Raw genomic sequence first — 485,000 nt, forward strand, 5'->3', positions numbered from 1 at the left:
GGCCACTGTTCAGTTGCAGTGCAGCGACTTTCTCCAGGGTATTGAAGAAATAACTGTTACCTGCCCCTAAGCATTTTAGAGTAAACGACTCTGCTTTGCATTTTTGATGACATATCTTAAATAGTTACTTGTAAATGCAAATAGATAAAATAAAAAAAATTATATTTCTGTAAAGGCATCCAAAATGTAAAGATTTTAAATAAGCACTATTGCAAATCTGTCAAAATTCACATTCCGTCATCACATGTACATAACATACCATTTACCCCACACCTTTACAACAACCTCAGTCAAACCCCCCTTCATGGGTCCCCGGTCTCACCGTGGACAGACAGCTCTTCTGCTCCCGGATGACAGCACAACACCCCAAGAAGCCCGTGACCACCACCAGGCTGCCGGCCAGGATGAGGATATATGCCGACACAGCAAAAGTGCTGGAGGCCAGCAGACTCAAGTAGTCACTTTTCTCCACCAGAGTCCAGACTCCTACGCCCAAAACAGCTGCTCCACCCACCTGTAAAGGAAGAGAGAACGGAGGCGGTGGGGTGAAAACGACATTAGACTATAAAGATGAGGAAAGGTATACAACTAATATGGGTGTGGCAAAAGCTTTCAGAGAGGGAACACAAGATGGAAAGACATGATAAAGGCACAATAAAAGCATGGTGAAAAGGTATGAGTCATAAAAAGGAGAAAGAGGAGATATGGGTGACTTGGAAGTCACAGAAGGAAGACACACTGAGTGTGCCATGTCGATTCACTCCTAAAGAAAGACAAATAAAAGACAAACAGAATTAAGGCACTTTACAGAGCAGGAAACGGCAAACAGGAAGTGAGTTCAATGCTTTCAGATGAGTCACAAAATGCAACATAAAAGGACAGTGGGTGAGTGAAAGGGGGCATTAGAAAGAAAAGAGAGGAAATAGAAAGAGAAACAGTGAGAAGGGGCCAGGATAAAGCTTGATTTCTGGTTCTGTGGAGGCTCCATGCAGAGCTTTCGCCGTAAGTGGCCTGATGTTTATACTTGTGCATTGGTGTGTGCGTCGAGCCGGCGTGTGTGTGTGTGTGTGTGTGTGAGATAGAGCGAGGGAGAAAGTGAGAGAGTGACGCGATTAGCATTGGAGCGAGTAGCGACTCTAGAGTCCTAGTCATAGGAGCACTGCGGGTTCAAAGGTCAAGTCAGGGCATAATGACCGCTTCCTTACAAACAATCCTGGATAAGAGACTCAGGCTGGCGTCCAGGATCTGTTTCTATCTTTCACAGTTTCAAAAGCGGATGGAGAGGAAATGCCTCAGAGAGTCTCTCCCCTTCATCCTCCCATTCCATTTCCGTCGAAAGCGAGATCCACAAACTACTCAAAACAACACATGCCCAAGCAAGGAGTACCACTTGGATAAACACGGGCCTGCGGGAGATAACTCTTCCTAACTATTAGCATATTTAGGACATCTATTTTATTTATAACAAGTAAGATTTGCAAGTTCCATTGAATTATAAATTCCCATTTTTTAAATTATTTAAACCAGGGCGTCGACTGTGGGACGCAGTATTAAAAAAAAAAAACTATATACTTATCAAATGTTTTAAACTGCCATGGCTTGGACTTGGCATGAAGATGCCAAAGCAGTTTACATTTATCAAATCCTAGTCCAGTATCAAAACCAATTATTTAATACAAATCCTTAACAATCCTATTTAGTAGGGATGCATAAATCCAATCCGCTGCATCCATATCAAAGTGGATAGATTTAATATTAAGCAAGATGACCAGCTAAACCTTTTGCATACTGCTCCTTGTTAATATAAAAAAAAAAAAATCAGAAGGTGAAAAGCCAGCAATGTCATCACAAAAGGTGTACTGCCCCCAAGACTGATGCATGTTATAACACAAAATTTAAAAATAAAGGTCTAAAAAAGTGATGTGAGTAAAACTATAGAGTAGAGCCTGTGGGCCAAGGAAGAGAGGGAGGCAAAATATATACATTTAAAAACAAAAATAAAAACAAGAAAACAACAACAGTATATTAATACAAAAAAAATCGTAAGTGTCAAATGTAAGGAAGTAAACAAAGACAAACAAACAAGACATGAGAAACACATGAAGTAGAGGACTAAATGAGAAGGCAGAGTAAACTGTGAGGAGGTGAACTGCTGGTTGTTTCTTAGGCTGTGACACATACCTCGCTGCTTCTACAGCGCTGACACTATTTTCTCCAAGTAGATGTTGCATTTGTGTCTGGTCAGAGAGTGTATCAAAATCTGGGAGTTTACATTTAATTTTCCTAAAGAACTCTGTTTTAATGTCTGTATACGTGCTACGTTGAAGCAGGAAGTGTTGCTCTGTCTCCACCCGTTTCCGTGGACAGAGCAGCCAGGTCTGTGTGTGGCCACTCAGTCTGTACTCAGAGGCTTTCTTGAGTCTATGGTCACATATGGTGTTCAAGTATTCAGCTACTGTGTACTGTCGGTAACAATCCATTTTGCTTTGATGTTTAGTAGTTTCTTCCCAATAGGTGATGTATTTTTCTTTTTGTCTGCAGATGATTTGGTTGGGCCGGATGGTTTGGGGTTGTCCTGAGGTTCTCTCTCTCTCTCTCAATTCAATTTAATTCATTTCATTTCAATTCAATTCAAGGGGCTTTATTGGCATGAATGTTGCAATAACAATGATGCCAAAGCATCAGACAAAACACAATAAACAGTTATATGTACATTAACACAATATTAGGATGGGTTTATATAATTTTATCTCTCTCTCTCTCTCTCTCTCTATTCTCTTTGCCTCAGACTTTGAAAATGTTTCAGATTGATCCCAGACACTCTACAGAGTAGCTGAAAGAGCATACACGTTTAGCAGTGAATTGCAGTATCAAAAGTGTGAGCTGGTTTGACACACTGTTCCTCAACGTACACCGACAAGCCCTAAATAATCTATGACTCACTTTGGACCAAGTCCATAGCTCAGTCTTTCCACACTCAGAACTCTCCTTAATCCCCTTCCTGTTTCCACATTGCCCCTTCCCTTTAACGTCTCTCTGTCTGCAGTTTTAAAGGAACATTGAAGCATTTTCTACTGTGTTATAGCACTAAATTATGTATGCCGTTTCACTAAAATACAAGTGAAATTTTGCCCTTATCACTGTACTTGCCTCAATATTAAAATTATGATTTATTGATATTTACAGTCACTGTGAGACCTGTCAATGTTATACCAATGATTTGGCAGCCAAAAGAGGTTCAATTCAAAGCTTATTTAATGCTGTTTGAGCACCACATTAAGACTAAACACAAGTGAATAGGTGACAAAGTGTAACCATTGTAAAGCATTTTCCTGTAAGGTTTTAGTGAGTGTAGTTAACTTAATAAAAGAGGACAACATTTACAGCTCTCACTTACCCAGAAGAGAAAGTTGAAAACAAAGAGCAGGTACTTGAGACACACTGTCAGCCAGTCCTCCTGGTTGTCTTTATAAGCCGCCGACATCTTCCTTCCTCCAGTTCAATTCTGAAAGTGCAGATATATTTTTCAATGCATGAAAAGGATAATGGGAAATGAACAGTGTGAAAAATAAATGTGTAGACTCCTCATATAACCCCAAATACTATACAGTACATACTATATATGTTTTGTACATTCTGCACTCAATCCATTCAGCCTCTTTTTTCTCATGGTAAACAGCTATTTTGTAAATATTTGTTTCTGTATTTATTGTTAATTTCATATTAATGTTCAATAGGGCTGAACTAATAGATTTTTCTGCCAGATATTGCGATAACGATTCGATTGTGATTTTTTTTTTGTTGCTACATATTGCACCTTCTACGATCAGGTGAAAAAAAAATGAAAATAAAAAAAAAATCCACTGAAAATACAACATTTCTTTAAACAATCTGTATGTGTATGATATGTAACATTATTCCATCATTTATCTTATGACATAACAGTAAATATAATAATGAAAAGAGGAATAAATGTTAAACTTTGAATCTACAACAAACATTTGACTAAATAATTCACATTCGATTAATCGCGGTCTTCACGATTAGTTAATCGCATTCTTTCAAATCACGAAGTGTTACTTACTGACTTTGATTTTTTGATTCTGAAATGTAAAGTCAGAATATAATTGAATTGTTTTCCTTCTGATAATACTCAGGCTTTGCTACCGCAACCCAAATGCCTTAGCCCTTATCTGACATAAAAGGAAAATGAAATGGAATAAAAGCATAACACAGCAAACACACAAATACTGACACTGACAGACAGGTAAATAGGGTTGTTGTTTGCCAAAGGGACACAGCTGCCTATGTCCCAGCAAAAGCAACATCCCAGCAGCTACATCAAGTCCCCTTCGCATTTACAGTTTGCGTGCTTTTCCAAGTCAAATAACTACAAAATAAAAAGGCTCAAATGTCCTCACATTACTCCTTCTAAACCCCAATGATCACACAGCAGTATGAAGATCATTAAGTAGTATACAGTACGTGAAAAATCATACTAACAAGCTATTGTCACATTTATGTCAATATACTGCAACTGTGGACTTTTAATTTTGACTATTGTCTAAGATACTTCCTCTGCTATACACACTATCAAGGTCTCTATTGGGGTACACCTAGTCTCGCATTGCCAGACCTTCCTCCACACGCTGCAGAGGAGGGTCTGGCTAGTCCACGCAGCATTCCGGGATGGGAGAAAAACGTGCTCTGGTTTATTGGCATCTCTTTAAACCAATCACAATCGTCTTGGGCGCCGCTAAGCACCGGGCAGAGCCACGGTGCCTCTGAAAAATAGCCTCGGGAAGGTACATGTGTATATGTTCAAAAGTTGTTTTAGTCGTGCAACAGAAAACTCAGATTGGACAGATAGTCTAACTAGCTGTCTGGATTTACCCTCCAGAGATCTGAGGAGCAGTTAACCATAGTCCTCAGAAATCCACTGGAGTTTAGAATGCCAACACAAAGAAAGCTGAAGGTGGCACCTGGCCATGCAAATATGTTTGCTTTTATTCACCAAGGTTTTAATAAACTGCATCTGCCCAAGCACAATGGTAGTGAGTTTTATTTGGGGTGTTCGCAGCATCAGGAAGAAAAAAACAACAGTTTCATCTATTTACATAAAGTCCCCCATTGCTCTGGATAATTGTGCCTCAGTGTGAACAGGTTTCACATGGATTATTTCTTCAGGAAAAAAGTAGTTCCAATTATACTGTTCTTCCCAAGGCATTCTGTGGATTATTTAGAGTATTGTGGCACTATTTCTGTTTTGTTTTTTTCAATGCTTTGAGCACCCAAAGATATATTTTTATGTACTACTATTGTGAAGGAGTGAAAGCAAAAACCTCAGAGATGGATATCTCCAGACCTTAGCACATAAAACCAAGCAGGTGAGTGACAGATAGGTGATAAAAAAAATTGTGTGTTTTAATTTGGCTAAAATACTATACTATGTATTGCTCCATACTGCTAGAATCAGAAACCGTGCTGATTACGGCACTATTTCTATAGCATTTTGAGTGAAGTGGACATTATGGAAGACTTTTTTTTTTAAGATACAGGAATTCACACAAATACGTACTTGAGGTGACCATGACAGCTACAGTATTAGCCCCTGCCCAGTCCTCACCTGATTTAAAGTCACCTAGCTCTGACCAGCCACACTTAGCTACTTTAGCTAATGAATGCACAAAACAGAACCACTCAACGTTTTATCCGTCATTTAGTAAGCAAACATGCAGTTTAACTACCGTAGGCCAACAGCCTAACGTTACATATCTTGCAGTGTTTTTTATTTGCTGTTTAAATACAGTCGTTTAAACAGGCACCAGCTGTTAAGTGATTTTATAGCACTTAACGTTACTTAAATGGTTTCTTCTAGGAATGATGCCCTGCCTCGGAGATTTCGGACTTTGACCACTGCAGGCGTCTCGAGCAGCCCATATAACTCGGGCACATATAGCTAGGTCCTTTACGGTTTATGACAAACTTTCTTGCCTCCCTTTTGCAGGATGGGGTGCATGCTTCGAGCATCCTGAGAAGAACCATCCCATCCACCTGCGTCGTTAACGCGCAGGACGTCATACACAACCATTTAACCATTTACCTTGCCGATACATCGACAAATTAACGTTTTCGTTTTATAGCCAAGCACATACTCACCAGACCAACGTTAGTGATGATAAAAAAAACTCGTTTTGTTGCTATTCCCGTAAAATCACAGTGTACAACAGCCCTGAAGCAGTGAACGTTTTTTCCAGTCTAGCTTGTTGCATTCAGTGTGTCCGACAGCAGTTTCGTGCGGATGCTGCCTTTGGGTGCAGCTCGTATTTTCGAAGTTTAGAAGCATAACAAGACTTGAAGGTAGTAGACTCATAGAAATGAACCAAGTCAAAGAGACCAGGCAAAATTTGGGTTATAAATGGGACAACAGTATATATTTTGCATTAAATGTTTTTAAAACATAAAATAAAAAAATTGTTTCGGGCCATGTACACAATAAAAGTGTACGTTTATTACATACACTATACAACTTGTTTATTGACTTTTATTCTATTACTATTTTCATATTTCTGACAGTCCTTGAAGGCCGCACAGTGTGAACTTGTTGAAAGGGTCACAATGTGGAGTATGAAGGAAATGGACACGAGATAGGCTGAATACCACCGTGCCATTAACAGCATAGCCTTGGTTACAATGTAACCACATAGCCCCTGAAGAATTTTTCAATGAGGTGCACATGAATAAACAAAGATAAAGAGGGAGAGGGAGGGGGGGGGGAGCACAGACTACAGTAAACAAACTCTGTGTAGGCTTTTTTGCAAGTCAAGTTTGTACACAAGGGCGTAAATCCCAGGGTGGTCGGCGGGGTCAGGCCCCCCCCCCCCCCCCTTCTAAGGGTTGCCCCCCCCCTAGAAATATCATTAAAACAATGCTGTGTATTGTAAATAACATAATGATGTATACTTAAAATATCTGTGTAAGTAGTAAAACAATACAAACCCCAAAAAAATGCTTTTTAAGTTTAGAAACATTTTGAGTCCCCCCTCCATTGCCTCACAGTGGTTTGGTCCACTGCATTAAGCTTAAAGAAGCGAGCTTGTGACCGAGAGGTCGCCAGTTCAATCCCCAGACCGGTAGGATAAAATCTGGGTGGGGAAAGTGAAAGAGCAGCGCTTGTCCCTCCCTCATTACCACCACTGAGGTGCCCTTGAGCAAGGCCCTTAACCCCAATGGCTCCAGTGGAGCTGCTCAGTGGCCAGCAGATCAGACTGTGGTTGTACTGGGCAGCTTCCAGGAATGAATGTGGAACTGTGTGAATGTGACAGGTTGTCGTTGCAAATGAGAAGTTGTTCTCACTCGACTTACCTGGATAAATAAAGGTAAAAAAAAAAAAAGAAGACTACCAAATGACAGAACAGAGCGCCTCTGTGACCCCAAAGACATGGTAATGTGGTATTTCAGCATTGAGCTGATCGACTTTCATTTCATTGTCTGGACTTGTTTGCTTTTTTTTCACGAGTTGTGTAATCACCAAAGAAATGCAGCTATACACAAAACCCAAAAGACTAAATAAAAAAATTAAAAGGCAACGAGCAATAAGGACACCACACTATTTAGAAATAAGAAGAACTCATGCATCAAAGCCAATAAATATTTTCTAAATAAAATAACTGAAAGACGGTCCCTGTCCCCTTCTTTATGTAATCATGATTCTTCATCACAGCAAGACTTCCTCTCCAACAGACTCTTCACTATGTATTTGCCTCTTTTTCCACCTCAGTAATTCAATAAGTTTGCAAGCCATTAGGAATAGATGGTGGCTGCAGGGGGAGGAACTCTGCAGTGATCACCTGGACTGGCGACAATCAGTCTACCAAAACAACATTACTTAGCAGAGGATGTCATCCATTAGGTCAAGTTTTCCCTAGTAAACATCAATTCAAACAAAACATGATAAAAGGTACAGAATAACATCGTTCTGGATAGGAATTTGGAGCCTGTCCGTTTTCCATTTCCTCATATTTGCATGGGTGACACATGGTAGAACAAACAGAAATGTGGTTTCCCAGAAAAGCCAGATCATTTCCATGCCTAGCCAGTGCCTCTGTGTCCAGTCTCATTCTGATGTAGTTAGTATGTGGCCCTCAAATGGTTTCTCCCACAGCGGGTAATAGCAGGGTTTGACTGAGCATGCATGTCAAAATGGCTAAAGAGAAAGCAAACAATGTGCATTGGTGTGTGCACGTGTGATTGTATGACAGAAAAGAGGTATATGTATAAAAATAGGTACAAGCAAAAGACGCGCACATGCTACCGCAGCCTTATGCATCCAATCATTTCAATTTCACATTATATTTGCCAGGTTTTAACATCTGCTTGCTTGGATTTGAGCCTCTCATTAGGTAGACAGCTGGGTGTTTGTCCCGTGGCAAATCTTGCACAGAGAAGATGAGAATTGGTTAGAAGGTGTGAAAATAATAGGTAAATAGAAAGGTTTTTTTTTTAATAAAATGATGAAAAATCGTCTTACATGACAGACATTTTTTTTATTGAATAATTAATTAACTAAATTACACAGAGAATCAATACTGTTTTTATGCATTTTACATATTATGTTTGCATTGTTAAATCAGTATAGTTTTGTATGGAGCAGAGGTTCAACTTCCAGGAGCGCCCTGCAAAAGTGGAGATGGGCAAAGTTTGAGCCACTCAGCTCATCCTTGTTGTGCCTGACCTCTTGTGGTCAGACTCAACTGGAAGTCACATGACAGACTGGCGTCTTCCAAGAGAGTGCAGCTCCAGTTTTACAAGTTATGAAAATTTGACAAAAGTGGTAATTACTACAGCACAATTCACACGGATGATGCAACATTTCAAAAGAGATAACATTACATTAACGTCATTAAGAGCAGGGCTTGACTGAGCATTTCTCACCATTTCCTCATATTTGCATGGGTGACACATGGTAGAACAAACAGAAATGTGGTTTCCCAGAAAAGCCAGATCATTTCCATGCCTAGCCAGTGCCTCTGTGTCCAGTCTCATTCTGATGTAGTTAGTATGTGGCCCTCAAATGGTTTCTCCCACAGCGGGTAATAGCAGGGTTTGACTGAGCATGCATGTCAAAATGGCTAAAGAGAAAGCAAACAATGTGCATTGGTGTGTGCATGTGTGATCGTATGACAGAAAAGAGGTATGTGTGTAAAAATAGGTACAAGAAAAAGATGCTGATTACCAACATCACCATGCTGAAATGAATAAGTAGACTGGCGGACAAGTTGTCACAGTGAAGTTTCCTTTGATTCTTTTTGGGCAGCTTCTTTCATAACTTCCTACTTTACAGGTAAGAAAGATAATATAGTTAAATTGTCCTTTAGGTGTTTGTTGTTGTACATATGATAAAATATACAGTTTATGTAAACAAATTATCCTGCCCATTGACTTGAATTGAATGAGTTGTAATTGTATTTTTACTCATTACTTCTTGTCCAGATATGGCGACTGCCAGCTGTCTGCTGTCAGAGAAGTTCCTGTGTTCTGTCTGTCTGGATGTGTTCACTGAGCCAGTCTCAACGCCCTGTGGACACAATTTCTGCAGTGCATGTATCCATACGTATTGGGACGGGAATGACATTTACCAGTGTCCTTTATGCAAAAGGACATTTTCTCCAAGACCTGAACTCCAAGTCAACACTGTCATGTCTGAGTTAGCTGCTGAGTTTAAGACGTTAGGTCAAATCAAAGCCTCAACTCCAGACCCATATCTCCCTGGATCAGCAGACGTTCTTTGTGACATCTGCTCTGAGATGAAGCTGAATGCTGTTAAATCTTGCCAGACGTGTCTAGTGTCTTTCTGTGAAATGCACCTTGAGCCACATCAGAGAGTTGCTGTTCTCAAAGGCCACACCTTATTAGACCCTGTGAAGAATCTTGATGACAGAATGTGCAAGACGCACAACAAGACAACAGAACTGTACTGCAGGACTGAACAGGCCTGTATCTGTGTCTTGTGTTTCAAAACCGACCACAAGAGTCACGATGTTGTCCCACTTGAGGAAGAATATGAAGCAATGGTGGCAAAAAAAAGATGAGACCATGGCAAATATCCAGAAGATGATACAATCACGGTCCGAGAAAATAGCTGAGATTGAAAATTCAGTTGATGTCAGCCAGAGACAAGCTGAGAAAGAGAAAGAAACCAATAAGCAGGTCTTCACTGACTTGATCCACTCCCTCCAGAGAAGCCAGGCCGAGCTTGATGAGGTGATTGAGGAGAGGTACAGAGCAGCAAAGCAAAAGGCTGAAGGTTTTCTCACAGAACTGAGGATGGAGATTGCTGAGCTCGAGAACAGAAGCACCCAGCTGGAGCAGCTGTATCTTTCTGAGGATCACCATCATTTTCTCCAGAGCTTCCTAACCTTGTGCTCTCCTTTAAACAAGGACTGGACCAAGATTGGTGTTCACAGTGATCTGTCTTTCAAGGCAGTGAGAGGAGCTGTGACGCAGCTGAAACAGAAAGTTGATGAAATAATGGAAGAGCTTCCTGAGATCAAAATGAAAAAAATGAGAGAACATGCAGTGGACTTGACTCTTGACCCTGACACATCATTTTGCTCACTTGTCATAAGCCAGGATGGAAAACAGGTGAAAAATGTAGACACAAAACAGAATCTTCCCAACAACCCAAAGAGATTTGAAGTGTATTCAGATGTTTTGGCAAAGGAGGGATTCACAACAGGGAAGTTTTACTATGAAGTGCAAGTGAAAGGAAAGACTGACTGGATTCTTGGAGTGGTCAGAGAGGCTGTTAATAGAAAGGAGAACATATCTCTGTCAGTTAAAAATGGTGCCTGGACCATTGGGCTTGATGACAGTATATATTGTGCATACACAAAACCAAGTGTTGAAATCACACTAAAAGAAAAGCTTGAGAAGGTGGGTATCTTTGTGGACTATAATAAGGGAGTGGTTTCTTTCTATGATGTGAATTCTAAATCAAATATCTATTCTTTCACTGGCTGCCACTTTACAGAGAAACTGTATCCATACTTCTGCACTCAAGGCAACACAAATGGAACAAACTCTGCCCCGATCATCATAACCCCTGTTCCTCAAACACACTGAGTTTGTTCTTTCTTTAAAGACCACGGAAAAATGAACATTGGTGTCTTTTGCTACACACATAACATCTGCTTAAAATATAAACAACTTTCAAATGATATATTGGTAATCTACTGAACTCTTTATCTACAGGTTCTACTTTACTGTAAATGTGTAAATGTAAACTACTGATTCTAATGTTACACTGTAATGTCAGATCTTGTATTACAATGGGAATATCATTTAATGTTACTTTGATAAGACAAAACAAAGCATGTTGTCAATGATTGGTAAATTGTAATTTTCCTGCAAAAACACATCACACAGAGCTCCTTGGCCCTTTGAATCCAGCCATACTGTTTATAGCCACTACCCTGGCTATGATTTATCAGATGGAAAATTCCAGAAAGGGACAGTACTGGGAAGACCAGTGTGTATGCATTCTTCATTTTGCTGGTTTCTTGTAATTCACAGTGGCTTTGTGCATTTGACAAGTTTGTGTAAATAAACTACACATTTACACTGATTTGCTTGTGTTATTTCTACCTGGAAGCTCTATCCCAAACAGTATTAAACTCAGATTTGTAAAACATTTGAACTCTTGCCTATGGATGTTCTACCATACTAAAATACATTGCCATTTTTTTTATAAGAAAGCATTGCTTGCAATACCTCTGTTGTTGCCTGTATGCAATTAACTAAGAAAGGGATTACATGCAAAAGCAGCCATGTCCACCACTCTTTGAGCAGTTTTCAGGTTCAGTGTTTTGCACAAAGACAAATAGATGTCGAGGAATTTGTATTTGTGTGGCATCGAACTATAAGGCCACAACTACAAATCAGTTTTATTCAGCCATGGCTCCTTGTGCTCCGTGCACGATGGTATATCTATATAGAATATCTGCTTTGTAAGATTTGTAAGTCAATCAAATGTTGTCTGCCCAGTGCATTCACTCCTGACTACTGCCTATGTTCTCCTGCCCCCACACTGGTGTGTGTGTGTGTGTGTGTGTGTGTGTGTGTGTGTGTGTGTGTGTGTGTGTGTGTGTGTTTGTGATAGAGTGAATGCACACATTATCCTCGAGTGAGATGCGAGGGCTGATGTTCTTTAGCACCACTGATGTAGCTCATCCATAACTGTGACTAACACCCGGTGTGTTCCATTGTGTTTGGATTTCATTAATGGGACACAAGCCCATTTTTCTTTAGTGACAAATGTCTCGATATTTTCCAGAGTAGGTTACTATTGAATCCTTTGATACAGCACGAAATGAGTGATCAAGTAAGTAATGAAAGAGGTAACTATGTTGTTTCTTTTGTTTTTATTTCTCTGTATATGTTTATCTTTCTCTTTTTAATGTATGTTGTATGTCATGTCTGTGGCTTCTGAATGGACCTTGAGTCTGGCAATAAAGTTGATAATGATGATGATGATGATGTGCAGAGAGTATGCTATAGAGAATGGAAATCAAACATCCTGAAGTCGAAGATATTTTTGGACAGATTTTCCACGAGGAATGCAGTATGCAGTGTGAATATACATTTATTATATTGTGTGAATTTAAAATGACATTAATACACTTGCATATTTTAAGAGTGGCCCTACACGAGGTTGATGTCAAATATGAGTACATTTGCTCCACAATGGAAGTACAAGGGAGAATTTGAGGGCAAGAAAGTAAATATTGGAAGACTCCTGGAAAAAAAAGTGTTAAATTGGCCAATCGTGATGCTTTCTATGGATTTGAAGTGCAAGCATGTTGTACCTAGAGCCACACCCCAATCTGTGATGACTCAACAGGTGTTTTGCAATTAGCAGCTAATGATGCGGTTTCAACAAGTTCTCAATACTCTAAGACAGAGATCTTCAACAGGGGGTCCGGGACCCCTAGCGGGTCCTCAGAGTTACTACGGGGTGGGGGCACCAAATTATTGTTCTTTTTTTTTTACAAAAATTAAAATGTCTTAACATGAATCCAACCTATTATTATAAGCAAATATAAATCAGTCCATTTGTGAAAAAAACACATTGATGCTTACTAGCCTATAGGTAAGGTAGTCATCCACATATACAGTTATTCATAAAGCTCTAACGTTACTGTGCCACATTTAACAATAAAACATGATTTATACAATCATGCCAACAGTTTTTTATTTTAATAGCTTTGTATTCTTTGCACTAAAAAAGGTATATATAAAGTCTTTAGGCCACTCACATGTAAGTGTAGGCCCAGTTTAATGTGCAACTTAATTTTATACAATATTAGGGAGTCCCTGATCCGTCTCTCTCTCAGTTCAGGGGTCCTTGGCTTAAAAAATATTGAAGACCCTTGCTCTAAAGGCTCTGACACACCAACTCGACGGCCGACAGTCGGACTGATTATTTGGCTCCCGTCGGTCCAAAAAGTGCCTCGGAACACACCGAAGCGACACCGACTTGAGCGTACGTTCTGCGCGTCTCCATAACAGCAGGCGGTGCTAATCTGTATTGTCGCCCAAAAAATGAAAACTGGAAATGACGAACGCATCACGTGGGTCTGGCTTCTCCTGAATTTCAAAGCCAGACCATAATGGCGGCTCGTTTGGAATACGACCTCGTATTTTACAAAGATAGTTCACCGAAACGTGTTTCTGAAAACATTTTAAGTGAGAAATAGGCCATGCAGTTGTTGAATCTGTCTGTTTTTTTGATCGACAAGGGTCAGTTTGAAAGATTTTCGTCAGATTTTGAGAGGCGTTCATCACGCACATCCCGCTCCTCATCTCCGGTAAGTATTTTGAGTCCGACTGGCCACTGGCCGATTCAACAAGTCAAATCAGCCCAAATTAAAGCCGACGGCTCCTCCGACTGACGACGGCGCCGGAACACAACAAACAGATTCAAGTCACCGACCTCGCCAGACTGTCCAACGGCCGATAATCGGGTTGGTGTGTCAGCGCCTTAAGATATACAATGGATGTAGGATTAAAAAACTAAACAATTATAATATATTCTTAAACTACTAATTTGAATGTTCCTGCCATTAGTGTGAATATCCAGTCACACTTAAGCTTCATAAAAGTCTTGCATTGAAAATGTTGTAGTAGTAAAGTAATGTTGTAGTAAAAATACAGAAGTATTCACATCATAATGCACTAATGCACAGAATTATCCAAAGTAATGCAAAATAGCCCCTGTCTGTGTTATACTATTATATTATTGGATCGTTATTATTGTTGCATTAATATATAAGCAGTACTTTTATGTTGCAGTTGGTCGAAATGGAGCTAATTTAACGTAACATACTGCTGGGTAATCTATAACAATCTGATGCATAAATGTAGAGTATACATTTCCAGCTGAAAAGTAGTAGGAAAATAAAGTAGCCTAAAATGGAAATACTCAAATAAAGTGGGTTACACAACAACCTCAAAACTGTACTCGAGTACAGTACTTGAGTTAATGTACTCAGAGATACCTTATAGTACTGGTTAAATTACACTGGATTTGCTTAGCCAAATGCTGTGCTTATTTTTATTCATACTTTACTAAAAACATGTAATTTATTTTCCTATTGATGGATGGAGGTGTTAATTTACCCTTTGATATACTTTGTCTGTGGCAGTGAAAACTAAATTGAATAATATTATTTATTGATTTAATAATAACTATGTAATTGGTAATTACTTGTGTTCTTTTCTTGTCCTCTTTATTTTATTTCTTTTGTCAAAAATGTCTCCTTCAAGTTATCTATAGCCTACCACAAAGCTCTCTGTGATGTACAATGGAATACACACTTGTTAAACTCCCTTCAGGTAAAAATGTAACTATACGACATGAATTAAAAAAGGTCTTTAAAGCTCCGGAATTATTGTATCACCGGAAAAGGTCAGTACAGTGACTGGAACCTTAAAATGTCATAACCTGGATTTTACTTAGCCGTAATTAAAGAAAGTATATTATCCATCATATGGGCAAAAAACATGTCGTGGTCTACGTTTTTTTTTTTTTTTTTTTATCAATATATATAAACACCTATGTTATATAAGCGAGTGGCTGAGATGCTCATTGGTTGCCAGAGCTCTCGCTTTCTGCTTCTGTGGGAAAGTCTGGTGTGTGAAGAGGCATCTGTCCTTGGGAGATTTATACCTTTTATTGTGATTGTTATATATTTTTGTCACGATTCATTTAATGTCATCAAAGAGGCTCCGAGACAGTACACTGTCACTCTCACAGGTTGAACCCCTTTTTTAACTTTCTCTCGGGGAAACCCATCGGGAATACGCAAAGGATTGTCCACAGCGCACACGAAGATAAGAATTCCAGTCTTCGAGTCCCAACGCTGAGAGACCATGACAAGTGATTCCAAGAGAAGTAGAAGAGAAGAAGCGATTTCTGTTGTGGAGTTTTGTTTCTAGGCGTTTTTGGTCGTGGGTGATACTTAACATTTTCTCGGACACTCTTATGCAGATATTTAAAATGAGCGTGCAGGTATATAGGGCTTCAATGTCTTGCACAAGGACACCTAAACTGGGCGCCCGGGTGTTGATGGACACAAGCTGCAAACCTGCAACCTTTTAGTCGTAACACATCTAAAAGACGACTCTGCCATCCTGAGTCCTGCCACTAAAACAACCTGTATCGCATTTATAGTATGGATAACTGTACGTTTCCCCTCGCGCAAATCCATTTAACAACTTTTCCTGGGGAATGGATATGATTTGGTGGAAACTGTGAAACCTACACGTTTCTTGTTATAACTTTCATCTTTACGTGTATTCTAGCCACATATACGGTGGATTAGTGTTATTTTCCCACACGTTTCTATTAAAATTTCAGCTCCTCCGTACACTTTAAAGAGTTGCAGCCTAAATCTCGTCGGCTCTCATGGGACTGAGGCATTCGTCGCGTTGTTTGCTGCTACGGCGGAAGATGGCGGAGGCGGACAGCTCGGAGGTAGGGACCTTGTGGTGTCCTGCACCCGGCAATAACGGGACCGGGACATTCTCAGTATGCTTATTTTTTTTTTATCGTGACATCACATTTGACTTGACTATTATGTACACGTCTTTGTTTTTCTTATTATCATCGTAATCACATGTATAATCAGTGTTTCTCTATAATAGCGTGCAAGCAAAGCAAAGTGCATTTCCCCAGTGTCCTGCAGATCTTATGTGTGATCATTGTAGACCGCTGTAATTGCAATAGTAGCCTAGTGATAATGCATGCAGAAGGTTGGCAGTTATTGCAGTGATTTTGGATGCATGGCCGTATTGAACGTGTCTGTGTTCGCTGTCCTTGGTGCTGAAGCGGAACCTGCATCTTTTTACCGGCTCTTCTCTGAGTTTCCTGTCTGTTATAATGTCGAAGACTATATGTGTGAATTATTGGCTGCTTATTATATGAATCCCTTTTGGCTTGCAATTCATTGACTCTACCTCTATCAGCCCAATATTAACCTCAATATGACTGAACACACACTCCTCAAACCCTTTGCTTTTTCACTCATTCTTGTCTGTAATTTCTAAATCCTGATACAAACTCTTTCTTTCTTTCTTTCTTTCTTTCTTTCTTTCTTTCTTCCTCCTTAACAGCGGCAACAGCCTGTCACATCCCCACTCTCTCAGTCTGCCCAGCCCTCCCCACTGCCTAAACCAGTGCCTACTACCCACCATGTGCCCTGCGTCCCCCATACGCCTCATGTAGCAGCCCTGGCCACCTGTCCCGGTCGAGGAAAGATTGCCAAGTTCATCAGCCCGGAGGAAATGACATCACGGGACTATTACTTTGACTCTTATGCCCACTTTGGCATCCATGAGGTAGGCATGCCAGGCTGACAAATGGCAGCTCAGTATGTAAGACCAGGGTAAAAGAATGAGACCAGATGTCTATGCTGATGCTCCGTAACTTGCCAAAGAATTTCAACCCTGTTAGTCTGGCTTTCTGTCTGCAGAATGTGTCAAACACCTCTGCTGATTTAATTCCATGGACAGATAGGCTTTGATTTTGGTTGTGATCCAAATCCACTTTCTGGCAGAGAAGATTGTATTATATTTTATCCATAACTAAGAAACCATCCCATACAGACACTTGATTCCAAAGCCTCAGTTCATTGGATCAGAAAATCAATTGCAAAGTAACATTACAAAAGCCCAAACAACTGCTAGAAAGTAGAAACAACAAAACAAAGATCCAGGCAAAGTACAAATACAAACTAAGAGGAGTCCTCAGTCCTCAAGCACTTTGAAACACGAGTTTAAACAGTATGAAACCAAACGGCAAAACATGATGACACAAACATCTCTCAGAAGCCGTTTAAAGATGCTTAAAGCACTTTTAGTAAGAAATTCCAATTCCAATATCAAAATGCAACTAAATAATTCCCCCAAATTAGAATAAACTCCAAACATAAACATCAGAGGAAACCTTCCGCCAACATCTTAAATAGATAATAGTCCATGTTCAGTATTCCATAAACAAAAAGAATCTATGTCTGTCTTTTACAGCCAGTGAACTGCTAAATATAATTGCAGAGCTATACCCTAGCTAATGTCTTTGATCTGTAAAGGAGTGGTGGTGAAAAAGTTTGGGGACATATAGACCTTTTTTAATAGTTCCCATATTTAGCATGTGGGTCAGGTTTTTGTCTGCTTGCAGACAAAGAGAGTGTCCTGATTAGAGGAGCGCAAAGAGAGAAAGGCGGAAAGTGGGATGTGTGAATGGGCTCAGGGAGATGGATATCAGGCCATCCCCGAAGACTTTGTGTTGTACTCCTGTCTATTTCAAGAAGCTCTGCCACTGCCACAGAGGCTTTTGGCCTAAATACTACCTTTTCTACCTCATTATACATGAACAAATGATGTATTCATATGCTGAGGAAATTACTCTTTAGCATAATTTATACACATTTGTATGTTCATTATGTAACATTATGTGTTTAGTATTCCTTTGAGCATTTGTATGAATCCCACTATTCTTCAGGTTGTCTATACCAGTTCAGTATAGAAGCTGTAGTGGTTTGCATGTTATTCAAGACTGTACTGTACTGTATGTATCACAGCTATGACCTCTCTGTTTTATCTCTAATTTAAACAGGAGATGCTGAAAGACGAGGTGCGGACACTGACCTACCGGAACGCCATGTACCACAACAAGCATGTGTTCAAAGATAAAATCGTCCTGGACGTTGGTAGTGGCACAGGGATCCTCTGTATGTTTGCTGCCAATGCCGGCGCCAAACACGTGTATGGGGTGAGACAGATAGATACACCCTTTGACCACAAGCAAATACTCCACAGTTTATATCCTTCATTAGAATCATCCAACAGTTTCTGCTATTAAATATTTATGAGAGACAAAAGCCCCACACCCTTTCACTGTCCAAATGAATATCATATCTGGCTCTGCTGTCACATTATCTCTCAACCATGGCCTTTCCTTCTCCATATCAAACACATACACACAGATACACTGCCTTTTTTAGAATTCCTCTTAAGGGCTAGTTTCTTGTGTTCTGTGGAGAAATTGGTGATCTCTCTCAAGCAATCTTACACACACACACACACACACACACACACACACACACACACACACACACACACACACACACACACACACACACACACACACACACACACACAGGCAGTAAGAGACATCTGGCTCCACTCGTCACAGGTCGTACATTGCCGGCAGTGTCTCCCACAGTATGTATGATTCATATACTGTATTACACTTATGGATGGGAGAGCAAAATGATGTATTAGTTGTCATGGTGCACAGGGTCTGAGATAAGCGATTAGGGACATTAGTGTTTGGATGGATTGGCAGGATTTGATTAAATTTGCCCTTCCGATATTACCCCAAAGGTTAACCTACTGTATATGGGGAGGGAAAATGGTATCTAACACCATTGCAGATCACATCCATTGGTGAGGAAATCATTATTTTGTTTCCAACTAAGGAATATAACATATTTCGTATGAATTATTAAAATAACAAGGTGCCTATGTAACTTAGAAACAATGTAGTAATTTCAGCAAACATTTTCTTGTTCAGAAGACACCACATCTGTGGTTTTGTCCTTGTACCTACAGATTGAATGTTCAAGCATTTCAGAATATTCCGAGAAGATTATCAAGTCAAATCACCTACACAATGGTAAGTCAAAGCGATTTTCCATTACTACTATATTCCTTATATTCCATCTGTCTGAATGCAGAACAGTGCGATGACAGATTCTCGAGATTAGAAGCAGTGTGAAAAATCAGCATATTTCCATCATTACCGTCACACTCGACAATATTAGTCACAGTTCTGATGGTTAACTGGCAGCTCTTCTCTGATGTCAAATAACCATAATTCCTGCCGTCAATCACAAACTCCTCAGTGGTGCTGATTACCATTGTAAAATGCCACCCTGAACTTCACAGATGGTGGGTTTCATAACCTGCACATTTGTTATCAGGCTGGTTTTTGTTTCATCTTTTATATTTACATTTTCAAGTATTTTCAGATGATGGTCCTATAAGGAATACAAGGATTAAAACCCAAATGACAAAAATAACTCTTTATGGCTGTTTCCCTGTTTAAAATAAATCTCCTAGTATCTTCATATCATGGGTCAAAGAGGCCAGTATAGAAAAACAGAAATAACGACAATTTCATGCATTAAGCACTGAGGCATACGATGAGCGTAGTAATTAAGATGTACTAATTTACAGAAATCCCAAAGCATAAAAACAATCTTATCATCTGAGAATAGAGTTATTGTCCGATTTGCATTAATGTGATGACGATGCCGTGAAGTAATTTGCTGCCTGCTGTTTTTGTGGCTCTCTCCACACCGCAGTCATTACCATCTTCAAAGGCAAGGTGGAGGAAGTGGAGCTGCCTGTGGAGAAAGTGGACATCATAATCTCAGAGTGGATGGGCTATTGCCTGTTCTACGAGTCCATGCTCAACACCGTCATCTTCGCCAGGGACAAATGGCTGGTATGATGGTGCTGCTGGAGGCTTGGGGAGAGTTGGGCTTAGTGTGCGACTAGCTTGCTGGACAAATAAGGCTTTTGACACATAAACAAACCAGACAGTGATGAAGTAGAGGATTTACAGTATGCTTGTGTACATGTGTCTGCCGCCCAGATGCTGAGGTCATAGATGAATGATCTGGTTTCTATCCTCAGTAGCTGCCTGCAGGGTTTAAACTCAGCACATGTGATCTTATATTACATGCCAGGTGTGTGAACAATAAAGGTGATGGATGGCCTGTGTGTGTGTGTGTGTGTGTGTGTGTGTGTATTAATACCTGAAGCTTTTTATTGCATTCAGAAACCTGGAGGCCTGATGTTCCCTGACAGAGCAGCTCTCTATGTGGTGGCCATCGAAGACAGGCAGTACAAGGACTTCAAGATTCATTGTGAGTAATGATGGAAGCTTTGTTTTCTCTTTGCTTTCACGTTTTGTCGCTCTCTGTCTCCCTCTCAGCTGTGCAGTGCATTATTAATGACCACTGTGCAGGTGAAATCAAATCAAACTCCAATTAGAAATAACAATCATATGGTTCCACTTTCTCAACCAGGCTTTCTTTATCAAAGTTGGCTGATATTAGTCTGGCTGTCACCAGACCAAGCTCAATCTTTTAAAATTGAACATTAGAGCTGCAGGGCGAAATCAAATCGCCGTCAGATTTGGCTGGGTTTGCCCAGTCTAGGCTGATGTATTACTGCAGATTGTGAGAAATGAAAAAGTCATTAGTAAAAGGTTGTGGGGTTGTCACATTTTAACGTGCCATCAAATCTGCAGTTATTAATAATAAAAAGAAAGAGTTTCTCCACCACAATAACCCTTAAGGTTTGTGTTTGAAGTGTTAATAACATATTGATAAATTTGGTGGTTTTGGTGGTGGTTGAAATGTCTGGTTAAGCAAGCTGAGTTAACATTAGCTAAAAAGATATACAACAGATAAAACCATTTTTGTAACCCAAATTATATGTACAAATGGCTTGTTATTAATATATATACTAAAAAAAGTATTTATTAACCAACAGTATTTACACCAGTGTGGTGCCTTTATCCTGCAGTACATTCTCTGCTCTCAACTCACTCCATGTGTGCAAATAGCTCTCACAGCAGGAGGGCTGAGTTTAACATTGCGATCCAGATCAAATCACCAATATTAAAGGTTGCATTCACACTTGTAGTACTTACTTAAACATTGAATCTGGGTAAATAACTCCTACTGAGTTTCCTTTTGCTGCACAGGTGGCCTTCTCTGTTCTATTACATCTACTCATGTACATTAAAGTTCATGCTTTCACATGAATCCCAAAGAATTCAGTCTACCCAAACCCTCGCGCTCTTATTTTTAGTTTGCGTCGGTGGCATATTCCACCTTCTCATCGTTCAGATTTAGCATTTGGCCCTCTGACAAACTGAGGTGGAGTGGAAGGACAGAGGGAATGGGGGAGGGAAAGCCTGCTTGGTGTGTTTTCAGCCCAAATTATAATAAAAAAGCCTGCCAGACATGGTGGAGGAGGTTGAAGGAGGCTGGAGTCTATTTTCAGGGGGACTTGTCTATCTCCGCATAGGTGCTGGATAGACAGAAAGACAGCGCGAGTGCAGGATTTTTTTTTCCTGGCAGGGTTAAATGCTTTGTTTTATTTTCTCTCCTACCTTTTTTTTATGTGCTGACAGCTTGGCAGGAACAGAGAGAACAGAGCTTTGCAAGTGTATGAAAAATTCAGAAAGCAGAAACCCAGAAATCACATACTGTGTGCATGTCTATTCATTGTGTATGCACAGGGTGGGAAAACGTGTATGGATTCGACATGAGCTGCATTCGCAATGTGGCCATCAAAGAGCCTCTGGTGGATGTGGTAGATCCCAAACAGGTGGTGACTACTGCCTGCCTCCTAAAGGTTAGTCTATAATAATAATAATAATAATAATAATAATAATAATAAATACTTTGTTAATCCCGCAAGGGAAATTACAATGTTATCACTCTATTGTTAGAATACACATTACACACAGGCCTGCAATACACACACATGCTCAGTACCTATACTATACATGCACTAATGGAGAAATGTCAGAGTGAGGGGGCTGCAGCTGTTGATGGACAGGCGCCCCGAGCAGTTGGGGGTTCGGTGCCTTGCTCAAGAGCACCTTGGCAGTGCCCATAAGGTGAACCGGCACCTCTCCAGCTACCAGTCCACCACCATACTTTGGTCCGACTTCCTACAGACTGAGCTACTGCCACCCCAACACCAACAACATTACAGGTGTACCAATACATGCTTGGTGAAGGTGTGTGAATGTACCTGTAGCATTTGTCTTTCATGCCATTGTTTTATGCCTTGAAAAACCTGCTTGTTTGAGGCATACACCCCAACAAGCAAAGTTTTTCATCTCTTGTGTTCTACCACCAACTACATGCATCCTTTAAGAAATCTGTGACAGCGATAAATCCCAGACTCTGAACAGTCTGCAGAGACTATTTTCTAGAACATAATAGAAGTTTCTGGGGATTACGCTGTAATAGTCTGCAGCTCTGTTTCCTTGCTTGAACAGTGGCTTGTCTTTCATCTCACAAATGAACAGAGGATAAGAGCATTCAGGGAAGTGATAGCTTTGTTGTTTGTCCCCTCTACCTTTCATTAAATCGCTTTTCCTCTTTCACTGTTCCTTCTCTCTGCTTTATATCATGTGTTTTCCATTTCAAGTATCCCATATCTTCATTACTCTCGTTACTTTTTTGTTTCATATAATTTTGTAGTCTCATTGATCACTCTTTCCTTCTTAATCAACTCTTAAAACCTTCATCTCCTGTCACATTCTCTGATTTAAGCAATGTCATGCTTCACTAGTTTGAGCGAACAGGGGAGGTCTGTGCTCCCTCTGCCTCTGTGCGATGGTGAAATGTCACACAAGAGCAGGCATTGAGTCACCAGAGGGAATACAATGGACTCTCCATTACTTGTATAAGCACCAGCCCTCCTTTTGTGTTCAAAAAGGTGATTTATATGTCAGGTTGGAGGGTGGTTATTAGTTAGAGACATGCTGGTCTGAAAATTCATTCTTACCGTCTCTTATCTCTTTCACATGTACTGTATGTGTTTAGGAGCCAAAGTGATGCCTGCCAGGTAACAACATGTGATACTTAAATTTGTGGCCATATTCATAAGGCAGTGCTTGATTTAGACATGAGCGAACACACACAAACACAGACACACACAGCCTCCCTCCGTTGTGGACTTGAGAGAGGACACCCACACAGCATGTGTACTGTGAGCAGGCTTCGTTTGCCAGCTGTGATTCAGTCTGTGGGCTTTCACACACACGAACACACGCGCACAAAAATTATGTTGAATAATCAAGCAAGGATTGACATTATACATGTACATGTGTGTATGTGTGTGAGAAAAATGACAAGTGGGGGTGACAACTTGTGTATGTCTGTGCTTTTACATGGTGTGCTGTTTGGCTGTGACATGATATTTCATGAATTGAAATATCACAGAGATCTCATGAAAGCAGAAATAAGTGTTTGCCTTTTTTTTTTTTTTTTTTTGCAGGAAGTGGACATCTACACTGTGAAGCCAGAGGACCTGTCCTTCACCTCAGCCTTCTGTCTGCAGATCCAGCGCAACGATTACGTCCATGCTCTGGTCACCTATTTTAACATCGAGTTCACCAAGTGTCACAAGAAGACTGGCTTCTCCACTGGTGAGTAGTGTCTGTTCACAAAGAAATATAATATATGGACAGTCATTATGCTGCTCTACATTATGTGTGGATCCATGAATGGCAAAGCACACAACAACAAAAAGACAAGGGTGAATGACATATAAAGGAGAAAAGGTAAGAGGCAGCAGTTTCCTTTCAGAAAGCTTTTCCCTGTTTCTCTTTATAATTTGCAGAACGTGTTGTGATCAGATTTGATTGGAACTACTTTTTCGGCCAAAGGAATGGTACTTGAAAAACGGTTGAAAATGGTTCAGCGAGGCAGAAATCCCAAAGGCAGGTATCCCAAAACTTGAGCAAATAAAAGCAAATACCTTCATGGCATTTGAGTTAATCGACTGTTTGGGCTTTGATGTCCACAGAAGACATGAAAAGTACATGAAGAGCACAACCAATATATTCAGTTTCCACTCTCTGGTCTAGCCTACAGTGAAAAATCCAGCAAATATTCCAAATGTCTTTGGGACTTTTAACTTTAGTGCACCTGACTCCTGGAAGAAATTACAACACTTCCTTAAAATCAACTCAATTGTGCCTTTTGGACAATTTAGAAATCTGGTTTTAAACCTGCAAACTTCTACTTGTAATTGCTCGACATAATTGTACTTTCTTTTGCATCCTTATTATCCTAATTTATTTTTTTATCTTAATTCATCTAAAGTTTTATTGTCTTTCAATTTTTCTTATGATGGTGTTTTCTGTGTTGTTATTCTATTTTTGTCTTTGTAATTACGACTCAATGACATTGTTAATGAGGGTCGCTCCTTAATGATCTCTCGAGTATAAATAATGGTTGAATGAATGAATGCATCTTTAAGCACAAGCATTTTGAAGCAGTACATCAATGTCCATAAAATGGAAGCTACCGCATTTTAGCATCTTAGCTCTTGACTCCACTTTGCTGGTGTTACATGAGCCAACCCAGTGTTTGCAGCGACGGAATCACCGAGTGCTTCAGGTAATGTGTCGGGAGAGAGTTGCTAAGCTGTTATGTAAGCTTATGTTAATACATTCATGCATCCAGTGCTTACATAATGTTGTGTAGAGGTGGTTCTATGTTTGGCTGAGTCTGTTGTGCCTGAGGCTGAGCATCACTGACGGAGTTCTCTCCTGAGTGAGCTTCAGCTGCTTTTTCTGTTGAAATTTCTCCCATATTAACATGCCCAAGGAAACTGAGTGCCCATTGGAACCAACACATTTTGTAAATTTGATTATTTCTCACACTACCATAACTTCTCTTTCCTCTTCTTCGCTGCATCTCCTTCCTGCTTTACACTTTTCATCTTTAACCTCCTTACATCTTATCTTCTTTCCTTTTCATTCCTTGTATCACATGTGTTTCTCCTGTCCTCTACCTCAGCTCCAGATGCTGCCAGCACACACTGGAAGCAGACAGTGTTTTACTTGGAGGACTACTTAACTGTCAAGAAGGGGGAGGAGATCTTTGGCAGTGTCGCTGTCAGGCCCAATGAGAAGAACGTGGTAAGACTCATGAAAAATAGCCTTGTCTTGGTTTAAATTTCTGGCAGATAGGTTAGTTTTAAATGTAACATCTTCATTATTTTTTAACATAACAAGAACCTACAGCTCTCAAATAAATGTGAGTAAAAAGTACAATATTTGCCCCTGAACCACTGCATTTAAATACCTTTAAAGTGTTTTTTTTAAATTGTGTGTGAAGATTTTGTTGGCTACTTTTATACCAAGTGGATATTTCTGCCATTCATTTCTTAATGAATTCATTAAAAATTGTTCTTATTTTACATTTGTAGCGTGACCTGGAGTTCACCCTGGAGCTAGACTTTAAAGGACAACTATGTGAGGCTGCCATTTCCCACGACTATAAAATGCGTTAGGAACGACAACAACCTTCCAACTACCCTCAGCCCCTCTCCACACACTCGGAGAGGGGGATGGCACCAGCTCTCCAACAAGCATTCCAGTTGGCCAGCGAGGGCGGCCAGACAAATCTAATTGGATGACATCATGCCAGCACCTAAGTGATGTCATCAGGCAAGTAAATAGGAAAGTATCTATCAGCAATAGTGCCATCACCTGTACCAACTTGATCAACTCGGGCACATCGTTGAATGTAACATCCTAAATGAACTTGATTTTCTTTTTTTCTCACTAGTTCATGGAAATTCTAATAATCTTCAATTATTTATATTGTTAGTGCAGCTAATTGAAAAGCATTGATCTGTGTGATGCTGAGAGGGTTACAGCACAGCCATCATCTGTTTTTCCTTTAGTCATTGTTAAGATTTATTATGCACTGTGTAATTGTATAGATGGTGCAGTAATCACTTGTGTTTTATTTTGATATGTATTATTTGCATGTGAAGTTTTTTTTTTTTTTTTTTGCTTCATGTAGTTCAGAAAGGTGTGAATTGTAATTTCTTTAATTGAGGATAAGTCAGAACAAATGCACTTTGGTGCCAGAATGAAACAGAAAAATGCCTTTAGAACAGTAACAAACACAGATGCAATATGTCATGTACCACTTTGTTTAGATTGGACAAATTAAGAATATGAAAAAAAGATGAACACGATGATGAATAAAATGTCAAAGAATCAGATTTGTCTCTCATGATTTTCAATTAAACAGCTATTTTAATGAATTCCAAATAATTTAGTTTAGTTTTAGATTCAACGTTAAATATAACTACATTAACACCAAGACGAACAGAGAAATTAAGACGGGTAAAGCTAGCGTTCAGTTATGAAAAAGCTACAGTGTATTTATGATTTCTCTCTTGGGTAAAGGTTATAGAAAGTAATTATCACACAGGATATGTTTCTATTTGAAATCTTATAGACAGCACTACTGGGATTTGGCAACACATTATTCACAGGAAATGATGCAGCACCTTATTTTTACTTTAGACAAGCTCTTCCTCTGAGCTTCATCATTTAAACTCGACAGACTTGACTGTAGGTTTCATGTTGGGCGATACAGCCCTTTGTGTCGACTTGAACATGTCATACAATTCGGGGCCAAAATGAAGACCACTTGTTAAAAGACACATTCTATGATCAAGTCCCAAGAATGATTTCATTGCCGTCTTTAAACACTGCAAAACGTGATGTACGTAGAACTCGGTAAATTGAGTATACATGTTACTTGCAGCAGGCTTTCTTCTTTATGGGCTGAGCACTCAGAATGACTGTTGTGTCTCTCACCCTGTCCTCCTGCTCCATTAGCACTCTAAGACAGAGACACAGGGAGAAGACTGCATGAGCCAACGCTGTTGCCACACACACCTTCATCAATCTCCTGACAAAAGGTAGCACAAAAGGCCACATACGCCTCAGTAATTGTTATCATGTATCTGAAGACTGGTGTGTAATAAAAGTACATTATTATTACATTATTTCATTCACAGCCTTGATCTTACCTGGCCAGTTGTGTCAGGGACTCGGTCACATTCGTGGCAGTGTAGGCACTGACCTCAAAGAACATCACCTTGTTTTCCTACACAGAACATATGCACAGAGAGTCAAGAAATCAAACAAAGGCTACATTTACATTGCTACGTTTTGGTTTGGTTTTTGAGTTTTGAGCAAAAAGCGATCTCTGTGCACACAATTGTTTTTAGCTCCAGTAGAAGAACTAATCTCTGTTTAAACTAACACGCCCAAACCGCACATCTCATCAACATTCTCGTATACTGGGCATGCGCGTGCCGGGGTAAACAGGAGGCAGCATGTATACTCCACCCGTTGCTGGTAGTCGCCATGGTAACGTTAACAGCTCAGTCTCAGAGAACGAGACATCATGACCCTATCAGGCGGCGAAACATTGGTGTCAGTGTCGGTGTTGCCAAAGGTCTCCATTTGCGGCTGTTGAGACTGCAACACAACCCCCGGAGATTCCAAACCAAAATGGATCAGAAGTGTTTTCAAATGTCTCTGGTTTAGGGGCTCTGAAACGCCAGCACAGTGTGAATGCGAGATGTAAACGTAGCAAAAGATATTTGTTTTTAAACCAAAACTTAGCAGTGTAAATGTAGCCAAAAAGACCCACTGATGGTCATGATCGGAACTCTCAGCAATTGTATCTTCGTGTTGGGATCGAAACAGAATTAGGATTTTGAGCGAGCACATAAAATAGAACGATCCACAAGCTTTGAATTAAACTTACATAAGCCAGTTGCTCGGCTTCTTTGAATGACACCTCCCTGTCTCCATCCATGTCCATTTTGTTGCCCAGAAGGAGGATGGGGATCCCTTCTCCTGCTGCTTCCTGAAAAAAGAGCAATCCAATGATTTAGTGTAACCCTTTTTAACAGGAGACACACTGACATGTCACAGTAGTAAAGCCACATGCGTACATCATAAAATTAACATTGGCTCACTGTCATGGCTTACCGGGACACTTGAATAGAACACAGCCATTGCTATTGTTATCACCTGTGCTTTTCTTACTATAACAAGTTAAAATGTCTGCTGTAAAGAAGGTCTATATATAAATTAAAAAAAAAACCTTATTTAAGACTCAAAAGAATAGTGCAACATTTTGGGAAGACAAATGATTTTAAACCTGTAACTACTGAAAAGTATCAAGTCAAATAAAATACATGTTATATAAATCTTCCAACTCTTTACATGAAGGAAACTAGAGATGCAGAGGACTTGGCTGGGTCAAAGGTCAGACCTGGACATTGGTGAGCCAGGGCTGCACGGCCTTAAAGCTCTCCCCCACGGTGACGTCGTACATCACCACCACACCGTCTGCTTTGCGAAAGAACTGCTTGGTTATGCTGCGGTACCTGTGTCAACGACACAATTTGACTGTCACCACATTGACCTACTGAACACCACTACTAGTATTATATCATTGAAGTGCACCTAAACACTATTACTGAATTATTAGTATTAGTGTATTGAAAATATATTTATAAAAGTGTAACAAAAGTACACGACAATCCACTTTAACTGTGCGTATATTTCAACTAATCATACTTTTTAATAATATACCAATTCTACGTGAGTGTGTGTTGCTTTGTAGTGTACTTAGGAAAAAACACACTAAAATTACACTCAAAGTAGTATTTTCATTAGCATACTTATTTTAAAGTTAGTATGCTAAAGTACTACTACAGGAATAACACTCTTTAAAGTAGTACAGTAAAACACAGTTAATATATTTTTTAAGCACTTACATCTAGCACCAAAAATAAAGATGTGCTTCAAATGTACTTGATGTTTTCCGTATACTGCAAGTATATTACAGTATACTTAATTTTTTACCTGGGATTACCAAAAGACTTACTGCAACAAAATGTCCAAAAAACTGTCAGGACATTAAATTATTCATACTCGGTCTTTGTGTGTGTAGCACTTTGTAAATGATAATAATTTCACTACTACATCTATTAATTACACGTTTATTTTCACTTTACTTTTTCACTAAACTTGCAAACCGATGGCTTCACTTGAAAAAAAAAAAAAATAGAAACTCGCCTCTCTTGTCCTGCTGTGTCCCAAAGTTGCATGGCTACCTGCATATTGTCCAGGGTTAGTGTCTTCACACTGTAGTCAATACCTGATTAAGACACAACAAAGATCAATATATGGTGATAAATCATGATAAAATATGTGGCTACACGTCTCATATTTAATTTGATTTGGATTATATTCATGTTTGTTTTCACAGAGCAGCAAAGACAAAAACGGCCAATAGGGGGGTCTGGCGAGGCGTAAGACTGACTGTGCCTCATTCCAGAGGAGAAGGGGCGGGGGGGGGGACAAAGTGGAGATAACAAGGCTCGCGTGAGGATTGGGAAAGATGAAGACAAGGAGAAAAATTCACGAGAAGTGACATAATCTGCAGTACAATGTGTGCCAGGGTTCTTAGACAGGCAGTGTGACTTCACAAGCCCTTTCATGTGATGCTAAGTAGCCCTCCGATCTTCAGTGCAAGCATCCATAAACACACACATACTGTACACACACACACACACACACACACACACACACACACACACACACGCACACACTCGCACACACAAACACACGCCATTCGAATTTGTTCAAAACAGCCTCTGACACTTTTGTACGTACATGCAACCCAATATTATTACAATGTTTCTCTTCTCACCCACAGTAGCAGTTGTGGAGGGGTGGAAACGGCCCTCACAGAAGGAGCGTAGCAGGGATGTCTTGCCTACACTCGAGTTGCCAACCAGGACCACTTTAAACAGACGGTCCGGGGCAAACAGCGCTCCTTCTTTTGTCTTTTGAAGCAGATGGCAGAAAAGAGCAAAGACAGAGAGACAGACATTCATTTGTATTTGGTTCATTACCTCTGCAGGTAATAACACATTTTTGTTAAGATCAAAACATGTTTGGAGATCCAGAGCTGTGTGGACCTACTTGCTGCGTCTCCTTCCCGACCGGCTGTCCTCTTGGAGACATGGTCGTCTTTTTTGCACGGGTAAAGCGGGAATTCCTTGCCGGAGGGGTTTCTGCCGACACAGGGGCGTGACTAGAGGGTGGGGTTGTTGTTGTTTCAACGTCACTCTGAGCTTCCTCTTCCTCCTCATCGTTCACCTCGTCTTCCTCCTCACTGAGCTGGTGCAGCAGAAAGTGAGGCCCTCCTTGGAGGAGGTGGGGCAGGTGATCCTCCTCGATGGAGATGACACGACGGAGGGGCCATCCGTCCGGAGGGGCGTCCAAGGCTTCCTCTTCCAACCCGGTCTTCTTCTCGATTTCCACTTTCTTCGCTCTTTCTCTGTCCTTCCCCGTCACCCGCTTAGTGGCAACCATCTTGCCCGGTGATCTTTTGGCCTTTGCCTTCACATCGTGCACTTTAGTTGGAGCGGGGTTGGTGTAACCATTGGCTAAGCCCGAGTTTTTCCTTGCTGTAGGGCGTTGACATGTGGGGGCGCTAACATTAATGGTGGAGGAGGAGGGGCCGGTGATGGTGGTGTCATCCTCACTACAGGAGGAGGAAGCAACAAACACGATTTGAAGGTGCTCTATAGGCAACGCCTCCAGAGACTGATAGGACCCATCCACCAACAGTGGGGCTCTTTAGAAAACAGAGGAGAAACAGAGGATATACTGGGTCAAGTCACATGACTGAGATTCAAATCTTGAGGCCAAAGCACTCAAATGATACTGATTTTGGTCTCATCTCAACAAAACAAGTTAATTCAGTTGATTGTTGTACGTGTATAGAATCAGATATCCTCTGTTTTTCCTCCTTTGACACATGATTTTCACATCAAACTGAGGCAGAAATTCTTCTTTGTCACACAGGAAATACTCTGACGGATGATTTAAGTTAAGGAGTATTTGGGAGATACATGAATCACCTTCTTGTCGGCTGGCTGGTGTCATCAAACACATTGTCAAGGCCCGCTCTCTGTTTCTGCTTCTTACGGAGGGAGTTTCGAGGCTTATTGAAATGAAGGGGATGTATGTTTGTGTTACAGAGTTATTTTATCAATCAGGTGATGCCATGATGGATGCTGCAGCAATGCAATTAGATTAAATGTATACTCACTACGCCGCAGCATATGTCTCGCTCATCTTTTAAATGTTTGTTCATCTCCCTGGGAAAATTGAAAAGAAAGATGCATGAGAAAGATGGAATCTGCTGTAAAAAGGATGCATTGAAAAGCACCAGAGTTGTTGCAAAACCTTGAACTTACTCAGCAACCACGTGTGCGGTTTGCCAATTAGAAATTAACCAGAAGCCAAAAAGATTAAAACCAACTACTGCCCAGGTTTGATATGTGCTCATGGAATGTCCTGATTGTACCTGAGGAGATCAAGTTGCTTCATGAGACTTTGTTTCTCTCTCTGCAGTCCCTCAGTTACTCTGTACATTTCCCTGAAACAAGACAGAACTCACAATATTCAGCAGAAGTACAAGTGAGTATGTTCAATTTTATTCTATTCAATTTATAGTGTCAAATCATCAACAGGAGTCATCTCAGGACACTTTACAGATAGAGAAGGTCTAGACCACACTTTATAATATACAAAGACCCAGCAATTCAATAAAAAAGTTGTGTGTTTGTAGTCTTAGAAACCGAACTCAAGCATGTGTAATATACCCACATCTCTTTCTCCTGTTGCAGCTGGGCGGCCTGCTCCTGCAGCATGGCCAGCTGATCCTGGGCCAGCGCCAGGTCATGGCTGGTGCTCTCCAGCGCTCGGGACAGCTCTTCGTTGGTCATCTTCAGCTTGACGTTCTCCACGTGGCTTTCCTGCTTCTCACTGTTCAGCTCGAGGCACTGGAGCTCTAACTGGAGGGAGAGGGAAATATTCACAGGAATGAAATGCACTAATGCTGGGTGAGTGTACTTAAGGTGTATCTACAGTGGAAAATGAACTGTATGGCTGCTGTTTAAACCCCTGCCTACAACAATAATTGTTGTTGTTCCCTCTAGTTGACAATTATTGTTAAATGACTCAAGTTAAATGACAATTATTGTCAACTAGAGGGAAGGATTAATACCACACTTCACCATAATCGCAGGGATTCTGATTTGACTAACATTTTAGTGTATAATGTCTTTGTCAGATGTTTCAGCATTTTGAATTTGACTTTTACTTTACACCTAAGAATAGTATCCATCTTGCATTATTTTGCCAGGAGTTGCACCACAAAGCCATTTCTTGTTTAAATATAGAGTCAATCATTTCAAATGAATGTTGAATATCTACATGTTGTGTGAGGGGATGTTGTTGTCATTTAACTTGAGTCATGAGATGGCTTGGGAACAGCCTCCCATCCCATATTAAGGCATGTCCTACGACTGAAAACTTCAAATCTAAATTAAAGACCCTTTTTTCCACGTCTGAGGCTGCCTGGCTTCTGTCAAGCCACCTCCTGATCTGTATTTTTATTCCCTATACTGCTTTTAAGCCATTGCTGATTTAATTCACTCTTCTAACTTCCTTCTTTTTTGACGTTGGTTTTACCATGCAAGTTGTTTTGTGATGTTGTGTTTGTTATGTACTTTTTTACTCATGTAGCCTGCTGTTGTTTATCTATGTATCGAGACATATTTCACCCCATCTGCCCTGGTTGTAAAGCACCTTGGTTCAGCTTATGCTGTTTTGAATGTGCTATATAAATAAAGATGACTTGACTTGTAAATATGCACTTACTAACCCTTTTCTGCTTCTGGAAAATAAGTTCCAGCTCTTTCTCCTTTGAAAACAGCTGGTGCTCCAGGTCCTGGCTGCGGGACTGAAGACGCTCAGAGTCCTGCATGGCCAGAAGAAGAAAAGGTTAAAGGTCAAATGGTTAAGGAGTAGGCACATGATTAAGATCCCCTCCAGACATATACAAATTCTGCACAGTGAATGTCAAACATCCACGTTGCAAAACAATAAGCAAAATACATTTTTGAGTGGAAGGCAACTTTAAACATATCAACATTTTGTGCTGTTATTTTGTTGCTAAAGGAGATGTTGCTTTGGTGGGTTTTGTTTGTGTTTCAGCTCTTTTACCTTCAGTATCAGCCTGTCTTTCTCGTTTTTAATCTGCGCCTCCATCTCTTCGTATAAATAACGGATCTCACTGTCATGTGTTGCAGCCTTCCTGCACAGAGGGACGGCAGAGACATTACAATTATTAAGGTAACTGGTGAATAATTGAAAGACGTGGAGTACGACATAACATAATACATAGGAACAGAACAGCATTGTTGTCTAGGGTTGAGCTTAAGGCTGTATCTGTAATTACATGTAAATACTTGAGCGCACACACCTACAGACACACAGCAACTGAGCTTCATTTTTTCAAAAGAATACTGAGTGGTATTTACATTCCCTCTGACAATTGTTAAGACCCAAACAGCCAATTAGTAAAGTCTAGAGGAATAACAAGCTGTTACACAGTACCATGCAGTGCCATGGGAAAACTATGCATGTTTTACAATCAACATTAAAATCAATCTATTCTCTGCACACAGACACCTGCAATTTGACGTTCCCTTCAAATATGTTCCTCGTGAATCTATGAAATATGTTGATCATGACATATAATATATACTGTATATATTGCTTTTCATACCCCCTGAGGCATTGTTTTAATGGATTTCCAAAACAGCAGAATGTGGTCAGACTTTACAGCGTGCCTCCAGATTAGTGGTCATTTGACATGGACAAAGGGGTCGTTCTATATAGAATTACAGGTAAATCCGTGCAAACAGTCTCAGGCTGTAATGTAAACACACACACACACACACACACACACACACATACACACACACACACACACACACACACAGTAACACACACACCGTTGTATCACAGATCCTTCAGGCGACTAATGACAGAGAAGGATATTTGCTATTTGTGGTACATAAAGTACAGTACTTAAACACTTTAAGTGTGGGAACCAATTTAGAAATGTGGCCTTTTTAACCCAGGATCCAACCCCTCCCCCATTTCATTCCCTTTCTTCCTGTTGTCCTCTGATTTGTTTTTTAATTCCATCTCTCACACTTGGCAAGAAAAAAAGAGTACGACACCACAGTTGAAGGGAATACTCTCTTTATGAGTGCATGTGTGTTCTGCCGTACTACCTCTGGAGGGCGCTCTCCATCTCTTTCCTCTCCTGGTGGGCATCTTTAATCTGGTGGGTGACCCTCGCCAGGAACTCCTCAAAATTGGACAGGAGGTGAGGCTCGTCTCGCCTGAGCTGGGCCCAAAGACTGCGCACCTCGCCTGGACTGGAGAGGAGGAAAAGGAGAAGACATAAAGAGGGTTTCTTTTATCAAGTATGAATTTTGGCAGTCAAGCACAAAACACACCAAAATACATACTGATTAAAGACTAGCAGTGATAACACTCACTCCTCAAAGACATTACTGGCCCCCAGGCTCTCCAGCAGCATACAGAAGTGCCCCTCCTCCTCGTCAACTCCTGACAGCTTGGCTTCCCATTGGCTCTGATAAAGGGCTTCCTTGGCCCTAACGACAAGGCCAGGGGCCTGATTTTGGTCATCGGTCACAGAGATCCTCCGGCCATGCAGGAACTGACCTGAGATACACCCACACAGCATTTTTAGATCACCTTAGTAGCTTCTGGACATTAGCTTTAGCTTGACGGTAAATACAATTTCCAAAACATACGGCCATCTTTCCTGTTTAGCACTTGTGCAAAGGCACTTAATGCTTATAATTTTAAAGCGGGACTTTGTAACTTTGGAAAAAAGAAATAACATTTTTTTCACACAAATAAAAAGGTGAATTCATAAGTAATAAAACACACCTTTGCTTGATATAATACACTTTTTGCTGCTGCAGCCTTAACTTACATGTATGACCAGTAGCTTATGGTGGCTTACTGTATGTTGCAATTGTTAGCAAACTTTAGATAGATGTTGTGTAACTGACATAAGTGAGTTCAGTGACATTATGACCCTTGTGTTACTGTTACACTATGTTTTAGCATGTATTATTGTCCTTTAATTTTCACTTGTAGCTAAAGTGGCCTCTGTTCATCTAAAATTACAGTCTAGCTTTAAACATTTATAGACTTCAAACCCAAAACGAAGGGCATGACATGCATTTTATTTTCCATGAAAGCAACTATCTGAATTACTTTCTTGATGTTCCACAGCACCATAGTGTCTGTGACGGATCAAAGTAAGCTGTATAAAGGCCTCTGACGGCAGGATACCTACTGAATCCAGAGGAGAATGCCTCCAGCGTGAGGTAACCAGTGCCGTCTGTATCCAGAGAGTCAAACACATCCTCCAGCTCCTCCGCAGACAGAGGCAGCTCTCTGTGGAGCCTCTGCCAGGAAAACATAAACACACAGGACATTTAAAATGCTGTCGTACTGAACTGAACAGTATTTATCAGCAATACAAAACATGAGCCACAGTTGTCCCTATGGATGTGGTTTGGAGTTACATTAGAAACCATTTAAAGTAACACTAGAACTAGTATCTAATCAATAAATGTCACCTGCAAATTCTGAGCTATACTGTCATATCTGGCTCTGTATTGTTAGAACTAAAACACACCTAGCGCAGAATAAGCACTGGCAAAAAGTGGCTGCTTTATGTGTCACTGAACAAACCTTTTCTTGGAAACCCTCAACACTAACAACAGCAACAAAAGACATGCTGCTCACAAGGGCCCTGTCCTAATTAACTGACAACACAGCTTGGACATTATTAGCGCTTTGAAGAGGCTTGAGTGTATGGTTTCTGCCAGTAAAATGATGTGTGTGTGTGTTTAAGAGTTAGATGAATCTATACTCATTAACATTTCCATTAATGGTGCTACTCTGCCACTTCACCGGCTGTTCCAAGCGTGTTGAGTGGTTGAAGAGCTTTCTTTTACAATGGTGATATAACATTAAAAAAAAATAATAATCTCAGAATCAAGCGATAATGGCAGCTGTGGCACTAAGTGTTTCTTGCTTGCCATTCACATTACAGCACCACAGGACACTTAATTGTGCCACAGGTAAATGCGTGTCCCCTTCGACCTATTGTTCTTCTTAGCGGAGGCTTAATGCATTCACAGAGCATCAGTAGATTTTAAAAGAAAGAATGTGAGACTTCAAAGAACGAGTGTGACTAGGAAAAACAAACCTCTTAAAAGAGAATGTGTGTGCTTTAAAGTAGAAATGTAGAGCTGAAACAAGTAGTCCATTCATTAATTAGTTGATTGACAGAAAATTAAATGGCAACAACTTTGGAAAATAAAAGGCCAAAATGTGCAGGTTCCAGCCCCTAAAATGTGCATAATGTATATGTTTTATTGTCTTATATGATAGTTAATTGAATATCTTTGTGTTTAGAACAGTTTTTTTCAGACAATTAAAGCATTTTCCACATTGCAGCTCTTAAATCATGCCATCGGTATCTCTCCTGATAAACTGGACATGTTAGATCTCCAGTAGTGTGCAGACTTTGCAAATGCTCCATCCAACTTCTCTCTCTCACACTCTCACACACACACACACACACACACAGCTTCTCTAACCCTCATATCGGTGCGGGTAATGAAGCCTTTGCCCTCCACATCGCAGGTCTGGAAGAACTCCTTGGTCTTGTCCAGCAGGGCGATTTGACCCCAGTCTGAGCGCCTCCTCCCTGGGCTCAGGCCGAAGCCGTTCACCTTGCCTTCCTCCTCCATGTCTGGGATTCTTTAAGGAGCAGCACGGTGTGTTAGTTGCATGTACTTCAGTTGCAGTCAGGACTGGAATCAGACATCAGGCCTCCTCACTGGCCCTGTAGCCTATGCTCTGGGGCTCTTACAGTCACCATGACGACAGAGACAGGAAGTAGCATCAGATGATGAGATCACTGATAACTTTTTGTGGCTAATACATACACTCAAAACAGGTTGCAGGTCCTGTGAGACAGAGAGGAAACAGTACAAATACACTTCTTAGCTGAAGCTGACATTTTGAGAAAACTAGTGGGAAAATGTCTGGTTACACAAGTGATCAGAACATTATTGCAACAGTACCACATTTTTACTATACAGTACTTCCCTTTTCTAATAATCCAGGAACAAGTACCTCACAAAGGTATGTAAACACAGTGTAAAGGATTATCTTAATACCCAGCCATATAGAACACATGACAGCATAATGCCTGCAAGACTGCAGGAGCCAAGAGGCAGAGTCACAGCAAAAAATCGGAGCTATTATGTATCGCCCAACAGTGGTTTCTTGTTTTGTCATCACAACTTCATGATGACTCAAACAAGGTTTTAAAGTACTGTCTTATTTGCTGTTAAGAGCCAGGGTACAGTTTGTAAAAATATGAGAAGCAGATAATGTGATTTTAAAGTCAAGATATGTGAACTAACCTATTGTGATGGAAAAGTGTGTTTTATTTGTTGGTAAGATGTTGGGTTTCAGCTTTGCAGCTAGACATTAAATACATTACACTCCTCTTAGTATCCTCAAAGGACTTTTTGAACACAAATACATTCTCCTCTATGCACAGGCCTCAACTGTGTTACCCTTTGCAGTATATTGCTGTAAAAAAAGTTAGAATCTTCTAAATATGCAGTATAAAGGATAAGGAAAGCATTGGGTCTTTCTTTACAAAAAACAAAACTTGTGGTAAATTCTTTCTGCTCCCAACCTTCCTACTTTAACCAGATACACAGTTTTAACATAATTAAAATGAACTACAAATGGCTTTAATGTCCAGAAGGAAAGGTCTTACCTTTTACAAATGATAAGCACAAGAAAGTGAAGCCTTTTTCCGCTCTCAGTATCAACAGAGCAGCGGCCGCGCTCTGTGTTTAGGAAGTCTCGCCTCAGATGAATGTTAGACAAGTCATTCTGCAACCATGTGATGTCATGAGGAAGCAGCCGGAGGCTTTAGCAGCCTGTGTTCACACATTGCTCCCACAGTGAGAGAGAGGGTTGCAGGGTGAACTCTCTTCAAGCTGGCTACATGTTTATATCGCCTGTATCTATGACGACAGCAGACTCAAGACCACTAGTATGTTGAATGTTAATGTGTTATTGAAAAGAGGTATTCATTAGGAACAAAAAAGCATTATGTTTTGGCATTAACAAAGTTGAATTAGAAAATGAATGTCATTTTTAAGGCTTTATAATAAAGGCAAAATGAGTTGACTACGGATGCTACTTTACTGATTATTGAATGATTGTTTTGTGTCATGGTTATTAAGCTACAACTGAAAAAGTGTTGGCCATGTGAAATGAACAGCTCTTTACAGGAAGCTAAAACATTTATTGATTCAAAAATATCTTACATGAGTATGTTTTCCCATCTCTTCATGTCTTACAATGCCATCTGGTGGTCTGAGATTAAAATGAGCCACAGAATGTGCTATTCTGGGGTGAAAGTAAAGAGACAATCTGGTTTGAGATTACCACTATGTATAAAGCACCACTGAAAAGAGTGTGAAAAGCACAATCCTGAATGTCCTCAGGTCATCTTTCAAAACTCTGTTTTTTTAATACAACAGTCAAAAAAAGTGAAGGTCCAGTCTTTTCTCCAGTACAGCTCTGACTTGGGAGTCATTTCCCAGTTCCTTGGGTGATCTTTTGAAGCAAATACTCCATTTGGAGATTGAGATTGGGCTGTCCTTTCTTGGTCTTTTTGCTCAGCATCTGAAACGTCTCCAGCTTTTTCTGTTTGTACTTCTGAATGGCTTCTTCTCTCTGCTTGTTGTTCTTAATGTATTCCTGGGATTTCACAAAAAAATAAATGCAAAAAGAACAAGACAACCGGTCAGCAGAAAGTCAGACTGTAATTTGATGTCACAAAAAACTAAAATTGTAAACTAATTTGTTAATTTTGTGGGTAATAGTTAACAAGAAACAATTTACCTCCTTCTTCTTTTTCCGTTTTTCTGTAATTGATTCAAATTCCTCTTTTGTCTTCTGGTAAGACGTCTTCTTTAGCATTTTCTTCCTCATGCGGTTGCTCATTGGAAGACTAGAAGATAATATTATGAAGGAAGTATTACTTTGCATTTCCCAATCTGCATGAAAACATTAACAGTAGAAGAATAAAACAAATACTGAAAATGCACTCCAGTTTAGACAGTTTTATGTTTCCACTTAAAGTGACAGATTTCTGTCTGTAGATTGCAAACATTTATAGTGTTCTATGAGACCTTAGACACTCAGTGGATGATATCAAGTAAAAGAATGCATTATTGTCAATCATACAAAGCAATGATGAGCATCTAACACATGATGATACATATATAGAATCAGAAAAGGATTTACTGCCAAGTATGTAACACTTACAAGACATGTGCATACATAAACAAACATATTAAACATTTATATGAAATAAACAATAAATTAGAGCTGGGCAATATATCGATATTATATCGATATCGTGTTACGAGACTAGATATCTAGATATAGACTAGGCTGCATTACAGACTGTTGTAACTGTTCTATTATTTGCCTTTACCCACTTAGTCATTATATCCACATTACTGATGATTATTTATCAAAAATCTCATTGTGTAAATATTTTGTGAAAGCACCAATAGTCAACACCACAATATCGTTGCGTTATCGATATCGAGGTATTTGGTCAAAAATATCGTGATATTTGATTTTCTCCAGATCGTGAATATATATATATTATTATATTATGTACTGTTTCCAGTGGAAATGTTGTTATCCCTAAAATGCGGAGATAATTGTTTTATATACAGCTACATTTTATTTTGTCTGGTTTCATCTTTGGACTGTTATACATTTTACTTACACTGCATTTGATTTGGATAAGTGTTGTCTCCATTTAATGTTGTTAATCAGAATATAAAGGTTTCTGTACGTGTGTAAATATTTGTTGACAAGAATTATTATTATTATTTTTTATATTATATATATATATTATTCACGATCTGGAGAAAATCAAATATCACTGTATATATATATATATATATATATATATATATACATACAGTATATAGCCTCTTTCTTTCTGGCGCCTACATTACCCACAATGCAACTTGTCCGCCGACAATTCAGTCAGAGTTTTGGGTGTACTAATGTAGCCTTGAGTAACGTTAGCTGGCCTCAAGGACAGATGAGGAGCCGGCTACAGAGGTCTGTTGAGCTTTCTTATTTCACATCTTTAGATTAGTCATTTTCAAACGGTGTCATCAGACACAACCAACGCTGACTCAAGTGGCATCACTTGAGACAATTTATCAGATTTACCCAGCTCCCTCTGGAGCCATGAAAAAGCTTTATACAACTTATTCACATATGCAGTAGTACTCCCTGAGACCTGCGAACAGACTGTGATGTGTGCAGTTCCCCTTTTAAATCCTACATTTTAAAAAGCCCACACATTAAAATATGTCCAAACCAGGTTCCACAAATCTCCCATGTGCAATACTTAGGGCAATGGGCACGTCCTCACCTTCAATGTAGTTTTAGGTAGTAATGGAACTTCTCTATTTCTTCATACAATCACAAGGATCACTTAAAGTCACTTTGTTTTAGAGCTGTGAGTCCAGAATGTTTTCTCACCTGTCTTTCTCGGAGGCTGCTGTTGGTTCAGGGTTCCCAGTGACAGAATCTGTCCACTCAGATCCACCAGTAACTTCAGGATCAGCATCATCATCATCAGCAGCAGCAGCAGCTTCATCATCCTTGTCATCTATCTCTTCTCCCTTCTCCTGCCCTTTCATTCTCAGCTTACTCCTGTTCAATCTATTGGTCCAGGCCTCGTTCTTCAGTTTCTCTGCCTCGGCCATGTATAGATGCCTGAGGTGTTCTGGGTACTCCTCCGTGTACAGCGCTTTGGACTCAGGGTTCTTTTTCTTCTCCTTCCGCAGCAGCTTGTTGTACTCATGTTGGACTTTTTGCTTCCTCTTTAAAGCAAACCCCTGACCTGAGGACACAAGACAAAGGCATACCATGCTATATTAAGTTGACACTTTCTTTAAATTAAGGGATGCTTGATGGACATGTGTCTGCCGAATTATTAGAAAATTAGAGATATTGAGCAAAACACCTAAAAAGATTTAAGCTAGGATCAAATTTTGTCACGTGGAAATGCCAGTTTAAATTGAGAGATTTCCTAGTTGAGTTTGGCAATAAGGAAAAGTTATATCTCATTTCCTCTTCTTCCGAAGGTTAAAGAGGTCAGCTTTAAAATTTTAAATGAAATCTACTAGGGCTAGGCGATATGGAGAAAATATCCATCCATCCATCCATCTTCTTCCGCTTATCCGGTCTCGGGTCGCGGGGGTAGCAGCTCCAGCAGGGGACCCCAAACTTCCCTTTCCCGAGCCACATTAACCAGCTCCGACTGGGGGATCCCGAGGCGTTCCCAGGCCAGGTTGGAGATATAATCCCTCCACCTAGTCCTGGGTCTTCCCCGAGGCCTCCTCCCAGCTGGACGTGGCTGGAACACCTCCCTAGGGAGGCGCCCAGGGGGCATCCTTACCAGATGCCCGAACCACCTCAACTGGCTCCTTTCGACGCGAAGGAGCAGCGGCTCTACTCCGAGCTCCTCACGGATGACTGAGCTTCTCACCCTATCTCTAAGGGAGACGCCAGCCACCCTCCTGAGGAAACCCATTTTGGCCGCTTGTACCCTGGATCTCGTTCTTTCGGTCATGACTTCTTTCGGTCATGGAGAAAATAGATATCGCGATATTCTTGTCCTAATACCTCGATATCGATATTGTGGCGATATTATAAGGGTTGACAATTGGTGCTTTAACAAAATATCTTCACAATGAGATTTAAGATAAATAATCTTCATTAATGTAGACTGTATGACTAAGTGGGTAAAGGTAAAAATAATAGAAGAGCTCGAACAGTCTGGTAACAGAAAATGACCTCACTTTACTGTAATGCAGCCTTTAAAACCAGGAAAAGACAACACTTATGCCATATTACGATATCCAAAATCTAAGACGATATCTAGTCTCGACTCTAGTCGACTTGTTATATATACGCTCCTAGGTTTTGTTTATATGCTCGACCCCAGGCAAAAGTTCTTTTTTTGAAGTGGATATGTAAATATACCTTGTGGCAGTAGCTCAGTCCATAGGGACTTGGGTTGGGAACCGGAGGGTCGCTGGTTCAAGTCCCAGTACGGACCAAAGTACAAAGTGTGGATTAGTAGCTGGAGAGATGCCAGTTCACCTCCTGGGCACTGTCAGGTGCTCTTGAGCAAGGCACCATACCCTCCCCCAACCGCTCAGGGCGCTGGTCCAGCACTGGCAGCCCACTCACTCTGACATCTCTCCATTTGTGCATGAATAGGTCCTGAGCATGTGTGTGTGTATTTCAGGCCTGTGTGTAGTGATTGCTAACAAACAGAGTGTAAATTGTAATTTCCCCACTGGGGATCAATAAACAGTATTATATTTATTTGTTTGTATATCTGTATTCTGAATGAGTGAATAATAATAAAAAAATAAAAGCTGAGTTTGGCATCATGTTATGGATAATACATAAACAGATGTATAACGTTAGATAGGCTGTGCCCCATTGTTGGCTGTCATTCTCTTTAAATGCAGCTGGGTGAATGAACCAAATGATCTAAGTACTGTTTAGCAAAAACTTACCTTCCTTAACACTGCCTTCGTATACTTTGTGCTCGGGGACCCATTTCCTCTTTTTCTTGACACCCTGTGCGTTATTTTTTGATTTCTTCCAGTTGCCATCTTTCGCGGTGAACTTCTTATTCTTCATTTTTTTATCTGTCGGTGCCATTTCAGTTCAATCTTGCCAGGAAACGTGAAATGTTTACAACTCTCACGCGTGGCTCAGGGCTCAGGCTGTTTAGACTGCAAGCCATTTCCTGACAGACGCGGTGTGATGACGCGTAGACTACAACGCAGACATGAAAATCGATTACGGAGCAATTTCGATCAAATGTGTTTACATTTCGAGCGATTCGTTATAAACGAGGACATTTTTAAAGTCACGTCATCGTGGACAATTATACACATCAACCGGTGTCTTAATAACTGGACGAATTGCTTGGATTTATAACTTCAAAATTTATTTTTGAATCTGGTTAATAATCAGATAAAGATATGTTATAAAATAGAATATATAGTAAATATTCATAACGAACCGCTAAGTTTGTCTAAAAGTCCGCATTTTGGCACACCCTAAATGCCTCCCCTTGGCTTGTATGTATGCTAACGTATATTTTATAAACATAAATAAATTATTGAAAAAATCAACGAATAGTATTTTTCGACTGCTTATGTCTAGATGTACATCAGCAGTGGACGACTTCTTACATGCTTCACTCGGGCCTTCTTTGGAGAGCTGTTTAATATGTTATCCTCCTCATACAGCCTCACAGAAATTCAACGTCGAATAGATGAAGTTAAGCGGTTTCTGTCTATAACTCTGAGCATCGCCAATGCTCACACTGTGGAGTTTTACACGCAGGACGTGTGGAACCGCTTCATGGCCGTGCTACCTCAGGAGGTCCTGTCAACACTCGGCTCGGCTAGTGACCAGCAGAGGGAGCCAGGACATAAAGCAAAAGGTCAATACATTTCTTCAGTCGCCTTAGAAATTAAATAAAAAATAAATATAAATGGCATACTCTCGCAGGGGTCACCAACACAGTGCCACATGAGTAGCCCTCAGGCCTGTTCTAAAAATGAAAATTGAATATTGATATTATCTGTTTCCCACCTTGTTAAGTCATTGTTGATAATTATTGATAATGAGAAATTAACGTGATCAGTGTCTTCACATAGATGACTATAATTAATCATTAATAATCATATATAACTAAAGGCAAACTGAGCAAAGTTGTTATTTCAGAAGAGTGTATCAAACTGGTAGCCCTTCGTATGACTCAGTACCCATGAAGTAGCTCTCAGTTTCAAAAAGGTTGGTGACCCCTTATGGGACTTGGGGAAGGGGGGGGGTAGATAGATGAAGTGGTTCTTGTCAGTCTGTTGTTTTAACTTTCAATTATATATATACATTATCTTTTTTTTTAAAAAGGTGTTGAACCAACGGTTTTAGTTTATTTTATTAATGATTACCAAATGATTTACTAATGCTTTATAGATGAGTTAGAAACCATCAGTTAGAACAACTTATTGGTTGCCACATGTCGTGAAAAAGCCTCTTAACAGTGCGGAGGGCATGGCCACAACTTCTAGAAAAAGGTTGCAGAGAATCTGGACCAAAATACATTTTTTTAACAAGCATTTACAACATGTATTACTGCATTATTACCAAATGGAAAGTGAAATATTCTTTTCAAAACCTGTTAGCCAAAAAAGTTGTTAGTGACATCATTTTCTTATTGCTTAAAAAAGGGTCTGATTTAAAGTATTACCCAAATTACAAAAAAGTCAAATTAAATCTCTCATACATAATTACTTTATACAAGTTGATCTCCATCCATCCATCTTCTTCCGCTTATCCGGTAACGGGTCGCGGGGGTAGCAGCTCCAGCAGGGGACCCCAAACTTCCCTTTCCCGAGCCACATTAACCAGCTCCGACTGGGGGATCCCGAGGCGTTCCCAGGCCAGGTTGGAGATATAATCCCTCCACCTAGTCCTGGGTCTTCCCCGAGGCCTCCTCCCAGCTGGACGTGCCTGGAACACCCCCCTAGGGAGGCGCCCAGGGGGCATCCTTACCAGATGCCCGAACCACCTCAACTGGCTCCTTTCGACGCGAAGGAGCAGCGGCTCTACTCCGAGCTCCTCACGGATGACTGAGCTTCTCACCCTATCTCTAAGGGAGACGCCAGCAACCCTCCTGAGGAAACCCATTTCGGCCGCTTGTACCCTGGATCTCGTTCTTTCGGTCATGACCCAGCCTTCATGACCATAGGTGAGGGTAGGAACGAAAACTGACCGGTAGATTGAGAGCTTTGCCTTCTGGCTCAGCTCTCTTTTCGTCACAACGGTGCGATAAATTGAGTGTAATACCGCACCCGCTGCGCCGATTCTCCGACCAATCTCCCGCTCCATTGTCCCCTCACTCGCGAACAATACCCCAAGATACTTGAACTCCTTCACTTGGGGTAAAGACTCATTCCCTACCTGGAGAAGGCACTCCATCGGTTTCCTGCTGAGAACCATGGCCTCAGATTTAGAGGTGCTGATCCTCATCCCAGCCGCTTCACACTCGGCTGCGAACCGATCCAGTGAGTGCTGAAGGTCACAGGCCGACGATGCCATCAGGACCACATCATCCGCAAAAAGCAGCGATGAGATCCCCAGCTCACCAAACTGCAACCCCTCTCCACCCCGACTACGCCTCGATATCCTGTCCATAAATACTACAAACAGGATTGGTGACAAAGCGCAGCCCTGGCGGAGGCCAACTCTCACCTGAAACGAGTCCGACTTACTGCCGAGAACCCGGACACAGCTCTCGCTTTGGTCGTACAGAGATTGGATGGCTCTGAGAAGGGACCCCCTCACCCCATACTCCCGCAGCACCTCCCACAGTATCTCCCGGGGGACCCGGTCATACGCCTTCTCCAGATCCACAAAGCACATGTAGACCGGTTGGGCATACTCCCAGGCTCCTAAAGATCTGGTCCGTTGTTCCACGACCAGGACGGAATCCGCATTGTTCCTCTTCAACCTGAGGTTCGACTATCGACCGAACCCTCCTTTCCAGCACCTTGGAGTAGACTTTACCGGGGAGGCTGAGAAGTGTGATACCCCTGTAATTGGCACACACCCTCTGGTCCCCCTTTTTGAAAAGGGGAACCACCACCCCGGTCTGCCACTCCTTAGGCACCGTCCCCGACTTCCACGCAATGTTGAAGAGGCGTGTCAACCAAGACAACCCCTCCACACCCAGAGCTTTAAGCATTTCTGGACGGATCTCATCAATCCCTGGGGCTTTGCCACTGTGGAGTTGTTTAACTACCTCAGCAACTTCCACCAGGGAAATTGACGACAATCCCCCATCATCCTCCAGCTCTGCCTCTACCATAGAGGGCGTATTAGTCGGATTTAGGAGTTCCTCAAAGTGCTCCTTCCACCGCCCTATTACCTCCTCAGTTGAGGTTAACAGCGTCCCATCCTTACTGTACACAGCTTGGATGGTTCCCCGCTTCCCCCTCCTGAGGTGGCGAACGGTTTTCCAGAAGCACCTTGGTGCCGACCGAAAGTCCTTCTCCATGTCTTCTCCGAACTTTTCCCACACCCGCTGCTTTGCCTCTTTCACGGCAGAGGCTGCAGCCCTTCGGGCCCTTCGGTACCTTGCAACTGCCTCCGGAGTCCTCTGGGATAACATATCCCGGAAAGACTCCTTCTTCAGTCGGACGGCTTCCCTGACCACCGGTGTCCACCACGGTGTTCGTGGGTTACCGCCCCTTGAGGCACCTAAGACCCTAAGACCACAGCTCCCCGCCGCAGCTTCAGCAATGGAAACTTTGAACATTGTCCACTCGGGTTCAATGCCCCCAGCCTCCACATGGATGCACGAAAAGCTCCGCCGGAGGTGTGAGTTGAAAGTCTGTCGGACAGGGGCCTCCTCCAGACGTTCCCAATTTACCCGCACTACCCATTTGGGCTTACCAGGTCTGTCCAGAGTCTTCCCACACCCTCTGACCCAACTCACCACCAGATGGTGATCAGTTGACAGCTCTGCCCCTCTCTTCACCCGAGTGTCCAAAACATACGGCCTCAGATCAGATGAAACGATTATAAAATCGATCATTGACCTTTGGCCTAGGGTGCTCTGGTACCAAGTACACTTATGAGCATCCCTATGTTCGAACATGGTGTTCGTTATAGACAATCCATGACTAGCACAGAAGTCCAACAACAAACAACCACTCTGGTTTAGATCAGGGAGGCCGTTCCTCCCAATCACGCCTCTCCATGTGTCTCCATCATTTCCCACGTGCGTGTTGAAGTCCCCCAGCAGAACTATGGAGTCCCCCACTGGAGCCCCATACAGGACTCCATTCAAGGTCTCCAAGAAGGCCGAATACTCTGAGCTCTTGTTTGGTGCATACGCACAAACAACAGTCAGAGTTTTCCCCCCCACAACCCGCAGGCGTAGGGAGGCGACCCTCTCGTCCACCGGGGTAAACTCCAACGTAGCGGCGCTCAGCTGGGGGCTTGTGAGTATCCCCACACCCGCCCGGCGCCTCACACCCTGGGCAACTCCGGAGAAGAAAAGAGTCCAACCCCTATCCAGGAGTATGGTTCCAGAACCGAGACTGTGCGTAGAGGTAAGCCCCACCAGATCCAACTGGTAGCGCTCCACCTCCCGCACAAGTTCCGGCTCCTTCCCCCACAGAGAGGTGACGTTCCACGTCCCCAGAGCCAGCGTCTGCTGCCCGGGTCTGGTCTGTCGAGGCCCCTGACCTTCACTGCCACCCATGTGGCAGCGCACCCGAACCCAGCGGTTCCTCCCACAGGTGGTGGGCCCATGGGTTGGAGAGAGAGGTGCCACGTAGCTTTTTCGGGCTGTGCCCGGCCGGGCTCCGTGGCAAACCTGGCCACCAGGCGCTCGCTGACGGGCCCTCCATCTGGGCCTGGCTCCAGACGGGGGCCCCGGGCTTCCTCCGGGCAGGGTCACTCTATCTCTACCTCGTTTTTTCATAGGGTTTTTGAACCATTCTTTGTCTGGCCCCTCCCCTGAGACCACTTTGCCTTGGGAGACCCTACCAGGAGCACAAAGCTCCAGACAACACAGCCCTCAGGTTCATAGGGACACACAAACCTCTCCACCACGATAAGGTGATGGTTCCAGGAGAGGTTGTCAAGTTGATCTGTTTTTGAGAACCTGAAGCAAACAGATTTCCTGGGGACTATTTAAATAGAAAGTAGTTTCAATGAAAACTGTTCACAGTGAACTGTGGCTTATCCATCTTGCTGTTAAATGGTTAGAATGCAATTTTTTTCAATGCTGAAAGAGCAACAAACACAATTGCATTCCCCTCCTTTGTATTGGGGTGGCAGCATCAAACCTAAGCGAGACAATATGTTTGTTTTGTCATTTAGGTGAACTCAGCCTTTATGGGATTTCATTCCTACCACGAACATCTGCTAAATTTGAATGAGTGTGTATGGTAGCTACCATACAAACAGAACGAAATACAAATTTTCACCAAGAAGAAAAAAAAATATTTACATGAAAATCCAAGCACAACTTTGTCCAACTTTAACCATATTTCTGTGTCTGTCTCCATAAACAGAGCAATCGAGGACCACATTCGGGTTTTGCAATGATACAAACCGGCTGGTTGATGTATGTGAACTGTTGCAGGCGGCCAAAGCCCACTCTCTCCCTGGCCTTGGAGTCTGTATGAGCAGGGATGAGCTACTTCAGGCCCTCAGAGAGAACAGGTCAAAGTCTGGAGCTCCACCTGCAGAGATAGGTATGAGAGAATGGACTGTCTGGTTCCATGCTGAGAGAAGAAATCCAGTAAAGAATTATTCAGGGTTGTCCAGCTATCATGGAATTGATTTGAGGTCTTTGCAAATGTGCATTGCTGGCAAAATTGACATGCTTTATAAAAAAAAAAAAAAAAAAACTTTTGTTCTGTCTAACCCAGGTGCTGAGCTGGAGACAGATGAGTTTATGAACTCTAAGAAATCTCATGAGGTCCAGTCCATGTCTGAGGTGGTGGCCTGTCTGACCCAGCGCTGTGGAGTCAAACAGGTAGAGTAACATTTTTTAAAGTTTCAAACAGTGCCTCAAAGGCTCTGTTTAGGGGAGACCCGAACCCTTGGACCCCAAACATAAGGACGTTTATCTCAGTGAACTGATTTTGGATTTGATTTTTCCTTCCATCTTTTGTCTCCCACCCAGGTGATAGATGTAGGCTCGGGGAAGGGCTACCTGAGCTCCTTCCTGTCTCTGCAGTACGGCCTCCGGGTCTATGGCATCGACTCCTCCAGCACCAACACCCACGGAGCCCACGAGAGAAACAGGAAGCTAAAGAAGTTCTCCAGGGCGTACCAGAAACACAACAAGGCAGTTAGGGGACAGGGAGAGGCCGCCACACATTCACCTCAGGAGGACTTAGTAGAAATAAAGCCTGGAACGGATGGAGACAATAATGTTTCACATGGCGATGGGGCAGGAATTGTGTCACAGGAGGAGGAGAAGGTGTTGATCGGCTTATCAGATGTCAACCCTGCAGTGGAAAGGCATTCAGAGCCCAACCCCGAAACAGACGAGCTCTTCCTTAGCGCCCTGTCAGTGGATGTGCTACAGCCTACATCCCCCAGAGTTCCCCCCAGACAACTGAGTGCTGAGGAGAGGGAGAGGAGGAAGACGGAGAACCTGGAGAGGAAAGCTCAGAACAGAGCCGCCAGCGGCAGCGTCATGTTTTCACCCCTCACTTCTTACGTTACTGCGGAAACAGAGCTCCGAGAGCTCATCAACGAGCTGGAGGTGAGCAAATCCAAAGTAAAAAAAAAAAAAAAAAAAAAAAGAAGTAAAGATTGAAAATAGATTCACAGTGTGTTTGGGCAGCGGTGGTGGTGCAGGTAGGAGGCCAGTATACAGTATAGTAGCAAAGCAGAATTCCCACAGCAGCTCCTGAAAAGTCTGCCCCAACAGCTGGAGTTTACATTACTGGAGCAAGTGTGGGACGTTATCGCCGTGCCAAATCTGCAGCGCGTCATCATCAATAAATTTTACCATCGATCTCCACCCCTCCCCACCTCTGACACTGTTCTCTCCTTTCTCTGCGTGCTTTCGCCGCATTCCAGGATGCGGTCATGGTCGGCCTGCACACGTGTGGCGACTTGGCTCCCAGCACCTTGAGGATGTTTGTGGCTAAGCCGGAGCTGGCCTCAGTCTGCAGCGTGGGCTGCTGCTATCACCTGCTGTCTGAGGAGTTTGACCCCGCAGGACAGGGTAAACACACACACACACTGGCAGCGACATACTCAGATAAAGATCACAGCCAGGGACAGATTAGTGTGTTCGTGTCTGTTTCTCTGTGTGCTATAAAGCTGTGACAGTGTTTACACACACACACACACACACACACCCACCACCCGCTTTTTCGAGAACATGTGGTTACCGTTGAACACAGAGCTCACAGTTTTTTCTCTCTATTTCTATGTCTCTCTCCCTCTTTTCTCGCTCACGCACGTCCCATAATCCCACCTCAGACACCTGCAGCGCTCACTTCATCACTCTGATCCAATCTGAAATGAAATATCGTCTTCCCACACAAAGCCACATAAACACTTTATAGTCATATTTTATAGTAAACAAGTCAAATGTTCCGCTGAGAGTCTGGAGACTCAGCCAAGTAACCCTTCTGGAGATTGAGTTGAGCTCAGAAACTCGCTGTTGAGCCATTAGAGTGGATTTATGGATTTAGGATGGCTGTTTAAGGCTGCTGAAAATGAGATTCTTTTGACCTTTGTGATTTATTCTGCGACTAGCGTGTTGTATTTACTCTTGGCTTATGAGGACTTTGCTGTTATTTAGTTAGCCTTGATTTCCACACTGAGGAGATTGTACGGTAGCCTCTACAGCTGCCTCACCTCGGAGTTTAATTCAGGTGCCAAAACGCAGGAAACTGGATATCAGGACTGATATCATCCTCGTTTTAATGCTCCTTTGGCTGCTCAGTTTACGAGGTAGGAAATATTCTACATGTGTCCTCATGCTGTGACTGTAGCCTCTGCGTATCTATAAGGAAGAGCCCTCGCTACAGTCGATACAGTGTCGCGTCATCTCTTGTTAACAGCGTGACCTTCGACCCTCACGTCATCGGGGCCCGTCGTAGCTACAGCCAAATGCGAGCGGAAAATGATATCACGACAGCTGATTGAAAACACTCCTTTCCATGCTTGTTTCTTGAACTCCAGCTTGATCTTTTAAAGAAGTGACAAAGGCTCACACACACACACGCGCTTCTCTCTCGCCTGTTGCCCTAACAGTGCAGTCTGGGATGCAGGCCAGCTCCTGTGGTGGCCTGCCTCACCCTAGAAAAGAGCTAAAGAGCTGAAAAGCTTCATTATAGAAGGCTACATTTATGTGATCTGATCATTTGGGGAGCGATTCCTTAAATGCGTCATCCACATTTAGTACCTTATGTGGAATCGAGAGTCCAATCTCATGCTGTTTACTCACAACAAGATAAGTACATTCAGGCGTCTTAAGCTCTGGAGCCAGCGTGTCTCTTCATAAAATATTTGCAAGTGTACGATCACAAATATTTGTCTTTCTGAACAGGAGTGCATGTACGTGGCCACTTCACATGTGAACTCTGTGGCCAACATGAGGCATTGCTACTATATACAGCTCTGTGTAAGTACTGTAATCTGCCCTTCAGGCGGAGGAAAGGTTTGTACACTTCAATTGCCTCCGAGGGCCAGAAGGGAAGCTAACCCGATTGCTAACATGTTAGCGTGTCCAGAGCAGTTTGCAAGAGCCCGGCCCGGCCGCAGCTGCACATGTTATTACTGCTTCTTTTGAAAGTATCCCTCTGGATTCACAGCGCCTTGGCCTCAGTCACTGACCCTTTTAGAAATGACATGAAAAGGATGGCATGCTGTCAAGTAGTCACACTCGGTGCCCTCCCACTGGGAATCTGTGTGTGTGTGTGTGTGTGTGTGTGTGTGTGTGCGCGTGCGTGCTAAGCTCTGCTATGGTCAGATATGTGTGGTACTTATTGCTCCTCTCACGACAGCAAACAGAGGTCTTTTTAAGGCAAAATATTTAAGAGCAATGAGTTTTATCTTAATTCTTCTCTTCAAAGAATCAAAGACAGACACACTGAAAAGAAGAGGATGAAAGTCTTTGTAAATTAAAATGTTTTCTAATCCTGCTCTCTTGATGTCTCTCTGGCAATTTCCTTTTAGAAATTCATACCCACGGATTGCAGTTGTTTAAAAAAAAAAAACGCCCCCATGAATCAACCGAACTGATCCATCCGTTGACTCCTATTATCTCTGTGTATTCCCTGGCAGAGTGTTTGCCCGGTGTGTGTGGGTTCCCTCTGAGTCAGTACCTTCGTGACCGGTCCTGGTTCTGCGGCAGAAATGCCAGGATGTCGGCGTGTTTGGTGAGTTTGGACGACAGCACAAAGAAATGTGCACAACAGCATCTTTCCTACAAATACATATGATCTTCAGACAGCAAACAGTCTTTTTTTAATTTATGTTAGGTTATAAACAGGGCATGTGGATGAAGTAGGTTTCTAAGGAGTGGTTTTTAACCTTTATGACTACAGCTACAGCTCAGTTTTTCCCCAAGAATTATTTTTGTCTTTTAACGATTTACCATTTTTCTAAAACACAGGCACTCGAGAGAGTTTCACTCGGCCAAGGGGTAAGTAAGACATGCATCCTAAGTGTAATCAATACATGAATGAATCGACACCATCGCACAAGAATGGGACTCAAATGTCTTTCTCAATACGTCACACCCATCCAAACAAATCTCTCAAATTATTTCAAACATTAAATATGGGTGTTCACAATCACTCAAAACTGTGTTATCTTCATCGCAGATCTTCAAACAATCAGCCCATTAATTCTGCTATTGTTTTAAGTCTGTGATTGACTACAGTGTATTTATTTAAAAATGTAGAGCTCGGAGCTCCGGCCCAAAGCCTGATACACGATACCACCAGCCATTAATATGGAATGTTTATAAATATTAATGCAATCATGGTAAGATTGATTACTTGTTGGAACTGGGGTTCTGAATCCAAAAACAGGCTTGATTGCTGGGTAGTCTTGCATCAGACTCGGAAAAGTGTCAGAAATATTCATCAACTGTTCGTACACATGCTGGATGAATCACAAGGGAATAACAAACTTTTTATGTGGAAAAATAATGTAAACTGCGTTATGTTGCATCAAGTTATCTTTGATCTTTTCTGCAGATTCAGATGGAGTCTCTGTTTTACCGAGCGGTGCTTCATGTTATTCTGAGGGATCACTACAGCTCCTTTAAAAGGTAACAACAAGTACTGTACATCTGGCATCACTTTAATATGAGAAATTACAGCAAGTGTACAAAGCACTTAAACATCACACAATGTTTACTAGGTATTATTTCACAGTGTCCACATACAGTAACACGTGAGGTAGAGCTTCACATTTCAGTAGCAGTCTAAAGGATAAAAAAAAACCTGTCCTTTTTTTTTCTTCTTCTCTGAACCAGAAAAGAAAAGTTTTTGTTTCTGGTTTATTTAGATTACAAACGAACCAAGAATTGCAAACAAAAGTCACATGTACTCAGTAGCAGACCTGATCTTGCATCATAGACTTTAGTTCTGAAACAACGCGGTCGATTGAAGATAAGGATTAGTCCGTCAGAACATTTTGATCAAGAACGATTTTGATAGTCAATTAATTAAGTCCTTTCAAGCTTTAGTGTGTAACTTTTTGATATTAATGAACGTCTGTTACATTCAAGCCATTGCCAAATGAGTTGATACAAAGATAATTAAGACTATCAGCCCCACACAACTCTCTCTGTATTTCTCAGTATGGCTGTGTTCAGAAGCTTTGTTGTGTCGTCTGGCGACTTTCCCATGTTTTTTTAATCCTCCGTGTCCTCCTTGGCTACTAGCAACTGTGTGGAGGAGGGGTGGGGGTGGGGGCGCGATCACGGAAGGCTTGTATCATGTGGACACGCTGACAGTGTTGTTGTCATTACTTAGAATTCCTCATGGGGGCGACAGAAACTACGCACTATAGCTTTAAAGCAAAAATGACAAAAATATGCTGAGTTCCAGCTTCCTAAATGTATTTGTGTGATTGCAAATAGAATATATCTGGGTCTTGGACTTTTAAGTTGGACAAATCAAGTCATTTGTAGATGTCATCTTGGGCTTTAGGAAATTGTGTGGTGCATGTTTTTCTTATATTTTTCAATGAAAAAAGGAGGGCTGCCGAAGTGAAAAAAATGATTTGGTAGAAATGTATCTAGCTTTGTTATGCTTTACTTTTTAAACATGAGTAACTGCTGGCTCTCAGAAGTCAAAACCTGTTGGTTTACACCCATAAAATCTGAAGTTCTGGGGTCATTTGCTGTTGTTATTTTGCATTCCTAATGGCTGACACTTTTCATGCATTTCGGTCCAGATCTTAAGTGGATTGCCTTCTCATTGCTCTCCTTTAACTAAATAAACTGAGCTATTAAGTACTGCAATTTTCAATTAGCCCTTATCAAATGCTTTAAACGACCCCAAGCATTGACCTGGCCCCCTCCTGCTCTGTGGCCTTCAGTTTATAACCAACATCAATATCCATTACTTTTCTCCAAGCAGCTCCTATTCATCACCGTTTAGTCCTTTTAGAAGTGTTTAACAGTTGGATTCTGGTTGATATGGTGCCATTTATACAAAAAAACAGATGAGGGTAAAGTATTGAATGTTATTTATTTTACTGGGCAAAAATGAGATGTTCAGGGACTGAGAAATGGTGTATATATATGTGTGTTTTGCTCTGCAGTGAAAAGCGAGTTGGGAATGTCTACTCCAAGGCTAAGTCATTTGTGGACTACGTTCGCCGAGCTCTAAGCAGACTGGAACTGGATGAATCAAAGGTCAGGACCAGAATATTACTATTATCATCTTACAAACAAGACCTTCCAGAAACACACACTGTGGGAAACAGTCTCAATTTTGGATTGTGAATTAGAGGGAAACATGTTTCTTTGTTGGTGTTTATTTAGAAAATGCACCAATGTATGTCAGGTTAGTGAACTACACAGGTGCTTGAGAAACTTGCTGTCTTGGTTTAGGATGTTGCCTGGCCAGGATGGCCAGGATGTTGAGGTCATCTGGTTGCCCTGGGTATCCATGGGAATAAGGATAACGTATTTCTGTCTTTATGTCAAAAGACATAAACCCTCTTTTCTTTTGCTTCTCCTACTTCGACTCCTCTTCACATTCTCCTTCCATCCCTAACTTGTATTCCCTTTTTTTTATATTCTGACTCACATGCATCTTTCTCTCTCATCAGCTTTCTGACAGTGACATCCAGGATTACCACGACACATACACGCCGCGAAGAGGCGAGATGCATGCCTTTAATATGGTAGGTCCTTGATAACATTTTAACAGAACTGGTAAGCAGGAAAATCATATTCATTCCTGTGAAATGAGATGTATAATGCCAATAAATGCAGACCATTAAGTGAGATAATGTAGTCTGCTGAGAAGTAATACTGTTGTACAGAATGGGAAGAAAACCAGCCTCTGGTTTCAGCAGAGGCCACTAATTGTGGTGTCAACCAACATACCATTTTCTTTTATGACATAAAGCAGTAAAATGTTTTTTTGGGATCGCCCACCAGCTACTGGGTAGACACTAGTCATGGTGGGTTTTAGTATGTGGGAGCAGCTGAAAAAGGACAACTTACAAGCAATTTTGTACCACAAAAAAAAGTCCCTGTGAAAAACACTAATATGAAATGAAATAAACAAATATATATTTAAGGTCATGTTAAATCTTCTCTCATCATCATCGTTGTGTAGTTGAAGGTGACCCTGGCTCCCTGTATTGAAGGTCTGATTCTCCTTGATCGCCTCTGCTACCTGAAAGAACAGGTAAGTAAACTTATTTCAGCCGGGACACTCTCATCAATCATTCATTGCAGAAATATTTATGAATTCATTTTGGAGGAGTGGCTCATAGTAGACCCCCTTTGACAAAACCTGGAATACTCAAAAGTCCGATAAACATGAAGTCATACTGAATAGACACAAAGCCAAGAAGAGACAGGGGAGGTTAACTTGCTGGGAAGTAGTAGGCAGTGGTGCACATGGATGTAATATAAGAACTGGATACAGCGTTCGACGCGGAGCCCCGTTTATTCCTACAAGAGCAGCTCAGTGGCGCATGAAACCTTTATGGAGCCTAAACGTCCGTGAATGATTGGCACTACTTCCGTTTTGTGCAGCCCATAGAGCAGGCGAACTAGAGACCTCCGCCGGTCTCCACTAACTTAATTTAGATATGATTTAATTGTGCGGCTCTTCTAAACTTTCCAAATGTTATCGGACCGAATGGATCAAATTCTGATAGTAAAGTGAGTCATTTCGCGGGGGTTGTAAGCAGCAGTGCAGCAGTAAAGGTGTATGTAGAAAAAAAGAGCGCCTAACTAAAAAGTCTCAAACTAGAAAATAAAAAACAAAAACTGTACTAACATTGAAACAAGTGCAGTCATAACTCAGTGATACTCACCAGCATGCTATTTTTTCAGCTGGACTCAGAAAAATCTCAGCTGATATATTAAAACCTTTTCTCTGTTTCTTTGTTTTTGATTCAGCCCACTGATGATAATAATACAGGTGTTGGCTAAATTAAAGCCGAATTGCAATTGAACGTCTCATGCTTCTGCAGCCAAACACAACATGCTAATCTTTAGCCATTGAGTCATCGTGATGAGATATGTACAAGCCGAAGGCTTTGAAGTTGTGATTACATGCGTGGCTGTGTGTCAGATGGACTTCCTTAACAGGGTCATGTAATCAAACAATATACTGTAACGTCAAGAGAGCTGGTCAGCTTTGAGAGGTCTCCCTGGAGGAGGAAAAAGAAGAGGTGATGGATGTATGTGAATATGATCCATGTGATGATAAGTGTGCTGAAGCATGCTCGGCCTGATATAAACACACAAAGATCAGGTTGTTTAAATTCTGAGCAAGAGCTGTGATTATTATCCAAAACATACTGTAGATTTTTGTTTTTGTTTCCAGAAAGTCTTCAGGCCCTTGCCCCAGTGTTGATAGTCAAACAATGATGCACTTATTAAGCAATGTATACACTGTGACGTGATGTATGCTGAAAGGTCAAAGGACCAAATAGTGAATGATAAAATATGCATCGGTGGTTGAGTGTGTTAGCAACAAATTCATGGAAGATAGTGTTGTGTATGCTGTTTTTAGCAATGGGATGTAGGTCTGTCTGTTGGTCCACCAATGTGGTCCAGACTTAAATATCTCAACAACTATTGGATGGATTGCCATTATACAGACATTCATGGTTTCCAGAGGATGAATCGTAACAAATTTGGTGATCCCTTCTTTCCATATAGCGCCATCATCAGGGCAAAAATGTTGTTTTTCCGATATTTTGGTTCATAACCAAATACCTGCAAAACTAATGACATTCCAATCAGCTTGTATGTTAGCTTGATAACACGCTAAACTTAGATGGTGAACGTGGTAAACATAATACCCGCTAATCATCAGCATGTTAGAATTGTCATTGTGAGCACTTTAGTATGCTGATGCAATGCTTACAGAAGTGTCAACAAACTAGTGCCAAAATGGCTGCAAAGCTTCCATCACTGGCAGCAAGATATAAATACAATTCAATATTAGCACTAATTCGATTAGATACAGCTAATTTACAAGCAGTTTATACTGTTACATGTCTAAGTGTCCCTGAGCAAGTCACTGAAGCCCAAGTTGCTCCCCGGATGCTCTATGTTTAGCTGTCCACTGCTCCTAATACTTAGGATGGGTTAAATACAGTAATTGAATTTCACTACATTGCACTGTCAAATTGTACGTGACGAATTAAGAATAAAGTTTTGTTTTAGTTTCGCTTGTATCTGGTTCCACTTGTTAAGGAACTCCTCCAAATACGTAACACAACAATATTGGCGTGTAACCTATTTAAACTGCCCGTCTAGAAGCTAGCATGGAATAATGCATGAACATCCCCAAGAATAATGGGAGGGTTTTTCTATTCTTGCCAATCTACCGACACGGTAGGGATGCAGTAAAAGAACAGCCTTACAAAGTGTGGTTGAATGACTTTTCTACTCCAAAATGACCTATAACTAAAGAGCTAGCCATCAAGGAAGACAAACTTGTTCTACACATGAACAGGAGTCCACCTGACACAATATTTGTACAGATGTTTATTCTCTGGGGATTCAATAGAGAAATCTTTAATAGTGAGAAAATCATACAGCAGAGGATGCCAATGGGTCACAAAGCCAAAGTGGAGAGAAGAATCAAGATTTGTATGTCCATGTGTTTTTTATTCACTTATATTGTGTCTTATTGTTTTTTTGGGTGTGTGTGTGTGTGTCTTTGTGTCCTGCAGGAGGATTTATCATTCTCTGCACTGGTGCAACTCTTTGATCCCCTGCTGTCACCGAGATGTTACGCCATCATCGGACTGAAGAGTTATGGAGACAGAATTTCATGTTGATGAACTTATACATATGCAGATGATTATAATACGTTGCTTGAGAGGTCATGATTATACACGATTATATCAGCAATCATACTTGAGTGATTGTAAATGTATGTTCTCTCGTGCTTGTTTTGATTACATGTATGATTAAATCTAAATTTTGTGATTTATTTATACAGTCTCTCTGTATCACTTTCAGCAACATCTTGTTTTGTTTTATACACTTTACTGTTTGCGATGAAAAATAAATCTTCTGTATTTTTAGCCTTACGTCCTTGACTGTGTGCTCCTCATGAAAACACATGCTCAAAACACCTGGAAAAACTGTCATTCCTGTTTGATCGGATTGTATCCATCTCAGGCTTTTGTCTTTATGTTTTGTAACTATTGAGAAAACACTTGTTTTTTAAAGACCGTTCAGGGAGCCAGGGGCATTGTGGGATTTAGGAGGCTCTGTTGACAGGTCTGGAAACCCCATTTCTAGGCTCTCAAACCAGAGGTAGTAGGGGAAAAGATCGACAGGGCAAGAGGCATCCTTGACCCCGCTTTACTTCTGTTTTGCTTTGTGCTTGGTCATGTAATAAATCACGCTCGTCTTACATGTTTGATAACAAATGTTAAAGTCTTGTGTGTACACATGAATTATGGTAGTGGGATTTACACCAAAGCTAATAGAAAGCAGACACAAGAGGTAAAGATGGAAATGGAGCATTTAGGGGACCAAAAACATTTAACAAAACTATTTTACAATGAGATAGTTAATATATATATATATATATATATAATTTACAAGTTAAAAATAGTATTATTATTATTATTATTTGAAAATGCTACAAGTGACAATTTCTTATAATTACCTTACCGACAGAGATCGAGATACCATGAACCGGAACTGGAAATTCACTCAATTACTCTTCTGTTATTGTCTTTTACACTACACTACAAGGAGATGGCCTAGGCCAGTGATTCCCAACCAGGGGAGCTTCTGCAGTAGCCAGGGTAGTTTAGATAAATAAAAAAATATAAATTATGATTCGATTGAGAAAATATATCCGCTTATTGAGTCAGCTAACACTTTAACACCACGTGTTGCGGTGAAGAGTACATGAAAAGTAGTTAGCGATTAGAGACCACTTAGCTCAAAGCAGCCAAATGGATAAATAGGATAATCCAGCTAAAGTGAAAGATATTGCTGAAATACTGTAGCCAAACGTAATGGAAGGAGTTAAAATAGTTAGCTAAAAGTAATGGATAAATGGTTGAAATAGTTAGCTAAAAGTAATTGATAAATGGTTGAAATGTCCAGCTTCTGCCACTCCAAGTGATAGCATGAATGCAAAGCAAACCAGCCTAAACATTGACATTTCATTATATAAAACAATCTAACAATATTTACTTTTATGCCATTTATAGTTAAATAACAAAAAGTTTAAAATAAATTCAAATGTGTCAATGAAGGGGTAGGCCCTATTTGAGTTCATCTGACAGGGCTGTAAGTAGGTCTGTCTGACAAAAAAAATGATCTCTTTTATAATGAACATAATGCTGTCATAATGTGCCCTGTGTGTCGCTCAGGACCCAGCAATGAGTCAGTAATGGTCATGGCAGCTGTGCATGTGAACAGTGTCTCTGTAGGAACAACCATTTTTCAAAAGTATGGAGACTCTCTTCAACAAAATTAGCCTGAAACGAAAGGAATATGACGCACTTTCCCACTGTGCAGTACTTGTATGAAGCACTTCCTCCTATCACATCTTCCACTACACTGCTTCTGTTATTTATTTTTTATACTATAGCTGCAGCAGCCTGCACATCTGTAGGCCATCCATAGGTCTGTCAACATTGTCGTGGTGAAACTGTGTCCCAGAACTTTATTTTTATCTCAGTAAAGACAGACGGAGAGGCTCTCCTCTGCGTCTGGACCATGTATGGATCCGGCACTGTGTTTCACACTGACAGCCTGCTCTAGTAGCCAAACCGGACTGACACGAATGCAAGCAATTCAAGATGTGAACCGGGCTTGTTTTGGGATACAAATGTCGCCGGGTTTTGTTGTGGCCGAGTGACTCACGTCCTGTCGATCTGTCTCGTCCTTGATGCTTGCATGCATGCTTGCGCACATATATGTATGTATAAACACACCCTGGCACAGTCCTCTTTCATGTGCCCACATTGAAGACAAGAAAAATGACACGATGAAAGCCCTGCTTGCAATGCACAAAAACAAACATGCAAACTCGTAGGAAAAAATCAGCAAAAGCTATCCAGGCGTTGCAGTAGGTAAACTACAATTTCCTGACTTTGCACTTATGGCAGGAAAACGGGTTACAGGACGTGATGAGGGATTGGAGACAGAAATAGGCTGCATGGGGAATCATGCAAGGCAATTCCACCTCAGATGACTTCATTGCAAGGTAGGAATGAGAGGAAGTGGAGGGGAAGTGAGGGGAGTGCGTCAAACACTTTGGCCCTATGCTGTGATCTCTGTTTCTCACGGTGGTGTTTGGATATGAATCAAGTTCCTGCTACCCTCCTTGATTTGAAAACTGATCTTGGGGTTCCTCCTACATTTGCATTTTGTATACTTTAAAAACATCATCCAATCATGTTTACATAAGTAGTTCTCAGCTGGCGGATGTTATGTTTGGATTGAAAGAATGCCCTTTCTTCCAACTTCTTAATTAATTAACTCAAAATAATCAAAGGGTAAAATTTGGAAGGGAAGTGGCAGGCTTAATCAAACAACACCACTTGCAGATTAGGGAAAAAGGAGTGAGAGAAAGATGTGAGTCAGTTGAAATGATCAATTTGGTGATGATGAAAAAGCCATTTAAATGTCTGTTACAGAATTACAAGCGCACAATAACCACCTTTACTTAAATCCACTCTCATACACAGTGTTCTAATGTCTTCCATCTTTCAGCATGGTCATCATGTTGTCCTGTTTTAACTGCCCCTGGGGATTTTGTGTTGGGCCTCGGGCAAACAGCCATCAGAGAGCAGGGTGCCAGGAAGTTGCCCTGGCTGCCATCATCATGCCCCTTCAGTCACCAACAGACTACACTTCTCTGCCAGATGCCCTGCTTGTGAGGAAGAGTAGATTTGGCCGGACGTCTCATTTTAGATTGAAATCTGTTATCACATCAAGTCACTGCAGATTTATTCTCTGAAGAGCAACCTTTACAAAACTGCATTTTTTTTTTTACACCTGTCAGCGATGTATCTGTGGATGCGTAAACAGGTGTGTCAAGCTGTGTAAATGTTTGATTCTGAGCCTCAAACAATGTCACCCTCAAGAAACACTTGACGGAGAACAGACAACTGCTGTTTTCAATGTGACACACATCATCACATCATCACGTATATCCAAGAACAGTACTTGTCCCTCTGATTCACATTTTCCATTAATCTTGTCCATTCTTTTGGAATGTTATTCAGATAAAATATCAAAAACAAGTCATGGAAAACAGTGGGAGAAAACTAGAAACCCTGTTATGTATGATTGTAGAAAGTAGTATTCCAATTCTACAGCTTCAACCTCTAATGCAATTGCAAAATAAATGTAATGCTTCATGTCCCCATGGCTTAATGTGATTTACATGATTAAAACTTGCTTTGTTTGTATGTTGCTTAAATCTAATAACCTGGATGAAGAATATACATCCTGAATCTGTAAACATCTTCAGTGAGCTGGGATTGAAGGGCAACTGAGACTCTTACAGTACATATTGTAAAATATATGTCCTGTAGTAGGCTATTTACATCATGTTGGCACAAACTGCAATGTATAATGGATGTGACAGAAGGAAACTGACGTGGAACACCACACAGATTAAGAGTTTCTAAAAGGTTTTTCCTGTCATTTTGAGTAAACCACTCAGTATTTGTATACTATCTTTTGCTGTCATTGTGTTTAAAGACATTAGATTAATTTTACAGTATTGTTGAACTAATTTAAGCAGTCAGGTTTTGCATTCTTCCCCTTTGTATTCCCCCTCCACAGGGCAGCTTCAGAATCCAAAACACATCGAGTTTATTGCACACAGTAATGATAACAGTAAAGGGCATTTGAGCTACTGCATTTTGTGGTTATGATATGGTGTTTTATTTAAAAAAGAAAATCTTTTTATTTTATTTTTGTCTATTCTGAAACAATGCAATCCACTGACCCTTTTAGCCACGATTCAAGCCATTTCACAGTCCATCATTAACAATAACACTCATTATCCTTTCCTAATTCAGCGCCAAACCCAAACAATCGTTCCCCCCCCCCACCACGCAGTTATATTTCTGATCTTCCTGAACAGAACGAGGAGGTGACACCCTTGCGGATGTTTCACAAACCAGGGTGGATTTGATTTGGTGTGCGATATCTCCTGATTTTAGGTTTCTGAGTTGATATTAATGCCATGGGTGTGCTATTTTGTAAGGGCAGGGCCCGGTCCTTCCAACTGTGATTATCCATTTCCTGCATGATGTTTATCTGCTGCGGTGAAGAAGCAGTGGTTCCGGAGTAAATAGCACAGGAAAATTACCATTACTTGCTTTGTGTCGCTTAAAGGGGAGAGGAAGTCTCCTAATAACAGGGTCAGTAGAAATACAGTTTGTTGTTAGAGATTGTCCTGTTGATCAGTTTTGTCTCTTCAATTAGAAGAGTAAACTTAACAGGAGCAATATCTTGTAATCTGAAAAAAATAACATTACATACAGAACCATGCCATTAGGTATTTTGCATAATAACCCTTGCACAATGCATAATAATGCTTGAGGGAATAGTTTGACATTTTGGGAAGTTTGCATATTCCCTTTTTGCCAAGAATTACATGAGAAGATTGATACCACTCTTGTTGGAAGGTAACAAAATATCCGTCTGTCTGTTCATTGGTAAATACACTGACCATGGCATACATTTGCAGGCATACATAAACTAAAAATGGCACAAAAATGAATTTGGACAAAATCACCTTACTTGGAAATGGACTGTAAAGTTGTATTTCTTAAATTTTTCTGTTATATTTGTGTATATGAATATTTTTTACAACCTTTAACTGTTCTATAACGATATTTTGAGTGATTATCAATAAGGATGTGTAGGTTTTTATAAACCCAGCCAGTGTCTTTTTTTTGTGTATTTTGGGTTCCAGGCGGTTTTATACTTTGCCAAATTGACAAAATGGTAAGTCAGAGTTGTAGCTGTGTTTGTTCTGAAAAAAAGGACTCCATACATGTGGTGAGGGGACAGATTTATAACAAAGACAAAAATGAATGCATAGAAAGCTATGCCAAATTGAACCTAGAATCCAGATGGTTAATAAGAAGTCCTGTTTCCCCTGTTTCTGTATGCTAAGCTAAGCTAATACTTACCATACAGACATGAAAGTGGTATTGATCTTCTGGACAAGATGGGGAATGCGTGCAACTAATACTCATTAAAAGCACGAAGGCCCGTTCTGAAGGCCTCAACAAACAATAGTTTGGTCATATGTCAAGTAAAATATGCAAACATTTGCTTTGTTGATGAGCAAAACAAAATGTGGCTTGAATGAGAAAAGCCACATGCTTTTAATTATAAGGACTAAATGATTGTCACTGCCTACAACAGATGAAAGAATATCAAGAGAAAGAAGAGAATGCATTCATCTATGAATGTAAATAGAGCCAATGATTTACAAGAGCCCTAAACCGCCCCTTTTAGACCTCTTCATCTAAAACCAAAAAAAATGTTTTATTTAGGACTGTTGCCTGTTTTCACCTAACAGTATATTCATTACAGCGCTCAGGACGTAGCAGGTAATCAGTCAGAGGGACTAAACACTTCTTCTCCTGTAACATGTTTGTTTTTCCCTGGGCCTGTTTATACTCTCTACAGGAACATGTTTTCCCTCTTTTCCTCAGCTAATCTCTCTCATCACTCTGGCCGACTCCCCATGGGGCAGAGTAACAGCGCAGTGTGTATCTTGTAGGCTTTGTGTTTGCCTGTGGGTTTGTTTGGGTAAATATATATATATATATATATATATATATATATGTTATGCTAATGTTAGTGTGCAACTATCCTAATCTAACAAAAACAACAACAACAAGAAGGCTGTATCTTAAGGTTGTCTTACAGATAAAGTGTCAAAAGATGTCAAATGACTGTGTCTTCCTACAACCCAAACCCTCATATGTTGCCTCTGGACACTGGTGAATGCTATAGAAGCGGAAGCACCTCAACATAAGTCTAAGGTAAAAAAAAAAACACAGCAGTCTGCCTTCCAACAGGTTCCGTGAGGTCAAGGCCAAGTCTTTTTCAGAGTCAGGGTGGCCGGGTGCCTCTGTTACAAATGACAATTCTTGCCCCGTAATGCTCCGTCACTGTCTCACCCATCAGTGGCCGATGCCCTTGCGCTCTTGTTCCTCCCTCTCCAACCATCTGTTTTACTCTCTCCACTGACCGCACTGGATTTCTTCGCCTGGAGCCCCGACTGAGGGCCAGGCGTTGGTCCAGCTGGTAGCCAGCAGGACCAGGCTGCACGCTTCCAAACTGACGCCCATGTGCATCCCCACCATAGGGTGAGGTACAACAGTTCATCAATCACACCTCCCAGTTCAGTCTCCCCGTAGAGAAATGTGTGTGTGTGTGTGTGTGTGGGGGGCAAACAGCAAACAAATCAATATTTTTCATTTGAGGGTCAGAATGAGATAATGTTATCTCATCTCAGCTGTTCTGTTGGCAGAATTGCCCCCCCCAACAGCTGTTTTATTGCAGAAACTTTCAATCTATGTTGTTTTCTCACACAAATTCAGAGTCACAATTCAGAGTGGGAAATATTCCAATGTATTAATCAACCAGACATCCAATGTTCATCTTACCAGTAGAGGTCAATTGTGTCTAAGACAGCCAGGGGTCCTATATGGAACTAATCTGGTCATAATTGCATATCCCCTGGTCCTACAGAAGATACTGTATATATATATACATATATATATATGTATATATATATTAGCTGTTTTATATATTTTACTGTCATAAGCTATTCATATATTTTTGACACTGTAAATATTGCTTTAAATTATTTGAGTTGGGGTAATTAACCAGGTTCTCTTCGTGCGATTTATGTTTAGGTCATTTATTTTAACTTTAGCATGTGCAAATACATTTTACAACTCAAAACTGAAACTCAAGGTTAATATGAGGTACATAACATAACATGTTTGCTTGCAAACGTTTGACTTCAGACATACATTTAATTAGACTTCCTGTACACGATTGATTCTTATTCTGCTCCATTAGTAATGCATAAAAACCACAATTACTTACTGCCAACACTTCCCACCTTTCCCCTACAGTGCAGACCCCAGTGCGCATGCGCAGCCTCCCTGAAAACCACATGCGTCTCCCTCGCTCTGCTCTCTCCAGTGCCAAGGCGGAGAGATGCGCACACTGAGGACACCGCAGCACCGAAATGCGCATAGCTCCGAGCCAAACCCGGCTTTAGCTTCACCTCCCAACACCCCTGACCCGTTTCTCAAAACAATGGGTTACAGGGAATATGGCTAACTTTGACACACTTTGCATGTCACGGGAAATGTGCTGCCGAGCTGCTGAATTGGGAGCGCAGTAACACAGAGACTTCAGAGAAGGGGGGGGGGGGGGACCTGATTCCAGTCATTTCTATCCCAGTTCCTCTCCCACTTTGGTTTTGAGAGATGATCACGGAGCTGGTGTGCACCGCCGTGGCTGTGGGTCTCTATCTGAACACGCTGGACGCAGATTTCTGCTACGATGACAGGTAGGTTTCGCCCACAGAGCGCAACATCCCCATCCGCTCCGCCACTTGTCATCTCCCCTTGTTACCTCCGCACGGAAGCGGAGGGGGGACGGGTCGTTGCGCCTGCCCGCACGGTTTGCATGCATGCTTTTGTCCGCAGCCTGTAATAAATCACTGCTTATTCTTCGGCTGTAGTTAAAGACACAAAGACAGCGAGTATGAAGGGAAACGTATAGGCTACTGAAACATGCGCGGTAAAATTGTAGTAATATGTGACCAGAATATCCCTGCAGTGGTGTATTCCTATAACTTGGACTGCGCTGCTCATTGAGTTCATAATGCTGTATTGGTCTTAATTGTAGCCTGTTTTGTCCCTAATGTTGTTTGTGTACCATTACTTCAGGGACTTAACATTAGTATTCTATACTTTTTTTTAAATGAGTTTGGCAATACAGCGCACATCACATGGTCCGTGTCCATAGTAACTAACAGCAAAAGAGGTGAAATTCAACACGTTGTGAAGTCCCCTCGCCTGCTGCGCACATGCAGCGGTTCAGATGCTCTTTGTGTTGATGACGAAGCACTCGTGCCTGTTGTAACAACGCCCTGCATCCCGCGGGGAATTCAAGCTAATTTAAACCGGGAGTTACATTTTGCAAACAGCTGAATAAACATGTCAACACTGTCATGCTGCCGAGGAGAAAACTGTGCTGCCCTGATGGAGGCTAGGCCTGCTGTAGAGGTAAAGGGAAAGGGGATCATCATAACAAACTTTCACTAACAACAACCTAGTTTTAGGTCAACGTGTTTATGTATCTTACAAAAAGAAAATACAGTTTAGTTACATCAGTAGGCTTATCATAGACCTGTAGTTTCAAACCTGGGGGGTCAGGACCCTCTGGAGTCCCAAGACGAATGATGATAAAAGAGAAAGGCATACAATGTTTGCAACTAACAATTATTGTCATAAGCAATTATCAAATCAGTATAATCTGATTATTTTATCCATTAATCGATTAGTCATCTATAATATGTAATAGAGATGGCCCGATAGCATTTTTTGCTTCCCGATACCGATTCCGATACCTGAACTTGTGTATCAGCCGATACCGAGTACTGATCCGATACCAGTGTGTCATATATTTTATTATGTTTTAACAACCGTATACTACTATCCCTGTATGGATGTGATATTATTTCTATCTTTGTTGTCGGTCTGGCTCAGGTTAAACTCTTTGTGAAACATGAATGCCATAAAAAAAAGAACATAAATAAACTACTTTAATGTAGATTTTCTTTAGGGCTTTATTACATGGTATCGGATCGGTGCATAAACTCCAGTACTTCCCGATACCAGCGTTTTAGGCCGTATCGGAGCCAATACCGATACCGGTATCGGAACATCTCTAACTAACAGTTGAAATCCCAAAGACATTCAGTTAAAGCATAACTCTCGCCAAAATGCAACCTAGGGTCTTTTTGTGAATGTACCCGAGTCAAACTTTCGTTTAAAAGCATATTTAGGACGGAATCGTCACTTTTAAGATGTACCGTATTTTCAGTATTTTCGTTTTTCGGTCAAATTACCTTTTGAATGGGAGTGCTAAGGGCACAGCCATTTTATCAGTCAAAAACAATCGATTTCCGAATGCAACATAACAGAGAGGAGAGTAAAGATGGAAAGCTCCTAAAGCTTAGTTCCATATAAATGCACGGATTATTTCTTGTTTTGTCATTATTAAAAACGCGGCCGGAAACAACAAGACCTACGGTGAGTTGTTCAAAACCTTTTTTAGTAAACTCTGTGAACACAATCAATGTTGTCAATGCTTTCGTTAAGGTGTAGAGCCCCTGGTGATACTTGGAGCAAAGTTTCATGTTATGTCGAGCCTTCTTAGTGTTTTAAAAATAGCTATTTTGAGGCTAGCATAAAAGTGCCCCTATTACTCCCATTCAAAAGGCCATTTGACCGAAAAACGAAAATACGGTAAATCTTAAAAGTGACGATTCCGTCCTAAATATGCTTTTAAACGAAAGTTTGACTTGGGTACATTCACAAAAAGACCCTAGGTTGCATTTTGGCGAGAGTTACGCTTTAACAATGATGTGACAGAGAAAAGAATTAATCTCTGTGCAAACAACTAATCGTTTTGGCCCTATAACATGCACATTTCTTACACAAAGTAATGTTTAGCCTATTTCCTGATTTTTCTCTAATTGTTGGCCTCATCTGTCTGGGCCTCTGGACATCATTCAAATGAAACAATCACTATTTGGTCAGGCCGCTGCTCGTGATTCATGTCCACACTGAGGGCGTATAAACTCTGACGAGTTGTCACTGAGCCAAAAGGGTTGGGAAACATTGATATAGACTAATCTATATGGCTAAACCAGCCTGTTGTGTTCCAATCCTCCTATATATATATATATGCTATAAAATGTTTGTTAGGTGAGTGTGTCTGCCATACATCTGTGCTTGTGAGAATAATCACCCATCATATAAAAATTCAGCACCACAGCTGGTCCCCTTTTAAAAAAAGAGAAATTGGACAGGTAGTTCTTCATCGACTCTGAAACACTGTATATGGGCATAAGGGGTTTTGGCTCCTGCAAGAGTTCTGTCAAAATTGATATAAATTCATCTTTCATTATCAAGTACTAAATCACAGGTTGAAAACTGGAATATGCAAGGTATGTGGTAGATCTCTCTGTGGATACAAAGAATGAACAGTGAACAGGTCGCCTCCCTTATTCGTCTACAGCTCCGTCAGTGGTTGCTGTCTGGTAAGGATCTCCAGACACCCCTCAAAGGTCAAAGATCCTCCCTCTTTACTTTTCAGCACCATCAGTGACCCCTCTGTGTGTTACGCGTGAGCAAGACAGAGTGTGTGTGGAGGTGAAGGAGGAGGAGACGCTGTAAAGAAACATAGGGTGGTGGGAGAAATGAGCTCCGTATGCTGTCTCCAGTTCCATCACACCTTGCCAAGTATCCCTGTAAAGCGCCCAGCGGGGTCATTCATCTATCAGCCTTGTCTGTACGTGTGACCGGGACACCTAGAGGTTGTCACAAAGCCCATCGGTGACAGATTAACCGCAGTGCTTCCCTGCCCGCTTCGGCCTACGCTCGCACTCCATCCCCTCAGTGAAAGTTCAGTGTCCGCCAATGCTGCGTATCTATCAATGTCACCATGGTAATTCAGGCTCTTGGGGACACACTCTGGCGTTTTGGTTCAGCGATCTCAGATGGAGGAGGTTGAATACCAATCAGACGTCTGACCTTCCCTGGTCGTTCATCAAACGGCGTCATCTCTCGGGGTCAAGAGTCATGTGCTCCCGGTCTCTTCCCTCGGGGAATAGGAGAGTTATGAGCAAAAGGTTACAGCGAGAGAAAGATTAAAGTGGAGGAGCATTGCACTAATCATTCTGGTCTGGAGTTGTTTGAAAAGATTGTCTTGGTTGTAGATAAATTCGTTCTTCTACATTTGTCTTTTCTAAAGCTGCGGCCTTGAGACCCGAGACAGTCTTATCTGGCTTTTCACCCTGTAATCAAATTCTTGTCACATGCAGTTCTTAACATTGAAGACAAGATGGCGGAGCAGATAATTCTAGGAACTCCAACTCGTGGGGATGTTCTGGTCAGTCTCTGCTTTTTCAATCATGTCAGTTTTTTTTCCTGGGCACTGCTCAGGGCCTATCCGAGCGCTCACTTGGCCAGTAGTAATCCCAATGAAAAGCCTCTGTGTGTGAAATGACTGTGTTTTATGGGAGCTGGGAGAGGACTTGAGCAAGGTACATTTTTGATTCAGAGAAACAATCAAGACATTATCTGCTGGTTTACAGTTTCTCAGGTTTAGACAAATGTAAAGGTAGACTTGATCATTTTTTGAACACGCTATTTACAGTGCTGATATTTTCATATTTGTACAGTTTTAGACTGATTGCTTGAGAGTTGTGGTCATATATTGGAAAATATATTTACCGTAACCTCTGGACTCTCCTTTAAATACTCATCATCGAGGGTTTTGACAGGTTAACAAATGAGGCTCCGCATGATGCTGACATTTCAATGATATTGGTTTTTAACAACACCTTGTGATGAATCGACCCAGTAATGGATGTCTCTACTAGGGATACTTGGACATTATTCTGCAGACACCAAGCGTGCAGGAAGGACAAGAGATAATGGAGGTGATATTGTTAAATGAAATGCATCCTAAGTGGCTTTTCAGCATTCAGAGTCGTGTATCCCAAAAGATCTGTGACCCCAATCACGTCACAGTTCCCTCTGTGTAATAAATGCATTATGGTCTCTCAGGGGATGGAAGTGAAAACATCTTCCGTATTTGTTTCAAAAGAGAAAAACAATTTAATGTCTGGGGGTCACGCTTGACAACTGGAGAGGAGGCTTTTCAAGTTCACAATTTGTGTTTTTATTAAAAAATGACACCAAAACATACTCAAACCAAAATACAAAAACAAGAAATTAAACTGAGGCAAAAATAACAGCAAACAAACAAAACGGCAACCTCACAGCAAGCTGCCAAGATTCTCTCACCTTCTCCTCCTGAAGCCCTTTTTAACTCAGCCTCCCCTAATTGGAACCTACCACCTGCACAGGTGGTTATAGGGTGAGCTAACCTGAGCAAGCAATAGTAACACTTACGTTTCTCAAAACATCATTACAGTTGGATAGATCAGTTACTGCTGGCATTACTATTTATACATATATGTGCACCTACTACAATAGGCACCCCAAATATTATAAAAATGTAATTTACTGCAGAACTATCTTACCTATTGTTCTTCACCTTAGGATTGCCCAGCCCCTCCCTACAGAAAGGTCCTAATGAGGCAAACCTGAATCCACTCTCCCTGATTAAGCTAGTGAACAGCTGAGCTACCCCCCCCACACATCACAGGCAGAACCATAGCGAAACACTATGAACCCATAAAACCTGCCGAACAGGCCTATGTCAAATAATAAAGTAACAAACAAACTAAAACAATAACCTACAACAGTACAGTGAAATTAAGAATTAAGTAGACACAAAACAGTATTCATTTTGGGAACAGGGCCTAGTGAAAAGGGAGAAAGGCAGCCTTTTCACACTGGGCAAGGGCCTGGGTTTGGAGGATTTTAGTGAGGTTAAAATGTCAATGACTGGCACATTCCCCTCTGTAATTTCAGTTTAATTCTCTATTTGAAATTTCCTCACCGTTAAAACTGAAAATGTTTTTTGTCCAAGTAAGGGTTTAAACAATTAAATATGCCACACAAATAACACAGATTAGTGACTGGAGAGAAGGACCACAATGACACAGAGTCTGTTGGTTGCAACATCTGTTACTTTTCTAGCTCGGTTTCTGAGGTTGACCGCTAAATGCGTCAATATGGGATTGTCTTTAGGTGGTGCCCTTTCATCTTAGTTCAAACCATAGTGCTTTGAGTTGAAGTGCTAATGATTTGCCTATATGGATGGTGCACACATAGTTTAACCCCCTGGATCACATATAAATATGAACAATATCTCCCTCCAAAGAGCATAAAACAAAAACATGGAAAGAACTGTTCTTGCTTCCTTCTTTTTGTCCTTCATGTAACTGTCAGTTGTCCCATGTATGAATCTATATGTAGCACGTATAGATTGTGGAAGTATGTTCAGTAAATAAGGAGCATTGCTGTGTCAGGAATGTCCATGTGCTTGAATCAACTGCAATCAACGAGCATAATGCGTTAATTTTTTTTAATCGTATTAATCGCATGCCGCCATTTATTAATTATTTTCACTTCACTCGGCTTTGCGTTGTGCCTAACAGGCTACTATTTTTGCCGTACTTCCTCGTAACACATCCTGCTGCTGCAGGAATAGCAACGCGGATTTCGGTGCCTCATTCTGGTGCCACTGATATGCCTGCACTTCTCTCTGATGCTCTGAAACAGACGTTACAGGCATCGCTGCACGTGCCTCTAGTTAACACTATACTCGACAGCAGCTAACGTTAGCCTACCGCTAGCTAGTAGCTGGATTAAACACGGTTACAATGCTGACAGCTAACGCTAAACGGTGTAAAGTGTGTCTGTATTTCACTGTAGAGGATTCCGACACCGGGATGTAACAATCTGCAGCTGCTGTTGTCGGAAAAACACAGATGGTGCGTTCAATGAAACTGGTAATTTACAGCCTCGTGGTGCATTCATAGTTGTTTGTTCAAATGTGTGACTAGATTAAATATATAATAAACAAATACAGATCTTAAAATCAAGTTCATAAAGTAACTTTCTTTGCATTCATTTGATTCCCAATCAAGATACACTGGTAAGAATGGCTTTCCATTGTTAATATGTACTTAAAAACAGTTCTAAAGAATTTTAATCATGTGATAAAACATGCGATTAATTGCGATTAACTATAGAAATTCAACAATTAATCGCGATTAAGAAAATGTAATCGTTTGACAGCCCTAATTTCATGCATGTCTTTGATTGTGTTTCATCAAAAGGACCCACGTTTTCTCTGTTTTGAATAACTGCTCATAATTGTTATCTCTTATGGGTTGGCGCGCCCAAGGCTCACTGTGATGGTTTTCAGCCCACTATAGTAAATGTTGCCAGGAATCTTTGTGCCTCGATCGGAATAATTATCTACAAAATGTGCCCTAGTTGTTTTGAGGCTGTTTAAGTTACAGTATGTGCTCGCAGCAGATCAATATTGAGGGAAGATATAGGCTAATGAAATGAGTGAGACAAATCTCTTTGACTGTGTGCAGTAAGGAATACAGTTGAGGTGAAAAAGCTTGTGTCTGTCAAGAGGAATTTTCACTGTAAGCGTTTTAGATATGAGTAACACCGCCTTAAGGAAAGTAGAGAATTGAAGTGAACAATGTGGTGAGTGAAACTGATGAAGAAAATGTTTATGAAAAGTGATTTGAGATGGTTTTAAGGCATTTAATCAGATTTTCATACATAAAGGAGTATGTGTTTTTAAGGAGAAACCTCATGAAAAGTGTGGTTTGTTTGCGAATAAAAGATGTCACCATCTTATGAATTATCCCGAAGTAAGCAGTAACACGTTTTTTTCCTCACTGGCCATAAAAAGAGTTTTGCTATTGATGTCTTGTTTTTGCAGTCCGTAGCCTCTTTAGATTTGGTGTTTGAAAGATCGAACTATTAGTCAAACAATAGGAACGCATGAGCAAACAGTCTCATTTTGATTACTTGCAGATTTAAGTCACAAAAGCAGTTAGTGGTCAACTCTGCAGATGTTATGGCTTTGAAACTGCTTTAAAGCCACAAATGAAGGCTTGAACCCAGTATGTTGAATAGGGTGAATTAAAATGTCTTTTTGGGTTTATAATGGTGTTTGGTTCTATGTTTAAGCAAAGAAATGGCAGTACATGTGCTGAAGACAGAAGATGAAATAATAAAGCCTATCCTCTTGCGCTGGGATGTGCTCCAGCTTTTGCAGTCCTTAAAGGGGCAGGAAAAACAGTCTTCTGGCAAACAGAAGAGCTTGCATGGCTTGTTCCTCATAATGAAAGGGTACTGAGGCGCGCACAAGGCAGATTTACTTTTATCAGAAAACGTTTATGAAAGGTATTGTCATAATAAACTAAATCTCCTTCATTTTGACATCACAGTATTTTTATAGCCAATGGTCAGAGTTTGAAATAGCTGCTGCCAAAGGTTATTCTGAGTGATTTTGTGTGTTCTTAATTGCTATTGACATAAGTTGTATTTGTTTTGTGTAGCCATGTGATTAATTCTGGTGGTACTATTGTGCGCTAGTCATCCATACATACATATAAACCCACTTTTGGAAACGCAAAGGCTGGTAGGTATGAATGTAAAAATATGTCCAACACAGATGGCACCATTCTTTATTAGGGCGATTAAATCGATTAGTCGTTCGACAGAAAATGAATTGTCAACATTTTGATAGTAATGGTTTAAGTTATTTAAGAATAAAGAAAAATAGTACTTTGAAGATGTCACCTTGGGGTTTCCATCATTTAGTCTAACATTTAGACTAAACGTAAAGAAAGATCACCAGATTAATGCAGCATGTACAAAAGACCGTCCATAAAACAAATATTATAGGCAACTGTTTGGTTAATTCCTCTGTTATCTGCAAGTAGCAAGCATAGATGACATACTTAATAACTGTAATACTTGATACCACCCTTGCCTCTGGTAATCACTACTCAGACTTGGACAAGATGGGTTTTATTTGTTTGGGTTGTTCCTCCTCCCATTGGGTCCCAGTGATGCACGATGCTGGTTGAGGTTGCTGCTAACCCTTGGCTACCCCTTATGCTTCATAGGCCACAGTCAACCCACCCAACTGCTAATACATGACCGCCAAACCTCAGTCCCACAACCCTCCCTGTATACACACCATATGTGGATCCCAAAACACTGGTATCCACGGACAACCGGGCTTACAAGTTGCCAGCTCCCTGCAAGATATACTGTACATGCCAAAGCCGTAGATTTGTCATGGAACACCCATGCTAGATTTGGGAGGATGACAACCACAAACCATAGATAAAGGGGTGAAAAAATAGTCTCACAAGTTTCTTATCTGGCCAACCGCATGCGTGTTCATCATGCTCTCCTCTGAGAGCCTTCATAACGGTTCAGCAGCATGGGGTTGAATTTCTCCCTCGGCGCAATAAACTCACTTTGTAAGCAAAGCTCCTTTTTGTGGCGTTAGATTACACTTAGAGGCTGGCATCCACTTTCTCTCTTTAAACTACAAGGTGGACTTCTAAAGCAACTTACAGCAGTTGTGGCGTAATACAAAACCAAACCCAAGGAGGGGATCACACGAATTGCAAACAGTTACCCATTTCTACGTTTTGTAATCAATAGCCATTGAGTATCCTCTTTCAGTGACTGTGGAGTTTTTTTTGTCTGTAGCCCAGAACAGCTGTCAGAACAGAAAATCAAACGTGTTTTTTTTTCCCGCTGCACTTGACAAAGCACTCATATTTCACTACAGCTCGTATCAGTTCTGACTGTGAAAAGCACTCTGAAGTGAGCTCTGACTTTCATCAGCCAGTTTTTGGGAAACCGAGAGGGTTTGTTGGTGAATGTGGAGGGGTTTGTGTTTTTCATGTGCACTGACAGCCTTTACCTGGTGATGGTGAAGCCAGTAGTTGATGGAGTAGATGATCAGGATGATGGAGCCGGTGTTGGCAGATTGTGTTAGTTTTTATTTAAATGGGTGGGTAAAATAGTTTTGGGCGAGCTGGGATCATTTGGGCTACTTTTGTACCATTTGGGCGGTTTCCACCAACAAAGTTTGGCTATTTTCCAGTAAATCGACCCCTCCTTTCATCCTATCATCATTCAGTAGTCTCCTCTGTTTTTGTCTGGCATGTGACATGTTCACTTGTTAGCTTTAGGTGCTGGTAGGCAGATTTCATAACCTTCGAATCAGAGCCGAGCCAGCTGTTTCGACTCTTTGTTGTACTTTACAGATATGCCAGTGCTATACATCTTCTAATCTAACTCCCAGCAAAAAAAAACAAATAAGCATATTTCCCAAAATATGGAACAGCTCTTTTAATCTGGCTTTTGCTTAGCATATTCAAAGTTTTGCAAATAAAGACCCCAATGCAAGCTACAGCCTGTTGGATTCTTTGAACTTTGGAATACACATAAAGTGTGCACATAACTCCTGGTCGAGAATGAGCTGCACTAACATTTTAAGCTGCCTGCTGTTATCATAACCTGAGGCAATAATTTCCCCCCACCCCCACCCCCCAAGTTCAATGCATTTAGCTGAGTTGCGAGAAATTGCTGCTGAAGATAATGTAAGAAATAAATCTTTTTGTATTGCAAAATTATTGTTATTATTGTTTGTTTGACAAATACCTATAATATGATGAGGTAAAAATGAGTCATGCAGGCTGTGATAAAACTCCCATTGACCTCAGCATGGGATACTGACACTGTGTTGTTCCTTAATTATAATATAAGTACCAGTAGCTTCACAAAACCAATAGAAATTCATTAGATTGGCAATCTTGGCGCTGAACTCTAGCTGAGCACTGCACACTCTCTTTCCATTTTCACGCATGGCTACTCCAGCTAACTCTTGTAAAATATACTAATATGCATAAGGCTTTCTGGCTTTCTGGGTCAGAACAGGGCCAACAGTGTGTGGGGGAAAATCGGTTTGTGCTTCTCACCTCATAAAAACCTGAGCGGAGGAGATTGAGAGAGATGGTGTGAAGGCTTGAGGGAATTAAGATTCAGGGGAGGTCAGATGACAGCCCTGCTACCTTTACTCAAGGGAACCGTTATAGTGTTTGGTATTGAGACGTAGGAGTAGTGAAGTGATTATACTAGAAGCTTTGTTGCCCAAGTGTGCTACAGCTGGTATTTTGTTTGCCTTCAATGTCTTTGTAGCACGACATTGGAGACCTTACAAAGAAAATAGCCGAAAAACAACCTGAAGGAGGTTATCGTGAAAGTGTTGTGAGGGATTTTAGATGCAGTGATTTATGATCGTATCTTCATTTGTACATGTATAAAATGTCTCATAAAGTTTTAAAATACTGTAAAACATGCATTCTTTGGGGTTATAGTATGTTCATATTTCATTCACATCCACATGATTTATTTTGCGGCAGGAGATAGCCTTTCTCCTTTTCCTGCTTCCTCTTGATAAGCGCCCAGAAGCGCATAATACAGATAGAGGAAGTGTACAGCTGTGTTGTTTAGAGGTTCTGTCATTGTGGCACAATAGAGGGCTATTTGGAGGAGTGATGAGAAGATGATAGTGATTATTATAGAGAGTTGAAAATAGAAGGAATTGGCAACAGTGGTTGAAAAACTGTTTTGTTCAAAAACAGGGAATCTGCATGGCTTGGTGCTAAGCTGTTTGAGTTTGAATTGAAATTGTAATTTCCTGCTTCATCATACAGCTTTTTGGTTTTGTGGTACACCATTTCCAGCCCAATCGAAACACACCAATTCACTCAGGTTTGGCTCAGTAGCAAGGTAATTATTCTGTGTTTAGGACCATAAAGCACACCATCCTTCAAGTTAACTATCCTCCTTCATTATCTAGGCAGGGTCAGGAAACATTTAAGCCAATTTTCCCATTCTGATGGCCTGCCCATTTAAGTATTGCTCATTAGTTAGCTCCCCCATCTCACGGAGGGGAACTGAACTCCTCATTTTTGCACAGTTAGTCTCAGGTACTCGGAGCTTGCTGGAGATAAGGTGAATCGCTGTTTAAGTAAACATGGCAGCCCTGACTGCAAGCAACCCACAGTGGAAGTCAGCCTTGATAAATGGGATGAATCTGCATTTGATAATTGCTGTTTTCCCGCTTCTGTCAGCCTGAGATAAACCAGCCACCGTATTTATCTTTCTACAGAATGTAATTTGTTTCTCACCATCATTTTGATATTCATGGATTACTGGCTATGGGGCAGGCTGTATGGTTATAGTGCTTTCATGATGAGCTATGACAACACTGTAATGTATTTTTGATGTGTTTTCGGGGAAATCTACCACACCACTCTGTTTAAAATATGTTTTACCCTTTCAATGTATTATTTTCATATTTTAATCTGGTGGATTGTATTGAAGGCCACTGAATTATGCATGTTTTGCTTTTGATACATGGCCAGTGTATATGAGCTCTTTGATGCATTTTCACTTTCATTTTGATAAGAAACCCACAACAGAGAGCTTGGACTCTGTCAGTACTTTGATTAGTTGTACCTCGCCTAAAAGAAATTCAGTATCCAAGTAATTCTTTTTCATGTGAATTTGACTTAAGGAAACATCGATAGGCGCTGTCCTGTTGTAGATTGGTATCTCTGCTCTGTAGACATGGCGAGCAGACAGATTAGAGGTCACCACTGAGTGCGACGGTGCCAGCTCATCCACCACGCTGGGTGCATTTCATCAAAATCCACATTGTTTTCCTCCAAGACTCATTACCGTGATACCACATCCAGTCAATCCATTACTGAGGTGGCTGACAGCGACAATTTAATCTACACTCCGTGGTCTAGCTGTTTTTTTTCAGTAAGTAGATGCTATGACCAGCAGCATCTACTCACTGATAGCGGTATCAGCACAAGGAACAATCCATGTGATATCCCTGTTGCACACAGGAAATATGTTTATCTTGTTCCACCCAGACATGGAAATGCATGCTTTCTTTTATTTTCTGGAGAGATGGCCTCATAGAGGGACAATACATCAACTGTTTTGGTTTTGCAGTAGGGAAGTTACAGGAAAAGCTTGACATTTTGTGAAATATGCTTATTCCCTTTCTTGCTGACAGATAGATGAGAAGTTTGACACCACTCTCATATCTGTACCCTAATGAAGCAACCACCACTAGGTGGTTTACCTAGCTTAGCACAAAGGAACTGGGAACATGGGGAAACTGCTAGCCTGGCTCTGTCCAAAGGTAACAAAATCTTCCTATCAGCATCTCTAAAATTCGGGTAGTCTGATTTTGTTAGCTTCAGACAGAGCCAGGCTAGCTGTGTCCTACTGTTTCCTGTCTTTGCTAAGCTAAGCTACCTGGCAGTTGAACTTTTCCTGTAAGCATGTAGCCTTGTGTCCTTTTTAACGTTGGAAATGTGGAGGAAGTGTTCTTTCCATCGGCGTTCTATAGTTGTGAATTATGTATTGAATACCAAAAAGAACAACTTGGCTAAAATCACTTGTAACCCAGTCTTCCATACAAATGTCATGACGTTGTAGCATGACATCATGTCTGTCCCTCTAGTCCATCTCAGAGGGGAATATGGTACTTTTATGATGTTATACGATGCGTTTTATGGATTCATAATGGAGTTTCCTGCAGCATTTTAAACAGGGCCGTATATTTTGAAACCCCTGCTGATTGTTTAAAAACTTGGATTATATTAAACCTTCTGCAGGTAATTGCATCTGACATATTTTATTATTGCACTGAATTCTGTTGGTCTAAATTCATACGCTATAATTATTTGCGCTCGCCCTTGGACCATTGGTAGAATTTGTATTGCTAAGGTGGTTCAGAGCTGAGTGAAAACGTGGCTTGAGTTAAAGTACCTTTGAACCCCTATAGCCAACTTTTGCTTTGACCTAAGTTAAGGGTCAAATGGATGGGGTTTGACTTCATTGGTTCCAATGAGAGAGTCAAGTTCAGGCAAATGGTTTCGATGTACCAGCCGTGTTTAACAGATCACAGATCAGAATTTGAAAAGATCGTAGATAATTAGCACAGATCCTTGAAAAGAAGACAGATTTGGTTGGGGTTGGCCCCTGTGGTACCCCTCTTTAGCTATAGTTTCTCTCTGGCTAATGCTGGAATGTGACAACTGGTCACGGCAGAAGAAAGGAGGGCCTATTCTAGATTGGATATAGTGCTGTACGGCCTGTTAGTGCAGCATACTTGGTCATTACAAATGCTGCATGTGAATCTGGCCACTGAAAGCTGATAAAGCAGAGAGGGAAACCTCGCTGCTCCTGAATCTGTGGGGTGTTTTGTTTTCTGTACTCATACTCATTCCTTACGTACAACATAAAGGCACAAATGCTCTACATTCTCAAAATAGCTGCATATTAAAAAATGTTATCAAATCACAAACCAATTCTGGTGGTGCATTAAAGTATTTTTTTCTTTCTAATCAGAGACAGAAGAGTTTCCAGCAGAAACAGAATGCTGCTTTGTTTCTCCAGCTGCTCCCTTGGCAGCGCTGCAACACTCGGATCCTCCGCTTTGTGATTTGTCATCAGCAATTAAAGTTGTCCTCATTATAATCTCCGCAGCAGGTCAAAATGATCCTGTTTTCTCAAAGGAACGCCAAAGTTTGATCAAAGGTTTGGTCTTCAAGGAACAGACGTGTACCACAAATAATGGACTCTTCATATCCACATTTGATTAGCCTTCAGCAAAAGTATCCTTCACTATTTATTCCTGTGGGCTACTTTATAGCAGAACAAGTGTCAGGGGAACACAAAAGGTCAAGTTCCAATGGTTTTCAGGGTCTGATACACAGATTGTTGGTGCAGAATAGAGAAAAGGAACGTTCTCGGACAGTAGACCCAGCTAGACAGTGTCAAGATCTTCAATGAATATAGTGGGCCTGCAACACTCTGGAGAGGGTATTTGTGGGTAATGTTGATGCAGTGTGTCCACAATAGGGCTGCACGACATGGGTAAAAATGATATTGCGATGGCGATATGATTCACGATATTGGAGGGAATGATCATTTTTGTATCATTATTCTCATTTTCATTGAAAAATATTAAAATAAAATAAAATAAAAATGATTATAGTGTGATTTTTGCGAGTATCTGTACCAAACAAAGATTTTTTCTTTAGTCTGTAGGATCCGATTTGTAGGATGGGACGTCTCTGCAGCACGACAATACTTAATTCCGAATGGTTTGACACATATTTTGCCTTTAACAAATAATATGCGATTCCAATAAAATTGCGATTAATTGTGCAGACCTAGTCCACACCTGGTGCTCTGCAAGTGTGTGAGTAAATTGGAACATGTGTGCACGCAAATTATACAGCTGGATTAAGGTGAAAAGTGGGCCAAGAACATTGGCTGTCCTTTCGGAGCCGTGACTCCTCACGACCCATCAGCATTCATCTATTCCCTGTAGAGAGAAATCAATGCCAGGCAACATTTTTGTCCTCTGTTCAAGTCCCCCCTTTTTTAATTTAAGTGTGGAAGTGGGGCTTCCATAAGCGTAGGTGGCTGGACGTACACGGTTTTATAGGCCACTGTGCCAAAGTCGCAGCTTCTCTGGAACTAGGCCAAGCGAATTGATTGTAAAAGCAGAAGGTAAGATAAATTAAGGAGGTAAGGGAAAAGGGAATTGGAGTTGTACCTGGTGCAAAAAAAAAATACATGACCATGTGCTGGTGATAGTGAAACTGAATTAGTTTAAATTAATTCTAACACACATATCCTAATCCCAAACTATGGCTTTTCTGAAATAACTCCCTATTTACTATATAGTGTACTATATGTTACTATCATCTATTTTATTTGAGTGTCTTATATCTGAGTAAAGTATGCAGTATATATAGTGCCCTCAAGAATTCCATAATGGAACAAAACGGTGCTAACCCTGGCATGTGTGCCATGCCAAAATTACAGTTGTAATTTTTCATGGCATTTGGTCTACACCTTATATAAAATGATGATGATGCAAATGTCCGAAATCTCAGAAATGTACTGCTCACTATTGAATGACCATTATATATGGAGCAGTGAATGAGTGGACAAAGGAAAGATTTCTGACACAGCCATGTACTAAATAGTACATTTAAATATTAAAATTCTAAAAATCCCAGTATGTAGGCTGCATGCTAACAATCCTGCAACACATTTTATAAATGCAAAGATTTCCCGGATTGAGTCCATGAAATTGAAATGTACTGTCACTATAGACTAAACTATTGCCTGTCTTAAGATTGAATATTACATTTTTTCCTCATTCAAATAGTAGATGGAATTTTGAATGAAAGGTAACAGCCCTGTTGCTCATTTTTGCATATTATAGTTAGATTGTAAAAGCAGCAAATTAGGACCCCAGCAAAGTAGCATAACTTTGCATAAATTCCTCTAGATGCAACAATGTTGTATCTGCAGCAGCGAGCTGAGATAAGGCTACATCTGTCTGGCATTTTAAATCATATCATCAGCCTACACACAGCTGGGATTTATGTATTGTTTGGTAAAGTCAGAGAATAGCAATCAATCCGTTTTTTAATCAAGCGTCACATTTATCATCGTGGATGCAGGCGACTCAGGGAGGCCACCCTAATTACCCATCCACAGTACGACACTGTAATCAACTGCCGAGACCATACTGGATGCAGAATTTGGACAGACTGATTGGTTGCTCATTTGTTTTTCTTTGTAACATGCTGGAGGTTGTTTTCTGGTCCCACTGGTGGGATGGATGGATGGAGGGTGTAAAAGTTGGCCACTGTTTCTCTGATAAGTGCTGGATGTGTGGTAAGGCCAATGATTTTAGAAACCCTATATTAGTCTCCGCATCCAGTGCTCCTGGATATTGGCTAATTTAAATGTGTTTCTCACTGTGAATGCTGCTGGGCACAGTACCATACTACATGCCTATGCAATTCACATTAGGGGCTCCTACTGTATCCAAATGTAGAAGGGAGAAACAAACCTTTTTCCAAAGACCTTCCTGGTGGTCTCTAGGGTGTTCATGGAGGTGTGAGACTTTTATTTGGTGTTGAACTGAACTGAACTGAACTGTACACTTTCTTTTTTTAAAGTATTTTTCAGTTTGATTGCATTCACAAATATTGCTTTTTTAATAGCACACATACTCTGTCTTGCAGGTCCGCTTGGAAGCTTGCTTCAACAAGCTGCTCTTCTGCAATGACAAACAGTTAAAAAAAGACTTCTTGTGCATCTGCAGTTAAACATTACGTTTTCATATTCGTTGCATAAAAACTCAATTAATTCCACAGCTTTTTTTGAGGCGTGAGTTCTGACCCACACAAATCCCAAGCCAAAGTCTTTTCTTTCACTGCGTTTGATATATTTATGCCCTGGGGAGAGGAGACCTTTAGTTTTATTGGCCATTGATTTCCCATAGCCTTCCCCCTGGTGTGGGCAGAGGATTCATCACAACCTTTTATTGACACCATCACTCAGGGGACGCTGCGGTGGGCTCGGCCTCCTTTTTAGCTGAGGTGCTAGTATTATGTGCAACTAGCTAATAGGAACTAGCTAATAGCAAGTGATCAATCAATCAGATCTTCTGAAAAATAGATGTAGGAGTTGCACTCTCGATGATTGGTTAGAAATGTAGTGTATTAAGTAATGTCTCTGTAGGATATAATGTAATGACAGTGGACTTGTTTCCACACGTGTAATGTATTAAACCAAGTTTAATGTCACTTGATCAGACACAATATTGAACTGCTCATCATTAAAGGCATAGTTAGGATACTACACTCATGTCTCTCTGTTAAGAGCTGGAGCCAGGAAAACTAACTTTTTGTTTGTCCATTTCTGTTTATGTACGGATTAATCAAATGGAATAATGTGTGAATTAGTGAGCTTGGAGTTTTTGTTAGGCTTATTTGTGAACTTTGGACAGAGCTTGGGTAGCTCAGTCTTTTTAAGCAAATGTTTAGCTATTTAGCTAATCACCTCCCAGCTCTATCGCTTTATATGTAATGGACAGACATGAGAGTGGTAGCAATCTTCTCATCTAATTTTCGGCCAGAAAGCAAATAATTGTATTTCTAACAATTAGTTAGATTGCTTTAGATATAAGATAAATCATTGTACAACAAGTGTACAAATGTTGCTTTGCATATTTAGGTTAGGTATTAGGTTTGGGATCGGTCATCAGTGGCTATATAACAAAATCAGTTTGCAACTCAGACTTGAACCAATCAACAGATGATTGCAGAGTGCTTTCCTTTGCTTTTCTCGTACCTGAGAAGATAAACATGCAAATGGCTGTGCTGTCTTTGAGTATTTGCTTTCTGATTTTAAAACTGAAAAGAAATTTGGTGGCCATTCTGGCAATGTTGAGGTAGAACTGTGCCTAATTTCTAGATCTACAATATCTTTTTGAAGCAGTCATGATATTTGGAAGTTCAGAGATCTGAGTCAACAAACATTACAAATTTAAAATGCAGCGCTGTGCGTCGCCACTCTCCATTTACCCATGGCACTCAGCTCTCAGCCGATGCTTTTCAAAGTAATATCCTGAAACAGAGCTTGTGGGTGAGACGATATTATGGAGCATAAAATGGTCATTCATTTTATTTATTTATCAATCAGTATATATTTTTTAAGTCATGGTCTATTTAATTCACGTTACACTAAGTACAATGAGTTGACCCTGGCCTATTTCAGAGTTAGTTGTTCTGCTAATCAGGAAACCGGCTTCACAGGGGGACATGAAAGCGAGTCCTTGGCCTGACCGAGGACAGACAGCCAACTTCCTGACGCTTAGTTCAGACTGTTTCAGCCTCTTTGAAGCCGAGAGCCCCCCGAAGAAATCTGTTTCTCCTGATTGGCTGCTTGGACAGACTGAGAATGTAGAGGAGACTTTATCTTAATCAGGTATGAGTTGACTGTTGGGCTTGTCTTGATGATGATGCCAAAACAGCTGGACCTCAGTGATGAGGAGTAACTCTCCAGAAGTGTGTTCTTTTGATCTCGCCAATTAAATTCACAAAAATGTATTACTTAGTTGGCTAAATGTCGCCTTTGGATCTGTGAGCAACAAATAAAATAACCTTTGCAGTATTAGCTGCATCTGTTTAGAATAGACTGCTTTTTGTAGTTTGCTGTGCTTTCATGCTAGTGTCTGCATGAAGAGTTAAAAATAGTCATTAAACTGGCCTTTTTATTCCATCACACTTCTGGCTGGTTATTTTGCACTCTTGGGAAAATGCTGGGAGCTGCAGGATGGGCTATTTTTAATCAATGAAAAGATAGATCCAGTGAACTGAGTAGGAGAGATTAAATGTAGGTTAGTGCCTTGAATACAAAGTAAGTTGCATCCTCTGTGTCTCAGATTTATTTTCACTAATATATATATATATATATATATATATATATATATATATATATATATATTAATAAAAAAAAATATTGGCAGTTTCTTCCTTCTTTCTTCTTTTTTTCATATCATCAGTGCCCAGCTATGTTGAACACCATCCAGCAGCAGTTTATCACTGTCCACACATTACAAATGATGGAAAGAAACAAATAATTGCATCTGAGTTGGGCATAAAATCTGTCAAATTAATGTCAAATTTCGTCTTCGGCAGCAGAAAAGAGAAGAGCCTCTGCAAGGCTGAGCATAAATCTTTCACAACTAGGCCACTGGCAGTATGAGTTTTATGAATGCTATCTGGACATGTATGCATTTTTCCTCTCCTTCCATATTCGTGCCAGTTTGGCGTGGGAAAGCAGCGGTGCCACTTCTGGTCGGGTTATTGTTCTGCAAGTGGTGCCGCTGACGTACGATGTTTGAACACACCCTTAACGCTCACTTCCTGACCCTTTCAGCCTACAGATATACAAACTAAACAGATACACAGAGTTGATAAAAATGAAATATTTGATTAATGTTTTTATGTATTATGTGTCTGCAGCATCACATTTAGTGAGGAGAAGAATTTTTTAAGGTAGAAAGAATATTGATGAGGACATGAACTCATAAAGCCAGAGCTCATCTTACTCTTCCATCTTCATCACCATCTCCTCATTGCCTGCCACCATGCTGTGGCCATATATTGGCAGGATTATAGCAGTTGATGATCAGCCAATGAATGAATCACTCAGGCCCAGCCAGCGAGCGGAACAGCTTTACTCATGATCGTTCAACCTTGCACTGTGATGGATGGGTAGGGACTTCCAGGATAAAAAAAAAAAAAAAAGATCAGATTGCCATCTCCACGTGTTCAGTTGCCTCATGCGGTGCAGTACAATATGCTCCCCCAGTGCAGTGACCATTGAGTTGAAATTTATGGGATTTTTATCCTCAACCAGCTGTGGCGTTCACTGGGAACAAAGCCATGAACAGTGTTTTCCTTCCAACTCCAACACCACATGGAATTACATATAGATTACATATTGTGTCATTCTACATGTACAGAGTGTGTGTGGAGCCTTTTAGGTACATACACACCACCTTTAAATCAGATTACTCGTTGACCCCCGACCCCCAGTGCATGTCTCAGAAACTCTATGCACTCTATGATCACTTTCTAATCCTGTTAGAGTTGGATTAACACAGAGGTGATCTGGACCCTGACCTCCACCCACACATGCACTCTCTCCATCCCTCTTTAATACACTGCCCCTTATCCCCCTGCTATGGCTTGTGAGACAGAATCTAAAAGATGACGATGAAATCAATAATTGGTAGTGGATGCGATGAGAGCCTCCCTTCTTTACGATGCAAATCGTTTTGAGAAGTCAGAAAAAACTTGATGTCTAAAATCAATGTCAGTAAATTATCAAACATTTTGTTATTGACTTAATCAGGATGAGTCATTGGAAGTATAATTGACTTACAGATTAGCAGGGTTAAACTAGAGGGAATCTACTAATGGATAGCTTTAAATAACGTATTCTCCGTTATGTTGCTGAATTAGTCTCCTTCTGCATCGTTTTTGGTTTAGAAAATGTCAAAATAGTCAAAGAATGTCCATCACAATTTTCTAAAGCCCAAAGTGAAGTCGTCAAATGCCTTATTTTGTCTGACCAACAGTCCAAACATTAAATATATTCACTTTGCAATGATTTAAGACATACAAAACTGGCAAATCCTCACATTGAGAAGCTGTAACAAAAGAGTGTTGGGTGTTCACGCTTGAAATTGACTTCACTTGATTCATTGTTGTCTTACTATTTTTGCAGTACATTGTATTGATAGTAACAGTAAAGCCAACATTGGGGGGTAGAGAGAGTGCGAGAGAGAGCGAGAGAGAGAGAGAGAGAGAGAGAGAGAGAGAGAGAGAGAGAGAGAGAGAGAGAGAGACTGATTAAAGATCCTTGAATTGACTGAGGGATGATATGCAATAAAAAGGTTCCCTGGAATCAAACTGAGGATGTTGCAGTTAAGGTGTATGGCCCTTTAACCTCAACACATTTTCCACAGTGCCGCTGTGATATGGATTTTTGTCCCTTCAGTACGGAGGATTTCTCTTCTCACAGTCTTAATCATCTGCGTTCCTCTTACTCCCACGCAAAGCTAGCAGCATCAGTGGTGTGTTTACTTCAGTGGTGCGCCAGCCCAAGATTAGCATTGTGTAAATAGGCCTGTCTGCCGCAGCTCTCTGTCGGTGTGCTTAATTAGCACTCAGATAGCTTAGTAAGGAGATAGAAATTTAATAGATCTTGGCCAGACAAGGGGCACTCAAAAGGGCTGGGTACCACAGCAGACCAAATGAGTTACATTATTAAGGAAGACTAGACAGATAAAAAGGATAAAGGAGCAGAAAGGAAGAAATGAATGGTTATGTCAATAAGATGGATGGATGAAATTATATAACCTATATAAATACAAGAAATCAAGCTAAAAGAATGGTGGTGGGGTAGTTGGTGGATAGAAAGAAAGACATAATTGTAGCAAACGGAAGAGGAAAAAAGGGAAAATGAACAAAGAGGTGATGATCCATTAAATATTGCCCAGCCCAGTATCCGTTAACAGCACTGGTTTCATGATGATTGGCTAATCCATCTCATTACAGCCGTCAGGGAGCAGGAGGATGCACTCTGCTACAAATGGTTGCATTTCAGCCAGTCCTGATTGCGTTAAGTGAAGGCAGTTTATACTGCAGATGTTTATTAGAGTGGAGGAGGCCGGCCAGTGCACACGCTGCAGACAGGCAGGCTGGACGAGAGCCCAAATATTTAAAACAGACTCAAGTGCCATGTTTTGCAACGCAGTTAATATTGCTGTTCTTTTAATAGAGCACACACAAACATTTAAACTAAAGGTAGTTTTATTGAGTCAGAGAGTGGAAGAGAGTAATGTACTAGTGCAGTGCAGTGTGTGTTTGTGCATATCTAAAGTCTGTAAACTGAACTTTATAAGGATGCAATTACAAAAACAACTCTTTTCACAGGATGCAGTCTGATTAAATTTCTATAGTAAATATTAATATTGGTTAGGAATAGTTGTTTGGAATAGCCTATATAGCTTACATTACTATGTGTTCATGTGTGTAAATAGGTCTGCTTGTAAGTTGGGACTTATATTCACATAACCTGTGTACAGCTTTGTGAATGTACACTTGTTTAATTTGTAAGATTTAAAAAAGGTACCATGTGGCGTTTTCGTTATATTCGCCTGATTGACCGTTGGTGGCGGTAATGTGCAAAGAAACGTAGCAATCCGACAAACAACGCCAGTAAAGAAGAACACTAGCAAGCAATCAAAAATGCGCAATTTACATTTTTGAAGACAAAAAAAAAATGTCTTTGCAAGTCTTTTATGAGAAAGAAAATACATTCAACATGTTTGTTAGACCTTAAGGATACATGCAATGCATTTTACTGTTAACAAAACCTTTTAATATTAAGATGATTTTCAGTAAGGAAACGCTGAAGAAGTATCCACTTACACACATACACCTGCTGATAACCAGATTAACAGTAATTGTTGTAGGTTGAAAATACTTATCCCCTCAGTTACATCAATATATACAGAGGAGGGCAAATCTATGTATTTTATTCCATGGGCCAGCTCTTTTGATAGCTGCTGCACAAAGGGATGGAATATCTGCCGGTAGATTCTGCTCCACCTTAGCTGTATTTTTGGGAGCTGCAATGATTTCATTTCCACCCATACTAAATCATGGAGTCATCTTTAAAAAAACAACCTCTTCCTCTCTTTGTCCACATCTCTTCCTTTGGGACTGATGTGGTATAATAATGAATATTGGCTTTTATTTCACCTAATCAGTGTACAGATCAGTCAGTTCCTTATATTTTGCACATTTGAATGTATATTTGCCTACAGTCCCTACAAGAGGCCAAGTGGGAGTCTGTAGGCAGCCACAGCACATGAAAAAACAAATCACTGGTGGTGAGATCACTGTTGTTGAGGAGGTGCTGGAGTGCTTCATTTGCATATTGAAAAGACACATACCCAAACACTGAGAGACAGCCAATTTTCTCTTCACTAAAAGAAGTGGTCAGGTGAAAGAAGACCTCACCCCATTACAAATGGACCTAAAAAAAATGTCTCTTTCAGCTTTTGATGGAAATCCATCAGATTTTACCTCCCCCCACAAAAAAAAGAAGACGAAAATTGAAAAGACCAAGCCCGTCCTGTACTTTGAGGATTGTGAATAGAGTTCCCCAAAGCCTGCCTGCCTGCCCCACATACGGTGGCTGAATACAAAAGACCCCCCTCAGGTCTCAATGAAGCCGTCAGAACAGCCTTTGCTGTCACACACACACACACACACACACACACACACACACACACACACACACACACACACACACACACACACGCACACACTCACAAACACAAAGACAGACACCTTGCATGTAGCTATTTATTCCAAACACACACACACACACAACCAGTACTTTCAACCAATTCCCAAACCCTCATGGCCAATGCTTTCATTTTATCCTCCAGTGCTGGGCAGGGAAGGGAGATGAGTGGTTGGCGCTGATTTGAATATTTTAATTATTTATCACCAGAGAGTATTGAGCTCCAAGGCATGCCAGGGGAATCAAGGGCGCTGGGTGGGGGTGAATCTAGCCATGTTTGGATTTGATAGTGTGCTGTTATTGCCTGAGGGGACCGTAAAGTGGGAAAAAAAAAACATGGCCACAATTGTGGGTTTGGACATGCTATTTATTCTCTTTCAATCTTTTATGTGAATTTTAAGGAAAATCACATAGTCGGTTTAGTAATGTGAGATTGTCTCCAAGGACATTAATGTAAATACAGCATTAATAAAACTTTCAATGTTAATAATCATTACATTTCAATACATGTTTATTGCTCTTATATCCCGAGTCCTCCCGCCATCTTATCATCCTCCGCACTGGAACTGTAAACTGTTTTATGAATAATAGCTTACTGTGGAACTTCAGTAAAAAAAGGGATTTGTAAACTGGATGATGTAATGCATTGGGTCCTTAGAAATATCAGACAAGGGAGAGTTCTGCTTTGGCTTGTTGCAACTCAGAGCCTGAGAAACAACCGCTTGCCTTTCCCTGACGGAGAACAATCCTGGGAAATGAAGGAATTTACTATAGCTCACGCGAGGACAGGGCTGTTGAAAGAGAAAACAAAACATTTAAATTAGGATTAACACCTAGAGCAATTCTCGCTTTGACACCGGATTCATCTGCTTTTTTTTTTCCTCATTGTCAATCTTTCAGTTTTACCTTTCCTGCTCTCATGCTGGGTACAGGCTGGCAGCTCAATCTCTCCCTCTCTCTTCTTTCAGCGCTAAGTTACAATCTCCAGACAAAGGAAGTCCTCGGGTGGCCCCCTGTCGTTGTCCTTTTCCCTCTCTGGTGCGCCATGCATAAGCACAGAAACAGCGCTGATTGTAATCAAGCCCTGAGAAAGAAGATTGCCATTAGGCCAGCGTGATCAAATCTCGGAAATCCATTATCAAATAACCATAGGTTCTCATGTTGCAACCTGCAAAAACAATATGTGGCCTGGTACAAAAATCAGCATGTGTTGTGGTTGTCCTCAGAGGACAGAATGCATGGTTTCCCTTTTATTATAGGTTTCTTTTATAATTATGTTTACATTGACTATAAAGATGATTTGAAAAAATATTTTCTTTGTTTGCTCGAGTACATGAGTCAGCTTGGTACTCGTTAGGTGGCGTTGTCTACAGCTGATTGTAGTTTTTATAAGCCCTTTTTCAAAAGCCACCAGCTGCCTATGCATCAAGTTACTATTATCTCCCATCAAAATTCAGATTTTTAAATGTTTTTTATTTATAATACTAGTCTTGTGGGGGATTCTCCCATTCGACTCTGAGTTGTTGTAACTGCTATTCATCACTCTTAATCTCTGTGGTGAACCTCATTTGTTGCAGGCTGTGACTGTACACGATTGCAGCCGGTAATGATCCGCTAATTATGAGAATCCACAGCAGCCTCGGAGGTGTGAAACAACCTGTGAGAGAGAGAGTGTGTGTGTGTGTGTGTGTGTGTGTGTGTGTGTGTGTGTGTGTGTGTATGTGTGTGTGTGTGTGTGTGACATATGTACATGCTGTGTGTGTGACATATGTACATGCTGTGTGTGAGAGAGAGAGCAACAATGCACACACGTCTGTGTATTTCATCATTACATTTGGCATCCGCATTTGTCTATTAAATTTCACTTATGATTTGATTGTCAGAAATGGGGAAAACATATTATTCCATATGGGCACATGTTGTAAAGTGTGTGTCCAAAAAAAGTCTATATAAATAAATGTTTATTCATACTTGCATGTCAAATTGCTTAGTTTCATAAAACATTGTTTTTTATTGAGCTTAAAGCTGCCATATATATTTTTATATAGAGCTTAGTTGCAGTGCGTTGCTCTTATTTTGTTTATAAATATATATTAACAATCATTTACATGACTACTTCACTCATAGTGACATAAGAGCCAACTCTGCAGTTCCCAACAAAGATTTATAAAGACTTTCCGTTCATTGTTTTGGCATTACAACTTTACTGTTATAAAAACGATCCAAAATAATAAAATGAATAAATTTAACCATTTAATATGTATCATATTAAAGGTCCTATGACATGCTGTTTTTTGAATGCTTTTATATAGGCCTTAGTGGTCCCCTAATACTGTATCTGAAGTCTCTTTCCCGAAATTCAGCCTTGGTGCAGAATTACAGCCAGTCCCACAATGAGCTTTCCTTAGGATGTGCCATTTCTGTGTCTGTAGCTTTAAATGCTGTTGAGGAGGAGAGAGGGGGGGCAAGGTGGAGGGTGGGGGTGCGGCCTTGACCAACTGCCATGCTTCGCTTGTTTTCAAGCCATGATGTCTCTCTCTTTCTCATGGGTGGGCCAAATTCTCTAGGCGGGCAAAGCAGAGAAAGGGGAGGTAACCTTCCTCCTTATGACATCATAAAGGGAAGATTCCAGATTGGCCCATCTGAGCTTTCATTTTCTCAAAGGCAGAGCAGGATTGGTTTACACCTATCCCCATTTCTAGCCACTGGGGGACCATAGGCAGGCTAGGGGAACTCACATTAATGTTAAAAAACCTAAAAAAGTGAAATTTTCATGCCATGGGACCTTTAAAAAATATTGTTTAATGAACTCTTTGCAATTTTTTCTTCTTCTGCTCCTTAAGCCGAGCCATCAAGACCAACCAGGACCTTCTTCCTGAGACGCCGTGGACCAACATCCTGTATGACGACTTCTGGGGCACCCTGCTCACTCACAGTGGCAGCCACAAGTCCTACCGTCCACTCTGCACCCTCTCCTTCCGCCTCAACTACACCCTGCATGCCCTGCGTCCCTGGGGCTACCACCTGCTGAACGTGGTGCTGCACGGGCTTGTCACCGCCCTCTTCACGGCCTTCAGTCGCCCGCTTCTGGGTGGAGGACTGTGGAGCGTGCTGGCTGGCCTTCTTTTTGCTTCTCATCCCGTTCACACTGAAGCCGTGGCTGGTGTGGTTGGGAGGGCGGACGTTGGTGCTGCGTTGTTTTTTTTGCTGTCTCTTCTCTGTTATATGAGACACTGTGGACTTCGTAGGGACCCACGTGGGACTTTTCAGCCCGGGCGATGTGGTGGCAGCTCAGTCACCCGGTGCTGGGGCTGGATGCTGGGCTGCCTGTGGTGTGCAGCAGCCAGTATGCTGTGGAAGGAGCAGGGGGTGACGGTGCTTGCCGTGTCGGCTGTCTACGACCTTTTCGTGTTCCAGAGACTCCGGTTTTCCCAGGCGCTTCTTCTCCTGCTTGGAAAGGTAAATGAATGCATGTCATAGGGGCCGGTGTGTTCACTGGCTTTTGGCGTCTCTACCAGTTTCCTCTTCCCTCCCTCAGAGGCATACCTCATCCAGCCAGCTGTTAATGGTTCCTGTATGGTGGATTACGTTTTGTGTGTGCGTGCTGTTTGCTTTTCATTAGGAGTGTAATTAGGAAAGCTGTTTGCCGGTGCAAAGCGCACAGTTGGTGCATGAAAAAGCTATTCTCATTTGTCATCTGCTAAACAGGAAGAAACTATATGCACAGGGGAAGTTTTCCACTTCCTCGCAACGCTGCCACCAACTTCAGTTTGCTGCAGTAAATAGATACACATTAATGCAAGGAGATTTAGATTAGGATCTCAGCCTCATTATGTGTGTTTGTGTTTGTTTTGGGAAAAAAAGAGCCATTGCACAGGAAAAGCTATTTTCGGGGTGAGTTGTTTTTTTAAATTGAAGGTGACAAAAGGTATGTGCAGAAAAACAGTAACACGTCCTACTCTGGTAAATGATTTGTTCCACTTCTCGAGCAAGCTGTCCAAACATACACAAATGTACAAACATATACACACACCATGGCTTCAGTCAAATTGTCAAAACAATTAGGTCCTATGTCTTTTCCTAAACACTTTTCCTTTACCTCGATGGAAAATGTCACCAGGTCAAGGAAAGATGTGATGGAGAATTCATAAGGACATAGGAAAAGATAGTAAGAATAAGAATAAGAATAATACTACGTTTATTTATATAGCACCCTTCAAGTAGCCTCGTGGGACCGTCCTGATCTCGCGAGCTCCAGTTTTCCACTCGCAGATCATGCTGGCATCTTGAGACAGAGAAAATTTGGAGCCGTTCGCCAAACAACCGACCAATCAGCGCTGGTTTTGAGGCGGGTTTAGGTGGCGATAGACAGATGGTTTATCCAATCAGCTAACCAGTATTTTCAGACAGCGGTAGCCCTAATTCTGTTAGCCGCTCGCTAATGCTTTTTTCTCTTGGATCCTTCTTTTGGAATATGGACCGGGAACCTGAAATGGTGTCTTTTATTCGTAAATCTCGTTACACAAACGGCAAATATCCTTTACCGACATGTTGCTTGCTTGCTGAGCTAACGAGCTATGCTTTGCCTGCAGCAGCAGGGGCTTGTGGTTGTATTTTCATACGCTTCGTTGATCTAATTGGTTGATTTGGCTCGTCTATCACCAACATAGGTGGTGATAGACAGATGGTTTATCCAATCAACTAACCAGTATTTTCTCCCCTTCCCAAAAGTTCTCCAACGGTAAGTTCCCAGATGGATATGCCGCGCAAATGCGAAGCAATCCATCTGGCGGAGTCAGGTTACCCTTCAAGAGCAAATGTCACAAGGTGCTTCACAACAGAAAACACAATAGCAAGTTTAAAACCGAACAAAAGACTTGAAATCCAGACATCAAGCTAAAAACGTAAAAAACTAAACTATAGCAGGTCATAACAGATGGGTCTTTATCTGCTCTTTAAAAGTGTCCACAGTGTCCACAGATCTTAGGTCCAACCGGAGAATGTTTCAGAGTTTATTAGTTAAGGATGTTATTGACGTGGGTCTGACGTGGTGAAATACAACAATTTGAAGACGAACTACTAAAAGCGTATCTTAGATATTTTGCCCTATGCGTTCTTGCAGTGTTGTTTCATGCAGGCTCATGTCCACTCATTTATCGACATGAATCCCAATGACTTTGATTGTATGAAAATAGTAATTTCAGCAGACAGGCATATTGTTTGTTTCCGTGAACGGCATAATGGTGCGTCGCTTAAAATGTTGCTGCTGCGAGGAAATATGGGGACTGCATTATCTCCTTTCCTGTTTTAAAGTATAGTGCCGTCAGGGAGATAAGAAATGAAGCATTGAAGCACCTTTCCTTAGCAATCAGAGAATTGGACCAACTGTTATTGTGGCTGCCATTTAGATACTTTTGGGTCATTTCTCTCAGTTGGCAAAGCAAAAAAAGACTATTCGACCGCAGCCCATACTTTCTCTGCAGGAAAAACTCTACAGGACTCCATTTTCCCCTTCAAACTCCAGTTATCTGAGAAGGACAACCTTGTCGCAGTGACTCATCTGATTAAAGGGATCAGTGTTTGACTGGAAAAGCTCCTCTTATAGGCACTCTACATTTGATTAGAGAAACTGCTCCTTAGCCAACATGACGGTCCTCATAAAATGCATAACTAGTGTAATAAAAAGTCCCCTTGGGTTTACTGAGCAAGGACAGTCTGGCTCTAAATGGTGTGTGTGTGTGTGTGTGTGTGTGTGTGTGTGTGTGTGTGTGTGTGTGTGTGTGTGTGTGTGTGTGTGTGTGTGTGTGTGTGTGTGTGTGTGTGTGCACGGGAATCTTTTTATAGTTTTTTTTTCTTGAGGAAACATCTATAAATACCTCTGTTTGTTGCATGGTTTGTATCCTCGTAGAATATATCACAAACGTCCTGTGAAACCTTCTGGTGTATACAAACTGCAGCCCATTACAAACTTCAGCGTGACTATCCTATTTACACAGCCAGCCTCTGTGTGAAAACATGTTTTACCTTCAAGTGTGCAAGGCTTTACCATACCTGTGGGGCAGCTTCTCCCGTAGTCGTTTGTGGCAGAATGATAACCCACAACTATTATTAGAAGGCCTGCGGTGAGCGGTCCAGAGAAATCAGAGAGCAGAGAGAGAGAGGGAGTAATGTTTTTTCTTATAGGTGCTCTGTAGAGAATTGTGTGTGTGTGTGTGTGTGTCACGACTGCTAGACCTTTGCACTGGTGCAAAACAACACATGTCCTTTACATTGTGCCCAGTCATTTATTAAAGCTGCTAAATCATATTGGAGCATCTACGCAGCAGAAAAAAGGATGCAACTCTCTTACAGATGATGAAGAAGACAAATATATAATTATATAATCATGAGTACAAAGAAAAATGGCTTATTTCCCACTTCTAAATCAATTTGATTCCTCCTGAATATTTTTGAATCTGCCACCCTCTATGGCCAGAGGAAGAATACCAGTTCTTAACTGTGCGACTAAAGATCTTTGGCTTTTAGAGGCGCAAGATGTAAAACATGATTCAGGGCCTAATTTTTGTTTAATATGACATATTTGAATTTAAAATGAATTGCCTTGCATTGGCTGCACAGTATGAGTTTGTACTGACTGACAAACAGGTGAGTCATTGTTGAATCGCCCACCCCACATAGTCTCAACCTAAAATTGTGAAATAGAAAGAAATATTGACAATAAATCTACTGACACATTTCAAACCTTCTTAAAATGCATTATATGTCGGGATTATATTGTATCATCAGTCGTCCCCGTTTCTTTGTCTGCCCATGAATAAACAAAGACCGTAGAGACAGAGCCTCGGAAATGAAACCACAACCTGAAAGACATCCAGCACCACTTGTTCCAGTCTATTGCATTACGGTCTGAAAGATTTCATCACCCTTAGCGCTTGTCAGAATCCCATTTCTGAGAGCTGGGATATCATCAGTTGCCTCCACCTCTCTTCCCAGACACAATAGCCCTGGCCAGCATCCCTGTGCCAGCCCGTCAGCTCCTGGTGCCAACCCCCCAGCGCCCCACTGCCACCTCCAGCACATCTGGCTCGTTTATCACTCTGGCAATGCCCTCCTCTTTTTGCCCCGGTCACAGTTATCTTGGCGGGGAGCTCGTTATGTGTCGGGGCCAGCCACGGGGGCAGTCGTTTCCTCGATTATGAGCCAGACGTCTTGGGACGCATGGGAACACAAAAGGGAGAGGGATACCGAGAGAGAATAAGCAAAGGGAGAGGGAAACTATGCCCTCACTTCCTTTCCTTTATCTGTTCTTGGTCTTTCTCACCTACTGGATGACTTGGCGTCTGTATCACATTCTGCCACTGAGGCAGAGTCAGTAGCCATTACTATGATGGTAGACGGAGAGGTTGCAAACATTTTTGGCAGAGAACAATGCAGGATGTGCGATTCAATCAAAAATGTTCCATTTCTGTCACAATAAAGCAAAAGATTGAAAAATCCTCCACATCACATTATCTCACTGCTGGCTCTCAGCAGCCACAAACAATGAGGAAATGCAAATCAGCTGCAGTGTAGCGGAGGGGACAGATGCACTTCGGCCAGCACTCCATTTCTCATCCTATTAACTCTCTAATCAGACTGAGATGAGATTGGAAATAAGACGAGGTAGGGCGGAGGGAGAGTTAGAAAGTGATTGATGGAGACAAAGAAAGGTGCGGTGTTAGCACAGCAGCCTATTGAGAAGGCACAATGAGTCGCACATGCTAGGATCATAAGAACATCATTTTGTCTTTGTTCTTTCCACTCTTAGTTTGTCAATGGCTAAAACAAACATGTTGATGAAAGAGTCTCGAGGCTTTAGACGAGGTCCAGGGATATAGTTTGCTTTTGTTGGTGTCAGATCTCTTTGCTAAGCCTGAGGTGAACTGTGAAACATTGGCAGGCACGATTGATTTCATTAAATCTGTTTGTTTAAATGTTGAGCAAGGATTTAAAGTGTGATTATACCCTGCTTTAAAAGCTCTAAATCAAAGGTGTGACATTTAATACAGTTGCTCAAGTAAAAAGGCTGGAGGACTTTATCTCACTCTCCCCAATTCTCCATACTTCACACCTTTGTATTTTCTTACTGAAACTTCAGTGTGTTCACCTGGAGTCAAATGAAGGACGACAGATATAGCATTTTATGTGAGACAATAGAAGTAACCAGCTGACGTGGTGCCAAATTTCCTTGTAGCAGAAGCATTCGGCTATGAGACTATGCCTTCTGTTGCAAGTTCTGCTGCATGCTCTTTATTTAGCTTGCGTTCATGGGTATACAATGCCAAAAGTACGACATTTTTAGACTTTCATCTGGCAATATAATTTTTTTATTTTTTATCCCAAACTTATCTTACACAAAAAAGGCAGATTCAGCAAACCATCTTAACTGCACAATATATATAGTCCATAAATGGGATTCATTCATGTGGTTGCCTATAGATAGTTGTTGCTAAGTGTTAATTGTTGTAACTAACATGCTAAGGTGCGCAAAGTTATTTTCCTTCCAGCCTTTTTCTCAGTCACCATACAGCTTCAGATGCATTACCAGTTCCCTCGGGGCTGTAGTGGGGCCAACACTGGTTTACATGTAGCACGGGAAAACCAAGACATAGCAATCCGATTTGTGATCTAGCCCACGGTGACACATATGTGGCATCTTAAATTCCCAATGCGGATTTTATGCGGACACAAGACATTTGAAGTAACAAGTGTAAACGTGGCCTTAAATCACTTTTACATGCCAATTAAGAACTCATCTGTTTGTGCGAGTGGTTCTTGCATGAGGCCCATTGTATTTTCGTACATGGAACGTGTGTTTAAGCTGTTCATAATGATCTTCAATAGCACAAATTAATCGATGAATGTCTGTCAAGTAACTACAACAAAGCCAACAAAGCTAAATCAGATGCATGACATTACATAAAGCTTATTCCCTTTCACACAGATGTCCCTATATTACTCAAACGGGAAGCTCTTTTAGTGTCAAGTTAACACCGCCGGCACCCCCTGCTTTTATCAGTTATCTTGGCAGACAGCACGCGACACTTCAACCTGTGACCCGTCTCATTACAGGTCTCTGTGCCAGCAGCAGCAGGGCTTTCATGGAGAGAACTATGGGGTAATTAGGTCACTTTATCAAAGTCAGCCCTCTCAATGCCAGCCAGTGCTGCTGTCTGATGACTTGGGTGACTTGCGCCAAGTCAGCAGAATCTAGAACACATTAGAGAGCTGCATTAATGCCTCATTGTACCTTTCATCACAATTTAGCATGTCACTAGTAACGCATCAGTTGTGAGCGCTGCTGGATGTGTGTTGCGCAAACACAGTGTGTCCAGAACTTTGAAGGCCTTTCCATGCACACATCACTGAGAAAGAATTGCTCCACAGTAGGTTGATGTAGCTTCCACCTCAACTTTAATGCAAGAATTCTTTCCAAAAGGATATTTAGATAATCTTTTCAAGAATACTAGGCAACTAAACGTTATGGTTGGCATGATGCTTGTTTAGTTTGTTTCTATTTTGGAGATACAATAAATCTATGCTTATTATAATAACCAACATTTTCTTAAATAGATTTTGGAGGATAACAAGATAACTTTTGCATTCAATTTTGCATTAAATTTCTCAAACAAGTAGTAGAAAACCCATGCATGATCAGCCCAGTATGCTGGAAGGAGTTATGAGCCGTTTAAATTGAACATGACTTTAACTAGAAAAGTCCGAAAGATTGATCCCCTGCTGTCCTGCGCTTTAAACAGTGCGCGTATGCAAGTCAGCCATATCCCGCTGTTTCTCAGATATGTTTTAAACGCTCTGCACGCTACAGTGTCAACAGGCAGACCACACACTTCTGGGATTAATAAAACCAGAGCTAATAATGAATGGCACCGTTAAAAGATGAAGGCTCGGGAGTTTAATACTGCATGTTTTTGTGTGGAAAGAGAGAGACGGAGGGAACGAGAGAAGGGTTAATTCGAGAAAAAAGTGGATAATAAACTGAAAGAGAAAAAAAGTAGCTGAGGGAAAACCACAGAAATTGACGTTGAATTTCCAAATGAGAATCCAAAGTAGAGGAGATATGTGGAAGGTTTCAAGGGCTTGGAGCGCGCGGCGGGATGTTGCGTTTGACAGTTGGCTGGGGATTATTCCAGCCGTCCTCCATGGATCCAAACAGATCGCATGAAGGCCAATCAATCAGAGCTAAAACGTGTTCCCTGGAATTTAAGTTAGACAGCAGTAAAGCTGAAAACAGGGAAATTAGAAGAAAACTTAAAGTAAATATAGAAAGTAACCCCCTGGATTAGCTATTGTGGCTAACTGCGTTTGGATTTCAGTCCGGGGTAACTTTCCACATGATTCATTTTTTTGCCAGACTTTGTATTAGCATCAGCCACAGTTCAAATGGCCATTAACATGGGAAAAGGCATGTATACATAAATGCTTGAATTTGACTTAACCCTCCTGTTGTCCTCAGGTTGAATTTGACCCTGTTTGAAAACGTTTTTAAGATCAGATATATGGGTTTATTTCAAGCAAATTGCACAAAAATGACACACATGGTTCCATAGAAACGCTCTCCGAGTATAATTAAAGACCAGTTTACTACTTTTGTTTAATTTTGGGTGTTTTGTAGCATTTTGAAAGAAAAAAAATTAAATTGTTTCAAAACAGTATCCTGACTAAACTTTGACATATACCAGTCCGGGTTCTCTCAACATATGTACCTCTGATTTTAACTATTAGTCAAAATAATTCATAATTTCAGCTTTTATTTAACTAAAAAAATAGATGTAATTTCATATAAATGAGATTTATTGGTCATGAATTACAAAAATAAGTGTAAAACTAAGTGGCGTGAGCGTGGCGTTTCTGTTGCGTGTCAGCTGCGTGGCGTTTTCTGTCTTTGCGCACCAGAAACGTGCGTGACGCTGCTGCTGCTAGCCTTGTCTGTACACATGTATGTTTTCCATTGATAAAATATTAAAAATAAAAAATTGCAAAAATAGGCTACAGAATATTTCGTTCTGTATTGGCAGGTGCAATATTTGAAAATCGATAATTATTATTTTTTAAATTACATTTATATCTGCATTTATGTCAAAACCTAGAGCCTTTCAAACATCAAAATGTCATTTATTAAATGTATTCATATCAAAATGACATATAAACATCTTTTCCTATTCTATTTTGAATGGAAACGCTTCCAACACGCTTGCGTGTCGCGTGAAAAATAGGCGTCGGTTCTATTTCTAGCATGCACTCGTTTTCGGCGTGGCTCGACTCGCTCGCCTGAGACGTGCGTGTCACGCAGGCAGTGTGCAAGCTCTAACCTGTTAACATGGGAGCCGAAATAAAAACAGACACGCCACGCAGCTGATACGCTCACGCCATGCATCCATTGTGTAGCCGGCCTAATAGGTCGGTGTTAGTGGTGAATCTGGTGGTTAAAAAAAAAAAAAGTGCAGAAAAAAGAAACAAAAACGTTGAAAAAAGCGACAGAAACTTCTCAAGAACGTTGGAAAAAAAGAACTAGAAAAGGTAAAAGGGTAAATTTTCGATCGATTTATCAGGGAGGACAACACAAGGGTTAATTTAAGTTTTCTGGTTGAAGCCAAGAAATCAGCCTGATCATTTTAGGTTGGTGTAAAAGGCAATTAGAGGTTTTTCATTGAGTTTATATAAACACATTTTTTTTCTTTTTACTTACAAGGAAATGTAGAAGCAGAATACGCCTTTCTTGTTGTTTTAGTTGGGCTTGTCAAACACAGGTGTGTCTCATAACCTTAATTAGGTCTGTGCTGGTGTTGAGCTTACTAGAACAAGTGTGGCAGGGCCATCGTTAATGTGATCAGTTGCACCTGTGCTTCTCCTGCCAGGACTCAGTGTGCACCATTAGAGAGATCCAAGCAATGTCTACAATTTAGGTAGTTTTCAAACTGAATTCCCAGAGCAGATTCATAGATACCTGTAGATGCCCATTTTATGATTCATTTTAGGCATTAAGCCACTGTACTTACTTAAAATGTATGTACAATTAGAGAATCAAAATAGTTGTAAATTACCGCGAAAGCACAAAATCTGCTCATTGTAAGGGCTGTATTAGTCAGTATGTGCCCTGCCAGTATTCCTGGGACCTTAGAAGGACAATGTAAGCTGGAATTGTTTGAAAAATCAATAAATCAACAGGAGATAGAATAGAGCTTAAATGACTTTTTAGAGCAATTAAAGGGTGTAGTTGATTAGGGAATAATTCAGTTGTTAGAGGGGGGAGGTTGGGTTATTGAAGATCTATTTTCAACTGACCACAGAAGACTCTACTGAGAGAAGGAAAGTCATACCAGACTTCAGCAATGCAGAAAATAAAACCAGCAATCCTTTTACTTCTTGCCTGCTATTCATCAACCCGTTGCTTCTAAAATCACACACATGCTTGTGTTAAGTTGGCTAGAAAACTATAGTTATTTGCTGCGTGTGTGGATGTGTGGTCATCCATCATTTAAAAGCAGATCCAGCCTCCGCTCTAGCATGCTTGCTTGCAGTTTGAGTTGTGTGATTGATCGGGAAGTCAATTAAGGAACGATTTAGAAATAGACAAGCCGGGGGACGGGTAAAATGAAGCTCACTCGCCTTAATACCACAAATGACTCTCTTGCTGGAATTGGCTTATCTTCTTATACCAAGCAGAATTGGATTTCTCAGACAGTTTCCTCCCTTGACAGGCAATATGCGCTCATCCATCAATAAGCACACCCCCTTTTTGTGTAAAAGGCACTCTCTCTTATCCTTTGTGTACCACCTTTCAGCATCCAAATCAATATCCAATTTTTTTCCAGTCTCATTTCTTCACTGCTTCTCCAAATGTTGTACTCCATGAACTGGCCCTTTTCCACCTTACTATCGACAAGTTGCTCTCTGTACCAAGCTGTACCTACACTTCCTCCCTCAGCTAACCTCTTGAGAGAACATGCTTTTCCATTTGAGATGTGGAGAAATCAGCTGGAGCCAGTATAGGTCACGCGAGTCAATGCTAAACCTCTTATTCTAATCCTAACATGGGTTTGTTATGGATAACTTGTGTTTTCCATCATGGTTCTTGAAAGAAGGCGCAAGCTTATACTCATGCATGCTCATTGTAAGAGAGGGATTATTTCTCTCAAAAGTTTATTAATGAGACAAATGAAAGCTTGTTCTTTGTGCTCTGTGTAGTTCATATCTGTCTATTGTGCAATTCATTTAAAGCAGATTATACAGTGAGTCTAAATTATTGCTGTAGTAGAGTAAACTCACTTAAGAGATAAAAAGAAAAGTAGGGCTACACTGGATCAACACTTTGAGTTATAGAGGCTCTGATGCTGATTATCAATTACATCAAAGCCAATACTGTATGATAACTACTTGACTACTAATATATTAACGTCTCCTGTCCTGGGCTATAATACCACACAGTATAAACAGCATTTACATTATCAAGGCATGCATTTGTGTGCGCACACACAGCTCTAATTCCCCCTGGCCAGGTTCAAAAAGAGTTCATATTAAGTATTACTGGTGCTCAGAAAGAATAAATGGGCTCAGGAATTAGGAAGTGAGCAGCATCATTGTGCTCATCACACATGATGTTTTGTCGTTTTTTTAGTCCATTAGGTAAACTCTGTTAGGAACACGAATAACAAGAACTTTTTGCTCAGGACCGCGCCAGGCTGTCTCTGTCAATAAGCCTGTATGACATTTTAGTTTAATCGGTATTTATTGAAAGAAATAAAATCAGATGTACTGCTGCAAAAACACACCACTTAATCAGATTTAAGCAGTAATTGATTTCAGAAAGCATATCAAAATGTTTTTTTTGGGGGGCATTTTTAGGCCTTTATTATTTATTATTATTATATATTTATGACAGGACAGCTGAAGAAATGGAAGAGAGTAGGAACGACATGCAGCAAAGGGCCGCAGGTCGGCGTTGAACCCGGGCCCTCTTGCGTCAAGGAGTAAACCTCTATACATGGGCGCCTGCTCTACCAACTGAGCTATCCGGGCGCCTTCAAAATGTTGTTTTGAAGAAATCTGACATCAGAGCATCTGACAGACAGAAGATGTATCGCTGTCGTCAGTCTTATGGCTACGCATTCCCGTTTCTCTCCCCACTGTCACTGATGTAATTTAACAAGCCAGTGATCAAAGGTCAAGAAGTCAAGGATGTGATCGAACAACCTTGTCATGTCTTTACAACTGTAACTCAAACTGTAGATTTCCAGACATCTATATAGTCCAATGTGAAGCAACTGAAATGAATTATACTTTTGGCCCTGGGGAGTCTGGCTTTGAACCTAATTTTCACCAAAGACTGATTTTCCTAAAGAGTCACCAACTCTGAATCCTCTATGCCTCCTTCCAAATATGTATCAATACAGCCATTAGGAGTTTAACACGATTTTATGTTTACAAAGGTACCATTCAGTTGAGGCCGCTGCAGTTACAACCGGTTGACGTGTGATAGTTAGTTTAAAGGTGTTGCATGACAGAGGACCTAATGGTGATCATGCTGCAGAATTAATGCTCTTATGAGATGTAAACAGCATCTACATACCAACACAATGAGTCCTAAGCTGATTACCAGTCACACTCACTGAAATCCTGACAGGCAATGAGGAGAGACTTAGAGAGAAAGCCTCTCGTGCTTCAAATTGACTTCAAAGTTGACCTAAAGTTAACTAGGTCAGAACTGAGGGGTGTGGTTTAGGATTATATGGAAATATAGTAGAAGAAAATCTTCATTTCATGTGGTAATTTGTGTCTCTTGTTTGGTTTTTACCCTGTTAGCCTTTATAAAATGTTCTTAAAATTTGAGAAATTATTGGCAAACCAAATGTGAAATTCAACATACATAATGTGTCTTTCACCAGTTTGAATGACACATTCCATTAAAAAAAGTTTATATCTTGACGTAAACAGTCAACATTCTTGCTGACCGAAAGTGACATCCAGTACAGCGCACAGCTGTCCAAATCCCAATGTGTCTTTCACCAGTTTGAATATGTCAAATTTCACCATTTTCATGTAAATAGAGCTGTGTTGATTCTGGCTATGGTGCATTTTAATTTTAAGAAGTATGCTATCGTTACAAAGAACTGTATAATTGTACGTGAGTGCGGTTTATGCCCCAGGCAGCTATCAAAAACATTCCAGAGATTGCTTTGCACAGTTTCTTTTTCTATATGGGATGGTGGGATAATATATTTCAAAGCTTTTTTTTTCTTTTTTTCAAAGGTGGCTTTATAAATCAAACCCTAACAGCTCACACTGAAATACTGGAACATCCTTCTTAATAACTTGTTGTCTACAGAGACCACCAATACATTTATAGGACCACTGTTGCTCTGATCCAGACCCATAACTTGACAGGTATTAAAATAGCCTTCTGAAATGAAAACAAATTCAGGTGCTCTGGAACAGAATATTGTGGCTTTGACTAAGCTCTTCTGGACTGAAATGTTGTTTTAGGTGTTTTCCTTTAGAATGACTTTTTCTCTCTCTCTGCTCTTTCAGAAAAAGAACATCAGTGTTTTGCTGAGTCTCGCTGTGCTGGCTTCCTGGGGAGTGATTCTGCTGTCAGCTCGCCTCTACTGGATGGGCAATAAGCCTCCGAACTTCTCCAACTCTGACAACCCTGCAGCTGACTCGCCACATTTTCTCACTCGAACACTAACGTTCCTCCACTTGCCGGTCGCCAACGCCTGGCTGCTGCTCTGCCCCGACAAACTCAGTTTCGATTGGTCCATGGACGCTGTGCCCTTGGTCAGGTCCTTGGCTGACTGGAGGAACCTTCACACTGCTGCCTTTTATGGAGGATTTATCCTCCTGGGTTTGTTTGGCCTTCGTGGCCCCGCCTCCAAAGCCAAGGAAACCAATGGAAAAGCCTATGTCACTAATGGGAAATCAATCACCAATGGGAATGGTTACCATGCCCCTGACACAAACCATAACACAGACCAGGGGCCGCCAAAGACCACCCTGAACGGCTCAGCTGGACTCCACCACTGCCCTCCACGGACACCCCTGCCCCCTACAGAACACGTAGTACTATTTTCATTAGGCATCCTCTCATTGCCTTTCATCCCAGCCACAAACCTATTCTTTTATGTAGGTTTTGTAATTGCAGAGAGGGTACTATACATCCCCAGTATAGGCTTTTGTTTACTGGTTTCTGCTGGTGCAAGAACCTTGTACGTCAGACAGAGGACTAGAGGCTGCAAGGCCTTACTGTTGTGTCTCTGTACAGGACTAGTGCTGCTGAATGGACTCAGAACTGTTCAAAGAAACAGTGACTGGAGCAATGAAGAGAATCTCTACAAGTCTGGGATTAGTGTGAATCCTGCTAAAGGTAAGAGAAGGGCGGCGTTTATCCTGAGGGATGGGCATCAAACCTCAATACTTTTTGAGTACCGACAGAAACCTCTGAGTAGGAGTATCAAAAACAGTCAAGCACCAAAAGCTGATTTAAAGAAAAGCAGTATAACCTTTGAATGAAGATTCATAAGCAATAAACACACACATTTAAATGCACTGACATCTTTGCTTTGGGGACTGCAACACAGTTAAGTCAACAGAGAAATCCACAATATGACTTTCTGCTCCTCCATGCAAAACTGGATTTGTAAATACACACAGAAGTCATTCAATCAATCAGTGAACGTAAGCAATACTATTTACACATTTTAACAAAGGATTTTGTAATAATTTGTCATTGAATTACCTGAGTTATTCGACCTTATTTTATTTTGGCAAATTGACAGCAATAGCACTATCTTTAAATGAATACCAACATTGAGTTTTTCCGCTCTGAAAGTGCAACTTTTGACTGACACGTGTCTCCCATAGCCTGGGGAAACTTGGGGAACGTACTGAAGAACCAGGGCAAGATGGCGGAAGCGGAGAAGGCATACAGAAACGCTCTGCACCACCGAGGGAACATGGCTGACATGCTGTATAACCTGTGAGTGTTAAAGACGACCGTTCCCACTCCTGTTTGCAAAGTCTTGACACAAACGAGTTGCGATTCCTCCCATCCATCACTTGATGTTGCAGTGGCAGAACAAGAAAGGCGGAAAGGGAGAAGGGGAACAGGCATACTGACAGAGAGAGTGACAGACAGGAAGAACCTAAAAAAAAAAAATAGATCTAATACATGAGGGTAGAAGCAAGTGAGACTCAGAGCCAAGCGTGATGCAAGGGTGTGACAAAGAGGAAATAACTTTGTCCCTGGTGGCTCTTTGTACTTTCTGCTACTGATTTGATTAGTCTTGGTTTGCAGGACCTGTGGGAGGACACAAAGCCGCTTCCAATCCTGCAACATAAGAGTGTCAAAGGTGCCAAAACCTCAAAGCAGAGCCATGTCTCCTGCTCTCATGCTGACACTGTTTTTCTCCCCTCTTCTCTGTTCCCTCTCAAGTTACGAGTGTCAGGAAGCTGGCAAAGCAACATAGGGAGAGGGGAAAACCGAATGATGTTGTGCATTCTTTGAAACTGAGGTGCTATTTGAATATGATGGATGGTTGGGTATATTGGGAGTAATGCATTGGTATATTGGGTAAGGGATACAGAAGCTGCTACAGTTTGTTGTTTTATTTCCCAGCGTTCACCCAAAGTCCCCTCATCACCTTGACGCGCTGTCATTTTAGATAAAGCTCCACAGATTTAAAATAACAAGACAGATCTTAGTTATGCAGTTTATTGTGTTGTAAAATGTCTCACATTTTTGTTTTGTTTTATGTCTATTAGTGGCTTGCTGCTGCAGGAGAATGAGAATTTTTCTGAGGCGCTGCATTATTACAAACTGGCCATTGGGAGTCGGCCAACATTGGCATGTAAGTAAACTTAAAAAAGAGAATCTCATTTTGTATTGGTGGTCATGATCAGGGGAAGAGTTGTCAGCGATTAGATGTTCTCACACATTACTCGATTTTGGTCTTTGGTGTTTATTCATTAATCAGATGTGAGTTAAATGTCCCTTATTGGATCACCATTATGGTCCAATTTGAATACTGAACTAGATGTTCTTATGCCACGTGCTCATTTGGGGGGGCCATATTCAGGTTATTTCAGCTTGACGGGGAAATGATGAGATTCAATCTCACACTTGAGTGCTTGCATGTGAGATGAGGGTTCGTCTTTTATTGTACCAAGGACAATTTTATGAGAGAGAACAGGGCAGGCTCCAGACAGCTTTTCCAAGTTGATAAGTTATCTTTAATTCTTCCCCAGCTTCATCTCCTTTTAGCCCAATTTATTCTTTTCTTACGGTAATATAATCTGCCTTTGACCTCTGTCCTGTCTCCTTTTTGTTATATTATTGCATGTCCATCTTCCCCAACTATCTTTGTATATAGTCCACATCTTCTCCCCTCTTAAATACAGAAGGTTTTCACTGTCTTGAGTATATAATAAGCAAAGAATACACATTTTTCTGAGTTTAACAGCTTTAGAAAATGACTTTAGTTGTTTGGATTCTTATGTTCAATGAATGCACAATGAATGTGTGAGTGACAGCAAGTTCTTATCCTGTGTTTTGTTTTAATTTAATTAACATCTTCTCATCTCTTCACAGCGGCCTACTTGAACACAGGAATCATCCTGATGAACCAGGGCAACCTAGAGGAGGCCAAACGCACCTTTCTGACTTGTGCCGACATTCCAGATGAGAACTTGAAGGACCCCCACGCCCACAAGAGCTCTGTCACCAGCTGCCTGTACAACCTGGGAAAACTGCTCCATGAACAGGGCCAGCAGGAGGTTCGGACTACAAGTTTCACCATTTAGAATTTAACAGGAAACTGTTTAGATCGCAAAGCCTGTTTTCACAAAGAGTCCCTAGTCAATTACAAGGCATGTATTATACTGATGCAAAACAAAAACTAAGTTAACCTTTGTCCTCCACTTCAGGAGGCCCTGTCTGTTTATAAGGAAGCGGTACAGAAAATGCCCAGACAGTTTGCACCACACAGCCTCTTCAACATGATGGGTAAGTTTCACCCTGAATCTTTCTTTGAAATTGCAGGAAAACACATTTAACTACTTTGGTGACACCTGCTTTGAAATGTTTATTAGTATTCTAATGAGGTAACATAACCATTTGATTATGAAAAATAATGTCATGCTTGTTTTATATAACGTGAGTAAAACAATGTAGACCTGGGACAAGTTTGGCTTAAGTTCCAGCGATGAATTGTACATGTTAGTTTCCATTTAAGATGTTTGTTTTCCCATTTTATCTGAGCTTTGAATTATATCAACAAATTGACATTATTGCACACAAAAAAAACCCTCCAGAGGACTTTGACCACCTGTTTGATTCCAACACTGTGCAGACTTTGTGTTCTCTTGCAGAGGATTGAAGCTAATCCGTGCAATAAATCACATCCCTCTCTCTGTTATTGTAACACTAATAACATTATTGGAAGCTCATCCTGACAGCATAGCTGAGATTGCAGGGAGATGTCTGCAAATAATTCTTGGCTAAATGAGAATGGGAAGTGTGTTTTGTCAGATGGAGGGAGGGGTTGATGGAGTGTTTGCATTAGTGCGATGTCCAGGGGACTGATGTCATTTTATCCCAGGGGCCAACAGCATGTCCTCAGATCAAACCAAATCTCACAGAGGTTTAAACATAACAATTGTTCTTTCAAAGAAAACGGTGTTTACTTCCCAACACTGGGGTATTTATTCAGCATGTGAGGAATGCTGACCCTATGGATAAGAGGCAGAATTCAGTTCATCTGTCCTTCACCTGTTAGAAAAAAAAGATAGGGAGCGATTTTTTGAGAAGCATTGCAGAATGTGGCTTAAACAGGTAGTTTACAGTCAATAATAAAAGTGAAAAAGGATAAAACAGCCATATTTGTTTTTTTAATTGAAAAGTAATGTAGTAAAGTAGACCCTTGAAGAAGAATGAAATCATGTATTTTTGCTGCAAATGTTTCATGTTTGCATGTATTGATATTATTCTTTTATAAACTCGTATGACATCCAAAAAACATCCAAAAAGAATCATGTTCTGTATGAGGATTCCTGCTTCATGGAACAGTCGTGGATATCGGGCCTTGAAAAGCTTTCCATTGTTGGAAATTGATTTTAATTATTATCATCCTAAATAACTAATCTTGATCTGTGTTGTGTTTCAGGAGAGGCCTACATGAGGCTGAACAGACTGGAGGAAGCAGGCCACTGGTACAGAGAGTCCCTCAGGGCCAAGCCTGACCATATCCCTGCCCACCTCACTTATGGCAAACACCTGTCCATCATTGTAAGTCCCATTACTGACACACACAGTAAGAATCATAAGGCAGGCCAAAGCATTATCTTAGAAACAATTGCAGTGGTTAATAACCTGGCAGAGTGTAATTAAACATGGGCCTGAAGTGGCAGCGTGGAGTGATGAATAATGCATATTGAGTGACTTATGGGAGCAAGCAACCCTTTCTATTGATTCCTCCGCAGAGCCTGGAGAACTGTGATGATTGTTATGAGGTGTGAGCTTCTGACTCTGAAAGGTGCATGCTTAACAAACTACTCTCCCCTGATCAGAAATCAGCTTGAGGACTTGTGATGCATTCATGGATATAGTGTTTGACCTTGAGCGCAACTACTTGGATGAAAAAAGGATCACACAGTGTGAAAGAAGAACTGATTGAAGCGATAAATATCTTTTCGGTGGCCTTGGATCAACCCTGATCCAGAACTGATGCAAAATAGCATTAATAAACCAGCCAAATAGTAGCTGCATTAATTTACGTCTGACGTCTGAGGGTCACAGACGTGGGGAGTTTGTCTGCTGTGGATGAAAGCAACCCCTCTGTGATTGGATGGGTGCCAGATTATATGTGTGTTTTCCTTTCCTCATTGTGTGTATCTGTATATATTTTATATGTATATATGTATGTATATATGTATGTATATAGTTTTCCCAACTTTTCCCAAATTTTACCTTTCCCTTCTCATGTTTTTTTTCTGCAGGGAAAACTCCCACTTCCCATCCTCCCACCACCTCTCCCATTCCGTAAAAACAAAAACACGTTTATGAGACAACAGATGTGTTCACAGCTGATTCAAGTTTAGAAGTAGGAGTTGAACTGCGTGCTCTCTGTTACCCCTCTCGACATGTTTGACCTCCTCCCTTCCACAGCCTTGGGTGCTGAGGAAACCAACCTGCAGTGCCTTACATACTCGCAACTGCAACCGTCACAGGCTTTAAACCTTGTTCTGATCATTTCCTCTCTTTGTTGAAAGATTTGAAGATATACATAGCACGCACATGTAAAGCACAGGTTCAGGATAGCGTCGCCCAGTGTGGCTGGACATCTGCTGTGCTCCCTCAGGCTTAGGACTGCAGATCCATGCAGGGACTCTCAGAGAGGCCCCCCTCTACTGCTACAGAGCTTAGGGAACAGGAGATTGGATGGACCCTGGACAATGGGCCAGTGGACAGGCTTATAATGCAATTACTCTCCTTCCTTATTGAATCACTCCATCAGCTATATTTTGGGCTGTGCTGCTGGAGTCAATTGACAATACAGACACAGGGATGAAAGGTCAAACTGAAGTCTTGTCCTGTGGTTCACCCCCACATGTGCTGCAGTGCTGTTTTTTCTTGAGTACTACTACACATCAACTTTCAAAGTGTCCACCTCCCCTTTCTGAGATCCACGCAATAATAAAGCTGGAACCTGATAGGGTTGTACTCATCTACATTCCTTAGCAAATAACAAGTGTGCCTCCTAAAGCCACTCATTTTCCTCATTCTTCCTCCCAAAGTCAACGTGCTTACAAATAAGTCGAGTGTAACGTTGGAGCCTTGCTGTCTATCAGAGAGCTCTTGCTGGAGTCAGAAGGGTGTAGTGTGCATTAAGGGAAGTTGTAAGTCAACACGAAGCTGATTTATTAATTTGAACTCAGCTGTGTATTTAGATAGATTCATCACTGATGCTCAATAATGCAAAAAACGATGGTACACAGCAATACATCGGTTAAAAAAGAGCATACCACAAATTTGTCTTTTGATAGTAGTAGTAAAAAACATAATTAACATTGAGTAGAAACCTTCCATAAATCTCTTAAATGATGACTTCTGATGGATGTCTGGGGAATGGGGTTAATTGAATGTAAAGAGAAAAGAGCCAAAGAAAATTGTGAAATAAGCCATTGAGGCCCGATGTTCGCTCATTCTTTTGGAGCGATTGCGGGCATAGCATGGGAAAAAGCTAATGAAGCAAACCTAATAGGCCCACTCCTCTCATATCTTGTTGTATGGCAAGTCCATTGGCAATATGGAAGCAATCAGTGCTGAAGCATGAAACAAAAGAGGTGGGGAAATTGAGCTTCATGCATACAGAAGCAATATGTTTCTCAGCTGGGTTGCAGGCACACACAAACACACACACACACACACACACACACACACACACACACACACACACACACACACACACACACACACACACGCACACAAACACACACAAGCACAAAAACACACCTCGGAGGTTTTTCTTTAAAGGTTAGGCATGGACGGTGGGGTGCTGTATTCTTTGTGAGCATCTGTTTCCTGCTGTTACCATGCTTCAACTGATGCATGTCAGTGCATTAAAATAACGCGTAGCAGATACAGTAAAATACAAGTGATTTTTGTAGCTGTGTGTGTCTTTGACACAAGATGTCCAGCTATACAGTATCCGTGTTATATACTTATGTTGTGTATACTGTTGGTATTCAACAAAAATCTTATTTTTTCTCATTCATTATTATTTTAAACCATTGACTAAATCTTAACATTGGGAGATGCTTAAAACACTCATGAGTGAGGTGCAAAATAAAATGAATCTATGGCCCTTGTAGTCCCAATGCCGGAGTAGATCCCAGGAGTTTGCACTTCAGGACGCCATCCCAGCCTGCCAGAGCATACAAGCAAACATGTGTTAAACCAGCCTTATATCTTATGGTTTGCTTTAGGTGTTTGGACCCCGCTATGCATGCCTGCAGGTCTTGTATATTTATATTTATTATGAGTGGTTCACAAAAAGCTTGTGATCAAAGTGTGTCTTGTACCATTGCAGAAAAACTAAATAAACTAAATACATATAACAAATTATTACAGGCAACAAAACACAATCCTCGCACAAAACAAATTTATAACTTGAATATCAGGTGTAATCATCAATTTCCTTTCTTTTCCTTTTAGGGGCAGAAGACAGAAGCAGAGAGGTACTATCTGAGAGCCATTCAACTAGACCCGAAAAAAGGAAACTGCTACATGCACTATGGTAAGAAGACATATCAAAAGGTTTCCCTTTGAGAAATGGCAAACATTTGAGCAAAAACGGAATCATAAAAATAGAGATGCCAGAGCTATGAGAATAGAATTTAAAGTCCTTTTCTACCAACTATAACATGCTTGATTGCCTGTAACCCAGTCCTCTGCCATGCTGCCCTTGTAGGCTTTACTGTAATGATCAGGCTTTACTGCCGTAAGCTGTCCTCAGGATGATTATTAGTCAGGGGTCTTTAGACTCTTTTATCCAAGACCTATACTTTGTAGTGTCACCCTCCGACCCAGAGTCATTAAACACACCACGTCCTCTTACAACTCATGTTGTAAACCACCTCGGATCCAAGCTCATAGCTTATGTTATCTGATAATAGTTTTGGAAAGAACCAAAACAGTGTGGTAATTATTAGGAAGTCTCAAAGACCCTGCTATTTTGATCATTTTTCAAAAAATAATAATCGTGTTTTAGCAACGCTGGTTTTGCAGATGGTGCAAACACACCCATACCAACAGGCATGTATGCTATGTTTATCTGAGCGAGACAGGATCCGAGTACACTGTTTACTATTCGTAACCGAGAGTAAAACATGATACCACGTTCCGCCTGTGCTGCTGTTAATGCAGTATTTTCATATCAGTTTGGAGAAACAGGCTCCTTGCTGCTCCATGTCCCTATCTTCAGAGTATTCATAGGAAATGAAATCTGTCCTGAAAGCACCATTGTGCGTTGTCCCTTTCTCCTCTTTCTTATCTCTCTCCATTCCTCCTGGTGCTTTCTCTGCGCTGGATATGTCGGGGTTCGAGTTTAGTTTGGTCCCCGGCGAGGGGTGCGTTGCTGTCTTTGGACCAAGCTGTTTCCGCTTACACTCTTTTTCTCCCTCTCTGCCTATCTGGCTATTTTCTTTTTTTCAATGTTATCTTGTAGCTTCTTGCTATAGGTGATGTTTATTTGCACTGGTCCCGTCCTTTATCATAAATCTGGCTGGCTTTAGCTATCCTGGGTTCACTGGATGAGCTCCAGGTGTGAGTGTGTAAGGAATGATGGTATCTGTCCACATTATAACACAACGGATGCACACAGAAAAACACACATATGAGAGAGTGCAAGGAAGCGAGGAGACAGAGTTTGATAGCTACAACAAGGCCCCCTTTCCTGCCATTGTTCACAGTAACTCATTTGAATGCAAACAGTCCCTCATATGACCTGGTTCTAAATAGTCTGCTTTGGTGTCTAATGGCTTGTTTTTGGAAGCTGCACTGAGGCTAATGCAGTTAGCTTTCAGCACAAGAAAAGCCAACAGAGGAACACCTTAATGGAGCCTCCGCACATTCCCATCTTCCTACATTCAGTAACATCTGCGGCCAAGCTCGGCGTATTTTATAATTTATAGCCACCGAGGCAGGCAATTGTGGGTGCCGCACCAGGTGGCCAGATTCCCACAGGAAAACACATGAAATACCTCCCGTCTCATCTGTGTTAACTAACGTCAGCGAGCAAAACAAAAAAATTCTCTCTCACTTTTCTCTCGCTGTCTCTTCCTCCTTGTTGCATTTCCTGTGGCACTCTTCTCTTTCACTGCCTCCATTCATCATGCTTTGCCTCCCCACCGATCTCCATCTTTGTCAGTCAGAGCGTCTCTGCAAGCTTTCCAGGAGATGTGGAGATATTTTATTGGTTAAGTGAAAACTGACATGCTGGTGGTGCTACAGGAAAAGGCATGGGATCACCAAATTCATTCATTCAGTTTTCATCCTCTTGACACCCTGGATCTCTGTGCCGAATTCCATGGCAATCCCTCTGATATTAGTTTATTATATTCACACACAAAAAAAACAAATAAGTCCACCTCTTGTTGGCCCTAGAGGAAAAATCCAAAAGTTACGTCAATATATGTATAAAACAATATTTGTTGAGATATTTCAGTCTGGACCAAAATGGTGGACTGATCAACCAACCAATAGAATGACATTGTCACCCCCAAAGCCATACCACTTGCATGGCTAAAAAAGTACTTAACAAAACTTTTGCTCCCCCCTAGTAGTAAATGCTCTCTCTCTGTCTTCCCCTCTCTCCAGGTCAGTTTCTGCTGGAGCAGTCTCGTCTTGGTGAGGCAGCGGAGATGGCGGAGAGAGCTGCAGAGCTGGACAGCTCAGAGTTTGATGTGGTCTTCAGTGCTGCTCACATGCTCAGGTTGGCTAAACTGCTGACATACAACAACGCTTGCAAGTGGAGTTTCCCTACTTAAAAAAAAACATACAGTACAGAAACATTTGAATGATCGTAGATGTCAAGAAATGTTGTGGTTTTTGGACTTCTGTAGTTAAAACCGTTGCTGTTGTGCCACTTCGCCATTTGTGGGTTTATTCTTTACCACTGCTGCCATTTAATAACCATCTTTGAAATATAAATTATACCAATGTTATAGAACGGTAAATGTCCTCTCTATGGAAATAGCTGCCATAAAAGCTATTATGTATTACATATATAAACAGCAGTACGGTTTCAGTCCATCATAGTGATGTTGCAGTCCAGGGCTTGTAAAGAAGCCATTGGAGAATTTTCCCTCAAAGTTTGGCAAGCACGTGCACAGCCAGCGTATGAGTCTTAAAATGTGTCAAAGGGACAGCAAATTCTATTCCCAGGCAACTCAAGGAAATATTGGAGCAAGTGCCTTCATTACTTTTTGCTCTACATATCTGGAAAAGTCATTGCTGCTCTCCAGCAACACTCTAAATGCAACACCACAAAGGATTTGTAAAAAGTTACAAGTCTCAGGGTTTGGCTGAGGTTTTCTTTTGGAAAGAGTAAATCTAAATGACAGATCATTCTGGTCTAACTGGTTATTTTCATCTGAGACTGTAAAATCCAAATGGATTAGGATCATGGTTTAATGAATGGGGGACACACCTGCCGTTAGCTGGATTTAAAATGCTTTACTGATAATAAAGGTGAGCTACATATATAATATATACATATTATTGTCTGACCATAATCAGCATTATAAAGGCCGTTTCATGGTTCTGCGCAGGCTCCACGCAGAGCTTTCGCCGTAGCCTACGTAAGTGGCCTGATGTTTATACGTGTGTGCTGGTGTGTGCGTCGAGCCGGCGTGTGTGTGTGTGTGTGTGTGTGTGGGGGGGGGGGGGGGGGGGATAGAGCGAGGGAGAAGTGAGAGAGTGACGGCGATTAGCTTTGGAGCGAGTACCGATTCTAGAGTCATAGTGAGAGAAACAAAGTGCCTCCCCTGTGTTTTCTGACCAAGGTGGGACATCTTTAGCAGGAAAAGTTAACCCTCTCCTTGATTTCATGTTGTTTATGGAGAAGGAGAACCAGGAAATGAGTCGGGGGAAATGCAACGCTACCAAGACACGGCCGAGCGACGTACGTCGTTCATTTTTCGAGAGGTGTACGTCAGGCTACAGCGTAGGGTCCGGCGTAGATGCAGAGGGGTCTGCGGTACGCCGTCGATTCGACGCAGAAGCATAAAACAGCCTTAATAATGACCCAATAATCCAGTTTGATTGAAGGCTTTCATTAAAATACTTTGCATGTACCAGGCCTATATTTCATTGCAGTCAACCACTCTTATGTTTAAAATATTGTGTTGGTAATTTGCTAAGTAATGAAACAGTTAGTTTCTTACATATTTTACATATTGGGGTTTTTTCTGCTCAATTTTACTTTCCTTAAAGCATGACTTCCTGAATCTTTCTTGACTCTCCAACACTTGACCAAACAAAACAAAGACCAAGGAAGCACACTAGAACATAATGACTATGATAGTCAGTCATGAACTCCAGTGAACCCCTGATAAAGTGTTAGATTATCAAGGCATATTTTACTTGAGTCACAGTCTAATAAATATTAATTACCATGTCGGTTTCCTTGACTTTATTAACTTTGGCACTGGAAAGTCTGGTTCATGTACTCTTTGGTTAAAGATCTACCTACCTAGGTATGTATGGAGCCGATTAACTGTTGCTATTTTATGAACCCAGGTGTAACATATACTGTAAGGGAGGACTGGTTGGTCAAGTGTTTTTGGCATTATAGAAACCTCCATATATCTCTCTTCATCATACTCTGATAAATAATAAGTAAGGTGTAATAGACATTAAGAAAATCATCATCCTAGCAGGGCAATCAATGCCCCAGTACGAAATACCTGCCCCAATACCTGACACAGAACATTGTTTTCTAATGATTCTATTAGAAAGTGATGTTACAAGCCTATATAAAGAAATATTTCAGTATTGCTTTAGCCAAAGAAGGATCTGTTACACCCAACAGAATTTTGGTATGGACTATTGTTATATTTCATCCTATATTTAAACAGGTGGTCTCTTTTTCAAGAGAGGCCTGTGCACAAGAAAAGAAGAAAAAAAATAAAGTATAAGAATAGACACAGAAATTCAAACACACAACTTACATATCGAAAAGAGATTTTAATTAAGTATAGAATTTAAAACCAGTTTTCTAAGATAAAGATGCGGTATAGCTAAAGTTTTTAAATATCCTGTGGAGATAGGTCTGGCAATGCGGGACTAAATATCCTGTGACCTGACATCATAATTACTGTAGAGAGCAGAGGTGGCTAGGCGTTTTTTTTTCAAGTAGAGACTTATAATGTGCTGTGCAACCATCTCACCTTTTCATCACCTGTGAGGATACAATACAATGTACTGTGCTGGAGTCCTGATCATTGTAGTAAAGTTAACCTAATATTAACATGCAATGAATCTGACTATTCCAATGAAAATCAAGCTGTACAATAATGAATGAATACAATTATCAGTAATTTGAAATGAGTGCAATAATTGATATGCCACATTCTTACTCTTCTTTTCTCTCTGTTCTTCTTTCTCTTCAGACAGGCCAGTCTTAATGAGGCAGCAGAGAGACAGTATGAGCGTGCAGCCAGTCTCAGACCAGATGTAAGTACCTGGACTGGTGGGCCTGTTAGCACTTACCATGGAAAAGCACACACACACACACACACACACACACACACACACACACACACACACACACACACACACACACACACACACACACACACACACACACACACACACGTCTGACTGTAAATTCAATTTACGACACTCTACATGTTACCCATCATTCTGACATTATATTATAGTGCTGTTGTTCCTGGCAAACGGAGAATATAAAATGGAAACTGGGTTCTGCTCATGGCTGTGTACGGGTGCCTCGATGTGCTTATGCAAACACAAAGATCCCAAAGACAGACGAGTTCAGTGGTAAACTGTTGCCTGTCATGGAATTCATACATTCAGCTTCAGAGTAAATACTTGATCATCACAGTATAGTTTAACAGACAAAGCCTTGAGGGATATCATGTCTCTCAATGTCAGCACATGTGGTGGAGGAAGTTGGGAGCTATTATATCCCGTTTCTGCCAAGCATCAATCAGTCACTTCAAAGGAAAAGGGTCTGGGAGAAGTAGAGTCACTGGAACCGCTGTGTTTTCAGACAAGACCTAGAAGGAGCTTACTGCAGTCATTTGTCATGTTAGTCTGCTTAGTGACGGTCTGCTCTGTGACTTATGTTGCCACAGGAGAGATAGGATTAGACTTTCATCTTCATGTCCTTCACTGGAGGGGCTAGTTTTATATCACCACACCCTTTATAGCAGTGTTTCCCCATCTTTTTTTCGTTTGATGTACCCGCACAGCCCTGTCAGGTGAATACACACCAGTCCTCATCTTCCAAATGTGTTCATTTGAATTGCTTTTAAACTGGATGGGATGTAAGACTTTGAATTATATAAAGCAATAATATTTTCATACAATTTAACTCATTTTAAGGTCAATTGCAAACTTGAAGAGGCAGAAGCTGGATCATTTATCCATGATTTTAACTTTTTTTTTAGCTAGATTTTAGTACTTTGATCCAACTGTTTCAACTGTTTATTTCCATTCATACTTTTAGATAACTATTTCAGCCCTTTATCCATTACAATATGTTTAGCTAACTAAGTCAACTTTTCATTCATACTTTTTGTTCAAGTGTTAGACCTCTCTGCTAGCTGCTAACTGGTTTTCACTCACTCTCAATGGCAATGTTGTGTTCAGGTGTATATTTCCTTTATTTTTCACATTAGTCCAGCTGCTCTACAGTTTTTTCACGTACACCCTGGCAACTGCAGACAGCCCCAACATGAACACGTACTGGCTGGGAATCACTGCTTTAAAGCGTGTGCCAGTTTTTAAGAAAAGGTCTGCCTGTCTTGTTTATATCCTGTTTAAGCCTTAAAAGCTGAGCAAATCCATGGAAGATGGGAATACTGGTTGTCCATTTTAATTTGGAAACTAATGTGTTTATATTTTATTCTGTATAAAAAAAAAAATAATTTAAAAATTAAAAAAAAAAAGCTACCTCCAAGACATATATATACCATATATATATAATTCACAATCTGGAAGCATTCATGATTCAGAAATGCCGAGGGCTTCTCTTGTCATTTGTCATGGGTAAAGTGCCTCTTGTCTTTGACATTTTCCCTGCACACGTCCGCTTAGTGAATGACAGTCTCTCAAATATCAACTTAATCCATAGCTTTCAGGTCATGAAAGATTCATTTCTTGCACTATGTGTTAAGAAAGGAAACGATTATGTGCCTCCAGAGAAGGGTAGTACAAGTACAGTTTTTCATTTTGCACACATAGACCAAAATGCTTTATTTACACCACTCACATAGAGGTTAAATTCCAATAATACCCTATACTCTGAGCAGAAAAGGCTACTGACTTTGGAACATGTTAATTCCAAAGGTAATTAGAGCAGTTTAGTCCCTGCAAATGAAAAAAAAAATGGGGGGGAACGCTCTTACTGGGTGAGCTAGAGGCTGCCCCAGTGCAGCCTTTTGCCTGAAACTCCTCACTGCTAAACTTTTGACATGAAAAATATTTGCATATTTTTAGATTCTGGATGTAATTTTAAGATTTTTTTGACAACCTTTTTTCAACAATTGAAGGAATTAATTGAATGTTTAGTGGCAAAACATTATTACACCACAAATTATTATTCAAAGTATTTTTTTATGTCAACAGGGGATCATATACATTTTTAAGACAATGTAATTGTTAACTGTAGCTCATAGGGCAGGGTACATTTTAAAAGCTGATGATCCGATGCTTAAAAATACTATATTTATCCAGCTTGCTGAAAGTCAAGAGCTTACATGTGTTTCATCACTGGGAGTAGTAGAGTATTGCAGCAAGACCAACCCAACTGCAGAAATATTTGTTTCAGTCAAAAGAAAGGCAAAAAAAGGAATTACTCACAAGCAAGGCTCCATTTCTGATGATTTAGCCCAGTTTGTGTACTGCATATCACCCAGTTGTTTAAAATGGCAAAGGTACCCTCATTTATCTAGCTTAGTATGTCTTGGCTGCAAAGTCACTTAATGGTACAAAAAGCAGAACAAGGGTTTAAGCACTTTGAAATATATCAGCTTGATACAATCATTGTTTGCACAAGGTGAGAAAAACTAACCCAGTGAAAAAGGGGTGGAAATACTGCACTGCAGCTCCTCTCTCTCTCGCATTCATTAATTCAATAAATTCTCCAGCGTCTTCCAGGCCACTCCTTGAAATACTCCAGGTCCGTAAACGTTTATTTGTTACATTAGGTGAGAAAAACAAGCTCCCACTTTCAAGGCGTGTCTTTTAACACCGCTTGTGAAGTGGAATGTAAACGGGAGGGAAAATCTGTGAAGTAGTTGCCAATTTGCTAACCATATGTCATTCAGCTAGGACTCAGGCCTGGGAACAAGGCCAGGTCTGGGGGATAAGGTGCTGTCGACTTTTAGGATGAGATTTGGGTGTGTTTGTTAGTTATCTTGCTTAGAGTCATGGTTTATGTAAATTTCCACGACTGGTACGCTATTCAGGGCCAGGTGGTTTCACTTTGGAACCTTCAATGATAGTATTTTATTAAATAGGACTCCTGAAAGACACCTTTAAATAATATAAAATACTTAAAGCGCCCATATTATGCTCATTTTCAGGTTCATAATTGTATTTTGAGGTTGTACTAGAATAGGTTTACATGGTTTAATTTTCAAAAAACACCATATTTTTGTTGTACTGCACATTGCTGCAGCTCCTCTTTTCACCCTGTGTGTTGAGCTCTCTGTTTTAGCTACAGAGTGAGACATCTCACTTCTATCCCATCTTTGTTGGAAGTCGCACATGCGGAGTAACTAGGTACTGGGCTACTATCTAGAAGCTAACGCTGCTAGCGGTTAGCCACCTCGTTCTCAATGGCAAAACACTGCTAAAACACACACGAGTTCACCCTAATCTGCAAAGAAATTGTATAGAACTACTTACATGTCCCTCGTCTGTAGGTATTCAACGCAAAGTTGGAAGTGTGCCCTCGTTTAGAAGAAGTCTCCCGGCTAATCCTGCCTTGTACTGACCGAAGTTGGAGAAACAACTAGCTGATGTGGTATTAGCTAAAGTGGTTAGCACACACCAAATGTTTCGGCCGATGACGTAGACGGCCCTGCCGATTTTGACCAGCTCACCCGGAGACTGAAGGCAGGATACATTCAGAAACCCGAATCTCACTCAAAACAGCATGGATGTTTTGTTTTTTCCAAGTTTGTATGCGTGTGGAAGCACCAGAGATACAAAATAACACCCCAAATCCCAGAAAAAGGGATTTTTTCATAATATGGGCACTTTAACACACACCCACAGACAAGCTACCTATCACTGTAGCACTATCAAAGGACACCCTTTTCTTTGTCCATGGCTACTGTGCTCTGAGATTGCATTAGGGCTAATTTAATGCATATTTGAATTTCTAAGCCTCAAGGAAATTTCATCAGAGCCCTTGCCTTTATCCACCGTCCATAAAAAAAACCTGGCAAGCTTCCGAAAATGCGTGCATGTCTCACATAACTGTCTGTGTCAAATGTAGAACTGAGAAGGTCAAGTTTAAAATAGTTTGCCAAAAGTACAGCTATCCTGTAAGTCCCCACTCACTGTAATTAAGGCATTATGTAGCACTCTGTCTCCTTTTTCTCACTGTGTCTTTGCCCTCTCCCAGTATCCGGCTGCTCTGATGAACCTTGGTGCCATTCTCCACCTGAATGGGAAACTTCCCGATGCAGAGGCCAACTACCTGCGCGCACTCCAGCTCAAACCTGATGATGTCATTACCCAGTCCAACCTGCGCAAGCTGTGGAACATCATGGAGAGGCAGGGACTCAGGACTAAAGCGTCGGCTCGGGATGCAGAATAGCGACCTTTGAACTGGGAGAGTTGCTGCACTGTTCCCTTCATGATGACGCAGAGGGTCCTCCAGAGAGTGAAGCAGGACAGGATATGAAAGAGCTGGAGGCTAAAAGCTCTCTCTACGAGACAGGAGAGGCTCATTCTTTAGAGTTGTGGCCTGTGACACTTGTGGAAGACAGTTTAAGGCTTCGCATGTTTGGAATTCAAGGGTGTAGGAGGTCAACCAGATAACACGTCACAACCAGTGTTGTATGGTGGCTCAAACGACTAATGTCACCTTTATTATTACATTTTATAAAGCGATGCTCAGTTGTTAAATGATGCACTGAAATCAAAGCGAACAAAAATCACTAGATTACTTTTAAAATATAAAAAATGTGTTTTAAAGCACTTAATTTGAATAACGATGCAGCAAGTATTTGAATAATCAATAATCAAGGTTGTCGGCACTGATGGGTTAATGATGCCAGCTGGTTTGTGTTAAAGGGGAATGCCACCGATTTTACAAATCCAAGTGTGTTCACAGGTTTTGGGATTACTACTGCATTTGTGAAAAATGTTTGTGGCTGCAGAGGGAGCTGAGCAATGTCTAGTCTATATCCACGACGTTCCACTTCCGTGGTTTCTCCGTTGCAGATGGAAATTCAGCCGCATTTCACTCATTTAGGTCGGATATCTGTTGCCTTGAGCTTTCTTTGTTTTGGTATTTAAAACTCTGGTGGATTTCTGAGGACTATGGTTAACTGCTCCTCAGATCTCTGCAGGGTAAATCCAGACAGCTAGCTAGACTATCTGTCCAATCTGAGTTTTCTGTTGCACGACTAAAACAACTTTTGTACGTACACGTTCCACCAAAACAAGTTCTTCCCCGAGGCTATTTTGCAGAGGCGCTGTTGCTCCGCCCAAGACGATTGTAATTGGTTTAAAGAAATGCCAATAAACCAGAGCACGTTGTAAAAAATGAAAACACATCATGATAAATCACATCATGAGAAAACTCCTCAGCGGTGCCAAAGCTTGAACTGAGTCTTTACGCCTCTCGTGCCAAGCAAGAACTGAAATGTGTTGTGTTTCTTGTGTCAAATGAAGATGTTTCATTTCATGTGATCAAAGGATCAAACTTAATTTATTAATACATGTTATTGTATGTGAAAAACCCAACACTGTGCCGTCACTGTCACAGTAGCCCACCCTCTCTGATTTCTCCACAAAGACAAAGAAGGCAACATGATAATTACATTAAAATGTGTTTTTGTATGTGTATTTTCTCTCTCTGCTCAGGGACATCAGGTTCTGGTTCCTGTCACATAATGGATTTGTGACACAGAGAGAGTTTCTTAAAAATCATGTTAGGTGTTTTTTTGATGATTGTGATATTTGGTTAAATTATAGAAAATGTGTAGCTGAAAATGTGTTGTGTTTTGTAAAGATAAATGAACATTTTTCCATAATAAAATCATGACTTTTGCTGTCAGCATTTTGATGTCCTTTGGGATGCCCGTGCCTCTCAACAATGTAAATTCAGTCTGCCAACCCACATGTATATTTTGAGTTGATATTTGGCCTTTAATCCTGTCACTTCACACAAGCGTACACCTCCATCTGCCTCTCACAGCAGAGTGGAGAGTGACGAAATTAAAGCGTAATCTCCCATGAAGCCGATATAACAGGGAAATATGTGAGTGGGCTGTGTTCAACACAGCAGTTGTTTACTTCCCTAAAGCCATTAACAATATTACCAACTACTTAGTTTAGAACTCAAGTTTGCAATGAGCTAATAGGAATCTCTTAAAACAGGCAACAAACAGCCCATAACATTCAACATTTCACAACTACAATTAAATATGAAAAATTCACAATCCATGTGCCACAACATCCAAAAGAAAATAGAGAACATTAAGCCTCTCCAAAACGTGACTTACGATTTATACCAACGCTAATTTTACATGTAGATGTAGCAGCATAAGATTAGAAATTGGCAGCCAGCAGACACCAAAACATCGTCCACAAGCATCTCTGTAGGCCATGCAAGTGGCCATGACATCAACTCATGATATTGATGATACAGTAACATCATCACAAGCAGCAAATTAGTAATTTGTAACACACAGCTAATATGACCACTGGCATTGGATCACTATATAGCAGTCGAAGCAGTGAAAGCATCCTGTGAATACAATTATTTCCTCTTGTAGCTTTTGAAAAGTTACATTATGATACTTCTTGCAGGCAAGCTAGTACAGTATATTAAATAGACCTTTTTTTTACAGCAGGAAAAACACCGGTGTAGTTGATAACAGTAAGGATGGCTGCATTCCACTCAGGGGAGCCAGTTCCAGGGAGCCATCGTTATCGTTATTAATTACACTTGTGCCTTTCCTGCCATGACAGGTCAAAAGGCCTGTTGTGAAAAAGGTCTATTCTACATGAGCAGCAGCAGCATAGGTAGCAGCAAGTGTTTACGGCACACTTAACAGCAGATTTAGCAAATGAGCAGAGTGGCAGCAGCAGTTGGTTAGAAGAGATAATGAGCAAGCAACGCACTGTTAACTGCCTCTGTTTTATTGACACTGGCTTTACTTCCTTGTTGATGGGGGTCCCACAGACTCCAAAGCTATGTGTATTAATAATGATAAATGCAGAAATGAAGTTCTTTTCTCTCATTTTGTTTTCTTTTATCAAAACCCCATATGTATAATGACATTTCCCTTTGCCACAAATTGAGTTTGCATTGCTGTTACACCAAATATAATTTTATGTGCCATGCATGAACAAATAATATATATACACTCACCGGTCACTTTATTAGGTACACCTTGCTAGTACCTGGTTGGACCCCCTTTTGCCTTCAGAACTGCCTTCTTCGTGGCATGTTCAACAAGGTGCTGGAAACATTCCTCAGAGATTTTGGTCCATTTTGACATGATAGCATTGCGCAGTTGCTGCAGATTTGACTTCTGAACTATAGTCAAACAGATATACATTGAGAAGAGTATGTCATGTAAATGTAGTAGTGATGCAATCGCTTCCTGAACTAGTTTGCATTTAATTTAGATATGGTTGTGTGTTTGACATGTTTAAATGTTTAATAATGTAGAAAGGAAGTCATTTCTCTCAAGTGCTGTTAGCTAGTCTTGGTTTCATTGAAGACAGAAAAGAATAGTGCCACATGACACACACACACACACACACACACACACACACACACACACACACACACACACATCTCTGAGAGGAACCACAGTAATTAGACTTGGTCTTTTCACAAACTCAACATGTTGATATCATCTGATCAAGCCGACATCAAAGAGGTTCTAATCACATGCCAGGCTTTGAGCACACCAAGCTGTAAATATTTAAGAAGATATCAAACTTGATTCATTGAGTTGCAAGAACTCACAGCCCCAGTTTCACACATTTCAAACTAGAAGTTAGCACAAATGTGTGAGGAAAAAAAATAGTTATGTAATAATAAAAACACTAAATCAAGAATGTTATGCATAGAAACTACCTTATTTTGAAACACCATCTGCTAGACTCATCACTGAATCTGCCCATCTCACCCACAGGACCAATTATATCATCAGAAATCAGAGATGATGGCCTTGGCTCTGGAAAAAAGCTCCAACTACAAAAACTACCAATACCATACCAGTAAACAGCCACATACACATGTGGCTCCATACAATATTGAGCCAAAATAAATTAATATTTAAGTAAAAAAATAGAAATAGACTCAAGTGACTGTAATTGTTTGACCCGTGTTACATATTAATTTGGTGTGTGAATATGTTATACCATAGAATGATGAAATAATAAAAATAATTAGTGTGTCTAGGTGCGAGTGTGTGCATGTCACTTGGGATTGTGGAATGGTAATGTTATGGGTTTTCTTATCACTGTCAAACGTTCTGTCTAATGTAATAATAAAATATTGCATTATATCTTATGGTGTGAAATGGATTCCACTGGATAGTAATGTGATTGCTATGTCTTATCCAATGAACTACACAGACAGGAGTATATGAACATCAGTACAGAAGAAATAAAGTTCTAGGAATATGAAACCATGCTACAGCAAATCAAATTCAGGGTATGCCTCAAAAATGGATACAATGGATGTAACATTTCTGAAATGAATTCAATAACTACAATTTCTTTTGCATAACAAGTCAAGTTGTCTTATCTTGGGCTCTGCTCACACTCTATCCATAGTGATAAAGTTCATTACAATTGCCCATAACAGAAAGCTCCTATGGCCCCATCTTTTATCAGTATTTCCCAGGTCACACTAGGTTGAAACCTAATGAGGAAACACTTTGATAACCTCTTCTTCTTCCTGCCTGTGGGGTTTAACACCACCAGGAGTGGTGCCAAGGCGCCAAATAGTATTGTAGTAGTAATATCGGATCCTCTGTTCCAGTCTCCTTTAGCACACAAGAGTAACAATACAAGCAAGTCATCCTGTCTAATTGCAGCTGAGTAACATTTTCCTTCAGTGAAGACAGTCTGTACTTACTGTACTTTACACCTAAATACCAATTAACTGTAAACTGCCTTTTGTCATTCAGAAGATAAAAGTAATTCACACATGATTGCGACATGTGTTCCATATCCGGCAGACATGACTCCTGACAGTGGAGCAACACCTGGGCCTACTAGTTAAAGTAAACCCCTAAAACTACACAATAGGGAAGGAAGTTAGGCAGGCCCATGACACATGAAAGGTTTCCTCCCACTGCTCCACACTACGTCTGCATGGCAAGCATATGGGAGTAGTGGAAGCTTTTGGATGGTGCCTTATGTCTTGGTGTTTCAGGGAACTGAAGTTCAGGGGCATTACATGTGGTTTAATTGAACAGTTGGGCATACATCTTTTGTTTGTTGCAAAGACACTTGGCCCAGATGCACATGGAGGAGGATGAAGTATAAAAAAGTAGCATGAAATTAAAATACTCCTTACAATTGTACTGAAGTAGAGTACTTGAGTGAATATACTCAGTTACTTCCCACCACTGAATATAACCACTGGCTGTGACCCTTGGGTAACTAATAATGATGATTTTGGAACAAGGACTGCTGACTCACTCTGAAGGTAGTTTAGTGCAAAAATAATGGCAAACATGTGCCATTAGAAACCCGGAAACATAATGTGGACTAGCCAGTGCTGATCTCTGCCAAGACTTCAACCTCTATGTCTAAAATGTTGCATGTGTCAACAGCGACCTCTGCTGACAGTTTCCCTTTAGTACAGTTGGCTTCATTTCAAGATGTGGAGGATGAGGGTGAGGTGAATAAACCCCCTTAGAAAACACAAGCCTGTGGTAACAAAATAATACGGAAGCCCTGAAAGGCAAGGCGAAAAAAAAATTTCCAGGTATTGTTGGCCAAAACCTAAGTTTATCTACTACGTACAATACGGCCGAAAGTTGCAAGGGTGTTTTTTCCGCTCACAGGCGCTAGGGGGAAGCGAAACGACCACCATTCAACTCGAAAAAGTCATGTAACCATTCCAATGACTCCAAAGCTGTTCAGTTATGGTAAATGAAGCTAAAAAAAAACTGCACAGTTCCCCTTTAAGGGGTTCCGTACAATAAGCTTCTAGTCAGATAGGAAAAAATACTGATAAATTTAATTCACTATCTATTATTATTATTATTATTATTATTATTATTATTATTTTCACTGATGTTTGCAGGCAGGAATGGAAATGGAAATAATGTAAAGTACACCACAAACAGTGATGCAGGTGAAGTATTTGCATAAGTTGTGAATGGACAAAGACATCACTGATTTGGGTGTGTTGAAATTTGACACCTGCAGAGAGCAGTGCAACAAGTTTGCTGGCTTGTGTGAGTTAAGTTTAGTTAAGTTTTAGTTTTAGTTTTAGTAGTTTAGTTTTGGTTAAGTTAAGTTTTGATTTCCTCGCTCCTGTTGAAGGTGCTTGGTAATATATAACGGTACTGGATGTGCTGCTAACAAAGTCTACACTACACCTGCACATTTGAATACTCTGACTGTAATCTGAGTGTGTGAGGATGTAAATGGGCCTAGAATTGTTAGCAGCTGCCCTGCATCATTGTGCATGAAACCACAGTCATTATTGCTTTTATCCCCAGTAATATTACAGATAATACAAAAAATTGGAAGATGAATAAAGACATGTAGATTTTGTTTGGTTGTGACAGCTAATTTATTTATGGAGCTCCTCTGTTTTAGGATCAGAGAGAAATCTGCGAAATGTGGTCATGAATGTTATCTTATTGTAAACAAATGAAACAAAAGTCAACCTGTAATAATGCATTTTAAAAACTACACTTCGTCGGACCATATTCTTTTCATAATAGTTGAACGTGTGTCATTCACATTGTTGCAGATTCTAGCTCCTTTTAAAAATGTTGTTAAAAAAGTGATGTAAAAACATATTTGAAGCCATCAAAAGTTACAGTATGCTGGAAAGTTTTTTCACCCAGACAGTGTAAGGTAGACATGTTGATAAAGAGATGATAGAGATGTTGATATTGCACATCCTCAAGATCCTCTCTTGACTTCATCTGTACTGAATCAAATACTCTGGATAGATTTGATTTGGATCAAAAATAACAAAGATATTAGGATGTTTGATATTATCCACACAGCTGTGATGAGAATTTTCAGAACTTCCATGATCAGGTTTTTGGAAATCAGATTTTCCAAAAGTTGATTTTCCGATTATCACCCGAGCCAAAAATATTATCTTGGTATTTTCCCCCTGTAGACCTTGTGTTTCCCTGCCGTACAGCGGCAATGGATCCCTGCTGGCCTTGCTGTACTTGTCTGCATATGATGCATGTCTTGCAAAATATATTCCTTAATAGAAACAAAGAAACTCAGATCAGTCAGACCTACATTTCCAGTTATTTTGATTGTTTATATATTTTTATGTCATTTAACTTACCTCTGCCATACGAGTTGCCATTTTGTCCAGATAATCCTAAATCAAAGTTATACTTGCAAATGCTGTCAACATTTTTGATTTTGGTCCCATGAAAGAGTCTTCTCTCCTGAATTTCTTTGACACCTTGGATTCTCATTAACTGTTTCTTTTTCCTTTGATACAATAAAAGAGAAGGAGCACTTTGATTACAAAGAAAGGGGAATGATGAAGAAGATGAAGGGTAGGGAGGGATACGTACTTACCGACAATATATGTCCCATAGGTCGAAATTCTGTATCCTGCTGATTGATACAATGGATTTGTTCAACAGCCCTTCCGTTTTCATGTAACGTGACACAGTCTGATACTCGGGGGAGAGTTCACTCAGAGCAATTAACTGTAAAATATATTAAAAAATACACATTTCATAAGCATTTTAATGTTTTAACGTTAACTCTATTGTGGTTCTAACTTGGTTTGTGTCTGTTTGCCTGTTGTAGCCCCATATACTGTAATTACTTGGTCACAACTTGCTTTACTAAATAGTATTAATAAATTCATTGTCAGTTATTGTCACCTGGTATGGACAAGTGGGGTCAACCTTTTCCCAAAAGACAGGAGGAGCACTGAAGCAGGAGCAACTGTGGAATGAAATAGAAACTAGTTTCCACTGTGCTGAGTTTCACTTTCATTTGGCAAGAAACCGTACTCACTTATGTCTCACTGTCGAGTGTAAATCACTTGTTATATTTGTGTGTTTTAAACATCATTTTACCTTCTCTCAATGTTGTGGCCCCGCTGGATTCTTCTTTGCCTTCCTGTTGCATTGTCAGTCTCTAACATTGCTGTACAAGAACACAGAAGTCATGTCAACTAAGATCTTTATATATACATGAGGAATCACTGAATGTGAACAAGGAAATGTAGTCAGATACCTGAAAAATCGATCTTGCTGTGGCAATTGAGTGAATATGTATTTAACACCGCTTTTGAGTTTCTTATGTACATATTTTCAATATCCTCACTTCTCAGGGGGTTATCGGGGTCATCCTGCAAGATGGACAGGAGGTAACAAAAGGTTAGCTATACCTCAGGCATTCTACTCTATAGACATTTTTGTGATGTGATAAGATATTTAAATTCAGATAATGATAAAGAAATGTTCAAAATTTACCTCAAATCTGTGCCACCTTCCACAGTCTGCCAGGTAATACCAACACCATGTGGTGTCTGATGTGTCCATGTATTCCACTTCATTGCCCCACATTGTCATGCAAAGAAATTAAATAGATATCACAACAAAAGCTAAATAAATATGTTTTACAACTGGTCTTCCTCTCTCTGGTGCGCTCAGTGAGCTGATAACGCTGACATTGGTGTTTCTCTTTAGACGTCATTCATAGCCACACCTCTGAGGTAGGCTGGCCTTTCTCATGTTGCAGTGGAAGAGCATGTGCCATTGTTACCAGCTCAAGATCATTTACCATCAGTCTTCTTCTCTGAAATATGTTCAAAAAGAAATAGTTTAATATGCTTACATTGGAATTGTTTATAGTTTATTAGTTGTGACATATGCAAACTACAGACACAAACACATATGGCTTCATACACCCCTACACTAACACACAGCTGTGGTGTGGTGTATATGACTGACTTGCTTAAGATCCATTCTTGTACTGTTACGCCACCTTGTGGAAAATGTGTTAGTACTGAATCAGTTTGGCCACACACACACACACACTAAATTCAACAAATGCACACGGCAAAGCAATATTTTGTGGTTAATTTTCATTACAGTACTATTACATGTGCTGGCTACATTCAATTTTTTAGATACATTTACACCAGGTGCAAAGCTAACCTGCTTATTGGCAGGTGGTGACATCACACTCAGATGGTTTTAAGTCAAATGTGATGCTAGAACTGATCTTGTTTTGGTTTAGAATGAACTCGGTTACAAACGCATACAAAATCCAGCCTCGGCCATTGTCAATTCTCTTGAAGATTGAGGTCAATGGTCAGAAAAGATACACAGAAACATATTGCTCAAGGACCACAAGTGAACACGACATCACAACTTTATGTCATTGTGACACAATTACAAAACCTTTCATGGAAAGGGGGAAAAGTCCACTGATGCTAGTTAAAAAAAAAAAGGAGGTAGAAGCGTGTGTTTTTTTTTTTTAACAAAAAAAAAAACAAAACATCCATGCCTACATAAAATGTACTAGGTACACACAGATGCTGATGTCCCTAAATGACAGGTCACGGTGCTGAAAGAGTGATCAGGAATAAACATGGTGTGGTTTTTGGTTTCGTCATTTGGAATTATGTCTACATAACTTGTAAATAAGCCCATGCGTGGCACTGTGATTGTGGAGGGCTGTAGCCGATGGCAGGACATCACCTATAACCTACAGGTTTGCAAGTGCCACTCTTATTTTAAAACAATTGTGCACAGATATTGAACAAGCAAGCACAGTTTTTTGCATTTAATACAAAATTTGCCACAAAGACTGATCTTTAGTCAGTATTTTCATCGTTTTTACGTCACAGAAACATTCCGACCACAAGCGCCCGTCTTAGAATATACTGTACAGTATACAAACTGTACACAAAGTCTTTACTGTCTTCTTGATTTTTTTTGTCTTTTTTTTTTCCCCCAAAGGCACTTTAGATGACCCACGCTCCAGTTAGGCACTGGATCTGACTGGAACAAAAAGGCAAATGTCCCTTAAGCTGCTTCTTTTTCCAATTTTCATTCCGCCACTTGATTATGTATCTGAAATATTTCCATGAAAAGTCTTCTTGTTAGGCTTCAGTAGAACTCAATCAGATACTCTGGATAAATCTGATTGCTGTCAAAAATGACATAAATCTTTGGATTGGCCATATCGTCCACACAGCTATCATAAAAGTTGGTGAAGCTGGCATCCTTGGAGGGCGGTCTGCAGTACATAGGATGACCGACCGTGTATTCTCCAACAAGCACTCTGGCCAGGAACATGGTCTTGTAGGACGGCTCACTAGCAAATATTGGTGGGGCGAGTCCGTGTCTCTGCAGGGTGGTGTGGTGCTTCCCTGTGGTGTGACAGAATTTACTGGAGTATTTGGCATCCCGGGCAAAGTAGCTCCCTGCGGGAAGAAAAATTGAATAAAATGTTAAACTCAGGCCCCAAAAGGTGTGGTGAATTGTTTCATGATGTTACATCACAACACAGAAGGATCTACCTTTGCCATAGACATCGCCATGGCTTCCTGTCAGCCGCCAGTCAAAGTTAAATGTACATATAGCTTGTATGTTGCTGTGTCCCGTGCCATGAAACAGCATTCGCTCCTCAATATCCAATGTGCGCTTGACTTTTCGCAACTGTGTTTTCTTCCTTAGGGGAGAACCAACGAATGACAACACAGAGTACTGATCATAACTCTGTTACTGGTTTAAGATGTTGCTTCAACATGAATTCAATGTTTCAGTAAAAGTGAGAATGCTCTCAACTGGGTTTCATTCTGTTGATTTACTTTAACAGAAAGAAAAGCTTTGTCTGTCAAATCCCAATCACAGCAGAATTCTCTGCTAACACAAACAAGCACTTTCCACTCACAACAATACAACAATTGTCTACCTGCAGAAGAATTCCCATAAGTCCAGGTTCTGAATCCTCTGGATAGATTTGATTGGATGATCCATAGTCCTTTCATACAGTCTGGCGACTTCTTTAAATTCATAGGTGTCTCTTCCCAACTGGATGAGCTGCAAAAACACAATCAGGCATGGGTTAAATAGTGAAAGTAATAGTGAGCTACACTGTCAAAGTTTGGCTAGAAAGTAAAAAAGAAATAATGGACCAAAGAACAGTAAAACAACTGCAGAGTGAGAATATGTTTTCTTTAATGTTATTGTAAATACAAAGTATAATGTAAAAACATTCATATGCTATTTCAATAATAACAACCAATAAAGAATCTGACTTCTCTGGGGAAAAATGCTAACCCTACTCACTACCACAGTGTGTGTGTGTGTGTGTGTGTGTGTGTGTGTGTGTACCATATTTAGTGGAAAGTGTGTTATTTTACTCACCTGATAGGGCTCATCTGTATTGATTCTCTCCCAATGACACGGAACAGGCAAGGCAAGATTATCACAAATAAACCTGACCGTGTCAGTGTCACAGAATAAGTGAAAGAGAGACAAGAGGGGTAAGTAACTAAAGTGTTAAAGCAGTATAAGACTAAGTGCATTTTTGCATTATGTCAATACACCGATTTCATTAAGGAAATTAAGAATGCAATAAAGAAAGAAAGCCTATTCTAAAATATCTGTGCCTGATGTACTTGCTTCTTGTGTTTTTGGAGAGATCAAAGTTCAGGGTCAGCTGCAGGGCATCTCCATATCATGGAGCTGGTAAGAATTTTGACTTTAAATCAAGGATTTCTGAGGCTGACACATGCTTGAACACTGACCCTTCATTTAAAGCATGGTCTCTTTACTCCCAGCCTCACCCTGCCTGCTCCAATATAAATGTCTTTGTTTGATAAAGGTATGAATTAATTGTCAACAAATCTTACCTGAAGCCAGTTGCAGAGTGGAGGGAGCGTTTGATTGGCCGCTGCTTCCCTGTCGTTACATTTATCTGTCGCATCACTGGTGAGGAAATCAACAAAGATTAGAGCCACATTCATGCACAATTTCTGAAACAGAATCTTTCCAAGAATTCTTGACTGCTTTATCTTTCATAATTCTGAGGGCTGAATATTTTCTGTCTGATGGAGTACCTTTCGTATAACTTCAACTAACTCATCATCATCATCATCATCATACCTGAGAAGTCCAGTCTGTAGGTGTACTTGGCTGTGTAGAATTCCATGACACCTCGTTGGTTTCTGTTGTAGCACTGCTCAATCTGAGAACTAGTCACAGAGCAGGCTGCGCTTGGATCAATCTGACAGGGAAATTGAGAAATATAATTAGACTAATGAAACAGAAAGTTAAGCGGCAGCTATTTAGATAATCAATTAATCGTTTAAGTATTTTTTCAAGCAAAAGGGCAAACATTTGTTAGTTCCAAGTGCATTGTTGTGAGCATTTGCTGCTGATAGGAAATTGAGTATTGTCTCTTGGGCTGTTGGTCAGACAAAACAATTAATTTGAAGATGTCACATTAGACCACGGACTAACATTTTAAAGACAAACAACTGAAAAATGAATCTGCAGATTAATCGATAATGCAAATTATAGTTAGCTGCAGTCCTAGTCTAATGTTTAGTAATATCCCAGAGCACATGGTGACATCGTGAAATGTTTTTTTGTTTTACCAACAGTCCAAAACCAAAAAATATTACATTTGCAACAAAATAAGGACAAGTAAAGCAGTGAATTCTCACATTTGAACCATCAAATGGTTGGCATTTTGACTTGAAAAATAACTTTAACAATGAATCAATTATGGACAGATCGATTATTTGACAAATCATTGCAGCTCCACTAATGTTGAACATTATATTTAGATGATAATGGGTGATTGGTAATTAACAATGCAATGGGACTGACAGCAGCCTCTGACTGCCATTTTTCGTGCCACCCAAAGACTACAAGTGGGCATTTTATTGATTATTTGATCTCAACCAACAATGAAGAGCTAGTCTGTGACATTGCACCGAGTAGTCTTTGACTGACATTAAAGCCTGCAGACTTTTGGCTCTCAGTTGCACACAATTAGAGACCCAGGCATCACAAAGGTAAGGGCAATAGGCGAGGAAAACAGTGTAAGGACTGTAAGAATGTGTGTATTGTAATGTGTAAAGTTGTCATGTCCTGTGAACTACCTCAAACATATGCCACACTCCACACTCAGCCAAGTAGAACCAGCACCAGTTGGGCTCTGAGGTGTCCATCTCCTCAATCTCAGTGGACTCCTCCTCCGACGCCCTGATGGCTAACATAGCTAAATCTAGAATTAATAAGTGAAAAGACGCGAACACACTTAGGCAAATAGCAACTACAATAGAAGGTATGGGAGGGACCAAGGTGATGTTTTATTCGTGTGACTAACCTAACGTCAAGGAGATGTTTTTAAGCCACGGTTGTGATGGCATTTCATTCTGTAAGCAAATTCAAATAATACAGGAAATTGCCATATCGAGCTAGCTATCATTAGCGGCTGCCGCACCCGACTCGTCTCAACTCAACGAGTGTCTTACCGGTTTCCAGACTGTCTCTAACTGGGTCCCTGTCCTTATCGCGATATAAATCCTTCATGCATTATGAATTACAAAAACTCACAGAGTCCGAATGAGAATGGATGACTGGCGCTACATAACACTTTCGTCTTCCTATGCGTTGTTTACTTTTATTTCCTGGTTCGTCACGCACAAAACGTCAATGCGTCATGTGATGTAACTCCTCCCTTCTATCGTGCAGAGTACGCAGGGCAGTTATTAGAAAAATCTAATGGTTGTTTAACATGTTGCTTGCACTTAAAACATGTTTTTTCGGTTATGAACTAAAACCAAACAGCAGTGGTGGAATAGTTGAAACGTATGTCGTCCATCAACTGCTGTATACTTTATTTGTTTCCCTTCATTGCATCACTTTATGTAGCCTTAACGTAGGGAAGCGTAGGCTATGCATTCACCCGAGAAAAAAAAGTTGTCCAGTTTTTCTGAATTAATATAATAATGTATAATTATCATTATTTCAGAAAAGGTTTTGAGAAAATGTTCTTTTCTCAAGTGAATGCATTACGCTTCAGTACAATATCTATATTGTGTGTTCATGCGTGACATAGACTACTTTAATGAAGAATGCCGACATGTGGGACAGCCAGTGTGTGTGTGTGTGTGCGTGTGTGTGTGTGTGTGCGTGTGCGTGTGTGTGTGTGTGTGTGTGTGTGTGTGTGTGTGTGTGTCCATCAGGACACACCCATCTTTGTAATAAAGATTTTCTTCAAACTTCGCAGTCAGTCAGTCGTTGCCCACTGCAAGCTCACGGGTGAGTTATCTGCATTCATATTTATTTTAAGAAGCTAGGAATATTGAGGCTAATTGCCTCATTATGTTCTTAGTGTAATTTTTGCAATCTTTAGCACAGTTCGTCGAGTTATTTCTTTAAAAGTCGTTTGCAGTTAATGGCATTTCGAGTTTTGTGGCTATGATTTAACCTGAGGAGAGGACTTTAATATGGCTTACTGCAGTGTGAGCTTTTGAATAAATTGATTCACTATATTCACTATATTTAATTAATAGTTTACATATTTATATGTAAACTATTAATTAAATATAGTACCTATTTTGTGTTTATTATGTGTGCATAGAATAGACTGAGACCATGACTGAGGAAACAGCCACAGGCACTCCTGCTGGAGTCTCGGAGCCAGATAAAGGGGCAGCTGAGGAAGGGGTTCAGCAGAGGGGAAAATGGGCCAACAACATGGAGTTTATATTCTCCATGGCTGGAGAAATCATTGGCCTCGGGAATGTTTGGCGTTTCCCCTATCTGTGCTACAAGAATGGAGGAGGTGAGGGACCGGGTTTGGATATACTGTATAGGGGATTTTTGCTGGCAGTAGTCTAATATAAAATATATGGCTGCTGAGGTTAAATAAAAGATGTAGGCTAAAAATGTAACTAGGTAGTGTGTGTGTGTGTGTGTGTGTGTGTGTGTGTGTGTGTGTGTGTGTGTGTGCGTGTGTGTGCGTGTGTGTGTGTGTGTGCACGTGCGTGCGTGCGTCAGTTGGCACTATTCTTTTCTTTACATTACATTACATTACATGTCATTTAGCTGACGCTTTTATCCAAAGCGACTTACAATTAAGTGCTTTCAACTGTGAAGGTTCAAACTCCAGACCACAAGTAGTAAGTGCAAATGTCTCCAATGAACCCAAGACTAGGTAGTGTGTGTGTGTGTGTGTGTGTGTGTGTGTGTGTGTTTGCGCGCGCGCACATGTGCATTTGCATGTCTGTGCACATATGCATGTTGCAATGTGTTAATGCATGCATGTTTAACAAAATGAGAGAGTAGTGGAGAGGTGACACCAAAGTCATTTATATATCTGTCACTCAAAAATATTTTATTTGTCATCATCTTAATTGCAAACTGGATTCACTCCCAAGAATGGTTTCCATTGGCGTTCTCATTGTCAGAAAGCATTTCATAATTTTAAATTTGATTCTTAATTATTCTGTATAGATGCCAATATATCTATTGTTTTGCTTTAGTTCTTTAATAACTGTTCATGATTTTCTAGGCGCGGTCTTGAGATTTCTCCCAAGTAACATGGAAATTTGTGTAATACCACTATAATTTCTTTCATCACCTCTTTCACCCCACTTATCTAGTTACATAATCAACCTTTAATCTGTCAATGTGGAACCCCTGCTTTACATCACATACAGTACAAGTGACTCTTCTTCATGGGTATCTATATCTGCAGGTGTCTTCCTCATCCCCTACTTTGTGTTCCTCTTCTTCTGTGGCATCCCTGTGTTCTTCCTGGAGACGGCATTGGGACAATACACCAGTGAGGGCGGGGTGACCGCCTGGAGGAAGATATGTCCCATGTCCGAGGGTAAAAACAAGGCTCAGACCAATTTGATCATTGTGCTTTCTTCATTGTTATTGGAAAGAAATATAGCTTTTTGCATGCTGGAATACACTGAAGATATTCATGTAGTAAGATATTAGGCATACATTTAAATTTTTCAGTGTTTCCAACCAGATCCACCAAAACAAAACCAGATTAGCCTTTTGAAATATTCTAGACTTGTATGAAAGTTTTTTGACAACTGTCAGCATTTTTTACTAAATAACATATGTATGTACATGTGTATCTCAGTGTGGGAGGCACTGATTAACTGTAACCGTTGCATTCTTCTACAGAGGAAGACTGCAGCCAGAAACATTTATAAAATATTTTAAAAAAAACTCATTGTGTCCTGCAGGGGTGGGGATTGCATCCCAAGTTATTGTGGTCTATCTGAACATCTACTACATCGTGGTGTTGGCCTGGGCTATCTTCTACCTGTATCAGTCCTTCAAAAGCCCATTGCCCTGGTCCACATGTGACAACTGGTGGAACACTGGTAAGATATGTTTTGTGACAAATCAACGCTGGCTTGTTTAAGCATTTCTGTATTTGACTAGCAGTGTGCTTATTGTTTATCAGGGAATAGAAAATATCAAATGGTGGTTTAACAAGTTCCAGCTTGTTGGCTTTCTTAGAGACTTGATGGGAAGCACAAAATAAATGATACTACGCATTTTAACGTGTCGAAGCATGCAACACCCAACTCACCTTCATCTCTCTTTCTTGAATCTTTTAGAGATATGTCACAGTCGCTCTAGTGCCTTTTCCAACCCCCATATGTTTAAACCTGGCTCCAACTGGTCGTTTCTGTACAACATCACCTCACCACCTGACTACTTAGAGAATTTCAATTACACGTAAGTTGCATCTTTATTGTCAAATTGTAATGGGTGAACTATCACAATTTATAATTTTGTGACAAGTACTGAATTCATCATATTGATGAGATATATAAAAAGAATGGTAAGAAACAGGGATTAGTCTTGGCTTTCATACTGTAGATGTAGCAGCTTTGTGACACACCCATGCTTTCATGTGTTCAGAACAGGAGGTCCTTACATCTGTTTCTGTAATAGAAACTTCGAAAAACATCTATTTATTGCTTATTTGGGACCGTTTGAGGGTGAAAAGTACACCCAATAAATCAAAATGACTTATCAAACTTTGTTCAATAGCGGTTTAAAAAACAAGTGGGGTGTCAAATGGTAGAAAAATGCCGTATTCAAATAATAGTCAGACATTTCAGGAGATATGCTAATTTGCTTTTCTGCTGAGAGTTAGATGAAAAGTTGAATACCACTCTCATACGGTAATTATAAAGCTACAGCCAGCAGCCATTTAGCTTAGCATAAAGACTGGAAACAGGGGAACAGCTAGCCTGGCTCTGTCTCATGGTGATAGTAACACCCATTTAAACATTGGTGATAAGTTGTCCGTGTGAGACTGTTTAGAAAATAAAACTACATTGATTGATCACCTATCCAAACTTAAAACAATGAAGAATCATTGTTATAAATTATTATTTGATTTTAACTCACTTCCACTTACTTGCTTGTGTTTTAATAGGAACACAAGCAGTGAAATGGACGCTTTCCTGACGAGCAGGTCACCAGAAGAAGAGTTCTGGATGTGAGAAACACTTACTCATGCACTTATCTTCTTAAAACATGAGAAAACGGCTTTGATGCTAATATCATCCTCCCCAGTGTGCTTGTCTTTGGGTGGAACATTCCTCAGCAATAGCTTTAATTCCTCCCACATACCAACAGGCCATCTTTACTGTCGAGGTTCTTAGAGAACATGATGTCAATGAAGAAAAAACATCCATATTTTTTTCTCATTTGTAGATAGTTTTGAAACATGGCTGCTGCTCTTCACATGATAATCTCCTGATTTTTTGTGAGAACAGATATTGGGAAATCAACTGTGCTGTATAATGAGAACAATATGTACTCTGTTCCCTGCAGCTTCTATAATATAAACTAAAGCCATCCAAAATAAACTTTGACAGATTTTGATATCTGTATTTATGATGCAGATGTTGGCCCTTTTGCTGTATTTGGATGCATTCCCACTGTCATGGACATGCTAAAAGGAAATAAAGCTTTCAGCGTAGTCATGAAGCATTTGTAGCAGGCTGTGTTTATTTGAAGTGGAAAAAAAGCTTTTGAAAGAAGAAACAACATATGTTTACATGTGTTGCACATCTGTGCGCCCATCATTCTGCATGTTATTTGCAGAGGATGCAGTCGTATACATGTGTTCATGTGTCTGACCTCTTCCCCACAGTAACCGTGTGTTAAGGATGTCAGATGACATGTCCCTGGGTAAAATAAACTGGGACCTGGCTGCGTGTCTCCTGCTTGCCTGGATAATGTGTTACTTCTGCATCTTTAAGGGAATCAAATCGTCAGGAAAGGCAGGTACTCCTTTTGCATACATATACAGTACCTGATATTAAGATTGCATATATATGACTTCTCTAGCTCATCTTCCTTTCTTTCTATCTACCTTCACTCCTATGTGATTGGTATAGATGTAATAAAGGAAAATAGTGGTTGATTTTTATCCAGAGTCATCAGTGCACATGAAGTTATAATCCTTAAGATTTTAATTTAGAATTTAATGAAACTATTTATGGCCCAACATTGTTTCAGCAATAGCCATGATGTACGTGTTTGCGTACTGTAATTGCCTCTCTATATACTATAGTAGTTATAATGTTTACTGGCGGAGTCCGACTTTCCTGTCTGGGATTTAAAGCTACATTGTGTAAGAATTTCTCCCATCTAGTGGTGAAATTGTATATGACAACCAATTGAATATTACTTTCTAGCCCTTCCCATTCCGAGCGCGTTTTAACTCCTACGGTGGCCGAACCCAAAATTAGCTCTCTCCATCGTTTACACGCAGCTGTTCCAGCCACTCCAATATTAACTTTGGTCTTGTTGCTTTGCCTGTCGCGTTGTCGTTTTAATTCTCTTTTTTTGCTTCTCTGGCGAGTAATCTCCCCCTTGCATTCGTCACGGTGCCACTGAGTTTAAAAGCGCGAAAGGCGGAGGTATGTCCCTCTTTGGCTAATGTATTTTAAAGATGGAGGCGCTACATGGCTGCCGTCATTCGAGCGAGTCGCTCGTATGTATCCTGAATGATTCTGAATGAGTACATATTTGTGAAAGAACAAAGGGGTTTTTGCTAAGAATCAACTCAAAAAAATACACAATGTAGGTTTAAATTGTATACCCACTCTCCAGAGATTCACAGGAAACAATGCTTGCACGTACTGGACATGATGTGGAAGAAAAAAGCTGGGGCTTGTGCATACTCATGTAGTGTTTGGATGCACTGTAAAAATATACAGGAGTTGCTCTTCTTCCATTGCCCATCTGACAGAGTAGCCGCTCAAGGCAAACATACTTGCAGTTACCACCACAGTGTCCGCAAATCAACCAGGAGGGAAATCTTAAGGATTTGAACTTTTAAGCTCTATGGAGTGTTTTAGTACCTTTCAACTCATTGTTTTGATTTTACAGCCCGCAACTTCACTTTTGTGGTTCATTCTCACCACACTCAGCATCATTTCCAACTAGCGGCATGCAGGCGTTTTCAAAATCAGCTCAGATAAATCCACAGTACGCTACCTGCCCAGCACCAAATGGCAGACAGGCAAAGTTAGCGACTAGCTGGTGAACACAGTGGAGCATTTAGCTACTGTTTTGTTTGTATATTTTTTGTGTTTGTAGGTAGTTTACTTCACTGCTACATTCCCCTACCTGATGCTGTTGATCCTTTTCATCCGTGGAGTGACACTCCCAGGAGCTGGCGAGGGACTGAGATATTACCTCACTCCTGACTTCAGCAAGATCACTGATCCAGGTGTAAGAACTCACGCTCATCATCAACTGTTAACAGTGTTTGCATCTGAAAAGCAACATTACAAACAATACGCACAGTACAGAAATTCTGTAAAGTAAACGTGCAGAAAGAGGCATTAGAACTCAGTTTTGACCTCACAACCAACCAGAACATCATCTGTCTCTTTGTATCTCAAAGCTTCTCTCTCTCTCTCTCTCTCTCTCTCTCTCTCTCTCTCTCTCTCTCTCTCTCTCTCTCTCTCTCTCTCTCTCTCTGTTAGATTCCTCTGTGTTCGAACAGGGTGAATACAGTGTCCTGTTATTCTTCCCCCCCCTTCTCCTTTTCTCTTTGCCTTAAATCTTGTATCCGGTCCCAAGACAGAGTCTTAACAAGAAAAGCAAACCAGGATCATTTTTCAGTGAGAAGTTTGTCAAAGAAAGCTTCCCCCTCATGTGTAACATCATCACACAGGAGTAAAAGCCAACTCTTTCCATTGGGAATTTCTAACACATTTTAAAGATGTATATACCTTATTAAAAAGTCAATTTAACTACTAGCTGAAACTGAAGTCAGCAATTTGCCATAATTGAAAATTAATGATTTTATTTACAGAAAAATAAGCACACTGTATTACATTCTTACAGCAGATCTGCTTTTTATTCAGCATGTAAATTCTAAAATGAAAAGGGGGAAAAAAACAGAGGGTGAATTGTGGATGCATGGTCTTGCACAATAACAGCCTCTGTTTCTGCAGCAACGATTTAACAAACCTCCCACAAAACAGATCGTCGTCCCCCCCTCCCCCTCCCCTGCTTCTCTCCCTATCTCTACGTCTTCCTCTTGACAATTCACTGCAGGACTTCAGGGGTCAAATGTAATCACCAGAGGGCAGTAACTCTCAGACAACCCCATGTCTTTGAGGGGAGTCTCTTCCTTTTTGTTCTGTGGGCATGTGGATGTGCGTACATATGTTTGCATGAACATCACTGTGAGTGGTAAAGATATTTGCTTGTGGAAGTTATTTTTGTTTCTTTTTCAGTCTTTGTTTCTTTGACTGGACTCCTGTGTTGCTAATCTCAATCAATCATTTTTTCATTTGTCACATGAAATCGTACGAGGTACAATCCCAGTGAACTCTAATCCCATCATCATTTGGATGCATCATACAACTCAATTGAACTCTGCTCATCTCAATTGTTCCTGTTATTGTAAGAACATCTACTCATACAGCTCTGAACCACTGTGGGAATCTCAGCATGTAATCATGGAAGGAAGCAAAGGGAACAACTGTGAGAATGTTTTTTGGCGTATATCGAAAGCAGGTGAAAGCAGTTATGGGTCAAAAAGCAGAATAATGCAATGCTAGATGCTCTTAAAACCAGATCTGAAAACAGATGTTTCTTATGAGTGTTGCTTTAGCATGCAAATGTTTTAGCTTGAAGCCCAGATTAAACTGAGTTCTGGCCGGCATCTGGGGTCTGTTTAATGTGTGAATGTGTCTCCTTTTGTCTCTGTGTCTGTGTGCGTGTGTGAATCTGTATCCAGAGCAGCCAAGAGGACTTCAAAATAAAACGCATGCTTCTAAAGACACAACAGCTTCCTCTTTGTCCAGTGTCAGATGTGAAGATCCTTTGCCACGGACTGAGGTGTTCATTTCTGACCCGAAGTTGGGGGGAAATCAGGCCCACCACAGGGCCAGAGTAGGGGCCTGTATATTGCTTTGGACCCTTGCCAATTCTATCTTTTACTGGGCGAGACTCTAATGTTAACCAGATGCTGTGAGAACGAGGGCCCGCAGACTGACATTCATGTCAACAAACCTGCCCCCACACCCACCAACATGGATTGACACAAACACAAACGCATATGTAGTGCACACTCAATCACATTTGTGAATGCAGGAACACAACAAAGCGATGCAAATTCTGTATATAATGTACATGTCAACACAGTCACACAATCACAGAAATTGTATCATAATTGATGCTGGCATAAAGCAAAGCTGTTTGTTATCGTACAGTTCTGACAAGTTCTTTTTTTATTGCTCTGTAAGGAAAGAAGTTGATTAAAAGCATATGCTCTGGGTCATTTTAACACTTTCAACATTCAATGTCCCGCAAATGTTTCAGAAGTCCATGTCTTACCCACTCCACTGTAGATATGGCGTGATGCAGGGACTCAAGTGTTCTTCTCCTTCGCCGTGTGTCAGGGAGTACTGACCGCTCTGGGCAGCTACAACAAATACAACAACAACTGCTACAGGTCAGTGTCCTCACACACAGCGCATCATCACATTTACAGTTTCACATTCATGTGCTCTTTGACAGTGCAGGCCCTTGTTCTTGTTATGTTATAGGGATTGCTTGGCACTATGTTGCCTGAACAGTGCCACCAGTATCTTTGCTGGTTTTGCTGTGTTCTCAGTGCTGGGATTCATGGCTCATGACATGGGCGTACCGATGAGTGAAGTTGTTTCTAGTGGTGAGTGCATTCCATTTGTTGGATTTGAAATATCTCAAAACAGTTGCTGTATTTCATTTGTATGCATTGTTGGACTGCAATTAATATATCATTTTTCAATATTGATTAATCTGGAACATTATTTTTCCTTGGGCATCTTCAAATGTCTTTGTTGTTGTTTTGTCCAACCAACAATCATAAAAGATTATATATCATGTACAGTATATGACAAAGCATTGAATCCTCATTTTAAGAAGCTAGAAACAGCAAGTGTTATATTAATAAAAGGTTAATATAAATTAATATAATTTGTTTGATTATCAAAGCAGCTGCCCATTAATTTTGACTAGACTAATCAACTAATCGTTGCAGCTCTAATGCATAGTGGCTTTAATTCTGGCAGTGGCAACATCAACCAACAATGTCCACAAGATGGCATCTTATGTTCACACACGGTTAAAAGATTTTAACTTTTTGTGCCCGGTGGAAAAAGTCCTGGTGGCACAAGACACATTTTATTGTTGTTATATGTTTTATGGTTATGTTATTTTTTTGTGGTGTGACTTGTTATTTTTAAATCTTGTTTTGGAAAGCATTTAGCAAGAAAAAATATTAAACTAAAGTTATTGATAGTCAAAGAGGTCACAAGATGATTGAAAGATAACAAATGTTTCTCTTTCACGAAATTATGAAGATTGCAGCACACTCTCATGTGTTCATAGCTGCATTTATGGACTTTCTACAGGTCCTGGTCTGGTCTTTATAGTTTATCCAAGGGCTCTGTCGTGGCTGCCCGCCCCATCGTTCTGGGCTGTGCTCTTCTTCCTCATGGTCCTCTTCCTGGGCCTGGACACTCAGGTATTGTATGTAATGCATCAGTGTTTCAGCATCACGTTACATCCACAAATAATCCTGTGTCTGTCCTCACAGTTTGTGTGCGTGGAGAGCCTTGCCACAGCCATCACAGACATGTTCCCACGTCAGCTGAGGAGGCCAGGCGGCAGAGAGGTCCTGGCTCTGGTCATCGCTGCTTCCTGCTTTCTACTGGGGCTGCCACTCATCTCTGAGGTATGCAGCAGATAGAGTAACGGGATGTTGGATTGAAGATGCTAAAAAAAAAGAAAACATAATGTAATAATTCAGGTGACAGCATGTAGATTCACATCTGCAGTGCTGTGTGATAGATAGCAGATCTATATACTACTGTATGTCAACTGAGTCAAATATCTGGACAGCTGTTGGATGGACTGTCATGAAACTTGGCTCAGGCATTTATGTTCTTCACAGCAAGAATTGTAATAACTTTGGTTATCCCTTAGTTTTTCATTTAGCACCACATTCAGGTATTTTTTTAATATTTTATTTTAAACTTTAGTTCATGACCATATACCTTTTAAAACAGCAGCTGTCCTTTGTGTTTAGTGCTAATTGGCAAATATGAGCATGCTAAACCAAGATAATGAACATACCTGCTAAACATCAGCATGTTAGCATTTAGCTTAAAGCATCTGCATAGCCTCACACATAACTGCTAGCATGGCTGTAAACTTTGTCTTCCTTATCAACAAACTAACTCAAACAAAGCATAACCTTGCTGTGTTTTTATTATAATTTATTTTCAAATGAGTGGTGTAAGGCAAAAGGGAATTGGTAAAAGTGTTGATAGAGCATACACTTTATGCTACACTTGATTAAAGGGTTACATTTCATGATGTATGACAAATATGGTCATCTCTTGCTCTACTGGCGCACAGGAAATAGCAGAAAAGTCCTTTTTATTTTATTTTTTTCTCCTAATGTTTCAGGGAGGGATAGTCCTCTTCCGACTGATTGACACCTACGGTCCCAGCGGAACCACTATCCTCATTATCGCCTGTTTTGAGACCATTGTCATTGCCTGGGTGTATGGTAAGTCATGCCATTGGCCGTTATCACTGCACTACATGCTTATTTTTATTATGCACTGCATGCAACAGTGAACTACTGCTGCACTGTTTCTCAACACACAAGTCATTTACTAACTTTAAATGATTTCGAAAGATCTAAATATCTAAAGCCTTTTACTTTCAGATCTAAAATTTTGCCAGCAAAGGAACGTGTTTCACATGTGTAATCAACTTCCTGTATCTGTACAATCTTATCTGTAAGAAGCCAGCTTCTGATATCCACAGTTTTATTTTTACATTGAAAGAGCTCTACCAACAAAAGAAAGGACATTTTGATGAGTTAGAAAAGATAACAGAATCCTGTGTTAATTTTTCTTTTAGAATATGTATATTGAGTTTCTCAACCCCCCCCCCATACTCATAATAATGCATAATGCACCACGTATACTGCAGATACACTCTTCTTAGGCTTCAATAAATCTTTTCTCTTTTTTTATGAGACATCCATGGTGCCCAGACAATGAATCCTAACGACTTTGGTGATTACCTGACTTTACCTCTAGCACCATCATTGGGTCAATTTGTGTCACAAATGAAATACTTTGGTTTATGACCAAATCCCTGCAAAGCTAATACCATTTCCATCAGCCTCAACTGTACTTTGTATTTAGTAAACTGAAATACTGAATATAATGATAGATAATACATGCACAATAAAAACTATTAATGTCTCCTGTAATAACTGAAAGTACTGTATACAGGCATGTACCATCAAAACCAAGGATAATATTATGGTAATGGTAAAACAGGTATATGTGAGGACCTATTTAAGAGTAGACATAATTACAACTTCACAGAGCAGCACGCAAGGCTACAGACTGTTATTCCTATTTTCTTATATTTTAGTTTGACACAACCATGTTTGATACTCCTAACAGCCTTGCTGTTTACAGGAGGTTACAGTGATCTAACTTAAAACCCAGCTACAGTACATAACAGTTGTAGTAAGGAGAATAATCAGAACATGAGGTATTTATCTGTGTTTTATTTAACAACTCTGTCCGTCTGTCAGCTGAGTGTAGTGGTTGTTTGTAGAGTTTATCTTAGACTAGAATGATGAGTGCTCTATCTACTGGACTGAAACCAAAAGCAACACCTGCTGCAGTATTTAATGCATTTTTTTTAGTTTCTTCTCCTCAAATGTGTCAGGATTTGTCCAATGCCAAATATGAATCCTCCATTTCCATATTGCAGTCTTCCTCAGCCATCATTTCGAGTAAATCTTCTTCCCACACCTTCATTATCGGCAGTATTACAGGCTAAATTACAACATGTGGGTGGAGAATTCCTCTCTTCTTATAATCGTCTTCACAACTCATCTCTCAGAGCATCTGCATTGCATTCTTTTCTCAAGACAAGCAATTTTCCTTCAAGGAACTGAAGGCATATTCCTAAGAAGGGCTCTCATGAAAAATCCTGACCATTAGGGTTTAGAATCTGGGTCCAGGCAGCTACACATCTTCTACTGCACAGTGATGCAGGGTGAGATATTGATCCGTTTCTGCAGCTGCTTCCTCATCCCCACTTTGAGTTGTTTAGCCATTCGTTCAGCCTCTCTGCCTCTTCAGAGTGAGTCTGTGTTACGTGTGGAGAAACTTCCTCACCCAAATTTAAATGAGGCCACTCACTTTCCTCCTACGCGTACATTAGTTTCAGGGGTTGATTAGTGTATAATTTTTGGAGCCATGTCTGCTTTCCTAAATGGGTTCGCAACTTATTCCTCTATTGTGCATTTGCAAAAATCAATCCGTGGATGTTGTTCCATCAGCCAGGTCATGCACCTGACCAATCTCATATTAGTTTGTTTTTAATGTCTCTCCTTCTTTCTGTAGTTCTTCTTCTCCTCTCTTTTGCAGCTCAAGGTGAGCAGCTTTCTCATCTCCACCTCATTCCTCCTCCTCCTTCACTCCTCCTCAGCTTACGACTGCGGTCTTCCTTTTCCTCATTTGAACCACCTGATTTTGACTGAGATCAATTCATCATTTCCCTGGATACATGCTTTTTGTTGGTTTGGAGGCTGTTCTTCTTCCTCTTCCTTCCCTCCTTACTAGTTGTTCACTTATTTTCCATTGTGTGTTGAAATATCACATTACATGTTTCCTAGCAATAATCATATGACACATCTGAACAACACTGACATTTGATAGTATGCAACAGAAATTAAAACCAAAATGATATCTTAGATTAGGTTACTAATGCTGTATCTCTAAATGCATAGCTGCAATTATAATAAGTAGTTCAATTAACTATAGTTAAATAAATGTAGTTGAGTATAAAGTTAATGTAGTGGAGTAGAAGTATTAAAATGAAAATACTCAATTATTTTAAAGTATACTTTGGTTCCTTCCATTATGGGTCATACAAACATATAATTATAGACAGGTTCAGGGAAAAATGAGACCGTCCTCCCCTGAAAAACGCTCCCATAGGTCGTTTGTACAAGCAGTAATCACGACTCATATTAACTTTTATAGTGGTGGCGCCCTCTAGTGGCCTCCTGTAATTATTACGGGCGCAAAGCAGGGAGTAAACTGATGCAGGTTGGGGATGGGTCAATTACAGGACTTTCACCTAGGTAACCGAGGTTTGTGTCCCATTTTAAATTAAGTAAATGGCGAGTTTTTTGTTAACTTTACGTAAATAACAGAACTTTGTCATGTTCTGCGTCACGTGCGTAACCGGAAGTTAAGTGACGTAACTGATGATCTTAACCTAAACCACAATCTTTTTCTAAACTTAACTAAGTAGTTTTGGTGCCTAAACCTAACCAAGTAGTTGTCCTGCCTAAACATAACCAAACTACAACTGTTTCACAACGTTAACAACATGTTTAAAACCGCAAACTGTTACGTTCTGTTGTTTAGCCTACATATGAGGACGGAAAACGCCCCTGTGGGCCGTATTTCCTGCCACCAATAGGCGCTCATGTGGGTTGTATTAGAGCAGGGGTCTTCAACGTTTTTAGGCCAAGGACCTCTTAACTGAAAGAGAGATGGAGCAGGGACCCCCTACTACATATATTGCATAAAATAAGTTGCATATTAAATTGGGCCTACAATAATGTGAAGGGCAGTACAGTACATACATTTTTTGTGCATAGAATACTAAGCTATTAAAATAATAATTGTTGGCATGATTTTACAAATCATGTTTTAATGTTAAACAAACAGCAGTGAATCCTAAGGATTGACTGTATCTGGGGATAGCTATCTTAGTGACTACCTTACCTACAGTCCAGTAAGCTTATCATCAGTGGGTTTTTTTTCTTCACAAATAGGCTGATTTGTATTTGTTAATAATATGTTGGATTACTTTTATTTTTTGAAAAAGGACCCCCTGTTGAAGATGTCTGTATAAGAGGGTAGGAATAAACAACCTATATCGTCGTATGGTTTGAAGGACTTGTTGGAAAAAGAAAAAGAAATACCACTGGATGTCACAAAGCTGAGGCTTCACCATGTCAGTCAAGGGCCCCATGTGTTTAAGAGTATTCCCTGTAAAACAAAACACTTAGTGCCCTTGGATCGACTAACACCTCCCGCCTATGACTTTGCAGGTGCAGACCGTTTCTATGACAACATTAAGGACATGATCGGGTACCTACCATTCCCCGTGCTGAAGTACTGCTGGCTGTTCATCACGCCGCTCATCTGTGGAGTGAGATACTCACACCTGTGTCACATCTCTCTTATTGGGTCATCTACTCTTAATGTCTATTTCCCCTCATGGTTTCATGTGTATTCATTATTTTCTACCTTACATCACTTCTGAACACAGATCTTTTGCTGCCCCTTATCTTTGCTTCTTCCTGTTCCCCTTCTTTCCTGGCCTTTCTATCTTTGCTGAGTGTTTTCACATATTTCATTTTGTCACATCAGTATTTATGCTTGAGCTCACATATGGGAAAGAAAAGGTGAGACTGCCACTTCACCTGCTGAAAATGTGAACGCATCTGTTTTAAAAACACGCTTCACTGCGTGATGAGTACAAGATCAGAAAGTTCAGCAGGCATATTCATTCTTAACGGGAGTCGGTAAGTCAGTTAAAGGAGCATACTGGTGTGTTTAAGCCACACAAATCACATACAATTTATGATACACAAATGCTGTCCATTTTCTGTTTTGTTCTTTTCTGCTTCACAGGTTGCACCAAATTTGCAATTAGCCATCAATTTTCGTAGAACGGCCCATATTTGAGCTTTATATATTTGATTTCTCGCATAAAAAAGTCTCAGAAGTGAATTTAATAACGAAATAGCCCGACAAACAACGTATAACTTTGCAGTGTCTGAAATATGAGACCTGCTGTCTCCCAATGTGTTTCTATGGGGTTCGCTCAAACCAATGAGCGCGCAGCTCATCTAAATATTCATGAGCATACCATATTTGGAAGAAAAGCTCTTGTTCCAAATAGAGCCATATTCACAGGGTAGTTAAGGGCCTAATAAAATAGCATTCGGGCAATTTTCAGCAACACCAATGTTACATACCCTATTAGGAGACCTTAAGGAACAGTGTGAAATACCCTATATAATCATTCTATCACCCCTTTAAACCATTTAAGTTTGTCACCATTTGATTCAAGTGTGATTTAAAACAGAGGATTTGATTATATTCACTTTTAAAGAGAGCTTTCGTTCCACTTCTTTCTATTTGTTAAGATTTATTTTTCTTGCACCACAAAGCACACCCTTTCACTTGTTTTACAGCTAAGCCCTCTAACATGACCATTTCTTGTCCCCTAGGTCACAATGCTGTATGACCTAACACAATCACAGAGTCTTGCTGTCTACGGTTATAAACCCGGCATCTGGGGTGACGTATTTGGAGCGCTACTTATTATCACTCCACTGATGTGCATCCCAGTATTCTGTTTGATCTCACTGTATAAGGTGGGTAAATTCAAAAGTTTTCAATTTTCTGAGCACTTAACTGTTATACTGTGATGGGTGCTTTACTATGTTTCATAGTCTATATCCTCGACGATCCACTTCCGGGATTGCTCTGGTGCCGCAGGAAATCCCGCCGGATGCATGTCTTTTCACCGATGTCCGTTACCTTCCGCTTTCTTTTTGTTGGAATTTCAAACTCCGGGGGATTTATGAGGACTATGGTTAACTGCTCCTCATTTCTCTGCAGGGTATATTGAGACAGCTAGCTAGACTATCTGTTAAATCAGAGTTTTCTCTTGCACGACTGAAACAACCTTTGAACGTACATGTTACACCAAAACAAATTCCTTCCTGAGGCTATTTTTCAGCGGCTCCGTGCGGAGCTTACGATTGTGACTGTTTTAAAGAAATGCCAATAAACCAGAGCACGTTTTTTTCCCATCCAGGAATGCGGTGTGTACTAGCCAGACCCTCCTCCGCAGCGTGTGGAGGAGGGTCTGGCAAAGCGAGACTAATGTTTCATAACATTGTGTTTTAATTGCATTTCCCTCCTAACAATCAGAATCGCCAAAAAATGACTACACCATCCAGTGATCTGCGTCAGGCTCAACCACACAAGCCAATTCTCACACTGTGTAACCACGTCATCTTCAAGGCACAGGTGAAGCCATACAGACATGTGGAGGAAAACGACAAGATGGTGATGGGGGAACCCAGCATGGTTTGATGGTCACTGATGAACAGACCTGCAGCAAATGAGTGCATAGATGTCATCAATTGAATTGTACAAATCTGTCACAACAAAAAAACAAAAACATATATTTTTTTCATCAAATGCAAAATTGTATAAAAGTTTACACGTTTCATGAATATTCAGGGACAGTTGTGTTTTTTAATGTTGTGTTTAATTTTTTGGTACATTAGTGTTTACCTCATTTTTGGATTTAATAATAATGGAAAAGTCCCATGCAATATACATTTTTCTATACACCTACAATCCTATCTACTGTAAGTGGCTTACAAAAGTACTTCACTTATTAAGCATTTCACTCTCATACTGTAATACTATTTTGACTCTGAGTGGACAGAACCATAAATATCATCTTTTTTATTCCAAGCATTGTCTTAATCCTCGTAAAAACCTGGCACCTACATTGCCCACAATGCAACCTGAATGCTGACAGTTTGGTCAAAAATGTCAGTGTGTTATGCTAGTAACGGCTAATGTAGCCTTGAGCTGCTAGCCTTAAAGCGAGATGAGGATCTGACTACAGAGGTCTGGTTAGCTCACTCTTTCTTTCAGATTATTTTCATTTTCAAAGCTGTAGTTATCAGACCCAACCGACGCTGCCTCAGGTGACATCACTTGAGGCAATTTATAAGACTTCATGCAGCTCCCTCTGGTGCCACAAAAGACAATAAATAACTTTTTTCACACATGCAGTAGTACTCACAAAGACCTGTAAACAAACTTTGATGTATACAAAAGGTGTATTTTCCCTTTAAAACATTCATCTGGAACATTTGAGTTATTGCATGTTTTACGTGCAATTGTAAATTGCAGTAGCTGTTTTTCATGAAATGCATAATGCAGACAAAACTGTTGCATGCTGCAATGTCGATCCTAATCAAATGCAAAATTTGCATATGCATTGCTGAATTAGTTTTTTTTACTTGCATGGACATTTAATGTTTGTATGCGGCACAACTTACTTCTTTTGTCATTGAGGTAATTATTGTGTTTATTATTGATATACCTCCATATATCTTCAACCAAACAGGCCAAATCTTTGTTTCAGAATAGGCATGCACATTATCTTCAACTCATTATATGTGTTCATACATAGTGCACAATTAATCCCATTAAAAGTATGCGTATGCTAAATATCCTATTGTCTCTTTTGATTCTGGCCATATTAGTTTATGACCAGAGATGATCAATGTTCAATACACGTTCAGGATGATCAGCTCGTCAGTTCAGTGAACGAATCTCATGTTTCCTGTTTTTTAACAAGAAAACAATATTTCAAAGGTCTGTGTGGCTTACATTCTTTTTGTCCTACAAAATAATAAAATACTTGGCTCTGTGTCTGTGTGATGTCACAGGATATGTATGATTGGTGAACATGAACTTGCTCCATCATAATGCCAAGTTCAGTCATCCGTGTGATCCAAACTGGCATTCAATTAACTGACAATTCCGGCCAGTTGCGTCCCACCTCTTCTGACCCCCTAGCTGCCTCCAGCCCAACCCAGACAACAGGGAATGACCTCAAATAGTATGGCTCACCATTGGGACAAGTGCATCTTCAAATTGACATTGGTTTCCTTTTTACTTTTAAGAAGATAGAAATGAACAACTTGAAGATATTAGATGTTCCTAAAGTGATAGAAAACAGCGGTAGGATTATGTTAAGTAATGCCCCCATTTTGTACATTGATGGTGCTAGAAGCTGCAGGTTGCCTGAGGGCGGAGATAGAACTGTAGGTTCACAAGCGCTGCAACAATTCCAGTATGAGCAGAGAGCCAAAGTTACTGTAATGGAAAACCTGAACAATTGGCATGGGCACCAACAATTGACTATATCTACACGTCATACAAATACAGACTAGTTAACTAAGTGGGACATTACTAGTGTTAATGGAAACAGCGATTATAATGAGATCATTTTTTCTTTTTATGTAAAGTGTTAAAAAAAGTGATGAATAAATAAATATTGTTGATTCTAAATGCAAGTTCTTTTCTTTTTCTTTTTTTATCTTTTTGCTTTTGCAGCCATTATGTACCTAACAATACCTTAGAGTTGGTACTGCAGCTACATTAAAGGAGTACTCCAGCAGTTTAGTATTGCACTTATTACTTATTGTACTAACATTTGGGGACTCACAAGAAATTGATTTTAAAAAGAAATGGTTAAAATCACAGACAAACAGCAGCCTAGATATTCAAACTCCAGAAACACTGAATCCAACATTTCCCATAATTCAACATGATAGTGTCTTTCATTAGGCCTTCCTTGACTGGTAAACGCTGACATCTTTTGAACTTCACATTTTCAGTTTGTAAGTCGGGCTGTCTGTTGGATGGGAACTGGTAAATAGGGAACCCCAAGTTAAAAAGTATATTCCCTGAAAGTAAGCCTAAGAGAAACCAGATATAGTTTTAAAGTCACCTACAGTAATTTTTGTATGATTTAATATTATTACCATGTCTTGCGTCTCCCTGCAGAAGTGTGCAGGGTAATCAGACTCACTGCCTTTTTACCGCTTGCTTTGGTTTGATTTGCTTTGGTTTAAGTTATATTTTCTTTCAGTTTTCAATCAGTAAAATAATATATTTTAAGTTTGTTTTTTTAAGTCTTTGTCCAACCTTGAGTCACAACCACGTTTATCTTCATGCTGATGAAGTACAAAGAGAAGGAAAAGCAGACGAAAACAGCAAAAAAAAAATCACCTTAATGAATCTGTAGACATATTTGTATTTGCCCCTCAATGTTTTCCTTTAACTTACATAGCATATTATTTTTGTTTGCCCCTTATTGAGTCAGAACATCCTCCATGTGATTGTATCTACAAAAAAACCCCCATCATGTTCAACTGAGTAAACCGCTTCCTACCCTCGGCTGGTTTTGACTCCAGTCTGCATTTGTAATTATAATCAAATTTATTTGATCACACTATGTTTAAGTCTTGACCACTAGATAATCTTTAGTGATGATGAGTGTCTGCCTTTGTGTCTCTTTCAAATATTCAATACTATGTTTGCAGATGTAATTGTACAACATTTTAACAAACCTTTATATATTACAAATATGCAAAAGGCATGAAATAGAATACTTGTTTTTAAGGGGCTTATAATATTTTATGAAAATCGCATTGGCTTTTGTTCTGCATGATCAGATGATGGATTTTCTATGGGCAGTGTCATATTGTCATTGGCTAATTAATAGCATGGAGCTGAATGGTAATTGTTATCTTGTCAGGTAATTAGTGATATCTTAACCAGACCTTTTAATTGCATATGCAGTAGGCAATCCGATTAAAAGACATTACATGTTAAACATATAAGCATTAACCAATATTAAAAGTCAGGTAAATACTATTTGGTAAAGACACTTTTGGTTTTTAGACAATACTTTAAGGCATTCAAAGAAGATTTCTTCACTTCTTTAAGATCAGGTCATAGGTCGAGGTGTCTATAACAGCTTTTTGTAGAATTTGTCTTATTCAAAGCTACTTGAGAAATTAGATTTCAGTAAAAACAATGAAGAGCTTTTCTATTGTCAAAACTAATTTATATCACAAAACTGCTTCTTTGGACGTTGTGTTTCTTAACACAATCTTAACGTTTTTTTCAAGAAAAATCTGCAAAAGAAAATGCAAATGAATGTGCATTTTCATCCACTACTGTTTTGGGAATATTACGAGTTGAGCAAATCGAGAAACGTTTGGTGGTCCTAATTCTCCAGTTGGGTGCCATTAAAACTATTGCAGAAGAAGAGGGCGCAAGTGCCAGTTGATAGAACGATGGGAAATGATGTGTAAAACATAATGACAAAATGGCATTTATGTTTGTTTGATGTGTTAAATACATGTCAGTGAATGACATTGTCGCCAGGACATGCACCACTCTGTGTTGTAGTTATAGCCATCCGTATCTGGACATATATCTCCATCAGTGTTTAATAAAGCTTTTGCTGTTTACCGCACTCAGCAACAATTCAATTCCCACAGGGCAAGAGGTGAGAAAAAAAAAGAAAATAAGGTCTGACCTTATCTTTCAGTCAACCGTTTGATCAAAATGAAAGGCAACACTGAATGCATCACAGTAACATATTGCAAATATTGCGTTGATTGTATTTCTGCTTGATTGCTTATTTTGGGCTTTTATGGTGACAATGTCTTGATACAATTTATTTTGGGGCATATTAAGGACAATGACTTAGCGTATAACAAGGTCGCAAGGATGTGAGACAATTGGGATGATAAAACATGACTCAGGGGTAATAGAAGATGAGCAAAATGAAACTGAGAATTAGGTGGTTGATAGATCTCCAGGGAGGAATAGCACACTCTGCAGTGACGCCAATGAAACTCCACTGGGCTCATGTATCAGGCAAGCTGTAAATGAAGACATTTCAAGGCTTTATCTCTTTAAGTTTTTATCTCCAGCGATGGGACAATCTTCCTCTGCATCATTTTTCAGTTTCTTTGTATCTTTTCACCTCATTCCCTTCTTATCTACCCAGGCTCTACTGCAACTTGTCAATTTTTCACATTTTCTTTTTTTTTATCTCGCTATCTTTTCATTCTGCCTCCCAACTCATTTATATACCTTTTTCCTCATTCTTTGCAGTGATTTATCACAACATGCCTGCCTCATCATCTTTCATCTTTTCACTCTTTCTCTCTCATAAAACACAATCATGCTCTCTCTGATGTGCGCCTCGCCCCACCTTTGCCATTGTATGTATGCGCCATGCACTGTCCTACTGCATTACAGGATGAAAATGTTGGTAATATTAGCCTCCTATCTACGCATGCCAATCGCCTCTGGGTGTTCCATGCTTTATAATAACCCCCGCATTGATTCACAGACCATGACACGTGCTGTGAATTAAACGCAGCTCACAAGGAGGCCTCAAAGGCAGCAGTTTAGTTTGTAAACAGTTGCTCATTTCTGATATATTGTTACTTTTACACATCATAAACTGAATCAAAAAAGGATGCAAATGTACTACTTTTATGATGTATTGACCACTTCACTTTCATTCACCAAAAATAGACTATTGCAGTAACTGCATTAGTTTGGTTCTGTATAGATTGTCTTATTCCTGCTATGTTTAGCAATTTAATTGTGGCTTTATTACTCTGTGAATCTAGCGATTCTGTGTTAAATGCTAACGTCAGCATGCTAACAAGCTCACAATAACGATGCTAACATGCTGATGGTCAGCAGGTTAAACATTTACAATGGCACGGTCTTATTTAGGAATGTTAGCATGCTGATATAAATTAGGTAAACACATAATGTGCAGCTGAGGCTGATGGGCATGTCATTTGTTTTGCAGGTATTTTCGTCATACAACATAACATTTCAACCTGCTGGTGACACTAGAGGAAAAGTTAGGGATCACCAAAATTATTAATATAGAATGTGTGCCGGCCCATCCATTAGATGTTGAGATAGTTTTCTAGATAAGTTTAAACTTTGATTTGTTAGTGGCTTCAGATGAAAAGTCAGGGGGTCACAGTGTCATCATTACGATACATCATCTGGGAAACACGTACACAATGTACATTATATAGATTTTACATTACATTAAATTTCATGGCAATCCATCCAATATTTGTTGAGATATTTCAGTCTGGACCAAAGTGGTGGACCGATTAACTGACAGACCGATATTGCCATCCACAGGGTCATGCTGCTAGCATGGCTAAAAATCCTCCAAGGCTAAAATTTAAAAATTATGGACAGATGATCTATTCTGTCGGTCAAGTGTGAGATATGCTGACCACTGTTTTGTTTTTCTCTTTTATTTTTTTGCATCAAAAATCTGGATTTGCTGAGTCATTTATTACATGTATCATAAGGTAGTGCAGCTCTCTAATCCAATGAGGGAAATTAATCAAATATGTAGTATGTGAGAACACTGGGAACAGGGTTGCTACAGAGACCTTTCCCTAACACACCATTTATGTATTGTTGACAAAAAATAGACTATGTTAGACTCACCTCATCTGTACAATACAATGTCTGTACAATACAATACATCTACTGCAACTGTATTATTCTAAGCACTGGTCCAAAGAAATAATTAAATTTTTTCAAAAACTGCTCACGATTCATTTTGAATGTGGTACATGAGCCATTACTCTTGCTTTTTTTTAAAGAGTGTTTGGATGTTGCTCCAGGCACTTATTATGCAGTGACAGGACCAGAGCTCATGCATACAAATGACAGTGCTGCTAAAGTTTACCTCTGGCCACACTGACTCAGCATATCTCAGAAGTATACATCACAAGTTAAGTTGCTGTTGCAAAGTAAAGAAAACAAGACATCACAATGGATTGAATGGTGTCCTCAACGTAACATGCCACACCTCCTGAAAGCATCTCCAAAGGTTATTATGCAGTAAATGACACGTCCAGATATGTGTTTATAAGGTTTGACATTATGTCAAGGTGAAGCAATTGTCTTATGAAGCATTATAGTTTTTGTTTTCTTCTGGTGTATCTCTTATATTTCACAGTCCATTTGTATTTGGTCTCGCTGCCCTAACTGCTCCATATTAAGAAACCTGCGGGCTTACATCTGCAACAGAAGACATCTTAAATTCTGACTGTGTTTTGGCAAAGCCAACAAGCATTACTGCAGGAATGTAATGCTGTTAAATAAGACTTTGGACAGAGCATGACAATCTCTGTGAAATTCTAGCTTTTAATCACTACATTTCCTCTCTGTCTCTCTTCTAACTTACCTTTTCATTCTCTTTGTGCTATTTTTCTTTTCCATTTTCATTTCCCATTTTTACAATAAATCATTTAAGGAGAAAATATGACCAGTCAAAATCTTCATAATAATCCTCAAAACTCTGACAAACTTTAACTTTTGCTCTAAGACATTCTATGTCATTGTATCATTCTATGCCTCCGTCTGTAACCTATAATCCCTCCCTATTATTCTCGGCTGTGGATGCTCTGGAATCATAATTAGGCTGCATTGATCTGGGGCCGCTGTAAACAGATTGATGGAAACCAGCTTTGACAACTCCAATCTATCCAGCTATCATCGTTTGGCTCCACATGGACAATCAACCCCACCAGATATCACACTCAATCTGTTCTTAAGAGGAGTGGCTCGCTATGGGTGTAATTAAGCTTCTAATATGATTAAATCTATCACTTTTGAAACCCAATATCTACCACTTGTCCCTACCCACTGACACAGCAATGGACAATGCTGCCAGGGGCATTGTGGGAATGTTCATTAGTTTTTTTCAAATTGGCTGGTGATAGAATATCTGGATCAGGTAATGTTAGGAGTTTACCTGCCAGGAGAAACAAGAGAGGTTCATGCCTCATATCTAATTCCATTAATATTAATGAAGAAAGTGTTGTACTGTCACTGGAGTCATTAAAAAGACAATATACACAACCTCTCTGGATCCACTGCCAGGACACAAGTACACATGTTTTTAAATTGAGAAAATGGCTCCATGGTGTCTGCAGTTTAACCGGTGACAAAATAGCCTAGCAAGCAATGAAGTTAAACTGGATATGTCCAAAATCATTCCCTATTTAAGTACATTTCATTATACTTGCTTGCAACTTTGATTTCCTTGTACTATTCCTTTCAATCTAATGCAACTTTATACTTCCGCTACACTACATTGTGGATGCAACGCTTGTACTTTTCCTTCCATTATGTATATTTTACTGCTTTAGTTACTAAGTACTTTGCAGAACAAAATATAATCAACTCATACATTATGATGTATCGATTAAGCTACCCAGCAGTATATAAAGTAGTTAAAACAAGCTCCACTTTACCAGCTTCAATATTAGTGATGCTTGAATCAATACATATGAGACAATAATATAACATTTTGAAATGGGCAGCTCTGCATAATGAGTACTTTTACTTTTGGTGCGTTAGGTTTTGATGTTATTTTTTCTCAAGTTAAATTTTGAATGCTGGACTTTTTACTCGTAACAGTAAGTAAGTAAGTAATCACATTGATTTCTACAATGTGATACTGTTGCTTTCACTCATGTAAGATCTGGATACTTCCAGCACTGACGAGGGATTTTCACACTCATCCTATATAACTTTAAAGAAGAAATAAGTCTACACTGTTATCCCGAATTAGTTGACTTTACTAAAAATTTGCGTGGAAACCTGTTGCCTTAAACCGTCTAAGTTTTTACACAACATGAAACTTAACAGGTCAAGTTATATTAGCACAGAACGTAAAGTTGATGCAGTAGACAAATCCAGTTTACATTAGTAGTCATTACTAAAAATCATTAGTAAACAAAAGTAATTTTTGTCTGGAGTCACGTTGTCTAAAATAAGCATGTTAAGTTAAAGCTTTAGTGCGTAACTTTTTTATATTAATTAACGTTTGTTACATTCAAGTCAAATGAGTTGCTACAAAGCTAATTAAGACTGATCAGCTCCACACAACTCTCTCTGTATTTCTCAGTATCACTATGTTCAGAAGATTGTGTCGTCAGGCGACTTTCCCGCGCAGAAACTTGAGTGAAGATAATGACCTCTTCTGAAGAGTCCATCATGTATTTTAATCCTCTGTGTCCTCCTTGGCTACTAGCAACTGCATGGTGGAGGAGGGGTGGGGGTGGTGCACGATCACGAAAGGCTTGTAGCTTATTGATGTGTTGATGACAGTTTTGTTGTTATTACTTAAAATTCCTCGTGGGGGAGACAGAAACTACGCACTACAGCTTTAAACATGCATAGAAATATAAGAAAACATCAGGCAACCTCTCATTATTAAAGCTATGTGTTCATCTAATTTAAAAATGGTTTTGACTTTATGACAACCTGGTTTTAAGAATAACGTATACTATACAATCATTCCATCAAACATCCCGCTCCAAGACGTCACATTACACTCTGTCTGAAATATGATGTGTAGATAGTTTCACTCAACAAAAACAGTTAATTCCACCCAGTGTTGGTGTTTCTTATCTACTTTTCACTGCCCAGAGGCTATCAGGACCCCCTTGGGTCTCGGTCATGGTGCAACAATAAATGTACATAACATGAACCCTAAATCAACCATAGTAAACTAAAACCCAGATAACATAAATGCACACCCAAAACATTAACAGAACATTATTAAAACACACTTAAAACAAACTAGGAGAGAAACCGTTCAGAACGTATATGTTTTCCCATGAGCCTTTGCATCGCTTCAGCACCGAACATTTCAAATGACCCCGCCCCTTCCATACAGAAACTTAACATCCTTAGTTATTATCTGCTTAATATGCATGCATAATGAAGCTGATTATTACAAATGTGATTTAGTAATGAATATGGTTTTTAACAAAACATGAAAGAATAAGTAGTGACCACTAAAAAGTTTAATCACAACTAAATCTGGGTTTACAGTGTATGTGTTTTACTTACAAATAAAAAATAAATTGACCATAACATCAAAGGTTTATGGTAATGCTAGAAAACTTCACGCTAGATATTGCTGTTACTATCATACCTCACTCTTTCCTGCTTGTTGTCCAGTTTGAGTTTCTCTCAACTGACTTAATGTTGGGAAAAATCATTGTGCCATTTGCCACTTGTGGTCACTGTTCAGCAAAAAAGTTAAGCAAAGTAAGCAAAGTCTTGTTTGGATGTCCCTTAGAGGCGCTAGCTCGGACTATTTGGCACCTAATTGTGAGTTTATTGAATTGAAGTGGCCATTTCAGAGGCATAACATGGCAGACAGTTCAGATACAGTAGAGGGGGGTATTGCAGCAGGCTCTTTGGATTGAATTTCCTGCATCTCTGTCTGTGTATACTGTATGTGTGCTGGTTTGCATTACGTTCTGGGCACAATGGTCCATTTGGCAGCTGTATGTGGAACCGAGCAGAAGGGGTTGCTGTATGCCTGAAGATGCAGGCCCAGATGGAATATTGCTTGCAGGCATATGGCATGGCTACAGTGACATATCACTTGCACACACAGACACCTGCATATCGCAAAAATATAAATTGTAGTTAAAGTTTGATGAGAAATAAAGATTGTTTTGCACTCATATACTTTGATATGGCCTACACACTTTCCAATCATTTAAGTGAGGACACTGAGGATGAACATTTGGTCTCTTAATGTGCAGATTGCAGAGTCTGATACTGGCATGACCGCATTTGTGGTCATACATTTCCAGGATCTTTGCCAGAAGCCATTGTTGGTTTCATTTTCCAAAACTCCATGAGCTCTTTCACTGATCAGGCCCTTCTCTGTTGGGAAATACCATGGTAACGGCGCTGGCAAGAACTGACCTCTGCTACTGCAACAAACATATGCGCTAAGCACAAACACACACTACTGCTGCCGCTAGAGTTCCCCACAAGAGTTGGGCGATTGACATATCCCCCATGGCCTCTGGGCCTCAGTAGTTAGAACTGAGCAATCAAAGCAGACACACAGGTCGAACTTTATTATCAAGCACTCAATAGCAGTTGCAGGAACAGCCACAGGTCTTCAAAATACAGCATAGGCTACAGGAAAGAGTTGCAAAATCAAAAACAGCTTTTCGGGCAGCAGATACATTGTGGCTTCCCATGGGCCCGGAGAGCTGGCTTGAAGCTTTTCATAGTTGACTCAAAGATGATATTTCTTCCTTTGGATGTTAAGTTGAAGTTTCAAGACTTTGTGCTGTAGAGAACTAAAGCTGATGACCTGACAGAGGACTTGGAAATCTCTCAGGTAGGATTCATCTCATTCCCTCTCCTCCATCCTTTAAAACTGTCTGTCATTGAGAAAGTTATTAAGTTGATTTTGTCCACAAATCGCAAGGTTAACAAAGTTGGTTTTATTTCAATGGACTGCCACAGACCATGAAGATAATTCTATTAAGCAATATGAATGTGACAAAAACTTGTTTGCTACTGAAAGTCATTATAAAATATATTGCATCTTAAAAGTCTCCACTGTCAAAAAAACAGCAGGGTTTACTTTGAATCGAATGGATGAAATCATCAAAGGGAATCTGTGATGTGTTTTGGTATTAACGGTGGGCTTTTGAAGAAGTTACACACCTAGACAACTATTTGAAAGTACATTTTTGATCATTTAATAGCATAATGCCTGATTGAAGTTGATTACTCCACAGCAGGAGAGAATAGTTTGATCAATGCTGATCATAGTAAACATCACAGTCACTGTTTCAAATGTATCCTATTTTTTCTAACTTTTTCCAATGCACTTTTATTTTGGTATTTTGAATCATCTGTGTCCATAGCATATATACAGTACACTTTGCCAATACTTGTTTTCATCAACATCATCAAAGGCTAGAAGGCACAAGTGATGCATCTGTTAAATGTTGCAAAGGGTTTTCATCACAAGTAATTGCAATTGAACATGAATATACATTTGAATGCTTTGAAACAGTCAGTAAGCACAATGAATCAGGCAGACCAAAAAAAAGAAGACAAATAAGTACCGCAGGCTTTTTGAATCAGTCTAACATGGTTGATGATTTAGTATGCAGAAGAGTAATACAATGAGAAAGCTCAGCGGTACCCTGCTGTTTCACAGCGCCTCTGTGTGTGAAAATAAGCAGTGGCATTTCCTTGAAAAATATCTTTGTTCTTTCAGCGAATGTTTCAGCCAACAGTCTCGAGCAATGGCAGGAAGTGATATGGACAATTTTTTGGGTCAATCAATATTTGTAATCAGCAGTTAAATTCACATTACAGCTAGACGTCCACTTGTGTGTAAGCAGTAGAGACTTCTTTTGTGGACATCACATAGTGGAACCTTTGTGGTATTTGTATTCAGGTTTTTGCTTTCTTTTGGTATTGTGGTGACTCACCATGAACTTGACTGCGGTGGACTGGAAAGAGAGGTGAGGTAGGGGGTGCGTCAGTACTGATGAAGATACACAGTGCAGTGTTCTCAAGGGTGACCTGTATTGCGCCACCTTCTTGCTCATATCAGTCCAGTGGTGCTTGTTCTGTGTTACTTTTTATGGCTTTAGTTGGCTTACCCACAAAGACCACGTTAAATCAAATAATAACCTTTATTGTGTGTAATTATACATTGTTTCCCAAGTAAATTAAAGGGCTGTAAAAGACCATAAAAATGCCTCAACATAAGTAAATTGTAATTTGAGTTGTATTCCTCTCCATGAGAACACCGTCAAACACAACAAAAGCGTTCACTATTTACCAATATATAATTGGTATAACAGCTCTGCAGTAACTGTGGTATTCTCCCTCTGTCTACAGCTTTTCTGCACATTCAGTGTCCGCACATTGTTCTCAATCTGTCGAGTCAATCACCAAACTCTGTGTGAGAGGCTCAGCCGGACAGGACCAGAGACTTTAATTTGTCACCATAGCAGGCCGTGACAACTGAGGGACTTACTGACCCAACTGGACTGTAGTGGTCCCACCATGGGGAAGACTGGGCAGAGTACAGTGGACCTAAACTCCCCAACAGAGGTCAAACAAGCCGTTCCCTTTGAGGAGCTGGACCCTGTGGTGCCCTCTGCAGATAAAAACAAGAAGAAAGAAGAGCCACCTGACAGGGGAAGCTGGAAGGGAAAGTTTGATTTCCTGGTGTCATGTGTGGGATATGCCATTGGCCTGGGAAATGTCTGGAGGTTCCCTTATCTGTGTGGCAAGAACGGTGGAGGTAAGTTCACAATTCATGGGTACCTGTGACTGACAGAACCAAAAGCTCTTTAGTCAGTTTAAAGTTAATTCTGATGAGATACTTAATACCTTTAGAGCACATACTCATTCACCCAAAGCCATAATAGTTAAAAATACACAGTCAAATGTGAAAAAAGTTGGGTGAGCATTCCTCATGTATCCATGTTAAATGTTTGAGGCCCTGCAGTGGGCCTCTACTGGGCCCTCTGAAAGGGGATGCTATCTGGCTATCAGCTGCATGCTGCTCAACCCATCTTTGCCCCGGTCACGCCTTTCTTCTAACCCACAGCCTTTTACAGGAACTGGCTGCAGTGCACTTTAAGTTAGTGTCCAGCTAACATGGTGCTGTGGTAGTGATGGTTGTCATCGTATTTTCCTTTTGCCTTTATGGGTGGTAAGTGCTACCCTCCCTGAAGCTAAATCGAAGAATACCACGCGCAAGTCTCTTCGTTCCCTCTTTGCCTACATGTACTCTCACAAACCTCAAACCTCTTCAAACCATAGACTAAATCTCCAACACCAGCCACTGTCCCTTTGAACCCTTCCAGTGTGTGGCTATCAGATCTGAATTAGTTGCCCATATGCCCCTGTCACTAGCCCTCGGCCAATATACTTTTGATTGACTTCTTGAGTAATACTGATCAATGATTATTCAATTAATCAATGGATGAGCATGTTTTAATAGGTTATTTGATTGACGTTGAACTCTAAGAATACACTTTATAAGAATAAGATCCTTAGCAAACCATTAACATATACAGAAACCTTTTTAATCACATATTCTGGGCGAGTGTATATTCTCTGGAAGATGTGTGTCTCCTGCATGCAAATTGTACAATATTTAACAAGACTGTCTTCTAGCATTTTTTATAAAATTATAATAATATAATTATAAAGTAGCTCCTCAGGCAGGAGCCATGGTTTAACAAATTGGAGAAAAGGATATGTCATTCTTATCACAGTATTACAGCAATATTTCATTTCTCTGTTAGTTACTTAATTGAAGAAAAATAAACTTTAATTAAATTAATTAAACTTAATTTGAATATTTAGTTTTCATTTTTATTGAGATAGTATGCACTGTTAATCTAAGTTACATCAGTTTGTTGAAATGCAGTATTACTCTGGCATGTTTATGATAGTATTGCAATCCTTGTAATTACTATCTACATTATCTTATGCTCTATCAGGGGCCTTTCTGATCCCGTACTTTTTGACCCTGGTGTTTGCTGGGATACCTCTCTTCCTCTTGGAGACGGCTCTGGGACAGTTCACCTCAGTGGGAGGGCTGGGGGTGTGGAAGCTCATCCCTATGATGAAAGGTAAGCTGTGGATATACAATAGGGAGATATGGATGTACATCTGCTGTTATATCATTTCAATTTACAGATACATTTTAAGTTTTTGACATGCTTTTGAGCATAACAGACCAGGTATGTCACCAATAATATGCACCTACCACATAGATTTGATTTATTAGCACAAATTCTCTTTTTGTGCTGAACCAAAATCTACCTTGAATGACCTTTTGCTCAATATTTCCGCTTGACATCAGTCTCTTTCTCCATGCCATTGCACTTCAAAATTAACGACAAGGATATGAAGCTTCCAAAGAGGTGCAGAAACACACAAAAAAGAGGAAAATAGTTTTGTGAACAACTTTTTTCATTTAAGAATCTTTTCCAGCCAGTTCTTGGTGGTAGCAATTATACCACTGCCTCCTAGCTCAAAGAGCTCGAGTGAAGCACAATTTATCTCCAGCCAGCAAAGACAGCAGCAGTGATAGCGAGTGTGCCGCTGTGCCAACTGATACCCAAAGCCAAGAGCAAGTAAACATTACAAATAATAAAAACAGCAATGATGAGGATGATAAAGATTATAACTAACATGCTGAGTGATGCTGTTTGAGGAGAAATCTGCTCTAGAGTTATTTCTAACATATACATATACATTTGATTTTGCAGGGTGACCAACAAAGCATTATAATGTAAAACGTTGACATCTGCGTCTCTTCCTTCTTCAGGTGTTGGTTTAGCTGCAGTGGTTCTGTCCTTCTGGCTCAACATCTACTATATTATCATCATTGCCTGGGCACTCTACTACTTATTCAACTCCTTTGGTTCGGTATGTTGTATAATTAATCATTAGACAGGGATTTGTATCTTTCACTTTTTATAGACAAAGAGATTAATTGATTAATAATCAGCAGATTAATCGATAATGAAAATGACATTCAGTGGCATTTTAAGTAGTGCGGGCATGTTTTATCTTTCCCATTTTGTCTACGGAGTCTGAAAAAGATTCAGAAGAGACGTACAGTAAGTGGTAAAATTAAAGCTGTGGAGAGCTTTGTCTTTTAGCTTTTAGGTTTTCTGGTCAATTTTACTGTTTTGGTTCACTCTCATGGCTCTCATCAGTGTTGTTTTTGTTCTGATAAAGTCACTGTAAACTACCTACCGACTAAGGTGATATTGTGTCACTGTTGTGTTTACAGCTTCTTTTTGCTGACCCCAAGTGGCCAAGCAATCGGTTATTGCAACTTCAATGTCAAATCAGAAAAGTATTTTTTTTAAATGGATGGTAGGCATGATTAAAATTCTGTTTTTTATACCTGATTACTGCCGGCAATGCTTTCATTGCCTAATGTATATCGAGAAAATGTTTTGTTTACCACCTCAACAATGCCTGTCTTCTCTGTCTCGGCTTTTCCTCACTCTGCTTTTGTATTTCTCTGTGTGAGCGCACGGCTCAAAGAAGCCGGGTGGAGGGAATTTAAAGACTTTGCAGGCATTGTGCAAGAGGCTCTTTTGGTGGGAAAATAGAGGATTGAGAAGCAGGGATGAAAGATTTATATTGTTCAATTTTGTTATCTTAAGGCCCAAAACATGGTTGGATCATTAAAACTGACTGTGGAGAGTAATGTTTTTCTGTGAAGAAAAGCAGAAATATTTCATCATATTCATGTATATGTTTTTTGTGTGCAGGAGCTGCCTTGGCAAAGCTGTAATAACCCCTGGAACACAGAGAAATGTTTTTGCAACTACACTCTGACAGATACCACCAACCTGACCAGTGCTGTCACTGAGTTCTGGGAGTAAGTGAGATATGTTAATGCCATACAGTATGAGTGTGTGTACAAGATAGCCTGTACAAGAATAGGTTGAAGCTATTTATGGAAGCCATTTGTGCTTATCTGTGTCTGAATTTAGTGTGTATGTGTGTTTCTGTAGGCATAACATGCACCAGTTGTCCAGTGGTCTGGAGGAGCCAGGAGAGGTTCGCTGGCCCTTAGTGGGCACTCTGGCGCTGGCCTGGGTCCTTGTCTATTTCTCAATCTGGAAAGGAGTGGAGTGGACAGGGAAGGTCATACTTAGTGCTTATGTTTTTCCCTGTTCTTGCCCAATTCTGTTATCTTCTTTCCCTCTCCTCTTACATTCTTAAAACTTACAATTTTCTCTCTAGCCTCAGACTGATTCTGCTACATCACAAAGTCTGCTTTATCTGAGACGCTTTTTTTTCTTCCCATTTTTGCCTATTCTAGGTTTTAATCATGCAAACAGGACAAGACACAGAGCTGCTCAGGAGGCAGAGCTGATATTTCTGTTTTCATTCTTGATTGGTGGATTAAAGAGAAAAAATGATTCAGAGAAAACATGAAGTTTAGGCTACAAAAGAAAAAGAGCCGTGTATATGACTTTGGATCAGATGGAAATATTTCAACAACTATTAAACAGATTTCCATAAAATGTTGTATAGACATTTGTGGTGCCTAGATGATGAAGCCTATTGACTTTGGCGATCACCCAAATGTTCTTCTAGCACCACCATTAGGTTAATATTTCAGTTTTTTTGTGAAATGTCTCAACAGCTATTAGATGGGTGAAAATTTTGTACAAACATTCATGTCAGCTGGATAGTATTCATCGTTGCGAAGGGCTATTGCTCGGTCCTAGAATTTGAAAAAAAGAGGACATTGATCCCAAAATTCAGAAATAAATCCATTTAAATCTCTTCCTCTCTTTTGATTTACTGTGTTAAAAGAGTCACATTATGAGTGCACACCAAAAGGGACAGAGGATGTGTTAATTGGCTCCACCGAGTTGAACAACAACCTAAAATATATTTTAATTATTTATTAATTATCATATGCCTTAGTATTTATTTATTCTTCTCAGATGTTGACAGATTGTTTGTATCTGTCGTCATCCTGCTGTCCACACCCCATCTCTCTCTCTTATAAATAGACATGGTTGCAAAATGTATTTAATCCCAAACTGATGGATGATTTAGAGGTGTTAGCAAAAGAGTTAGAAAAAGAAAGAAAAAATATATATCACTCTGCCTACTGCCTGGGATTTTTAAATTACAGCAAGTCCAAGCGATGTATGTGAGCAGAAACACATTTACACATTTACTGCTAGTGGATAATTGGATTTTAATGTGTGGCATCTGAGAGCAGTGAGAAAAATGAATTCCCCCAAGGCCCCCGGCCTTGATGGACATTACCAATTAAGCATAACGATTATGCTACAGAGTTGTGGGTCAGATTCTTAAGGCTCCGGCAAGGTCTTCTAGCAAAGAGAAGCCATGGAAATATTTCAGTCAAGACATTTTTCACACTGTGTACTGTGGCAACAAGGGGTTTTGCATCTATTGTTGACTTTTAATTATTAGAGGAATGGTTTTGGGATGTTTGCAATTGTGATTAACTTGAAAACAAGATTCAACCCCCGTCTTAAAACAGGCTTACTTCCATTTTAAGTTCTGTATAATTCAAATATGGGTTTTTGGCTTTGACAGAGTAGACATCCAAAGTATATTAATGTGAATACATAAAAAAGAATTTCTCTTTCTCTTAGGTGGTGTATTTCTCAGCCACCTATCCCTACGTCATGCTGTTCATCCTGTTCTTGCGCGGGGTCACTCTGCCTGGAGCCATAGACGGGATCCTCTTCTACATCACTCCAGACTTCAAAAAGCTCATGCGATCTGAGGTAGACAGCTTGCACACATCTGATCACACAAACATATTCATAGACAAACAAATGACAAAGTGAATATGGGCGCATACATGTATCTGACAGGTGTGGCTGGATGCAGCGACTCAAATCTTCTTTTCCTATGGACTGGGCCTGGGCTCACTCATCGCCCTGGGGAGCTACAACCCTTACAACAACGATGTGTACAGGTAGGGACATGCAGTCACAAGCTTTGTACATCCTCATAATTGATATCATGTTGTCATCCCAACTGTTAATTGTGTTTCTTTCTCGGCAGGGACTCCATCATAGTGTGCTGCATTAACTCCTGCACCAGCATGTTCGCTGGCTTCGTCATCTTCTCCATTGTAGGCTTCATGTCCCATATCACTAAGAAACCTGTCCAGGAATTAGCAGCATCAGGTGCAGTACTGTATTGAATTGTTTGGCAAGGACTTCTTTAAATCTTTGCCTTGGTACTTCCAATGAGGCATGAGTCTGGAAATGTTGTATGATTATCTTCCAAATCTCAGATACTTATATATAAACACACCAATACCCAAAAGCTGAGAAACGTTCTTGAAATCTTGAGACAGGTTGTGTATTTGACCTTTACATGGAAAAAGCTTTCTCAGATAAATTGACCTGCTTTCAGTCCACATTTAAGTGAACCTATGTTTTTGGCAACCTTAAAAATGATTTTAAACGTTGGAAGCTTAATAGTCTATAGCTACATTTTCGGCTGGATGTCCGCTACCTTCCGCTTTCTTTGTGTTGTAATTTTAAACTCTGGTGGATTTATGAGGACTATGATTAACTGCTTCTCAGATCTCTGCAGGGTAAATCCAGACAGCTAGCTAGATTATCTGTCCAATCTGAGTTTTCTGTTGTTTCTGAACGTACATGTTCCACCAAAACAAGTTCCTTCCAGAGGCTATTTTGCAGTGGCACCGTGGCTCTGACCCGTGCCTAGCGCAGCCTATGAGGATTGTGTTTGGTTTATAGACATGCCATTAAACCACAGCACGTTTTTCTCCCATCCTGGAATGCTGTGTGGACTAGCCAGACCCTCCTCCGCAACTCTGTGGAGGAAGGTCTGGCAAAGCGAGACTAGAGGCTTGCTAACCAAGTGCAATTCAAATTCGAAAAGAAAAAACAAGTAAATAGTACTGTGATGTTTGTGTCCTGTTTCTTATGTTTTCTAGATGTGTAAATATGTCCATGCTTATGAATTTCATTAGGCTACACTATAATGTCATAAGATTAAGCATTTGATATTTAAATGGCGTGTCTTCTGTGTGACATTTAGGTCCAGGTCTGGCGTTTTTAGCTTACCCTCAGGCCGTCACCCAGCTGCCCATGTCCTCTCTGTGGGCCATCCTCTTCTTCTCCATGCTTGTGATGCTGGGCCTGGACAGTCAGGTACAAACTGCACACACACACTTGCATGACCTGCTGCTGAACATAAAGCTGCTGTATAATTAAAAAACGTAATAATCCATTAATGATTTAGATCATGTCCTATACACAGAAATACCAACTAACTTCCGACCAACACTCAAGAGTGTCTCGTGCTCAGATGGGATTATTGTCAATTTAAGTGAATCTTACTAGCAGTTGAATAAATAATGGAAAAACCTGAAACATGCAATCCTAATTTGTCCCCCCGCCACACACACACTTCTGAAACTAAACCTATGCTCTGGGGTGTGGAGATAGAAAGAGGTGATTTTACCGAATCTCAACTTTAGGCTAACGGCTCAAGGCTACATTAGTTGCTACTGGCATAACACACCCAAAACTCTGAGTGACTGACTGACAAGAGGTTGTTTTGCATTGTGGGTAATGTATGGGCCTGGTTTTGACATAAATAATAAAAAAGACAATATCTCTGTTTCTGCTGCATACATTTTGATTCTTTTTAAGTCGTGAGTTTGACAAAGTTGCAGGAAAGTGCTAAATTTGTGGGGTGGGGTCTTTGAATAACAAACTGCAGTACATTCTGACCCATGTCTCTTAATAATGACATTTATTAGTTCTGCACAGTGGAAGGCTTCATCACAGCTCTAATGGATGAATATCCCATGGTGCTGAGGAAGAGGAAGAAGATCTTCATCTTCATTGTCTGCTTCATCTCCTTCATCATCGGCTTCTCCAACATCACACAGGTGCAGTTGTGTACATCTCTGTGTATTACATGCCCTCAGTCCATGTTGATTCTCCAGTATGAAAAGATGGTTTCGTTCAGTTTATTAAAGTCACTGCCGGCGGTTGTATTAAACTCCAACACACATACACGCACACACGCATGCACGCACACACACACACACACACACACACACACACACACACACACACACACACACACACACACACACACACACACACACACACACACACACGCTTACCTGAACATTTGCACACTACGGAAATGAGCCCCCTCCTGCATTATACATAATGACAAAACGATCTCACAACAACCAGCGTTATACTCATCATGCATATATTTTATTAAATATAGAGAGTGTAATAAAGTGTTATTGTTCAGCCTCTAAGCAGATATGTGTGTCTCTGTGTGTGTGGAAATCTCCCAGGGTGGTCTGTACGTGTTCAAGCTGTTTGATTACTACTCGGCCAGTGGGATGTGTCTTCTCTTCCTCGTCTTCTTCGAAACCGTTTCCATAGCCTGGTTTTATGGTAGGAACTATATTTTATGACATCAACGCTTAAACCAAATACTGTAGAATGAAATCAAATGTAACCACAGATGAAATAAGCTGAGACAAAGCTGGATAGAAAAGGACTATATTTGGCCAAGCATGTCGATTTCTTATATACACTGAAGCTGTCCAAGAGGAAATTACATCTATCTGCTCCACTTTCTGTCTTAAGACTCTCTGCCCAATCAGCTTTCCCTCTCTTTCAACCCATAAGGCTTTGTTCTCCACATTAACACACACACACACACAAACACCCACACACACACACACACACACACACACACACACACACACACACACACACACACACACACACACACACACACACTCCTTTTATTTATCCTCCTCTCTTTATGCCACAGGAGCTGAAAGGTTTTATACGAACATTGAAGACATGATCGGCTATAGGCCATGTGGCTGGTGGAAGCTCTGTTGGAAGTTCTTCACTCCGCTGATCTGCCTGGTAGGAGTTCAATGATTATCAATTTAACCTCCATAATATGCGGTTTTTCTAAGTCGACCCATTGCGTGTTCTTCCTTCTCCCTCACGGAGATCTATCATGCTACAGCAGGTGCCAATAGTAGAGAATTGATGACATTGCTGAATTGGTTTCCTTCGCCATGTGGGGATTTGTACTTGTGGACTGTCAGACCCTCAGGGAAATCATGGTGATGGCTTTATCTACAATACTGTGGTTAAAATGTTAAAGGAAGCTATATGGAAAATCAAGGGTATTCTGCCACAAGTAATAAATGCAGCTTAGATGGTTAAAACTGGGCTAAATTTGATTGAAAAGTAAAAAAATTTAGCCAGAGGGCTATCTCGACAACTGTGGGATCTATTGCTATAACATTTGGTACACCCATCATCCCAAGCATCATGTTTAAATGTTTAATTGTCCAGTATGGTGACATTAAATCTCAGTTGTGCTTTGTATTTAGTGCAAATTAGCAAATGTGAGCTGTTAGAATGCTAACACAATAAATAAGATGGTGGGTGAACACGGTAAACATTATATCCGCTAAACATTATACCCGCTAAACATCAGCATGTCTGCACTGTTATTGTGAGCATGTTAGCATTCTCTGACATTAACCTTTATCTTAAAGCACCACTGTGCCTAAGTACAGTCTCACTGTCTAGCCGCTAGCTGCCATTAGCATGGCTGTAGACTCTTGTTGAGATATCAAGGGTAGGCTAACACATAACTGTTGTTTTGAGTGCGATACAGGTCCATAACATAATACAACAATCTAAAAGCTGTTACAAACAATGTTCCTTACAACCTAGGCTTTGAAAAACGTCTATTTTTCCAGTGATGTTAGCCCAGTTTTAACCGAGATGTTTGTCAGCGTACAAATCACCATTTTAGTGATTTCATTCTGTTATTGGTAAAGATTACATGGACTAAAGAACATAATTGTATATTGTAGGGGGTGTTTACCTTCAGTGCCTTTGAGATGACCCCTCTGATGTTGGGGAAGTATGTGTACCCGCTGTGGGGCCAAGTGATTGGCTGGTTCATGGCTTTGTCTTCCATGATATTGATCCCGGGCTATTTCATCTACATGTTCTGCATCACCAAGGGCAGCATCAAAAAGGTACTTTATACCTATACTCTTATAGGTCTCTCTGTTTTTATTGTCTACTCCCTGCAGTTAAATAGTTATGTAGGATACTACTATGTGGATATTCAAAGGGAGAAAACTGAAAGTGAATAAAATAAACAGTAGTTCCAGTTGATCTACGGTGCAGGAAGGCAGGAGGTAAGACTGCAGGAAGAGAGGCAGAAAAAATGGATTTGGCTCGAGGCCAACATTATTATTCTGTTTTTAGGTAGGAAGGTATGTTTTTAAGGTGAGCACAGCTTGTTAGAGTTAATATTTTTGTTAGTTTGTTGCCCTACAATATTTAGTTTCCTCTGCTTTTCCTTAAATTAAAATCACGTGAATTACAGCTAAAAAGCACATTTTGCTCACTTTTCACACTATTGTTTTACAATTAAGTTTTGGTCCACCTAACTTCGCATGTCTGGACTAACCTTCAAGAAAATCTGTGAAGCATTTATTGCTAAGGTGAGACTGATGTGACTTTCTTTACTTGACCAGCGTTGGCGGAAGATGACAACTTCCCAGGAGGATGAAAAGCCATCGGGGCATGAAGAATTTACACACATGGGGAGCATGGGCGACGCTCCTGTCTAGCCAGGATTGTTCAGGTCAAAATAATTCCCTTGTCTGCCAGGACTTACTGTAGTCAACACTGAAATTTGACATTTGGATGGATGGAGCCTTGTACCGCATTTTTCTGTGATGTTTTCCTTTATATTAAATTATGCCGAAAAATTTGTCTGAACAATAGAGTTATGATGAATAAACTCAGGAGTGACATTGGATATTAATGAACACTCCTCCTGTCAATGATCCGGCCGAATTAATGCGATAAAAATTGTTACCTTGCCCCCTTTTTTTTTAACCATTGTTTTTTATTACCATGCCTTTCATCTGGGGGGTACAAAACACATTGCATAGTTAAAAACCAATGCCCAAGTCCTACAAATCAGGAACTATGTCAGAGGAAACATTTCAAATTTCGAAACTTAGAATTCTTCGGATGAACTTCAGTTCCTATTGACATGAACCAAAAAGCTGGTCTTTATGCTTGCAAATGTGTGGGCGGGTCAGACTGCTCCATCTCCACAGCACCTGATGGAGTCCTGGGAGAGTGAAATAGGAGTAGGAATTTCAGAAGACGTCTTCACAGCATTTACATGACATGGCATGAGTTAATTCAGTATAAGGTCATACATAGACTCCATTATTCATGTGTTAAATTGCACTTTTTCTACGCATCCTTGTCACTTGTATTCAATGCAAACAATCTGATGGAACGCTGGCTCGTATGTTTTGGTTCTGCACCAGACTCTAGGTTTTGGTCAGAAGTCTTTCATTGCTACTCAGATGTTAATGGATTTGAGGTCACAACAGCTGGAAACTCTAAGTCATTGGGAAACTTTGTCGATGTAGTATGGAATGGTCATTTCAAAGGAAATCATTCTCAAGGTCTGGAACAAAGGGACATCATCCTGTTTGGAACCTGGCTCACAGAGGTTCTCTAGTTCTTTATGTATGGAGAAAATCTTATGAGATGTCAGGGAAAGCAAGTTAAACATTTGTCTTCATATACTTTTCAAAACACACTGTAATTGTATAAACAGATGACCATCCAATCCTATGAAGAAGAGTACACTAAGTTTTGTTTTTGCTTCCTTATATGTGAAAGGAATGATGGGAGGAGGCGGGTAATGTTCCTGTCTGTTAACCACTTCAATGTCTTGTCTGTTTTCTTTCTGAAAAAGTTATAAATAAAATATTTAAAAATGAAAAATGTTGCCGAAAAATCCGGCAAATAAAAGTAAGAAAATGAGGGTCACTTTTGATAAATTTAGAGGATAGATTTCCTTTTGCAGTAAGAGTAAACTCTCAGCATTGAACCTGTGTACATATACCACATTCATGTATGACTGTAAATCTTCCTCCTTACTTGTACAATTTCTCTACTACTCAACAAAATCACAGTATTTGTCTAAGCTTACCACAAATGTTTGAATGTTGTTGTACAGAAGCATTGAAAAAGTATGGAAACCTGTTAAAACTTGATTTTACATGTAAAACTGTAAGGCATCAACGATTATTTGCTTGTGGTAGCTTGAAGAACCAACCAACCAGCCACTGTGATATTTTTGTCCAGCAATAAATATGTGGGCCACCCAGTTGAAAAAAACAAACATTTAGAATGTATGTATTGATTAAAGTTGTACAGGCTATTCACCTTAGACAGTTTTTCAATTAACACTGCTTTGAGATAAGTTTTAAATGACATTGTATAATTTCAAGTATTAGCCTTAATGGCAGCTTGTTTGATTAAAATATGTTATGTTTTTGTAAAGAGTTACATACCATAGAATGATCTGTTTTGACAGTTTGGGGAATATGTCAAATGAGGTGTATGAAGGATTTGCTCTGACTTTACTCCAGTTTGTTTTTTCATGTCAGTAAGAACATGTACAAAATAAACTGCACCTGGTAACTCCAGAGATGATGTAATGCTTGAGCCCCAGAAGCTTGTCCTATTGGGATAAACCCTAAAGTTTGTGGTCTGACTTTACTGTAGAGCCATGTGTATTCAGAGCAGCACTCTTGGTGACATGGATGATGAATTCTTGAATACAATCATTTATCACAGTGGGTGGGAAAAGTTACAGGAGTAAAGCCCAGGATGCGAAAAGAATAATCCAATAATCAAAATCACTTTTTGGTCACTTAGGGGCAGCAGGAACAAGCTGTAAACAAAACGCTGACATATTATATCCTTTTTAAAGTTACAAATTTACACATACAGCAGACAGAGTGTACAGTTTTTTTTTTTTTTTACCCTAACCCTTTTTTATTACTAACCCTAACCCTGCTGCTGGGAATGACACTGATGAGAGTAGAGATTTCCCAAAACATTAAAGTTGCGTGTTGGAATATCAAAACAATTCGCTGAAAGACACTGAAACAGTTAAAAGAGCAGAAAGCAACCCCTTTCACATAAAAACTGTCATGTGGTGCATCCGCTTAGCATGTTATCAGCCAATTGAATAGGCGCTAGCAGTTGTTATCACTACCATAGAGATAGGGCCCTACTCTACCTGCTAGTTGGCTTAATAGGCCATTATCATCCATTGACAAGCTGTCTGACAAAGCTCCTCGCTATTTAACTTGTACATACAGTAAATTTTGATTCAACTTTCTGGTGAAAAAAAAAAGTTAGCTGATATGAGTCTGGGTTTATGGTGTCTAATGCATGATAAAATGACATTTCAAAATTCTATTATAATATTTCCACAGCAAGTCTAAATAAATTCACTTATGGCCAAGCGGCTTTAAATTTGTGAAGAATCAGACAATTCAATCCAACAACCAAAGCAAACCATTGTGGTGAATAGACTTAAATCATCTTTAATAGCATGTTGATACACTGCAAAGACAGGTAGAGAGGGATTCAAAGCCAACTGAGGGAGGTGATGGTTCATATCTGTTACACTCAGTTTCCACCTGTCTTACCCTAAAAATGTCCACTTTTTTAAACTAGTTTGAGCAAACAGTGTTGAAGAGCCAGACAAGCTCCACATGGCATTCATGAAGCAGTGCACTGGTATGGCAGAGCCCTTTTTTCAGTTTCTTTAAGAAAGTTAGCCACTACTGCTCTTCCATGTCATATGATGCACTCCCAAAATGCTACATTGGTTTGCTTTCAAATATAAAATCATGATTTTCAGTGTGGCTCATATTCATGTTTTTTTTTGCACACCCAGGATATCTAGCTCTCAAAATGCTTAAACACATTGTCAAGTAGGAAAAACTGTGCAACCATTAATAAAGGGTAGTGAAAGACAGGGAAACAAACATGGCCACGGTTTGCCATTGTAAATCCATTTTCAGTTTGAAGGGCTGTTTGCTGTCATAATTATTAATATTTTTTAGTTCAACAACAAACAAAAAAATGTGTCATCTTCATCTTTCACTAAATTCAGTCATGCACAAACAATAAAAAAATGGGAATCAGTCCAATAGGCCTCTAAACAGATAGCATGCATGAGAAAAGAATCACATTTATGTGAATGTTGATTAAAATCACAACAATCATCCATCAATGTTAAATCCATAATATCAGAACTTTCTATGTTATATGCTGCAATGTATTACGCAACCTCCAAAAGATTGTTCATAGCCAGTGAAAAATATTAAAATTGTCATAACAGCTCTTCATTCATTTTGAAAGCGCTAGTTCTCCTCATTGTGTTATTGAAATATGAACAAAAGCAATTACCGGGACAAACTGGAGAGAGGTCACATTGGTTTACAGGAAAGTTAGGATTCTCTCTCTCTCTCTCTCTCTCTCTCTCTCTCTCTCTCTCTCTCTCTCTCTCTCTCTCTCTCTCTCTCTCTCTCTCTCTCTCTCTCTCTCTCCTCTCTCTCTCTCTCTCTCTCTCTCTCTCTCTCTCTCTCTCTCTCTCTCTCTCTCTCTCTCTCTCTCTCTCTCTCTCTCTCTCTCTCTCTCTCTCTCTCTCTCTCTCTCTCTCTCTCTCTCTCTCTCTCTCTCTCTCTCTCTCTCTCTCTCATTTCCACTGGGTGAAATCATGAGTGAAGAAGGACAGAAAAGATGAGATAGAGACCTCCCCGCAGTGGCTCTGTGATTATAAATCAACAAATCAGACAGGTGGGGGGTCAGACGGGAGCAGAGTTAACCGAACATCCATTCCACAGTACCTGGCGGGGCTTATGTTTAAAAGATGGATGCATTCAGCTGCCCTATTTCAGAATGAAGGACGTGTGACAGGGCAATAGCATTTTGAAGGGCAGCGGTAGCTTGCTTGTCCTTTCCGACACTGCTCGAATGTGGTATTTACAATCTAGGCTGGGGTGAAATGGAAAGAGATCAGATAATATGTTGCTTTTGTCCCGTTCTTATTTAAAGCAGGCTAGCCAACAGCACGAACAATACCATTAATGCCAGCATTTGCAACATAAGCTGTGTGTGTGCGCCTCTGTAGTTTTTTGCCTTTTTGAAAATGTCAGACTGAAAGGTTAGGAAGGAAGAGAAAACAGTCACAAGGAGCTGAAACAAAACCTGGGAGTTGTACCGACATAAATAGACAGTGTCTGGATGTTTTGTGGGTGTCCTGCATTTATCAACCGACGGAAAACACACAATAGTGGAATATGTTTTACACAAATGCAAATAAACACAGATTTTGACATTTTACAGTTGTAGCAGAAGCATCTTCATGGAAATTCATGGTGATTTACTGAAAAAGCAAAGAAGCGTTTCATAAACAACAGATGACAGCACAGTGTACATATATTACATGTGAATGGTGAATCCTTTTAGATTTAGAAAAGTCCGAGAACAGTTTCAGCAGCTTAAACGATTTCAACATGTGAAAAAAAAACGTTCCCTCCATCAGCAGATAACGTGTGGAACGAACTCCTAGGAAGCGTTATCGATAGGCTATTAAGTATGGAGAGACAAACAACAATCAACAGGACCATCCTGGGCTGAATGTTTGGTTTTGGAAGCAATCCGCGTGATTAGTTGCTTTTGTTTCCTGCCATACTTCACTGTAGAAAGATCTATGGAGAGTGACAATTGAGTAAGAGTGTTTTCTGATGATAGAGAGCCACGGATGACAAATGCAGCTTATCGAAGGTCGTTTTTTTCAGTTTTTTTTTATCAAGGGGAGCAGAGAAGAAGAGAGAAGGCTCTCCGTCATATAAATAAATCAGCAACAGTGCACACAGGGAGATCTTTTTTAAATGAAATATCAGGTTTGTTTTTCTTTTTTTTGTGTTCCTTGAGGGAGAAGTGTGACTATTTTCTCAAAGCAAAAGAAAGGAGTTTTTTTCTTTCTTTTTTTTTTTCTTCTAGCCCTAGCGTTTAGTCAAGTGCAAAGAAGTCAGTGTTTAGTGAAGGCTAATGTATTTTGGCACACGTTTTCAGTAAGTGTCAACGATGCACGCACGTGCACATACAGCACAGTAGGCATGAGGTTTGGGATGATAAAAGCGAACAGAAGCGGAAGGTCCTTGAAGAGTGTCCATCCATCACAGTCCATTTATGTTGTTGTTGGTGATGAATACCAGAACTAGAAGGAATCCATCCAGAAATGGAAAATCTGCTTTTTCCCTAGCAAGAGTTAAAATTGACAAAAAGTTATAGAAATTTGTTAAAACTACATAATATTTCAAAATACATGTGGAATCAAGTAAAACTTTATATATGCACTTTATTTCTCTGTTTCTCTTTTAAAACCTTAATTTTTATTTTCGTTTATTTTTTTCCTTAAATATGCATATAGGTGAGATTTCATTTTTTTTAATTATAACTCTTTCATCTGTATGTATATATGTACATTATGTATTTTTAAATAGGTAGAGAAGGGATAGGGTTTGTGTTGGAGTGTGTGTGGAAGTGTGTGTTTTCAGGGAAAGAATCCTAATTCATTTATTTACACCATGCTCCGAGAGCCACTTGGGGTCCGGTGTAGACTGAGGCGGGGGTCAGGGGGTATGTACTGGTGTGGGTGGTTGTAAGGCGGAGGTGGGGGAGGCAACGGGGGCTGGTGGCCATCGGTGCCATGGGAGCAGTCCGGCGAGCGCACCGGGGTGGACATGGCTGACTGGCTGAGCTGGTGGTGGCTGTGGTGGTGATGCTGGTAGTGGTGGTGAGTGGGCGTTTGGCTGAGGAAGGCCTCCATGCGTCCGTGGCCGCTGTTGTCAAGCATGATGACCTTAACGATCTGCTGACACTGGATGAGTGTCTCGGGCCGCAGATCAGCCATGCTGACAGCCGGCTGCTGCTGGTGCTGCTGGAGGTGGAGGTGGTGGGCAGGGGTGCTTGCCGCTGACTGCAACTGCGGGTGCTGAGGTGGAGGCGCTGGCCCATGGGTCAGCCCCTCGGGCACCTGCTGGAAAAGCAGCTCCCCCCGGTGGTTAAGAAGGGCCAAACTCTCGGGACTCCGAGCCGTGCTGCTGCTGCTGAGCTGGTACGTCTGAAGCCTGTTGTGAATTGACACCTAGTTTAGAAAACAGCCAAGAGAACAGCATCAAATGTTATAAAACTGGTTCCTCCTCTACAATCCGTCAAGCCCTCTTTTTTTTTTTTTGGGGGGGGTGGGGTGGTAAACGCACAGCACACACACACACAGGGCATGCGTGGGGGCTTAGGTGTTGGGGGTCGGTGGAGGTGTAAAATCATTGTGACTACTGCACACTCCCCTCCCTCCACCCCTACAGGTACTGGGACAGTGTATACTGGGTGCTGGGAACACCAGTGTGTGACTGGGGTCAGGAGGAAAGTGATGGGATAAGAGATTTGGTGCGACGCTACAGAAGGGGGCCCGGTGGTTCCAAAGGGGACACTGAGGGCCCCTGTGTCTCCCTTCCAAACCACTGTGTGGCGCTATGGTGACAGCGGACACAAGGAGACTTGAGGGGTCGGGGTAACCAGAACATAGATGAAGGTCATACGAAGAAGAGGAGGGTGGAAGGAGAGGAGGTGAGCAGACCGACAACCACAGACGTCCACAGGCAACACTCATCAGAATGCAAACCTCCCTATGTCACATTTATTTCAACTCTCTATTTTCTGTAGATACTTTCCTTCCCTCAAAGATTATTTTCTGCTGTCTGTCTTCCTTTTATTATATCTTTCTTTAATTCTTCATATATCTCCTATTGTAGGAAACATGTCAACTTTTCCAAATCACCTTACACTGCATTACGTTTGGCCAAAACAAAAATATAGGAAGTATCATCAAAATTCACAGAATGAGCACAAACTGAAATGCATATAATGTGTAGTGGACAAAATTGATGTGAAAATTGTAAGCAACAACAGCACATCAGGGATGCTGATTTTATATTTGTCGCAAGCTAATGGCTAGGGTTAACATAGTGTTTGTCACCTTTAACAAGGTAAAGTATAAGTTAAATTATTGGTCGATATAACTAAATGTATTTAAATTCAAATTTAAAGTAGAAAACGCTCACTGCTAGTGGAGAATTTACTAGTTAGAAGTCTGTAGACTCAAGTCCCAAGTCTATGAATCTGCTATGTACTGTAAGTTTGCAGACTTTCTAACTCCATACTTTCAAGCAGTCATAGTAGTTCGAAATATCTTAGTTTTAAATTCACTTTAACATACTGTGACTGTGTCAATCAGAATATAGTTTCCCAGCAAAACTCTTCACAACTGTGTGAAAAAGGTCAACGGTAATTCACCTGCAATATAATAGACTTTTAATGTGAAGTATCTGAGGTAAGAAAGGGCTTACAGCGGTGTTCACTCATTCTCTTACCGGAGCCGATGTAACTCTTGTGTGAACCAACTCTATTAACATTTGCTCCTATTCAATCTGCCAACCACTATTTCTCCTTGACGACTTGGCACATATACTTAAGAGTACAGTATCAATGAGCTCTGAAGCACTTTAGATAAAGAATTAAGGATTTCGCTGACTTTCTGGTGCCTTTCAAAAGTTTGATGTCTAAGTAGAAAGAATACAGTTTTTCCACAGATGACCAGAGGAATTATAGTGCTGGATATAACATTTCCTTCAAAATGTTCAATTACATTAATAGATTTGGTTAGTTTGGTTACTAAAAAGCAGCAAAAAACTAACCTTTCCTTTCTGATTAATGTGTCCGAAATCACTCCCTAGTTATTATATAGTGCACTGTATTTATTTGAGTGTCCAAATTCTGAGTGTGAGATTTATGCACTAATGTCCTTTGTACTACTCCCCTCAAAAATGCACACAATGGAATGAAAAATATGTACTACTATAAGTACACAAGTACACATAAGTAAATATAGTGCATAGGGAGTGATTTTCGACACAGCTCAGAAAGTAAATACGCCCAACATTTCTGTTTGCGTATGGATCAAACTAAAGAGATATAACATGTTATTTATTGAGCTTCAGAGGTGCTGATAGCTTTGGATAGAGTCGAGCTAGCTGTTTCTCCTCTAGTCTGTGCTATGCCAATCTCCTGAATCTACCTCCATATTTGATAGACAGATTGGTGAGTGTATTGATGTTCTCATCCAACTTGGTGTTGGTTAGTTTTCCACCGCAGCATTAAAGGTGCCGTAGGTAGGATTGTGAAGATCCAGGACTTAGCCAAAAAATGTTAACATCAACAACTTCTCAGTCCCTCCCCCCTTTCTGCTAAAGTCTTACCTACTGCACCTTTAAAGTCTGAATCTTCTTTTTCTTTTATTCAGATGCATTATAGTCCTTTGGTAACAAAACCTACATGTGATTTAGACTGTCGAAGCTCGTTAGCTGGATTGGTTGCACCTGAGGAGAAGCTGGTAGAGCTTTCAAAGGGCTCCTAATTGCAACAGTCTTTGTTTGCCAGTCTTTTCTGTGATGATTGCTTTCTTTGTGTTTGGTTTTGCTTTTCACGTCAACAAAACAATCCACACATCTGTTCAAACATGTCATCATCATGTCACTGGTATATTGACAGACAATCCATTACTATGACCACCTTCAAGGGTGTAGATTGAAAAAAAAAAAAGGATTTTGAAAAGTGAGGGGGACATATAAATGACACCATTGACTGTCTTAGAAGTCTTTAGCCACATTGAAACTACAGCACAGACTAGCATATTGTTACTGAGGGTACAATCTCAACACCTTACTATCAGTTTCTGCTGATAATAAAAGCCTGCTGTGGGATTGTACATGCCTCTAGTATAAGCAGGATTCTCGGTGTGACCCTCCTGCTCTCCAAGATAAATGTGTTTCGACAGCTAACGGCTCCCCACCAGCCACTGACATTTACCGCAGGCTGCATGGTAGAGGGGAAGACGGCTGGTGAAGGTAGCTCAGACAACCATGAAGACTGGCCTCTATCATAGCTCCCTATTATGAGGACCCAAAGGCTGCTAACAGAGAGAGCCATTGTGTTCAGAAAAATGAGCAGATATTCCTTTGCACAATACTAAAAAAACATTACATTTTTATGTCTTTTAAATGTCTCTAGTGCAGCAAGGAATTCATGCTTGTCTGCTGTAATTATTGTCATTCTACAAGCATTCTTGGCTTTGAAAATTAAATAGCTCTAAACCCTTTTTAGTGTTATGTATATGCAATTACTTTTGCTCTAACCAGCACCTGAGTACGGATTTACAGCCTAACATAATACCAGTGAGCTGTGTGGAATTAAACAGCCACTGAGTGTCAAATTGACCCTGTGTTATTTGGTTTTTCACTTCAGCCCTTCAACTCAACAGCCGAAATGACTAGGGAAAGGTCATTGGATGACACTAGAATGGTAATTGCCAAGCCCCATGGGTACTGTAGTTCAGGCTGCTATGCTGCTTGCACGAAATGTTCGCACGAGACATTTTCCCTCCGAGATCTGGCAGAGGGGTGGGGAGGTGACGTCTCCGGGTCAAATGAGCGTTACATTTATCCACCCGCATCTCTGTGTCTAATTAAGGTCTTGGTGCTGCATGTGGTAACACACAGTATATGCATTCCACACATGTCCTCAGCTACTTTTAGCAATGACAGCTTTCTTTTTTTTTTCTTCAAAAGAGTCACAATTTCTGCCTGAGCTTGTGAAACTAATTACAACCTATTCCTTTTTAGGCTTACAGATAATATTTAAGCCTCGGAGTCTCATGCATTTTCTGTGGGTTGAACCTGTTTTGACTGTGACTATGACTTTATTAATTTCCCCAAACCCACCAACTTTAATTTTTGTATGGCAAAGGGGTACTTTTATCTAATATTAAGTTTGGTTGGGTTACCTCACCTGCCCGCAGCACTTTACTCAGCAACATTCGTTCTCTCATCCACTCTTCACCCACTCCTGCTTGACGCCTCTAGCCCAACAGATATGACTAGTCCTGGGGTTTCATCCTATCTCATCCTACCTTGATAATGACACACTGCACTGACTTACCTGTTATTTGGGACTTGGCCCTATCACTAAGCACTTACCTCCACTGCGTTGTGTCCACTTCTGTCATCTATCTCCTGGTTTCCTGGACAGAGAAAAAAAATAGAGGGAAAAGGGATACAAGTGGCAGCAAAATGTCTGTGTTAAATTGTATTTTTTTTATCTTTTATTGCATATTAAAATGTTTAAGGAGCAAGAAATACACCTTAAAATAAGACCCTTTATATCATTTCATCCCTTACCCTAAAGGCAATGCATTTAAGATTTGTTAAACTGCAGCACCCTACGTTTTAAAGTAAAAGATTAGTTTTTCATCAATTCATATAAACAGCAGAGGTTCAACTTTTGTTTCAACAGCAGGTAAATTAATGCAATTGAGGACAAGGTCTTAGCAGTGGGTTTTAAAATTAAAAAGCAACGGTGTACACACACTCACACACACACCTGATGGGGAGCCCTGTTTGCCACGCAGCTCTAGCTGTGTGCCGTTGTTCTTTACTGAGTGCGTCTTGGCTCCCTGCTGCTTTTCCAGCTCCCCTGTAGAGAACAGAAGACAAATAATCATCATAGAATCACCATGACATGAGAAAAATGTAGATAGACAGGTAGATGTTGATGGGTAAGAGTTACAATATTAACCGGCATAATTCTACAATTTATACACACACACACACACACACACACACACACACACACACACACACACACACACACACACACACACACACACACTTCCCCTCCCACTCTCTAATCTCAAAACACAACTTGCCATCTCTCTAATTACACTTCACACTTGATGGTAATTGCATGTCATTTCCAATCATGATGACTAAATGTTGTTTGTCTCCAACATTGCACTGCATTCTAATTCTGAACTGCAAAACTGCCCAGTGCGACCTTAAGGGTGCAGTAACGAATTTCCTGATTCATTTTGGTGCAAATGTGACAAAAATGTGACAAACTAACACAAAGTGTCCCGTTTTAAAGTTTATCTCAGATGAAGCTATCAATAAACAGTAGAAACACTTTATTTTACAATTCGGCATTTTCCCAATTTTAGCATTAGTGTAGGACTGAATTAAAATGATCAATTCCATTCAGACTTTTACTCATTATAAAGATCCAAATGCAGGAAAAAATGACCTCCATATAAACAGAAATTGTAATTTCTCCTTCCTATCTCAAAGAAGGAAAGCCCAAACATAATTGAACCATGCCAACATGCCAACAACACAAAACCCATAGAGGGAAGAGGATGATGTGGTATTTTCTGTTTTTCTTGTTTCAAATTGTGTTCCTATATTATGCCTTGAGAAAAAACGTTTGTGCTGTTTTTATGTCTTTAAACAAATATGTCTCAACATGAGTTCTTATATGTGTGTGTGTGCGTTGGTTATTATGTGTTTTTGTGCACGGTAGCATTCTCCTTGTTCCTCTCTACTGAGAGAAATAACTTCTGTCTGTCAACCACTGCCTGTCTCCATATGTTGTTGCCTGCTCCCCGGGCTGCTGGCCCTCCCTGTCTGTGAAGGGTAATGCAGTTGCGTCAAATCCCAGCAGGGATTCTCTCTTTGATGCCCACTGGCAGGAGCCAGGCTCTGGATACTCCGGTTGTCTATGTGGGTCAAAGTATGTGCATGTCTTATTGTCTGGAGAATTTCATATGCACGCAGACCCAAACAACCCAGATGCCTGCAGCTTTCAGGAACACTGGCCTCCTTTCACCTCCAATTAACTGCCCTACTGCAGTCTGTTTGAGCAGCAGTGCACCAAAGGAAACAAAATGCAAAATTCATTTTGCACCTACACAAGTTAGAAAATAATACAAAACAAAGGATGGCTTCTGACTCATGTGTACTATCTGTGGACCTATTGCTTTCCATACAGAGTATCTAAGAATCCACAGTAGTCTCCCACTTTCCAAGATGTGAGATTATTGATTTTCTCCAAAATGGGATGCTGGTTGCATTGCAACGGGAAGAAATACACACAAACATTTAATTTGATAGACACAAGCCAACACATGCACAACCAAAAGACTCAAATAGAGAATGAGGATCATTCTGATTTAATAAATCCATATGTTCAAAGCATTTACTACGAATATTAATAATTATTTGCATGTTCTTTTGGCCTTCTTTATGTCACATATACCCATCATTTTCCACTCTGTATTTGGCAGCCTCCAGTCTATGTGGCTCCAGTCTTCCATTGTCTTATCAAGAGAAGAACCGTATAAAGACAGACGCTTACACTCGATGCGTATCTGCTCCATCTCCGACACCTCCGCGATTGATTCCTTCAGGTCTTCTACAAACTTGAGCAGCTCCTCAGCACTTTGGGCACAGAAGTTAAGTACCTGCTTCTTGTCTGAGCCAAAAGGTGAGAGGATGGTGATGCCATGAGGGTAGTCTGGGGAGCACAGAGGACATTGAGATGTTGAGACAAGAGTAACAAGTGAAATTGTAAGAACTGTTTGCAAGATATTAGCAGGTGTAATACTACAGGCGTGTTGCATCAAAATGCCTGAAAATTCAGATTTGTAAACTAATTTTGTTGTCCTTTTAGGGATAATAGTATTAACTTAGCAATGTGGAATGAAGGGAGTTTGGGTAATTACATTTTTAAAAAGTACAAAGGCATGATTAATGTGAATATTTTCTATGTGACCAACCAAGTCCAGGATGATGTATTTCTGCGAATATGAATATAAAAAAAAGGCAGCAAGAATAGCAATAACCTATTTCATATGCAGCCATAACTCCTATACCCCTTGTTCATTTCAACATGGGGGTACTTTTCCCTGTTTTGTAACGGTCCAAAGCATTGGGTGTTTTATGTTTTTCATGGCAGCTGTCTGCAGGGAAGACATCATGACTTACATTCATTTTCAAACAGGTGAAACTGCATGCCAAGTAGGCCCATAGCTTTGCAGAAAGTGTAGGCTGCAGAACTCTTTTTCTTTGGACAAAGCTTCAAGATCTGCAGACAATGTAAAAACAATGAGAAACCAGAGTAGTACCAATTTTGAATGACAGGTGAACCCATTTTCTGAACACTTCTTTAAAATCTTTTTGATCGTCCCTGAGATTTCCATATGACAGAACAATATCAAAGACAGCTCAGATAAAAACTGATCATTTAAAATATATTCAAAGAGCAGATAGAGTTAACAATAATGTATGTTTACAAGCTTCAAAGTGTTTCAGATTGTGCTCTATGAAAAACAACACCTTGGCGAGCTTATTTCCCGATGTATGAGAGTTGTTATGCAGATTTTTCATTAAATGACCTTCCAGATCGAGAAAGATGAGGCAAATCTGTTTTGCAGCGCTACTGTGGGGCATAATTTACCAGGCGAACAGTATTAAACCAATACATCACATTGGCACTTTAAACACTTCTTGACATGTTCAGGCTGCTAGAACAGGGACCAAATTCAAAGTGAAGTCCCCATCAATTTAATTTTGCAGTAAAATCTTTCAAAGACAATTTCTGCCCCGCTTTCAAAGCTGTCGGGAGAAAACGTCTCGCTGGAATATATCGCACCGCTGACTTTTAGTGCCAAATGAACAGAATTCCACTGTGATGTCGGTAGATGACTTCTTTCACCTCTCACTTCAAAAATCGGTCTTTTAACCTCCTTTTCCTGTCGCTACCAATTACTTTTATGCTTTAGCAGAACAAGTAGTTGGGGAATAGTAATGCTGCTTTTTCTTATGCTGTTTTTTTTTTTGGAGTGAGATCAACATTTGACATAATTATGAGAGTAGTAAAAATGCTTATAAGCACGTTCATTTTGCCCAACATTAAACCTTTGATAATTCTCCAATCTACACGACTTTGGACCAAATGAAAAACTTTTCTGTGCTCCAAAGGATACACAACTTTATTACTGGCCCTTTAAGGTGCTCTGCAGGGGACAGATCTTTGCTTATGAGTGCACTGCACAATTGCATTTGCTACTATCAATTATTAAAAGAAAGGGCCATAGAGGCCTGAGTTATGAAACAACATAAAGGAAGAGAGGGAGCTCACAGTCGAAGTAGGTGCATTGCAGCTGTCACAACAAAATAAGCAGCTTTAAAGATCGACTGTGTGCAGCAGAAACAACCATTTTAGACGTGGTTTGAAAGACACTGTAAACAAGATATACATGACAAATATATGAATTATTACACTGAATCTCTTTTTTTATACTTACCACAATGAGATCATTGAAGAGGAAGACTTCTCTCTGGTGTGCTGCCTGTTTTTGGGCCTTGTTGACATCGGTCACCTCAAAAAGTCGACTACAGCACACCAGTCTTCTATGAGGGACAGAGAGAACCTGCAGAGAAAGACATCCAGGTAAACTTCAATCACTCAGAGGAGGTGTCTGTCTGAGAGGCTTTAAAGTCATTCAAGACTAAATGAAGAGATAGAGGATAAAGGGGACACTTCCCCCTCAGAGAAACAAGGGAAAGAGTATTGAAGTGACACAGGGATACTTTTAATGAAATGACTTTTGGCTGGAGTACTACACATTATTCAGTGGGGTTAAAAGCTGAGAACAAAACCCATTCAATTTGCTGAGACAAATTAGTGACATGAAGACTAGCCTCGCTTTGCCAGACCATCCAACGATGTGGAGCGGAGGAGTGTCTGGCGAGCCCACACAGCATTCCGGGATCGGAGAAAAACGTGCTCTGGTTTATTGCCATTTCTTTAAACCAATTACAATCGTCATGGGCGGCGCTAAGCCCCGCACGGAGCTGCTGCAAAACAGTCGTCCGAGAGAAAACTCAGATTGGACAGATAGACCAGCTAGCTGTCTCAATTTACCATGCAGAGAGATCTGAAGAGCAATTAACCATAGTCCTCATAAATCCACCGGAGTTTAAAATTCCAACAAAAAGAAAGCGGAAGGAAACGGAAATCGGCGAAAATACATTTCCTGTGGCACCGGAGTAATCCCGGAAGTGGATCGACTACATGAAGACTTACTTAAGAGTCTTAAAAAAAAACATCAATTAGAGAAACAGATGAGACTGTGTGTTGTTTCAAGATAGATAGATATCCAAATCCTAACTGTGTTCCCCTAAAAATGACGTATACAGTTGTTTATTGTTATATTGTTTTATGTGAAGCACTTTGTGATTTTTAAGCACTATAAATGCATGTTACCTACATAAGCATAAATGCAGGTTTACACTTCAGGATTCGTTACTTTTCTGTGCTGACATTTAGGGTTGGAGTAATGCAGTTTCACACCTCTTTCTATGAACTAGATTCCATGTGAGCAAACAACAAATCTCATCTTGGTGTATGAAGAAAATGAAATTTATGAAGACATGTTTGGTGATGCTTGATCTACCTACTTCTAGTAGTCCTTTGAAAGAGATGTTCTGCCACAAGTCGCTCAAACAAAACTTTAAGAGTTGTTGTCGAATTGAGTGTTGTTGTTTTTTTGCAATATACGCTGTTTATGTATTGACTCTGACACCAGACCAAATTGGATTAGCAAAGGTGGCAACGGTACATTTGAAGGTCTATTGTAAAGTTGTTTTTTTGGTAACAAAATACTGCAGTTGTGTTGCTAGAGGCCTGTCTTCTCCTCTTGGACTTAAGTGCTTTCCCCGTTTAAGCAGATTACACTACGGAGACTGATCTAATCATGTTCTCGCCCCTTGACACTCTTCTCTATGTCGTATCACTGCAGGAATCCAAACCGCAGCTGAGTGACTGTCAGTTGACGTGGAGTTGATCCCCTCTTTATGAAAAAATAGAAATATACATCGCTTCTGTTCAGTTTTCTCTCTGTGCATTTCCCAATTTTTATTCCCTCTGCTGCCTGTGGACTATTTGCAATGCAGTGAGCTCTCTCTCTCTCTCTCTCTCTCTCGCTCTCTCTCTCTCTCTCTCTCTCTCTCTCTCTCTCTCTCGCTCTCTCTCTCTCTCTCTCTCTCGCTCTCTCTCTCTCTCATCACTGCAGGGTCTACAGACTTCCACCCAGCTGGCCACAGCCGGCCTTTTTTCTCAGTACACTAATGTCAGAAACATGTAAAGACATCATTAGTTTGAAATGCCTCTTACGTGTTCAAATAAATAAATAAATACAGTCCTTCCCTGATGGGATCATTAAGAAACAGTGTTGTAGGAGAGCGTTAAGTTATACAATTAACAAATGAATTGTATAACAAAAGAAAAATGTCAAATCCATATCAAATATTTAAGGACATTGTAGGTGTTTGAAAGTGCTCATATTTTGCTCATTTTCAGGTTCATAATTGTATTTAGAGGTTGTACCAGAATAGGTTTATGTGGTTTAATTTTCAGAAAACACCATTTATTTGTTGTACTGCACATTGCTGCAGCTCCTCTTTTCACCCTGTGTGTTGAGCTCTCTGTTTTGGCTACAGAGTGAGGCATCTCACTTCTGTTCCATCTTTGTTGGGAGTCGCACCTGTGCAGTAAGTACTGCTAGCTTGTCAGTTGTAGAGCATGAGGGAGTGCCATGCTAGCAGCTAGGCGAGCATTATAACGTGTGTTACAATGTGACGCACGTTTTTCACGGAAGTAAAGGCTGGACTATAATAGAGCTGTTTGGAGCAGTTTGTGAAGAGTGTTTTCTCTGGAAGATGGTAAGTCCCTTTGGGGTGGACTTTGGGCTTTTTCACTTTGTAAACCTATAACCTGCACAAAAATATATATAACACAATAAAGGAAAGGGGAAAAGCCAAAAAGCACAATATGAGCACTTGAAGTGTTTGTTCGTCAAATCATCAAATATTTACCAAGCAAACTCCTATTATCAGAAAAAAATCATTCTAATGTGGGCTACTCCCTCTTAGCATACCGGTAATACGTTTTATATCCACAATAAAGTGACTCTGACACTTGCTGTTATAGTATTTCTAAGGAAGAAACTTTATCTAAGTCTTTATATGGTACACAGCTGGACAGCTCCCATGGGCAGGGTTAGTCACATCCTGTCACAATAATCCATCATTGTTTTGGCTATGACAACACTCCCCCTGTCATCCTATGGCTACTCATCCATCACTGAGAGACACTTAAAGGCACAAGCCAAAAAAAAAGATGGCGGCAATCTTTTCAATGTCATAGTTTCAATGTCATTCCTAACGTTAACAGGAATTAAGGGAAATTAAATGTAAAAGTAAATTTATAGTGAAATTCATCAAATGTTGGCTTATATAGTGGATGGCCAAGGAGACTAGACTAAAGACAAAACTAAGAGTCTACAGTTACACAATGTTAATATGCTGATGTTTAGCAGGTGTAATGTGCACCATATCCACTATCTTAGTATAGCTTGTTAGCATAGTAACATTTGCTGATTAGTACAAATACACAGTGCAGGTGAGGCTGTTGAGAATGGAATTAGTTTAGCAAGTATTTAGTCATAAATGGGACTTTCATTTTACCCAAATTTGACAGCATCTTGTAAACCATTTACAATGTCTTTTCTCTTGCACCCGGCGCAGTGCAAAGCCCGATGCAGTGTATTTGCTAATTTAAGACCGACGCAGTTGTCAATTTCCCATCCAGCGCCCATGTCGTTTAAATAGCAAATGCACCTGCGCCCATCTTTGCGCCCATGGGCGTGCTGGTCTTACAGGGAGGTGTGTTCAGATGAATTCTTGGCGTATTGCTATCTTAAGGCAGCGGAAAGCGATCGCGCCAGTGACCAACGAAAACCTGGACTAAAGTCAATAACACAGGAGCAGCATTTCATTGTTATTCAGCGCATTAGTAAAATGCGCCTAGGCTCGTGCGCAGCACATGCACATACATGCAAAAGATTAAAAACAAAAACATAACAATGTGAAATAGTATTGTATGATCTGCTCGTGCACTCTCACACACACACACACACACACACACACACACACACGAGCAGATCAGTTTCTTCTCCTGAAAATCTCTCCTTCCTGCTTAGCAAATCCGCCATCATAATAGTAATGTGCCAAGGTACATACGCGCCAGGCTTTTAAAGGGAATGGGAGAAAACACTCTGATTGGTGTATAGCATGTTATATATTAGGGGTGGAACGGTACATGTATTTGTATTGAACCGAAACGGTACGGGCGTCATGGTTCGGTGCATGAATTTACACGGAGAATACACGGTATAAAAATAAATAAAACTTGCGTGCAAATTAATTAATGTAATGTGGAACTAATGTAATGCGGAACTACGGTTAGATACGTGGGTTCTTTAGGGACACCTAATCTGTAGCCCCGCCTTAGCTCTGAAGCTGACTGGCGCGCTGCCTATGTAGCCTGTATGTAGCCGATCTCTGCCTATGTATGCAGTTTTAATGAGTCAGAGATAGCAGCACTAAGGACGAGTATGGCGAGTGGCGGCGACCCACAAGAGTTAGAGGACCAGTCAGTTACAGTAGTACAGGCAAGAGAGTGGTGGATAAGACTGCTGTTGTAGATTAGTGGTACTTTTCCAGCGTCGCAGCTCTGAACCGTAACGTTAGTTGGGACAAATGCCTTGTTTCTTTAGGCTAACTATATTAGCTTTAGCCAGGCAGGGAGCAGCTTTCTGCGGTGAAAAATGGCCGGGAGATGTCGTAAGAAAGTTGCATTAATCGGGTAATTTAGTTTGTCGTTGCAGAGAACAGATATGCTGTATTTTCTGTTTTATAGCTGATTGTCTTATTTTGTTTACAAGTTACAGATGGAGTCTGGAGAAGATCTGGGGTACTTATTGTTTACATCTTACTTTACACACTTCAGAATGTTGCAGCTAGCTCAGGAGAGAGACTGTATGACACTAGGTGGTACAGCCTGAGACATCAGTGTTTCCCACACATAGACTAATGTGTGGCGGTGCGCCTCACTATCAACACCGGCTGCCGCACATTGCGTTTCGTTATAAGTTTTTTTTTAAACGCTATTTAAAACACGTTCTTCTGCATTTCCTTTCCCTGCTCTCCTCCGTCTAGGGATGGGCGTATCGATCTTGTGGTATCGATAGATCGATATACTCACGCTACTCATTTGGCATTGATTTCCTTAAAAAAATATCGATATAAACTAACAAATAATAATTGGGGGTGTATGCATCACTTTCAGCTGTTTTAGATTACTTACTTAAATTACTATGTGCCGGGACACCCATGTACCTGGCGGCGTATTGAGCTGGCCCATGTCACGTGACAGGAGACGAGCGAATGAGCGTCAACGTGCGACACAGCCAACGAATGCGGGAGCCGGAGGAAACTCTTCTCTTAATACATCCATGGGAGGAAAAACCAGAGAAGCGTAAGATATGGCAGACAAAAAACGAAGCGTTTTTGTTTGTTTGTTTGTTTTTTTCCTTTTAGCTTTTTATTTCATTCATATTTATGTTATTTATTGTAATTTTAATGTTATTATGTATTGACCATAATACATTTTGTATAAATGGTCTGTATTTGTCTTAAATGTAATAATATTTTTACTGACAAAAATTGCCAATAAGAAATTAACGGTATCGGTATCAATGAAAATGCAAGAAAAAGTATCGGTATCGTATTGAATCCTAAAAGTGTGGTATCGCCCATCCCTACCTCCGTCTCTCTGTCACTTGTGTCTTGCTCACATACACACACACACACACACACACACAGCTCCTCCCACCGTGCGATGTTTGGTGTTTTTAGCCCCCAATGTCGCCTTCCAGGCAGCGCGGCAATGGTTATGTCAAAGAAGTTATGTTAGTGTTAAGGTGAGGGTTAGCTGCCTGTAAGGCGACATTGGAGGCTTAAAACACCATTGAGCCCACCGTGCACACAGCGTCTGTCTCCATAAAGGAGAGAAGACGGCTGGCGAAATTCACAAGTTCACTAAAGGTTGGTATCTATCTCGTGAACACCTTTACACAATCACACATTCACAATCACCGTCCCGACTCTTAGCAAACAAGCAATTGCGCCTGCTTTAGAAAGTTAACTAGTCGCAAGTTTGCGGTAAAATGCAGTTGGGTTGTCGAGGTCAAAACACTATATAGCAGCTGTGAATCAAATAAATGTATAATAAATAATGTTATGTCATTTTTACTCTGACTCCCCCCCCCCGCCACAAATTGCTTTCGAATCTGTGGGAAACACAGGACATGCACAATAAAAAAAAAATGTTGCCTTCTGCATTTAAAGGATATATACATATAAAGGATTGAAACACCTTGGTGCACTGATAAGATTAAAAAATAATTCCCTGAACTGTTGAATAATTTTAAAAAGCCTTCCAGTGTTATGAGTGGGCACACACAGCACATTCCCACATGAATCAGTGTAACAAATCAATTATAAAGCTAAATATGTCTGCCTCTGTGTCGGTCTCTGGCTTGTTAAGTCTAAAACACATAAAACTTTCCACAGAAATATTCACACGGCGAATGAAAACAATAGCCACAAGTCAATGTGAGCATTTTCATCTCTGTAGTTGACTTATAACTAAAGGCCATTCCAGTGTTAGGTTCAACCACTTACATGATGCTATTCATGTGCACTGACCAAGCCTTTTAATCTTAAATAGTTTAAAAAAAGACTTTAATGATAGTGGTGGTTAATGACGTATCTAGCTGGAGTAATGACCTGAGGTAATGATCGCGCTGCTGATGAGACATTTAATGGCTAATAAATGTTCTCCGATAACACAGCTAAGGCTAGGTGAAAGTGATAAGGCTTTGACTAATGAGTAGTGACTTGGCATGGAGTAAGCAAACAGTGTGTGTGTGTGTGTGTGTGTGTGTGTGTGTGTGTGTGTGTGTAATCATTCATGTTTTTGTGTGATTTATCCTGCTTTCTACTATTCGAGCAAGCCAAGAAGATTATAAGTGTGTTGTAAAAACTGTTTAATGGAAACAATGATTCTGTGTTTTATATCCACATCAAACAACTGGTGAAGTTCCTACGTATCAGTTACTGTACCCATAACTCAACACCATCTTGGAAACTGTTTAAGTTACCTCTAAGTGTGCGTGTCCTGTAATGCATTTTGTCTATCTTTGTAAGGCCTTGAGAATAAGGACATTTTTGGAAAGTGACGACATTTCCTCACTTCTTCTTTAGTCCTGTTTTTAGAGTACAAGCTGCTCTAATCAATAGTTTTATGTAAAAATGAATCAAATGAATATGTATAATGTAAAAGTGGTTGCTTGTAGTGATATACCCATTGAAATTATCACCAGACTCTGCTGTTCGTCTCTAACTTGACACGCCAGATGGTTTGTTACGCAACCATCTGGGAAGCCGTCATTGTAAACTGTTTGGAAAAGGGCAGGCACTTTCAAAATACCTGCCAGGTGATTGGATGAACCATCTGTCTATCACAGCCGCGATTGTTGTTTTGAACAAACAGTCGTGGTCGCATGGAGCACGTTCGTCACACACACCGTAAGCATGCCCCGAACTGCCAATAGCTCCTGACAGGACAATGATTGGTTGAACCGCTGGTTGTTTGGACACAAACGCATTACTTGAACCCCGACAAGTTGGACTTTCGTGTGATATGTGATCCCGTGATATCGTGAGAATCCAGCTGTCGTGCACTGTGAACTTTGTTTTTGGTTCACTCTCACATACTTTCTAGATGCAGTTTTCAGCAAAAAATCTTATAAACCAAGTGGACTCTACCTGCCCAGCACCAGACAGCAGAAAGACAAAGTTAGCGACTAGCTGGTGAACATGAAAATGAACAAGAGCCAAGTGGCAAAATACATCAACTAATGTAGCTTTAAGGTAAAAGCTATAGTGCACGAGGAATTCTAAGTAATGACAACAAAACTGTCGGCGCGTTCACATGATACAAGCCTTCTGTGATCGTGCACCCCCCCTCCCCCACCCCTCCTCCATGCTGTTGCTTCTAACCAAGGTTGACGGAGAATTAAAAAAACATGATGGACTCTTCAGAAGAAGTCATTATCTTTACTCAAGTTTCTGTGCGCGAAAGTCACCGGACGACACAATCTTCTGAACACAGCCATACTGAGAAATACAGAGAGAGTTGTGTGGAGCTGATGGTCTTGATTAGCTTTGTAGCAACTCATTTGGCAATGGCTTGAATGTAACGGACATTCATTAATATCAAAAAGTTACACACTAAAGCTTTAATATGGTTTCAGTCAAAGTTAAGCAAGATCGGGGTTTGCTATGTAGTTGAAGGAATGCACCTGTCCCCACAGGTATAGAACAAAGGTGTGTCTGTGTGTCCTTACGGTTTTCATGCCTACGATGGACTGCTCAACCTTGGAGACATAGGTGACGTGGTCTTCGTTGGAGCGTAACTCCCTCTGTTGTATTCTTTCATAGATTCCCACCACCATGTCTCTGGGGATGTCTGCTCCATCATCCACTCCTAAGAAATAGAAATGTGGAAATAGGCTGATTACACACATAGTATACACACATCACAGGGTGGTTGCTTTTAATTTACCAGACATTCATGTCCATCAGAAGGAATATGGAGTGACTTCTGTTTTAACAGTGGTAGAGAAGCCTTAGTGTGTCTAATCTGGCTTAAATACAGCAGGGTATGTGTCCATGCCACAGGATGAGACGCACACAAACGTGTATATACAACAAGGCTGTATACATACAATATTGTTCTGACACTAAGCCTCGTTATTTGACTTGCAAAGAGTGGAAGAAAATTCAGTATTCATCTATCCTTCTTTGACTTTCTGTCTTCCACTGTCTCCATTAAGTAATGACAGAAGACACTGTGAAAGGAGGTTAATTGGCAAGTGAAAGGTTAACACCCATAGAAGATTTTCTGTCTGGAACACAGGGCAGTTCAAGGCCGTGGCATTTCGATGCAGGTAGCGCTGCATGTCATTAGGCTGAAAGGTTGCACTCGAGATGCTCCCCATTATATCTTGCCAGCTGTACCGCGCTGTGTGCTACATTGAGTTTTCAATGGGGCAGGATGTGTTTGGAGAAAATGAAGCCGCCACAAGTGATGGCGCTGACAGTGAGGCACCCTGGGACACCGCTGAGACATCGCTCCACATTATGGAGTCAGAGGGAGTAAAGGAGATGTCCAGGGGGAAATATGTGTAAAGTGTCAGATAAATAAGTGACTTTTTTTGCTGAATGTCTCTTTAAATTGTTCTGCCACTTCCCATGCACTCCTCGTGACTTCACTGCTTTCTATCTCTTTGCATGGTGATTACAGTTGGTCGGTACACCACCACCAGACTGAAATATCTCAACAATTTTTTATTTTTTTTGCAGACTTTCATGGTCCCCAGATGATAAATTTGACACATAATCCCCTGACTTTTCCTTTAGCGCCACTTGTGGTTTTGAATGAAATCTCTCAACAACTATTGGATGGATTGTGATGCAATTGCAAACGATTATAGGGACTTTGGAGATCCCTTAGCTTTTCATGTAACCGGGTCAAAGATTCAATTTGTTTATTACTTTGGTTTATGACTAAATACAAAAGGCAAAACTGACATTCCTATCAGCATTAACTGTACTTTGTGTTTAGTGCTAATTAGGAACAGCTAAACTTAGAGGGTGAAGATGGTAAATGTCCTTTTTGACTCTTGCTTCGGATAAGGAAAAACTCCCCACACAAACAACTAACAGGGCAAAAACTAGCATGTCCATTGACTTTGGTTTTACCTAAGGTTCCCCTGTAGCATCAGCTATTCATCTTCTCTTTCCCAGTATCCTTGTCTTTTCATCATCTCGAGTGTAAAGTTACTTGTCACAAGGCCTTTTGATGAACGGTAGCCCACATAAGGACTTTCAAAGTGAACTGAACTCCCTGTGTTAATCTGAGACCACCCTCTCTGTCCAGTAACTGACACACTACAATTTTAATTGTTCAATAAGCTGACATAAAGGATTAATTTATGGTGGAAGCTGGTTTATATTATGTTGGCCCATTGTGGGATAGCTTTGACACTGACAGTCTGTTTTAATTGAGATAATGAATGCGCTATGGTTCTTCATTACTATTGCTTTCTGGTGCATAATTGCATTTCACCTCAGCCAATTAGTTGATTGAGCTATTCTTCTGTCAGTGTGTGTGAGAGACATGAGTAAGAAGAAAAGAGGAGAGACAAAACAGAGAGAGTACAAACAAGAAAAGACAGATGAATAAACAGACCAAATGATATTTTGACTGAGACAAAACAAGAATGGATGGAGAGACAGAGAAAGCATAGTAAACTGAGCGGAAGACAAATAGAGAGGCCAAAAGAGAGTGGCGTACTTTCATTTGCATAAGATGCCGAAATTGATTTTCCAACTTAATTTAATTGTGGTGAACAGTCTGGATGAATCTATTAAAGTTGTTCTGCATTGACCTCAGCCTCGCCTGATTGATACCGCAGAGGAAGAGCAAAACTACGACAATCCTGTCTCGTTTTCAAAGCTCGGCGAATGAGCACCTGTCTGCATGCGGGAGACAAGAATTACAGGTGCTTTCTACCGGTGTCGCTATGAGTTGTGAATAGGTAAAGCAAAGGCGGGCAGGGATAGAAATGTAACCGTATCATGTGAATTTATGCAGGACAGTTTGATTGAATATAGATCCAAACACTGTTGGACATTTAATCACTTTCACCGGTTCATCTTTCTTTTTGGTGGCTCACTGAGTATTACTGATTTCTTATGATGAAATTATTTTCGGTGTCCCTTCATAGAGGAGTTCAGATGCCAGGGTTGGCTCCAGTACAGCACCGTTAGAGCTGTTGTGGATTTAGGTTTGTGCTCAAACACACCTCAGTGAGACAGATGCTCTCTGAGTCAACAAACTATGAGCATGATGTTGGCAATATTAGCTCCAAACCATCCAGCTCATACTCCTCAGAAAACATTCTCAGATGACACATGCACATAAACACACCTAAAAACTAACCTCACTTGAGCCGATTATGTCAACTTATTGATGTCATTTAACTCCTTTAATGTCCTCGAAAGTCATGCAAACACAATGCTGTGTTGCTTACCTCGTAGGTTGCGTATGAAGTCCTCCAACATCATCTTGCGGTCGGGCTTGATGTTTGGACTGTACATGTCGGTGTTGAGCAGGATGATGGCGAAGGCCAGGATGAAGATGGTGTCTGGGTTGTGAAACTGCTGCACCACGTCGGGGTTACACATGCAGTAGCGCTGACTGATGGTGTAAAAGAGTGGGAAAAACAAAGGTAGAGGGCAAAGAAGGTGGAAAGGAGAGGGGTGAATGCGTGTAGTAATAGATTTGGGTCATGACAGAGGACACAAAGATGGAGGAGTGACAGAAAGGAAGGAACAGAAAGATAGGATGTTAAATAGAATAAGTGAGGCCAGTTATAAAGGATGATGAGTACAGGGGGAGAGATAAATTAGAAACATTGGAAATTGGAAATTGATTTATTTGAAACATATAAGGGACAGGAATAAGAGGACAGTTAGGAAGAGATAAGATGGGAGAAAAGACAGATAACACGTTATCCTCAGACACTAAAAGCATCCTTCAACACACTACATGCTCATAAATGCCTTGACACAAGCTGAGCATGAGAGTGTCGCACAGAAATAAGAGTTATGGCTTTAATTTTGCTCGAGGCTTCATCCGAGGCTGTTGTTGCCTCTTAGCAACGAGACAACTCATGGTGGGTGCTCTGCTGAAGCAGTGTGTCTCTGTATAAACACATTAGTCCCACTGGATTGGATGGTTACATGGATCATGCTTTACCCAAGATAATGCCAAACGCAGACAAATGCACCCACACACCCCTTAGTTTTTTGTGAGTCCACTGAGCCATGTTTAAACATTCACCAACATTTATGGGCCTGGTTGCTGGATTTATGCAGGTTGTTATTGTGTCGGAGAGAAGAAATATGAAGTTTGAAATAAAAATTATCCTTACTTAGGCACTTTTCTGAAAAAGAATGCGACTACGGGCAAGGCTCAGTTTGATGAAGTTCCCAAAAACACCCAAAATAGGCAGAGAATGAAAACGCCTTGGCGTCATGTGGTTATGGAAACCACAAATCTAACAGATACATTGGGTGTTGGCATACGTGTGTGTGTGTGTGTGTGTGTGTGTGTGTGTGTGTGTGTGTGTGTGTGTGTGTGTTAGGAAAAGAAGTGCCGAGAGGAGAGAGATAAATTGTTTCTCTGTGAAGTGCATGGACACTTCCTGTTATAGGGGATGAATAATACAATAATACATCTATTGTGTGTGAGTAATCAGAGAGAGCAATATACAGAGTAAAGTGAGAATGAGAAGGTGTGTGTGTGGACCCTGTGGGCTCGGTGTTGGAGTGCATATACGGTAATCGTTACTTTGATCAGTCATCATTTCCACATTGGGGCTGTGGCACTGTTTTGCAGACTCACTGAGCCGCATGATTGGAATCTAATGTCTCTGTGGGATTGAGTAAAGAGTAGAAACACATATTGGTATGCATACAGTGGGTTCATACCTTGTCACAAACACCGTTTGCTTGTGTTTCTGTCTCAATAAGGACGTAATTTTTGTCCCTACCTCACTTTTATAGTTTCAGTTTTAATTCAGAGATCACTGAACCATGTCCTCCAACTGTCCAAACAACAAAATCTGGATGGGACAAGCTCTGAGTTGATCAAAATGTTAAACTGCTCATGTGAGTCAGTTATTACAGTGCGCTCACAGAATTTAAGCTTTACAAGCAGTAGAGAATGATTTGATTTTGATTATGTTTTGCCCCAGATTTATAAGCTGCCCTTCCTTATTGGTGGAGGTTGTTGGGGCTGTATGCAGCTTGTGCAGACACAACTCAGGGAAAAAGTCCCCCAAATACTATGCATTTTCAGTCAAAAAAGAAACAAAACAAAATCATTTAGCTGGTTTGATTTGCAGATAATTGTTTTAAAAAGATGATAAACTGATCATCAATCAAAGATAATGAAGTAAAAAAGTGTTATTTTTAGTAGAAATAAATATAAATAAATAATATTAATAAATATTTTTTAAGTTGACATAAGGACATTTTAATTATTTAGTTTTTATCCATCCATCCATCCATCTCCGTCTGCTTATCCGGTGTCGGGTCGCGGGGGGAGCAGCTCCAGCAGGGGACCCAAAACTACCCTTTCCCGAGCCACATTAACCAGCTCTGACTGGGGGATCCAGAGGCGTTCCCAGGCCAGGTTGGAGATATTTAGAGTTTATGTAACAGAATAATATTGGGTTAGTGCATTATAATGCAGCGAGTTACTGTATGTGGCTCTCTTTTTTTGTATACTTACACCATTATGGAAAGCTTGATAACCAATTTAACCATAACTTATTAGATAAGTATCTATATACAGTAAATTAAAAAAAACCCATTTATATTACTTATGCTTGTGATTTTTTAATATATTTAAGAGCCTTTGATTTAATTGTATCCCCCCACCCTCTCATACAGTATTTATTTTATCCTTCACCCAGATGCTTATTCACATCTCAGTGTCTGAAAACTGTGACTCCACAGCAAACAGCAATTTTGCCCTTGTCTGTAAATCCTGATGTACTGTAGCACTTTGCAGTGAAAACATCAATTATGCTGCTTTCTATCAAAGTGTGTTCTTACTCTGCACAGAAATACATGGAAATATGACGAAACAAAAAAACAAAAATGAGGGGGTAAAACGGCACATGATGCTCTCAGGGCTCAGCGAGTGGATTTGGCAGTCTTCAAATTTGGCATTTGCTGCCGTCTTCCAAACCAATTTCGCTTTTGTTACAGATCACTAAAGATGGTGTATTGTGTCATTATGTTCTCTGTGAGGATGGATTTCGGTGCAAGATTATACAAGTTGCATGATCTTTACAGTATCTAACCATAACGGAAAATACAGCAATTGTATGTGACTGCAGCATGCGTAAATAAGGACGTCTGGATGCTACACTGTGATGCAGATATGAAAATATATATATATATATATATATATTCACTTACTTTGGAGATTTCTCTCTCTTTCCGTGTGTGTGTGTGTGTGTGTGTGTGTGTGTGTGTGTTATATCAAAGCCCAGGAGCAGGGGAGGCAGGCACAGAGAGGCAGTGGCGGTTACGTAACGCTGGTTATTTATAAACCTTCCGCTCTCTCTCCTTTTCTCCTCTTCCTTCCGTCCTTACTTCCTTCCTTCCTTTTCCCAGTTTGTGCCTCCTTACCCCCATCATCCTCCCCCTCTCTCTTTCTCCTGATAACACGCAGAGCCAGCCTCATGTCCAAACATTACCAGTGCCAACCTCTCTGCACACTGCCTATGACAATGCCGCCGTTTTTCTCTTCATTGGGCACCTCGACAACTGTGACAGGTGGTTGTTACTCCAGAGGGGCTACGGCAAACAGTTAGCATTAACACACAGAGCCACAGCTGTGCCGCAAATTGTCTCCTTGTCGCAAATTGTGGCTAGAAATTACATGCTCCCTGGCTCTTCAGATGGGCCCTGCATTGTCAATATTTTTTGTAGCCAAGCAGAAAGGAAAGGTTTGATGAGGCAGTGTGAGTCGACTGCTGAGAGATAATCTCTCTACATTTGTTATCAAGATTCATGTGTATTTATGTTCACATGTTCAGGTCATGATTTCTTTATTACTCCTTGATAATAGTGTGTTTTATGTGTGCATGTCCATGTGTCTCTTTTTGCATGCATTGCTGTCAATTTTGTCTGATTAAATCTAGTCATACTAGCTTTTTTTATGTTCCCTCTTTGCGTTTCTGTCCGGCTCATTGAAACAAACAGAAGCCTGATCTCACGAATCACAAATTCACATCTGTACCTCTCAGCACGGCTTCAAAACCTGATGTTGGCATATTTCATGATCAAAAAAACGTTTGAATTGCATCTTAAAGCACTGCAAGACAAGTTTGGCTCAGCGGTAATGCTTGAGGGACATAATTTAATTACACTTTTTACATCCAATGAAATAACACACCCAAATTTACATTATAGTAGAAAGTAAATGACACCAGTAGGACAAATGAGGGATACTTTGCATAACCCACAAGATAATAAATATTCATATCCGACCCCTTTAAAGCAACTATTCTCTCTCTGCACAACAATGTTTCTGAGTAATAATACATTTTTGACACATGGTCAAATCTGTGGTTCTTGCATGTCTGACTGACCACTCGCCTGTCGGGAGACATATACAATTTGCGATGATGGACAATGGCAGATATACCACTCTAAATTCTTAGTAATTTAACAAACAATTGGTCCTTGATTTATGACAGAGGTATAAGAAATGCTTCTTTGCCATGAAAGTGAAGTGGGTTTGCTTACTGTGGCTAGCAATTTAGTTAGCTGGACATGCTAACATTTGCAGCAGGGCTGTAGTACTTGAGTCCGGACTCGAGGCGCTTTTCTGTTGTCTTGGACTCGCCTTGTACTTGTTGGTATTGGGACTCGGACTTGTCTCAGACTCGGTCATTGGACTCGCCAAATATTCTAGTTGGTCTCGACCGAGTCCGGCACTATAGGCTTTTGTTCTAAAGTAACTTCCTCCTTCAAAACAAACCCATTGATGAAGCGCGCTTGTTCAGAAAACAGGTATTGTAGAACAGGGGTCGAGATTGTTCGCCTGGTATACGCCTGGCTGCATCATACACCTCCATCAGGTATCAATCATTTTCATTTTGGCCACAGACACAATGTCTTTGTACTATGAATTCTTCAGGACAAGTAATATGTTCAAGAAAGGGAACATTTTCATTTTATACTTAAAGTAAATAATATGGCCTAATTTGATCCTGTAGTGTGTTACTCTGCACTTGCTTTTTGATTATTACAAATAATAAAGCAAAATTATCATCTTAAAATAGAAGATATACTGTCTCTCACATCTCACAAATTAGAAACAAACAGGTAAGTAAGTGGTCGTGAAGAGGATTTTTTTTTCTGTCGGTAATGACTGTCTCTCATTTGGACTCAGTCTTGACTTGGACTCAAGCCTTTTTAGTTTAGTTTTTGATTTGGACTTGAACCTCTTTGGACTTGGTCTTGACTCGTCTTGACTAGTCCTGGTCTTAGACTTGTCATGGACTCGACAAAGGTGGACTCGACTACAGCCCTGGTATACAGCTTATGAGCAGACAAACATTCCTTACGTTGCATTTTTGGTTTTAGATAGGGTAAAAAAAAGACACGACCATTCCAACCTTTTTGAATGCATGTATCATTCATACTAAAGCCCGGTTAGTGTTGAATACAAAAGAAAACATACCCAAATTTATTTTTTTGCAGCTGTAAGAATGGCAGCTAATGTGCTGCTCTTATAATACCAGTGAGAATACTGCAAGATAAACCCAGACAGCAGCTACCGCTTTTAGAATTACCTGAAGGCCTCGATAAGACGTTCCACCTTCTGGGCTTCTCCCTGGACACGAATGTGGGCCTGAAACTTCCTCAGCGCTTCGTCCAGCTCCATGCCTGAGAAGTCCATCTCATCAACCACACAACTGTTGAGCACAGTGAGGAATGGATGTGATATGGAAAGAGCAAGAGCAGTGGAAAGAAAATATATTAAAATGCATAGCAATATATCAACATGATGGTCGCGGCTGCCCCTTCGCTGGTGGCATGGGTGGATCTGTGGATGAATACCTAAGATAAAAGTCCACTCGCCTGCTTCCGAGTCATAGCACCACTCTGCTTACTGCAGGTATTAGCCACGCATGGACACAAGGGATAAGATTGGGCCCGGCTATCTTTTCCGTGCCACAGCTGCCAAGACACACACACACATGCACATGTACGCATGCAATCCCTCAGAGCAGAAAATTATTACCTGACAACCCCAGCTTAATATCTTTAATTAAAAAAAGCAAAATATCCTGTCCCAGTGAGTTCAGGGGGATAAATACAACGTGGCAATTTGGAGGTGAAATGAGGTTTTGAAGTGAAGGGTGACTTTGAAAACGAGTTGGAAGGTTTTAAAGTTGTCCTCGCTTTGATATGAGGTGTTCTGTCAAAGTACAAAGTGGAATGATAATCGAACTATGAAATTAAAGTCTTTATACACCCAGATCGGCTTTCATGTGGTATTCCAAACCTATCCACACTAGTTTAAGATAAGCTTTGCCACTGTTGATATCTGCCCATTCATGGTTATGGAAAGCCTACTGCTTCTGATCTTTTGTTGAAACACTGGGGCACACACACACACACACACACACACACACACACACACAAAGATGGATTACTATGAACAAATCGAGTTAATGAGGTGAGTACTTGACTGTGACGCATGCTGCTCCAGCAGAAAAGAGTCAGATAGCTGAGTCTACAGTACTGCCTGACACAACGTGTTTTACAACATGACACACAAAACCAACTCACAATACAATTACCATGAACTGTATACCATATCATTTAGCACTAGCACTACCACCACTAGTATTACAAGAACGACACCTAGCAGTCCTCCTCTAATATATTATATATAATAATATAATATAGTGTAATATTCGCATATGTCTACTAATAAAGCTCAGTGCAAATTCTTTCAGGAAGACGTCAAATAACCCAATCACTACTCTTTCTTCTGTTTAGAGGAATCACTTTAGTTAAACCAATCAGACTTGGATATCTGCAAACGAAGTCTCTCCTGATTGAATTACTACGACCGTCACTACTGTACCTACTACTACTCCTACTACAGCTACTACTACTGTACTACTCTTACTACTACTCCAGTCACCATAACAACTACTATTGCTTACTATTACTTGTCTTATACTATGTATATTATTCCTACTACCAATACTTGAACTAACCAACACACAAACTACTACTTGACCCACAGTAGGTCTACTACCACATCTACCATTACAGCTATACTACTATCACAGCTACAATTACTACAGTTGTTACTACTTGTCCCATGTGTACAGCTAATGGTGCGTTCCATTTGTACTCGAAAGTGTTGTTTTTCTGCACATGGGACAGGGCGACTGCACTGTATTAAGGAGAGGATGACCGGGGCCATGTATTGCGAGATTTTGGGGAACAACCTCCTTCCCTCAGTTAGAGCATTGAAGATGGGTCGAGGCTGGATCTTCCAACATGACAATGACCCGAAGCACACAGCCAGGATAACCAAGGAGTGGCTCTGTAAGAAGCATATCAAGGTTCTGGCGTGGCCTAGCCAGTCTCCAGACCTAAACCCAATAGAGAATCTTTGAAGGGAGCTCAAACTCCGTGTTTCTCAGCGACAGCCCAGAAACCTGACTGATCTAGAGAAGATCTGTGTGGAGGAGTGGGCCAAAATCCCTCCTGCAGTGTGTGCAAACCTGGTGAAAAACTACAGGAAATGTTTGACCTCTGTAATTGCAAACAAATGCTACTGTACCAAATATTAACACTGATTTTCTCAGGTATATATATATATATATATATATATATATATATATATATATATCTATCATCTACTTTGAGATGTCTTCAGCTAGTAATGTACTAGTAAGTAAGTAAGTACATAAACTGTGTCTATAAAGCACTTTTCAAAACCATGGTTACAAGGTGCTGTACAGTGCAACATTAATACACAGTTAAAATGGAAGGTAACAATAATGAAAACAACAAATGGAGGCCAAACACTCAAACAGTAGAAACCATGCAGGAGGCACAGCACACATTAAAGGTCCCATGACATGGTGCTCTTTGGATGCTTTTATATAGACCTTAGTGGTCCCCTAATACTGTATCTGAAGTCTCTTTCCCGAAATTCAGCCTTGGTGCAGAATTACAGCCACTGGAGCCAGTCCCACAATGAGCTTTCCTTAGGATGGGCCATTTCTGTGTCTGTAGCTATTGAGGAGGAGAGAGGGGGGGGCAAGGTGGAAGGTGGGGGTGTGGCCTTGACCTTGACCAACTGCCACTTTGCTCGTTTGAAAGCCATGATGTCTCTCTCTCATGGGTGGGCCAAATTCTCTGGGCGGGCAAAGCAGAGAAAGGGGAGTTAACCTTCCTCCTTATGAGCTCATAAGGAGCAAGATTCCAGATTGGCCCATCTGAGCTTTCATTTTCTCAAAGGCAGAGCAGGATACCCAGGGCTCGGGTTACACCTATAGCCATTTCTAGCCACTGGGGGACCATAGGCAGGCTGGGGGAACGCATATTAATGTTAAAAAAAACCTCATAAAGTGAAATTCTCATGCCATGGGACCTTTAAGTTTGAGTTTTTAACAGCTTCTTAAAACCATCGACTGACTGGTGATTGTGACTGACTAATTTTTGTATAACTAGGTGAAGACTTTTCTAGAGGGTGGGAGCCGCCACTGCGAAGACACGGCCACCTGTGGTTTTAGGCCGATTTCGGGACAGCCAGAAGACCTTGGTCAGCAGATCTCAGTGATCTCACAGAGTGCAAGGAACCTACTACTAGTAGTCTAAAACTATTCAGAGTTGATAATTACTTCTGGTTGTCAGTGTTACTGTTACCATCAATATTATTACTACTCCTTTATATTTTACTACAGGTTACAATCACCACCCTGACTATAACTGTCAATAGTACATTATACTGGATGCTGCTACTTCTAACACATATATTAATACAACTATCCATTGATTATCTACACCTAATTATCCTGTGTAGGGTTGTGTGTAGCTGCGGCCTACCCGAGTATGCCAGCCCACATTAGGTGAGAGGCTAGGGACACCCTGGACACTATCACTAACAACCATTCACACTCACTTTAATACCTACACCTGCATTGGTGGGAGGAAACCAGAATACCCACAGGAAACATACACATAACATGCACAAAAAGGCCTGATCCTCTTCTTGATCAACTCCCTTGACTTTCGAGCCCGTCTCTCATCGCTCTCTTCATGACTCACTTCCTCGCTCCACCACCTCACTCTCCCTTCTTCCCCGGCTGTCACTCCTTGTTTATGTAATGTCGGATGAGATGCTCTCTAGCCCAAGTACATCAGCCCTCTCCTCCCCCCTCCCATCTCCTTATCATACACACTCGAACATAATAACACACGCGCACTGGCGCAGACACATGTACATTACTGTTATCAAGCATGCACTTTGTAGCTCTGTATACAGTACATGGCAGGGGAGTAGACACATCTGTCTGCATAGCAAAGTCTTAAATTGTGTGTTTACAAAGCTGTGATGGCAGGTACACACACACACACACACACACACACACACACACACACACGCCAGATGGAACAATATTTTGAGCAGCCAATAGATGACAGTTTGAATACAGATCTCATTTTTCTGCTAAACAAGTACAATACATTATCGGTAAATGAGTCCTCGGGGTGCCACATTTTTTGGATCCCAAATCTTTAACCACAATTTGGCTTAATTGACTTGAGATGTTTTAACAACTGTTGTTAATGCTTGGAGAAATGTGAAGGGAATGAGGCACAATTAGCTTTATAAGTAGAAGAGGAAGATTCAGGAATACAGGAGACAACACAAACAAAACACTAATATATAGACACACATGCACTCACACACACACACACACACACACACACACACATGCATGCACTCACACACACACACACACACACACACACACTCAGTAAATCAACATGAGTGATTTTCACATTAGACTGCAATCCGTCACCCGCTCCCCTATGACTACACTTTATCGAAAGTGCTCTCGCACACACTTTGCACTCTTCTATCATGTTCCTCTTCAACATCACTTCCACGAGTGCGGTTGTATGACTGCTCTGTAGTAAAATAAGGACAATAATACATCTACAGTATATATCCCAATGTCATTTGCGTTGAAATATATCCATGCTGTGAATGTGCATGTTTGAAGCCTTAAAAGCATAATCCTGTTAATGCAATGCATTTGGAGCCATGATGGTGTCCATTTAAGAAAATATGGATATTAGATGAGGACAGCCTGGGGTGAACAACTTGGTAGAGTGCTGTGTCATGTATGTCTGACCTTGAAAAGACTAAAAGTGTTATTGGTTTGATAACTTGGACAAAAGGGAGGCTAAAAGAAAGATCTGCGGTATGTCCTCCGGGTGATATGCTAATTTAGAGGTAACTGGTGAATGGGAGAATGTAATAGAATAAAAAAAACACACAAAGAATGAAATAAAGTAAGGAATTTGTTCAAAGATGCAAATGAAGAAAGAAAAAGACCTCTGCAGCTTCAAAGCAAATACTGCCAATCAGGTTAATGACCTGGAATAAAACTTACAGGGTGAAGTGAGTCATGTGTATTCACGTGAGTGTGTTGCAGTGTCCTTAAATTTATTTGATGATTTGAATTTGAATATAGTATTTAAATACAATAAGGAGGCATCTCTAAACCCATTGGGTTGATCTGTTTTTTTCTGTCCTTTTATTTTTATTCTGCTGTAAAGAACAAACTGTACTGCATGATGGCTCCACATAAAATAAAAGGAAGATATTAAAATGGAAGTTGTTTGTTTGTTGGATCGTGACACTTCAATTTCAGCTTGTTTCATTTAGTTTACTGAGATGAAAAATGTAATAAAAGGTTAAAGTCTGCAAAAATAACAGCGTTGACATAAGTGGATCCTAAAGTTATAATTTAGGTTTTACATTTAGGTTTCAGGGAATCATTTGACCCCTAGATAGATTTGAAATATGTATAAAAGCCTATGCACAGTTGGCTCAGGTATCAACACGACTGGCAACCACTATATTGTGACTAATAAAGATGAGGATTTTCCTGTTAACCCTGACCCCTGATCTCCCAGAAAATGGAGGGATTAGTTAGGAGAATCACCTCATGAGGAGCGGTAAATTATCGTAAAACGGTCTCTGGAAATAATATGTGCTACTCACTCTAGGACATCTCTGTTGAAGGGCTTCTTGCTGTTTCCGAGGAACTCTCCTATCATCTGTCGGCTCAAGCCTTTCCTCTGCAGCAGGAAGTGGGCAACGCCGATAGGTGTATCCGGGATGAAGCCTCGAGAGATCAGGAACTGAAGGCCCTTATCAGGGTTTCTGAAACAAACAAAACAGAATAATCGGACTGAATGACTGAGTGAAAGGAAATATTGGCAGTGACATAGCAGTGTTTTGAAACTGCACAGATGCAATTTATGTCCTCTACTTCGGTGGTAGTAGTGTGACTGTGACAGATGATTTGCTCTTTAACATACTTAACCACACTTAGCAGCAGTAATCCACACCAACACTAAGTAGAGCTACATCCTTTATTTGTTCATTATTTATTTATTGTAATGATCTGTATGTTTGGTGCTCACTGTGCACACCTGCACGGTGTCGGTGGAGACTGCTGAAAGTGATAAAACACACAGGGCAGAATCTCGTCTGTATTCATTCTCGCGCTGAATTACAACATTCATTAACAACTCGACACAGCTAAACTCAGAGGATACTGCCAGAATAATAATGGCTGATCTGGGATGCAGATTTAAATCCCTGCTTATATGCACAAAAAGACGTTCCCAAGAAGACTTTGTTGGAATGAAACAGGTCTACGATTAGCTTTAGTTAAGGTTTGTGACTTTTGTTTGTATTTTTTCATTGATTTAATAACAAATTCTTCACTATTTCTCGAAGTTGTTTTTAACAGCATACCAAACTTAATATAATGTATTGGTTGCATGGAAGATTGCATATCAACCTAAAAAAAAACGTGATGGCTTTGAAAACGTTCTCGCTTTGACTTCAAACTGCCTACATTATTGTTTCGAAGAATAAATAACTCTAACAAACAAAAAAATTGAATCATAAGCAATAAAAAACATGGTTGGGGTTTTGCTGCTTTAGCGTTACTTGCTTAGCCTGACAAGCCAGACCCACATCAAGATGTTGGGTCTGGGAACTCACCATTGGCAGGGTTCAATCCGAGGGGCGGGATAAACGGTTGTCTTTCAAATTCCCTCTGCACTCATAGCCAACCACAGCAACGCTAGTTGATAGATTAAACTTTTGCCGTATCCGGTCGGCAAAACTCCGAACACATCTTCCTTTTTTAAGAATGACTTCAGCGCTTAACTCCAAGTCTTCCAGAGTTGCAGCTAAAGCCAATTCGAAAGAACGCTGTTCGCCGCAGCAGCCATGTTCTTTGTTTTCAAGTAGCAGGGAATTCACGCGGAACCATTGCAACTTTGCTGTCCTTATGTTAAGCCCGCCCACCGACTCTATACACGATGTGATTGGCCTGACCAGAATTTGGTTTTTCCAGCTCGCAAGCCAACGGAGAGTTGCTAGACTGACCCTGGCTGCAAATTACATTTGCTGCCGCTAGGGTGTGTCTAGATTTCTAGGCTATTACTTGCTGGTATGAACAGTACCTTGTGATGGCTAATATTAATATCAATATTAGCAGAATGTTAGCAGACTTTAAAAGAATATTCTGTGTAACTGACATCAATGAGCCTTGTGCTACAGTTGCACTTTATCTTAGCATTTGGAAATTGTCACTTGTGGCCACATTAGCTGCTGTTTAAGAAAAGTGTAGGCTCACTTTAAAGCAAGACTAGGTCATTTTTGAAATTCTATTTCTTATAAACCAAAATTTGGTTTTATTCTTTTTGTTTTTGTTGTTCTTATAATTCATGAGGGGATGGGGGGTTAGCTTGATGCATATCTGTTCACCTGCATAGTGAGGGCAGACAAAGCTGCTAATTAAGCTAGCTAAGACATGCAAAACCATTGGCAGGATCATATAAGCTCACATTAGATCGCATGTGTCTACTGTATGTGCTAGTAGTCTATGTGAACATCTATTTGGCTGGACAATGAGGTGTACTTCCATGCTCATGCCTTCAGAAAATTGTCTAAAGATTCTAATGGTTTTCCGTGAATCATTGTTTTTGAAAGTCATCTCCTCTCCTATGATCCTATCAGTTGCCTCGCTGATAGTTTTCAGACTGCATGGCAGAGGTTACTTATGTGTGAACAAGGGAGTAATATCCTAACTATTTATAACCCTATTAGACACAGAGCATAGTTGCTCTAGGGAGGCTACCACATTATTGCCACAGCTCTCCCTCTCCAGTCTTTATACAGTGTTTAAACCATAGCCTTTACATAACTGAGCTGTGTGTGTGTGTGAGTGTGTGTGTGTGTGTGTGTGTGTGTGTGTGTGTGTGTGTGTGTGTGTGTGTGTGTGTGTCACAGCTAATGGGTTTATAAGGCAAGGGCGGGACAGAGGGGAGGGGAGAGGGGGATAAAGAGCAGGATAGAAGGAGGAGTCTGGAAGAAAACCAGACAGAGCAGATGTGCTGGAATGGGAATGTGAGGACAGAGAGGGAGGACGATGAGTGCAGGCTGGACTGCCTGAAAGCATCTGCTGCGACAGCCTCAGCGCACTCTCTGCTTCTGGCTCACCCTCTCAGCTGAAGGTGATGTCTCGCCAAATGAATTTGGCAGATATCACTCATTTGATGTTTGTCCAACAACAGATGGATCACACATGGTGATTATTATTCGTAATCAGTATTGGATGTGAGGGGGGTGTAGATACGGAAGGAAAGAGAGGAAATGATGCAGGAGTTACAAGATGGATAGATTCAGATGATTGGTGCAGAACGAGACTGTCCTCATCAGACAATAACAAGCATGGGTTGTTTGTTCAAATGCTGAAAACAACCCCGTTTACATTTTCAGTGACATGGAACTCTTGTGATCGCGCAGATGATTGTCCTTTCTCAGTAGCAAAAGGTGGAAGTACTGTGATGTCGGCACAATATACACTTTATTTTTGCCTTCAGTCAACGATGGGTTGAAACCAACCCTAACCATCAAGTAGTTTTAGTTTTCCAATCTTGTCAAATGGGTCATTTTGGAGAACACGGACAAATGATCTCTTTTGTTATGTATGTACGACGACTTGTGGGTGGAGCAGTTGATTAGGACAGAAAACTGGGTTCTTACAAGGATGAAGCGTAAAAGGGAACAAGACTGCAACATACAGACACACAAACACCCAAAACAGGAGAGTGAATGCAAGAGACAGTGCCAAACAGGACCCAGATGTCATGCTGAAATGACAACTTTCCCCCTCGCACGATTTCTTGCATCCCTCCTTGTTGCACAGGCACTTTTTTTTCCATCTTGGAATGTCACCCTACCATAAATACATACTTTGCGCATCACATTGATATCCACTTTTATTGGCCCTCTATTTTAGAGCTATTTCAGATGTGAACAGTGGCTGTACGTCAGAGCTGTGTTTTATGGACTTTACAAGTGCTTAACTGTCAGCACTGCATGTTGCCTATTTCTCCAGATGCTCACAGTCTGTTTCATTACTAACCCGTGATAGATTGATGGCTGGTTAGCGCCCCTGTGCATTTTTCTGAGTGGTAACACGATTGTGTGGTGTGACTTTAAACCCTTCAAAACCCTGACCCATTGCACTAATGTGGACTTGCTGTTGCAAAGCACTGCTCGTGTCCATCAAGTGTGCTTTTGCTGAAAAGGCAAGAATATAATGTTATGGCTGCTGTCTCTACCTTGGGTTTGCATTTTTTGTGGGATTTTAGCAGTGTTTTTTTTTTTTATATATATATATATATATATATATATATATATATATATATATATATATATATATATATATATACACACACACACACACACACACATACATACACACACACACACTTAAAATTGTAATTTCTCTTTTTTTCTAATCAGTTGAGCTAGTCTACAATCTTTACATGTACCACCTGTACAACAACTGCAGAAGAGAAATTAGAAATGCTTTCCCTGTTTGCCATCTGGATTATAGAGTTTGTAATTATGTGCTGGGTCATTTAGCACTGAGGGCAGAATGTTAATACAGGCAAGGTTTGTGTATGCACAAACAAACAAGCACAAACCTGTACATGCACTGAGTTTTTTGCAGAGCTCTCTCCTCCTGGCGTCAGGTTATTATCCCTCTCGAGGAGCTGGGCAGGTTTTGCTGATCTGCTGTGTTAATTAGCCTTCCCTGACATATGTATTCAGACCTGCCTTTCTTTTGCACTCAGTCTCTCTTCACACTTACGCCATCACCTACTCATCTCTTATGCCACCTTTTATTTAATTCATAAAGCTCTGATGGTGCTCATTTTCACGCATGATGGGGAGGCAGATCTGAATCCGCCATGAGCTGCTCTGATGTCGATGCTTTCAAAAAGGCGTCTACTATGTCTAACCCACTAGTATAAAATGGGAAAGCCATGCATACAAAAAGAGAAATCTACTCAGGAATGTGTCATTAATGTCACACCTCCCCAAACCTGTAACTGTCTGTTGAAGGTTTGGTATCAGCTCCCTTGTGTGATGCCAGTGTCCTTGACACACTCTCCCCTCACATAATGGAGTCATTGTTATTCCATACACACAGGTGGGAACTTTATCAAGTGGTCACTCTCTCAATATGTCCCTCCCCTCTACCTTTCGGTGTCTCTTTCTGTTCATCTCTCTTGCTTTTACATTCCATTTTCATCGCTCACTATATCCTTTTATTCTTGTGCAACACACACACACACACACACACACACACACACACACAGACTTTTCCTCTTTAATTTATTTTCTCCTTACTCCCCTTGCTAAGGTGGTGCATAGACCACCTGCTGCAAGACAAACACCGGCTCACACTCACACACTACTTTGCCTAGCTTTGTGCAATATGTGTGAGGTTTCTGGCCGCATGATCAAGCAATACCCAAGTTTTAGCCCAAAGCAAACAGCCCTGTTTAAGATGCAAAGGATACAACAGCACAGGTATTAGAGGGAGGGTACGAACTGGTGGAACTAATAAGCCTCAAGCTTGATTGCCCTCTCTCTATTTATTTTTTGCTCTCCCTTACTTCCCTTACCTTCCCTTCCCTTCGGTCTATCTTTTCCCTTGTAGCCAATTTATTAAAAGGCAGCTTATCTTTCAAGGTGTTTGATCAGGGGAACGAGAAGAGGGGATTGCAAATAGATAGAAAAGCCTATGAAACTTGTACTTTCCTGAAAACTGTCATTACAAATATATACAGTCCTCACTTTCCCTTGAAATATATGTCATTAAGAGTGTTTCAATCTGAAGAAACAGATACATGCTAACAGTCAAACATCCTCTGCCACTCCAGCTGCTGTTCACAGTGACACTATGAAAGTGGACATGTCTGAAAAACTATTATTTTTATTAGAGATGGCAGGGATTTTGTAGGTAGACTTTCTAAATTGGTAGGCTGGACTTTCATGACAGTAAGCACATCACACAGACACCAGTATGTCCTCGGCACATGTAAAGTATCATGGAAAAGATAGTCCAGTACAGAAACTTTGTTTGGAAGGTGAGATTATCGATGCCAGGGTTTAAGTCTCAACTCATACCTTGGATTATCCACTCTAATGTTTTCACTTTAGATTTAAATTTTAAGATCATTTCGGGGGGCATTTTAGGCCTTTACCATTTGATAGGACAGTTTTTAGGCATGAAAGGGGAGAGAGAGGGGGAATGACATGCAGCAAAGGGCCGCAGGTCGTAATTGAACCTGCGACCCGCAACCGCTGCTCTACCAGGTGAGCTACCAAGGCGCCCCCACTTTAGATTTAATTTAACAATTTGAACCATTTCAATGTTGAGTTTTAAATCATAGTTTTTCCATCATTTAAGTATGACTACATCCTGACTTAAACTTAAAGCATGGCTGTTTCAGTTGCCGAACCATAACTCTATCCTTTTAAGTAGTTTTTACGTTATTTATATAACAAATCTCTAATACCTTTCTTCTTTTGCTCCTCGGGGGATTTTCTAAAACAGATTTGTTGATATCTGATGTCATCTAATTTAATGTCCATTTATTACAATTTCTATATAATCCACCTCCCTCCTTGCCTTTGAAAATGGAAAAATATCTCATACTCACTTCACAACTTCATAACTCACTTTTAGGCCATTCTTTTTTTTTCTTCTTTATTTTCTGTATTTTGTTCATTTCCCCATGCTGATTATTCCCTCTCCAGTAACTGCACAGCTCGTTCCTGCTCCTCTTTTTTTCATTGTCACGCTCCAGCATTGAGTCAAAGTTAATCGGCTTTATTGTGCACTTTTATTGAGCTGCAGAGCTTGGCAGTGAGCAAAAAGATAATGTCTGTTCATGAACTCCAATCTTCTAAATTTGTATGAGATGGCTTAATTGGGGCAATATCTCAACAAAATCGTGTAGTGGTTTTGCACCCAAGGGAACACAATGCATTTTCCGTCAAAGCGGGATATTTTGGAAAGCAAGGAGAGCTTCTACAGAAATGGCTGAGGTGGCAGGGACAAAAGAAACTTGGATTGAAATGTTAACACATTTTTCATTCCAGTTCCCAAGGGGCCGGTTCACGCAGTGCTGAAGGAACTTTTAATTACATTCACAACTCGCAGCAGAATGACTAATGAGAATTTGAGGCTTCGTGGATCGTCGCCATTATTTCTTTGGATTCACACCTCATGTATTCCAACTAATTGTCACCCAGCAACTCCATCAGTGGTCGAGCGAGTTTTAATATATGTGAGTGAGTTATGTGAGTGATATGTGAGTGAGTGAAAAGCTAATAGAGCATATGGCAAATCTCCTCATTTAAAGATTCCTTCCAGGTGTGCTGCTGGCTGCTTAGCACACTGTCATGAGGCGTGTGGTTACAAACATTTCTAAAAGGAGAATTTAAAATGTTGAACAAATAAAAGCAGGGCTGTTTAAAGGGGTAAACCAATCAAATCAGCTCCCACATTAGATGTAGCTCTGCCTTTATAGCTGGGAATAAATGTTAATATAAATGTACCATATGCATTATGTAATATGTAAAATGTGCTTCTATGAATATGCAATATATTTTTTGAAATTATTATAACTAGCTGGAGGTTATAATTAATCAAGCATTCTATTTCTTTACTACAAAGCTGAGTTTGACACATCTCAGATTCAGTGTTTCTCTCAACAAATCAGATTCAGTCCGTGCTGGCCCAATGCACTGGTGTTACCATGGCAACATTTTTCCCTCGTATCTGTCGCTGCCACGTAACCCCCTTGCACCTGTCTGGAGAGCATCCTGGAGGGTTTTTACTTGGTTTGGACTTTGTCACTCTTCACTTGGCAGCGGGGGAAAGCTGAATTCACAATGACTGAAAAGCTGCAACCAGCAAACATAAACAAGCTTTTCAAGGCATGTTTTTCTTCTGCTGACTATTTGTGAAGCCACAGAGAAAAATGCAGTGGGAGTTGGGTAGTAGTAGGATACAAGAGTAACCTGTATCGCTATGGGCTCTTGGCATTTAAGACGAACTTTGAGACAGCATACTTGACAATGATGTCAGATAAATTAGCATTAAGTCCTTATTTAAGAAAGGAAAAAAAGCAGGGATTGTCCAATTATAGCTGAGCTAGCCACAGCTGGTCTGTCAAGGTTTTTATTTATTTATTAATTTATTTATTTTTAAGATGTTTTTTTGAGGCCTAAGATTGACAGGAAAGAGAGGAGAGAGGGGATGACACGGGTCGGATTCGACCACCGGTTGTTGTCAGGGACGGACTGGGGCTAAAAAACAGCCCTGGACTTTCTCCCAAATAGGCCCATCATTCGGCCATTCGCCCCTAGCCGTGCGCAACAGACACTAGCCAGGATGTTCTGATACTATGCCACAACACTGTAGCCTATCAGACAAGGTATTCACAGCAAGTAACATCTCAAAACCAATGGTGATGGTGAGCATCCTGGGACATCCTGGCACTTCCCTGCACTCTCCCTGTCATCTACTATCTTCAACCTGAATAAACAAATGATTTTAAAGATAGGTTATTAGGTACTATTGATGATATAATATATTTTGCTTTGTGTTAAAGAATTAACATTGAATAACCTATTTAATATTTTGTCAATGTAATATTACACTTTTGATTCATATTCAGGTTGTGACATGATGAAAATGACTAGGCCCTATCAATTTTGTCTGTGAAGCTTTCACAAACAATCACCAGGTCTTTGCCAGTTCCACAATAGTAAACGCAAATACGAAAGACAAGGAAAAACTGCACTCTGATGGAAGACAGACAGAAAGTGCAAGCTAGGATTTTTTGGTTAAACTTTTGGTTAAATTTGGTGAATTATTTAGCCCCCTTCCCTGTTTATTAGCACGATTACAGTGGTACCAATGCGTGCCTGATGTTTTCCCATTTAATGCAATACCATAGTCTTCATCCTAGCAGCAAAAGTGAGCTCACTACAACCTCTCATATACAACAAAGTGAAATTGCGGTCAACCCGCGATTAATTTCTAACGCGTTTAATGTTTCAAATTAACCTAACTGAAATTATTAAACACGTTAAGTTTGACAGCACTAAATGGCACGATAATTTTCATAATCATGATGCACACCCATGTTGATAGCTGACTATGCAATTCGCTAAGATAGGGATAAAGGCAGCCTATTACAATATGTTCTGCTCCTGGCACTTACCAGTACCTCTTGCTGATATGAAATTAACACTGCTTCTGTCCCTCATCATGACTAGTCACATCTAATGATGTAGGCCTACTTTTCTTCCTCAGTTTTTTTTTTTCTCCACATAGCATGTTAATATCGCTTTATTAGAGTTTTTTTGTGCCGACTTCTTCCGTGCCGTTCTGGACTTTTCCCGAACGCACAGACTGTCAGTCCGTCCCTGGTTGTAGTCAAGGACTCAGCCTATATGGGTGCACACTAGGGGTGGGAATCACCAGAGGCCTCATGATACAATTTCATCACGATACTTATGTCACGATACAATATAATTGCGATTTTAAACATATTGCAATATTCTGCAATATATTGCAATATTTTCCCCCACCCCTAGCACACACTGAACTGGGTTAGCTAAAAGTTGCCCAGTTTTTTTCTACATGTTTAAGCAGTGTGCATGTAGATAGAGCACTAGGCGACTTGGTTTGGAGGGTGGTGTCTTTTGTTGTCTAGGCCTACACAAGAACAAACGTGCATAAAATGGAACAGTGTGTTTGCCTACTATAACTGAAGATGCAATCATTAGCATGTCCAGCTAATTGGCTTACTCCCTACAATAGTAAATGAGCATTACTTCTAAGTTCAAGGAGCACATTATTAGCTTAGTAGTTAGCTAGCTTAGCTGCTTGTGGACAGGTTGTAATACAATCAAAGCCCTGTTCACAACTAATACATCCACTGTGTAGTATATACCCATTATCAGAGTTTAAATTAACATTAGCAGCTCTGTTCTACTTTTTATTTGGGGAAGTTTACGCTTCTGCAACCACAGCCCAGGTTATATACAAAATAACATTAGCGTTACTAGTCCCAAACACATCGGTAAGTTTTCATCCTTAAAGCTTTCTTTTCCTGCTTCAAAATATGAACAAGTGTGTAAGATAAGTAGATTAATGTTATGTTTGAACAAAATAACAGTCTTACACCGCAATACAAGAATAATGCTGTTAATTCACGTTATTCAAGTCTCTCGTTTATCAACTGGTGAAGATGCTGACTTTTTGCCTGGGACATTGCTTTAGCCTCAGTCCTTTAGCACTACATTTCCTTCACTTTATTCATCTTCTCTTACAAATCAATCTCCACACAGCTCTCTGTCTCAATAATTCATCCTCTCTCTCTTGTCGTCCCAATCTGATTTGTCTTTCTGAGAATAAAGAAGACACCTCAGATCTAGCTTGGGACTTGGGCTTTGTTTGTTGGGGTTTGTTTTTTCAGCACAATGGGGATCAGTGAGGAAAAGTGCTTTTCTTTGCTCGTTTCAGTCCAGAGCCCCCATCAAACTTCAGGTAGCCTATACTTAGAGGACGTGTGGAGGTACAGACGGTTTCATAAATCTCACTGTACTTACAGTATTCTCTTTTCCAATATATCCACTGTCCTTTTTCTTTTAACCTTCCCAATCATTATGATCATCATATAAAAATAATTTATATCAAATACATTTCTTCATTTATACCTGTATAAGCAGATTTTAAATTTTAAAATTTGAATAAATTTGACACCTTACCAGAGCAACATTCACATTACTGGCCAATACTTCTTATTCTTAGAGTGTAACGCTAAAATTAATACTCCCAAATTATTTCTAAATGCTATGAAATTTCCAGACTGGATTATATATATATATATATATATATATATATATATATACACACATACATACATACACACACACACACACACATATTTGTAATGTCCAAATCTCTTTGGGATCATTCAGTTTGTGTTTCAGTGCAGTTAACCGTGGCTAACCAATCAGCTTTCAGAAATGATACCACTAAAGGCCTGATTTAAATTTTTAGATCAGAATCAACAAAAGAATGAAAATGCAGTGGCTACTCACACATTGAAGAGATTGAGGCCGATGCGGTAGAGGCGTTTTCGCATGACATCAGTGGACAATGTGGGCGATTTACAGCTGGCGGGGTTCTCACAGTGGTAGCGTGGCAGGCTGAGGATCATGGCCTGCAGTGCCTCCTTGGACGAGGCTTCAGATGTGGAGCGTGCCTCTGTGGACGTGCTGCTGCTGCTCATCTGCTCTGAGCTGTTATCTGCGGTCTCGGAGCTGCACCACTTGACCTCCAGCGGCTCCACCTTGGGCGAGCTCCCCAGCAGCGGTGGAGTTGCGTGAGGGGGCTCTGTGGGTGGCGGTACTACCACCACAACCTCATCTGGGCTTTGAGGAGCAGCCATTTTATCCAGAGGGGTTAGGGGAGGCTGCTCCTCCTCCTCAAGCTCTTCTTCACTTGGAGGAGGAGCAGGAAATTCAACATCTTGCTCGTCTTCTTCAAACTCTGATTCTGGGGGTGGTGGGGGCTCTTGTGGGGGCGGTGGGGGATCTATGGGTTCAGCTGGGAGCTCTGCAGGGGGAGGAGGGGGTTCTTGTGAGAGGCCGGGAGCAATGGAGGCTGGAGTGGAGCTTGTTGTTGTGGAAGTAGACGTGACAGTGGTGGGGTCTCCTTCTTGTTGGACGCAGCTGCCGAGGGTGACAGTGGACGATTCTATGACTGAGGATGAAACAAGGAAGTTCTGGCTGTCGAACTGCACCGTCACATCCCGGAACGCCATCATCAGCTTGCTTGCACTTTTCGACAGGTCACTTGGGTCTACTGGGCCTTGATGAATCGCTGACTCTCCCACACCACCTCCATCTCCTCCACCACCTCCTCCTCCTGCTGCTGCTGCTGCTGCTGCTGCACTGAAGGAGTCGGCGCTGAACTGATAAGTGCCGCCTTCTTGCAGTGAGCACATGGTCTTCAGGCTCCAGTTGCTGAGTGCGTCATCTATGGACTTTGCCAGTGACTGAACCTGTTCAGTGAATGAGTCTTCCAGGTCGGTCAGGGTGCCACCAACTGTGGCAGGCAGAGATGGCGAGCGCACCAATGGGATGCCTGTCAAGTTGCAGCCTTCTGCCAGGGCCCGTTCAGCAGAGAAACCTTCCGTGTTTTGCACACGGACCTTGCGCAGGGAGATGCGTCGAGGCAGACGACTCTCTAGCAGCGAATTGCGGATCTTCTCGAAGTTCTTGCTGAGCTGGTACTGGCGGAAGGCGGTCTGGATCTTGCAGGCAGCCCGGCGGGAGATAAGGTGGCCACCGTATTTGTGCTCTAACATTTCGATCTAAAAAATAGAAGAAAGAAGGATAGACAAGGAAAATGATGAATTACTGGAATTTCTGATGTGTATTTGAACAGCCTATAAACTGTGAGGACAATCTGCAATTATTGGTCAAATATTTTTGGACTCAATCATATATGACAATTATGGCTGCATACTGATTATTACAGAAAATTACAGACCATCAACAAGATACACACAGATAGGTAAAACAAAACATTGCAGAGGACGTATGGAGCTAAATCAGGGCCAAATGTTTTGTTAATTTGAAAAAAATATATATAATTGAAAAACTAAAGCTTGAAATTGAAAATTTAAGTTTTGGTCTAAAACTTTTAAAATAAAATCATGTATTCAAACTAAATATAAGTGTACCAATTTTTCTTTCAGTTTGAATAAAATTTAGATTAAATTCTGGAATTATTTTTGAATAAATTATTAATTTTCATTTTTCACTTTTATATTTGTTTTCAGTTCCACATTTCATGTTTTCAGATTCAAAACTTATTTTTTTTACGGCTTCAAATCTTTTTTTTCAGTTTCAGATCAGTTTTTTTCAGTTTCAGACTTTTGGCCCTGATTTTGTGTAGGGGGCGTGGCTTCAACTCAGAGGGGCGTGGAATTATGAGTGACAGCCTAACAAAGAAGGCAGAAGACTCTCCTCAGTCATGTTGCCTTCAGGAAATTGTGTTACTGCGAGAACTATGACTGAATGCTTTCTATCCACCATATACATGTGATTTTTACTAAATAAACTGATGCCAGTGACAAAGTTCCATTTAAAATACTGTTTTGGACAACACTTGGTACCAATTACACTATAAGACCAATAAACTGTGCCAGATTGTGCAGTTCAGCAGAACAATGACTTCTCCCACTTCCACGTACGACTTTGAATGAATGCACCACAGTATTCACTCGGCAGTCAGCATGGCGTCCGCTCCGCCAAGGCAACCCTGGCATATTAGCATTTTTTAATAGATACTTTGGGACATTAGGGACATTTTGGGACATTTGGGACGCAGTGGCATTTTTTTGTCATTAACACATAAAGGGAAAATAGGTGGACAGCTGGACAAAGCTGGAATTGAAGCATCGCAGCCACTGTCGAGTTATGGTCATTCTGACAAACAGAGGTTAACAAAGACACTACACGTTAAAGTCAAAAAACTTGAGCTGGACACTGAAATTAGTGTAAAAACACCAGCTAGTGTGAAGCTAACATTAGTTAATGCTAACTTTAGTGCTAGCGATGCTTCATTTCCAGCTTTGTCCAGCTGTCCACCTATTTTCTCTTTATGTGTTAATGACAAAAAAATGCCACTGCGGGGATAATGTCCCAAAGTATCTATTCAAAAATGCTAATATCTTTCACGTCTTACCTGTGCGCTGGCGCCAGGGTTGCCTTGGCGGAGCGGACGCCATGCTGACTGCCAAGTAAATACTGTGGTGCATACATTCAAAGTCGTAAGTGGAAGTTCATTGCTCTTATAGTGTAATTGGCACCACGTGTTGTCCAAAACAGTATTTTAAATGGAACTTTGTAACTAGCATCAGTTTGTTTAGTAAAAATCACATGTATATGGTGGATAGAAAGCATTCAGTCATAGTTCTCGCAGTAACACAATTTCCTGAAGGGAGGAGAGTCTTCTGCCTTCTTTGTTAGGCTGTCACTCATAATTCCACGCCCCTCTGAGTTGAAGCCACGCCCCCTACGCAAAATCGGGGCCAAAATTCTGAAACTGAAAAAAACTGATCTGAAACTGAAAAACAGATCTGAAACTGAACAAAAAAATAAGTTTTGAATCTGAAAACATGAAATGTGGAACTGAAAACAAGTATAAAAGTGAAAAATGAAAATTAATAATTTATTCAAAATAATTCCAGAATTTAATCTAAATTTTATTCAAACTGAAAGAAAAAAATGGTACACTTATTTTTAGTTTGAATACATGATTTTATTTTTCAAGTTTTAGACCAAAACTTAAATTTTCAATTCCAAGATTTAGTTTTTCCAACTATATATATTTTTTTCAAATTAACAAAACATTTGGCCCTGATTTAGCTCCATAAGGACTCCCATAATCCCATACATCACAGATGCTGTTATTTGTGAAAAGGTCACTACCGGTGTTTCAACATTTTTCATATTATCTTGCCTGTCACTGTGGTGCATGGAAGATGAATATATATATATGAGTTGAAGTGTAGGTGGGAAATGAATGAGCTAGGAATGGGATAATTGTGGTGGGAAAATAAAAATAAATGAAAATCCCAGGAGATGAAAAGAGTTGTAAAGTCCAATTTTTGGAAGTAGTAGGCAAAATCCAAATATTTAAGTACTCCATATTCAAATAATAATATTCTCCCATGGCTCAGTAATTATCTTTTGCAAGCTGGCCTTGCGATGTGTGTACTGAAACTACACAGAGTTTGGTCAAAGCCACAGTTCGAAAGATAGAACACAGTAAAAGCTGACTCATGGCATTTGGACAAACGTTCATTTCCTCGGCAAATAGAACTCATAATCTCTGCAAATTCCATAGAGAGGTCCTGCACCCAACTTTAAATTGTCTGAAACTGAACAAGCCATTAATCTTGCCTGTGAAAAATTGCTCAATTGCTGTGGGAAATAGATAGAGATATAATATAGCAATCCTCATCTGGCTGCAGCTCAAACACTAGATGAGACCTCTTTGAGTTTCCCAGAACAATCAGGGATGGGTATCTTTGGAAGTGCCCACAAAGCGCTCTTATCTCCTCCAGTCACTCCGAAATCCTTTTCATTCAGAATAAAGCAATGAATATAACTCTGTGTCTGTTCTAACTGTATCAAGGGCATGAGTGTGGAGGAGGATTGAGCTTTGAAGGAATAGAAAGGAACCTATAATTTTAGAAAAAAAAAAAAAAAGAAGAAAATACAAATTCTAAATATGCTGCATAGAAACTACAATAGCATCGCATAGCATTTACATCTCTGAAACAGAAATCCTTGCTTTTTCCTCCCTAATGTTTTCTTTAGGAGCTGGTTTCTTGTATCAGGGTAATATGTACATGAGGATTAATGTGGTCCAAGTGAAATATCCCTCCTGTAAATTCAAATGCAATAGAATGAACGTTACTGTGGCCACAAAGGATCATAATATGACTTTCAGCTGCTAATCTCCTTTTGCTTTAGTACTGGACAAAGTCACCCAACCACCTCCTGATAGGCTGTAATGCCTTGAGGGTTTGCAATTTGTGATAAGAGGTTAGTTCAACAAGATGCAGCCTCTGCTGCTGTCACTAGAGGAAGGGAATCACATACAAAGCTCTTTACAAAAATGGAATGACACTGAAAATCCATCTTATCTACTCCATTTACATTTCACTGCAGAGCCTTTGCGAGTAAAGTAAGACGTACTGAGAACATTAAGGTGGTTTCTGAATAGGATGCTGGTTGGGAGCTCTACTGTATCTGCTGATGGCGACTTCTCAATCGCTATCAACTCTTGAAGACTGGCTGAACTCAGCCTGAATATTCATCACTTTATAATCTGGATTGTTCTGTGACTGTGGGTGCACTCTTGAAATGACAAGGTTAGCCTTATCGCCATGACTGCGCTCCAAAATGTTGTGTAGGTTTTTTTTTTTTTTGTTTGTTTTTTAAAGACACCGAGGCACAGAGGTAATGATTGACCCCGTTACTCAGAAAGGTGTCCCTCATAACAAATTCTGCACAGAGTTCCACTGCAGAGGTGCCCTTGGATGTGAGAAGGGCCGTCGCTGTGGCTGCGTTTGATTAAATGTGGCAGTGGAGCTTGTTTGTTTTGCCTTTTGCGTAGGCAGGGTTGGGGATGATTAATAAAGCATTTGGGTCACATTGCTTTCTTTATCAGTGTGTATCTGATACACTTTGCCATTCAGATTACAGCCACCAGGATGAGCTGTGACATAAAGGAAGGAAGCATGAAAAGGAGGAAGGTAGTAAGGGAAGTGGACAGAATTTCATGCCATTTGAGCAAAGAATATTTTAGGACCAGAGATGAGCCAGTGTACTGGTTTTACTACCATGGTGAAACCTCCAACAATTTCTATTACCGTGATAACTTAAAATGTACTGTATGTCAATAATTTACTCTCTTTTAGCTCTGTTTTGGTCTCTACCAACTCCTAAGGGAAATATCTGGCACCTTAGCTGCTAAATGCTCCACTTTTCTCTCCAGCTAGCCACTAACTGTGGCTGTCTGCTGTTTTGTGTTCTGAGCAGGTAATGTACAGTGGGCTTTTTAGCTGAAAACAGCTACAGCTGAAAACAGCGCTATGAGAGCGGGGAGAGTGAATCAATACAGTAAAATTGCGGGCTAAACAATGAGCTGAAACTCCGTACCAAGCCCTATAACCGGCAATTTCCACTGGATGCGGAACGTCTGCGGAACGTCGACGGAGTCATTAGGTTTCCATTAAAGTCAATGTGTGTATTTCCAATGACTGCAGAACGTCTGCGTCCCTACTTCGTCCCAGTTCCGTCAGTCCGCAGCCCTACCGGAGCAGATACGCAGAGCTTCTATTTTTGACGGACGACGGAGAGCTCCGCAGCAATTCAGCACAATTCAGATTGGGCGGGACAGGAAGTTGAGCACAGAAACAAAATAAAACATCTGGTAACTTTTCAAAATAAAATACACCGTGCTCACGGCAGGTCATATTTCCCTGCACTACACCTTGAAAACACAGCATAGAGTTGTTTCCCCTCTACTCCTCTGGATGGAAACAAACTATTGTTGGTTTTGTGGTTCTGTTTATAGAAACTACATCCTGTTATATCGCGCGAACATACGTGAATTCGCAAGATCTCGTGGTCGGCTGGCCGCAGCCGTTACGCAACAAATCCGGACCTGGTGGGTATTGACGGATGGCGGAGCACGCAGCCGTTCCGCAGCGGAGCCGGTCCGCAGACATTCTGCATCCTGTGGAAATCCACGGTAAAGCCGAGGGGAGCTGCAGATTCAGGTGATCATCCTCTGTAGATTCATCGCTATGAGCAATGCCTCTCACATTATACATTGTTTTCACATTTTCATAGAAAAACTTCCCCTCTCGGGGAAAGCTAGACTGCAGGTGGATGCTGGGTGACTGTGGGGCCTTTGAAATATTTTGATAATCGTGTTAATACCGACTGATATTTATGCCCATGATAATCGTAGCATAAAAGTTTGATACCTGCACATCAGCTGGGACACGTCCACTGTACAGAGAACTACATGTAAAACAGTGGAAGGCAAAGAAACAGCAAAAAGATGGATAAACAGAACACTGAAGAAATAAGAAAACAAGTGTATTGAGGGTAAGGTAAGACGATATGTAAAGAGGTGATGAGACGGATGATCATGCCAAGAGTGACACTGCTGAAAATCCCCCCTATTAGCCAACTGTCAGTTCTAACTCTGATCACTTCACTAAGCGGTGATGGTGAGAGATTATTCCGGAGACGCAGTGCTTTGAGAGAACAATGATGGCACTGCTCTGTTCCATCAGGGTCTCTAAATCGATTCTGACGGGCAGATCAGCAACATGCTGACCTTGTGTTCCCCTTTGAACGAGCGGGGAAAACAAACCAGTGCAAAGTGGTACGACACTGCAGTGTGCAGTTCTACATATATACATAGACACGCAAGCTACTACTTAGAGGAAAGGTAATTCTTGGGACAAATATAAATATTTAAAATCAAGGACATAAAAAGGAGCATAGATCTCTAAAATGTGTGAAGTCAAATAGGCTACAGTTTATATACAAAAAGGGAGGTTTAATATGAGTATAGCAATTTTAGGTAATGGTCACATTGAAATAGAAACGTCAGCTCAAATTCGAGTTGCAGGAGGAAATGCTGATGTTGAGCATCAGGTAGTGATGGTGGATAATGTGGCTTGAAATATGGGACTTTTTCTGTCTATATATGAAATATTAATACCCAGAGGCTCTGAAAAAGAAATGTGTTTTAGTCTGGAAATGTTTGTGCTTTAAATGGAGATGTGTCTCAAGACAAAAGGTCAACCAAAAGTACAATACACAGCATGTTTTTTAGTTGATTTCTAGAGGCAGATTTAGCTATTTCGAGTCATGAATAGTGTCCTCCCTCTTCTTTTGGAGCATTATAAAATAATTTAGCTTGGCTCTGTCTATCCACCTACCAGCACCTCTAAAGCTCACTAATTAACACGTTATATCTTGTGTGTTATAAAAAAAAAAGATAAAAATGACTAGGTTGTGGTTTTACAGCGTGTTAGAGTCAGGCTATCAGCTTCCCCCAGTTTTCAGTCTTTGTCTTAAACTAAGCTATCCATCTCCTTGCTGTAGCTTCATATTTAGAATAGTGGTATTGATCTTCTCAGCCAACTCAGCAAGAAAGCTAGTAGGTGTAGTTCCCAAAATGTCACACTATTCTTATAAAAGAAAAATCAATGCCACAGCAACATGACAGCATTGCTGTCCAGTGGAAATGATGTACTTCCTTGTCTGAATAAGCTATTTAAAAACTTCATTGGATTATCTGGAGAAAAAAAATATGAAAAACGCTGTTTTGGAGATACATGTTTTTTAGACAGTAACAATTTAAGATATGCTGCTATTTGAAATGGTAAAATTGTGAATTGTCATAGAATACTGCAGTCACATTAACATTAAGCACAGCCCTTTCTATTAATTCATGATTTCAGCCATAAATCTATCAGTACTAAAATGTGTGGGTCTCCCCCTTAAATGTGCAAGAAAAGACCGTTTGTGAGTAAAACAGCAGATTATCAGATCTCACATGCTGCAGAAATAAGTGGGAAAATGCAAAAGGCACGAACATTAGCCTTCATGCTCATGCACTCTGTCTTACAGCACAGAAACATCTGCATGATTAATGCGATGATTATATAACAGCAAAACTGGGACACAGCTAATGCTGACTGTATTACAAAATGAGGATGACAATAAAAGACTTGATGTCATCAAAGGATGGGGATCCGTTAAGTTGAGACATCCTTGACCAAAGCCAGTTAACTGAAAAAGGTCAGTGGCTACTGAAAGACTAAGTGTGACGCAGAAAAGAAATGACTGAATGACTCCTCTCAGTCAAAAAAGCAGCAACCTATTGAACAGTGTCATCACATTTGCTAATAAATGCCGTTTTTGCATCAGCAGTTTTAAGACAAGCTTCTAAACAAATTGAACTAGCCCTTGTTTGATGTCACCTGCACATTTAGTGTAATTATAAGTAAATACAAGCCATCAAACGTAACTGTTCCCTGTTGAATGTTTCACTTTATGGAGATAAATGCCTCTTGCCATTTGTCACGGGCACCCCAGTTACTCAAGCAGAGATCAGCAGCAATTACAGAGCAGAAGCAGACGCTTAAAGTCAGGTCTCATCACCTATCACTTCATCAGCCCATAAAACAAAAGGCTTTGCAGTCAGCAAATAACCTGAACAGGCATTACTTACTTTTACACTATCTCTCCGTTTGATGAACATCTTTTAAAGCCTCTGAACACCCACACAGGTGATTTCAGTTTTTCTGGCTGATTTGAACCTCTGCTCAGGTTGAAGGAGGGCTGGAGCTTTCATGGGAATTTAGTAGGTCACAAATCTTCATCTACCAATAACAATGATAAAGTTGTCATTTGTCCTGCCGTAACAGGTGCAACAAAGCTAACAAGAGACTCAGAAAAGATGTCAATCAATGTGTCTAAACACACCCACACAATCCTGGGAAGAGGTCCAATCAGCCAGATTAACTCAAAACACCTGTGTGCGTGTTCAGAGCCTTTAAGTAAATTTGTCAGTAAGGAAAAAAGGTGTCGGCTTTGGCTGAGAGAGTTCAAATATACTCGGAGCAAATGACAATGGAGATAGCAAGTGAGTCAGAGAAACACTGGGTAACTTAAAACAATTCAAAAGGAATTCAGATTGTATTGTAAAATTACATTTATTTCGGTTTAGATTTATCACTTTAACTATCTAGTTGACGTGACGTTTACCCATCGTTACACTAGTAGCAGTGGTTGCCTTTGTTCAGCTCAGCCTCTGAACTCTGAGCTCACCAGAAACTCCAATTATTTCTACTATTTACCTGCAGTTCTTTTTCCTCTTGTCTCTGTATGTTTATGAATCACATTCATACGGCCCTGGGACATGCACATTGTTTTTTAATTTGCACAAAATTTGCATTAAATGTAAGAGCTTGATAAAAAAACATTGTCTCAACGTTGCCATACATATCAACGTTGATGAACCACTGTTGTACTTCATTACTTATGATAATTTAAGCAGGAGGGACATCTACATTCAGAGAGTAAACAAGAACGGAGACATTGACATAAATTGTACATTTTGTTCTAGCTCCCCACAGACTGTTCATTCATTTTGATATAACTTTTGTGTTTTTATCAACAGTCATACTAATGAACATTTCATTTTGAAAATGTTATTTGGTATTCTAGAAGATAACATACATTTTTGAGAAAGGAGATCAAAGAGTGTATTGACTCCACTTGTTTTCCCATTAATCCTTAGTGTGTAAAAATATAGTAATTGGCATGAAAATAACATGTTCATTTACTAGCTTTCTACTATAGGGCATCATTTAACATTCATTGAAATTCTATATTTAAACCAGTTTGGAAAAAAAAAAAAAAAAAAAACGAGTTGAACTAGAGGTTTAATGCTCAGGTTGAAGGGATTTACTGCTCAAACACTTCGTCATGAGTTTCCTCCCCTGCAATCAAGGCATCGCCCCGCAGATCCAATTACTCTGACATTGATCTGTAGATGCATCAAGCCCCTGCACCCCCAGCTGTACAGACAGAAGATCAATCTAGCTGATCGCGTATCTCCAGCATTGTTGACAGGGAGATAGTGGGAGATGGGGGACTTTGAGATGAGATTAACACCCCGTTTACACGTACATGGTTATTTTGAAAAAGACATTTCCCTTCGTTTACACGCAAACGACATCGCCTATGAAAACGATTCTTTCTAAAAACTCCGGCCAGAGTGGAGATCCTGGAAAACTTTGTTTGCACGTTTGCATGTAAACTGAGACAAACAGAGGTTTAGGCAGCCGAGGAAGAGAAGAGAGAGGAAGTGATTCATTGCTGTTGTTGCTATTTTCAGGATTCTGATTGGCTAACGTGGGCTTGAGCTTCTCGTTACACTGCCACCTACAGGTTTGGCATGCTCTTGACGGCATTGACGGCGCATATATATACACAGGTTCATGTAAACGAACACTTTTCTGAAAACTGACAGCTGTGCACGATGTTATTTTTGAAAACAGAAAGGTTGAAATGTCCGTTTATGAAAATAGCCGGCCACGTGTAAACGTAGCATAAGGGAGTGAGAATGTAGGTGGGAGGGAGACACATGTTAGGAGCTGAGGTTAAAAGAACCTTTAGTATTGAATAGGGAAGCAATGAGCGAGAAAATTAAGTCAAAACTGAGAGAAAATGGAGCTGACAGAGAATGATATGAAGCAGCCATCTCACTCAAATACATTCGTTTCAATTGCTGCTTGGGAGATGTGTTTTAGTAAACATCCGCCATAATGCTTCAGGAGCATTTTTCCTGGCTAATGAAGAGATATTTCTATTATTTTAGACATGTATTTTACCTAAAGGTGTCATATTATTCAAGTTATAGTATAAGTGTCTCATGTGCCTATCTGTGTATGTGCTCGTTGCAAAAGAGCTGTGTTAATCATTGAGGAAGTAGCTCAAGGAAATGTCCCTGATGCACAGAAAGTTAAGCTGAAGTCATAAAATTAGTTTACGCCTTTATGGCTTAAGGGTGCAGATAAGCAGGAACACAGGAAAGGTCACGAAAAGGGGAAGAGGAGGAAGACAGGGGATTCTGTCAACCCATTTGGAGTGAAACCAGACTTCTACTGGACTGGTGTGCACAAACCCCCACCCATTCTGAGGACACAGAGGAGGACAATGCCCAGAGAGAAATAAATAGGGACTGAACTGTTCAGCATTTGCTCATAACCTGGGAGACATGGGGAGGTCTGGGTTGTGGGCCCGCATGTCTGGGCCTGCATGCGTTTGTAACACTTAAGATACTGTTCAGTAAAAGTACTTAATTTTATTCTATCGTCTCAGTAATTTATTTCAGTCCATCAAAAAGAATACGCTTAAGAGGGATAGTTTAGAGTGTGAGACAATTGGAATCAGAATCTGGGGCCTAAGTGCTTGAGGGTTTCATATCTTAATTTATCCTTCTTCACTAACTAAATTTAAACAAATATTGATACAGAAGAACACAATCTGTGGATGGTGCCCTGGGGCTGAGAAACACTTAACACCAGAGCGACAATGTTTACCTATTTTTCTGCGTTGTTGATGAGGTGTGCTCGAATGTGCCAAAGCATTTAGTGACTGTAATGGAAGTCAAGACTTAAGGGAGGGAGGTCAGCAACCTTTGTGTCTCATAAACAAACCAATTAATCTATAAACATTGCAAAATCTGACAAAAGAACATGCATGATGTGCAATTGTTATATTTACGGCTTCAACTAAACAGAACCATTGTCGATTAATCTCACTCAAGCTTCAAAAACGCTGGATCCTACATTTCCCATAATGCAACGTAACAGCATTTCCTTAGACCTTTGCTGTCTCCTAAATGCCTACTCAAACCCCGCACCTCCAGTTTGCAATGCAAACAGTCTGTTTAACATTTCAGGTCTCAAGCCCAGACCCAGGTTACCTTGATGACATTGTTATGACATCATAAGGGTTATTTCTTCAAACTTTGTAAAGCTCCCTTTCAGAAACACAGAAGACATTATACAACTGCTTTAACAGGCTGTGTTGTACTCCTTGTGACGAGTAAACAGAACTTCATGTGTAAAATCGGTGGAGTGCCCCTTTAAACTATTAATCGATTCTAAAAATGTTTAAGCTCTTATCTCGATGGAAACCTAACTGATCAGGAGCACACAGGGAGCCCCACACGTTAGACCCAAACTGCTGCCTTACCTGGTTGAAGATCCATTGACTGAAGAATGTTGGTTAGTTGGATGATAATGAAAACGGATGGCGAATGTTTGATGGTTCTTGAAATGGAGATGATTATGTAATGATTCCCAAGCCCCCTGATGGACAGCATGATAAGAACACAAACATGAGAACATGGAAATGCATGTTTAAATACAGTCACAGTTCATAGACGTATCCGTTTCAGACAAAATTGGTTAACTGGCTGTAAAAAGATGAGAACAGATAATAGGCACATGTTTTTATTCTTCATGGAAATGGGGGCTTTTCATTATCCAAAAGGGTCTCAAGCAGCAGAGAAAAGACAAATTAAAAGGCTTTTCATTCATGCAGATACAAACGCAACTTGTTTGCACATACAGTACTCTTTATTTTACCCTGATGTGTGTATGTGTAAGTATGCATCATTGCCAAAAGAATACAGTGTATAAAACCTAAAGCTTAATGTACAGTATAGTACTTATACGTTCACAATCCAACTCTGGTGAAAGACGAAAGCCATGTGAGGATGTTGATGAAATGATGACATGGCCATGATAATAATGGTTCACGATGATGAAGAAAAGGAAGCTCATCATTAGTTGATAGTTTGGAAAGTCTAAAAGTGCCAATAGGGATCAATACGACAAACAACGAAAAATAAAAAATAAAATACAAATCTCATCAAACACCAGCTTCTCTCCCAAACCATAAGTCTTCCTCATCAGACAGAAACATAACAAACATGTCAGACCACAAGACGTACAAAACACACAAGCCAAGTTACTGTACCTGCCAGCCTCCCGCTCCCTCATCCAAACAACACACCAACCCTCCCCCATCCCCAACACAACCCTACCTGCTTATTTTTGAGGTCAAGCGAGAGCTCATAGTCGGACGTGGCGGAGTGCGTGCCGGCCCCGTTGCGCTGTACCCTCAAGGGCGAGGCCGTGTGATGCAGGCTGGCTCTCCTCCCCGCCCCACCTCCTTTTGCTCCTCCCCCTTCCTCCTCCTCCTCTTCTTCCTGTGCTGCCTCGCCCTCACGCCACTCGGCCTTTGCCTCCTCTCCCTCTTGCTTTCTCTGTGCCTCCACAACTTCCTCCAACGTTTCCTTCTCTTGCTCCACCACCACCACCACTATCTGCTCCTCTCTGCAAGGTGAAGGGGCTTCAGGGGCGTCCTGTGCCACTTCTTCGCTCGGAGCCTTGACTTGGGGCTGAGGCTCAGTCTTGGGCTCAGGCTCGGGCTCGGGCTCGGGCTCGGGCTCGGGCTCCGGTGCAGGCTGTGGTTTGGGTTCGGGTTCTGGCTGAGGTTTGGTTTCGGACTGGGGCTGAGTCTGTGGTTGGGGCTCACACTGGGGCTGTGGCTGTGGTGGTTGAGTCTGTGGCTGAGTCTCTTGCTGCTGTTGCTCGGGCTGTGGTTGTGACTCGACCTCACTCTGCAGCTCCCCCTCTCCTCCCTTCCCTTCCTCCCCAATAGACGAGTCTGGAGGAAGGTCATCGCTGCAGAAAGGAGGAGAAAACGCAGAGTGAGGTTGCTGCTGCATCCGTGGTGAGCTCTGACCTCTTCTCCAGGCTGCCTGGGTTAGTGGTAAGAAGTTGACCTTTTTTTTATGGTCTCTCTCACTCTGCTACCAACTGTGTGCCGGGCCAGTTCATCTGTCTACCTGCTCTGTTCTGTCTGCTTCTCTTGTCAGTCTAGACACTGGCAGACAATGAAACGGAGTAAAAATGTACAGCACAGAACAGCTGACAAAACCACAAGAGTGTACAAGAGTGAAAAAAAGATCAAGAGCGATTATTTATTTCAGCAAAATCTTCAGAGGAGGAAATGTGATAAAAACAAAGTTGACAGCCAATAGTGACACACACCCAACACACACACACACACACACACACACACACAGACATGGGGGACAGTCATGCAGCTAATACAAATGTCTCTACGCCTTTTAGACTATATGTGTGCTTGTACGTGTGTGAATGTTTGCATGTATGAGTGTTAGTGTGGGAGGTGGCTTTTTATGGTGTGATAAAACAAGAATGTGAAACACAGAGGGGAGGTGGGAATCTGTGCTGTTGGGTTTTGCTTTGCTCTGTTTCTGAAAAACCTCTTCTGTTATCCTTTATAAGCCCCCTTTTTTCTGTGTTGCAGTTTTAGTGGAAAAAAAGGGTAAAGGGTTTTTTACTCTGTCTTTGTGTTTCAGTGTCTTCTCTCCCATTAGAACGTGATGGCCTTGGGTTTAATCATTCATATTGGCCTCTTGCTGCATTAAATATAAGTCTGGCCCTGCAGTAGAGGCTCTTCTGTCATGCTGGTGTTATTAGCAGTGACAGATTAGAGCAAAATTATCTTTCAACCAAAAGGCACATCCACAATAGCAAGGAAACCAAAACATGTCATGATTTATGTCTTTGTTAAATTACATAATGATTTTGATAAGGCAAGCCTAAAGTTAAAGGATCACTAAAGTCATTTCAAGTCATCCCGGCGAGGACATTGTTTGTACTAAATCTCATGGCAATCCATCCAATAGTTTTTGAGACATTTCCCTCAAAACCACAAAAGTTAAACTCATGGTGGCGCTAGCCGTAGTAGGACACACTGTCTGGAAACCATGAATGTTGAGATATTTGCCAAGATATTATTTATATATATATAATATTTGACCTGCTGTTGGTGCTAGGTAAAACGTCAGAGGATCACCAAATTTACTAGAGACTTTACTAACACAACATTTCATGGCAATCCATTAATTGTTGAGATATATCAGACTAGCGTTGGACCGACTGACCGACATTGCCATGACTGGAGCTATATGCACAAATGAATCAACATCTGAACACTTAATTAATAAAAATGTTCAGACTTAATGCCAAGCCCTGCTTATGTTTCTGCATCAGCATTGTCACAGTTGTACAGACGTTTTATAAGGGCAACTTGTTAGCATCAGCAGATTTTCCTGAAGTACTGTATCCTTTTGAATTCGAGCCAGGTTTACACACTAGTTGACAGTGTGTTATTACCCATAATAATAAGATAAGACTTTTTTTCTCCTGTTATTGGATACGGTGATAAGACTGAAGTCAGTGAGCATAAAATCAGGACACTCAGGCTGCCATATGCTGAGTGCTGCAGAAGAACATCGGGATGATCTCCCCAGAGGAGGAGGAGGCTTCAGAGAAATCTTAACAGAAATCTGTAAGTTGCAGAGACAAGTTGAAATAGTTAACGGAGGAGAAAATGTACCCTCTACATACCGGCCGAATGCATGTATTTGTGGCTTATATTTGCTGTCTTATATAAATGCGTACATAAAAAAATTGTGCATCAGTCTATATATATATATATATATATATATATATATATATATATATATATGCCTATTTCCTAGTCCAGAGTGTGTTGTGCGTGTACGTGGCCTTGAACATGAAAAAAGACAAACAGATTTGTGTGCAGCAAAATCCCGTCTGCTTCCTCTTCCTCCACAGGAGGCTCACTTCTCATTTTCATCACACATGGCAGCACATAAACTCAAGGTGAAAGTATCTTTAGTGGGGATGTAGCTGGGCCTGCAACTTCTAAAATTAAACTTGTATAAGTAATGAATAATGAATAGAGAAATAAAGTATGCTGCTCCAACACTCAGCTTGCAGGTGAGCGTTTTTTTTTCTTGTGCGAAAAATAGACCTGCCTGGAAAAACAGAGGACTTCTTTTAGGAGGAGAGTCATTCTGTGTAGCCGACCGTCTCTGCTCACAATGTTTCCGCTCATTGTTGTGGCTCTAAATGTTCCTATTTGCATTTTGCAGGAACACTTGTTCTGGCGAGAAATAATCTGACAACCAATAGGCTTCGTGTGGCTGGATTTAAGTAAAATACCAAAAGAGTTACACACACTGATAAGGTTTTCAAAAGGGATTATGAAGGGACACAGTAAAACAAATTACCATATAAAATGCCATATAACATATGCATTTGCATATGTATATTTATGTAAAGCAGAGTTTTGTCATCAGTATTGTAAACAACTTCTCTGATGGCTTCACTTTCCTCCAACCTCTAAGTCTGTCACTCACACTCCCTCTCCGCATATCAACTTTTCTCATCCTCATTCCTTTCATCCATTTTGTCAAGCTTTCTGTCATCCTCTCTGTCCAATCTACGTGCACGCACGCACACACACACACACAGCCTTCCTGCCACTATGTCCTTCACCAGGTAAGGAGATTGAGTGGTTCCAGCTGTCAACGTGACTGACGAGGCAGAGAAAAGCCCTGGATGCTGCCTCTCTCTCATCTCATCTTTCCATACGTCAGAAGATGAGACGGACGAGCGCAGCAGCCTCAATGCGTTCCAAACAGAATATAATCACGGTGCCTGCTGATGTCTCCTGCTCTCTCTAACAGGCTGGTACTTTAGTCTGATGTGAGTTCACGTCTGGTGTGTGTTGTTTATTTAGTGTATCGCCTGGACAACAACTTACAATACAAAATCGATTTGAATCGGGATGCATGAGAGTATTGGCTTCATTGTGCTTCTGGCTGCACAATTTCCATATGTGCAACATTTGCAACTGTGTGTCATTTTGCAGCACTGCAGGGATATGAAACGTACTATATTTATGCTGAGTATGTGTGAATATAGTGTGTTTTCGCATGCATCTGCTTTCTATTTATGTGTGTGTGTGTGTGTGTGTGTGTGTGTGTGTGTGTGTATAAGCACAAATCCTTTGTTTATTGGTGGAAGACATATTTAGATTATTTACTTAAAGGAGCAGTGTGTAGGATTTAGGAGGATGTATTGGAAGAAATCGACTATAATATTCACAAGTATGTTTTAATTAGTGTATAATCACCTGAAACTAAAGCCCGGAACCCTGACCCAAGTGCAGAGTGGCGGCCTCGCCCTGGCTGTCCTCCTCCGCCTCAGGGTAGCCAACTCATGGGGTATAAATATGTCAGTAAATTTAAGGAATAGCAGGCTTCGCTTATCCCGCGCAAATGCGCCACACAAAACTCAGATGTGGGGGGTTGAGTTCTAAATCAAACAAAGTCCCCAGATGATACTAATTCGGTGCGAATAGGGCTTAACAATCGTGTTTGTGTTTGCTTAGAATGAGCCCTTCATATCCACTTAAGTAGCGGGTACTCTTCCACCTATGTTGCACAGCCATGTTTCTACAGTAGCCCCAGAAGCGACAGACCAAACACTGGCTCGCAAGAGTGCTTTTCGCATTTTCACGTTACCTGATGGCCACCATAGGTTCTCCTACACACTTGGAAAGGGAGGGGTGAGCGGAGGGGTATTCAGTTGGTTGCAATCTGCAAACTCACTGCTAGATGCCACTAAATCCTCCACCCTGCCCCTTTAAGTAAAACCACCAATACAACAACGTAAAACACTCAATTGCAAAGTTCTGCATTAAGTAAAATTACAGAAGAAGTATCATCAAAATGTGCTTAAAGTATCAAAAGTACTCATTCTGCAAAAAATATCCCCATGATATAATATCATACCTTAGGTTTTCAATGCTGATGCATCAATTTTTCAGCAGCATGTTGCTGTTTTAGTAGGTAACAAAATGTGTTTGGCCATGTCCTCTAGATCGACATATAGAAATGTTTTCTGATCGACACCACTATCGGCAGGACAACATCATTTGTCTATGCCTAAAAAAGCTGGTTTGGTTCGGTTCAGATACAATTATGACTTGATTAGGTTTAGACATAAAACATCTTGGTTGGGTTTAGGGAGAGATCATTATTTGGGTTGAAATAAGTACTTTGTTAAGGTTAGGGGATTTTTATTGTTATGGTTACAATAGTCTAGCTTTGCCAGACCTTCAGGTCTAGCTTTGCCAGACCTTTAGGGATGGGAGAAAAATGTGAAATGGTTTATTGGCATTTCTTTAAACCAATCACAATCGTCCTGGGCTGTGCTAAGCTCCATACAGAGGCAAAATAGCCTCAGGAAGGAACTTGTTTTGGTGGAACATGTGTATGTTCAAAAGTAGTTTTAGTCATGCAACAGAAAACTCAGATTTGACAGATAGTCTATCTAGCTGTCTGGATTTACCATGCAGAGACCTGAGGAGCAGTTAACCATAGTCCTCATAAATCCACCAGAGTTTAAAATGCCAACACAAAGGAAGCCGAAGGCAACGGATAACCGGCCAGGATGAGTGAAATCCAGCGGAATTTCCATCGGCACCGGAGCAATCCCGGAAGTGGAACTTCGAGGATATAGACTATGGTTACAATAGAAAATACATGGTCAAGGTTATGAAATGATCGTGGTCATGTGTTAAGAAAAACGTTAACTGTCATTAGGAAGCAAGAAACAAACAGCTGTTTCCCATGTTTAAGTCCGATGTTTTGTTGAACCATACATCCACATCGTCCTCCCCCGTGACTCCTTCTCCTTCTTTGCTCCTGGCAAAATTACTACGGCCACTAGAGGACTTGAACGTGAACATATGTAATTCTGGGGCACTTGCTGTTAATACTGATGCTGTTTTTCTTGGGAGGACAGTCTCCTTTAAATGCAGTTTTGTCCATTGGTGTCCCAACCTTGGGGTCCTCCTCCTCGGTCACAAAGGAATGAGCATATTCCCCAAAATGTCTAACTATTCCTTTAAATATAAGAGGGAATAATTAAATGAATCATGATTTGAAATTTAGAAGGGCACATAAATATAAAAGAAAATATTACAATCCTAAATTCTTGTGGAGAAATATGTTTTCATATTTATTTTTATGCCAGTATCCAGCAGCCACTAGACGTACTATATCTTCTATATATTCAAAAACAAATGATGGGCTAAATAGACAGATGTCTACACTTAAGCTGTTTTCTATCTCAAAATGTATTCAACATCCAGGGCGAGTGGTTCCACTAGGAGGGAGGGTAAAATACTGATAATATTGAGCCCCAGCGCTGACTACAGCCACTGAGCAGTGTGTAAGGGTGATGACATCTGACAGGAAGACCACTGTCTGCAAGAGTTCCACTGATTGTGTCTTCAGTGTGAACTCAGTCGCTGTGGGCTGCTTCGACTTTCATTAACCTTGATTTTGCCGCATCATCACTGTGGAGGTGTGCAGCAGCAGAGATGAGATATCAGGCTGTGTGACTACTGGGATTCAAAGGGTCTTTCCTCTGGTGGACTGCAGCCAAAGAGTTACTGAAGAGGGCATTATGTGTAGAAAACCATATCAGCAGAAGTCATAGCAAATGAGATCCCTGAAGAAGCTGCTTACTGCCATGGTTTCTTGCTCGAGAAAGTAGTTTTGTTTCAATCTTTGACGTGTTTTTTCTCATATGGAAGAAGGATTTATTTGTTGCCAACAATAACTCTCAATATTCTTTCATTTTCTATATATATATATATATATATATATATATATATATATATATATATTTCTCGTACTACTCATAGAGAATTAATCAGTTCATCAAGCAGAACACAAGGGCAGACTGTAGAGCAGAAGCCTCTGCATAAATAAGCTATTTCTTTTTTCTGATGCATGCAGAGGGTAATGTATGGGGTGATATTGCTGAATACATGCAATACAAGTGTATTTGAAATTCATCACAATTTCTGCATCCAGGAAAAATATGACATAGTGCCAGGCGCAAGAAAAACACAGATACAACTGTCCTGACAGTTTTGCACCATTGCCATTTCTCTTTGGACTGTAAATCATTTTTATTCCAGTTCATTTAATAAGCTCTCAGCTGAAAAACCAACAGCCTGCTTCAAATTAGCATCAACAAGACTCTTTTTCTCTGTAATCATGAGGTCAAGTTGAGTAATTTTTCTTGACTGTTAGCGATCACAAAAAGTACATAACCTAATTTCCTTCTTCTCTTAATTAATCTATGGCCTAACCTCCTGTTAACCTCCCTGTGAACACACATTTACAGCAGTTCAGGATGAGACACTCCACTGACTTTCACTTTTTTGTGTCGCTTTTAAAATATATTATGCTGGTTGGCACAGTCAGTGCTACAATGCGAGTGTCTGTGTGTGCACTAAGGAGAGTGAACTGTCTACTGGGATATGTAGTAGTATGACGGTGAGGATATAAGTGTTGCATTAGGAATGAGAAGATGATGCAGAGTGTGACAGAGGCATAGAGCGTGATCTGGCGGAATTTCGGGAGGCACCTGAGCAATCCCGGAAGTGGAACGTCATGGATATAGACTATAGGAGTATTAAACCGTTGGTTAAATCAGTTGTATAATGTCTTCTGTGGCCCTACAGTAACGTTATAAAGTCTGAGAAAATAACCCTGGTAATCAACTCGAGACGTGAACGTTTAGGCAGGCTGGGTCTGGGTGCCGTTTGGGAATTGTAGGATCTGCCATTTTTGAAACTTGACCCATGAATTAAGGATATATTTTACTCTGCTACATCGACAATTTAAAAAGTGTTTTAGCTAACATCATTAATTTTCAAAAATGTGTTAAGTGAATCTACTTTATAACAAGATTAACAGTCTACAGCCATGCAGCTTTACTGATGTTAAGTAGGTTTAATGTTTACCATTTTGTTAACCATCTCAGTTTAGCATGTATTTGCTAATTAGCACTAAACACAAAGTACAGCTGAGGCCAATGTGAATGTCATAAATCAAATACCTGTGCTGTAAGTACTGGGCAGGAAAAGTCAGGGTATCAGTAGTCAGTGTGCGTCATCCTCTGGGCACCATGAATGTCTGTACAAGATTGGATGGCAATCCATTCAAGTATGATACAAAAAGGACATACCCTTAGAGAGAGAATAAAGGCCTAAAGTATAAAATAAATAGAACAGTATCTCTCTGGAGTCAGATACATCCGTCTGAGCCTCCTTTCATCAGCAGAACATATAGCTTGTCTTTGAGTTTCTGTTTTCCATGAGCACACATCTGCCGCACCATTGCTCCCACAAGAACCACCATCTTGTTTTAAAGCCGAGGACAGTGGAAGCATTTCACATGCTTTCTGCATATTGTGTAATCTCCAGAGAACAGGCAGCATGTTCTTGGCCATGGTGACTGAAGAAGCTTTTGTGTAGAATGGCTAACAAATATAGCCATGGCATGTTTAAATCATGAGAGAAACACTGGATGAGTCATATGGTTGACAGTATCTATGTCTTTTTTTTCCTTGAGGACAAGAAGTCAAAGCCTCTGCACTTGTGCGTGACTTAAAGCATGCTAGGGGAAAGATCATTTTGAAACAATCATAACATTGATTGGTCTAGAAAATGGTCTAAAATGTAATGAACTCTTGTTCAAAAACAGGAAGAATGAGGTAATAAAGTACTATTTGAATAGTTGAATAAAGATAAAATAAGCATGGAGTAACTTTACTACTTTACCAAACATGGCTAACTCTACTCTGTGAAATTCACCCTGAGCAGACATGCGGTAATGCATGCTATGTAGTATCCTCATTGTACTTTCTATTCACCTTGTGTGATCAATCCTGTGATGGATTGGTTATGGAGATGCCAATCAATACTGCTCTTACTTGGGCGGGACAGCACAGCTCATAAATAGCTCTATTTAGCCAAAAAGAAGCAAATAGACGAGAGGAAACCTGGCATAAAAGGGAAGTAGTTTGTAATTCTGTATTTGTATATGTAATCCATACATTCTGAGCACTGGGAGTTGACTGAAGAGGACTGAGATCAATGTTGACCAGCTTATGTCTCTGAAAAGCAGAGAATCAGCCTTCAGCTCCCATGCAGGCACTCGGTTCTTTTATGGAGTGCCAGTGATCGGTGTCACAGGGTGATCAAATAGAGGTGACTATTTTTGACTATTTTTAAAATTCTTCAAACCTGTATATTTATGTTTAAAATGAAATATAAAAAAACTGATTTACCTTATAGTTTTAGATATTATTTTGCCAACAATTCACTAAGTGAGACTATAAAACACAATCTGTCATCACGACTGTATGGGTCGATTATGCAAGCAGCTCATACCGATCGACAATTGAATAATAAAGTTTCTTGTTAGGCAGCGACCTTTCGTGGCTGTAGAAATTAAACCAAGAGCAAATGAGGAAGTGATGTGGCAAAGTGTAAGAGTGCCAAATTCTGCGTGAGGAGGTAGATTGAGTTGGTGGATGGGTCAAACAAACACAGTACACTCAGGAGACTGGCGTTTGTGTCCCATGTGAAACCAAAAGTCAACTGTCATTTTGAAAGTAACTGAGTTTTTCGGACCAATCCCTGATGTTTTACTAACTCCGAATAAGTATTTTTGTTGCCTAAACCTACCTGATTCGGTTTCACATCGTTTACTACATGTTTAAAACTTTGCCTGTTGCATTAAATATAATAGTCACATGATTACGGTCACATTATTATGCCACCATTGTGTAAAACGTTAGTATGTGTTGTGTTCTTTGGAAATCAACCTACAGTATAATGTTGTTAAGTTATGAGGATGTGTTGACAAAACAAGACATGGTGCACTCAGTTTCTTGCCTCCAGCTATAAAAGGGTAGGCTTTTATTAATCATGTTGAATTTTAAGACTAAACGAGGACAGACGCCCTAAAGGATTTAAGAACAAACTGCTTGCAAATACAGTACGCAAGTATACATCCAGAGACCATTATAACCACAGGCATTCCCATGCAATGTCAATGAAACATCTTTCCAGTAACAACAAAGCACAGGGTATAAAAACAGGTTGGGCTCGTGAAATATGCAAGAAGGGATTTCGAATTGAATCTCTTCAAAAGCCGATGCCCTGGGATGTGGATAAAATGGAGGGAGGTATAGAAAGAGGAAGAGGGAGAGAGACGGCAGCAGGGTAAATTGCATCGTAGATTCATAGTTGACACACTATAAGTATACAGACAGCTCACTACTCATGGGCAGGACTTCAAGGATGGGAAATGACATTCACAACATCATTCAATGTCACAGAACGCCATTTATAAATCTAGTTAGATATCATCCTTATCTGCTAAAAGATGCTTCTATACTACTATACTACTTTTGGAGACATGCCTGAATTATATTCACTGGCAATGTTTTTTTTTTTATGTATGAGGTCCTTAGAGGTGGGACTAAGTTATTGTTTTTTGTCACAACAAGTCTTGGCTTTAAAGTCCCAAATCCATGTCATTATGCACCAATTGTAATGCCATTTAAAGACAGACAATAATGTATACAGTAGTAATAGTGTATTAATATATAATTGTTATTTTCAGATTGTAAAAAAAAACAAAAAAAAAACAAGAGTATACAGCCACACCTAATTATCACTCAACACAAAAACAACTGAGGGTGATGGGAATAGTTTTGCAGGTATTTGGTCATAAACCAAAGTTCTAGACAAAAAACTAAATGTTGACCATGATGGTGCTAAATGAAAAGTCAGGGGATCACCACAGTTATTACAAATCAACAGTTGTTGAAATTTTTACTCACATGTACAAAAATGTGAACCTCGTGGTGGCACTAGAGGAAAAGGGTTAGGGAACACTGAAGTCACGACCGTTCATCGTCCGGGAACCACAAATGTCTCTCTACAAAATTTCACCTTACTCCATCCAAAAGGTGTCAGATATTTCAGTGTGGACCAAAGTGGTGGACCGTTCACATACATGGATCAAGACTGACTTGAGTCTGGTCTGTGTGACCCTGGAAGTTTTGCATTCTGTTGAGTTTTGTTTGTTGTTGCGACTAACGAACCACCCCATTAACAAATCTTTTGATAACTATGTATTTTTTAATACCACCCCTCACATCGCAATTACATATTCTGCTACTTTAGCACCACAGGCAGCGCCATTGATTGATCAATACACAGCACAGTTAGTTGTCGGGGCCATCGATTCTAACTAGCACAAACCTCAGTCAGAAAAAGGACCACTGAGTCAGGCAAACTAGACTAACAAATTTACCTAAACAACCTCTCTGCCCCTGCACCCTCTCTCTGTGATAGGGGATGGAGAGGGGAAATGGCAGTTTAAGGGGCATTCATTTTGGTCATTTTGTTAGCAAGGGGATGGCATCCCCCCCTCCAATTGCCTACTGGGTATTGGTTACTAACACATCCAAGTGCTTGAAGCTGCCTATGACCGTAAAACAGTTTGCACATTTGTTTAGTATGAACATTTAACATTGGCAGTTTTCATATTCAATAATATTGAAGATTTGGAAAGCACATTTAATAATAATTGTTTGAATGACATTATTCATTGCCTGAGCACTTTCTTGTCAGGAAGACCTCACAATGCCACGCACAGTGTGTCCAGTACGTAAAGCCTGCTTTAGACTGTCATTGTCTTTTGTCTTTTCTGACGCTTCTTTCCCTTATTCTTATTCACATCTTGTTACACATAAGAGTCACAATGCTATTTTTATACTTCCTGGCAAAAGCAGCTTTTTATGGGCGCCTAACAGAGAGGCAGAAAGAAAAAGATGTGTTCAAGAACAACAATGCCTGGAGAAAGGATTTGGCTGCTGCTTCGCCTCGTTGTAAGAGGAACAAACAATTGCGCTGTCCCCCTACCCTGATGATTTCACTAGCTAATTGCCTATTATGTGGCCTGTCAGGGGGAAATAACTGGGTTTTTTTCCTTATTTGTCTCATTTTCTTTTTTGTATCTGAAAATATCCTCCGGTTCCAACAGTTTTATCAACTCTCGGCTAAGTATTACCCAACTCTAAGCCGGCCTTCTATGATTGGTTATCTGCTCCAGGTAGGCAAGACCAGAGGCTGTTTTAAGCCACTGCAGTGTGAACATTGTTGCACGTAACTACATGCTAAAGGCAGTAAAATATGGCATTTTCACTGCCAGTGTTGTTAGAATTCTTCCCACATTACTCCTGAAACATTTGTGTAATGTAGTATTTGGTTTAAAAGCCTTTATCTATCTCTATTTTAGACTGTAGAAGTGCTGCTATATTCTATTAGTGTCCACTGCTAACTATAGTAGCTACATAGCTAACGGCAGTAAACAATGTCATCTTGGCTGCCAATGTTGTTAAATTCTCCCCAATTCCGGGTCGCATTACTGCTGAAACATGTCCGATTGGCTAGTGTTTGGTTCAGAAGCCTTTATCTGCGATTTTGACGGTAAAAAGTGCTGCTTCGTTCCACTACAATCTAACGTTAGCATAGTGCTAACTATTAAGTAGCTGCATGCTAACGTGAGATAGCTGTAATCTTGGCGGCCAATGCAGGTCATTTCTCCCTAAATTCTGGTCACTTTACTGCTGGGACATGTCCAGTTGTGTAGTATTTGGTTTAGAAGCCTTTTTTGAGGTGATTTTTCACGGTACAAAGTCCTGCTATATACTCCGTTGCAGTAGCTCCAGCTTCAACTAGCTAGTTAAACAAAACTGGAGCGCACTGGAGTTTAAATAATAATAATAAATTGAATTTCTATAGCGCTTTTCAAGGACTCAAAGTCGCTTAGAGACAGAGCGTCTCATACAGAAGGTGCATACAGGTGCAGCTTTATTATGAGAAAAATAAAGTTGTTGTTTTTTTTAACATGAAAGCATGTAAACATGTTCTAGTACAAACACAAAATACAAGTTTTATCCTGAAAATGCTATATAGTAGTTGAAAATGAAAGTGAAACATAACACCTAATAAGGCCACATAACGATGTAATTCTAAATTTGAGTTCTCTTAGGAAAGAGAAGTTTGGATAACAATTATTAATTTGAAATTAAGTTTTCAAAAGCTTTAAAGAACAGATATACATTGCCAACAATGTACACAACCACACAGATAGTTACAGTATGAGAAAGAAAGGGAGGAAGAGAAGGAACATGAGACAGTTCTTTATATTAAATTAAATCTTAATGTCCCACAAAAATCTTGAATGAACTTGAACAAGAGAAGTCATCTATATAGTCCTGTTCACATATTCCACAGTCAGTAAGGCAAGACCAAACTCCTTCCACAAGATTGAACTTTTGACAAAGATTGAACTATGTACCTCACTACAGTGCTTTCTTCTACTCACTTATTAAAGAAGACGAGCCACCCAGAGCAACCTCCCAGGAGCTACTTTATGTAATGTGGGCAAGCATGCACAGATAGATATTACACTTTCAAATGTATTGACATTTCTTTTGGAATTAGATTTATTCTGATTAAGGTGTTTATGTAACCCAATGAGCCCTTAGTAATATTAGTGGAATTAAAGCTCCATTTATTTACAGCAGTTATATGTACTATTTTTCAAGCCATTTCATAATAGAATGCCTTAAAAATCATAGTTGCCAAGGGAAAAAAATCATCATGTAGAGCCTTCATCATATTTTACATCTAATTGCGCTCCAACTGTCTTCATCGTTATTAAACCAGAACAAAACAAATGTTAAGGATGACTAATATTCACTTCTGCCACCTCAAAAAGGAACAAAAAGTGATGTTACTATTTAAAGTTACATAACATAGGTAGGGTAGGAATTTGGCATAAACAGCATTACTAATCTTGAAACCTATTTTTAGTTGAGTTCAGAGAATCAATGGCGATATTTCCCCAGTAAGCCACAGAAGCCATCCCCTCTCTCAGCCCCTGCATACATCTTGAGATGGTGTGCATGGGGCTTACAGTGTGAGCTACAAAACTACCTGTTCAGTACTGGACACCCTGGGAAGCCATGATGCTATTGTATCAGAGTTTACAGAAACACATAACATTGATTAAAGCATTAATCTGCTGTATTGTTTGTCCAAGTATGTTTTTCTATATATTTTTTGCCTGTGATATGTAGCTTTAGTTTCAGTCTTTTAGCATTATATCGTGCATGTAGCAATTAATGGCATACAGTATCTAAGACCCATTTGCTCTCATCATCACATTAGCCTAAACATTAAAAAGTCAGCTTGAGACGGGTCATCCCTATGTTCCCTCACCGATTTCCCCCCAAATTAGGCCCAGGGTCCCCTTAGCTCTATGTTTCCTAATTTCTATTAAATTTTCCCTGCATCAAAATTACACCCTGTGTTTCCTTAGCCCACATACATATAGGAAGTTGTGTGACTTTCATAGAGTGGTTAAATAGGTTGGGAGCTGGAAGTTGCTTAAGAATATCCATGGACTCACTGTGATATTTCAGAATGGGACGGTAAGAGGATGAAGCCTTCTCGGCAGCAGAAAAGATAGATTAACAAATGGAACAGAAAGGCTCACAGACATGTCATGGAAAATGAAAGTGAAACTGCTGAGCGTGGTGGTAGCGACAGCTGTGATATTAACATCGAACAAGATGCTGCGAGTGAGAAATTCCCCAGGTGTTGAGGAATGACTTGGCTGTATGCAGGATAAAGATGAGTTCTGAGAGGATTATCGATACTTTACTAAAACTGATTGTCTAAGAGATTATATCCAAAACAAACAGAGGAGAGACGAGTGGAGGGAATGGAAATATACCGTACCTCCAGAATGATTTAAATAGAAATGATAAAAGGCAGGATGAGATATGGAAATGGAAGATTGACTGTAGATTATAGCTCTTTTGAAGAGACAACTAGTGAGAAATGCTGCAAATGTAGACACAAGTAAGGAACAAATGTACAATTTGTCATAAAGCTAAGGTCCTGACTAAACTAATGGTGACCAAATGTTTTCATGAAATACTGCATTGATTGACTAATTTGCAGCTGCTAAGGAAACCAAAACAATGAGTTGAAACTGCAACTGTCATATTATGCAGAAACATAGTACAAAAGTAAATTTTGGGTTGATGGTAGAAACTTTAATTAACTCACGTATTGCATGTCAATTTTTTCCTCACATGTAATTTTTAATAGGGCATCAGGTTGCAACCGTTAGCTAGTTGCTGTCCACATAGATAAAACTAGATTGGTTATAAAAGTTGTTTATTACCATTAACACTGATAACAAGTCAGGTAAAGCAATATTTTAGTGTTTAATGTACTGGTGTCAGGGACAAAATCACTAATATAGCCTAAAGCTTCAAAATAGAAATAAATACTGGGAACAGCTAGCTAAATGCTCTGAGCAAGAAAATACAACACATCTTTGTGGAGCCATGTTTTTTCCCACATTAACTGAAACCGAGCTTGTCGTACACGACAAGAAAAGGCAGTTCTGATTCATGACTTCATAATTACATAACCATAATGAGTAGAAACGTACCGTCTTCTTCAGCTAAAAGCTAACACTCCCGTCGTCACAATGATGTCTTTGGTGTCTTTATAGCACTCACAGAAGGTTTTTTAATCCAGCCTTGAAATCCAGCCTGGAAATCCAGATCCATAAGATCGATAAACTTTATGTCCATAATTTATTAATTTTTGGCCATTTATCGCCGCTAGCTTTGATGCTAACACCATTTTGACTTTCCCATGATTCTTCTTTTTCTTCTTCTTCTTCTTCTTCTTCTTTATGGTTTATTGGCAGCAAGGGGGTAAGTGAACGTCTAGAAAGCATAGGTCCTATGGCGCCATTTTGATGCTACCTAGCGCTCACCCGCCGTTAGCATTCCCTTGACTGCCATTCATTTTGACGTCACTTTGACAGCGAATAACTTTACATCTGAAGCATTTAAAGACTTTGTTTGTCCATTGTTTATTTTTTAAGAAACACGACAATGTATAAAAGGCTCCATTACCTTGTATCTCACGTTATGGCTCCCTAGCAGTTTTTGTAAAAATAGGCTAACGATTGTGTCATAACACTGCGACTTACTGTCGCATAGTAGAGGAATTACCGTATAGTACAGGAGAAGCTCGCAGGCAGTTTCGACTTACATTAGCTGTTTAAGTTTAATTACTAATGTTAACTACCATTTTAGTTAGCAATAATTAGCCTGTGCCAATGTTATCTCCTTACATATACCTACGCTCTCCGTCTCTGCAAGATTGGGAATGATTGAGATTTCTCTTGGCACAGCTACCAGAAGACTTACAACTTTCAGACAGGTTGCTCACGTCACATTTACGTCGTCTCTCTCAGTTGGAGGCTGCGCAGTAACACTCAGCGCTCACCGGAAAAGTGCTTCTAATATCCTTCACTGGTCTCTGTCCAGAGCAACGGGATCTGTTGGTCCATTCTTATAAACTGTCTATGATTAGCAGTTGGCAAACCCAACTTAAAGGTGCATTACCGCCACCAACTGGACTGGAGTGTGAACGAGAGATAAATGCAGAAAAAAAAAAAACTAAATTCTCTTTACTAAATCAATTTCTTTTAGAAACGTAATAATATTGTGATATACATTGCCTGCTATTTTCCCCAAAAGGTGTGAAGAAAAAAAAAAGAAGGTGTGGAAGTCTGCCTTACGAAGTGTCTGAAAAGGTGCTCTCTCTGGGTATTATATTCCTTGCAATGAATTACAATGTGTTTAACAGTTCCTGGCTGTTCCCATGATGCTCTGGCAGATCATTCTGACCAATCAAAAGCTTGTTTATGTATTGTCAACGAAATCCAAGGAACGAAATCTTCACCTATATAGTGAAGAGGAATCACCCCAGAATAGTTAGATATTACCAAAAACCGTCTATACATAACCGTTCTAAACCGTTCTAAAGAGAAACATGGCATTACTGTTTTGAGTTTTGACATATGTCTGGGCCTTTTTTGAAGAAATGTAAATAGTTTTTCCACTGTATGTTATAATGTTCATTATAATGATGACTCCCAAGACATAGAAGAACTGTTGTAACCAACAAAAATGCTGGTTTAGCATTGCTGTGTGTGTGATATCAATAAATATGGCATTACTATTTGGGTATTGGCATAAGTGAATGTCATGAGGGCAAAAGCATCTGGACCATAAGTTGTCAAAAACACCTTACCTAAGACTTAATGCTCATGAACACACCGAAGTCGGAAGAATGACTTCCCAACTTGCGAAATGGGACCATCTGAGGAGCATATGAATGCAAATATACTGATAAAAAACAGGTTTACAAACCCTGGTCTCTAATATCATTATGCCCACTAACCCTTTTATTTTGCTGTGCTATAACATCACACTTCTTCCTGCTTCAGCACACAGGACATTTAAACAACAAACGACTGATGCTGTCAATTTTTCTGGAGGAGACAGTCTCCAAATTACGTCCACAGACTTACAGTGTGAAGCAATTCATTTCCGTTCATACAGGGTTTATTTGTCACCAGCGCTAAGCGCTACAAAAGAAAAAATCGTGAGAGTAGGTTGTTTATTGTGATGACGGAGCCAAGGCAGAAAAGGCATGGTCTGGCATCGTGCTCACTACTCACCCGTTGGCACGTTCTCCATTATCTGTTAGTATTCTCACACACACACACACATGCACACACTCATATACTCCAAATCAGTCTCCCCTCATCGGTGAAATTGCTTTCAAGGGAAGGGTAAAAAATAATGTTTCACTGTGTTCATTCTACAGCAAAAAAATAAAGTTAAGCCAGGAGGTGGGCAGCGTTGTGTTTCCATTGACTCTCCACTAGAAAGCGGTGAGATAGCTATGCCATCAACGAGCCAATAAGAGCGGGAGTAAATTCGATTACATCTCAGTGAAATGTGAAAGGTTTTTCTTCCAGAGTGAGAGCCTGTCCACGCCCTTCACGTTTAATCTTTTCTCTGACATTGGTCCTCTTTGGAGGTGATGTGGGCCACAACCAGTGTGGTTGGCAATGTCAAAGCAGGTCTATCTCATAATGGGCTTAGTGGGCTACTGTAGAAGCAAACCAATGGTGCGTTTTATGCTTACCAAATGGGGTGAAAGAGTGGAATCAAAAAGAGAAGGTTACCTGGTCTCCAATAATAAGTCTGACTTCACCAACAATGCCCTTAACACTATAGGGTCAAAACTAAGTTCTACGAGAAGCTAGATTAACTTTGAATGATCATGAGTCACTGAGACTGAGACACTGTTTTCAGCTTCTTTTTCTTTCTTTTTGTTCAAGGTCTCTGAAAATCTTGAAGGTTTCTGCATTGTTTTGTTGAACATAAAAGTGGAAAAAATTATTTATTTTTCGGACTGGAACCGCTGTGTCTCTTTAAACAAGTAACTCGTTTTGACCACCCATCACCTCTTCAAAACAATGCTTGAACTGACAGGGAATGACACAGCTTGACATACAAACTGCAAAGATGACTCACACACACAGTTGAAGTCATGGTAACGGCTGCACACTGTGCACAAAAGCATGACAAAGTAAAAAGGGATGCTCTATGAAACATTTTTTTTCATCAGCGTTCAGTCTGAAAGTGGCTCGTTCATTCTAGTAAAATGGAAACACAAAAAGCTAATTATTTAGCAGATATGTCTTCTTTTTAATGAATAAATAACTCCTCATTTCTAATACTGACCACACATTATTAAAACAGAAAGATATATCGTACATAAGGAAGTTAGTGTGTCTTTTTACCGGATGGAAGTATCTACATCATTAAATCTCCCTCTCCAATCTAAACCTCAACCTTTCTCCCTTCACTCCCCCTCACTCGCCTCCTCGTCATTCCCCGTCTCTCATTAAAGTGAGCGAGGCGACTGCAGCTTCAGGTCGCCCTGTCAGCAGTTTTTCGTATCCTCCTCCACCTCCTCCTCTCCACTCATTTCCTTGTTGATCTACTGTCGTGAGGCTGTCGGAGAGCTGTCAGGACAAGGACTCTACCTGGTGATGTACGCTGAACCTGACAGTGTCACCCACACCCGGGACACCTAATGTCCCTTCACAGGGAACAGTAGGGAACAACCTGTACCCTTTGGATCGCTACTTGGTTCAGTGTGTGCGTGACTTGGAGGTGAGGCAGGTGTGCAGAATACATGCAACACATATTTCCCCCTTTCTGTCTCTGTTAATACCTGCCCTCTGTATGTGAATCTCTCACTCTCTCATGCTCCTGCAGGTTTTTATTCATATGTTGTACTTGCTTGTGGCATGGATTCATTTAAACACACAGTAATGATTTGGCACTAACAGGAAACCCAGATGTACAAAATTGCACCTAGCTGCGCAAAGGCAATACACAATCATGGCTGTGTTGGAGCGGAGCTCTAAGATTCAGCCATCAAAGATTTGACACAACTAGCCGAAAACCCTAGCTTTTTTTTTTACTGTGGAGGCATCATACCTTTTTTTTTTGGCTCAGATACATAGGGTTAAATATGTAGCTGAACCATTGAAATAACTAAATGTGCCTTCTAAATTTGGCACACTTTATGTTTCACAAGATAGGCTACTTTGTCCAAATACTGAAGGTCAAACTATAAAGTTGATAACCTTAAGTTATTGATATGAATAAAAGTTTAAATGGGAGAATGCATGAGTTTTTCCTCATCAACAATCTTTGGCTGAATACAGACATTGACTTGCAGAGAGCACACAAACCAGACAACAGATACGTTTTATTTTGGACTGTCATCAACATACTCACAGAATTAACGCTCTGATTGATAACGGCTGATTCATCAATCACATTGTACTTTTGCTTCGCAGTAATTAATTAGAGCAGCAAATCCGAATGTCAGGGGGAAATTAGGGTTGTGAAAACGAACCCATAGGCTATAAACCAGAGAGTCAGATATTTGGCAATGGTCATACACAACCACAGAATAAACTCAAATTCATCAAGAAATTTAGAAAAACGTGTCCATTAAGTTAAGTAAAGTTAACAAGAGTAGCGGTCAACACAAGGCATGTAATATTAGCATTAGTAGCTATTGCTATTTCCAATTGAGCTACTCCTCATATTTACTGAAGCCATGTGCTGTTTTATTTACAGGAGCATGAAATCACACATTATTTTTCAGAAGGATGTCACACAAAAAAACACTCAGCACTCCTGCGGAAAGTGATTCACACATGATAAAGTTGTGCATAATTTGTATTTAAAAGGTCAGCCAGAGCCTCAGATTTTCTACACTCTTAGTATCTCTTCTGTTAGCTGCTGCCAAAATGAAGCAGATTGTTAATTCTACCCTCCATTTGAACCCACATGAGATTTACAGCTCACACTATGCCCTCTTTACTACCTCTGCAGCGGATGGGTAAGGCAGCTGAGGGCACCAGATGCCTGCTTTTCGGCCATTTGGCTCTAGTTTTCTCTCCATAACAAGGCGTGCTGTAACACATTTGCACTGGCTGACATGATGAGGGTGAAAGGGATGGTCATTGGGCTCAAATTTTAAAACTGCAATCATTGACTTCTTTACTGTGACTAGATTAGACAGAGGATGAAAATTTGGGCTGACGGCCAAAAGCAGAAAGGTCAGGACAAAATGTGCAGCAAGCATGTGGACAGACAGATGTCTCTGACTGGCATGACTTATGTTTCTCATTAGCACCCCCTGCTGTCCTGAGGGGAGTTATTTTGTCCATTTGTGGAGTTGCAGGCAATTTAGACAGTGGGACAGCTACACACAAAGAACTGAAACACAAACACATTCATCCCAGGACATTACGCTCTTTTTTCTTGACTCACACTCTCTTTTGCATACACAAACACTCACCTACACACACAAAGGGGACATGTTATTGCAGCACGGTCAGGACTGAGTTGAGCTATTGACTGGCCTGCAGAGCGTGACTATGGGTATTCTGGGACCCATGAGATGATGGAGACTAATAGGATGGCAGACCATTAAAGACGGTCAGAGAAAGGAACAATGGAGGGGAAAGGGAGAGCATTAATATTAGCTTGGCACATAGGGTGTGCTTGTGTGTGTGCGTGTGTGTGTGTGTGTGTGTGTGTGTGTGTGTGTGTGTGTGTGTGTGTGTGTGTGTGTGTGTGTGTGTGTGTGTGTGTGTGTGTGTGTGTGTGTGTGAGAGAGGGAATAAGTGAGATGGCGAGAAAGAGAGGGATGCTTATTGTAGGTCAACGTGCCTATATATTATACACTGTGCTCGAAATCTTTATTATCTGAAATCACAGGAGCCGGTTGTAGCCAGGACATTCATCTGAGCTGTTTCAAAAGATCAAAGAGAACAAAGTGAGCCATAATCTGAATTGAACTCGTAATGATCATCTAATTTTTCTCTGAAAAATGAAAAACATTATGGGAAAATGTGCATTTATTGTTTAATTTCTTGCAGTGACTCTGCTAGCACAGAATGGTTATTACTGCATAGCAAGCCTTCCTGCAACATATTTCAATGGATATTATGGCAGTAGCTTTGCCTCCAGGGACAAGTGAGTTGGTGACCAAAACCATTGTTTAACATGGTGCAGTAAAGAATAAAAAATTATCAGAAACCCCCAAAAAGAGTTAGAAAAACTGCTTGCATTAGGCATTCCATGTTCTTTTCTCTGCCTGCCTCTGCAGAAAATCAAAAATCATTATGATTTTGTTATTACTTCCAGCAGCACATTTCAGTGGCAGTAGCTGTGCCTCCAGAGACCAAAACCATTGTTTAACATGGTGCAGTGTTGGATAACCCAAACAGGGTCAGAAAAACTGCATACATTAGGCATTATATACATTGCAGAAAATCTAATCATTGTGCTTATACTTTAAAATATAGTATTCATAATACTATAATAATACTATTCATAATAGTAGCAATACTACCAACTTGTACTATTAGAATAACAAATAGTATGAAACATATTTGTGGTACACCAGCAATTTGCACTTTCATAAAGACTTTCATAAAGATTTAATTATGCAACGCGTTAGCAATTATTTTCCATTAGATCTTCCCTGCCTGGTAAAAACCCAAATCTTTTAAATTGTAACACAGCCTTTCTGTTGTAAGTTTGTGGCCAAGATAACCCTGATGATAATGACATCATTAGGGGTTGACAAAGCTTAGAGCCACAGTTTTCACAGGCTGAGTAGCAGCATGTAAAATCGGTGGTGTGCCACTTTAAATATTGTATTATACTACATTACTATCATCAGCTTGCAGTTTGTCTGTGTCAAAGAAGATCTAAGTACCAGGCCCTGACATTTATACTGAGGCTGAAACTTAAAAGACTGCTGATTCTGAGACACACTAAGATGCTGCAGCAAAGTCATCAAAATGTTGTGCTTTATTAAATCTCCTCTGCAATAAAACCCTCCACTTGCTTCACAATGCTGAGATAAGCTGCAGAACGGAAAGAGGAGAAGCTCTCAGATCTGAACATTTGACACTCACCACTGTTCTGCTGGAGAGAGGGCTGACGTGACACTGTGCAGGAATGCGGCAGAGCAGTGTATAAAGAAGGTGGTGTTCTTTATGTCTGCCTAATCAAGGTCTAAATGCATCAAAAACTGCGAATTGTGTCTATGATCATGCAACTGAGCATGAGCAAATTTGGTATCACTGTGGTTAGTGTCTTGCATAAAGCACGCCTTAAGGTGAAAATAAATTAGTCAGAGCATCACTTTAATTAGAAATTACTCCAAGCACTCACAGTCTTTAAAGCTCCTTTCATTCATCCACAATGCCACTGAGTGCTGATTTCAATTTTCGGGTGAATTTAGGCTACCCAAAACCCAGAGGATGTGTTTAAAAAGGAATAAGCTAGAACAAAAACCAACAGCTGAATGGACGGACCCCTGAGGAGAATGACACATGAGTGCTCCTCTGATTGGCTAAGAGACAAACCCCTTGAGCCAATAGGAGGATGACAACAGAAAAACAGGGGGAAAAAACATAAGGCTTACTGATGGAGCTGCAATTTTCACAATAACGGAGGACAAAAAAAAAATAATCATATATGTGCACATAACACTCAGAAACGCCTAACTCCTAACAGAAAGTCTCTGGATGTTATGCCGTATCTTCCCGCTGTGCCCTCTGTTCCCATGACAACAGAACAGCAAGCCGACAAGGTCACTTTCTCCAGCTGAGGCAGCATGATAGCATGCAACAGAGAGAGACACAGGCAGAGGGAGATAATGGGGTGAAGAGGTCAGAGAAATTTGGTGAACTGTGATTTAGAATATCACACTTGTGAAATTTAATTTCCGGATGCACAAGTGAGACTAATGCTGGGTGTCTGCTGGCGTGAGGACAAAAGCAGACATGATCTTGCACTTTAAGTTTGGCCGTGTGTGTGTGTGTGTGTGTGTGTGTGTGTGTGTGTGTGTGTGTGTGTGTGTTTGTGTGTGTGGCCGCAGCACATTTCATCAAAGGCAAGTCCCCCTGAATGACTAAAAATAGCTTCAGGCACACTTTCCCATCATGCCCCTGAACGTCCTCCAACAGAACGGATCAATCATTATACAGTATATCAGTTCCTCCATCTGTCTCAATGCATCATAGTTCCTGTAGTTCTCCCCAACAGAGACAGAACCTCTATTTGTCTCTGTTGCTCCTACTCAAAGTGACAAAGCATTTCCAGCTGTGTCCTTATTCATCCCATGCCACCTTTCCATTTGGCAGACAGCATGATTCCACTAATTAGTGCAGTTTTTTATTAATTCCAGTGATTAATTAGAGAAAAAGGTGTCTTGGCAAGACAACACAGCTGTATACTCTTATACAAGCAGAGGTGAATTAATTTCCTGCAGAAACACTGTCATTCTCCCCACTGTGATCTCTCAAGGTGTCAGCTTCATCTTAAACACTCATGCCATTGGCTTCTTATTCGTGTATATCATGATCAAGGACGTTTTTGAGGTGCAGATAAAAATTATGAAACAAGCCTCCTAAAATCAAATCTGGCAATTACTCAAATGTGTTGTCCTTTTTTTATACTTCTATAAAGTCATATGCTTTACCAGGTGCAGTGTGTAAAATTGCCTTTCCTCTAATTTAGTATTCTTTATAGCTTATCATAAAAGATAAGGTTGTAAACTTTAATTATACTCCGGGTTAAAAAGTTCAGATCACCACTAATTTATTCTGATTAGACAAATCCAAATGAACCTACAAATCTGAGTTTTAACTTTTGAATGAATGGTTTTACAATCCATTAGTCCAAAAATAGTGATACAATTCTTAAGTTCATTAAGATTATCTGATTAAAAAAAAGTATAAGATGCTCATGAACTTGAAAACTATTTTTTCCTCTCTGACAAGTTAAATCATTATGGCAGATTTTGTGAGCCAATTGCTGGTGTGTGTGTGTGTATGTGTGTGTGTGCAGGTCATTTGTCAGGATCACAGCGGGAGGACTGATTTTAAAGGGGTTTTAGATGGTGAGCAAGATGTCAGTCTTTCTGTGCAGACGGTGAGCTGGCGGGGGAAAGCGGTCAGTTTGGCAGCTGAATCGTCGACAGGCTCAAGGATCATGCCAAAAATATGTGATGTCACCTGCCAGAGGCTGACTGGTCAGTTTATATTTAACTCACTGAACAAAGAGTGTTTACTAGCCTATCAGCTCCGTCATTATGTGGATGACTCAGCCATCAAGGGATATGTTGCTTACTTAAACTATTTACTTGAATTCATTTTGTGAAGTACCGTGGAAGCTTGTATACACAGCAGACTTTCTGTGTTTGTGTCTTTCTGCTAAAAAAGTTCAGATTGAAGACATTGTTCTGCAAGACATCATTCTCTGTGTCTGGGATGCTTTTCCAGCAATGTGCTCCTATTTATAAGATGTCTGTTGTGGTTGCTTTCACAATTTGTGGGCTATATTTGTTTCTACATGTGGAGCACTATAGCTTATAACTCACTCACACACTCATATACCAATTCATTTAAATTCAGCAGGATGCAGATTCTCTATAAGGGGAGCTGTCCAGTTATTGTTTAACTTGCAGGAAATGAAATAATAAATTAATTAATAATTGCAACAGCAGTTTAGACCTGTAAATGTCACTGGTAATGAATCTGCACTCCTTTGCAAATTGTTTCTTTGTGACTGAGGGACTATACTGACAGGGCTAGTTGGTGAACTGCTGTCTGATGAGCTAGCCACTAACTTGCTGAGATTCTCTATTTTCTCTCTACTGTTGTGTTTACTCCCCCCTGTCACAACTTCCACAGTACTCATTCTGGTGTCTGCTCTGTGTTTTTCCCTGCCTGCCACTAACTCTCATATCATTGCAGATCCAGCCAATCCCTCCTACCCTGCAGTGACCCCTTTCCCACCGTTTCCATCACCTGACATTCTCCGCCCACTTACTCACCTGTTTCCCATTTCCCCCATTAGTCCTGCAGAATATATACCTTGCCATTTCCACTCACTCCTTGCCAGATTGTCTAGTTTGCATCCACCCTAGCGTTCCACACTTGCCTCACACAGGCATTAAAGACTCTCTGCCTAACCCCTGTAGAATATATTCTGTAGAATAGTAAAAGGCCTTAAGTCATGAACTGACCTTGCTCTCTCTGTTCCCAAGACCTGTGAGTGATCAAATGCAGAGTGTGCTGGAACAGAATGCACCCAGAAAAGTAACTAACATTGTAACAAACATATCTCCAGACAAGAGACACAGAGAGAACAAAGTTGTAGTTATGTGTTTGCGCGAATCTTCAGAGGGCAAACCGGAGGCTGAGACCAGTTGCACTGATAACAGCCAAATGCATCACAGGAGGGGGGGCCCAAGAGAGAATAAGAAAGAAAGGGCAAGATAGGTTGGGCATTCGGACTCCCAGAAAGACTGTTGGCGGTAGGGCGAGAGAGGATTGTCTTGAAGGAAGTCTGATTCCTTATGCATAAGCTGTAACTACTTGCAATATTGTCACTAAAGATGATTGACTTCAACTAGAGGACTCTTGTAAGTTATTTCTGGCCTACCATTAAAAAAAAGGTTAAAGGTGCAGTCTGAGACAACTTGAATTGATCCTAAATCGACCCTGGCCACTGGAGCCAGGCCCGAACCGACACCAGAACCATAAAATCTTCACCCCTACCTGTATAGGTTTGCCTCTATTGACTGATTAACTGGTTTTGACCCTTACCTGCTTTTTGACCTTAGTAAACAAGAACTGTTATCTTACTCCAACACAAGATAACTATCTGTCTTTGTGACGTGCTTTTGAATTCAAACTTGTTGTGTTTCGGAGCCATTACACCCTCTGCATTTTGTTTGGCATTTACATCATTTTGTTCACTTAAATAATGGCTGAAGAGGGAAAATAAAGCTGTCCAATATAACAAGCTTGCTAACGTTCAGGTAGTTAATTAAATAGTAGACTAGATAGAATTAAAGTGAATGGTGCAACACAGCTAATAAGCTACGATGGCTTCCACCATTTTGGACAATCCTCTCAAAGGTCAGCCCTGTAAAGGCAGCTTGCTTTTGGTTATTTATTTTGACCCCATGGGTGAATGCCCATCACTGCCAATTTTAAATACTGGTGTGACCAGGCCTTAAAGTTGCCACTGGTTGGACTTGAAGTTTGCATCCAGAACTGCAGTTTGCAACCAGCTGGGCTTCAGCTCTGCTCTTGGGCTATATTTTTATTTATTTATTGGAAATATAGAGTGATAGTGCAAACAACTGTTTCTGAATTACACTATTTATATAACAGTAGGTCTGATACTATTTACCGAATAATTGCTCTACTTCAAAAGCTAGCAGCATCACTAATATTATCACTATACATTTACTATATATGGCAGTAATGTGCCCTTTGTCTGGGGCATTTCTGCTGCATTGTGTTTTATCAGAGCCAGATATTGCACAAGGGACCTTTTACATTTTAAGTGACATCTCTAACCAACCCTAGCCAACGATTTATTGGCTACTTAACTGGACAAGATAGCTGAGAATGCAGCTGCACTCTAACTGATCTGCTGGAAGAAGCTCTGCCTCACAGTGTTCAAACATGTTTACACTATAGACTGTAAAAATAACGTACTGGTTTTGTGGACTGACGTTATGAAGCCTCAAGTTTGACAATTTGGCAGTCACCATCTTGGTTTTTTAAACCAGATGTGACGATATTTAAACGAGAGGGGGGAGTTGGGAAACCAGTGTTGTTTATGGTTGCAATGGCGCTAAAAAACGCCCTTCTTCAACCCTTCTGAAGCAAGTCATCCAGTGGAGTTTTATCGCCGGGTAAACACAGAACTCCGGGTCCTGGCACCATGTATCTGCATGTACGGCAATTCACAGAAAATTGGCAAACTTACCCTTAAAGGTACATTGTGTAGGAATTTCTCCCATCTAGGGGTGAAATTGTATTTTGCATTCAAACGAATAGTGCTCTCTAGCGCCTCCGCTTTTTCAAATGTGTGTTGCAACTACGGTAGCCGTTATGTATCAAGAAGCTATGACAACATGTCTTCCAATTTTCGCTTTTTTGGCGACGAGGATGCCTTATCCTGTGGCTCGGCATGAGTATGATCCTCCATTATGAACTAAAGTGCAGTGCAGGCTTTCAGATTTGCTGGGGCAGTGACAAGCACCTCTCACTGATCTCTTTCTCTGTTTTAGCTGGTTTCAGTCACGTGACGCTGGCTCTGAACGAAAACGCGTTGTGGATTAGCTAGACAGGTAGGCTAGTGCTTTATGTCCCTCTCAGCAATTATAGTTTTTCAAAATAGCGGAATGACATGGAAGCCTCCTTGGACTTGCCCGTCCAATGTAAATACAGATAAGAAATTCTTCACTTATGAGGATAAGTCAGATCATTGGCAGAGGTAATTTTACACCAATGAGGCCATATTTATGAATGAAGATATTTATTTTAGCTAATAAAATACTTAAAACACTACACAGTGTACCTTTAAATCAGCAGCTAACGCTAGCGGTAGCTAGCTACCTTGGTTGGCAGAACACTGAAGAAGACATTTTTAGGCAACTGAAATGCTCAAATTAACTTTGATGAAGTGAAAACACAGGACAACACCCAAAAATAAGTTCACGTCTATTTTAATGTACACAGTGCCGTGGATAAGCATTGCCAAGCCTCTATCATGATTGACAGGTTGGCATGTAGCCACACCCCTAAAGCATCCCCTTCTTTATTGTCTATTTTAAGATAAATGTGACCATAATTTACAAAATGAGCATCATGCTGTATTGAAGAAGACTTGAAACTAGCGATTGAGACCATTAACTCATTATGAAAATGTTTAATGAGGTTATAAATCAAGGGAAAAGTAGGGTTACTTTCCTGGAAGCTTTGTCCATTGTTTTTACAGTCTATGGTTTACACATACTGTACACATCTCTTTTTTTTGATAGAACACACTGCAGTTATCACCATTTGCACACAAAAACAAACTATGTTTCTAAAATGGGAGTTCATAGGCAACAGTTTCACTGTAACACTTTGGATGTGATCCCAAACATTTCAGTCAACCTCATACAGTGGCATCAAACTCTGAACATAAATTTGTGTATCGGAAAGGTTATCACGAGCAAGCAGATACTATTTTGTGCTTGTGTTTTCTTCGTCCTAGTGTCCACAGTTTGTGAAACTCTGGCAGTCAATGAATAAGTGTGTGTGAATGAACATTTGTATGTGAATCTTATAGATGTAAATACTCAAATTGTCATTATTTATATTTATTACATTCTCCAAGCTAGAATATTCTAATAACGCTTTCCTTCCATTTATTAGTTTTCTGGGGCCCTGTGTGTTGACCACAGCTGTTCTCAGTTTTGCTGCAAAGCAGAAAGTTAAACCTCAGGTCACCTATAGAACTTTAAAAGTAACAAAACTCCTGTGTGCAATTTTAGCACACTGCAGCAGAAGATGGTTCACACTACTAATCGAAAGGCTGTGGCCATCCTGCACAATCAGCCCCTTCCATGAGTGATTATAGATCTGACTTGGTGACCCTGAATACAAATCCGCTATAGTCCCCAAACCCTCTGATGCCTCCTTAAAGCCTGGCAAGAGTGACCAGACTGTCAGGGTGAGTTTCCAACCTCCGTAGGGTCCTCATTATATGTGACAGTGACATCCTCAATTCTTATTTCAGTTCACAACTTCCTACTTTCTCATTTAAATGATCCCACATATACCAGGTTATTACCTGCTTGTTTCCCGCTCCCTAACTGATCAGATAAAGCTCCCCAGGTGGAGACAGATAAAAACCAAGCGCAAGTATGGCTTCAAATTAGTACAATGAGTTCTTGTCGAAGCTCACGCTGGTGCCCTTTTCTGAGCTGACCCCTCTGACTCAGAGGTTTGAATTCCTCTCAGTAGAAAGAGCGGTGCTAATAAAATATCGATGGTTGCCCTTTGTCTGTCAGCTTCAGAGTGTGAAATAAGGTTTCATTACATCCTGAAGTGGAGGCAGTGCACAAATAGGCAATGAGTTGTCCTTTATAATCAGGCCCTGATTAAAAAGGACAACTCGATTGGATCCCCTCAATCGCGCAAGACAACAGAATTCTCAGAAGAAACTCACTATTGTTTTATTTTTTTGCTTTTGTAGATTTTTGCAGGGTTTTAGTAATTTGCGCATGATTGCAGCAGTTAGCGTCAAAAATTGCAAAACATCTTCTTGGAGTTATAATAGAGTTATAACAGAGTTAAATCTAAACACACACACACAATGTAGAGATACTTAGAGCATGATTATTCCCCAAATAGAAAGTAAGACAAATAAAAAGAAATGAGAAAATTCATTAATATTAGCATGTGGTTTTTGTTTTACTTTACTAAGGATCAGAATATCCCATCAAGATGGTATTTATATTCCTGGAACACTGACATTCGTCCCTATCCATTCATATGCATCTCCTGTATGTGAATGGAAAAAAACAGCAAAAAAGCCTAGGATTCAGAAAGCTTAAGTGACATTTTGGCCAGTTTGTTATTATGGATATCCCTGCTGATCTGGGGGTGTGCACAGTGTTGTGTGTCATTCCAGGAGTATGTAAATTATCTAACTGTGTGTATCGTAGTGACACACTGGCACACACACATGTACGTTAACACACACACACACACACACACAGATAGACAGGGAGCTATGTTCTGATCACTGCCAAGCCAAAGCATGCAACATGATAAAAAACTTTTTTTTTTTCACATGAACACAGATGCATTACATGTGTCAACAAGAAGGCTCACCAGTTTCCAGCATGGGAAAGACCCTACACATCAATGCATTATGGTAGTTTTACATTGCATAGTTACACTTTTATTACATGGTAATATTCATACATGACGCTTTCAAACTTAACGTGACCACAGTGGAGAGACAAGCCCGAATGAAGTGAACATGAATGATGATGGATGCAATGAGGTGTGGGTGCTATGTTATGTCGCTGTGATGTGATGTGGTGATGCCACGTGAGTAAATGATCAACAAATCACTGACAACAATGCGGAAGAAATCAACAACAGAATACAGCTCTCAAGAAGAGATAAGACGCAACAAGAACAAAACGAAAAAAAAGACAAAACCACAAGCTGCTTTCTGTCTCGGCCCCAGAGAGTCCTGCTTTGAAGTGGTTTGCTTCAGAGATTGGCAGGGAGAGGTTGTTTAGAGGAGTTGGAAGGGGTTTACAAGTTAGCAGACCTTCTGTTGTGCAGTTTGTTTGTACCTTTAGCTAATGGTCCCTAAGCACAAAGCAATCACAAAACACAACAGCACCAAACGGCTTCTGTCAAGCAAAGTTCAAGCTGCTGAACCACGATCGATTCTTTCAAATTTCCCCTCCGGCGTTGATTTTATGAAGTCACTCCCGTTCAGTTTTCAGTTTTCACCACTGCCTAAGAATCTCATGTATTTAATAGAGGCATAAAGTGATGATTGTGACAGCAGCTACTGTAAGAGACTTGGGTTTTGAGTCAGCGTCTGAGAATTTATCTGAGAATGGCTTCTATGTTTGCTGCTCTTTAAATTGGCAAACAAGGCCAATAATAAGAGTTAACTGCTCTCCTTTCCCTCCTACATCTCTCCATCCTTCAGTCTATCCACGTGGCTGATTTAATAAAGCACAGCTCTCTGAAGTGTTTAAAATGTGATTTTTGTATGCGCATGTTGGTCTGCAGCCTGCTGCCACTTATGTCCGGCACCATGGGGACTGCGATTTCCAATCAATACGCGTTTGCCAGGCTAATACAATGCAGCAAAACAGTCCTGTCAAAGTAGCAGTCCACAAAAAAAGAAAACATTTTCAGGTGGATGGCTTAATTGCTACTGATGCCAGGTGATTACCATCATTTTCAGTGAAACTCTTTGTTTCTCTTCATTAAATAAAAGCATGTGCTGTCACTTCTGCTTTAAGGGGCGAGATAATACCTGGCCAAAGGCAATTTATTATTTCTTTTTGCACTCGTGTATCTAATTCTATTTTTTCCAGACTGCCCATTCCACACTAAAAATATTAAAAACGACAAAGCTATCATACAAAGGTAGAGGTATTACAGCAGCTAATTATTAGTTGCTCTTTTTTTTCATATTCCCCAGGACAGTGGGTGAAAATGATCACATCAGATTTACATCAGAATGTTTAAATTGGTTGACTTTTATTGAAATAAAAGGGACTTCGGAATTCATATGCAAGTGTACACAGTTGTATTTCCAACTGGCAGCATGAGATCAATGTCATGTGCCACTCTGACATAAAAAGATAACAGCGTAATGGCCCTGCTTTGCTTGCTAAACTCAATGTAATATTTTTCCAATTATTCAATTTCTATAAAGATAGCTCATCCAAGGGCTTGACCATTGTCCAGGAAATGGGATCTTGATGTGCTTGATTTGGATATGACTACTGTGTAGACTTATCTTCTGACAAACACTAACAAGCACTAACACTCAAATTAAATCCAGCGTATCTTAGATTCTCAGGAAACAATTTCACAGCCTCAACAAGACCCAAAACCCAAGCTGATGTGACAGAGTCTCATCTCATATTGGCTCATTGTGATCATCGAGGGAAAGAAATTCAGATTGTCCCAGTAAGACACCTGAAGCATTTATAACCACTTCAACTTAGATAACACTGCTGGGGTAGTTGTGTTTCCTAACGTAGCTACTGCAGCAACCGCTATTAACAGGATGCATGATAGGTGGCTGCAATTCAAATTTACAGAACATAAAAATTAAATTATTCAAAGTAAATAAATAAGTTTAAAAAATATATATTTATATATATATTTGTGCAGATGTTACAAGGATGCAGTCGTCTTACCTGGGGACACAGGCAGTAGAGGTCTCCACCTCAGGGGCCTCTGGGGCAGGGCAGCAGAACTGGTGAAGCACTGTTTGGTTGCTGTGTGAAGAGCAGAAACAGAATAATAGCATAAATAGAAAAAAATCTAAAGATGTCATAACGTACTAAAAGTTGAGATCGTTCTTCTGGTTTATAGTCCTACATATTTGAGTCTTATTTTTCAGGTCAATTCCATCCCTTGGAATATGTACAGTTGATTTCAACAAAACCTAGTGGGTGTCATTGCTTTGCCTCATATGCTTCAGAGTCATTCTAGATCCTGTTTATTTATAGTGAGACTTTCAGGATGGCCCAGTGCCGGTTAGGTCGGCAATCAGAAGACAATGGCTGCCTGGATTTGAGCCATTGACAGCTTTGTTGCACGATTTACAGCAGTCCTACTAAATCTAAATCTACTAAATCAGAACCAGAGTTGTAATGTTGGGTGTCATTGATGATTGCCAGATTCGGTCAGCAAATATAACACTGAGGTGGCATTGTAGAATATAAATATAATTCAGGATACACGTAAGATGGTTGTTCTTCCTTTTTATTGAGACATGATGTTGATAGTTGTACTTTGTACTATTCATTCTTTCTAATTGTTTTGGACAACTAGCAGGAGTAGAGGCTCTGCAGTGTAAAAGTCTTCTTTTAACTCCTTGGTAACATTTTAGTGAATGGATCCTGTCCACAAACGCAGCGTAACAGGTAGCCTTAAATGGCTCATTTTAGGGGTGTTGATTAAGCTCATGATCAAATCTCACAATCATCACTTCCATGAACAGGTGGCATTCATCAGGCTAACACAAGCCATTCACGAAACCTTTGTGCTGTTAAAAGAGTTTGGGTGAATCCGAGTTTTATTATTATTATGAAAATACAAAAGGATCTTCCATTAGGGCCCAATGTGTTTTCATAAGAACCAGTGAATATGAACATAACTTTGTTTATTTACAAGAAAACTCTACAGGTCACCTTTAACTAGATAATATCAATCAATGTGTTTGTAAAGTAGAGTGCGAACAGTTTCTCATAGTTTGACGGATGGAATTTGGAAAAGAAAATGAATGAACAATGCAGATGAAGTGAAAGGCCACATTTATTGTGAATTGCTTTGCTTTTGATATACAGTATGTTTGGCTGTGTTCAGTTGATCTGAAAATTATATAAAGGGAAAAAAAGAGACAGAGTGCAAGAGCTTGAGTGTTTCAGCACCACGGAGAGAGACACAGACGGAATGTGTCAGCACCACAGACAGAGACAGAGAAAGACACACGGTTGTCATTCCACAAAAAAGAAAGAAACCCTAGACTGGGTAAACCCAGCCCGATCTGCCGACGATTTGATTTCGCCCTTTACCTCAGGCTGGAAACCTGTACGTTTATCTATCCTGCTTCCGTTACAATTTTGCGGGGACCAATCACAAACTAGCTTATACACCTGCCACGCTATTGGCGGGTTTAATACGATGACGATAGAGAAGTGACCAAGCAGCTTCTTGTTTACATTCGGCCACCAAAGCGTAGCATTCCACGGCAGCAAACCGTTGATGCCGCTGTCGCTACTACATCACCCGGATCGTTGGTCTGATTGGTTGAAGGACTATCCAGTTGCGTACAGAGTCATTTGAACTATGCCCGTTGATCACGCCTTTTGTGCAGTAGAAAATACAGAGCAGACTCCCCAGACTAATGTTCAATCTTAAAAGATTGAGCTTGGTCTGGTGATAGCCAGACTAAAGAAACCCCAAACAATGTAAAATTTGGTTTACATTTTTATAAAGCAATAGGGCTGAAAATGTTAGAATATAATAAAAAATGTCTTTTTTCAACCATCATCCCAAATTTATGTTTACTATAATATATGAAAATGAAAAGCAGCAAATTTTCACATTCAAGGAACTGGAAACAGAGAATGTTTGGCATTTTTGCTTGATAAATGACTTACACAATGAATTGATAAATAGAGTAGTCAATTAGTTGATCAATTGTTTCCTCCCTCGTGGCTAAGGTATAAAATACTTTACTTAGTGCATACACTAATCTACTTATAATACCTTACAAAGGTTTATCCTACAACTCACCACAATGTTAAAGTTGCATTTTAGAACTTTAAAAATAGGTTAGTTTGAGCCTTTCTGCCAACTTTCCAGTTGCAGTAACTATGAAACAGATGTAATTTATATACAGATTTAATGAAAAAACATGTCCTCACATTTTGACAGTAGGAAATATATAGGAAGTGTGGCTGCTTCAAAGCATTTTTAAAAGACATTACCCTATTCTACTGGAATGTACTACAGATAGAGTCACAAGTGAGGGGGATACTGAAATGTATCGAGGAAAGAGCAAGGATATCAAATTCTAATGTGCATGCGAGAAAGCCATGAGTGCATTTACTTTGCTCCCTTTATCAGTACAGTATGTCCTCTCTTTCAACCTGGACGCCGCCTCACATTCTTCACATTCTTACGGCTTCATCCAATCTCGTTCTAAAATATCATCCCCCTCACCCACTCTTCTCCTCTCCTTCTGTCCCTTTCACACTGATTATCCATCACTCTCTACAACTCCCCCACCCCTCCTATTTCGGGTCATATAGCCACGGTGTGTTGTGCAAGGGAGCTATTTGCTCAATCACTCTTGCTGTCAGAAGATGTAGCCAGTAAAAAGAGCAGCCACTTTCCATACGCCGTGTCCTTATCCCTGGATACGGGACATGGAGAAGGACGGAAAGGAGAGAGGTGAGACTTAAGATGAGAAAGCAAGGCCCATATTCCCAGCAGCAATTAGATCCCTTATCGCCTCTCTGTTGCCTTTTGATCTTCTGCCCTGAAGGCCATCGCCCTGCCCTAATCTCTTTCTGCTTCCCCTCCTGTCTGTCCCCTTGGAGAAGGACAGAGAAAACAAGGAGACCTTAATGTCTTCTTATATACCTCCTTCAAAGGCTTGACTGCATCTCAAGAACACTTAAATCTGTTCTTTCTGCTGTGAAGTGCAATAGTTTATCACAAGATCCCTAAAGTTAGAATTTTTAGGCTGGCCAGACTGTAAAGGTTGAGCCAAAGGTTTTCTTTTTGTACTGCTCTGTAAAGACTGAGAAAGAAACAGAGAGAACAAGCTTGAAAAGGGAGGTTGGGGGGTATTTGACAGCAACAATAGCAGACAGTACAAGGAGGGTATGACAGCAAATTAATTCCCATTGTTAATGGCTCCTCTACTTGTGTTCTCCTTAACACCGCTGTGACCATTTTTAATAGGTCAAGAACACAGGCGGTCTCTGAGGGGACACAGATTAGTGCGAGCGTTGGAAACAGCAGAGCCACTTGCTTACGCAGATAAATAGTGTATATTCTTCAGGACAAGGTATAAAAACAACAATGGACTGATTTATTTGTGTTGCATTAATACTGTTGTAATTTTATTTATCTGCTGAAAATGTACAGCCCGGGCTGCACCGGGTAGCTTCATATTTAGCATACATATAACTTTATTTACAGACTCAAGGTCCAGATAGAAAAGTACACATAACATATTAAAAGAGGGATACACACAAACATAAATACATACAGACATACTGACTACCACATATTATATAAAGGGAACATACAAAACATACATACATCCATACATACATATAGACATACAGATAGCTATGCACAATAATTAAAACAGGTACAGATGCGTGTTCCAGTGTTTCCAGAGTTGGGAGGTATATCTGGTATCATTAAGTGCAGGGTTGGTTAACCCAGTTAAAATTGTATTCTTTGACTCTTTGACTGTTAATCGGCACATGAATCTGTACATAAACTTCCTCAGCACAGCATGGAAGGTGGGAACATTACTCATTACAAACAAATGGCTAGCACTGGTCCATCTTGGACACTTCAACAGGATTCTAAGTGCATCATTGTATGCCACCTTTATCTTATTTATTTTTGCTTAATGTTTATACAGATATAAGAGTGCTATCGATTTTCTCATCTAACTCTCAGCAGTAAATGCAAATAAGCAAATTTCCCAAAATAATGGGTAATTTGATCAATATTAGTATTTCTAGTAGTTTTACTAACTTTGTGAATATTACCAGACACGTTCTACCTAACCCGAAAGATTTGGAATTGCAATCTTTTAACTTAGATATTTACAAGTAATGTTTGTAAGAACAAAAAGTGTAAAATGGCCAGTATCATTCTACTTCAGTGATAAAACATTTATTGTTTACCGTCCAGCTTTTAAACCATGATGACCAATGTGTTGTTTCTGCTAGTCTTATCTGAACTCTTTATTATTTAGAAAAAGTAACTGTACTAAACCAACTGTACTTTACCACTGTTAAATCCTTATATGAGGTGATCCTAACGCTAATTATGCTGCTGCGGTTTCAAATGTGTGCATCCCACTTGACTGTGTCAATAAAAACAGTATGGTCACATCTGAATCATTGCTTTCATCTATTGGACAAAAGCAGCTCTCAGGGAAGTATTACGGGATAGAAAGAGCATGAACTCTTTTTTATCTTTTAAAAGCACCTTCCATTTGATTCATCTTAACCATCCATCTCTTTCTGATGTCTCCCTTCATTATTTTTACCATCTCTCTGCTCACTTTTACTATCACCTCTATCTTTCCACTCAAAAACAGCTTGCAAGCGTTTTATAACAAGTTTGGTGACCTTTTTAGAGGCACAGCTGCGCTACGGAGATAGCAGAAACCCAAACTGCATAAAATTCAAGTATCATGAATCTGTCCATGTTCGAGTTGTACTGATATGAGAAGACTAGGAGCTATATGGTTTCCTAATTAATCTCTGTATCACTGTGACGACAATCCACCTATTCCCATGTTCAGGATTACGCAAAATTGTCTTCTACATCAACATGAATTCTCCTCCGGAAAATTTGCAAGACTAGAAAGCATCCATTTTCTAACACACACCTCCCTCGGATTGTTTGATCAATGCGGGCACTGAAGATTAAACTGAACTCGCATGACCTGCTTTCTGATCTTCCACACCACTGACTCAGTTCCCTCGTGGCCTAAGATCGCTAATGCCACCTATAAAAAATCTATAAGCTTTTATAAGCTCTTCCACACACTGGGTCTGTTTGAGGGAGAGTGTAATCTCCACACCATGGTTTTCATTTTGTTTTAACTTCTCATGTCTAATGTGTTTGTCGATGCGCTCCTCCTTGTGTAGAATTCAGCTTTACTGTGTCAATAGCTCTCCGGCTGATTCAACTCAGCTAACGGCGGAAAAAGATCTGTGCACACTGAAGTGAAATCTCGCAATAAATGATAGATTAGTTTTCACAGACCATTTCCTTGGAAATGAGGAAAAAAATTAGCTGTAAAAAAGTTTGCTTATTGAAATAACATAATATGCAGTGTAAGAGTCTGCCCCTGAAGGCCAAACATGGTAAATACAAATACAATTGACCTTGGAGGAGGCACACATATTTGAACAAGTGGTTCGGGCTGAGGTGTTTTAGGTTGCACGGCTGCTTGTTAAAAAAAAGGGATTTTTGTGTTTGTTGCCATTATTTTCTGTTCTATGTTTGTTTTGATGCAACATATTGGGGTCAAGGTCAAAGTCAAATCCAGAGTTTAGTAATCTGAATAAAATATAATATAAGGTGGGTTAGAAACCACAGGTGGACAGTAACGAAATACATTTACTCACGTTACTGTATTGAGTAGTGTTGTTGTGTATTTTGTATTTTTCAAGTAGTTTTTAAAATCGGTAATTTAAAAAGTACTTGATTACGTTTTGAGTCAAGCATTGTATTTCGCTACATTACAAATCCCATCCATTACTGAGTAAAAAAAAACAACTTAATAACGAAAACCGAAAGGAAGAAAATCGCGCCCGGAACCTCTACGGTGACGAATGATCAGCATCTAGGCTGCCTACCTCTTTAGGAGATTGAGAATGAGATGGAGGTGGATCAGGCGAGCGACAACAGTTCAGAGACTGTTTCAGTAGACATGCTAGCTGAAAAATCCAATTCTGCTGCCCAAAATGACGAAAATCCTTGGCCACATTTGAAAGACTTTTTCATTCAAATTCAAGAAGGCCAATAGTATCATTATGCAATGCCAGATGTGCCTGCTAAAGGTGACTGAACTGGCAGCATTCAATAACTCCACATCTAATCTGCGGAAGCATGTTTTGGTAAGTATTTGTGCATTTGTACTTCAAACAAAGTTTTCATGACTAATAGCATATTGCCAATTACCAAAACAACGTGTTTCGTGGCATTGATCATTTCTGTCTAGCACTAGCAACACGTAGGACAATGTATGTAGGACACTAAATTAATTCACATACATCTAATGTCATGTGTGACATGTGTTATGTTGTTATTACATGTGTATGTAGATGTTTATACATTTGTATAGATTTTTCTTTAATTAAAAACAAAATAGTTTTGGATTTATGACCTCTTGTCCTATTTTCACTACATGGGAGAGATCCCCCCGCCCCGTTTTACAGTTTTTACAGCCTTCCACAATTCAACTGGTCTCATGGCAGTATTACTGGAGCACTTTGATCAAGTTAAATCAAAAAGACACTCAAAATGTTTTTGTAATACTTTACTTCCATTTGGCAAATTGGCAGTCACTGTAAGTGCCAGTTTATCACTATGTTTTACAGGCTAAGAGTGTGTAAGGCTTTCTGAGAGAAATAAATTCAACACACATACACACACACACACACACACACACACACACATTCAGTGCTTCATGGTGGTGTGCGCATACATTTGTGAGGATAAAATGATGTATTAAACATAATTGTGTGGTGGATTATTAGCAGACAAATATCCTTGAACTAAAGCAGACATCTCTTATGAGCACTGCACCAATCTTCCTACACACACAAATACACACTCCTCAAAATTCGGTTCTGAAAGCCTACCATATCAAAAGGTTTATGTCAGCACGGACTCTTGGGCCGTCCCAAGTGGCTTAGCTCACCTTTTGCAAGCAAAACTGAGAGAGCTTGAGATGGACAATAGAGCAAGACCAGTTTTCCCAAGAGAAAGCTAACAAAAGAGGAAGAAAAAAAAACTTTCTTGTACTCAATCCCTTAAAAGAACTCCTGGCGGTGCCAGTGTCAGGAAAGTTGCAACATTTGAGCTTTATTTAACTTTCTCTGTCTCATTAGCTATGTTTCCATCCACACGTTTTTATCCGAATTAAGTGATATCGAATGAAAAATGCCTTACGGAAACAGTAAAATTCCATAGAATTTCATGAATATTGACTCAAATGAAATACGTTCGGTCTCATCGGATTTTATCTTGATCGATATACGGCTTATGCGATAAACGCTGATGGAAACGTTATTTGCCAAATAAATAATGAATTGCGATTAATTTTTAGGTAATTTTATGGTTGCAACCCGCCACAAAACAAAGAAGAAGAAGTTTTAGTTCATTTCCGCCCAGTATTTCCGCTCTGTTTGCACACATGGCGGGTGTCAACAAAGACACATGTAAGTGGACGAACGAGGAGACGCACTACCGGGAGTGCCGACACAAATGTCCCTTATGATGCAACAATCGTCTACCACAACCTGTAGTACGATTGATGGCCAGCCCTTTCTATTGACTAAATCCCTGTAGCCTTCAGCAGGGGGTCTAATCGGGACGTGAGTCCCGTCTATTGCGCCATACACCTGTGGCACAAGGTGCGCTCTGGAGTTAAGCAGCGAGATATCATGCGCCTCATCCACTCCAGGTAGGTATATATACCTTCGCATCATCCTCGTTCGTATGGCATTGCACATGGCGTAAACACACCGGTGCACGGTGGTTTTGCTGACTCCAAACGTTTCCCCTACCACTCTGTACTCTGCGCATTGAGCCAGTTTGTAGAGCGCAATGGCGATACGCTTCTCGGTTGGAACCGGAGGGCGATAACTTGCGACATCTGGGGAAAAGGACGGGCCAAACAAATTACACAACAGGTCAAATGTTGTCTTGGTCATCCGACAATGCTTCAACCAAAGGGTTTCCGTGAAGTGTCTCTGAACCACGATCTCCCAGAACTGTTTGGAGCGCTGTTGTTCACACACCACAGGCAGCCTCCGTTGTCGTCAGGCATTTACGTCTGCATCATCATAGCAATGTGTTGATAGCGTCGTTGTTTTCTTATTATAGCTTGATATGTCGCTATCAGCTGGCACATAAGCACTATTACAACTCAACGAATGTTGTGCGATTCAGTGCGAAAATGAATGGAAACACCTTAAGATGTCTAAAATCAATTCGATATACCAATTTGATCGTAAAACAGCATGTGACATCATTACGCACAGGTTTTTATTCGCTTTAAAGCCGTTGGATGGAAACACACTTTCACCAGCTTTATTCGCATGAGCTTTTTCACCGAACTTTAGATAATTCGATTGACAATTGGATGGAAACTTAGCTATTGTCCCCCTTGATTCCACTGCTACACTTGACAGTAATATGAAATCATTTCATCATCAAGCTCTGCATTTATGCTGCATCATGTCTGTCTGAACAAGACACAAGGAAGTGTGATGGGTGATAATGTTTGTAGGAGCATCGGAGACATCTGAAGATTGTATTTGAATGTTTTTCATGATATCATCAGTGTTTCATACGTTTTGGATATTTATTTCATCAGCTACATGAGTTCTGTAGAAGAAAGATTATACGCTATCTAATATCAACGATAAATGTCAAGTTTTGATGGCACCCCCTAAAAATCAAAGAAGAAAGAAATCTTTCTAGGCTTTCAACATTTTACACTCTTCTACAACTCAACTCCCAACTGTTGGTCCCCCTTCAATAAAACTTAAAAGAGAAGCCTTTGACAAACAAGCAAAGAGGGGGAAAAGAGGGAGAGAGCTGAGCCCAGGGGGGATGGGGGGGGGAGAACAGGAGAAGTGAACCACTTCCTGGCTCTCACTTGTCGGAGAGAGCTCCATCAGCTAAAGGGGTTCAAGACTGACACTGAGCTGGATTTATTTCTACTGGACAAGTTTGTGGTAAAAATAAAAAATGTGCTGTTCTTTGACCAAATAAAGTAATAATGTGACAGATATCGGGGTTTTTAGTGTTGGCAGACATTACAGAGAAACAGCCAAGGAAAGTGAGTTTTCTTTTTCCACAAAAAAGAAGAACTGAAGAGTAAGCTTGCAAACATTGTTTCCTAGCTACTCCAACTAAAATTATTCTCATACTGATTTCAAATGTAACTAATATGCAGTGGGCTTATTTGGTGTAGCAAACTAAAAAATAGCCTTCATTTTAGCTAATATTGCCAGCTAGTTATCATGTGAGATGCAAAAATCCTTTTCGCCAACATGTAGCTCGAATGAGATTTTAGCCATGTTATTCGGCTGAGGGGGTTCAAAATCTGTGTATCTTTCGTTTTATTTTCCGTCCTAGTAGAGATCACTTCTGGGTCATGCAATTCGCATCAGTTGAAAATATAAAAATTGGATTGCTCATTATCCGTTTTTTTCCATTTTTCATTTGCAAGTCATTTTTAGATTTTTGGTTTTATATTGAAAAACGAATGAACGAATGATACACGGATTTTTCAAAACTGCAGCTGAGCTAGATTTATTTGTACTTTGTTGGTCCGGGTTTCTAGTCTGTGCACAAAGTTGCATAGAGTGCAAACCGCTAGGGAACGGGGCAGTAGCTCATTTAGCCATCAAAGAAATCCAGAGTTAGCTTGCAAACATTAACGTTAGCTAGCTAGGATTACTCAGTGCAACCAAGCTAGCAACTAAATTATGTTATCATGTGAGTAAGTGGAAATATGGTCACTAATTTTCCCATGAAAGCAGCAGTTTTTCCTACTGTTTTCTCTCCAGCTGGTGCTTCCACTATTGAGCCGTTTTAGCAGCTCACATCGAGCATCAACACTACACAGTGTTGCTCCAGGGCCATCTGCTGAAGACTTGGCAGTGGGTCAGATTTCACAGATATTTCCCATGCTTCACGGTGATGCTTGACAGCTATCAAACTGACATGGTTGTCATATATCAGCCAGGGCTTGGGCTGATTAGGAAAATCCCATCAACCAGATCAGCAACAGTAGCCATACATTTTGTGCTGAAGTAAATTAGTTTAATTTATACATTAAGGGAGGCATGGAACCAGAGTGTTTGTGAGTGATGGTCTTGGTTTGCTGCACAAGAAAGGAAGTAAAAGAACAAGGAAGAGAAGGCATGTAGGCAGAAGATGGGGGAGGCATGACAAAAAAGAAAAGAAAGCACATTTTTCACCACATCATCCACGTACAATAACTTCTTTACTCCAGTTCCCACACGTAGCCTATGACTCATTCACGCTTTATGTCCTGCTCATCTTATTTGCTTCTTTTAGGATGTGCTCTAAGTTGAAACCTGTGATGACATCACTGGTAGAGTCATCAGCTCCTCCTACTGACACTGCGTACCTGATGATGTAATCCGGGCATCAAGAGGTTGACAGACGGGGCGTTGATGATATAACCGGAGTGGAGGGGAAGGGCAAGAAGCTTTTATGGCCTTTTGAATGTGAAGACAATCTACTAAACCCAAATCTGCAAACTCAAATGCTTTTTAATGAAATGTCACGGGGAACACACCAACGAGGCACACACGCAGGTTACTCATTTCTATCTGTGGCCTCCAGGAAAAGATTAAAATCTGCATTCAACCAAGCATTTAATGTGAGGTAACGAACCCGTCTCTATAATATTGTGCAACAAAAACCGCAAGTAAACACACACAAGTATATACAGTTTAAAAGTGGCATTTGTGAAGGAATGTGTGTCCACAGATGTGAAGAATGCAAATGATTGATCAGGTATGAGGGAAATTAGTAGTGGTTAGCAGCGGATGTATTCCCTGTTTTTTTTCTCTTGCATGGTACAATAAATCATGGTTAGGAGCTTGGTTGAGGCTTTGTGTGATGTGTTGAGAAGACCAGGAAAGCCGATTGGACATGCCGTGCCTGTTCCGATCAGCTCTGCAATGCCTCGCAGCCTTAGGTGGATGGCTTTGAACATTACTCAGGGTCGTAAAGTTAACCATACCTGACATTTCCCTAGGCAAGTGTGTGCCTGTGCATGGCTGTGTGTGTTTGTTTCAGTATACAATGCAACAGCAGACATGGAGATCATGTTGGATAGAGAGCAATGGCTGGCAAACTAATCCCATTGCACTCGGTTAAAATGATAGTTTATACATATATTATATACCTAACTAGTCCCTCCAGGATTTTGCGATGTCGCGATCGCGCCAATTCACGTGAATTCAACGAATCACCATGACTTTGATGCGACTTGCAATTTTGACCAATCACCGCAACTTTTCCACAAATTTGACCAATAACTGGAGATTCCCGCGATTTCAACCAATCCCAGCAGTCCCACATGCCAGATTTTACATCTGTATAATGTGACTCTGAGTGCCACTGACCAAGTGGGAGTGAGAGAGAACTTGTTTCCGACATGAAGACGAGATTCAAACATCTCACATTTACCAACAAAACGTACAGCAAAAGACCGTGCAAAAGATTTCAGACCACCCTGCCAACCTGTATACATTTTAACATCAATGTACGCTGTAACGATTTTTCACTCTAAAGTCACTGAAGCGGTTTCAATTATGTCGGCTCTCTGCAGCGGGGGAGGGCAGGGCTGCTGCTCATGCAGTTCTCCGCTGTGTGTGCTACTGACGCGCACACACAATCACACACGGTGGATGCAGGAAAAACCGGAGATGAGACGACAGGATGACTTAAATTGAGGACAGCTACTCGTTATTGTAAGTGCAATAATAATTTAAAGTCCAATAAGTACTTTATCAAACCGCATGAATGTGTGTCCCAGGCTAGGATAGGAAATTAACAATGTAAAGATCAACAAGCCACTGACACATATGTTCAAATTTGATTAATTCAATAAATTATTATTTTTTGTCTTAAATTCACCGGCCATTTTCATATTATACCAACATTTGCAGCATCCTGAGCCTTTTTGGTAAGGTTACTAGGAAAACTCTCCCCGAAAAACAAGTTTCCTTTTTATTTTTAAAGAACTATACAAAAGAAAATCGCAACTTTTACTGTCTCCCGCAACTTCATTGCAACAAACATACAAAAGACATCGCAACTTTTATCGCAATTTTTTAGAAAAGGTCATGCAAAATCAGGCATTTTGGGCCGCAACAATCTAAAAAAAAGGCCACGAAATCCTGGAGGGACTGCCTAACATTGCTTACGTTTGTCATTGTTACCATAATTGGCCAACTACATAGCTATGTATCTTGTATCTTATCAATACGTACTGCATACTTTTGAATGTGATTATTGTATTTTAATGTTATTGAGTATATGTCAAGTATCATATCCTGCTTAATAGGCCACAAATAAAGGCATATAGTTTAATTGATAGAAAATACTAGAAATTTAAATTACAAAATGAGTCACACAAATCACAATATACTTTCAGCCCCAACATGAGCCTATAATTCAATCGCTCGCTTAACCCTCATCGGACACACAGATGCACACTGGTGCACATGATCCAAAAACAATTAGGATTGTCTGTTGAGGGATTTTCAGGGCAAAGCTCTCAGGGGGTAAAATTTCTGCGACAGATGGGTGGACATTTTTCATAACTGCACACTGTTCCTTCTTTCAAAGATCGCTTTTCCCTGAGCAGCAGAGGTGATTAGTGTCGGGGCACAGCATTATCTGCCCATGAGGAATCCCACCATCTTAGAAGGACAAACACTGAAGTAACACGTGCATAATTTCCAAGACATCTGTAAGTAACTCTATGGTCAACACATCTGTTTCATTGCAACACCACATACAGTAGTTTAGCAGCTGTTAACTGCCAGCTCATAGCATAGTATGTTATGAAAGATTAAACAAGTTGTAATGCTTTGCAGAGCCATTAGTGTGAAATGAGGGGTGTATTATCAAGTGCTACACTTATCACATTTGCACGCTTTTTTCTTATTACCACAATGAAAAAAACCTGTGCAGTTATTAAAATATTGTTGGTAAGCAGCTGCTGGTTCTTTTAAATATATAACGTCTTTTCACCAAGGCTTCCCATTTATGTAAAGCATAAGAGATCGGTTTTGCTAACAAATTGAAGTATGTCATCTTTAAACATAGTAAAAAAAGAATTTAGGGTAAATATTATTATAAAACTAAGTTTGTGCAGAGTTGAAAAAGGGTTCAATAGGAATGACATCAAATTGTCTGCTTACATTATGCTATCAGATTGAGTAACGGCAGATGACAACAGTGATATAATTTCCATTTGCTACCACAATTCTGAATTATGTAGATTGCATACCAATGACACACACACTCTGCTGATTGCTCATTATGCCCACTGTTCATTTGCATGACAAACATATGAAATGCATCAATAAGATGTGTGAATAATTTACCTACAAACATGAAAAGGCAGCCTCACTATGCAGCTAGTGTAACATGACTAACAGCAAAAACACATTTCTATGCAGAGCCATTATGTGGGTGTGCAGTATTTACATATAAAAGATGGTGTCATCGGAAGTGTCAAGGACGAGGATGGCATGTCTGTCTCTCCATGTGTCGGCATGCTGCCCAAGTGACAGAGGACTGCCAGTTAGGAGCAATGTTGTTTTTTTGAATCATGGTTGAGCCAAACTTTTTTTATTTTGACTGACACTGGAAAGAAACAGTTTTCTGCATTTATGCCAAGTTATGAGGAAAGTGGGACATTTGGACTCCTAGCTCTGTGGGGCTTCCCAGTGTATTTTGTCCTAGCCTGATTTTTTTAATCTGTCATTCTGTTTTTCTATGCACATTATGTAGCTTTTCTCCATAATCATCTTCCCCTCTAGTTTTGAACAAAATATCTGAAAGGTGCAGCAAGGCAGCCAAAATATACTATCATTCAAAAGCTGCTGGCTAGAACTGACACACATAATTATTAAATAGATCCACAGAAATCCACTTTTATATTGTCTTTGTATTTTTACATTGAGACTTCAAAAGATATTGTGTTTGCATGATTTTCCACATTTGGGTTATTGTAAATTTACACCATTTGCAAAGATACTCAGTAGAGCAAAATTATATATTTATACTTGGCACAGTATAATCTAATTTACCAATGGTGATATGTTTACTAAATTGGATCAAACCAACACCTCAGAGCAACAGAAGTGTCCAGTAAGCCAAAGCCTAGGCAAGTTATATCCTTGATTACCATACACCCACTACACAAATGAAAAAGACAGAAAATCATCCCATATATCCCCTTACAACAGCTGTGCTCTTGTCCTTTTAACACCCGAACACAACACACAGTATTTAACACACACACACACGGTTGGATTACCGACAACTGGGACTGTCTTTCGCCTTGCTCAACTTGTGCATGAAAACAACTAATATTCTACTAGGGAGTCAGCAGCTATATCCTATGAGAAATGAAGCAATTTAAAAGCACTATGCACCAAATGTGATATTCATGATTTGGATTCCAGCAGCAGCCGAGCCAAGCCGCCCTGTCATAACCGAGCGGACGTGATTCACATTCAGACTGAGGGGAGGGGAAAGCGAAGTAAAGAGCAGAGGTTTGCAGGAGTGGAGGTTTCAGCTCTCGAGTAATGGTGGCAGGAGGGGAAATACAGAAAGGAGGCCAGAGAGAGAGAGAGAATTTGTCCATTACATCCATCATCCACCCATCTATTTCTCTCTCAGAAGCCCTCTCACTGTTGTCTTTGAGAGACAAACACGCAGAGAGGCAGTGGTTCTACTTCTCTTTCAGGCTCCAGAGACAGAAAATTGTTGTTCCTAAAGGGTCAGTTCACCCAAATCACGAAACAATATATATTGTCTCATTGTTTTGCTCAGGTCCGCAGCTTTCTTGTTTTGGTTCACTCTCATGGCTCTCATTAACCTCGTTTCCAGCAGCCGGCAGCTGTTTCCAGCTAAATGCTTCTTATAAATCCACTGTACCCTACCATAGCAACAAGCAGGTGAATATATTGGAGCATTTAGCTGCTACAAAGCCAGATATTTTCTTCAGGAATTTGTGGAGACCAAATCAGAGCTAAAGAAAAAGAAGGAAGATCGGACACACTCATCTGGTGGCCACAAACATGACTCCAAATGAATGCTAATGTTGCAAAAAAGTAGGCAACAAATTTGCTAACAAATTTACCAAAAGCATTTTATATGATGTTGATATCAGTGTCCCACTGGCCCAAGTAGCCAAAAAAAATCTAATAACATGGTTTTAATGTTTATTTTAGCCAACTTCTTGGTTAATGATAAATAATAATCATTTCCATGGTTCCAAAGAAGAACTAGCTGGTTAAGGTTAGTGAAAGATTGCTATCATCATTAAAGAAACCAAAGTTGACTGTTGATAAAATGAGACGCAAAATGTTACTCTCGATGTCGGTGTCGATGGTATGGTGAGGACAGTGTTGACCAGCTAGCCACACAACTGTGTAAGCTTTTGAAAGTCTAACTTTTCTTTTACACAGGTTAGTGTGACTCTACGGTTTAACCTTGTTTTGGATGCATGTGGCTCCCACAAAGTAAGTCTATTATTTAGAGAAATGACCCATGATACACTGAGATAAACGATAAGAACATAGTACCTGGAGAGAGTGGCTCTACGGGGTTAGCATAGCTGGTGGAGCCTGTGCTGGCAAAGCAGCAGGCTCTTTGATCTATGATCATCAGAACAAGGAGAGACTGCAGCATCCAGCAGGCACTCAGCAGGGTCACTCTCTAATGTGTGCTACGTTGTATGTGGATGTGTGCTGAGCTCCCGATCTCTTAAGCGCTATCTGTACATCACAGCATATGAGATGGCATACATTCTGCGCTCCAGCTGGTATGAGGCCAGTAGGATGAAAACAAGGGCATGGCGGGCGCAGAGGGAGTCGCGGCCAATGCGGAAAAACATGCGTGCTGCCAGGTGGCATGTGGCATGTTAGGGTTTGTGTGCATTAGTGAGTGTTTTGTGTGTAAGAGCAAGAGCTTAAAATATCTGTGAGAGTGTGGGAGGCAGGGAAGCAACAGAAAAGCACCTGGAACTAAATGAGAACCCTGGGAGTTCCACCTTAGGCAACAGGATTGCTGCCTATCAGACACACACGTGCCTCTTTGCTCAGAAACACACCACCTTGCCAAGGCTGCTTGTCACTCTTCTTGACTCCCAACCTTTACACTCGTATTTTAACACACACACACTTGGCAACCCCCAAAGCGTAGACAGAGAACCAAAGAAAAGGGTGGAGTGAACGCTTGAGCCCAGCCGGGAGATGGGTTAAAACGTGGAGAGCCTGATGGTTAGAGGATGGGATTGAAAACTGATCCAGACTGCAGAGCTGGCTACTGTAGCATAATATGCTGATTGCAGGAAATAAAGAAAAGAGGTGGGGATGGGATGATGGAGAAGAAGTTTAAAATTACACAGTGAGGTTAGATGAAGGATAGAAGAGACAAGGACAGTCAAGGAGGGAGAAGGAGTAATGATGTAGGTGGAAAACGGTATCATTTGAGCAAGGAGTCAAAGAGTGGGAGAAACCACAAACAATGGAGGTTGAGAGAGTAGGAGGTGCAGTCGGCAGAGAGGAGGAATAGAGAATAGTAGACAGGATTGCTGAAGGCTTCAGTCAGATCACACAAGCCCCTTAAGAATACAATTGAAATATTTCAGACTCTCCGTCTGAGAAGTTTGAGCTCACACCAAAACAGAAGTCTGCTCGGGATGGAAGCAGTTATTCAATCACATTCACTGTTCAAAGCTGAAGGCAGCCGTGATTTGCATTCTTCATTATGCCACTGGAAGAGATGAGGAATGCATGATGTGAGTGAACAAGCATTTCGTTTTTCATTTAAAGCTTTGCAAATGGATTTTCTGCTTACTTTTAATCAAGCACAAATACATATGAGCTGGGGAAATGGTTATGTTGGAAATATACCTGGAATAATATTCCTGTTTGGTTTGTCTAAACCGTATGAAAAACAAAGTGTAAAAAATGACAAATGTGGTTTTTGTAAGGACTAAGCTAAGTTAGCTGGCTGCCAACAGCTTTTTATGTACTGAAACACATCAGAGTGATGTCGATCTTCTCATCTAAATCTGGTCAAGAAAGCAAATAAAGCTATTTCCAAAAAAGTCAAACTTTTCCTTTATGGTGTGACAAGTTGTGTTCCCATAAATTATTTCCCCCAAAATCTAAGGGAAGACACCTGCCTCTAATTCTCGCAGGCGCCGTTTCAGGAAACATGAGTAACTAGGAGGGGAAATAACGTGGATAAATATACAAACAAATCTATACACAACGCTTATTAGTAAGTTTGTGACATGTCCCTGTCATCCTCCCGCTAATAGAAATGTATTACTCCTCCTGCGGCATTGACAGCACAGCAATACACTATCTTGTCTGACCAGGATCAATGCTCTAAACGGAAATTACAATGCTGCTTCACAACTCTTTTCATGTGTCACTGCTTTTACATTACGGAAACAAGATATCTCTCTCTCTCTCTCTCTCTCTCTCTCTCTCTCTCTCTCTCTCTCTCTCTCTCTCATTTTTCATCTCTCTCTCATTGCTCATTATTATGCAGAACTGTCAGGGCGCATGGTTGGTAAATTACGAATAAACCTACTTACTGAATCCCCCCCCCCCGACATTTGTACAACTCATATCTTGTGTGTGTTTGTCCATCTATGGGTGAATCCATGTGAAAGCAGTTGTGTTTTACTTTTGATGTCCATGTATACTACTCCTGACCCACTCTCTTTAGGAATTATGTCTTAATGGTACAATGAATCAATCTGGATTAACAGAAACAATGCAAATGCAGCCGAGTGGAACAGATGGGACTCAGCGCGGTGCAGCGAGTGTTACTGTGTGTGTGTGTGTGTGTGTGTGTGTGTGTGTGTGTGTGTGTGTGTGTGTGTGTGTGTGTGTGTGTGTGTGTGCATGCGTGCGTGTGTGTGTATGTGTGTGTGTGTGTGACCTTGATAGTGGCGAGCAAAGAACATTCAGCACCATGGACAGTTCTGAAGCACAAACAGTGCATATAAAAAGTAGACGATTGCATCTTTTATTGTTTTACAGCATTGAAATGAATTCAATCAATGAACATGAATCAAAGGGGATTTCATGTGTTTTTTGACACTGATCAAAAACGCTGTGTGGATGCTTCTCTGCAGAAGGCCTCTGAAGGTAAACGAATGCAGCAAACTACAAGGAGATCCTAGTGAAAAACCTGATTCAGTCTGCAAGAAACCTGCAACTTTGGGGAAGATTTGTTTTCCAGTTAGACAATGACACCAGGCATAAAGCCAAAGCTGCACACAAGTATAACAACAACTGAGTGAATAATGTGAAAATACAGGAGGAGCTTGAATTACCTGTCAGGAAATTAAGCCTCAGCTTGTCAGGGGATGTGAAGTTAATCAAAGGCAAATCCAGCACAGGCCTCATTCAGTGTCTGTGATACGATTTTACAGGACATTTGTGTACGCTACTTTATAAATTCTTTAGTGTATTGCTTCCGTTAAAAGTGTTTCCAAAATTTCAGCTGACACCTTTACGGGGGTGATAACAGATTGTGGCATTATATCTGATGGCCCTTGAGGGTATGGCAGTGTTTTCTGGACAAACACGTGCTATATTTAGACAAGAACATTTGCAATGCAAAAATATCCATCTTATTAGGCACCCTGACTGTAATATTGAGTATTTAATGTGTGTTTTATGAGACAGGAGATTTAGCCAAACGGTGGGGTGAAATAATATCACTTTTTTGACACAGTGTACAGTGTGCAGTGTGTACTGTTATGGGGATAAATATCCAGCAAAGTAAAGCTAATAATTTGCATCTATTAAGGAATATCTTTGTTTTATCAGGAAAATGTAATTTGAAGAGTCCTCATAATTAACAGTAGGCTAAATCTCTCGTTAAGATGGAGATTGTTTTTTGCAGTAGACTACACACAGCATGAAAGCTACTTACTCCGCTTTCCTAGCCAGTCCAACAGAGCGGCAGAGAGCGGTGGGAGTCTGCGGAACCAGGGACTTGCAGCAGGGACTCCTCTTGTCCTCCTCGGCGGACTCCGGGCTGGCTTGGCTCGCTTTGGGTGACTGCGGCGAGGTGGGTACGAGCTGCAGCTGCTGTGGGTGGTGGGACGACGGCGCAGGAGGGGTCGGATGCTGCTGAGGCTGGGCCGATAGACCGGGAATCTGCTGCTGCTGCTGCTGCTGCTGCTGCTGCGGTGGCTGCTGCTGCTGCTGCTGCTGCGCCTGCTGGCCGAGGTGAGCCGCAGCTTTGTTGCTCCCCGGGTGCTGATGGAGGTTGGCCGGCGCCTGGGGACTCGCGCTGCGGTGAGTCGGGTGGTGGTGGTGGTGATGTTGAGCGGGCAGCTGGACGTAGTGATGGGGGTCCCGCAACTGTCGGTTCTCTCCTATCAGGTCCTCCACCTTTCGCTCGAGATCGTCGATGCGCTGGCGCTGCGTCTGGATCAGGCTTTGCTGGTTCTGGACGATAGTGGTGAGCTCCTTCAGGTAAAGAACGGCTTTCATTGGATTATCCAGCAGGCTCTCCATTACTGACTGCTAATGTGGCCGTGTGCCTATGGTGACTTCTCCTTCAGCTGGTTCTGGCGCGGCAAACCGTCGATGGGGCCTCTGAACAGCGTAACCGGGATGCTCTGGCGGCCGTCTGACGCCTCTACGCTCTGCTGGGGATGGGTAGTCACTCTCACTCTCTCTCTCTCTCTCTCTCTCTCTCTCTCTCTCTCTCTCTCTCTCTCTCTCTCTCTCTCTCTCTCTCTCTCTCTCTCTCTCTCTCTCTCTCTCTCTCACTCTCTCTCTCTGGTGCTGATGCAAGGGGGGATCAGCATCAACGGAGTGTGGAGGCGGGGCCGTAGTGGAGTGATGTCATCACGCAGGGGAAAACAGTGAATGCACGATAAATGCACGTTTCACACGTTAATCCACAGTTTTTGCAACTCATAGCCGAACGTTTTTTGGCCAGTCTCTTCCCCTGCAAGGTAAGTTATACTTACCACAGACTTTATAGTCAAATTAGTTAGACAAATGCCTCAAGACTTTTATGCTTTTAAAATAATTTTCACTTTACAGTAGGCCTACTGCACTAAACTACATGCCCTGGTCACCTTTATACTATAGTCTTTTAAAATGTCAAACAAAATCATCCTAAAGAGCTAAACCAATCTGTGGATCAATTCTGACTGGTTTGTGGTACAGTAGCCTTGAAAGCTCAACACAATGCAACTTAAGGAAACACTTACAAATAGACAAAGACAAGCGAATTCCTTACTATCAGGATGCTCAAATAAGTCCCTTAAGACTCTCCAGCTGATCCAGAATGCTGCAGCACGTGTTCTGACAAGAACTAAGAAAAGAGATCATATTCCTCCTGTATTAGCTTCTCTGCATTGGCTTCCTGTAAAATCCAGGATTGAATTTAAAATCCTTCTCCTGACCTACAAAGCTCTAAATGGTCTAGCACCATCATATCTAGAAGAACTCTTAGTACCGTATTGTCCCACTTGAGCACTGCGCTCCCAGAATGCAGAGTTAATTGTGGTTCCCAGAATCTCTAAAAGTAGGATGGGAGCCAGAGCCTTCAGCTATCAGGCTCCTCTCCTGTGGAACCAGCTCCCAGTCTGGGTTCGGGGGGCAGACACTGTCACCACATTTAAGAATAAACTGAAAACACTCCTCTTTGATAAAGCATATCGTTAGGGAGTGAGGAGATCCAGAAATGCTTGTTACTAACCTAGCTCTGGGGAGTTTACTCCCCGGAGTCCTTATGTTCCTTTTCCCAGCGTTTTTCGTTGGATCTGGATGGCATCTAGACCTTGGTTTCAGCTGTCGCCGTGGTCCTGCTTCAGTTCACCCTGCTACGCTCCACGGTGCCCTGCTGCGTCCTGCTGAACCTGCTACATTCAGCCATGCCCTGCTATACCACGCTTCATACTGCAATGCCCTGCAGTGCCCTGCTATGACATGAACTACTATGACTACTATTTCTTAGTCACTGTTCCATTATCTTCATTGTAACTATTATTTCCACTGTTCAGCACATCCCCAACCGGCATCGTCAGACACCGCCTACCAAGAGCCTGGGTCTGGCCGAGGTTTCTTCCTAAAAGAAGTTTTTCTCATTACTGAGGTTTCTTCCCAAAAGGGAGTTTTTCCTCGCCACTGTCGCACTGAATGCTTGCTCTTGGGGGAACTACTTGAATTGTTGGGACTTCATAAATTATAGAGTGTGGTCTAGACCTACTCTATCTGTAAAGTGTCTCGAGATAACTCTTGTTATGATTTGATACTATAAATAAAATTGAATTGAATTGAATGGAGAATCAACACATGTTTGACAGCAAATGCACAGCATTTAGAAAAGAAATGCTGCAAAAACAGAAAACAACCAAATACAGAAAATCTGCAAGTCATAAAGAACACGAAAGACCAGTCCTTCCAGAAAAATGCGGAGTTTTTTTGTGATTGTTGCGGGCAAAAATCCTTGATTATGCGGCACGTTTTCTTAAAAAATGCGATGGAATATGCGGGATATTTATGCAATTTTATGCAATGAAATTGCGGGAACTGCGATTTCATCATGGCTTCATCGCGGGGTTTGCAGCTTTTCGATGATGTTCACGTCGCGTAATTACGTCACTTCATAACGTCACTTCATAACGTCACTTCATAACGTCACTTCATAACGTCACTTCATAACGTCACTTCATAACGTTCCCATGGCAACAGGGGAAAATGGCTGCTCTTGTGTGAAGTAAACGCAACATTTTTCAACTTTCTGCTAAGATATATGTGACTTTTTTGCAACGAAAATGCGGGGATTATGAAATCATGCAAGCCCCGCATATTTTGCGCGGAAATCGGCAATTTATGCGGCGAAAGTGCGGCATATTTGAAAAAATGCGGCCCCTACATAAATATGCGGACTTTGGCTGATTATGCATGGAATTATGCAATCGCATAATCACGTTTTTCTGTTGGGACTGAAAGACATTTCCAGGGGACACTAAAAAGTGATATTGGCAAACAAGTTTTTTTACATTCTGATTGCATGATTCAGGTTACTTCCTGTTGATCTAGCATTAGTCTTGAGCTGATTACTAGGGTACTGATTCAAATCTGATTAATGCAATCAGATCTGTATTTGGTTGTGTTTTCTGGATTTGTAGTGTTTTTTTTCTGTGCTGTCAAATAGAATATGTTTTCTTCATTTGCTTGTGTTTTCTCAAGCTGCAGTGCATTTGGCTCCACTGAGGCCTATCCACAACATTGCAACTGCCATTGGTTCATTCAATACCTCTCCATTTCTCAAACACTTCAAGCATTGTTGGATCACAGTAAAAACAAGGAAATATAGGCTGGTGTTGTAGATGTGACTTCAGCATGCAAATTAAAGAGCTCGAGACGTCCCTATTCTCGTGTGAATGTGTGATGTGATTAGTATCGCTTGTGGTGCTCGTTATGTCACACAGCAGTCTGTTTTGTATGTTGAATGTTTTTTTTTTCTTTTTGGATGTTGCCCTGCAGGGATAGAAAAGAATGGCATGGTGGAGAATATAATAACTTCCGTCTAATGCTGCTCACTAGCACAGTATGAAAATGATTTGATGAAACATGGATTGCTTTTCACAGGTTCTCTTTAGCACATCCACCAGTTTCTTTAGGTATGCAAACGAATCATAAAAGTTTTGGGGGGAAAACTAGATTTTGCTCCTGCTGTGTTGAGATAGCAGTATCATTTTTTGTAAATTGGACCAGGCTGCCTTTCAGTCTGTGCCTCGTTATCACAGACTTTACCAAAAGGGAAATAAAAAACAAGTCAACCAGACAGATAGCATGCAAGCAGAGCAAGGAAAGGAAATGGGTTTTAGGTTTGCAGAGACAATCTCTCCTGATACAGACTAAAGTGATAGCTCACTGAGAGAGTGCTCAGCTCTTCTGGTTGCTGTAGTTGATGCTTTTCAGATTTGCACTTTTATTCAGTTGTTGCACTAGCCTGGTTGACACCAGACCCTTCTCAGTTGTAACTGAGAGTGGGTCTGGGCAAGGTTCATTTGCAGCTCATTTCCAAAGGAGCGTCACCAAAGGAGCGTCACCAAAGGAGCGTCACCAAAGGAGCGTCACCAACGGAGTGTCACCAACGGACGCCGCTCAAATGCCTCTGGGCGCATTGGATAGTCCTTCAACCAATCAGACCAACGATCTGGGTGACGTAGCAGCGACAGCGACATCAACGGGTTGCTGCGCTTCGGTAGCGTCATGTTGAATGTAAACAAAAACTGCTCGCCATCGCTGCGCTATCGTCATCGTGTAAAGCCCGCCTCAAAGGCTGTGATTGGTGCCTCGATTTGGAAAAATTGGAAATGGGCTTGAATGGGCTCTTGGCCAAGGGGGTAAGCTTCGCTTCAGAGCTCGAACCTCCTATGGCGCCATTTTGATGCTACAAAACGATCACCCGACGTTAGCATTCCATTGACTGCCATTCATTTTGACGTCACTTTGACAGTGAATAACTTCACATCTGAATCGTTTAAAGACTTTATTTGTCCATTGTTTATTTCTAAAGAAACACGACAATGTATAAAAGGCTCCATTACCTTGTATCTCACGTTATGGCTCCGTAGCAGACGTTTTTGTAAAAATAGGCTAACGATTGTATCATAACCACGCGACTTACTGTCACATAGTAGAGGAATTACCGTATAGTACAGGAGAAGCTCACAGGCAGTTTCAACTTACATTAGCTGTTTATGTTTAATTATTAATGTTAACTAGCATTTTAGTTAGCAATAATTAGCCTGTGTCCATGTTATCTCCTTACATATACCTACGCTCTCCGTCTCTGCACAACTGGGAATGATTGAGATTTCTCTTGGCACAGCTACCAGAAGACTTACAACTTTCAGACAGGTTGCTCACGTCACATTTACGTCGTCGCTCTCAGTTGGAGGCTGCGCAGTAACGCTTAGCGCTCACCGGAAAAGTGCTTCTAATATCCTTCACTGGTCTCCGTCCAGAGCAACGGGATCTATTGGTCCATTCTTATATACTGTCTATGCTCTTGGCCAGACGGACTTGCAGAGCAAATCTCAAATTTGCCGGAAGTTCGTCAGGGTTTTCCCAGGCTATTGTTGCACTGCAAATGTGCAGGAATTTATAGGCATACTCCTCATTGGTCTCAAGTGAATGATGTTGTTATGTGTAGCATGCCTTTGTGTGTGTGGTTGACAGAATGCTTTATAGGCTGACAAGATGATCTAAAAGGAAAATTTTAAGTGTTCTTTCATGATCCGTCTTTTTGAAATCCAAAGGGTGCCCGCATTCAGCATGAGTAAATTGCTGTTAATTTGGTGTCAAAGTTTAATGAAGCAGGGGACAGTCTGCCAAATTCATCCAGAACAGGAGTGGCATTAACAATATGTTGTGATTAATGCTATTTTTAATGAGAAAAGAGAATAAGTGGAAATGGATTTGTGTATATACATAGTTAAAAGTTTCATAAAAGGTCTTTTAGATAACTCAGAGGAAATAATAAATACCGTATGACCTTGAGACAGTGAAGTATGAGGACCACAGTGGTGGGTGCAGCCAAGGCCCTCCTTCCATATGGCTGCTTTACAAGCTGCATGAAGTGAAAAATGGCTTGTGCACCAGACCAGCGACACATGGCTGGAAGGAGGCAAAAATGAGTTTTGCAGGGAGATTGTAAAATGAAAATGGTGCCAGCAGTGACTTTGGTGTTGGGTGACATCTGCAAGGTCCACCTTTTTTCATTATGGACCTTCTGCTGGAAGAGATGCAACCCACCTTTAACAGCAATTACCTTATAGCAAAGTCTAAGGCCGGAGAGGGTCACACATCCTGGATGTGAAGCGACAAGGACGGGGCACAAAGTGTGATACGAATAATCAAGTTTTTCACCTCAGTTACCATGCATCTGCAGATGAGAAAACTTCCTTTAAATAAGATAATAAGTCCACAGGTGCTGGCAGCTTTTTGAGGCTGTACTTAAACGCTGCATTGCCTTGAGCTAAATGCTAATGTCAGCCTGCAAACATGCTCACCATGAAAATGCTAACATGCTGGTTTTAAGAAGGTATAATGTTAACCAATTCATCATCTTATATAGCATGTTAGTGTGCTAACATTTTTAATTAGCACTAAACACTGAGTACAGCTGAGGCTGATGGGAATGTCATTAGTCTAGCAGGTATTTGGTCCCAAATCAAAGCATTGAACAAATTATGACCTGATACCATCTGGACCAAAGTGGTCGGACTAAAAAAAGACAAACCTCAGGTAAAATCTTTTCATTTCATCTCGTATTGAAATGCCTCACTCCCGAAAAACAAAAGTTTGTAAGTTGTAGTTGGCGGTGTTAAAGTTTTGCCCCATCTTTGGATCCTCCCCCAGAACTTTTCATTTCAAAACTGTGTTATATCAATATAGGCTTACTCCCCAGAGTCCTGCTGTGTCTCGGGTTTGTTGCTCAGTTGAAAGTAGACCAGCTGTATTCTCTTATTATTCAGCGGCATTTGCTGCAGAGTCTAACACACACACACACACACACACACACACACACACACACACACACACACACACACACACACACACACACACACGACTGAGAGCACTGCTATGAACCCAAAGCAACATTCTGAGAAACAGAAAGTTGCTTTTTGAAACAGTGTCTGAAAACAAACAAGGATTCCTGCCTAAGTTTTGAATAGCCATAGCACTCAGCACCTAGATGCATATTTGGAAAGTTTTCATTTGAAGCGATAGCTCTCATTCATTTTATCACGACGGCATTTAGAGTGATTTCTCACTTAGCACATTTTCAGACTCCACAACAAAAGAAAACTGCTCTATTCTTTAGCTTTTTTTGGGTCAGCCTTTTTCATTAATATTGATAAATGGCTTGGTGCATGCACCCCACTTGACTCAGAATATGAAAGCTTTTATGCCCTAAGACGTCTCATTGGTTATGGATGTTTTATATGTCATCACTATCCCTTTGGCATTGAAAGTGTGAGAAAAAAGCACACAACGAAAAAGGAAAGATTTATCAAAATGAAGCTGTCATTGCCGTCTTTTGCTCATGAATGATGCCAAAGAAGTTCAGGTAGTAAAAAGGTGATGGGAGAGAGGAAAGTTAAAACCCGATTGGAAGGAGAAAGGAATTTAACATTTTTCCAAGGACTTTGGAGCAGTCATGACATTAAGAGATGCGATAAGAGCAGCACGATAAAGCAATTAATGTCAGGTAGAGATTAATTACTTGAAACACTACACTTCATTAGTGAGACTCTGCAGCGATGCCAGTTCAGATGAGCAAGTCAGCAAGTCATTGACACCATGAGCATCTGGTAAAAACTTTAAATGATTCGGGCAAGTGGCAACAAGGATTGTTTACTATTTACAGAGAATGCAGCTTTCTCAATATAACATATAATGGGCTATTAAATTCTAATATGAATTGAAGGTCATCTATTAATATTAACGAGTCAAGCAGCTCTGTAAGGCTATTCTTGGGCTTAGCAGTGCTCAATGCAAATGTCAGCATACATTTATACTTACAATGTCAATGCTAACATGTTGTTTAGCAGGTATAACGGTTACAATGTTCATCATTAGTTTAATGTGTTGACATGCTAACATTTGCCAATTAGTACTTAACACACAGTGCAGCTGAGGCTGGTGAGAATGTCATTAGTTTTGCAAATATTGGTCATAAACCAAAGTATTGGAAAAACTGAGATTTTGACCTGATGATGGTGGAAAGGTCAGAGGATCATGAATGTCAAATGTCATGGCAATCCATCAAGTAGTTGTCAAGATGTTTCACCCATAATCAAAAATGTCAACCTCTTGCTCGTGGTAGATGAGATGTTAGGATCATAAGTCATTAGGATGTATCCTCTGGGGGCCATGAATGTCTGTACCAAAATCTGTGCCAATCCATCAAGTAGATGTTCAGATACTTCACTTGATAAGTAAAAGCTTTTACGTGCTGGTGGGGCTAGATGTAAAGTTATTAGAATGTCTCTTGAGGGGAACATGAATGTTTGTACAAAATGGTATGGCAATCTATCCAACAGCTGTTAAATACATTGTCTGGGAACCATGAATGTCTGTACCAAATTTCCTGGCAATCCATCCGACAGTTGTCAAGCCATTTGACTCAAAACCACAAATGTTCACCTCCTAGTGGAGCTGGAGGAAACTTCACAGAATAACAACAACAACAGTTATTAGGATAAATCATCACGACACCATGAATATCTGTACAAAATGTCCTTCAAGATTTCTAATTTCAATTCAAATATTTAATTCAAAAAGAGTTAGAGAAGGCCACACTGAATGTTTAAGATACTGCGCACACATTTCATGAAGTCCACTGCTGAGGGGGGTCCAGGTAAAAGTCATTATTCTACATTGATTTTCCCTAGTATCTCTACGCTGAGGAGGAGATGGAAATAAAAGAGAAGCAAACGAGTAACAGAAGTGGTTTTAGCTTTGATACAAGTGAGATGTGGGCTATGCAAACGGGGCTGCAACTAAAGATGTCCCTAATATTGTGTACATTCAGTTTAGTCAACAGTGAGTTAAAACCACAAAAGCTTCTTTAGGATTTGGACAACAATCTGTTTGTGTAAATCTATACCTCTATGGTTGCACTTTCCAACATCAACCATGGTGGTTAATTCCAACATCACTATTAATAATTTATTGAGACAGGCTGTTCACACAGTCGCTCCAGGGAGACCTGAGGCGACATGATCAGCTGAACAAGTTTCTCTCAGTGTTTTGTCTATATATACCCCATGTCAAGGTGAAAATTGTTCTGACTGTTTTATCCCAAAGTGGTGAAATAGTTCAACTTGTTTCCTGGAGCTTTTAAATCCCAGTACACTGCACAGATTTAGAAAAGCAGGGAATGAAAAAAACAAAAAGAAAATTCATTCCAGCTATCCCTCCAAAAACTGTCAACTGAGCTGTATACGTGTTAAGTTGAATATAAGATCTGATTTCTACTCCATATTTGTTTGTAGCCCTTTTGAAAGCTTCCACCTGATTAAAGCAAGGAGAATATTGAATGACTGCATCTTGTTGACCCCTGGTCAGCTTTGGTGTCCAAAACCAATACCCATCAGCTCCCTCTCCCTCCCTATTGGCTCAGAGGAGATCAATAATGAGATGGGAGCGAGGCCACGGGAACCTATTGTAGATTAACATAAACCATTAGAGGTGATGGGTGGAAAGTGTGGATGGTGCAGTGCTGGGGTTAAGATGCACATTGGTTATGTTGAGCTTCCCATGATGACAAAAAGGATATAAAATGTTTTTGAGGGTCTTGATGGAGAATTTCAACACTTAGTAGTAAGTAAGACACATGTTTAATCATGACAGTTACAAATCTTCATTGGAAACTGTTGGGCTTTTACCACCTTTGAAATTGTATACACCCATGAACAAGTCTTTAATACATGTAATGCTGATCAATTCAAAAAGTCCATTAAAAGGTGTTTTAATACTTTATGTTGCAAAATTAAAATCTGCCAATATCCTGCAGCTCACTCCCATATCGACTTACTTTCCTGTGTGATTTGTAGATTCCGTCTAGCATAGTTCAGCGAGGTTGATATACTATATAAGGGGAACAAAGACAGACCAAAGCCTGTCACAGGTGGGCGGGGTGAGGCCTGACCTGCTGTGAACCAACGCTAGAGCTGATGAAACAGTCGTGAAACAGCTGTTAGAGAAAGACACAAACACAAAAAATACTCAAATGTGGAAAGAGCTTCTCACTCTGGTCTACTTAACGTGTCACCTCTTACAACTCATAAAGTGTTTGACCTTAGTCAAGTTTAAAAGAAACATTTTAGAAAACTCAATGTGGAGTTAATTCAAAGCAGCACTAATCAATGTGTTTATACTCACAATGGATCAAATGGCAAATAATGTGAAAGAAGTTAAACCTGGTTCTATGGAGCGTTTTAGTGTATTTCAGCTGATTGTTTTGGTTTTAAAACCTGTAACTTTACTGTTTTGGTTCATTTCACTGCCCTCATCAGCCTCTGCTGTTTTAGCCAAAAAGCTCTGATAAAAACCATAAACTACCTGCTTAGCACCAAACAGCAGACAAAGTTAGCAGCTAGCTAGTGAACATAGTGGAGCATATAGCAGCTAAAGAGAGTTGGTGGAGACCAAAAACAGAGCCAAAAGGGGGCGTGAATATTGGATTTAAATTCATCAGGTGGACACAAACATGACTCCCCATAAATGCCAATGTTGCTATGTGTCTGTTGGATGTGTTAAGAAGCAACTGTTTGCTAAAACGTTATGCTATGTTCACACCAAAGGTGTAGCAAATTTTGGCCTTGCGTTACTCGTGCAAGTTTGACCGATCATATTGTAATTGTTTATTGTAAAATAACCACCTTTGCTGCTTTGTACCTGTTGTGGAAGTCCCATATACGTTGGAAAACTAAATGCTGTCGTGTCTGTGTTAAAAAAAAAACTTTTGAAATACTTGTTTTCTTAATGGAGTTTGGATCGATCAGGGCTATGCCATGCAGGAGGATGCTGATAGGCCTTTGCGACACAGCGTCACACAAAATTGCTCTGACTTTGTATGTAATGGAAAATGTCACGCGAAAATTAGCCGTATTAACTTTACAAAGCGATGATATGTTAATGCTGTGTTTCAAGCTTGTTCGACTGCCCCCAAGTGGCCAAAAAATCCCAATTGGGACAGTTTGGCATTGAGGTAAGAAAATATTGCCATCTGCTATTATTTTATACTTTCATTCTCTGGGCTCAGTCTGCTGTCCAGCAAAAAGCCATGTTCTCAATGCATATACCAAATGCATGCCAAGTTATGTTCAGATGTTTTACATATAACTTCAAAAGCCATCATAATATGGCTATTTAAATATGAGGGATAAATCACTGCCTATTACAGATGTATTGATACAGAAAGCTCAACTAGAACACAAAAAATTAAATGAGTCTGGCTCATTAGACAACTTGTAGTTTCAGTTCAAGTGAGGCTAAGTTAACCCTCAACCTTTTAGTTGGGTAAAATGGAATAGCTATGAATAACAAATGTGTGTGTTCATCATTTTGTTTCCAGTCATTTCCATCTGCTGCTTGTGAATGTTTCATTGAGGTTGAAAAGAGATTCACCTCTCACTCCGAATCCAAATAACACCTTTTGACATGAGGGAAGCATATTGCATAGTGTGTGTGTGTGTGTGTGTGTGTGTGTGTGTGTGTGTGTGTGTGTGTGTGTGTGTGTGTGTATGTGTTAATTTCTTTCAGTTTAAACCCTTGAATCTACCAGTCTAATGCTTTTATCAAAGCTCCTTTTCTGTGTCATTACCTCCAAATATAGACTAACATTTAGAAAAGAAAACAGGATTTGCCTCAAGCTGCTTATTTGTCGCATCACAGAAGAAAGCTGTAAACACATACAGTAGCTAGGTGGTGCGGCACAAGCCCAGAGGTCACAGAAATGGGTTTGAACCAACAGGGGAATGTGAAAGTGGAGAAGTAAATTAATACATGTATCCCTAGCCTTCTTGAAAACAATGTTTGAAGCTCTCAACCAAAAGATGAGAAAGGCAAATAACAAGGATTGTTGTTGGATATATATAAGGAGAAATGTGTAACAATGTGCAAAAAATATGATGTGAACTATGAGAATTTCATCCATATTCACTGGGATATGTCATGGTGACAGCAGGCCCTTGCCAATCGCCTCCACCTGGCTGCACACCTGTTCCTCATTTCTTCATTAGCCCAAGTTTATATATACCTCCCCACTTCCTGTTTCCATAGCATCCACGTTGCTCACCTGTCAGCGCTCCTGACTCTTTAAACTGTTTAATATAAGCTATCTGAGTTTATTAAGCTGCTGCTATCTTTGACTGGCCTACCCTGCTCTTTTTAGTTGTTTGTCTGATTCTGGCTGCCTCCAAGTAGCTAACTATTGGCTAGTTAAAGTGCCTTTAATTCAACCTGCTCTGCTTGAGTTTCTGCATTTGGCTTTTGCTGCCAAGTACCTGAACTGTAACAGGGGGTTGATAATGAGGGAACTTATTTTGCAGTTGAAATTTACAAGAAAATAATTTGTCAATTACAGGCTTAGTTTCACAATTGAAAACAGTATAACTTCAGCAACATCGTTTTGGTTTTCTTTTGGAGTGGGCCAGAAGTGCATACAAAAAGGAACAGCATAATAAAAAAAAACAGGCAAAAAGATATCATACATTGTTTGTGCCTCTGTGATTTTGGCTCAGTATCACTAATTCTGACTCTGGCACACTAAAGTTGCTGAAGGACATTTTGACAAGACTCATGACAGCATTAGCTGCTGCACGAACTGAGCCTGGAGCTCCCAGTCACAGGGCAGCCTGCCTAATCAGCAGGCCCACCCTCTGTTACTGTCAAACATATTCCAATATAGTCAACCCCCCAGTCCCTGCAGCAGTAAATACGCTGCTCGTGTTGTATGTTGAAGATTAATGACATCAATCACACTTCCTCATCAAGCCACACACACATATACATGCTGCAAACATTGTAATCTGCGTCGGTGTTTTCTTCGCAGATTCATTTTTCTTTTCCTTTGGGTTATTCCATGAGTGAAATGAACTGACGCTGCTTACAACCACAGTGGTAATTCATTATTGTCAGGCTCCACTTCTTCCATCTTACAACTTCTGAAAATTATGGTGTCTTGTCATCTCCAAGATAGAAGAGTCACAGTTTTTAAACATGAAGGAACAGAGGGAGGGAGTTTCGTTTAGTTTCGTTTAGTCGAGTCAATTTTATTCAGCTCAAAATCATGAATCAGAGTAGAGGTAAACCAACTTCCAGGATCTGTGTTTTGCTCTCAAAAAGGCAGTAATTGACTTTCTTCCTACAAACATTTGCTGTTCATAGAATTAAGGTTTTTCTATTAGACGATAACAAAAAGAAAATATATACATTTATAACCTTTTGAATTGTTGTTTTCTAATATGAACAACAATGGCTTGTCATGATTAAATAAAAAAAGTTACCAGATGTAAGAAATAAGCTTTCTTTTCAGACACTTCAGTTTTGTTGTTAAAAATCTAGACAATTGCACATGCAAGCCAGAGAATGAAAATGTGAATTTTAAATCTGAAGACAAGTCATTTAAGGAATTTCCATAGCTCAACAAGCTCTTCAGCTAAGTTTTCAATATTCATGGCAGTAGATGTACTGTATTCCTCTGATTGTGGACTGCCACCAAGTGGTACTGACAATAAAGCACAGTGTGTTGCATCCCTTAAGCGCATGAGTGATACTGACTGTGTTGGTTTGAGTTTTGGCACATCAAGCCACACCTCAAAGTGTTCGTCATCTCAACAAGTTTCGCGGAAGACTCCAGCATTGTGACCTTTTTGCATTTCACAGTCACCGCGTGGTGTTGACACAAATGAACTCTGTATAGCACATCTGGAACATTTGTTCAACGTGAATGTCGCTCTAATCAGTGCCTATTTATAGATACTAAGTGTGCATCGAGACCTGGGTTGCTTTTCATTATCAGCTTACTAAGCCTGCGAGCAAGAGGCCATATATCAGCTTTTCAACGTGACTAAACACACACACACACACACACACACACACACACACACACACACATATATATAAATATATATACTTACAGTGGAAGTTGATAAAGGGACAAACTAAGAAAGTGACTTTTCACCATCCAGATTTCAGTCATTAGACATTGTGGACTTCTGGCAAGCGTGAGAAATGTGTATCAGCTGTCCATAACCAGCCCATAAAAGCATACAATACACCAACTGAAGCTATTGTTGGTGTTGCTGTCATATTTCAAATAACAATGGCTTGGCGACAGCAGCCAGTTGACCCATACAGACCGAAGAAGCACATGCATGCATGCAATGTGTAGGTGAACAACAGCAGTGGCTTTTGCTTTCCAAGGCTAGGTTATGGAAATCTCCTGTTGTTTGTTTCTTTCATCAAACTACTAAACTCAAAATATAACTTATCAAGAAGTACTGAAGAAGAAGTAGTTCTAGTATTTTTTATTTTTTTTTTCATTATTTCTGAAATGATCAAAGTCTGAAAAATGAGCAAAACATAATTCTAATGATGGTTGAAACTATTATCAGATTGGAGATCAGTTTTCTTTGTTTGTTCAAAATGTGTTAAAATCTGGTAAAAGAAGCTGTCTTCATCATTATTTGTCACTTGCAATTGTCATTTAAACTTTAGTTTAAATATGTTCTTTCCCTTTTTTATGTGTCTGCAGGATCTATTTAAGCATTATGAGGTTGTATTTAGGTAGGTAACACCTGTTGCACCCCCCTCCCTTGAGTTATCATTTTCCTTTTTTAATCCATCATGAGTTTAGCTGCTTTCCATCCTCTTGCGTGCCACACATAAACTGACGGGTGCCAGTAAAGTGAAACATGATAAAGTCAAAGACTGAAACTTTATTCATATCCATTGTACTTGTCTAAAGATGCCATAACAAAACAAAAATAATGTACTTTGGTAATAAAAAAAACAACTAAAAAAACAAATGGGCGTTTACTCATTCTACACTTTTCTTTAAGTGCTTTGAGTCATTGCACAGAAATTGGCCATCTAGCAAATGGAGGCACAGCTTATGTACTCGTGGTTATACATGCTTATGACATTTATGCTTAATTCCTACAGCTTTCAAGTCACTTAGCCTTCACATAACTATTCCATATTTCTGTCGGGACACCTTTTTCCCTGCTCTTATTGACCAGCTTCATCGTTTGCAGGAGTGTCTCACTGTGCTCCGCCGGCTGTATCGAACATCTTCTTGCGGCCCTCCATGCCTGACATGGCCTCCACGTTCTTACGCCAGTCTTCACTAGTGAGCACCTGGGGTTGAACAGAAACGAACAATCAAAATTGAAACACATCATCTCCCTAAGGCAGTTTTTTTTTTTATTATCTCCATAACATTTCCAGCCTACTGGGGGAAACCTCAGGCTAAATGTTCGGGAATGTGGAAACCCAACCAATCAACAGTACCTTGTCCTGTTTGCCATCCTCCTTCTTCACGGATTTAAGGTTGGCTCTGAGGTCCATCGAGCCCTTGTGTTTGGAGCCCAGGAGAGCTCTCATCATCTCATCTGCCGACACCCTCACCTTCCTCAGGGCAGGCTTTTTGAACTTGCCTCCAAGGTCCTGTATCTTCAGCTTCAGCTCATGGATCTGTAAAATATGACAGAACAAATATAAGAAACAAGCACAAAAAAACAGATCAAATGTGTGCTCAAGAATTAAATAAGGTGTTCAGAGACTTACATCTTTGTTGTGTTTGCCCACTTTGGATTCGCAGTCATATCTCTCCTCGTCCACAACATCAATTTGTGAATGAAGCTGCTTGCACATTTTCTGAGGGGAAAAGGAGGGTTTTAAACATGTTACTTAAACATGTTCATACATTTTCTGCTGTAGTTTATGACACTTACTTGTAGTTCATCCAGTGATAATCCAGACAGTTGCAAAGGGGGCAACTTGTCTCCTAGATAGCGTACTTTCTCCTCCTCCCTTTCCTGCCTCTCCCTCTCCAAATCCTCACAGGCTCTTGTGAGGAGAAGCATCTGATTTCACAAAACATATACCAATCAAAACTTGGCCAGAAGATCTGAGGAAAACAACTTTAGTCTGGTAATGTAAAAGTACCCAACAGACACCAAGTTGCTAAAGAGAACTTACATCATTATATGGCAAAAAGGGTGTCTTGGCTGTACATAAATCACAATATCTTGTAGAAGATATAGCAGTGATTCCCAACCAAGGGTACTTCTGCAGTTGCCAGGTGATGTACGTCCAACAAAAAAGGTATGTCCTAACTCACCTTGAGAGAGAGCTTGCGAGAAGCCGTAATTTTCGACTTCGGCTGTAGAAAAAAAGGTATTTGTCATTATTATTTCACGACAGAATAGACTATATTTCAATGACCATTAATCAAATAGTTAATACAATTATTGAGGTTTGTAAAGAGGCACATATACCGAGGATGGACAAAATTACAAGTACACCTTGCACTATCATAAACTGCAGAGTTTTTGAGGACTTTTTGATTTTGGAATCACTCCAAGATGTTCCTGCTTAGCTCACCAGCAGTTGTGATATATGACAAAGTCCATCGGCTGTGCCATAAACAGTAAAAATATGTATTGAAAGACCTGTGAGCGTCAAACTTGACACCACCTAAGATAATGCTTTATTATTAGGATGAAGTCAAGGGGAAAGCTCTCAGAGATGCTGATAACAACTCCTGCCAGATAACCACTGCCAGATCTTTGCCATGTGCATCGGGACAATGTGTCCCCTCTCCATGCATGGTGGATTAACACTGTGGAATATAGCTGGCTCACCTTATCCCCTTTGGGATTCATGGCTCTGGGTCTGTCGGGCTCCTGAAACAAAAACCGGGGACAAATGCGGGCAATGATGCTAGAGGCAATTAGGTTAATATGAGAACATAAAAACAGTTGTATCTTTTTAAATAGTGAATACAGCAGTTCATTACACAAATATTAGCCATGACAGTAGCATTTAGGGATAGAGGATTCATTTTCTCATCTCACTTCAACTATAATCCCAAAAACAAACAACACATGAGAGAAACAGAAGTGCGTAATAGCACAGTTTAGGGGTAATGTGGCGCCCCGGTGATCTGCAATGTAATTTGATCTATCAAGGCGCCACAAACAGTCCTCAACATCCCTTGACAAGAGGATTAAAGCAAGGACATGACAAGAGCATTTCCCTTCACTGTATTCAGCATCTCAGTTGGGGTGATTTTTTTTCAGTATGGCTACCGACACCTCAACAGATTTGTTAAAAACAGAGCCGTGACTGCAGTATTCACAAGTAGAAGATTTGGCGAATCAAACCTTCTCATTAGGCTGACATATTTTTACAAAGATCTAGTAATTATTGCAAGGGTAATACACTTGAAAAATAAAAGCATTGCCACTGTAAAACTGTCAAACAATTGTCCCACTGTTTATAATAACAGCTACAGTACAATATTGCGTCAGACTTTCATTGACTTAAAACAGAAAGAAAAAAATGACAATTTACTGAAAGCCTTAAATACTTCAAACACACGATAAAGCAATGGTTGTTTTACCTGTGAATGGGTGTCTGTAAAGATGTAGAGAGTCAAACAGTGGCTGCTGAAGACAATGAGCAGCTTTTTATGTGAGCCGTGTGGCGCGTGGAAAGCAGATATAACGTCTGGTCCCAAAAATGTGCTGGCACAGGACCGAGCATGAAATATCACCTCCCCTGACACTGTGACAACACAAGGGGAGGGTAATAATAAATCATGGGCATTACCTTAATGGTATTGTCTAGGTATTGCCTCCTGTTGGATGAAATAATCTTTTTGCCCCCCCCCTGAAAATACATCAATGCATATAATAGTCACAAATATTGACACATTGTATCTTTCGTATTTAGGAGTATAACTTAAAGTGGCTATATGTAACTTTCAGTTTGGGTTGATTCTAGCGGCGGCTTTGGACAAGTTTGGAGTTTTTACCACACCTGCTGTCGTAAAGGTCTTTTCTTTACAGTGCTGTATTGCCCACTGAGTTAGCGTTACCGGGAGGTCATAGTTGCGATGAATATTTTGCTCAGACAGAAAATCATTAATTTACAATAAGAGAATACGTTACGGTAACTTAGCCTGGATGTATCGTGAGCTAAACCAGGTATCACTGTCACTGTGTCACGAGCCACAGCATTAAGAGATTGTTGTATCAACCAACATAATAATGACTTAGATTAATATAGCGCATTTCATGAAACCCATGGACAGGGGGACAAGAGAAAAGAAAATAGTAGTACAACTATATTGCACATTGTAAAGTTATTTTATGAATGAAATATTATATATTAGATACCTGAGGGCCAATTCGGGGTGGGTTTTGAATCTTTTACAATCCCTTAATTGTCTCCATCTGTTGAAAGCCCGACCGAGTGTGACTCGGTTTGCGGCCGTCGTCTGTCACTTTCCCTTTTAGCTTTTAGTTGTTCCTTTTTTTCCTTGGTGGTCCTGGACCAGTATCAGCCATAACTACAACAGATAACTTCTGAAATAGAATTAAAATACAATTAGGCTTTTCCGGTGTTACGCCAAAATCTGTGACTTGTCAGAATGTGTGCTCTGTAGCACCACCTACCTGCCGTAAATCATTTTGGGACTTTGCGGGGAAAATCGGACCCGGGCGGAGGCATTGATAAAAACTACATAAAAATTGTGTTCTTTTCACTGTTTGTCATTTGCTGTTACAGGTCATTTATGATCATCAGATGAAAAATTAAGAAACATTTAAAAGTTACATACAGTAACTTTAAAGGAAAGGTTTAAAAGCCTTTTTCATTTTTTGACAATAATTAGTGAATATGTAGCTGGAGCCAGACGCTGGTTGGCTTAGCTTAGCATAAAGTCTGGAAGCAGGGGTAAACAACTAGCTTGGCTCTGTCCAAAGCACAAACACATGAGTACAAAAACCAGGTGTAAAAATGTCAATTCATATTTTTATGTCAGGTTATATAGGACTATTTCTTGGCAAGGACCAGTGGCTAGGCAACAAGCGATCCTTATACTCTTTGTTTTTGTACCAATTAAACAAATAAAACATGGGATAAAACATGTTAATTAGTGAGCTTTAGATTAATTTTGTTATCTGGCTGTTCGCAATAGCTTTGTCTTAAGCGTACAAAAGTAAGAATGGTATCTTCTCATCTAACTCTTGGCAAAAAAGCAAATAAAATATCAACTGTAATGTAAACTAAACATGTAATCTAAGTAAGATTCATGAGTTAGGGTAAGAAGAAGAATGACCCAAAACAGGGCCAAGAGTTTTAACTCTATCTAAGTTATAATGCATTTGATGAGCACAATACAGACGACCTCACACATAGCAAAAGCACACAATCATAATCTAAAAATAGGTTAGGCCCCTCTCCCATCATAGGCTGCTTTTAACTTTCAACACATAACATCAGATTTAAAGAAACAATTCACTCAAATTACGTTTTGTTCCTTTTCTGACTGGTTCTGGGTATTTAGTCAAACATGTCATCGAGTACCAAGGTTAATTGCATGCAGGCCGTACATTTGTCAGCTATGCAGAGACTGTTAGCTCTTGTCACTACCACTCTGATTAATCTGAGGGGCAACTGTAGAGTGACATAATCAAGGTTAAATAACAGGAATCACCTCCTGTGATATTTGATCTATTTTAATCACAGTTATTAGGATAAAAAATATTGGTTGGTATAATTATGTAGCGTCCCAAAATAACATGAGTTTGTTCCAATTTTTGCCACATTGGCTCTGAGTTTATCAGAAGACGAGAATAGATAGAAATACTTTATTTATCCAGAAGGAAATTAAGAAGGCGGAATAGTAGGTTTAAATAGCTGGTAGAGTGAAGATATATAAGTTGTCCCAACAGTCTCATTAGGTAGATGGAAAACAGAGATGAAAAATGAGACATAGTTCTTCGTTCTATCCAGATCACTTTTTAACACTCTTAATGTTACTCCTGCAATGGCTGCTGTTCTTCAAATGTCCTGGCAGTGACTCTTAAACAGACAGATATTCAAATAAATGTCCTTAAGGGAAATATGTGCAGACAGCTGAAGTTTATGTGTCTAAGTTTCTGTGATTCCAGCTACATTGTTTTATTTGACAATTCCATCATTTCACAGTCAACCACAGTTTAAATAGTTCAAAAAGTGGTAATTAATAAGAACTTTTGACTTAGGTCATGTTTTAGGTTGAGTTTTAGGTCAGGTTTTACTCAGGAATTAACGTATGTTCGGAACTAATTGTTTGAGAAGGGCTGTACTCAAAATACTGAGAGGAAAAAACAGCAGACCGTCGCCATTACTCCACTATATTTTATATTTAAAAATGTTTGTTTGCTGCTATATTAATGTGTTGAATATCGAGTACATACCCTTTAAGTTTGAAGCAGAGAGGGTGGTTGGTAAGAAGTTACAGTTTCGATGTAATGTTAATTAAATTACATTGAAATTGTAATTACATTATGTAACTAATAAATGACAAACAAAATCCCATTTAGAAAACCAGTCCAATTACAAAGCAGATTTTGTTAGTTGTTTTTTTCTTTATTTCCTGTGTAGCCTACATATCATAAAGCATGGAAACACACTTGCTACAGATACCACACAAAATTAACAATGTAGAAAAGTTGAAAAGCTGCAAAACTAATGTCATTCCATTAGCCTCAGCTACACTTTGTCTTTAATGCTAATTATCAATCAATCATCAATCACATAATATAAAATGATCAGAAATTAGCTAATATTAGCATGCTAACATGCTTAAATAAGATGGTGAACATGGTAAACGTTACACCTGCTAATCATTCCCATGTTAGCATTGTCATTGTGAGCATGTTAGCATGCTGACTTTAGCATTTAGCTCAAAGCAAAGCCGTTCTGCCTCACAGAGCTGCTAGCGTAGCTGTAGCCAATGCTATGTTTCTATATGATGATACAGAAAGTATATAACATGAATTCATTCATTTGTTCATTAATAGTCCTGCGTTCTCCCTGAGGCCTCCTCACTTAAGTTGACTTTGACTCTGTGTCCTGTTAAATGTGTTCTTGTATTTACATCTGCTGTCATCAGTTTCTTGGCCTGACTTCATCAAGATTTCAGAGCATGAGAGCTAATCTTGTCCTGAGCTCTGACACTTCTTGCAAATCATTTAACCTCTCAGCATCAACTTTGTCTTCTTTCCACTGGCTTATAATGGAATAAAGCTGATGCAGGTGTTAAGGTGTTTTTGGTAAACTAAGCATTAGCTACAAGGACAACTTTAGAGGAGTCACACACACAACAGAGAAGAGTCCATGTTGAACATTTGCTCTCAGTGAGTTGTGAGGGCTTCTTCTCAGAGATTAGAAACCAGAGTGAAAATGAAAGAGAAGATCTGTCTGCAGGAATAGCATGTTCAAACTTTCTTGTCTGAATCTGATTTATCTGCAATTGTTACCTTGAATATCTCATGCCTTACGTCATGTCACCCCCATACAGAAATCTAATATATGGTTATTATGTAAAATACTTATATAATGTATGTATATATATGTGTGTGTGTGTGTATGTCTCTCACCAATATTCAAAAATATGTGATACATACATTACATTTGAAAATATAGCAAAAATTGCCATTTTCATACATTTCTTTACATATATAGACATGTTTAATAAAGACTATATAAATATTCATATTGGGAATGAATATATTTTTCTTTATATTAATTAAACATATATTCCAAAATGTGTTTTCTTTTGTCTTGTATGTATCAGGCTTCAAATATATAACAGACAAATATTGTACCCATACTGTAAATTACTATATTGAACTTAAAATCATCAAATTTAATAAATGCACACAAACCAAGTCACAGTTTATTTTTTTATTTATAAAAACAGATTTCACCTGCTAATAATAATAATAAAAATAATCTCATAATAGGTGTATTATACAAACATTTGACAGTATTAATAAATTCTTATACTACGCCTTATACACATACATACATACATACATGAACATTTTCAGTCTGAATTCATTTCCGTAGTTTTCCAGGGTACACTAGCAGACATATAATCTATTTGATATATGCAATCAAAGTTCCTAGTTAAATTAGCGCTACAGTGTCAAACACTATTCAGTGTTCTGCCACTAATACTACACAGAGGGAACTGGAGCCTCAGTGAGCAATGAGAGCCAATAAAAGGAGGAAGACACGGGGGACAACAAATGTTCTATCTTTTTTTTTTTCCCGTGATCCTCAGCAGGTGGGAGTGCTATTTCTGGTGCAACACAACTCCCTTCTGTCTCCACACAGACACATACACACACAAAGAGAAACACAGGGAGGCCTTGGTATCAGGGAAGTGCTTGTAATGCACTTTCTACTGTAGCATAAATAGGTAGGTGACAGTTCAAGTGTCGCCCCATAGTTCTCCTTATGTGGTCGTAAAACTAAACAAGTTTAACTCATTTTTAACCTTTTGGGATGGAAAGAAAGAAAGAAAAGGGAACATCCGCTAAAGCCACATTATTCTCTAAGGGAGGGTGTTAATGCGTGATCTTCAAGGATTTTAGTCCATTCTCACCTGCTCTTCGAAGGGTTATTTTGTTTTGTCAATTGTCTGCTATGCAATCCATGTAAACCTATTGTCATGAGCCAGAGGTCTGTGGTATTATTTGAAACCACTGTGTATTGTACATAACATGACCTAAACAATATTCACAACTATTATATAAGAGATACAGTGCACTCAACGTACAATATTTCAGGGACCCTGAGACATTTCATATTTGTATACTCAGTAATGGAAAGTACATTTATTCACATACTATACCCAAGTGCAGTTTTGAGGTACTTTACTTGAGTATTCCCATTTTATGCTACTTCATACTTCTACTCCACTACAGTTCATTCATTCACAATTCATACTTCGTATTTACTTCACTACTACATTTATTTGACACCTCTAGTTGCTAGTTACATTCAGAACCAATCATCAGTTTATTAAATATGATGCATTTGTTGTTACAGATTAAACTATAAAACTGCATACCAAATGGTTAAAATTAGCTTCATCTTGACCAGCTAAAATAAAATGCTACGCATTAATGCATCAGTAATAATAATCTAATAATATAATATTGCACTGAAAATTTTCATTACTTTAAGTACATTGTGCTAATAATACTTTTAATTCAAATGTCAATTTCAATGCAGAATTTTAAACTGTAGTATCACTACATTTACTTAAGTAAGAATGCCCATACTGCTATTTACTCCTCATATCTAATAAATCTTTCGTTTAGAATCAGAACATTGATATCTAACAGGATGCAGGTGTTTTTATTTTTATTTTTTCCATCTTTTCATATCTCTGCATCCCTGTCTGTCTCCTCACACTTTCTGGATCTGGTACAGACCTGCACAGTGGCACCGTTGTTGGACACGGTGCACAGAGAGCAGCTGACACATTACTTCAGCCAAATGGCTTGCCATAACATCCCTCTGTCCGCTGGTCTAACCTTGCTCAGCCCTCAGAGATCCTCAACAGGGGGCAGTGGATGCCCTGAGTAGCAAACATTTCTCAGCTACCCGCACTTTGATCAGCTTTTAGGCTATATCCGGATGAAAAGGGGTAGGGCGGCAGTGAGATAACTGTAGGATGGTTCTTGTTATTGTGTGCTTGATGATAGGACTAATTTAAATGTATTTGTATGCTTATGTGTATTTTTACATGTTTTTTTAGTAGAGTAGTGTGTTTGCAAGTGTGATTTATTTATGTATTTATTATGAAGTGTATTCTGTCTGTATTCAGTCTGTTTTTAGGTCTTTGTATACGCTTTTAGCTTTCTACCTCTCCTGCACAAGCTTTTGTTTTATTTAATGTGATGTATATGAGAATATGTATCTAAAAGTGTCTTTGTATATAAGTGAATGCTTTGTGTACATATGATGTCTTTTATAAGAGTTGTGTTTCTTAATGTGCAAACAAATAAAAAAGTGCAGCAATTCCTTTTATTTTTTAAGACATTTAGCCCTCATAAACACATCAGAATCAGAATCAGAATATGACCGCATTAAATTAACATTGAAGATACCAACTTCTCACACACAAATACACATCTGGAGAAAAAGCAGAGCTGGTGGCCAAAATAAAAAGTCACTAAAAATGCTTCCACCACCTACAGATGTGATTTTTTTTTTTTGGTGGGAAATAAAACAACTGCAATGAAGTCTGAACACTGACTTTGTCCACACGAGGGCAGCAGAGGTTTATTTTACACAGCACTGCAGCTGCTGGTGTGAAGGAAGATATATAATAGAAAATGTAATATGCCAGGGCAGAATGTGAGTGTGCTGTTCTATATTGTAGAACAGAAATTGGTAGAATATGTCTACATTAAATTAAGATCATAAAATGACTTCGGATTGGCGTTAGGGTGTGGTACTGTGTCTGACGGCTGCAGCAACGTCTCTATCAATCATTTTAAAGATTTTTGTCAGTGAAGTCAAAGTCCAGCAGGGGGCGGCAACGCTTCACATCACAGATCTCAGCGGGAAGCCAAACCGAGACACTGCAGCCGTTTGCAGCAGCCAACGTGAAACAATTTTGACAGTGAGGGTTGTGAAGCGGGACTTTCAAAATAATACCCATGTTAACAAATTTAGATAGCAATAGCAAATTGACAGTGGGTTCCAAAGATAAAAAAGGGAAAAATGATCCATAAGGAAGAACCCCAACAAAGCCCATTTTAATTGTTTTTTCTAAATTTCTAAAAGGCTATAAATGGAGAAGCAATGCCATGTGTTTAAAGCAGCGTCCCATTTTGCCATGGACGTTTTGTGAGACAAAGGATCCCTGGGCGCGATATACTTTTTCCCACTATGGCCACGCCAAGGCCCGCCCTTCAATAGCTACTATTGGCCAGGCGTATATGCTTACGGTAAGGCAACGTAACCTGATTTGTACAGGTCCTATCCTCTGACCAATCGGCTATTCTAACCTTAAGAGGTGAAATGCCTAACCCCAACCAATCAAGCTGCTTCGTAGGGCGGGTCTTGGCGTGGCCATAGTGGGATTCGTAGGTAATTTTGCCCCCTGGGCAGAGACATATAAAACGGCCGCTCTGATAAAACTTTGAGGTGACAGAACTCTGTTCTGCATGAGTCATGAAAAGGGATTGTACATGACATTCAAATGATGCAGATTTTGCAAATGTGTTTTCTTGAAACGATTGTCGCTTTTTATTTGGTTTGAATCATTTCAAGCTGCTCCTTGTTTATTTCCATCAGCTGGTGTGGATGCTAAAATGTAGCTTTAGCCTAAATGAGGAAGAATCGGAAGAATTGATGCTGTGTGCGTTCTGTGTACATGCATTTATTTTGAAGGTCGACTTCCGTTTTCACCCGTGCCTTTCTCGCGAACTTGACGCGCCTCCAACAGCACAAGAAGCACTTTGTCTCGGCGGAGGGTGAGTTGACAGGCGAAAGAGGGGGATGTAGAGGGAGACTGAATTGGACTGGCCCGGTTCACTTCCACCGCAGACACCGCAGCAGGACGAGGACAGGAGTCCCGAGGAGAGGACCAGAAGGCGGGAGAAAGAGCATCAACTTGGACCGGATCGGGGACCCTCGGGGACCCTCGGAGGATTGGGATACAGAGGGGCGCCACTGGGCGGGGAGGGGGCCCGCATGATTCCTCACGATCAGGCTGTTATGATGGTGGTGATGCACCGAGAGCAGAGCAGAGGATTCCTGCAGAGCCCGACACATTGCACCACAACCCCGCAACCCAGTGTGACCTTCTGCAGGGTTAGACGCTTCTGCTTCTCTCCTCACCATCATAGCCTCATCAACACAAAACCGGATTTCCAAACCAAAGCTTGACCCAAACAACCGGGTAACGCTAACAGTGTACCCTGCAAGCTCCATTCATTCTCCACCCCGTTTGCGGGGTGAGACGGGGATTCCAATCTCGACGGAGAGATTAGCTTTGAACCGAGGCTGCCTTTTACAGCACTGGATGTTTTGAGCCGTGCAAACAGACAAGAGGAGGAAAGATGTTGGTGCGATGCTACCGGGCAAAGCTGTCGGTGTGGGCCGCTCTGTGCGTGCTGGTGCTCTGCTGGTTTTACATTTTCCCCGGCTACAGACTCCCCCGCGATAAAGAAATAGTTGAGGAGGTGCTGAGGCAGGGGGAAGTATGGCAGAAGAACCAGACGGGCATTGATGTATACAGGTTAGTCTCAGGTCTCACATGTCTTTCCATTTGTTTAAAACAGTGTTTCCCAAAGTGCGGCCCGCGGTCCCCCCAGATTTCCCTTTTTGCCGCTGATTGTTTTACCCTGTATCCACTACAGAGCGTACATGGGGTTCTCTTTGAGTGCCTGTGACCTCCTTTGTCTTCATTTCATTTGGAGTCCCATATGGGCATAATGTCATTATGATTAACTGTAATATATACCCAAATGGAAAGTAGTTTATATTAGTATTGTATAAAATCCCACAATTCTGCACAAAAAACAACTGTAATTCTACAAAAAAAAAAAAAAAAAAAACATTCTTAGGTTTGAATCTGTCAAAACTGTTAAAGATATCCTAAAGATTACAACTACAAAACCACAGGAGATACAAACATCATAAACACTCCTTATTTACAGTAACATTAGTAGCCTACCACAGACACCGTGTGGGTCTTTCATTTAGATTAGACTAGATTTTAAAAGCAAACCAGATCAACAGGGCATGTTAGTCACCCTGTGGTAGCCTTGTTTAAACCTCAGTCAGTTGAGAATATTGTGCAGACAATTCTCCAAGGCAAAGGCGATAAGGATACTCAGAGAAGGTGACACCTGCCGAGCAGCAGACAGGGCCTACAGGGAGGATGTGATGCTCACTTGGGGCTGTAGCTTTAAAGCCATGGAGCTTTTTAAAGACCTCTGTTTGGTAAAGTTTTGCCCAACGGATTATTTTAATTTATCAGTTGAAAGAGTGAAAAAGCTGAGGACAGTCCCCACTTTTGAACATCCATTTCATGTTATTGAATCTTGATATCCTTAAAACTCCAGACGTATATAACCTAAATAATGTGATCATTTCCTCTGATGTACAGCATTTGACCTCACACACTGGTTCTTTGTCTTGTCATATTAACACACATCCAACTCTGGCTGTCTCTTGGCAAATAATTAAGCAATTGTTGTAGCCTGTCTTTTATCAGAATCCCAGCTGTCCTGTTGAATACAATTTGTGTCTAAGTATCCAGATATCGCCAGAGACCAGACTTTATTATTCCCCACATCCTGTCTGCACAGGAAGTTGCTGACAGAGTGCTGCGATCCGCGGAGGATGTTTGCAGTGACCAAGGAGAACTCGCCGATGGGCAAGGTCCTGTGGTACGATGGCGAGTTTTACCACTCGCACACCGTCAACAATGAGACTTACCCACTCTTTGTGAAGGTATGTTACATAATAACCACAAATAGAAAAAGGGTTGTTTTCCCCTCAGAGAGCCACAGACTTCTTTGCCAGAAGACACATGACTGTGAGACAGGCAACTGTGTTATTGAAAAGACCCGATGATGGAAAGTGATTTTGCTCCCACTCAGCGCCATACGACACTGCTGTGGGGGCTGTGGGTTTTAACGTGGGTCCTTGTTGATCGATGGAGGCGGGGAGGTGGGCAGTGGAGCAGATAGACACCCTCTGAAGGAGAGAGGGTTACTGGTATAGTGTTCTGCAGTGTGATGGGAGTCAATATTAAGACATGGAAGCCGGTTAGAGTAACGAGACAGTTATAGACAGTTAAAAGCAAGGATGAAAGTAAGCTATTCCATCTTAGTCTTTCACTTTCATATTATTCACTAGGATGTGCATCCTTCACTTTTCTTTCTTGCTTCTATACTGACAGGATGTGTTACAGTTGCAAAGATGCAGATGAGGACAAATCAGGCTCCTGCTTTGTGTTTACTGCTCAAGAGGATATGTCCTTTTGTGTTATATTTACACTTTGGTCGAAGATGGAGATGTTAAAACCATGAGTAAAATCTGGAGTAGGATGTGACTCAAGTGTTTCCCTCCCAAGTTATTTCCCATTTCTTTTCCATGTCGAGAATGTAGAATTGTGCAAACATGGACAGTGTTTCCCACAGATTAAAAAGCAATTTGTTGCGCAAGGATGGGGGCGTGGGGTGGGGTGGGGTGGGGAGGGTGGCTTGAGCAGCACTGGTTGAAGCCTGAAAATATTGTAAACAAATGAATAACATAACTAATTACACTGGTTGGACTGTTCAGCTCGGTTTCAGACTGATACCTCCGGTTAAGGCTGGTCCTCATCCTCAACACGTGTCTTTTTCAGTCACGGAAAATACTTTTCAATACTCATCTCGATTGAAGCAGCAAACATTCAGTGTAAGAGTAAAAAAATGACATAACATTATTTATAATAAGTTTATTTGATTCACAGCTGCTACATTTAGTGTTTTGACCTCGACAACCCAACTGCATTTTACCGCAAACTTCCGACTAGTTAACTTTCTAAAGCAGGTGCAATCGCTTGTTTGCTAAGAGTCGGGTCGGGACTCCAACATTAACACACTGACAACATTGTATTCAGAATATAAAATATTTTTATAGCACTTTTTAATGTGTGATTGTGTAAAGGTGTTCACGAGATACCAACCTTTCGTGAACTTCTGAATTTTGCCAGCCGTCTTCTCTCATTTTCATGGAGACAGATGCTGTGTGCACAGAGGGGAGGGGCTGTGTGTGTGTGTGTGTGTGTGTGTGTGTGTGTAGCCTATGTGAGAGAGACGTGAGTGACCGAGAGACAGAGGAGAGCAGGGAAAGGAAATGCAGCTGAACGAATACGCTGCGTGTTTTAAATAGCGTTAAAAAAATATATATAATATGTAAAACGTAATATGTGGCGGCCGATGTTGATTGTGTGGCGCACCGCCACAAATTAGTCTATGTGTGGGAAACACTGATGGACTTAGAGTGTGTATTTATGCCTCTGTGGATGTGTATCTGTATCCATATAAGGGCTATTTTTACATAGCTTCATGCTTGTGTGTGGGTGCGCATGTGGATGAGGGTGTTTGTGCCTGGAAAAAGGAGTAAATGAGAACCTTTGGTGTAAGTGCTGTTGCCGTGGTTTTGTATCCAGGGGCAATACACCTCACTAATAATGAAGATTGGATCCCTATTACTGATGCCACAGATTTGTGGTCTAATATCCTGGTTGGTAAATGCGATGAATATGTGACCCTAATTTGCAGGCGTGAGCTGGGCATGTTCATTCATGAGGGATGGGGGAGGTGAGGGCGAATAAATGAAGAAATGAGAATATAAAGCGAGAATGGCCGAGCTGAACCACAGTGTGGGTGTGGGTGCATGAATATACTGCAATGGGTTTTAAATGTTTTTTTCACACTGTTTTATTGCTGGTAAGTGTTTATGCTGTGAAATGTCAATCGAGAAGATATGCAACTATTTTGATTATTTTTCAAGCAATAATGCCAAATATTTGCGCTTCCAGCTTTCTCAAATGTGAAGATGTGGTTCTTTTCTCTGTTTTATATGATTGTAAACTAAATATTTGGGGAATTTGGACTGCTGGTTGGAAAAAACAAGCATTTTGAAGACATCACCTTTTTTTTTTTTTTTTTCTTTACTGTTTTATGACATTTTATTGACAAAAGCGTTTAATTGATTAATAGAGAAAACAATCAACACATTCATTTGCCCATGAAAATTATCATTAATTGTGGCCCTAATCCATATTACACACAACAAAACATTTGAAAACATTTACATTTGAAAAGCTCAACAGCATTGTGTCTTCCCAGAAGTACTGTCCTGGTTTATTAATCTACATTATTAGGGTGCTGGTAGACTCTATGAAACAGATATGTCAAATCCTCATTAAATGAATCCGAACATATTTGTATGGCTCGACCCCGCTAGAGAAAAGCAGGATGATGATGCGTTTTATTTTAATTTGGGCGAACTGACCCTTTAAAATGAATCATAAAAAGTTATCCTTTACTAGTTTTATGCAGGACATCACTTTCCTTTCATACATTCCTTGTTCACACACAGGTTGAGTTATGTAAGCTAATCTTTTCACCGTGTTAAGTCACTACTCTATGTCACTGGGATGTAGCTGTTTTTTTATTGTTTTAGACTCCAGTGCATCACCCTTCCCAAGGTTAGCATGACACCCGGCTGCATTGTTCAACTTAGTGCTTGTGTGAGTCTCCATCTAACGATTGCATGGCCTATTTTTGGAGGCATGGTTGCACTTCCTCTATAAGCCTATATTGTGGCCAGTTGAAGAAGCACACGTACCAGTAACTAGTAGTTAGGTGGGATGGACAAAGCACAAGCTCACACACACACACACACACACACACACACACACACACACACACACACACACACTCTCTGCCTTTTCAACTACCAGTGCTGTGATTGCAGGTTTAACCACAGACAACCAGCCACACTATGCCAAGCTGGCAACAGCTACAGTATCTGGGCATCTGCCAGGGAATGTGCCAATTAGGGCTTTGACAGTTAATTGCTGGTTAGTTCAATGGCTCAAACAGAGCATCCATACATACAGTTCACTGGACTGTACAGTAGATTCCTATGATCTCTTCTTTTCTTTTCAACATCCTAAAAAGTTTGACAATTACACATACAAATCTGTAAGTACAACATATAGTTGTTCATCTACAAATTATGACAACTCATTCGCATGCACACTGAGGATCTGCTTTTCTCTCTATTATGAAAGTGACACTGAAAAACTAAACTATATGTCAAAACAGTAGCTGGTTCCAGCTTCTCTAATGTGAGATTTGCTGCTTTTCTCTGTTTTATATCATGGTAACTTGAATATCTTTTAACTTTGGGCTGTTGGTCAGACTGTCAGAAAAAACATGAATTATGATAGGGTACTGTTTCACCAATTCCTGGAATGTTATGGACGAATACATTTATGGAAAGAAGAATCAACATATTGAAATTAAATTAAAAACGATTGTTAGTTGCAGCCCTACATTAAAATGAACAACCCAAACCAAAATCGGTCAAGATTTGGGATTAATAACTTTCCAGAAATAGCTGGACCACGTGCTACTGTAATAAGTGTCCCCCTTTCAAACGTTCAGCCCAACTTGCTGGTTCCCCTCCCCTGCTTGATGTGCTGTTAGCAGGACATTGTCCTCTGACTCAACCCTCTGTCACGCTCTAAAAGAGACCCTGAGGCAAGGAGATGTATGTGTGTGTGTGTGTGTATTCTCAAGTGTGTGCACTCCAAGGGGAATAATGAGCACAATTGTTTCCACCATCCCGCGTAATCCATGCCTCTGACTTAAATGCAGCCAAGGCAAAAAGAAAGGACATCTTTGGCCCTTGCCTCATGAAGTGGTATTTGTGTTCTCTGTAACAACTTTAATACTATCCTATACAAGGCTTCAATTGAGATGCTGATAGGGCAGTGATTCCCAACCCAGGAGTTACTTGTACTTCTGCAGTTACCAGGTTGTATGCTGGAAAGATTGTGAAGTGGCTCAACTAATTACAGAAATACAAATTGATAAAAAAAAAAAATAAAAAAAAAAATACTAATACAGTATATCCACATATTACATCAGGTGTGACACCTGAACACCACATCTTGCGAGCGAGTGTGTAAAAAGTAGTTAGCAAGCTAGTAGAGAAGTCATAACAGTTAGCTAAACATGATGAAAAAACTTTTCTGTTAGCTAAAAGTAATAAATAAAAAGTTCAAATATTTAGCCAAAAGTATAGGAAACTGAGTAATATATAAACAGTTGAAATAGTTAGCTAAAAGTAATTGATAAAAACAGTTCCGTTCTCTAAAAGTAATGGAAAAGCAGTTAATGGTTAAATAATGTGTAGTTTAAAAGCAATTTAATTGAACACCTTTGGCAGGTTGTACAAAGGGGTGCTTAAGTTCAGGCTGCGGTGGTATGTTGGATAAAAAGGTTTAGGACCAGGCACAAACACTGTGCAGAGACAAAGGAAGTGACATTTACCAGACCACAGATTTGATTATTATCGAAGGGTAGGAGAAGATATATCAATTCAATCAGGAGAGACTTCATTGCAGATATGCAAACATTGATTAGTAAGTTATAAGTGCAAATTAAGTACATACATAAACTTTGGAGATTAGACTCCATTGTAAAAGGGGTATCTATACATTTCTAAGGTTTAGGAAAACCAAACATATCCCCCAATGGAGTCTAGACACTGGTGGTGGTGGTGACAAAAAACCCGTAGACCGGATGAAAACCAAAATGGAGCCGTCAGCCGGGAGGCGGGTCGCACTCTCATCTGAAAAGACAACTGACAGAAGCAGGAGAGAGAACAGATTTAAAACATGGTAGTCATGCTGTGATTGGCGTGAACATACGTGCCCGATTCTGATTGGTTTACAGAAACGTAACACCCACCACCCAGCTGATCAGTTAAAGAGGAGAGATAACGTAAATGAAGTCTTCCTGACAGAATTTACGCTGAGCTACATTTGTGTTTGTTTCCATCTTTGACATTCTATTTCTCTGAGAAATACTGTGGGTACATTTAGCTTTAAGTTCACATCTATGGTGCACATATCTTAAGTTGGTCTTGGAACATTGCAATATGCAGATCCAGTTAATTTGTTTTTGTTTACAGGCGTGAGGAAAAATGTTTTTTTGCATGGCAGTACATCCTTTTCTTTGCTGATATGTCTATTGTCTGTTTTTCATTAGAAAATGTACTATGTATAAATATAGACTTTTACCTTGATGCATATCCCAGAAACGGAATCTAATTCATAAACTGAATGACTTTGACTCACTTCATATCTCCACGCTGGTTTGTCTGTCAGCACAAGAGGCTGTGAAGGGAAATTAGCAGTAGGCCGAGGTCCTGTGCATAGCTGAACACAGGGTGACCATTTTTGTGCATGTGTGTATGTGGCTTTGTGTGTTAATGTCCAGGTGCTTGTGTGTACGCTAACAGAGCTGCATGTTTCCTTCTGCCCAGGGCAACCCTCTGCAGCTGCCCCTGAAGAAGTGTGCGGTGGTGGGCAACGGTGGCATTCTCCGACACAGCAAATGTGGACAGGACATTGACCAGGCCGACTTCATCATGCGGTGAGACACAAGGCACTCTGCGGGGCTGTTAGTGCAGGCGTGTGCATTGTATATGACTGCTTCACTGCTCCTCCAAATGTGAATCGCCCGTGCCCAAGAGAGTAGCCAAATACCCTCAGCCATAAGTGAAAATGAGTGCTGGTGTCAACTGTAGGCAAGACAGAGAAAGACAGAGACAAAAAAAATGGGTCACAGCGAGGGCAAGAGAGAAAAAGAGGTTAGGCGTGAGTCAGCGACTAGGAAAACACTAAGATGAGGGAGGCGATGAGCAGAAATGCATTAAGCAGAATAAAACTGGTGGAGCAAAATAAAAAGGACACTCGAAAACAAACTTGATGCTGGAATAGGGACATGTGAGATGACGGGGACTTTGGTGGAATCACACAAGGAGAATAATTGAGATAAAGGTGTTTTTCTAAGTAATCAAAGAGATGCATTTGTATTTGTTTTGATTGAGGAAGAAACCTCAAAAGGAAGCTGTAATCCTCCTTTAAAATGTAACAACTACTCCAGAGAGTTGAAGCAAAACGAGTTGAAGAGAGAGAGCTAATGTTTTGTTAAATTTACACCTTGAGCAGAAGGAAAAATGCATGACGTTTAAACTTCAACTCAAACAGAAGGCTCTTTTAGAGCACCAGGGAAGAATATCTCTTGACACTAACAGGGAGCATCTGATAGTGGATTTTATATCTGTCAATGACTGAAGGGTCTTAAACCAGTAGCAAAAATACAGCTTTATTCAGATTATGTTTTTATTATTTTAAATCTGCCTATCTGCACTTCCAGAACCGTAAGCATGAAACCCCAGTGACAATTAAAAAAAAAGTTCAAACAAGATTGCTGTGTCCTCCACAATGTTGACTAAAAAAAGAGAAAGGCAGTGTTACTTCAGGCAATTCTCCTATGACTGAAAGTAAGAAGAAAAATAATATGGAGCCACAGATGGCTGGACGATGCAGACAATATGCTGTCTGTTCTGCCATGAAGATCAGTTTTATTTTACAGCCATCTCAGTCACAAGCCACAACATGCATAATACTACTCCTGTAATATTTAAACAAGCTCACTTTATTATAGTTTATAACAGATCTTTTGACAGCAGCCATGGAGAAAATCTGACCTTAAAACTGCTCAAACAGCCGACCAAAATTTCGAACACGCCAGATGTTCATCTAATCGTCCGAGAGCAAGAATGTTGAATGTTACGAAATGAATGAGGGATCGTGCCAGAACTGGACTTCACATCACAACCTTAGCAGGCAGACGGTTACTTTGCATTACCAGCAACAGCAATTTCCACCTCTAGACCCTCTGCACCATTACCAAACTGTCAGTACAATCAGGAGTTGATGTGGTTGACCATGTTTGCTACCAGCCCTCAAAAGAGCAAACCCACTGATAATATATAAAGATTCTCCAAGCATCTGAGTACCTCTTTGGTACAAAGTATAAGAAAGTGTATCCTCAAACGCGCACTTGAATATGTGTCCTGCGAATTTATTGGCAAAAATTAGCACCTTAAAATTGCTTTGATGTACAGACAGCACTCTGGATAAGAGAAAAATATGTATTTTCAATAAGTGCAATTCACTCTAAGCCTAACAAGTCCCAACCCATCTGGTAACACTGAATTCCAGGAGCACCTAGGTAGCTGAGTGGTCACAGCGCATGCCATGCCACCGCAACGTTCAGGGTTTGATTAAACCAACAGAATTCCATTTTGGGGTCAAATATTTGATAAGCTGAGTCTGAAATGGACTGTTTGAATAAGATAATGTTACCAGCCAGGAAACATCACTGTAAGTAATGCATGGTAGAGATAAGAAAATGGCTGGTCATCATATATATTTCTGTCAAACTATGAAATAGCACTTTTAGGCCCCATCTACACATTAATCGACAGTAGTGGTTCAGGCAACTAGAATGAACTGACTGGAGATGGCCAGAAAAATGAAAACTGAAAGAAAGAGTCAAAAGATAGCAGAACAGTTACTTGAGATAGCTGAACCTAAACTATAGCGGGAGCTTATCAATAGTTTTGAAGCAAAGCAGGGCGGAGGGAGGAAACACTACAGCAAGGACACAATGGCAGTATTTAACATTCACAAAAAACAAAGAATCCTTTCCAGCTGTCCTTTATTTACTCCTTTCCATCTGCTGATCATAAACAGCTCTGATGTGATTAACCACATATGAGGCTTGCAGGAGGTAATTATTCCATAATTGTTGTAATTTACTCTACTAAACACATTATCTTGCAAACACGAAATGTAGGTTTAGGACGGTAATGTCGTCAATTTAAATTACCATTATTACTGAAGCTGAGACACTGTTTGTTGGTGACAGAGAGAAACTTGTCTTATATAAAATATCTTAATGTTTAACTAGTCATCACTGAAAAACAGGGTGTAAGTACAAAGGGACATTGTCACTCCAGTTATTAAAGATGTAAAATATGGCAACCATGTTGCCAGCTTTGTTGTGCAACCACTTCTCAGCCATGTCATTCCACTTTTAATAGATCTCCTACTGTTGCTGCCTGTAGTATTCAGGACTAACCTGAGTCATTAGCTCCATTACTTCACATTAATTAACGATCTTTGACATGCTGTTTCCATCGCAAACACAAAACCACGTGGGCAGGATATGTTGCTTCTCTGCTCGCTATCATAATCAGATCTTTTCAGGAGATAATGACTAAAATAAATCCTTTAACTGTTTATACTGTAAGTTCCTAATTAACTTTATATAAATCATAACCATGGGCACGATTTTGAAGATATTTTTTTGGGCATTTTAGGCCTTTATTTGTATAGGACAGCTGAAGACATGAAGGGGGAAGAGAGAGGGGGGGGAACAACATGCAGCAAAGTGCCGCAGGTCGGAGTCGAACCCGCGGCCGCTGCGTCGAGGAGTAAACCTCTATATATGGGTGTCTGCTCTACCAGGTGAGCTACCCAGGCGCCCATGGGCACAATTTTGTGTGTGTGAACTAGGGGTGTGAATCTTCACTGGTCTCACGATTCGAATCGATTCGATATCCCGACGCATCACGATGCGTCACCTCCTCAATATTATTATATATGTTATGTCTGTTAGGTCTGGACTCAAGAGCGGACACCGACTAGAAGGTTTGGGGTAGTAACGGGGTTTTAATGAATGCTCACCTGAACAGAAAATCTTGCAAAAAGGGAAGGTGGTAGTCCAATGGTCCAATGGTCGGAGGAGTGGAGGTAGGCGAGGCGGGCATGAAACACAGGGCTGGTGGAGTAGCAGGTAGCGTAGGTGACGTCGACTCCAAACGACTGCGCACAGAGAGACAAAAAGGGGTTAACACAGGGATATCTACAACAACAAAAGTTTCACTAGAATTACTAGGAGTTTTGGCCAAGAGTATGTTACCACGTGAGTGACTGAAACAAACTGGCGCTGGCTTCCTAGATCTCAGGAGTACTTGTGCTGGGGCTTGATTAGGACATCGCTTGCAGCTGCGCTGGAGAGCCAGGTGTCCTGGAGAAATCCACACTTGCGCACACACTCCCACACACACACACAGAACACCAAAAAAAGGAAACACTAATACATGAGTCACGGATAGGTCGTGACAATATATTGCTACACATGGTTTTCATCAACAGAGTCAAGCAGTCAGATATACAGTATATGAACTCCCCTTTTCATTGTATCTGCTCATAAAGAGACACTTCCTGAATGTAGCGGAGTTTGAACACAACAGACAAAAGGCAAACGACTGGAAAATCAACAAGTAACATCAGTAGGCAATAATCGATGCAATGATTCAACACCCCTAGTGTGAACTGTTAAATATACAGTGTGTGTTTTGTTCATTTAGGTGCAACCTTCCACCGCTTTCAAAGGAATATGTGGAGGATGTGGGAACCAGAACACACCTGGTTACAGCCAACCCCAGCATCATAGAGAAAAGGTAAGCAGTCAGAATCAATGCTGTTCTCAAACAAAACACTCATCAGTTGTGCAGAGATGTCATTAAAGGTGCAGTAGGTAAGTCTTATAAAACTAACCTTCTGTCATATTTGCTGAAACTGACCCTATGTTCCAGTAGAACTACATGAAGCAGGTCATTTAAAAAAAGGCACCACCTACAGCCTGTAGTGTGATTTGCAAAAATCCACAGCTCCCTGTTCAGATGCACCAATCAGGGCCAGGGGGAGTGTCTAACTGTGTGTCAATCACTGCTCATGCACACGCATTCATTCTCCCTTGTGGGGGGAGGGGCTTAGGAGACCGTTTTGGTCTTTAGCAGAAAGGGGGGAGGGACTGAGAAGTTGTCGATATTCAAATTGTTTGGCTAAGTCCTGGATCTTCACAATCCTATCTACGGCACCTTTAATATACAGAGTAAGTTTGAGCATACTAGAGCAGGGTTTTTCCTGACTCAGAATGGGGGGGGGTAATTACGCACAACAGTAAGCTTCGGTTTGCATACAGTAAAGGCAATGAGTCTGTGTTACCTTATTTGAAAGATATCTATGCATTTTCCTGTTATTTCTGATAATTTGATAAACAAAGATGTCTATTGTGCTTGAGTAAATGAAACCCCAATCAACAAACCTGCTTAAGAAAAATAATTAGTATTTAAATACCACCGTTAAAATCACCGGGAGAGTCCGACCCAGCCAGACTCTGGACGATAAAACTGAGATTAGCGCTCCTATTCAAGTTTATGCTCTGCTTTTCAACTGTTGTTTGGTAAATTGCTCTTAAACACAGTCGAAGAGGATTTTAATTGCTATTTCTTCTCTCAATTCTTAGCATTTTGGCACTGATTTTCCTTTGGTGCTGACTAAAACCTCTTTGGGGGGTGCCAAAAATTCACTCTATGCAGGAAAAACCCTGCTCCAGCGTACATAGCTAATGAGTTATGTTGTGGAATCAGTGTGGTGATTTGAGGATATGTACTGTGAGGTAGTGGGCAAGTGGCAGAACCCCTCATAGTGTTCCTGTGGTGTTACACAGGAAATCCGTTTCCTTTTTTTTAAGACAGGCAGGAAAGGAAAAAGGGAGCACACAGCTCTACAGATGAGTTGGCCAGACACAACATATAGAATAACTCCCATGCTTTATCTTTATCTCTCTGTCTCTCAGATTTCAGAACCTACTGTGGTCGAGAAAAGCTTTTGTGGAACGTATGAAGGTCTACGGCTCCAGCTACATCTACATGCCAGCGTTCTCTATGAAGCCTGGCACCGACCCGTCACTGCGGGCGTATTATGCCCTGGCGGACACCTCCTCCAACCTCACCATGCTCTTTGCCAACCCCGAATTCCTGCGCACGGTGGGAAAATTCTGGAAAGCCCGCGCCGTGCACGCCAAGCGCCTCTCCACGGGGCTCTTCCTGGTCAGCTTGGCCTTGGGGCTGTGTGAGGAAGTGACGGCCTACGGCTTCTGGCCGTTTTCCGTTGGCCTGGACGAGCAGCCGGTCAGCCACCATTACTACGACAACATCTTGCCCTATAAATGGTTCCACGCCATGCCTGAGGAGTTTGTCCAGCTCTGGCACCTGCACAAAAGCGGCACACTGCACATGAGAGTGGGACGCTGCCCCCCTCAAGAAGGAGGGAGTTAGAGCTTCTTGATGAGTGAAGGGACAGCTGTCAGTTGATGTGTAGCGGGCTACAGGAAGCAGATGAAAACATTTGGGGTGTTAAGTGGCAGGAAGTTGTTGTCATTACAAAAATGGGTGCAGATAGTTCCTCTGAGGAACCTCGGCACTGCACCTGTGTCTGAACACACTACTGCTGTCCCCCCCCCTTAGCTTATCCCTAATTATAATGAGAATGTCCTCCACCCAGACCAACAGCATCTGGGACAGAATGCACAGACACATGCAGCCAAACACACACACACACACACACACACACACATTCCCAAAACTTGTCATATCTCCTGACATTGATTGTGTGTGTGCATGGGTGCGTGTTTGTAGAAAGCCTCAGCTGAGACTGCTAGGGTGAAAGTGGGTGGAGTTGGATGGGTGGGGGATGTTTTTTAGTTTTTTGTAAGCTGACTACTGTATCTGACTGGGCAGCTGGACCAAACCCCCCTCTGGGTCTTTGTCAAACAGATAAAGAAGGGAGTGGAGGACCAGGGGGAATAATAAAAGGCACTGAAACACTGGCAAAATGCTAGGAACAAGGGAGAGATAATGGTGTCCTGGTACCTAGTAGCTTGAATAGGACTGAAATTGAATGGAGGAAAAAAAAAAGACTGGCAGGTGGGGAGACAGAGTGAAAGCTGGCTGGTATGTGTATGAAAGGATTTTTCTCTCTGCTTTTCTTCAACCGAGCGCTTGATTGGCATTCTCTGGTGCCAAATAGAGCTCTGTTCAGAGCAGGAGCTATTAGAAATGGAGTCTTAAGTACTGTATACCCCAGAATGTTTAGCCAAGTTGCATTTAAACCCTTCACTGGAAAGGGAAATTGAGTTGTGGTGTCCACGTATTGTTTTTGCAAAATGTGGTTTTCAGGAGTTAATGTGAATAATTTTTTAAAGGTTCATCAGTGGCCCTGAAGAGAAGGGAGAAAGCATTATCAACATTTGTAACCAGTAGGTACCTCACCTCGAAGTTGACATTGTTACCTGACCTATTTATATGATCCACTAAAAAACAGGCTTCTTAGGTAAAGAAAAAAAAAGTTGTCTTTTGGTATCCGTACTATACTTGCCAAGTGCCAAGCCAAGGGAACAGTGGTCTCTTTGATACCCACTCTCGCACTGTCCTTGTCCTCTCAAATGGCGAGACACTGATATAAAGTAAGGTAGTGACAGAAAAAGACTTGAGGACTCAATGTCCCAAAATGGCATTTTAACGGCTGGCTTTTTTTTCTTTAGATGCTGGACGCCTGCATCTGAGTACAGAAATAATTGAGCCTCTGTGCTGTGCTTCTTTTATAATTGTGATTTGTTGTTTTTTTTTAAAAAATTTGTGCACAAGGGAAAAACAACTCGCTTATGTAGAAGCCAACACGACAGACACGACAGTTGTGTGTTTTTTTTGTACTTGCAGATCTTGCTGATGAAAAATTTGAAATAATTTCTTTCTTTTAAAATTTTTTATTTAAAGGTGCTCTAAGCGATGTTGGGTGACGTTACTTCTTGTTGACGTTCGAAGTATTGTCAAACAAAACGAGGCTAGCTCGCCCCTCCCTCCTCCTCATCCCGTATCCTCCCCCTCCCTTCCGTTCTTTGTTATGTTTCGTGGTGCAGGTTGGCACAGTTTGTTTTTGTTGCTGTTTGTGGAGCCTGGGCTGTCTACAGAGACCACTTTTTTTTTTACAGTGTATTCAGGGGACAGGCAGCTAGCAGATAGTGAGGAGATGTTTGCTGTATGTGACAAAAAATGTTGTAGCCTAAAAAACGTGTGACATCGCTTAGAGCACCTTTAAGAGTGATAAATGTGACTGTGCCATATTGTCGATACCGCAACAAAAGGGCGACTCTGCATGGAAAGTGCATGGAGTGTACCGCAATCTTTGAAAATACTACTCAGACTACTCAAGATACAGAACATGTCGATAGTTTAGTGCTTTATGCTTTCATTTTACTGAAAACGGAATAAGGTCCAGTGCCTTTTGAGATGTATTAAGGCAAGAGGGATCATTCAAACGAGGGATATTTGTAATGCTGACCATGCTCTTAAATGTGTTTTTGATTTTCTTGGATCTGCAGATCAATCGATATGTGATAGTGACCCCTGCTATTGTGTAAAATTAAATCAAAGAAAGCTACATACTGCTGGACAAAGTGAAACAGAATCTAATAGTTTGCAGTCCAAATGCACATGTGGCATTCCGAGACTCGTACCTGATGAACACTTTAGATTCTTTTTACTTATTGTGATGTTTCTTATTTGCACCTTGTTTATTTTTTCTCTCCTGCCCAGTATTGTGAATGAGTGAGATGTGACAATGTATGAATTTTAAGTAAGCATGATGATTTTTAGATGTGTATGTGCTTTTGGTACACAGATTTTTTTATCTATTTCCATTACATTCTGATTCGTGCTCTCATTCCATCCTATCTAAATGATAAAAGAAGCTGACATTTCTCATCAAAAGGGAGATGAATCTGTCATGTAAATATTGGCCTGTTTGTGTTATGACCAATTAGTTTTTAGTTCTCTAAGCGTTCTTTAAAAATATACTTTCTTCTGTTCCAAATAAACTGCAGTTGTTGCCAACAGAAAACATCTGAATCGTTGACGCTGTGCTCTTCCTGCTACACAGGTTACATTTGCATATCGTGTGCAACAATATTTCAAACTTTTTACATTAAAATCACAGGTTTCATATAGAGTGGTTGAACACAAGACGTGCTCTACAGTTGCGTAATCATGTTTGTGTTTTTTTTATTATCCCATATTGTCAGTATCAAATTTCAGAAAATGTATTGGAATAGTTTACTTATTTAACTTCTAACTTTGACAGTTAGACGACAAGGTTGATACCACCCTCATGTCCGTTAAAATGTGAAGCTAGCAGCCGGTTAGCTTAGCAGAAAAAAACTGGAAAAGCTCACTAATGATCACGTCATATCTCTTGTGTTAAATCTGTGAGTTTTACCTGGAATTTACAATTAAAGCAAGATGACAGCAGACATTTACTAACCAAAAATGTTTTTTCATGTAGGCTCCAAGGACAACAATCAGCACAGTTTTTGTTTATTGATTCACCGATTATATTTCGGGCGGAAAATCTGCCTTCAGTGAAACTACCGAGCTCATAGCCTCGCTGGGAGCCTCGATCAATCCTTACCGATACCGTGAATAAGTTCAGAACATATAAAGACAGAGCTAGCTGTCTTCCTCTGTTTGCTGTCATTAAGGTAAGCTAACTGGCTGCTTGCTGTTCCTTCATATTTAGCATACAGACATGAAAATCATAATGTCAAACTATTTCTTTGAAGCTGACAGCATTAACATGAAGTCTGTGAATCACAAAAAGTGGAACAGGACAGAACGAAATAGACATAGATATGGCACATACACAATGGCAGTATTGTGCATTTGGGCGTGCAATTGGTTAGAGTCCGGTCATGGAAAAGGTCACATTTTGGATCCCCGTAGCAGCCATATTATCGGCTGCAGTGTCCTTAAGCAAGACGATCTCCTACTTGATTATTCTTTCTTTTTTGGGCAGTTTCGGCCTTTATTTTTGACAGGACAGATGAAGACATGAAAGGGGAGAGAGAGGGGGAATGACATGCAGCAAAGGGCCGCAGGTCGGAGTCGAACCGGGCCAGCTGCGTCAAGGAGTAAACCTCTATATATGGGCTGGGCTCTACCAACTGAGCTATCTGGGTGCCCACCTACTTGATTATTAATATGAAACCTGCCACTGTGTTTTTGCCAAACGGTTATTTCTGTAGTCTTCTTTCATGATGATAATATCTTCTGCTGTTTGGTGGGAAAACAGCAAGTTCATGCTGATGTCTTAGTGCAGGTTTAACACAGCAGAGAGTCTCAGATGTAGAGCTGTAATCGTTGGGAGCCAAGTTTTTCTGTCATGTCTTCCCCTCCAGAGTGTGAGGACATGCTGTGTCACAAATGACAACCTTAATATAAAGTGGGTCAAATAGTAACTGCAAATACTTTTTGGCATTTGTTTTAATCTGATGAAACTGTTGAATGTTTAGGGAGGGGAAAAAAAGCTGTTATGTGAAAGATGTTATACGATTATATCTTTAAAATGATTAGGATGTAGTTTTTGTCTGTAAAGAATGAGACAACCCGGGTGAATATTGGTGCAGTCCATGTGTTGCTTTCAGCCCATTCAGTCATGGTCGACTTGGTAGAGGGAGGGGAAGGGGGACAGCGGTGTACATTGCTGTCTTGGAGGTGACAAAATCCTAATTATTTAATCCTACACATAGTGGCTTTAAAAAACTTTAATTAAATCCCATAATTGAAGATTAGGAATATTTTAGTTCTCTGATTAATAATTGACACAATTTTAGTTGTGGTGATACAGTTAATTAGGTTTAAACAAATACAAATAATCATTTGTAAAGACTGTTTGACTCATTTTTGATCAATAGTGGTCCAGAGCGCTGAAATTTTTTACATATTTAAATATTTGATGTTTTGCAAAGCTTGGTTATTTTAAACAAGAGATGTAAGTGTGCTTTATTTGCCTTGACTGACTGAATTTGTTACATAAAAAAACTCCTTGAAGGCATTGCTGTTTGCGCCATACTGACCTCCTCTGCTCCTTCATGACATCTGATGTGAACAACCCTGCCTGAGCATGAATAGCATTAATAAAAAATTAAATCAGAACTGCCGTTCAAAATGGATTTAGCCAATTGTATGTGCCACCTGGATTTACAGTAACTGTGAAGGATAAATACTATCATATCCATATATGAGGCAAGCACTTGTACCCAATAAAAGAAGGAAAATAAAAAATGCTTACAGCTTCGTGGTTTCCTTTCACATGATGTTGGAGTGCTAGATGTTTCATATACTTATCGTTCTGCTTATTTTTTAGGTGATAAGTCTTGTTTTATAGTCAACTATTAATGTGAAACAGAAGACAGAAGTAAAACAGTTGTGCTTGAAATCGAGAAAGACCTTTTTTTTGTCATGAGTGAAATGTTTATGGAAAACAAAAAATACTATTTCTAGGCTTTTTTAGGCCCATTCATGTGGGCCCTTCCCTTTGTGTGGGTGTACAGGAATTTTGCTGCCCACATAGTTTGTTTAGTGGTTATGAATATTTCTGCTCCCAGGGAATGGCTTTAGTGAAACCCTCTGCTTGCCACAGTCCTGTCTGCATGGCCTGTTTTTTTTTGGGGTCATTCATTTTTTAAAGATGTGTCAGCAGAAGCTACACAGCTGTCTCCCAGGCCCGTGTTGCCCGCTGGACCGTTCAGCTTCACACAGCTGTTTTTTACGATCAAGGCCTTTATTTGTCTATTGGTGTGGTGAGATAGCTAAGAGGACGGAGCATATTAAGGATGATAGAGATTTAATTATGCGTGTGTGTGATTTAATTGTGTGTGTGTGTGTGTGTGTGTGTGTGGGCTGCTGCATGCAATAAATCCTGCATTAAAAAGGGACAGTTCAACCTTTAGGGAATCGTAATATATTTTCTTTTATTAGACAAGTGCAAGTCTTGAACTGACTGTATGCAGTTTGACAGCGTGGTGAAAGGTGAGATTAACTTGTGTGTAGGCATGCCATAAATCCAGACTGAAATATAGACTCAAATATATCAGTGAATATTGGATGGATGGCACGAAACTTTGTATAGACATTAATGTTCCCCAGTGGATGAATCCTAATGACTTTGGTGATCCTCTAGGGCCACCAGCAGGTTGACCGCTGTGCTTTTTAGTGAAGTTTTTCCACAACTATTTAATGACATTTCATACAGACATTCATGTTTCTTTGTTAGCATTCTAACACACTAAACTGAGATGATTAACATGGTAACCGTTACCTCTTAAATATATAGTATATAATAGTGTGTTAGCATTGTCAGCACATGACATGTGATATTGTGTATATGGCCATGAGGTAAAAGACCTGTAGACCTGTAGCAAAAAGACATACGTATTTACACATACTTTTTCAACTTTAATAAAACCTTGAGAACTGTCGAAATAGGAGCTTCATGCATTTTTTCCAACAACAGCTATGTGTAATTTTCTGTATGGTTATTTCTCACTTATTTTTAAATGCTCTGCAAGAAGCATGGCAGTCTGAGAGCAGACATGCCTCACTTTTTCTCCACTTGCCAAGTCTATGTCTTATGTCTATTTCTGGCACTACTGCAGTCTACCCATAGAAAGTAGCAAATGTTAAAACTTGAGTGGGATTAAGAATCTCTCTGCCTCCCTCACATGAACGTCGTCTCTGCACTATTAAAGCTTATAATAGCAACTCTGGACACGGATGAGTGTTTTTGCCTTTTCACAGTAAACAGTTCAGCCCAAGAATCTACTAATTCACATCACATGAAGCTGAATATAAGGTTGTGTATGTAGTGTGATGCTTACATTTAATAAGCTAGAAGGATATGGTGCTTAGGTTCAGTTACACTGAAATGTAAATAGCCATTCATGTCTCAACATTGTGAATCTCTTGGTTAATTCTTGTCTCAGATGTGGTATAGCAAATATAACTCCAGTCTAGGGAAGACTCATGATTTGCTATGAGTGGTGACTGGACAGTGAATCAACTGTAAATACTATTTTGGATGGCCAGATCACCTCCTTTAAGTCTATAATGAAAGACTGTCTGGTTATGTCTTTATCTACTTATCATGTCATCACTGGTGCTCTTAGTTTGTGATTCTGCTTGTCTTTAGATTCATCTGGCATCTTAATAAGCTGCAGGATTCATTTAGGCTTTTATAAGCAAGTACACAGAGGCATGCACTCAACACACAATAGAATTCAAGCTTTGCCAATCTTTGGCCCTGCCAGTGATTCCAGCAGATAGTTCAGTGTCTATGTATTGAATGTAAGGTATCTTGTTACCTTTATACTGATGGAGTTTTGTATTTTTAGCACCAATGTCACAACTTAATTCTGATTAATGTTTTGAATTGTCTTTTAAATATAATAGAGTAAAATGTGCAAGTTTTCTACAGTGGCTCTGTAAGGCTGTACTTTGCGCTCAGTGCTAACAGTAGCATGGCAACAGGACCACAGGGACAATGATAACATGTTGATGTTTAGCTGGTATAATGTTCACCATGTTTATTATCTTAGTTTAGTGTGTTAGCATACAAACATTTGATAATTGGCACTAAACACAAAGTACATGCCATGGTTAAAGGTCCTATGACGTGCTGCTTTTTGGATGCTTTTATATAGGCCTTAGTGGTCCCCTAATACTGTATCTGAAGTCTCTTTCCCGAAATTCAGCCTTGGTGCAGAATTACAGCCACTAGAGCCAGTCCCACAATGAGCTTTACTTAGGATGGGCCATTTCTGTGTCTGTAGCTTTAAATGCTATTGAGGAGGAGAGAGGGGGGCAAGGTGGAGGGTGGGGGTGTGGCCTTGACCAACTTCCACTTTGCTTGTTTTCAAGCCATGATGTCTCTCTCTTTCTCATGGGTGGGCCAAATTCTCTGGGCGAGCAAAGCAGAGAAAGGGGAGGTAACCTTCCTCCTTATGACGTCATAAGGAGGAGATTCCAGATTTTATCTGAGCTTTCATTTTCTCAAAGGCAGAGCAGGATACCCAGGGCTCGGTTTACATCTGTCGCCATTTCTAGCCACTGGAGGACCATAGGCAGGCTGGGGCAACTCATATTAATGTTAAAAAACCTCATAAAGTGAAATGTTCATGCCATGGGACTTTTAAATGCCATTAGTTTTGCAGGTATTTGGTACTAAACTATTGAACAATAGATATGATCTGATAATGGCGCTAAAGGAAAAGTGGGGGCCATGAATGTCTGCACCAAATTTCACGGCAATCCATCCAGTGGTTGGTGAGATTTTTGACTCTGGATCGGCTGGCATTGTCATCCCTAGAATCACGTCACTGGCATGGCCAAAAATCATAAAAGTTCATTAAAAGATAGGAGAAAGAAAGATACATGAAATGTACTCAAAAGTGCACTAATCAAGTAAATGCTATTTGATACTTTCCATCATTACCAAATCAGTACATTATGTAGCCTAATATGGATTTGGCCTTTTAGTGCCCCGGTCAGATGTGCAGCAGCGCTATTAAGTATCAGCAGCTCAGCACAGGATTCAAGGACGTCTCTGGAATTGATCAATAGTATAATTCCACTTTATGGTGGCCACTCATATGGTGCTGGATGATATTGTGTTGCAGGCACACATAGAAACATATACTCCATTTCTGCATCCAACTGCCCACACAGAGATTTGACTCTTAAAACAATGGGGTTTGGAAGTGAGCCCATGGATTTCCTTTAAATTCCACTTCTCCACTTCCTTCTAATCCACTCTGAACTCCAAACAGCCAGACAAAATCCCACCATCCAGCAGTTCACCTCCCTCCCCTGCTGTACTGGTATGTTTCTAACATGTGTTACTTTAACTAACAGAGGTTTTCAGTATGAGAATGTGGTACATGTGACACGTTCTGTGACATAATTAGCACATGCATGACCAGGAAAAGGTGTGTATGCATAACATTCATGGTATTTATGCCATTAAGCACAATATCTTAGCTGTTGGATGTTTCTGGTTGATGCTATTGTTATGATTTTAATCTGGGTCTTTCAGGAAGTGGGTAGGGTCAGACTGATGTGACATGAGGGGGGAGTGGTTGTGTTCTGATAAACTTCGAATCACAGGTGTGTGCGAAGAATGCGGTCTTGGAGAAGGTTGCTTTCAGCTGGAGGTGAGTCGAAAAAGACCTGGCCTCAAGCGAACGGCTGTAGAGCAGATGTCGCAAAACGAAGAGCACTATACAGAAGACAAAGGACAGAAAGACTTTCTTATTTCCCCCACTATAAACTTTTGTATATACACCTTTTAAAATCTGAACTGCTACAACAAAGGAGGAGCAGGGCTGGCCCGGCAAGGACGCCGACAGAACAGAGCCAATTAAGCACCAGAGGGGTTTTTGAGGCAGTTGTCGTCTTCCGAACGCGAACTATCAGAGTCTGAGGTGAGTCAGTATCTCCACGCAAACCCCTCCAGAAGTAGGAAAAGCATTGCACTTACCAAGGCTGGTTAGTCTCACACTCACGTTGAACCCAACACGTAGCGAAAAGGAGGCAGAGGGATTTTTTTTGTTACCGGCTAGGCTATATTAATCAAACAAGTAGTCATCCAAGTTCATAAATATAGATGCACTACTTGTAGAGACAATAAAATCTGCTAGTCGGGCAGCAAGATGCTCCGCTTCTGAGAAGCTCCTGGTGTGGTATGGCGCGTTGTGGAGGACGGAACAAAACCGTAACGTAGCCAGAAGGCAGCAGAGACGCACCCAGTGGAAAATGGGGGTAAGGTAGATCCTTGAGCCTGCCAGCAAACAAGCATCTACACTACATGTTTTATTAGGTTCCTACTGAAGTGTGCATGTCTAAGATACATTTGACAATAGCATAGCAATAAAGCTGATGGCTACAACTCATTGTTCAAACCAGCAGTGTGACAAATGCTGCTGCAAAGTGACATCATATACCAATGGCTCAACACATTTAGTATATCCATGCTATGACACGAATGCACATGTTGCTGTTGAATGAAAATGTGCCTTATTTTGTTCCTTTCTCTGTTGTACAGTCAGTAGCACAAGGAGTAATGTAAGGAATCAAATAAATGGTTCCTTTTTAATGACTTTTCTGTCATTCCATATTTCATGCTCCTTCATCTATATTTAATTTTCTCTGTTGATAAGTGGCAGTACTCTCGCCCCCTTCACATGCAGGCACATGTACCAGACATACATGCACAGTGGCCATGCCTGAGCTCTCTGGCATCCTGTAAATGCACAGGGGAGGCAGAGGGAGAGACAAGAACCCAAGGAGAGGCCGTTGGGACATGCAAACGCAAACATGTTTCCCCACCGGTGCCCAATGTCAGCTCTCATTACATCCAGCAGCAGGCCCACTGGGCCAATTAGGGTGCGGGGCTGCTCTCCTAAAAGCTATGGGATTGGCCCGTCACTAGCAACCCCCTCCCTAGTGTTGACATTATGGAGGAATAATAAGGGAGACTTGGGTAGGTCAGGAATGTTTCAATTAATGAGTGGAGGCATTGAAATGTGCTTTTAGAGCTACTCTGTTAGTCTCATCCACTCTCCACTGTGCTCATATTTTCATATTTTGAATTTTTATCTTCATGCAGGCATAAAGTGGGCTGGGAGGAGAAACGGGCTAGCCTTGTTCCAAGAGAGGGAAGGTGAGAGGCCTTTTAAAGAGCTTTCTGTTTTCCATTCAAATCTTTTTAAGGGCAGTGTACTGTGAATATGAGAGTGTGAAAAGAAAATGTAATATTATTTGTTTAACAAATACTGACAAACAAATATATATATAGATATATCTATCTATCTATATAGATATATCTATCTATATCTATCTATATCTATATATATATATATATATATATATATATATAGATATATATAGATAGATAGATAGATAGATAGATAGATAGATAGATAGATAGATAGATAGATATAGATATAGATTGGTTCATGCTGGTTTCACACAGTTGAGATAGACAAACTATGGGAAACTCGCTTTAGTATCTTGTATTTATTACTAGTGGGTCACAGGCTAATGCCTTTTGTGTCTTCACATGACAAATGAGGGCCTTTTTGCTAAAACAAAATGTTGATTCTGCTCAAAAAATGTGAATAGAGAGAAAGAAAAGAGCCATCATCTGTCGTTTTCCGCCATCTAGCTCTGCCCCTGGTGGCATGCCATTTTTCACTCCATCCAATCCATAATGTATCACATAGCAGGGGGTAGGGGGGGTGTGGGGTGGGTGTGTGTGTGTGTGTGTGGGGGGGGGGGGGGGGGGGTGGTAGCAGAAAGCCTCTGGGATGATTTCCAAAGAATGGAGGGTAATTTGAAGAAAGCTTGAGTGGTCCATTTGAATTGACTGGTAGGAGTTGAGATTTAGGGGCTGCAGTACAATTTTGGCCACTTTGGAAAAGAGCTGATTTAGTCATACCTGTCAAGTATCCCGTTTTGGCCGGGAAAGTCCCGTATTTTACCCTTCTTTCCCGCCGTCCGTCCGTATTAGCATTTTCCCATAAATCTCCCGTATTTTAACCTGCGTTATTAAAAAATAATAATACCCCGGACCCGGGCGAAGTAAAAAAAAAAACATTCCCAATCTGAGCTCTGTTACTAGCCTCGTGACAACTGCAACCCGCAGCAGCCTACTACAGGTACTGTAGGTGGCAGTTGTCGCGAGGCTAGTGTGTGAGGTCAGATGATGAGTGACAACGCGGGGAAAAAAAGAAAAAAAAAAACAGAGACAGATGATGGACACTACGACAGAGACGGAAGGCACTCCTGCCAAAAAACCAAAACCCTCAAAATGTAAGGGATACTGGAGCTTAGTTGGGGTGGTGGGACTGTTCGCGGTGGGCGCCTGAAAATTTCCCTTATTTTCAAATCCAAAACTTGACAGGTATGGATTTAGCAGATTGTAATTCTGGGGTAATAATTCAAACCAAGAGGGGGCTAATAAGGGAAGCTGTGCACCCAGCAAATACACAAATGAACCAGTTAAAGCTGATATAATCAATATTTTATGTTAACAATGGATCAAATGTCTGTGTGTAATGTGAAAGGGGTCGCTCATAGTGACAAACCCACAGATCATTATTACCAGAATCTTCAGTTCCCTGCAGCTTTACGGAGTATTTTAGCATCTAGGGCCTACACAAGGCCTACATTCATCATGTAGACAGAAACAACACAACTCCAAATGAATGCTAATGTTGCTCCGTATCTGCTAAATATGTAACAAGTTAGCCATAGCAACTTAAAAGGTGATGTCAATGTTGTATTCACAGCTCGTTTTACTAAAGCTTATTTATCAGCAAGCTAACTGTCATTGTGAAATCCACACCTCATTTATTGGTGTGATCTTTAATGGTCACTAAAGGAAACATAATCACATCTGGATAAAGTTAACTTCACAACTGCTCTGTGGTTTAACATGTTCATTCATGACAATGTTAATAGCTCAATACTACATGCGACATAAGTGTCTTAAAAAAGTCAACCAACACTTTCTATAGTTATTTCTAACTATGGAGGACAGTTTGTGTTTTTATTGCTACCTCAGCAAGTAAGAGACAACTGGCAAAAGAGGGACATAAGTCAAACAAGGACAGAAGCAGAGTGAGGAGTTGGAGAAGACAAAGTGGCAGCTTTGAGATTGTCTCTGGACCAATCAAGTTGTCCTGCTCTTTCTGGACCAATGAGACCCCCACCCGTCTGAATCAGGACTCACTGTATCTGAGTAAACTTCCTGGCTCGGCGCCAGCTGTGGGCAGAGCCTGGACATAAGGAATGAGAATTGCTAATTCAATTGAGGTACGGCATGACCCTCCTTAGGGCCAACAGAAAAAAAAAAATCAATGTGGTTAAAAGCATTGGTAATTGGAAAGAAGATGACAAAATGCAGCTGCTGACATACAAATCCAGCCATCCGTCTGAGATCTTTACTAGCAAATCAATGTGCAGCACTCTAAAGGGCCTTTCAGACCAAAAGCGGCAACAGTATCGCTGCACTCTGTAACCCATTGTTTCCAATGGCTTGCACCACGACGGCATCAAGCTGCATCGAGCAAGGCGTGGCTGCATAGTGCTGTAGATGTGCGTTGAACCCAGCGGCATGTGCAGTTTAAGCTGTGTTTGGTCTGAAAGGCCTATAAGAATTGGCTACATGTTATCTATCATTAGCACAAGCAGGTTAGCTGTCATTCAGGCTTAAAAGCTAAGCTAAAGTGTTTTAAATGGTCAACAAACATCAGTCAAGCCACCACGGGGAGATCGGGATATTTTGGATTCACTATAAGGGAGCTGTCAAGCTGTCCATCTTTATATACAGTCTATTGCTCAAAACTCGCAGTAGACAGTTATAAAGACAGTTTAATTCGTTCCTTACATTTCTGGTGTTGTGTTTTGGGTTTTTGAAAGGTGATCAAACCACCCTCCAGAATTTGTAGATACAGAGTATTGCTCTTATTAACGGTCAGTTGCTTCATACATTAAACTAGGTCTGCTTTGGAGCAGGTTTATGCAACACAGCGTATAGGTCCATGAAAAACACAAAACAGAGCACTAATTACTATTGCTATTAATATTGCTCAAATGGGTCATTTGGTGTTCCACTAAAACAAACCTGGACCAGACGCTTTTGACGATAACATTAATTACTTCAAGCTAAAGTATATTATTAATAGACCAGGTAAAGTAGAGTTTTACGACAGACTAATTGTAAAATATTTTTTTGTAGCTGTGGTTGATGAGAATTAAACATATTTCCTCAACTAGGATTTCTTAGGACTTTTAGTATGTTGTTCTGGACACCTCATAGAAATGATCTATGCTGAAAAACATTCTTTTACAATTAGTTCTATTTTTGGCTCCAAAATGAGTTACTTTGCCTGGACTATAAGTAAAGTAGTTTCAAGTGGAAGTCTGTCCTGCATACTTGGCACGTGTAACAGTTGAAAGGCTGAAACCACATGATTTTCTCTCTGAGATAATTTGACGTGCACAGAAAGTTCTTTATTCAAATAATGTAGTTTTTGTGTCACTGCAAGTACAGGTCATTAACTGGGTTAAGGGTTGCAACTGATGCTCAGCTGGGAAAGGCATGTACCATGTAACCACTATATCCTTTGTTTAAATCTGTCCTCAAACCATATATAGTCAAATATAATCTCCTCCTATACAATATTACAGGCTCATTTTGATGCAACAAAGCATCTATCTTTCCAATGCCTACAAGTGTAATTGTGAATTCAAATTTCCCACCATAGGAATAACCCTGCCTACCACATGTTATCTTGTGACTTAGAAGCTGAACATGCACTTCCTTTAAAGTAATACTGTAATTACACATGTGACTATGCAGAATCATTTTGATTCACAAGTGTCCATGTTGTGACATTTTACCAGCCTTTAAACTCATCACTGTGGTGGAATCACCATTTGCATACATATAAGCCATCAGAGACTCTTTACTCTTTACTTGTTGACTTTTGTTTTCAACTGTATTCCTTTCTAGTGCAATAAAGTCAATGTAACATTTCACAAGAGAAAGAAGGAGCATCCTCTTAGCATCCTGACAATACTTCATATTTTCTCAAACCATTGAGGAAGACTAAATCCTTCAGTTTTCTTTGGAGAGGGACAATAGTGCTTTAATCTGGTAAAGGTGACAGGCTGAGTGAGTTTTGGACTGAAACATTACAGCCGACTACCCTGCTACCCTGCAGAGACCAAAGCCCCTTAATTATAACTATGAATGACCCTCTTCGGAAGTGTGTATGCGTATGTGTTTGTAGGCCTGGGTGCACATACTATATATAAACAGCCTTGATTGATTGATCTGTTAGCATCATCTTTTATTGCTCCTCTTTGCACACCGAGCCTTTTTCCTCTCCTTTAATTTAATGTTGTTGATGCTATCAAGAGTATTGACAAGGATATTTTGACACCCACACCAGCAGCCATGACTCATAATGTTGAAGCTGGAAGGCATGTATGCAGAGCTTGGAGAATATTGACAAGTGGGTGGAAAGACGAGTAGGTGGGAGAGCAGGCAAGCAGGGGGTCTGTGTCTGACTGTGCTGAAGAGCTTTGTTCATAATTTATTTGTTTCTCCATCTCTCTCTCTCTCTCTCTCTCTCCCCCCCTTTCCTTTCTTGTCATCCTCTGTGGGAGGAGCGATGGGAATAAGGGCATGCATTCATGTGTGTGCGTTTGTGTGTGCGTGTGCAGAGGTTGTGGTCTTGTCTGTGAGCCAGGTCTGTTCCAGGATATTTATAGCTCTCATTAGACACATCCCACTAGAGCCAGGGTCACAGGAGAGTGAGGTGAATTCTGCAGAGAGACTACATTCGTCTTACACCAGCAACACACACACACACACACACACACACACACACACACACACACACACACACACACACACACACACACACACAGGGAGGCACCTGATTTGAGTCTTATACCCCCACCACAGACACAGGAACAGAATGTACAATAGGACACTTTTACCCAGAATTCATTCTAGCAGAGTCAGAAGCGCCCTCCAAACCCATATTTTAGGACCATTTTGGCATGTTAGCAGATGCACATTTGTTGAGAGATCCCAGCATGCATTTGGTGCAGCAGGTGGCCAGTGGGCGTCGGGTGTGGGGGAGCATGCCAGGGGCACAAAGGAAATGGTGGAGTGAATGGAACGAAACTGCATTGTGCACACACACACACACACACGTGTGAGGTGGTAGAGTAAATCACACACAAAGGGTGCTGATGATGTCCCTCTGTTTCTACACTGAAGGATGGAGATATTTTGATGTGCTTATTATTTTGTTGGCATGGCAACATGTACAGCCATTTGTCATTGGATACATGTTGGTTCTGGCACAAATGTAAAATAAATACATAGAGAAATCATAAATTAGAGAAGAGAAGATAAATGTGACAACTACTTTTTCTCCTAATCAAGCATTTAGTCTTTAAAATGCCCATCACAAGTTCCTAAAACCCAAGATGATGTCTTCGTATTGCTTTTTTTTTCAAATGAAAGGAGAAAAACCTCACAATTGAGAAGCTGAAACAAGGTAATGTTTGCTTGTAAAATGACTTAACCCTTGTGTTGTCTTCCCGTCAACGTTGTTTTTGCGTTTTCCAACATTTTAAATTGTAAAATTTTTCTGCTACACATTTTCAGAGCTTATTTCTATGTCCCATATTTTCTGATATAAAACAAAAATTGAAAATGGGTCAATGTGACCCGAAGTCAACACAAGGGTTAAACAGTTAAAACATTACCAAAATAGTTGCAAATTATTACACAGTCGCTACAGTAATCGATTACTAAATTATATAAAATGATAAAATAAATAAATCGTAAAAAAGTTTATCATTAAAAGATCAAGACATAGCTGTGAGGCTGTATGTAAGGCATAATGGTGCATTGAGCTAAATGCTAACATTAGCATGCTAACATATTCACAGTGACAATGCTTGTAAATGCTGATGCTTAGCAGCATTTAGCATGTTTAACATTTGCAGGATTTTAGTTAAACATGTTAGCATGCTAATATTTGCTTATAAGCGCCAAACACAAAGTACAGCTGAGGCTGATGGGAGACTCAGGTTTTTTTTGGTCACAAACCAAGACATATTTTAATTTTGATCTGATGATGGTGCTAAATGGGATCACTAAAGTTATTACAAATAATCAAAAAATTAGTCCAAGTAAGACAAGACAAGTAACACTGAACGACCCATTGCTGCTCAGTTTCAGGTGACACTGTGTTATGTCACCACTTCCTTTGGTCTTCCAAATGTTTATCCAGTCCTCTCTGTTTATTCTGTTCAAACTGGTCTCCTGGTGAATAACTAAATATGGGGATGGATGCCAATCAGATACTGCCCTGGATTTGAACTTGATGTTATTATTGTTCATCTGACCTTCATCTGCAATCACCTTAATGATTTGACCATTTATGAGCTGTGACGATAAAGCTTGTTTTGATTTTTCTTCTACCTAATGCACGAACACACAGATCAAGCCAAGCCAACTATCACTCTCTGTCACTGTCTAATTCCATTAGAAAGGCTTATACTGGAATGGAAAACTCACCACAAATCATTCAGTCAGTTGCCATGCCCAGTGATGAAAAATGCTGGTCCAGACTTTTTTAGGCTAGCATATCCTATAAATCATTCACTTTGATATTCAGATGACCTTTCTAGTTTCTACTGTAGATAAACAGGACAGCTGTACCTGAGACAAAAAAGAAAGTGAGATATGAATGGGCATAATGGAGGCTTTCGGACCGACAGAAAGAAACAAAATTAACAAAATGAAACTGTTTGTAAATGAGAAACTGGGAGATCGAATTTATATTGTATAAAAATTGTATTTTATTGTGTGGGACTTTGCATCAAGTATGTTGTAAAATGTCCAGTTGAATTTAGGGCGTCAACAGCCCCATATCTCAGACATACACATGCACACACACATCACATCAAATGATACAAATGGATGATTGAAAAAGCTGGCGTGTGTGTGTGTGTGTGTGTGTGTGTGTGTGTGTGTGTGTGTGTGTGTGTGTGTGTGTGTGTGTGTGTGTGTGTGTGTGATGTGCTTTTAGGGTGTGCAGTTGGGGGATTTAGCTGAGCGTCTTCTCTCTCTCTTTCAGCTTATCTGTCCTTTCCTCTCTCTCTCTCCACAGAGCCACTGCACTGCGGAGGAAACTTGAACTGTGCCCATGCGCCCATGAATATCACTCACACACACAGCTCTGTCCTGCACAAAAATCAGCCCATGCAAACTCACACACACAAACAGATCTACATGCATCCTACAAACACAGCAAAAATACCTATCTAAGTTCACCTTAAAGATGCATATCAGAAAGAGGAAGATTGATTATAGATGTCTTTGAAATTGCTTCTTTCAAAAAACAGAGCTATTTAGACCATATTAATGTCATGTTCTTATCAGAAGCATTTTTAAATGCCTAGTTACATCACCTGGCTTATTTCCAAAGCTCTCTGTCAATGTTTGTGTTAACATGCCCTTATCTGTGGACAAAAAGGGATCTTGGTAAATGGGGGGAAAAAAAGCAAAATGGTTTGCTTCTTCCAATGTATATACTTTAAGACATGTTGCTGTGGCTTATGCTAATCTGCTAATTTATTTCCCTGCAGTTTAAGAAATTATGTTATTTTTCTCCAAAATTACTTCTAATGTAGCTCAGCGCAAATTCTTTCAGGGAGACTTCAATAACTTTATCACTTCTCTCCTAAACTGATCAGCTGTTTTCGAGGAGTCACTTTTCAGTTAAACCAATCAGAATTGGCCATGTATTTCACAAGCCAATCACAGCATGACATCCATGTTTTAAATCTGTTCTCTCCTCTGCAACTGTCGGTTGTCATTTCAGGAAAGAGTGCGACCCTCCTCCTCCCCTTCCACCTCCAGGCATCTTTACCCACGGCACTCTCTGTCTTCTTCCTGCTGACCACTCCCTTCGACTCCTTCGATCCAGTCTTCGTGCCCCTTCCTCGCCACCACCAGTGTCTAGACTCCATCGGGGGATATGTCTGGGTTTTTCTAACCCTTTAAATCATATATACATTTTATACGATGGAGTCCAATCACCAAAGACTATATATAACTCATATTTTGCATATGTAACTTACAAATAAATCTTGCATATCTGCAACAAAGTCTCTCCTGATTGAATTCCAGTAATGAACAAAATTTAAAAGTTTGCCTCTTGTTTTGACCAGTGCTCGTGTGTTTTATTGATTTCAGAAGGTCCATTCAAACTAAACCTAGCCGTATCAACTTGAATATCGTCACCTTCCTAAAATAATGGCCTAAGTCATTTTTTCAGGTTTTTCAGAAACCACAAAAAACTAAATGGCCTAAGTCACACGCTTGACTTAGGCCATTATACTAAATGTGTGGAATCACAAGACCTGTTCAACTGAGGATGTAGGCAATTTTACCAGAGGTGGCCAGCACCATGAGGAGATGATTTAGGAAAAAAAATCATTTTTGTCAAAAGTAATTTTTTCAGTTTTTTCAAAAAACACAAAAAACTAAACGGCCTAAGTCACATGCTTGACATAGGCAATTATACTCAAGCTGTAGAATCACAAGACCTGTTCAACTGAGGATGTAGGCAATTTTACCAGAGGTGGCCAGCACCATGGAGGAGATGATTTAGGCAAAAAAAATACTTTTTGTCAAAAAATGACTTAGGCAATTATTTTAGGAAGGTGACGATATGTCTATGTTGTGTTCACAGCTTATTTATTCTGCTCAGGCCAAAAATCAGTTGCAGGTTTAAATTTATATTTTGTTGACATGATGCATATTCCAAAATAATGTATTTAATACAATGAACCCTAATAAAGTATTTTCTTACTGGTTGAAAATACTGGCAACAGGATGGATACATTGCACAGAGGACAGTAGGTGACAAATCTTTGTCCCTTAGTCTCCCTGACAAATGAACCCCACCACGGCAATACACCTATTGTTATGTACAGGAGATAGACAGAATATATAGCCTAGAAATCTAGACGCACCCTAGCAGCAGCAAATGTAATTTGCAGCCAGGGTCAACATCTTCATGTGGGTCTGGCTTGTCAGGCTACAGAATATCCTTTGCACCTTCTGGAATAAGAGTAGAACTCTTAAACTGGCATTGAGGGGTATTTATATTAACAATGATCAAATTAGGCTACTTAACCCCACTGACAAATAACACCCAATACATGCAGATTCTAGCTGATTTCTGTCATGACTTTACGGTTGAGTCTCACAGCTTTCGGCCCCATCCAACCCATATAAAACTACTTTCAGCAAACAAGCTTAGAGACGCCAAGTGTACACTAACTGTCCACCACAAAATGGCAAAGAAACAAAGTAAACCTGTGGCCAGTGAAGAAGCATTGCGGGAGCTTGTGGACCAAGCCAGAGCTAAAAGATCAATAAGTCTGCCAGTTAAGTCACAATCCAACCATTAGCCATAACAACTTGATATGCAGAAAGTATCAGTGATGTATTTTGTGAGATTATTGCTCTATTAAGTGATTTTCTTTCCCATGTGTTAAAAAAATGCATCTTGAAGTATAACTTTATCACAATAATCTTGTCAAGAGTTTTAGTCATTCTATTTGATATAATTTAAAATATAGTTATCATGAAAGCCAACCTCAAGCATTGCAATTTATTTCATGAAAGGCTAAACCACATTATAGAAGGCACATTAAAATCCCATCACAACTCCATCCCTCAGTATACCACTGCTTAAACAACAGACCATACCGACAACATCAGCACTAATCTCTCCGGTATGAATGATTAACACAAGATCCAGAGAAATTGCAGCTCTCATTAGTGTCTCTGTGAAATTAAAGATGTTTATGGCAAGTTTCCCTGAATACACTTTATATTACTTATTTATATAGAAATTTTCTTAACAATGTTACAAAGTGCTTTACAGAAGAAAACTCGATCATCAAAGCAGAGGTTAACATCAAATTTTACCTCTATTCCTAGCAGCCGGCTTTTATGCACTATTATGTGACAGACCGCCAATGTTGGCACAAAAAGAGCTGGATGTATCATTCAACATGTTTCGAAATTCTTATACAAAACTGTTTGGATTACTATGAAATCTGCAGCAAAGAATCTTCAAAGCCGAGATAAGGAGCGGAGAAGAAGGGCAAAAAGTAGAACTACAGATTATTATTTTTTACCAGAAAGATGCTTTTTACTCAAAGAAGAAATATTTAACCATGGTTATTTTTTACAAAACACGACAACAAAGTAGCTGAACTATACGTTGCAGTTTGATTTCAGAGGATGTAACACTTAGAAAGAAAGACAATTCCTCTGCTGACCTTCTGATCCTCTGTAAAGCCTCATGGGAGATATTTATCTTTTGTCTGTTTCCCTTCCACTAAGCACAGGGTCAGCTTTAAAACAACAGTGTTTAGCATCCTGCTCAAGATATCAGCAGTTGACCATTCACTTAGTGTGGATCAACATACATTTCCAGGATAACTGCCATTGTCCCTCACCTTCTGCTCTCTGTGTGTTGCCGTTCTCAAAATCCCTTCACTTCAGGAAACAATAACAAGCTTGAAGATGGTAAAAAAGTTTTTAAGAGAATTTGGATTGTGCAATAAGGCAGGCCTGCTTGGTTCTTTCTGGGAATGGTTGTAAAGATTTACAAAGTATATTTTTACAGCATTTACTCTCTAACTGGAACGTGTTGCGACTGATTGATCGGAATTGCTATGGACGAAATACGCTGGTAAGAGTAAATTACGTTTCGCTATCCAGCTAATTTATATAGCTAGATAATTGGGATTGGTTTGAAGGACACACGCACACACACACACACACACACACACACACACACACACACGCACACGCACGCACTCGCACACGCACACACACACACACACACACACACACACACAAAAACACTGGTATGACTAAGGATATTTTTTCAAAGACACTCAGAGCCTTTAAGAGACCATTGATTGAAACAGATGTCCACAAGAGAGTATTTGATATGTACTTATAATACAATGACCACACTGTCATCTACATGCTGCCCTCTGGTGGTACATACAAATATCTGCTCAGTGTTTGCAAAATGCATTTCATGTTGGAGTCTGCCATCTAGTGGAACACAAACATATAATTTCCCTAGAGAATCATGTCAATTATTGACAAATCACTTATATAATAATATCACTTTAATGGCCTACACTTACAGTGATCTAATTGGGATGTATCCTCGTCCATATCACTGTAATATTCTTGTGGGATGTAGATATTGTGTTATTTTGTTAACTGCTTTGTATCCTAATGGCATCATTTTGAATTTGATTGCAATACTTTAGTGTATTGTATTTCCACAAGATGACTGTGGGTATTACATTTTTGAGTTACTCAATAAAGAAAAGCAAGACATAGAGGATGCCGCCTGAAAATGTCATTGTCATTAGTTACATGATTACAATTTATTGAAATATATAATAAGATCACAACAGTTTTTTTTCTGTATAATCAAACTGACTTGGTACTGCTACACAAATATACCTGCTGCCATTGACATACTTGGTTGGTTGCACTTTAGAGTGCTACTGATTCATTTTCAGTTGAAAATAAATGAGAAACTATCCTTTTAGTGAATAAATAGTTTCTCTCTATAGTTTCTCTCTAGCATGAGTGCAAGGTAACTGTGCTTATCATTTGAAAAGACCAGTGCACTCATCAAACCACGTATCACTGTACTGTAATTTAGTCGGAGGACTGTGGGTTAGAGCATTTGATGATAAAGTTGCAGAATTATGGGGCAGAAAAAGCAAAAAAGACTATATGAAAAAGAAATGAAATGAGTAAAAATAATTTCAGTTTATATGATTATGCAACTGGTGTTTGGATATGTGATGAAGGGTTGAATAGGCACTGGTGACTGACAATAGGTGTACCATTAAAATGGACAATATATGCAATAAAAGTGTCAAACATTAAAAAAAAATACCTTTACAAACAAAATGAACACAAATAAACCCTGTTACTGTGAACATTTCAAAATAAGAGTTGCATTTTGTATTATGTTGATGGCTTGAGTTTGTTGGCTTGTTTCTATATTTTTCTGTATGTATTCATGTCATTTTTTATTTTATAATGACTTATTTATTTGATATTGACCGTGTTGGGTATAAATAGCAATATACTGTATAAGTATGGAGATGAGAAAGTGTTCAAACAAAATAAATAAGATAGCATGAAATAAATGCATAAAAATGTTTATTTTACTTCAAAATGTCCTTTTTACATACTATTTTTTCTCACAACTGAATTTCCGAATCACTGATTTTCCAAAATGCCACCAAGTCTGTTTGTCAAAGACAAACAGGGCAGAACCAGTTATGTGACTAGCTGTTTTTTTGAAGCTGGTAACGGTTGTGAAATAAAGATAGGCTTTGAAAAGAGGACAATTAGAGGTAAACTTTCAGATTATTTTACAATTTCATAATTATATTGTATATTTTGTCTGCTTTTATTCACGTGATTTTTAAAAAAAAATTATATTACCTAATGTCTCATTCAGTTTGTGTTGAAGTATCAGTAAGGGTTTCGCATGTCTCATTCCACACCAGGAGATGGCAGCACTGCCTTGCAATCCCTACTGTTAGTTTCAGAACGCAAAGGATTGTGGGTGTTTTTTTCTTCATAAAACGCAACGTAGGCCCTCCGTTGTAACGTAAGCTTGACTGGAAGAACGTTCGAGCGAGACGTGTTGTTTGAGCTCCCTATATTTAGAAACTCATTGTTCTAGTTTTTGAGATTCAAAGAGGATCATTTGTTACAAAAGGCTATCCCTGCCAGTTTTTACTTTGTTTTAACTCAGAGAAGCCACTTTTAACTTGCTCTCCGAGAGAAGAAACCGCCAAGTCACTCAGCCGCAGTCGACATTTTTTCTCCACTGTTATTTTTGGGGTCGGAGATGTGTGTAGAAGCAATGGATACCAGACCGAAACACATTAAAACTGACTGCCAGCGTAAAGCCATGAAGCCTGGATCGAAGTTGAGGTGGAAACTGTTCCGTGTCGCCACAGAGGGGGACGAGGCCCTTAAACAGTGTCGAGCCAGCGCGGTGAGGGCGACCATCCGAAAATACCTCCATCGGGAACAGAGGCGGACACAGCTGGCTAAACTCCACAAAGCCCTGGGAGACATCGGAAAGAAAGAGAAAAGACAGTCCGTGTATAAGGCGAAAGAGAAAAAGCAGTCAGTGTATGAGGAAAGTCCCGCTGCGGCCTGTACGCACCGTCAACCATCGGGAGCAATGGCGCCGGAAAACACCACGCAGTACCTGATGGGTAATGTGTACGAAGACATGAGGGCGAACATCCAGACAGCTCCTGTTTCACATGAAACATCTAACGTTACACATCTGTATAATGAATCCCTTTTACCCAGTGTGTATGCTGCAGTGGAATCTGATTATGAGAGCTGCCTTGCCTTTCAACAGAGGGACTTCGAGGAAGCGTTTGACCTTTTTTGGTAACCGGATTGAACTGGTCTAACGTTACGTGACGTTATGAAATTGGTCTGTCCTCTGCAGTGACTTTTCGAAAAGGGCGGTTAAAAGGTGTGCAATGACTTTGTAAATTCTTTATGTAAGAGTGTGATATATGCATCTTGTGTTTTGTTTTTTGTTTTTATAAGCACATGTTGTATGATTGCTTTGTCGCATGATTCATGGTTGGGCTTTATTTGTCTCACAGCGGCGCACTAGACGGTGCCCGCCCAGTAGGGAGCGCTCCTGAGCCCTGCGTGGCGCCGCCCAGAGGAACGAATCGAACGCACCTCCACTCTCGCCTGGCCACGGTTTGTGAAATCCAGGTAAACCCGGGCAGGTATTGTGTTGCACTGCATTGTCATTGATGGCAACAGTACATTGTGATGCGATGTTGGGGCCGAAAGTGCTTTCCACAGTTACTGTTGTCTGAGCGTTTTCCAGGTCGCCCCTGCCCGGACACATGGCTCTGCTGTGAGAGGAGCAGGAGACCAAGGAGGTCGGTCTTCACGTGACTGGCATAAGGTGACATTTAACGCCCTTTGGTTAATCTTGACTGTTTGCAAGAAATCCAAATGTCATGTGCGAATATTGTGCCATCCAACATTAGTGTGTAATTGTATTTAAACAAATTATAAGTGATTTTAGTGTTTTTAAAGGTTAACTATGTTGAATAAATGTGCTGTTATACAAGAAATTATTGCCTACTTGTTTTGTTTTTGTAAATTGAATGTCTAAGCAACCCAAGACAGCTGTACATATTTAAACTTCATTAAATAAATTACAGTAGTAACTTATAAGGTATATTATGTAGCACGATTCAGAAAATGTCTTGATTCAAAAATGATTCAGTGTGTAAATGTAGTTAATTTTCCCATGTGACTGCAGTAGACGTACAATTTTTAAAAAATTTTTGGAATTCTATGAATCCATTTTGAATCGGTAGAGCTTGAATCACGATTCCAATATGGATTTTTTTTTTTTTTTTTTGCACACCCCGAAATAAGTGAAGGAACCTGAAACTATAAACCTAAACCTGAATGTATGACTATGTAGACAGGTGAATCTTAAATGTTTGTTCTTTTTAAATTCAAGCTCCTGTATGACAAGTCAGATTTTTCAGACTTCTCTACATCTTAGACTAGAAACTAAGTAATTTCTAGTTTTCAAGTTATTATATTCCCCAAAACCGCAAGGTTCCACACCAAGAACGATAACTATAAATATAAAGTTTTAAAAATTATCAAGTGGATGGAGTCCTCGCCACAACTACAGACGGTGGAGAACGGTATCGTGATCCCTATTGGAGCGATTGGATGAATGATAAAAACACTGACAACCAATTGGAATCAATCTGAATTTACAACATGATGCGACAGAGCCACAGCGGGGAGATATGTTTCCCACAGGTGGTCAGTGGTGTGACTTTTCTCCTCTGTGGGGCTATGATCCTTTATTTTTATATTTATTTTGAAACGTCAGCGCTTTGAAAGTATCATGTTCCAGAAACCAGAGTTAATCTTGTTTTAGAGTGGATTGTCATACTGCCTGTGTTTTTGTTCCGGTGCTCTGCACAGATCTGACACCACCTGCTCGCTCTAATCTGTGGCGCGCTGTGCGCCTGCTGTTTCCTGGGGAAGGCAGTGGCGTCTGCGTGTTGGGCTCCGCTGGTCAGACTTTTCGTTCATAAAATGTACCTGTATTCAAATGTATAGGATATTACTACAGACCTTCCTATTATATGTTGCCACGTCTGCTGTATGTTTTATCAGCTGGAGCGTGCAGTGCGTGCTTGACATAGTTTACAGAACGTTATCACTGTGTTCACATCATTATAGTTATGGTTAGTTATCGTTCTCAGTGTGGATGGCCCTTTAGTCTGTACATTTCATTCCTCTATCATTAGACTAATTATTCAGGTGAGGTCAAACTCCACAATCAAAGGTTCAGTTTAATTCTGGATTACATAATAAAATGCCACCCTGTTCATACTACACAATGTGTAAACCGATTGACATTTAAATAGAATTAAATTATAATGATGTAGTAGTGCTAAAAAAAAATGATGTACAGCTATATACTTTTTTTTTTAAATTAATACAGTGATCAAATGATTGTAAAACTAATGTGCTCATTAAAGCGCATAAAAGACCATACCTATACATGGTATGCTCAATTGTTTTGCTATTAGCCTTTTAAACTTTTACAATTTAGTACATTGAGTTTAGGGACATCTCATTGTTTCAGCATAGATTCCCACAACATTAACTTTTTGTCTGGAATGTGTGAAAATATCTCAGGCTGAGCCTTTAAAGAAAACATGCAGCTCTAAATTTCCTACAGAATAACCAACGTGATATATGTATAGCTAGTCAAAAGATTGGCCAGATGAAAACCATCAGTAGCGCTACAGCAGACAACTACTGACACAATTTAAAGACTTGCAAGTCCCCACTGTAGGGCTGGGCAATATATCGATATATTGATATCGTGATATGAGACTAGATATCGTCTAAGATTTTGGAAATCGTAATATGGCATAAATGTTGTCTTTTCCTGGTTTTAAAGGCTGCATTACAGTAAAGTGAGGTAGTTCTGTGTTACCAGACTGTTCTAGCTCTTCCATCATTTTTACCTTTACCCACTTAGTCATGTCTACATTACTGAAGATTATTTATCTTAAATCTCATTGTGAAGATATTTTGTTAAAGCACCAATTGTCAACCCTTATATCACCGCAATATCGACATCGAGGTATTAGGACAAGAATATTGCGATATCTGATTTTCTCCATATCGCCTAGCCATACCCCAGAGCATTGCACCCCATCATACAAAATACCCTTCAAAAATGACCTGAAGCTCTCCTATGGTGGTGTTGATCTGTGCTACAGTCATATTTAAAGCTACCACACAGTGGCAGTAGTGTCCAACAAACCTGAATAGCTCATGCAGGTCACTCGGAGCTGATGCCAGAGGGAGGGGTGTTGATTATTGGTTGTCCACTTTTGGATCATGTTAAATGGCATTTGTTTTTGCAAGGGGCACACTGCTGCACTATTTAGGTGAAGTATTGTGGCAGCATGCTGGCAGGGACAACTGGCAACAGTTTACTAGTGTGACAACTGAACAGATATAAACCTTTCATAGTTTAAAGACAATTCCTGTTTAAATAGTTTGATTTTACTTTATGGACTTGGATAATTTATATCTGATATGAGGGGTTTTAATGGAGAAACTGTTCTGGTGTCTTTGAGGAGCTCTTAAAACAGCACACAAAAAGTCCCGTCTTTTTAAGGGAGAAAAACTTTGCAGTGCAGATAACTTCTCTTTTAATCTCGGCCTGTCTGATTCAAAGGCTGATAGCTCTGAGAAATGTCCCCGTTTGTTGCTGTGGAGTGAGGCATTGGCTTCACCTTCTCTTATTGCTGCCGCGCTCAGGTCCACTGTTTGCTCCCTGGATTCAGCGCCTGTCAATCTAAAAAGCTCACCATGTGGTCCAACTGCCAAGTGTGATGGTCAGCAATTACACCTGAAGGTGCACTGTGTGTGTGTGTGGGGGGGGGGGGGGGGGTACACTTGGACAGGACTGCTGAGGGCTGATTAATGGATACTCCAGTGTCTCCAGCATCGACCCACTTGTGATTGGTGCATTGCTGTGTACATGTCCATTTTAGTGTCCATCTGGTCATTGAAAACAATAGTTTACTCCAATTAATCTAGCATAGCCCAGAGAGTATTTAGTGCAGGCCAGGTTAACTGGACATGCCAAAATTAGAAAGCAAGCATACAACTCAACATAAATGAAGAAAAAAGTGTCCAATAAATGAATCAGAACTATTTTCTGCTACGCTTTGTACTGAATTACATTTTTCTTTACATTATTGACATACAAGATAAAGCATTACCCTCTACATTAGGTTAACAAAAAATATATATATACACACACACACACATTAATCCAGATAGCAGGACAGCAAAAAACAATGTTACCATATTGCGCTCAGGACCTTTAAGCTACCAATAAGGACACAAATTAAAGCTGAGTTAGCAGTTCCACCAAATAAAGATTTCCCTTCTAAACTTATCCGAGGGTTTTATGTACATAACATTGTGAGCCACAAGTAGGTCAAATCTTATATTTTGCAAAGATTTTAGTGGATATCCCTAACAAGTAAATGCTGATTTGTGTTGCAGACGTTTGGGAATCCCTGCCAGTTACAGCACACACTGATCTCCCTCTCAAGGGGCCATTTTAAAAGGAAACTATGTATCCTATTTTCTTTCCAGACAGTCACTTTCAGCAGTTGTCTGTCCCCTCCTCAGTAGAGATACTTACTCGTGTGAGGAAGTTTGGGAACTTGGCTCCACATAAAGAGAGAGGGCGACCGGCCAAGAGCTGGGATTTTGCTCTGATGGGACTTTTGGACACAGTCACTCCTTTTAATTGGAGCTGTTAAAAGAATCTGGTGTGTGAGTGAATGTGTTTGTGTTGGTGTGAATTTGAGCCCTACTTAGAGTGTGAAAACACATTAAGGATAAATGTCAGGCTACAGTATGTGTGGAGGGAATTAAGGGGTAATCTTCATCCTCAAGTCCTTCTATAGACCCCACATGAAGGCAAAAATACTGAGCTGACAACCGGCGATGATTATCTGTGCTGTGCTGACGTGTTTCGGTGTGAACTTCAGGACGCACCCTGGAGAAATCAGATTACAAGAGTTCACATGAATCACAACAGAGGAAGCAGCAGCGATTTAAGCTCCCACAAGAAGGAATTCTGGAATGAGATCCTTTGTTGAGAGAAGTGGCTAACATGTAAATATTTTAGTATTTTTTCCACTCATGGCTGGAACCTCAAAGATATTTCTAACTGGAAAATGGGAAGGTTGTACGTGAGTAGTCAGTATGCTGAATGATTAGCATTAAGAGCATATCCTTGTCATGTAAACGCTGAAAATGGGAAGGCGTTGGAAATGCCTTAAATGTGATCTAAATACTACTAGGACTATTTATTATTTAAAGCTATGGATTTACCTGTTGTGCAACAATTTAAATCCCTTTAAAGGCTTCCTCAGATGGAAATCAAATTCCCAGTGTTTGAAAAATTTTCTGTACAGTAGGTGGCAGCAGAAAGATTATCATGGCAGCCATCTTGTGGTTAACAGACAGACAGGATCTGGATGATGAGTGTCTGTATCTGGTTGATTTCTCATCATCTGGTCTTCCCACCATTTTAACACAGTTTAGTCTGATAGATTCCATTTAACTGCACTAACAAGACATACTTGAATAGTGGAAATCAATACACCTTTTATTTTGCAAGGGTAAAGGTGAGGCTCTATTGCCACAAAAAAAGAAACGTTTTGATAGTTATTGATTTCATAAATGTGGCATGATTCTAGTTGAAAACAAGTGAAATTGTTAAAAAAAATAAAAATATTTAGCACATAGATGATGAATTTCTAGGTGGCCCTCTATAAGGTATAAACGCACAAAAATACAATTTTTAGACAGGAGATATATGTATATTTAGAAGTATTATTTTTTTTACTCTTGTAATTTTTTAATCTGTCATAACTGTGGAAAAGGCTTTGGATGTTGTAGAATCTGGTTGGTCTGGTCTTCTTTATACAGTATATGGTGTTAATGGTGTCTGTGTTGTACTGTGTTTCTGTTTTTCACTGTTGTGAGTGACTCACATTCAAGAACTTTCAACTTTCAAAAAATCTCAGTGGGAACTGTAAGGGTGTCAGGGGGTTAAAAGGGAGGGGGAATGAGGGGAAGTCATGTCTTGTAAAGGGATTGCGGTCGCCATTGGCTGTAGCTTGGCTATTTAAAAATGACAGGGTTTGTGTGGGATGTCCCGTGCCACGCTAGTGACTGTTGTCTCTGACCAGTCAGTGGTCTTTAGTGCTTTAACTCCACTGTCTACTATCGGATCAGCTCGCTTGGAACCTTGACCGAGGTGGAGTCACGTTGAGTAGAGCTGTGCTGTACCATGCAGTGGATATGCAACATTAGGTGGTCATGTTAACCTGCTGACACCCAATACACCTGGCGCACACACACACACACACACACACACACACACAGAGCAATGTTTTTTGTGCATGTACAGTATATAGCCAGACTGTCTAGTTTGTATCCCGAATGAAGGACGTAGTGTGCAGGTACATTCTAGTTGTCCTTCCTGTTTAAAAGTCCTAGCATACTGTAGCATGTGCATCATTGTCCTTCCTAACAGGAGGTACTGTATGTTTGTGTTTTACTTTTATTTGTCAAGGTTAGGTGTTCGCTTGGCACTTGTGCACCTGGCGGCACACTCACACAGTAACACACATTCACAACCACAATGGGATAAGTTTGCCACTGAGCAGCTCTAGTGTAGCAATTGGGGGTTAAAGGTCTTGCTTAAAAGCACCTCAGTGTTGGAATGGAAGAAGGGGACAGTGTTGCTCTTGTCTGGGGATCAAACCCCTGGGGTCACAAGCATGTTTCTCAGAGCTGTAGGCAACCCAATAAATTGGTGACTTATTCACTAATTGATTATGTTGATGTTTCCAGTTTCCTGCCTCCGTCTCCCTGTGTTTATGAAGGTTATTAATATACTGTAAGACAGTGTGCAGGTCCGAGACCCACTTAAGCCATCCATTAGAGGTTTGTATGGTGACCCAAATAGAAAAAAGCTAGCCGTGCCCAGCCCAGGGTGTGCGTTTCATTTCAACCACACACATTAAAACGCGCTCAGACAAGCACACTCGCACAAAAATAAAAAATAGGGCAAGGAGAAGGGGGCATTGACGTTACCCTGTCTGCCCTTTGGGAATTAACCCCTCTGCTATACTGGCTCATTAGTCAAAAAAGTCCACGGCGAGGAACTGAGGGATGTTTGTGCCACATCTATTTCCATCCTCATCTCCCCATTTCGCTTCACTCCTGTGCAGAGAGCTGGGGACGTTAATGGCCGTTGACCCAGCAGTTACAGGGAAATAGGCAGGTAGGTGTGTGCTTGTGAGACACTGGACACTGTGTCCAGGGGAGGAATTTGCAGCATGCGGTGACAGTCCTCTAAGCCTATTGTGTCAAGGACATGAACACCTGGTGTATCCAAAGTGAGAGAGAAGACCTGATTCAGTCATACCACACACACACTCCAGAGTGTGCAAACATTACTCTCAAAAGTAAACAAGCAGACTCTTTTAATTTGCCCTCCTTTCAGTGCTTCTTTATGGGTCTTTTAGTAAATATCAAGTTGCTCTGTAGAGAGAGGGTTGAGTGCTAGAATAACTAAACAGGAGGAAAGTGCTGACAGGATTCATGCAGTTTTTCTGCGCTAACATTTACACCATGTATGTTTAACTACTGCACGACGGTACATACAAACACACACAGCATCTTTCCTGGATTCGAGCAATCCTGTGTTAATTTGTGAGCACAGCGCAAATGGCAAGTGTGACTCATCCATTCTAACACCCACACACACGCACACGCACACACTGGGCTGTCAATCTTGCTCGATACTTGTACGACTGCATTGTAGCCCGAGTGCCGGATTCTTATGTCAGATCTCGTTTCGTAGACAGGTCGGGGGGTCAGAGGTGTAGACTGTCGGTCGTGGCTGCTGATTAATGGGTGATGGTGAGGTCGGAAGAGTGGCCATATAACTCAAGGTTTAAGTTTCAAGTTATTTATTGTGAGACGCACAACAACATGACATGTCAAATCACACAGCCTTTTAAAACCCTGTCTCGTAAAAATGAAATAAAAAACCTGTATATTGAAGGTTTTAGGTCTGCAATGACGTTTGGCTTCCCATTTCTGACATAAAAAAAGAATGTAGCATAGGTTAACTATGACTTTCATTAACCTTTGTTGGCACATAATAAAATGTAACAAACACAACAGGTGTCTGGCATGACCTATGTGCTCTGTAACTGAAATGAAAAAGTCAGTAAAAGTAAAGTAGTTTGCAGAAACAGAAACTATAAATATCTAGTGTAGAGTTAATATTACAATGCAAAACACTAATTTAAGGATAGTGATAAGAATACAATGTATTTGCAGCTGTGCTTATTTGTCTTTAAGAAAAACAAATCAATGATCATTTTGTGCATTGGGACAGTCATATTTCTCAGTGCTCCTTTAACCAGTATTGTTTGGCCAGTGCAGCTTGAGGAAAAAGTGCAGAGGAGATCGGTGACAGCGCTCTGTGTGTCCCTGTCACTGCAGAAGCAGGGACAACTGTGTCATTGTCAGATATTGTCGAGGGCAGCACAGTGTAAACAACAGATGGTTGAGTTAGTACCTGAACGGCATGTCAAGTCTAACCATTCAACGTTCAGCTCCGCAGTCGCTGTCTGAGGAGCTGTGTGTGAAATAACATCTGCTTCTCAGTGGGCTCAGGTGTTTTTTATGAGCTCACAATTTTATGGTTTGGTGTATGGATTATGGTTTGTGTTCGATCTCTGAGCTCTTCCAACCTTCAATATGACATGTAATAAGTCAGAAATACCTTCTAATACCATCTTCAATAAAGACAACCTCTGTCTCTAAGGCACTAATATCCTTTATAGAACCATACTGATTTCGGAGTGTGCTTCAAATTACACATCTATGGAGCTCAGCAGTTACAGATTGGTAACAATCCTTCAAGAGAAACACGTTATTCCCACTCCCACTGGAGCCACCTATTTGCAGAACATGACACCCTCACGGTGCTGTAAGGTACTAAGAGTCTGTATGTGACATATGATGACTGTATGTAACCTATAATACGGATTATAAAGTTAATATAAATTTGCATATGTTTTAACCACATTGCGAGTCCCAAAATTATTACGATCCACATTTTAATTTTAACACAATATATTAAAATTTCACCCATTAACATTTGTCCCTCAAAGAGAGCAGAGCAAAGGCTTGGTAGTACAGATTAAGTAGTTCACAGCTGTAAAAGTAAATCTTGATTTGTACAAATGGGCAACTGCAAATTCTCCAATTAGCAGTTAGTTATGGGATTTCTGCCTATACATAATAAAAGATTATTTGTTTTTGACGCATGTTGCAGGGTTTAATCCTAACTTAATTAAAGCCTCAGTAGCTGTCACTAAAATTAATGTGTTTTTCCCAGTGAATTAATTATCTTGGGGGTTTGGCCTAAAAGCTCACAACCACCTCACACAAAACAGATCAGCATTTTCCAGAGATCACTGACGTTTGATGAAAACACTTGTTTTGGAGGCATTCGAGCATGATTCCACCTGCCAGCGGCCACTTTGTTCTGACTTTGTTGTATGGCTGGGTCAAAATGAGGTGTAATAAGCTGGAGTCAATACAGAGCTGTGAGTTTTGGCAGCAACTAAATAAGATGGAGGGGGATCGATAAGATGACAGAGCCGAGGACAATATGAGCCTGCCCCCCTCCCCCAATTGCCTGCTGCTGGACACGCTGCCTGTCAGCTATTTGTCACCCAATGCACACAGCAGAGAGGTGCAATCATAGACACACACACACACAGACATCAGTCTGCACAGCTTACTTTTGTTTCAAAGCACATACAGTGTAGCACTGTGTGTGCACATGCATACGGTACATGGAAATGTCCCTACATAAACATCAAATTATGCTCTCTGTATGTGGATGGTAAAAGCCACTCACAGTCACATATGATCACGAGCAACAATAAATGTCCAAATAATCCAAAAAGATAAACAGATAAAAAAAACTGCACACACATATTGGAAGAAGATGAGGACAAAAGCCATGGAATTGATCATGCTTACTCTGCCTCGCCAGTGCCAGGAATAACAGAAGAAGAAATAGATTTTTGCTAAATTCTCTGAAGGATGACTCACACTGTCTCACCACCTTAGGATGACATCTGAGAAAAAAATGGAAAAAGGTTAATTAATTTGTGCTTTGTCTATCAGACAGCAGGCCTGCAGCTGTTTATGAGACGGCACACATCTTCCCCCCTCAGTGGTATGTTCGCCCTCGGTGCCGCTCCAGTCAAAAAATGTCCACATTCGCGCTCGACGGCTGGATCTAAATTTGTTCCGTTCTATCCTGAGTCTATGTAGTTCTGTCTGTGAGCTCTCCCAGAAGAAATGTGTCAACTTGTCGTTCTGGATGTGCATCAAAGTCTTAAATGCCTCCAGACAGCCTGGATACACAGTGCAAATGCAACGTTACAGTATGTATCTAACAAATTGTCAGTCCGCTCAGGCAGAACAATAATATTGAAGAATTGTTGACAACTGTGAGAAAAACAGCACATGACACACAGATAGACAGCTCAGGGACAACAGTACAAGACATACAGTACAGTACACAAAAACATACACGTTATACTGTACATGTACATACTATATGTCTTCAGGCAGCATGGCAGTGTCTAACTGGATGTAAAAAAATGAAGAAGCCATTTCAACACTAGAAATCCTTCTTAACCTTATCCAAATATGCATCCATCCAGGAAGATAGAATATAGAACAGATAAACAATAATAGGAAAAACAGACAGCATAGAAACAGAGAATATAGAGAGCATAGAAATAGATGAAGAAAACTGTGGCCCAATGCATGACATAGTGTAATTTATCAAGTATTTTAAGAGGGATTGGTAGAGGAAGGGCCTTTTGTAGGTAGATCAGGTACCACTGATTGGATAGGAGTTGGTTGATTGGGAGCTTCCTGAAACAATGAACGAAAGGCAGGTACACAGAACACCATGGGTCATAACACCAAACATGTTGGCTAAATTCAGATTCTTTTTGTTTTTGTTTTACATTGTTCCAAGTAAAAAGGGCTGCACAGGAGGAGCAATGGAGGTGAGTGAAATGATGGATGGATGGGTGTGTAGAAGGCTGGTTAAAGGGAGGTATGAGCTATAGTTGTCGGAGAGAGAAGATATGGTGGGTCAAGGAAGCTGAGACAAACAGGAGAGGAGGGTTTAACCAGGTTATTTTTTATAATTAATGCTAGTTGTTCATGATTTAATACATTGTGTGTTGGACCTTTAATGGACCGCAAACACATTTAGCGGATGTTGTGTAATGAGGCCCATGAGCCACATTATCTGTGCAGGCCGTAAGACTAAACTTGCCCCCAGTTAATGAAACAACTGTGTTTTTTAAAGCACTGGACCTGGGAAGCCTTTCATGTCTCTGTTTGTTGCTGTGCTGCCCTCTTGTTCACATGTGTGATTACTTTGATTTGGCCAGTAATTACTTTTCTCACAGCCAGTTGTTGAAGTATGGAGTCACTAGAGGATACCCTGGAAACATTTCAATTAGTTTAAAATCATGATTCCCTACACTTTCCATTAGATGGAGATATAAAGTAATGATTGTTTAAGGTTTCCACATGTCATGTAATTTGTGGTGCTTTAACACATTAAATGGTGAAAATTCACAGCTTGTGCAGTAAAGTCATGACTTTTGTGGCAGGCTTCATTACTTACTTTTGTACTTTATGACTTGGCGTGCTGCCCGTTGTAATCAGGAGCAGGTTTTCTGGCTTGAGGGCAGGTTGAGTTATGTTGAGTAGATTTCAGCTGTTTACATCTTGGGTTTCCTCAGCCACTTGGTCAGATTAGGTTCAGACATCTTATAATGTTCATTGTTTAGTCCACACTGTGAGCACTGGAATGTCATGTCAGTGAAAGATTGCTGATTTACTCAGCTTATACACCTCTCACATTCAACACCGTGCAGCTTTAATCAACGACGCGGCTGATGTCTAAACACATTAAGAAACATGATGATAGTTAACAGATTCACGACTTAATTTACAATTTATTTGGCTCATTTAGCCAAGATTAAAGAGGATTTTCCCTGTTTCTGCTAGAATACATTGTTCATTTCTGATATTGCTTAGCATTGCAGCACTCTCTTGTCCCTCACATCCCACCAGTCTGTTTCCCTTGACAACCATATCTACTGTTCATAATTATGCAAATGATATAGATTTCTGGGCCAAATAGATGCACATAAACAACCAACCCTTTCGACTATGCCTGTGTTTGTCGATCTAAAGTGGCTATGATTACCATTGGAGGTGGAGGCGTGAGTTTAATTGAATGTCACAACTTCTTTCTTTTTCCACATTTGCAAAAGGTCAGTTTTGAAATGAGCACAACTGTACACAAGGACACACGGGTGTGTAATTCCTTTTTCAAATGTAAGCCTCCTACTCATCAAGAAATGGACAAAATTGCAAAGAGATTGCCATTTTGGTACTTTTCCTTCCCACACTTCTGAAGACTTCTGTAGGGTCTATTTATGTAGCGTCTACGGTCAGTGAAGTGATTTCTGGTCCATCAGTGCTAATACTTTACATCAACCAACCACCCGAACCGTTGCTTTTTCCACTCCTGCTTCCATTTCCAGGCAGAACAAACAGTCCTTTCTTTCCTTCCATTTTTCCCTCATTCGTCCATCAGTGTAATTGCCCTCTTTCCAGGAATAGAAAGGAGCTGCCACAGTCCTGTCAAGGAGCCGGTGGTTAAAGCGTCCTTCAGGAGACCATTCAAACGCTCTGGAGTTTAGGTTGTTTCTAAGCAGTTTGTGAATTTGCTCACACCTCGGTTGTGTCACCACTGTTACTTTTTCTAGACTTGAACTCACCACAAGTAGCTAGTTTTTGGTTTTGGGAATCAGCAGCTCAATCATTCACGTCAAAGAAATAAAATGTGATTATGGTAATTTGTTGGCTGTGCTTGTAAAAAATACCAAATATGTTCTTTAGCTGATGGGTGTTCCGAAATATTCACACAATTACAGAAGCCTGTATGATACCTCCAAACATTTTAGCACTCATTATATTGTCATGCCCCACCTGGCAGTGCAAGTAGGTACTGTGCAAATACAGCTCAGTCCCTGTGTGGTATTAAGTTGGGAGAATAAGTGGCTGGTTCGCCCTCTCTGCCACACAGACAGCTGTGAGTCACTCAAATTACGTGCAGCAGTCGCTTTCAACTCTTCCAGCTTTAGTTCTGAAATTTAGTCACTTTAATTTATCATCTAAAAGCATTTTTTAGCTGCAGCAAGGACACCTCGCTCGCCAGTAGAAACAGCCTTGAAAGAGTTTTCTGCTGCTCTGGATGCTTTGTCCTCTTTCATTGCCTGTACCCTCTTGTTCTGTTTCCTTCTTAACTGTCCTTCACTGTTGTTTGTCATGTCAGTCATCCATCTCGTGTTTTTCAAAAGATGGAGAGAAAGCGGGAGATGTGTGTCTCTTGTCGAAGAGTCTTAGCTGCTCACTTAATATCTGGTATGTTAAAGGGACTTAATTTGGGAATATGCATTTTCTCTTTCTTGTGGGAGAGTTACATGATACCACTCTTCTATTTTTGTTAAATATTAAACTACAGCTGGGATACAGTTAACATAGCTTAGCATAAAGACTGGAAATGGTAGGAAAGAGACTCTGTCCAAAGGTTTAGAAATCCGCCTATACCATGTTTATATCATCAGTATAATATGAAATAGAACAGGCTGCGCTGCATTGTATTGCATTATATAAATGCCAGGTTACTAAAAACCCTAGGTACAGTTTGTGGGAATGTTTGAAAAAAAACACACACACACACACACACACACACACACACACACACACACACATATACACACACACACACACACACACACACACACACGCACACACACACACACACACACCAATGTAAGTGCTAATGTACTACAAAACGCCTACATTACAATTCCTGGAAATGGGGTAGTCACACATTTCCACCAAGACTGTATGCTGCTGACAACATTTTTACTGGCTTGCTCTGTATTTCTTTTTTAATGTTTGTTTTCTTCATTTATTCAGTCTATCACCAATATGTAATGCCAACCCACTGCACTGGAAGCAGTACAGTTTTTCTTACAGCACAAAACCATTTTAGCACTAAGTGACTATTGGATCGATAAGATGGTCACGATGGGGCTCCAGTCAGAGTCAATCTGTACCGTTTGTACTAATTGCATTGGTTTGGCATTTACCTGCAATGTCCTTATTAAATGTGAGTGTACAGCATGTGTGTTTGGAGGGCAGGGGGTAGTAGGCCTAATATGGAGATCACACACGTTGCATAAGCCTGTGTTTATGAAGCCGTCACCCTCACCCTCTTTGTAAATTATCTCATCTCTGTCATTAGCCAATCTTGTGAGTCTGCCTCCCCGCCAGGCTTGCTGCTAAAATACTAATGAGGCCCGTGCACTGCAATTACAAAACACACTCAAACCCAGAAACACACACCTCTCTCTCTCTCTCTCTCTCACCCAATAGGGGGGCATAACAACCCTGGTGCTGCGCCTGACTTAAACTGATGAATGGCCTATATTAATATGAGACATTATATTAGTCCAATTAAAATCTAATTAAAAGCATTTAATTCAAGAGGGTCTAGGGAACCAGATGGATGTGGATGTCGGTCGGTCCACCACTTTGGTCCAAACTGAGATATCTCAACATCTATAGTCTTGCATTGCCAGACCTATCTCCACAGCGCTGTGGAGTAAGGTCTGGCTACACCACAGCTATATTCTAGGCTAGGAGGAAAAAACACTCTGGGTTGTTTGCATTTCTTTAAAGAGCCCCTATTATTCATAGGGACCACCTGACGGCACAGTTCTTCAATACTACAGTCACTGCCATTTTTGTGTCTGGTTACAGCATTTACGCGACACACACAAGAAGATTGGCGAAACACACTAGTACAACATGCCTGGTATATGCTGTGCATTTGGCCATAGTAACATTCTTATAAGAAACCCAGGGCTACAGTTTTATTCCATCCCAGAGACAATTTCTGGTCACTGTTTAGTCAGCCAGCCAACTTAAGCTAATGTTAGCTGTAGAGATTGTATTTTTCCCAAACTGAATAAATCCCGCACATACAGTATGAACACCAAACTGCTTAGCTAGCTCAACCTTGTTATAACTAAGATATCCGTAGATTTAGCTCCCACACGTCCGCGAAATTCACATGCAGCGGCTATTTTTAGCACAGCGCCGAGTCACCGGCACAGTTGATCTGATCCAACATTTCCAATAAAGAGCGATGTAACAAATTTAGTTGTTTAACCCGATAAATCACTAAATATGTCAGAGAGCTTCTATGTGTAACCCTGTTTCCTAAATCATTTTCTCGAGTACAAATGTTTGAAAAACTTTGTTGATTCAACTCTGTAATGTTAACCAGCTGTTAGCCCTTTAACTAACAACTTGCTAGCTACTAGCATAATCTAGCATAATCAATCTAGACTTAACCGTTCTCTTAATACATCCATGGACTTAACCACAACCAAAATAACACTGTTGATGTCCTGTTGTTATTATATATATATATATTTCTTTATTTTTTTTCTTTATTTTTTTTTCTTCTAGTGCCATATCTTGGTGTTGTTCACTCATCCTGCAACAGCGTATTGATGTGTACTCTTGAAAGCCTTTAGCTATCTCCGGTGTATGGGGATGGATTATGTAACGTTACAAGGTAAATGTAAATGTCGGGAAAAGTAAGTTGTGGCAGATGCTTCGCAGATTTTAAGGGACAAAATACAGTTGGAGGTAATAAATATGAATCACAACCAATATCCGATGTCTTTCTGTTGCATTTAGATGCGCCGTTGCCATGCCTGTATCTAAAAACTTGCTTTTCTGTAGCCTAGCTCTATGTAGCTCTGTTGCGGTTTCGGACACAAATGTGGCAGCAGGCATGCCGGAAGTGACGTCTTTGGTACCCATATAATACTCCTTTTCAGTGTCATATTTGTACTTTTGAAGTCTACTAGAATATGTTTACATGCTTTTGATGTTCAAAAAACATATGTTTCTCATACTGCCCATTGCTACAGCTCCTCTGCCTGAAACACTAGCCATTTTCAAAATAGCCTACTACATACTACAAACAAATGCGTGTAGCTTGCTAGCTCGGAGGTTGTATTTGTTGTTTCCCGTAGCGAAGGGATTTTGACACACAGATAGCAGCAGGTTAGACTTATCCTGGCAATGTACTCGGTTGATCCAGGCTGCAACATCTACTATCTGGATTAGCACAAAATTCGTATATACATTCATGTCCCCCTCAGGATGAATTGTGATAACTTTGTTGAACCCTTAACTTTTCAGCAAATACCTGCAACAATTTTTTGCAAAACGTTCCCATCAGCTGTACTTAATAGTGCATTATGGGATGAACTGAGGCAGATGGTTAATACCTTGTATTGTTGAGAGGAAAGCATTTAGCATTTTTGGTAGCTTAGAGACACACACACACACACACACACACACACACACACACAGAGAAAGGCACATTACATGTAACAAAGGTCCTCTGGAATGAGACTGAGGACGTCACAACCACATGATAGGTGCCTTTAGCCAGCCCAGCCACCCACACAGGGCTTTATTTTATTTTAATGTTTTTTAATTAGCTGTGGAGACACAAAAAAATGTAGTTCGACATAGGGTTGGTGGCTGACTTAATTTATGCTGATTAATCTGTACAGCTCATAAACACATTCCTCCTAGTGCTCACTGTGTTCTGCTTTGCTAAAAAGCAGGATGTTAACAGCACATGTATTCCATTTTTAGGTATTTGTGTTTAAGTTGTCATACTGTTTATATAGGCATAAATAGACACACAGCCACTCCCGGTTTTGAGTCAGGTTGTTGTGTGTGAGACAGAGAGGGGAAAAAACATTCTGTTTGTATGCTGTTGCCAGGTAGAGCTCTGTAGGGATTTGGTTATGAGTGTGTGACTGTGCATGTATGTGTGTATTTTGGAGAAATTACTATGGGAGGCTGTGTATGTACCTTGCATGGCAAAATCATTTTGTTGACTGTGTGGAAAATCAGTGACATGTCTCTTTCTCTGCCTGGCTCTGCAAAAGCCCAGAGGCGGTCGCCGCGTGGTCCACATGGTGGCGCTCTGAATCAACATCAAATCACTTTTTAATGTCCCTGACACTTGCTCCTGTTCTCACCTGATTCTCTCCCACTTCTCTTTCCATCACCATCTCTTATGTCCTCTTGTGCTTCTCTCTGTTTTCTCTCTTCTGTTGACAGAGGCTGAATGTCTCACCATCTGCCATGCCATGTTGCTGTGTTGGGAGTCTCCGAGGGGGAATGTTTTATCACTGCTGTTCCTGGCATAGATTGAGGCCTGGCCTGGCCTAGCTTGGCTGCACTTGCACTCAGCAGGCACACACATAAAAACCTCAGTGTATATGAGCATATGAGTTGATACAGGGTGTTTTCTGCCAAACTGATGGAGGGAAGTGGATGGGGGTGGAGAGAAAAAAGGAAACGAGAGTGAGAGTTGGTTAATTCTGTCTGAGCTGGAAGCCTCAGCCCCCAGTCAGAACATGGGGGCTTGTCTCTTCTAGTTCCAGAAAGCGCAGTGAAATGCCCTGTGGAGGAGCAGCATGGGCAGCAACCAAAAGAAAGTCAGTGTGATCAGCAGCACTCCCATGCCTGTGTGTGTGTGTGTGTGTGTGTGTGTGTGTCTTTAGTAGAGAAGGAGTGTAGTTGGCTCTGATTAACTCTGCATGGCAAACGCATACACACACATAGCCTACACACAGGGTTATTTTTAGCCACTGTCGCACTGTTCGCCCAACCCCTGTGCCCCCCTCCCCACCTCCTCTCAACAGTGAAGAGAAGGACAGCGAATCATCAGGATTTTTTTGGGCCAAATATCTTCTTTCGCTGCTTTTTTCCCGTTGTCAAATCGTTGTAGGAATGAGGTGTTAGAAAGAGAGAGCAGGGGCGCAAATCAATCTACCCTTCTCGTGGTCTCATTTTCTCCCTTATATACTGACTCTGACACACAAAGATATTGATGTGTGTCTTCCAAAGCGCCTCTCAATGTTGTACACATGGCTATTGAACAGTGACCTTTAACGTCCTAGTATAATCAATCACATATCTGTTTTCCCACAGCACAGCCACCAGGTATCTATAGTGTCCATCACTCTCTGGGAGATACTTATGTTAGTTTAACAGATTTTTGAGCTCAGTTGTTATTCTTTTAATATTCACACATAATATCTGCATCTTTTCACCTTGCACAGTATTGATCGGCTAGTGTAGTTAAATGAGGCCATTTCTATTTTGGTCATACCCTCACTTTCCTCATGTTACATGATGTAGATTGTTGATAAGAATTGCATCTCGACATGTCTCTGTGATCAATGTGTTTTTGTGCTCCGATTGATTTATGCAGCAACTTTATCGACTACTTCTCTCTCGTCACGTGGTCAGGCACATGCAAATATACATGTAGGGTAAGTTTATGTAGTGCCAGTGACAGCTTCCCCGGGGCACAAAGAAACTGTCGTCCCTTCTGTCTGACTTGTATAAACCATTTGCCACAGTCACACTGCAGTGCTCAAATATACTGCCAATCCCTCCTACTGCATGCCTGCTTTAAAACACACGCTAACCCTCTCTTTGTGATGAAAAAATATGTATACAGAGCAAGAATGATGTATGAACTATTTTGGTTGTGCAAATTATACACAAGAAATGAAATGGTGTTTTAATGTGGTTAGAAGATTGAAGAATTCTAGTCAAGGCACAGAACACACAGTTAATAATTTGAGAGCAATTAAATCATCATAATTATGAAAAATTAATAAGAAATTACTGTGAGCAGCCTAAGTAACGTGTGTGTGTTTGTGTGTGTGTGTGTGTGTGTGTGTGTGTGTGTGTGGGGTGTGTGTGTGTGTGTGTGTGTGTGTGTGTGTGTGTGTGTGGCCTAGCATGACGTGAAAGTGCGCCAACGTTTAATTACTGTATCTTAACTTACATCTAGCTAGTTAGCATGTGCGCCATAGCTGCTCATATTTTGATATTTTCAACCAATGTTACCATAATGTAAGGTAAGTCAGGCCTTAAACACTCATGTAAGCAGTAACTGTAAAGGACAATGTCAACAGTAGCAAGGTGAATGCTAGCTTACTTTGTTTCCAAACGTTAGCAGATTCCAGGAACCAGCAGCCGAGGAGAAAGGTGGAGTTGCAGCTGAGGCATTGGTGAGATTTTTCTCTCCCAAATTGCTATGTTCCATGGTGTAGTTTTCCATGATGTTCACCTATTAAACAGTTAATGCTTAATGATGTATGTTTTCTTAGAAGCCCAATTCATGGAAACCAGTATTTCTATTGCCTCATGCTGTTTTCTCATGATAATGTTAATGCCCATTTATATAACGCATTTCATCAGGAAATACATTTAGATAAATAAAATAAAACGGTTATGTCCCTCTAACTGATTTTGGTTTATATAACTTATATTATTATATTAATCTATTACGTGCAGAAAACCAGGTACCAGTAGCAGGGCAGAGACAAGAGGATAGAGGCAAAAGGCTTTCAGGTGAGTGCCACTGGGTTTCAATTTAAGTGCTTATAAGTGTGCTATATTTAAACTGATATGTTTTTAACATCTTCTTATGGAATACCACATTACTTTGAAAAGTAGCTCTTATCACATGAGTGCCACTTTACCTGCAGGGCTGCATTACGCTGTAAAATGTGTGTTCAGGCTGTAATGTTTCTAAAATTATAGTTTTCTGAGCTCACCTGTTTAAATAGCAAAACGCTTTAAATGCATGCCATTTTTGAAGAAATCTGCTCTAGGTATTTCACCTTAGAGGACATTTTGACATAATGTGCTTGACAAGCTCACAAAATAGGCAATAGTTTGAGCAGGGCAGCGGTTGCTTAAGTTGTGTGTTAAGTGGTAGTAGTTGCAGTCACAGGAATAGATGTATGTATGTATTTTAGATGCTGACATGTAATGTGGTGAACTGTAGTCTGCCTGACTATGTGTCTGTTTTACTTTGGCATGGCTCCATTTGTTTTGCTCATAGACTGTGATAATAGGTTTTTCCCCATCATGGGTGTCTGGTCTTTATTATATTATTTGATGCATTATGCACTGTTGCTATAGGCTTTAGGTACATGCTCAGGTTGTCAGTAATGTTCAACAGTCTGGATCACTTCGAGTTTACTGACAGTTGGTACATCACATAATGTGTTCCTAAGCTGTGTATAAGCATGCATGTATAGTCATATTAGCTCACATTCATTTTATTTGTTTCTTAGTACTGCGGTCAAAATGATTTACTTAATCGTTTTCAGGAACAAAATACTTTTGATTGCAATATGACATTTTAGATTGTGACTGTGAATAGACTATGAATAGGCAGTGCTTGTTATGATGTGCCAGAGTCGCGGTGAATACAAAGAACATAAATATCTCACCAAATCAAGTTTAATTAATTGTGGAAGTTAAAAACCATGATTGCAGTTATTGTATGATTAATTGTGTTAATTAATCAGACACATGATAACTTTCTCAATTTGCAAACTAGGTCCTTTCACACAAAAAAACAAATTCTGGTGCGTTTGTTTGGACTGGTGCAAAAGCTTCCAATCAAGCTCTCCATAGTATTAGAGTAAAGAAGATGTTTTTTCATCCTGTTTCTATCTTTTCGTCTTTATAATTAACATGCTGTTGAATTGCAGTCTTGACTAATAATGCTCATAGTTGTTTCTTCGTGAGCTCTTTACCAGAGAGTATAAATATACACATAAGAAGCAGTAAAGTGCAGACTGCTGCTAGTCACCAGAATATGATTTTCCCACATAGATTTATATAGCGCTGATGATACAGGATGAAAGTTGCCAAAGCGGCTCTTGGTTCGTTTGTAAAAAGCCAGTGTAAACACGAACCGGACCACATCTATGTATTGTATATTTTTTTCCAACTGCTGAATCAGTCTCTTGTTTCTCTCACTCTGACATTCTCCACACTCTCCACTTCTATTTATTACAACCTAGATATTCTGCAGGAAAGATTGATGTGATTGATGGCGCTGCTTGAAAATGAGTGGAACTCGTCATTTCCTTTCATAGGTCGTTAGTGCCGCCGTAGACAGCAGGGACTTCAGTGAGACGAGATAGCATCACCTCAATCATTTTGTTACCATTAACATATAAATCAAAACCCTTTTAGAGTTTGTGTTTTTTAAAAGTCGTAAGCTCTTGGTGTCATGGTGCTTAACCAGTGTGGGAGTGACACTGATAGGCCTGTGTGATTTAAAGATTAAGTAAAAGAGTGTATTTGAGAGGGAGCGTGTGGCCTGCAAATACTTAGTTATCCGTTATTGCCCAAAACACTCTCGCTGTCATGTAGCAGGTAGGCGAGTTTGCTGCTACTTTGATGCTGCCAGCGACAGCTCAGAAACTATGTCAAAACTTATGTCACACACTGCCAAAATTCCTCCAGAGGTCATTATTATCACCACATAAATCAATGTTTTGATCTAAAATAATCTAAGGTTTGAAGTGTTGATCTGTGGTGAGAACAAACATCCTTTGGGAACATTACAGCAGTATGTGAAGCCAATCTTTTATTTGTTTCCCTTTCTGCCCCACCTGCCATTACCTGGTTTGGCATGTTTTTTTTATGTAAAAATAATTGAAATCTTCCCTAAATGCTTTTATTTTTAAATTCATTGAGTCTGACTGTTATAATTAAACCAAAATATGAGTCTCCATTTACTCCAAATTAAAGGATACGTTTGGATCTTTAAGGATTCTAGTCTCAATTTAATACCATATGTTCTAGCTATTTGTTACTGTAACCCTTCCTCAGTTCCATTTCTTAACATTAGATGTAGTATCTGTGGCTGTAGTGGTCTAGTATTCTAACCTCCACACCACATGAAGGATAACTGGAACATACTTTCAAAGGCTGTTGGTAAGAAGCTAATTTTACTGTTTGGTGTATATCTCCCATCTATCAACACACACATACACACACACACACACACACACACACACACACACACACACACACACACACACACACACACATACACATACCAACATCCTTAGGGAGTCAGTTCTAAGTTTGGGTGCTGCTAAGTCTTGCCAGGAAATCCTATACCCCTCATTGTCCCTGGGACGTGAGCACTTCACTTCACATATGACATTTGAAGAAAGTTGGTGGTACAAGTGGGTCGGCGATGTCGGTGTAGATATCAGAGATCTCGTTTTGTGTGTCAATGCTCCTATGTCGTATTTAGAGGGATGTGTGGCTTAATGCATGGCTGTATAAAGGGTTGACTGCATGTGTGTTAATGACTGTATTTACTGAGTGTGAAGCTAAACATGCAGCAAGGTGTGAGGTGTTTGATGCTGCAGGGTGCAGGAAGAGAATCAGGGATGCGAGTACCTCCTGGTGAACTCATATTTCCTGTTTGTCTGGGGGAAGGTTGACACGGTTGGCTGCAGGGAGGGTGACGTTTTTTCCAAAATAACCAAGGGCTTTTGTGCTATGCCGTCGGGGGTGTAGACAGGTGAAGCCGCTGTAGATCTGCCCTTGTCAACTAAAAGCTCAGTGGTCACATCAGCAGTTGTTAGAAACTGAATGGTTGAGGTCAGCCAAAGGTTGTGTGAGTGTTTAAACAATACATCTTAGCAAAGCATTTCAACTATGCAAACAAAGTGTTTCAAACACACTGCATAAACACAGATTAAATAATTTTATGATTATTCTGGAAAATTAGCTATTAGATTAGGAGACCTCTAAGGGCTTAAACTTATTTGGTACCTTTTGCCCGCATACCATTATGGGAATTGGGGAACTTCTGTAAACATACCTCTGTTAACCTCTTGGCTATGATGCCAAAATGAATAAACATGAGAGCTCTGATACAACAAAGGGGCAATGTTGCACACTGGATCAGCTCTCTCTCTGCAGCCAGCAAAGCTAGCTAAACTTTTCCCACTATTGTTATTTCAGCCATGACTCTTTCCCATCACTGCTTCTTCTTTGACTTCTCACATTTTCCACAGAAATGCTTCTACCTTATCTCAGTAGTGAGATAAACACCACTACACTCTGATAGCTCCACATAATTTTACCTCATAGTGTTTGATTATTGTTAATTGACAAACATAGATGCACAATAAATTGCAGGCATTATGCATGATTAAGCCCTGAGTGAAGTGAGTTTTTTAAAATCTCCTCACAGGCTTAAGCTCATGATGTAGGCTAAGGAATAACTAAGGAAAACATTTTTTAATATTTCCTAAGTACCAAAACAGTAGATAAAAAGCTCCTTTAAAACCGAGTGCTATGCATACAAATCATCATTGCCCCACTCAACCAAATCTCTGAGAAATTACTTTTATATACTACTCATTTGCAACCAGAAATACTTTTTGAGGTAAAGGAAATGCCGCCTGAATTCTGAATTTAAGGTTTTGATGAAAAATTGTGATTACCATTTTTTTACTATATTTTACCATTTTATAACCTAAATAGTTAATCTATAAATTGGGGGAAAATGGCAGATTAATCAATAATACAAGTAATCATTAGTTGCAGCCCACAGATTGATACTGATGTGTTAAATGTTCACTGACAGCAAATTTCACTCATTTTACCTACAACATCCACTCTTGCAAAACAATATTGTAGCAACTAAAGACCTATCTAACTTTTTATTGATATTTATTTTATATTTAGGCACTTACATCACTTGGATCAGGTTACAGAAAAGTCATCATCTTGGTTAAATATTGACAAAGTCGACAGCACAAGACAAGCAAACACAAGACAGAATGAGTTTACTTTATTAACATTAATAACACCACAATCTTTCCTTAAAGCTTTGTTGCGTAACTTTTTGATATTAATGAACGTCCGTTACATTCAAGCCATTGCCAAATGAGTTGCTACAAAGCTAATCAAGACCATCAGCTCCACACAACTCTCTGTATTTCTCAGTATGGCTGTGTTCAGAAGATTGTGTCGTCCGGTGACTTTCGCGCACAGAAACTTGAGTAAAGATAATGACTTCTTCTGAAGAGTCCATCATGTTTTTTTTTTAATCCTCCGTGTCCTCCTTGGCTACTAGCAACTGCGTGGAGGAGGGGTGGGGACGCGTGCGCGATTACCGAAGGCTTGTATCAGTTTTGTTGTCATTACTTAGAATTCCTCATGGGGGAGACAGAAACTACGCACTATAGCTTTAACTTTACTAGCCTACCATTTGTATCCCTTTAAGCGGTGCACTATACTGAGTTTATGCTAATATGTCTACATCATGAATACTTTGCTACCATTACTTACCATTTTTATGTCCCGTCATGTAAAGTAGAACCTCATCCTACCAAGCAGCTACTTAGTGTTAATTGGAAATGTACCATTAGTTCATTAATGACACAAGCCTGAGCCAGCAGAATCCTCAAAAAGCAATTTTAATCATTATGTTTAGAGCACATTTATATTAATATGTATATCCATTAACAATATTATTAACTAACACAGCCAGCATACACTTACATTTTAATTTACAGTGCTGTGGGTCAGAACTGTTCCAGTTGTCTTCCTCCGTGCATTCATTATCTTCATTACTACTGTAGCAGCTGCAAATGAGTTTTTTACCTTTTCATTAATGAGCCAATGGCTGCTGCTCACAATTTGAAATTGATTAGGAATGAACTCAAGTCATCTGACTAGAACAGATGTGCATTACTGTAATGGTAAAGTAACACCTTTTGAAAACTTGTTTGTGTAATCACAATATTCAAGAAAACAGACTTGTTATACTGACTCAATAAAGTGTATTGCGATAATAATAAAAAATAATCTTATCCATGCAATCGCTGACCCTTAGTTTAAGCCGGCACTTAAAGGTAGTATTTATTGGGACAACAGAGAGGCTGATGTTTTGGTTGTAAGCCTTCCTCAGAGTCTAAAGTCACTGCGGCCATCAGTAGGGGGCTGATGTTCCATCTGAGTGCTCTGTGTGAGGCAGAGTCTCCTGTCTGAGAGTCTAAATAAGTGTTTAGATGTGAAAGCATGGCGCGCTTTGCTATCGATAAAACCACCAATACACCTAAATGCGCACTGAGCACAACACACTGCCGTACAAGGCTCTTATGTTGGTGCTTGTGTGATTATTTCATTGTTTGCATGATGAGAGAAAATAATGGCACCATATAATCACAGATCAATTTGTGTTGTTTACTAGAAAGTAGGACGGAGGCAGAAAATACAGCTTCTTTAATGATACTTCGTCACATACCGGGCGTGTGCGGCTGTCAGTCAATGCCACGCAGCAGAGAGTGGCGCTCTCACCATGGTAACAGTACAGAATGGTTCGTTCCAGCAATTTCTTGTAATGCAATCTTTCTATTTTTATGTTGTTGCTTGGCATCTGTGATTTTCAGTTGCATCAGAGTTCTGATGTCATCAAATTGACTCCCAGTCATTTTCTATTATAATCACAGACATACAATTTAACAAGTAATGATTAACCTGACCTGACTTTCAACTATATGAGGAAGAAACATTTAAAAAAGATTGCAGCCCTTGTGAGTGACCCTCCTCTCCAGTACTAACAGCATGCATGTGATTAAATGTATTATTACAAATCACATTTGGAAAAACAGGGTGTCATCAGTAGTAGTTTAATTATGTTAAATTTTGGGCGCCTGGTTAGCTCACCTGATTGAGCATGTACAACCCATGTACAGAGGCTCAGTCCTTGTCGCAGCGGCCGTGGGTTCAGACCCTTTGCTGCATGTCATTCCCCCTCTCTCTCCCACTTTCCTGTTTTAATCTGTCCTATAAATAAAGGCTATAAAAGCTAAAAAAGTATCTTTAAATATGTTAAATTTGCTGTTTGTCTCACGCACACAGCTTAAGAACCGAGGGGATCGAGCATTTGAGTTCGTAGCACCTAAACAACGGAATGCTCTGCCTCCCCCCTTACAGTCAGCTGTTTTTGTGGATTTAAAAAAAAAAATCAGATACAGACATACCTGTTTAGACAGACATTTTGTTGACTGGTATGCACCTGGTATCGTGTCTCATTATGTATTGTGTTTTTGGTGTTATACCCCTGTAAAGCACTATGTGGCTTATAACTGTGAAAAGTGCTTCATAAATATATTTTACTTACTTACTGAAATCAACATTACATGACTACATATACATATTAACCAATCACAATCCTGTTTGTCAGGAAGGACAGTTTACTTTGACTTCATCTGCAAGTAAACACACCACTGTGTCAATATAAAGCATCAATAAAATTGGATCACGGAACACAACAGCTGACCCTTTCAGTAAATGTTGACTCAAAGTGGTGGGTTTTTTTTTCTAAACTGTCATGTTTATATAACATGGCATGTCCTTCAGCATATCCATTTATGAATTTCCTATGTCAAGGACAGCCACTTTGAAAAATACGTCCCAGGGGACATACGTTTGCTGAAACTCACCAATGATAACTGACTAAATGCCCTTGAAAAATATAGAAGTCAACAATGCTTTGTCTTCACATAAAAAATAGTTACCTGGATTCACCATGATGGATTGTTAAAAAAAAAAAAAACAGCAAACACACAGAAATGACTGCATTCCCTTTAAAGCAAAGCAGGATGAATGTGTTGCGTTAGAGCTAAAGCTTACAAATACCTCTATTGAAAATACAGTGCATAATTGAGTGACGACAGCAGAGTCTAAAAAAGAAGCTCACTTCGTTATTTGCCAAGCTAGCATCTTTTCATCAAGGCAGAGAAGCAGCATGCCCTCCAGAGAGTCGGGAACAATGTACTGCTCTGTCTCTTAATTAGGAGGATGGCTTTCATTCACTCTCTGAATGCCAGTGTCATGATAAAGCTCTGTTTGAATAAGTGCAACAAGCTTGATTTACTGTCCCATATTCAGGCATATGGTACCTTCAAAAAGCACAATGCCTTATGCTCATCATCAGACTATTTTGGCTTTATTTTTTCCTGCAGCAAATTAATTGGCCTCTCTAATGAATGGAATTTTAAACTTGAAGCCACTTACACACAAAAAAGCATCACTTTTGAGCTTGTGCTTTCTTTTTACGTGCTGATTTGGCGTAACTGTAAAATGTAAGGGTAAAAATCAATGGACATTGTGCTTGATGGCATAAAACCCAATGCGGCTAAAACAAAACCAGCGTTCTGTTTATCAGCCAGCTCCCAAATCAATTTAATGCTGTCTATCATTCGATTCAATGTTGGCTTCATTAAATATTCCATGTTATCTGTGAGAAACAAAATGCCTCTCTGAGGAAACATCCCGCTTTGTCTCTATAGGCCTTATCTTGTGTCCAGATACAAATACAGCACATCTAGTAGAAACACATACACAATGGCATTAATCTTTTCAGATTGCGTGTGTAGTCTGGAGGCTCACCTCCTGAGGGAGATCCACACTTATTTAAGAACACAAAAGAGAATTGTTTCAGCTCTGAGGGAGTTGACAAAATGTCATATCTGACATGAATATTCAGACAGCAACAACCCCTTATTTTACTTTTGAATCATCTTCCTCATTTCCATATGCAAATGAGCAGCATGTATTAACATCTGGGATGACTAATAACTGGGCTGTTTGGGATGATTGGTTTGGATTGAGTTCACGGTGTGGCTCTCTGGGACATAGTCAGTCAAGTCCAGGAAGAGAATTGTCAGAAAAGATGAATTATAGTTCTTCTGGATTAGCATGATCATTTTCTTGTACTACTTTTGAGAGATCCAACAGAAAATGGGTTATAGTGAATGACTTCATCATATTGCACTCATCCGCAATAAAAGCCAGTCAGGATTGGATCAGCTTAAACAGATTTGGGTATCAGAATTAGTCCTTGGTGTTAAGCAGCATGTCTCTTTTTATAGAAGCCTTATTGTGAAATATAATTGAGGATTCTGACAAATAGAAGAACACTGTCAAGATAAGTTCTTTTTGTCCTAATAGTTAAGCTTTGTTAAAAACAAAGCATTCACTTTGTAACATCTGTAGTTGCTTAGTTGTAATGGTTTTAGTACAAACTGTGCATACTTACTGTGTTTTCAAGAGATTTCTAATAGGGATGCACCGATCTGACTTTTTCAGTCCCAATACCCATACCGATGCCTGGGCTTTGTGTATCTGTCGATACCCGATACCGATCCGATACCGTTTTTGGATTTAATAATAAACTGTACAACTACCACCTTATACCTTCCTTCCACCATGTGGAAGAGACTAAAGGCACCAGACTTTCCTAACTAAATATTACTTTCCTAACTAAGACAAAATAATATAGATGTAATGTATTGAATTCTTATTTATTTGTACACTCAACTCTTCCAGCATGCGACACACGTGCGACAGAGGGAAAATAACTAACTGGAACTAACTCGGCCCGTGAATCTGTTAATTTTTCCAATTCCCGATCCAGCTATTTTGTCGATATCGGGACCGATATCCGATCTTAATATCGGATCGGTGCCCCCCTAATTTCCTTAACGTGTAAGATGTACCTGTACTTAAAGACTGCTCTGGGTTTGCATGTCTGCTTTAGAGATGGAGGAGCTGCTGGTTTGATCCCCAGCGTCTTGTGTCTACATGTTAAATGTCCTTGGGCAAGACATTGAACCCCAAATTGCTCCTGATGGTCAGACCAGTGACTTGCATGGTAGCTTGGTGTGTAAATGTTTGTGTGAATGGGTCAATGAGAGGCAAACTGTAAAGCACTTTTGGATAAAAGCCATAAACCTATGCAGCCATTTACCATCAGCCTCAGATCTACATTATGTTTGGCTAATTAGCCGCAAGCGTGGCTGTATACTCTGTCTTGTTTCATTATCGATTAATCGCTTTATTTTTCTTCTATTTTTTTTTTTTTTTTTTTGGGGCTAAAAAATCTTAGAAAATAGTAAAAATTGCCCATTGCTTTTTTATAGAGCGTTTGGTGACATCTTCAGATTGCTTGATTTGTCTGACCCAAATGTCGTAAATAATTTACAACATCACATAGAGAAGCAACAAATCCTCCCATTTGGAAAGCTGAAACAAGACATGTTTGATATTTTTACTTCATGACCTAAACCATCAATCGTCCAGTAATTTTATGACGATTGATGTTTAAAATAATGCATAAATCAGCACTAGCGTTTGTTTGTTGCTCATTTCATCAATCATCTTGATAGAGTATTAGCTATACTTAGGTTTAAACTTCTCTCTGAACAAAGAATTTTCCTTTAGGGCAGGAAGGTTAGAACAGGGCAACCGAGTCTGATGTGGCATTACAGTCCTTAAATAAAGACTTGGCACCTTAACACCATTCGACACATCTATTGTTGATGTACCTACTATTTCTGGCAGATATTTGAAAGCAGCTTAATGGCTGTGTAGGCATAGTCGCTCATTTTTGTGAATCCAAGCACCAAAATTTGCATGTCTGAGCTCTGCCAATACGGATGAGTCTATCAGCCCAATGGAGCCTGCACTCTATAAAGAGTCGTAAAGAGAGATGTATTGTGATTTATTTTTTTTGCGATGATTTTTAAAATCAATATATATATTTTATTATTGATTGATATTGATTGATATTATTTATTATTGATTCACCTCAATATTTTCTGTTTATGCAGTACCAGTTCCAGTTCCAGCAAGACAGACCGAATGCAGAAAATGCAGAAAATACATGTTACAGTATGTACTACTTTACAAATAACTGTCAGACTGACTGACATGTGATGTGCATTCTTTTTAGAAAACAATTAGTTTTTAGAAATGTCTCATGATATATTGTCTCTATAAGTTTATTATTCAAATTTTGTTTTTGTTAAAGAAGCAAAAGAAAATCACAATACTCAATACTATAGAATCGCAATACTTCTCGAATCACAATAAATGAAAATTGTAAAACAAATCAAATCGGTACCCATGTATCGTGAAAGAATCAAATTGGGACAAAAGCATATCGTCCCAGCCCTATAACTTACTGTATCTTATAAATAAAGAAAGCTTGACCAGTGACCTGTATTTACTGCCCTTCTCTGCAGTAACGTGGCAGAACAGGGCAAAACCCTGACCAATTTTTATACCTTTTTGTTTTCCTGTTAGAAGCAAGCACTTCATTCAAATTAACTAGTGTATAGACATTCTTCTGTAACCACATTTTAAAAGTTCAATCATCTAAAATCAGAGTAAATATCAGTGAGGGAAGAGCAACTGAGGACTGGCGAGCGCTGGCGAGCGTAACCCTGCCAAAGTCACACTCTGTTAAGTATCACTGTCTGTGTTCATTTGCTCTATTTTTTACACAGACCATCCACCAAGGGAGTTGCTCCACATTTTATTCTTAGCATTTATTCTCTCCAGGCCCCACTGATGATGTTCTGGATGTGAGAAAACCAAAAGTTCACGGTTCATCAGTTACACACATCGACCTCCGATCCCCCACCGTGTATCCCCTACCTCTCCTTTAATGTCAGTGGACTGCAAATTCCCCAGTGGACAGAAATGCATGTTAGTTGTACATGTTGCACAGATAAAGTATAGTCCCTACTCTGTCTTTCTCATATAAATATACACACACACACACACACACACACACACACACACACACACACACACACACACACACACTTGAGGCCGCCCCATGATATGTGCTGCAGGTCTGTGATGTGAGTCCATGCTGAGAAAAGCTCCTGCATCCATTGATTGCTCCGATCTATTTTCCTTTCTAGCTTATCCCCACCACTGAGTGCACCGCTATTTCCTTCACAGTGTCATGGTGACATGTAAAGACACATGTGGCGTCGCTGACGTTGTGTGTTCTAGACAGATTACCAGTCCTGAAATAGATCAACCTTTTTGTCTTTCTCTCCCCCGTCACCCCTTTATTCCCATTTATCTGCTGTATCTATCTCACTGTCTTACTGTCTCTCACTCAGTGTTTTTGCTATCAAATAAGATGGATTACACCAATCCTGGGTGAGATTGTGTGGAATTATGGATTCATATCAAAGGTCAAAACCATCTTATGTCTTCTAAGGATTAAATATTGCAAGTCTGTGGGGACTAAGGGGAATAAAAGGAACAGCACTGTAAATTTGACCCAGACTGGCCCGTTATATCCGATCCACAGATACTCCACACCTGTAAATGCCTCTCAGTATATACCGTACATGCAGTATGTTGAACAAAGTGTTATTAGAGATATGCTTGAGCCTTTAACCTAATTTGTATCTTAAAAATAAAACGGAAGCTTAAAGGTCCACTGTGTAGGAATTTCTCCCATCTAGCGTTGAGATCATATATCACAATCAACTCTCTCGCGCCACGCAGTTCAAAGTACATATTACAGCTATGGTAGCCTTCACGCTTCAAAAAGCCGGTCTCTTGCTCTTTTCAATATCCTTTTTCTTTTTCTGGGCGAAGAAGAAGACTTCTGTTCCTGAAATTTGGATTTTGAATACGTGTGGTCCTCCATGTTTCCTTCTTCAAATTTGCCAGGGCCGGGAAGCTACGATATCCATTAGCAGCATTAGCAGCACCTGTGAGTTTATCATGTGACAGCGAAAACGCGAAAGGCGGAGCAGTATGTCCTGTATGTCCCTTACCGGCTAATGTATTTCAAGATGGCGCATGAATATGGAACTTCTACCCCAGTTCATGCAAATGGAAATGTAACATTTCAAACCAAAGGAATTGATGGTGGTGGTAAATATTCATGAAAAAGGACAAGTTTGTGAACGGATGAACAGATTTTGATAATGAACAAATAAACACGTTACACACTGGACCTTTAAGGGGAACACTTTATAATAACTCAGTGTTTACAGAGGATTTATAAGTTGCAAAAAACATTGTTTTTTTTTTATTACTGGTTGATAAATCATTTATTGATGCTTCATAGATGACTTTTGTTAATTTCAAACCAGGCAACCCAAAAGTTATTGACAACATATTAATGACTTATAACTCTATTATCTATTATACATTAGTACATTATTTATTAAGCTTTTTATTTGTTATAACTTACAAACCCTTTACAGCTGCTGCCTTATTAGAAAGTTAGTACTAACTAACATCGACTGTTGACTTGGTTTCTATGTCTTTAACAGCAGTGCCATTTCAACAAAAGTTTGTTTAAAACTTGGTGACCTAATAAAGCAGCAGGACAGACAGGACAATATTCATATACATAAATAAATATAGAAGAAAACTCTCCCTTTCGGACTACATTACTGTTTTCTTTGAGAAATATTAATGCAAAGTTGTCAACCTGGCTAATAAGCGAGAAGCAAAATGCTGTTGATAGAAAACTTTGACAAAAGGCTCCTCCAGTTTGGTAGAAATTGCTAAATTCTTTGGCAATTTAGCGAAATAGGACCCTAGCCTCATTTGTCTCAATGAGAAAGGTATAGAGACAAGAGAATAAAAGGAGAAAGTGTCTCAATGGCGCTGAGAGCCGAGAGGATAGGGACAGAGTTGAAGCTGAAGTGCTTGGCACTCTGACAGCTGGTATTGTCAACTTGGAGACACCCCTCCCAACCTGCCACCACTATGACAAGGAAAACTAATTACCAGTACGTCAGATCTGCAGCCTGGAAACAGCTACTGCCTTGGCTAATGTAACACCCTGCCTTCGCTGCACAACAATGCAGAAGACATGTCGCGTCCTGGCAGAACACACATGTGAAAGGAAAGGATTTCCTATCACACTCATTCAGACACAGTTTGGAGGGGAATTCAGTTTCATGGTGTGACATTTTAATCAGTCAAACTTTGCTTTTTTTCAGCCCTTTGTTCGCCACCATTCCTGACTGACATCCTGAAAGTAGAGAGTGACGAGATTGAGTCTTATTATGCAATACTGAAATGGATGTGTGTGAAGCAAGTAACAGTCTCTCTCTCTCTCTCTCTCTCTCTCTCTCTCTCTCTCTCTCTCTCTCTTTCTCTCTCTCTCTCTCTCTCTCTCTCTAAAAGATGAAATGCCAAGGTAAAAGGGTCTCAGGTTAAATTTACTATTTTACCACCCGTGATTAAAAATGCAATTTCATCAAATGAAACGGGACACACATAATGCTGCTTTGATTCACTAAATTATTTAATCCTCTGCAAACACACACACACACACACACACACACACACACACACACACACACACACACAATATATGTAGGTGCCTTAATAATATCGGGCCAAAAATCTAAAAATGGAATTGTCCCTGTTTGTTCTCTGTCTTCCTTTCATTGATGGTCCTGGCTTGACCGATTTAAAATGGTCTTTTAAAATGTTTATATACATTTTATACATTCATTATTTTGTTTATCAGCTTGTTGTTGCTTTTGTTGGTTGTCTTTCTGTGGCTACATAACAGAATTAGAAATAGTTTTTTCTTTTCATGTACTAGATGATCCGTGTGTCTGCATATTGGTAGCAAACACAGTGAACACATGCAGATGCACACAAAGGGCCTTTGTTTCCCTTGATTCCCAAAAATTAGTTTATCTCTTGTTTCTGTTGTTGTAATCAATAATTCTTATTGTGTTTTAAGCAAACAAAGAGGATTTACTGGTTTATTCATTGACAGAGCTACATCACTTCCTGCCCGTTTTAAAATTATTTACGACATGGAAAGAAAAATTTCCATTACAGATGCTGTTCTATGGCGTTCTGTGTGAAAAGGTGGTCATGACAAATTGTTTTGTTCCCAATCTACTGTGTAACGTCTAAGTTGACAAAGGTCTGGGCCTTGTGGTGAAACAAGCTGTCAGTGGGAGAGTGTGGGTGGTGTCAGTTTTAAGCATATCATCTGTACACACACACACACGAACACGCAAACGCACACACACACACACACACACACGCACGCACGTACCACTTCCCTTGTACTCATTTTGGCATCCAAGGCCAGGGGATAGTAGTGTCACTGTGTGTAAGGTTTGCATACGTGCGTATGGGTTTGTGTGCGTGCTAAAGCTGCCTCCAGGCTACATTAGTGTGTGTGCTTGTGTGTGTTGTGTGCTGTTGGCACGGGAGACAGCCAGACATATGGCAAGTGTGTAAGCAAGTCCCAGAAACACCTGAGCCCTAGTGTTTGCGTGTATGTACGTGTGCGTGTGTAGGTGGGTTCCCTTGTTGAAGCGTGCGCTCCTCACTGCAGCACCATGTCACTGGGTGTTGATGGTCGATACTGCTATTCTTACCAGCTTCAGTCTAATTGGTCATATCCTGTCAGTTCATTTTATAGGAAGTCCTTTCCAGAAATCTGTTTGTTTGCTGGTTTTGCTGTTCATCACACGTCTACTTTTGTACATCTGTTTCTTGCTCCAATTCTGTGTTTTATTATAATTTGGGGCAGCATCCATCAAGTTAGATTTTCTTATGTCATTATATGTTCTCTACAGCTGTAAAAACATAGGGGTTTCATCCTAGCTGAATGGTAATCCAATTGTGGCATGGAAGTTTATAGTCAATAAGCGTGGCCAATATGAATAAGATCCTTTAGCACAATATACATTTTTTATGGCTGCAACTAACAATTGATTTGATTGATGCCATCTTGTTCAAAAACCATAATAATAATAATATTATAGCTGTCGCTATGGTCCTGCTACACCCTGCTACGCTCTGCGATTCCCTGCAGTGTCCGGCTGCGTCCTGCTGCGTCCACTGCGTCCACCCATGCCCTGTTGTGCCACATTACACCCCGTAACGCCCTGCTGTGCCCTACTATGACACAAACTACTATGACTACCATTGTAGTCACTGTTCCATTATCTTTGTGACTATTATTGCCACTGTTCATCACACCCCCTGCCGGCACCGTCAGACACCGCCTACCAAGAGTCTGGGTCTGCCGAGGTTTCTTCCTGAAAGGGAGTTTTTCCTCGCCACTGTCGCAATAGCTACTGCTAATGCTTGCTCTTGAGGGAACTACTGTAATTGTTGGGGCTTTGTAATTATAGAGTGTGGTCTAGACCGACTCTATCTGTAAAGTGTCTCGAGATAACTCTTGTTATGATTTGATACTATAAATAAAATTGAATTGAATTAAACTTGTAAGTGCTTTCTCATGGACAATTTATGTAACGATTGATGACTGTTTCTAAACTACCTCAAACGTATCATATAACATATTTTTGGCATTGCCATACAACTATGTCTTATATTTAACAACATTTGGCAGAGACTGATGCATCCTTAACTCCCAATCCTGCATGTATTGTTATTACTCTTGTCCATAAGACACTGTAAATGTATGTATACTATGGTATACATCTTAGTTGGTTTGTGATGCTTGTTGCATCCCCATGGGAATGCTTGTTTTTTTATTTATTTTTTTCTATTCTTATATTCATGTGGGTTTTATTGTTGACTATAGGGTCTGACTGATGTGCATATTTCCTATATATATTTATAAATAATTAAAGCATCTTTTTAGATTGCAGCATCATAGTTCAATTTTGTGTATTTTGCATTTAAAAGAAAAAATATATATTGTGATTTGCTGTGATGCATCGTCTGCTTTGATACAGAGGGCAGCTTGCATGCTGCTGTGCATAAACCAGCTCTAAGGTCTAAGAATAGACCTTTAAAACCCTCCTCTGCTAAACCGGAAGCCTCTATATTTAACTCATCTCAGTCTGGTTACCATGACAAATGAGAGACATGCATTCCATATTGCATTACGAGGGCACTGTTATAGACTCCTATCTGGCCTGAAATTGGTTTGAAGTTCAGATCAATAGATTGTGGACCTGGGAAGGTCATCAATATCATTACAATCAAACAATGATGATGCTATAAAGCTCTGGTGCATTAGTCATTCTTGGATGTTAGCTGTAGCAGTGTCCAATAGGGTTTATCCGCCTCATGACTGCTGACGCAGTTTCTGTTTTTCTTATAAGCCACTGTAATTCAGTTCATTACATGTGAAAGGCACCACACTACTGAATATGAAGGGAACATTTTAAATTGTTCAAAAAAAATGTTTAAAACATCCTTTGATGTTATATTTAGTCAGCTTATTCACAGTCACTGCTAAAAGATCTGCCTCCAGCGACAAGACGCACGTTGCAGTCACATTGTGTTTGGATGAGTGTGTATTTATGTGCGTGTGAAATATTATTTCTAGTGTTGGAAAGGCTATAAATATGCTGCTAATAATCCTCTCCAACCTCAGTCTTGTGAATGAATGCTGAATCCATCCAAGTGTTCTGTATTCTGTGAGTTTTGCAAGACAATTTAAACATATATTCTTTGAACCTAGTATGCATGTAGTACATAACAGGGGTGGAAGTATTCAGATCTAATACCATCATGTAAAAAATACTCAGAAGTATTGTCAGGAAATTGTACTTCAGTATCAAAATTAAAAGAACTCATAGTAAAATGGCATGTAAGTGTCATATTGTTGTACATTGTATTATTGGATAATTATTACTCTTGAATTCATTGGTAAGCAGCACTTTAAGTAGCTAGTCAAGGTGGAGCTAATTAAACTTTATCATACTATAGTAAACAATTATGTAAAATAAATGGTATTAGCAAAGTAAAAAGTACAATATTTTCTTCTGAAATGCAGTATAGTTTAAAGTAGCACAGATAGATTCCGGTAAATGCAAGTATCACAGTAAATTGTAGTACAATAAGTACAATACTTGAGGTTACTTTCTTGATTTGTTTATTATTTTGATTATTACCTTTTTAACCTTTTTGATTATCATTGATTAAAATTAGATAAAACAAAACTCAAAAATCTTAGTGACCCTTATCAGTGAAGCTCCACTTCCCAGCAGCATCTGCTCCACATCTTGAAGTCGAAACTGAAGAATCCACCATGAAATGGCCTTATTTGCTTATCCATGCCAATATCTAACCAAAAGGATCATGGTTTGTCAAATAATTCCAGTTTATGGTCTCTGTGATGGTTGCACAGCTGTCATAATTAATTTTCCTTTGAGGAAGGTTTAGTGACACAATCAGTAAAAACACATGCTGTGTTGCCGTCAGGCTTCATGATAATATAAAACAGTGCTTGATATTTTACCACAATAACATCTGTTGATGTGGAATGACTTGAGATACAAACTTGTTGCAGTGTGGGATGCGAGAATTTGTATTTAGATAGTCTTAGAAAGTCTGGTACACATATGGAGCATAATACCAGCTCTCATTTATTGAGGACTTTTTACTTAGGATAGACCGATTATCGGCCCTGGCCGATTATTGCGCCATTTTTTAGCAGTTGTACAGTATGTTATCGGTGTTTTATTTGCCTGATAACCGATAAAGTTAATTAATTAAAAAGTGCGCTACTTTAGCTCCGCTACATCCCTGTGTCTGACTTAATGTTCCGCCCACAACACTATCTGACTATCTGTGTATTATGTTGAAAGTTTCTAATTTATTAAATGATTTCTTAAAGCATTTAAACAAAGTTTTGTATTGGAGTTTGTAACATTCCAAAGTCTTAATTTTGAGTTAAACATTTTCATTTTCACTGTAAATGCATATCGGTTCCAAATATCGGTTATCGGTTTCATTAACTACTAATAGTCGCCATCGGTATCAGCCTTGAAAAACCAGTATCGGTCGATCCCCTGCTTTTTACTCCCTTGAATCTATCTGGAAAAAAAATCTTTAAAGTCTTTGAGTTTTTGTACAGGTCTCCAAAGGTAGTTGAAGATAAGATTAGAAGTGCTCTGTCTTCAGCTCAAACCCAGGGAGATAAAGAGCAGCGATTCAGATCAACAGGCTGTCAGATAAAGGAGCCGTGGCGGAGAACAAATTCAAGACAACTCCTGGTGTGCAGGAGGGATGATAAAAATATCCCTGCAGAGGAGAGACAGTGGGTGGCTGTGTTAAAATGAATAACACAAAACATGTACTGGGATTACAGTAATCTGAGTATATTGAATTGGTCACTTTAATATTTTAGCGTTTGTGTAAAAATGTGAAAAATATTGGATCAAAGAGACACATTTGACTGGGAGATTATACTATATCTCGTAATATCTTGTTATTGTGCGTCATTGTACACAGTTTGTAATAGTTTTAGACGATAACTATGCTATTCAGATGAGTCTATAACCGGAGTATATTGTTCATTTAGCATCATATTCCATGTATTTTGGAGACAAAGTAATTGAGAGAAATCAGATTATGTTAGATCAACACAAAGGATTATATTGCTGGGTCAAATCTCGAGCGGGTGCTCAGTAATCCGTAACAGATTACATTTTAAAAGGAGCCCGTACCACGCGCGGTGGATGTGTGGTGAAGATTGGAAATGGTTTGGTAAAGGGAGCCATGTCAGTAGGGCTGCATGATAAAAATTGGTTCTGACTGTGTTCAGTTGTCACACCCACCTCCTGCCCGGCATCTGCTGTCTACTTGATCATTATGGGTGTACAGGTAGGACACAGCGACAGCAGAACAGAGTGAGCGATGCACGCAAACACCGTGGGAGAAGGGTAAAAAAAAATCTGGGAGTCTGGAAGATAGAGGAAGGCATAATACACACTAATTGAAGAAAAGTTTACATGTATTGTCTTTTGACTACTTAGGTGGATGTTGAACAGAAATGCTCTCTGTTTAGAGGACAAACCACCATCATTAACAATGAATCATCTCAGGTATTTTAATGTTTGTTACAGTCAGGCAGTGGCGCATTAGTGATTTTCATCATCCATTAAACGGGCAGATCATTTTTGGATTGTTGTAATGTTAGTAAATAAAATGTACCACTCAAATATATTCTATGTACAATGTTATAACACAGAGACAAGCAGCAAATGCTTGCACTAGTGAAGCATGAACCAGCGAATTTAATTTCTGCCAGTTGACTAATTAATTAATTGTTCCAGCAACATTTTCCGGTTAAACAGACAATAAAGGACTATTTGTAATCTTGGAAATCATGGTCTTTGATATCCATTAGGCTTGGTGTCCAGAAAATGTAACCTTGACATATCACTTTTGGTGACGTGTTGCCTGATCATGACATAGAGGCAACTGTGTACTCAGTATAGTGTCCTCTCAGTGCTTTTGGGTGTGATGGACAGAATTACATCAATCAATCAATAATAAGAGCATCACTAACCATGTAGGAAAGAAAGTATTTTATATAGTTATTTTGCAAAAAACATTCTATCATTCTCTCATTAACTTAAAAGAACACACATGGTTCATAAAAGTTTGCCAGCTCTGAAATATAGCCTAGGAAGGCAGAGTGGGCTGCACGTCTGAATGCATTTGTAAGTTTGTCCATGCATGTATGTGTGTGTGTGTTTGTTTTGGTCTTCTCTCGTGATGCTAATGCAAGTTTGCAAAGATTGTGGGCAGTTTGTAACTTAATGTGGTTTTCACATTTCATTTCAATCACGTCACACTGCCCCTTCAAGGGTAATACTTGCTCTGCATCTCCCGCTCTCTCTTTCACACACACACACACACACACACACACACACACACACACGCGCACACACGCGCGCACACTTGCACAGAGATGTGCTGTAAGTTCATCAAGTGAATAAATCGTTTTATGTATGCAACAAGCTTAAATATAACAAGACAAAGTAGTAGTAGTAAAATAAGTGGTAATCTATCTTGTCTTAATTACACACTGTCCTATTTTGTCTTAAATACTATTTTGAAGTCTATAGCGTCTCAGTTTAAGGGAATCTGGAGAGACGCAGGTTCTTATCATGTATAAAAAATAATAAAATAAATACAATATAAAGGACGACAACAACACAGAGTTATATAATCGTGCAGTTCACAAGTCCACAGTGATTAAAACACAAACGGACATTTGTTCCAATGTTTCCAAAAAAAGAGGAATACCTTGTGTTACTTTGTGTAGGCTCAGTTAGGGCCATTATGATTACATGTTTTAATCAATTCATCCGCATACATTTGTACATAAAATTCACAGCATCAAAGGTAGTAACATTAATAGTCACAAACATATGATTAGCACTTGTCCATCTAGGGAGCTTAAACTAAATTGTGAATGCATCATTAAATGCCACCTAACGTTTTTTTAAATCTTTGCTTTACTGTTACTGCACCACAAGTGGGTAACAGTAGGCTCTAAAAAGGGCTGTTTTAACATCTGTACACATATGAAATGTGTATGATTATGAAATACTTGAGCGGATCTGAATGGATCTGAGCATACTATCAGCTGTGTGCTGGATGTGAAAATATGACTTTTATTAATATTTCTATAGTTTAGTCTTTGAAGCATTCAAATCAATTATTTTTGGAATTAGTTTCTATGACTGTACATGATTATTTTTGTATTTCTTTTTTCGACCGTGCTGCTTGTTAATTGATAGTTCATCATGCTGCTGCCAGTGTTGCCGTTCTTTAGTTGTGTCTGTTCACGTCTACTGCGTTCTGAAACGGGTCTAATTATCTTGGGGTCTATTTGGGGTTGGGTCCGGCTGTGCTCTGGTCCGCTTCGGATCAGTTCTCTCTATTTAAAAAGGTTATTTATACATGTTGGGTTCAATTAGATTTTCCACGGGTAGGTTCTGGATCAGGCCCAACATTTTGGACCAATGACAGCACTTTGTCTAAGTTGTCATCCCTAACATTGATGAGATCCTCCACTAATTTCTATTTTCAATCAGACATTTCATAGATGTGTGACTTATTTTGTCAATATCCAATTTTTGTTGTCTTGGCTAACTTATATAGGGATTCTTATTTTGCAATTATGTTACTCAGAAATGCTTTATGATGGAGGATTCCTCTTTCTCTTATTCTCTGGCTCTGTCTTTCTCTCTATGCATACAGCCGGGTAAATGCAACTGCCATTCCTTATTTATGTGCTAAATGCAAATAATAATAGTGTACTATGGTCATATAGTTTCACATCTGAGTTGCTCTCACTCACTTAAATGAATGCAGCATTAGCTGCGTACTCTACTGTAAGTGTTATGCTTAAAAAGCAAAACTTTGGCAGTAAGAAAAGTATTATTGGATTACCACCGACTGATATACTTTACTGTGTAAAAATTATGTCTGTGTGTGTTTGGCCAAGCGCAGTTAGGGCCCATATGAGTTCACACTGCACTGTGCATTAAATGGATAAATCAATTTAAAGGCTTGGTGTGTGTGTGTGTGTGTGTGTGTGTGTGTGGGGGGTGTTTATGCAAACAAAGCTGCACAAGCATTATTCACATGCCCCAGTTGCTGTGTGTTATAATGCACACGTTTCTATGCATGTATACCCCACTGCCCACATAATTGATAAATGCATAGCATGTGTGCAATGTGATCTTGTGTGTACACGTGCATGTGAAGACAAGAGACCCGTAATGGGTCATCCTTGCTGCCGTAATGGAGGCCTGTCACACCGTCTCCCTTGCAGTGCTGTCATTACATTGAATGTGTGCACACGTGTCTCCTCACTGCACAAATTGACAGTCTGCTCGCCTATAATTTAATTTAATTCTCATCATCCCCCTGTATCACGGTGCAACTCATCATCACCCTGTATCGCGGTGCAACTCAGTGCATTCATGCTGTTCAGGCAGCAGTGCAGCACAACTGCAGGTGACATAAGAGAAGAGGTCAACTGGCTATCTGTAGGGCACACAAATGTATGTGTCATGATTTTCAACAAAGCTGCTGTTGAATCAACTACAGACCATTGATAATGCAGTTAGATAGTGTTAGAGTGGAGTGGAGAAAGAAGCACCAACAGACCGTCATTGTGTGCCATCCACACTGCTAGCATGAGTAAAATGCTTAACATTTGCTGGCTCCAGCTTCACAAATTTGAAAAATTACTGTTTTTCTTGTTTTTATATTATTGTAAATTGAATATATTTGTGCTTTGGAATGATGGTTGGACAAAACAAGTTATAAGAAGACAATTTTTACTATTTTAACCAACGCGATGTAATACTCAAATGAAAATACTTATTAGTTCAGCCCTACTTCCATTTAAATGCCATGAATGCTAGCTTGCCACAGAAAGTCCACATTTTTCCAAACTATTCTGTGTATTTTGAGCTACGATAAAAATGTGTGTATTTTTGTCTGCGTCTGTTATCTATTTATACTCCCAACACCAGTCAGTGTAACATGACGCCAGTGTTAACGCTAGGATCTAAGTCGCTCACCCTGGCTCCTTCTCCTCCTCTGTAACAAAGTAATTACATCTCTTTCCACTACACACCCCTCCTTCACACTCACCACACCCTCGTCTCCAGGCTCCAAACGTCAGCCTCATCAGCTCAATTATCCACTAACTTTAACAACATCCTTTCATAACCCATTTAGCTCTGTGCTGACTGAGAGCTCGGAGATGACAAACTTCCACTGCCGTCCCCAAGCCCAAATGATTGTTTCTACCTTTACTCACCTGCCAGGAAGGGCCATAATATCTAGATGGTGTTATAATAAATACATACACTTTAGTCATAATACTTCTACCCTACTTATGTTGTGCATCGTAACATCCTCTTAAAGATGCTTTAGAGGATATACTTTAAAGGAGCCTATTTGTATTTGTTTGCTTACGTTTCTCTGCCTCCTTGTGTATACGCATTGTCAATCCAAAGGTCTATCAATAACTGAATCATTCCTGTGAATACATAATTGGCTTATTCATAAACTTCCCCCAAATATATCCTTCAGGGTCCTGTCACTCATGCGTTTTCATTCAGAATTCCCCCACTCTCTTTATTTCCAGTTCTCCACTGAGTATTTTATTTATTGATCAGCATTTACGTAGAATAGATTTACTATGATGAGGCAAAGCTGCACTGGATGGTGATCTATTTTTGTGCAACAGCAAGTGGAACTCAAGTGCATGGTAAAAAAATGTCCTTGATGTGTGCCTGAGGGGGAAAAAGCTGCACAAGCATACATAAAAGGGGGGGGGGGGGGCTATATTGAGATTACTTTTTTTTTCTTTTTGACTGCGATTCATTTGCCTGCTGGTGGAAAATAGATGTGAATCACTCACCATGGCTGCTCTCCAACATCTATTCACTCTACACTCTCTTTTAATCTGTCCTGATTTACTCTATCACTCTGTCATTCGGTCATTCTGACTCGCGCTTTGTTTTCATCTTCTGATTTTACCATTTTATTTTTTTCAAACGTCACCCTTTTTTTTCCCCACTACTCTACCTGTACCATCGCATAGCCTACAAGATGTACTTCTAGATTCTGGGTTTTATTCAACTCTGTCCGTAATTTCCCTCACTTCCAGATAGCTGCCCTCACCCTCCTCTCCTCTTTGAGGGCATTTTGGGTATCCTGTGTGACGTAATTGTGTATGAGAGTCATGTCACCGGGGCTGAGCAGGAGATAATAGATAGAAATGGTGCGCAGTGCCGACAGGGAAGTGTGGGGCAGGGAAAGGATTCTCACCATTGCCTGTAATGTTTTTAGAACTCCATGTTATCCTTTTTCCATCACTTTTCAAATCCGGCTGTCGTTATTACTAATAATCAGTGTTGGGCAAGTTACTTCCAAAATGTAATACATTATAGATTACTAGTTACTGTCATTTGAGAGTAATTAGTTATATTACAATATTACTGTCTCTGAATTGTAATGCGTTACACTACTTCTGCATTACTTTTGAGTTACTTTCACCAAAATAACAGGGGATGTTTGATTTGGCAGCTAGCTTGTGAATTTCACCACCGGATCAATAAAGTCTCCTCTTTATCCACTTTAAAGCAGCCATATTATGCTCATTTTCAGGTTCATAATTGTATTTTAAGGTTGTACCAGAATAAGTTTACATGGTTTAATTTTCAAAAAACACCATATTTGTGTTGTACTACAGTGCTCTCTCTCACTGCTGCAGATCCTCTTTTCAGCTGGTCTCTGTTTTAGCTACAGAGTGAGACCTCTTTTCTTCTTCTTCTTCTTCTTCTTCTTCTGTACTATCTTTGATTGCACTGCACATGCCCAGTAGCTCAGATGTAGATCATGTCAGCTAGCTAGCTCCATAGACAGTAAAAGAAAGGCTGTTTCTACAACTTCGGTCAGTTACAAGGCAGGATTAGCTGGGAGATTTCTAAATGAGGGCACACATGTAAGTAGTTCTTTTGTAGATTATGGTGAACTTGTGTGTGTTGTAGCAGTGCTTTGCTATTGAGAACGAGGTAGCATGCTAGCGTTAGCATGCTAGCGTTAGCCATAGCGTTAGCATGCTAATGCTACGAGCTAATGGTTGCGGTTAGCCTGCTCGTTTCGGCTTGTGACGTCACAAGCCGTGCCGATTTTGAACAGCTCACCCAGAGACTGAAGGCAGGACACGTTCAGAAACCGTATCTCACTCTAAACAGCATGGATGGATTTTTTTCAAAGTTTGTATGTGTGTGGAAGCACCAGAGACACAAAATAACACCCCAAATCCCAGAAAAAGTGATTTTTTCATAATATGGGCACTTTAATACATCATAGATTATTCATATTTTGTATAATTAATATAAATATGCAAATTAACTAAATCTATAAAAAAATAGATAAGTAAAACGTATAATAGGCAAGTAGGAGAAAATGAAAATACTCAATTAAAAGTAGGGCATTGTTGTAAAATGTTTTATAGCACTTCAATAAGAAATTCATGTTGTTTAGTTTAAAACACTCTAAAGGAAATGTTCAATTATAGTGTGATTAAAACTCACTATTAACATTATTTACAGTACTTGATTTACAGCTGATTTGTGAAAAGGTAGCCTGCACAACCTTATTTAACAGTAATTTAGTTTTACTGCGAATAGTCACAGGAAGTGCTTTTATTTTGAAGTAGGCTACACGGAAGTTATCTGTTGTGTAGCTACTCTTGCTAGCTTACTGAGAAACAACCAGGATGCAACATGTTCGTCAGGCTCCAGTTGTTCACTTTCTTGTTTGTAAAACTGCAACATATTGAACAGTAAATGGTCACAGTAAAAGACAAGCGCTTTTGGTCGTCTTTCGAAGCCATTCCACTACAGGCATAGTTACTCTCCACGGCTGATAAAATGCTATGATATTTACGTGTAGCAAGCCTCAACATTAATTCCCGACATGTTTATATCTGTCAGTCGCTGACGTACCGTCACCTGTTGGGACATACATGCTGTCCGTACTGTCTCTGGTTCTGGCTCTGACCACGGGAACAGAAACAGGACAGCTCACTTCAACGCAGTGTAATAACTCCTGAAAATAATATCCATCTCGCAAATGTATCTGTCTCTGCAGTCATCTCAACCATCGAATACAGCGACAGGAAAATAATACGGCTTTTTTTTTTTCCTGTGAAGAAATGTGTCGCGGTGTTGGTGAATTCTTAAAAAAAACAATGCACCACTAAATGTTGCGTTAAAATGCGTTGTAACTCGCGTTACTGAGATTGTAACGAGTATAATATTACCGAAATGTAATTAGTAATGCGTTATATTACTGCGTTACAGCAAAAAGGAATACATTACTGTAATTGCGTTACTTTTGTAACGCGTTACTCCCAACACTGCTAATAATAATTTAATAATTTATACTCTTTATTGATCCCCAATGGGGAAATTACAATTTACACTCTGTTGTCATTACACACCACACACAGGCCTGAAATACACACACATGCTCAGGTCCTTTACATACACTAATGGAGAGGTGTCAGAGTGAGTGGGCTGCGATTATGGGGCGGGGGGTTCAGTGCCTTGCTCAAGAGCACCTTGTCGGTGCCCAGGAGGTGAACTGACATCTCTCCAGTTACCAGCCCACACTCTGTACTTCGGTCCATACGGGGACTTGAACCAGCAACCCTCCGGTTCCCAACCCAATTCCCTACAGATTGAAACCTGTGCTTGCACGGTCTCTGACATGCTTTTTGTTTCTGCAGGTCTGTTAAAAGGTGTCTTTAGAAAGGGTTACAGAATGCCAACAGCAGCATCTGGAATAAAAAGGAATAGTTTAACATTTTGGGAAACACACAACCAGTTTTAAAGAACATACTGTCAACTTTAGTTAGAGGGTATGTTCATCCAATTAGTGAGCTTTTGAGGTGCTGGTGTGCGGATTTTGCTGCTTTCGGACAGAGCCAGGCTAGCTGTTTCCCTACTCTATGTTCCCAGTCTTTATGCTAAGCTAAGCTAATCAGCTGCTGACCGTAGCTTAATATTTAGTGTACAGTGGCGAGAGTGGTATTAATCTTCTCATCTAAATCTCGGCAAAAAAGCAAGTAAGCATGTTTCCCAAAATGTCAAACTATTCCTTTAAAACATAAAATGTCCCGTCACTGCATCTCTCTGTGCAGAATGGATGCTTTTAGATTTTTAGTTTACTTGAGTAATTTTTCATTCATATAACTATGTCCCATATATCAGTTGTCATATTATTTGACATTCCATTTTATTTCTTTTTTGCACTCAGCATGGGTGTACAGTTTCTACAGTAATATATTTATTTCCCTCTTGGTTATAACGGTGCCCCACTAGAAATACACCCTGTCCAAGGCATTTCTGAATCAAACACTGCAAACGGTATATTGTTTTTATGTTAAAAAGAAATAACAGGCTTGGAAGTTCATGGTAGCACTATGTTTTTTACTGCCTTCATGGAGCCTGATGTGAAAGTGCTTGTAAGTGCACCTGTCTGCATTACAAAAGCACAGGGTGAATAAAATATAGAGAACAGGATGTGTTTTATGTGATGCAATCCAGTATGAAAGTGCTGCAATAAACGCTCGCTTTGTAAAAGGTGTTCTTAAATCTAAGGTACTCTTGATCACACAGAATGTAGGGTGGATTAAAAAGTGCTTATGCAAATGTTACTATCCCATTAATACAAATGGACAAAATATTAGAAAAAAACTTGCAATTTATTACAGTATTGGCCTCTTAAACAGTCCCAAGTGACAGTGAACATTACAAGTTTAAAAATAGCGCTATTTGTTGTCTGCTAATTTTTACAATACAGGAAACCATATAGGAGCTAAGATAATTGTCACGCTCATGTGTCTGCCTTCTCCTTTTCCATCTACAGCTTCCCCCTCATTTCTTAACTGTTGCCTCTTGTCTGCTAGCTACTGTAGCACTTTTAGCCTGAGCATCTTCAGCAATGACACCTCTCATCCTCTGTAGCGTCTTGCTAACGAAACCAGTTAGGTTAAGGAGCTTTAGCTAATCGCTGCATTTTTTAGGTTTTATTTTTCGGTCTGTCTTCCTGGAGCTCTCTCTCTCTCTCTCTCTCTCTCTCTCTCTCTCGATTCCCCTGCTCAGTTTATTGCCCATTCCAGCTAAATCCACACAACCCTCTGTGCTATTGTAGATAACACAGCCTTGCCTCGGAGTCTCGGGGATCTGTCACTGCGGCATTAAAGAATATATAATGTGCAGGCATGACATGAGTCTTGACACCTACTGTAGGCCTACTAAAAGTGGAGTGAGAGTTACACACAGTCATTTCACACGGGGCAAATATTAAACCGTTTCTTTGCTGAATCTGGATAAAGGGAGCTAATGGCTTAAGTTCATTACTGTAGTCAGCTTTGTGGTGTCAACACTGTTCGCTCCCATCGTTACTATTTACTCTGCAGAGACGGTGTGTGTTTTGGCTTTTTGAGAAGAGGGAATAGAAGCGGCAGCAGACATCATGAGTCAAGTTTTCAAGCATTTCTATGACTTACAGGGATGAGGCAAGAGATTATCTCTGCTGAGACTGTGAGTTGCAGAGCAAGCTGGAGACTGAAGGTGCTGCCAGCTAGAAACCTCTTTAACCATTATCAACTTGCAGACCTCTAGCATCTCAGATAACTTTAAAAGATGGAGGGAGGGAAAAAAGAGGAGTGAGTGGGACGGATAAAAAGAGTAATGAGAAAAGAAGGAAAGACAGTAGTAAGGAGTTTGTTACAGAATGTTTCTCCCTATGGAAAGCTTGAATAGTCAGTTCAAGGTCAGTAAATGGCATATAGTGTAGACCGAGAGCCAAACAATGTCCCATACAGCCTGTCCATTATGTTGAAATGTTATTTGTTTCCCTTTTGAAACCCTCACGCTCCTATCTTTATTTTCTCTTACTCTTGCCCTTTCAGTCTAGCTGTCGATCTATCTGTCTACGTATCTGTCCGTGTGTCTCCGTCTCTCCCTCCTTCACCGCCTCATCTGTCTCTGTGCTGCACTGATAAGAAAGTGCCCGCCCTGTCTCGGAGGAGAAGCCATGGAAACGTACCAGCCACGTGTTGACATCACAGCATGTTAAATATAACCGTTTCCCGTGCCACACAACTAGTTGTTCTGCCGTTGATCCTCGCCTTGCTATAAATACATAGTTTCCTTCCCATAATTGCAGCTCCAACAAGCTTGTTTGGATGGAGGGACGAATAGGAAATGCCAGAGAGAAAGAAAGCGCGTGCCTTCTTCTCTCTCTCTCTCTCTCTGTGTGTGTGTGTGTGTGTGTGTGTGTGTGTGTGTGTGTGTGTGTGTGTGTCCTCATTTGCCTCTTTCTTATCACAGGCCAATCAAGGAGATTGGTAGATATAGCAAATCTCATTTTGGAAAAAACACTACAAAGTGACCTTGTAATAAAACAGAGTATTTTAACAGTATTTGAAATGTCCCTTTCACAAAATCATGTCCAAGCTGTTTGTTATAATCTGAGTTCCACATATTTGGTTGGTGGCAACAGTTTTACGTTTTGGTTCTGTGCTCCAATTACTTTAATTATGACATGACCACAAGTTTGTAATTTAGACTCTAGACTGTTTAAGTGTCAGTACCATGCTCTGCCTGTCAAGATGCATACATGTTGACTGTTTAGAAGAGTTTGCTGAGAAGATCCATACCACTCTCATATTTGTTCATTAAATATAAGGCTACAGCCAGAAGACTATCTTAGCTTAGCATAAAGACTGGAAACGGGGAAACAGCTTGCGTAACTCCACCCAACAGCTTGTTACATCTTTATTTGTTCAAAAGTTTTTTATGGCCTTTGTAGTTTGGGTGCACAGTATCTACAGTATATGGTTCAGATAACTGATGGGAGTCACATCAAGTCATATATGTGGGATGTTCTATTATGTATTTACTTCATATACAGTATAACCCATATTGATTAGAATATGCAGCTACATATACATAAACGTTTAAGCCAACATGTACAAGAAAGTGCTCAGAAAATGGAAATTTAAAACATCTACATTTCCAAGACAGCTAGTCAAGCTCCGTCTGTTGAGGAAGGTCATGTAATATGATCCAAAGCTCTCGAAATCATTCGAAAGCTCTAGATAAGAGATGATTGATCCAGTGCTATTGAACCAGAATGGATTTACTCCTGGTCATTTCATGTCTCAGGATTATCTTTTAGACAATGTGGTTAAATTGTGTAAATGCGGTTATTTGTTAAGCAAAGAACTGTAAGGGCTGACACAAGTGAAGCACATTTTCCTAAAGCGTGTTTTAAAGCAATGTAAATCAAAGTAAGATACAAAAAAGACTAAACTAGATTGGAAATGAGAGCAAAGTGTTTGTCCTGAGTCTGTCTGCCTGTCTTTATGTAACTGTCACCAGTGTGCAGGGGAGATGTTGTGAGCGGAGAGCATTGCATGTTGTGACTCAGTATCTTAGCAGCCACCTCATCTTCACAGCCCTACAGGTCCCCAGAGGCCGCTGCAGGGCCGACCAATCAGAGGGAGATGGCACCATGATCAAAAGGCCGGTGCTGGGATGTCGCTAGCCGAGAAACAGTTTCAGTCGAGGAAATGGACTTGTGTGTTGATGTACACTGTATGTGAAATTTAATTTTTATGAGAATTGAATATGTGTGTGTGTGTGTGTGTGTGTGTGTGTGTGTGTGTGTGTGTGTGTGTGTGTGTGTGTGTGTGTGTGTGTGTGTGTGTTTTTTTCTATCCCATTGTTCCTAATGCAGTTTAATCTCCCTTAAACCCAGATGATTTGTTATATCCCCCGCTCTGCCACACACACTTAGGTATTCATGTTAGTCATAGTTATATTTCAGTCTGGATGAATAATTTTTAAAACAACAGTAACAAGAGTAAAAAAAAACACATTTACCAAAACATAAATCCAACATGAATCTTAATATTCCTTTCATCCTTATCGAGAACTTAAACACACAAGATTATGGCCTCAATATTATTTCATGTAGATTCTGACATTCTTGTCAGATTACCTGTAAAAGTCTGGGATTTTATGTACTCAACAGATTGTAATACATCTTCCTATACAGTTGCAAATAGCTCTTGTCCTTTCCATGTTTAAATCATAATACATTTCCTTTTTCCATTGTTGTAGTGTTGGAGGGTACATGGATTTCAAATTTTTCAGCTGTCACAGAGGAGAACAAAATATGGATAGATGGAAAAATGGATTGCTTACATTGTCATGAGTTAATATGCTAAATACACTGCAACTGGTGTGGATATTCACATCAAATATGCAAATGTCTCATCTTCTCACCTTTCTGATATATAACTCAACTAGATGCCATTTTCCAGTACATAACGTATCTGGTATAACATTTATCTGGTATATCACAACAAATACAGTAGAAGCATATTCAAGACAATTACCAGTAGATTAAAAACATGATACTATCATTAGAGTATCCTTGTTAAAGGGTATATACTGTATGTGATTGTGTATGCATCAGTGATGGGGAAAGAAAAGGCAGATGCATTAATAAAAAAAAAAAAAAAACGTGTGTATCATATTCACTATATGAAGTTTCCATCTCCAGCAAGTTAATCAATTTAAATTTTTTATTCATGGATTCTTGTTATACATGATGTCGGCTTCTCTCTTGAGATCATGTGTTTAATTTGTCGGCATTGGTTTTTATCTGGTACCAAAAATACTTCAAAAGTAGCTTTAATCATTTTCTGCTAACTTTTCCTTCTTAAGTATACAATTATTTAAAATAGGGCCCTTCGAATCTGAGATCATTTTTGAATATCAAAGCAGTCTGTGCTCTACTTAAAAAGTAATGACTACACACAGGCAGCCAGTGACCCTATTGAGGTTACTCAGGTACAGAGATAGAATTAATTTATGGTTGTGCCATTGATGGATAAATGTAGTTTGAGAAGAGGTTTATAAATCTGTGTCCTACATGCTGACCTCATTCACATGCACATGATGAGTTAAAAATGGAATTGGCTAAAAATGATATTTATTTGGCTGAAAAAAAATATTTTATTAATTTCCATCAGAGTTGATTACATGGGTACATTTCCCCTGATATGAATACTCTTTTTATCATATTAACTGTAGATAAACGTTTAAATAAATGTTTACACAGAATGAGGACTGTGGATTTTGTCAGACAGACTTAAAAAATTGTGAACCTCCTTTAAGTCAGAAGGATTCATACTCTGGGTACCAGGGGAAAAAATCATGGCACTTTATCCAATAATTATTAAGGTATTTCATTCTGGACCAAAGTGGTGAACAGACAATTGCAAGACTAAAATGTTCTTTGCAACAGTAAATGATAAACCAAAGGTAAAAGTCAACATGTCATTATCATTCATCAACTCCCAAACACTGTAGTACCTCCGTCTAATATACTGAAATTAGCCTTTTCATGTAGAGCTTGTAGACACAGCTTCCCAAAGGTCACAGTGCTGATTCTCAGAAACAGTGATTTACTGAGTCCATGTGAGCAGTCAGTGACTAAGCTTCATCTTTTTGTCCCCTGTGCTTCTTTGTTTTCTTTCTTTTCTCCACTGTGTCCTGTGAAAAGGTGACTAATTCGCAGGTGGGTTATGGGCCATGTACTGCGCTTGATAAAAGAAATCAGCCCCTTACAATACAATAGACTGGCTGCCAAACTAAAACCATACTCTGTACACAATAAACCCATAAATAAGGCTTTCTTGCTTTACATTTATACAGTACCTGCTGACCTCTTTTATCATTTCCTTAACGCTAGCATGAGGACCTGCACATACTCAAGCCTCGCTGTATTGGCTACCATTTTCAGAGAGATAAGTGACTTCAGAGTTGTGTTGTAGCTCAGAGAGAAGAGAAAGGAATGTAAGTGTCAAAGGTGAGGAGCAGGTTTATCTCCTGTGTAAATTTGTTGAATTCCTGCCCTGCTGAATATAAACCCCCGTTTGAGCAATGAGACTTTGAGAAGAAGTTGTGTGGTGTTTTATTTAGCAGCCGTGACCTGCTTGATTGTTGGCTAAGGAGTCGGGCAATGGGAGAGCGAGGAAATAGACTAAAAGGGAGATGGATAGATGTTAACCCCTCTGTTATAGGCATGCACACACTCCATTAGTTTTACTAAACACAAGCCATTAAGTTTGGCAATCACAACTCATTAAGCAAACACACCTTGGTACACCCACACAGACACACTTCACCTCCACTGCATCACAATCTGGTCAGTCTACAGCATCCTGTGCACATATCTTCTTCTGCAGGCCTATGCAATCATACCATATAGCCCAGGGCATAAAGTTTTGCAACACCAGCAAGACATTACCTACCCAGCTTTCACTTGAGCTATTGTGGCTTGGTGAAATTGCCTTTTGGGGAATCTCCTATAGCTACTATCTACCCAGGCTAAGCCCTAATTCATTCCATTTAGATTATATATGAGTAGCACTCAGTATAGGTTCTCCCGTGATCACATGAATAAATATAAAGCATTGTTATGGGTGTGTGCATTCTGCATATTAATTCTCTATGCTTTTTCTGTGATCCAGTGTGTAGATATTTATATCGTTACAGATTTGCATATGTATGGAGAGTGCATTTGTCAAGTTTCTTTTTAGCAGCGCAGCACAGAAATGTATTTTGGTGCACGTAAGTTTGTGTGCGTGTGTGTCTGAATGATTGTGTGTAGAAACTGGTCTAGAGTGTTAAAGGACCAATGATCTCTCAAGTCATTCACACCTCTGGCCACTCACTCCCTCAAAATCTCCTCACTCTATTCACAGCCATCTTCTTTGATGTATTAATATGTGAACTCCCGCCACCTAAACTTTCATCAGTTTTAACTGAGGAGTTATTTTGCACCCTGTTTGACCCAGTTTGAGCTTCTTTTCAACTCCTGCACGACTTCAGAGATGCAGAACAGTGGTTATTAAGAGTTTTGGAGCCCGGAAGAGGATGGGGGGTTTGAGTTAGTGTGGGATTTGTGAAATGACGAGGATGAACATGAGTATTTTTCAACCCAAATAACATGTCTTGAGACAGCAGTCTTTGTCACCATAGCTCTTTATTTTGGAACCAGAACCATACATTGGGTTGAATCTCAGGACAGGATGAACAAGTATTTTACAATGGCACAAGTGGTCTTCTGGCAAAGAGGTATTTTCATGAGAAACACAAGGTGTTCCCAATGCCATATTACAGTACAGTAAATACTATTATACACCAATCCTTATATCGTTTTTGCAGTTGGTATACAATAAATCGAAACTGGAACCTCCAGGTTGTGTTCCAGAAGTAGGAAAACCAAAAGCACATTGACATTTGGAATAGCACATTTCCCAAGGATCCATGCTTACAACATGACCTTGCTCAACAGTATGTCATGTTGTTTACTCCATTTTCCAGACAGGGTGGTTCATTTAAAAAAAAAAAAAAAAAAAAAATTGATAGTCAACCACAGGGATACATTTTACTTTTAAAAAGACAGATGCAAGTAACCCGTATTGTTACAGAAGGCTTTAGCTCTCTATTGCTAACTTGGTGTGACACAGTGATTGTGGGCTTCATCTACCCTAAGCAAAATTCCATACATTTCCAAGTGCCAAGAAAGGCAAGGACCTGTTGTATCCAGTGAGGGAAGGAGAGAATGGCCTCTGGTTTGGACTGTATATATCGGAACATGAAAACCCCTGCTGGCTTAATGACATAATGACTTTAGGTCAATTGCAAAGGGCATGTTTATATTTCTGAGTGATAGTGAACAGAGACGGGAAAGAGAGAAGTATCTCTCTCTCATCATACTTCATCATTAACCAGTTTTATTATGTTGATTCTATTGTATTATTTGTTTTTGGGAGAGCTCTGCAGCTGTCTCACCCCCATCTGTAATTACATTTAAAATTGTTAAAATCAATACGCATCTGGAAGCAAAAATTCTGTGGGCCGCTAGCATTACAAAACCAGTCCAGTTTCATTTTGAATTTGTTAGAGACAAGACTTCTTTCCAGTTAGGCTGTTCAATAGATGACAGTTCTCTCATTTACTCAGATGCCAGCAGAGACCCTCGCTACACCGGCTTGGACAAATGAACAACTCGCTGGACTGTCATTGATCTCATTCTGACCACCAAACATAAAATAAAACACAATTTTCCATTGCATGGATTTTAAAAATTTTAGAAGCCTGTACAAACAAATTTCTACTAGCTTCTCCCTTATGAATACACTAATGTCGTCCACCCCACGTCTGTCTGCTTGTTGCTATATTTGTGCACATATGTGACTGCTGCAGGCTCTCCGTAGAGGGGCCAGAGAAAGTCATTTAAATGGGGTGCTAATAAAAGCCCTCTACTTCTTACTTCCCCTCTTTTCTGACTCTTTTCTGACTCTAGACACACAGTACAAAAAGGAGCACACAAAATCCCACCACAAAAAAACGCGCACTGACATACTTCCAGAAAGCCATAGAAATGGACCTATTTTTGGCAACACAGAAAGTAAAGTAGGGAGAAGAATGGAAGCAGTCAACTTCAGCGCCATCCAAGTACTATAATTGATAGTTTGACAGTTTGATTGTTTACCATGCTGTCAGATGTTTTTATCAACATCCGCGTAGTGAAAAATGGAATACGTCTGTGTGTGTATCTGGCTGAAACCGTGTGAAAACCGTGAGTCTGTGGTGAAATTACACAACTCAGACATGTGATTCCTTTTTTTTTTTTTTTTTTGTTTTTCTTTACAACAGCGGTGGGGTCACCCACACAAGCTCAAAATAGCCATCGGTCGGGGGATGAAGGTATGTGGGAGAGTGTAAGGGGTGAGCAGTTGGACAGCTGTGAAACAAAAAGACTGCCATTTGTAGCATAGGGTTTCCCCTCAGCTCACCCTTCCACCTAACCTTTCATGTACTGTGATTCCCCCCTCCTCGCTTCCACTTTTAGGTTTTACCGTCACATGGGGAACTAGCAGAGTTTTACTAGTCTGGCTATCACCAGACCAAGCTCAATCTTTTAAGATTGAACATTAGTCTGGGGAGTCTGCTCTGTATTTTCTACTAGTGATGTGCGGATCGATACTAAAGTATCGATATTTACGATCCCAACGTCTCCTGCTCTAGTATCGATTCTCATATAAAAAGATCGATATTTAAACTCAGTAATTTGGAGTGAATGTTTATGTTATCATAAGTAACTTTTTGTCACCAGAAAAGTCTAATTATATCCGGTTAGGGGAAAGAACTACTTCTCCTTCCGCCGGTCAGTTGTGTGTGCACTGTGGCTTTGTGACGGAGCCGGCTGCTGCAGTGGCCCTTCTTTAATTTCCCGCTACGAAGACTGCAGACTGCAGAATGACTATGGCTGACTGCAAAAGGAGTCATGTCTGGCTGTATTTTTAATGTTTTGTGAAAACAATTTGAGTTAACGGTTTTCAAGGGTGTGTTGTAAAGAACAGCTATAATTTGGAATTGGTAAGCCTACAGCCTACTTTTTTACTTTACTTTAAACTAGTTGTCACATCACACTACAAATAAAATACGTAAAAAGTATTGGTATTGGTATCGGTATCGGCAATACCAGCCTGGGTATTACTTGGTATCGGATCGAATAGGAATTAAGTGGTATCGCACATCACTATTTTCTACTGCACAAGAGCTGATCAACGTGATCAACGGGCACAGTTCAAATGAATCTGTTCGCAATTGGATAGTCCTTCAACCAATCAGACCAACAATCTGGGTGACGTTGCAGCGACAGCGGCATCAACGGGTTGCTGCGGTTGCTGCGGCAAGAAGCTGCTTGGTCTCTTCACTATCGACATCGTGTTAAACCCACCAATAGCACACCAGGTGGATAAGCCAGTTTGTGATTGGTCCCCGCAAAATTGTAACGGAAGCAGGATAGATAAACATACAGGTTTCCAGCCTGAGCTGCAGGGCGAAATCAAATCGCCGGCAGATCGGGCTGGGTTTACCCAGTCTAGGGTTTCACCTCTTCTACGGCAGGTTTTCCACACTATTCAAGAGAATTTAAGTGAAACCGGAACCTCCAGGTTGTGTTCCAGAAGTAGGAAAACCAAAAGCACATTGACATTTGGAATAGCACATTTCCCAAGGATCCATGCTTACAACATGACCTTGCTCAACAGTATGTCATGTTGTTTACTCCATTTTCCAGACAGGGTGGTTCATTTAAAAAAAAATAAAAAAATTGATAGTCAACCACAGGGATACATTTTACTTTTAAAAAGACAGATGTAAGTAACCCGTATTGTTACAGAAGGCTTTAGCTCTCTATTGCTAACTTGATATGACACAGTGATTGTGGGCTTCATCTACCCTAAGCAAAATTCCATACATTTCCAAGTGCCAAGAAAGGCAAGGACCTGTTGTATCCAGTGAGGGAAGGAGAGAATGGCCTCTGGTTTGGACTGTATATATCGGAACATGTCCAGCTGAAAACCCCTGCTGGCTTAATGACATAATGACTTTAGGTCAATTGCAAAGGGCATGTTTATATTTCTGAGTGATAGTGGAGGGCAGAGACGGGAAAGAGAGAAGGCTCTCTCTCTCTCTCTCTCTCTCTCTCTTTTTCTCTCTCTCTCTCTCTCTCTCTCTCTCTCTCTCACTCTCTTTCGCTCTCTCTCCAGGGCAGATTTTCATTGTCGTTGCGCAGTTGCCTTTCTGAGTTGCCCTCTCTTCCTGTATTCGTCCATGTCCCTACGCTCACATGGTTCTCTTAAGATTTGACCTCTGGCCTCCAACAACCTGTCATCTCGAGTTTCCATGGAGACATATGTCATCAGGACCAGTGTGCCATTTTGGCGGGCTATTTTTAACTGTCCAGCCACAGCCAGTGCCAGCTTAGTACACTGGAATGGGGGGGATAATGTCAAGTTGCTGGGGGAAGTTCTGGGGAAGTTTAGGGGCTTCCAGAGTGGGGCTTCCCAGCTGTAGTGATATCATGCCAGGGTATCCTAGCAGGAATGTGAGTCATCCATCCACATGATCTGTTACTGCAACATTATGTCAGCCAGTATTGGACAACCTGGAAAGTCCTTCAACAAGTAGTCCTAATAACTGGAGATGGGGGATTTCAGCCAGCTAAAAATGCTGTCCGTGTCCACTTGGTTTAGCTTGTGTGTGTGTTTCCATTTCCTTTGATAAAGCAGGTGTTAATGTTTAGGCTACAGTGTCAAAGGTACGTGTGTATATATTTGTCTGCTTGTGTGTGAGCAGCCTGTTTGTCGAAGTGTATGTGCTCCTTTCATTTAAGGCTTTTAGTTCCTTGTTAGTAAAAAAGTTTCCGTTTGGTTTGGCTTTCCAGAATACACACTTTTTGGCAACCCATGTGGAGACATTAGCCCAAATAATATTTTGCAGTGTGGATTATTTGTGATATGCTCTGGCGTTGTAAGAATGTGTGTGTCCAGTGCTTAGCAACTTCGAGCCTCTTGTTTATCGGTTCCTATCTCTTGAGGTCAAGACTGAAAGAGGGAGTGAAACATGGCCATCTTGTCAGTGGTGTGTTTGGGTCTTCAGCAGCTGCTGTGTAAGTGAAAGTTTGTGAACACCTGCATTCATGGCGCTTATTTGACGTCATGTTTGTACTATATTACAGATGCTCAAATGGTATTTGCAAACATTTTATAACAATTAGTTTTATCCTAACAAGATGGCCAATAAGTGGGCCTTTTCATGCAGCAACAGAAAACAGTCAGTAAATATTTCTGTTTATCATTCAGGATTTTAGCCAGGATTGAAATTAAAAGAGCAATTTAATATTTTTTAGAATATATATTGTTATATAGTATTATAGTACTCCACATTACACTACTTTACATAGAGCTTGAAAAGCCAAATCGAAATTGTTGAATGCTAAATGGAAAGGAACAAGCGTAAAAAGAAGGGAAGGGAGGAGGAAGGAGGGAAATAAAAAAAAAGAAGAGAAACTTTAAATGCAAATCATTTTCCATTACATATTACAAATTCACAGTTAGATTGAAGCTTTTCTTTTTTTCCATTTCAGGATTTTGAATTTCACTTTTTTTTAGCACATTGCTATTGCACAAAATAAATTTTCATTTGTCATTTGTCATTTCAATAATTCCAATTTCCTTTTTCAGTTTCCTTCAGTTGCCTGATTGTATGGTGTCTGCTCCACTAAACCAAACAAATGTACCTGTGTGGGATAAAGTTGATCTGAATCTGATTATCCTGAGTACTAAAACAATCTGAGTTTATTATTATTTATTAGTTCAATTTTGCATCATAGTTTTTAGCATTGAAACAATTAGTCAAATATTTGATTAGGCCATTAACATATCTCGACAAGAATTGATCCTTTAAGTCATTTATTAGGATTTGCTTTTCTATTATTATATAGCATCCTTGGCTTGGAGAACTTGTGCTTGCCATTTTCTTTTCCCTTTTTTTAACAATTTTGGGGGCATTTTTTTGCCTTTTAATAAATCAATCACAGTGAATATGCAGGAAACATAGGGAGAGCGATAAATGGGGTTGACATGCAGCAAAGGTCCCAGTCAGAGAAAACAATTTAACCCCGGGCTTAAGTCTATTTTCTTCTCTCTAATTGTGTGTTGGGCTTTGAGCGCTGCCAAAATGTGAGTGAACTACATGCAATACATTGCCTGAACGCATTCTGTGTAGACACGGACTTAAGCTGCTGCTACTGCTCTGCTGACATGCTGCTTTCACTACATATTCACTAACCTGTGTCCACACAGTGTTAGCTACATTTAAGTTAAAACAAATGCTGAGAATGATATTTGCAAAGTACACCTCAGTCTATTGTTCAGTTTGTTCCTAAAATATCGCAATTGGCTTAAGAAGCCTTGAGAAACCATTTGTGAAATTGCAGCCCTGTTAATGGAGTCAAGAGGAGCCTGCGTTATATCACATCAGTGAACTTTAAGCAGCGGTCCAGGTCACTTTGACACCTCAGTATAAGCAGCCCAACAAAAGATGGGGTTTCAGAGCAGGTGGAAACTTCTGCTGTCCATCTTTAGCTGCTGTGCCAAAGTGTCATGGAGTCAAGGCTGAGAGCTGAGAGCATCAACACGCTCTCACACATATAGATACACTTACAGTACATACTTTGTCCCTTTTCGTTCTTGACTCTCTGTCCCTTTTTTTAATCTCTTGTTCTCTGAGTCTGACTCTAAAACATGTCGGCACACATCCACAGGTCATGACCTCTCACTTACAACAACTCAGAACAAAAAGATGGAGAGTGAGCCAGAGGCAGAATGGCAGTTGTATTCTGCTGACGCAGTGATTTTTTTAAGCATTCCTCCTGCACCCAAGGGATTCTAGTATACTTTTAGTTTCTTAAAACATCAGCTGTTTAAACAAGGACTTTGAAACAAAGATCCCCTAGCTGTGAATTACCATTTTTCCACTTTAAGGTGGATTTTCAGAGTCTCTCAAGGCCAGACTAAAGTGCGCTGATTTGCATGTAATCTCCCCCCTGTTACTTACCTAATGGTCTAGCCCATGCCCACTGATGATGACTATGATGACGTCAGAGCAAAGAGCTCAAAGCAGCTTTGGTGGGGTGCAGAGTGGAGGGGGTTGGGGAGACTAGAGGTTAAAGAGGTGGCATAGAAAACAATCATCAAAATAAGAGGAAAGATGAACACATTTCCACCTAAAGACACACACTAACACTTTTAAAAAGGCAGACAAGCATGTGCACATATCCATCACACCCAGTAGTCACTTCCTCCACTAAACAGTAGACACAGAGGGATTAAGACACACACACACACACACACACACACAGCAGGATGCCAGCGGGAGATTGCCTCACTGCAAAAGTCATGATCAGATCAGCGCTCCTGAGATGTCGACAGGAGTTCACTTGATTGTGTTTGTGGTGCAGACCGGTCAGGGACTAGCCATGATGTAATGGTCACACGCATGCAATGGCATAGCCTTATGCAGCACAACATCACCATAGACCAGCAGGCAGACATTCGTCCTTGTGCACCGCGGCAGCAGCCATCGCATTGGCTGAATAACCATTCACGGAGGGATTTCGGAGATTTGGGTAAACAACTGAGGTGCTCGACTATTGGATGGAGTGGCATTTTACTCCCATCATAGTAACTCTTTTCCTATTGGTCAAAAATTCATGTTTGAAGGGATTTAAAGAAGCTTTAGCGACTGGATGAAACGATTTGAGTGCTCTGCTTCCCTGCAGTATTAGCAGAAGTCTTCTCCAGGGACACGTTGAATATTGACATTAAATTAAGTCTTTACTTTCATTGAAAGAGCTGAAACAATTTCCAGGTACAGATGTCAAAATAAATGGTTCCGCTGACAGGGCAGCACTTTGCAGTTCTACATGCCCCGATCACCAGCACAAAGAAGTTCTCAGAAAGGCAGAACATTAACTCTGTACAAGTTCAACAATGGGGCTCAGAGAATTAAAAAGAGCCATCAGTGTCTGGTTATTATTGGTGTTTGTGTTAGCAGGCTTGTAAGCATCCACAGAAATAATTCGCTGTACTGAAATGAGGAGCACCCGCATTGTTCTCGTGTTTATTCATATCCCCTGTTATTTTCAGCTTTGGAGCAGCGTCAATAGGCAAATGCTCTCTTTGCAATTGGCTTGAGTGGAGTTGGAGTTGTGTTCATTAGGGTAAACAAGCTGTGCTCCAGAGATAGCACTGAGGCCATTCACCCCACCCTGGCACTGAGCTGATAGTAATACCAGCATGGACGCACACACCGACACACAAGCATCATTCAACTCCTCTGTTTCCAGTGTACTTCAATGCATCGCTGCACCACCAACCAGGTAACACGACTCAAAACATAAACAATGCAAACGCCTGACAACCTCCCCGGACAGGATCACCAGAGCTCCATGGTCGCCCCTGGCCCTCATTCTTATTCACGCTCAGTGGGTTTTTACTGATGTGTCCAGTGTTATGCCTTGTCTGTGCTTGTAGCCTGCCCCAAGTGATGACCTCATCTGACAGCACAGCTGCCAGTAGGCAGCAGACTGCTTATGAAACCAGGCCATTCTATCCCTAAAATTCAGAGGTTTTGCAACTGGAGTGGGAGCTCAGAATATGTCCGTGTGTGAGTGTAAGTTTGTGTGTGGTAGAAACGGCGTGATTATGCAACAGCGTTGATATAATAGCTGCAAAAATAATTCACACACACACACACACACACACTTGAAAGTCTCAGACCACTTGTGAATGATAGATACAGAAGTAATGTGTCAAAGTCCTTGGAGTGGCCTGGAAACCGAGCAGATTAAATGTGCACCAACCCTGACCTCAGCCAGACCGTGTTACACACATGCGCAGACACACACACGCACAAATGCACTCGGTCTGCAGTGATGACAACACTCTCCCACTGACCAATAACATAAGCGTCAGTTACCAGCGCTCAGAGGAGCAGCCTTATAACAGAAAATAGTGATTGTGTGTGTTTTTGACCCACTGTGTCAGGTTACTGTTGTTTGATAAGGCAGCAGAACTAGTACAGGTGGTGATAAGGGACTTAAAACGATAGGGCTTAAAAGTCCAAACAGAAATCCAGCAGCCGCTTAAATTGTATTTATCCTGTGCACTGTTCCTTCACAAAATAAAATCCTTTACAAAAATGGGACATTATCCGTTCAGTATTACCCTAAAACAAGAAGCTTAGGGGTTAAAATCTCCTTACACATGAATTGCTTTGTGCTGACTTGAGCCATTCCTATTAGACAGCGATGACACCAAACATTGCGGTAGCGCTACTTCATCCATTGTGCACCACTCAGATTTAACATTTTGATGCTGTGCTCAACGTTAAAATTGTCAAAATGCATGCATCTGTATTTTTTCCTTAGGGGTTTTATGCAATAAGGAGTGGAAGTACGATTGGATTGTCACAGAGGCTTGACATTTTTTTTTCCTCTTAAGTCTTAATAATATAATATAATAATAATTCTTTTAAATATGTCATTTTCCTGGAAATCTCTTCACTGCTCTTAATATGTATGCCCTTTATCATCTGTGACAAACATCATTCATACCACTTTGGGGTACACCTGAAGATCTGGCCATTCTGAGTCAATCTTGCACCGGGAGGAGCTTGTGTTCACATTTCTGCTGCCTTTGAGCCGAGGACAAACGTGACCTACTTGCTGATAATTGGACTCTTGAACATCCTCTGCTTTCCATTCCCTCCAAACTTCTTCTACTCCTTTGGAAAAAGCTATAAATAGTGATGCGAGCTTTGCGTCATTATTTGTACAGGTAACAATGTTGGCATGTCAAGCCAAGGCATCTGATCCTCTCTCTGTGACATGATGGAATATGTTGGCCGGTGTTAGTTTTCACCAGGTAAGTCTGCAATATTGATGAGGAGGTTGAGGAGATTTTTCCACAACATCAACTCCCGGCGGCTCCTACTTTCGTTGGCTTGTCCCGATCATTTGATACGATGCTGTGCTGTGCAAGTAGGATGAAGTGGAGTGGAGAAGGGAAGGGGAGGCAGAGCGTGGCATGCTGCACATTTTCCATCTGTCATGAAAGTGGAGCAGCTCATTATCGCAGAGTGCTCTCTACTGAGCTGACCTGAAAAGACAAGGAAAGTGTGTGTAGGTGTAGGTTTAAGAGAATGTACATATCGTATTAATGTGTACTAGTCGTACCCCTAAAAGTACAAGTCTGCGTGCAAGAGTGTAAAACAAATGCTACTTTACTTCCACCTCTATGTCTGTTGGTCAGTAGGTATGATTCATACACCTTTTATTTTTAGGATGAAGAGCCCCCATTGTAGCACTTTAATCCGAGTGCATTCCTGCATCCATCATCCAGTACCGAATTGAGGCATCGAACTGACACATTTTTACAATTGAGAGGACATTGTTTTCCTCTGTGTCCCAGCTGTCCTCCTCTACTTAAATAATAGATAAAGCATCACCCTCAAAAGCATATAAATAATGTAGTGCAGGCAGCAGTAATAAAGTGGCAGGCAGGTGAGCGACGGTGATGTGAGGAGGACCTAGAGTTTAGATTCTCTGCCCGAGCTGGGCTGGGCCAGGCCAGGCCCTTGATTAAGCATTTGTGTTTTTTTAATCATTACTTTATTAGCCTAATTCAGTGGGGAGAAAGCTATGCCTCTCCAGCTTCTCCCATAGCTCTGGGTAGGCTATATGTCCTGCACTGACTTGAGTGTGAAGTAAACTGTGCTACATCGTGTCTCCCCCATCTGCAGCACTGTTGTCGGCCAGTGCGTCAGCATGCAGACCGTGGTGAAGGACAGTATTAATTAGGTGATGAGACTACAAAGTCTCCTATATGGTTCCAGGGCTTTGATTATGTTGCTGCCTTGATCTGTTACCCACACTATTCGGCTGAGGGAGCTAGGGTTGAGTTTTTTTTTTACGTTTCTTCATTCGGATCCATTTGCTATCCATTCCATTCTGAATAAACAAACAGCGCAGTTTACATGCTTTGTCCTTGTTGCATTATTCATTAAGATAATTCTAAACAGATTTCTGTAGTTCAAACAACTCAGAATTGTAGTTGAGAACGTCAGTTATAACGGCCCACGTATTAAAAACATTTCGGGTTTAAATCGGGCTCGGGCTCATAATTACAGTTAATGTGTCGGGCCGGGCTCGGACACAACGTGCACGGGCTCGGGTAGGGTCAGGCTTGATTTTTTGGGCCCGAGCTAAGCTCTAGGAGGAGCGTGATGATAGCAATATAACTACTGGTTAAAAGGGAAGTGTACATCAGCTTACAACAGCAATAACACAAGGACGGAATAAGTGTCTTGAAGTAGTGCTTTTCATAAAACCCCAGTTGTCCTCATCTGTCCTTTGGTCTCAGGAGGTAAAGTTTTTTTTTCCTTCTTTCTTGTAGCCTAATAGCAGATTTGAGATGTGGGACATTCGTCCTTTGTGCTGAAATCCACCTAGTGCACCACGTGATGAACATAAACAATTTCCAAAGGGAAAGGATATAAAAGAGCTTTCTCTGTACGCTTGATCCCTGGGGTTTAATGTCCCAGTTGAGAATTCAGCATGTCAATTTGTGACTGTGCTTGAGGGCACAACAGAAGCAGTGGCTCTAATACAGGAGGGCAGACAGAGTAAAATAATAGTGGAGAGAGAGGATAGAGGCACATCAGGTAGAGCAAGGGAGAGAGAGTAGCAAAATAAAATCTGGAGGGACCTTGCGGATTGGTAATAAAGCCTCTGAGCCCAGATGTTCATCTGAATACAAATCTATTTCTAGTTGTTTTTTCTTTTCTTTTCCTTCTACCAACAGCCACACTAACAGGCAAGTAGAGCTTTGTCAGAAGAAGTCTACAAAATCGCTGGCCTGAATTTGAAAAATGTTCCTTATTGCAGCAGAATCCAAGGTCTAAGGCCACAAACATGAGCAAACAATTTGTAGCTCATTGTGAATCCTTCAGCAGGCTTTACCACTTGGGCCTCGACTGGAATTAACTTCCCTTCTTCGCTCAACCGTGATAATTGAGTTCAAGGTCTTGCTGAAAACCTGTCCAAACTGTACTTGGCAAAATAATCTGTTCTCAATAGCATTTTCATCAGTTTGACATAAAGGATACCATAGAGGGCATAATTGATTACCTGCTGTGTCCTTGTTATATCTACACCCTTGGAGCTGCAGAGCCCTGGGTGTTGTGTCACACTTCTAGCTATAGTGCGTGGCTGCCGTGGTTAATCAGAAAACAGGCCATAACCTGTTTGATGTTTCAAGCTTGATCCTAAAATGAAAACCGTGGAGGGCAGCGTGTATCAGAGCTGCTTTGTGAAATAATTTATCTCACAGCAGCAGCTTAAACATTAATGTTAAGCTCATTAGCAAACATGCTGATGTTGTGTTCAATATTAACGCAGGGTTGCCCATGACTTTGTATTGTCTGCTGTAGACTGTCCTCCCAAATAAAACTAGGGCATCAGTCGTTTCAGCAAATGACCAAAAACCAAGTGTGAAAGCCTTCGTAGTAATTATGACACACTTGTTCACTGTGAGCAAAGCAGGAAGTAGCGTGACGTTCTCATAAGAGAGGGAGGAGGTCGGGATGGATGGGTCAACATAAAGTCAGATGTATTTAAGTCTGACACAGTTTGTTTCATCAATCAACATCAGTTTCTTTTAACCATGACCGCAGTTGTTCCCTAACAGTAGTACGGTAGTTACCTCCGCCATAGTCTCGCTTTGCCAGACCTTCCTCCACAGCGCTGCGGAGGAGGGTCTGGCGAGTCCACACAGCATTCCGGGATGGGAGAAAAACATGCTCTGGCTTATTGGCATTTCTTTAAACCAATCACAATCGTCTTGGGTGGAGCTAAGCACCATATGGCGCAATGGCGCTGCTGAAAAATAGCCTCGGGAAGGAACTTGTTTTGGTGGAACATGTGTACGTTCAAAGGTTGTTTTAGTCGTGCAAGAGAAAACTCAGATTGGACAGATAGTCTAACTTTCTGGATTTACCCTGCAGAGATCTGAGGAGCAGTTAACCATAGTCCTCATAAATCGACCAAAGTTTAACACAAAGAAAGCGGAAGGTGACCATCCGGCCAAAATGAGGGACATCCGGCGGAATTTCCTGCAACACCTGAACAATCCCGGAAGTGAAACGTCGTAGATATAGGCTACCTCCGCCAAGGAGGTTATGTTTTCGGTTCGTTTTTTTGGTTTGTTTGTTGGTTTATTTGTCTACTGGCCCGATTTTCATAAAACTTGGCGGAAGGGTGTAGCATGGTGTAGCGGATCCGAATCACGGGGCGATGCACAAATAATTTTTTCACGTTAACATTGCGAGATAGGGCACATGAATTCCCACTGCATTAACATTGTGAGATAGGGCATGCCTTGGCGGAGGGCTGTGCTCTCAAAGTGCCCTTCTAGTTATTATTATAACAATAACGCAAAGGTCCCCTAACCTTAACAAAGAAGTAATTTTAACCCGAACCACAATCTTTCCATAAACCTAACCAATTTGTTTTTGTGCCATGACTACAAAAACAGCAACAGCATTCCCTGGCTTCTCTGACCATGTCCTAATCAATACTGCCTCTTTTTTATTGTTTTACAATGGCAAAGTAATTCATTCTTGGACTCTGGCCGAGAGAGATTTAAATCTCCCTAATCATATCCCTTTCACTCATCATATCCCACGTATTCAATTGTTTCCTTCCTTCCCTTGCAATAAACGCACATTACCTTTCCAAATTGCACCATCAACCCTTCACCAAGGGGCAGGGAAATTGTCAACTAAGCATAACACTGTTCCAACCTGTTTGGCCCATCGTGTGCTTTTAAAGCCTGAAAGACCAAAGGTGGCAGCGCAGTGACTGTAGCTTAGGGCAAAGTTTGTTCTCTTTCAGAGAGGGCACATGGTTCATTTTTTTGCTCTCTGTGGAATATGTCACCAGAATTCCAAGCAGTTTACCATTAAATATCTTACATTAAAACTCCATTCTGTCATTATTTGAGTTGATTCTTAGCAAAAACCCCTTTGTTCTTTCACAAATATGTGCTCATTCATGTGTAATTACTTCCACCAACTAATCAAAGTATTTTCATACGTGTAGAATCTGCCATTCAGAATCATTCAGAAAACATACGAGTGACTCGCTCGAATTACGGCCGCCATGTTGCGCCTCCATCTTTAAAATACATTAGCCAAAGAGGGACATACCTCCGCCTTTCGCGCTTTTAAACTCAGTGGCACCGTGAGGAATGCCAGGGAGGGGGAGAAGATAACGGAGTTGCCAAGGAAGTTAAAAAGAGAATTAAAGTACAGCCAATTATATTCGTTGTTGTTTACCGAGCACCAGGTCCATATTCTGAGTTTTTATCTGAATTCTCAGAGTTTTTATCATGCGTAGTCCTTCAATCAGACAAAGTACTTATTGTAGGTGATTTTAATATCCATGTGGACATTGAGAGCAATAGCCTTAGTACTGCTTTCAATTCACTGCTAGATTCTATTGGTTTCAGTCAGAGGGTGCATAAGGCCACGCACTGTTTTAACCACACCCTCGACCTTGTGCTAGAATATGGCATCAAAATTGACGATTTAATAGTATTTCCGCAGAATCCTTTATTATCAGACCATTTTTTAATAACTTTCGAATTCCTACTACCAGACTATACGAAATTAAATAAAAGTTTCTACACTAGATGCTTATCTGACAGTGCTATAGCTAAATTTAAGGAAGCTATTCCAACAGCACTTAACTCAATGTCATGCCTTAAAATAACAGAGGACTGTTATGTTAACTCTAGTCCCTCCCAACTTGATAACTTTGTAGACGCTGCTACGGCCTGCCTACGGACTACTTTAGACTCGGTTGCTCCTCTCAAAAAGAAGATGATGAAGGAAAAGAAACTAGCACCTTGGTATAACTCCCAAACTCGCAAATTAAAACAAATCTCACGAAAACTTGAAAGTAAATGGCGTTCCACCAAACTGGAAGAATCTCGTGTGGATTGGCAAGATAGTCTAAAAAATTATAGGAGGGCCCTCAGAAATGCCAGATCAGACTATTACTCAACACTAATAGAAGAAAATAAGAACAACCCAAGGTTTCTTTTCAGCACTGTAGCCAGGCTGACAGATAGTCACAGCTCTATTGAGCCATCTATTCCTATAGCTCTGAGCAGTGATGACTTCATGACCTTTTTAATGATAAAATTATAACAATTAGAGAAAAAATTCATCACCTTCTGCCCACAGCTTCCAACGACTCACCATTGGGCGCAGGAGGGCTAGAGAGAACGATAAGACCTGATACTTATTTAGACGGCTTTTATCCTTTAGACCTCCAACAATTAATGTTAAGGGTCTCTTCAGCTAAGCCAACTACCTGTCTCTTAGACCCCATTCCAACGAAGCTACTTAAAGAAGCACTACCCGTGGTCAACACCACATTACTAGATACGATCAATATGTCCTTATTAACGGGTCACGTACCGCAGTCTTTTAAAGTAGCTGTGATAAAACCTATTCTGAAAAAACCCACCCTCGACCCTGAGGTCTTAGCCAACTATAGACCTATATCTAACCTCCCGTTTCTCTCCAAAATCCTTGAGAAGGTAGTCGCTAATCAATTGTGTGACTTTCTGCATAGAAATAGTCTATTTGAAGACTTTCAGTCAGGATTTAGAATGCATCATAGCACAGAGACGGCACTGGTGAAAATCACTAACGACCTTCTAACTGCTGCTGACAAAGGACTTGTCTCCGTACTTGTCTTATTAGATCTTAGTGCTGCATTCGACACAGAGACTGGAACATTTAGTTGGCATTAAAGGAATCGCACTAAGCTGGTTTAAGTCCTATTTTTCTGAGCGATCCCAATTTGTTAATATTAACGATAAACCATCCAAATACGCTAAAGTTAGCCATGGCGTTCCTCAAGGCTCAGTGCTTGGACCAATTCTATTCTCTTTATATATGCTTCCTCTAGGCAATATTATTAGGAAACACTCAATTAACTTTCACTGTTACGCAGACGACACCCAATTATATCTGTCAATCAAGCCAGACGAAAGCGGTCAGTTAGCTAAACTTCAAGCGTGCATTAAAGATATAAAATCCTGGATGACCCACAATTTTCTGATGTTGAACTCAAACAAAACGGAAGTTATTGTGCTGGGACCCAAGCACCACCGAACTTCATTATCTAAATATATAGCTACCCTAGATGGTATTGCCCTGGCCTCCAGCACTACTGTCAGAAATCTAGGAGTCATTTTTGACCAGGATCTATCCTTTAACGCCCACTTAAAACAAACCTCAAGAACAGCCTTTTTCCATCTTCGTAACATTGCCAAAATCAGGAACATCCTGTCTCAAAACGATGCTGAAAAACTAGTCCATGCATTCGTAACTTCCCGGCTGGACTACTGTAATTCTTTACTATCAGGCTGCTCAAATAAGTCCCTCAAGACCCTCCAGCTGATCCAGAATGCTGCAGCACGTGTTCTGACAAGAACTAACAAAAGAGATCACATTTCTCCTGTATTAGCTTCTCTGCATTGGCTTCCTGTAAAATCCAGGATTGAATTTAAAATCCTTCTCCTGACCTACAAAGCACTAAATGGTCAAGCACCATCATACATAGAAGAGCTTTTAGTACCTTATTGTCCCACTAGAGCACTGCGCTCCCAGAACTCAGAGCTACTTGTGGTTCCTAGAGTCTCTAAAAGTAGAATCGGAGCCAGAGCCTTCAGCTACCAGGCTCCTCTCCTGTGGAACCAGCTCCCAACTTGGGTTCGGGGGGCTGACACCGTCGCCACATTTAAGAATAAACTGAAAACCATCATCTTTGATAAAGCTTATAGTTAGGGAGTGAGGAGTTGCAGCATAGTAGAGTAGAGTAGAGGGAGGCAGGAAGTACAAGCCCGTTCCGGCAGGGGAGAGTACGAGCCCGGTCCAGGGCCCCTCTCTTTAGCCTGCCTCTCTTAGTTATGCTATTATAACTCTAGACTGCTGTGGGAAGCTCCTTCCAAGGACACAATGAGCCGCTCCCTCTTCTCTCTTTTCACTTGTCTCCTTTTGTGTGCATCTTAGTCCCAGAAATGCCTGTTACTAACCTAGCTCTGGGGAGTTTTCTCCCCGGAGTCCCTTTGCTTCTTCTTCACCCAGAACATCGCCTTGGAATTGGGTGGCACCTACACCGGGGTCCTGGGTGCAGCTGACGCTATGGACTTACTACACCCTGCTACGCTCTGCGTTTCCCCGCAGTGTCCGACTGCGTCCTGCCGCGTCCAACCGCGTCCACCCAGGCTGCTGTGCCACACTACACCCCGTAACGCCCTGCTGTGCCCTACTATGACATGAACTACTATGACTACCATTGTGATCACTGCTTCACTATCTTTATTATGACTATTATTGCCACCATTCACCACTCCCCCAACTGGTGCCGTCAGACACCGCCTACCAAGAGTCTGGGTCTGTCCGAGGTTTCTTCCTAACAAAAAAAGGGAGTTTTTCCTTGCCACTGTCGCAATAGCTACTGCTAATGCTTGCTCTTGAGGCAACCACTGTAATAGTTGGGGCTTCGTAAAGTACAGAGTTTGGTCTAGACCTACTCTATCTGTAAAGTGTCTCGAGATATCTCTTGTTATGATTTGATACTATAAATAAAATTGAATTGAATTGAATTGAATTGAATTAAAACGACAATGCGACAGGCAAAGCAAAGAGACCAAAGTTAATATTGGAGTGGCTTTTCCAAGATGGAAAGAGCTCATAAGGAGCAAGGATTTTAAAAGGGACGCCGAAGTTGCCTGCTTTCTTCTCAAAAGGTAATTCTGCCTATTTGTGTAAATTCTAAGTTTTATAGTTGCTTGACTAACTATAGCATGGTTGTGCATAACGCTAGAACGAGGTCTAGGATACTTTTCCTCGCGTCAATAATGAAAAAGGACTAGCTACAGCTAGAACAGCTGCGTGTAAACGATGGAGATACTAAGTTGACATGTTGACATTGACATGATTGTTCATACTGCTCAGAGAAATATATTAAAAACACAAACCTCCGTTGCTTCTCTCCTACGCTGTAAACATTGCCTTACACTATTAATCTCGTACAATATACAGAATAACGATAGCACTGATACTTTACTAACATTAGCTTGCATATGTTTGGGAACTGATAGCTGATGTTATCAATGAAATAGTACCAAAATAACGTAAAACTATTATTACACTGGAAGGAACACTCACGGACAAAGTCGTACTTCTTGGAATAATATGGCCACCGTAGGAGTTAAAATGTGCTCGGAATGGGAGGGGCTAGAAAGTAATATTCAGTTGGTTGTCATATACAATTTCACCGTTAGAAGGGAGAAATTCTTACACAATTGTAGCTTTAAATCCAATTTAATTACTGTTCGCTTTGTTCCATTTTTGAGAATGTAGTGTAGATGGAAAAATTTTCTTAAAGATGAAAAAATAGCTGTAAAGGAGAAGAGAAGAAGCCTGACTAAGTGTGTGTGTGTGTGTGTGTGTGTGTGTGTGTGTGTGTGTGTGTGTGTGTGTGTGTGTGTTCACTAAATTGACTGCAGATACTTAACCTTGTCCACTCTCTCAAGCCCCTGGTTATGGCTGAGACATCTATCTGGAGTTGGTTTATTGAAGAGGCTCGCTCTATGGGCCCTTTGAACTTTGATGAACGCCGTGGGGGGATGGGATATGAGTTAAGCCTAAGAACTAAATAACCTTGTTGTGCTAATACAGTATGTCGATAAGCCTTTAAAAGCTCAAGCTTTAATCTTCATAATTTATGAAGCATTACAAATCTACAATAAGCAAAAGATTTCCCTGCTGCCGCAAGTTAGTGTTGGTTAAGTTTTAATCTGTGAGAGAGTGTTTGAGTCTGCAAAACGTTAACCCCAATCAGTATGGAAATAATTCTATGGTGAATTGACTAGACAGCTACAGTATGTCCTCGGCTGACCTAGTTAACAATGTGCATAATAGCCCTCTGCTCCAATTGCTGTTGACTCATAGCAGGATGATGATGCCTTCTGTATGTGAGGCAAGGGAGAAGCTGAGTCTTAATATGTGACTGAACACCAGGAACTCATTTAACTTTCCAAACCTCATTTAACGTTGCAGGAGATCCATTTTGCATCAGTAGAAGTTTGATCAAAGTGCCCTCTTTGACTCTTGTGTGAGAGACTATAAAGCAATTTTATACAATTCAGTATGTAATGTAACATGTACTGTATGTGTGAAGCAATGTGTTTCTGCTTAGCCAAACAAATCCTGGATTAAATGCTAACCTGAGCATGCTAACATGCTTACAATGATAATGCTAACATGCTGATTTTTAGCAGGTATAATTATATATATTTATCACCTTCACCATCTTGGTTTAGTATCTTGAGGCTGATGGGAATGCCATTAGATGTGTAAGTATTGGACAGATTAAAATTTTGACCTGATGATGGCACTAGATGAAAGGTTGAGGGATCACGGAGGAAATGTCATGGCAATCCATCCAATAGTTGTCGAGACATTATACTCAAAACGACAATTATGAATTTCATGGGGGCGCTAGAGGAAAAGTCAGGGGATCACCTATGTTATTGGGATACATCATCTGGGTAACAGGAATGTCTGTACAAAATGTTGTCAGTCCATTCTACAGTTGTTGAGATATTTCAGTCTGGACCAAAGTGGTTGACTGACCGACACAATAGTGGCAAGGCTGAAATGTTCTAAAAAGCTGCTCTCTGGTAGTCCAGAATAATGGCATGGCCGGCTTTGCCCCAGGGGACGGGGTTAGTATGCATGTGTGCTTGTTGGAGGGGTAGCAAGTGGGTGTGTGTCGATATGCTGTAGTAGTGTTTGTTTATGCAGGGAAAGTGCTTTATTATTGTAGAAGATATACAGATTGAACTTTGCTGTCTTATCCTTCTAGTTGTCATGAACTCATTTGCTCACTGGTTACCTCTCTGGCTGAAAAATTAGCTCTTGAACTCCCACTGAGTCTCCCAACTCTCTCTCTCCCTCTCTTTCTCTCTCTCTCTCTCTCTCTCTCTCTCTCTCTCAATCACACACAAACACAAAAACACACACTTGCTTCCTGGTAGAATCTCCACTTCCTTCCCTAATTGGGGGGCTTTCTTGATCTTGGCAGTCACTCAGCACTTAGAGTTTAGCTGCTCGCCTGTGTCAGGGCATGACAGGCTCACCGCCCTGTACGTCTCGACAGCGATACCGCTTCGTGGCAACATGTTAACACTTGTGCCGCCTCTACAAGCACAGCATGATGAGCCATGGCACTGAGACAGGTAATGATGTAAGTTTCCCTACAGTCACTCCGGCCACGGCTCGTTGTTGTGATATCATTTTCCCTCGCAGTATTTATGGATAGGTGGTGAGTATGTCTAAGGCAATGTTAGCAACTAGGCCCAGGAGATGATTTGAGCAGGATGAGAGGGGAGGGGAAAACTTCCTGTTTGTTAGAATACCTTTACTTTAAATTTTAAGGGAAATGTATGTAGAAGCAGCAATTCAACTACAGGTTTTGTTTTTGCTTTTTTATTCCTTGTTATATTGAAGTAATGGAACCTATTCACAGACTTTGACCCTGGAAATGCTGCTCTAATACATGCAAGTGTGTGCGCTTAACAGTATAATGTTTTGGTTAAATTCAATGTGTGCACCTATGTATGATTATGCATGAAAGTAACCATATCTACAGTATTGCATGTATAATCGGTCACTCCACAACATGAACACATCAAATCATTAAAATGTCATGGAGTACACTTCAACTTCAAAAACATGTCCTTATGTTCAAAGCAGAGCTGAGCTGCATAATGCTAAAGTGCTGGTCATGAAAGTAATCTAGAATTTGAATGACAGTTGATGTTTTGACTTTAGGTTTGCAATGTTTCGTAGGTTGTTCCAACATCCCAGCTGTTTCAGTGAAGCAGCTGAGATAGATAGATAGATAGATAGATAGATATAGATAGAATGCGTGGAGTTGTGTGAACGCGAAGCACAGTGCAGCTGAAAACAGAGCATGCATGTTTGTGCTGCAGTCTCTCTCTAAATCAATCGGACATATCTTTCAGTGGAACCACCATGCTGTCTGTTTCAGTTCTGCTTCTGTTGACTTGTGGTATTTAACCTGGGCCTCTGTGTACATGCTGCTGTTTGTGTATGCATGAATGCTAAACATTAGGTGTCTCTTCAGATAATAATATGAGTATACAGGATGAAGCTTACAAGTGGGATCAGATAGTACAACTGCAGAAGGTAGTTAACTGCAGAAACATATTTTTGATCAACAGTTGCAACTTCTATGGAAGCACAACCAAATCAGAATCAGAATCATATAGGGCTTTATTGCCAAGTACGTTGCACATACAAGGAATTTGTCATGGTGTTGTTGGAGCATGTCACACATACAAATATAAGAAGGATAAAAAGAATATAAACAATATAAGTATAAACATATACACACAGTATGTATTAATAACGATAAAATAAATTGAAATAAATAGTAAGATAAGTTAAACAGTAGTAAAAAAAGTAGTAAAAAGGAACGCTACAGCAGAGTAGGTACAGTGGCATGAGAGGTGGGGTGTGGAGAGAGTCAGGATGGATTCTGGGCCTTGTTAATAAGGCTAGTGGCAGAGGGGAAAAAACTGTTTATGTGGCGTGAGGTTTTGGTCCTGATGGACCTCATCCTCCTGCCAGAGGGGAGTGGCTCAAAGAGCTTGTGTCCGGGGTGGGAGGGGTCAGCCACAATCTTTCCAGCACGCTTCAGAGTCCTGGTGGCGTATAGGTCCTGGAGCGGCGGCAGATTGCAGCCAATCACCTTCTCAGCTGACCGAATGACACGCTGCAGCCTGCCCTTGTCCTTGGCAGTGGCAGCAGCGTACCAGATGGTGATGGAGGATGTGAGGATGGACTCAATGATGGCTGTGTAGAAGTGCACCATCATTGTCTTTGGCAGGTTGAATTTCTTCAGCTGCTGCAGGAAGTACATCCTCTGTTGTGCTTTCTTCACGAGGGAGCTGATGTTCAGCTCCCACTTGAGGTCTTGGGAGGTGGTAGTTCCCAGGAAGCGGAAAGACGCCACAGTGTCAATTGTGGAGCCACAGAGGGTGATGGGGGCAGGTGAGGCTGGGTTCTTTCTGAAGTCCACAACCATCTTCACTGTCTTTAGAGCGTTGAGCTCTAGGTTGTTTTGCTTGCACCAGGTCACCAGGTGGTCAGCCTCCCACCTGTAGGCGGACTCGTCTCCATCAGAGACGAGTCCAATGAGGGAGGTGTCGTCCGCAAACTTCAGAAGCTTGACGGACTGGTGACTGGAGGTGCAGCTGTTGGTGTACAGGGAGAAGAGCAGAGGAGAAAGAACGCAGCCCTGGGGCGATCCGGTGCTGATGGACTGCAGAGCCGGGATGATGGTGTTGAAGGCAGAGCTGAAGTCCACAAACAGGATCCTGGCGTAGGTTCCTGCGGAGTCCAGGTGCCGGAGGATGTAGTGGAGGGCCAAATTGACTGCATCATCTACAGACCTATTGGCTCTGTAGGCAAACTGCAGGGGGTCCAGGAGGGGGTCGGTGATGGCTTTGAGGTGTGAAAGCACAAGGCGCTCAAAGGACTTCATAACCAGGACCCTGCTGAGGTGGGCGAGGTGGAGGTGATGCACAGTGGCTGTAGCTGTAGGGAGGTGTCGTGGGGGATGGTGTCAGGACTGTCCTTTTGTCTTTCAAATCGACAGTAGAACTCGTTCAGGTCGTTGGCTAGGTGTCGGTCATTGAAGGAGTGGGGGGTTTTAGGCTTGTAGTTGGTGATCTGCCTAAGTCCTTTCCAGACAGTCACAGAGTCATTAGCTGAGAACTGGCGTTGGAGCTTCTCAGAGTACCGATGTTTAGCCTCCTTCACTGCCTTGCTAAATTTGTACTTTGACTCTTTAAATCTGTCTTTGTCCCCACTCCTGAACGACTTAGCCAGCCTTAACCTTCTGAGTTTGGCTGTGAACCAGGGTTTGTCATTGTTGTAACCCACCCTGGTGCTTGATGGAACACAGCAGTCCTCACAGAAGCTGATGTATGACGTCACAGCCTCTGTGTACTCATCCAGACTGTTGGTAGCAGTCCTGAACACATCCCAGTCAGTACAATCCAAACACGACTGGAGATCCTCCACAGCCTCACTGGTCCACTTCCTTGATGTCCTCGCTACAGGTTTGCAGAGCTTTAGTTTCTGCCTGTAGGCGGGGATCAGGTGGACCATGACGTGGTCAGAGTGTCCCAGTGCAGCACGGGGGACGGCGTGATAAGCATCCCTGACTGTGGTGTAACAGTGATCCAGAATGTTCTCCTCTCTGGTCGGGCATTTAATATGTTGTCTATAAATACAGGGACAGAAATACACATACACACACTAATAGGATCAATTAAGTTTTATGGCAAGAAGCATGACAGTGTTAACTCATGTCTATGTGCGCATGTGTGTATTGCATATACTCTGATATACTAAAGAGGTGACATCATGGTTTAATACTCATGATTCTCATAATGCCTCAAAAACCATTAGAAGCTAGTAGAGCTGTGGTGGCTCTGTAATCTCTGCTGTGTGTGTGTGTGTGTGTGTGTGTGTGTGTGTGTGTGTGTGTATATATGTGCGTGCGTGCGTGTGTTTGTGAGAAAGAGGGAGAGAGTGAGAGTATAATCCTAGAGTGTCTGATGGTGTAGGAATTATTGTGGGTTTATGTATGTGTTTCTCTGCCTATCTTGTATGTTTGCACTGTAATATGCCATACAATGATTGAGTGACACATGAGCGTGCTCTCCCCCCCGCCCCCCGCTCTAAAGGGATCAGACCGGCCAAATATCTCAAACCCCTGCAGTCTACTATCATCCCATTGCCTGGCATGGTGCACAGCTTAGCCAACAAGTCTACTTGTGTGTGTTTGTGTTTGCTTCTGTCAGTTTCCGTTTCCTATCTGTATGTCCCCCACACATTGCTCCATCATCTTTGCTCTCGTTCATCACCTCTCTTTCTATTCCTCGTCTTTTCTCACCTCCCTTCATCTTCTCTCTCTTATCCTCTGCCCCCTATCCTCCAGTGTATACATTCTTTAACAACAGGGTACATGCAGTAGACAATGACCTTGTAGGCAAACGGAAAGCTTGCCAAGCTAAGAACAAGAGAGACAGCATGATAGCTGGATTAAATTGATACAATCCTCTGGAAAATTGGCCTAATCTTGTAGAAAATAAATGTGTCCAGCACAATGCTCTCTCTTAGACACATGGACATTGCTATGGGTGAAAAATAGAAAGAGAAGAGAGAAAGCGTGAATGAAAAAAAGGCATATGTAATTGGATATTGTTATTTCTGTGATTCAGTTCAAACATGCAGTTTTCTCCACTTAAAAGCATGAACGTTTCTTGATTAAATAAACCCCTACAGATTCAGAGAGAGCGAAGGTTTAACCTTAATGGCACTTTTGTGCTATAATTTACAGAAAAACAAGTCTATTTTAGATGTTGACAGAATAATATACTAACCCTCAAGAAGAAACAAGGATCATGTGACAAGCAGCACCCTTCACCAAAACCAGAGGTTGTGTATATAATTGGTCCAGATGAAAATACTTTAGCTTAAAGTGTCTATGCAAAAAGAAACTAGGGAGCTATTGACAAAAATCTGAAAAACTCTCTTGTTGCATGCAATTTTGAGTCGGTCCCTAAATTCAGCTTGTCAATTTCTCGTCTACTGTCAAGTCTTTAAGGTGCAAGGCTTTAATCGGATCACGAGCAAAATAAAATAACCTCTATGCAACATCAGTCTGGCTTTATCCTGCACTGCACAACAAATCAGGTCAAAACTAAATATTACTGAACATTCCTGATGCTGTTTGTAGTTTTTAGAGACATTATCTCTTCATATCCCAATAATGTATTCATATGTGTGTACATCCCTAGTAGACAGTCCAATATACTAAAGTTAATCTTAGACTCATATGCAGGATACTAATTGGCCTGTAAAAGCACTAATTTTTACCAACAACCATATAACTTAGAAACCACTAACCAGTGTAAAAAAGTGAAAAACCAAGCCAACATTACAGAGCAATATCCCCGCTAACTGAAGTAGGAAACTTAAACAGAAAAAATGAACATAGTGCACACGAAAATATTTAAACCCCCTGCTGCTCTGCAGAAACGTATGCATCTCCAAAAGGTCAACTTTCATACATTTAGAGAGAGTGACGGTTTAGGCGTCACACCCACAGTCCGCTTCTCACTTACTCCTGTGCACTTAAGCATCAGTACACCTTAGACTGAAAAGTAAATGCTGCACTCTATGTTGATGGGGAAAAAAACGGTTTGTCATTGTTTTATTTTGGAAAATTCCTGTTAGCAAATGTGTTACAGATGTAGGATACCTAGATGAAGAAAAGCTTTAGCCTTAAAAATTGCTTTTTCCTACAACAAAGAATTTAATTGGATTTAAAGTATTTTTTCCTTCTGAGGATATGTTTTGGTACAAATAACTCACACAAAGGCTTGACATCTGGCCAGTGCTTTGCAATGTTCTGGCAAACCCTGACACAAGCTGTGTGGGTTAAGTTGTGTTCAGACCAAAAAAAGAATTGTGCGGTGGTGTGGGAGTGTCACTGAAACGGCCCATTTGTGTGACGTCCTGTTGTGTTCTTTAAACCCCCAATGTAGCACAAGTAGGCATTTCCGACCGCGCTTGAAGGCAGCTTCATTTCCCGGAGAAAGAGACAAGATAGAGACAGATCGACTGTGCTTTGGTGTTTGGCAAACATTTAGCTGTTACTAAATGTGCAGGCAGTGCTTGTGTTTCTTGTTTTAAAACATTTTTGTGGCATCAATAGAGGCAGTGATGTTTCCTGTTTACTGTACCGGACTCTCACACCGCCTCAAACCCAACTGACGAGTCCGATCGCCGGTTACATGATTGGTCACCGCAGCGTGACGCGGGGTTGCGTTTCTCCAAAAGTCAGTCTCTACTTTTCACCGCAGGCCGCTGCGGTCTCTTCTCCCCCTGCCGCAGCCTAACCGCATTACCCTCTATTCAAAATTAATGGAAAGACCTTCATTTTACCGCACCATCTGACGGCTGTGTGAATGCAGACTTATAGAGAAAAAGACAAAAAGAGGGACAGTCAGGGAGGATTTTCACACACAAAAAAGATTCAGAGATAAAATAAAAAGAGATGAGGGGAGATAAATATGCAGAGCCTAACTGACAGGAGCAAGGGTAAACAAATATATATATATATATATATATATATATATATATATATGCATGATAGAGAAACAGAGGTAGGGAGGCAGATGGAGAGGCAAAGACAGAGGCAAATTTAATGACATCACTGGAGTTGGTTTGTGCTTGTGTTGAAAGTAGATGTGAGTGTACTAGAGCTTGTTCTGGGCAAAAGGGAGGGCTGAGAGCGAAGTGGTGACGTATTGTAATCTGGAATACTGAGAAGCCCAGCTGTGCAGAATCTGGGCATAGCGAGGGCTTATGTTGCGTCACACAAACACACATGCACACATAGCCTGTCGCGAGTCCTTATGGAACACAACTGTCACTAGGGACAAAGGTCAGGAGGGTTAGCTCACGCGTGTGTATGCTGTGTTTGCACTTTCTACTCCCTGTTTTGATGTACATCCTCTTCACTACCAAATACCAGTAAATATTGCCTCCACCCACCATCTCCTACTGACACTTTTCTCTGAGCCCTCCTCTTCTTCTGTGCTGCCGTGCACCCTGGGCAGGAAGCAGTAATGCCAAATGGAGATGTGGTCAGTCTCATGTTGGGAGCCACAGTGCATGATGGGCGATTTAGACCCCACTCTCTGGTAGCAATTTGCCCAGGGTGAAAAGAACTCTCTCTTGGCCTGGAAATACAGTATGTTTGTAATGCACCTCCACCCAAACGACTGATGGCACAATCTCTGCAAAGAGCAGAGGAAAATACCTATTCCTTGCTCCATGACCATATTTGGCAATGACTTCAGGAAAAGGAAATAACTTTACCCATAGCACCCTCCCTTCTTCACTGGTTATTTTTGACCTTCCCCCTACAGCTCCCTTAACCCTAAGCTCCTCTGTACTCCTTTTGATAAACATCAAATGGCTCTTTTTTTTTTTTACTCTAACGAAATGACTTTTATGGTTTGAAGAGTCTACGGCATCCCAGCTTCTGCAATGAGTGTTAAGATGCAGTCATGTACTTACATTCACCCCAGTGGTTAACCCATTCGGCAAGTTAAGGCTATGAAAATGAACGTTTATTCACAACTTGCATGGCATGTTCTTCCTTGGGGCGTCATGAAATAAGGTCATTGAGCATTGTTGCATAATAATTTGTACGCACCACACATTTAGCGCAGGAGTCTATTAATAGAACACATGTATAAATGCTCTACATTATGTGTCAACCTGATTTATTCATCCCATCCCAATACACCTGTGGGTCACTTATAAGAGCTGACAAAAGGTTGGAAAAGAGCTCAATCAATCAACCAGGCCTTTTGACGGATGTCTCAGAGAATATTGATGCCACCAACAGTCTTGCGCTCATTTTCTATTTCTATGTATACAATGATACAGTATGTACAGGGTGTGTTGTGACAGATCGTTTACATTTTTTCCGATAATAGCTGTTATGTTTCTAGCCACACGAGCAGCAGAGCTCTGAGGATGACAAAGGTTTGGTCAGTTTGTCAGTCCGATGCGTGAGTCAAATATCTCTAACGGATTGCAAAGAAAATTGGTACAGACACTTTCGTGATCATCAGAGGACGAATCTTAATGACTTTGGTGATTACCCGACTTTTTGTCCAGTGCCACGAACAAACCAATTAAAATTTCCACTTCTCTAACACTTCAGTTATTAAGAAGACTAATGACCTAGTCTGATATCCTCAATCTGAATCTAACTAGATGAGTGTGAATTGTCCTAAAAATGTCAATGTACATATTTGATTTTGGTAACAACCAGGATTTCCAATGGCACGGGCATTCATTTGAATAAGTTTGGATATCTGCGGGAATTTCCGGAAGCACTGGAGCAATCCCGGAAGTAGAACGTCGTGGCTATAGACTAGTATGATAAGCCTTCAAATTCATGAATCACTTGGTCAAACTTGACTTCCTTGATTGTATTCCATGTCTCACCAATACCTGAAACCGCACACCCCCAACCAACATAGCCTGATTTCAGTTTTCACTAAAACTACCACTCCACAATGTTAAATAATGAATTAATGTGCTTACTTTTAAGGCTGAAACATAATAAAGTGTTAATGACAAGCTTGATTTAGCATCATCTTGTATTTTCTTTTGTATGTGTCTTAATGACGGACCACCCGTTAAAACAGTTTCAACCCACTTTAGAGGACCTAAGTGGGCACTGAGTGGTTGGCATGGTGTCGGCCTCGTGTCACTGCCTCTCTGGCATTGCATCCTCCTGTTTTCAGCTGTCACCTCCTCCCCATGAGTGGGCACACTGCTGGGAGAGGCCAGATGAGTAGGTTGGTGTTAGAGATAAAGTGACAATAACTGAACTGACAATAACTGTGCTGTCTTCACTTCACACCTGACTGACACACCACAGTGCTTTCATATTGTGCTGCAGCGACTAATTTCACAGTACAACCTTAGGAAAGATGTTTTTTCTTACACAGGACATTTGCAATTTTAGCTGTTTGGCAGACACATTTTTGCATTAATGCAACTGCAGAATCAGCTAAAATCTCACCAAATATTATGAAATCCACAGTGACGAAGTGATGCAACATAAACAGAAACTCACATACAGTTAGAGTATGGGAAAATAGGGAAAATAATATGATTCAGAGTGAAGAGAGCCTCAAATAGAACAAATGCTAACATCAGCATGCTTACATGTTTTACAATGAAAATGTTAACATTACGATGTAGACCATTAGCAGATCGGCTAATGTTTACTATGATAAGGGTCTGCAGCGACTGTATTTTATGCGGAAGCAGTAAACAGTTCAGAGTTGAAAAAGACATGATGGTCCTTTTCTATCACTCTTTTCTTGAGAGTATTTTAACTTTCTGCTCCATTGCCTGGTATTTGTCTTTGTCAGTGACAAACAAAAATAAATTACACAGGATAGTTAACATAGCCAGCAAGATTTGCTGGACATCAGTTAAATTCTCTGACCACAATCTGCGAATCCAGGGTGGTGAGGAAAAGACAAACAATTTGCGGTGATGGGCTACATCCCCTATTCCAGGTGTATAAGGTGCTGCCATCAGGCAGAAGATATAGGGTGCCGTCCTTACAAACCAACCGGGCTCGCAGATTATTTATTCCTACCAGCATTACACTACTGAATAAGTTAGGGAAAATAACTTGATCCTTTCCATGTGATAATACTGCACTTTGGTATAATATTAAAATGTCACTGATGTTGTGGCACCTTACTATTGATAACCCACTGGTGCTAATGATACTGCACTTTACTATTTTATAATGTAGAGATATTTGGTGTTGTGTATTGTTGTTGTGCGGGGGGGAGGGAGGGTTTAGTGGTCCTGTTGTTGTCCGTTGTCTATGGTCTGTTGTATGTCTGTCTATCTGATGAGCTGTATGGTGCAAGATGAATTTCCAAAAGGATCAATAAATGTCTATCTATCACCATTTTAATTTGGCACGTTATCATGCTGACATTGGCTTATTAGCACTGACCAGAAAGTACAAGTGAGGCTGATGGGAATGACGGGAGTTTTGCAGGTATTTGATCATAAACAAATGTATTTGCCCTGGTATTTTCCCCTGATGATGGTGTTACATGAAAAGCCAGAAAATGATACATAATACATCCTGTGCAGGCCATGAATGTGTGTAACAGATTTCATGGCAATCGATTAGTTGTCGATAAGACATTTCACTCTGAACCAAAAAATGTGAACCTGCTGATGGAGCTAGTGACTAGGATACATAGTTTTGGAACCATGAATGTGTCTGCCCAATTTAGTGCCAATTAATCCAGTCGATGCCAAGGTATTTTACTGAACAAATAAATAATTTCGCCTGATGATGAAGCGAGAGGAAAATTCAGACAATCACAACAGTCATTAGAATTCATCCTCTAGGGACCTTGAATACCCATACCTAATTTCACTCAAAACCAATATTGACAAACGCATGGTTGTATTGGAAAATAAATCAGGATCAATCTGATAGTTTTTGGGATATTTCAATTAGTAGTCACTAAAGTGGTGGACCAACCGGCCGATCAACTGGCCGATCAACAGAAAGACCAGCCGACATTGCCATCCCTAAAGCCACACCACCAGTGAACTAACTGAAAAAGGTGATAGTGTTAGGTCAGTCAATAGCTGGGTCTCCACTCTGACGTAATCTTCGCTGCAGTAAATCGTTTGGTCTTTCATGGCCAAATCCAAAGCCCTAACCTGTCACATGAGTCCATTAAACAGCACATTACACTGTGTTCCTGGGAGAGTCAAGAGATTCTGCCTTGAGATTCTTACATTGTCTCTTTTTGGTACGTTGTGTTTGTCAGTGAACTGGAAGAGAGAGGGATGAATAGTGAAGAGTAGGCGAATTTGTGATTCTGTGGAAGAAGACTGCATTAATGGTAGCGGATTATAATAGAGTGTCCTCAAATACTTAATCTCTCTCCAAGAAGGACCACTTTGCCCCCAAGACTACTACTGTACTAAAAGGTTGTTTGTTTGTTTGTTTGTATGGGTCTGCCTTTGATTCGATCACTTACCATCCTTAACTGTCCGTCAAAAGTAGTTGTTGACGTCAGCGTGTTTTGTGTTTAATCTCTCCTTGCGTCTTTAGCAGGCAATAAACATCTGAAGTTGGGAGTGTTTTCCAAAATGCAGCCTTCACAATGGGATTTGTGACTCTTTCCTGTGCATTATCAGCACTTCCTGTCATTAGCAGGAAGTCTGGATGTGATTGAAATAGATGGACACCAGAGTGCTATTGACATAGACAGAGACAGTAAGGTCATTATTGCTTTGCCCAGAGGAGAAAGACCTCTCCCAGGTCTCTTAAGTGCTTCTCCTTCTACTTTACCATCATCTGAATCCTCTTGTCACCGCTGGCCCTCTGGAAGACAGGCTCCATCAAAATGAGAGTGGTATTGAGATGTGTCAAAGTCGCAGTAGGAGATGCCTGTCATGGTTAGAGAGTTCTGATAGGTTTGTGTCATGGAGAATCACATTCACTGTCCTTGTCAAGCATAAGGGGATGTGAGCAGTTTATCTTTAGTAAACATCTGCCAGGATTCCTTCGTCCACGACCACGAGGTAGGCAGACATTTGGTTTCAAAAAGTTTCCACGCTCCTCTCACTCCTTCATATTAGCAGTTGCATTAGCAGCAGTAACTTGAACATTGCCATAAGGACACCGGGTTTGAACCCATAGTAGTCATGCTTGACTGTGTTTGCGCTTGCAGGCTAGCTGTGTGCTCACATACCATAATTAGCGTAATGAGTTATTTATAGCCAGCTGTGGAATTAGCTGTGGAATTGCCAGGCAGCCTCAGGGCTGATTAAGCCACTTGCCAATCAATTATTTATGGCTTCCTGGAGAAGAGTAGCTTGTCCTCTTTTGTATGCAGCACCATGGTAACACAACAGGAAGCAGAAAGCCTGTGGAGAGGAAGTAGACCCTGTGATAGAATCAGCTGTGCCATCCCTGTCTGCACCAACTCCCCCACTCACTCACATTCACACACAGGGCTCTAATCTAAACCATACTTTTATTAGGAGCTCTCTATGAACTCCCTAGACCCAATAAAAGGTGTTTATGTTCTGTATTTGAGGGAAAATAAACAAACTGAAAGGATGAAATTAGATTATTCCCAGTTGGCGAGAGGGAAAAACTGAATGCGGCATAGAAAGTGTGCTTTTCATCCAGTTACTGTGGGATCAGGTAAACTACCTCTGGATAATGATAAACACAGTTAATGAGATTCTCAGGGTCACAGGAACTTCTATTTTGCACTCTCTAATTGTTTCAGGAGTGAAAAGTCCCAAGAGATAGTGTATTCCAAGCCTTTGTGGTTGTGAAAGGAGAGTTTTCTGCCTTATTCTGGACAAAAATATGGCTTCAACAACAGCAGAAGATCAGAAGATCCGTTGCAAAATTGTAGTTCCGTGTGAAACTAGTTTCCTGTCATAATATGCCCATGAGTGAGGATGATTCACTGGCTTGTCAATCTGCCAGCCAGCCAAAGCAGCTGAGTATTTTTTGTAGGTAAGGGTTAGGGTACAGAACAGCCCACAAAATCAGTCCCAGTTGAGAAATGTCCTTTCTAAAATGACAGATCACCCTGCAAAAGTCACTTTTACCTGTTCTATACCATTAGTCTCTCTCTTTCTCTTTTTCTATGTTCCTCTGCATGTCTCTCACCTTTCCTTGCTTCCACACGAACAGACACTCCCACAGATCAGGCCAGACCAGTCAATAAAATAACTAACTAACAGTCCATTGAAAGTGTGCCTAGTCTTTTCTTTTCACCTCTTTAAGTAATCGGACAAAGTCTCCCCTCTGCCTGTCAGCGAGGGCAGAGAGGCAAATTTCAATTAGTCTGTCTCACTCCTACACAGCTAGTTGGCTTCTGGCTCTGTGGGAGGCCCACATGACATTGCCATGGGCTGTATCTCCACAGATCTGCCACCCAAAATGAATCTTAAATGTAAAATCCTCTGCAGTTTTTCCTTATCCACTTTTCTCTACTTATATAAACCTTGTCCCTGCAGAAATTGCTGAGCCTAACGTTTGCAAACTAAATCTGTGCAAAGTTCCCCACACAGCAAACAGCCAAAATCACATGCCCAAAATCTGACAGGAGTAGTATCAACACAGGACAGCATTGCTTTACCTCCTGTACAAAAGACAATAGAGCAGGCACAGTGTGTAAAGGTGTCAGAACTGAGACCAGGATATGTTTTAAAAAGGGTTAATTGGTTAGTCATTTGACAAAAGATTAATAGACAATCAATCACAAATTAACTAATTGTTGATTATAATATTTCAAGCAAAACTATTGAACATTTGCTGGTTCAAATGTTGAAATGTGAAGATTTACTGCTTCATGTTAGTGAAAATTCTATCTTGTTTTGAACAAGCTATTGAAGACGTCAATTTAGGCTCTAGAAAATAGAGATTTCTCAACATTTTCCCACATCCAACAGATTAAAAGAATGTAAAATATTATTATTAATTGCAGCCCTAATATAATAATAGTATAATATAATAATATAGTTATATGAGAAAACTGATACCCCTCTCATGTCTGTAGTAAATAGGAAGTTGCAGCAGCAGCCGGTTAGCTTAGCTTAGTTTAGCACAAAGACTTGAAACGGGTAAGAAAACCACCTCTAATTAACACATTATATCTTGTTTGTCTAATCTGTACGTAAACTAAAGTGTAAAAACAACAGATTGTAGGTTTACTGCATATGTGCAGGACTGTCTTTAGCTACCAGAGAGACAGAAATGCTAGCTAATCAGCTGCTGCTGTAGCAGCTTCATATTTATTGTACACGTATTATAAGCATATTTCCCAAAATGTTGAACTATTCTTTTTAAGGACAAAACATATTTTACACAAAATGGGATGAACAAAGATGACCCAAAGGCCTCATTCCTCCTGGCATTCAACAGAAGTAACCTTATACTTTCAATGTGAAACACATTTTCATCACATACTCCCATATGTATTCTTTATCACTTTCTGACTCCTTTTCTCACTTTTTTTCTCACATTCTTCCTCACTAAGCAGTATATTCCTTCACACAGTTGCTCTGGAAGGACATCTGCTTGCCCAGAGACTCATCAATCCCAGCATGCCTGGCTGTTGCCCAACTGTTTTTCCTACCTGCTGTCTACTCGTTTGCTGACCAATCATCACTTTCTCATTTTCAGCGTTTAGGAAGAGGATGTACACACAGACAGAGCGGAGATAAACATGTACTTCCCATGTGATGACAAAGACACACATTTAAATACATATTGAGTATGTTGTTTTTATCAACACTCACAATGCTTTCAGTCTAAACAATACTTCTTAAGAGCGAAACACGCATACAAATCTGACTAAAAGGATAAGAAGGATATATATATATATATATATATATATATATATATATATATATATATATATAAACATGTTTATTCTGATAGCTTTAAAAGACCACTGTGAAGAGAAAAAACTTTGTCTCCAAGGACAAATAAATGAATGTTTGCAATGGGTAGCTGAAGTAGCTACTGCAATAAATGGTTTTAAAGTGCAGTTTGTGTACCAGAAATATCCTTTAGATTACTACTTTTCCATCTTTCTAGCCTCCAGTTAACATTATTATTAAGGACACAGGTTACAGTGTTTTTTTCAGACTCGTATTGATGTCATTCAATGTCTACCCTTTTTGTAAGAAAATGTATAAAATGTAGGATATTATTGTATGTAGTCCAGGCATGTTTGTCTGGAGCCAACTGTTGGTCAGGCACCTGTCCCATTGCTCCCTTGAGCCTACATAACCAATATACAGCAGGCCTGCACCTGTCAAGGACATGACACACCAAGGAGACCCGCGGCCTTCGGTCCAAGTTGGGCCGACGGTGAGCGACCGTTGCCCGGCGTCGGCTGCAGTCGGCCGTCAGATAAAATCAGATTTATTGGCTGTTCAGCTTCAAAACGGTAGTGAGGAAAGCAAACAAACGACTGTGAGAGCGCACACAGAAGGCTCTTCTCATTTTTCATCTCATCTGATCAATCCAATACACATAAGAGCTGTCAAAACTGGTCAAAAATTACATTTGAATGTTTCTTCTAAAAAACACATTGTTTAAACGATTGGAATAACTATTTTTGCAGATTATGTCCATATTATGGCAAAATTATGAGATATACATAACTACTTGTGTCGGTATATTTATTTTAACAATAACATGTCTTTTAAAAGATCTACATATCTACACATTACAAAATAAAAAAATATTGATAAACTAATATCATATACCGTGAAATTTAATATAAAGACCGTAATAGACCTCCATTTCTCTGCACCTTCTGCACTGCTTAACAAAACTCTTGTCACATTGTAGGAAAGCACACTGCTATCGCCAGATGAGTGACAAAATTGTTTGGCTTAGTTTCTGTAACCAGTGTAGGATGAAGGCATATTTGGTGGGTGGAATTGGCAAGCTAACATTAGCTAACTTGCCAGTAGCAGGCCGTTTGGGTTTGGTCCCTCCACTCCACTCCCACCGTAGGGAGAATACTTTGCCGAGAGAACGGCACTGCTGATTCGGGCAAACACTGTTTACTGTGGGTATCATAGCAACGTTTATATCCGGTTTCCCTTTTTGAATGACGAATAGATTACTGCCGCCTGCTGGTATGGAGAATTATTTTCTTGCACACATGCGCAGAACGTACGTGGTAGTTGGCTATTGGCTGTAGTCTGCGGTGTGTTCCAGTGCCAATTTTTGGCCAAGACAAAGGCGGTGAGGGCCAACGTGAGGCTATGCCACAGTCTGCCTTCGACGCCACTAGTTTCTGGCCGTCGGCTTGGTGTCAGGGCCTTTAGTCTTGTTTATGTGTCATGCTACTTTGCAGCCGCTATGTCTTTTCGTCTTGACTGCGATATGTTTACTTTTTTATTGAGGACCTTGCAGTCTTGTCTGCTCCCACCATGACTCCCAAGCTTCATCTGATTAAACAAACAGACCTGGAGTAGCAGAGTTATCTGTGTTTGATTGTAGCACTGTGTGCAACTGCAGTCTGAGAACATGCCAGATTTAATTTAGTTTGAACTCCGAAACATACTTTTTCACATTTGTCTTGAGCCCCTTTCACACATGCACTGCAACCCTGAGCTTATCTTGACCTTACCTGGAGGATCTGAATGTGAGAACAGAAATGTCCAAATCAGTTGGACCTGAAATTAAATGGACTTTACCCTGCCAGCTTCCTAGTACAGAGTCTGTGTAATGTCCGTTTGAGCCCATGCATGATTACAGCAGGTCATTGTCCGCAGAATTCATGCGGCTAGCGTGAAACCCGAAGAATACAAACATCCAATAGTAAAGAAGAAGGGTGATTTACACGAAGACGACAACAAAAATGTCTAACCGACAAGACTCGGGAACATCTTTCAGTAAGGGCAAACGGCAAAATCGCCAGGCAAATTCAAAGAACGGCAAGAGACTCAGCTAGTTATAATAAGATTGAGATTCTCTCACACTGAAATGTCTTTGTGTGACTTTTTGCCTGTCCACATTTACTTCTACACCTACAGACTCACGCACACACTGCTTGGCCTTCGCCCCTTACATCATGTTTCCATTGCTCAGTGAAAACCGACCTGTATTATGTGCAGTCGTCGTCACTGAGAGACATATGAACAAAGTGTCTTGTCTTTTGTTACTTATATCTCTTCCCTTGTGCTCTCACCTTTCTCCACAGTCATGGTTTTGTGGATGCAGTGAGTTTTATTAGATGGCATTTTTCTTTAAAAGAAATCTGTGACAAAAGTTAGAAAATTGTTTCACGTTTGAATATTTGGACCATGCAAAAGCTCCTAATGATTATTTCATTAGTTCATTTTCTGTCATTGATAATTGCAGCTCTAATACACATAAAATATTTGTATTAAAGCTCTCACACACACCCACAGCCCTGTGACTCTTTTTCTATTTCTATTCTGAATTAATTTCCATCTTTGCATAATCTCATTTCTGGGATTAAGCAGCCACAAAACCATAATAACTTTTGCTTAACTTGATTAACTTATTTGTTTATAAGATGTTTAATATATTTGCAAGCATTTCATTTGCGTCATTTTTGCTTTTTTCCCTGACTACACATAAGCTTGCCTCGCAGGGCTCAACGTTAATTACTGATCAATAACCACCCAAACAGCTTTAAGCAAGCACACACACAGGCACACACAAACACACATTCCTCCTGCTTGTTTTATCCAATTAAATCCTTCATAAAGATTCCAAGGCAAGTGTATAATAGGAACACAATATCTCGGCAGTCATTATCCGAGCCGAGTTTGCCTGGTTTTCATTACCTGGAGACCTCGCAGGAGCTGCCAGCCCTACACATACTATCTCTCTCACACGCACACACACACGCACACACACACACACACACGCACACACTTTTTTTTTTTTTACTTATGGCTAACTACTCACTAATTTGGTTAAAATTGTGGAAAATGCCCATTATCAGCATAGTGGCTTGTAAAATGTCCTCTGAATTCCCATATCAGCAGCTGACAGGCATGCACAGGGGGAGGAAGGGGGCAATCACAGAAATGTTTTTCATATGATCTGTACTGTGTATTTCAGCAGACACAATGTGATTGTATTTGTGTGTGTGTGTGTGTGTGTGTGTGTGTGTGTGTGTGTGTGTGTGTGTGTGTGTGTGTTTTCTGTCCTGCCCTGAGGTACTGTGAATCTATTGGCTTCTGTTGATACAGATTTCTTTTTAGCCCTCTTTTCACACTCACACAGATGTACACACACAAATATTCATTTGCCCTGACTTGCTGACCATTGTTTGTTTTTTTAACCTGAACAACCCACCTGCTGCAGACATGTGCTCATACATACACTGGAACACTATGACACAGACTGCAGACAGATACTACCACTCACATGTACTGTATGTAAATGTGCAATGGCCAAGACAACACACACACGCACGCACGCACGCACGCACGCACACACACACACACACACACACACACACACACACACACACACACACACACACACACACACACACACACACACACATCTTGTAATGCATTTGAGGTGGAAAGTGAGCAGCCCTGTTCATTGCCTTGGAAACGGCAGGCTGGCTGGTGGAGGTGGTAGCTCTGCAGCGTAATGATGTTATCACTGGACCGGGGTCAGTTCAGGGCAGACCCCTAGAGATCTACTGTACACACACACTCAAACACACACACACACACACACACACACACACACACACACACACACACAATCTCATGCTGGCTTTATGGATGGAAAAAGGTTTAAATCTGAAAACTGGATTTTTCCCAAAAAGAATGTGTGACAGCTGCAGCCTGAATTCTTGCTGCAGTATCAGCAGTGTGCTGTAACTGACAGTATGCATATCACAAATCTATATAAAGGCATATTTAAAATGCTTCTTCACATCTTCAGCTATAAGTTCCCCTGAAAAGTCTTTATATTCACTCACGCATTAAAACATAGAATGTCTTATTTAATTATAGTGGTAACATTTACCGTACAGTACAACCAACTGCTTTTAATTATTCAGATAATTGCTCATATGTAGTATACCACTTTATATATTTATATTCTATATTAAGAATACTGGAAACAACATGTATTACTTTATGGGGATAAATATTATACTATATCCTTCACAAAGTATGGATTTAAATTCCATTTGAAGATAAAGCAACTTATATATTACGTTTGCATTCTTTTCATAGCAGATTAATTCCCAACACACTGTTTAAAACCATGCAACTTCGAAAATAATGTCCTCCATACAGTGCTCTGTTTGAGATAGAGATCGAACGGGTCGCAGGTTAATTAATCAGGTGATTGATAGAAATTCAATCTGCAACAGTTTTGATAAATGATTAACTGACGAAGCAGTTTCTTTACGCAAAATGCCAAAAATCACTTGTTACATCTCCCGAAATATGAATATTTGCTGGTGTTCTTAATCTTCTTTAAGAGTGAACAGTGTTTTTATAGACCAAATATTTAATCAGTTAATCAAGAAAAAAATCAGATTTGGGGAGGGAGTTGTCATATTTACATCTATTGCACTCTTGATTTACAAGACGTAATGTCTTTGGCAGAGCGGTAGCGGAGTTTTACAGGCAAAACTAGCTGTAAAAACCCAGCGTACAACATAAACGTATAAAAGTTAGTTTTGTTCAATTCTCTCGGCACCGCCGCTTTCACTCCCTCTCTCTGACACCCGTCTGTAGACTGCAGAACTGTGTGGCTGCTGGGGAGCGCAAGCTCTCTTATTTTTCTCTGTCTTTTTTAAAAATGAGTCGTGAAGCCAACAGCAAAGCCCAACTTTACTTTTAATGAAATACAACAAAGAGAAATGTTCTCCCCTTGTCTTAAAATGGTCAAAAATCGATACTTGAGTAACCTACTTCCTTTTCCAGCTGTTGCAATAAATATGCAGAGGAGGAGAATCACTCTGCACAAAATCATCTGAGAAGTGTTTGAAGGTTATTTATTTGTGATTTAGAACGTAATCACTGCGATACAATCATAAAATAAAACATCAACAAAACATTAGTTCTGCTGCTCCCGGGTTGACCCAGGTGATCTCTGAATTGTCATGACCAGGGATATACCCATGTAGACTGGCTTGGTTTGAATTTCCAAATGGAGGGTTGAACCCTTATCAGACAACCCTAGCCCAAACCTGGTAGGTGGTGTGAAAGAGGTATTCCTCACCCACCGCTCATCCCCCCAACTGCACCATGTACTTGCCAGTTCTCACGTCACCACAGGGGTGACACACATCGGTGCTTGTGGTCAATTCACATCCAATTCACTTGATTCAGAATGTAAACCAAATCTGGTGTTTATTTGCTGCTCACAGAGGCATTGATTTCTGATTATACCTCTACAAACTGATCTCCATTCCAGCCCTCATCCCTGCTATTCCACATTCCTAAATACCTGTTTCTCCTAATCGACATTCTTTCAGTCACAGAGGCTGAGTTCCTCTAACGAAGACACTTCTCTCACTCTTTCTCACTCACCACTCATTTTCTCTCTCTTCCTCTTTCTTTCCCCAAATAATAGTGGCCTTGGCCTCATAATTGTACAAAGTGTGGAAGATGGTCCGTCCCTTTAACACTGCAGTTAAGTAGATGGTTATTGTTAGAAGATCTCAATCAGGTCCAAGTAGTTTATTATTGAGTATCAGCTGATTTAGACTGATGAGCCAATAGATGTTTTAATAAGCCGCTTTAGCAGCGTGGCTCAATGGATGGAGGAAGTTTTTCCTCGCCACTGTTGCACCAAATGCTTGCTCTTGGGGGAATTATTGGAATTGTTGGGTCTTTGTAAATTATAGAGTGTGGTCTAGACCTACTCTATTTGTAAAGTGTCTTGAGATAATTCTTGTTATGATTTGATACTATAAATAAAAATGAATTGAATTGAATTGGATGGCAATGTTGGTGTTAACATGGTCATTGTGAACATGTTAACATGCTGACTGTTAGTATTTAGCTGAAAGTACAACCTCATAGAGCCACTAGCATGGCTGCTGACTATTAGTCTGGCTTTAGTGGATGGTACTGTTCATAAAATACACAGGGACTTCTTTTTATTTTCCTTTCCTTTCATAATGACATTAATTAATAATGAAGTGTTTCCCATTTCACATGTGTGTCTACCACAAGCTATAGTCTTCATCAGGTGTTTTGGCCCAATCCAAGTGGCTTAATATTGAGGATCAATCAATTGTATGCTGTGATCCAATATTCTTTTTTATCAATATAAATCTTCACACTTACCTATAGGCCTACATCTAAATCATCAAAGCCTATCAATTCTTATACATATTTAACATCTAAGAAGTTTGGCATTAGGAAAATATAGTTGACATCATAGCTTTCCTTTAATGGCTTTCTACAGTGTTTTGTATATCTGATTGGGTTGTTGGTTTGGAACTTGTGGTTACATGTGCTGTACAAACATACACAGAGTTTTGCTTTCTGTAGCTGCTCATTCGTTGACAGTTAATAATATCTTCAATGTCCTCTGTGTGTGTGTGTGTGTGTGTGTGTGTGTGTGTGTGTGTGTGTGTGTGTGTGTGTGTGTGTGTTGGAATGATAATGTTAATGTGCCATGGGCATGTGTCTCTTAGTTATTTATAAAGTGTTTTGTGCTCAAGGGTAGGCACACCCCCCCCCCCCCCTCCCCTCCTATCCTGTTACATTCGTGTCCCAGTGAGGACACAGCACACACTCCTGTTGCTTTCCAGGGTTGTCTTGCATCAAAAAATCTGCATTTAGATATATATAAATACATATCTGTCCCTCAGTGAGAAGATTGTTTGCCTCAATAGTTGACTGTTTCACCAGCCTTCAGAGTTTTATTGTTGAAATTAATTCAGATCTTTGTAGGTGTGCGTGTCAGCTAGAAGAGAGGTGTGAAGTTGTGAGTGAGTGATGCTACCTTTGATTCTATCACAGGGGTCACATCCTCTCTACAGGCGCACTGCTTCCTGTTGTGTTGCCATGACGACACTGCATACAATAAAGGACAAGCTACTCTCTTATCCTTGAAGCCATAAGCTGTGTTTGCCTTATACGTTACCACTTGTAAACAAATCCACTGAGACAAATGCGCTCACACACACACACATACACACACACACACACACACACACACACACACACACACACACACACACACACACAGGAGTAGTGATCATACACACATTTGCTCTGCTTCTATTCAGTTATAAATACTTATGTGCACCAAAACAGCAGCACATATTACATTATTGCAACACAAGACACTCATCTAGTTACAGGTTTATATGATCAGTTAAGCCATGCTGGCCAGCCTTATTAACTTACTAGAAAATAGGTCAGTATATTGAGATATTCACCAATCACATCACTGTGGATTACCAGATGCAGCCACAGCCCATCGGGATATTAGATATTGAAAATTAACCAGGGGATTTGGTAACAATAAAAAGGATTCTCATGATGTGTCTAATGTGACCGCGTTAGAAGCTGCAGTGTTGCATGAGGGTGTTATGTGTTTGACACCAAAATGCTGCCGTGGTTTTTCGGTCTTTTTGAAGACTAGAGAGAGAGGAGCTAGAATTCACAGGCAATCTGTTTCGCCCATTTGTCGAAACTTTCAGTTTGTGTCAGTGAACGTGAAAGATTGCAAAGAACAGATCAAACATTTCACACAGAATAATGAAATAATGGTTGTTCTGCTAATCATAATCATTCTTCCGGCATGTCAGCACACACAGACAACCACTAAAAGCCCCTTATTCAAATATCACAGATATGCTCCAGCAGGGCTTATCAGCGCCCACTAGAACACGATTTGGGTTGTAATAGATGATTCATGCTGATACCATCACTTAGCAAATATAAACCATCAACTCATCATCATATACTATAGTGTTTATATTGTACTGCATTGCTATTGTGTCAAATAAATGTGTGTAGGGGGAGGTGGCTGTTTTATTGAGGTTGCTGTGCAAGGAGCAGTTAAGCTCAGGGATGTAAAGCTGTCTCTTAAAACTGGAATTAAATGACCTGTAGAGGAAACAGCAGTGTGTCTGTGTATTTTAGTGCACATGTGTTTAACTGAGTAGTTATCTGCAGCTGCTGCATAAGTATGCTCATTTCCAACATGAGAGCTGCTGTTATTTTCTATTAATACATTTAACAGAAGATTTAGATTTAAACAAAATATCCCCACCCGTGATGTGCCATCCATGCCTACCCACAATTCAGCTGGTGTTTCATCTAAGGAGAAATCGACCCAAGGGTGTTGGGTTATTCTGCCTGTGATGACTCATCAATCACTGTCAGTAGTTAAACATCCAATCAGAGGGACCTTGCCTATGTCACGTACAATCCGATTGATGGCAGAATTTTTCATCTTCCTGTTTAATCAGACTGAAGATGTAAAATATCTCTTTAGCCAAAATATTTCATCTGTTCAGGGTCAAAAAAAGATCGTTGCCGAGTGGTTTGTCTTAAATAAGTTAATTTAGAACAGCTAATGGATATATTTTCAAACACGTTGATGGTTCTCATACTGCACACAGATTACAGATCCACAAGTTGCAGACGGTCTTGCAAAGAAAACAGTGGTAGTAAAGTATGCAGCAAATTTGTCAATACACACACATACATGTGCACATAAAGATATTCAGTTTTTCAAGTAAAAAGCCAAATATTTTCTCGTTTCAGACTCTCAAATGTGAGGATTTGCTTTTTGCTATATACGACAGTAAATTTAATCTATCTTTGGGTTTTGGACTGTTGTCCTGAAAATGATGAGGAAGAACTTTAGCGAGTGTGAATGTACATGCACTGTATTGTTTTTATCTTATGTCTCGAGGACCCCCTCGAAAACGAGACGCTTCATCCCAAGGGGATATCCTAACAATAAATATCAAATTTCAAAAAACAAGCACATTGAAATCATCACTTTTATAAACAAAAGAATTAATGGATTCATCAAGTAAGTTATCTGCAGAGTAATAGAAAATAAAAAAAATGGCTAGTTTCAGCTCGTCATGTAAATAAATGCAATCATTTAAAATGACCACATGAGGACTTCCGGTCTAAAGATGTAGGAGGTAGATGTACACAGTGCCACTCTGCTTACTACTTTCAGTTTAACTTACTTGTGCCACCATTTTCAGTGAGTTTAGAATCTTAAACTGTGTCGGGGGAGGATCGGCTTTTGAGTACGTCACAAGAGGTATCCATTGGGGTGCAGCCACACAATGTGTCATTCAAGACTTGGGAAATTGATTTACAGAAATCGTTCAATCTAAGGGTGTCAGATTTCATGGACTTCATTATCAGTGCCGCAGTAGAAATTTAAATAGATTAAAAGATTAAATAGATTATATACAGTATATGGTAACGTTATACACAAACATGAAGAAGGCTTAAAATACTGTTGGATTCTAAGTATTATAAATTGCTACTAGTGCTGTTTCATATTTATACTGTTTGTGACCTTAAGAGCATCTCATATGTACAGAGAACCACATATGGCCTTTAAGCACTCATGCATGTTTGAAGAGCGGAAAGCGAATAGTCACACTACAGCACACATGTTTATCAGGTGCAGTCTGTAATCTGAGGACTGCTATAAACTTTGGCTAGTCAAGATTATTTCTGTTTTGATTGCAGTTATATAGAAAAGTAGAGCTGTGGGAGTTGGGAGTGAATCAGATATTTCTCTGGCTGTTTTAGCTATTAATTGCTGCCAAGATATCAACCCATTCATTAGAATCAACAGTAGCTGTATTTAAGTGTCCCTTTTTAATATATGCAGACAGTTCTGGTGCCTGCATGGCTGATAAAAATCGTATATTTCCTGATGAACTGATCAGCAATCTGTTGTCAGGTTTGGTCAAACAGCACAATGTACTGTATTTGACTTGAGTTTATGAAACCTGAAGCACATTGAGGCCTATGGTTTCATGCTAATACTGGGATAAGTATATCTCTCCCAGGTACACACATAAAAAACATGCACAGAGGAAAGTATTTGTACACACATTTGCAAAATTGTCATATACAAAATAACATCATCATACATTTGCTTTGTATGTAGGTGAACAAAACATTAAGACTGAATCTTTCAGTTTACCAGTTACAAGCCTAAGGCCACGTCAGGAGCGTGTCTATGTTCCCTGGGTCCTATGTTCCCCTCTTTGTATGACACTGGGGAACATAGGACCCTTTTTCAAAAAAAGGGTCCTATGTTCCCCAGTCTGTTACTTTTTCCACCATTACTGCCCAATTCCATGGCTAACCCTAACCCTAACCCTACTGTAAAGATCTTTAACTTCTATATCTTTATCTAACAATCTTTTTTTTACCCATCTTCCCTGGATTCATTTCAAGAATAGTTGCATCCATATGGATCCACTTGTAAATGACTCAACACGCTACTTCATATTCCAGGCCTATTGACTGCTACAGAAATTCACCAAAACACGGAGAAGAGCATTGTCACTTCCCTTTCCCATCATAACATGACTAGCTAGACTAACGTTCTCTTAATACATCCATGAACTAGCTATAATAACTTTTACCACTGCTCATTTTATAAAGGCCGCCGCAAGAAAACATGTCTTTGTTTACATTGTATAATGTGCTGTTGGATTGCTTTTTATTTTGCAATTCTGTCTGCCATCGGACATGATTGCAGCTTACTAGCTAGCAGAGCTAACAATAGCACGCTAATGTTAGCTCTACTAGCTAACATCGGCAGTCAAACAAACATCAATGAACCAATGTCTTTTTGATAATCTACACATTTTCTTGCAGTAGCTTTTCTCCAATAAGCCGCGTGGTAAAAGTTACTATAAGCTGGTTTGACCATTGAGATGGGATATGCTCGCTTAGCTTCACCGCAGTGAGTGAAGTCGTGCGAGGGGTGTGGCGACGACATCATCGATACGGACGTGTTCGTATTCGCCATCCAAACGAAGCCAAAAGAGAGCCGTTTTCGATTTTTTTCACCCCGGTTTCAAAAAAGTGCGTTTTCAGGCAGTGCGTTTATTGGATCTGTGTGGACGATGGACCCAAACGATGCAAAACATGTGTGTTTGCATCAAAAAGCGTCTCCGTGTGGATGGCCCCTAAGATGTCACAGTCCTCCACAGCTTTCTCTGCTAAACATCACAGGCTTTTTGTGAATGACTGTCCTATTGTTACAGTTTGATTTTTATCTACCGAGCCGTGAATGCATCTGCTTGTTCTCCCTGTCTCTTTCTTATTTTCCCTGATAGTCACACACACTCTGTACCAGCATCTATTTCTCTCCGACTGACTCACGAGTCATGTGCTCACATGGTATTGTGCTGACAGTGTAAGATCGATTGTCTGGCAGATGTGTGGCTATACGCACACAGCCAAAAGCTTTGCTATGTAATCAAACAAAGTAGGTTGGAAATCCTTTTTTCTTTCACACCTAAAGGTTCATCAGCTCATGGGCCACTCACTGATGACATTACCTCCAGTTTTGTGTACCTGCAGAAATCAATCGGCTTAGAAGTGTGGGAGCTCTAATTAAATAAATAGAGTGCATCATTGCCAGAGTTGGGGAAGGGGAAGTGGATGATGAGGAGAACGGGGAAGAGTGCAGAGGGCAGTACAATGTCTTTTCGGGATCCCACCCTCGATGCAGCCATGAGTCACCCTCTGAAACACCCTCTGATACACATACACACTCTCTTTCTCGCAGTTCATCAGGTGTGTGACTAAGCATGCTATTGTCAGTGTGATTGAGGATGAGCCTCACTAGATTACTAGACCCCCCACCCACCATCCCTCCTACACACACAGAGCCATCCCTGTTTCCCATCTGTCCCCGTCTACTCAGCAGACAGCAGTGTTGCCTGTCAAAAGTGCTGGTCATTGATTGCTACTGTAAGGTGGGATGGGCCCTGCGGTATTGAATTTCGAATGACTGCAGTGAACTGTGGGGCTGGTGTGGGCAGTGGCAGCTGTTTGGGTACAGTGCTCCCTTTGTAGGGGCCAGCTGACTCAAAGATCTCATCGTGAACAGTTAACACTTAGCTGTTGGATCCCAGGCTGATTCATCCCACCCAATTCAAGTTATGAACAGTATAGCTACATTAAAGGCTGCCTTTAAAGATTTTGGACTGCACTTCCAAGTCTAGGGACCCACAATAGACATATTGCAAAAAGAATAGTCAAAAATGAAGCAGCAGACTTAACTTTATTCTTACTTTGAATCCCTAGTATGGGTAAAGCTTCCTAAATACTGGACACTCACAATTTTCATGATGCTGTAAATGACCACTTCTTACAAACCATGCAGACTTTCTGTTATACATTTTAATCTGAAGACATTTTTGAGCATCTCTTTAATTCAATTATTTTTTTCGTCATGGACCTAGTATCAGAAGCTTTTGCAATATGTAGCTAAACAATGAGATTTAAATCTACAATAATTTATATTTTTTTAGCCACTTAGCATTAACAAGTTGTGAACACAACACTGATATATCGTCACCTTTTAAGTTGATATGGCAGACTTGTTGGCAAACAGTTCCAGCAGTTACATAGCAACATTAGCTTTCATTTGAAGTTGTGTTTCTGGCCATCTGGAGAATGTATCCACTGTCTTTTAGCTCTGTTTTTGTCTCTATCAACTCCTGAGGGAAATATCTGGCTCTTCAAATACTATATTCACCAGCTAGTCGCTAACTGTCTGTCTGCTGTTTGGTGCTGAGCAGGCAGTGTACAGTCGGTTTTTAGGGCTTTTTCACTTTTCACTACAAGCAGCTTCTTTCACATTGTAATTTGATACATTATTATGAAAATATAGATTTTAGACAATTTAAAAGTGATATTGCCTGTGGCATTACCACTTAATTTGGGGTTCAATATTTAGTTCAATTAGAAGAACATAAAACCCGTGTCTGGGTGAGCATCATGTCCCGTGTATTCTGACAAAGGTTTGTTAGCCGACAACAGGAAAAGGAGAAGGAGGAAAAGGAGGCTAAGGCCGAAGAAAGTCTCCATGACCCACCGCATCCTCAGGTTACTCACCAGACTCATCCATTATTGCTGGCCCTCATCCATTATGAATGTGCAGGTACAATGCCACATAGCTCCGGAACCGACGCTCCCAATGCTCTCCTCTTCCACCACTAACGCCACTGCCATTACCGCCACTGCCCTGCTGGAAACATCCACCACCCTGGAGTGTCTTTATCATCTCTCTAGGCTGTGACCTACATAAACGAGGAGCAGGGACAACATCTCGGGGAGATGGAAGAAAGATGGGATGGTGAGACAGAAAACAAGAGGAAGGAAGTGGAGGTTTGAAATGACGCAGAGCAGTGATTCAACTGGAGGGTGATAAGACATACAAAAGGAGGGAAAGTATGTGATGATTTAAAACTCCTAAAACAAGCCCCCACATGTATTGTATTCTGCTTTTTGTTCCTATCAGTTGATCGTTTCCATTTCACATCAGCACACCACAGTTTATACCTTGTTCAAACAGTCTATCCATAATGATAGCAATTAGGATCTACTAAAACTGGCACTTTGCCAGCTTGCAGCATATCCAACATGAAGTTACAGATAATAACACTAATGATGACTTGCAGCCTCCAACAAGAGTCTCCTTCTCTGTCCTTTTTTCCCTTTTATAGCAAGGAGTTCCTCGATGCTACTGCTCTGGGGAATGTATTCAGTCATTGCTCCCCTGCATTTGACAGTCAAGAGGCACTTGTTTGACATTGGGAAGTAAACTAGAAATAACCCATGTTTTGTTCCAGCCTGGAGCACATCAACGGTTTTGGCTAATGTTAGCTAGCCAGACCTTGAAAACAGCTAGACGTGCTATTATTAAAGGAGAGCTAAAAAATACTATAACACCTTCAGCAGAATATTTTTTACATATAATCTGAAAGTATTGTATTTTAGTGGTACCATCACAGATAAATAAATGTGTTAAGTATAGTTGAGGCACTAAACTTGCCAAATTGTGTCATAACTTCCCACTCACAGGTTATATCTCTACAATGGCAGTCAGTGCTCATTAATAGCCATGTGTCCTGCCAAGGTGTCCTTGAGGGAGATCCTGTAAGTCATTGAGGACAAGCTTGTCAGATAGATGCCTGAAATATTCATGTAATATTTCCCATCCCAGTTCTGGCTCTCTGTGACGACTCTGCCCACTCTCTCCTCTTTATTTCAGGGCAAGGGTAGCTCCAACGTTAGCTCAGAGTTGCCATTACTTATTTGGACTACGTTCTCATGGAGAGACTGACTCTTCTGGGTGTTTCTGTAACTGGGCTATTGAAGCTTAAAGTAGGGTAGCCCTTAACTAGGCTATGAGCAGAATACTTCAACTAGGCTTCCTGCCGTCGAGTCCATTTCCCCAAAAGTGAATCTAACTGTCGACTTGTCTAACTTGATGACATGTCGACACTTAAAGGAATTGTTCAACATTTTGGGAAATATGCTTGTTAAGCTAGATGAGGCTATTGATACCATTGTCCTTTCTGTAAAGTAAATATGCAGCAGGTTAGCTTTGCTTTCCATGAAGACGACACGGCTAGCCTGGCTCTGTCCAAAAATGACAAAATCTGCCTACCAGCATCTTTAAAGCTCACTAATGTGTACAAAAATCAAACTTTGATGGGGTGTTATGTGCTGGACTATGTGTTAGCTGGGACCAGTATCTTCCTGGATTGTGTTCAAGAAAGAGTCCTTTGGTTTTTGTACGGATTAAAGTGACTATATGTAACTTTTTAATGTTTCTGAAGCTCTGTCATTTTTCATACAATGATCTTAAATGACCTGTAACAGCAAACCAGACTAACGGTGAAAAGAACGCTATTTTTATATAGTTTTTAGTAAATCTTCTTCCCGGGTCCGATTTTTCCAGCAAAGTCACAGAATGATTTACGGCAGGTAGACAGCGCTACAGTAACACATTCTGACGGATCACAGATCAGGTATGTAATATGTCTATTTCATTCATAAAATAACTTTAGATTGCACGATGTGGTTGTACATCAGTAGCCTACATTAAATTACACCCTCCTTCCATTTAGCACAGATGTTATATTCCTTTTAGTCTGTGTTTGTGTTGGCCTACTATTTTCTTTTCCCTTGTCCCCCTGTAACGTTACTTGTGTAAAGCGTCCGTGGGTTTTATGAAATGTGATATATGAATCTAAGTTATTATTACGTTGGTTGCTACAACAAACTCTTAATGCTGTGGCTCGTGGCAAAGTGACAGTGATAACGTTACCCTGTTTAGCTCACGAGAGATCCAAAGTAGGCTAAGTTACTGTATGCAACACTTGAAATGCAACATGCATCTGTAACTTATTCTTTTATTGTGAATTAATGATTTTTATGGTTGAGCAAAACATTCATTGCGACTATATGACTTCCCGGTAACGCTAACTCAGTAATATACAGTGGGTAATACAGCACCGTAAAGAACAGACCTTTACAACAGCAGGTGTGGTAAAAACACTACCGCTTTTGTCCAAAGCGGTCGCTAGAATCAACACAAACTGAAAGTTACATATAGCCACCTTAAACAAACGTGATATTCCATGGTGATTAGTGAGCTTTAGAGGTGCTGGTTGCACGATATATATCGGTACTGATAAATTATCGGCAGATAATGGGGAAATGCTATTATGTTAACCGGCTCATGGCTCCAGCTTCATGTATTTACTGTAGAGACATAGGAACGGTATCAATCTTTCCATCTAACGGAAACCCAAAAATATTCCATTAAGCAGAGTCAGAACTAAAAGAGTGCAGGACAGACACTATACCAATAGAAAATGGTTTTCACAAACTTATACTTCTTCCAAAACATCACAATTCATGCTTCTGACTGGTACAAAGAGTCTTTTCCTGAAAAGAGAGTTTATCAGAAAGAAGAGTTGATGGAAAATCATCATTCAGCCCTTCAACATTTCACACCTTTTATTAATGTAATTTTCACCCATTTTTTTTCCTTCGACACCGAATGTGTGAGTGGGCCAGTCATCTGCCACAGCAGTATTACTCAGTTCAGCTCACAGGACACTTTGCCGAGCACAAGAAACAAAGGCCAGTCTGTTTCTATGGTTTCTCACATCTGAGATCTGAGTGGAATTTTACATACACAAGGCTAATGGATAGACTGCACCAGCCGACATTTAACAAATACCAAGGAGAGGTACGATGATGGAGAGAGCAACTTCAATTGCTCCGTGGCTGAATGCGAGACATTCCACAGATACAATTGTTAGTTATTAGTTGTGTCATTGTTTCGCTCATTAGTGAAATGAGGCGTATCGTTACATCACAGGTGGCATGGAGGGGGGGGGAAAGCCTTCCGAGAACACGCTCCGGTGCCGGGTAAAGCCCAAACACCTTCTCCCCAAACACACACACACACACACACAACACTAACAGAGAGGAAAGTTTCCATTAACAGTTGGACAGCAGCTGAAGGTGGTGGCTTAAGAGGAGAGGCTGAAGGACAAGAGAGGAGTTCCATGGCAATATTTCCGAGTGAAATTAAAACAAACTGAATGTCTTTAAAGTGATTGATGCAGTCTCGCAAGTAACCAAAGGTAAACATTTCTGTAAAGGATTGATGAAAGGAAAACCTTCACGTCAACCAGATCACCACACAGTCTGTCGAAAAGGTCATCTGTGCCTAAATAAACCATAGAAAGTTTGTAATTAACGAACAGCAAATGGAAAACTGTAAAGTACCGAGTGCTTTTTCAAATGATTGCTCGGCCTCCTGTGTGTTATGACTCAGAGGAGTTGAACCACAGCCTTGTTGAACCTTGTGTGTTATGTAATTTAACTGGAGGGCACGTTGTGTTCTTTTAGTAGTAGACTACAAGCTGACCAATTACTGAATTGCAGTGAACCAGGTCGGCAACACCAGTGTGTTCAATCTATAAGATAACTGATGGGTTTGAATGGGCAGAGATTTGTTTTGCTCCATTTGTGTGGGCCTTTTCAAGAAGAGTAATCTGCGCCCAAACCACAAAGCTGAAGCCATCAAAGTATTTAGTCATGCAGCTGATAATGCTCCAAGAGATGGACACAGTTGGTTGTAACCTTGAGCAGTTTTGTTAGACAACAGTTGAAAGCAATTTCTGCACCCTGTCATCTTGGCAGCCATGGTAGTTGGTAATTTGTCATTTTAACCCACAAAGTAAACAGAGTTGTTTCCTTCTTTCTGTCTCAAACTGACAAACGTTCCCTCTCTCTGGTCTCTCAATCAGGAATGGAGAATCAAAGTTATAACTGGCTCTGGTTCTGTCCGGCCTTTTGCTCGCAGTGACTGAGTTTTCCCCAGACAGGCCTGTGGTAATTGGAACAGTGGATTGAGGGGTAGGCACACACACATACACACACAAACCCACACAGGTCATTACATTTACCACTAAGCATCTCCATAAGCCCAAGCAGGCATATCTGACATATCCATTTGCTATGGTAGGATCATGCTGGATCTGCCTCTTTATCTCGCTCTCTAAATCGGGGTAAGGGGTGTGCTAGTGGTAATGATGATAGGGACATGACATGTAACTAAGGAGGGCTATGATTTTACACACGTTTACATCTCCTCTAGAGAAAACGTGTCATTGTCATTGGTTTTGCGCAATAAAATGAAAAATACGTTGAAATTCCTGAAATCCTTTAATCCTATAAGGATGAGTGGTTCTTTATGGATTGTGTCTGGTGTTGCCCACAAATTACAGATCCTCCATATTTTCTCTGCCTCTCCGTCTTTTTGGTCTAAAACCTTGAAAATACTTGTTTCACATTTCTTGTGCAAAGCTAAGTATTGTTTGAATTTGTTTTTGGTACTGACACCAATTTCTTATTCCTTGACTTTTCTTGTCTCTCATATCACATTCTGCTTCTCTTTGAAGCCTTTCACCTCCCTCTCTCTCTCAACTGGACACACATATGTTCCTTTGTTCTCTTCCTTATGGTAGGAAGGTCAAGGCCATTACCTACTCCAGGGCAAGTTGTGTTTATGTGCGCATGTGCATCATGAGTGCGCGCTCACATGTGCTCCAGGATTCTTTTGCACCAAGAATCATAGGTCTTAGTCTGTAACCCTCCCTCCCTTCCTCTCTTCTTCCCTGTGCCGTCTTTCCCTCCCAGGGGAAAAGCCCCCATGCGAAAGGGAAGAAATGGGTGTAAAGGGCACCGAGTTCCCATTGGATCTACTCCTCTATGCCCCATATGTGCCCAGTCTATGCCACTCTGCTTTGAATATGGCAAAAGCTCCGAGCCAGCTTGAAGAAGGAAGCACTTTTAATGTGCCCCTTCTCTGGGTCTCTGCACATTCTGTGGGTTAAGCAAAAATCAGATGTGGCCCTGTAATTAAGTTGCCATTAATTGTTTTGCCTGGTCCCCGGTGGCACTGCTCACACTTCGGGGGAAGAGAACAGCAGATTTATCGGGCTGATGGGCTCCACGCCTAACTGAACAACTAAACACAGTGAAAACGCTTCTTAATTACTGCCTGTTGCCATAATCACCCAAAGTCACCTCTGCCAGAAAGCTAACTAGCCCTCTGTCTGGCTGCATTTAAGCACACAAGTTCCCTCTCTTTTATAATTTAGAATTTGTCCCTTTTATCCATTAATCATGTATAAACAGAAAATACCCTAAACTGTTACATTTTCTTACCATGTGTACGTCATTTCTTTTTAGCAAACTTTGTTTTTTTAACTTAAAACGAACAAAGCTATTGTTTGATTCTGCAATATTTCAGTCTTGTATGGTTTGTTTCTCACATTCATTCCTGTTGGACTAATGGCATTTTCCACAAGTCTAAATGTGGAATCTCAGGTGGTTTCTCTACCTTGGCCATAATAGAATCAAGACTATTTGTATGCCCTACATTTTATGACATGTAAATGTTCACTGGCCTCAATGAAATGCACTACCAGTTCCAACGCTAGCCGAACCAAATGTAAATACAGAAGATATCGACAGAAAACCATGGAAAACATTGTGTCCTCGAGGGCAGTGGCGCTACCCCCTTAACCCCATTAACACCCTTCTATAGCTCCTCTATGACTTCAGACACACACAAGTTTATATGGTGCAGGCATACTATTACTATACGCAGTCTGTTCTACGCACACACCCTCATTTTGGGCTGGGTGGGTCTCTGTTCTGACAACGTCTAACCTCAATGGGCACTTGAGGTGAATAATTGTTTGCAAATGGAAACTTGGCCAGATAATCTTAATGCTGCTGGCTCAGGGCTGAGTAAAACCACTGTCTGTCTCTCTCTCTCTCTCTCTCTCTCTCTCTCTCTCTCTCTCTCTCTCTCTGTACACACACACACACACACACACACACACACACACACACACACCCTATGTGCACACACAGCTTTTGTTTTACCATCTCTATTTCCAGTCCACACTTATTTGCTGACTCTTTAACAATTACTCCTTGTCTGTGCATCTGCTCCATCTTTCTCTGCCTTTTTCGACAACTGTTTCTCTTCTTTTTCCCTACACTACTCTTTTCCCAACAACTCTGGCCTTTATCCTTCAGGCCATTCACCTCTCTGTGGCTGCCCTCGCCAGTGCCTGCAGTAAATTCCAGGGGTAGTTGGAAACACAAACATGCACAAGCCTAGGGCGAGCAGCTGAGTCATGATAGACCCCTCCTTACCTCCACCGCACCTACCACCACCACCTCTCTCTCAGCTTTCCTTCACACAAGAGGTCTCTGTTTGTGTGTGTGTGTGTGTGTGTGTGTGTGTGTGTGTGTGTGTGTGTGTGTGTGTGTGTGTGTGTGACTGCTTCACAAGTTCTCTGTTCTGTTCTCTCTGTTCAGATCTTCTCTTAGATGTTTACCCGCATCATAGGTGTAATTCATGTGTCTGTGTCTCCAGTAGTCAGCAGAATTTGAATGTTAATCATATAATTGATGATTCCCCCAGCAGACATAAACCAGTGTTTGGACTCTTGTGGATTTCAGGACAAATGTGATTACAGTAATTATGGCAGACTAATAATGTGTTAGATAAGGTTTGTTATTACACTGTGCGAGACCCATGCTTAATATGAACTTTGTCTGATTGATATAGCTACTGTCCTGCTTGAACAATAGGTCTGAACAGTCTAATGGTAATGCCAACACCAAGGCCAAGAAGATGACACATTCTCTAGATAAACTAAGAAATACAAGCAAAGAATTTGTTAACAACAGGACTTTTGAATCATTTGCCATTTTAAAATTCTCACACACCATCACCCCCCTGGTCAGCAGTCTTTCTCAAAAGTATGTAACATAATTTTTCCTCTTCCTCTTCAAAAGAAGGAAGCCCCCCCCCCCCCCGCGTCTAACTCTTTGCCAATGTGCTGAGCCAGTGGAAAATCCGACATCCGTTCAAGAAACAAAGTGGTGTAGAAAGATCGGTTGACCAAATGGAAGCAATATTCATACATCGTGTCCTCACTGATAGGGACCTGGTTGTGCAAGTCAACTAATGAGACATTACGTTCGCATTTTCCACTTGCCCTGGCTCAAGAGACACATGATCTCCAAGTGCACCATAGGCATTTCCACCACGGTTTTATGTTTATTTAAAAAAAATTTAGGAAATAACTGATAATCTCTCTGTGGCTCATGATTTATTTTTTCCATTTTCTTTAGCTTTTCCATTGTGCATTGTTACTTGTGCAAATATCTTAATCAGTTCATAGCTGCTTGCTATCTAAAACTGTGATAAGATGCAGAGTCTACTGTAAATTCCTCTCTCAGTTAGAACAGCAGACACATTGACGCGGTGCCAGTTGCTAGACACTCTTCGACTGAACCTGCAATTATTTGTCAAGCTATCTTGTCTCTTGTTGTGTAGAGCTCTACCCCAGTAATTAGAGTTCTATGTTGGGATGAACATGAACGCATGCAGCACACACACACAAACACAGCTATCTTGTTTAATCTCAAATGTGACACTTTTGCCCAACTTTTTTTTTTTTTTTTTTTCTGCAACATCTTCCTCTGTGAAACCATGTGTTCTCTTTCAATCTAAATTAAGTGCTTCTGTTTTGAGTATGATTTAGTAAATGCAAAAGTTACCTTAAAGGCAACATTCCCTTTTGGGAGAGTTTTTGGCTTGCCTCATTATTAATGCTTACTCAGACAGCATGAACAACACATTAGCATGCACACAGGCCAATGACACTTGACATTTACAGTAGTTCAGAAGATGCTCCAGAGCATATGGCAAACTTCCACTGAGAAACTGAGTCAACAGCAAAACCCGGACAACAGCTGTGGTGGAAATTATTGGTCTTTCCAATTGAAAAAAACCAACATGAAATAAGTTTTGTATTTAGTACTTAATTATCTAAAACTGCTGCTCTTCTTTCAGGAGTAAATAATTCACAGTCTGTCTCCATTACCAAGTCAAAACAATAGACAGCTCACAGATTACTGTGTGGATACGGCTAAAAGATCCTTCGTGTGGGGCTTCACCATCTCAAACACTTCTGCAGTCCCAAAGTGTTTAAATGGACTGAGGCAGAGATTAAGTGGTTTCAACTGAACAAACAGCCTTGGATGACACAAGGCAGAATACAAATGTATTGTCTGTCATATTTAGATAAAGAATAGACACTACAAACATCAGCCGCTGACTAAAAGGAAAATGTTGTCATGGAAAGTTGATGAGTTCTGCATGAAGAATGCTGTTTTTACTTCATACACATACATTTTTATAAACTCTTGTAACAGATTATGGTGTAATTGTGTGTCTTTTTTCTCATTTTTGTGTGTAATTTGTTTATGTTTGACATACTTAAGGTCATCTTCAATGCATTTTAATGAAATAGGCATTTTGGGAAATGTGCTTATTCGCTTTCTGACAGACAGATGGGAAGATCGATACCACTCATATCTGTCAATTAAATGTTAGGCTACAGGCAGCAGCCACTTAGCTTAGCACAAAGACTGGAAACATGTTAGCACTTCTGAGGCTCATTAATTAACACATGGAATCTTGCATAAACCAAAGTGTAAAAACAACAATTTGCCCTTTTATGTGGGGTTATGTGCCAGACTATTTCTTAGCTTGAAGCAGTTGCCATGCAACCAGCAACTTTGGCTTTTGTACGAATTAAACAGACAAGATAAAATGTGTTAATTGTTGATCGTTAGACACATTTTGTTAAACACTGAAAAAAGACCATCTCATGACTACGAGTCAGCTCATCAGGATAGGAAAATCAACCCACCAGCCTTCTGCTGACTCTGCTAGTCTGGCCGGTCAAAGTTTTCAAATGTAAACATCAGAGTAAGCAGCACAGAGGAAAAGGTGAAGATCACTATCAGCTACGACCTATGGCTGCGATCCCGACTGCGTAGACAAGTAAGACCATCTCTACATCAGAGGGGGCTTGTGGAGGAATTGCTGGGCATCCTGCTAACCAGTGTGCAGGTGTTAGACTGCGAGCTGGCCTTTGTGCCTTCGTTGTTTTCCAGAGAGATGTTGGGAGCTGTGGTGTCCTTTCGCCCAGTCCCACTCAACAGGGTGACTCTTTTTCTGTGTGCCGATTTGACGACCACATTCTGCTTTATGATGAATCATGCACAAGTTGAAGGAGCTGATGGGATAACATTTCACTGGAATTGTGACTTATATGATTTAATGTGGCAAATTTGATTGATTGATTGATTGATTGATTGATTATTGTTATTGGAGTATCTGAACAAGTAAGAGATAAAAAGTGAGGGAAAATAAACAGACTGATGGACAGCCAGAGATAGAACGAGAGAAATGGGCGGCATCAATGTCATGTTAGAGGGACATCTGCTTAGGGTTGATCAAACACAAAGCACTGCAGGCTGCCAATCTGGAAAAATGGCAGACGTAAAAATAGGTCTTGTTTCAACTTCGGGCACTTGAGGGTTTGAAGGCCTACGGAGCAAAGCCTAATAGCCAGTCCCAGCTCAATTGAGACCTGTGTTACTGTTGGATGTACAAGGAAAATATTAGCATTGGAGCTCTAGTTTCATAGCAGAAGATAGACTGACAGCTAAAAATGTGTTAAGGGTGTGGGGATGCATATGTGACACCCAGACTCGACTGACTGCATCTCACTGATGGCTCCTTTTCACACATTCCACCCATGTTACTTCTCAATTTTTTAACCACAATAAAATGCTACCATCCTACATTATCCAGGGTTAAATATATAATATAGCCTATAATACTGTCTGTACTATTGTTTATAGTAAATATCTACCTATCTATCTATCTATCTATCTATCTATCATTTGCATAACTATTTTTTATACTGTTTTCCACACTTTTATATCACCTTTTTTTCTGTGCATCTTGACTGATTGTTCGTCTTTTTTGCTTTCTACTGACCAACTTAGTCAAATCACACATAAGGCATAAACCAAATAATTGCACAAGTCAACTTCCATAATTTAAGTTTTTTTCCTGCTTCTTGTCTTCCTCTTTCTTTCCAAATCTCTTTTCTCCCCTCGACGTAGATCTGAGTCTAAAATGTTCTAAAATGACATTTTTAACTTCTAAATTGCGCACAGGCATAAACATGTTTACAAATCTGAAGATGCAAATGCTTTTGTGCACTTAGGGCTGTTGTGTTAATGATAAATCCCATTATGTCAAGACAGCAAGTTTATTACACTGAGGTTTGACCTTAACCAGAGTTGTTTTCTGTTTATTATCTACCGCCACTCATGTCTTTTTTTTTAACCTGGAGCCAAGATGTCTAATGTATTATTCACCTTGTAACTGGTCTCATGCACATACAGTATATTCTTATCATGCATCTTGAACTCACTACTGTGTAGCCTATACAATTATCTTACAACGTACCAGGTGATTTTTGCTGAACCATAATTGTGAAGCAGATTCTGTGGTTACTCTGTCCAGTATCAATGTGTTGTTTAATGTGGACCTCTGCTTACATTGTAATGTATGCAGATTACTGCATTTCACTGTCAGTTGGTCCCTAAAATATGAGGGCTAATTGTCTAGAGTGTGACTCCTTCTCAACATGACTAAAGAATCGCAAAGAATACAGGCATTGAACCCGCAGAAGAAGAAAAAAAAAAGCGCTACGTCATGGAAACAATGACGTCAGGTTATATTAAGCGCCGAGGGAAGAGCCTTGTAAAAAAAAAAAAAAAAAAAAAAAGAGCCTTGTGTAGCCTAGGTAGAGACAGCGGAAACGATGCGGCAGAGAGGTTTCGGGGTGTACTTTTACAGGCTGCATCATGGGGGGAACTGTTGAATAATCCTGTTATTCTAAAACGACGCCGGAGCAAAAGAGGGAGTACGAGGGGATCATGACGTAATCGTTTCCATAGGCGATTTATATGCTGGCTAAACCAATGGGAATCCACACCAGCGGTCCATACCCATCCTTCGTTTGACGTGCATCACATGTCCCCGGCAGTGTTGTGACAGAAAGGAACCAGGCGAGGCGAGATGATTCCCGTCAGCCTATTTCCGTTTTCGTAAATATCTACTAAGAGAAACTGGACCAAGTAATATTTTGGCTGGTTGTGTCCAACATCTTTTCACATGTAATGCTTAGCTAAGTTCTTAGAAAAGTAATGATAGCATTATGAGACAAATAAATTCCATTATATTAATGAAAAAGACAGGTGCTTTGGTCTGCACCTGTTCTATGGAGTGATTTTTTGTGAATGGCCACTGTATTCTTTAGGATTATTTGGATACATTTGCTTATTAACATTGTGCCAGTTAACCAGTATTATGCAAACAGCTGTACGCATGTGCCATGTGGTTTCTGGTCTAGTGGACATAGGTTTAGGTTTTCCATGGGCTCAAGCATGGATATTTTAAGAGAACGGGCTCAAGTGGGATGGTAACTATCTTGACTGTTCTGGACGGAGACTCTGGTTGTGGTTGTGACAGCGCAGTGGGCGGGATTTTACCTCAGATCAGGGGAGAGAGTCTAGTCTTTGGTGAGACTGAGGGGGAGTTACAGAGAGAAAGGGACATAGGGTGCTCTCTTCAGAGAACGGAGTGAGTATTTTTGGTCATATTTGCTGTGCTAGCGCGACAAAATGCCGCAAGATAGCGGCTGCTTCCAAGTGTTTCAGATGTTGCATAGAAAACCGTGACCGGTTAAGTCTTCATTTTTGTGTGCAATGATCAACTAGGGCCAGCCACCGGTGGGTAGCTGCCTTGGTTAGTTAGCTTTATACCAAGCTAACATCGTTAGCCAACGTTATATATTTGAGAGATACTAACATTGGGCGTCTCGTTTTCCAACCCAGGTAGCTAATCAGCCAGGATGCTGCCAAATTTTCTTTGACTGTGCTTAGTTGACTAAGACGTGTGCATAGCCCTGGGCTAAGTTGCTCGACTTGTCAATCTTTCAGAAGTAAGTTACCCTTTGTGTATTTTACTTCTTTGCAATCAGCATAAGCTAACGCCAGGGAGCTAGTTGGCTAACATTGTGCGCTAGACTGGGACGTTGTTTTATAACGTTGGACTCTACGCTACAGTTTTTCGTGGACAGCAGATTGACGTTTATACATTGAGGCTCATCATTAAGAGACTACCTGAAATGTGGACTCGACACGAGAAAGTAACCTGTATTTCATTCTAAATTACAAACCCCAGAGTTACAATAGGGTCCGTTTAAGGACCTGTCATTCAGTCAGTTTAACGTTATGCGGATCCCCTTTTACAGGCAGACAGATAATTCCAGTAAGCTCACGTTAGGGGGGACACGTTCACTTAACGTTCATATTTTTTACCCGACCTGGTCGGTGTTCTCCGAGTATTGGCCTCCACGCGCTGCGGTTGCTCACGCGGATAATTTGGGGCGCTTACAGAGTAGCACCCATGTAGGCACATTTAAATTACTTTCGGCTGACTGTCACTAGAGAGCCGATACCGTTACAGTAAATGTGCAATTTAATGAAACTCAGTAACGTCGTTTCGCAACCAACAACGTCTCCCCATGATGTTAAAGTAAAGCATCTATTCGGGTAATGTCATTTTCCGGCGTTATGTCTAACGTGCATTCTGTTTACCCTTGGATGTGTGTTATCCCTTAAAGTTACCCAGCCTTTAGTCGTAACGTCAACCTGCACAGTGCCTATTTTATCAATTGAAGCGACCTACCAAGCCTAAATGTCATAGAAGGAACTTGCCACCTTTACTAGTGCAAGCTATAACGCTATTTAAAGATAAACGTTCACTTTATGAATGGACTGTTAGTCTAAACCTTAAACATAGCATGTCGGTTAAAATGAATATGGCAGTTACCTTATAACGACAATGGACCTTGTATTCCCTAAGTTTTCCAGCCACTACAAGTTGATTACGTACTGTAGGGCTGGGCGATATTGCCAAAATCTTCTATCCCGATATAGGTAATTTTATATCTCGATAACGATATCTATATCACAATATTGCATATATTCCGGTATATCAATAAATAAATAGTTTATATGAAATAACCACATGGCAAACCCTATTTATATGCCTTTGTGTGAATTAAATGCATGATGAATGAAAAGTACTAAGTATATTCTTACGTTAAAATTTTTTTGTGCATAAATGAACATAACTTGCAAGGATCAGAACGTAAAGTGTCCTCCAAATGACAGAAATATTGCTGTAACGCAGTTCAGCGGCTGGTTATTCAACATTGCAATAGAAATGATATAGAAAAATTTATAAGAGCCATTTTTATATCGCTTTGAAAATACATATTGTCATATCGCCCAGCCCTACGTTACACTCTTGACCTTTTAATAGACAACGTAATATAGTTTTGCACTCGCTAACATTGCTCTCACGTTTCCAGGTTGATGTTAAGTGCAGCCACTGAGCACCTTTTGGTGTCTAGTTAAAGGGATCGTGTCTTATCCAATTAAATAGCACCCGGTTTGCTGCAGCGCCAGCAGTGTCTTCCTGTGTTTGTGTAATGATGACTTGTGATCCTACAGTGGATTGCAAATAGTGTTGTAGTTTTATCAAAAATACATTGGAACACGGAATTTAGCCTGGGCTTAGAGTCAATAGACTGTGATTCAGTGAGATAAGTTGTGCCAGTCACTGTAGTATGGTATAGTTATTGTAGACCCGTTACATAATATAATGTCAGGTTTAGCTAAGCTATTCCAAGGCCAAGCACTACAGTCAGAATATCTTGTTGCAGAGTATGTGCTTGACATAATGACAGTTGTTGGCATTCAATTTCATTTTTGAACAGTAATGTCTGCATTTTCTAGATTTTACTACATTTAAAGAAATATCCAGGTTTAGCCATGTTTCATTATAGCTGTCTAGATCAGCATATAGATTCAGAGTTTGTTCAATGATTCACTTAAACCATCAGTAACACTATCTGTTGCTGTGTCTGAGCCCTTTGAACTCAGACTGTTGCTGTCACTCAAGAATGCCAAAAATATCCTTTCTTATTCCTTGCTTTTTCATAATGGCTGACTATTGACAGTACTGCTCCTCCTGGAGGATGTAAGTCAGTATTTGTTACACTTACTTTGTAAATTGTTTTGGAAAATGGTTTTATCTCAGAGGCAAGATCATGTGACCTATTTGGCTGTGTGGTTCAGGTTGATAGTATTTCCCCTGCTTACATTTCTAGACCAACAACTTTTCAAGACTACAACTCTAGGTTTTATTCTTTATGCAGTGAGGTTAATTAGCTATGCTGGAGAGTATGTGATTTCTACTAATCTAATACCATAGCTTACTGTTAAAATAAGTGCTGTCTCTTCTTCTCATGGCACAGGATTTTTTAGTTGTCACATAGCGATAGTCACTGTGAAGTAATGCAGTATACTTAGTTAACTTTCTTCCAGGCATTTCTCGCCTGTCAAGTCTGCCACTAGCTCATCACGGATGAGTCCCCCTTACAGCTGCTTGATAAATCCACTGATTTCATCGTCATGCTCTGCACTTCAGTCAATTACAAGCACAGCCTCCAGAAATTTAAGTAATATTGTTAATAGCAACAATTGCTAACATTTGTCCTCGGCTCAGTCTGCATTACTCTGTAAATGTCTTGTAACTGCCTAGTATAAAGCATTATTTTAGAGACCAAGCCACTGTAGGTCATTAATCTAAGGTGACATTGACATCGAAAGCTAAATATAGACTGTTTTGTTTACCATCTACAAGTACAATGTATTTATGGAAATATTTACTTATGATGAAGTTTTGCTTATCTATCTGTCCCTGTGTGGTTTGTAAATCCAAGGTTATTCCAAGCAGAGGTTTTAGGTTAGCCTACATGGAGTTTGAGCAAATTATTACTACTCATTCAATCAAATATCACCAAAAAAAGCAGTAGAAACGGACTACACGGGTGCAAATAAAATTGATTAGCTTTTTCTAAACAGGATTTAACGAAATAGTTGCTGAAAAAATTACAATACTAATTGGATAAACTTTGATCCTGCCCACTAAAACAATTGTAAGGCACACTGCAAAATATCATGAATTAGTCATCAAGACAGCTAAATGGTGCTACGGATGGTGCTAAACTATGCTACGCGTCCAAGTGAGTCCTCTGTGGCCTGCAAGACCCTTCAAGTTATGCCCCCTTGAAGTTATGCCTCTCTCTTGCAGTCTGCAGACAGACCCTTCTCTACCAGTCAGTCAAGCAGACATTTATGTTAGTTTTGGCATTTCTGGAAAGCTGGCTTGATATGCTACTGATCAAAAGAAGGGTGGGAGATGTAACTGCCTTTTTAGTGTCTGCACATTTCTATAGAATTAAAAACAACAAAGTATTATTATTAAACTTTATAGCATCATCATTGAGTATATAAAACTTAACCAATACTGCTAAACTCCAAAGTAGTTTCAATGTAATCTTCTCCACACATCCAAACAGTTTTCTGAAGCCCTGCTACCAGGCCAGTGGACAAAGGCCTATGGCTACCTTGTCATACTAGTGTAGCCAATAGGTGAGCAAATACTACCCATTCAGGTCTCTAAAAATGTAAAAAGTAACCTCCCAGAACTCCATCTCTTGAATTATTTTGTAATCATTTTATTAGTGGCATTACTTAAGTGGCACTAAATAAGAAACCCATAATCTCACACATAATCATAATCTCACTATCTATAGACAAACCCACATGGTGCATATTTTTGTCTTGGGCTTCCTGGTAATGCTGCCATTGCAGCAGTAGCTCAGTCACACTGGATGCAGTATTTAACTGAGAGTGTAAGCATGGATGGTTAGATTGAACCTCTACTGAGAGATAAAGGTAGCCCATGTGAATGTAGTTATTCAGTCTCAAAACAGTAGTCTAAATCCTTTTATGACGTAGTCTTATATATAATAACATTTACAGTTTGGGCTGACCTACACTGGATGAATTGGAAAGTGCTGTGTAGCAGCATAGGCCTAGCCAGCAATAGCTTTCAGACTTAATTTACTTCCACCTTAGTCTATAATAGCATTGTCTGCATATATGTTTGGCTATTACAAATTGCATTCCCTACCACAGGTCTTGGTGAAATGACTTTAATGCTTAACTCTAGTGCGTCCTGAAATTGTAATGGTAAGGACAGCAAGGTCAGACTGTGGCAGCAAATGGCAGGGCGGCAGGACCTCAGGCCACTGAGCTGCTATGTAGAATCACGCATAACAAAGAACACAGTGCCTCTCATCTTCAAAGTGGTTTGATGAAAGATGCATCATTTTGGAATATTTTCCATCCTTTGGACATGAAGGACTCTGTAACGGCTAAATAAAACCATCCCTCTTGGTTTTCTTTTATCTAAAGGAAAAATATTATAATATTTTCACAGTCACTGTTTAAAGATGACCCTACAGTATTGTGAATACTAACGCTGGGACAGATCAAATTAATATTTGGTTCTTAAAATGTTTTCATCAACAGGATAGTCTTTTTAGGACTCGACAATGCTTGGAAAAAGTAGCCTACATGATTGCGCCATATGACCTCTCACCATTTCACGCAGGCATTGTCACAAAGATTAGAAGTTGTACTGGTGTGAAGAAACACTGGAATACTATAAACTTGACATGGTAAATTAGTGAGTCCAGCTTTCACATCAGCTGTATTTTGTTGAATACACTTAATAGGATCTCAGTCACCTTCACTTGAGCGTCCAGGGATTGAATGAGATCTTGAATTGATTTTTTTTGACGGACCCTTTTCATGGACATTGCAGTTGCCAACACAGTTATATACAGCAACCTCCCGGCCATTCATGTGTCTGAATGCCTCCATAATTTTAGGGCATTTTTGAGGACCAAAGGCTAGAATTTATCTCTCCTCTGTGTTATGATGTAAGAAGACAAACTCCTGCCCTAGTTTCAGGGTAGCATGTGCTTAACCTGCATGGATGTGTGTTGCATGTTTTTATTTTTTTCTTGTTCCGTTTGGAAGAAAAAAAATTAAAATATGCTCTTCCTATTCTTTACACAAAGGTTCAACAGCAAAAGTACAATGATTTATTTAGTAGGATGAAATAACTGCAGTGTTCCATTTCAGAAAATGTACACATTCATTTTGATGTACAAAATTAGTTTTTTATATAATGACTTGAAAAAAGTAATTCCTAACCTAAAAAAAAAAATCTATACAGCGACTACACGTTTCAATCTCATCCCTAGTTAATTGCTGCACCTTAGATCCAGGTCAAAACGATTATGGTATATTATCATTTTGGATGACATGTTCCTCTATACATGAAGTAAGAAGAGCTGAAGAGGAAAAGTGTGTTGATGATGATACCTTGACTGCGTTGGTATGAATTGGCAGCCTGCCGGCGTTTGCGGAGGTTCCAGTCTATGGGGTGAAGTAGTGCTCTTAACTGCGAGCCATGCAGCACAAGGAGGGCTGGGTGTCTCCGCTTTGTACCCTCCACATTTACATGGCCTGACCCAATTCAGCAACGGCTAACGGTGGGGGGAGGGGTCAGTCTGGGGGAAGCTAAAAATACCACCCCTGGCATTAGGCAGCTCCATTGCAGAGGGATCCCTAGAATTGCTATCCTTGACTTGCATCGACTTGTTGGCACATAGAGGTGTACAAACTGCCAGAGGGTTTCCTTAGCGTGGAAACAAAGACATGAGTATATTTCTGAGATGCCCACCACTGTTGTCCGATCCACTTGTTTCCACTTGCCATAGCCCTCTGGGTGGAGGGTTTAGTGGACATCTAATGTGTGATAGCAGCCATTAATAGCTTCGGGAGAGAGGAGACTCTGGTCCTTGAGTAAAACCACCTCATACCCACGCTGAGCTTGTGTGGAAAGGGTTAACCTTAGCCTCTGTCATTCAACCATACCATGCCAGCTGTTGGCTTGTAGATCCAATCACAATGATTTTCCACTGTTGTGACATGCGACCTGCTCCGCAACCCTAAACTGTCGCAGCGCAGCAAATGTTGGCACTTCCTTCATCTTGGCGTTGTTGCTGCTCGTGGGGTTAGGGAGCGTGAATGTGGGAGAGGCTTCATAGAGTAAGACAGGGAAATGGAGAAGGCAGAGAATTGCATTCATTACTATAGGCTGCACATGTGCTCTGCCCATGTGGTACCACCCAGGGCATGTGAAATATTCCTACTATTTCAAGATAAGTCTTTTAGAGAGCATTTAAACATTCACAAAGCCACATGGTATTGCACGGAGCAAGAATATACATTTTAGCCATGACTCCTGAAATTCACTTGTCCTTTTGTTTGAGTTAGTGAAAAAAGGGCTACTGTTAGGCACAGAAAGAACTCTAAGGCTTTGTAACAAAAAACTCTTGTTCTTAGATGTGAGAAGGTGTTAGCACAATGTGAATTGGCGATATAATAGGCTGAATTCATTACTAATGGGCAAGTCGTTCTTTTCTATTTTTTCATTCAGTTTTCTGTCCTGTAGCCTATAGTTGTTGTTTTTTTGTTTTAATTTCATTTGAAGAAGTCAAGCAAATGGGAAAGAATTAGGCTAACCTTTTAACCAATGAAATCAAAATAGCGTGTCTTAGTAGTGTGAAATAATTTGGTATAGAGCTGAGCAGTGTCGGCATTCTCATATAGTGATTTTACTTTATCATATATCATATTGTTGCCCCGAATAGGCTAAGAGAAAATAACAAGCCATCTGATTTAATAGCTCTGAAAGTTTTTAGAATAACTTATATTTACAAAAACAAGTAATATTACAATAACATGAATCCTCAACATGCTGTTGATGTTCAGTTTCTATGGAATTTTATGTGGGACAGAAACCGACAATACTTTCTTACACCGAAGTCTGTTGACGACAACAAATGTTTGAATCAAAATATTGTTCAGCTGTAATATACATTGGCACTTATTGTATGGATGACTCCCTAATCCAAGAGATGGACGACTTGTTTTGTTAGTCATTAGGCAGCACAGAGATGTTGCAAAACTGACTTTAAGTAAAATATCCTAAAGTTTAGGATATTACAACAGTTTTAACATATGATGGAAGGACAGGTGCGCCAATGTGTCTGACTTGACTAAAAGCTGTTTCATGCTTCTTGCATTCAGCGCAGTTGGGGCGCTGCAGAAGGCGGGCATAGTCGTTGTGAACCGCAAAGAATGGACGACTTCTCTCCTGTCAATTGCCATTGCGTTCTTACAAAATCTTAGGGGTGCACGGCTCAGCGATCGGACCCTCCGCAGACTCGCTTTAATAACTGTAACTCGCACATGCTGTGAAATGTGTAGCTTGCCTAGCAGTCCATAGATCTAACTTAGGTTGCGGAAAGATGAACCTCAAGTAAACATTTTTGAAAGATTGGTTTGATATTCCCTGGCATATTTGTCCAATCCCCCAAAAAATGCCTTTTTATATGTTTCATGGACATCAGACCAGTGGTGTGAAAAATAATTAATGATGACGTAGATGTCAATAAGTAGGCAAGATGTCAACATGCTTCGAAGATGTCACCCTAAACCTGTGGTCAGTACAAGAGTATTTCCTCTTTAAAATGGGGATTTCTGCGATCTCTCCCATTTCAGTAATATGCCCAGGCCTGCAATTATATTGTGTAATAAATAATAAATTCTGTCCCGTTTTCCATGGCAGATGGCTCCAAATAGCATCTCAACATGTGACAGAATAGTTTCCAAGAATCTCAATGGAATAAGCTGCAAGCATTCATTTGTGCAGTGAGCAATAATAAAGGCTAAATTTGTGTCCCAGTTTGAAGTTCTGACATATTCTGAGTTTTGAGTTTTAATTTGGAGTTGCATGTTCAAAGTTTGGCGTAAAGACAGATTAATGGTGTTCTCGCAAACGTGTTTTGGTCTCGACCATAGTCCAAAATTCAGAAAGTGAGTAAAACCTCTCCAGCTGAGATAACTGCAACATTTTGTTTTTTTATCCACACAAGGAAAAACGTCCCGGTTTGACTGCACTGGTGCCTTTCTTAATGGATCCGATGGCTGAGTCCGGTGTCCCTGTGCAGAGCCAATCATAGTCTGACATGGCTTTCCACCTGAAAGTACAGTGTATGTTCCAGGCTCATCGTGTTAAATCTTTCCAATAGATCTAGTTTAGTCCCTCAAATTCATCAAATCAATTAATCTAAAACAGATTGATTGTATTGTGATGTTTTATGTTCGTAGGTCTATGTATCTGTTTCTATCTGAGCCAAGAGAAATTCCCATCAACTTGGTCGACATGAATGAATCGGCCTCATTGTGCTAGGCTGATGAAAGCTGAATGGAGCGCAGCCTCCCATTAGAATGGACTCTCCCATGTAAAGCACCATGGAGCTCCCTGATACCACAGATAGTCTTAATTAGATTAAACAGAAGGCTTTTCCTGAGCTAATCAGTCACTTGATCCCTGCTCACTGTGTTACCCCACCAGTTACACTACGGGGAAGCTAGTGGCTTTTGGTGGCTGAGGTTTCTGATTTTATTTTTTTCAATGACACACCTACTGTGTGTTGTTTGACATGGCGGGGTACTGCGATACAATCTTCTGGGTATTTATTGAAAGGATTTGACTGTAATGCTTTACCTAACACCTGGTTGTACTAGAGGAGGAAATTGCTGTTCTTTATCATGAGGATTGGCCTTACGGTGTGTAAAGTAATTGTAATTCTCTACTCAGTATTTAAAAGTAAGGTCTCTGAACTCTGCTTTTCTCATAGGAGTAAGAATCCTCTGTGGGGGTGGGGAGGGGGAAAGGGGGATTATTAAAATATTCTAATGATCAATTTCTAACAACATTTAAACAGTGACAGTACAAAATCTGTTGATAAGTAATAATAAAATACATGACAAACCAGTGATTAAGCTTACATCGTATTTGCATTAAGTAGTTTTAACACCCTTCAGCCAATCAGAAGGGAGGATTTTTTTTCTAGACCAGATCAAATCTATTGAGTAGTTGTTAGTTTATTTTGTGGTTATTACTATTACTGCTATATTATTATTATTATTATTATTATTATTATTATTATTATTATTATTATTATTACAAGTATTATATTAGCACCTTTTACAGAACAATGTCACAAAGTGCTTCACAAGAGTAAAATGGTTAAGAATAAGACAAAAAAAAAACAGTAAAATAAAACTTAAACACAACATTACAAACATGAGACAAAGGCCAGTTTAAATAGATGAGTCTTCAGCAGCTTTTTACAATCCCTGGGAGCAGCTCAGAGCAGAGTGGTTACTGAATGCTAACGCTCCACATTGTGCACATTACTTGACAAGTTTTGTCCAGATGACAAAATTATTATTTTATTACAACTCAAGTACAGCTAATCGTAATATCTTAGCAATGCCTCTTGGCAGTATTGCTAATTACTTTACTACTTGTCTCAGCAGCCAAGTGGTTTTGTCAAAGGGTTTCCATGTTTGCTCATAGGCAGCAGTAAGTTGTTTTAACAAAAGTGTCTGTGCTAGTGTACTGTAGCTGTGAGACTACAGAAATTAAACGAAACAGAAATGGTAACACACACATATTGTTAAACATGCTATATATTGAAAGCAAATAGTCAGAAAAGGACAGGACAGTTTGTGCAAATATGTTGTCAGTGAGATATTAATACACGCATGGGGAACCCTGCTATACATGAAATAACAGTTGGTAGCATTACTAATGACATTTTGACATGCTCTATTTAATGTTCTTCTCTTTCAGATCTGCATGCATGGTGATCTCCGCCTCTGTGGGTGATCCTCAGTCACCATGAAAGACTAGAAACTCAGCTCTCCAAGGGAAATGGCTTATTTTGTAATATCCCTGCCCTGCTACCTGCCGTATGACTCCACCTGCCTCTGAAGGGCCTGCCAGCTGTTTATGGGAACTACCACTGTGTTCGCTCTCTTGAGGATTTAACACTTTTTTCTTTTCTTTTTTTACCCCCACCGTTGAGCCGAAGCAGCAACGCTTTGCAATAGAGCGGGGAGGCAACGAGACAATGGCAAACAACTCGTACAGCGGGGTGAAGAACTCCATGGTGGAGGCCAACCACGATGGAGAATTTGGCTGCACGCTCAATGAACTGCGCGCCCTTATGGAACTGAGAGGCGCCGAGGCGATAGTCAAAATTGGGGAATCTTATGAGGATATTAAAGGACTCTGCAACCGGTTAAAAACATCACCTATAGATGGTAGAGTAATGTTCCCACTCCACTCAACACAATGTTGTCTAATTGGATTAAATACAGGATGTTTTCACAACAGTGCTAGTAGCGAGTGCTGTTGGAATGCTAATGTGGCTCACACATAGTTTAAGAGGCATCTCATTGGCCATATCATCTACATTGTGGATACCTTGACATCACTTCCTTGGAAAACTCATATTCTAGACAGGTGGCCGGGCAGGCTGGCTCTGACCTGGGCCAGTCCTACTCTATTTCAAGGCCTGTGGATATGTCCCTCACACCCTCCCTCCCTCCCTTTTCACCTCTGTGTGCGTGTCTGTCCGTCTCTGTGTGTAGGCTTCAGACAGACCAGCTGTCTGCCTGAGCACAGCACCAGGCTGTAGGCAGGTCAATGTCCCACATGTGGCAGACAAAAAAAGGAGGCTGTTAGGCTGGGTAGTAATGACTTGAACATGTTAGGAAAGGAGTAATCTTTAGAATGTCTCCTCTGTGTTACTCTCTCGTTACCCATATACTGCACTATAAAGATAGGACTATGCTAAGAGTCTGGGGAAAAATTACTAGTTAGGCTACAGTAGAACCCCACTAGGGCCGTAGTGGGGGTTGACAGCACCTCTCTTTTTTTCCTTTTGGTACCATTCTTTTTCTCTCACTTTGTCTCTCTCTATAGACAGTTCGCCTAATCGACAGTATGACCTTGACTGAACTCCTATGGGAGAGGATTTTCAGTTTGATCCCAGATTAAAACGGCACCGCATTCACTGTAGCAGCAACAGTCCTCTGTATGCAGTGTCTCAAAGCAAGCAAAAAATGTCCTGGGCTTCATCAAACCAGAAGGAAAACAGTATGCCATGCTATATGACTGCACAAAGCATCTCTCATTCAAGAATCACTACTTCGCTATTTATTTCTTGACCTTTCATTTATTGACAATAAGGTGTACAAGGCACACCACGCAGTTCCTTTTGCTGCTTTCATTGTCTGTTATACAGGCCAGTAGGCCATTGTCTGAACTGAGGAGAAATTGCTGAATAGGAATTTGGCTATTGAAAGAGAGCGCGAGTTGTCCAAACATGCATGTCAAGTAGGTGAGCATAGAATCCTGTCATATTTGTAGCATGAGTGACATTGTGTGAGTGTACTTGTCCTCCCCTGCTCATTCTACCTAGTCTATTCTACAAAAAAGACTGGATTGTCGAGGCCCATTACCTTTTTACAGCATTTTAATATAAAGCACAAATAAGTCTTATCACTGTATTGTTTGCTGTAGGTGTGTGAGTAGGTGGGGAAATACTGTAAACATGTTTGGAGTATACTTTCAACTTCTGCTATAGCTGTACACTCTATCAATATTCTGCATATCAGCAGTCTTTTATTTACCATCTTCAGATGATCAAACATGTATTTAAGATTATTTAAAAAAAATGTTTTTAATAATTCTAGACTGCTAATGAAAACAAATATTTTGATAAAACGGATTGCTACTGTACAACGAAAAGGCAGCATTTACCCAATTGTGAAAATGGTTTTACATCTGTAGTCATTTATGACTGTACTGATAAGATTGAATATGTCCACATATAGTTTCCCCTCACAGCAGGTGCTGTTCCACTTGGTACGCAGCCACTGAGTCTTGACACTTCCAGTTTCAATCAGCTCATTTGTTATTGGCTTGGGAAATTAAGCCATCATTTAAGATTACAGGATCTTGACAATTGAAATGGGATTTCTAATTAGTTGGTTGGTCATTTCTCGAACCTCTTAAGGCAATCCTTTGCTAATCCTCCATATTTCCAAGCTCCTTTTTTTTTATACCCAAAGAAGTTTAATTGAACTTCTCTGTTGCAGCTGTGCATGGCTGTACCTCTCTACTTTGACTATTTTTTAGCATGGTCTTTTCAAATCACTACCAGTTTCCATGCTAACACATGCCAGTTCAGTTAGATTTCAATTCACTAGGCTGTGATTCAAATTGATTTTGATAATTTGCATACCAATCCTCTGAGTTTGAAAAGAGTTAATCATGCACACTGTACAATGCGCTTTCTATTTTGTGATAATGAACACTGCCAAACGCCATCAACTCAGTCACAGTGCTGTAGAATAATGAACTAAAAGGTAAAGCATGAAGGCTGTTAATCACAGGTAAATAATATCAAAACTAAAGGATACCAACTATTTGTTTTAACACGTCTCCTTCTAGTTTTGCTAGTATGCTGTACTTCTCAAACAAACCTTGTTTCTATGGTGGTGAGGATTCCAATGTGTGGTGGAAAGACAGAGCTCACCAATACCTGAAGCTCTAGCAGTTGGCCTGGTATTATTTGTATGAGTTCACTTCCTCTGTGTTTTTTTTTGGGTGCTTTCTCTGCTTCAGTAAGTAACCGTGATGAAATAAGTACTAGTTACGCTTTTTTTTATTTATTTTGTAGTTATGTGGTCGGTTATATAACTGTTAGTAGCATTTAAAGGGGAACTCCTGGGGCGGCCTCTAGCTCACCCAGTAAGAGCGTTCGCCCCATGTTGACTGAGTCCTGCAGCGGCGCGGGTTCCGACCCGCTGCCCTTTGCTGCGTGTCATCCCCCATCTCTCTCCCCCTTTCATGTCTATCCACTGTCTCTACACAATAAAGGGAAAAGCCCTAGAAAAGGGGAACTCCACTGTTTTTACACATCAAAATCAGCTCACTCATGGGTAGTACTTCTCATCTTGTGAAAACGGTTGTATAATATTGTTGGGTGGCTTTTTGTAGGAGCTTTGTCAAGTCTGCCAAAATAACACTAGTGATGTGTCACCAGGGTTACCTTGGCTTTGGCTTGAAGATGGCACTTTAAACCGAAAGTCTGCATTACGTTTTTGGGGCATGGAGTTTGAAAGAAGTGGGTGCTTACTAAGCAGGGAGGGGCTCTATTGAGTTACATTATGGGAAGTGTAGTATCCATGGAGGTTTTATGATGGACTAAGACCCCATTTACAAAAAAAAAATAGGTTTGGCAGAGCTGGGAGATTTTGTCAATGGCATGTCCCACGTCAAGGGAAGCTATGCTGCTGCTTCGTCAAGGTCTTGCTTGATTTTTTTATCATGAGTCGCCCAGCTGTTTGTAAGAGCAATACTAAATCTGGAGTATTGTACCAAAATTCCTGTCCTTTTACCACCTTTTCTTAGCATTGAATGTCACAGCTCAGGGTCATAGTTGTACTCCGAAGTGTACCCAGATGTCTGTATCTAGGATTGGGGTAGGGCTGCCACCTCTTAGTCGATTAGTCGACTAATCGGTCGTTTTGGTCTTATTCGACTAAGATTTCTTTAGTTGATGAGTCATTTTTTATGCTTAATTACTCATTTCCAAGAAACTTATGAGCACATTTCTGGTAAGCACAAGATTTAAAGTGGTGCTTTTGCAGGATTAATTGTGTGGAGAAAGTCAGTTTTACAGATGGTTCATTAACTACATTTATATTGTGCTTTTCTAGTCTTAACCACCTCTCAAAGAGCACAGCTCTGTCGATTACATCAACTAATCGATTAATCGACAAAATCATATAAGTGTTAGTCGACTAAGAATTTCTTTAGTCGAGGACAGCCCTAGATTGGGGATAATTTATTTTGGGCACCCAAACCAGTTAATGTTTAAAAGGGGCTGTAGACGCCCAGAAAAGACTTAGAAAGATACCTACAGAAGAAGAGTCATTGCAGAGGTGTAAAGTGTCATTTTCATCTGTAGTATTGGTGGGGGAAAAAATTAAATTACACCATAGTATCATAATTTTCAGCAAGTCTTACTAACACAGCAGCATTTATTTTCTCCCAATCAGATCCTTGGTTTTCTCTGCATAATGAGACTTGTCAAATGGGCATGACCCTTTCGCATCAATATTATTGAAAGTGCCCCCCCCCCCCCCACACACAATTTTTCCCTTTCACAGTTCCGTGTTGATTGCTGTTTTAGTGTAGTCAAATATTTGGGTTCCAGCCTATTGATCAAATCGACTGTGCACTGAGAGGCTTGCACAATTGGACTACAATTCACGGACGGCCTCTCTGTAGCTATCATTCCAAACACCACACCCCCTCATTCAATGGGAAGGTTCAGACTGTTAAATGATAGACTACTCTATATAATTCAGGGGCTGGCGTAGCTTGTCTTCATGTCTGAATTCAAAATGATGTGCTTCGATTGGGCTTTAGCCAGTGAGTAGATGTAACATATGGCCAGACCCTGCTTCTGTTATTGGAGCTGTTTACTGGGAACTGGGGTGGCACGCTGATCTACTTGTAATCTTTGGCTTGAAAGCTGTGATTTGTGAGAACAATTGGTTTCTTGTTTTTCCTTGTATTTAGTTATTAATAGTGGGCATGGGTGTCCTAGGTTTTGGCAGTTCTTATGGTTTTGGTGATTTTAGAATCTTTAGCTGCCAAGTAAATAACAATTAAAACCTGATTTATGTCAGTTATTCCACTTTGGTCAAACTCTCTAGTACAAACCGATATTTAGTGTTTTTGTAGATACTTGGCCATATTTCATAGTGTATTCTGTTTCCAGTATGGCTTGCTAGGTGGAGCATTGTCTCATTCAGTGGTTTTCCCAGAATGTTCTGAGTAGGGCGATATTAGTTTCTCATTTTCTGTTAAATTGCATCATTTCCATTAAATACTATTTTTGGTCAGATGATCTTGCTATAGTAATGAGGGTGCAACACTATTGTTTCATTTGTTGAGCAAAGCCCTGCTCATTAGCACAGAATCTGCTTATGTGCAACAACAATGCCCTGATCACTTATAAATTGGAAAGGACGATTGGGATGTAGCCTAATTACTAAAATGATGTTTGTTTTTTTTTCATTTTATAGAAACCAAGTAATTGTATAAAATAGAAGGAAAAGTGAAAGATATACCTACCTTGTGACCAGACACACGTTTAGCATTTAAGTGGAGTTCATTTCCCCTCAATGTGTCTCTTGGTGCAGCATTATTTTGTTGTTCCACTTGATAAATGAAAGATTTTTCAAAAATGCTCTCCCTGTGTATCAGTTGCTACCCAGTGTGTACCTTTGTGTAAACCCTACATTACATGCAAAAAGTAATACCATAACTTGAGCAGAAATGATGGGAATCCAATTATCCTTGTTAGACTCTGATAAGCATACTATCATTCATATATATATATATATATATATATATATATATATATATATATATATATATATATATATATATATATATATATAAATACACTGATTCTTGAGTAAACTAACAATTTCTCTGATTCAACTCACCTGTTTAGCAAAGTAAGCTACATAAAGAAAACTCTTATGGGAACTGAAAAGCATGAAGTAAGTGCTCTGACTGGTATCTGTTTGTATATGAGCTTAACATAGATGTAATGGCACACTTCTGCCATTCAGACAGGGACTGTATGTAGGAGAAAGGAAAGTACTTCCACACTGTCATTCTTGCAATCACTCATCATACTTGCAGTTCTTACCTTGAGTTCCCATCTAGTGTCTGGTTCATGTCTAATTTTCTATTGAAGTTTACCACGAATAAGAAGACAGTGTACACGATGCCCCTCTTTGCTGCTTTTTGTTTACACAAAATGGGGAAATTATGTGCATGAAACATTTGACTTAAAATTGCTCTAAAATAGCTTGTCCGGTGAGGGGTGTCTCATTGTACTGGACAGTGTGTTGACACATATCTGCCTACACACTGTTATGTAAAGGCAGTAAAAGAGAAATTGTGACCCTATTTCATTTAATTGTGACAGGCTGTGAGTGAAGGCTTACTTTGACCCTTCACTGCAGGCTGAAATGACAGTTCCGAGAGGGGTCAGCTGGGGACAAGCATCCAAATTAAATGGTTAATAATTAGCTGCTTGACGTGAGACCCACTCTGGGTGCTAAAATGATGTGAGGGGCCAAGGCCAACCTATTTTCTGTACGTGTATCCAATGGAGGGACGACTTGTGATCGTCCTCTCTCTGTCACTAGTATTTATTGCTCTAATGCAAAGGGAAAATGTGGTGTAAAATTGAATAGGGTATTAGCTGTCAGCATGTTTTCATTAGAGGCGTAGAGAATCAAAGCAGACGGTGAGAGGCAGCCAGGGAGCAGCAACAGGCAGCAATGCCGGATAAACCACATAGCCTTTTTAATGTGCTGTGCTGGTGAGTCATTGTCATTCTTCTCACCCTCTTTTTAGAAAGGTATGTGTTAGTGTTAGGTTCTAAATGTCAATTAATTAAAGATTATTTTCTTCTTTAATTAAGTGGACCAAAACTTGTTTAAAGTGAAGAATGGGTAGACAAGTCAAGGATGAAACCAGGGCCCACTGGGCCATTTAAAAAGTTGCATTGGGCCAGTAAATACGATCAGCCAGTTGTCTTGCAAAAAAAAAAAAAAAAACATTCTAGACATAGCTTCGCGAGTGACGTTATTACGTCTGCTCTACTCAACAAGACGTCACTCTGCTCTGCCTGTCTGTCTCCAACTTGAGCGGCAGCTGGTTTGACCGTGGGGATGCGAGTGATGGCTAGCTTGACCGCTTTTTCTCAGTCAGCCACAAAATAAAGTTCCACATTTGTACCTTAAAATAGCTACATTTCTAAAAATGTGAATTGCTATAAACATTGGTAAGTTCAGCTATGTTCCTAGCTAACATCAGCAAACTTCAAACAGTTCTTTTGTTTGTGTGTGTGTGTGTGTGTGTGTGTGTGTGTGTGTGTGAGATCAGAAAATACCTATAGATTATGGTCAAGAATAATATCTATTTGAAGTTATTCCAGTGCTCTCATATTGCACAACATTGTAGTAAGTAAGGGATAATGTAGAATGAGCCTGTCATTATTGCTAATTAGAACCCTGACTGATGCAGGTCTTGAATCAGCCTGGAGGGGTTCAATTCGCAATAATGACCGGCTCGCTCTACATTATCCTGCTTATTATACGGCTTATTACACGGCTACTCATACAGAGGTTACCTGCTGACAACGCCCACATCCCGGTCGGGGCGGTTAACTTTACCGCTGATGAGCACCGCTCTCCGGCGGAAGCCAGGTTGTCCCATTTTTTATTGATTTAAAAGTCCATCCATGGCAACGGTCTGTTATACTTAACAACGGGCTGTCATACATAGCAACGGTCTGTTAAATAGAAAAAACTGGCCGTATAATGCCGTGATTGACCAATCGGAATCAAGTATTCAACCAGGCCGAGTAATAAAAAGGAAGACAGAATAATCAGGACAGTGAGGCAGTGTTTAGATATTCAGTTAGAAGCAGGAAATTTTGTTTGATAAATGGACAAATTCTACTAATGGTTTAATTGTCAACAAGCAGTTCTTCACAAAACTGTTGTAGACCTGTCTTTCTCACTTTGCCATGACATAGCGAAATCCATTCCCCTTTGCTTAAAATTACTAAAATTGAATTGCAGTGTAGGGTTGCTACTACCAATTATTTTCATTTCGCCAGACCTTTATCTTTCTTGTGATGATAATATTTTTGCCGTTTGGACCCACCGTTTTTGAATTACAGAACAAACTTAAGAGGTATAATTATCATTAAATGGACATGTTTGACCCATGGAAGATACTGTCTCCCCCTCCCTCCTCTACTCCCTCACTGTGGAAATCACCATAGCAACAACTTCATACACACACATCTCCTATCGTGGAGACTCTTTACTGTAGGCCTGTTGTTGTCCTCTCTTTTCAGGATATGTCAAACAGCAGATTTACTGTTAGCCAGTGTTATTCGGATGTGCACCAAGTAGTAGGCACACTGTCAACATTTCTTGCAGAATTTTCTAGTTTTCATTATTTTTCTGCAGATTATTTCCTTTTTTAGTCTAATTGTTTTGTCTTTAACCTGTTAGAAAATAGTGAAAAGTGTTAAGAGTAGAATTTCCAATGGGCCAAGAAAACATATTCATGTTGCTTGTTTTATTTTACCAACAATTAAAAACCCAAAGATATTTAGTTCACTATCATTAATGACAAAGAAACACAGCCAGTATTCCCATTTGAGAAGCTGGAATTAGAGAATTGTTGTTCTGTTGCTTGACTCTCTAGTTCAGTCTCCCATCAGTGGTCTATTTTGACAGCATTTCCTGATGGAGAATTGTCTCTTTTGCAGAAGAACAATGTTCACAGGCTCATTATCCAAATGTTGTCTCATGATTTGCATTGTACCTCTAGTTTGCGTGTGTGTCTGTCCTTCAGTCTATTACGTCCATACGTTGACCCTACCGATCCTTTTTCCTATTAAGACACTGCTATTCAGAGTGCAGCTTCCCTTCAGCCGTCAGTAGCTCCACTCTTTATTAGTCTCAGTCCCTTGCACCCTCACCCCCCAACCCACCCCCAATTGCCTGTCAGTAACCGTTTCACACAGTCACTCTTCCCTGGCCCCTAATTCTGCTACACCATCTTTCTGCCACACACACATACACACCCACAGCTCCATCCAATCTACCCACACAGTCAGTCAGCATGAATAGGACAAAGAAACTGTCAGACATCATCAAATATGCGAAGGCCCTTTTGAATATATGGCTGTGCCTTGAATGGGTGGCTGCAGAATGCTCTCTGTGCACATGGATGAATGGTTCTCAGGCCAACCAGACGTGTGATGTGTCCGAGAGATGACTCTAACAGGACAGTAGTATACGTAAGCACCTGTGAGTCTAAAGCTGATTCAACCTCTCTGGTCAGGCCATTGTATTTAAAAAAAGGCAGTTTATGGGATTAGACTTGACCTCTGTTCTCACATTCTTTTGCAAGCCTGAAAGAGGTGAAAGTGTTCGACATTCCCACAGAATGTGTCATTGTCGTCCAGCATTGTCACCTCCACAGTGTCAGAAATGCTGATTCCTTTTGGGGATAATGGTTTTGGAGGCCCAGTGATGAGAGTACAGCTCACTGGCTTTTACTTTTTTTAAGACAAGCTCTTCTCCTGTGAACTAAATGTCTACACTAATGCATCCATCTGTGCCCAGATTACATGTATTGCACATAATTAAGGCTTTCTTTTTGATGTGACTATTAAATGTTTGTCGTCATGACATTGAATTCCAATATGGATTTGAAATGAAATCTTACAAATGAAATGCCTTTGTCCCCTGTTCCCTCCTCCCCAGGTCTAAGTGGACAGCCTGGAGACATCGAGAAGCGGAAAACAGTGTTTGGGCAAAATTTAATACCGCCCAAAAAGCCCAAAACCTTCTTACAGTTAGTGTGGGAGGCACTACAGGATGTCACACTGATTATTCTAGAAGTGGCAGCCATAGTTTCACTAGGCCTTTCTTTTTATAGACCTCCAGATGCCGAAAGAACACGTAAGTAACAGCAGCACTTCATTTCCTTTTCATTTTATTAATCCATGTTACTGTTAATTGATATTAGCATATATATGTTCTGGCTGTTATTTTAATTGCTTGGACCTGGATAACGAGTTTTCTGTTAAACAAATGTTTGTCAGTTGCTTGTCCCTGACTTATTTATCTAATTAAAAAAAAACTGCATACTACACTGGGATGATAGGTTAAGAGGAGGTGACTTATGTGGGAGTTGATCGTGAATTTGTATTAACATATTCCCCTGACGCCCTGCAGACTGTGGAAGGGCAGCTGGCGGAGTGGAAGATGAAACGGAGTCAGAAGCAGGCTGGATTGAGGGTGCCGCCATTCTTCTGTCAGTTGTCTGTGTGGTGCTGGTGACGGCATTCAATGACTGGAGTAAAGAGAAGCAGTTTAGGGGCCTCCAGAGCCGCATTGAGCAGGAGCAGAAATTTACTGTCGTCCGTGGAGGACAAGTTATCCAAATTCCTGTGGCTGAGATCGTGGTTGGTGATGTTGCACAAATAAAATATGGTAAGATGATATTGTCAACTATGGTTTTGAAGTCTTTTAATTTAATAAAACCGTTCAACAATAATTGCAAAATTAAATTTTTTTGTACATTATTGTCCCTCCAAATTAAAGACGTGTTTTGTTTGTGTGTGTTTCAGGTGACCTTTTGCCTGCCGACGGAGTCCTCATCCAAAGCAACGATCTGAAGATCGATGAGAGCTCGCTCACAGGGGAGTCGGATCATGTCAAGAAAACGCAAGAAAAAGATCCAATGCTGTTATCAGGTAACATGAAGCCTCAATTTTCTTTTTTCAAAGTTCTTTCCTTGCTGGTTGTTACAGAAAGCAATGAAGGTTGTGATTTTTGAAAGAGGGTTTGATTGAAAACATAACTGTGACTGTTATTTTGCCAGAGATGCTTTTCAGAAATGATCTATAATGCTTAAAGGCATCCGCAAAACTGAGCTAAGTTTGTTTTAAATAATACAATACACATTATCTTCAAGGTCTGGCTTTATGTGACTCGAGTCGTTATTCAGATTAAATGGCAGATGACCTTTGTGCAATTTCATCATTGTAAAAAGCACGTCATTTTTTACAATTACTTACATCGACTTTGTCATATGTGATCTGCTGTCTTCAGCTTCTAGACCTATGATAGACTGAGACGTTCTGTCAATGAGGCCATTTGACAATGCTATCTTGACACCTACATTTCTAAACTTCAAAACAGTGTTTAGGTGGCCGGGTTGGTCAGTGGGTAGAGCAGGCGCACATGTACTGAGAGGTTTATTCCTCGACGCAGAGGTCCAGGGTTCGAATCCGACCTGTGACGATTTCCTGCATGTCTTCCCCCTCTCTCTCCCCTTTCTCACCTAGCTGTCCTGTCAAATTGAAGGCGGAAAAGCCCAAAAAATAATCTTAAAACAAAACAAAAAACTGTGTTTAGTATTTATTTTACACCAATAATTTATTTGAATCAGCAAAAACAGGTAAAACCACTAATTGATTTTCTTGTTAATGTTTTGATTATTCTATTCACAAATGAGACTTTACAGCTGCAGATTGAAAATAATTGAACCCCAAGAATTCATTAGTATTGACCATAGTACTCCTGTTCTAATGTTAATTTGTATGGCTTTGACAAACTGGGTTTAGAATTGAAAGTGAATCGGCGTCCCTATCCTGCTGCTTAGTGTAATCAATTAGGAAAGCCATCCAAACCTCCCCAGATGTAAAGCTGTAATAGGTTCAGTTTAGCTGTCGAGAGTCCATGTGCACAAAGTCCCTTCAACACTGTTTGTGCTGGTAGATAGGTGGATGTGGGTGGGTGTGGGTGTGGGTGGGTGTGTGGTGTGTGCTCACCACTGCTTTTTGATTTCCCTTAGCACAGGCTGTATCCCATCACTCTCACCAATGAAAGAAAAACATCCTCTAATTAACAACGGCATGAGAGAACGTTTTAAATGCTTTCTACTTCTTTTGCTCTCTCTGTTTTCACTCTCTTTTACTCTGACTTAAGCTAGTTTTCCCTTCTGTTAGTTGCATTTTCTGTATAAATCGATGAGATTTTCCTGTGTTCTGAGAGGGATGGAGAAACCCTGTTATCAGATTTGCATTAATTCACCCAGACTGATAATTGGCTTTTGATTAAGGCTGTTGATTAAAGGTTTGGAGGGCATCAATGGCTGTTTCCTTCTCTTTTTACTTGCAAGTGTACCATTCCTTTTGGATTTATAGCCTGTGTGTAGCTGAACATGCCACTTAGCAAAGGAATCTAGTTTAACACTTAAATGAAAAAGTCAAAGGAACAAATATGTTGGATATGTATATTTGGTCAGGGTTAAAGCTAGGGCTGGGCGATATGGAGAAAATCAAATATCACGGTATTTTTGACCAAATACCTCAATATCAATACCGCAACGATATTGTAGTGTTGACTACTGGTGCTTTCCCAAAATATTTACACAATGATATTTTAGATGACTAATCATCTGTAATGTGGATATAATGACTAAGTGGGTGAAGGCAAATAATAGAACAGTTACAACAGTCTGGTACGTTCAGAAAATGACATCACTTTACTGTAATGCAGCCTTTAAAACCAGGAAAAGACAACACTTATGCCATATTACGATATTACAATATCAAAAATTTAAGACGATATCTAGTCTCATATCACGATATCGATATAATATTGATATATTGCCCAGCTCTAGTTAAAGCTACATCCAAAGTATCAACCGAAACAAATAAGTAATCTTGGAAACATAGCACATAGCATTTAGTCAGATACTGTACATACCCTTTCCTTCCTTCCCTTATAAACTGACTTTGTTTTTTACTTCTCTGTCCAAAGGCACTCATGTAATGGAAGGCTCAGGGAAAATGTTGGTCACTGCTGTGGGTGTCAACTCTCAAACTGGAATTATCTTCACTTTACTTGGGACCAGTGAAGATGATGAAGAAGATGAAGAGGAAAAGAAAAAGGAAAAGGAGGAGAAGAAGAAACAGAGAAAAAGTTAGTATCCCCCCTATTTATTTCCCTTCCTTGTTCTGTTGTTCACGTTTGCGTAGACATTTCCATTTTCTACCACCAGTTTTGCATCTCACAAAGATTCCATCATCTTCCATTCTTTTTAAATATTGAAAGCAGAAAGGGCTGAGCCCTTTGAATAGTGTAGTAACATGTGCACTTGCTTTGCAATATATTTGTTTTTAAATCAAAGATAATTGACATATGTAGTGTACACACATGTATACATACATACTTTTTTACAACCGTGGTTAATAGTACAGTTACTGTGTATTGCCCACCAATTTTTGTTTTTTAATTATTACCACTGACTCCACGGTCTATTTTTCCACAGACAAGCAGGATGCAGCAGTGGAGAGTCGTAAGAAAGGTAAGACACACACACACACACACACACACACACACACACACACACAACCATATACAATTGCCTTACAGTTTAGCACCAATCTTTTGTGGCTCTCTGCTGGACGGCGATCACAGCGGAGAACTACGTGACACGTCCCCCTATATGAGGGCTGGCGGGTTAAATCGGCCGTCCTACACATAGAGTATGCCAAGCAGACACACAGCTGACAACCTCACAGGTGAATGCGGTAGAGAAAGGCTCGGATATACAATCTGTTAACAAGGGTCAGCTATAGGTCCGAAAAAAAAAAAAAAAAATCTAAATTAGCATCCCTGGCTGAAGTGTTTTTACGCAATTAATGAGGAGTTGCATATTTTTGCATGTCCCCACGCCAGTTTATATTTGGTACTGGCTGTTCTTGCCTACCCATTGTACTGTCTGGCCCTCCCTTCTGTCTCTATCTCCTCTTTTCTCGTCCTTTCCTGGCACATTGCGCTTTGAGCAGCAGGTGCTACTGAATCCAGTTATAGCGATTAGTGATGAGGAGATTAAAGCCATGCAACAATTCTGGGGCCAAAACATCTGCTTTCCCACCCATCTCTCTCTCGGACTCTCCCTCAGGCCCCCCCAGTTTGATTTCTATTGATGTCCCAGTCTGAACTATTCAGAGTCAAACTGTAAGACTTGCACAATTTCAGACTGACAACGATGATAATGAGGCTGTTTAGAGGTAACTCAGCCAGCTAGCCAGGCTAGTAGTCCTGCCGGGACACTATGATCACTTGTGCTTGGGTCTGTGACCACAACCCTGGCGCTAGTCCCTGGTGCACAGATTCCCTCTGCCTGCCAGGAATCAACAGTAATCCTTTAGACTGAGATTACACAGGCCATGTAAGAGCAGAACAAGCCGCAGTCCACAGCAGCTGCAGCAGCCCAGTGTTAATGCCCCTCCTCTTCCTGCGACATACATTCACACACAATACCATGCTACTGTCTGCACCATGGTAAATACATCGTTTAGCATTGACAAATTAGACATGCTGCCTATGCTTATAAAAAACAAGAGTGCAGAAATTACATAAGACACCCAAATAGTAATAATATCAGCAAAAATGAGAGAGATGTAAGTGTCATTTGTCATGTAGCAGCAGTGGTAGCGCCAGTGCCTGGCAGAGCTAATGATTTCATTGTGGTGAGTAACGCCACGGAGACCGGCCCCTGCTGGCTTGCCGGCTGCCTCTCCTCCCTCCTTTGCCATTATAGGCTTTGCGTTTCCAAGGTTACCTGGTTAGACGTGGGTCTGGGATTCCTGTCAGTTGTGCACGCGAGGGAGGGGGGTCCTGAGGGATGTTGAGGAAGAGATGAAAGATTTATGGGAATTAAACTGGCAACAACTGCTGTCAAAGGAGTAGGTGATTCCTCAGACAGATCCCAGTGCTACTAGCTAGTTAACCTGTTCTTTAAATCTCTAGGTGGGAGTATGGTAATTACACTTCCAAGTCTTCCAGCTAATTACTGTTCAGGCAGGTCACTGCAAACATAATTACGGTGACATTTCCCAAGTTCCATGGATAAAAGGGAAGCAAAAAAAATGCATGCTGATGTGACATCTCTTTTGCTCTTGGAAGTCTCTTTTCATTGAATCTGTTATCTTAAAATATAGCACTTTGTTGTGTTGAAATATTTCCATAACACAGTATTTTTGTCATGCTGATCTTAAGCAACTTGCTGTGACTTGTTACCTGCTGAAACACAATCAAATAACTTTGGGATCAAATCTAGTCTAGAGCTGTTGTTGATCATATTGTTCTTCTTAACACAGCCATAACAGGAAATACAGAAAATAAACATAATATATATACGTGATATAGTTTTTTTACTTAAATAAATATCTCTGTGATATTTGCCCACATAAAGGTAATGCATTCACTGGTGTAACAGCGTTTTTATTTCAGGACTTGCAAATGTAGGCAAATAGGCAAATCTAAATAGGCTTCATGCGGTGCCTGATTTGAAGACTGAAGCTCTTGTGTGTTCTTTGGGTTATGCTGATTTGTTACAACTGCTAGACTGGTTTGCTGCTCTTTTCATACATCCTGGAATCTGTTTGAATATGAAGATATTGAACACAGTGTTGCGTGTGTACATCACTTGACACCACTAAAATGTAAGGTGTTAACTGTCAGGTCGTTTCATTTAACAACCTTTTCTTGTTCTTTGTTGCAGCTAAAGCCCAGGATGGTGCTGCAATGGAAATGCAGCCACTGAACAGTGATGAGGCTGAGGCAGAGGAGAAAAAGAAATCCAGCATGTCAAAGAAAGAGAAGTCTGTTCTCCAGGGCAAACTGACCAAACTAGCTGTACAGATTGGCAAAGCAGGTGAGTTGGAAAAAATCTCCAACGTTCTGTATTTTCTATTCAAAATGACTTCCATTATAATTAACACGTTAGCAAATGATATCCGTATGACTGATTCGTCATCCTGTTTCTTCCTTTTCGTTCTCTCATTCCCTCACAGGACTGGTTATGTCAGCCATCACTGTCATTATCCTGGTGGTGCTGTTTGTAGTAGACACATTCTGTATCCAGGGTCTGCCCTGGGTCAAGGAATGCACACCCATTTATATTCAGTTCTTTGTGAAATTTTTCATAATCGGCGTCACTGTTCTGGTGGTGGCTGTTCCCGAAGGCCTGCCACTTGCTGTAACAATCTCCCTGGCATACTCTGTTAAGGTAAAGTCTCCTAGCCAGGTGACCTCGGTGCTGGCCAACTACACTTTAGCCTATTAAAACTAGCAGGCAAGGCTGTTTAAAACAAGAAGACTTGGCAAACTGATAGCCTAAAGCCAAGCTATGATCCCCTGTGCTGGGCTTAGGGCTGTCAAAATAACGCGTTA

At 40.4% G+C, this 485,000-nt stretch overlaps 14 protein-coding genes, 3 long non-coding RNA genes and 1 pseudogene across 39 annotated transcripts in view; 10 read left to right on the forward strand and 8 right to left on the reverse strand.

Annotated features, from left to right (window-relative positions):
* Nucleotides 1-6,327, reverse strand: part of tspan11 (tetraspanin 11) — a 17,553-nt gene extending 11,226 nt beyond the window's left edge. For all 3 annotated transcript variants that reach the window (XM_031313532.2, XM_031313530.2, XM_031313531.2), the window contains exons 1-3: nt 6,160-6,327; nt 3,398-3,505; nt 323-514 (exon numbers count right to left, since the gene is read on the reverse strand). In XM_031313532.2, coding sequence (XP_031169392.1) covers nt 323-514; nt 3,398-3,484 — 279 coding nt within the window. In that variant the 5' untranslated portion in view covers nt 3,485-3,505; nt 6,160-6,327. The remainder of the gene's footprint in view (nt 1-322; nt 515-3,397; nt 3,506-6,159) is intronic.
* Nucleotides 6,328-9,281: 2,954 nt separating this feature from the next.
* On the forward strand, nt 9,282-11,626 carry LOC116060224 (annotated as a pseudogene).
* On the reverse strand, nt 9,960-38,331 carry cracr2ab (calcium release activated channel regulator 2Ab). 4 transcript variants are annotated; one of them, XR_004107457.2, is made up of 19 exons: nt 37,995-38,331; nt 36,796-37,167; nt 35,481-35,592; nt 34,648-34,834; nt 34,378-34,524; nt 33,299-33,389; nt 32,958-33,053; nt 31,898-32,085; nt 31,596-31,667; nt 31,338-31,386; nt 31,147-31,229; nt 30,203-30,860; nt 29,928-30,063; nt 29,291-29,372; nt 28,482-28,596; nt 27,969-28,070; nt 27,223-27,299; nt 26,838-27,032; nt 9,960-9,971 (listed from the first exon to the last, which is right to left on the reverse strand). XR_004107457.2 is itself a non-coding variant. In XM_031313723.2 (18 exons), exons 2-18 carry the CDS (start codon nt 36,946-36,948, stop codon nt 26,945-26,947), a joined length of 2,343 nt encoding a protein of 780 aa, XP_031169583.1. In that variant the 5' UTR covers nt 36,949-37,167; nt 37,995-38,331; the 3' UTR covers nt 26,209-26,944. The 4 variants fall into 4 exon arrangements, 2 of the variants coding, with proteins under 2 accessions (XP_031169583.1, XP_031169582.1); XM_031313723.2 differs by lacking the exon at nt 9,960-9,971 and having other exon boundaries at nt 26,209-27,032; nt 30,203-30,767; XM_031313722.2 differs by lacking the exon at nt 9,960-9,971 and having other exon boundaries at nt 26,209-27,032.
* On the forward strand, nt 15,202-26,365 carry LOC116060225 (protein arginine N-methyltransferase 8-B-like). Of its 4 annotated transcripts, none has more exons than XM_035995931.1 (10): nt 15,202-16,090; nt 16,675-16,899; nt 18,176-18,331; nt 19,174-19,237; nt 19,929-20,071; nt 20,408-20,495; nt 21,881-21,996; nt 23,656-23,806; nt 25,185-25,306; nt 25,403-25,572. In XM_035995931.1, the coding sequence occupies exons 1-10, from the start codon at nt 15,968-15,970 to the stop codon at nt 25,430-25,432; spliced, it is 1,218 nt and encodes a 405-aa protein (XP_035851824.1). In that variant the 5' UTR covers nt 15,202-15,967; the 3' UTR covers nt 25,433-25,572. The 4 variants fall into 4 exon arrangements, with proteins under 4 accessions (XP_035851824.1, XP_031169585.1, XP_035851826.1 ...); XM_031313725.2 differs by lacking the exon at nt 25,403-25,572 and adding an exon at nt 25,597-26,365 and having other exon boundaries at nt 15,205-16,090; XM_035995933.1 differs by lacking the exon at nt 25,403-25,572 and adding an exon at nt 25,597-26,365 and having other exon boundaries at nt 15,207-16,036; nt 16,684-16,899.
* Nucleotides 38,332-38,769: 438 nt separating the features above from the next.
* On the reverse strand, nt 38,770-43,746 carry ccdc59 (coiled-coil domain containing 59). The gene is made up of 5 exons (XM_031313728.2): nt 43,549-43,746; nt 42,862-43,020; nt 40,808-41,171; nt 39,134-39,242; nt 38,770-38,989 (listed from the first exon to the last, which is right to left on the reverse strand). The coding sequence occupies exons 2-5, from the start codon at nt 43,007-43,009 to the stop codon at nt 38,822-38,824; spliced, it is 789 nt and encodes a 262-aa protein (XP_031169588.1). The 5' UTR covers nt 43,010-43,020; nt 43,549-43,746; the 3' UTR covers nt 38,770-38,821.
* Nucleotides 43,382-58,665, forward strand: mettl25 (methyltransferase like 25). Its single transcript, XM_031313724.2, has 12 exons — nt 43,382-43,802; nt 48,451-48,633; nt 48,811-48,917; nt 49,068-49,655; nt 49,976-50,123; nt 52,196-52,290; nt 52,527-52,556; nt 53,116-53,189; nt 54,692-54,785; nt 55,205-55,279; nt 55,720-55,791; nt 58,304-58,665. Exons 1-12 carry the CDS (start codon nt 43,520-43,522, stop codon nt 58,409-58,411), a joined length of 1,857 nt encoding a protein of 618 aa, XP_031169584.1. The 5' UTR covers nt 43,382-43,519; the 3' UTR covers nt 58,412-58,665.
* A 7,092-nt stretch (nt 58,666-65,757) lies between these two features.
* Nucleotides 65,758-122,575, forward strand: tmtc2a (transmembrane O-mannosyltransferase targeting cadherins 2a). Its single transcript, XM_031313721.2, has 12 exons — nt 65,758-66,171; nt 92,005-92,620; nt 104,747-105,581; nt 106,079-106,193; nt 106,979-107,064; nt 107,805-107,989; nt 108,140-108,218; nt 109,378-109,499; nt 112,428-112,509; nt 114,591-114,705; nt 117,386-117,449; nt 121,597-122,575. Exons 1-12 carry the CDS (start codon nt 66,089-66,091, stop codon nt 121,789-121,791), a joined length of 2,577 nt encoding a protein of 858 aa, XP_031169581.1. The 5' UTR covers nt 65,758-66,088; the 3' UTR covers nt 121,792-122,575.
* LOC116060228 lies at nt 89,513-101,008 on the reverse strand. Of its 5 annotated transcripts, none has more exons than XR_004896073.1 (4): nt 100,908-101,008; nt 95,213-95,278; nt 90,068-90,245; nt 89,513-89,952 (listed from the first exon to the last, which is right to left on the reverse strand). It is a non-coding gene; the product is annotated as an uncharacterized LOC116060228 (long non-coding RNA). The 5 variants fall into 5 exon arrangements; XR_004896071.1 differs by lacking the exon at nt 95,213-95,278 and adding an exon at nt 100,587-100,637; XR_004896070.1 differs by lacking the exon at nt 95,213-95,278 and adding an exon at nt 100,531-100,637.
* Nucleotides 122,576-127,940: 5,365 nt separating the features above from the next.
* LOC116060054 (protein mono-ADP-ribosyltransferase PARP11) lies at nt 127,941-130,127 on the reverse strand. Its single transcript, XM_031313431.2, has 7 exons — nt 129,875-130,127; nt 129,636-129,750; nt 129,476-129,545; nt 129,278-129,341; nt 128,964-129,097; nt 128,722-128,873; nt 127,941-128,633 (listed from the first exon to the last, which is right to left on the reverse strand). Exons 1-7 carry the CDS (start codon nt 129,971-129,973, stop codon nt 128,335-128,337), a joined length of 933 nt encoding a protein of 310 aa, XP_031169291.1. The 5' UTR covers nt 129,974-130,127; the 3' UTR covers nt 127,941-128,334.
* A 112-nt stretch (nt 130,128-130,239) lies between these two features.
* On the reverse strand, nt 130,240-135,092 carry LOC116060053 (protein mono-ADP-ribosyltransferase PARP11-like). Of its 3 annotated transcripts, none has more exons than XM_031313427.2 (8): nt 134,902-135,092; nt 134,527-134,651; nt 133,523-133,643; nt 133,270-133,345; nt 132,782-132,854; nt 132,327-132,454; nt 131,932-132,083; nt 130,240-131,835 (listed from the first exon to the last, which is right to left on the reverse strand). In XM_031313427.2, exons 1-8 carry the CDS (start codon nt 134,957-134,959, stop codon nt 131,519-131,521), a joined length of 1,050 nt encoding a protein of 349 aa, XP_031169287.1. In that variant the 5' UTR covers nt 134,960-135,092; the 3' UTR covers nt 130,240-131,518. The 3 variants fall into 3 exon arrangements, with proteins under 3 accessions (XP_031169287.1, XP_031169289.1, XP_031169290.1); XM_031313429.2 differs by having other exon boundaries at nt 134,754-135,092; XM_031313430.2 differs by lacking the exon at nt 134,527-134,651 and having other exon boundaries at nt 134,902-135,085.
* A 519-nt stretch (nt 135,093-135,611) lies between these two features.
* Nucleotides 135,612-152,324, forward strand: LOC116060052 (sodium- and chloride-dependent betaine transporter-like). Of its 3 annotated transcripts, none has more exons than XM_031313424.2 (16): nt 135,612-135,691; nt 136,014-136,217; nt 137,133-137,267; nt 137,641-137,781; nt 138,022-138,142; nt 138,852-138,914; nt 139,575-139,704; nt 141,029-141,163; nt 143,299-143,402; nt 143,497-143,621; nt 144,346-144,458; nt 144,531-144,668; nt 145,406-145,508; nt 149,103-149,203; nt 150,291-150,437; nt 151,000-152,324. In XM_031313424.2, exons 2-16 carry the CDS (start codon nt 136,028-136,030, stop codon nt 151,162-151,164), a joined length of 1,911 nt encoding a protein of 636 aa, XP_031169284.1. In that variant the 5' UTR covers nt 135,612-135,691; nt 136,014-136,027; the 3' UTR covers nt 151,165-152,324. The 3 variants fall into 3 exon arrangements, with proteins under 3 accessions (XP_031169284.1, XP_031169286.1, XP_031169285.1); XM_031313426.2 differs by having other exon boundaries at nt 138,861-138,914; XM_031313425.2 differs by having other exon boundaries at nt 136,019-136,217.
* A 9,323-nt stretch (nt 152,325-161,647) lies between these two features.
* LOC116059988 (sodium- and chloride-dependent GABA transporter 1-like) lies at nt 161,648-175,389 on the forward strand. Its single transcript, XM_031313287.2, has 15 exons — nt 161,648-161,899; nt 163,426-163,834; nt 165,045-165,176; nt 165,878-165,978; nt 166,839-166,948; nt 167,085-167,217; nt 168,714-168,848; nt 168,939-169,042; nt 169,132-169,256; nt 170,143-170,255; nt 170,870-171,001; nt 171,428-171,530; nt 171,916-172,016; nt 172,988-173,155; nt 173,663-175,389. The coding sequence occupies exons 2-15, from the start codon at nt 163,594-163,596 to the stop codon at nt 173,756-173,758; spliced, it is 1,794 nt and encodes a 597-aa protein (XP_031169147.1). The 5' UTR covers nt 161,648-161,899; nt 163,426-163,593; the 3' UTR covers nt 173,759-175,389.
* A 3,421-nt stretch (nt 175,390-178,810) lies between these two features.
* On the reverse strand, nt 178,811-285,408 carry iqsec3a (IQ motif and Sec7 domain ArfGEF 3a). 4 transcript variants are annotated; one of them, XM_031313282.2, is made up of 14 exons: nt 284,641-285,406; nt 265,581-265,661; nt 233,509-234,151; nt 220,374-221,650; nt 209,868-210,029; nt 204,394-204,516; nt 199,045-199,211; nt 196,294-196,433; nt 188,284-188,409; nt 186,962-187,061; nt 186,333-186,491; nt 184,524-184,616; nt 184,121-184,164; nt 178,811-180,174 (listed from the first exon to the last, which is right to left on the reverse strand). In XM_031313282.2, exons 1-14 carry the CDS (start codon nt 285,228-285,230, stop codon nt 179,608-179,610), a joined length of 4,272 nt encoding a protein of 1,423 aa, XP_031169142.2. In that variant the 5' UTR covers nt 285,231-285,406; the 3' UTR covers nt 178,811-179,607. The 4 variants fall into 4 exon arrangements, with proteins under 4 accessions (XP_031169142.2, XP_035851724.1, XP_031169146.2 ...); XM_031313283.2 differs by having other exon boundaries at nt 179,846-180,157; nt 284,641-285,408; XM_035995831.1 differs by lacking the exons at nt 233,509-234,151; nt 284,641-285,406.
* Nucleotides 285,409-299,180: 13,772 nt separating this feature from the next.
* LOC116060157 (troponin I, slow skeletal muscle-like) lies at nt 299,181-302,014 on the reverse strand. Its single transcript, XM_031313596.2, has 7 exons — nt 301,891-302,014; nt 301,130-301,171; nt 300,607-300,648; nt 300,218-300,349; nt 300,051-300,140; nt 299,775-299,957; nt 299,181-299,621 (listed from the first exon to the last, which is right to left on the reverse strand). The coding sequence occupies exons 2-7, from the start codon at nt 301,148-301,150 to the stop codon at nt 299,526-299,528; spliced, it is 564 nt and encodes a 187-aa protein (XP_031169456.1). The 5' UTR covers nt 301,151-301,171; nt 301,891-302,014; the 3' UTR covers nt 299,181-299,525.
* Nucleotides 302,015-309,753: 7,739 nt separating this feature from the next.
* On the forward strand, nt 309,754-324,475 carry st8sia1 (ST8 alpha-N-acetyl-neuraminide alpha-2,8-sialyltransferase 1). Of its 2 annotated transcripts, XM_035996163.1 has the most exons (6): nt 309,754-310,179; nt 310,223-310,587; nt 311,663-311,807; nt 317,412-317,521; nt 321,375-321,467; nt 322,649-324,475. In XM_035996163.1, exons 2-6 carry the CDS (start codon nt 310,409-310,411, stop codon nt 323,127-323,129), a joined length of 1,008 nt encoding a protein of 335 aa, XP_035852056.1. In that variant the 5' UTR covers nt 309,754-310,179; nt 310,223-310,408; the 3' UTR covers nt 323,130-324,475. The 2 variants fall into 2 exon arrangements, with proteins under 2 accessions (XP_035852056.1, XP_031169412.1); XM_031313552.2 differs by having other exon boundaries at nt 309,754-310,587.
* Nucleotides 324,476-341,582: 17,107 nt separating this feature from the next.
* On the forward strand, nt 341,583-341,942 carry LOC118494004. The gene is made up of 2 exons (XR_004896065.1): nt 341,583-341,617; nt 341,804-341,942. It is a non-coding gene; the product is annotated as an uncharacterized LOC118494004 (long non-coding RNA).
* A 4,048-nt stretch (nt 341,943-345,990) lies between these two features.
* On the forward strand, nt 345,991-347,537 carry LOC118494016. The gene is made up of 2 exons (XR_004896088.1): nt 345,991-346,912; nt 347,049-347,537. It is a non-coding gene; the product is annotated as an uncharacterized LOC118494016 (long non-coding RNA).
* Nucleotides 347,538-469,183: 121,646 nt separating this feature from the next.
* Nucleotides 469,184-485,000, forward strand: part of atp2b1a (ATPase plasma membrane Ca2+ transporting 1a) — a 33,797-nt gene continuing 17,980 nt past the window's right edge. For all 3 annotated transcript variants that reach the window (XM_031313229.2, XM_031313230.2, XM_031313231.2), the window contains exons 1-8: nt 469,184-469,376; nt 478,509-478,706; nt 478,983-479,240; nt 479,378-479,503; nt 481,578-481,739; nt 482,089-482,124; nt 484,330-484,482; nt 484,622-484,836. In XM_031313229.2, the coding sequence (XP_031169089.1) occupies nt 469,184-469,376; nt 478,509-478,706; nt 478,983-479,240; nt 479,378-479,503; nt 481,578-481,739; nt 482,089-482,124; nt 484,330-484,482; nt 484,622-484,836 (1,341 nt within the window). The remainder of the gene's footprint in view (nt 469,377-478,508; nt 478,707-478,982; nt 479,241-479,377; nt 479,504-481,577; nt 481,740-482,088; nt 482,125-484,329; nt 484,483-484,621; nt 484,837-485,000) is intronic.

The sequence above is a fragment of the Sander lucioperca genome, chromosome 20 (genome assembly GCF_008315115.2).
Source record: "Sander lucioperca isolate FBNREF2018 chromosome 20, SLUC_FBN_1.2, whole genome shotgun sequence".
Lineage (NCBI taxonomy): Eukaryota > Metazoa > Chordata > Actinopteri > Perciformes > Percidae > Sander > Sander lucioperca.

Excerpts from the sequence above, each read along its gene's own strand:
- LOC116060225 (XM_031313725.2), top strand. The coding sequence starts at position 15,968 with ATGGGACTGAGGCATTCGTCGCGTTGTTTGCTGCTACGGCGGAAGATG. Across the intron at positions 19,238-19,928 it reads GTCAAATCACCTACACAATG|TCATTACCATCTTCAAAGGC; the intron begins GTAAGTCAAAGC and ends TCCACACCGCAG. Across the intron at positions 23,807-25,184 it reads GAAGACTGGCTTCTCCACTG|CTCCAGATGCTGCCAGCACA; the intron begins GTGAGTAGTGTC and ends CCTCTACCTCAG.
- cracr2ab (XM_031313722.2), bottom strand. The coding sequence starts at position 36,948 with ATGGAGGAGGAAGGCAAGGTGAACGGCTTCGGCCTGAGCCCAGGGAGG. Across the intron at positions 31,387-31,595 it reads AAGCAACTTGATCTCCTCAG|GGAGATGAACAAACATTTAA; the intron begins GTACAATCAGGA and ends CAATTTTCCCAG. Across the intron at positions 29,373-29,927 it reads CTCCACAACTGCTACTGTGG|GTATTGACTACAGTGTGAAG; the intron begins GTGAGAAGAGAA and ends TGTCTTAATCAG.
- ccdc59 (XM_031313728.2), bottom strand. The coding sequence starts at position 43,009 with ATGGCACCGACAGATAAAAAAATGAAGAATAAGAAGTTCACCGCGAAA. Across the intron at positions 41,172-42,861 it reads CGAAGGCAGTGTTAAGGAAG|GTCAGGGGTTTGCTTTAAAG; the intron begins GTAAGTTTTTGC and ends TTGTGTCCTCAG. Across the intron at positions 38,990-39,133 it reads AACGGAAAAAGAAGAAGGAG|GAATACATTAAGAACAACAA; the intron begins GTAAATTGTTTC and ends GTGAAATCCCAG.
- mettl25 (XM_031313724.2), top strand. The coding sequence starts at position 43,520 with ATGTACATCAGCAGTGGACGACTTCTTACATGCTTCACTCGGGCCTTC. Across the intron at positions 43,803-48,450 it reads GCCAGGACATAAAGCAAAAG|AGCAATCGAGGACCACATTC; the intron begins GTCAATACATTT and ends CTCCATAAACAG. Across the intron at positions 55,280-55,719 it reads AGATGCATGCCTTTAATATG|TTGAAGGTGACCCTGGCTCC; the intron begins GTAGGTCCTTGA and ends ATCGTTGTGTAG.
- tmtc2a (XM_031313721.2), top strand. The coding sequence starts at position 66,089 with ATGATCACGGAGCTGGTGTGCACCGCCGTGGCTGTGGGTCTCTATCTG. Across the intron at positions 112,510-114,590 it reads AAACTGCTACATGCACTATG|GTCAGTTTCTGCTGGAGCAG; the intron begins GTAAGAAGACAT and ends CCCTCTCTCCAG. Across the intron at positions 114,706-117,385 it reads AGTGCTGCTCACATGCTCAG|ACAGGCCAGTCTTAATGAGG; the intron begins GTTGGCTAAACT and ends CTTTCTCTTCAG.
- LOC116060054 (XM_031313431.2), bottom strand. The coding sequence starts at position 129,973 with ATGACAATGTGGGGCAATGAAGTGGAATACATGGACACATCAGACACC. Across the intron at positions 129,098-129,277 it reads ACCCCACTTGTCCATACCAG|TTAATTGCTCTGAGTGAACT; the intron begins GTGACAATAACT and ends TATATTTTACAG. Across the intron at positions 128,634-128,721 it reads TGGCAACTCGTATGGCAGAG|GAATATATTTTGCAAGACAT; the intron begins GTAAGTTAAATG and ends GTTTCTATTAAG.
- LOC116060053 (XM_031313427.2), bottom strand. The coding sequence starts at position 134,959 with ATGAAGGATTTATATCGCGATAAGGACAGGGACCCAGTTAGAGACAGT. Across the intron at positions 134,652-134,901 it reads TAGAGACAGTCTGGAAACCG|ATTTAGCTATGTTAGCCATC; the intron begins GTAAGACACTCG and ends TATTAATTCTAG. Across the intron at positions 132,084-132,326 it reads TTATGGGAATTCTTCTGCAG|GAAGAAAACACAGTTGCGAA; the intron begins GTAGACAATTGT and ends TTCTCCCCTAAG.
- LOC116060052 (XM_031313424.2), top strand. The coding sequence starts at position 136,028 with ATGACTGAGGAAACAGCCACAGGCACTCCTGCTGGAGTCTCGGAGCCA. Across the intron at positions 137,782-138,021 it reads TGACAACTGGTGGAACACTG|AGATATGTCACAGTCGCTCT; the intron begins GTAAGATATGTT and ends TGAATCTTTTAG. Across the intron at positions 150,438-150,999 it reads GTTTGATCTCACTGTATAAG|AATCGCCAAAAAATGACTAC; the intron begins GTGGGTAAATTC and ends CCTAACAATCAG.
- LOC116059988 (XM_031313287.2), top strand. The coding sequence starts at position 163,594 with ATGGGGAAGACTGGGCAGAGTACAGTGGACCTAAACTCCCCAACAGAG. Across the intron at positions 168,849-168,938 it reads AAAAGCTCATGCGATCTGAG|GTGTGGCTGGATGCAGCGAC; the intron begins GTAGACAGCTTG and ends TGTATCTGACAG. Across the intron at positions 169,043-169,131 it reads TACAACAACGATGTGTACAG|GGACTCCATCATAGTGTGCT; the intron begins GTAGGGACATGC and ends CTTTCTCGGCAG.
- iqsec3a (XM_031313282.2), bottom strand. The coding sequence starts at position 285,230 with ATGGAGAGCCTGCTGGATAATCCAATGAAAGCCGTTCTTTACCTGAAG. Across the intron at positions 199,212-204,393 it reads CGTCTTATCGAGGCCTTCAG|TCAGCGCTACTGCATGTGTA; the intron begins GTAATTCTAAAA and ends TTACACCATCAG. Across the intron at positions 184,165-184,523 it reads CAAACAGGGCTCCCCATCAG|GAAACCAGGAGATAGATGAC; the intron begins GTGTGTGTGTGA and ends TTCTCTGTCCAG.
- LOC116060157 (XM_031313596.2), bottom strand. The coding sequence starts at position 301,150 with ATGAATCCCAAAGGGGATAAG. Across the intron at positions 300,649-301,129 it reads TGAATCCCAAAGGGGATAAG|CCGAAGTCGAAAATTACGGC; the intron begins GTGAGCCAGCTA and ends TTTTTTCTACAG. Across the intron at positions 300,141-300,217 it reads TATCACTGGATGAACTACAA|AAAATGTGCAAGCAGCTTCA; the intron begins GTAAGTGTCATA and ends TTTTCCCCTCAG.
- st8sia1 (XM_031313552.2), top strand. The coding sequence starts at position 310,409 with ATGTTGGTGCGATGCTACCGGGCAAAGCTGTCGGTGTGGGCCGCTCTG. Across the intron at positions 311,808-317,411 it reads CTTACCCACTCTTTGTGAAG|GGCAACCCTCTGCAGCTGCC; the intron begins GTATGTTACATA and ends CCTTCTGCCCAG. Across the intron at positions 317,522-321,374 it reads CAGGCCGACTTCATCATGCG|GTGCAACCTTCCACCGCTTT; the intron begins GTGAGACACAAG and ends TTGTTCATTTAG.